Source organism: Leptopilina heterotoma, unplaced genomic scaffold, assembly GCF_015476425.1.
Source record: "Leptopilina heterotoma isolate Lh14 unplaced genomic scaffold, ASM1547642v1 Lhet_220, whole genome shotgun sequence".
NCBI classification, from domain to species: domain Eukaryota; kingdom Metazoa; phylum Arthropoda; class Insecta; order Hymenoptera; family Figitidae; genus Leptopilina; species Leptopilina heterotoma.
The window spans coordinates 951,746-1,442,225 of record NW_025110938.1 but is presented as its reverse complement, the minus strand read 5'-3'; the positions used below and the strand labels follow the sequence as shown (position 1 = coordinate 1,442,225).

The 490,480-nt window shown below is 24.8% G+C and overlaps 40 protein-coding genes and 1 long non-coding RNA gene across 66 annotated transcripts; 23 read left to right on the top strand and 18 right to left on the bottom strand.

The window, feature by feature from the left end:
• Positions 1-35,381: 35,381 nt before the first annotated feature.
• Positions 35,382-44,903, top strand: LOC122502099 (spindle pole body component 110-like). Its single transcript, XM_043611993.1, has 14 exons — positions 35,382-35,504; positions 35,763-35,876; positions 35,954-36,089; positions 37,902-38,056; positions 38,261-38,422; positions 38,499-38,760; positions 38,843-38,941; positions 39,025-39,497; positions 40,459-40,784; positions 40,985-41,206; positions 42,059-42,302; positions 42,440-42,500; positions 44,389-44,468; positions 44,703-44,903. The coding sequence occupies exons 1-14, from the start codon at positions 35,382-35,384 to the stop codon at positions 44,901-44,903; spliced, it is 2,658 nt and encodes an 885-aa protein (XP_043467928.1).
• Positions 44,904-45,242: 339 nt separating this feature from the next.
• Positions 45,243-52,532, top strand: LOC122502146. The gene is made up of 2 exons (XM_043612060.1): positions 45,243-45,464; positions 50,824-52,532. The coding sequence occupies exon 2, from the start codon at positions 50,893-50,895 to the stop codon at positions 52,378-52,380; it is 1,488 nt and encodes a 495-aa protein (XP_043467995.1). The 5' UTR covers positions 45,243-45,464; positions 50,824-50,892; the 3' UTR covers positions 52,381-52,532.
• A 1,612-nt stretch (positions 52,533-54,144) lies between these two features.
• Positions 54,145-58,600, top strand: LOC122502144. The gene is made up of 2 exons (XM_043612059.1): positions 54,145-54,294; positions 57,515-58,600. Exon 2 carries the CDS (start codon positions 57,560-57,562, stop codon positions 58,511-58,513), a length of 954 nt encoding a protein of 317 aa, XP_043467994.1. The 5' UTR covers positions 54,145-54,294; positions 57,515-57,559; the 3' UTR covers positions 58,514-58,600.
• Positions 58,601-60,326: 1,726 nt separating this feature from the next.
• On the bottom strand, positions 60,327-63,255 carry LOC122502142 (zinc finger protein 830). Its single transcript, XM_043612057.1, has 3 exons — positions 63,008-63,255; positions 60,823-61,288; positions 60,327-60,718 (listed from the first exon to the last, which is right to left on the bottom strand). Exons 1-3 carry the CDS (start codon positions 63,109-63,111, stop codon positions 60,407-60,409), a joined length of 882 nt encoding a protein of 293 aa, XP_043467992.1. The 5' UTR covers positions 63,112-63,255; the 3' UTR covers positions 60,327-60,406.
• A 145-nt stretch (positions 63,256-63,400) lies between these two features.
• On the top strand, positions 63,401-65,603 carry LOC122502141 (guanosine-3',5'-bis(diphosphate) 3'-pyrophosphohydrolase MESH1). 4 transcript variants are annotated; one of them, XM_043612053.1, is made up of 5 exons: positions 63,401-63,449; positions 63,887-64,137; positions 64,538-64,783; positions 64,876-65,207; positions 65,287-65,603. In XM_043612053.1, coding segments are annotated over exons 1-5 (933 nt in total). In that variant the 5' UTR covers positions 63,401-63,447; the 3' UTR covers positions 65,389-65,603. The 4 variants fall into 4 exon arrangements, with proteins under 4 accessions (XP_043467988.1, XP_043467990.1, XP_043467991.1 ...); XM_043612055.1 differs by having other exon boundaries at positions 63,445-63,580; XM_043612056.1 differs by lacking the exon at positions 63,401-63,449 and adding an exon at positions 63,609-63,627.
• Positions 65,421-71,515, bottom strand: LOC122502140 (probable phosphoserine aminotransferase). The gene is made up of 9 exons (XM_043612052.1): positions 71,387-71,515; positions 70,919-71,002; positions 68,180-68,310; positions 67,979-68,091; positions 67,746-67,907; positions 67,553-67,647; positions 67,328-67,497; positions 66,772-67,029; positions 65,421-65,766 (listed from the first exon to the last, which is right to left on the bottom strand). Exons 2-9 carry the CDS (start codon positions 70,979-70,981, stop codon positions 65,664-65,666), a joined length of 1,095 nt encoding a protein of 364 aa, XP_043467987.1. The 5' UTR covers positions 70,982-71,002; positions 71,387-71,515; the 3' UTR covers positions 65,421-65,663.
• A 3,197-nt stretch (positions 71,516-74,712) lies between these two features.
• LOC122502139 (pyruvate kinase-like) lies at positions 74,713-92,264 on the top strand. Of its 2 annotated transcripts, XM_043612049.1 has the most exons (8): positions 74,713-74,921; positions 78,189-78,224; positions 84,647-84,991; positions 85,089-85,275; positions 87,672-88,193; positions 88,523-88,861; positions 91,461-91,617; positions 91,987-92,264. In XM_043612049.1, exons 2-8 carry the CDS (start codon positions 78,198-78,200, stop codon positions 91,997-91,999), a joined length of 1,590 nt encoding a protein of 529 aa, XP_043467984.1. In that variant the 5' UTR covers positions 74,713-74,921; positions 78,189-78,197; the 3' UTR covers positions 92,000-92,264. The 2 variants fall into 2 exon arrangements, with proteins under 2 accessions (XP_043467984.1, XP_043467985.1); XM_043612050.1 differs by lacking the exon at positions 78,189-78,224.
• Positions 92,265-112,150: 19,886 nt separating this feature from the next.
• On the top strand, positions 112,151-133,604 carry LOC122502143 (short neuropeptide F). Its single transcript, XM_043612058.1, has 4 exons — positions 112,151-112,307; positions 127,536-127,643; positions 131,509-131,684; positions 133,224-133,604. Exons 2-4 carry the CDS (start codon positions 127,541-127,543, stop codon positions 133,269-133,271), a joined length of 327 nt encoding a protein of 108 aa, XP_043467993.1. The 5' UTR covers positions 112,151-112,307; positions 127,536-127,540; the 3' UTR covers positions 133,272-133,604.
• A 1,617-nt stretch (positions 133,605-135,221) lies between these two features.
• LOC122502134 lies at positions 135,222-160,852 on the bottom strand. 2 transcript variants are annotated; one of them, XM_043612044.1, is made up of 14 exons: positions 160,717-160,852; positions 148,701-148,787; positions 148,001-148,265; positions 147,762-147,906; positions 147,415-147,614; positions 146,045-146,151; positions 144,207-144,428; positions 143,187-143,384; positions 140,861-141,163; positions 140,623-140,721; positions 138,846-139,222; positions 138,232-138,343; positions 136,075-136,236; positions 135,222-135,540 (listed from the first exon to the last, which is right to left on the bottom strand). In XM_043612044.1, the coding sequence occupies exons 2-14, from the start codon at positions 148,773-148,775 to the stop codon at positions 135,343-135,345; spliced, it is 2,463 nt and encodes an 820-aa protein (XP_043467979.1). In that variant the 5' UTR covers positions 148,776-148,787; positions 160,717-160,852; the 3' UTR covers positions 135,222-135,342. The 2 variants fall into 2 exon arrangements, with proteins under 2 accessions (XP_043467979.1, XP_043467980.1); XM_043612045.1 differs by having other exon boundaries at positions 140,921-141,163.
• On the bottom strand, positions 149,119-151,764 carry LOC122502136 (frataxin homolog, mitochondrial). The gene is made up of 3 exons (XM_043612047.1): positions 151,421-151,764; positions 149,664-149,784; positions 149,119-149,595 (listed from the first exon to the last, which is right to left on the bottom strand). Exons 1-3 carry the CDS (start codon positions 151,657-151,659, stop codon positions 149,353-149,355), a joined length of 603 nt encoding a protein of 200 aa, XP_043467982.1. The 5' UTR covers positions 151,660-151,764; the 3' UTR covers positions 149,119-149,352.
• Positions 153,301-157,492, top strand: LOC122502135 (beta-1,3-glucan-binding protein-like). The gene is made up of 7 exons (XM_043612046.1): positions 153,301-153,597; positions 154,658-154,806; positions 155,944-156,077; positions 156,200-156,363; positions 156,465-156,820; positions 156,891-156,992; positions 157,075-157,492. Exons 1-7 carry the CDS (start codon positions 153,432-153,434, stop codon positions 157,183-157,185), a joined length of 1,182 nt encoding a protein of 393 aa, XP_043467981.1. The 5' UTR covers positions 153,301-153,431; the 3' UTR covers positions 157,186-157,492.
• Positions 160,821-162,199, top strand: LOC122502138. Its single transcript, XM_043612048.1, has 2 exons — positions 160,821-161,067; positions 161,666-162,199. The coding sequence occupies exons 1-2, from the start codon at positions 160,974-160,976 to the stop codon at positions 162,130-162,132; spliced, it is 561 nt and encodes a 186-aa protein (XP_043467983.1). The 5' UTR covers positions 160,821-160,973; the 3' UTR covers positions 162,133-162,199.
• Positions 162,200-164,354: 2,155 nt separating this feature from the next.
• On the bottom strand, positions 164,355-166,175 carry LOC122502082 (60S ribosomal protein L21). Its single transcript, XM_043611966.1, has 2 exons — positions 166,035-166,175; positions 164,355-164,880 (listed from the first exon to the last, which is right to left on the bottom strand). Exon 2 carries the CDS (start codon positions 164,867-164,869, stop codon positions 164,390-164,392), a length of 480 nt encoding a protein of 159 aa, XP_043467901.1. The 5' UTR covers positions 164,870-164,880; positions 166,035-166,175; the 3' UTR covers positions 164,355-164,389.
• A 421-nt stretch (positions 166,176-166,596) lies between these two features.
• LOC122502113 (28S ribosomal protein S10, mitochondrial) lies at positions 166,597-168,103 on the top strand. Its single transcript, XM_043612014.1, has 5 exons — positions 166,597-166,782; positions 166,885-166,992; positions 167,207-167,334; positions 167,693-167,894; positions 167,995-168,103. Exons 1-5 carry the CDS (start codon positions 166,768-166,770, stop codon positions 168,061-168,063), a joined length of 522 nt encoding a protein of 173 aa, XP_043467949.1. The 5' UTR covers positions 166,597-166,767; the 3' UTR covers positions 168,064-168,103.
• Positions 168,104-168,190: 87 nt separating this feature from the next.
• LOC122502112 lies at positions 168,191-182,980 on the bottom strand. Its single transcript, XM_043612013.1, has 9 exons — positions 182,816-182,980; positions 180,240-181,605; positions 179,814-180,003; positions 177,182-177,327; positions 174,774-175,081; positions 174,459-174,690; positions 173,898-174,090; positions 171,084-173,813; positions 168,191-168,821 (listed from the first exon to the last, which is right to left on the bottom strand). The coding sequence occupies exons 2-8, from the start codon at positions 181,458-181,460 to the stop codon at positions 171,091-171,093; spliced, it is 5,013 nt and encodes a 1,670-aa protein (XP_043467948.1). The 5' UTR covers positions 181,461-181,605; positions 182,816-182,980; the 3' UTR covers positions 168,191-168,821; positions 171,084-171,090.
• A 449-nt stretch (positions 182,981-183,429) lies between these two features.
• Positions 183,430-185,808, bottom strand: LOC122502110 (eukaryotic translation initiation factor 4E type 2). The gene is made up of 5 exons (XM_043612012.1): positions 185,302-185,808; positions 184,755-184,830; positions 184,417-184,659; positions 184,188-184,340; positions 183,430-184,102 (listed from the first exon to the last, which is right to left on the bottom strand). Exons 1-5 carry the CDS (start codon positions 185,343-185,345, stop codon positions 183,950-183,952), a joined length of 669 nt encoding a protein of 222 aa, XP_043467947.1. The 5' UTR covers positions 185,346-185,808; the 3' UTR covers positions 183,430-183,949.
• A 439-nt stretch (positions 185,809-186,247) lies between these two features.
• LOC122502109 (protein dpy-30 homolog) lies at positions 186,248-187,574 on the top strand. The gene is made up of 3 exons (XM_043612011.1): positions 186,248-186,384; positions 186,463-186,536; positions 186,965-187,574. Exons 1-3 carry the CDS (start codon positions 186,369-186,371, stop codon positions 187,205-187,207), a joined length of 333 nt encoding a protein of 110 aa, XP_043467946.1. The 5' UTR covers positions 186,248-186,368; the 3' UTR covers positions 187,208-187,574.
• A 1,015-nt stretch (positions 187,575-188,589) lies between these two features.
• LOC122502108 (60S ribosomal protein L15) lies at positions 188,590-190,978 on the bottom strand. Its single transcript, XM_043612010.1, has 5 exons — positions 190,827-190,978; positions 190,219-190,399; positions 189,856-189,992; positions 189,360-189,470; positions 188,590-188,805 (listed from the first exon to the last, which is right to left on the bottom strand). Exons 2-5 carry the CDS (start codon positions 190,388-190,390, stop codon positions 188,611-188,613), a joined length of 615 nt encoding a protein of 204 aa, XP_043467945.1. The 5' UTR covers positions 190,391-190,399; positions 190,827-190,978; the 3' UTR covers positions 188,590-188,610.
• A 92-nt stretch (positions 190,979-191,070) lies between these two features.
• LOC122502107 lies at positions 191,071-200,239 on the top strand. Its single transcript, XM_043612009.1, has 20 exons — positions 191,071-191,364; positions 191,948-192,723; positions 192,822-192,935; positions 194,544-194,693; positions 194,813-195,000; positions 195,190-195,262; positions 195,343-195,522; positions 195,609-195,828; positions 195,898-195,991; positions 196,082-196,266; positions 197,388-197,586; positions 197,711-197,944; positions 198,053-198,172; positions 198,344-198,486; positions 198,598-198,784; positions 198,935-199,022; positions 199,097-199,222; positions 199,377-199,532; positions 199,638-199,742; positions 199,847-200,239. The coding sequence occupies exons 2-20, from the start codon at positions 191,971-191,973 to the stop codon at positions 200,108-200,110; spliced, it is 3,579 nt and encodes a 1,192-aa protein (XP_043467944.1). The 5' UTR covers positions 191,071-191,364; positions 191,948-191,970; the 3' UTR covers positions 200,111-200,239.
• Positions 200,240-203,311: 3,072 nt separating this feature from the next.
• LOC122502105 (plasmanylethanolamine desaturase) lies at positions 203,312-215,337 on the bottom strand. 2 transcript variants are annotated; one of them, XM_043612007.1, is made up of 5 exons: positions 215,069-215,337; positions 206,989-207,923; positions 205,423-205,634; positions 204,098-204,316; positions 203,312-203,851 (listed from the first exon to the last, which is right to left on the bottom strand). In XM_043612007.1, exons 2-5 carry the CDS (start codon positions 207,227-207,229, stop codon positions 203,591-203,593), a joined length of 933 nt encoding a protein of 310 aa, XP_043467942.1. In that variant the 5' UTR covers positions 207,230-207,923; positions 215,069-215,337; the 3' UTR covers positions 203,312-203,590. The 2 variants fall into 2 exon arrangements, with proteins under 2 accessions (XP_043467942.1, XP_043467941.1); XM_043612006.1 differs by lacking the exon at positions 215,069-215,337 and adding an exon at positions 212,046-212,791.
• A 448-nt stretch (positions 215,338-215,785) lies between these two features.
• LOC122502106 (UPF0547 protein C16orf87-like) lies at positions 215,786-218,860 on the top strand. Its single transcript, XM_043612008.1, has 3 exons — positions 215,786-216,183; positions 216,436-216,624; positions 218,477-218,860. The coding sequence occupies exons 1-3, from the start codon at positions 216,127-216,129 to the stop codon at positions 218,705-218,707; spliced, it is 477 nt and encodes a 158-aa protein (XP_043467943.1). The 5' UTR covers positions 215,786-216,126; the 3' UTR covers positions 218,708-218,860.
• Positions 218,861-219,338: 478 nt separating this feature from the next.
• LOC122502103 (histone H3.3-like type 1) lies at positions 219,339-220,424 on the top strand. Its single transcript, XM_043612005.1, has 4 exons — positions 219,339-219,540; positions 219,615-219,681; positions 219,753-219,910; positions 220,151-220,424. Exons 1-4 carry the CDS (start codon positions 219,515-219,517, stop codon positions 220,320-220,322), a joined length of 423 nt encoding a protein of 140 aa, XP_043467940.1. The 5' UTR covers positions 219,339-219,514; the 3' UTR covers positions 220,323-220,424.
• A 3,621-nt stretch (positions 220,425-224,045) lies between these two features.
• Positions 224,046-296,819, bottom strand: LOC122502102 (NAD(+) hydrolase sarm1). Of its 7 annotated transcripts, none has more exons than XR_006301606.1 (12): positions 292,691-293,211; positions 292,162-292,422; positions 248,467-248,607; positions 247,213-247,442; positions 246,788-247,031; positions 245,096-245,263; positions 238,496-238,597; positions 234,887-236,887; positions 234,588-234,754; positions 224,647-224,904; positions 224,513-224,551; positions 224,081-224,182 (listed from the first exon to the last, which is right to left on the bottom strand). XR_006301606.1 is itself a non-coding variant. In XM_043612004.1 (11 exons), exons 1-10 carry the CDS (start codon positions 292,925-292,927, stop codon positions 224,679-224,681), a joined length of 3,777 nt encoding a protein of 1,258 aa, XP_043467939.1. In that variant the 5' UTR covers positions 292,928-293,211; the 3' UTR covers positions 224,046-224,182; positions 224,647-224,678. The 7 variants fall into 7 exon arrangements, 1 of the variants encoding a protein (XP_043467939.1); XR_006301608.1 differs by lacking the exons at positions 292,162-292,422; positions 292,691-293,211 and adding exons at positions 255,820-256,015; positions 257,113-257,250; XM_043612004.1 differs by lacking the exon at positions 224,513-224,551 and having other exon boundaries at positions 224,046-224,182.
• A 2,466-nt stretch (positions 296,820-299,285) lies between these two features.
• LOC122502089 lies at positions 299,286-301,137 on the bottom strand. Its single transcript, XM_043611979.1, has 2 exons — positions 299,608-301,137; positions 299,286-299,509 (listed from the first exon to the last, which is right to left on the bottom strand). The coding sequence occupies exon 1, from the start codon at positions 301,035-301,037 to the stop codon at positions 299,643-299,645; it is 1,395 nt and encodes a 464-aa protein (XP_043467914.1). The 5' UTR covers positions 301,038-301,137; the 3' UTR covers positions 299,286-299,509; positions 299,608-299,642.
• A 1,009-nt stretch (positions 301,138-302,146) lies between these two features.
• On the top strand, positions 302,147-308,502 carry LOC122502114 (synergin gamma-like). 2 transcript variants are annotated; one of them, XM_043612015.1, is made up of 6 exons: positions 302,147-303,570; positions 303,666-304,050; positions 306,025-306,188; positions 306,459-306,600; positions 306,793-306,935; positions 307,749-308,502. In XM_043612015.1, exons 1-6 carry the CDS (start codon positions 302,407-302,409, stop codon positions 307,971-307,973), a joined length of 2,223 nt encoding a protein of 740 aa, XP_043467950.1. In that variant the 5' UTR covers positions 302,147-302,406; the 3' UTR covers positions 307,974-308,502. The 2 variants fall into 2 exon arrangements, with proteins under 2 accessions (XP_043467950.1, XP_043467951.1); XM_043612016.1 differs by having other exon boundaries at positions 302,148-303,570; positions 303,666-304,035.
• Positions 308,503-308,888: 386 nt separating this feature from the next.
• On the top strand, positions 308,889-312,891 carry LOC122502133 (geminin). Its single transcript, XM_043612043.1, has 5 exons — positions 308,889-309,157; positions 310,045-310,172; positions 311,670-311,815; positions 311,901-312,073; positions 312,227-312,891. Exons 1-5 carry the CDS (start codon positions 309,104-309,106, stop codon positions 312,284-312,286), a joined length of 561 nt encoding a protein of 186 aa, XP_043467978.1. The 5' UTR covers positions 308,889-309,103; the 3' UTR covers positions 312,287-312,891.
• Positions 312,870-332,995, bottom strand: LOC122502132 (smoothelin-like protein 1). Of its 4 annotated transcripts, none has more exons than XM_043612040.1 (8): positions 332,897-332,995; positions 324,504-324,541; positions 324,300-324,413; positions 323,541-323,669; positions 315,896-315,971; positions 315,437-315,560; positions 315,094-315,245; positions 312,870-313,183 (listed from the first exon to the last, which is right to left on the bottom strand). In XM_043612040.1, exons 2-8 carry the CDS (start codon positions 324,517-324,519, stop codon positions 313,060-313,062), a joined length of 735 nt encoding a protein of 244 aa, XP_043467975.1. In that variant the 5' UTR covers positions 324,520-324,541; positions 332,897-332,995; the 3' UTR covers positions 312,870-313,059. The 4 variants fall into 4 exon arrangements, with proteins under 4 accessions (XP_043467975.1, XP_043467974.1, XP_043467976.1 ...); XM_043612039.1 differs by lacking the exon at positions 332,897-332,995 and adding an exon at positions 331,905-332,026; XM_043612041.1 differs by lacking the exon at positions 332,897-332,995 and adding an exon at positions 331,604-331,694.
• Positions 315,437-361,575, top strand: LOC122502131 (dual oxidase maturation factor 1). Of its 3 annotated transcripts, none has more exons than XM_043612037.1 (9): positions 315,437-315,572; positions 325,092-325,235; positions 346,091-346,263; positions 349,351-349,408; positions 349,523-349,657; positions 350,169-350,385; positions 353,394-353,605; positions 357,063-357,258; positions 361,318-361,575. In XM_043612037.1, the coding sequence occupies exons 3-9, from the start codon at positions 346,099-346,101 to the stop codon at positions 361,487-361,489; spliced, it is 1,155 nt and encodes a 384-aa protein (XP_043467972.1). In that variant the 5' UTR covers positions 315,437-315,572; positions 325,092-325,235; positions 346,091-346,098; the 3' UTR covers positions 361,490-361,575. The 3 variants fall into 3 exon arrangements, with proteins under 3 accessions (XP_043467972.1, XP_043467971.1, XP_043467970.1); XM_043612036.1 differs by lacking the exons at positions 315,437-315,572; positions 325,092-325,235 and adding exons at positions 336,018-336,266; positions 339,335-340,088; XM_043612035.1 differs by lacking the exons at positions 315,437-315,572; positions 325,092-325,235 and adding an exon at positions 336,018-336,266.
• LOC122502129 lies at positions 316,997-323,534 on the bottom strand. The gene is made up of 2 exons (XM_043612034.1): positions 319,655-323,534; positions 316,997-317,078 (listed from the first exon to the last, which is right to left on the bottom strand). The coding sequence occupies exon 1, from the start codon at positions 322,855-322,857 to the stop codon at positions 319,954-319,956; it is 2,904 nt and encodes a 967-aa protein (XP_043467969.1). The 5' UTR covers positions 322,858-323,534; the 3' UTR covers positions 316,997-317,078; positions 319,655-319,953.
• Positions 361,576-362,743: 1,168 nt separating the features above from the next.
• Positions 362,744-420,978, bottom strand: LOC122502121 (dual oxidase). Of its 4 annotated transcripts, XM_043612024.1 has the most exons (24): positions 420,839-420,978; positions 420,449-420,720; positions 413,019-413,151; positions 411,978-412,190; positions 403,249-404,136; positions 390,548-390,628; positions 389,679-389,840; positions 388,826-389,013; positions 385,471-385,675; positions 384,575-384,741; positions 383,291-383,527; positions 379,285-379,730; positions 378,143-378,344; positions 376,501-376,830; positions 373,729-373,953; positions 372,489-372,707; positions 371,136-371,339; positions 370,710-371,022; positions 370,049-370,423; positions 368,010-368,227; positions 365,652-366,113; positions 365,400-365,555; positions 364,778-364,906; positions 362,744-362,960 (listed from the first exon to the last, which is right to left on the bottom strand). In XM_043612024.1, exons 5-24 carry the CDS (start codon positions 403,325-403,327, stop codon positions 362,832-362,834), a joined length of 4,527 nt encoding a protein of 1,508 aa, XP_043467959.1. In that variant the 5' UTR covers positions 403,328-404,136; positions 411,978-412,190; positions 413,019-413,151; positions 420,449-420,720; positions 420,839-420,978; the 3' UTR covers positions 362,744-362,831. The 4 variants fall into 4 exon arrangements, with proteins under 4 accessions (XP_043467959.1, XP_043467960.1, XP_043467961.1 ...); XM_043612025.1 differs by lacking the exon at positions 420,839-420,978 and having other exon boundaries at positions 411,978-412,185; positions 420,449-420,787; XM_043612026.1 differs by lacking the exons at positions 403,249-404,136; positions 411,978-412,190; positions 413,019-413,151; positions 420,449-420,720; positions 420,839-420,978 and having other exon boundaries at positions 389,679-389,836; positions 390,548-390,620.
• On the top strand, positions 420,960-432,119 carry LOC122502123 (peroxisomal acyl-coenzyme A oxidase 3-like). Of its 3 annotated transcripts, none has more exons than XM_043612030.1 (12): positions 420,960-421,031; positions 428,053-428,197; positions 428,309-428,434; positions 428,638-428,793; positions 428,872-429,019; positions 429,283-429,573; positions 429,856-430,019; positions 430,178-430,421; positions 430,594-430,827; positions 431,251-431,405; positions 431,483-431,776; positions 431,937-432,119. In XM_043612030.1, coding segments are annotated over exons 1-12 (2,052 nt in total). In that variant the 5' UTR covers positions 420,960-421,029; the 3' UTR covers positions 432,030-432,119. The 3 variants fall into 3 exon arrangements, with proteins under 3 accessions (XP_043467965.1, XP_043467963.1, XP_043467964.1); XM_043612028.1 differs by lacking the exon at positions 420,960-421,031 and adding an exon at positions 421,068-421,388 and having other exon boundaries at positions 431,937-432,118; XM_043612029.1 differs by lacking the exon at positions 420,960-421,031 and adding an exon at positions 421,068-421,476 and having other exon boundaries at positions 431,937-432,118.
• Positions 421,764-427,128, bottom strand: LOC122502127. Its single transcript, XM_043612033.1, has 7 exons — positions 426,876-427,128; positions 424,771-425,079; positions 424,592-424,694; positions 424,169-424,452; positions 423,628-424,026; positions 422,349-422,739; positions 421,764-422,126 (listed from the first exon to the last, which is right to left on the bottom strand). The coding sequence occupies exons 1-7, from the start codon at positions 426,920-426,922 to the stop codon at positions 421,854-421,856; spliced, it is 1,806 nt and encodes a 601-aa protein (XP_043467968.1). The 5' UTR covers positions 426,923-427,128; the 3' UTR covers positions 421,764-421,853.
• On the bottom strand, positions 431,921-435,699 carry LOC122502128. The gene is made up of 3 exons (XR_006301616.1): positions 435,563-435,699; positions 434,646-434,866; positions 431,921-432,055 (listed from the first exon to the last, which is right to left on the bottom strand). It is a non-coding gene; the product is annotated as an uncharacterized LOC122502128 (long non-coding RNA).
• LOC122502124 (peroxisomal acyl-coenzyme A oxidase 3-like) lies at positions 432,417-436,332 on the top strand. The gene is made up of 11 exons (XM_043612031.1): positions 432,417-432,650; positions 432,796-432,915; positions 433,035-433,190; positions 433,320-433,467; positions 433,532-433,822; positions 434,331-434,494; positions 434,630-434,873; positions 435,163-435,396; positions 435,510-435,664; positions 435,761-436,054; positions 436,175-436,332. The coding sequence occupies exons 1-11, from the start codon at positions 432,534-432,536 to the stop codon at positions 436,265-436,267; spliced, it is 2,016 nt and encodes a 671-aa protein (XP_043467966.1). The 5' UTR covers positions 432,417-432,533; the 3' UTR covers positions 436,268-436,332.
• A 171-nt stretch (positions 436,333-436,503) lies between these two features.
• Positions 436,504-441,798, top strand: LOC122502126 (peroxisomal acyl-coenzyme A oxidase 3-like). The gene is made up of 12 exons (XM_043612032.1): positions 436,504-436,726; positions 436,917-437,053; positions 438,354-438,473; positions 438,648-438,803; positions 438,900-439,047; positions 439,289-439,579; positions 439,707-439,870; positions 440,170-440,398; positions 440,560-440,793; positions 440,893-441,047; positions 441,136-441,429; positions 441,566-441,798. The coding sequence occupies exons 2-12, from the start codon at positions 436,934-436,936 to the stop codon at positions 441,653-441,655; spliced, it is 2,001 nt and encodes a 666-aa protein (XP_043467967.1). The 5' UTR covers positions 436,504-436,726; positions 436,917-436,933; the 3' UTR covers positions 441,656-441,798.
• A 1,513-nt stretch (positions 441,799-443,311) lies between these two features.
• On the top strand, positions 443,312-447,432 carry LOC122502115 (peroxisomal acyl-coenzyme A oxidase 3-like). Of its 2 annotated transcripts, none has more exons than XM_043612018.1 (12): positions 443,312-443,536; positions 443,961-444,158; positions 444,247-444,366; positions 444,448-444,603; positions 444,712-444,859; positions 445,052-445,342; positions 445,490-445,653; positions 445,850-446,069; positions 446,243-446,476; positions 446,601-446,755; positions 446,844-447,137; positions 447,272-447,432. In XM_043612018.1, the coding sequence occupies exons 2-12, from the start codon at positions 444,042-444,044 to the stop codon at positions 447,359-447,361; spliced, it is 1,989 nt and encodes a 662-aa protein (XP_043467953.1). In that variant the 5' UTR covers positions 443,312-443,536; positions 443,961-444,041; the 3' UTR covers positions 447,362-447,432. The 2 variants fall into 2 exon arrangements, with proteins under 2 accessions (XP_043467953.1, XP_043467952.1); XM_043612017.1 differs by having other exon boundaries at positions 443,313-443,536; positions 444,038-444,158.
• A 66-nt stretch (positions 447,433-447,498) lies between these two features.
• LOC122502116 (beta-1,3-glucosyltransferase) lies at positions 447,499-450,968 on the bottom strand. Its single transcript, XM_043612019.1, has 10 exons — positions 450,726-450,968; positions 450,265-450,417; positions 450,046-450,155; positions 449,691-449,870; positions 449,439-449,569; positions 449,046-449,217; positions 448,824-448,959; positions 448,505-448,652; positions 448,108-448,381; positions 447,499-448,036 (listed from the first exon to the last, which is right to left on the bottom strand). The coding sequence occupies exons 2-10, from the start codon at positions 450,335-450,337 to the stop codon at positions 447,878-447,880; spliced, it is 1,383 nt and encodes a 460-aa protein (XP_043467954.1). The 5' UTR covers positions 450,338-450,417; positions 450,726-450,968; the 3' UTR covers positions 447,499-447,877.
• Positions 450,969-451,595: 627 nt separating this feature from the next.
• LOC122502091 (MOB kinase activator-like 1) lies at positions 451,596-458,776 on the top strand. 2 transcript variants are annotated; one of them, XM_043611982.1, is made up of 5 exons: positions 451,596-451,851; positions 454,304-454,470; positions 454,555-454,782; positions 454,863-455,026; positions 457,111-458,776. In XM_043611982.1, exons 1-5 carry the CDS (start codon positions 451,838-451,840, stop codon positions 457,189-457,191), a joined length of 654 nt encoding a protein of 217 aa, XP_043467917.1. In that variant the 5' UTR covers positions 451,596-451,837; the 3' UTR covers positions 457,192-458,776. The 2 variants fall into 2 exon arrangements, with proteins under 2 accessions (XP_043467917.1, XP_043467916.1); XM_043611981.1 differs by lacking the exon at positions 451,596-451,851 and adding an exon at positions 452,374-452,560.
• A 1,661-nt stretch (positions 458,777-460,437) lies between these two features.
• LOC122502090 (cyclin-T1-2-like) lies at positions 460,438-464,108 on the top strand. The gene is made up of 6 exons (XM_043611980.1): positions 460,438-460,673; positions 460,982-461,189; positions 461,254-461,377; positions 462,569-462,614; positions 462,706-462,796; positions 462,877-464,108. The coding sequence occupies exons 1-6, from the start codon at positions 460,537-460,539 to the stop codon at positions 463,840-463,842; spliced, it is 1,572 nt and encodes a 523-aa protein (XP_043467915.1). The 5' UTR covers positions 460,438-460,536; the 3' UTR covers positions 463,843-464,108.
• Positions 464,109-464,993: 885 nt separating this feature from the next.
• LOC122502120 lies at positions 464,994-467,591 on the top strand. The gene is made up of 3 exons (XM_043612023.1): positions 464,994-465,177; positions 465,525-465,915; positions 466,073-467,591. The coding sequence occupies exons 2-3, from the start codon at positions 465,571-465,573 to the stop codon at positions 467,093-467,095; spliced, it is 1,368 nt and encodes a 455-aa protein (XP_043467958.1). The 5' UTR covers positions 464,994-465,177; positions 465,525-465,570; the 3' UTR covers positions 467,096-467,591.
• A 148-nt stretch (positions 467,592-467,739) lies between these two features.
• LOC122502098 (dynein axonemal heavy chain 5) lies at positions 467,740-490,096 on the bottom strand. Its single transcript, XM_043611992.1, has 31 exons — positions 490,004-490,096; positions 489,203-489,442; positions 488,806-488,960; positions 488,454-488,677; positions 485,954-486,231; positions 485,406-485,579; positions 485,090-485,319; positions 484,526-484,725; positions 484,149-484,372; positions 483,766-483,941; positions 483,341-483,523; positions 482,728-483,126; positions 482,404-482,651; positions 481,876-482,130; positions 481,633-481,808; positions 480,991-481,480; positions 479,455-480,934; positions 479,149-479,356; positions 478,610-478,996; positions 478,369-478,541; positions 477,914-478,280; positions 477,488-477,821; positions 477,143-477,419; positions 476,597-477,038; positions 475,180-476,540; positions 471,544-475,121; positions 471,196-471,422; positions 470,722-471,033; positions 470,053-470,504; positions 468,240-468,534; positions 467,740-468,157 (listed from the first exon to the last, which is right to left on the bottom strand). Exons 1-31 carry the CDS (start codon positions 490,094-490,096, stop codon positions 467,771-467,773), a joined length of 14,025 nt encoding a protein of 4,674 aa, XP_043467927.1. The 3' UTR covers positions 467,740-467,770.
• Between the last annotated feature and the right edge of the window lie 384 nt (positions 490,097-490,480).

The following is a 490,480-nucleotide window of genomic DNA, read 5'->3' as shown; positions in this document are numbered from 1 at the left end:
TTACAGTGTGTAATTTTTTTTTTAAAAATCACTTGTATTAGACCCCAATTGACTGCAAATAAAGTGTTATTCTCCTAACCCTTTCGGACACTTTCGTTTATGGGGTTAAAATGACCAAGAATCGTTAAAAAACTTCAGCAAAATTACAAATTGTCTTAAAGTTGTAATTTTTTTATGTAATTTGCTTTTATTAGGACCCACTAGCCCAACATTAGTAATTTTTTGCATAGATTTTTACACAATAGTGTGTTAAAAAAATTTTTAAACCCTATTCAAGAATCTATTTAATTTAGAGAAACGTACATTGATTAAATAGTTCTTTCTTTTTTGTATTTAAATAATTGAATGCTTGTAGAATTTTTTATTTAAAACATGAATTTGAGTTAAAATTTTTGATAATAATTGAATAATAAGAGCATATAGCTTGATTTTTAGAAATAAGGTATTTTGAAATGTTTAATTAAATTTTTTTAAAAAATTATTTCTAGTTTTTATTTTCTAAATATTTAATAATTGGAGAATAAACGAATAATTAAAATTTTGTCAAATTTTATTGTGAACAAATAGATTTGAAAATTCTCTATGAGCTTTTGCTAAAATTATTAAATATAATTGTTAATTGTTCATTTTTTTCGAAAAGATTTTATACAATATTTGAACATAATTAAGTTTTTCAAAGTCTTTACTTAAAATTGTATTAAAACAAGTTGTAAATCCAGATGTGCATTACATGAACATTTTGCTTCCTCTTTACGATCAGCAAAAAAAAATTTGCTTCCTCGTGAAGGAAGCATTAACGACAAATATATTTAATTTTTAAATCATTTTCAATACAATTTAACATTTATAAAATAAAGTGCATTCGTCTTAATAGAAAGAATAAAATTTTCTTATACAGTAATATGAATCTAAATAAACAAAAAAATTTTTAGTAAAAAGTGAATTTTTCCACTTAATTGTAATTAATTCTATAATTTTTGAATATAATATATACTTTACATACACTAATCGATTCGTCTTGATACAAAGAATAAGAGTTTTGATTTTTTTCGATAAATAATAACATTTTATTATATAGCAACATAATTTCGCGGAAAGAACTCACTTTTTGATAAAAATGCGAATATTTCAGATTTAATTGTGATTAACTCTATAAATTCTAATACAATTTATACTTTGTATAGACTAATTAATTCGTCTTGATGCAAAAGAAAAGATTTTATTATATATTAACTTTAAAAACCAACTAATAAAAATTTTTTTAGAAAAAAGTTAAATAAAAATTTTTTTTCCGAGGATTTTTCAAAGTCCATAAATCTATTTCGAGATAGTTTTATGATAATTATATCTGGCAAATTTTTGACAAATTCGTTAAAACCTCTTCGAGTTATTATGTTCACAAAAAACGGGATCCACACACACATACACAGTAAAAAGAAAGTCTTATTTTAAGGCAGAAAAGCAGCCTTAAATTAAGATACAACATTTTTAAGGCAGTCAATACTGGATTTACGCACGTATTTTGCATCCTTTAACATTATAGCAGACAGTGCTGAATGCGGACAATTTCAGGGTCTTATACATATAACATAGTCCTATATAGAAGAAAATTTGTTTAAAGGATTTTTAAAAATTTTGTAAATTAAACGACTACGAAGCTTCCTCCACGAGGAAGCAAAATGACTAATTTTCAGAAAACATTAATTGGAAAATTAGTTATATTTGTCAAATTAAATCAATTAAAAAAATTTTTCGCTTATCAAAATTTTTCACAAATAGAAAAGAATATCTATTCTTTTCTATTAGTTAACAAATTAAAAACTTAGAAGAAAAGAAAAAATTTAAAAATAGAATTTGTAAATAAGAAAAAATAAAATCTTAACTAAATATTAAAAATTTTTAAAAAAGAAGTTTCACATTAATTATGTGGAGGATCGTATTGCTGAAAAATAAAAAAGTATGAGTTGTCCATACGCCGATCAAAACAAAGTATTGCGTAGAGTTCCGAATGTATGTAGTACAACAGCGGAGAGAAGTGAAATACACCGTTCGGTTGTACTCGCTACATTTCGGCCACACGATCGGATCCAAAGTCCCGCCTCACTCCTCAGAGAGCACGCCAAGGCATTAGAAACGAAAAACTCTTTTCGCTTGCCTTTCACTACGTTCGCTTATCCCCACTCTACTCAATCTTCTACGCGATTCGCATGTGTGCGCGCACACCACTCTAGAAACAGTAACGTGTTCGTGTAAACGAATCCCCAAATGAGCGCCTGGATCGTAGATACTCAAAATTCAACTTCTGAATTTAACTATTTTAAATACACATCCTTATAGGAAATTTCATTCCGCATCTTTTTCACTTATGCAATTTTTTTGTATCTATTAACGTTTTCGAAATATTTGGAAAAAACTGTTTTTTTGAAACTGTAAATTTAATGACATTTTTCACTTCAACTCGCGATATTTCAGACAATTTTAAAAATTTTTCAATGAAACAAAAAATAAAATGCGTCTTAAGGTATTCTACGAATGATGAAAAAGAAAACAGTTATTTTCTTTATAAACAAAATTGTTATTAATTTTTTTTCTTAATTAATGTAAAAATCATAAACTACAATTGTCACAGCTCTCGTTTAACGAGCGAATTTTGAGTAACAGAGAACTTTCAGTGAGAAAGTTGTTCATTATGATCCAAAAAAGTTTTCTGGAAAATCATAGGGTTAATAATTAATTAGTGTTGATATGGTGCATGTTTAAAGTTGCTAGGAGTTGCTATGAAACAACACTCCGGAGTATCTACCTATGACGATGACGAGTGGTGTACGTTCGGCTCCTAGCAACTTTAAACATTCACCATACCAACACTAATTAATTATTAACCCTATGATTTTCCAGAAAACTTTTTTGGATCATAATGAACAACTTTCTCACTGAAAGTTCTCTGTTACTCAAAATTCGCTCGTTAAACGAGAGCTGTGACAATTGTAGTTTATGATTTTTACATTAATTAAGAAAAAAAATTAATAACAATTTTGTTTATAAAGAAAATAACTGTTTTCTTTTTTCATCATTCGTAGAATACCTTAAGACGCATTTTATTTTTTGTTTCATTGAAAAATTTTTAAAATTGTCTGAAATATCGCGAGTTGAAGTGAAAAATGTCATTAAATTTACAGTTTCAAAAAAACAGTTTTTTCCAAATATTTCGAAAACGTTAATAGATACAAAAAAATTGCATAAGTGAAAAAGATGCGGAATGAAATTTCCTATAAGGATGTGTATTTAAAATAGTTAAATTCAGAAGTTGAATTTTGAGTATCTACGATCCAGGCGCTCATTTGGGGATTCGTTTACACGAACACGTTACTGTTTCTAGAGTGGTGTGCGCGCACACATGCGAATCGCGTAGAAGATTGAGTAGAGTGGGGATAAGCGAACGTAGTGAAAGGCAAGCGAAAAGAGTTTTTCGTTTCTAATGCCTTGGCGTGCTCTCTGAGGAGTGAGGCGGGACTTTGGATCCGATCGTGTGGCCGAAATGTAGCGAGTACAACCGAACGGTGTATTTCACTTCTCTCCGCTGTTGTACTACATACATTCGGAACTCTACGCAATACTTTGTTTTGATCGGCGTATGGACAACTCATACTTTTTTATTTTTCAGCAATACGATCCTCCACATAATTAATGTGAAACTTTCTTTTTTAAAAATTTTTAATATTTAGTTAAGATTTTATTTTTTCTTATTTACAAATTCTATTTTAAAATTTTTTCCTTCCCAGAAGAAAAATTAGTTTCTAATTTTTTAACAAATAAAAAGGAATATCTACAAAATTTTGATAAGCCAAAATATTTTTTAATTGATTCAATTTGTCAAATCTATAGCTAATTGTACAATTAATGTTTTCTGAAAATTAGTCATTTTTTTCACTGATAACCAATTATATTATTTTTAACTGCTTTTAAAACATAGAGAAATATAAGATATTAGATTGGGCAAGTTTAACAGTTTTCCGTAAACAAATTTTTTTCATTGTTTTTTCTATATAAAAAGATTATCTCTGCTAATTTTTGACAAATTAAAATTATACAGATTTATTGTTTTTCTAATAAAACAAATTGTTTAATGATTAAAATTAAGAACTAGAAAACAAATACGTTTTGCGTATTTTTTATTTTCCAATCACAATTTCAATCTCTCTCTCTCTCTCTCTCTCTCTCTCTCTCTCTCTCTCTCTCTCTCTCTCTCTCTCTCTCTCTCTCTCTCTCTCTCTCTCTCTCTCTCTCTCTCTCTCTCTCTCTCTCTCTCTCTCTCTCTCTCTCTCTCTCTCTCTCTCTCTCTCTCTCTCTCTCTCTCTCTCACTCTCTCTCTCTCTCTCTCTCTCTCTCTCTCTCTCTCTCTCTCTCTCTCTCTCTCTCTCTCTCTCTCAGCCGACGCTCGAAGACACGCGCTAATACCAGCCGGATAGCAGTAAATGCTTCTAATTTAAAATACGCATGTGACAGGGACAGTTAAAAGGGACCCACGGTCCGAAAAAATATTTCGAGGAAAACGACTTCGAAGTTTTCCAAGTTGGTTTTTTTTGTCAAACTGAATCAGTGAAATTTGACTGAGAATCAGTAACTCTATTCTCGCGATTTAAATTAGTGAAATTCCACTGATTCAAATCCCGAGAATAAAGTCACTGATTCTCAGTCAAATTTAACTGATTTTCAGTAGAATTTCACTGATTCAGATTTAGAGAGTATACAATTTTTTAAAATATTATTGAAAATAATCATTAAAAATTTTTTTAGAAATCAAAGTTTTCAAAATTATTAATATAATTCTTCAAAAAATTAATTACTTTTTAAAATTTTTACTGCTATGGGGTCGTCCATATACCACGTGGACACTTTGGGGGGAGGGGGGGGGGTTAAAAAAGTTTGAAAATGTCCAAGATCCCATGTATTTTTGTGTCCACAAGGGGGGAGGGGTAAAAAATCTTTGAAAAACTGTTCACGTGGTATATGGACAACCCCTATGCCATTTATTAATTTAAAAAAAAAATTATCAATCTTTGGTAAAACCTAAAAAATAAACGAAAGGTGCCAAAGGGATCTAATGAAACAAATTTATGCAATTTAGGCAAGAATATTTATTATAAAACATGAAGATAGCTCGATATCTTCATGTTTATAATAATTTATATTTCTACAAAATTTAAAAAAAATTTAATTATTTACAAAAATTTTAATAAAATCCTTCGTAAGAATTCAACTATTATTAAAAGTAATAAAATTTTTTTTACATCAATTCAATTATTTAAAAAAATATAATAAAATTCCTTTCATGAATTCAATCATTTTCATAAATAATAAAATTTTTCACAGGATTTCAATTATTTAAAAGAAATGTAATAAAATTCGTTGCAAGACTTCAATTATTTTCACAAATAATAAAATTTTTCACAGGTTTTAATTATTTTTTAATATAATTTTAAGTAAAGTCTTCGAAAAACGTAATTAATTTCAAAAATTTATTAAAATTTGTCGACAGAAATAAATGAACAATGAACAATTATTTTTAATAAATTTTGCAAAAGTTCCTAGAGAATTTTCAAACCCATATTAGTTCAAAATAAAATTTATCGAAATTCCCATTATTCGGAAATTCTCCAATTAAATATTTAAAAAATAAAAACTAGAAATAATTTTTAAAAAAAATTTAATTAAACATTTCAAAATACACTTATTTCTAAAAATCAAGCTATAATGCTTTTATTATTCAATTATTATCAAAAATTTTAACTCAAATTCATGTTTTAATAAAAAATTCTACAAGCATTCAATTATTTAAATACAAAAAAGAAAAAACTATTTAATCAACGTAAAATACGTTTCTCAAAATTAAATAGATTCTTGAATAGGGTTTAAAAATTTTTTTAACACACTATTGTATAAAAAATCTATGCAAAAAATTACTAATGTTGGGCTAGTGGGTCCTAATAAAAGCAAATTACATAAAAAAATTACAACTTTAAGACAATTTGTAATTTTGCTAAATTTTTTTAACGATTCTTGGTCATTTTAACCCATAAACGAAAGTGTCCGAAAGGGTTGGGAGAATAACACTATTTTTGCAGTCAATTGGGGTCTAATACAAGTGATTTTTTAAAAAAAATTACAACTGTAAGACCATCTGTAATTTTGATGAATTTCTTTTCGTTTTCTGGGTCATTTTATCCCATAAACGAAAGGATCCGAAAGGGTTAGAAGGGCGAAACTTTTCTTGTAGTCTAGTGGAATCTTGTACAAGTGATTTCTGAAAAAAATTGCAACTGTAAGACCATCTATAATATTGATGAATTTTTTTCGTTTTTTCACCATTTTACCCCATAAAAGAAAGGATCTGAAAGGATTGCAAGGGCGAAACTCTTTTTGTAGTTTAGTGGGGTCTAATATAAGTAATTTCTAAAAAAAAATTACAACTGTAAGACCATCTGTAATTTTGCTAAATTTCTTTTCGTTTTTTGTCCATTTTACCCCATAAACGAAGGGAAGCAAAGGGTTTAAGGGCATGCAAATTTTTTTACAGCTTACTGGCATCGAATGCAACTTGATTGTTCAATAAAATTTTTCCCCCGAGCCTTTTCCAATTTTTAAGAAATTTTTTATTAATTTTTTTTTTAATTTTTGGGTCAATTTACTCCATAAACGAAGGGAAGCGAAGGCTTTAAGGGCACGCAAATTTTTTCACAGCTTACTGGTATCAAATGCAACTTGATTGTTCAATAAAATTTTTCCCCCCAGCCTTTTCCAATTTTTAAAAAATTTTTTATTAATTTTTTTTTTAATTTTTGGGTCAATTTACTCCATAAACGAAGGGAAGCGAAGGGTTTAAGGGCACGCAAATTTTTTCACAGCTTACTGGTATCAAATGCAACTTGATTGTTCAATAAAATTTTTCCCCCAGCCTTTTCCAATTATTAAAAAATTTTTTATTAATTTTTTTTTTAATTCTTGGGTCAATTTACTCCATAAACGAAGGGAAGCGAAGGGTTTAAGGGCACGCAAATTTTTTTACATCTTCCTGGCATCGAATGCAACTAAGTTGTGCAATAAAATTTTTCCCCTGAGCCTTCTCCAATTTTTAAAAAATTTTTTATTAATTTTTTTTTAATTTTTAGGACAATTTTACTTTATAAACGAAGGGAAGCGAAGGCTTTAAGGGCACGCAAATTTTTTCACAGCTTACTGGTATCAAATGCAACTTGATTGTTCAATAAAATTTTTCCCCCCAGCCTTTTCCAATTTTTAAAAAATTTTTTATTAATTTTTTTTTTAATTTTTGGGTCAATTTACTCCATAAACAAAGGGAAGCGAAGGGTTTAAGGCCGCGCAAATTTTTTTACATCTTTCTGGCATCGAATGCAACTAAGTTGTGCAATAAAATTTTTCCCCTGAGCCTTTTCCAATTTTTAAAAAATTTTTTATTAATTTTTTTTTTAATTTTTGGGTCAATTTACTCCATAAACGAAGGGAAGCGAAGGGTTTAAGGGCACGCAAATTTTTTTACATCTTCCTGGCATCGAATGCAACTAAGTTGTGCAATAAAATTTTTCCCCCGAGCCTTTTCCAATTTTTAAAAAATTTTTTATTAATTTTTTTTTAATTTTTGGGTCAATTTACTCCATAAACGAAGGGAAGCGAAGGCTTTAAGGGCACGCAAATTTTTTCACAGCTTACTGGTATCAAATGCAACTTGATTGTTCAATAAAATTTTTCCCCCCAGCCTTTTCCAATTTTTAAAAAATTTTTTATTAATTTTTTTTTTAATTTTTGGGTCAATTTACTCCATAAACGAAGGGAAGCGAAGGGTTTAAGGGCACGCAAATTTTTTTACCTCTTCCTGGCATCGAATGCAACTAAGTTGTGCAATAAAATTTTTCCCCCGAGCCTTTTCCAATTTTTAAAAAATTTTTTATTAATTTTTTTTTTAATTTTTGGGTCAATTTACTCCATAAACGAAGGGAAGCGAAGGGTTTAAGGGCACGCAAATTTTTTTACCTCTTCCTGGCATCGAATGCAACTAAGTTGTGCAATAAAATTTTTCCCCCGAGCCTTTTCCAATTTTTAAAAAATTTTTTATTAATTTTTTTTTAATTTTTAGGACTATTTTACTCCATAAACGAAGGGAAGCGAAGGGAAGCGAAGGGTTTAAGGGCACGCAAATTTTTTCACAGCTTACTGGTATCAAATGCAACTTGATTGTTCAATAAAATTTTTCCCCCGAGCCTTTTCCAATTTTTAAAAAATTTTTTATTAATTTTTTTTTAATTTTTGGGTCAATTTACTCCATAAACGAAGGGAAGCGAAGGGTTTAAGGGCGCGCAAATTTTTTTACATCTTCCTGGCATCGAATGCAACTAAGTTGTGCAATAAAATTTTTCCCCCGAGCCTTTTCCAATTTTTAAAAAATTTTTTATTAATTTTTTTTTTAATTTTTGGGTCAATTTACTCCATAAACGAAGGGAAGCGAAGGCTTTAAGGGCACGCAAATTTTTTCACAGCTTACTGGTATCAAATGAAACTTGATTGTTCAATAAAATTTTTCCCCCAGCCTTTTCCAATTTTTAAAAAATTTTTTATTAATTTTTTTTTTAATTTTTGGGTCAATTTACTCCATAAACAAAGGGAAGCGAAGGGTTTAAGGGCGCGCAAATTTTTTTGCATCTTCCTGGCATCGAATGCAACTAAGTTGTGAAATAAAATTTTTCCCCCGAGCCTTTTTCTATTTTTAAGAAATTTTATTTAATTTTTGGGACCATTTTACCCCATAAACGAGGGGAGCCGAAGGGTGTAGGGGGGCGCAATTTTTTTTACAGCTTCCTGGCTGTGAATGCAATCGATTTGTGCAATAAAATTTTTCCCCCGAGCCTTTTTCTATTTTTAAGAAATTTTTTTTAATTTTTTGAACCATTTTACCCCATAAACGAGGGGAGCCGAAGGGTGTAGGGGGGCGCAATTTTTTTTACAGCTTCCTGGCTGTGAATGCAATCGATTTGTGCAATAAAATTTTTCCCCCGAGCCTTTTTCTATTTTTAAGAAATTTTTTTTAATTTTTTGAACCATTTTACCCCATAAACGAGGGGAGCCGAAGGGTGTAGGGGGGCGCAATTTTTTTTACAGCTTCCTGGCTGTGAATGCAATCGATTTGTGCAATAAAATTTTTCCCCCGAGCCTTTTTCTATTTTTAAGAAATTTTTTTTAATTTTTTGAACCATTTTACCCCATAAACGAGGGGAGCCGAAGGGTGTAGGGGGGCGCAATTTTTTTTACAGCTTCCTGGCTGTGAATGCAATCGATTTGTGCAATAAAATTTTTCTCCCGAGCCTTTTTCTATTTTTAAAAAATTTTTTTTAATTTTTTGGACCATTTTACCCCATAAACGAAGGGAACCGAAGAGGGTAGGGGGACAAAAATTTATTTTTAGGTGTAGGTTATCATTTGGGACAATCTCACGTTGAAAAAAATTTACTTTTTTTATTTTTAATTTTTCGTTTTCAAAAACGTTTCGAACTTCAGCCTCATATACATTCATGCTTCGCTGATTTCCGATACCCGAATGTTTTCCCTTTTTTTTGTAAATCACTATTTTTCGAATCTTTCTAATAAATCATGCGAAGAAATCATGTGAAATTCTTTGTGTGAACAAATTTTTCTGAAATCAAAACGCACCGAAACGTTGTAAAAATATACATCATTTCATATGATACAAATTAAGAAAACAATTTTTAGATATTTGTCTAAATTTTGTAACAAAGTTAAAATAATAATTGTATATAGTACATTATTGAGAAGAAAGTTATTAATTTAATTTCTTTTGTATATAAAAGTAAGAGAAAAGCAGTACCCACCCACCATTGAGCATTTTACGAATTTGAAAGAAAGAAAAGTGGATGGAGTGCAGGCCACACGGGTGGCATACCAAAGAGGTTCTCAAAGCGAGTTTTTCTATTTTCTCCTCTTCCTCTCTTTCTTTTATCTTTTCTTTTTTCCCCATAGCTTTAATGATTCAACAGTCTCGTTGGTAACCGTGGTCTTGATATCCACCCTATTCGTTTCGCTTTCCCTTTTCAGTAATGAAGGTGAAAACGAGACCAGATGAAAAGTACCTATTCACTTCCTGTTGCACAGTTCAAGTTATACCCCTTTTTTCTCTTTTTTTTCTTTTTTTTTTCTAAAAAGAACCTTGATACACTATAGCTATTATAATTTATTAAACGTCTCAAATTTTATGTTTTCATTTGGAAAATCTCAGTTTGCGTCCACTGTTTATTGATTTTTCGACTGGAAAAAAAAGATTTTTAATGTTACTTTCTTTTGTTCATTTCTACTTAAAATCCTGGTTTAGGGATTAATGTGAATTGAGGATAAAGTAATTCGCCAACCGCACCAAGGATCTAGCTTCAGTTGTTGCCAAAAAAAATAAAGCTCGGTTTTTTGGCTAAAACCCTAATCTGCAGAAATACCATTCGATTAATTAGATCCTTTGGATCTTAAATTCTTAATAGTTTAAGTAGATCGTTAAATCTATTTTAAAGTCACAAAATGATGATTTAAACGCGGCTCGAACTAGTGAAAGTATTTCAAAGTAATAATTAATAATAATAATAATAATAAATAATAACAAATAATAATAAATAATAATAATTATCACTATAATTATATATTATAAGAATACTGTACTTCTTCAAAATTATTTTCATCATTTCAATTAAATTATTATTTTCATGAATTTTTAACTAAATTTCTTCTTTCAATCAATTATTTTTAATGATTTTTGAACAAGTTCTCTGTCAATTTTCAAATCAATTTGTTTACAATATTGAATTCTTCTAAAGAATTTTATCAACAAATTTTTAAGTAACTGAATTCTTTCTCGATGAATTTTAATAAAAATTTAATAAAATTAAAATAATAAAATTTAATAAAATAAGAATAATTACATTTTATGAGAAATACGATTAAAATTGTATTAAAAAAAATAATTTAAATTTTGCGATGAATTTTATTATTTATGCAAAAAATTGTATTCTGCAATAATAATTACATTTTTCGAGGAATTCGATTATTATTGTATTAAAAATTTTTATGAAAATAATGGAATTATTGCGAGGAAATATATAAAAAATTTGTAAATAAATGAATTCCTGGGAACTTTTTTTTAATTTATAAAAAAAAATTAAACGATTGTGTAGAATTTTATTCAATTTTTTTTTTAAATAATTCAATTCTTTTGAAAAACTATGGAAATAGTAAATATTAAAAATCATTGAATTGAGGAAAATTTTTGAAAATAATTGAAATTTTGGAGGAGATTTTTATTATTTATGAAGATAATTAAATTTTTCACGAGAATTTTTTAAAATTTGTTGACATAATTGAATTTTTGGGAAGAATTTTGTTAGTTTTGAAAGTAATTAAATTTCTGCAAATATTTTTAACTTCTCCAAAATTCAATTATTTTACTGTTTTTATTTAATATTCTTCCATAAAAACATTATTCTTAATAATAATTGCATAGTTGCTGAGAATTTTATAAAAAATTGGTAAATAATAATTGAATTCCTGTGAATTTTTTATTATTTATGAAAATAATTAAATGTTTGCGTAGAATTTTATTAAAATTTGTTTTAAATACTTGAATTCTTTTGGTAAATTTTATTGAAATTATAGTAGATTATAGTAGAAAACATAGTAGAAAAGAAGAAAAATTTTGAAAATAATTGAAATTTTGCCAAGAATTGTATTAAAATTTTTTGAAAATAATTGAATTTCGCAGAAGAATTTTAATATTTCTAAAGATAATTGAAATTTTGACGAGAATTTGTTTAAATTTTTGAACGTAATTGAATTTCTGCGAAGAATTTAATTACTTTTGAAAATAATTGAATTTCCGCATTCATTTGCAATTTCTCTAAAATTCGCCAAATTATATCGTACAATTTAGGAACTTTTCGTTCTTTTCGCTAGCAAAAATCTAGTTCGAGACCAGTTTAAAAGGTAAAAACGACTAATAAAGGTAATTGTCGGTCAAGGACTATTATTATTATTATTATTAACGCCAATGATAAGATATGAGAATATAATTTAATATCACACGATCCGTGGAGTGAATAATCCATGATTTGGTGAAAATACATGAAATTTATTGCATAACCCACTCAACTTGTAAATGAAGACAGAGGAAATAAAGTTTTGGCACATGCACTGTGCACCGAAATGTGTATTTATCTCTGGGCGTCGAATCGATGATTTATGAACAAGAAAAACAAAGTGAAAAAGACAAACTGCGTAGCCATTCATAAAATTGATCAGTAGCGAGTAACGGTTGATTGTAAATTTTGTAAGCAATTTCGTAATTGCGTGGACAAAGCAATTAAGCCATTTAACCAGTTATGCACGGTAAAACGCTCCGTGGCAAATAGACCATCTGATGATATAACCGCGCAAACAGAGGATGATAATGCAGTTTGGATAATATACATGACACAGTAGCAGGTAGCACTATCCACCTGCACAGGTGTACGCACATATGTTCACACATGTCCTACTAAATCAGTGCGGGAAAGAGCACCAAACTGTCTATGCAAAACGTGCGATACGAACTGTTTTGAATCACGTAATTCGATTTTCCAGCTAAATTAGTCGACTACTGAAAATTAATCCTCTTTCGCTAGAGAATAATCAAGTCACAACATTTCATAGGATTTTCCTCTGTTCAACTACTGAAACATACAATTATCGCCAATGAGCAAAGTTCTTATCATTCGACAGCATGGCAAAATATTTATTTTTACAAATATCTTCTCGACATGCGTTTCAATCAATTTTTCAACTCTTCCAGTACTGTTCTAAATTTAACCATGCGATAGAGGCAAAAAACATTTCAATTTGAATCGCTATACGATATTTCTTATTTACTATATTAAATTGAATTTCAATTAAAAATTTAAATTCACGAACAAAAAAAAATGTGATACTTTTTTAACACACTGTTAAAATGTTCAATTTAAATGATTTTAAGCTCACGTCAATTATCGATTTAATCAAATTAAGTCGACAGCGAACCCTGCAGAGACATAAAAAATTTCGTTGCATGGAAAATTTCCATGAAATTTTGTCTATTTGAATTTCAGTTCAAATGAAAATATATATATCACGCTGATCAGGCAGTAGGAATCAATGATTAAAATGCAGCACCTGTGTGATAAAAATCCCGGTCATCGATTTTTGTTGACGATAACTATTTTATATAATTGGAAAACACAAAAAGTCTCTTTCTAAAATATATTACAGTACTCTATTCAACTGAAAACTGCCATATGTGAATGTAAAATAATGAGTGCATGATCCAATACGATAGTCAAAAAAAGAATTTTTAATACAAGTTTAATTTATAGACTTTTTTTGAATTTTTGGGATACGATATGCAAAATACAAAAAAATAATAAAAATATAAAAATATTCGTCAGGTTTGCCACAGGTCAGGGAAATTAGGAAATTTATTCTTAATGAATTAATAATAATATAGAAGAAATTTGGTTCAAAACACTATAACAAATTAAGTTTGGAGATTGAATGAGAAAATGATTAAAAGAAATTCAATTATTTTCAAAAGTAACAAAATTTTTCTCCGAAATTCAATTATTTTGAAAAATATTAATTTGAATTATTTTCAATAAAATTTTCTTTAAATTAATCAAAAAAAATTTTAAGAAATTCAATTATTTGTATAAATAATAATATCTTTGACGAAATTCAATTATTGATATACATAATAAAAAAATTTTTAGGGATTCAATTATTTTCATAAATAATGATATTCTTCTAAGGAATTCAATTATTTTCCAAAAGTAATAAAATTCATTGCAAAAATTCAATTATATTGAAAGATTTAAAAACAAATTCTCGTCAAAATTACAATTATTTTTATAAATAATAAATTTCTTGATATTTTCAAAAATTTTATAATAAAATTCTTGACAATATTTCAATTATTTTCAAAAATTTACTTTAATTCAAAGATTTTCAATATCTATAAGGTGTAGGGGAGACTGGGGCGAAAAGTTAAATTTTGCATAAATGATTTTTTTTGCAAAATATGCAAATATTTGTATATCAATATTGTAGGGCAACTTGTCCTCTACAACTTTCAATAAAAAAGTTCCTGATATTTTTGCAAAAAATACATGTTTTGTCCTTTTTTGAAAATGTTGTTTTTTTTAACTTTTCGCCCCATGCTGGGGCGAAAAGTTAAATTATATTTTTAGCCTACTAAAACTATTTTCTGATAGGTATTAAGTAGTAGATAAGTTAAAGTATACGTAAACAAGTAATTTAGTTAATAAAAGATCTTTGTTTTTTTGGCAAAAGCTTTAGAATAGTTGTAAAGTTAAAAAATTGAAATTTCAAAAAAAAAATTTTTTTTTGGTTTATTTCACGTTAACCGGCTTATTTTTTGACAGAGTACTTGCCCAATGTCAAATAAATAATGTTTAAACAAATAAACCCAAAAAAACGAAAAATAAAAAAAAAATTTTAACAACATGTAAAAATACATTTAACTTTTCGCCCCAGGGTGCGTTTTTGGCTTTAAAAACAAATATAAAAAATCTGACTAAAGATATTTAGCAAATACCTTCAGGTATCTCTTCAGGAGACCCAAAAAATGAAGTAAAAAAATCGCCGTGAGAATAAATGCAAAAAATATACTTAAAAGTTGATATTTTCTTTTACAAAAAAATTTTCAAAAGTAGGGTGAAAAAAAAAATTTGAATATGGACACCACAAAAATTAGCAGAATGTCACATAACTCCGGACATTTATTTAGGGTGATAACACCCTTCTATAATTAAAATTGCAATGCTCTAACTATTCCCGTTCGAAAGATAATGAATTTTAACGGTTTTGGCAGTTTAACTTTTCGCCCCAGTCTCCCCTATTTTAATCAAATTTTCCAAAATATTTCAATTATTTAAAAAAAATTTGGTAAAATTTCACAAGAATTCAATTATTTACAAATTTTATTTATTTATTTATTTACATACGGGTCACGCTATATAATTAAAATCTAAGTTACAATCCGCAACTAATTTGCGAAATTTTGTAAATATTTTCGCAATAATACAATTATTGTCATAAATAATTTACTTTTTTGCAAAGATTCAATTATTTTTTTAAATAATAAAATTCTTTTTATAGGAATTCAATTATTTTTAGAAATATTACAAATTATTTGCAGAATTTCAATCATTTTTAATACAATTTTAATCGAATTCCTCAAAAAAATTATTATTCTCAAAAGTTGTATTAAAATTCATCGAAAGAATTCAATTACTTAAAAATTTGTTTATAAAATTCTTGATGAGAATTCAATTACTCAATAAATTATTTATTTTTGCTTTTAAATAATCGAATTCTCGTATTGAATTTTATGAAAAAAATTTATATAAAAATGAATTTTAGTTAATAATCCAGATGATAATTGAATATTAAAAGCATATCAATTTTTAGTAATAATTGAAATTTAAGAAGGTTTTAAATTAAAATCTTTGAAAAATTGAATTTTTCATACTTTTAATTTACAATTCTTAAGAATTAATTTTTTTGAAAAAGTTTAATTCAATTCTTCTTAAAAATTATTTCAAGGATTTATTTTCTATAATATATATTTAATTGAAGAATTTTCGACTTATCGAAATTTCACGTAAAATTGAATTGTAAACAAGTGAATTTGAAAATTCTTAAAGAACTTTTTCGAAAATTATTAAAAATAATCGATTTAAAAAAAAAATTTAGTTAAAAACTTGAGAATATAATTATTGAATTGAAATGATGGAAATACCTACTTCTTACTACTTATTTTAGAAAAATACGAAAAATGGGATATGCAGTCTGACTTAAGTTTATTTTTACTACTTAATGTAGAAAAATACGAAAAATAGAATATACACGGAGAGACCCACATTCGTAAAAATTACTAAAAACGGTTGCAATGACCGGAAATAAGGGGACTTTTAGCATAATGTACTACAGAATTAGATAAATTTACAAAAGAAATAGATAAATTTGCTACATTGAAATAGCAAGTTTTAATATTTTGTGTAAGAGTTGTAAATGTAGCGAAAATTGATTATAGTTTTCTCTAATTTAATTAGACAAAATCTGACAAATGAAAACATTTTCCACTAAAATCTTCTATCCACTGTAGTAATTTTTGGTGAGCAAGTGTGGCTAGCGAGTGCAGTCATATGGCGCCTGTATTTCTATTGGTTGCTAACCTCGTCAATCTCCGTAAATGAGCCGATGCCTTCCGATCATTGACAGTGACTATGTTTCGCGTATGTAAAATAAATTTGGATATTATCTACAATAATTAAATATAAAGTGAAACGTAGGTCGTTCGGTATCTCAGAAATTGGCCATTATAAATTAATAAATTTTGCATTTATTCCTGTCCCAAGAACTATGTCTTATAATAAGTTGTTAAAAGTAAACTGCTTTCTCGTAAGTGCTGTAAATTTTCATCATTCAATATATAAGAAAACAAAGATGTATACTTTCAGTGAAATTCGTTGTCGTGCGTGCAGTTGTGTATTAGTGTAGTAATTAACCGCGTCTATACATATAAGTGAAATAAACATGTGTGTGTCTTCAAATATTTATCCAACAACAAATATATAAGTGTGTGAGTGTGTGTGTCTGTGTATGTAAAAATCCTTCCAGTTTACCTCCACTAGTCAAGAATTGACGGGAAACCGGCGACAAAAATCCGTATTTTTTCTTTTCACTCTTTCTTTCTGCATTTACAACGACTATAGTAATTTTACGTACACAATGTTTCTGAGTTTTACTACAGTTGTTTGGAACTATTGGACGAAATAGTAAGAAACTTTGCTAATTTGGTGAACATTTGTCGGGATTAGTGACTTAGTGTAGAAAATAGTAAAAAATACAAAAAGTCCCCTTATTTCCGGTGGTTGCAATGTGAATATAGTAAATTCTAGTGTGATTTTATACAAAAATTAGTAATCTCGGTCTCTCCGTGTAGCGTCTGACTAAAACTTGTTTTTTCTACTTATTTTGGAAAAATACGAAAAATAAAAAATGAAGTCTGACTACAATTCATTTTTACTACTTAATTTAGAAAAATTCGTTTATATATATATATATATATATAAATTATGTCTGACTAAAACTTGTTTTTTCTACTTATTTTTTTAAAAATACGAAAAATAGGAAATGCAGTCTGACTATAATTTATTTTTACTACTTAATTTAGAAAAATATTAATAATAGGGTATAACGTGTCTGACCAAAAGATGTCTTTACTACTTATTTTGGAAAAATACGGAAAATAGGAAATGAATTTTGTCTGTAATTTATTTTTACTACTTAATTTGAAAAAATTTGATGAATACAAAATTATGTCTGACTAAAACTTGGTTTTTCTACTTATTTTGGAATAATACGAAAAATAGGATATAACGTCTGACTATAGTTTATTTTTACTACTTAATTTAGAAAAATAGGATATGACTTTTTTAAAAAGCCATAGAAAGTAATTGATTTAAAGAAGAATGTTAGTTAAAAATTCTAGAAAATAATAATTGAATTGAAATGATGAAAATAATTTTGAAGGAGTTGCAGTAATAATATTCTTATAATTTAAAATAATGATTTTATCACTCGGTCATTTTTAATTATTATAAAACATGAAGAAATCGATTACTCGGAGTCGAAGACTCGGAGTAATCCATTTCTACATGTTTTACAATAATATTTTTATCAATTCTTGAATTTCAAAAGTTTTGAATTTAAATATTTTGAAAATCATAATTCCTATGGAAAAATAATAATTATTTAAATATTTATTCAAAAATAAAGTTATTGGCTCAATTTTATAGTTATTTTGATATGAAAATTTACAAAAATATTGTTCAAGTATTTTGATATTATATTATGTATATATTTGATTTTCCCATTTTTGTAAATTGTGAGGGGGACCAAAAGAAATTATAGCGAATCAAGAAAATTAAAAGTGATGCAGCATATACAATTAACTGAAAGGTCTCGTACTGTAGCTTCGGAGTAAGAAATGTAATATTATTGTTCTGAGAAAGTTGGCTTTTGCTAAAAGACCAGATTTCAATTTCACCTCAAGAGAGATTCAATTCCCTTCTTTCAATGGTTCTGTTTCAACTGGCCTTTCACTTTGTACGTCCTGTGTACACATTGGTATTGTCACCCTAAGTCTTCTTTTCCAAACGCTAACCTCTAAAAAAGAAGGGGGGGGGGACAACAACATAAAAGAAAACAGAAACAATAAAGTCCATTTATTTTAGATTCGAAAAAAGTAGTCCTAAATCCATTGTAAATTTTTGACAATAAAGTAAAGTCTCTCCTCGACGCTTGTTAAGAAACTTTTGGATGGAACTAATGAAATCATTAAATTCATTGGTAAATTCTTGTGCTGAAGGAGAGGAAATGGAGGATTGGATAAATGGATAACTTGGAAGAGGAGATTAGCCAGACGGAAATGAGATGAAGTAAAGGAGAATTTATCCAAGAAAGTATATAGGGTGGCTGGGCATAACGGAAGATTCTGAGTGACGAAGGGTTTTCGTGTCGAGGACAAGGGTTAGGAAGTTTGTCGAGAGAGAGAAAGGACCCGACGTGAACGTAGTTCAGTAAAGTTTCGATAAGTCGATCTTGAAATCGTTTACTTCCTAGTGAGAGTTCAACTATGTGAAGAACAGTGCAGAAACGACTGAAGGAATATAGTCTAGACATTGAGAGATCAAAAGGTATCGTCGACTTGGAACTAACACGGACCTCGCGCACTGTTCACGAAGAAGAGAAGCCTTTCTGACTTACAGTGAACCCAGCAAACCGATCCTTTTTCCGCTTCGATCGACTTTCAAACTCATATATATGTCATATGATCGCTTATTCGCTTCTAAACGCTTTGGAATTCAACTTTGATATTCCAGACGAAATCATATTGATTACATGATCCTTGGACATAAATTCATTCGCACAACAACAAAGCAATTCTCTTTGATAGTCAATTCATAATTTTCACTAGCAACAATTTCCCAAGAATTCAATTATTTACAAATTTTACGTAATAATTCAATTATTTTCATAAATAATAAATTTTTTTACAGAAATTCAATTATTTTCATAAAAAAAATTCTTTTTAGGAATTCATTTATTTTCATAAATAATAAAACTCATCTCAAAATCTCAATTATTTTTAATGAATCTTCAATCGAATTCCTTGAAGAATGTAACTATTAAAAAAAAAAATTTCTCTAAATTCGTCAAAAGCATTTAATTATTCAAAAATTTGTTAACAAAATTCTTTATAAGATTTCAATTTTAAGAAATATTGAATTATTCTATAATTAATTTACTTTTGTATTTTAATAATTAAATTCTCGTAAAATTTTCTAATAAAAATTGATTTGAAAATGAATTTTAGTTAAAATTTTAGATAATAATAGAATATGAAAATAATTTTTAAGAAGTTACAGAAACAATATTTTTTTAATATAAAATAATGATTTTAACACTCGATCCTCTTTAATTATTATAAAATATAAAGAAATCGATCACTCCGAGTCTTCGACTCGGAGTAATCGTTGTCTTTATATTTTATAAGAATATTTTTAAATTTAACTCCCTTTTTTTACAGTGTACGAAAAATAAGAAATGAAATCTGACTAAAATTTATTTTTCCTACTTAATTTAGAAAAATTTGAAAAATATAAAATTCTGTCTGACTAAAAATTGTTTTTTCTACTTAAGTTGGAAAAATACAAAGCATAGGAAATTCTGTCTGACTAAAACTTGTTTTTTCTACTTATTTTGAAAAAATACGAAAAATAGGAAATGTAGTCTGACTAAAATTTATTTTTAATACTTCATTTCGAAAATTCGATGAATATGAAATTCTGTCTGACTAAAACTGGTTTTTTCTACTTAATTTGAAAAAATACGATAAAAAAGATACAACGTCTGACCAAAACATATCTTTACTACTTATTTTGGAATAATACTAAAAATAGGAAGTGAAGTCTACTGACTAAAATTTATTTTTACAACTTATTTTGGAAAAATCGATGAGTGTTACGAAAATAAACACAATCCAGATTCAGGACGAAAAAAAATACTTTCGAAAAAAATATAACTAAAAATACAGTTTTCATTTTATGTTTTCTGCAAAAATAAAAAAGTTTTTTTTGAGTTTTCTCTTTCGTGTTATAATATTTATTTAAAAATTTTATATAATTAAATTAGTTTTAAAAATTAAAACTTTATTTTTTAATTTAAAAATCGGAAGTATTAGTTTTCTTGCAAAGAAATTTTAAGAGTGTTTTTCTTCGTAATACCCATCGAAATACGAAAAATAGAAAATGATGTCTGACTAAAATTTATTTTAACTACTTAATTTAGAAAAAAATTAATAATAGAATATAACGTCTGACCAAAGCATGTATTTACTACTTATTTTGGAAAAATACGAAAAATAGGATATGAAGTCTGACTAAAATTTATTTTTACTACTTAATTTAGAAAATTCGATGAATATGAAATTATGTCTGACTAAAACTTGTTTTTCTACTTAATTTGGAAAAATACAAAGAATAGGAAATTCGGTCTGACTAAAATTTATTTTTAATACTTAATTTAGAAAAATTCGTAAAATATAAAATTATGTCTGACTAAAACTTGTTTTTTCTACTTATTTTTAAAAAATACGAAAAATAGGAAATGAAGTCTAACTAAAATTTTTTTCACTACTTAATTTTCCTTTAATTTCTAAAATTCAAAAACTTACAGTTTCATTATCAATTAATTTTTCTAATTGACAAATATAATTTATAAACATTTTTTTCCCTTTATTTTTAAAAAACTTTGAATTTTATTAAAACAATTGAAATTAAAAAATAGAATTGATGCAAATTATGTCCTTATGAAAATTAAGAATTTTCTACAAAAATATTAAGAAAAGGAAATATTACCTAATATTTTTCCCAAAAGAAAAAAATTAGTTTGTAAACAATATTCTTATTGAGAAATAAAAATTATTGTTTTTTCTACTTATTTTGGAAAAACACGAAAAATAGGAAATAAAGTCTGACTATAATCTATTTTTACTACTTAATTTAGAAAAATATGAAATTATGTCCATAAAATGGATGCATAAAACGGGTATATTTCCTACTTCTTAATCATAATTTTTAAAAAATTAACAATTTTCTAGTATTTTTTATAAATAAAAAGGAGAATAATTTGTTAATCATAATTTTTTTTAAATTTTCTAATTTGTAATATTATTTTATTATAAATCTTAAAAAAATACTGGCATATTTGCGATATTTTGTCAAACAATATTTAAAAAAAAATAACAAAAGCATACACAGAAACTAACTTAAAACTGCGGAGAGCGGACAGAATGAATGAAATAATACGGAGATTAATATATAGTTAATTAATTAATTAATTAGGAATTCATTTTTTGAAAATAAATTTTGTCCAATAATTATTTTCTATAAATAATTTGTCAGAAACCGAACATGACACTTACAAGGATTAGAAAAAGTTTCTCAACGGAAATCATCGTTGTAATATTAAAAAATATCGGCAATGTAGTTTGTAATTTTTTTCTGGTATCTCGTGTAAACGTATTTTCTCTCCGACGGGTAATAAAAAATGGATAGTAAAACTTTTACACTTTAATTATTTCCCTGAGCGTCGGTTAATGGATTTAGCATGCATCTGCACAGTAGGCGAGAATTCTACACTTTTTTATGCGTTCAAGCTTTTATGTTTTTCGGCTTGAAAGAAGCTACGTTTTCAGCCTTTTTCTCTAATTATTACATTTTAGTGTTGCCACTATTATTTACGTTTGAATTCTTCCTACAAATTGCCGTTTTAGCGAAACGAGATTTATCTATCTATCATCTGCGACTTTTTTTTCCTAAATCAATCAATCGTCTTTCCAAACATAATTAATAAATCTTAGTGGTTTTAAATAAATTTAAAAAATATTCAATGTCTTATAGTAATAATCGTTTATTTTCTTCCGTTGCTGTAACTAATTATCACAAGTGATACAAGTGTTTCATTTACTACTCTTCCGATAATCAATTAAAAAACTTCAACAATATTCAATGTCATTGAAAAAATTAAATTAAATTAAATGAAGTTTTGTGTATGGAGAACAATTTCTAGTAAAAAGTGACTTCATTTTTACTCAAGATTCGGTGTATTTTACTATTTTTACGCTCTACCACTATCTGACTTTTCCAGCAGTACTTTGCGTTCTTTGAATGAAATAGAAGATGGTAGGAAATTGAAAGACTTTCTCGGAATGCTGAATAGATTTTACTCCAAGAAAAAGATTTTTTTAATTAAAAGGTAAATTAAAGAAAAAAAATAAACATTACTTGACGATATTTTTAATCACCGTAAAGGATTTAATTTAACATTATTACATTAATATTATTAAATTGAATAGCTTCCTTTTTTCTATTCCCACAAGGTTACAATTTTTTTTTTTCGTTTTCTTTCTATAAAAACAACCAAAATGCATCGACATCCTATTTCGTTTCCCATTAGGCAAACGTCTGAGGCACGCGATTTATTTGCTTTATTTTCATATGGAATGTTCTTTGGCGTAGCCTCAAAGAGAGCAAGGCTTCCAGACTTTCCCTCGTATGTGCGAGTATATAAGTCTGATACCTTGCACACGATTACCATCGACGTACGCCGAACTAATATCCAAATTTTTGCAATTCCTTTTATAGAATATTAAAAGATCTTCTCTTTTTAAAATGCCAATTCAATTTTTATATGTCAAACTTTTCAATTTAGTGTCACTTGACCAAAAATTGCAATTATTTCAACAAAAATAAAAATTCAATTATTTTCATTATTTCAATTCAATTATTTTTTTTTCCTCAACTTTTAATGAAAATTCTTCTTTGAATCAATTATTTTTAATAATTTTTGAAACAGTTCTTTTAGAATTTTCAATTTGTTGACAATTCAATTTTACGAAATTTCGATTATTCGAAAATTGTTCACAGAAAAAAGTGAGTGTTATTTTAACACTGAATTCGGTGTTAAAAGTGTCTGCATCAAACTTTAGCTCGGAAGTGTTATTTTAACACTGAAAATAAGGTAAATTTTCTATTATAGAAAATTTATCCTCACTAAAATTACCCTACCAAAATTTACCCGCATCAAAAACAACACTCGCTTTTCTCTGTGTTCAGTTAAATAATTAGAAAATAAAAACTTCAAATAAATTCAACAAAAATTCAATTAAACTTGTATAAAAAAAATTAATTCATTAAAAATAATAAAAAATTGTATCCAAATTTTTATTAAATAATTTATTTCTTTCGGAAAATTTGATTAAAACTATACATGTTGAAAATCATTCAGTTGAGGAAAATTTATGAACATATAATTGAAATTTTCTCAAGAATTTTCTTTCAAATTTTTGAAAATAATAATTGAATTTCGGAGAAGAATTTTATTACTTATAAAGATAATTGAAGTTTTGCCAGAATTTTGTCAAATTGTTGAAAATAATTGAATTTCTGCAGATATTTGTAACTTCTCTAAAATTCAATCTTTTTAGTGTTTTTAACTAAAATTCTTCTTTAAATCGATTATTTTTAATAATTTTCGAAAAAGTTCTTTGATAATTTTCGAATCCATTCGTGTACAAATTCAATTTTACGAAACTTAGATTATTCGGAAATTCTTCGATTAAATATGTATTAGAAAATAAAAATTTCAAATAAATTCAGAAAAAAATTGAATTAAACTTTTAAAAAAAAATTAATCCCACAAAATTATTAATTAAAAATATGAAAAATTCAAATTTTCAAAGATTTGAAATTGAAACCTTTTGAAAATTCCAAAATTTCTAAGAATTCATATGCTTTAAATATTCAATTATTATCTACAATTTTAACTAAAATTCATTTGTAAACTAATTATTTTTATTTGAAAATTTTAGGACAATTCAATTATTTAAATACAAAAACAATTAAAATATTGAATAATTAAATGTTTATTAAAATTGTGTCCCGTTATGTTTCTTAGCTAAATAAATAAAAATCGAATTCTCATAAAGAATTTTATCAACAAATTTTTAAATAATTAAACTCTTTCTACGAAGTTTAATAAAATTTTTGAGAATTAACATTTTTCGAGGAATTTAATTAAAATTGTAATAAAAATAATAGAATTTCTGCGTTATTTATGAAACTAATTGAATAATAATTCCTTTTTTAAAATTTGATTGAAATTGTAGATGTTGAAAATCATTAATTTGATGAAAATATTTGAAAATAATTGAATTTCAGAGAAAATTTTTATTTACTATAAAGATAATTGAAATTTTGACGAGAATTAAATTTTTTTAGTGTTTTTAACTAAAGTTCTTCTATAAATTAATTTTCAATAAATTTATTAATTATTTAAATATATATTAGAACATTTAACTAATTTCAGAGGAATTTGAATTTTTTAAATTTTTCAAAAATCGAAGTTATTGAAACTTTGTAATTATTATTAAAAAATCCTGGAGGGTCAAAATAAGTGAAACCGGCCACTTGAAAAATTGTTATCTCCAATTTTCAAGTTATCTATGATTTTTAGTAGATATATGAGTAGGGGAACATAGTCTAGGTCGGCCACCTTTTTGACTTTTGTTTATAACTTTTTTTTAAAAATGAATTTGGACAATTGAAGTATATGGTTGGAAAGTCCTGTTTAATAGGAACATTTTTTCTGTACAAAGTAAATTGACAGGTTTAAAAATGAAAAAGTTATAAAGATTTAAAAAAAAAAAAATTTGTAGTCCAGGTTGGCCATTACAGTCAAGGTCGGCCATGTTTAAAATTCAAAGGGCATTAATCGTTAAAAAATAAAATAACATGTTTGGAGTTACGGAAAATTGATTCTTTATTGTTTACAGTTTGTAACTTAATGAAATAACAAAATAATAACAATAAACAATATAAAAAAATAAATATAAATAAAAAAAAGTTTTGCACTAAAATATTAATAAAATTAAATAAAAATATTAATAAGATGATCAATTATATTATGAGTTATACAGAATTGCAGTTTTTGCAAATGAAGTAGCTCGTCCTCAACTTTGCGCATTTTAAACACATAGTGGCCGACCTTGACAGTAAGTAACATTACCGAATTGTTGTAACCATAAAGAAATACGTTTCGGGATTCAATTTTTTACTTTGTTTTCCTTTCAACCATGAGTCCCACAAATTTTCTGCATACTTGCCTTGACGATTCAATTTGTTTTTTATCTTTTATTAATGGTTTTTCACATTATGCACAAAACTTTTTTTCAGCTTTTTTTGTACCGACGTCACAGAAAACACAATTTTCGATTTTCCGAAAATGTAATTGAACAAAAAGTTAGGTTTCACTAAGACAAGCTTCGACAAAAATGCGCGTAGGTGGCGCTAGTGAACTTGACAAAAAAACGCGAGTGGCCTACCTAGACAGTAAGCCAACCTTGACTACATTCCCCTACACTTTTTCCCCCTAAAATATTTTTCAAAAAAAAATTTTATTTTTGAAGTAATTAGGTATTGAAGTTTTAGGTAATTTTATTTTCATTTTATTATTACTTTGAAACAAATAAAGATAATTAAGTAATTTTTTTTTAAATTAAAGCTTAAAGTCTATACTTTAAAGATGAAATAAAGCGATTGCTAAAAAATGAAAATTTATAATTGTTATTAACAATTCTTTTAAACAATTGCAAATTGAAGAATGTTCTCAATGTTTTTGAAAGATTAAATTACGATATATTGATGCGCAAAACTATAAGGATTCATTTAAAAAAAAGAAAAATGAGTAACTTCCAATATTATAGAAATTATGTAAATTTTGCTGACAAAATGCAAGCAAAAATTGACTCAAGTTCCTGGAAAAAGATAAAATTGCAAACGAATAAATAAGATCTTCTTTTGTTTTGTTAGAAACTTCACGCTTTCAAGCGGATTTTTAAGATTAAAAATCGATTTTGGCCTGCATTTTGGCAGAAAAATCTACACAATTTCTATAATATTGGAGGTTACTCATTTTTCTTTTTTTTAAACGAATCCTTATAGTTTTGCACATCAATATATCGTAATTTAATCTTTCAAAAACATTGAGAACATTCTTCAATTTACAATTGTTTAAAAGAATTGTTAATAACAATTATAAATTTTCATTTTTTAGCAATCGCTTTATTTCATCTTTAAAGTATAGACTTTAAGCTTTAATTTAAAAAAAAATTACTTAATTATCTTTATTTGTTTCAAAGTAATAATAAAATGAAAATAAAATTACCTAAAACTTCAATACCTAATTACTTCAAAAATAAAATTTTTTTTTGAAAAATATTTTAGGGGGAAAAAGTGTATTCATATATTTACTAAAAATCATAGATAACTTGAAAATTGGAGATAAAAATTTTTCAAGTGGCCGGTTTTACTTATTTTGACCCTGGAAATAATTGAATTTTGTCGAAAAATTTTGCTAATCATTTATAGAGATAATTAAAATATTGACGAGATTTTTTTGAAAATAATTGAATTTCTGCGAAGAATTTTATTATTTATAAAGATAATTGAAATTTTGACTAGAATTTTTTTGAAATTGATGAAAATAATTGAATTTCTGCAATTATTTGTAACTTCTCCAAAATTCAATTTATTTTTTGTGTTCTTAATCAACAATCTTCTATAAATCAATTTTTTAAATAATTTTCGAAAAAATTCTTTGAAAATTCACAAATCTATTTATTTTTTATTTACAATTCAATTTTACAAAAAAATTCGATTATTTGGAAATTCTTTGATTAAATATTATTAGAAAGTAAAAACTTCAAATAATTTTAAATAAAATTCAAATTAAACTCTTTCAAAAAATATTTTTAATTTAAATTTAAATTCTTCAGAATTGTTAGTTAGAAGTATTATAAAAATTCAAATTTTCAAAGATTTTACTTTGAAACCTTTTCAAAATTCAATTATTTCTGAAAATTCATAATATTTAATTATTAATTTATCATCTAAGGTTTGAACTAAAATTCATTTGTAAATCAATTTTTATTAAAAAATTTTATGAAAATTCAATTATTTAAATATAAAAATAAATAATTTATTAAATAATTGAATGTTTCTTAAAATTAAATTCTCGTAAAGAAGTTTTTCAACAAATTTTTAAGCAGCTGAATTCTTTCGCCGGAGTTTAATAAAATTTTTGAGAAAAATAAATTTTTTCGAGGAATTTGATTAAAATTTTATTATTATTCATGAAAATAATTAATTGTTTGCGCAGAATTTTATTAATTTTTTTTTTTAATAATTGCATTCTTTTCGAAAATTTTATTGAATTGTGAAAAAATTTTCTCTTAAATTGAAATTTTTCCATAAGAATTTTACTATAAATTTTTGAAAAAAATTGAATTCAGGAGAAAAATTTTTATTATTTCTAAAAATTGAAATTAAAAAATTTTTGCAATCCTTATTGAAATTTCTCAAAAATTCAATTTTTTTAGTATTTTTAACTAAAATTCATTTTTAAATCCATTATGCTTACTAATTATTTAAATGCATATATTAGAGACAAATGGAAATCATTAGAATTTTTTTCACTTCTCTTCATTAAAAGACTAACATTTTGTTGAATTGAATGTTTTGTCAAATTGAAATTATGCAGATTTTTGTTCTTTACTTCTAAGCAAAATTAGAAAATTGTTAAACAATTGTGATTAAGAAATAGAAAATTTATTTATTTTGCATTATTTTTGCTTATGAATCACAATTTTTTTAACAAAATTATTATTTTGTTTTAGAAGATGAAGAAAAATCTTATTATTTATAAAAATAAGTGAATTCCTGTGAAATTTGTATTATTTGTGAAAATAATTAAATGTTTACATACAATTTTATTAAAATTTTTTTAAATGATGATGATTTCCGTGACAAATTCTATACTCAAAGTAGAATAAAACGTTAGGAAAAAGGTGTTTTGATGATATATTGAAGCGTGAATTTTTGAATAATCCAAACTTTATTCAACGATGTGATGCAGGTGGTTTAGTGTGTGCTTGCGAATTTCTGTAAAGGAGGAAAGGGTTTTGCAAGAAGGAAAGAAAGAAAGCTTCTCGCAAGCATCGATAAAGCCGTTGAAGTAGCAGTGGCGGGATGTTTTTAAAACTTACTTTCTCGACGTGCCCACACCATTAAGAAGGGGATCCATCCCACCTCTCTTCTTGTAAGCGCCTAGCCTGTAGCTGTAGCTGTAGCTGTAGCACAAGTCTACGTGCACTACGTCTTTCCCAAACGCGTTGCTCTGACAGAATACACGTCACGCTCGAACAACTCTCTGCTTTTCCCAACGACGAACGACTTTCGCCCCAAAAACCTCGTCCCTTTCCCTTGATCTCTCTATTTTCCTCTTCCTTCAACAAAAAGCCAAAAAGGTAGAACGAGATCTTCCTTCGAGAGGAGTCGACGAAGATTTAAATATGAAGCTGCAGACGTCTTCTTATAAGTACTTTGCGTGTCGAAGTCTCTCTTCCATTTTTCACCATTTTCTATTGTCAATATCAATCCTCCATCAGTCGGGCTCAAATGTTTTGGTTTAGAAATAAAATTTCACCAGAAAAAGAAAGAAATCACCTTTTTACGCTTCAACTAATGCAAAATTTACATTTTTCCTAAAGTTATTATTATGATTTTCAAAAAATTCAAATTCAAACATTTTTAAATTCAATAAGTGATAAAAATATTATTGTAAAACATAAAGATGTCAATTTCTTCATGTTTTATAAAAATTAAAGATGACCGAGTGATACAATCATTATTCTATATATTATTATAAGAATATTATACTTCTTCAAAATTATTATCATTATTTCAATTCAATTATTATTTTCCAGAATTTTTAACTAACATTCTTCTTTAAATCAATTACTTTTTATAGCTTTTTAGAAAAGTCATATCCTATTTTTCGTATTTTTCTAAATTAAGTAGTAAAAATAAATCATAGTCAGACGTTTTATCCTATTTTTCGTATTATTCCAAAATAAGTAGAAAAAGCAAGTTTTAGTCAGACATATTTTTATATTCATCGAATTTTTCTAAATTAAGTACTAAAAATAAATTTTAATCAGACTCCATTTCCTATTTTCGCATTTTTACAAAATAAGTAGAAAAAAACAAGTTTTAGTCGGACATAATTCATATTCTTCGAATATTTTCAAATTAAGTAGTAAAAATAAATTATAGTTAAACTTCATTTCCTATTTTCCGTATTTTTCTAAAATAATAAGTAGTAAAGACATGTTTTGGTCAGACGTTTCTATTATTAATATTTTAATTAAGTAGTAAAAATAAATTTTAGTTAGACTTCGTTTCCAATTTTTCTAAAATAAGTAGTAAAGAAATGTTTTGGTCAGACGTTGTACCCTATTAGTAATATTTTTCTAAATTAAGTACCTAGTAAAAATAAATTTTAGTCAGACTTCATTTCCTATTTTTCGTACTTCTCCAAAATAAGTAGAAAAGATAAGTTTCAGTCAGACATAATTTCATATTTTTCAAATTTTTCTAAATCAAATTCTAAATTTTAATTTTTTTTTAAATTTTTCCAAAATAAGTAGAAAAAACAAGTTTTAGTCAGACGTTTTATCATATTATTAATTTTTTTCTAAATTAAGTAGTAAAAATAAATTTTAGTCAGATTTTATTTCCTATTTTTCGTATTTCTCCAAAATAAGTAGAAAAGACAAGTTTTGGTCAGACGTTTCTATTATTAATATTTTTATTAAGTAATAAAAATAAATTTTAGTCAGACTTTATTTTCTATTTTTCGTATTTTTCCAAAATAAGTAGAAAAACCAAGTTAAATATTCCTGAATATAATTGAATTTCTGAAAAGAATTTTGATATTTATTAAGATAGTTGAATTCTTTCAAAGAATTGCGTTAAAGTTTTTAAAATGGAAACTAATTCCAACAGAATTGAATAATTAAAATTTTAAAAAAATACTTTATTAAATAATTTCTAAGTACAATAATTTTATGATAGTTCTTCAAGAATTAAGTTATTTAAAAATAAATTATTTTTTTAGAATTCGTGGTAATTTCATAGTTTATGAGGCAAACAAAAAAGACATAAAAATTCAGAATTTTCTTACAAATTCTAAAAATTAAATTTTTTCCAGTACTTTTAATAAAAATCCCCGACTTTTCCCTGAATTCCCTAATTTCCCTGTGGAAAACCTGTGGCAACCCTGTATTAGCGCATGTTTTTAAAAAGCTACTTGTAAAAAAGTGCAGTCAGAAATAAAAAATAAAAAAATTTAAAGATTATCAGAATTAACAAAAGATAAGCTTTTATAAAGCTTTTCAGTAAAACCCCTACTTCTCAGAAATCTCATTTTCGACATAATATTTTTAATCAAGCTGAACGTAAAAGATTTCTCCTCTGAGGGCGAAGAAACCTCTCTCTCTCTCTCTCTCTCTCTCTCTCTCTCTCTCTCTCTCTCTCATCGAGTGAAATCTTGATTCTTGCGCCCGCTCTGCTGCTGTGGTTCTCGATAAACATCGTTGAATGAAAACTCGTTAAAACCAATCTATACCGATCGATTTAACAATTTGCATTTCCCACTCTAGAAATAAGGTAAGGTGATCTTCACCTATCGTGTTTGCCGAAGGAAAGGACTCTCGGCATTAATACTTTTAATCATTAAGCAAGCACAAAACATCAATCTAATTAAAAACTTGCACACTTTCATTTTGCAAGAGAGATTTTATAACTGAATAAGTGGAAATGAAAATTTTATAAATAAAATCTCTTCATTAAATATGAATATAGTGTATAGCCACACGTCAAAAACTTCCATGGAAGTACCCCCTGGAAATTTCATGGAATTTCCGTGGAGATTCTGTGCAAATTCTGCAAGTAAATTATATATTTTAATGTTATTTTAACATTTTTATTATGATTACAGTCTAATAATAAGCTTTCTTAAACTTTTTCTTTTAATATTCAATTATTATCTAAAATTTTAATTGAAATTCATTTTTAAATCAATTATTATTAGAAAATTCTACGAGAATTCAATTATTTAAATACAAATAAAATGCAAATAAATAATTTATTGAATAAATGAATGTTTTTCAAAATTGAATCTTCATAAAGAATTTTATCAACAAATTTTTAAATAATTGAATTCTTTCGACAAAGTTTAATAAAATTTTTGAAATTTTAACATTTTTTATCATTTTTCGAGAAATTTGATTAAAATTGTATTAATTGAAATTCTGCAATAAGTTTTATTACTTATGAAAATAATTGAATCCCTGTAAAAAATTGTACTATTTATAAAAATAATTAAATTATTGCTAAGAAATTTATAAAAAAAAAATTGTAAATAATTGAATATCCGTGAAATTTTTATTACTTGTGAAAATAATTAAATACTTGCGTAGAATTTAATTAAAATTTTTTTTAAATAATTGAATTCTTTTGGAAAATTTTATTGAGGGCATATGAGCATTAAAACTGTAATTACATATTAAAATTGTAAATATTAAAAATCATTTAATTGAATAAAACTTTTGGAAATAATTGAAATTTTGCCAAAGATTTTTATTAAAAGTTTTAAAAATAATTGAATTTCGGAGAATGCCAATCCTGGAAATGTTAAAATATTTTTAAAATAAGAAACTTGCAGAATTTCCATGGATAAAATAATTGTTTTGAATGAATCTGCGTGCGATTGTTTCTAGCATTTTATAAAATTGGACTCTTTTGGGAAATTGGAAGACCATCAGGAATTCTGACTCTGAGGGAGAATTCTCGGTTTACTTGGAGAAACAAAGTTAGAGGGAAGATAAGAGTAGGTGGGAGATGAAGTAAGTGAGATGGAGAATTAACGGGAAAATGGAGAAAGTGAGTACAACCGAGAGACGCAACGTAGAGGAGTAGAGGATAGAGGAAGGGCAGATAATTAGACAAGTAACACAGACACCCCTTTGCCTCTCTTCCTGAGTGCGACCCCATATCCTCCTTAATTAAATATAAGCACCAGCTTACCTCTGCTTCTCAACCGGCGCGGCACTATGGCAAAGATGTACACACCCTTCGCTGCTTGCATAAATTCTTGACACACACCTACGCTACCAAACTCAAGATTTCCATCTATTGCCACGCAATTACAGCCCTTCTAAAACGATACCACGGGTGTTTAATCCATAATGTAGGATTTTAGCCATCTTAAGGGGGTACAACCACAATGGGGGTGAAAAAAACTTCCAACTTTTTCTTTTTGCTCAAATAATTCAAACATTCAGAAGTAGACTTTTGTCTGACTAAATCTTATCTTTACTACTTTATTAAAATTTTTTTTTTTCTTTTACCGAAAACCCCAAGAATCCTTTTCTCTCCATCTCCTCGCGACAGAATCGATTAAAATTTAATTGCCGTTAAATATTCAAAACTAAAATTCTAAAACTAATGTAAACTAAAGTTTAAATTTAAATTAAATGAATTACACCAGGGTTGTCACAAAAACTTAATTTTCTTTCTCCTTGACTTTTGCCTGATTTCCAGACAAAATTTTGACTTTCTCCCTGACCCCTACATTGAGAAAACAATTTATTTGCATCAAACACAATTATCTTTTTTATACAGTCAACCAAAAAATTATTTTTGAATTAAACATAATAATTTTGATTCAACACATTATTATAAAATTCGATTCAATTAAAATTACTTTTAATTCAATTATAAAATATGTTTAATTCAAAACTTATTTCTTCGGTTTGCATATTTATTTTTGAATTAAAAAAAAAAAGTTTTTCTCAGTGTATAGAATATTTAGGGCCAATTTTACAAATACCGATTAAAAGTTAATCATTGATTAAATCCTCAATTAATCAATAATGGGCCGTTAAAATGGCTTTATTTGGAAAATTTTATTAAGGGCATGGTGAACATTAAAATTGTAATTACATATATGAAAATTGTAAATATTAAAAATCAGTGAATTGTAGAAAATTTTTTAAATTAATTGAAATTTTGCCAAGGATTTTATTCAAAGTTTTAAAAGTTTTTTGAATTTAATTTCGGAGAAGAATTTTATTAATTATACTTAAAAATAATTGAAATTTTTCACGAGAATTTTTGAAAATTTGGAAAATAATTGAATTTTTATTACTTTTGAAAATAATTTAATTCTTCTAATTGAATACTATTATTTATAAAAATAATTAAATTTTGCAATGAATTTTATTAAAAATTCCTGGAAATAATTGAATTTTGCTATTCATTTATATAGAGATAATTGAAATCTAAGTTCTTTAAATTTTCTATAATTAAATTCATTCAAAAGTTGAAATTTTCTAAAATTTCAAATTGAAACCTTCTAAAGTTGATCCATTTATGAAAATTGTCAACGCAACTCTTTTAAAATTCAATTATAGTTTTGAAATATTTTGTAACTGAAATGAAAATAATTCATAGTTATTTTCCCGAGACATATGTCGAATAATGAAAGCGCGAGAGTCGTCAGAGGGGAATGATTAAATCATTCGATGAGAGATGTTTAAACTACTCGATATTTGAGATATTGAAGATATCCATTCCTACACCATCAAGAATGCTAACATTACTCACCATTAAATAGTATCTGATCGTTCCAGATTTCAAACATGAGATAACACAAACAACTGTCGGAAGATGGATGTGGTAATCCGAGAACTCTAGAGGTATTTTGGAGGTAGCAGAAGATATCCCTCATATATATATATATATATATATTTATAAAGTAAAGTGAATATGCCACTCGAGGAATATTTTACGAACCCTTAATGCAGACAGTTGATATGTTCTATATAATGTACCTATTATTAAATTTATCTTTAATACTGTTCGTAATTTATCATCAAACATTAAATGTAATTCAAGCATTTTAAAAATTCATCAATTTTCTTCTTAAAATCCAATACTTTTTTAAAAGGGAGTTTTTAAATAACAATTTATAAGGATATTGCTAAAATAATTTTTAGTTCAAATTATTAATTAGCTTTCCACAGTTTTTCTGCGGATATCAAATTGAGACAAAAAAAAAAAAAAGAAACAGAACGTTGCAACACTTTTGATTCGTTTTTTGTCACAATTTGATATCCGCAGAAAAAACTCTGTTAAAATGGAATTTCCTGTTAAATTATATATTTAAATTCAAGTAAAAAGATAAAGTACCTAAAATTAAAAGGAATTTATTTTCAAACTCATATTAATAATACCTATTAATTATTTTATTTCATAATAAAAAAAGGCTTAAATACGATTATTAGTTTTATCGTATTATTTTCAACAACAAAAAATTTTAAACGAATTTAATTATTTATAAAAACTTTAATAAAATTTTAATAGTAAAACTATTAATTACAATTATTAACAAATTCGATTATTATTTAATAAATTAAAGAAATTTTTTGAAAAAATTTAATTATTATAAAAAACCTTTAATCGTATCTATTTTTTGGAAGAATTTAATTATTTTCTATATTTTAATAAGATTCTGAGAAGAAATTTTTTCTAAAAAAATAAAAAAAAATAAATTTTTTTCTAAAATTTTTAATAAATTTTAATAATTAATTGTTTAATTTCAATTATTAAGAAACACAATTTTAATTTTATTAAAATCTTTGATATTGAAAATCATTGAAATTATAGAAAAATTTTTGAAAATAATTGAAATTATAACAAGAATTTTTTTGCCATTTTTATGAAAATTGAAAATAATTGAACTTTGGAGAAGAATTTTGTTATTTATAAAGATAATTAGGATTTTTATGAGAATTTTTTTCAAATTTTGAACATAGTTGAATTTTATTTATTTTTTTAAATAATTCAATTTCTGCAATTCTTTTCCGTAATTTCTCCAAAATTGAATTTTTTTAGTGTTTTCAAGAAAAATTTAAATTAGAAAATTTTTAAATTCTATTATTTTTAAAATTGCTAATTTTATTTGAGAAAAAGGTAGTAAGAAGTTAGCCAGCGAATTGTTGCTGGTATAATAACTTGTAATTATTAGAATTAATTTTTTTATTACAAAACAAAAACGAATCGTAATAAATGTCAAATGTAATTTGATCAAAATAAAAAACAATAAAAAATTTTAGTGATTGCTTCAGTAGAATCTGATGACTGTAAAAAAAAATATGTAACAAACCATATTTTTGAATAAACTAAATTAAAATTAAAATGTCGACAAAAAGCAGCAAAATGCCAAGGCAAAAATCAGCTTCATCAACAACTGCAAATACAACAGCTAGCCTTCAAGTTTCATTACCTCAAATGTTGGATCTTGCTTTAGGAACACCTGAAGTATACCTAATTAATTACAATTCCAATTAATTAATTTTATTAATTATTTTTATCGAAAATTACAAAGAGTTTCTTTAACTACGTTGTAAACTATGTTTTTCTAACTACGACCAAGCAAAAACTTGTGGAAATATTCATAAATATAACCTTGAATTGACATAAATTAAAATATGAATAAATATCTTATTCTTTAATAAAAAATGAAATTAAAAATGAAATATAAATTTAAATTGACATTTAGGTGATTTTCACTACTAGGTAGGAGCTGTAAACTTTAATATTCTTCACAATTTTCTTCACGTTGTGTTGCATCAGATTAATTTAAGAACCACGAAAGTAGAGTACAGAGGTGAAGATGCAAAACGAATTAAGGCAAGTGGGCAAATAAAAAAAAAATAAATAAAAAAAATTATATAAAAATAATAAAGTAAATAAAAATAATTTAACAGACAATGGTTACCTCCCTAAAAGATGGACCCAGTCTACATTTACACGAATATAGTATTACTGACAATTCCGGTAAAGTAAAACAACGAATACATAGCGATCAGAATTTAACCGTAAATGTCGATATCTACACTGATGGTAAAGAAATAATACTTTTAAATTAAATTAAATTAAATTAATTTAGAATATAAAAAATTATAATAAAACTCTTTAAAACGATTTAATTATTTTCACAAATTTTTCGTACTTCAACAATTTTTAATATTTACTATTATAATAAAACTTTTTTAAAAAGAATTCAATAACTAAAAAAAAATGTTTATGTTCTTCGCAAACATTCAATTATTTTCATATAAATAAAAAAATTTTCACATGAATTCAATTATTCAAAACAGAATTTTCCTAATATTTTTCGAAAAAAAATCAATTACATATTCCAATAGATTTTTATAAAATTTTTCCCAAGAATTCAATTATTTTTATAAATATAATAAAATTTTTCTCGGAAATTCAATTATTTTTAAAAATTTTGAATAACAATCGTTGAAAGAATTCAATTATTTTTAATACGATTTTAAATGAATTGCGCGAAAAAAGCGCAAATATGTTAAAAAATTTCAATAAAATTCTTTGAAGGAATTCAATTATTTTTAAAAATTTTAATAAAATTCTTTATAATAATTAATTTGTTTTCAATAGAATTTTAATAAAACTTTTTGAAAGAACTCAATTATTTTCATAAATAATGTAGGTACAATTTTCAAAGAAATTCAATGTATTTAAAACACAACTTTCATAACATTTTTTGTAAAAAATTTTTTCTTTAAAAAGATAATTGAATTCCTATGAAATTTTTATTATTTATGAAAATAAAGAAATGTTTACCTACAATTTTATCGAAATTTTTTTTTTTAAATAATTTATTTCTTTTGGAAAATTTGATTAAAATTTATTGTAGATGTTAAAAATCACTGATTTGATAGAAATTTTTGAAAATAATTGAAATTTTGCCAAGAGTTGAATTAAATTTTTTGAAAATATCTAATTGAATTTCGAAGAAGAATTGTACATTATTATTTATAAAGAGAATTGAAATTTTGACAAGTATTTTGTAAAATTTTTTGAAAAAAAAATTTCTTTAAAAAGATTTTTTTTTATTTCTTCTCAAGAATGCAAATATTTTAAAAACTTAATTAAAGTTCGACGACAAAAATTCAATTATTTTCATAAATTTCAATTATTTTGAAGGATTTCACTTATTTTTAATATAATTTTAAATTAATTCCGCTAAAACGAAATTATTTTTAAAAAATTGATATAATTTTTTTCATAGAGTGTAATAATTATTTTTCCATTTTTAATTACATTTCTTGAATGAATTTAATTATTATCAAAAATTTGAATTCAATTTTTCCTAAAAATTCAATTATTTTAAAAAATGTTGATTTATAAGAATTCAAATTTAAGAAACATTCACAATTAAAGTTTTGAATAATTTTATTTATAGATTTCAACAAAAAAAAAAATGATTGAATTTTGAAAAAATTACTTTTGTAATTTTTAGAAATAATTTCAAAAATGCGTAACATTGAAATCATTGGAAATATGTTCATTTCCGTAGACAAAATAAATCTCGTATTTAAATATTTATTTCTCGAAAAAATTATTCCATTTTTGAATGTAATTACGAAATTATAAAAAATAGAGTCAAGTTTACTTTTTCGTAAGCTACTTTTTGCTACTATTTTAAAATTAATTATCGAGTCTAAAGCCTGAAACAATTATAATTTATGAAAATTATAATTATTAGCAGCTGATCCAAGTGGAAAAGTTTCAAGACGTTCTGTAAGTGCTAGAGAAACCAGATCCAAAGATGGTTAGTTTCAAAATTTTTCCATGAGAGTAAATAAACATTTATTGTTAATATTATTACGTAAAAATTATTTTTAGCAACAGATATTGAAGTAAATAGGAAAAAAGTAAAAGGTGTCAAGCAACAGATAACTGGAGGAGTGGAGGGAGAATTAGAGTCTGTAATTTTTGTAGAATCAGTGGTGGATGGTGGCACTCCAACTGCACTGAATTTTAACAAACTGGAAAATTCCGTAAATTCCATTCTTTATACATCATTGATATTTATCCTCTTCACCTTTGATTTCGTTTATTCAACATTTGTTGAACTTTGATTTTCGTTTTAAACTCTTTCTATTATTTATATTTATTTATTATTTATTTTATTATTAAATAAATTTAATGTACATAAATAAATGAATAAATAAATATAATTAACAAATATATTTTTCATTAAGGTACAAAAATTGCAGCAACAGTTTCAAGTTCTCGAAGAATTGGCAACAAATTCAGAAATAATAAATAAAGTCAAAGGAAACTCAGTGGATCCTCTCAAAGATATTTGGCAATTTATTAACATCAACAAGAGATTAGATGCCAGTGAACAGGGAATTAGTAAAGTTTGTATATCATTATAAATAAATAAAATATTTTTTACAAAAAACAATTTTTTCCATTTTTGAAAAATTGTTTCAGTTAACATCAATGCTGCAAGATATCATCAAAGGTGATAAAGTTGCATCAGAAAATGGAGCTGATCTAAAAACACAATTGACCGAAATCGATGATAGATTGTCAAGTCTAGAACGTCTACTGGAGGAAAAAAATTCAGAAAAAAAATCTACTGATAGGCAATCTTACTCCAAAGAATCGGAAAAATTAACAGATAAATCTGAGAAAACAGAATTAGATACTACTGTGGAAACTGTTGTTGAAAATTTAAACGAAAATAACCCATGTATTACCATAAAATTTAGTAATTAGTACCTAAATAGAAATAAAAAATTTTTATTTACACTTTCCATTAACTCTTCTTACAGATAATCAAATTCTGGCTAACGTCAATAATCTGAAAAATGATCTGAATCAGGTGCGAAACGACATTGCGGAATTACAATCTAAATTCACGGATTCAAAACGTAAAATGATTTTTGTTTTCTAAAACAATATCTTAAGATAAAATCAGGGCAGATGTAGAATAATAACTCGCATTTATATTTAGCAAATCCCAAAGCAGATGGAGAAACAGAACCCACAACTCAAAAAATCATTGGAAGTGAAAATAAAAATCAAAGTAATAGTTCAATTGTACGTGGAGAAGAAAACAATGATTCTAAATCGAGGGAAAAACATGAAGAAGAAACACTTGAGAAACAGAAACCGGAAGAGAGAGAAAAAAGTGAAAATTCAACATCCAAAATTGCTGATGAAGAAGGAGCTCCAAATCCCGAAAATTTGGACTTACGTCTGAAAAATGTAGAAAATGATTATGATACTGCTTTAAAGGAACTAAATAAAAGAATCGAAAACATTGAGAAGAGTACAGGAAATAATTTAATAAATGATGTCAATACTGATACAGAAACAAAAATTAATGAACTTGACACTAAAATTAAGAAACTCGAAGAAGAAATAAAAAAATTAATTCAGACAGACAAAGCTCAGGAAGATGGAGAAAATTCCATCAGTACAAACGTAAATAAATAGAATTGTATTTTTCGATTAAAATTAGGGGAATGTAGTCAAGGTTGGCCTACTGTCTAGGTAGGCCACTCGCGTTTTTTTGTCAAGTTCACTAGCGCCACCTACGCGCATTTTTGTCGAAGCTTGTCTTAGTGAAACCTAACTTTTTGTTCAATTACATTTTCGGAAAATCGAAAATTGTGTTTTCTGTGACGTCGGTACAAAAAAAGCTCAAAAAAAGTTTTGTGCATAATGTGAAAAACCATTAATAAAAGATAAAAAACAAATTGAATCGTCAAGGCAAGTATGCAGAAAATTTGTGGGACTCATGGTTGAAAGGAAAACAAAGTAAAAAATCGAATCCCGAAACGTATTTCTTTATGGTTACAACAATTCGGTAATGTTACTTACTGTCAAGGTCGGCCACTATGTGTTTAAAATGCGCAAAGTTGAGGACGAGCTACTTCATTTGCAAAAACTGCAATTCTGTATAACTCATAATATAATTGATCATCTTATTAATATTTTTATTTAATTTTATTAATATTTTAGTGCAAAACTTTTTTTTATTTATATTTATTTTTTTATATTGTTTATTGTTATTATTTTGTTATTTCATTAAGTTACAAACTGTAAACAATAAAGAATCAATTTTCCGTAACTCCAAACATGTTATTTTATTTTTTAACGATTAATGCCCTTTGAATTTTAAACATGGCCGACCTTGACTGTAATGGCCAACCTGGACTACAAATTTTTTTTTTTTTAAATCTTTATAACTTTTTCATTTTTAAACCTGTCAATTTACTTTGTACAGAAAAAATGTTCCTATTAAACAGGACTTTCCAACCATATACTTCAATTGTCCAAATTCATTTTTAAAAAAAAGTTATAAACAAAAGTCAAAAAGGTGGCCGACCTAGACTATGTTCCCCTACATATTAACAATTTTCTAACATTTATAATATTTCAGGCATTACAAGAGCAAATCGAAGTTCTAAAAACTATAAAAGTTGATAAGGAACATTTCCAGGATGCTTTAGCAAATAAAACCGTAACACGTGATGACCTCACACGTGGACTCGAAGAAGCTCTTGACAAACTGAATCAACAGGAATCAATATGGCAACGGGCATTAGATGAAATACAAAAGGAGATCGAGTGCAAACTTGATAAAGAAGAAATTTCCCCTTTCAAAGAATCAGTTGATGATAAATTTCAACGACTACAGGAAAAAATGAAAACACTTCTCGAAATGAAAGAACCAAATGAAGCAGCAGCAACTAGAAAGATGCTTAGGTTTCTATTATAACTACTCTCGTCATCACTGATTTACATTAATGATCAAATCTCTAATTATTTAAAGAAGAAATATTTTTCCAATCGTATCTCATAATTGGAAAGATTCGGAAAGATTCGAAACACTTCTTAAAATATTTAGAGATTTCATTTCAGTTTTCACTTTTTTCTATATATTATATATTTTATAATTATTTCAGAGATGTGCAATGCTTATCATGTGACAAGGATGTTGTAATGAGAATGCATGACAATAATCCAATGTACGCTAATGCATTCTCATCAATTAAAAAAATGCAACTTAGAGCAACACAACCGAAAAAATTGTCACCGCAAAGAAAAGATATGCTTTATTTAGAAGCTGCACTAAAAGAAGAAAGAAATTCAAAATTTAAGAATTCTTCTTTACCGAGAAATGCAAAGTAAGAACAATAGGGTTGCCACAGGTCAGGGAATTCAGGGAAAAGTCAGGGAAAGTACAATTGATCAGGGAAAAGTCAAGGATTTTTAATTTAAAAGTACTGGAAAAAATTAAATGTTTCAATTTATAAAAAAAATTCTCAATTTTTGTGTCTTTTTTGTTTGACTCATAAACTATGAAATCACAACGAATTCTAAAAAAAAACTTTCACTTTTTTCTCTTTATGACAACAATTTATTTTAAAAAACTAAATTCTATTGAAGAACTGCCATAAAGTTATTACTTATAAATCATTTAATTCTTCCTCAAAATTCAATAATTATATTCAGGCATTTTAATAAAATTCATTGCAAAATTCAATTATTCTCAAAATTAATAAAATTCAATTATTTTCAAAAATTTTTTATAAAATTCATGGCAAAAATTCAATTATTTTCAAAAATTTTTCTTAATTCAATGATTTTATTAAAATTTGTCAAAAGAATTCAATCATTTAAAAATTTGTTGATAAAATTCTTTAGGAGAATTAAATTTTAAGAAACATTCAATTATTCAATAAATTATTTATTTTGATATTTAAAAAATTAAATTCTCATTGAATTTTCAATTACTTTCAAAATTTCTTCACAATAATTCAATTATTTTCATAAATAATAAAATTCATCGCAGAATTTCAATTATTTTTAATTCAATTTTAATTGAATTCCTCGAAAATTGCAATTACTTTTGAAGAATTTTAATTTCCAAAAAGTGGATGAAATCAGAATTTTTGATTCAAACTTTTGTATTTTATTTTGATCCAATTTGGTATCAATTTGATACTTTTAAGAAAACTGTGAATACGTTTTTTTAGTTTTAGTAATCGATATTGCGGAGGAAGTCACACAATTATATCGCCACAGCAGAAAATAATGAGAAATGGCAATTTTCTAAATCAATGGGGCTCTCAAGTTTTTGAACATCCAGCTGGTGTCATTAAGGGATCTGATGGAAAAACATATTACAGTCGACCAATGATTAATGGAAATAATAATAAAACTGAGCAGAAAATTTGCGAGCCATGTGATAATAAATGCTACTCTAAACAACCATCAAAAGTAATTTAACATTTTTATTTTTTTAATTTAAATTTAATTTAATTAAATTTAATTTTAAAAAATCAACATTTTATTTATAAGATTTCTGTCTTATTATTATTACCATTATTATTAATTATTATTATTATTTTAAATAGGAAAATATCATTTCTCAGCCTAATCAACAAAATATTTCGAAAAATGGAAGCTACGTATCTGGTACAAAATTATTTTTATTATGTCCCTAAGTTTATTAGATCGACGCTAAGCGCCAAAAAGTTTCCACCTTCCACAGACTTAGAAAAATTAAACAATTTTTTTAATGATTTCAAATAAATTATAAACATAATTTTAGATAAATAATAAAAACTTTCAGAACTATTTGAAAAAAATAAAATTTAATACAAAAATGAAACACTAAAAAACCAGTTTTCGACGCTTAGCGACGATACAAAATTAACATTTCTTCAAAATTTTATCAAAATTATTAAAATTATCTACTTGAGAATATCAGGGTTGCCACAGATCAGGAAAGTCAGGGAAAGTAGAATTGGTCAGAAAAATCAGGGAAAAGTCAGGGATTTTTATTAAAAATACTGGAAAAAATTAAATTTTTAGAATTTATAAGAAAATTCTGAATTTTTGTGTCTTTTTTTCATAAAGTTTAATTGAATTTTTATTGAAATTATTCGGAGTTTTTATTTTTTATTAATATTTCATAGAAGAATTTCTAAATAATTGAAATTTCACGTAAAATTGAATTGTAAACAAATAGATTTGGAAATTCTCAAAGAACTTTTTCAAAAATTATTAAAAATAATGGATTTCATAGAAGAATTTTAGTTAAAAACACGAAAAAAATGTAATTTTGGAAAAGTAACAAATTATTGCAAAAATTCAATAATTTTCAAGAGTAATAATATTCTTTGGAAAAATTAAATATTGTTCAAAAACATTTAATAAAATTGGATGCAAGGATTCATTTATTTTCATAATTATAATAACGCATTCTTCGGAAGAATTTAATTATTTTTATGGTAAACAGTAAAACTTTTTTCAAAAATTATTTATTCACGAAATAAATCAATTATTTTCTAGAAATTTAATAAATCCTTGAAAACAATTCAATTATATTTTAAAATAGTCAAATCTTTGCAAAAATCCAATTATTTTCAATAAAATTTCAGGGAAGAATTCAATTTTTTTCTTAATTCGTTATAAAATTTTTCAATAGAATTCAATTATTTGTAATACAATTTTAATCAAATTCCTCGAAAAATGTAATTATTCTGAAAAATTTGATTAAGATTCGTTGAAAGAATTCAATTATTTAAAAATTTGTTGATAAAAAATTCCTTTATGGGAATTGAATTTTAAGAAACATTCAATTATTCAATAAATTTTTTTATTTTATTTAAGTAGTAAACGGGACTGTGCCCTTTCGTACAAAGTACTCTTAATACTTAATTATTTGTATTTAAATAATTGAATTTTTAAAAATAATTGAATTTTGAAAATGTTTCAAATTAAAAGTCTTTAAAAATCTGAATTTTTCATACTTTTTACTAAAAATTCTGTAGAATTAATTTTTTTCAAAAAGTTTAATTGAATTTTTATTGAAATTATTTGGAGTTTTTATTTTCTATTGTATATTTAATTTAAAAAATGTCGAATGACTGTAATTCCAAAATTGGATTGTAAACAACTTAATTTAATTTAAATTCTTTAATTTAATTTAATTTAAAGAAGAATATTAGTTAAAAATTGTAGAAAATAATAATTGAATTGAAACGATAAAAATAATTTTGAAGAAAAATCGTGAAAACATGTTATATAGATAGATAGATATTTATTTAAAAATGAAGTTATTGATGTTTTCGAATAATTTTACAATTAACGAAATTCGTAAATAAATGTAATGTAGAACATTTTTTTTTTTTGAGTATCTAATAATTTTTAAAGTGAATCAGACTATTTTTTAGGTTCAGAGAAAAGGTAAAAAAATTTTCTGGAAATCAGGGAAAAGTTAGGGAAAAACAAAGTTAAATTTTTGTAGCAACCCTGAATATATTAAAGTTAGTTTAAAAAATAGTAAATAAATTTTCAGAATTTGAAGAAAAACCGGAAGATAAAGCATTTGTGGACTCACATGAAAATTTTTATGAACATTCAAACTATGAAGACGAGGTAAAAAGGAATCATAATCTTTTACATAAAAAAAATATATGTATTACTTTTATGACCTTCATTTATTTAAATGAATAATTTTCGAAAACCTTATTGGGTTTTATATTACCTATATTTTATATTATTATTATATTTTAATATTAATTTTAATATTAAAATTAGAAAAGAAATTAAAGATATTCCAGAATAAATAGAAAATTAATTTTACAAAACATATTTTATTTTCATATATAGATGACGTTAATTAAAGATCCACCACCTCCACCATCTTCTCCATTACAAGAAAAATTATCAGAAAACGAGCAGCAAGAAGATATAAACGAGGAACAATTGCGAAATTCAAGAACAAATAACGAAGAATCAAAATCCATGGAAAAAATTACTTTTCAGGAGGATAACTACTTTGATGAAGATGAAGATGAAAATGAAAATTAACATGTAGCACAACTTTGTCAATTTTTATTAAATTATTCAAAAAAAAAATTATTGTTTTAACTTGGAAATGTTAACAAATTCAATTAATTAACTAATTTTAATTACGATATCGATCATTATATTATTAATGAATTATTTATTTTAGTGAGAAAATGCGACAAGGCGAAATTTTATAATATCAAGAAATAAAATTTTGAAAACTGAAACATATATAATATATTTGACTATTTATGAATATTCTCTTTACACAGTTAGAAATAAAATTTACTGCGTAAAAAATAATTTTATTGTAAGCAATATGTACATTCCCACCTGTATTACTCCCCACTTCATATGTGTCTTGAAATTTTAAACTTGTCACTCGAATTCTTCACTTCAACTGTACAGGTTCTTTTTTTAAACAAAAAAATAATCACATACAGAAGTTTAAAAATTCTATAAAGAGTTTTAAGTTTTATTAAATCAGAAAATAATATTTTGATCAGTCGCTTACCTCAAGTGCTTTGCAGCAGTGTCCAGAACTCTTCAAACATCCTAGGGTCTGAAAGAAGAAAAAAAAAGGTAAGATTTATTTGAATATCAAATAAAAAAATTTGTATTAATTTTTAATTATTATAATTAGCTGGTAAATAAACTTCGCACGTTACTAAGTTATACTTTTACTTTTTAGTTAGTTTCTTAATAAATCAATTTTTTTCTCTGAGTAAACTTATAATTTTATTATAAACCATATTTTTATCATAAGCCACATTTGAACAAGAAAACTAACCAATTAATTAATTTATTTATTTATTATTATTAATTTATTAATTATTTTTCGAGTGTGAAATATATGTTTATTAACCTAATAATTATTTATAATAATTGTAACCTAATAATAATAATCTTGTCGGGGTGACAAGTTCATAAAAATGAATAACTGAAAAGATAAATTAGAAATATAAGGAAGAAAATTTGAGTTGAATTCAAAAAAAATTTCAATTCAATTATAATTTTCAAAAAAATTTTTAACTAAAATTCATTTATTTACATTTATTTGCGAATTTCTTTAATTGCAAATTTATTCGAAAACATTAACTACTTCTTTTTTACATTAATATTAAATTACTAGGGGAGAGTTGTCAGGGTTGGGCAGTGTTTAGGGTTGAGCCACCGCGTTTATTTCGTTTTATCGCACTAGCGCCATCTATCTTTTTACGAAAATTCTTGCTACTAATGTCAGCCATCTTCTCATATGAGTCGCAGTTAAATATACGAACCTATACTTGACTATCGTACCTATACCACTTTGTGATATAGGCTCAGCAAAAACTTTTTTGTGGTGTCAAAAAAAGAGAACTAAATGTAGAAGAAATGTGCCAAAAGCAAAAGAAGTTTACAGAAATTGTTCATTAAGATGATATGTGAAAATCTGTAAAATATTTTGGTGTTTGTGTCACGCGTTTGTGTTCTGTGCCCCTAGGACGCAAAACGACGCGTGAGTCAGAGTTGGGCCATGAGGGAAATTTTGCAATTACAAAGCGTACTTGCAACAGAAATTCATTTTTTCACTTAAATAGGTGTTAAAAACTCCATTTTCACTGGAAAGAGAGAAAAAAATTTTTTTTGATAACCTTTTTTCATTTTTTCAATTTCTCAATTTTGGATTTCGTTCATGAGGAATAAATTATCTAAAGTTATATGAAAATGCATAATATGGGATTTTATTTTAATTTAATGGTTCCTTTCCTCATTCCCAAGTGTCATTCTATCATTTGAAGGTCATTTTTAATCATTTACCTAAATATTTCATTGATTTTCTACAGTGTCCCAACTCTGGCAACATTTTTTTTTTTTAAATTGCTTATAACTCTGAAACTTTTGGTCCGATTTTTTTACAATGTTAAGGAAAAACATTGCATTTGAGTTGATCTTTCCAAAAATATTCGCAAAATCGCGAAATTCGTTCTACAGGGGAAGTTATGAAGAAAAGTCAAAACTATGCCCAACTCTAACAACTCTCCCCTATTTCTTGAAATAAAATATTTTCAAGATTTTTTGAAAATGTTCTTTGAGAATTTTCAAATTTTTATTTTACAATTCAATTTTACGAAATTTCGATTATTCGGAAATTCTTCAATTAAATATATTTTAGAAAATAAGACCATTAAATACCTAGTTTCAAAAGAAAATTGGAATTAAAATTTTTCAAATAAATAAATTCTATACAGATTTGTTCGTTAAAGGTACGAAAAATTCCAATTTTCAAGGATTTTAATTTGAAACCTTCTCAAAATTTAATTATTTCTTAAAATTCACGCTATAATGCTTTTAATATTCAGTCATCTAAAATTTTAAATTGAAGTTCATTTTTAAATTAATTTTTATTAGAAATTGAATGTTTCTTAAAATTGAATTCTCATTATAAAATCATAAATTTTTTAAATAATTGAATTGAATATTTTACGCGAATTCAATTATTTAATTAAACAAAAAATAAATAATTTATTGAATAATTTAATGTTTCTTAAAATTTACTTCTCATCGAGCTTCTCATAAAGAATTTTTATCAACAAATTTTTAAATAATTAAATTTTTTCGAGGAATTTTAATTAAATTTTTGAGAATAATTACATTTTTCGAGGAATTCGATTAAAATTTTATTAAAAATAATTGAAAACCTGCGATGAGTTTTCTGAAAAAAATAAACAGATATATTATTTTAGCCAATTTGTGTATTAAAAAATTTGATAAGAATGTAAAATTTCTTTTTTTTTGATAAAATTTTATTTATTTTATTATCAACGAATGTATAAAATGCTTTTTCACAAAGTTTCTATCAAGAACATAAAATATTTTTAAAGTTACTTCACACTTTTTTTTCTATAACTTTTTATATTTTTATTTAATTGCAAATTTTTATTTTTTCTCTATAATCTATTCAATATGCGTGGGTATTATTTGTTGGTTAAAAGTTTAAAAAAATAATATTGAAATATTACTTGAAAAATATTTACTAACATTTGAAATATTTTGCAAAATTTTATGTTTCATATTTTCAATGCATTTAAATATATTTAAAATTTTAGAATATTGACAAATTTTTACATATTTTATAATTTCAAGAAAGTAGTTCGCACTTTTTAAATTTATTAAAATAAAAAATAAATAACCCTAATAGCAATGCATATTTAATAAATAAAAAGAAAATGTTACTTAATTCACCACTAGGTAGTTTTTATTTCATTTTTATAAATAAAGAATTTATTTATTAAAAAGTATAAAATTGTTATTAATTTTTGTTAAATTCGTGAAATGTTTTTTGTCGTTATTACTATCATAATATTCTAAAAGATAATTTCACAGAATAATACTATCTTCCTTTGTAGATAAAAAAAAACTTAATATTTTTAAAACTAAAAATAATTTCTTTTTAATCTTGTTGATTTAACTGCAACTTTTCCATTAGTTCACTGTACATATTATTCAAGGTCTTTTTAATAAGAAATTTTATAAAATTCACAGAAATGAAGATTACTTCTTTTTCGAAGTAAAAAAAAATATATAAATTAAAAAAAAATTTTACGGACTTTAGTTCGTGAAATTTTTTGTCCATACCAATCAGTAACTTCTGGCAATCTCTAATTAATTACTGATTAGTATATGATAAATATTTTATTGACAAAAATTTCCAAAAAGTGTACGCAAAAAAAATACTGGAAAATTTTATAAAAAGCGTTAAAAAGGGCAAAGAAATAAGAGCAACTTTTTTTGTTAAATTACATTTTATTATTTGTGAAAAAATTAACCAAAATTCAATCATTTCCAAAGCATTTCAAGTAATAAACGTATTAAAAAATTTGATAACTTAAAATGTAACATTTTCTTTTATAATATTATTATAAAATTTTATATTTCAATAAAAACAAATATTCGAAATGCTTTTTTCACGAAATTGTTATCAAAACCAAAAAGATATTTGTACTAACTCACGATTTTTTTCAATAACTTTTTTATATTTTTATTTAATTGGAAATTTTTATTTTTTCTCTATTTTTTCAATAGGCCAGATTAGAAGTTTAAAAAAAACTGATAAATTTAAAAAAAATACATTTAAAAAATTTGAATTTATAATTTTCAGTATTTACTTTATAAATATTTTACAAAATTTTTTTTTCTTTTCAATACATTGAAAAATATATTCTAAATAATTTTTAAATATACAAAATAATCTTGAATTTTCTCCCAAAATTAATTTGATTTAATTTATTTACAAAATATTCTATTACTGTTAAAGTTCGAATCAAGTTAATCACAGTATTTCTTAACTTTTATAATTTAGCATTACAAAGTTTTTATTTTATTTTTGTTAATAAAAAATTTTTTTAATAAAAAATATAAAATTATTATTAATTTTTGTTAAATTCGTGAAATGTTTTTAGTCGTTTATATCATCATTTCAAAAGATATCCTTTGAAGATAAAAAAAAATTTAATATTTGAAAAAAAAAAATTTTTTAAACTTATAAATTATTTCTTTTTAATATTGTCGATTTATCTGCAACTTTTTCTACTGGTTCACTGTACATAATATTCAAGGTCTTTTTGAATAAAAAAATTGTATAAAATTACAAAATTTATTTTAAGCGGTTTATATTGCCAGCAAAGTTTCATTGGCAAATAAAAAAGAATAAAGTGTTAAAGATTATTTCTGTTTTTCAAACGCAGTTAAAAAATAATTTGCACCTACTTTTTTTTTATTAAAATTATACAATTGTTAGTTAAACTATAAAAGGGAAACAATAAATAAAATAAGACTAATAAAAAAGAATAATGTATATTAAAAAAAAATTCTATTATATTTTACAATTAAATTACTTTTATAAATTTTTATGGTAAATTTGTTTATAAATTTTATATATTTAATTAAATACCGTACATTTTTTTTTTAAAAACAATTTAGCAATATTAACTTTGCTTCATTCTTGAAAGTTTTCATAAGATTTTCAATTATAAAAATATTTGAAAAAAATTTATGAAAATTAATTTCATTTTATTTGTTTTAAAAAATGTAATTAAAACAATTTTGGAAATAATTTATACAATTTTTTAAATTGCGAACTAGAATTATTTGAAAATATTAAAAATTTGATTTTTACGCGGTTTTGAATTTTTTTTTTAAATTCCAGGCCCAAAAATAAAATTGTTTTAATAAATTTTTAGCTACTTACGACAAAAAAAAATATAAAATCCTACAAGTAAATTATTAATGAAATAAGTTATTAATTTTTAATTTTATAAATAATTATACAATTTAATTAACAGTTTTGTTTAATTTTCTAAAACCAAATTTAATTTTAATTAATTCTTTTCGTTGCAATGAAGATGTTAATATAAATCCTGAAAGTTAATCCCCTTTGTGTAATTTCATTCAAAAAATTACAAACATAATCTACAATGACATTTATATTTGAAAGTAGACGAAAAGAGAAAAATTAAAAATTTTACTTTTGTTTAGAATTTTTCACAATTAAACGAGTATTTTAAACATTTTAATATATCTCGATTTCTATAATGTAACCAAAAATTATTTTTGAATGAAACACAATAATAATTTTGATTCAATACATAATATAAGTCCTGCGATGATTTTTATTATTTATGAAAATAATTGCATAGTTGCTAAGAATTTTATTAAAATTTTCAAAAATAATTGAATTCTTGCAAACGATTTTATTAGAATTTTTTAAAAAAATAATTGAATTTCCAAGAAGAAATTTATCTTGTGATAAATAATGTTATATATCGTCGCGAAAAAACGCCACGTAAATTACAACACTTATTCATGTTGTAAATTACATGTCATACTTTTTCGTAAGGGTAATAACGGTACAAATAAAATAAAAGTTATCTAACTTTCAGTTATTCTTTGTATTTTTCAGGAGTTAGCTCCCAAAAGTTGATTTTTAAATTGTTATTTTGGATAAAGATTATCACTTATCAAAAAAAAAATGATTTCAATAACAATCATCTGTATACTAATTTCACTGGCCAGTGGTAAAAATATCGATAGAATGTCATTAATGGATTTAACAAATTCTCTCTTGCAAATGGAGGAAACTATGAGAAAGCTAGACATATCTGAAGATTCGGCAATTTTCTTGGGCAACACTAAAGCTGGAAGAAGTACATTAATTAATTACATAATTGGCAATACATTGAAAGCTGAAAAAAAATCAAGATTTGATCCAGTAGTAATAGTAAAAGCAGACGAAAAATCCAAAGGACCGATTATTGGCGATGGACCAACCTCAGTCACTACAACCCCAACAAAATGGTATTCGAGAAATCTTCCCAATTTGGCCCTTTGGGATACTCCTGGATTTGAGGACAATAGAGGTTCAATACAGGACATCACTAATGCTTTCTCTATATTTACATTGGTGAAAAGTGTTAAATCATTAAAAATTATTCTAGTTATCGACATTAAGGACATTACGGAAGATAATACACAACAGTTTTTATCACTTTTAACTTCTATTGAAAATCTTTTTGGAAATAATTTTACCCATTTTTTTCCAAGTACAACAGTAATTTTTACTAAAGTGGCCAGAAATATTGGCGGTAATCCAATTGATTATGAATACGTCAACTATCACTTAGAAAGTCATTTTTTATCAGACACTAATTTAAGATGGTCCGAAATTGCAAAAAATTTCACACACTATCTAATAAAAAATACTAAACGTGTTGCCCTCTTCAGGAAAATGATGAAAACAGGTTACGTTACCAAGGATGAGGTTGATGTTGGAATTTTTGAGGCTATTAATAGTTCTACTAAAACAGAAGCGAACCTACTCCAGACGGTACGTCCGAGTATTTCACCTTCTTCAATGATTAGCCTGTACCAAAGTCAAGAAGAATTAGTGTTAGAGGAGGGAATTACAGAGATAGCTTCCATTCTGTCATTAAAGGCAAATAAAACGGAAGAAACTTTAAATTATTTGGAGAATAGAAGAGAATTAGAAAAAATTACAAAAGAATTACAACCAATCGAAATGGCTCTTGAAGAAACTTTGACGATTAAGAATGATTTGAGGAAAAAAATGAATTCTTTAATCAACAGTTATGACAATATTAAGGCAGGAATAGACCATACCAAATTGTTGAAAAATGCTCAACTTATAAAGTCTACTGAAGATAAATTATATGTAAACATAAGTAAACATTTAGAGTTTAGCATTGATGCTATTGCATTTTCCATGAAACTAAAAATGAGAACATTGAATTCCATTGCTACAATGAAATTAGACGGAAAAAATGACACTTCAAATGCAACAATCATTGTAACTCCAGAAGAAAGAAACATATGTTTAGAAATATTAACAGAATTCACGAAGGTGATAGATGAAGATAATGACAGTTTTCTGTATAAAATTAAAACATTTTTCTTTTCATTTTACTACGGCATTAAATTGACTATAAACTGTGGGAATTAAAAATCGTAAGATAAATGACATAACTCGGATATTGAACATCATTAATGATGATCCAAATGTATTTTCACAATTCGAAATATTTTTAAATTATACTATTTGTTATCATGTTCGAATTTGTGTAAATTAATAATAAAAAAAATTTATAAAAAGTACATTTTTTATTTATAAAAAATACCACAAAAATTTTTAATTGAAAATTTTTCATTAAGAAGTAGGAAATATACTCATTTTATGCATAATTTTTATTTCTCAATAACAATTCACAATTTTTCATAAGAAAATAATTTGCATCAATTCTATTTCTTAATTTCCATTGTTTTAATAAAATTCAAAGTTTTTAAAAAAATTAAGGAAAAAAATGTTTATGAATTTCTATTTGTCAATTAGAATATTTAAATGAAACTGGAAATTTTTGATTTTTTCGAAAAGAAAGGAAAAAATTTTATTAAAAAAAATGTTCTGTTAAAATTTACGAATATCTTTAATTGTAAAATTATTCGAAAACAATAATTTCTTTTTTAAATATTGTAAATATTTCATTATTATTTTATTTTTCCTCAGGAATTCAAATTCTTCAAAACATTCAAATTCAAACATAAAGAAATCTTTATGTTTTACAACATATATAATATTTATTTTAAGGAATCAAATTATAATTTTACTAAAATTTATTGTATTAAAGAATTTTATAACAATTTGTGAATATAATTCAAAACTTTTTGAAGAATTTTATTAAATTTTTTTAAAATAATTGAATTCCTGAGAAGAATTTAAATAATAATTGATGAAAATAATTGAATTAATAAGAAACATTTCGCTGTCTATATTTATTAAGATAATTTAATTCTTGACGAGAATTTTAAAAAAATTTTGAAAATAATTTATTACTTTTCAAAAGAATTGAATTCTTATGATTAATTTTTATATTCATCAAAATAATTGAATTTTGTGAAAGAAAGAAGATTTTTGTTGTTTATCAAGATAATTTTGAAAAAGAAATTTTTTAAAAAATTCCTTAAAATAATTAATTTTCTTCGACGAATTAAAAGTTATTTATGAAAATATTTATGAATTTTTGCAACGAATTTTATTATTTTATTGAATATAATTAAATGTTTCTTAAAATTATTGAATTCTTTCATCAAGTTTAAATAAAATTTTTTAAAATAATTGCATTTTTCAAGGTAATCGATTAAAATTGTATTAAAAATAATTGAAATTCTGCAATGAGTTTTATTATTTCTGAAAATATAATTGAATTATTGAAAAGAAACTTATAAAAAATTTTGTAAATATTTGAATTCCTGGAAAATTTTTATTATTTATGAAAATAATTAAATGTTTGCGTACAACTTTATTAAAATTGTTTTTAAATAATTGAATTCTTTTGGATAATTTTATTAAAATAGTAGATATTGAAAATCATTTAAATGGGGAAAATTTTTGAAAATAATTGAATTTTGAAAAAGAATTTTTTTTATTTATAAAGATAATTGGGATTTTAACGAGAATTAAAAAAATATATTTTAAACATAATTGCATTTCTGCGAAGACATTTATGAAAATTTATGAAAATAATTGAATTCCTGTGTAGAATTTTTTTTAAAAATAATATTCAAAAGAATGTAGTAAATCTGAAGAATTTTTCTATTTATGGAAATAATTGAATTCTTGAGAATTATTTTTTTTTATTTTTATCGATTTACCTGTAACTTCTCTATTGGTTAACTGTACATAATCTTTACGACTTTTGTTTAATATGTAAAATTTTATAAAATAACATCGTATTTTATTTTCTAAAACTCATTTTGTTGTTTTCGAGCATTCCACTTGTATTAAGGGAAATACAATAGAATAAAGTGTTAATGATTACAACAGTTACTTAAAAAAGTATATATAACTGACAACATTAACGTAAGTACCTATTTTCTTTATTAAAAAATAAATAATTATTTATTGAAATACAATTAAAATAAAATATTTCCCTTCCTCATAAGAAGCTTTATATATAGTGATGTAATTTTAATTAAATATTTCAAAATGAATTGAATTTTATTAAAAGAGTTGCGTTTACAATTTTCATAAGTATAAATCAACTTCAACAGGTTTTCATTTCAAATTTTTAAAAATTTTTAATAAAATTCTAGACAAAATTTCAATTATTTTCAAAAATTTTCCGCAATTCAATGATTCTTAATATCTACTATTTTAATAAAATTTTCCAAAAGAATTTAATAATTTAAAAAAAAATATTAACAACATTCTACGCAAATATTTACATACTTATTTTCATAAAAAACAAAAAAACACAAATTTCACAGGAATTCAATTATTTACAAATTTTTTATAAATTTCTTCTGAATAATTCAATTATTTTCACAAGTAAAATTTTTTACATACATTCAATTATTTTCATAAAGATAATAAAACTTATCGTAGAATTTCAATTATTTTTAATAAATTATGATTGGTAAAATTCACAGCAAGAATTGAATTATTTTGCTTCCTCGTGAGGAAGCTTTGTAGTCGTTTAATTTACAAAATGTTTAAAAATCCTTTTAACAAATTTTCCTCTATATAGGACTATGTTATATAAGACCCTGAACAATTGTCCGGATGTGTGTATGTGTGTGTGTGGATCCCGATTTTTGTGAACACGATAACTCGAAGAGGTTTTAACGAATTTGGCTAAAATTTACCAGGTATATTTATCATAAAAATATCTCGAAATGGATTGATAAACTTTAAAAAATTCTCAGAAAAAATTTTTTTTTTGACTTTTTTCTAAAAAAATTTTTTTTTCAAAAATTTTTTTTTAAGTTGGTTATTGAAGTTAATATATTATAATAAAATCTTATTCTTTGCATCAAGACGAATCGATTGGTACATAAAAAGTATAAATTGTATGAGAATTTACAGAGTTAATCACAATTAATGCTGAAAAATTCGCGTTTTTATCAAAAAATTAGTTCTTTCCGCAAAATTATGTTGCCATATAAGAAAATCTTACTATTTACTTCTAAAATCTTATTCTTTACACCAAGACGGATCGATTGGTATATATAAAGTATATATTGTATTTAAATTTATAGAATTAAAACCAATTATAGACAAAAAATTTGCACTTTTAATAAAAATTCATTTTTCTTAAAAATCATGTTGCTGTACAATAAAATGTTATTATTTATTGAAAAATAAATCAAAAATCTTATTCTTTGCATCAAGACGAATCTATTGATGTATGTAAAGTATATATTCTATTGAAAATTATAGAAATAATTACAATCAAATTTGAAAAATTCACTTTTTTACTAAAAATTTTTTGTTTATTTAGATTCATATTACTGTATAAGAAAGTTTTTTTATTCTAAAAAATTTTTAATTAAATTTTTAAGAATAATTACATTTTCTAAGAAATTCCTGTTAAATTTGTATTAAAAATATTTAAAATCCTCTGATGAATTTTATTTTTTATGAAAATAATTGAATTCTTGCTAACGATTTTATTAGAATTTTTAAAAATAATTGAATTTCCAAAAAGGAATGTATTACTTATGAAAATAATTGAATTCCTGTGATAAATAATGTTATTTATGAAAATAATTGAATTTTGGAAAGAATTTAATTAAAATGCCTCAAAATAATTGAAGTTTCGGAAATAATTTTATTATTTATCGACAAAATTGAATTCCTGTCAAAAATTCTAATATTTTTGTAAATAATTGAATTCTTCCAAAAAATTTCAGAAAAAGCATTTTTTTAAGTAATCGATTTCTTCGAGGAATTGAAAATAAATTTTTAAGAATAATTGAATTCCTGAAAATTATTTTATTATTTATGAAAATAATTTAATTATTGTGGAAAATTTTATTAAAATGTTTAAAAAGAATTGAATTTCTGTGAAAAATTTTGTTATTTTTGAAAATAATTGAATTCTTGTCGAGGGCTTAATTTGTGAAAATAATTTAGTTTTTCGACTAATTAATTTAAAATATTTTAAAATATTTGAAATTCTTCAATGAGTGTTAAGTATTAATTATGAAAAATAATTGAATTCTTGCTTAGAATTTTATGAAAATTTTTTTTTAAATAATTGAATTTTCATGAAAACATTTATTATTAGTGAAAGTAATTGAATTACAGTGAAGAATTGTATGAAAATTTTGTTAAATAAAAAAAAACATTTCTTTAAATAATTGATTTTTACACGAGGAAATTTGGAATTAAATTTTTATGAATAATTACATTTTTTGAGTAATTCCTGTAAAATTGTAAAATTGTAAAATTGTATTAAAAATTTTAAAATAATTGAAATCGTGCGATGAATTTTATTATTTATAAAAATAATTGAATAGTTGCTATAAGAATGTTTTTAAAAATTTACAAAAATAATTCAATTCCTGGAAAGAATTTCAATATTTTTTGAAAATCATTGAATTCTTACAAACGATTTTATTAGAATTTTTAAAAATAATTGAATTTTTGTGAAAAATTTTGTTAGTTTTGAAAATAATTGAATTTTTTAGAAGAATTTTATAAACAATGTTTTAAATAATTAATTTTTCCGAAATACAATAAATATTATGAAAATTTTATTTTAAATAATTGAATTCTTGTGGAAAATTTTATTTGTGAAAATAATTGAATTTTTCAATTAATTAATTTAAAATAGTTTAAAAAATAATTGAAATTCTTCGATGAGTTTTATTATTTATGAAAATAATTAAATTCTTATTTAGAATTTTATCAAAATTTTTTTAAATACATAATTGAATTTCGATGAAAAATGTTATTATTAGTGAAAGGAATTGAATTATTGTGAAGAATTGTGAAGAATTGTATAAAAATTTTGTCAAATAATTGATTTTTTCGTAATTTTTGTTGAAAATGCTATTCTTAATTAATTGAATTCCTGTGGAAATTTTATTATTTATGAAAATAATTGAATTTTTGATGAATTTTATCAATTTGTTTTCTAAATAATTGAATTGTTTTGCGAAATAATTGAACCGTTTTAAAGAATTTGATTATAATTTTTAAAAATAGTTTTTTGATGTCTAGTATTGTAGTTTTCAAAATTAAAGTTTTATTAAAGTTTTATTTAAAGTTTTCAATGCTTCTTTTGGCTCTTCAGGTATAAATTAAAGTCACATTCGACAAAGATTATCATTGATCAATCATGATTAGACTAACAATCATCTGTCTTGTAATCGCACTGTCCAATGGCGCACATGTGAAATTGAATAACACGGATTTAGAGGAATTAAGAATATCTGTCTCAGAGTCAAAGGAATATTTGAAAAATCTATCTGTGAATGAAGACTCGGCAGTTTTCTTCGGCAATGATAAAGCCGGAAAAAGTACACTAATTAATTATTTAATCGGCACTCAATTGAAGGGTGTAAAAGAACTCTATAATCGTACAAGAATAGTAAAAGCTAACAGTAACTCCAGCGGACCGGAAATTAATGCTAAGTCTACATTAAACATTAGAAAACCAACAAAGTGGATTTCAAAAAAATTACCCAATTTGACTCTCTGGGAGACTACTCCATGTATCATTAAAGATCTAGATAAAGTAAAATTCATCACTAATGAGATTTATATCCATCAATTAGTAAAATCTGTTAAATCTCTAAAAATTATTTTAGTTGTCGACTTCACAGATATTAAAGATTCTGATGACATTAATCTGTTTACAACACTTATAGATTATGTTGCAAATATTTTTGGAAATAGATTTGAAGAATATTTTCCCGCTGTATCTGTAATTTTCACAAAAGTACCTGAATATGTTCAAGAAACTCGAGTTAATTACGAAACTATAAAAGTTACTTTAGAAAGCTATTTAGAACTCAATAAAGCGCAAAATTCAGAAGTTTCGATAAATTTTATACGGTATTTATTAGATAATGAAGATCGAATTGCACTCTTCAAGAGATTAAATGATGAAGGTAATGTTACTTCCAAAATCAATGTTAATATTTTTCCGACAATTAATAACAGTAGAAGCATAAAGGAAAATTGTCTCCAGGAAATACGTTTGAGTAATGCAGCTTCAAACGTAGCGCTATTTGATTCTTCGACAATAAAAGAAATTCTGTTGGAGGAAGACAAAAAAAACAAGAGTTAAAAAGTTGAAAAATACGATTTTCAAAATATTCCATATGTACTACTTGCTTTTTTTATCGAATTCGAGTGATTGCAAAATAATAAAATATTTGTGAAATGAATTGTTTTCTTCAATTTTTTCTTCAAATGTATTAGTGTAATAAAAATATTTTTAATACCAGAAAAATATTACTGTTTCTTTTCCTCCATGTTCATAAGCAGACTTCGCAATCGATAATTAATTTTTAAAAAGTAGCAAAAAGTAGCATTCAAACAAAAAAAAAAAAGAAGTAGTAAAAAAAGTAGCTATCGAAAAATTAAACTTGACGACCAAAAAAACTCGTTTTAGAAACTTTACAAAACTGACAAAAATTCCATTCTATATTTTATTTTTCCGACTTTTTCCTAATTTTCGTAAAAAATATTTACTTTTTTCTTATCCTCCTAGTAAATTGAATTTCTACAACGAATTTTATTATTCATGATACAATTTAAATATTTAGAAAAATAATTCAATTCTTGCGAAGAAGTTTATAAAAATTAAATACATAATTGATTTCACCTTTCGTCTAATTTTATGCAAATTCTAATTTAAATAATTGAATTCCTGAGAAATTTTTATTATTCATAAAAAGAATTTAATTCTTAGATTTTTACAAAAAAATTTTTAAATAATTTAATTCTGTTTGGAAATTTTATGAAAATAATAGATATTGAAAATCATATTGAATTGCTAAAAGTTTTTACAAATATATAAATTTTACAAAAATTCAATTAAAATCTTGCAAAAAATTATATCAGAATTTTTAAAAATAATTGAATTTCCAAGAAGAAATTTAATACTTTTAAATATAATTGAATTCTTTTGTGATGAATATTGATATTTATGAAAATAATTGAATTTTGCAAACAATTTTATTAAAATGCCTTAAAATAATTGAATTTTTGGGAAGAATTTTGTTATTTATCAACATAATGAATTCTTTCGAAGAATTATTCCTGTGAAAAATTCTAATATTTTTGTAAATAATTGAATTCTCCCAAAGAATTTTAAAAAAATATTTTTTTTTGAATAATTGATTTTTTCGAGGAATTGAAATTAAATTTTTAAGAATAATTATATTTGTGACTGTCCGCGACAAAAGGGACCTTAGCTCCATGTAAATACATGGGAGCTAAGGTCCCTTTTGTCGCGGACAGTCACATTTTTCGAGCAATATCTGTTAAATTGTATTAAAAATAATTGAAATCCTGCGTAAAATTTGATTATTTTTGAAAATAATTGAATAGTTGCAAAGAATTTTATTAAAATTTTCAAAAATAATTAAATTTCCAAAAAAAAAATTTATTACTTTTTAAAAATAATTAAATTCTTGTGATAAATATTGTTGTTTATGAAAATAATTGAATTCTTGCGAACGATTTTATTATAATTTTTTTAAATAATTGAATTTCCAAGAAGAAATTTATATTACTTTTAAAAATAATTGAATTTTTCTGATACATATTATTATTTATGAAAATAATTGAATTTCATCAATTTTTTTTTTGTTAATAATTGAATTCTTTTGCGAAATTTTATGAAAATACTAGATATTGAAAATAATTGAATTTCGAATATTTTTTGAAAACAATTGAATCGTTTTAAAGAATTTGATTATAATTTATAAGAATAGTTTTTTTATTTCTAGTATTAGCTAATTTAAAGTAAATTCTCAAAAAAAAAAAACAGAAATAGTAGCTTTTTGTAGCTGAAATCTTAAAAAAGTACTCAAATAGTAGAATAACGTAAAAAAGTAGTAAATAATAAGTTTTAGTAGAAATCAAAACGCATATTTAGAGAACAATGAAAAATTAAATTTATTATTGATTTTTATACATTTTAAAAAAACGTAAAACTAATTTTAATTAAAAACTATTTGTAAGATTTTTTAGCTCGCCAATCAAGAAATTCGTCGACTTCATCGTCATCGCTTGATGATGATTCCTTTTCTAAATATTCCATTTTTCTATCTACAGCTTGCATTTTTTCTTTAAGCCTTACAAGATCCATTACTTTCGATAATCGTTGTAATTGTTCTTCAATAACGTCTTCTTGTCTTTTTGCCGTCGCCTCTTCTTGATCATCTGCTATTATCTGATTTGCCTGCGCCTCTTCCTCCTTAATTTCTTTTTTAAACTTTTCCCATTCTTCTTCTATTGGATCCTTATACTCTACATTTCGTACCTGAAAGCAATATTTGTTTAATAATAATAATAATAAAATATTTATAAATTAAAATTAATCAATAAAAAATATATACTATAAAAGATAGAAAGTATTCTAATTACTCGAGCGTCTAAAATCGGATCGTCAAAAAATCCTTCAGGAAGCACCGATGAATTGTCTTTCACTTTCGTCTGATTATCATTCTCACTTTCTTCATCGTTGGTTATAATTTCCGATGATTCAACGTTAGTCGTTGCTTTCGATGCTTTTGATTTACTCTTTGTTGAATCATTTTTTCCTGATGGAGGTTTATTGTCAAAAAAATCAGCAGGTAATTGTGATTTTGTTTGTGAAGAAGGACTCGAATTCTTCAGAATGCCTTTAACTTTCTTGACAGGCTGTGATTCATGTAATGTAGAAGAGGATCTTTTCTGTCCGGAAACTGTCGACTTTGCTTTTTCAAGTTGTTGTTTCGCATTTTCTATATTTTCTTTGTGTTTCTTTGAATTGATATGAATTGGCCAAGCTGCTTCGTTGTTGACAGTAATCTTACAAATAATGCAAGTTAATTGCCCTAATGAATTATACGTAATCACATCGTTAAGGAATAATTTTGTATAAATAAATACAATTAACTATTTTGTCAAAAAAAAGGACTAAAAACGATTATTTTCAAAAAATTTTCTAATTTCAATAATTTTCAATATCTACGATTTTAATAAAATTTCCCAAAACGAATTCAATTAATTACAAAAAAATTTTAATAAAATTGTATGTAAACATTTAATTATTTTCATAAATAATAAAAATTTCCACAGGAATTCAATTATTTTCATAAAAAATAAATTTTTTTTAAGGAATTCAATTATTATTTTAAAAAAAAATAATTTAAAATTCTAGAGTCTTCGACTTGGAGCAATCGATATCTTCATGTTTTATAACAAATACTTTTATAACTTGTTCAATTTAAAAAAGGTTCGAATTTGAAATTTTTGAATGTCTTAATTCCTGTGGAAAATCCTATTCCAAAAATAAGATTAAATATAACTTCATCTTTAAATAAATATTTAATCAATTTTATTTTTCCATAGGAATTAAGATTTTCAAAAATTTCAAATTCATCTAGTTTTGAAATTCGATAACTTATAATTTATAATACTAACAAATAATTATTAAATAGTAATTATTATTATTTATTATTAATAATAATAATAATAATAAATAATTATTGTTACTGTAACTTCTTAAAAATTATTTTCATCATTTCAATTCAATTATTATTTTCTAGAATTTGTAACAAAAATTCTTCTTTAAATCAAATTTTCAAAGATTTTAATTTGAAAAATTTTTTAAATTCAATTATTATCTAAAATTTTAACTAAAATTCATTTTTAAATCAGTTTTTATTCGAAAATTCAACAAGATTTCAATTATTTAAATATAAAAATTATTTTGACTAATTTTAATAACATTTTTAAGAATAATGACATTTTTCGAGAAATTTATTTGATTAAAATTGTACTATAAATAGTTAAAATTCTGCGATGAGTTTTATAATTTATGAAAATAATTGGATTATTGCGAAAAATTTTATTGAAATGGTTAAAAAGAATTGAACCTGTGAAAAATTTTATTATTTTTGAAAATAATTGAATTTCTGCGAAGAATTTTATTACTTTTAAAAATAATTAAATTTCTGCAATCATTTGTAACTTCTCCAAAATTCTATTTTTTGGTTTGTGTTTTAACTAAAATTCTTCTATAAATCCATTATTTTTAATAAATAATTAAACATATATTTAAAAATTTAACTTAATTAAATTTAGAAGAAGAATTTGAATTATTAAAATTTTATAAAATCTCAAATGAAAACGTTTTGAAGTTAATAAATTTATAAAAAATTGTAAACCCAACTCTTTTGAAATTCAATTTTGAAATATTTAAGGAAATTATTTATTAAATAATTTGTAATTAATAATTTTATGACTTGTGGCAACTTTGTTATTATAACATAGAATTAAAATATTCTTAAATAATATTTTTTTCTACATATCAAAAATATGAAACAGTGAAAACTTAATATTTTTTTGTCCTTATCATTAGTAATAGAACTAGAAATATTCAGAAAAAAATTTCTATCGAAAATACATAAAAAAGCAAGCTATTAAAATTTATCATAAATCGTTACTGATTTTTATGTAAAAAAAAAAGATTGTTTATTTTCATGAAAATATCCAAAGCGCAATATAATGCTAATAATAACTAATAACATGCAATCTTAATATTTAATTATAATTAAAAGGATATTTTGCCAGTGGTGATTCTATTTTCTTTTGTACACCTAATTTTTGTTTTGTATTGTTCATTATCTTACGCAATTCCTGTTGCGTCAAAGCTTTTTTTGTCGACATTATGGAAAATTCTTTTATTCACACAAATTCAAGTAAAAATTATTATAAATTTCAAATTCTTTTAATCTAAATAACTCCAAATGTTGTCAGATCTGTCAATTTAGTAGTTTTTCGAGGTTACGTTGTGTTTTGTATAAGAAAGTTAGGTTATCGCTGTCCTTGTTTAGCTCGGAAACACTCGGAAATATAAATGGTAATATTACCAGAAGAATGAGAATATGATGAAAACGGGAATATAACCAAGAAATATATTCTCACGATATACAACTGTCATAACCTGTTAACTTATACGACTTATACTTAAAAAGTGTTCATCTCGTTCATCTTGTGAATAAAATGTCTTAAAGAAAGAGATACTTGTTTATAAACTTTATAAATAAGACTCATAATTAATTTTCAAACATTTAAAATTAGATAAAAGAATAAATTAGCTTTTGTTTGCTATATTTTTCTAAAGAAAACAAAAAACGTACATAACCTCCATAAAATATGTTCTTTAATAATATTTAAATATTAGTTAGTTAATACTTAATTTGCTAATGTTAATTATTTCATTGCTAGTCAATTTTTATTTCAACAATTTATTTTTTCTAAACAAATGAATTGCGAAAGTTTAAGTTATTAGAATATTCTAAAATTCTCGTTATATTCTTGAGAATATTTTATAAATTCCCAAGAATTTTATAACTAAATCCACGAACGAAATCTAAACAAGGAGTAAGGGCAAAAAATGATTATTATTTGAATCAGATAATAATGGATAATTGTTTTTTAGGGTGAGAAAAATGGTAAAGAAATGCGAAGTTATATCCTGTCAATCGACACAAGGACCTTTTTTTAAATTTCCCCATCCCTACAAGGACGCAGAACGATGTACAGAGTGGATTAGAGCAAGTGGTAACTCAGCTCTTTTGAAAATAGAGGAAAAAATTTGCAATAAAGTAATTTGCATATTACATTTTGATATAAGTGTGAGGTTTTGTAAAAAATTGTTGAGATCAGCAATACCTACAAAGGAATTACCAGGTAATTATTGAAATAAAAGTGTAAAAAAGAAAATATTATTTTTAAGTAGTTTGCAATGAAAACTTTGTTTATTTTTGTTTACAAAAATTAAATTCTAATGTTCTAAACACTGTGACGCACTCCTGAGAGAGGTACAGAACCTAAGAAGCAAATAAATTAAAGATTAACGTTTTTGTTAGATTTGTCTTGATTTTTCTCTTATTCAAAAAATTGTAAACATAACCTCAAATTTTTTGCTTCTCAAGTATACCTTTCGATGTTAACACCGAGTTAATCGTGATTGAATAAATTAAAACTTTGTTTGAACTGTCCTTAACTCGGTGGTAACATTGGGTGAATAACTTTCTTGGGAGAAAGTAATAAATACAGTAAACAAATAATTTATATAACAAATTAACAGCTATGGAAAGTGAAATGAAAACGTCTCTTGAAATTGATGACAAAAAGTCAATTGTCGATAAAATTGTTTCAAATACAAAAAATGAATCCAGTGCAGAACCTTCTGCTTGTAAATCCTGTTCAAATGAACTAACAAAAGAGGAACTGATATCAATGATTGTAAGATGCACTAATTTTGCAGCTCTTAAACACAGTAAACAAAGAAGAAAAAATATCGAACAAACTCCATACATTAATCATCCTATTGGTAATTATTAATTATTAATAATAATAAAGTACATGTTCCGGTAATCTGTTCGCAGATTAATTAAGTTTAATTATAAAATTAATTTTTCACAGGAGTGGCGAATATTTTAATCGAGGAGGGTAATTGTTACGATGCAGTTGTGATTCTCGCGGCATTATTACATGACACAGTCGAAGACACAGACACAACTTTTGATGAAATAGAACAAGAATTTGGCAAAGATGTTCGCAATGTTGTGGCTGAAGTAACAGATGATAAAACTTTATCCAAACTAGAGCGAAAATCAATGCAAATTAAAAAAGCACCAAACTCCACTAATCGAGCAAAATTAGTGAAATTAGCCGATAAATTGTACAATTTACGTGATTTGAGAAAAGAAACTCCAATTGGTTGGACATCAGAAAGAGTCAATGACTATTTCAAGGCACTTTTATTTAAATTTTACATTTATTGGACAAAAATATTTTCAAAAAAATTAATATTTATTATTTCTATACTTCCAGTGGGCGAAAGCTGTAATAAATGGATGTCGTGGAACAAATAAGAATTTAGAAACCTTATTGGACGCAATTTTTTCTCAGCATTCAAATAATATTTCTAAATAATATATTTAGAAAAATGATAAGTTCTTTTTAAATATTATTTAAAACAAGTGATATATTCGTTGATTATAAAGATCCGTACAAAATAAAATAAACATATTTTCATATATCTAAATTTTTGATTTTCGTAAAAAAAAATGTATGTACAATAATCCTTATAATGGGAAAGAAACCCATTTCAAATTAAATACTTTAAATAACAAAGTATTCTCTTCAGAGTCTGTTTTTTTTATTTTCAAATTGCACTTGTAACACTTGATTTTTACTTGAAAGAAAATTTACTGCTTCGATTCTTGAAACCATTTCATGTACGAAGCCAAAATTTCGACTTCCTCAATTGTTACCGCATTGTAAAGGGAAGCACGAATTCCGCCAACTGATCTATAAACCATTTTAAAAAGAAAATTATAATCAAGTCAAAAGAAAAAGAATTAATCAGAAGAAGACTCAGGGCTCGAACTAGGTCCGTAAATTTTGCTTCAAGTCCGTAAAAGTCAGTTTTTTTGAAAAAAAGGTCCGTAACGAAATGACGAGAAAATTTCGTAAATTGTACGATATAAATTGGAGAATTTTGGAGAAATTCAATTATTTTCAAAATGAATAAAATTCATCGCAAAAATTAAATATTGTTCAAAAATATTTAATAAAATTCGATGCAAGAATTCAATTATTTTTATAAATAATAACATTCTTAGGAAGAATTCAATTATTTTTATGGTAAATAGTAAAACTTTTTGCAAAAATTCAATTATTTTCAACAAAATTTTAAAAAAAATTGACGAAATAATTCAATTATTTTCTAAAATTTTAATAAATCCTTGAAAACAATTCAATTATTTTTTTAAATAGTCAAATCTTTGGAAAAATTCAATTATTTTCAATAGAATTTCACGGAAGAATTCAATTTTTTTCTTAATTCATTATAAAAATTTTTCAAAAGAATTCAATTATTTTTAGTACCTACAATTTTAATTGAATTCCTCGAAAAATGTAATTATTCTGAAAAATTTTATTAACATTCGTGGAAAGAATTCAATTACTTAAAAATTCAATTATTCAATAAATTATTGATTTTTGTATTTAAATAATTTAATATTAAAAATAATTGAATTGATAATGATTTTATCACTCGGTCATCTTTAATTTATTATAATTTATAAATCATGAAGAAATCGAAGACTCGGAGTTATTGATATCTTCATGTTTTATAGAATTATGAAAAATTTAATTTATAGCTTTAAGTAAAATGTTTTCTTAATTGATTCAGATTTGTTATATATTTTTGTCAGTAAATGGTCCGTAATTTTTCATTCTTGGTCCGTAAAGTCTGTATTTTTAAATATTTTGACTAGTTCAAGCCCTGGAAGAATTAAAAGACAAACGAACCTGTGTCCTTTCAGTTGCAACATGCCACGTTCACTGGCACCAGTCAAAAATTCCTTTTCTAATTCGTCATTATTTTTTATTCTAAATGGCACATTCATTCTACTGCGACAGTCCTTTTTAATCGGACAAACATAAAAACCTTGAGAATTATCAATAATATCATAAATTCTCTTGCTTTTTTCTACAGCCTTTTTCTCCATTCCCTTCACTCCTCCATTTCTTTGAATCCATTTGAAAACTTTGCCGACAAAGTAAATTCTGTAATTTATTTAATTTATTTTTAATTCAACATTATTTTAATTTTATTTCAATGATAATTATATTACCTATTATTAAAAGGCTCTAAAAGATGTAAATCAAAATTTGTAGCATCAAGAAACAAATTCTATTCTAATTAAATTAAAATTCTAATTAAATTGTAATTAAAAATTTAATTAATTAAATAAAAATTCTATTCTTATTGATAATAACTATTCCAGTTATTATCAAAGTCAGTATTAATTAAAATTTTATTTTATTTATGATTTGTAATAATTCTCTCTCTCTCTCAACCTACTGGAATGTTGGAGGTGTATTATAAATGGAATTATTCTCGGCCATCACTGCAAAATCGAGTATCGATGGACAAACTGACATTGCATGGCCTATAATATCCTCTCGTATAATTACTAACGTCACACCTGCTGGACCAATGTTTTTTTGCGCTCCAGCATAAATCACTGCAAACTGAAATAAAATACAAAAACTTATTTTATAACAAAAATGTTTCTCTTAAATTTACCTTTGAAACATCTATTGGTTTTGTCAAAATATTTGACGACATATCGGCAACGAGAGGAACTCCTTTAGTGTCAGGAATGAAGTTGAACTCAATACCTAGAAAGATTTCGTTTTATTTTTGATTATTAATTAAATTAAAATAATTTAATTTTTGTTAACTAAAATTAAATCTGTGGTAGGAAAAAGGAACTAACCGTGAATTGTCTCATTGTCGCAATAATAAACATAGGATGCATTTGGATCCAGATTCCAGCTCGAGGAATCCGGAATTTCCACATAAGAGCTAGTCTTTGGAAGAACCAAATTCACTTTTCCATATTTCGCTGCTTCCTTTGCAGCTTTTGATGACCATGAACCTGTTTGAATGGAAAATAAAATAAAATTTTTGAAGAAGTGAAAAATAATAGTAAACCAATTTTTTTTTTACCAGTTACGAAATAATCTGCAGTTCCAGTTTTCATCATATTCAGAGGAATTGCTGCAAATATTCCTGTGCCTCCTCCTTGCATGAATAAAATTTTGTAATTCGATGGAATGTCACTAAAAGTTGCATTTGAAAGGTTTAATTTCTTGTTTTTTAATTATTATAAAATTATTAAATATTAAATATTAAATACATAAATCTTACAGTATTTCTCGTAATGTTGCCTGTGCATCATTTATGATTTTATTAAAATCACTTGATCGATGACTGAGTTCCACAATACTGATATTTGTATCTCCAAATGAATGAAATCCTTTCTGAACTTCCTCAATCACCTTCAAATAAAAAGGATGAATAATTATTTTAAAGAATCATTTTTTTAATTAAATATATCAAATTAAATATATTTTCTTTTCAAAATATTTATTTTGAACAAGAAAATAATTTTTGAACATTTAGAAAAAGAAAAAAAAAATATTTTCGTATATTTGTTCTTTTTCAAAATGTTCAAATTTTCTTCTAAGTGAAAAAAATACCATTTTAATTCAGGGTTGCCACAAATATTCAATTTTGTTTTACCCTGACTTTTTCCTGACTGATTTCGACTTTTTCCCTGACCCTAAAGAATATTCTGATTCACTCTAAAAATTATTAGATACTAAAACATATTTTTTTTACATTTATTTAATCATTAATATTCTTCAACAGAAATGAAGATTTTCGAAAATTTTAAATTCACACCTTTTCAAACCTTTCTCAAAAGAATTCAATTATTTAAAAAAAAATGTAATAAAATTCGTTGCAAGAATTCAATTATTTTAATAAATAATAAATCAATTATTCGAAAATTCAATTTAAAACCAATTTTTATTAGAAAATTCTACGAGAATTCAATTATTTAAATTCATAAATAAATAATTAATTGAAAAATTACATTTTTGTTAAATTTTAATTCTCATAAAGAATTTTATCAACAAATTTCTTATTAATTGAATTCGTCTGACGAATTTTAATAACATTTTTAGTAATACATATATTTTTCGAGATATTTGATTAAAATTGAACTAAAAATAATTGAAATCCTGCAATGAGTTTTATTATTTATAAAAATAATTAAATTACTGAGAACAGTTTTATTATTTATAAAAATAATTGAATTATTGCGAAAAAATGTACAAAAAAAATTTATAAATAATTAAAATCCTGGGAAATTTTTATTATTTATAAAAAAAAATTTGTTTGCGTAAAATTTTATTAAAATTTTCTTTAAATAATTGAATTTCAGCGAAGGTTTTTTCTATTTAAAGATAATTGAAATTATGACAAGAATTTTTTTTTTAATTTTTGAAAATAATTTAATTTCTAAAATGAATTTTTTTAACTCATGAAAATATTTTTATTCTTGTGATTAATATTGTTATTTATGGAAATTATTGAATTTTGCAAAGAATTCTATTAAAATTCTTGAAAACAATTGAATAATTGTTCAACAGAATTGAAATTATAATTTGTATTAAAAAATAATTGAAATTCCGCGATGAGTTTTATTATTTATGAAAATAATTGAATCCATGTACAAAAATTTACTTGTGAAAATAATTAAATTATTGAGCAGAAATTTATAAAAACAATTGTAAATTTAATTGAATTACTGTGAAATTTTAATTATTTATATAAATAATAAAAAGGTTTGCTTAGAATTTTATTAAGATTTTTTTTTTAAATAATTGAATTCTTTTGGAAAATTTTATTAAAATAGTAAATATTTAAAATCATTGAATTGAGGAAAATTTTTGAAAATAATTGAATTTTGGAGAAGAATTTTGTTATTTATAAAGATTCTTTAATTTTTGACAGGAATTTTTTACTATTCTTAAACATAATTGAATTTCTGTGATGAATTTTTTTAATTTTGAAAATAATTGAATTTCCGCAATTATATTTGTAACTTCTTCAAAATTCAATTTTCTTTAGTGTTTTTAACTAAAATTCTTTTATAAATCCATATTTTTTAATAATTAATTAAATATGTATTAAAAAATGTAACTAATTTGAATTATTAAAACTTAAAAAAAATTTTATTTCTTTAAAATTTCTAATTAAATTCATTCAAAATTGAGAGTTTTCTTATGAATTTTAAAAATTCAATTTTTTCCAGTACTTTTACCGAAAATCCCTGACTTTTCCCTGATTTCCCTAAACCTATTCTACTTTCCCTAATTTTTTCCTGAATTCCCTGACTTCCCTGACTTGTGGCAACCCTGTAATTTAAATGATTTAAATATACATTCAAGTTAAGAATATTTTGAATGACTCATTACAAATTTAAGACAATTATTTAGCAATTTTATTATCAACATTGATAATTATGTAAATTTTTCAAACAACAGATATATTTTTCTCTGCTTGATACATTTCTAAAAAATGTAAAATTTAAGCAAGAGAGAAAAATCTGGAAAAGAAATCATTTTAGATTTTGGGGACATGATAAGAATTGAATTTAGAAATATATTCAACACGTGAACATATTTTGTGAAAGATTGGAATTTTTTATCAAAATCACGTGAAATATTTGCTCTTATCAATTAAAGGAATAATAATATTTTATATTTTATAAAAATTATGAAAATTACAATTACAAATAGAAATTTATATTTATTTCTTTAATAATTGACTAATTGAATCTGACACTGACAATTAGGATTTCCAAAAATCACTTATTGTTGATAAATTATTTTTATAATTATAAACAACAAATTTTTATAATATTTAATGAAAACTATTAGCAATAATAATTTTTTTTACAATGAAAAAAAATTCTGATTGTTTTAACTGGAATATCGTGTTAAATATTCCCTATAATAGACAATAACCAGAACTCCTTTTTCTCAGTATATAATGTTACAAATTGAATTACTTAATTGGAATTAATTTTTTAAATACCTCTTCAGGAAGTTTTGCTGGTCCAGCACCAAAATTAATGACTTTGGTAGATTTTGAAGACATGTTGATGACTTTTCGAAGAGACTAAGAAAAATGTAAAAATATTTTAAATTTCTACTTATAGTTATACTTATAGTTAAATATGTCGGAGAGTAACAGACAAGCGAAAGATAAGAAAAATGCCGAAGTAGAACAAAATAATATATACCTACCATTTGAATCACGAACAATAAAATAAATAAAATGAATAAAATTTATAAAGTAAATTTGTAATTAATAATTTCTTATTCTAGAATGGAAAAGTATTTAACAATCAGATAGAGAATTCATTTCCTGTCAGTAATTTTTAAATTAATTAATATTCGATTCTAATTGTAAAGAAAAATGCCCATAAATCAGAATTTGAAACAAGATTTTTATTTTTCAGAAGCTTGAATTTATTTGTAGAAAATTTGTTCTATCACTTACTTCTGTTCACGTTGCAGGAAAAATGAAACTGAAACTGACAGCAGAATCTAACAAACAGGCAAACTGGTTCTAAATTCTTGTCAGCGGCAGTCCCCCACCAGTACCGGTGAATTAACCATACTGACCTAAGAACAGTCATTTCTTTCACATGTACACATGTAGAGTCAACCGAGTTTATAAAACGATTATAATATGAAATGTATAATAATCCATTGATTATTACTTACATATCAATTTTTTATTGTCTTTTCTTTTTTACATCTAATTTTATTCTTCTTTTTATTTCTCGTAATGTGCCTATTTTTATACACCCAGAGAAAAATTTTATTTAAACCAAATATATTTTATTTGAGTTAAATATATAAACGTATATTTGTCTCAGAGTCAATTAAGTTATTTATTTGTTTTAAATAAAAATTTTATTTTTAAATAAACATCTTATTTTTAAATAAAAATTTTATTTTTATTTAAAAATATTATTTGACATATATAAAACATAAATTTGAGCCAAATAAAATTTTATTCAAAACCAAATAAAAATTATTTGAAACAAATAAAAAGTCTAGTTGGCTCTGAGTCAAAAATGTATCTTTTCTCTGGGTCTATTAACAGTTTTTATTAAAAAAAAACTGTTATTATTCTTTCAAGTATTTTTCTATATTTCATTCAGAAAAAAATTTAATTGAAACAACCAAATTTTTGTTGACTCGACCAAATTAATTCATTTCTTTGAAATTTTCGTCTGGTTTAACTAAAATTTTGATTCAGATGACCAAATTTTTTTGGTCAAACGCAAAATTTATTGTTAACTAAACCAAATCTTATTAATTGAATCCAAACTTCATTTGGAATAACGTAAAAATAAAGTTTATAAAATAAATTATTTGAATCATTTTTTTGAGGGTTCGTGATTTCGAATTTGATGTTTAAAATATTTCAAATGATTTCAATGTAACAAATTCAAATTGTATTAAAAATAATTGAAATCCTTCAAAATAATTGAAATTTATGAAAATAATTGAATTTTTGTCATCGAACTTTAATAAAGTTTTTAAAATCATTGCATTCTTGAGAAGAATTTGAAAAAAAATCTTTTTAAAGAAATGATTTTTTTTTTTAAATTTTATGAAAATTGTCTTTTAAATAATTGAATTTCTTTGAAAATTGTGTATTATTTATGAAAATAATTGATTTTTTTCAAAAAATTTTATTAAAATTCTATTGAAAACAATTCAATTATTATAAAGAATTTCATTAAAATTTTTTTAAATAATTGAATTTTTCAAGGAATTTTATTCTAATTTTTAAGAATAATTGCTTTTTTGGCGGAATTAATTTAAAAATGTATTAAAAATAATTGCAATCCTGCGATGAGTTTCAATATTGTTAAAAATATTTGAATTCCTGAGAAGAATTTTATTATTTAAAAAAATAATTTAATTCTTTCAAAGAATTTTATTAAAATTCTATTGAAGACAATTCAATTATTATAAAGAATTTCACTAAAATTTTTTTAAATAATTCAATTTTTTCAAAGAATTTTAATAAAATTTTTAAGAATTATTCCACATTTTTCGCGCAATTCATTTAAATTCATTTAATTACATTAAAAATAATTGAAATCCTGCGGTGAGTTTTAATATTTATAAAAATAATTGAATTCTTACAACGATTATTCGAAATTTTAAAAACTAATTGAATTTTCTTGAAAAATTTTATTATATTTATAAAAATAATTGAATTCTTGGGAAGAATTTTCTAAAAATTTATTTACATAATTTATTTTTTGCGAAAAATACCAGGGAAATTCTGTTTTAAATAATTGAATTCCTGTGAAATTTTTTTTTATTTATGAAAATAATTGAATGTTTGCGAAGAACATAAACATTTTTTTTAAATTATTGAATTCTTTTGGAAATTTTTTTTATTATAATAGTAAATATTAAAAATCGTTGAATTACGGAAAAATTTGTGAAACTAATTGAATCTAAAGAATTTTATTAAATTTTTTTTGAATTTTTTCCAACGACTTTATTAAAATTTTTAAAAACAATTTTTTTATTTCAACTGTTAACAATGTTAAAGTAGTGTAAATTCTCAAACATGGAAAAAAGTTGCTTTTAGTGTAACATATAAAAAACAGTATCCAAATAGTAGAAAATCGTAAAAAAAATAGTAAATAGTAGGTTTTAGTAGAATTAGTATAGGTTTTTAGTAGAATTTCTTTTAGTAGGCTTCACTTTTGACTGATTTTTTTTCTCCAAGTAAATTTTATTTCACTGTTATTTTCAAAAATGTGGATTAAATACAAAATCGAGTTAAACTTTTTTTTATCAATTTCATCCAATTTAGTATTTGATATAATTTCTAAAAAACCGTGTTGTAAAAATAAAATTTGTTTGTTTTTAATTAGCAGTTAGCGCACTGTATATTTTTTCGCATTTATTGTTTATCCCCTGCAAAGTTTTATCTGAGAAAAACATCAAAAACGTTTGCTGACCTTTTAACATTAGATACATTGAGAAAATTTTTTGTCAATTCATTCTCTTTCAATGTATTTAGCTTGGATTATTTTATATTTAACTCTCGAAACGAAATATTTTACAGGAAAAAAAATCTGTTCACAAAATTTAATCTAAATGAAAATTTCTTTACTAAGAGTTGTGTTAAAATCTGACACAATAATAAAATCTGATAAACTCTGGAAATTAAAACTCAGAAAAGAGTTTATCAAGTAAATTCATTGCGCAGTGAGGTAGCTCAGTGGCTTAATTGCTAGACTCCCAGCAGTAAGGTCTGAGGTTCGATTCCTTGTGCTTGTGATTTTTTTCAACGGAACTTATCGAAATAAAAATTTAACTAGGAACTTCTAATTTATAAATAAATACAAACAATAAATGAAATAAAAATTAGTGAAAATATAATAAATAAATTAAAATTTGGTAAAATAAAAATAATCAAATTTGAGTACTAATCAATACTAATTTGAGTATTAATCGTAAATCGATTTATTAAAATTGAAGAAAATGCGTTTTATTTTGAACATGAATGCCAACAAAATTGTATAGCTGTTCGAAAAGTAGCCTATAAACAGGGGCTTCTTAAAAGCGCCTGTAGAATGTTTTCACCCGGAAAGTTGTTACTTTGACGTATAAATATTGACAATACGACTTTATATCCTATAACAACACCCTCTATAAACTTTTAAATAAACTATTTTTTGCAACATTTTCTCTCTCTAAAAAATTCAATTTCGCTTGTAAAAATTCGAGACATTTTCGCACATTTATTATCGATCGTGAATAGAGGGCGCAGCGGGCAAACAGTTGGAAAAGAAATTTCTCTATACTGGCAGAAACGTTGATTCAACACACAGGAAATGAGGAAGTAATGACGACGGTGTAGTCATTATAGTAGTGGTGACCTTTTGTGTCCTCAAACGTCAGTCCATCACAAGCTATTGGCCAGTAAAGAGCAACTTTAAAAAGTTTTACATTTTCCTTCAAATTCCCACTGACAACTTAACTATAATAAGGTATTTGCAAAGCACTTTTCTTCCTAAAATTTTCATTTTCTCCTCTATTCTCCTAGTATGCAGTTTATAAATTTTTTCAGCATATAAGTTACAATCATTTGGGGCCTCAAATATTTTTTAAGCCCTGAAATTTATATTCTTAAAATGTAGAAAAAAATTGACAGTTAAATCTATAAATTAAAATATGACATATATGAGTTTGACACATGCTTATATTATGCCGTATATACGAAAGCATTTTATGATTGTATAATCGTTGCGCATGCGAGACCTTGAATTTTCTGTCTCTGTATAGCTGTTGCCGTTAAAATTATTCAAGGTCATGAAGCCAGTAAATTCAAGTCTGAAAAATTTTCATTTCTTCAATTTTTGGGAAATAGTTTTCCCTGTATGTGAAATGATAGTGAAAATGTGAAAAAACAAATTTCTACGCGTTACAAAATCCGATTCTATTAGAAATTTTTTTTGTTTTAAAAAAACTTCTTTTTTAATTGTAAGAAGATTAAAATTTGTGGCGAATTGTATAAAAACAGTGAAATTTGCGTTAATTTAAGTTTTGTGAATTTTATCATTTGTTTTAGTCTGAAAAACTCAGATGTGGGTGAAGGTTTTTTTTTTATTCACTCTAACAAGGCAAAAATAATTTTCTATCTTATTTGAACACGTGATAATTTTTTCTTCATTTTTTAAGAGTTCAAATTGTATCAGTTATTTTACTCGCACTCATGTGATTGCCATGCTTATGATATATGATACTTAAATACAGGGTTGCCACAAGTCAGGGAATTCAGGGATTTTTAGTAAAAGTACTGGAAAAAATTAAATTTTAAAAATTCATAAGAAAATGATCAATTTTGAATGAATTTAATTAGAAATTTTAAAGAAATAAAATTTTTTTTAAAATATTAATAATTCAAATTAGTTACATTTTTTAATACATATTTAATTAATTATTAAAAATTATGGATTTATAAAGGAATTTTAGTTAAAAATACTAAAAAAAATTGAATTTTGAAGAAGTTACAAATATAATTGCAGAAATTCAATTATTTTCAAAATTAAAAAAATTCTTCACAAAAATTGAATTATGTTTAAGAATAGTAAAAAATTCCTGTCAAAAATTAAAGAATCTTTTATAAATAACAAAATTCTTCTCCAAAATTCAATTATTTTCAAAAATTTTCCTCAATTCAATGATTTTAAGTATTTATTATTTTAATAAAATTTTCCAAAAAAATTCTATTATTTAAAAAAAAATCTTAATAAAATTCTAAGCAAACCTTTTTATTATTTACATAAATAATTAAAATTTCACAGTAATTCAATTATATTTACAATTTTTTTTATAAATTTCTTCTCAATAATTCAATTATTTTCACATCGTAGAATTTCAATTATTTTTTAATACAATTTTAATTTCATTTCTGTTAAAATTAGTTGTATTTTTTAATATTGTATGTATTCAATATTATTTCCTTAATTTTAACCCAATTCTTAGAAAGAAATCAAGTATCTTTATAAATAACAAAATTCTTCGACGAAATTCAATTGTTTTCAAGAATTTTAATAAAATTCTTTGCAAAATTCAATTATTTTCATAAATAACAATATTAATCACAAGAATAAAATTATTTTCAAGAGATAGAAAATTCTTTGTAGAAATTCAATTATTTTCAAAAATTAAAAAAAAAATTCTCGTCACAATTTCAATTATCTTTATAAATAGCAAAAATCTTCGCTGAAACACAATTATTTAAAAAAAAATTTTAATAAAATTCTACGCAACAAATTTTTTTTTATAAATAATAAAAATTTCCCAGGATTTCAATTATTTACAAATTTTTTCACAATAATTCAATTATTTTTATAAATAATAATACTGTTCTCAGTAATTTATAATAGAACTCATTACAGAATTTTAATAATTTTTTATACAATTTTAATCGAATTCCTTGAAAAATGTAATTATTCTTAAAAATTTTATTAAAATTCGTCAAACGAATTCAATTATTTAAAAATTTGTTGATAAAATTCTTTATAAGAATTGAATTTTAAGAAACATTCAATTATTATTCAATAAATTATTTATTTTTTAATTTAAACAATTGAATTCTCGTAGAATTTTCTAAGAAAAATTGACTTAAAATTGAATTTCAATTAAAATTTTAGATAATTGAATATTAAATGCATTATAGCATGAATTTTTAGAAATAATTGAAATTTGAAAGTTCAATATTTTTTTCACAAGTAATAAAATTCTTCGCCGAATTCTTTTTGCAATTCTTTTTATAAATAATAAAATTCTTCTTCAAAATTCAATTGTTTTCAAGAATTTAAATAAAATTCTTTACAAAATTCAATTATTTTCATAAATAACAATATTAATCACGAAAATAAAATTTTTTTCAAGAGTCAAAAATTTCTTTTGCAGAAATACAATTATTTTCAAAAATTAAAAAAAAAATCTCGTCATATTATTTTATAAATAGCAAAAATCTTCGCTGAAATTCAAGTATTGAAAGAAAATTGTAATAAATTTCTACGCAAACAATTTTTTTTTTAAATAGTAAAAATTTCCCTGAATTTTAATTATTTACAAATTTTTTATAAAATTTTTCGCAATAATTCAATTATTTTTATAAATAATAAAACTGTTCTCAGTAATTTAATTAATTTTCATAAATTCTTTTGAGAAATTTTACTACTTGTAAAAATAATTGAATTCTAATGAAGAATTTTAGTAGGATTTTTTAAAACAATTAAATTTTTTTTTGAAAAATTTTATGATAATTTGAATTAGTAAAAATTCGTCCACTAATTTAATTAAAAGCGAAAATCCTTTTTGTAATTTTTTTACTCAAACTAGAAAAAAAAATACAAAATGTAAAGCTTTATTGAGATAATTAATGGACGATTTTTCATTAATATTGAAAAGAGATTAGACATAAAATTTTTCATTCAAAAATATATTCCTTCAGTACCGATTATTATAGGTCTTTGAACTTTTCAAATATAGGAAGTGAACCAACTTTATTTTTAGGTGTAAAAATAAATAGGAATTTAAAAAAAAATGGCTCGCGTTGCACTAGTCTCAACTTGCACTGATCACATCTAATGCACTTGTTCCCCAAAGTGTCTAATGTTGTTAGAATTTCGATTTTAATTTCGCGATACAATAACAATAAATTATGTGGACATGTAATTTTTTCTCCATTCTTATTAAAAAGTAACAGGTCACTAATTCCTGTTTCCCCTTTATTTACACAGCCTGCCAAAATGGTGTGGATAACCAACGACGATCAGGTATAAAAAAAAATAAAAAAAAAAATTCTGTATAAACTTTATTTCTTATTCTTCCTAATGTAAAGTTTGAAGCTTTTTCTGTTTTCTTCTTTTATGTTTCGATAAATTTTTTGTTGAATGTTTTATATTTAATTCCTCCAAATGTTTCTTGTATTGTGTTCATCCGATAACAATATTTTTTTCCCACGTTTTCTTTACCTTGTAGTGTTGACAAAGGCTTTAAAAATTCTTTTTAATTTCCAAATGACTCATTCCTAATTTCTTAATAATTAGGAAAATTTTCTCCAAGTATTCACATTTCTTTTTCTTTAAAAAAACATTTTATTTTAAATTTAACTATTTGTTTATTATTATACAAGGTTTTTTATTTAAAATAATATTATTAATACCATCGTATTTTTACAAAATTGCAAATTTATTTTTTACTTACAAAAATACAAACAAGAATGATTAATATTAAATAATAAATAGAAAAAGTTTACATATTATTTATTATCTGTTTTTCTTTATCTAAACTATTAATAAGAGTAAACGTTTTATAAATATTTTTTCGCACAATTTCTCAAGTTCTTATTGTTCGAATTTATAAAATTTATAAAAATGTCAATTATTATATGGATAATATTGGCTGGAATTATAGGCTTATTGATAATGATATATTTTGCATATAAATTTTACAAACGAGTAACAATTTTCTTTCCCAAATTAAATAAGGATTTAACAAATCACATTACGTTGATATTTGACAAAGCAAAGGAACTAATTAAAAATTCAATAGAAGAATGTAATAATGTAATCGATGGAATCAAAGGAACATTTAACATTGGAACTGATACTTTCAATAAAAAAAGCAAAGAAATAGAAAATTCCTTTGTTAATGTAACAGAAGATATTAACGAAAAAGCAACGAAGGTAAAAGATGACTGTGAACAAAAATTGAAAAGCACACAAGACGATGTGGAAAAGAAAGTTAAGGAAATAACAACATTCTTTGATCAGCAAATAGAGAATATAAAGAAACTTGTCCCCGGTGCATAATATACAATTCTTTCAAATAATTCTCACAAAAAACCAATTCAATAATTCTCACAAAAATCTTGTTGAAAGTTAATTAATTAAAATTTTTTTTTTAAGTAAAAAAATCAGGGTGGCCACTTTTTTCATAGAAAAAAATTCACGGTCATTTCCCGGTCTATTCCCTGTCATAAATTATTTTTCCCGGTCATAAAAAATAACTCTAAAAATAAATTATTCCATGAAAGATTGAAAGAATTTCCTGATTTTTAGACAAAACTTTGACTTTTTCCCAAACCCTAAAAATATTTTAGTTTACTTTAAAAATAATTGAAACTCCAAAATATGTTTATAATACATTTTTTTGAATATCTTTAATACTAAAAATAATTTTGAATTTAAATAGATTTTTTGAAACAAATATTTAATTATTATCCATTATTTTTCCATATATGTAGGTATACAAATTTAAAAAAAAAAATTCAAATTTCAAATCCTTTAAATTTGAATAATTTTTAAGAATAATTGCTATTGTAACTTATTAAAAATTATTTTCAAAATTTCAATTCAATTATTTTCTAGAAATTTTAATTAAAATATTTCTAAAATCCACTTGTTTACAAGACAATTTCATGAAATTTTGAATAATTTGAAAATTTTTCAATTAAATATTACATATTTAAAAACATAACTAATTTGAAAAAATGTGAATAAAAATATTTCAAAAAACTAACTTATTCAGAATTTTTAATTAAAATCTTTTAAAATTCAACTTTTCTAAAACTTCAATTTGAAACTTTTTAAATTTCAATCTATACCTAATAATATTAATTTAACATTCTAAAATATAGAAAAATTTGCTTATCAATAATTGTAAAAAAAAACTAATTGATATTAATACAAAATACGGTTTTTTAAAAATTTATTTTCTAAGAAAAGAAAATTTTATTTATTTTTATTTACTTTATTTATTATTTAAAAATTAATTTTTATAAATTTCGTATTTGTTTTGTTATAATATTATTGCAAAAAAATTTTTAAATTGATTTATTTTTCACTATTTTAAGGGATGTGAAATTTTTTCTCTTTAAAATTTTTTTGACAAATTTAATTAAAATTATATTTTGTTTAATTATTGTTAGAAGCAGAAAGAATTTAAAATTAAATTTAATATGTTCTTTTTCTAAGTCTGTTACGTTGGACAACAAAATTCATAATTTTCTTATAAATTCTAGAAATTCAATATTTTTATAGTACTTTTGATAAAATTCCCTGACAAAATAATTAGATTTTATAGAAAAATTATTCAATCTTTTTTTAATGAAATATAATTAATAAGTCCTAAAATAAATATTTCTATTTTTTCTCACAAAATAATGTGTTTTAAAAAAAAAAATTCCAAAATCCCGGTCAAGATCAAAATTCACTGTCATTTCCCGGTTTTCCCGGTTTCCCGATCCAGCGGCCACCCTGAAAATAATTATAATAAGAAAATAAAATAAATACAGAAATAGTGATAATTTCTGCTTGTTGATAAATTTTGATATACATAAAAAGATAACTAAAAATGAATATATTTATATGGATATTATTAGGTGTCATTTGCTTGATAGCAGTGTACATAATATTAAAAATACAAGTATGGTTTGAAAAATTGATTGAGTTCGTGAAAAAATTCTTCATTGATAAAGTTTTAGTGGAACTAAATAAAATGGGCAATATATTTAAAAATTTCACTCAACCAATTGAGAATATAAAAGAAAATCTAGAAGCAATAGCAAACAACGTCAGTGATCAAGCTAAAAGTGTTGAAACAGCCATGAACAATGTAGGAAATTTAGTCTCCGATCAGAGTCAACAAATGAAAAGACAAGTTCTAGAACAATTTGACTTTGTGTCAAACAATGTTGAAGATAAAATAGAAACAGTAAAAGAGTCCGTCATGCAGCCAATTAATGATCTGTCAAACACAATTAATAAACAAGTAAAAAAAATAGAAGAAGTTGTAGGAAAGGCTACAAAAGCTGTAACTGGAGCTGTAGATGATGTTTCTAATACTGCTCAAGACGTTCGAACAGGTACTGAAAATGTGGGTAAAGATATTGAAACTACAACTAAAACCGTTGCAAACACAATAGCAAATTGGAATCCCTTTGGTTAATAACAACAAATATTTATTCTAAAATTATGAAATATATTAACTTACAAAGAATTATGCACCATTCTGCGAATTTTGAATAAAATTCAATCTTCTTGATAAAATTATTTGAAATATATAAAATATATAAACACTATACTGTATAAATTTCATCAGAGCTGAAATATTCAATTTTTTTTGTACAAACATTACAGGCCTCGGATTTTTTATAGATAATAATTGAAACTGATCATTTTTGTTATTAATATATTAAAGTAGGTAGAATATTTTCAAAAATTTTAATAAAGAAATTTTTCAAACTTTTTTTTAAATATTTCGAAATAATTTTTGAAAGACAATATTTTTACAATTACATAGGGGCCATACTTAAATTACGTAACGCTTTTTTCTTCAATTTTAGACCCCTCCCCCATATAACAAACTGTTACATATATGTATTAGCGCCATTTTTATGCTGAGTATAACAAATATCTTGACCCCCCCACCCCCTAAAGTGTTGCGTAATTTAAGTATGCCCCATACCTAAAATTTTAAAAAATGTCTAAAAAATTGAAATTTGGTAAAATCTTTGAAAAACAATTAAAATTGAATTTTTAAAAAATCAAATTTTTGAAGAATTTTAATTAAAATTATAAATGTTGTAATGTAATTTTTTAAAATTAATTAAATTTCTAAAAATAATTTTTGTATAACTTATTTAAAAAATAGTAATTAATGTTTTGAAAAATTTTGAACATGATTTTTTTCTCCAAAATAATAAAAATAATTCTAAAATATTATTATTTTTTTTACGTATTTAAAATTTTCGGAAATATGTAATCGAAAATATTGAAAATAATTGCGAATTTTTTAAAAATTAGAATGAAAACATTCTGAGAATTAGTTTATTTGAAAAATATTTTAATATTATTTCTATAATCTAATTTTCATTAATATTCATCATTTATTAAATTTACAAATTGAAGATTTTTCATTCAAATTTTTTGTATAAAAAAAAAAAAATTTTCTGTAAATTAAATTTACACTGTGGAAAAGTACAAAAAAATGAAATCTCATTGGATTATAAATTGATAATGATAAGAATCTAGAAAATTTTTATAAAAATCATGTAAAATAAATACTGTTATCATTTTGCATTTTATGAGAGAAAAATATGAAAAAAGAATTTTTCCATTTTTTTATTGCGTATAAACATTCATTTTGGTCCTAATTATTATAATTTTAACAAAATATTTGTTTTTAACCCCTTCACAGTCGAGTAAAAATAAAGTTTTTGTGCCATAAGTGTTCAAAAAAAATTTTTTTTTTTAAATCATGATATTGTCATATTACATATATGTTTTTGAGGTCACTGATTCAAAATTCGTGGTCAAAAAGTCAAAATTCAAAATGGCGGCTTCAAAATATTGACCAAAAAAATTGAAAAGTTAACGAAATCGTTAACTTAAAAATTTTTTTTGTCGCCTTTTTAAAGCTACCATTTTAAATTTTGAATTTTTGACCACAGATTTGGAATCAGCGACCTCGAAAACCCCCGAGTAGGCATTTTAAAGCATTTTTAGAGAGATTCGTTAACTTAAAAATTTTTTTGGGCGCCATTTTGAAGCTGCCATTTTGAATTTTGAATTTTTGACAACGGATTTGGATTCAGCGACCCCGAAAACCTCCGAGTAAGGATTTTTAGCCAGATTCGTTAACTTTTAAATGTCTTTTTTTCGATGGCTCTATAGAGCCCACTGACAGTGAAGGGGTTAATAAATTTGTTATTTCTTTTAACATATTTTTAAAATATTTAAAAAAATTTTTTTTTAAATGTATTTTTTTTAAATTAAGAAAAATCAAAATAAAAAAATCGTTTTGGATTAAAAACTATATATTCTTTTTCTAAAAATAATCTTTCTCGCTCTTTATTGTTGCATAAGCTACAATATGACCCTTATATTTCTTGTTGGATCGATCAGTAGCTAGCCAACTTTTATTCATATTTGTGTCAATTGCAAAAAGAAAGAATGAGATAATTATTTAGATTTTTGTAAAAATTTTCCTGTTATCTCGTAATTAAGAATCTAAGTTTTATAATTTTACACATACATTGTTTTAAATTTCTGTAAGATTTTTTGATCTTTAGTATGACGCATTTGAACTAGAGATTACTATTTCGATTTGTCATCAAAAAGAAATTTTTTTATAGGAAACATTTATATATCCCATTTACTTAAATAAATATAAGTCTAAAATCATATATGAATTTTTGTTTCTTCTTTAAGAAAAATAAAATATTTATTTAAACAAATAAATTTTACTTCAAGAAAATAAAAAATAAGAAATTTTATTTCTTTTATTTAAGGAAAAAATTTTAAAATGACTGAATTAAAAGAATGTTCTGTGTATAATTGTCATTTTCTGCGATTGTAAAGGTTACGTTGCATAATCTTTTATCAAAAATTAACATAATGAAATATTAAATAATTATATTATCAATCGATTGATGCTGACTCTGACCTAGACTCAATTGTTTATGTTGTTATTTAGATAACAAGGTCGCTTTGATAGTATAGTAACACCAGACGCGTTTCGTCGTATAAATAAAACCGAATGTAAATGACATTGTCTTCGTGAGTCGTTGACAAAGATTATAATTTTATTTTTATTAAAAAAAAATTAAACCTATTCTCTACCATTTGCATGACTCCTATTTATATCTTTTCGTATAGGGTAGAAAAAAAATATTTGGAAACATTCTATTTTTTGGTTTTATATCTAAATTCCTAAAATAAGTTTTTGTGCTAGATATTTTTTATTTTATATTATATTTTCCACTTAAAGAGGTGAATAGCGTAATTAAATATAATACTGAAGTTAATGGTGACTTTTTATAGCAGTACAACAATGCTTAAGATATTTATGTGTTTGCATGCGCAGAGTAATCAAATGCGTCAACTGCGCACTAGCCAATTTGCAAAGTCCCGCCTTCCAATGAACCCACTTTCTTTACACTTTCTTTACATCCTGATTTTTGAGATAAACTTTCCCTGATGTAGTCCTATTCTTAAAAACTAAAAAAGAAAGTCCGAAACACAGGGTTACATAAGAGATCAATTATCCAACCAGCTATTACATTAAATTAATTTTAATGAAATTAACAAAGTCACGTTTAACTTCAGCTTCATGAGATGGTATTATTAAATGCAGTAAAACGAATAAATTGATAAAAAATAATTGACATTTGTTTGTTGTTTGTTAATCGCAGATGACTGGAAAGCCAGTAGCAACGGGCTTGGTGGCGCAGAGTCACCTGGACCACATGTGCGCTCTTGATATAAGTACACAAACATCATTTGTGCGTTTGTCCGGCATTATTTGTACAATTGGTCCGGCCTCGAGGTCTGTGGAAAAATTGGAGCAAATGATCGAGACAGGCATGAATATTGCCCGAATGAATTTCTCCCATGGATCGCACGAGTATCATGCTGAAACAATTGCCAACGTGAGAGCTGCACAAAAGAATCTTTCAGCGAAAAATGGACTTAATATTCCAGTGGCCATTGCTCTCGATACGAAAGGTCCGGAAATTCGTACCGGTCTCCTCGAAGGTGTTAGTATTCTTTTTCAAAATAAATAATAAAAAGGCATTTTATTATAAATTCTTGACCATATTGATATTTTGTTATATATAAATATAAATTTTTCAGGGTGGAAGTGCAGAAGTTGAACTGGTGAAGGGACAAGACTTTAAACTTTCCACCGATAAGGCATACCTTGAGAAAGGAAGTAACAAAGTAGTTTATGTCGATTATGATAATATCTCGAAGGTGTTAAAACCAGGAAATCGCGTCTTTGTTGATGACGGACTAATTTCCTTGATTGTTAAAGAAGTCGGTATGTACAGCTTTTTGAGAAAAGTAATCTTTTAGGATACTATAATATTTACATAATCTACAATTTATTCTCTAGTATCCCACACGACATCGAAACTTTTCTAAAAGTTAAAATTAGCTTGACTGCAATCTTCGGAATCTTTACGAAGCTTATTAAATTTGAAATAATTGTTTAAATTTCTACTGTTTTTCAATGTTCGACAGTTGCATGAAAGTTTAAAATTTCTTAAATTTCTTCGGTCAACATTTACGTCAAACATTGAATAGCAGCGGACATTTACAGGCTTCGCACTCATCTACTGAAACCTACTATTTACTTTTTTTTTACTTTATGTTACTATTTGGGTACTTTTTATAGATTTCAGCCATTAAAAACTAATATTTCTGTTTTTTTTTTTGAGAATGTCCACTACTTTAAATTCGCCAATACTAGAAATCAATAACCTATTCTCAAAAACTATAATCAAATTCTTTAAAACGATGCAATTATTTTCAAAAAATATTCGAAATTCAATTATTTTCAATATCTAGTATTTTCATTAAATTTGGCAAAATAATTCAATTTAAAAAAAAATGATAAAATTCATCCAAAATTCAATTGTTTTCATAAATAATAAAATTTCCACAGAAATTCAATTAATTTAGAATAGCATTTTCAAAAAAATTTCGAAAAAATCAATTATTTAACGAAATTTTTATATAATTTTTCACAATAATTCAATTACTTTCACTAATAATAACATTTTTCATGCAAATTCAATTATTCAAAAAAATGTTTGATAAAATCCTAAGCAAGAATTCAATTATTTTCATAAATAATAAAACTCATCGAAGAATTTTAGTTATTTTTAATACTATTTTAAATTAACGAAAAATTCAATTATTTTCACAAATAGGAAAGTTTTCCAGAAGAATTCAATTATTTAAAACAATGTTTATAAAATTCTTATGAAGAATACAATTATTTTCAAAAGTTACAACAATTTTCCCAGAAATTTAATTCTTTTTTAACATTTTAATAACATTTTTCGCAAAAATTCAATTATTTTCATAAATAATAAAATTCTGTTCAAGAATTCAATTATTTTTGAAAATTTTAATAAAATTGTTAGCAAGTATTCAATTACTTTCATAAATAATAAAATTCATCGCAGGATTTCAATTATTTTTAATACAATTTTACAGGAATTGCACGAAAAATTGCTCTTAAAAATTTAATTTCAATTCCTCAAAAAATCAATTATTTAAAAGAATATTTTAATAAAATTGTTCAAAAGAAATCAATTATTTTAAATACAATTCTAATTAAATTTTTTTGAAATAATTCAACAATTTTAAATTCAATTCTAAGTAAAGTTTTTTAAAATAATTCAATTATTTCTTTAGATTTTAATAAAATTCTTCCCAAGAAATCAGTTATTGTAAATTCAATTATTTCATAAATCCTATAAAATTTTTCTCAATAATTCAATTATTTTCATAAATAACAATATTCATCAAAAGAATTCAATTATTTTTAAAAGTAATAAATTTTTTCTTGTAAATTCAATTATTTAAAGAAATTCTAATATATAATAATAATATTATATTATATAGAAGAAGAAGAATTGAATTATTTTCATAAATAATAAAATGCTTTTTAGGAATTTAATTATTTTCAAAGAAATTTAATAAAATACCATACAAACATTCAATTATTGTTAAAAATTTTAATAGAATTTTTTGTAAAATTTAATTATTTTTAAAAACTTTTTGCAATTCAATGATTTTGAATATCTACTATTTTCATAAAATTTCCAATCAGAATTCAATTATTTAAAAAAATTCTCAGGAATTTAATTATTTAAATTAGAATTTGCATAAAATTAGTCGAAAGAAATGATTTATTTATAAAATTTTTATAAAGTTCTCTACAAGAATGAAATTATTTTTATAAATATTCAAATTCTTTCATGAATAATAAAATTCGTTGCAGGAATTCAATTTATTTGCAAGATTAAAAAGAAGTAAATATTTTTGATGAAAATTAGGGAAAGGCAGGAAAATAAAATATAGAATGGAATTTTTATCAGACGAAGAAAAATATAATGGTAAAAAAGTAGTAAAAGTTACTTTATATTTTTCTCCGTGCAGTTTTGTGAAGTTTCTAGAACGTGTTTTTTTTTTGTCATAAAGTTTAATTTTTCGATAGCTACTTTTTTTAGTTTGAAAGCTACATTTTGTTACCTTTTTTAAAATTAATTATCGAGTGCAAAATCTGGATTTAAAGAAGAACTTCAAGTTTCATGAGCTTCGCTACTAAAGATTCGGAAGGTTGCAGTCAAGTTAATTTCAACTTTCGGGAATTTTTCGGTGGAGTATTAAGAATGACTTATAAAAAAAATCTTTATATTCCAGCTGGTAATGATATTATAACATCTGTCGAGAACGGTGGAACACTTGGTTCCCGAAAGGGTGTCAATCTGCCAGGCGTGCCTGTAGATTTGCCCGCGGTTTCCGAGAAGGACAAATCAGATTTAACATTCGGCGTTGAGCAAGAGGTGGACATGATTTTCGCCTCATTCATTCGTAATGCTGCTGCTCTTGGTGAGATTCGTGGAATTCTCGGCGACAAGGGAAAGAATATTAAGATCATATCGAAAATTGAAAATCAACAGGGAATGACAAATCTCGATGAGATCATTGACGCATCTGACGGCATTATGGTGGCTCGCGGTGATCTTGGAATTGAAATTCCCCCAGAGAAGGTCTTCCTCGCTCAGAAGTGTATGATCAGCAGGTGTAACAAAGTTGGAAAGCCAGTAATCTGTGCTACTCAAATGCTTGAGTCCATGGTCAAGAAGCCAAGAGCAACTAGAGCCGAGACATCTGATGTTGCCAATGCCATTCTCGATGGAGCCGACTGTGTTATGCTGTCAGGTATTTACTGTATTTTGTATTTTCAAGAAAAGATCTTTAGAATCATATCTCGAACTTTATCCAATGAATACCAAAAACCAGTTCCATAACTGGTACAGATTTGTTTCATATCCATAAGTGTTCCGTCCATAAGTTTAGGATGACAGATATGGAACAAATCTGTAACAGTTGCGGAACAGTTTTTTGGTGTTCGCTGGGTAAAGTTTCTTTCATTTATCTCGAACTTTAAAGTTCTAACTAGCACTGACTGAAAAACTATTGTCAGTACTGACAACAATTTTATTTCTGTAATGTTGATAATTAATTTTTATTATGTTGATAATTTTTAGGAGAAACAGCGAAGGGAGAATATCCATTGGAATGCGTTCGAACAATGGCAAATATCTGCAAGGAGGCTGAGGCTGCAATTTGGCACAATCAGCTTTGCAGTGATCTGACGAGCAAAGTTCTTCCTCCAATCGATGCAACGCACTCGGCAGCAATTGCGTCCGTTGAAGCAGCTCACAAATGTCTAGCAAGTGCCATTATTGTCATCACAACCTCCGGAAGATCTGCACATCTTATTTCCAAGTATCGACCACGTTGTCCGATTATTGCTGTGACTAGGTACCCACAAGTTGCAAGACAGGCACATCTTTATCGGGGAATTTTGCCTCTTCATTACGCAGGTATGACAATTTTCAATTCTTCAGCAAAATTCAAGGCTCGAACAATAAGAGTGAAAGTATTTAAAAATACGGACTTTACGGAACAAAAAAAGAAAAATTACGGACAAAAATATAACTAGACCGAGTCAAATAAGACATTTTACTTAAAACTATAAATTAAATTTTTCATAATTCTATAAAACATGAAGATATCGATTACTCCGAGTCTTCGACTCGGAGTGATCGATTTCTTCATGTTTTATAATGATTAAAGATGAACCAGTGATAAAATCATTATCAATTCAATTATTATTTTCAAGAATTTTTAACCAAAATCCTTCTTGAAATCGATTATCTATAATAATTTTAATAATTTTCGAAAAAGTTCTTTGACAATATTTTCAAATCCATTTGTTTACAATATTCAATTTTACGAAATTTCAATTATTCGTAAATTCTTCAAAATATTAGAAAATAAAAACTTCAAATAATATAAAAAAATTCAATTAAACATTTTCAAAATTATTAATTTCAAAATTCAATTATTACTACAAATTCACGATATACTGCTTTTAATATTCAATTATTATAAAAAAATTTAAATTAAATTCATTTTTATAAAATGAAAATCAATTTTTATTAGAAAATTCTACTAGAATTCAATTATTTAAATACAAATAAAATGCAAATAAATAATTTATTGAATAATTGAATGTTAAAGAATTTTATCAACAAATTTTTAAATAATTGAATTCTTTCGACGAATTTTAATAAAATTTTTAAGATTAATTTCATTTTTCGAGAAATTGATAGAAAACTTAAAAATAATTAAAATTCTGCTAAGAATTTTATTAAAATTTTTCAAAATAATTGAATTTCGGAGAAAAATTTTATTATTTATAAAGATAATTGAAATTTTGACAAGAATTTTTATAAATTTTTCAAAATAATTGAATTTCTGCGAAGAATTATATTACATACTTTTAAAAATAATTGAATTCTTGAGACGAATTTTATTAAAATTTCTTTTTAAATAATTGAATACTTTTGTGAAATTTTATTAAAATAGTAGACATTGAAAATAATTGAATTTTGACAAAACTTATTAAAATTATTATTATTTTGAAAGAAATTGAATTATTACAAAGAAATTTATTAAAATTTTTGAAAATAATTTAATTCTTTGAAAAAATTCAATTCTTTTCACAAATTCACGATATACTGCTTTTAATATTCAATTGGTATCTAAAATTTTAACTGAAATTCATTTTTATTAGAAAATTCTACTACAATTTAATTATTTAAAACCAGGAAAAAATAATTTATTGAACAAATTAAATGTTTCTTAAACTTCTTCTTAAAATTTAAACATTTTAATAAAATTTTTCGCAGTAATTTAATTATTTTTGTTAATAATAAAATTCTTCTCAGAAATTCAATTATTTTTGAAAATTATAATAAAATTCTTAGCAACTATTCAATTATTTTCATAAACAATAAAATGCATCGCAGGATTTCAATTATTTTCAATACATTTTTAAGGAATTGCTCAAAAAAATGTAATTATTCTTAAAAATTTAATTTCAAAATTCAATTATTTCTAAAAATTCACGATCTAATGCTTTTGATATTCAATTACAAAATAAAATTTTAACTAAAATCCATTTGTATATCAATTTTTATTAGAAAATTCTACTAGTATTTATTTATTTAAATACAAAAAAAACAATTTATTAAATAAGTCCATATTTATTAAAATTGAATTCTCATAAAGAATTAAAAAATTTTTTTAAATAATAATTGAATTCTTTTGACGAATTTTAATATAATTTTTAAGAATAATTACATTTTTCGAGGAATTTGATTAAAATTGTAAATTAAAATAATGAAAATTCTTCGATATAAAATAATTAAATCCGTGTAAAAATTTTATTATTTATGAAAATATTTGTATGATTGCGAAGAAATTTATAAAAAAATTTTGTAAATAATTCAATTCCTGGGAAATTTTTAATATTTTATGAATATAATTAAAAGTTTGCGTAGAATTTTATTAAATTTGTTTTTTTTTAACAATAGAATTGTTTTGAACAAATTTATTAAAATAGTAAATTTTGAAAATCATTGAGTAAGGGAGAATTTTGAAAAATAATTGAAATTTTGCCAAGAATCTTTGAAAATAATTGAATTTCAGAGAAGAATTCAATTATTTCTAAAGATAATTGAAATTTTGACGAGAATTTTATTAAAATTTTTGAAAATAATTGAATTTTAGAGAAGAATTCAATTATTTCTAAGAATAATTGAAATTTTGACGAGAATTTAAAAAATTTTTTGAACATAATTGAATTTCTGCGAAGAATTTTATTAACTTTTGAAAATAATTGAATTTCTGCAATTATTTCTAACTTTTTCAAAATTTCTAAAATTATGTCGTACAATTTAGGAACTTTTCGTCTTTTCTCAATCAAATTATGGACTTTACGGATCTTTTTTAAGAAAAAAACGGACTTTTATGGATTTTGAGAGCAAATTTACAAATCTAGTTCGAGCCCTGAAAATTTTTAAAATTCACCACAAAATTAATGCATAAATTAAAAATTGAATTAATTTCTTGCAGATACTCCTCTGTCTGACTGGCTAAAAGACGTTGATGCTCGCGTACAATTTGGTCTTGAGTTCGGAAAGAGTCGAGGCTTTGTACAAACTGGAAATTCCGTTGTAGTCGTCACTGGATGGAAACAGGGCTCCGGTTTCACGAATACTCTCCGCATTGTGTACGTAGATCCAATTTTAAACGAAGACTGTGGAATTTATACTTTCCCCACTGATACGGATTCAACTGACAGTCTTTTTTGAACCATCTATTTTTTCTAATTTTTTTCATTGTCCAATAAAAATTAACTAAAAGAATTTAAAAATTTGAGTGCTATTAAAGAATAATATGGGTCAATAATTAACAATTGGGTCTTTTTTCGAAAAAATTCGAGGAGAGGAAGAGTTTTTATCCTAACGAGTGGAAATTGTCCGATCGAGAATTCTAGAAACTAATTTCGAAAAAGTCAAGTAAAGTTATATAAATGTTGAACTTCTGGATTCTCATTATGCATCTATTTTTATTCTTTTCTTACTATTTTTCTTTTCAGGTCTGTTGACTGAATTTGCACCATCGATCCGGGTGTAGAAGACGAAAAGGTTGCGGGTAGTTGAGAAGAAACAAAATCAGCAGCCGTATTAAATGTTTTTAAAGAGTGTATGTGCATATAATTGTAACGTAATAGCTATAATCTTATTCAATTATTCAATTCGTTGATCGCTACTTTTGCTGTTTCGTCTATCTTAGATGCAGTATTATAAATTATTAGATTTCAAATTGTAACAACTGCACACAAAGAAACTGAGAATTAAAAAATTGTTACCATTATCTTCATCAGATTTAATGTTACTCGACAAAAATTGATAATAAATTAATTCAAAATTTGCAAAACTCTAAAAAAATATTACTACTTATTTATTTAAAATAGCAATATCATTAAGAAGATGACTTTAGGACCCAGAAGTCGAGGGATGAACCTCGAAGTTGTAGTTACTGACCAAGAAGAAGCGGAAAGACTGGAGAAAAATAAAGAAAAGTTTTAATGCCTAAGTAAAAACAAACAGAGTAAAAACTCCAAAACAGATTTTTCCCCTTTCCTCGTAAAATAAAGAAAAATATTATCTAATGCATCATGGAAAATGACAAGAGACTGCTTTTTATGAGAGCTTCTGAGGTGCACCTCAAAACCAACAGAGAGAAGATTATCAATTTTACATAAATTTTTTTACATATTTTCATGTTAAAACATTTTTATCACCAAAGTAATTATTCAGACCTTGTAAATAGAAAACTTTACATAAAAGAATATTAAAATTTAATTACATAAAATTTTAGTTATTAGACAACCAAAAATTTATAGTACAAGTAAAATCTAAAAAAAAAAACAAAAAATAAATAAAATACAAAAAGTAAAATACAAAGAAAAAATAAAATAAAAAAAGTAAAATACAAAATTATATTAATACAAAAGACGCAAAACCTGAAAATTTTATGATATTTCTTCAAGAATTAAATTATTTAAAAAGAAATTTATCAATAAAAAAATACGAGAAGCCAAAAATAAAATTCAAAAGTTCAAAGGTCATGTCTTCCCATTGGGAGCTTCAATTGATCAGCGAGGAGTAGAAATTCGAACCAGACTTACTATACACGGATATGAGAACAAATCAATGGTACCTACGTTTTCAGTACATTTTTTCTCATTTGTATTTCCTTTAATTCCGACCACGGAAATTGATTTTTTAATTTTTTATTACTATTATTTTGTTTGGAAAAAAATCTAAAACTTACATTAAATTAAATTTACCTGTTTCATTACTGATTTGTGCACCTTTATACTCACTCATTACTATCTTCACACTACACAATAGAGTTCTTTTATAAAGCTTATTAACATTATTATTATTTTACAAATAAAAAATCACGAATGTTTTCCGAATTTTTAAATTTTCTTATTAAAAATAAAATTTGAGTAATTTTACTATTTTCATTGAACAAATTAAAAAACCTTCATGAAATTCAACAACTTATAAGAATATTATTACAAAACATACAAAAACGTTCTCTCCGAGTCTTCGACTCGGAGTGATTGATTATTTCAACTTTTCATTTTTCATGAATTTTCAAATTCATTTGTTTACCATTCAATTTTACAGAAATTTCGAATATTCAAAAATTCTTCAATTATAAATATATTTTAGAAAATAATTGAATTTTTTCGACGAATTTTAATAAAATTTTTAAGAATAATTTCGAGAAATTCGATTCAAATTGTAATAAAAATAATTGAATTATTGCGAAAAATTTTATTAGAATTTTAAAAAAAATTGAATTTCCAAAAAGAAATTTATTTCTTTTAAAAATAATTGAATTCTTGCGATAAATATTGTTATTCATGAAAATAATTGAATTTTACAAAAAATTTTATTAAAATGCCTCAAAATAATTGAATTTTCGGGAATAATTTTGTTATTTATCTTTAATAATTATTGAATTCTTTCGAAGAATTATTTATGTAAATAATTGAATTCTCGGGAAGAATTTTATTAAAATCTAAAAGAATAATTGAATTATTTCAAAAAAATTTTTAATTAAAATTGTATTTAAAATAATTGATTTCTTTCGAACAATTTTATTAAAATATTTGAAAATAATTGAATTTCTGTAAAAAAATTATAATATTTTTGTAAATTATTGAATTCTTTCAAAAAATTTTTAAAAAAAACATTTTTTTAAACAACTGATTTCTTTAGGGAATTGAAATTAAATTTTTAAGAATAATTACATTTTTTGAGCATTTCCTGTAAAATAGTATTAAAAATAAATGAAATCCTATTTACAATTTAATTTTACGTAAAATTTCGATTATTCGGAAATTCTTCAATAAAATATATATTAGAAAATAAAAACTTGAAATAATTTTAAAAAAATTCAATTAAACTTTTTCAAAAAATTAATTCCACAGAATTGTTAATTAAAAATATGAAAAATTTTGATTTTTAAAGATTTTAATTTGAAACCTTTTCAAAATTCAATTATTTCTAAAAATTCACGCTTTAATTGCTTTTAATATTCAATTATTATCTAAACTTTTAAATTTAAATCAATTTTTATTAGAAATACGGGAATTCAATTATTTAAATACACAAGTGAATAATTTATTGAATAATTAAAAGTTTCTCAAAATTGAATTCTCATAAAGAATTTTACCAAAATAAATTTTCTAAATAATTAAATTCCTTCGGAGAATTTTAATAAAATTTTTAAGAATAATTACATTTTTCGAGGAATTCAACTAAAATTGTATTCAAAATAATTGAAATTCTGCGATGAGTTTTATTTATGACAATAATTCAGTTGCTAAGAAGAATTATGTTATTTATGAAAATAATTGAATTCTTTTGGAAAAATTTGTTAAAATAGTAGATATTAAAAATTTTTGAAAATAATTGAGTTTTGGAGAAGAATGTAATTAAAATTTTTTTAAATAATTGAATTTCGGAAAAGAATTTTATTATTTATGAAAATTATTGAATTTCGGAAAAGATTTTTATTATTTATGAAAATAATTGACATTTTGGGGAGCGAATGTTTTAGAAATTTTTGAACATAATTGAATATCTGCGAAAAATGTCTAATTAAATTCATTTAAAATTGAAATTTTATAAAATTTCAAATTGAAACCTTTTGAAGTTGATTTATTTATGAAAATTGTAAACGCAACTCTTTTAAAATTGAATTAATTTTGAAATATTTAAGTAAAATTATTCATTAAAATTTATTTATTTGATGATAGTTGTTCAAGAATTAAGTTATTTAAAAAGAAATTATTGTCAGAAATAGAAAAAATTGAAGGTTTTTTATTAGTATTCGTGGTAATTTCATATTTTATGAGGTAAACAAAAATGACACAAAAATTCAGAATTTTCTTATGAATTGTAAAAATTTAATTTCTTACAGTACTTTTAAAAAAATTCCTCGACTTTTCCCTGATTCCCCTAATCAATTCTACTTTTCCTAACTTTTCCCTGAATTCCCTAATCTGAGGCAACACTGCTTTAATTTATATTTGAAAAACATTTTATTTTATTATATTTCTTCCGCACTAAACGAAAAAAATGGGAAAAATATATGACGCAAAAGTCCACAATTAAAAGAAATGACCGATTATTGATTGAATTTACGTACACGAGTGTGTAATCAAATCCAAACACTCTAACTGTTAATCTTATCTATTAAAAAAAGCTTGTTAGCTTTAATACATATATGCGTAAGCGAACTACTGGGTATGTCCAATCGATAAATTGCTTTCAATTCAATAGTCACTTTCTGACCATTTCTATGATTTCCCTTTTTTCAAATTTAATATTACTGACAAGTTAAATATTCAATTTTTAAAATTATACTCGCTTGAAAACTTCTTTAAATCGCCAGAGGCTGCTTAAACTTTTTTTCTCGTCGATTAAATATATTTTGACAAAATTATAATAAAAAAAGGTTTCATAATTACTAAAGCTAAAAAAACGAAAATAATAACAATAAAGCGAAAATTGTGGTAAATAATTTAGAGTTTTTTTTTTGTATTTTAATTGCAAAATAAGGTTTGAAACTGACTTTGAAATAAATAAATTGATAGAGTTTCACGTACGTCAGCGATCATTGAAAATTGAGTATGAGTTAGGTAGTAAATGCATTTCTCGAGGTTGCTGACACCATTCTCCTCCCACGGGATATCATAAACGTAAAAGAAACATTGAATTTGATTCAGAATATTTTATATATCGTATATATGCAGAGATGTCGAGAATGCGAGACGCAGGAAACGACCTATAGCTTTTTGAAACAAAGATCGTGTTTGAGCAATTTCAATGAATTTCTCACGTCTACATTGTTTTCTGCTTTCTTATATAACATTTTTTAATGTCGAATGTATTCCTTCTGTGCGGATATTCCTTTGTGGGTGATGTAGAGTTGTCTTTAATGTTTTAAGAACCCTAGAGACTAGAAAAGTATTTCCTTCCTTCAGCTTTCGAATGTTTGACTGTGATGCTCGAATATACCTACGCTTGCAATAGTCTCCACGAAATCCATCTAATTACAGACTTTGCACTCGATAATTAATTTTAAAAAAGTAGTAAAAAATTAGCCAACGAAAAATTCAAACCACCAAAAAAATTCGATTTAGAAACTTCACAAAACTGACAAAAATTACATTCTATATTTTATTTTTCAGACTTTTTCCTAATTTTCGTAAAAAATATTTACTTTTTTCTTATCCTGATGCTAATAAATTGAATTCCTGCAACGAATTTTATTATTCATGCGAAACAATTTAAATATTTACAAAAATAATTTAATTCTTGCGAAGAATTTTAGAAAAGTTCGACTAATTTTATGCATAATTCTAATTTAAATAATTCAATTCCCGAGAAATTTTTATTATTCATAAAAAGAATTGAAATGAATTGAATTTTTACAAAATTTTTTTTAAATAATTGAATTCAGTTTGGAAGTTTTATAAAAATAGTAGATATTGAAAATCATTGAATTGCGAAAAGTTTTTTAAAATAATTAAATTTTACAAAAAATTCTATTAAAATTTTTGACAATAATTGAATGTATGTGTGACATTTTATTAAATTTTTTTGAAAATAATTGAATTCCTAACAAGCATTTTATTATTTATGAAAATAATTCAATTCTTGCGAACGATTTTATTACAAATTTTAAAATAATTGAATTGCCAAGAAGAAATTTATTACTTTTTAAAAATAATTTAATTTTTGTGATGAATATTGTTATTTATGAAAATAATTGAATTTTGCAAAGAATTTTATTAAAATACCTCAAAATAATTGAATTTTCGGGAATAATTTTGTTATTTAAATAATTGAATTCTTTCGAATAATTATTTATGTAAATAATTTAATTCTTTCGAATAATTATTTATGTAAATAATTTAATTCTTGGATTATATTAAAATTTTTAAAAATAATGAAATTCCTGAAAAATTTTTATTGTTTCTGAAAAGAATTGAATTTTTACAAAGATTTTTACAAAAAAATTTTTTAATATTTGAATTCTATTTGGAAATTTTATGAAAATTTTAGATATTGAAAATCTTTGAATTGCGAAATGTTTTTTAAAATAATTGAATTTTACAAAGAATTCAATTAAAATTTTTGACAATAATTGTGAAAAATTCTAATATTTTTGTAAATAATTGAATTCTTCGATAGAATTTAAAAAAAACATTTTTTTTAAATAATTGATTTTTTTCAAGGAATTGAAGTTAAATTTTTAAGATTAATTACATTTCTTGAGAAATTTGTGTAAAATTGTATTAAAAATAATTGAAATCCTGCGATAAATTTTATTAAAATTTTCGAAAATAATTGAATTTCTATGAAGAATTTTATTATTTATGAAAATAATTGAATTTCTGAGAAGAATTTTATTATTTATGAAAATAATTAAAATATTACGAAAAATTTTATTAAAATATTTAAAAAGAATTGAATTTCTGTGAAAAATTTTGTTATTTTTGAAAATAATTGAATTCTTCATAATTGAATTTGGCTCGGTGAAAATAGCGACCCGCCGGACGCCAGCCATCAGAAGAATACATATAGGCGCCGACACACATAGTAGCGCGGTGGCCCTATACGTTTCAATAAACGCAAAAACAACGTACGCAAGCTATTACAGTTTATAGAAAAAATTGCAATAGTCACATTTTAAGGAACAATAATCCCCCTTTAATTTGCGACCAAGAAATAAACATTTGGTCTAAAATTGTACGAGTTATGAATTTTTTTTGAACTTTTTTTCCAAATTTTCGTTTTTCTGATACGGGCGGGTGGGGACGCTGGCTATCAAAAATTGTTTTAAAAAATTCCTATTGGTCCAATGAAAAGAAGCATTAATCCCTCTTCAATTTGCGACCAAGAAATAAACATTTGGTCTAAAATTGTTAGAGTTATGAATTTTTTTTGAACTTTTTTTCCAAATTTTCGTTTTTCTGATACGGGCGGGTGGGAACGTTGTCTATCATAAATTTATTTAAAAAATTTTCAATTGTCACATTTTAAGGGGCAATAATCACCCTTTACTCAAAAAAACGAAAATTGGAAAAAAAATCGAAAAAAATTCATAACTCGAACAATTTTAGACCAAATGTTTATTTCTTGGTCGCAAATTAAAGAGGGATTAATGCTTCTTTTCACTGGACCAATAGGAATTTTTTAAAACAATTTTTGATAGCCAGCGTCCCCACCCGCCCGTATCAGAAAAACGAAAATTTGGAAAAAAAGTTCAAAAAAAATTCATAACTCGAACAATTTTAGACCAAATGTTTATTTCTTGGTTACAAATTAAAGGGGGATTATTGCTCTTTAATAAAATGTGACTATTGCAATTTTTTCTATAAACTGTAATAGCTTGCCTACGTTGTTTTTGCGTTGATTGAACCGTATTGGGCCACCGCGCTACTATGTGTGTCGGCGCCTATGGATTCTTCTGATGGCTGGCGGCCGGCGGGTCGCTAGTTTCACCGAGCCATTGAATTTTATAAAACATTGCTTTAAATAATTAATTTTTTCGAATTTAATAAATATTATGTAAATTTTTTTTTAAATACTGAATTCTTGTGGAAAATTATATTTGTGAAAGTAATTGAATTTTTCGATTAAGTAATTTAAAATAATTGAAATTCTTCGATGAGTTTTATTATTTATGAAAATAATTGAATTTTGGATAAATTTTATCAATTATTTTTAAATAATTGAATTGTTTTGCGAAATGTTATAAAATAATAAATAAAATTTCGAATATTTTTTGAAAATAATTGAATCGTTTTAAAGAATTTGATTATAATTTTTGAGAACAGTTTTTTGATTTCTAATTTTCTAGTATTAGCTAATTTAAAGTAAATTCTCAAAAAAAACTGAAATATAGTAGCTTTTAGTGGCTGAAATCTAAAAAAATACCCAAATAGTAGCATTAGTAACGTAAAAAAAGTAGTAAATAGTACAATACTAGGTTTTAGTAGATGAGTGCGAAAGCCTGGATTTAAAGAAAATTGTTTAGTCAATTACATATATTCATAAATCTTGATTTTTTTATGCTTGTTTTAAAATAAAACACACATTAGATGTATTTTGAAATTTCTTTTTCGATTTTATAGTTGAACAAACGAGTTTTTAATTTCTATGGTGTGAATGCTATCTGTAATGGAAAATAGCAACGATATCGCAGAAATAGTTTATAAATGTATCTGCCTATAAAGGTTCTGATTGGAGACGAATATGTAAAGTTTATAGAAGCGATAAAATGCTTTTTGACGAGACCATTTCAATAAGCACATCAGTATTCTACGCTACACACGATTGTGAACTTTACCTTCGAACCTAAAGAGCGTCAGGTGCAAGTTTTGATATTATACTTTATTCAACTTTAAGTATAACATCAATAACTTATAAGCAAACATATCATTTGTAATTATAATTTATCATCAAATATTTTAAATCAAAATATACTTGTAATTAATGAATTTATATATATATATTGCTATGACTGGTATTAAAAAAATAACAAATAAAAGACGAAAGCTGAGTTAATAACCAAATTTGACTAATTGTCGTTAGTTAATTTGTCGATTATCTGAAATTTCAATTACTTTTGATAAAATATCAAAATTCAGTATAATCAATAATATTGAGTTTGTACTAAAATTTCACTTTCAAGAAATATTGTTTACGCTCTCTCATTCCTATGGATATAATCAAATATAGAAGTTGATAAAATAAAATAAAAATATTGTAACGTAAAGTTTATCCGCAAAACTTCTTAATATACTTGGGACATGAAATTATATCTAACTTTAAGTAGAGGAGGAGTAGGTGTGGTCAGACGAGATCTTCTACTCTCCTTTATGCAATGTATATGATCCGAAAAGAACCTATATTTTTTATACTCTGACAACCTAAAAATTCCTTTTTTTCTTTTTCAATAAAACAAACTTTTCCCCTTGAGTTAACCCGTTGACTGTCGCTGACACATATATGCGCAAAACAAAACTGGCCAAAAGTGTTTCATGACGCATATATGCGCAACTTAAAAAAAGTGATTAAAAACTTCTTAAATATTCCTGAAACCGGTATTTATCGAAATTTGATTTCACCAAAAATTATCATACTGATGTCATATTAACCAGTTTCAAACAAATTCAATAAATTTTAAAAAATTTTCCGCCATATTGAACCAGATATTTTGAATTTTGAAAAACTGATTTCAGATTCGTAATCAGGTGAAAAAGGACATTTTTCCAGGTTTTTAAAATACATTTAGATATATTTTACCAAATAAAATAATTAATTTTAAATTATTTTCATTATTTCGATTATTCATTTCTAGAATTTTCAACTAAAATTCTTCTTTAAGTCAATTTTTTAAAAATAATTTTTGAAAAAGTTCTTAGAGAATTTTTCAATCCTATCTTTTACAATTTAATTTTTCGACGTTTCGATTATTCTGACATTCTTCAATGAAATATATTAGAAATTAAAAACTTCAATTAATTAAGAAAAATTGCATTAAACTTTTTGAAAAAAATTAATTCTACAAAATTCTTAATTAAAAGTATGAAAAGTTCAAATTTTCAAAGATTTTAATTTGAAACCTTTTGAAACATTAATTATTATTTAAATACAAAAATTAATACCTTATTGAATAAATAATTGAATGTTTCTTAAAATTGAATTTTCATATAAAGAATTAAATAAACAAATTTTTAAATAATTGAATTCTTTAGACGAATTTTAATAAAATTTTCAAGAATATTTTCAGAATCACTGAAATTCTTTTTTAAATCAATTTTTATTAGAAAATTCTACTAGGTAGAATTCAATTATTTAAATACAAAAATAAGGAATTTATTAAATAATTGAATGATTCTGAAAATTTAATTCTCAAAAAGAATTATATCAACAAATTTTTAAATAATTGATTTCTTTTAACGGTTTTTAATAAAATTACACTTTTTGAAGAATTCTATTAAAATTGTATTAAAAATAATTGAAATTCAGCATTGAGTTTTATTATAGTTACAAAAATAATTCAATTCCTGTAAAAATTGTTATTATTTATGAAAATAATTGAATTATTGCGAAGAAATTTATAAAAAAAATTGGTAAATAATTGAATTTCCTATTTCAGGAAAATAATTAAAGATTTTCGTAGAATTTTATTAAATTTTTTTTTTTTTTTTTTGACTAATAGAATTGTTTTGGACAAATTTATTAAAATAGTAAATTTTGAAAATCATTGATTGAGGAAATTTTTTGAAAATAATTCAAATTTTGCCAAGAATTTTATGAAAATTTCTGAAAATAATTAAATTTCAGAGATTTCAGCAAATCTTTTAAAATTGAATTAATTTTGAAATATTTAAGTTAAATTAGATTTCAATAATAAATACAATAAACAATTTTATTAGGATTTCGATTAAAATTCCGACTTTTTCGGGTTTTTTCAAGATTTATAAAATTCCCTGACATTTCCAGATTTTCCAAGGTTGCGTGGCATAACCCTGTATTTTTCTCCTTCTGGGTTATTAACATACATTGTTTAAAAACAAATTATACACTGTAATTCAGTATTTATTAGGGAAAAAAGAAATCACGTGTAGTATGAGGTTGAAAAACTTTTACGTAAAACAAGGCACAAAAAACATGTGAACAGGTAAATCTATTCAATATTTAAAATCACGTGGATTGGTTTTAAATGAAGTGAGCGGAAGTAACTTGAGGCGTGAATAAACACGTGTCATATTCGGCACGAGGAAAAATATAAACAATACCGTAAAATATTTCTTTATATCGTTAACAAAAGGCTATTAAGAAAAAAAGAATAAAAAAATTATCGATCATTCGGAATAACTGCGGGAATATTTAGTTTAATTTAAAGAGACTTTATGTAATTAATATTTACATGTGAATGAAAAAAAACGTTTTTGACCGACTTTACATTTATGAAAATTTCCATGTGTTTTATATTAAGAGTAATTTAGCTGATGAATTAAAGTGTAAAGGTAAATTTCATATTCCGGTTGGCAATTAATGGTGCCCATTACTCTCGAGAATATGTTTATTTTGACATTAGCAACGTAAGCACTTTCCCAAGTGGACATATCTTACCAACGTGTAATTTTATACTTTCCAGCAAATATGATCGAAAGCCCGCCAACGTTGACACTTCAACTTCCCTTATTCATTTTTTAAGTGAAAAGGACAAGAGAGAAGAACTTTTCATTCAATGAATTTTAACAAATTGAAAATTTGTTAAAACTATTAAAAAATATGTATTTCATTTTCAAATGTTCTATTTCGTTATTACAAAAATATCAGAAATTTTCAAAATGTAAATGGTTACATTTTGAAAATATGGATATTTTGAAAAATGAAAATTGTGAAAATTGCTCGTTTAGAAAAACCCCTTGAGAGGTATATTCAAGTTTCCACATACGCTCATCGTGAAAGATAATAATTTAATGGAGAACAACGTCACGGGGTCGACTTAATTGTCTCCATTAATTTTAATGCACACTTAACTTGACGCGCGAGAATTCATTAATTTTTCATGCAATTGTTCCCATGAAATCTCTTGAATCAAAGTCCTACAATGTCATTAAACATTTCAAATCCATCATTGCTTTCGTAATTAATAATAAAGAAAAAAATAAATAAAACATGATTAATAAATTAGCTATCAACGCATTTATTCACTCAACCTAAATTTCATTTATGATAACGAAGTTTAATATCTAATCCTTCTCAAAAAAAAAACTGTAAATTCTTCTATTAACCCTCTGCCTACACTCTGACTTATCAGCGAAAGTAGAATTTTGGTCAGGGAAATTCAATTATTTTCAAAAATAATAAAATTCTTCGCTGAAATTCAATTATGTTCAAAAATTTCAATTATTTTTATAAATAATAAAATTTTTTTCCGAAATTCAATTATTTTCAAAAATAAATTATAATTTTAATAAAATTTTTAGCAAAATTGCAATTATTTTCAAAAATTCTCCTCAATTCAATGATTTTCAATATCTATTTTAATAATATTTTCCAAAAGATTTCAATTATTTAAACACAATTTTGATAAAATTCTACGAAAACATTTAATTATTTTCATTAATAATAAAAATTTCACAAGAATTCAATTATTTACAAAGTTTTTATAAATTTCTTCGCAACAATTCCACTATTTTCAAAAATAATAAAAAATTTTACAGAAATTTAATTATTTTCATAAAAAAAAAATTCTTTTTAAGAATTCAATTATTTTTAAGACAATTTTAATCGAATTCCTCGAAAAATTCAATTATTCTTAAAATCTTTATTAAACTGCGTTAAAAGAATTCAATTATTTAAAAAATTGTTGATAACGTTTTTTATGAGAATTCAATTTTGAGAATCATTCAATTATTCAATAAATTCTTTATTTTTGTATTTAAAATTTAAATAATTGAATTCGCAAAGAATTTTCTAATAAAAATTGATTTAAAAATGATTTTCAGTTAAAATTTTAGACAATAATAATTGAATATTAAAAACAAATTCAAATTCTTCTGAAATTAGTTAAATTTTTCAATAAAATATATTTAAATAATTATTAAAAAAAAATTATTTATAGAAGAATTTTAGTCAAAAACAGTAAAAAATTGAATTTTGGACAAATTACAATTGATTGCAGAAATTCAATTATGTTCAACATTTTTTTAAAAATTATTGCCAAAATTTCAATTATTTTTTTAAATAATAAAATTCATTTTTAAAATTCAATTATTCTCAAAAATTTTAATAAAATTCTCCTCCAAAATTCAATTATTTTCAAGAATTTTAATAAATTTCTGGTTAAAATTTCAATTATTTTCAAAAATTTTCAATATCTTCTATTTTAACATATTTTTTCAAAAGAATTCAATTATTTTCAAAAATAACAATATTCATCACAAGAATTCAATTATTTTTCAAAGTAATAAATTTCTTCTTGGAAATTCAATTATTTTATAAAATTCTAATAAAATTATTCACAAGAATTCAATTATTTTTATGAATAATAAAACTCACTGTAGAATTTCAATTATTTTTATTACAATTTTAATCGAATTTCTCAAAATTATTCTTAAAAATTTTCTTAAAATTCGTCGAAAAAATTCAATTATTTAATAAATTATTTATTTTTGTATTTAAATAATTAAATTCCCGTATAGAATTAATTTTTTTGAAAAATTTTAATTCCAATTTTTTTTCAAATTTTTTGATGGTCTCATTTTCTAAAATATATTTAATTGAAAAATTTCCGAATAATAGAAATTTCGTAAAATTGAATTGTAAAATGAATTTGAAAATTCTCAAAGAACATTTTTCAAAAATTCTCAAAAATAATTGATTTAAAGAAATAATAATAATTAAATATTTATTTAAAAAAAAAGAAGTTATTCATGTTTTTGAATAATTTTGCACTTAAATAAATTCGCAAATAAATGTAAATAAAAAAATTTTACTTAAGAATTGTAGAAAATAATAATTGAATTGAAATGATGAAAATAATTTTGAAGAAGTTACAGTAACAATATTCCAATAATATAAAATAATAATTTTATCATTCGGTCATGTTTTCTATAATAATATTCTTATAAGTTGTTAATAATTTCAAAAAAGGTTTGAATTTGAATATTTAAAAAAATTTTAATTTCTATGTGAAAATAATAATTAAATATTTATTTAAAAAAGAAGTTATTAATAAATAATAATTGAAGCTATCACTCGGCAAATTTATAATAATAAAGTTGAAATTATCGATCACTCCGAGTCAGGTTTTATTAAATGTTATTAATGTTATTAATGTTTTCAAATATTATTACAATTAAAGGAATTCGGAAATAAATGTAATAGAACATTTTTTTTGAATATTTTAAATATGTTTTTGAGTAATTTAAATATTTTTTGAGTATTTTTAATATTTTTTTGAGTATTTAAAATATTTTTCTGAGTATTTTTAATATTTTTTGAAATACACTGAAAAAAAAAACTAGTAGATTTGACTACTTTTTAACTACTCTACGTAATTCAATAGGTCCTCAACTGAATTCAAATAGTTGTACTAACTGTCATAAAAGCAGTTAAGACAACTAAGAATGTAGTTGGTTGAATGTGATTTAGTAGTTTATTTGACTAACTTTAAAGTAATTATAACAACTAAGATTTTGGTAGTAGATTTTACTACTTAAAGTAATTCGATAGGCTTTAACGACATTTTTGTTGTAGAATTAACTATTATTTTGTTTTTAAATCTACTACTTTAAGTAGTAGGTTTTACTACCTAAAGTAATTCGATAGGCTTTAACGACATTTTTGTTGTAGAATTAACTATTATTTTGTTTTTAAATCTACTACTTTAAGTAGTAGGTTTTACTACCTAAAGTAATTCGATAGGCTTTAACGACATTTCTGTTGTAGAATTAACTATTAAAAGTAGTTAATGATCTGTTTTATAAAGTAAAAATTAACATCTTTTTGTTTTTGTCAGCAACTACTTAAAAGTAGTAGAATTATTTATTATTATTTATTAATTATTATTATTACTGAAATTCATTTTTCATCTCCTCTAGCATTCCTATTGGTCACATATACTTTATAATTTTCAACACTTATGTACATAATGGAGAAAAATCCTCAAACGCCGGGGATTGAACGCACGACCCTAACATTCGCAAACCGATAACCTAACCACCTAACCACGCTCGCACGCTACGATGGTCTGCATGAAACCTGATGACATTCTTGACATAGATCAACCGACAACTGTAGTTCATTTTACAATGTAATGTAGTAGTATTTACTACTTTTACTAGTTCTTTTTATCTTCTTTAAATTCTTATTTCTGAACTTTGCTTTATTTAAAAATGCTGTTCAATCCTTTCTAATTACTTTAAGTAGTACAATCTACTACTCAATGTAGTAAAACTTAAGTTCAAAAAGTTAAAATTATCTATTATTTTCTCACCAAAACTACTGCATTGTGTAGTAGATTTTGCTACTTAGAGTGGTTCGATAGGCTTCAACAATATTATTCATTTATTTTTATTACTCTAATGTTGAAGTCAAATCAACTACTATAACTACATAAAAGTTGTAAAGTCTATTACACGAAAAAGGTTTGACTAATAAAAAAATTAGTTCCCTCTACTACTTCACGATAGTCAGTTGTGCAAGTCACGTGTTGTTTCAAATTCAACCGTATAAATTCTTTAATTCAACAATTTGGTGTTAACTATATTAAAGTAGTAAAATTTACTAGTTAAGAAAGTGTTACGTTACTTACAAAAGTAGTCCCTTTTACTACTTTCTATTTATTACTATAAAATTGTTAAATTTACTACTTATGAAATGTTGAGTAAACTATTATCTTAGTTGTTCTTACTTCAGCACTGTAGTCAATTCTACAACTTACCTGTTGTTAAAATTTAACTACATATATTAGTAGAATCAACTACTATTTATCAACTACATAAAAATAGTTAAATTAACTACGCAAACCGGGTTAGACTAACTAAAAAAGTAGTTGTTTTTACTACTTTTCACTTAACTACCCAAAGGTAGTTGAATTTGTCAGCCTAATTTTTTTCAGTGTACTTTTAAACTGAATCAGATTTTTCTTTAGTGTCAGGGTAAAATTCAAAATTTTTTCTGTAAATCACGAAAAAATCTAGAGATGATTGCAGATAATCGTTAATACAATCAAAATCCTAGAAAAGATTTTTAACTTAAAAGCCCACCGCAGTGACTCAGGTAAAAAAAATAATAAAACTCCTTAAAAGTAATATTTCTTTATAATTATTTGATTTATATGCACTATGTTTAATTTATGCCTAAAGAAAAAAAAGGGGATTCATTAAGAAAATGTTACTCGACTTTTTCGAGTAAGTTTTTTTTTCCCTTGAATTCATAAAATCGAAACTTTAATGCAACGGAATTTAAATTATAATAAAGTAAAACTGGATCGCAGAGATCACTTGCACATTTATGCCTAGAACAGTATCTTGCATGATAAAATAGCTGCTTTTTCCATTGAACGTTAAAGTCGTGCTTAGAATATTATTATATTATTGCATTTAACATGATTCTTGTTTCCTTTATGAAAAAGTGTTATACACTCTTATCCGAGAACCATCACTTAAAGGTCGACTTTTAATTAAAAGACAACACTCCCGATTAATGTGACTGTAAGAGCCCTTCGGGAAATCGTCTATTCGTATTTCGATTTTCCTTTACGTATTCGACTTCTTTGGGAAATATTTGAAAAGTTTTTCTTTTATTTGACTTCTACTTGTGATATATTATTTTACTCGAAAAATATTACTATTATCGAGAAAAAATCATGTATTAATATCGAAAATTAGTTAAATATATTCAAAAATATTTTTAAATAAATAAATAATTTTATTATTTATTAATTAATTTATTTGATAATTTCTATAATTTTCTTTCTTTAACAAACGTCTTTATAAAAAAAATAAATGGAAAATTTCTTAGTTTTCAAAAGATAATTTATTATTATATAATTTATTAAATTGATCAAGTTTTAAGTATGATTTGTTTATTTATTTTTGTCACAGAACTTTTTTTCTGTACACACACACAACTAAAGAGAAACTCTTAAAAAGAGTCTTTAATAAATAACATCCCTTTTCATTCTTTAATGACCGTCATTTTTCGCTTCTTTACTAAAATATTATGTGTTTTTTCCCCCTAATTCATATGCTCATAAATAATCGTTTATTTTCTGAATAAATAAAAATAGAATGAACGAAGTTAAAATAGACTAATATAAAAAATTATTGGTTATCAACTTAATAAATTTGGTATTAAAGAAAAAAAATTATTTACAATAAATATAATATTTATATATGAATGACGATCACACTATATTTTTATATATCTCTCAAAAATTTTTACACGTGCTTTTTATAAGGGATCAATACATATAGCACAGAAAATATAAAGCTTTTTCTTACGTCAACGCATAAAGATTATGTCAATCTATATACTACTCCTTTAATCGTGAATGAGTCCTTAAAAAATGGTTATAAATTTTATATCCTTTTAATGTAACGCGAATCACTTTTTTATTAAGTATTCTAGAATTCGAAATGTAACGAAATAAATAATTCGATATTGGTTAACCAATCTACTGTAAATATATTAAGTTTTCGACTTTTATTATTAAACAAAGAAATAGCCACGAGGTTTATAAATAAACAAACGTTTATAACGATTATCAAATTTTTACCCCAAACGCATTTTATTTTTATCCATCACCCCTCTATACTTCTATCAATTATTACCCTCTACCCGCAATTAAATTATAATATCAATTCATTTCTATTATAGAAGAATTTTGGAATGTCCAAAAATTGAATTAAAAGTGAAAAAAAATTAAATTTTAATAAATTTGAATATAGACTAATCTCAGGGTAAATGGGAGTTTAAAAAAAGTTAAATTTACTAAAGTTTTAACACTGCCTGCTTGAGGAACGGAGTTTAAAACTCCTTGTCCCTTAGAGTCAGAAAGGTGTTTGATAAGAGTTGCTTAAATTGAGTTTAGTTTAAGTTATTTTTCTTCCTTATTTTTACATGATATACAAAAAGTCGTTTTAAATTTTTCGACGAAACTTTTTTGTATATTCTGGAAAATAAATTACTACAGTATAATAAACTGTAAAATTGGGTTAGGAGAATTTAAAAAACATTAAGTGAGAAAATTTCTTTTTATCAAATAACACATTCGAAAAGAAATTCTCTTTTCAATTAAAAAAATTTTGGGATTAATTTTTTCCAATGAAAAATTTAAATCAAAATCAAATCTATTTGAAATACTTATAAAAATTGTCATTTTTTGTAAGTTAGAAAAATTTTTAATTATACTTGAAGAAAATTTTTTTACTTTTCGCAAACTTCGGATAAATTTGTTTTTTAAAACTTAAAAATCTTTCTGTATTATTTCTCAGAGTCTTTAAACGTAAAAATATTTTCAACTTGTATAAAAGATAACAAATATAAAATAAATTTTACTTCTTAACAAAAATCCACATAGTTTGTAATTTTTAACAAATTGTATTATTTCCAGAATATCAATTTTATTAAATTCAAAGTATATTTTACTAATTTTTAATAAAATTGACTAAAATTAAAAATTTACCTCTGGAAATAACGATTTTTAATATCAAAATATTTACGCTATTTTCAATGTTAAATTTTTTTCAGACTTCGCACTCGATAATTAATTTTAAAAAAGGAGCAAAAAGTAACTTTCAAACTAAAAAAAAGTAGCTATCGAAAAATTAAACTTCTTTCTTATTTTGCAAATAAATTGAATTCCTGCAACGAAGTTTATTATTCATGAAATAATTTAAATACTTATAAAAATAATTTAATTCTTGAGAAAAATTTTTAAATAATTGAATTTCTGAGAAATTTTTATTATTTATGAAAAGAATTGAATTCTTACAAAGATTTTTACAAAAAATTTTTAAAATAATTGAATTCTGTTTGGAAATTATATGAAAATAGTAGATATTGAAAATCATTAAATTGCAAAAAGTATTTAAAAATAATTAAATTTTACAAATAATTCTATTAAAATTTTTGAGAATAATTGAATGTCTGTGTGGTATTTTATTAAATGTTTTTGAAAATAATTGAATTCCAAGAAAAGCATTTTATTATTTATGAAAATAATTGAATTCTTGCGAACAATTTTATTAGAATTTTTAAAATAATTGGATTTACAAGAAGAAATTTATTACTTTTAAAAATAACTTCACGCGGCTATTCTTGTGATGAATATTGTTGTTTATGAAAATAATTGAATTTTGCAAAGAATTTTATTAAAATGCTTCAAAATAATTGAATTTTCGGGAATAATTTTGTTTTTTATCTTTAATAATTGAATTCTTTCAAAAAACTATTCATGTAAATAATTGAATTCTTGGGAATAATTTTATTAAAATCGAAATTAATAATTGAATTATTTCAAAAAAAAAAATTAATTCCAATTGTATTTAAAATAATTAATTTTTTTCGAACAATTTTATTAAAATTTTCAAAAATAATTCAATTCCTGAGAAGAATTTTATTATTTATGAAAATAATTGAATAATTGCGAAAAATTTTATTAAAATATTTTTAAAAAATTGAATTTCTGTGAAAAATTTTGTTATTTTTCAAAAATAATTGTATTTTTCATAAGAATTTTATAAACATTGTTTTAAATAATTAATTTTTTCGAAATATAATAAATATTATGGAAATTTTATTTTAAATAATCGAATTCTTCTGGAAAACTTTATTTGTGAAAATAATTGAATTTTTCGTTAATTTTAAATAGTATTGAAAATAATTGAAATTCTTCGATAAATTTTATTATTTATGAAGATAATTGAATTCTTGCTTAAAATTTTATCAAAAATTTTTTTTAAGAAATTGAATTTCCATGAAAAATATTATTAGTGAAAATAATTGAATTATTGTTAAGAATTGTATAAAAACTTTGTTAAATAATTGATTTTTTCCAAATTTTTTTGAAAATCCCATTCTAAATTAATTGAATTCCTGTGGAAATTTTATTATTTATGAAGATAATTGAATTTTGGATGAATTTTATTAATTATTTTTAAATAATTGAATTGTTTTGCGAAATTTTATGAAAATACAATTTCGAATATTTTTTGAATATAATTGAATCGTTGTAGTAGCATAACGTAAAAAAGTAGTAAATAGTAGATTTTAGTAGATGAGTGCAAAGCCTGTTTTTTTATATAAAAATGATTTAAATTTTCGAATGGGAAAAATGAATTAAAACATGTATTAATTTAATTTTTTTTTGGTCTTATTTAAGCTGCAACGCTTTTTAATACCTTTTAGTTTACTGGGAGTGCTAATTAGAAAATTAAAAGCTAAAAGTAAACGGAAGTTTTTGGTAAAAAGAAGAAGGAACTAAGAACTTTAGGTGGCCGATTGAAGCTTACTTTTTGAGAACACCAGTAAAAATATTATTCATGTCAAGCTTTTAAAAAAAAATATTTTGCGATAATTTTTAATTAACAATTATTGTAAAATATTTGTTTTTAAACGTTTCAATTAAAATCGTTTAAAAAAAATAAATTAACTGCTTTTTCGAAAAATTGAAAAAGAACTAAAGAAATCCTTTTTAATTAAAAAAGGGAATGAAATATGTTTAGAACAACTTTATCAAAAAACATTTTTTTATACAAAATTTTCATCTCGTTTTTTTAAAAAATTTTAAATAAAATTATAAGAAATAATTAAAAATGACTTGTCTTCTTTTGTACATTTTTTAATTGAATAAATTTAAAAGAACCGCGTTTTATTAAGAAAAGTTCTTCCACCTTTTTTTTGAATGTTTATTGACAATTGCGGATGTGGGTATACCATGTAATTGAAAAAAAAGGTTTTTGTTTGTCCATATCATGAAAACGTGTTAATCGAAATAGAAAAAAATAGGAAAAAAAAGAAGAAATATATACGCTTGCGCTGAATATTGCGCGTGCTTCAAAAGACAGCCACCTGTGCAACCACCCTCTACAAACTCAAACCCCCGTTAAATCCTCACCTCACGTCTCCCTTCATATATATATGAAGCGACGTTAGCCGATGCCGCACTTTGCATCATTACCACGCTAGTAACTTGAACGCTTCTTCCGGTGCAATATTCCAGCAATATCGTCTAATTAATTCAACATTTTCTACCCAAAAAAAAAGATTCACCGACTTTTATCACCTGGTGAGTTCATTTCTCCCATATTTTTAAAAAAGTATATAATTAAATTTAATTCCAATAATTAAAAAAGTTTCTTCGCAATTTTCAAATCACAAAATTTTATATTTTTACATTTTAGGAACTATTTTTAAAATATTATTTCGTTAAAAACTTTTATCACCCAATAAGTTTATTTCTCCAATATTTAAAAAAAAAAATTTTAAAAACTATTAAATTTTATTTCAATAATTAAAAAAGTTTTTTTGCAATTTTCAAATCACAAAATTTTATATTTTAAATTATAGAAACTATTTTTAAAAAAATTATTTCGTTAAAAATTTTATCACCTTCTCCAAAATTTTTAGAAAGTAATCATAAACTTTTATTTTAACAATTTTTAAATCACAAAATTTTATGTTTGAAAATTTTAGAAACTATTTTTAAAATTGTTTCGTTACTAAAAAATGTAGAAAAGAGAATTATTGATTTAAATACGAATTTTCGTTTTCACGAAATATTTAACAAAGTTTTTCTACAGTTTAGAAACACGCGTCAAATAAACCGAACAAAAATTAAAACTCAAAAATTAAAATTACATCATTAATTTGATTTATTTCAAAAATCTAATTCCATTGTTGGAATAAAAGTGACATTCTTTTACTCTTTAATTTTGTGTGTGTGTGTGTGCAACAAAATAGAAAACAAATAAACCATTGCAATTATTAATATTATTTATTATTACAATTATTAATTATTAATTTAGAAAAAAGTTAATAATACAAAAATTCTTTTCTAAAAAGAAGTGATAACACGTGGAAAAATTCTAAGAAGCACAAAAAGAAGTTGATCAGCACAAACTTTTCTCCGCTTCTTTTACTTTGAATCCTTACGCGGAAAACAAATTGTTTGAAAAATTGTTTTAATTTAAAAAATTGCCCATTTCATTTCTTTTAAAAAAATATTTTTTTTTCCTCCAAGGCAATATTTTCTTTATTAAAATTTCAAAATATTTTATTTTAATTTTACTTTATAGTAAAATAGAAAATTTTTAAAATATACAAAAATTATTTTAACACAAAATTATATAATATTATTTTAATTTACGTGTGGGAGAATAATGAAATATAAAGTGAGGAATATTTCCATATATTACATATTTGTGTTTATTAAAGCATGTTTAGAGTAAAATGAGAGTAATTTTGATTATAATGAAAAATAAAATTTATTCTCTGTTATAAAATGTTATCAAACTGTAAACTATAATTACATTTTTTTTTTTGAAATCATATAATTGAACATTATTACACTCAATCGACCTTTATCTTTTATTCTAAAAAAAATTTTTCATTATTAAGGGCATTTGAACCTTGATGACGTCACACATGCTTTGCACAAAGTGTAACGTCATCAAGGTTTAAATGCCCTTAAATAAAATTTTTTTTTGTTATTATTAAATAAATATTTCAATTTTTCAATTAGTGACACTCTCAGTATTTCAATTGCAATACTCGGTAGAAGGGCCATTTTTTGAAATTATAAACTTTGACATATTTATTAAATTTCGCAAAATATTTTCATCTTTATTTATAAAAAAAAATTTAATTTCTGAACTTTTGTTACTTTTCGGATGAAATAAATATTATGAAAGTTCCATTTATTGTGATTTATTTTGTTCTTTGCCGCATCTAAAATTCGACACACAAAGCAAAATTGGGGTACTATTCTTCTACTGTATCAGCAAAAAATGAGTTTTGATGCGTGATATTGGAAACAAAAAAAAAAATTCTTTTTTATTGCAACTAATCATTTTTCTATATATATTTTATCCCGCACATTTCAAGACGTATTATGAGAAAAATGAAAAAAGATTCCTGAATTATTCATATGCGGATTGGGAACAAAATTTGATAAATTCCATAGTCATTTTTTTCCATATCATTACCTAAATATAAGAGCCTAAAGTTCTGAACGTTCAAATGAACGAAATTTATTTATTTCTTCAACAAATTAAATTTTTATTGCAATTATTTTGCGTCTCTAACCAAAAAATTAATTACTGAGTTTCTAAACGTAAAATTTCAGTTTGTAAATTTTTTTGTGATTAGTAATGCATAAAAATATCTTCAATAAAAAATATTTCGTTCATTTGAACGTTCAAAACTTGAGGATCATTAAATATATTCTTTTGTGAATAAATACCAATATATAAATAAATAATTAAATAATAATTTAAATTATCATGAACAATTTTTACAAGCTGGCAAATTTTTTTAAATCTTAGAACCACTTAGACGAAGTATAATTATTCGTGAATTATTTTTTGTATTATTTACGTAATAAATAAAATAAATTATTGATAATTGAAATAAATTGATAAATAATAAAAGCTACTGTGAATTATATTCGCTATTTATAAATTAATAATTGTATTATCTTATTTTTTTATAGTATTACAAATAATTATATTAATTACGTGATATTTGTAATACAATTTTTCTTTTTTACTTTTTAAAATATTTTTTTTTTTCTATAGATTATATAAAGATCATCATTTAGTAATATTTGTTAAATAATTAATGAAATACGATTTTACATAACGGAATTTATAGAAATGCATGTAACAACTTTTTGAAAAGTTTGACGTGCATATTGGAATATTTTTCGAATTATATTCAAAGTTTGTAATCGTAATGACATTGCGAGAACTACTAAGTCGGGGATTAATTGACGTAACGTAATTGAGCTTGTAGCCAGAAGGTGATTTACGTAAACTTCTCCCAAAAGGGCATATTCCCAAACAGCTTCGAGCTTTCCTATTTCACCTTTACTTCCCTTTACTCTCTGATTATTGAAATAATAAATTTTCAAAATCTCAACACTTAACGTACCGTCAAAAAATTATACAATTTTTCCCAAAAATATAATAAAAATTCCATTCTTTTTTTTTATCTTTTCTTTTATAAAAACAATTTTATTTGTGCGATTTAATAAAATTTTATTTGTTTAATATCATTAAATGCAAACAAAATGTTAATAACGATTCATAAAAAACATGCTTGCAAAATATTTCAGTAATTTAATTACTGAATTCTGTATTTTATATCACAAAACAATTAATTCTTCTTCACATTTCTATGTACATATAAATATACAAGTGGAAAATTAAATAACAATGAGCAATTAAAAATCATGAATTTCTCAAAAAGTTTAAGTGCACTTTTGAAAAATTAAATGAAACTTTTAATCGAATAATAAATAATATCCTCTCATGTAATGAAAATGAAAAAAATTTAAATAATTGTTTAACTACAATACAAGATTATTTCAATGTAGCATTTATAAAAAAAGATTACGATTAATATATTTTTTTAAAAAGTACTTTTAAAGTTGAACAAAAATTTTATTATATACATAGAAGATATTTTGTTCAACGATTTAGAAAATGATGTTTTTAGATAAAAACACTCGTTTCAAATTTCAAGTTCGCCTACAGCGAACAAAAGAAGCAACTACAGTTTTTATATCCATACATTTTCATGTCACTTTTTAAATAGAATAGAGTAAACATGTTCTGCGAAAAATATAATATTATATTAAAACTTACAGACAAAAATTTTAATCCGATTTTCTCTCGAAAGTTCTTTATAGTAAAGTTAATAACATTTTTGTAGAATTAATTTTCTTTTTCCAAAAAGTATTAGATTGATTAAATATGGATTACATGCGGTTTATTTTTTTATGTAAATGCAGAAAATTCAATTTATTAATACTTTAATACTATAGTATTAAATATTTATAATTTATTTTAGTATTTATAAAATACTACACTAGAAGAATTTTTTATTGTAGTTAATTTAATTAATTAAATTAAAAACTCGAAAAATTTTAATTACGAGTATTGCTTTTGAGGAAATAAAAGCGAATTTATGATATATACTATGTACCTGAAAGTGTAGAGTACATCCACCATGTAACAATTTATATTCTACAATTTCTACTGTTGAATAACGATGAGCACTGTATGCGGATGATCATACAAAAGTTTAAAGTATCAAACATTACATTTCGTGCTTTGAATCGAAATAAATATTTCCTTATCGAATGAAATTTTATAACCATTTTGCATATAATTCAAATTAGATATTTTCAACAAGGAAAGAATTCAGGTGCATCGGTGATAGTATTTTTGGTACAAATATTCAACTATTGATCAAGAGCAACATTGTTAAAGTATCAAAAAGCTACGAATTGACACCAAAAATATGGATCAAATCAAAAATTGATAGAAAGGTGTTATTATCGATAGGTAGAAAAGAAGAAGAGAACTTTTCTAAAAAAAAGTTTGGTCATCCAATTAATTACCGACCAAACCAGTCTATACTTTCCTGTTAACAAACCGAACTCACTAGATACACAAAAAGAATTACTTTCGGATTAATATTTACACGAAAGAAGTGACAATCTATAAGATTAATTTTTCCTAGTCACAGAATCAAAGTTTCCGGAAATGTTTTGTTAGACAATTCAATATCTAATTTGATAAAAGTAGATAAAGGGGAGATAAGAAGCTTTTTCGTGTCTATTTCTGGAAACAAGTTTCTATGCTTTTAAACACTTTCATTAGTAATATTTAAATTTGCTTAATTGTATTTTTAAATTTTATCAATGTGCATTAAATTCTTAAAAGGAAAACAAAACTATCTTTCTAAATCTCTAAATTAGTCAAATTTTTCTAAATCATTACTATAGAAGTAATTTATTTAAACTTTCATATTTTTTAAAATACAATTTCTCAACCACCAGACATTAAAATCTTTCCCTTCCGAGACATTACCCTCATTAATAATAAAATCTACTATACAGCGCGTGATGAGAATTTTGTATATTCGTTTACTGAAATAAAGTGACTAATTGACACTATCCCGGAAAAAAAAATTCCACAAAGGATCTACATATTCTTTCAAGACAAGTGATCGAAAATCAATTCTAAAGGGAATTCTCCCTTGAATATAAAACCAGTTCAATAGAAAATAATTTCGTTTCAGAATAAAGTGATTTTATCCTGTTTTATTAAATATCAAATCGAAAAATTAACTATAAAATAGTAGATAAAATAATAAAAATTAGTAAACATAACCTTGCAGTAAAGATAAAAATTAAAAATTGTAAAAATAAAAGGAAACTCGGAACAACATAAGTAATTTTTGTCAGATTAATAATAATAATAAGTAATTTTTGTCAAAGTTAATTTCAAACATAGCTTTACATAATAGACGATTGCATTTTGACGGAAAGTGGTTAAAGTTCTATTGCGGTTAGAATCCAATACACGAGAATTGATTTATTAATATTTGAAACATGGTTATTCAATTATGGAATTGATTCACGCTTTCTGATTGATAGTTTCACGTTTACTATCACGTTGGTATATTGCACAGAACAATTGAGCAAATAAGCGATCATCACTTCTATTAATTAAAAACCCTTTCCATTCAATTGAGAGCCTCTATTGCCGTGATCTATTCATTTGTTATTAAAATATAATGATAACGTTCCAAAAATACACTATATTATTTACTTTAAAATAATTTTACTTTTACTTCTTTTTCTAAAAAAAAATAAATATTAACTGTACAAAAAATTACGTAATTTTTGTCTCAATGGAGGGTGGTCAATTAATAAAAATGATCAATAGAGACTATTTACTCTCTCTCTCTCTCTGCGGTAAGGCAGGCTTCTAACACGTGCAAGTTAATCTCAATACAACAACTTAACCTGTGTGGTAAACTTAATTCCATCCCCATACAATTCTACTCTTACGACTGGAAACTATTAACTACTAACTATAAAATCAGGAAGTAATGGGGCTTCACTTTAGAGTTTAATTTTGACATTTCTGGCTTCTTTAACAAATATTTGCTTTTAATTAATTTAATGTATTAAAACAATATGTTTTATAATATTCTGGCAAAGAAAATCTCCATTTAAGGTGGTTCGGGCAAGTTTTCAGTTCCTTCGATAAGTTAGCGTCGAAGAACGTTTTTTAGCATAGTTAGACGAATCGAACCATTTTTGATTTATGAAAATGATTCAGAAAGAGCATTTTTGATGAGCTTTGAACAATAATAATGAAACCAATTTACACTTTAATATTATACAGCCCAGCTTCCAGTTCCTTTAATAAGCGTTGATTCTGAACGTCGAAAAACGTTTTTTAACGTAGCTAGACGAATCAAACCATTGTTGATTCAGGAAGAGCATTTTTTATAAGCTTTGAACAATAATAATGAAACCAATTTACACTTTAATATTATTCAAGGTAGCCCAGCGACAAACTCGTGTCGAATTTTGGAAAACTGAAACAATAATAAAACTAATTTTTACACATTATTACTTAGTCACGGAGTGATCAATCAAACCCAGCAGGAAAAATAGGAAACGTTTACACTCGACAAACACTAGATTGAAAATGATTACTCGTTACTACTTTCACGAAAGTGTAGACATCCTTTTTAAGGCGGCAATTACGCCTCTAGTAAATGAGTAAACATTCACAAAATGTGGCATGCGACGGTCGATAACCAAAATCAACACTCAAAATAAACATCTTCGTTAGATCGGTTCTATTTAACGTTGGTAAAGTTCACAACGTTTATAATAAAAGATTCATTAAAAAAAAGAATTTTCTGTTCAAATTTCAGGCTAAAATATTTTTTATAACAATATCTTCATCTACAATTCAAAAAAATAAAAATTTGTCAACAAAAAAATGTTGCTTTCTGGATAAAAAATATTTTTTTCTTACAATCGGTGAATCATAAACATTGTGAATTTCACCGACTTCACGTTCTATTTAACGAATTTTCATGTAAAATTTTACCTACGAAAAATAAATATACTTTAAATCAAAAATTTATTATTTACGTTTAAAAATAAAAAAAAAATATATCAAAAACACATGTTATGGAGAATAACACAATTGTTTTTTAATATTTATCGCTTTTATATTTATAGCCATCAGCTAATATAAATATAAGTATTCAACGACGTGACGATATTTCAATTATTTTTTCTCTCACTCTCTACGTTTAAAATTCAAAATTTATTTTTCAATAATATTTTTATAACAAAAAAAAATATTAAATACAACTGAGTCATATTTTCCAATTTCACGTTTGTTTCGTATAAAAATATTTTCTACATTTTACTGTAATACATGAAAACTGTTTTCAAGTACACTTTTCTAAAAAAAAAAATGACACAAAAATATAGACTTTGATGGTCAATAACTGTTTCTATAAAAATCCTCTTTGACGATCATGATTTTTTTCTACATCATACCTGAGACTTTAACCCTTTCACGCACCATTGACTTTTTTTATCAGTATAAACTTCTTCTTTCTAATTGCATCAAATTCGAGGAAAAAAATTTAATTTCAATTTATGTTCTTAATATTTCCTAATTTTAAGAAATTCTCCTCCAAGTTTTGCTATTTCCTTTGCATTCCACTAATTCAAATTTAGTAAAAATTTCTGCTACTACTTTTCGTTTAGTATAGTTATTCTATAAAAATTATTTAGTAAAGTTACTATTTCGTTTAGTACAATTTTACTAATTTATATTAGTGGACAAGTTTTTACTAATTAAAATTTAGACAAGTTTTATTTATTAATTAAAAAGCGAGAAAAAATCGTTAGTTTTCAGTTTGTCAATTTTTACTTTTAGATGGTTTAAATATATCATGTATATACGAAATCTCTGGGGGTGTTACGCCTGAAAACACATATTACGTCCTGTCACAAGGCGGAAAACTCCAAGATAAAACCCTGTCGAGATTCTAAGGGTCAATTTGATATTTATAAATTCTCATCGTCTTGAGATTTTACGTTATTATTATCATCATCGTCATTATTATTTTAAAAATTTATCGCCACCGATTTTTTTTCGATTTTTTCACGTTGTGTAAAAGCCACCGTACTGAATAATCATCAATAACAAAAATAACTATATTTCAATTTTATTTCTTGCATTCAGAAAAAAGATTATTGCTAAACTTTTTATTTTGTTTAAAATAAATTTTTGTTTGTGTTAAAAAAAATTTTTATTTAAAATAAATAATTCAGTAGACTCATATAGTTTTTCTAAGAATATCAAATTGTGACAAAAAACGAATCAAAAGTGTTGCGAATAATTTATAAATAAATATAAATAAATTATATTATTTTTGTTTAAATAAAATTGCTCTCTGTGTGTATTAGAAGATAAAAAATATTTTTAAAAAACTATTATAAAGTCGTTTATACAAAGACAATGATTAATTCCATCAGACATCGTCACGCAGTATCTAGTGCACTTGGACAAAATTATATTTTACTTTCCATATGCATTATGCCGTGTGTTTTATTTGACTTTTAATTACTTTAACTTTTTACGCTAATTGTAAGAAAAATTATTTCGATTATTTCCTCATTTCACAGAATAAAACCAAATATTTATATACAACAGCAACAATATTTTTATTTTAGATTCTAATTTTCAATATTTTCTCAAAGTTTGGATGCAGTGTAACAAAAACTGCCACGATTAATAAATAAAGAAAATATTTTCATAAATATATTGACTTTTTTTTGTAATTTTTTCACTGACAGCATATATATTTTTGTTGGGAATATAAATGACAACCTTTCGTATCTCTTGGAGAAGGTTTACTCAGTAAATGGGATGAATATATTCAAACACGAGATAATTAAAAGAATAAACGAACAGTTAATCTACAAATAACAAATTTTGCCGAAACTTAAGGGATCAAATGTGACATAAGGGTTCGTTTATTTTTCTTGGAAGGTAGAGTTGAATTTAGAAGGAAAACAGTATTTTACAATATAAATGTAACGAGTTTTTCTTTACATGTGATCCTTATATTCATGGGAAAAAGAAGATCTTTTATCAAAAGAAAAAAAGATTCTTAGAAAAAAAATTTTTAGGTTATGTTTATAATTTTTAAACTTTTTAAAGTAATAAAATACATTTTAATTTTGAATACTGCACTACTGTTTATTTCGAAAATGAGAATTTAAGTATTGACGTCTACTTAAAATATGGTTAATTAATTAATAATCGAAAAATAATTCCAAAACTAACCAAACAAATACTTCCCTTCATTTGTTACAAAATATTCAATAATAAAAAATTATATTATTAATTTTATTTTAGAACTGTTTTTTAATAATGTTGGTAATAGTATTTAGAGGCTATTAATAATATTAATAATTATACTATTACCATTATTAATATTAATACTTATACTATTACCAATCAAAAAATTATGTTGATTTTACATGAATAAAAATTAACCGAACTAATATCACTGAACATAACCTCAAATTTTTCATCCCTTTCCTCGTGGTGCCTCTTCTCATGGAGCGACACATATTTGTCTAAAATCCCACATTCTGGTTGCAAAAATGGCGATATTTTTACATTGAACTTATAAATTACTCACCTCTGAATTATCCCGTAGAATTGACAACTCGGAACTCGGAACCTTGCGCCAGGTATCCAGATGATAAAATGGACGAAATTAAATTTACAATGAATTCACCACTTTTTCTGCATTGTCTGCAACACTCAGGAAACTCCAGGTTTATAATCACTGTAAACGCGCGGTAAACAAAGAAAAGTCGAAAGTAGGGTTAACTCACACTTGGAAAAAAAAATTCACCACTTTTTCTGCATTGTCTGCAACACTCACGAAACTCCAGGTTTATAATCACTGTAAACGCGGTAAACAAAGAAAAGTCGAAACTAGGGTTAACTCACACTTGAAAAAATTATAAACGAAATATTATTGACGAAAATTAACCGACGGGATCATCCAACGACCGAAAATTACGGATTCTTTCTATACTTGACAACAATTCAGTTCTACCGGCAAACCGGCGACAAAACGTGTCCCGCAGACCCGCGTTAAAAACAATTTCAACCACTGACGAAAAATTCACGGCTTAAACATAAATTACGCCCACTAAACTTTTGCTTTTGAATATATATTTTCCGATTTTGAAACACTGCACAAACCAAAATAAACTGAGTTATTAGAATAACAAGACTCAATTTTTGAAGAAAAACGCGCAATTAGAAGACCTGCTCAAACACGATTTTTCGGACCCGCAAGTAAATTATGCGCATGCGCACTGCGGTCGCCCCTGTAGCATCGCAACCGTGAGTCCCAATGTATTCTCCCATGTCGAGAAATTGCCTACTACTAGGTACCCTTCTAATTTTCTTTATTTTCGGATTAATGACTAATCATTTCTTTTACATAAATAATAAATCAAGTCAAAAATATTTTAAATACCTACAAAAAAATGAATCATTTTTATCAAGTTTAATCAACAATTTATTATTTCTTATGTACGTGATGCGTACAAAAGTTAATTAACTATTTGATGCACCTGCTTTACTTTTTTAATTACAATTATTACTAATAACTCTTTTTTTCATTTCTCAGTGGATTATTTAAAATAGGTCACGAATCTGAGGCCACTTAGAAAATTATTTCTATGTTAGAATTTTCTAAATTCTCTAAACCAAAAAATTTTTTTATACAAGAAAATAAAATTCTGACCGTCGAGTCTAATTTGAATAAATTACAATTAAATTAATTAAACACAAAAATAATAAATATTATTTAAATTCTTCTATAAATAAATTTATTATTTTTTTTATTTATTTAAATTTATTATTTTTGTTTATTTTTTATTATTTTATTATTCATTATTATAAATAAATTTATTATTTAAATAATTAAAAAATAAATTGAAAATACCAAAGTTAAAAAATAAATTTTAAAACTTGTATAGAAAGGAAAATTTAAATTAAATGAATTATTGAGATGAAAATTAATAATAAATAGTAAATGTGTCTATATATTAAAAAAAATTTTCCAATGCTAATTTAGTGCAGAAATTTCTTTGACTGTTAAATTTTAATTAGATTATATTTTATCTAATCCGGTACTCATGCTTCAATTAAGCTAATTATTTTGCGAACAATTCAAGCGCGCAAAAAAAAAGCAAAGGTATTATTAAAATTATGAAAATATATTCTTAAAAATTGCCAGAAGTATAATTAAAATAGACAATTTAAAATTTTTTAAAATTTTTATTACTTTTTTTGAAATTATAATTGAAATAGTTAGTAGTAAATTTAAAATTAATTTTTGTTAAATTAATTTAGTTTACGTTTAATTTAAAAAATTTAACAATGAAGTTATTAATAACACTTTATTATTTTTGTATAAAAATCATTACTCGGTAATCTTTCCTTTGATGTTCGTTTCCTTTTATCTTTTTATTCTCTTTATCTTTCTTTTGCCTTAAAATTTTTTCTAATTTTATATAATAATAAAAAAAGTTAACAAAGTTTCTTGCTTCTGAAATATCATAAATTTTTATATCGATGATGCACACATCTGCTGTTAAGCATTGTACATCATAAAAGCAATATTTTAGATTGAATTTAAATTTCATTTTTAAATTGATGTTTTCTTCGGGAATCGAAAATTTTACTATATGTAGATCTTGTTTCTTAAATTTTTTAAATCATCAAATTGTTGCAGAGAATTTCATCAAAAAATTTAATAATAATAGAATTTCTTCGAAGAATTTTAATATTTAGAAAAAAAATTGAATTCTAACGAAGAATTTTTTTAAAATTTTGGAAAATTCTAATTATATTCTTTTTGAAGAATCTATTCGAATTGTTTTTTTTTTTAAATATAATGGATTTTCTTTAATAATTTTAATGAAAAATTTTGAAAATATAATTGAATTTTATGAACAATTTGTTTCAAGTTTTTTTAAATAATCCTGATGTTTAAAAATTGAAATTAAACATTTAATTTTTGCGAACTTTATTAAAATTTTAGAAAGTAATTGAATTCTTTTGAAAAATTTTATAATGAATAAAGGAAAAAATTGATTTTTTTGAAAATAATTAAATTTTTTCAAAGAATTTTACTATTTAAAAAAATAATTGAATTGTTTTGAAGGATTTACAAAAATTTTAGAAAATAATCGAATTTTCGTGAAATTGTTTTGAATATAATTAAATTTTTGATAAGAATTTTCTATTTATAAATATAATTGAATTATTCGCAAAGGATTTATTAAAATTTTAGAAAATATTTGAATTTTTTCTCCAAAAATGTTATTAAAAATTTGTTAAAATTGAATTTTTTCATGAAATGTTATTAAAATTTGAGAAAATAATTGAATTCTTTCTCTAAAAATATTATTAAAATTTTTAAAAAAATGAATTTTTTTATGAGATGTTATTAAAATAATTGCGTAAAAGTTTGTGAAATTTTATTAAAATTTTGTTTAAAAATAATTAAATTTTTGCAAAAAATGTTACTATTTATAAAAATAATTGAATTCTTAGGAAGAATGTCATTATTTATGAAAATAATTGAATTATTTTGAAGAATTTTATTAAAATTTTTAAAAATTTATAAACAAAAATACTTTAACTTTAAATTTTGTTAAAAACTAGTTTTGCTGAAATTTTCGAAATACAATGAAATTTGATATAAAAGAATAATTAAATTTATTAAGATTTGTACAAAAGATATAAAAATTTATAAGTTGAGCTGGATAGCAATAATGGATGAAGCGGGGAAAAACCACGTTTAGTGCTTCCATACTCATCAGAAGAGAATATCGTTTTTTTCATAAGACTTGATACCTTAAAGGATGTCATTATCTTCTCTTTATATATTCTTTAGAAAAATATTCCCTTTTCTCGAAAGTAAAAAAAGAAACGTATTAACTGTGAGATACTCCAAGCCACAAAACTCACAGGTTCAAAATTCAATTTTCATAATTTTCTTTTAAATTTCATCCTAGAATTTGTATAATTAAAAAAAGTAACTTAATTATGTTAAATGAATAGAAAAAGATCATTTTTTTTTAAATTAAAATATTGCATAAAATGTTTTACGTAAAACAAAGTTTATATGTTCATTTTAAACTTTATTATGAAAATAGAAAGAATAATTTATTTTTAATAAGAAATAATATTATAATAATACATTTTATGAATTCTTGAAATTATATTCAGTTTATAATTGAAATTTTATGTTGCACATGAACTATATCTATATGAGAGATTAAGGCCATGGCATTTATTGTAGAATTTCATGAAGGAGAAAATTTTGCTGAAAAAGAAAATTGGTCAATTAGAAAGTATAGTTTTGCACTTTACTTTCAAGTAGTAACTTGAATCCTAAAACTTTAAAATATAAAATTAAATCGTTTTCTAAAGTTCACCTGCTGCGATATAAAAAAATTTAATATGCAGAAAAGCTTTCAAACAATAACAATTTTAAGATATGTGCGAAAAATCTATTTTTTAAATTCACCTTTATAACAGAATCTTGAAAATAATAGATTGTAAATTAATAAATTATTATAATTTGATTATAAATTTTTTTTAATAATTAAATTAAATTTTTAATAATTTTCCGAAAGTTCTTCGAGAATTCAATTATTTAAATACAACAATTCAATTTTTTATAATTAATTGAAACTGTACATTTTTCTTTTTAAAGATATTAAGGTAGAATATTTTTAAAAATTTTAATAAAGAAATTCTTAAAATTAATTTTTTTTAAATATTTATAAATAATTTTTGAAAGACAATATTTTTAAAATCACATACAATTAAAAAATGTCCAAAAAATTGAAATTTGATAAAATCTTTTGAAAAATAATTGATATTTGGTAAAATACTTGAAAAATAATTGAAATTTGATAAAATCTTCTAAAAATTAATTGAAATTTGATAAAATTCTTGAAAAGTAATTGAAATTTGGTAAAATATGTTTGAAAAATAATTGAAATTTTGGTAAAATCTTTTTAAAACAATTGAATTTTGGTAAAATTTTTGAAAAAATAATTGAAATTTGGTAAAATCTTGAAATTTGATAAAATGTTTTTAAAAAAATTGAAGTTTAGTAAAATCTTTGAAAAACAATTGAAATTTGATAAAATCTTTTTAAAATAATTGAAATTTTGGTAAAATCTTTGAAAAACAATTGAAATTTGATAAAATCTTTCTAAAATAATTTAAATTTTGGTAAAATCTTTGAAAAATAATTGAAATTTGATAAAATCTTTTTAAAACAATTGAATTTTGGTAAAATTTTTGAAAAAATAATTTAAATTTGGTAAAATCTTGAAATTTGATAAAATCTTTTTTAAAATAATTAGAATTTTGTAATATTGTAATGTAATTTTTTCGAAAAATAATTTAATTTCTAAAAAGAATTTTCGTATTTAAAAAAAAAGTAAATAAATGTTTTGAAAAATTATGAACATAATTTTTTTTTTCAAAATAATAAAAATAATTCTAAAATGTTATTGTTTCTGTTTTATATATTTAAAATTTTCGGAAATATGTAATCGAAAAAGTTATAAAAACAATTGCGAATTTTTTAAAAATTAGAATGAAAAAATTCTGAGAATTACTCTATTCGAAAAATATTTTAATATTATTTTTATAATCTAGGTAATTTTCATTTAATATTCATTATTTATTAAATTTAAAATTGAAGATTTTTCATTAAAATTTTTGAGAATTAAATTATTTCCAAAATTTTTCAATTAAAATTCTTTAAAAAGTTAATTTTCAATAATTGTAATAAAATACTTGAAGGGAATTACTTATTTTCAATTAAATTTTAAGAAGTTTAAATTATTCAAAATATTTTTAATTGTATTTTTCAAAAATTTCATTAGAAAAATTATTTATAAATAAATTTTCAAACATTTGACGTTAAAAACGTAGAACAAAATAATTCGGAGAATTAGTTTTTTCAAAACTATTTTAATATTATTTTTAGAACCTAATTTTCATTAATTTTTTATTTTTAATGAATTTACACTTGAAGATTATTCACTAAAATTTTTGAAAATTCAATTGTTACAGAAAATTTTCAATTAAAATTCTATAAAAGTTAATTTTTAAAAATTATAATAAAATACTTGAAAAAATGATTTATTTTCAATTAAATTTTAAAAAATTTTAATTATTCAAAATCTTTTTAATTTTTATATTTCAAAAATTAAATTAAAAAATTATTTAATTGATAATAAGTCAAATAATCAGTTATTTGAATCAAAATAATTTTTTTCTCAGTATATTAATTAACAAAGTTGATTAATTTCAAAATCGTATATTTTTTTCAGAAATAATGAACACAATGACTTTCAATAATCGATTTATGGGGATCTTAACTTGCTTCATAGCTGTTATTTGCATTGCTGCAGCAACTGAAACATATCCGGATTATGCAGGTGAGTTTTTGTTTCAAATTTTCAATATTGAATATAAAACAAAATTTGTTAAAATATTTTTAATTTAAAAACATCTTTTTATAAGTAACTTATTATAAGAGTAAACGTTTTATATTAAATATTTCTTCACACAAATTATTCTCAAGATTCTTTGGTGCAAAAAATGTCATTAATTTTCTGGATATTGTTTATAATTATAATCATATTGCTTTTAAGGCTTTTGTTTCCGAAATATTACTTAAAAATAAAAGATTCCTTTCTCAAATTCATAAAGCCTATAAAAGATCGTATTATGAACATGCTTAATAAAATAAAAGTCATTAGTGACATAATAGAAAAAAGTAATCATTGCATTGATCGTTCCAATTCAATAGCCAGTCATTCGACGTCTGGTATGGGACCCGCAACCTAATTAATCAGTAAGTTTGCTGAAAACTTGCAGTGCAAACTTGCAAGCAGAAAAAGTTTCTTCAAAATCTGTTCCAACTTTTCTAGCAAAAATGGTTGGAATAAAAATTAAAAATCTTTTTTTTTCAGGAGTAATAGCAAAAAATATTGATTCCATATTCTGTATTGAAAAAACACACGATTTATTCTTTGAAAAATAGAAATAAATTTTCAAGAAAATATTCAGAAAAAATTCCTAAAAAGCACTAATTAATTACTACATTCATAAAGAGTAGAATATAAAAATAAGAAGTAACTAGTATTTTCGTATTTTATTCTCGAAACATACTTTTATACTTTAGTCATCAATTTACTCCTAGACTATATAAGAAGAATCCTTTTTATCCACCTACGCAGTATGTTATTTGTGTTCCCAGACTTTAAATAAGCAAAAACATAGGTTTTCTAACTCTGGTCTACATTTATAAATTCAGAGCTTTTTTCCATTTGCTGAATGTAAAAGTAGTAAATTACACTTGGGTAGTAAACAAGAAGAGTAATCAATTTTTTTCCTTTCACTTTTTGCGCCATTGCAAGATTCCTCTTTATTTACTTTAGAATTTCGCCAAATTAAAAATCAATACTAAAAATCATAAAGTTATTTAAAAAAAAATAGAAATTTATGCATTACTATTTAAATTAACTGAATATTTAAATTTAACTCGAATTTATATATACTCTGTAACTATATTTACTTAATTTTTTAGTTTCGTTGATTTTTATTAACTTTTTATATCAACAATATTTTTCTCATTAAATCTTTCCTGAAAAAGTAATTTAGATTTTTGTAAAAGTTCTTTTATTTTTATTGTATATGCTGATTTCTTGGTTTCTGTACCTCATTAACATAAATTTTTTCCAATTTTCCCTTTCTTACTTCTTCACGTCTACCCCAGGACCTATTTTTTATGTATATAATATCAAATCTTTTTCCTTTTATATTGAATTTTGTTCTCTTCTTATTTCTTTTCTTTTTCTTGTACGAAAGACGATAATCCATGAGAGTTTGTTTTCCAATAAATTGTAATTTTGCGAGAAAAAAGGACTTTTAATTTATAAAACATTTAATTAAAAAAGTTTTATTGCAAAATTTCTTCGACTTCTCTCTAATAACAGTAGAGAAAGGTATACTTTCAAGTATAGACAATAAGGTCTGGAAATTAATCAAATTTCGATCGAGACTCATTCTCTAAATTTTGAATTAGTAAAAAAGTAATTTGAATCAGTGACACTGACTTTTTGCTTTTGACATAGTGATAAATTAGTAGAATTACTAATAAATTATAGTAGAAATTAATAGTAATTTCTAAATTTATTAGTAAAATTTATTAATAATTCAAATTTAGATTCCAGGCCTCGGATCGAATTTAAGAAAAAAAGTCGCTTTAGTCAATTAAAAATACAAAAAAAAATCGAAAAAGTCGTTTATTTAATTCATATGCAGTCACAAGAATTTTCTTTTACTAAAAAAGATAATAAAAGAAAAACTATAATCGTTTTTCTTTTTTAATTTTTCCATCATCTTCCAAAAATCGAAAAAAATTTCTTTATAAATATTATAATGGAATGAAAAACTATTTCAAATAATTTTATTTTTTATTCTCCTGATTTTCCCCTTTCACTGATTTCAAAAATTCAATTATTATATTCAAAACTTGAATAATTTTGTCAAATATAAATATTTAAATAATTATTATTTGTTTTTCCATGGGATAAAAAATTAGAAGAAATTAAAATTAAAATCTTCTGAAATTTAATAATTTCCTAAAATTACAATTATTATAATCCTTCCAAAATTAAACTATTTTTTACAATTTTTAATTTTTAACTAAACTTAATTTCCAAAACAAATTATTTTTTATTTTTCTTCCAATTATTTAAATATGAAAATTCAATTTTCCATAATTACTGTAACTGTTTATGGTTCTTTTTTTTATAAAAGTTATTAAGATTAATTACTGAAAATATTTAACAAAAAATGTTGAAAGTAACTGATTTTTAAAAAATTGTAATAAAGAAATTCTTAAAAATAATTTTTTAAATATTATATTTTAAAATAAATTTTGAAAGTTAATAGGTTTTTCATTTATACAATCGAAAAATTTCCAAATAATAATTGAAATTTGGTAAAATATTTTTAAAATAATTGAATTTTGGAAAAATATAATAAGAATTTATCAAATTTTTATGAAGAATTTTAATTTTTAAAACGAACATGATTTCTACAAAATTTTAATAAGTTTAAGAAGGTAAATTTAAAAAAAATTAATCTTAAAAAATTATAATGAAACAATTATAAGACTCAGTTTTCTTAAAAATATTGCAATGTAATTTTTAGAAAATAAATTGAATTTCTTTAAAGAATTTTTGTACAATTTAAAAAAAAACTAATTTTTTATTGAATTTAAATAAATAAAATTTAATGTTATTATTTTTTATACGCATTTGAATTTTCGGAAATATGTAATTGAAATTATTGAAAATAATTGAATTTTCAAAAATTACAAGGAAAAAATTCTATAAATAATAGATCACTTTTTTCAAAAAAAAATTTAATATAATTTTTAGAAGCTAATTTTTCATTAATTTTCATATTTATAAAGATTGAAGATTGAAAACACTTCAAGATTTTTCAATGAAAATTTTAGAATTCAATTATTTTCAAAATTTGCAAATTAAAACTCCTTAAAAGTTGATTTTCAAAAATTGTAATAAAATACTTGAAAAAATCAATTATTTTCAGTTGAATTTTAGAAAATTTCAATTATTCAAAATCTTTTTAATTGTTTTTCAAAAATTTAATTATAAAAATTATTAAAAAATAAATTTTCAAAGATTTGTCTATGAAATCTTTCAATGAAATTTTTGAGAATTCAATTATTTTCAAAATTTGCAATTAAAACTCCTCAAAAGTTGATTTTCAAAAATTGTAATTTTTTTTATTGTATATTTCAAAAATTTAATTTGAAAAATCATTCAAAAATGAATTTTTGAAAGATTTGTCTATAGTTATACTTTTTACATTATAAAAATAGAAATAAAAAATTGTGGCAAAACTTGGAAGAAAAGTCGAATTTTTTTGAAAATAGTTGGAAAAAAATCGAAAAGTCTGAAATTAGTGGCTGACTTTTTGCTTTTGAATTAGTAAATTTTACTAATAAGTAGAAATTACTATATTTATTAGTAAAATTTAATTCAAAAGCAAAAAGTCACTAATTCAGTATAATAATTTTTACTAATTGAATTTCAGAGAGCAAAAATTAATAAAATTCGAAGACGACTTTTAATTTATCGCAACCTTTTTTTTTCTTAATTTAAGTAATTATACTGTGTCTTTATTAAAAAAAAAATTTCCTTAATATTGTCCCTCGTGCTAAAATATTCCGCGCTTCTTAATTTGACTTTAATTTGATTTCAGACGAAATGGCCGATAGAATACCAGAAAATATTCTTCCTGAATTATACAGACGTCTAATGGAACGTAAAGTATGGGACAATGAATATGGGATACCAATGGAACATTTAATGATTCGAAAATCCCAACGGTCGCCCTCTTTGCGCCTTCGATTTGGACGTGCCCTTCCCCCTATTCCAGTGAGTTTATTTATTTCATTTATTTTCACCATCGACGATGATTTTAATTTTAATTTATTTAATTAGTACCTAGAATTTGTATATATAAAATACTCTGCTCTAAAAATAGTTTCAACACCCACAGTGCTTTCACACTTTGGTGATTATTGATATTCTAACACGTATCATATGTTCTTCTTAAATTTTTACCGATTATTAAATTTAATAATTACGTTGTTAACAAAACAGTATTGTGCCCATCGCATAATTGCAATTTGCGAAGCAATTTCAAATAGACGCCCCCGGACATTAACTTTGATTTTTATTACCTTTATAATAGGACTCAACTCAAGTTTATAATTAATTTCTAAATAAATTTATTCTTTTTAATTTAAAATGACAACCGATTTTAAATTAAACAGAATAATTATTCCTTTTTTTTTAAAAAATGATAACCGATTTTAAATAAAAAAAATAAACTTATTTAACCGATTTAAAATTAAAAAAAAATAGAATTTAGAAATTAATTATCCACTTTTTAATTAGAATCAGTGAGTTATTCGTTTAAATAAGAGAAAAATTTAAAATTAATATAAAATGATACAAATTAAAATTTTTCAAAAACAATATCCTAATAAAAACCCCACTTATCATGAAACTAGAGAGAAAAAAATAAAAAAATGAACTGAGAAACGAAAAAAATAGCTAAACAATAAAGTACCTAATATAAAAATCTAATAAACTTTTTCTTTCTTCAATTTCACATTTGAATATATATTCTGTATATAAAAAATTTTAAGCATGTCGCACGAAAGTTTGAGATTATAATCAAGAAAAATTAAAAAAATCGAAAATATTATTTTTTGACTGCTTCCGTAATTAAAATTACGATGCCTATAAGAAAACAAATATTATATCTAAATATTATAAAAAAAATTATTATTCACCGAAAATAAACATTGACAAATCACGAAATTACAACCCCAAGAAAAACGACTGGGGAACACGAAGTGATTACCATCTCAAATAGTCTCCTAATTTCTCAATTATTACACAAATGTGAACTCGCATGAATAAAATATCATTTCCTCTTTCTTTTCCTTTAGGAAAAAGGGAATCAAAATAAAATCCCGTTTTTTAATTAAAGAAAAAATATTGTGAAAGGGGGTAAAAAAAATATTCGCTCCTATTGTTTTCTTGGATTAAAATAAAAATCTAAACTTTCGTAAATATTAAAATTTTGTTTTAATTAATTAATTATCATCACAGGGGAACAATACATATTTTTGCCTTTATTGAAAAAAAAAAATCTTTCACAAGAAAAAGTTTTAAAGATATTTTTTCTCTAAAATTTACTTTCGTAAATAGTAAAATTTTCTTTTTTTACATTTAATTAATTATCATGACAGGAAAACAATACATATTTTGCCTTTATTCAAATTATTGGAGAAATTTTATAACAACGATAATTAAAAAAATCTTTCACAGAAAAGTTTTAAATAAACTTTTAAAGATATTTTTTCTCTAATCAATTGTATATTTTTAAAATTTTTGTTACAGACGGGAGCACTTCCAAGATCAAATCCAGAGTCAGTTCAAGATAACTAATTAAATGCCATTTTTAATTAGTTTTCATACTCAGCAAAAAATCTTTCGTTGCATACTTTGTAAGCATCATTTCACTTTTTAATTCCTTTACCTATGTCTTTTGCTCAATACTTTTTATTTATTTTCTGGAAGGGTATTTTTGTCCTTTCTCAAAAAAAAGAAAAGCAAACAATTTCGCTTTTTTGAAAAAATATTTCTCTCCATTTGAAAAAATTCAATTTCACTCTAAATGAAATAAAGTTTTCAGCAAAAAATTTATGCGAATAAAAAAATTATTCACTTTCGCAAATTTTTAACTACTAAATTTACTCACAATTTTAAGATAATTAGTAAATTATTTTAATAAAGAATTTAATTTAGAATATAAATAATATTCTAACTAAATATTATTGTTAATATGTGATTATGTGTTATAATTTATTATAAATCTATTTATTTTAGTAAAAAATGATAATAATATTAAATTATTAATATTATAATTAATAATATTATTATTATTATTATTATTATAATAGTGAAAAACCAGAAATAATAATAATAATAATATTACTAATATTCGGATGATAAACCGAGAAAGAGAACTGTAAATTATACCTGGATTATTAAACAATAAAAGTCGTCGATCTCATTCTAATAAATAAAATATTAGAATAATATTTATTAATACTAATTAATATTTATTGAAAATGAAATTAAAAATGAAATTAAAAATCTTATGTAACCGGAAATTTTTTTTTTGTGCTCAATTGTTTTAATCTTTGTTTCACCAATGAAACAAGAAGTAAAATGTAATTCATTTGTGAGAAATTATGTACCTAATTATTTATGATTTTAGTAAGACAATCAATAGACTTGAAATATTCAGAATAGAAATGTTTTTCACATAATTTTTATACTAAATAATATCATTATTTTACAAAATTTATTTTTCTTATCAAAAAATAAAATTTCTCTCTTTATTATAAATATACTATATATATATAAATGAAAAAAATTAAATTAAAAATTTTTATGTAAAAGAATTATTCATTTAAATTCCTTGCGTATGTGCTTTTTTTCAAGAAGAGGATTAACTAAATATAAAATCTGCTACATAATTTTCCAGAGAGCTTTTTGTACAAAGTCAATATTTTAATAAAAATTAAAAATAATTTATTTTTAGAGTTGTGGAAAATCATTTTCGAATATTAAAGAAAAGAATGCGATAAAATATAAATCTTAAATTATACTCTGATAAATAATAAATAATTCCACATTCTTGTAATAAATATATAATAATCTGTAAGTTAGTAAGAAAAAAAGAGGCAATTGGCCTAAATATAAAAAAAATATATGTTATGACAAGTAGAATTTTTCTTTTCTTTGCAAAGAAATCAAAATTATGCGCCTACTACAGACCTTTAAAAATTTTTAAAAATCGAATTAATTATTTTTATATTTTGCAACTATAAATTAAAAATCAAGACCCATTCAATATTTAATGTGTGCCAAATATTGTGATCGTCATAAAAAAATTTAAAAACTTCATCACTTTTTCTTGCACTTTTAAACTTTTTAAAAAGAAATTGACAGCCAATATTCAGAAATTGAAAGATCCCCAAAATCTGAATATTAGCAACGAACTCTAGGACTTAATATAAAAAAAATAACGTGTCAATAAAATGAGAGGAAGACAATTTACTATATTTAATTAGAAGATATATTTTTCAAAGTAAAAAAAATTATACTTGTTAATATTTCATTTTTAGATTGTAAATTAAAAATGTTACGAATTAAAAATTTGATTAAAATTTTTTCTTTTATTAAATAAAGACTGAAATAAATATTCTTGAATATTAAGTTTGTATTTTCATCTTCTAATTCGATATTTGAATTGTCCTGACGATTCTCATTAGTGATTTTCATGTATATTTAATTTTAATGTATATTTTATGCACTGAGAGCAAAAAATTGATCTGAATAATGTATATTTTCTTTTGTTTTCAATATATAAACGATAAATCCAAGAATATGCTATATGAAAAAAAAAAGTATTTTAATTATTTGCGGACGAAGTCATCACCTTTTTGATTTATCTGAATCTCGCAGATCTTCCGGTGGTGCAAAGTTGCTTCAGAAAATTAGCAACTTCCTGCTCATCGGATGTGAGTCGATCGATATTTCTCAAATCCGGTCTGACAAGCAACTGTCCGCGAATTCGTTCTGGTGAAATCGACAGGGGAATGGAAAACATCCTTTCCCAATTTTTATCATCGTAACCGATTAAAAGCTAAAAAAAACAATTTATTTTTTATTATCAATTTTATCTATACTGATGATTTTTCTTTTTCTGTTCCGCAAAGCTTTCCGTTTTCAAAATTGCGCTTCACTCATCGCAAAAGACAATCATTTATGAAGAAGAATTTTATTTTAGATACGTGGAAATAAAATAAAAATAAAAAATATATGTGCAATGGAAAACATAATTTTTTAAAAATTGGAAAAAACCTCTGAGAAGTTTAGAAAAAAATTGAGTCATCATTTTTTTTCTGATCTTATAATTAGGTTCAAATTTAATTTTTCCACGAGAAAAGGGTGCAAAAAATCTAAAACTAAAGAAATTTTTTAACTTTTACTATTTACAAAGTAAAACCAAACTCAATGTACCTTTCTGTCAAATTTTACTATTTCCCTGCCAATTTACTGACATTACAATAATTAATGTTATTATAACAGAAGACTGTAAAAATTGAGGTAATTAATAATATTTAATAGACTGGAAATTAATTAAATATATAAAAATTATTTTTAATTTACAAATCACCTGATCGAATGGTTTATCGCCAATATGAAACATAATGTAAGAGAGAGTTTTCATTTTAACTGGAACATCGGCTGGAATATTAACTTCCGAGTTATCAACATTCTGGCTTTTTAAAGCTTCCAGAACAAAATCCGAAGCTCGAATTAAATATTCGTGTGCAATCTAATGAAGAAAAATAGTTTTTAATTTAAAATTGATCAAAAAGAAAAAAAACTTTCAATGTTTGATCATTCATTTCTTAAAAATTCTATTCACAATATCAGGGCTCGAACTAGTTCCATAAATTCTGTAAAAGTCAGTAAATTTGCTTCAAGTCCGTAAAAGTCAGTTTTTTTTTTTTAAAGGTCCGTAAAGTGCGTAAATTGATTGAAAAAAGACGAAAAGTACATAAATTGTCCGATATAATTTGGAGAACTTTAAAGAAATTACAAATGATTGCAGAAATTCAATTATTTTCAAAAAGTGTTCTCAATTCTATGATTTTTAATACCTATCTACTATTTTAATAAAATTTTCCAAAAAAATTTAATAAAATTCTACGCAAAAATTTAATTATTTTCATAAAATAATAAAAATTTCACAGTAATTCAATTATTTACAAATTTTTTATAATTTTCTTCGCAATCATTCAATTATTTTTAAAAAATAATAAAATTTACTGTGGAATTAATTTTTTTTGAAAAAGTTCAATTTAATTTTTTTTTTTTAAATTATTTCAAGTTTTTATTTTTTAATAGGTATATATTTATAATTAAAGAATTTACGAATAATATTGAAATTTTCTAAAATTGAATTATAAACAAATGAATTTGAAAATTCTCAAAAGAACTTTTTCAAAAATTATTAAAAATAATGGATTTTATAGAAGAATTTTAGTTAAAAACACGAAAAAATATTTAATTTTGCAAAAGTTACAAATTATTGCAGAAATTCAATTATTTTCAAGAGTAATAATAATATATTTTTCGCAAAAATTAAATATTGTTCAAAAATAATAAAACTTAGGAATTCACATATTTTCACAAATAATAAAACAAATTGCAGAATTTCAATTATTTTTAATACAATTTTAATCGACTTCCTCGAAAAATGTAATTATTCTTAAAATTTTTATTAAAATTCGTCGAAATAATTCAATTATTTAAAAATTTGTTGATAAAATTCTTTATGAGAATTGAATTTTAAGAAATATTCAATTATTCAATAAATTATTTTTTCCTGTTTTAAATAATTGAATTGTAGTAGAATTTTCTAATAAAAATGAATTTCAGTTAAAATTTTAGATAATTCAATTATTTTCAATGTCTATACTATTTCAATAAAATTTCACAAAAGAATTCAATTATTTAAAAAGAAATTTTAGTGAAATTCGTCACAAGAATTCAATTATTTTCAAAAGTAATATAATTCTTTGCAGAAATTCAATTATATTCAAAAATTTATAAAAATTATTGTCAAAATTTCAATTATCTTTATAAATAATAACATTTTTCTCTGAAATTCAATTATTTTCTAAAATTTTAATAAAATTCTTGGCAGAATTTCAATTATTTTTAATACAATTTTCATTAAATTTCTCGAAAAATGAAATTATTCTTTAAAATTTTATTAAAATTGGTCGAAATAATTCAATTATTTAAAAATTTGTTGATTAAATTCTATATGAAAATTCAATTTTAAGAAACATTCAATAATTTAATAAAATATTTATTTTTGTATTTAAATAATTGAATTCTAGTAGAATTTTCTAAAAAAAATTGATTTTTAAATGAATTTCAGTTAAAATTGTAGATAGGAATTGAATATTAAAAGCAATATAGCGTGAATTTTAAGAAATAATTGAAAAAATTTAATTTATTTGTTTTCTTTCACTGATTCGAGCCCTGCAATATTCTTTTGATAAACCATATTGTGTTCAAGTGTTAAAAAATTTGCCATCCTGAGAATAAAAGTAAGTAAGTATGATTGCTATTTTCAGAATAATAAAATTATAATCAAATATCAAAGTAAAAGAAATTTAAGACTTTAAAAACTTTCTTTTTAGAAATTAGTAGAAATCGTGGAAATATATAAGTTTTTTCTTTGAAAGTAGTTGAATAATTTTGAGAAAATAAAAAAATTTTCTTCTTCCAATATGATGTTAAATAAATAACGAACCTTCAGGGAATGACGTCCTTCGCTTTTAAATAATAATTCATCGGTAAGGACTTCTATATAAGGACACATATCCTCAATATCAACGTTGTTCATTTGTTTTCTTGAATCAATACTGTAAAAATTATCAATTATCAGCTTTTGGATATTTTTCTGTCAGAAAATACCAATAAGGATTAGAAAAAATTTGTTAAATTTCTAATATAGTATCTTCGTTAATATTCTGCTGTCTAAATTTGAATTAGTAAAAATGTTTACTAATTAGAATTACTGACTGACTTTTTGCTTTTGAATTAGTAAATTTAACTATAAAATTAGTAGAAATAACTATTTATTAGTAGAAATAATTATTTATTAGTAGAAATAACTATTTATTAGCAAACTTTACTAATTCAAAAGCAAAAAGGCAGTCAGTAATTCTAATTAGTAAACATTTTTACCAATTCAAATTCAGAGAGTGAAGAATCAATTTTATTCTCATATTTAATTTCTATTGGCGATTTATTTCAAAATAAAAAAAGCATTATCTAAAGTAAAACACTAACGTAACTTACAAAAAAAAAAAAATAAAAATCGAAACAAATTATACAAAAGAAATAGAAAAATAAAAAAAAAACCTTCTTTTGACAATCTTGAGAAAGTCATCAATTTGAACAGTGTGTTTATTGTCCTCGTCAATGCTGCAAAGAGCCTCGGCTAAGGCAAGAGATGAGGCAGATTTATCGTTTGGATCAAAGGATCCGGGTTCCTTTTTAAGATTCATTGGATTTTGTGGTAGTTCCGATTTTATTGATGCTGATACTTGAAGTAAGGCTGTGTATAGTGCGGCGCACATAATTTGCAATAATACTGATCCACCGATTGGTCGACAATGAGCCGGGATTTTTTCATTCATTGCAATGGCCGTTCGTAATATTCCAATGGGCGCCGAAATGTGCAATTCCATCAAGCACGCCAATGCTAACGACATTGCCTGATAAATGCTCGCCCCTGTCTGCGTAAATATAATCATAAAAATGAATCTAAATAAATATCATCGCACAATTTTTGCGCCAATAAACTGGACCACATAGCATCAAAAATCGATTATGGTCATAAATAATGATTTCATTCGTTCGAAAAGAACATGATATGCAAAATATATTTTACTATCAGTTGGACAATTTCTGGATATTTTTCATTTAAAAGAAAATAAAGTATTTTCTTTTAAATGATTTATTTTGAGAAATATTTTATTCTTAAGGTTGGATAAAAGTATTTTAAAAATCTGCAGGACAAATATATGGAAATATATACAATAATCATCGAATTATTGCAAAGAATTTTATAAAAAAAATTTGATAATAATAGAATTCCTTCAAAGAATTTTATTAAAATTTTTAAAAAACCTAATTAAATTCTTTTGAAAAATTTCTTTGAATTTTTTTTTAAACTAATGGAGTTTCTTTAATAATTTTAATTGAAAATTTCGAAAGCAATTGAATTTTATGAAGAAGAATTTTATTAAAATTGTATTGAAAATAATTGAATTCTTGCAAAGAATTTTACTATTTATAAAAATAATTGAATTGTTCCGGAGAATTTATTAAAATTTTAGAAAATAAATGAATTTAATGAAAATATTTAAAAATATTTAAATTCATCCTAGGAATTCAATTAAAATTGTTTTAAAAATAAGTGAATTCCTGCAAAGAACATACATATTGCGAAGAAATTTTTAAAAATAAAATTATAATTACGGTACTAACTTCCCTTGATTATTTTCGAAAAATTTAAATAAAATTCTTTAAAAGAATTCAATTATTTTTAATATAATGTAAAGAATTTTCATTTATTTCAAAAAGTTCCAATTATTTGTTTATAAATATTCAATTATCTTGAAACAATAGAATTGAAAAATTCCAAAAATCTTATTTTTCAGAATTTAAAAAAAAACTTTGCGAAAATTTAATTTTATTAAAAAATTTTAAGTGTGTATCTTTTTTTAAATGAACTAATAAAAATTTTAATTATTAATCTTTGCACTAAGAAACATGAATACATTAGAATGTGACTCTTTATAAAATTCAATTGTTTATCAATTATTAAATTAAAATACTTTGAAAATTCGATTTGTTAAAAAGTTTTTAATGACATTCTTTAACAAATTTAATTATTTTCAGATGAATTTCACAAAATTTCTACTAATTCGATAATTTTTTTTGACTGATTTTTGACTATCAAATTAATTATTTTTAAGTAATTCAAATTTAGAGAACAGTATAAATGCCTATAAAAATTGAAATAAAAAGCGATTTTTTAAACTCAAATTAAAATAAAACTTTTTTTAATTTGATGAAAAAATTCCCAGTTTGGCATAAAATAAAATTATACAAATTTAAAACAGAAACTTACTTTAACAGCGTCAAGAAGAGTTTCTACGATGGGTTTCATCATCGAGTTCAGAGGAGACAAAAGAGCATTCAACCAAGGTGGTCGCGATTGATTCCACACCTAAAAAAATTTAAATTCCATTATTTAAATTTCTATTTTTAAAACTATAAATTTAATAAAAAATTCTCCAAGATATATTAAAGATAAAAAAACAAATTTTTTATAAATACCAAACAAAAATTATTTTACAAAATTGTACTTGTTGCCTGTCAAGATAATTGGACCATGATGGATCAAGTTTCAAAGCAGGAACAATTACATTCAATGGATCATTGGCCGTATTGATTAAAATATAAACGAGACTAAATAGAGCAGAAGTGGATGTTATATTTAATATTAAACGACACGAATTTCCAGCACATAAAAAACCTCCACAAGTGTTTTCCAATTTTTTCTCCTCCTTTGATTTCATCAGTTGTATGTCTTCACATTTGCCAATAGATTGCCTCACCAATGATCGAAGTAGAAGTTTCGATACCACATAGTCTTTCATCAAAAAAACCTGCATCGAAAAATTAGCATTAAAATTTTATTTCTTTTCGTCTGTTTTTTTTTCAAATTTTTATTTTCACTCTTGTGATGAATTGGTTAAGTTTAAATGAAATTCTTTTCAAGAATTTCATTTCATTTCTTTTTGATGTAAGTATCTCCTTATCTCTTTTGTACACCTATACTTCACTCGAATTGCTGGAGAATAGGTTGCATTCTTCTTGCAGAGAAAGAAAATAAATGTTTTTGATTCACATTTATTTTCTTTTGAAATTGTTCTTGTAAAATAATATGGAAAACTTTTCTTCAACCAGTAGAGTTCAATTTCCTGGTATTCAGATATTCGCAAGCTTGGGTTACATAAGGATTTTACATTCTAATTTTGTCACCTTTTATTTCAAATTTACCGGATATTTAATTGTATTAATTATTTATTTTCTTAATTATAGACTTCGCACTCGATAATTAATTTCAAAAAAGTAGCTTTCAAACTAATAAAAAGGAATAAAAAAATAACTATCGAAGAATTAAACTTGACGACTTAAAAAAAACTCGTTTAAGAAACTTTACAAAACTGACAAAAATTCCATTTTATTCATGAAAGAATTTAAATACTTATAAAAAAAATTTAATTCTTGCGAAGAATTTTATAAAAATTTGTAAATAATTCATTTCTTTCGACTAATTTTATGCAATTTCTAATTTAAATAATTGAATTCCTGAGACATTTTTATTATTCATGCAAAAAGAATTGAATTCATAAGAAGATTTTTCCAAAAATTTTTTTAAATAATTGAATTCTATTTGGAAATTTTTTGAAAATAGTAGATATTGAAAATCGTTGAATAGCGAACAGTTTTTAAAAATAATTAAATTTTGCAAAGAATTCTATTAAAATTTTTTAGAGTAATTGGAATGTCTGTGTGGCATTTTATTAAATTTTTATTTACTTATTGAACTCCTAAAAAGCACTTTATTATTTATGAAAATAATTGATTTCTTTCGAACAATTTAATTAAAATATTTAAAAATAATTGAAATCCTGCGATGAATTTTATTATTTATGAAAATAAATGAATTCTTGTGATGAATATTGTTATTTATGAAAATATTTGAATTTTGGAAATAATTTTATTAAAATGCCTCAAAATAATTGAATTTTCGGGAATAATTTTGTTATTTATCTTAAATAATTGAATTCTTTCGAAGAATTATTTATGTAAATAATTGAATTCTTGGGAAGAATTTAATTAAAATGGAAAAGAATAATTGAATTTTTATTAAAACTCTTGAAAATAATTGAATTTAAATAATATTTTTAAAAATAATAATTGTATTCTTTCGATAAATTTTATTAAAATTGTATTGAAAATAATTGAATTCCTCAGAAGAATTTTATTATTTATAAAAATAATTTAATTCTTGCAAAGAATTTTAATATATATAAAAATAATTGAATTGTTCCTACGAATTTATTAAAATTTTAGGAAATAAATGAATTTTATGTAAATATTTGAAAATAATTGAATTTTTTCGAGGAATTCTATTAAAATTGATTTGAAAATAATTGAATTTCTTCGAAGAATTTTATTATTTATGAAAATAATTGAATTCTTGCGGAGGATTTTACAATATTCATAAAAATAATTGAGTTTTTTGAAAGAATTTTATTAAAAATAAAATTTTTGAAAATAACGAATTTTTTAAAAGAATTTCATCAAAATTGTCGAAAATAATTAAATTTATATTAAAATTCTTGAAAATAATCGAATTTAATTAATATTTCTAAAAATAATTGTATTCTTTCGAAAAATTTTATTAAAATTGCATTGAAAATAATAATTAAAGTAGTGGAAATTCTCAACAAAAAAAAAAAAAAACAGAAATAGTAGCTTTTTTGACTGAAATGTAAAAAAAGTACTTAAATAATATAAAAAGTAGTAAATAGTATGTTTTAGTAGATGAGTGCGAAACCGGTAATTGAATGTTTAAGCGGCAAACACAAAAGTTTTCCCAAAAAAAATACTTTTTCTTACTTTTACTAATTGTGACCAATTCGGCTGTGGCTGGGATTTTAAGACATTTATTTCCAAAATGACATCTTGAAATTTGGAAATTTTTTTTCTATTGCCTTCTTCAAACCCCAGTAAATCTGGTGCTGACATAATGAGCCACGGTGCTGGTCCACAACGAGGTTGTGAAATTGTCAGATCCTCGAGGCCATTTCGAAAAACCTGAAAACAAGAGATTAATAATTTTGTTAATTATTAATTAACAAAAAAATTTAAAAATTAATTAATAAAATTTATTATTATTTTGTTAATTAATTTAGTGCAAAAAGCTATAAATCATATAATTTTCAACGTATTTTTTAGAATATTATAATTAACCTCATTAATTTAACAAATGTAATTAGTTTTTTGATTCGCGCCTTTTGTATATATATGTGAATAATATATTCAAATAATTGCAGTCAAATCGACAAATATTTGACCAAAACACACAATTTATGCACACTTTATTAAGTAGATAATTAAAATATATTCATTTAACAAGGGAATATTCTAATGAAGTGAAAATAATTTCATTTAATGTGATAATAAATAATTAATTATTTGAAAAAGTCCATATTATCATTTCAGTCTCGAGGCATTTATTGGGAGGAAAGTAAAAATAGAAATTCAATTGAGATTTAAACTTATCAAATTTCTTTTTTTTTAAATATACAAAAGTTGATCCGTTAATTATTTATAAATCGTATAAAATGTTAAAGGATTACGTTTGTTATTTGTTGCGCAATTCTCTCTTAATTGACAAATTATTTCACATGTGGGGCAATTATTGTTGAAAATGTATCAATTAAATGTATATAATTTTTCAATTGGATTTTACCTCGATGCGAAAATTGAGGTGTTTCATTAAAAACTCTTTATAGTCGCGTAGCTTGAAGGTGGAATAATTTTTTTTTAAATAGAATAAAATCAAATAATACGATAAATTGTGAATTAATTAAAAAAACTTTAAATAAATAAATATCAATATTGAAATAAATTTACCTGATATAGTATTTTGAGTGGAGTGCCTCTTAACAAGAGACAAACTAAAAGTTCATAGCATTTCGAATGAATATCCCTCATTAGTACGGGCATTTTTATTTTTTGTAATCCAATCATTTCCTTTCCATCTTGACAAGAGCTTAACGTCAAATAAGCAGTGCAACAAAGAACATTGAAAGCATCAGCCCAAAATTGTTCTGATCTTGACAAACTGGCACGACCCTAAAATTCGCATTTATAAATATTTTAAAATATCTCAAGAATTTTACCATTTTGATGATTGAATGAGTTACATATTCAATAAAAAAAAATGAATTTCTAGGAATTGAGAATTGAAGCCAATATTTTTTTTTTAAACTGAATGAATAGTTCGTGAAGTAGTATGTTCAGAAACTGCACTTAAAAGGATATTTTAAGAGAAAAACGATAAAGATTTCTAAGAATTCGCAAGAATGCTTCTTCTATTCATCTCCTTCTAAATTTAAATATTGAATTATCCTGGGAAATTCAAAACGTGAACATTTTTCATTTATACACACAAAATATGTTCTAAAATTGCTTCTATTTTTGAATTAAATTTCAACTTTCTTTAATTAAAAAAACATAAAAGAAAATTTATATAAAGTATAAATACTAATAAATTATTAATTACTAGCAAATGATACACGCGCGGAACGCGGTTTACCATTTATTATTATTTTGTAAATTAAAAAATTTTATATTTTTAAAAATAAACATCAATTTTTGAATGATTACAGATTTTAAAATTTAAAGAATTCACTTATTAAGTGCATAATATTAAATATTGTTGTTTATTATATTATTCAAAAATTTTAATAAAATTTTTTGCAAGAATTTCATTATTCTCATAATAATAATATTTTTTAGAGCAATTTAATTATTTTCAATACAATTTTAATGAGATTTTTCAAAAGAATACAATTATTTTTAAAAATATTAATTAAATACGATTATTTTCAAGAATTTTAATATAAATTCAATTATTTTCGACAATTTTAATAAAATTCTTTTAAAAAATACACTATTTTCAAAAATTTTATTTTTAACAAAATTCCTTCAAAAAATTTAATTATTTTCAAAAATTCAGATAAAATTCTTCGAAACAATTTAATTATTTTTTTATGAATTTATGAATTTACATAAAATTCATTTATTTTCCAATATTAAAATAAATTCTTCGGAACAATTCAATTATTTTTATAAATAATAAAATTCATCGCAAGAATCAAATTATTTTTATAAATAATAAAAATCTTTGCAGAAATTCAATTATTTTTAAAAATTTTAATTGAATTCTTCGGAAGAATACAATTATTTTTAAAAATATTATTTAAATTCAATTATTTTCAAGAGTTTTAATAAAAATTCAATTATTTTTAACAATTCTAATAAAATTTTTCGAAAGAATTCAATTATTTTTATAAATAATAAAATTCTACGAAGGAATTCAATTATTTTCAATACAATTTTATTAAAATTTCTCGAAAGAATTTTAAATGAAATTCTTTGTAAATTTCAATTATTTTCAAAAATTTTCAATTAAAATTACTTTTTTTGATAAATACTTTGCAAAAATTCAATGATTTTCAGTAAATTAATTTTAAAATTGAAAACATTTAAAAAGAAAAATTATTTCAAAAGTTAGAAAATAAAAGCAAACAGCAACTAACTTTAAACTGGTATTCCGGTAACAGATTACCGGAATACAACGATTATTAATTATAGAAAATAGATTGATAATTAATAAATTATTATCAATTACCAAACTCATCAATATTTTATAATTAATTGTAATAATATGAATTAATAGAACGTACGTGGACAAAACGAGATGTGAGAATTGTTAGTGATTCGTTTAACATTCCGGAAAAGATTCTTTGTGCCATTTTTGGCGACACAGTGTTCCATAAATCTGCTTTCGTTCCTGAATGAAAAACAACTTTTTTATTAAAGTTAAAGAATTCTTTAATTAATTTATAATTATATTGTAATTATGCATAATTCGTTTTCAATGATTCCTTATATAAGTTCCTCAAACTTATAAAATGGTAACAAATTTAAAGAAAAGGAACGAATAGTAATCAGTATAAACAGGGTGTCTAGCGAATCGTCAATTTAAAATTCCCGGGTTTTTCCCGGTTTTTTCCCGGGTTCTTGAATAATTTTCCCGGATATTCACAAAGGATTTAAAAACATATTTAAATGTTTATCAATAACATTATTTACGTAATTAAATATTGTTTTTATTAAATTACAATGATTAAAGTTATACAATAATTTCTAAAAACTTGACATAGAATATCAAAATTTCACTTATAAAAATTTCTCAACTTTATAATATAATTGTCAATTCAGGGGAATTTAAGAAAAACTTTTTTTGAAAAAAAAATTCCGCTCGGTACATACATTATACCCTTTGAAATACTTGTAAAATTTAATTAATTTCTCAAACCATGAATTGCACATTATAATGTTTACATAGAATTAAACTAGAATATTTAAGCTTTATTTGTACATAAGTTTCAAGAAAATCGGATGCGACGTGTTTTGAGATATTCAAAAAGGTTATCTTTCAAACTTAATTTTTTTCATAAATTCTATTATTTAAAAAAAAAAATTTCTACCATTATAAAGTTGAGAAATTTTTGTTTTAAAACCACTAATAGTAAATAAAGTTTGGCTTCAATAAATATGAGAAATAATGATTTAAAAATTGCCTTACAATGTCAATTGTTTATAAAGAGGATCATTTTGAAATGGAATGCCCCATATTTAGTTTTAAAAAGTAAAATCTTTGCCTTTCCTATATCACAGAAGATTCTTAATTTCTTCTTATAAAATTTGTTACGTATTGTATACCTATAAATTGTTATATAAAAATAATAATAGTACAAATCCTTTAACTTTTATAATATAACGTATACTAAAGTTAGTTTTAAATAAAATTTAAGTTATTATTTTTACTACTGCTTCATACTATCAATTTACCCTTGACGATTTTGAAAAAAATTATAATTTTTTATATACATAATTCAAAAAATACCCTAGAAATAGAAAATTCCCGGGTTTTTCCCGGTTTTTTGAGGTCGAACCAAATTCCCGGGTTTTTCCCGGTTTTTCCCGATTTCCCGGTTCGCTAGACACCCTGAATAAAGTAAAAACAGAAATAAATTTTAAAAATGTAAACCTTGCATGTAAAGCCACCACATTTGAATGACATAGGAAGAGCGTTCCTTTTCAAAGAATGATTTTTCACATTCCCAATTTAGAGAATCCGCTTCGTTCAAAACGTACAAAGATATCAGACGACAATGCAAATCGAGTAATCTTTCAGCCACGGCTTCTGCCATTTCTTGAAAGGATTTGTAACACTTGTATAATTTTTCACTGTTGAAAAAGAAAATCCGCAAATTATCCACTAAATCCTCCTTGACAAATTATTTCATGAATGGATTTTCTCGTTTTTTTTCAAATAAAAAATACATTTACAAATTATTTCTTCAAAACGTATTTTTAAAAAAACAATATCAAGACCTAGAATCACCGGAGACTTTTCCTTTTGCACGTTGACTGTAACACCAGAGGCAATTTCGAACCAAGGCAGCTGCTCCTAGAGTTGCTGTCAAAACCGTCAAATCGGCATGATCCAACGATTCCTGTATGAGGGTATGCAAATGCTCTGAAAAAATATTAAAATTCAAAGAAAATTCTTTTGGTATTAATAAAAATATAATTTTATTAAATACTGAAATAATTGAGTAATAATTGAAAACCTATTAATTGTTCCGAAGTATCGATGACCAACAATATTAATTCCGGTGGTTGCATAGTTTTGATAACGACTTCTTCATCATCAGCAGTTGGATCGTTTTCTTCACTTTTGGAGCTCAAACCCGACGGACCCTTGAAAGCAACTTTAAATTCAGCCTCCCACCAGGTGACAATTTTTATAGCGGCGAAAGAAGCATGTCTCGGGAAATCCAATTTTCCTCCACTAACTCGCACGCAAACAGGTTCACGAAGAACTGTTTGCATTTCCTGAGACAAATAATAATAATTCAATTATTTTTAATAAAATTTTAATCAAAATGTCACGAAAGAATTCAATTTTTTTCTAAAATTTTAATAAATCCTTCTAAACAATTTAATTATTTTCATAAATAATAAAATGATTTTTTTTTATAAGATTCTTTTCAAGAATTCAATGATTTTCGATAAATTAATTTTAAAATTAAAAGAAGGAAATTTTTTTTAAAAAGTTAGGAAACAAAAAAGCAATCAACAACTAAATTCAAACTGCGAACAGATTATCGGAATACAACAAATGTTTTAGTATAAGTTTCTCTTCAAAATATAGTTTTATAGAATTGTTTCCATACTCTGTTTATAAACTATAATTTGATTAAACTGTAAATTAATTAAATTGATGTTAATTTCAATCCCTTCTATAATGAAGCACAAAACTTACAATACCTGATAATATTTCATGTCCCTTTGAAGTAATATTCTCACTCGATCCACCAAATTTCCATCTTCCATAATCTCCATGATTGATGTTTACTACAAAGATGATGAAAAGAGTAAATGATAATTACAGTAACAGAATATGAAAATATGATGTAATTAATTAAAAATTGTAGATTTTTTTAATTTCAAATTGTATAATTTGAGGAAAATATAGAAATAAAGGTGTATAATTGGAATTATATAAAAGTCCATCGCGATTTAATTAGAATACGCCGAGATATTCAAAAGTGAAACACAGTAATAATTTATATTATTCGATATTTCAACAGATTATTCTCAGTTAATTTGTGAAATCAATACCTTTCTATTTTTTATGCGCGCAAATTGAAGTTTATACCACGCGACAAATAATCTCATAGACGAATATTTTTAATATTTTACATTTTTATTATCTTAAAATATATTATACATTCATTTCGTACAAATAAATTTCTATCAATTTCTATTTAGAAGAAATATTCTATTTGCTGGAAAAACAATTGCTTCTTCTCAAGATGGAAATATTGTTAGTCGACGTCTTTGATTTTGTCCTTTGTTTTTCCTAATTAAGTCGCTGATTTAGGAATTCTTGGGAATTGTTGGGAATTATTCGTGAATTTTACTTCCCACTGTATGAACATTTATTAAATGATATGGATTGCTTAACGATAGAGGGAATTTCGGAATTTAAAAGTTCATGCAGCGAATTGCCGTCATGTTTGTAGATCCATTTATTATTGATGAAATCGTAGCGTTTTGGTCCGGACGTCGGTGATGAGAGCCATATTTGTTTATTTGGCGTTTGTCTATTTAAAACGTATGTACCATAGGAACCACCAAATTTTACTGTTAGAACTCCATCCTAAAATAGTGAAAAATAATTTCAAATGAATTATTTTAGTTAATTCACTTTTATAATTGAAATTTTACCCCATATGAAACATCCGCATCTTCCAAATGTTCCGCTTGATCCACAATTTCGTCAAAAAATTCTGTTAACGATTCGAGGGTTTCATTGGAAACTTTGTCATATTCAGTGGCGCTGATTTCTCTACATAAAAGAAAAGTAATCAACAATAAAAATTAAGGTATATTTTTTTATAATTTATAATTAATTATTATTATTATTATTATAATTTTTTTTGAAAAGAAATGAATTGCCAAAAAGCATTTTATTATTTATGAAAATAATTGAATTTTTGCGAACGATTTTATTAGAATTTTTTAAAATAATTGAATTTCCAAAAAAAAATTATTACTTTTAAAAATAATTGAATTCATGTGATGAATATTGTTAATTATGAAAAATAATTGAATTTTGCAAAGAATTTTATTAAAAGAACTATTTATGTAAATAATTGAATTCTTGGGAAGAATTTTATTAAAATTAAAAAGAATAATTGAATTATTTAAAAAAAAAATTTAATTAAAATTGTATTAAAAATAATTGATTTCTTTCGAACAATCTTATTAAAATACTTGAAAATAATTGAATTCCAGTGAAAAATTCTAATATTTTTGTAAATAATTGAATTTTTCCAAAGAATTTTAATAAAACATTTTTTTAAATAATTTATTTTTTTAAGAATAATTACATTTTTCGAGGAATTTGATTAAAATTGTATTAACAATAATTAAAATTCTGCGATCAATTTTCTTATTTATGAAAATAATTGAATTCTTGTGGAGAACTTTATTTGTGAAAATAATTGAAATATTTCGAAGAATTTATTAAAATTTTAGAAAATAATTGAATTGTTTTGAAGAATTTTTTTGAAATATTTGAAATAATTAAATTCTTTCGAGAAATTCAATTAAAGTTGTTTGGAAAATAATTGGATTTCTGTAAAGAATTTTATTAAAATTAAGTATATTGAAAATAATTGAATTCAATATCAGAAGAATTTTATTATTTTTTTTGAAAATAATTGAATTCTTTAAATTTTTTTGACGAATAAATTTGAAAATTGCATCGAAAGTATGTAATTTAATTTTCATATAGAGTTTTTAAAAATATTTTGAGAATAATTGAATTATTTTTAGAGAATTTTAAATTCTTGTTGAAATTGAATTTTATGGAAAGTTTTGAATATAATTAAATTCTTTTGTGTAATTTTATTTAAAATTTTATTATTTATGAAAATTCTAAAAAAAACAGAAATATAGTAGCTTTTAGTGACTAAAATCTAAAAAAAGTACCCAAATAGTAGCATAACGTAAAAAAATAGTAAATACTAGGTTTAAGTAGATGAGTGCGAAGCCTGTAAAATAATTAAACTTAAATAAGTCGAAACCAATAATTTAATTAAAGCAGATCATGAAAATAGAAAAAAAATTTCATATCTTAAGTTAAAAAGGGTGTTAATTTATAAAAAAATAAATAGCGGTAAATTTTGACTTCTATAAATAAAGAAATGTGCAGAAATTTCTCGAATTTTTGTGCAATGAAACAAAAACTCTGCGTCAAAATTTTCTCATAAAGAAATATAATTCTACAGATGTAAATTATCACTTACTGTAAAATTCGATTTTTTATACACATTTCTTTTAAATAATATAACAATTTTCTCTTGTAAAACACGAAAAGTAACATTGTCTTCACTTTTATGAAAAGATCTTTAAAAATACAAATCAACAATAATTTGTCAAAAAACTAAAAATTTAATAAATAATAAAATAACACTTACTGTTGAGAATTCTTATTTTCAATATCAGTCGAATATTTTCTGTGCACAGTGAAATAAATCACTGCTTTATTGTTATCTAAATATTTAAAATATTTATTGGAGCACAGTGTGGCATAACCTCTAAAATAGAATGAATGCAATAAACGAGTATTATTCTTCAATTTTCGTCCAACAAATCTCGCTGTCAAATCGACAAATAGTTTATTGAAGTTAAAAATTTTTACTGCTGTACCTAGCATTACAATTTTTCTATAATATTTGCAAATTTATTGATCAAACAATGATTATGCGTTAAGAATTGTCGTAGCAGACGTCAAACATTTATTTCTGCACAACTTTTACAGCGCAACATGTGGTCAATGACCAATCAGCTGACTCCAATTTTTACCAGCAATAATTTTTAAAAATTCAAAATACATATTTTTTCTAAAGAAAAAAAGAGATGGAAATGATTCATCCTGTTTTTTAAAAATTAAAAAGTTATTAAAAACTTTATCGGTCTAAGCTAAAAATTTGTAAATCATCAGAATTTTTTCACTTATTTTTATTAAAAGACTAAAATTTTGTTAAATATTTATGTTTTGTAAAATTAAAATTATTTTTGTTCTTTACTTCTAAACAAAATTAGAAAATTGTTAAACAACTGTGATTAAGAAATAGAAAATTTATTTATTTTGCATTATTTTTATTTATGAATCACAATTTTTTTAACAATATTATTATTTTGTTTTATAGAAAAAGAAGAAAAATATTTGCACAATTTCTATTTTTAATCTTATTTTTGGAATAGGATTTTCCGCACAGGAATATAATTGAAAAATTTTCTATTAATTGAAATTTAGTAAAATTTTTGGAAAATAATTGAATTTTTCCATAAAAATATTGGAATATAATAGAAAAAATTTCCATAATTTGAAATTTAAGTTAATTTATTGAAAATAATTGAATTTTTTAAAGAATATTTTGAAACATAATTGAAAAATTGTCTATTATTTGAAATTTAGAAAAATTTTTGGAAAATAATTGAATTTTTTCCAAGAATTTCAAATTAATTATTATTTTCTAGAATTTTAAATTATTTTTTATGAAAATAATAATTTAATTCCTTAAAAAAATTTTATTATTTATGAAAATAATTGAATTTCTGTGAAATTTTTATTATTCATAAAAATAATTAAATGTTTGCATACAATTTTATTAAAATTTTTTTAAAATAATTGAATTCTTTTTGGGAAATTTTATTAAAATAGTAGATATTGAAAATCATTGAAATTAGAAAAATGCATTTTATTTTTGAAAATAATTGAAATTAGGACAAGAATTTTTTTTAACTTTTATGAGAATAATTGAACTTTGGAGAAGAATTTTGTTGTTTATAAAGATAATTGGGATTTTTACCAGAATTTTTTCAAATTTTTAATACAGTTGGATTTTATAAGAAGAATTTTATTTTTTTTTTTTTTTGAAAATAATTGAATTTTTGCAAATTTTTGTAATTTCTCTAAAATTGGATTTTTTTAGTGTTTTCAACAAAAATTTAAATTAGAAAATTTTTAAATTCTAGAATTATTTTTAAAATTGCTAATTTTATTCTGAAAAGGCAGCAAGAAGTTAGAATTGTTGCTAGTTAATAATTAAAAATTAATAATAAATACGGTTAATAATTAATTTCATAAAAATACCCAAACATTTGTAATAATTTGTATACAAAATTTCCCAATTACGAATTGAAGGAAATAATAATCAATTATATTACAAGAATCATAAAATTATTTACAATGTAAGAAAAATAAAATAAATGGAAAAAATTTAATTTTATCATTAAATCATGATTACGCTCCTGTCATAATATTCAGACGAGGGAATTATCGTTCTAAGATGATCAGTATTGCTCTTCAATCGTTGAGAAGAGGATATGAATGAATATATTTTCTAGATTTTTTTTTCTTATACTTTTTTTTCCACGTTCATATACGCTATATATTGATAAACGGTGCGATTGAATTGCGAAATGTTGTGTACGCGAAATCACGTTGCAAACACGTTACTCACAATAATTACATTAATTATTCAATTATCTCACGCTAATAGTGAAAATATTTCAGTTGAAAAGGAAAATATTGGGAGAGAAAAAATTGAAAGTTTCCAACGACAAGGACTTCGTAATTCCACATCTGGTAATAATTAATTAAATAAATAAATAAATTGCATTAATCGAATATTATATAGAAATCTTTGGCGAAAAAAATAGAAGCTTGAAAATTGAATGCAAATTCTTAGATTCGATTTTCAAATTTTAGCAAATTTGATATTAAATCATTGGGAAAATTAAATATGTTTCGAAATTAATTGGTAATTGTTTAAATAAAGTTTTGCAATGTGAAAAGAGGGGAATTCTTCTTTTTACGTCACAAAGATGTAATAATTTTTATCAACAAACTAAGTAACTTGTTTCCTCGATCATCATTATACCTAGTCAATTTTCTTTCATTTCTTATTAAAAATTTACTTGAATTCATTATATTGGAACAATTAAATTTTTTAAATTCTAATTTTGGATTCTTAAATGATTTATAATAATTTTTACAACTGTACAAATTTTTTACGTTTCTATTTTTTTCTTGAATCTTCTTTCAATTATTCAAAATAATGAATATAATTTAAGAAATTTTTTTATTTTACAGGGTAGTAACAAGTTTCAATTTATCAATTTCCCTGACAATTTACTGATATTGAAATTATTTTCCCTGATAAAATTCTTTTTACAGGAAAATATGAGATTTTTGTAGAAAATAAGTAAAATTTATGAATTTTAATAATTTCTAAAATTTTAAATTATAACCCTTCCATAAATTTTCATTTTTAAATTTACATTTATAAAGATTTTTCATTAAAATTTTTGATAATTCAATTATTTTTCATATTTACAATTAAAATTCTTCCAAAAGTTGATTTTCAAAAATAGTAACAAAATACTTAGAAAAAAAAAATTATTTTCAATTAAATTTTACAAAATTTCAATTATTCAACAAAATTTTTTTCCTTTCATTTCTCTGATTTTACTGACAAGAATTTTGTTTTACTGATTATTATTTTATTGACATGTGGCCACCCTGATTTTATTAGAATTAAAAAAAATAATGTTTAAATAATTATAAATTTTTACAAATAACAAATAATATTAGTAATAAATATGAATTTATAATTATAAATAATTATTATTTTCATTGAATCAAGAAAAAAGGAAATCGGAATGTATTGAAAGTATAACGACAGTAAATAATGAAAGAGTGCTTTGTAAAAATGAACTCATTTTTGAGGAGAGATTTCATGGGGACTTAAATGACTCTATTTGGACTCGTGAAATAAGAATACCTTTGGAACCGGTAAGATTTGTTATTTATTAATATTTCCTGTTCGAAAAAAATATTTCCTTCTATTCATAATATATTATTAATAAAATTTTTAGAAAATAATTGCATTTTTTCAAAGAAAATTTGTAATAGAATTGCACAATTTTCTATTAATTGAAGTTTAGTAAAATTTTTGGAAAATAATTGAATTTTTTCAAAAAGAATATTTGGAATGTAATTGAAAAAATTTCCATTATTTGAAATATAAAAAGATTTTTTGAAAATAATTGAATTTTGATAAAGAAATATTTGTAATATAATTATTGAAAAAATTTCTATAATTTGAAATTTATTTAATTTCATTTCATTTTCAATTTAGTAACATTTTTGGACAAAAATTGAATTTTTTCAAAGAAAATATGGAATATAATTGAAAAAATTGAAAAAATTTGAAATTTAAGATAATTTATTGAAAATAATTGGATTTTATAAAGAATATTTTGGAATATAAGTAATTGAAAAATTGTCCATTACTTGAAATTTAAGAAGATTTTTTGAAAATAATTGAATTTTGATAAAGAAATATTTGTAATTTAATTGAAAATTTTTTTTTATTGATTGAAATTTGGTAACATTTTTGCAATATAATTGAAAAATTGTCCATTATTTAAAATTTAATAAAATTTTTTGAAAATAATTGAATTTTTTTAAAGACTATTTGTAATATAATTGAAAAATTTTCTATTAATTGAAATTTATTTCATTTCATTTTCAATTTAGTAACATTTTCGGAAAATAATTGAAAAAATTTCAAAAATTTGAAATTTAAGATAATTTATTGAAAATAATTGAATTTTTTCAAAGAATATTTGGAATATAATTGAAAAAATTTGATATTTAAGATAATTTATTGAAAATAATTGATTAATTGAAATTTAGTAAAATTTTTGGAAAATAATTGAATTTTTTCCAAAAATATTTGTAATATAATTGAAAAAATTTCCATTATTTGAAATTTAAGAAGATTTTTTGAAAATAATTGAATTTTTTTAAAGAATATTTTGGAATATAATTGAAGAATTGTCCATTATATGAAATTTAATAATAAAACATGTTAATAATTACTTTTAAATTTTGAAAAAATAATAAACAATTTTTAAAAATTGCTAGGATTATGAATTTTGCGTTTATCGCAACGATGGAAATGTAAGAACTAACGATGGTATGTTGGAAATTACTCCAAAAATTTTGGAAGACTCTTATGGAAATAATACTGTTTATATTGGAAAAATGATTCTAGCTGAGTGAGTATTTACTTACATTTAATTTTAATTATTTTAAAATGAAATAAATTATCAATAATTATTATCAATAATTAATTATGTCAATAATCAATATTTTTAAAAGAAGAAAAAATAATTTTCAGTTGCACGAGTAACGTTGTTGAAGAATGTCAACGTGAAGCGACAGGATATCATATTTTGCAGCCAGTAATTTCTGGTCGTCTATCAACAAAGCAGTCTTTTAATTTTCGATATGGAAAAGTTGAAATAAACGCAAAATTCCCACAGGGCGATTGGCTCTTTCCTGGTAAAAATGAAATTATATTTATTCGTTCCAAAATATAATAATAATAATAATAATAATATAATAATAAGATTTTAATCTTATAAAATTAAATAAAATTCCAGAAATGTTTCTACTCCCACGTTACGAAAGCAATGACGATAAATATGCATTCGCCAAAGTAATTTTGGGCCTGGCTCGTGGCAACGATATTTTGTACGATGACGAGAAAGAATATGGAGGTAAATTTTTAGAATTTGGATTCAGATTTGGTGATTCCGATCATTTCCAATATAAAAATATCACTAAATTCAGACACAGTGGTGCGTGGACAAAAGATTTTCACAAGTACACGACCGTTTGGTCGGACGTTGGAATGACATTTTTAATTGACGGCACAAAAGTTGGTTTCATTAATATTCAAGAGGAATTTGAGGATCCAACTTCGAAATTAAGGCGATTCTCACCTTTCGAGCAGGAGGTAAATAAATATTTTTTATTTTTAAATTTACAAAATTCAATTGTCTCCAAATAAAATTTGTTATCAACAGTTTTATCTTACTCTTGGAGTTGGAGTCGGTGGACTACAAGTTTTTTTCGATGATTTAGTTAGCGATCAATATTCGAAACCGTGGAGAAATTTGGGAGCAAAGGTAACAATTAACATCTTTACCTAAAGATTTAAAGAAATAAATCCTGTCATTTGCGATCTAATTCTAATTTTTCTTTTCACAGGCAATGTTAAATTTCTGGAAAGCTAAAAATCGATGGCTACCAAGTTGGAAACGGCAAAGTGGATCAGAATCAAAATTAAAAATAAAATCCGTCCGAATTTGGTCCGTTTAGAAAAAAAAATTTTTCTGATAAAATAATTTGAATTGTCACCGAAAAAAATTGTTTGATCAACATTTCTTTTCTAATCAATAAGTTGCGTTTATTCAGAAATAAAAAAAAATTCTCAAAAATATCGAAAGAATCGTTAATGAGGAACTTCAACTCACGAAAGGGGCAAGGTAATAAAAGAATAATTCTGTATTTAACAAGAATGTGGTTGGTAATATTTTCTGAAAGCTGGATATGAGGCAAACGACCAACCGAGGCCGGAGGTTGTTTCCTTCGATAATAAAGAAGCCTTCCAACTCATGATAAAAAATTTTTATTTTGTGCATTTTTTTTCTTTCCCAAATATATAAACACAATTTTACATAATACCCAATAGAAGTGGAAGGAAATTTCATTTTTGAAATTGATTTATTGCAATATTGCAAAAGAATTCGAAAAGAAAAATATTACGATTTTTTGTCTATCTAAAATATGTTAGTATATTTGCAAGATTTTTTTCTTTCTTTAAAATTGCAATTTTTTTTTTGCTACTATTTAGTGCTGAACAAAGCTGACAAGAGTCGTTTCTTTTTTGGTTTGTCAACTCACGTCCAAGGGTAACTCGTCAAATTCACTTTTATAATTAATAAATCAATGAAATTCGTACAAAAACAAGTAATCGAAAAATTAGCATTTTCCCAGTTTTAAAAATCGATTAATTAGGATTATTTTTTAAATTCTATTACCCACTTTTCAAAAATTAAGGAACTATAAAAATATATGTTGAGTATAAATTAATTTATCTATTGTTTTCTTTATAAACGTAAAATAATAGATAAAATCGAAAAATAAAATTCTAAAAAATAAAAAATTAATTTGAAATAAAATTTGCTTCTACTTAAAATTCAATTTTCTTTTGTAAATATATTTTCTTATTTTCTCCTTCAGAAAACTTGAAATCTCTAGAAGCGAAACCATAAGAGGAGGAAAATTCATTTTCCTTTTATGAAAAAAAAATTGTTTATATTTAATAAAATAACTAAGGGAAGAATTATTTTTAAATATCGTAACGAAATGAAAAGGATTCCTATTTCAGGCCTCGGATCGACTTCAAGACACAAAAAAAATCGCTTTAGTCGATTAAAAATAAAAAAAAGTCGTTTATTTAATTCAGTGTTGCAACAAAAATTTTATCTTGTAATTATTTTAATTATTTTCCATGTTTTTTTAAACTTATTAAGGTATAATATTTTTTAAAAAAATTATAAAGAAACTCTTAAAATTAATTCTTTAAAAATATTTTTAAATAATTTTTTGAAGATAAAATGTCTTTCAATTATATATACACTTAAAAAATTTCCAAACAATTGAATTTCGATAAAATCTTTGCAAATAATTGAAATTCGATAAAATCTTTTTAAAACAATTGAATTTTGGTAAAATCTTTTAAAAATAATTGAAATTTGATAAAATCTTTTTAAAATAATTGAAATTTCATAAAATATTTTCAAAATAATTGAATTTTGGTAAAATCTTTTAAAAAATAATTGAATTTTGGTAAAATCTTTGAAAAATAATTGAAATGTGATAAAATCTTCTTAAAACAATATTAAATTTTGGTAAAATCTTTGAAAAGTAATTTAAATTTGATAAAATATTTTTTAAACAATTGAATTTTGATAAAATTTTTTTTAAATAATTGAAATTTGATAAAATCTTTTCAAAATAATTGAATTTTTGAAAAATATTTAAAAAATGAGAATGTAATAATCAAATTTTTGAAGAATTTTAATTATAAATATAAGCATAATTTCTCCGAAATCTTAATAAGAATCTAAAGAAGTAAATTTAAAAAAAATGTAATTTACTTTGTTCGAAGATAAAACAATTATATGAATTATTTTTTTAAAAATATTCTACAATTTATTTTTTTGAAAATAATTGAATTTCTTAAAAAATTTTTTGTATAATTTAAAAAAAGTAATTTTTTAAAGAATTTTAATTAAAAATTTCACAATGATTGTTTTCACTAAAATGTTAAAAATAATTCTGAACAATTTTTATGTTTGTATTATTTTTTGTGCCTTACACAAACTTTGCAATTGAATTTCTTCAAAAGTTGATTTTTAAAAATTGTAATAATAATACTTGAAAAAAATCAATTATTTTCAATTAAATTTTACAAAATTTCAATTATTCAAAATCTTGTATATTTTAATTGTATATTTCGAAAATTTAATTAGAAAAATTATTCATCAATAATTTTTCAAAAGATTTGTCTATTATTTTTCACATTAGAAAAATCGAAATAATTTGCAATTTATACTAAAAAAAATGTGGTATTATTTTGTAGCAATATTCGGAAGAAAAGTCGAAAAAGTCGCAATTTTTGAAAATAAGTGGAAAAAAGTCAAATAGTCGAAAAAAGTCATATCCGAGGCCTGCTATTTAAATGAAAAGAAGTAATTTCTTATGAATGGGAAATTTTCAAATTTAAAGTGTATTAAATTTGTGAATGAGATGACAAAGATGTATAGATTTGAAATTTGAACGAAAGTGACGTATCGCCAATATCCATCGACTTTTAGCAGGTGTTTCTTCATTTTGCAAGGTCAATATCAGGTAGAAGGAATTTCTTTTATTTTACTATAGTTTTATTCGAGGTGAACCGGTTTTTCAGGAAGCCCGTATTTGTTGTTATATGAGCTATTGTTTTTATATTTTATTCTGATGCACATAAACATATCACCATGGAAGCATGGTTACAGATCAATCAAAATTAAAATCAGAAAATTGAACTAATTTCCCTTTTCAAAAATTACGATCAATTCATTCGGTGCTTTTCTATTTCACATTATTTTAAATAATGCAAATTAAATTAAACAACTTAATAAATTAAATTAATTTACTTAATTATTTTGATTATTTAATTTAAATGGAAATTTTTTTGAAAATCGAAGAAAATTGCCATTTTGTAAATTTATATAAAATAATCAAATTTCTTTTTTTTATTTTAAATACAAAAAAGATATTAAATGTTTTAAATAAAAAAAAAGAAATTTGATTCTTTTATATTTACAAAATGGCAATTTTCGTCGAATTTCAAAAAAATTTCCATTTAAATTAAATAATCAAAATAATTAAGTAAATTAATTTAATTTAATTATTTGAATTGTGTATTCGCAATTTCAAAGTGTAGCAAAAGTAAGTTTTCAAAATAAGAAGAAGAATTAAAGAATAAAAAACAATTCTAAAATCTGGCTCATAAATCAAAGAATAATTACGTTAACATGTAATAATGATGTCGTTTTAAAATGATTAAATGTAAATTTTTTCACACATTTTAAAAATAAAAGTGTGTAATAACTTTTGTTATCTGATTGTTATTTGCATATCTTGAATTCCATTTGTGATTCGAGAATCATCTATAGAAATATTTCTTAGACATTTAAATTTTATATTGGAAAAAATCAAAGATGAAGAAGAAGAAGAAGAAGAAAATGAAGAAGAAGGTGATGATAATGATGATGATGATGAAAAAGAAAAAAAATGAACCTTTAAAGAATTGCAACTTGAATCTTGGGAGAAGAGTAGCCAGGGGCTATACACCGTTCCTTTCTTCCTCGATCAATTATCAATTTTACACTGTCTGCAGTCGTCCCATTGCTCTCTCACCGTTCTCCAGTTTCCACAATTATTTCAACAAGGTTCGCGAACAGATCTCTTCAAAACCGAGGCGCTCTCATTTTTTTTTTTTTAATTCTGCAAAAAGAAAAAAATTTGTTTGAAAAAAATTTTTTTTATTCTTAACTATGACGAGTATACGAAAATTGTTGTTAGTTACTATTATTATAGTTTTGTGTGATTTTACAATTTCAAAACGTCAATTTCGTTCGAAACGTTCTGGTGAGTTTTTATAATTTTTTCAATTAGTTAAAATTTTTCCTTTTAATTAATTGAGGGAAAAAATTAATTTTTTTAAATATTTGACTTCAAAAAAATTATAGTTCTTTCTTTTAATCAAACAAATTAAGTTATAAAAAATTAGACTTTCAGAAAATTAAATTCTTTAATTAATTTGAAAACTAATTATAAATAAATTAGGAAAAAATTAATTTTCATGAATCAAATGAAAAAATACCTATACAATTAAAAAAATACATTACAAAAGAATTTAATTTTTCTAGTTATTGGATCTAAAATAATAATTTTTGTCACCTTTATAAATAAATTAATATTTACAACAAGTGTATAATATAAATAGGAAGTAAAACAAGAATTATAAATTAAAACAGTAAATTCGAGAACTATAATAAATTAAATAAACAAAAATAAATAAAAATACTTTCAAAAATTAATAATTAAAAAATATTAATAAATAAATAATTTTAAATACTTTCAATTAAAGTTTTCAAAATACTTTTAGGGAGATGTTTAATAAATTAAATAAACAAAAATAAATAAAAATATCGCAGTTGAATTAATCTTTTGAAAATAATTTTAGGGAGAGACTATGTTCTGCACAGTTGTACGGCAACCGCAAACGTTAATTTAGTGCGAAAAAATAGAAATCATGCATTAACAGGAGACGATATTTTACGAAATTCATCGGCAATGGAATTTCCATTTTCTCTGCCAAAGCGTAATTCCAAATATCATAGTCCTATTAAAGCTGAAAGTGCAATAAATCACACGAGAAATGATGAGAGAGGAAAAATTAAATCACCTACCGATAAAAGACTCTACGGCCGAAGAATTGAAGATCATCAACATCATCATCATCAAAATGTCCTCTCCCAATTGAATCAACATAAAGACACTCCATTAAAAACGATTCGTATCAGGTCCTTTCAAAAGAATCATCAACCAATTTTTTCCCTTAAAGATCCGCTGCCTGAATTGGAACGTCATATTCCAGGGAGAAAAATTAAAACACCAGCATCGTTCGTTGTTGTTCGATCGTTGCACTGAAACTTGTATAAAAAAAGCAACAAAATATTTACAAAAAGAACATTAATAAAGTTTATTTCCTTAACAATTTACTGATTTTTCCTTTTAAATCATTTTTTCCTTTATTTCCTGAAAAGTACGAATACTTTTCATATTTTAGGCCTTGGATCGACTTTAACGAATCGAGTCGATTAAAAATAGAAAAAAAGTCGTTTATTTAATTCAATGTTGTCAGAAAAAATTTTATTTTGATTTCCCTGATTTTTAAATTCAGCTAATCAAAACTCGAATAATTTTGCTAAATAAATCCTACTTCTTATTTCTTTTTTCATGGGAAATAAAATTTTAAAAATTTCAACTTCTGAAATTTATTCATTTCTAAAGGTTACAATTATAAACTTTACAAAATTCAATTATTTTCTACAAATTTTGAACTAAACTTCATTTCTAAATCAATAATCTAGATTAATTTTGAATAATTTTCCGAAAGATCTCCGAGAATTCAATTATTTCAATACAAAAATTCAATTTTTTATAATAATTGAAACTGTCCATTTTTTTTAAAGATATTAGGACAGAATATTTTTAAAAATTTTAATAAAGAAATTCTTAAAACTAATTTTTTTTTAAATATTTCTAAATAATTTTTGTAAGATAATATTTTTACAATTAGATACAATTAAAAAATGTTGAAATTACGATGAAAAATAATTAGATTAGAATTTGATAAAAATTTTTAAAAAATAATTGAAAATTGGTAAAAACTTTTAAAAAATAATTGAAATTTGGTAAAATCTTTGAAAAATAATTGATTGAAATTTGGAAAAATCTTTGAAAAATAATTGAAATTTGATAAAATCTTTTTAAAAATAAATGAAATTTGGTAAAATCTTTTTAAAAATAAATGAAATTTGATAAAATCTTTGAAAAATAATTAAAATGTGATACATTTTTTTAAAAATAATTAAAATGTGATAAATTTTTTTTAAAATAATTGAAATTTGGTAAAATCTTTGAAAAATAATTAAAATGTGATAAATTTTTTTAAAAATAATTGAAATTTGGTAAAATCTCGGAAAAATAATTGAAATTTGGTAAAATATTTTGAAAAATATTTGAAATTTGTAAAATCTTGAAAAATAATTGAAATTTGATAAAATATTTACAAAATAATTGAGTTTTTAAAAAAATCAAATAGTTGAAGAATTTTAATTAAAAAATGATTTCTCCGAAATTTTAATAAGTCTAAAAAAGTAAATTTTAAAAAATTTTAATTTACTTTGTTCGACGACAATTGAATCTGAAAAAATTATGATGAAACAATTAGAAGAATTAGTTTTTTTTATAAATATTGTAATGTAATTTTTCGAAAATAATTTCTAAAAAGAATTTTTGTATAATTTAAAAAAAATCTAATTAATTTTTTGAAGATTTTTATTAAAAATTCTGAACATGATTTTTTTCCTCAAAATATTAAAAATAATTCTAAAATGTTGGGTATTTTTTTTTTAAAGTTATTTTTTTTTTCAAAAATTGTAATAAAAAACGTGAAAAAAATGATTTACTTTGAATTAAATTTTACAAAATCTTTTTAATTATGTATATTTCAAAAATTTAATTAGAAACATTATTCAAAAATAACTTTTCAAAGATTTGTCTATAGTTATGCTTTTCACACTACAAAAATCGAAATAAGTTGCATTTTATACTAAAAATGTGGTATTTTGTTGCAAATTTTGGAAGAAAAGTCGAAAAAGTCGCAGTATTCGAAAATATAGTCGAAATAGTCATAATATCAGAGGCCTGTATTTTTTACAGTGAGAAATCAAATATTGTTTTTAGTTTTTAAAAAATTAAAGTTTAAATAAAAATCATTTCTTCGAACTTTCGATAATTCTCAATTACGATGAGAATACAAAAAAAATTGTAAACTAATTATATAACTTTTTAAATTCTTATGGTTTATTATTAAATTTGAAAAACTAAGTTAAAATATAGTTTAATAAAAAAAACTTGAGATTTTTGTAGTTGTAAAAATAAGAAAGAAAATTTTGTTAGGTCCCTGAAGTTAGTGTCGAAAAAGTCGCTCAGCGTCGAAAAATGAAAAGAAAACTATTTAGAAAAAATAGTTTTAGATTAAAAACGTTTATTTTTAACGAGGTGAATTTAAATTGAAATTGCAAAAAGTAGTTTTCGATACTGAGCGTCGACGCCAACTTCAGAGACATATTTTTTTCGTTAGATTTTAATTAGAAAGAATTTATTCTGTAATTTTGGTTTAGGCAACAAATTCGTAAGGAATTGGTGCAAGTAAGATTGGTGCCTGCTTGCCGGAGACAATGTGCGCGCCACTTGGTTGTACCGGTTGACGTTTCAATTGAACGGTAATTTTCTTCTCCTTCGCCTGCTTCCTGAGGAGTTCATTTTCCTTTACTCTCTTCAAGAAATCCTCCCGACATTTCGAATGATTCACGTGCTCGACACGAACGGTAATTCTCTTTGGAATAATTCTTCCTCTCACTCGTTTGTTGACAACAACTCCAAGCGCATGTGGTGTGACATTAAAAACACGACCAGTTTTTCCATAATAAACTTTGTATGGCAATCCCTTTTGAATTGCTGAATTTTGTTTAATATCAACCATATCGCCAATTTTGTAAACTTTCATGTATGTTGAAAGTGGAATTGTGCCATGTTTTTTGAATTTACGGGAGAACAAGTCTCTCGTTCCTCGACGATAACCCTTTGAGTTTGTCATTTTTTACGCTTCTGTAAAGAGAAAAGTTTTTTTATTAATTTTACTGACAATATTTTCTATTCTAAATGTCAAAAAAAAAAAAAATTCTTGTCCTAATTTCAATTATTTTTAAAAATTTTTCTCATTTCAACTATTTTCAATAGTCTACTATTTTTTCCCAAAACGAATTCAATTATTGAAACAAAATTTTAATAAAATTGTATGCAAACATTTAATTTTTTTCATAAAATAATAAAAATTTCACAGGAATTCAATTATTTTCATAAATAATAAATTTTTTTTAAAAAATTCAATTATTTGAATAAAAAATAATTTAAAACTCTAGAAAATAATAATTGGATTAAAATGATGAAAATAATTTTGACAGTAGTCGGCCACCTCTAAATTGAACCCCTTGATGCAAGAACCAGACGCAGCCCATTTAATTTCAATAAGCTATGTCTGGTTCTTGCATCAAGGGGTTCAATTTTGAATAACTACAAATCCATATGATAAAAAAAATTCTTTTTTGCTAAATGTTTGTAGTATTATTGTTAATGACCCTATACATTTGTAATCGAGAAAAATATTATTTTTAAAGATTTTTGAGCCGGTGGCCGACTAATGTCTGGTTTACCCTATACAATTTATCTAAAGTTAACAAAAAACAAAAGTATAAACAAAAGACAATTTTAGAGTGTAAGGAACAGAAAAACTGAATGACTGAAAGAATGAAAGAGAACATTCAAATTATTATAGTTAATTATAGTTAATTTTTAAATCCCTACCACTATTTAAACTATTTTTTGTCAAAAATAAATTGACATATGATTGACGATGCCACTTCACAAGAATCAAATTTCCCTTCTTCTAACTTTTCCCGACATCGATTTTTATAGTTGTAAATAAAGCTTTGTTATTAATCAAGAAAGTATTATATATGCATTCTACATATTCAATAATAAAATAACTATCAAATATATTAAATATGACAAATAAACATAATTTTTAGGTTATGTTCGAACGCATGCAGACACGTGGCTTTAATTTGATCATTGCGGATAACTTTTGCACAATTAAAAGTAATTATTTAATTCATCATAAAATCTAATTAACGATTAACACTCGTTTTAATTAAGAATTGTGATTTTTAAAGTAGAAATAATAAAGAAAACTTTTTACTCACCTCGACTGTCGTCTATCGAAAACGCGAACCAAAAAAAGAAAGAAACTATTTTACAGTAGTGCCAATATTAAGAAGTCAAAAGTAAAATTCTCTAGAGTCGAGTATAGTATTTTTCTTTAAAAACTTGCTTACGTTTATTACCCTGCTTTCCATTGTCATGGTAACGTACGAGAGTAAAAGAGACAGAGAATTAAAATAAAAATTTGCGAAATCTCTCTCTTGTATAATAAAGCATTGAAAATTAAAAACTTCTGAAGTCCGAAGTTTCGAAAGTTCAAAACGTCGAAAGCCCAAGGTCCAACTTCTCGAAAGTCCAAAAAATTCCAAAAGCCGAAATCCAAAACATCAAAAATAAAGCTCTGTTCACAGTATTGGGTATTTTTCTGGAGACTTCTTTACGCGCGAAATTTATAATCAAATTAAAAGTGCTGTAAAAATCGAATAGAGAAAATAATTTATTTATTACTATTCGATGGGTAAATAATAGTTATAATTTAATTTCTTTTAAATACAGAAGATTATTAATATTTTTTATTGTTTTGAACATTAATTCAAGCGCCTTCTCGCCGTCGAGATGTCGTCTGCTACTTGTGTCGGAATTTTCACAATGTATTTATGATTATTAAATTTTGCCTTGAATTTGAAGATTTAACAATATTTTCAACTAATTTAAAGTGCAAGGATAAAAATAAAAACATTGTATGTTTATTGTGTCAAATAATAATCCTTGAAAATGTTTCTTCCAAAGGTAATGTAAAAAAATTGAATTTTAAGGTTAGGAACCTCTTTTTTGCATGTCTATTATTTTGTAAACAATTTTAATTTTAACAATAATAAATACTTTTTTCAGGTAACAATTGGCTTAAATAATGTTATTTTCGGTTCAATTCGTGAAGTAGGTTTGAGTAGAATAGTGACAAGTAGATTTATGTCTTCGAATGCACTTTACACAGAGCAGGTAAGCAAATTTTTTTGAAATTAGCTTTTAATTCGTTATTCGTTTAATAAATATTTACAAAAAATTACACCACTTGACAAATAAGGTCGATATTCTTCATTTTTATTAAGAATTAAATTAAGTAATATGTGATTAATTTTTCTATTAATATTATAATTACATATTTAGTAATATCTAATATAATAAAAGAAAATTTTCTTTTTTGATTTTAAAGGCCGTTCCAGATAAATTGTACAAAAAAATTGAATTAGAACTTCGAGGACACGATAAAGCTGTTTTAAAAAGTTATGGAGAATTTGCGAACATGACCGCAAATCATTTGGGAGTTTCTATAACAAGAAAGTAATTAAGAAAAAAATAGAAATTTTATTAAGAGAAATTTGAAACGAAATTTAATTTAACTTCATAATTTATATTAATAATCGTTGTATTCCGGAAATCTATTCACAGTTTGAAGTTAATTGCTGCTTACTTTTTTGTTTCCTATTTTAATTCTTGCGAAGAATTTTCCTATTTATGAAAATAATTAATTTCTTTCGGAGGATTTTACAATTCATAAAAATAATTGAATTGTTTTAAAGGATTTTAACTGAATTATTGAAAATATAACATTTTTCAGTTTACAAAATAAGAAATGGAATACCGCGTATCATTTTATAATAATACGTTTATAATTTAACGAATTTAATTTATTCTTCAGTGAACAACTTTACAAAGCAGTACACGACAGATACACGGTATTAAAATCGAAACACGTTCATAAAAAGCATCGAGTTCAATATGAATTCAGAACGTATTTTAGATTAATTGACTTTGAAAAGCTCACAGGATCAACGGCCGATACTCTCCTTGAATATATACAGAGGAATTTACCAGAAGGAATTGCAATGAAAGTGACAAAGGTTCTGATATCAATTTGTTTCATTCTATAATTTAAATTAATTTAAATTTTAACTATAATATTAAAAAGAAATATTTTTTTATACATTTCTTCTTTTACAGACTGAAATCAGAGTATTGCCGGAAATAATTAGTAAACCACCGATTCAAGAAGTTCCCAAGGAGACGTAAAATTTTATAAAAGAGCCAAATAAATGTTTTTAATGTTAAATGCTATTATTTATTATTTATGCCATTTTCAATTTCGACATTTTTTTTTTATTTTTCGAGAAAGAAGGGAAATAACAAACACAAAAAGTTTATTTTCATTTATGTTTATTTGAAGATAGAACAGATAACGGAAATTACATATTAATGTACATAACATAATAATAAAGAATAGGAAAAAAATTATGAACTCAAACTGCATTCACGACTACATATTTTTGATTTTACTATATGAAAAATAAACTATTCGAACAAAATAGAACTCTGACTGCTTATCAATAAGTATTTTATGCATTTAAATTGAATCACAAAAAAATTTAGTTCTTTAAAAAAATTTTTTTCTATAATCATGACAATAAAGATTTTTTCCGAACTTTTTTTTTTTAGAAAAAATTTGTTTTCCTTTTTGATTTTTTTTAAAAAAGAAAAAAGTAAAATTAATTACATTAGAAAATTGTCAATGTAATCACAAAAGAAAGCTATCCTTTCATGGAAAGTGCTATTATTAATATAAATATTTTATGTAAATAAAGTTTTTGTGTACACAATTTTTGAATCTAACGTTAATCTTTTACCATTTCTCATTTCACAAGCATTGTTACCTTAAATATTTTGTATCTTTTGCATTGTTCTTTTTTTCTTTGCAACGTAGGATTCGCTTATTATTTTTATTTTCTAAATTAAGATGACTGTAAAAAAGACACGACAGCAAAATTTTTAATCTGCAAAAAGAAAACAATTATTTTCAAATTAGTGAGAAATTCAAATGAATAATTTCATTGAAAATAATATGAATAAAATGGAGAAAGTATAGAATTAGTTCTAGAAAATTTGGAAACATTCAAATTCAAACCTTTTTTGAAAATATCAACAACTTGTAAGAATATTATTACAAAACATGAAGAAATCAGAGTAATCGATTTCTTCATGTTTTATAATAATTAAATTAAAAATTACAAAGTGATAAAATCATTTTATATTTTAAGAATATTTCTACTACAACTTCTTCAAAATTATTTTCATTATTTCAATTCAATTATTATTTTCTGAAAGTTTCAACTAAAAATCTTCTTTAAATCAATTATTTTTAATAATTTTCGAAAAAGTTCGTTCTCAATTTTCAAATCCATTTGAAAATATTGAAATCCATTATTTATTCAATTTTACGAAATTTCAATATTATACGTAAATTCTCCAATTAAATATATTTTAGAAAATAAGACTATCAAATAATTTCAACAAAAAAAATAAGAATTAAAATTTTTCGAAAAAAAATAATTCTACAGAATTGTTAGAACGAACAAATCGAATTTTCATAGATTTTAATTTGAACCCTTTTCAAAATTCAATAATTTCTAAAAATTCACGCTATAATGCTTTTAATATTCAATTATTGTCTGTAATTTTAATTGAAATTAATTTTTAAGACAATTTTTATTAGATAATTCTACGAGAATTCAATTATTTAAATACAAAAATAAATAATGTATTGAATAATTGAATGTTTCTTAAAATTAAATTCTTTCGACGAATTTTAATAAAATTTTTAAGAATAATAATTACATTTCTCGAGAAATTATATTAAAATTTGTATTAAAAATAATTGAAATTCTTTGAAGAGTTTTTAATATTTTTGAAAATAATTGAATTTCTGCAATCATTTGTAACTTCTCCAAAATTCAATTTTTTTAGTGTTTTTAACAAAAATTAATTATGTAATTACATGTTTGATGAGAATTTAAAAATTTTTTTTTTTAAATAATTAAATTCATTTGCAAAAATTTATTAAAACAGTAGATATTTAAAATCATTGAATGAAGAAAAATTTTTGAAAAAAATTGAATGTCGGAGAAGAATTTTCTTATTTTTAAAAATAATTGAAATTTGGACGACAAATTTGAAAACTTTTTGAACATAATTGAATTTCAGCGAAGTATTTTCTTACTTTTGAAAATAATTGAATTTTTTTACTAATTTTGATAAATTATTACATTTTTGGATGAATTCGATTAAAATTTCACTAAAAGTAATTGAAATTCTGAAATGAATTTTATTATTTATAAAGATAATTAAAATTTTGACAAGAATTTTATTAAAATTTTTGAAAAAAATTGAATTTCGGAGAAAAGTTTTTTATTTTTGGAAGAGAATTTTTTAAAGTTTTTGAAAATAATTGAAATTTTTACAAAGATTTTTATAAAAAATTTTTGAAAATAATTGAATTTTGGATAAAAATTGTATTATTTATTAAGGTAATTGAAATTTTGACAAAAATTTTATTAAAATTTTGGAAAAGAATTGAATTTTGGGGAATTTTTTATTATTTATAACTAATTTAAATTTTGACCAGAATTTTTGAAAAGTTTTGAAAATATTTGAAATTTAAACAAGTTTTTTTTCGATTTTGGAACGTAATTGACTTTCTGCAAATTATTTGTAACTTTTTCAAAATTCAATTTTTTTTAGTGTTTTTAACTAAAATTCTTTTATAAATCAATTATTTTAATATAATATTAAAAAATTTAACTAATTTTAGAAGAATTTGAATTATCAAAATTTTTCAAAAATCTAATTTCTTTAAAATTTCTAATTCAATTTATTCAAAATTGAAATTTTCTAAAATTTTTTACGAGTCAGACAAAAAAGATACCAAAACTTAGATTTTTCTAATATGAATTCTAAATTTCTTAATTGTTCAAAGTTCTGTAGTTTTTTTTTATTTTAAGTTTAGAATAAGAGTTTGTTGCGAATATGTATAGAACTTTTAATACTGATAACAGAGCTATGCTCAAAAGTCATAAAAAATTTAATTTTTGCAAAAAAATGTTTTTTAAATTTTCAAAGTTTTGTAGTTTTCAGGATTTTACGGAACTAATAATTTTTTTATGAGAGAACCCTAGAACTCTTGATTTGCTATCAAAATACAGTGACGTGTGGCAACCCTGGTGTGTTAAAACTTAAAAAAGTAACAAATTTATGTATACCGATTCTTCAGGGTCTGTCCGGGTACATATTTGGATATCCAGGCCTCGGAGGATATCCCATATTCGGTCCATGATGATAAGGATTCATAACTGATTGATCGGGTCTAGGCCAAGAGCCACCTTGCATTCCTTGCATATTCTGCATTCCTTGCATATTCTGCTGCATTCCTTGCATATTCTGCTGCATTCCCTGCATACTCTGCATTCCTTGCATATTCTGCTGCATTCCCTGCATATTCCCCATTCCTTGCATATTCCCCATTCCTTGCATACTCCCCATTCCCTGCATATTTCCCATTCCTTGCATATTCTGCATCCCCTGCATTCTCTTCATAATATCACTCAACGGCGTCCATTGCATTCTCGATTCCTGAGGTCCGGACTGTTGAGACCATTGCGATTTATTGGTCATCGAATGCGATTCCATTGGATGTGGCACTGGCTGTGGGACGTTAACACTGTGACTCATCATTTGTGGTCCCATTCCTTGATTTTGCATCCAATTTTGACTCTGCCTTCGCTCCATGTCCCAATTTGGTGGATTGAATTTAGAGAGAATTTCTTTACAGCCTTCCTCGGGACCTTCGTCGCCCCAGGGATCCCTCGCGTCCTCTGGTAAATCATGCCATTCGTCTTTGTCATTTTTCCCCTTCCAACGGGTGCTCTCCATCCAGGAGGGTTTCGATTCTTTGGGGCGTTGTTTCCAATTGTCAGACGCTGGTGGACTCCAGGACCGCTTCTCGGTTGGGGAGAAGTTTGGACCCTTTGTTTCCTTCGGATACCAGTTGTCGGTTGTTGACGAACTCGGTTTCTTCCAGTTCTCCGGTGGACTCATTTTGTAACGTTCAATTTCCTTTTCGCGAGAATGCGTTGGCGAGTTCCATGGGATGCGTTTTCTCTCGTCTTCGTAACGCTCCTCGGGACGGATCCAAGTATTGCCTTCGATTGCACCGCGACTGGGGATATCCCAATCGTAACGTGGTGGCGAAGCCCTGGGAGGCGATTTCATTCGTCTGGGGGGTGAATGACGAGGGGGGGAGAGATGATGATGCACTGGGGACATTTCGCGTCGGGGTGGAGAGATTCCTCGTTGGGGTGGTGACATGCATCGAGGGGATCCGCGAGAGTAGGGCGAGACTCGTCGGGGTGGTGGCGAGTGCCGCACTCGGCGTACTTCGCGTCTCACTGGCGACATGCTTCGTTGCATCGGGGAGTAGGGTCGCTTTGGCGATGGTGAACGATGATGAGGATCGTAGTACCGCGAGTGTCTGCTCGGCGACATTCTCGGCGGTGATCGTTTGCCAGGCGATAGTTTCATCGGTGAGCGTCGTCCCGGGTGTTTTCCCGGCGAATGACGGTAGATATCGCGCCTCCTTGGCGAAACGGATCTTGATGGCGACATCGATATTCTCGACGGTGAAGCCGATCGAAACTCGTCATTCAATGTCTGCCTCTTCTGCGCGGCCAATTCGGCTTTCATTTTACTCATTTTCTCCAGTAAATGCTGTCGATATTGACCGCGATACTTCTTTTTGTTAAATTTACTAGCTCCCGATGCGCTTGTCGATGCATACTCAGCCGGAAGGACATTATCAGGTTCCAATGGTTGGACATTGTTGTACTTTTTCGCCACCACTGGATCAAATTTAATTTTCTTCTCCCGACTCTCAAAGGTCGAGTCCTCGGAAATATCGTTGTTTGGCGCAGGGGCGATACGATCCCAAACGGAGACTTGATTATGAATTTTTGTCGTTTGCTCAAGAACCATGTCGAGCATGTTCTCGAGTTGTTTCGCCGTGTCCTCGTCCAACGGCACAGAGGGTGTGTTAATTTTCTCCTTCGCTTTGCTAATGAGGCGAACGCCTTCCTTAACTTTTTGTGCGAATACTTCACCGCGTGAAGTTTCGGCTCGACTGGCCGAGAGTCTTTCTCGAAGATCCTGTGGTTCGCGGGATTTTTTCTCACTTAGAGGATTCACTCGCAAATTCTCCTCCTTTTGCTTCTTCAGTGCTGCTTTCTCCCATTTCTCCTTCGTTTCCTCCCAGGGTTGTTTTTTCTTCGTGGGCGTTTCTTCCCAGGGTTTACGTTTCGATAACGAATCACCCGACTCTGAAGATTTATCGTCCCAGGGTTTTTTAGTCGGTGGATCATCGAATGCTCGTCGTACTGTCGTCAATTTTGCTCTATTCGCCGCTTCCTCCCAGGGTTTTTTCTTTTGTGTTTCTTTCACGTGGAATGTTATCGGTTTTTTTGTCTGTTTTGACGGGATTTCTTTAATAATCTCCGGCGAATGACTTCGCTTCGGATTAATTTTATTCTTCACATCGAATATCATATCTTGTGAGTTATTTTTGGCAAAATTTCTCCTCAATGTTACTGCTTGTTTAACAGGTTCGAATTTCTGAGGATAAACTTTTTCTGTATTATCCTTGGCTGCTTTATTCAATGCTTTTCCAGCATTTGCTGGATGAGTTTTTGGTCTTAGATCAAGTGAGGGGATAATTTTTTCCATAACTCTACGCTCCATGAGAATGACTGTTTCAAAATGTGGACCAGCTGGCAATGTATCGACGACGCACGCTCTAATTGGAATAAAAGGATTTCCAATCGGACCTTGCGCTGGTCTGGTGAGTTCTAAAATTGAACGAACTGATTGCTTTGTCAGAGTTGTCACTAGCACTAAACGTCGTAAACATGAAATTCTTCGAATACTCGTCATAATCTCGACTCCTGAAAATTAAATAATTGTTTTTTTTTCTTCTTTTCGTGACAATAGTTAAAAGGAAAATTAAAATTCAAAATTTGCAAAATTACCTCGTCCTATGGAAGAATTATTGTTGACAATAGCGGATGCTTTAGAGTTCGATAGAACGTTTGCAATCGTGGCCATTACCTCTTTTGGTTGTCCAATCACAAAGGTCGCGTTCTTGATGTTATTTAATTGACAAATTAATTCCGCTTCCTCGATTTCAGCCTGTTCGTCTAATCCAATAATTTTTTGGCATTTCTGCAAAAAAAAAAATGTTATTCAATTTTCAATCCCTTAAAATTTAATTAATGTTTATAAAGATAATTGAAATTTCGACGAGATTTAAATTTTTGAACGTAATTGAATTTCTGCGAAGAATTTCATTACTTTTGAAAATAATCGAATTTCTGCAATAATTAGTAATTTCTCTAAAATTCTCCAAATTTTATCGTACAATTTACGAACTTTTCGTCCTTTTTCAATCAAATTACGGACTTTACGGTCCTTTTTTCAAAAAAACTGATTTTTACTGACTTTCAAGCAAATTTACGGATCTTTATGGAATTTACGGACTTAGTTCAAACCCTGTAAAATTGAAATACAATAGTAAATTATCATTTAATTACACTGCTCATCATAAGGCCCATTAATCCAATTCCGCAACCGATTTCAACGACTGTTGTTTTTGGTGTTGGTGAGAGATGATCAGAAATCGCATTGCCGAGATTTTCAGCTCCGGCTGCGTTGGACCAGAAATTTGTCTTCGGTCCAAGTTGCAGTTTCACTCCATTAACAACTTCCTCGAGAGCCTCAACTCCCATCACAAATGTTGTATTTGAATGATTTTCATTATCAGCTCTAAATAAAGAAAAAAAGATTTTTTAATTTTTCAATTTAATTTTTTCCGTAAAAGAGTCAAAAATAAAAAAAAAATTAATTACCTCATAATACTTTTACAATAAAGTGACTTGACATTGCAATCCTTTCCAGCTCCAGTTTCAAAGAGGGCTTTCAATCGATTCATCATTTCAGCGTTGAGATTTTTTGCAGTCACAAAGAACATGAGTTCATTTTTACGATTACAACGAACCAAAAGCCAAAGCCAATCTAATTTTAATTTTGGAGCTGGTTTATCATCGACGGCAGCAATTTCAGCAATATTTTTCACACTCTTCGGCACTTCTTCTCTATAAAATGTCACACCTTCATCACATTCATTTGTTGTTGTTGAGAGAAAATTTTCAAATACCTAAAAAATATTAATAAACATTTAAGACAATAATACACTTTTGATAAAAAAAAATATTGTCAATATTAATTTAACTGATAATTCTTTAAATTATTTACAAAAATTATTTTTTATAAATTATTTTGTTTTAGAAAATTGAAAAATAAAAACTTTAACATGGTCATTTAACTTTATAAAACTTTCAAACTTTAATTGGCAAAAATGAATAATTGAGTTGTAAGAAATACAATTCGCCTGGTGAATCACAAAAATTTCGATTTAATTTATATAAAAAAAAAGAGAGAGGCACAATTAAATTGATCACTAGGTTTTTAATAGATTTAATATTCACTCGTCAAATCGCTCGTATGGAATGTCTTCCAAGTTGAAAAAGAGCTCTGGCAATTGTATCTGCTCCAAAGTTCTGAATTTATGAACTTCTCACGAAATAATTTATATAATTTGCTGTGGACTAATTATTGGCCTGCCATTGGCATCTTTTTATTAAAAAGATTAACAAGGGACAGATGGAATTGCAGCAAAATTGATTTTTCTTCTTTCTTCTTTCTTTGGATTTTTTTTTATTTTCTCGTTTCCTTTTATATTTCAGCGTGGAAAAAAATTACTTCCATGGTGTTTTGTTCACGAATTCTTCTTGTTTTAAAAATATTAATTTTCAATATGAAAATTATCTCTTGTACCTTTTAGTGCAAAGAATACAAAAGTTCGATTTTTTCTGCTTCAGTTCTTCTCTTGTGTGCAAGTTTTTGAAATTTTTTTAATATTTGGAGTAAGTTGATTGGTAGTGGAATTATTTTTAACTTCTTCATCGCTGCTCCTTTCTTTTAAATCAACTCTTGATGATCCTTGTTTTTGCTTCCTCAATCTTCATTTTGATTTTTGTAAAATAATCCTTAGTTCATTTTTTAAAATAATATATTAATATTTATTAATATTTTAACAATTGTTAAATTGTTATATTGTTAAATTCTTAATTTGTTCCATTTATGTAATTTTCATGTTAAATTCTTAGTTGCCCAATTCTTTCTTGTATTATTTATTTTTTCCATCGATGTATTCAATAATTTATTGTACTCGATTCACGTAATTTTTTTTTAGAGTTTGTTGAATTCTCTAAGATGTGAAAATATTTCCAAAAGTAAAATTGATCTTCTTGATTTAGAAATATTTTCTAAAGTTAAGAATAATTTTTCTATTTGATTTTCAGTGATTGATTATCAATCGAGAGAATTTTTTCTCTCTCTTTAAACAAGTTTTAAAAATATGATTCATTTTCTTCTTCTCCTGTATTTTTTGATGACGAATTTTCTTCTATCTTCATTTTCACAAATTTTGACGCAATTTTTTTTCCAAATTGAAAGAACATTTTTCTCATTTGGTTACGAATAAAATTCTTGCACACAAATAATTTTACTTTTTAGATAATCAGTGCTTTTATTTGTCCAAATTTAATGGAGAAAATAATATTAAATTTCTTCGCTTTTAAAGAAATTTGAAATTTCTTCTTCCTTTGCTTTAAGAGGGAAATTCAAAAATCGATTTTTTGTAGAAATATTTTTTGATGATCTCACATTTTTCTCTTGAATTCTTCTGTTATTTTTCGTCGAATCTTCTTCACTGCAAACGAATCTTCTCTATTTTAAATTAAAAGATGTATTTTGTTTTGAATCTATTTTAAATTGAGTAGAATTTCTTCAGTAGAGAAAATAAAATCGAATAAAAAATCCATTCTTCGATTATAAATTTCGTTTTGAGTTTCTCCGGAAAAAATTGTTGATTGTAAATGAAATTCCTTGCAATAATTCTTCTCTTCTGCCTCACTTTTTATTTATTTGTAAAAATATTTTGTAAATTGCAATAATCGATGAATAATTAAGACTGGAAATTGGCTTTTAAAGATTTTCATTTCTGAAGACTAACACCTTTTGCAGGTTGTGAGTCTGTTTTCGTAAATAATCTCAGGAAAAATTTGTCTTCTTCTTTTCCACCCATCCCTCGTCATTCCAATGGCTACAGAAATTGTGCCACAATTCTTTCTACCATGAACCTTTTATTTTTGTTCATTTTTTATTTTGTATCAAAAACAATTTGTATGTGTACCTTGACAGCACGCATTACAAAAGGTGGATATTCGTTGGGATTATTGAAATCTGTTTCCTGGGCACCTGACAAGTCCAAAGTCCAGATTATTCGTCCTCGCCGCATATTCTCGTCCTCTGTTGGCAGCTGTTCTCGTATTTTGTTGCCTAAAATCCCAAAAAAGAGAATTTGCCATTTTGAGCTTTTTTTTTATTTAAATTTTGTGTGTGTGTAAATATTTTTTCTGTTTTTTTTATATTAGAAAAACTCTGACACGACGTGCAGCACAAAACCACAATACGTCGCAATGAGAATATTTTTTTTCAAAAATTTATTTCACAAAAAAGGAAATAAATTGTTTCTACCTAGAACATACTAATAAAACGTCGTTAATCGTTATATATTTCGTTTTTTTTTCTCTTGAAGAAGGGCAGCAATTTTCTCGTAAATTAAAAGAAAAAAGAATCGAATCCGTATTTTTCAAAAATGAAAATTCAAAAGATTGAAATACTGTGCTTCAAAATATTGCAAATGTCGAGTAAAAACGATACGGGAAGAAATACGAAAGGAAAGACAAAGAAAAGAAAAATAGAAGTATATAGATTTCATATTTTTTTTTATTTCTATATTTAAAAACAAAAAAAAATTTCTCTTTAAAACCATTAACCAAGTATTGACGATTCGATGATTTGTTTTCACTGTAGAAATTGCAGTAATTCGAGAATTCAAAAATAATTGCTATTTAAACAATTATTATTTTGATGAAATTATTAAACGAAATTTGCTTTCTTTTTTTTCCAAAGAATAATAGATATTACATGCGCAAACCATCATCAATTTCGTGCACATAGAAAAAAATGTCCTAAAAGTAAAATATACTTTTTGCCCAAAATTTCAAGCACTTTTTCACATCGCAACCTTCAATCATTATTCACGCATTTAATTGTTTTTTTTAACGAATCGAAAAAGCGCAACTGCCGAAATGTCATGCAAACAAACCTACTCGTCGAACACCTTATACAACTTTTTATTTTCCGAATAATTATTAATTATTAATTATTAATAATAAATAATAATCTAACCCTTATACACAATCAGAGGAATTCTTCTTTTTTGCAAGTCCAGTATTTCAATCAAATTATTTTTCTTATTATTTTCAATATTATTTTTAATATTCTCAATAATGTGCGATTTAAAAGGCGAAAATATTCAAAACGAAAAAAGTCTATTTTGAACTTTATATATGAAAATCACTGTAATATTTTACAAATTTTATTTTATAATAATAAAATATCGTTTGTTTTGTTAAAAACCAGAGGATCTGAAAAATCTGAACTTACCTCTATTAATTTCTTAGCATCAAAATGTTCGTAAATAAATGAAAATACACTGAAACATCAATTATTGAGGGTAATTAAGAATTTTAAGTTTAATAATGACAAAAGGAATATTTTATTTTGTATTCCCCTATATCTTCACTGATTTATAAATTCAGTTAATCGAAAATTGAATAATTTTGCTAAGTAAATATTTAAATACTTCTTAATTCTTTTTTCCCGGGAAATAAAATTTAAAAAATTACAACTTCTGAAATTTAATAATTTTTAAAAGTTACAACTATAATTCTTCCAAAATTCAATTATTTTCTACAATTTTTAACTAAACTTCATCTCTCAATCAATTATCGATACTAATTTTTTAAATAATTTTCCGAAGTTTCTTCGCGAATTCAATTATTTAAATACAAAAAAAAATAATCAAATTTTTGAAGAACTTTAATTTATTATAAATAATTTCTTCGAAATTTTAATATGTAAAGTCTAAGTAAATTAAAAAAAACAATTCTAAGAATTAGTTTTTTATAAATATTGTAATGTAATATTTTCAAAAGTAATTGAATTTATAAAAAAAAGTTTTGTATAATTTAAAAAACAACTAATTAATTTGTTGAAGAATTTTAATTAAAAATTTCAAATATGATTATCTTCTCCAAAATGTTAAAAATAATTCTAAAAACTTCTAATGTTTTTATTTTTTGTATGTATTTGAATTTTTGGAAATATGTAATAGAAAATAATTTAATTTTAAACATTAGAATGAAAAAATTCTGAGAATTACTTTTTTTCAAAAATATTTTAATATAATTTTTAGAAACTTATTTTCATTAATTTTCATTATTTTGAAAATACAGAAATACAGAAAGAACCATTTTTTAAAAACTAATTCTTTCATTTAGTGAATTCGACAAAATTTATAATTCTTTACATAAAAGATTCTTTTTACTCAATAATTGGCGTTTCAGTAAAATAATTTTATGTAAACAAACCACTTTTCCTGTATAAAAATATATATATTTGAAAATGTAAATATAATTAGTTGGGAAAATTAAAATTTTTTTTAATTATTTAAACAAAGTACAGAAATTTAAAATTCGATTGAACCCAAAGTTTCAACGAAAAATAGAAAAATTAAAAGAATTATGAAATATTTGTTACAAATTTTTCAAACTACGATTAATATGATTTAGTAATGATAATATCAATAAATTAATGTAAAGGAAATAAAGTAAATTCGAAAAAACTTTGTAATTTAAATGAAAATTTTCGAAATAGAATTGAAAATTTTTTTTCCTTAGTATTTGTAAATTACTCACATGTAAATTTCCATCTATTTGTGTGCGGGTGTTTCAATGAACAACGTCTCGGTGGTTTCAGTCTACAAACTGGTGTTCCAATATTGGTTTGAACAGCATTCAACCATTTTTTGTACGAGGGATAAGAATATTCCAAAACTCGTGCCAATTTTGCCAGACGTTCTCTAACGAGCTCATGCTTTTCTTGAAGCTAAAAGAAAAATTAATTATTAATTAAAAATAAATCTATTACTAATTAAAAATAAATTCATTAAAAATAAATTTATTAAAAAAAAATTATTTTTATTGACTATCTAGAAAAAATTCAGATTTTGCAAAAGTTTATATTTTAAATTACTATTTTTATATTTGTTTGTTAGGTATTTGTTTCCACTGTTAATATGAATGATTTCTCTCTCGTTAAAAAGGAGAAAAAAAATTACTAACCTTAGGTTCATACCAATCATTTTTACTCTTCATTAGATGTGACTCGTCCTTTTGATCACAAATTTTCTTAGTAATTTTCGTATCTTCGTTAACGTTAAACGACGATGAATTACAAATAATATCCTCGATATCATCCAAATTATTCATAATATCCTCATCAGTAAAATCGATATTTTTTTTCGCCTTTGGAGGATCAGTTTTCTTCTTTTTCACAACTTCAGAATTTTCTTCCTTTGTTACTTTTTCCGAGTTTGATTTAATTTCCGGTAAATCACTCGATTTTTTGGTGTTTGCTGCTTTTTTCACAGCTTGTTGTTTATTATTCGTTTGGGGAGTAGTTTCTTGGATTTTACGTTTTTTGGAAACATTTTCTGTTATTGATTTTTCGGCAGTTGTTTCATTTGTTTCTAAAGTTGATTTTCTTTTATTCTCCAATTGCTTATTTTCGACTGCTTTGGGTGTTGTTATTTTTGTATTTCCAACATTGGGTTTATTTACCGACTGTTTTTCTGTTAATTTTGGTTTTGGTTTTGGAGTTACGGATTTCACAGGTTCTGCTGAGGTAGTTTTATTTTCAATTTCTTTTGATTTTTCAATTGTTTCAGTTGTTGTGTCTTCTGAATTGGATTTAGTTTCCAATTTCTTTTCATTTTCATTTATTGCCGGAGAAGTTTTTGCAGTTTCGACTTTTTTTTCTGCAGGGGATTTCTCTTGAGTTTTATTAATTTTTTTAACGGTTGCTTGTGCTTTGTTTTCTTCTTTTTCTGGGATATTTTTCTTTTCCTGATTGTCGGTTACAATTTTCGTGACTTTTTCTTCTTTAATATCCAAATTTGTTTTTTCGTTCGATTTCGAAGTAATTAACGATTTTTCTTTATCCTCGGCTTCTTTCGATTTATCAGGTTGTTCGTCGATTTCCATTTTTTCACTTTCTTCGTTTTTTGATTTCGAAACTTGATCAGTTTCTTGAATTTTTGATTCACAAGTTTCGATATTATTTGTAATTTTTGAATCTTGATCTTTAATTACATTTTCATTTGTTTTCTCATCATTTTGTGATTTTTCAATATTATCCTTGGATTTATTTTTATTTTCTTTATTATTGCCGTCATCATCTATTTTTTCATCTTTTGGTTCAGTTTTTGAATCATCGGACTTTTTTTCAACGGAATCGGAATTTTCCTTTGCTAAGGACGTGTCTAGTTCTTTATCGATTTCCATAATTTCTTTTTCTTAAAAGAAATTCACTCGTTTTTCTTTAAATTTATTTGTAGTTTGGCAATTTTTTCTTCTTTAAAAATTGTTTTTGTTTTTTCACATTTACATTTACCGACAATTTTTAAATTGCAATTACTTTTAGAATCATCTGTGTAACAAAAGAAAAAAATTATTAAATCAAAGATATTTTTCTATTTCTTTTACTATTGGTTAGAATTTTCTAAAAATATAATTTAAACTAAAATTATCGTTAATTGACGTAATGTTTTGAATTTTTTTAAATATATATACTTAACATCCCGTAACTTATACTTGCACCTGTGCGCACATTGTTAAAGCCTATTTAAATGATAACATTATTTGTTTATTTTAATGTAAACAGATGTGATTTTATTAAACATTGATTTAAATATGTTAATTTATTTATTTAAACGAGTTGGAAATATTTTTATAATAAAATTTAAATATGTAATTTAATTATTATAAAAACAGAATTACTAAAATTTCTAGGTCATTTATTTCATCATAGATATGATTATCATTTTATTCAAAATATTATCAGTGACAAAGTTCACTGGAAAGTATCTATTTCATAAAAAAGGTACTTAATCAATAATCAATAAAATAGCATGTCAGTTGATGTATTGTTAATCTAGTCATATATTTTAATAGAATTTTTCTGATCGATAAAACAAAGGGAATGGTACAAACTTATTTATCAAAATAACTACAAATATAAAATAGTTTCTGTAAAGGAAGATGAATTTATTACATTTTCAATAATTTCTTCTCAATTTCAAAATTATTTTTTATATTAATTTTATCTTGATAAAAGCATAAAGCACGTTTCCTAACCTAAAAATTATCACCTGCATCTTTTGGTAAACATTTAACATTGCTATATATTTATAATTGTAGAAAGATATTTTCACTAAGTAAAAGAATTAAAAAAATGTTCGATAATTTTTAAATAAGAATTTGAAAAGAAAAACAATAATAAAAACATATAAACAAGAGAACTGTGAAACAATAAATGATTACATCAATTGATGAGAATTTTTTTCAGCAACCTTAGCAAATAATCGCGGCTTCTCGTTCTCATATTTAAAGCATTTTAAATAAAGTATGAATAATGTGCATAAATCTACTAATGGCAATTTAATTAAAAAAAAAAAAAAACAGAAAATATATTTTCTCCTGCGATAACAAAAAAAGTTATAAACAAGGTAATATGTAAATTATACCTAAATAAAAGTGAAACCAACAGTCATTGACATAATGATGCAAAATTATTATAGACGTCACATTTTTTTGATAAAAAAAGACAATTATCAAAGTCCATATGGATTTTTACATACCACTGACTACAAAATAAACGATTCACAATTTTTTGTTCTCCTTTCTTTATGAATTTAATTTTTACATTGAACAAAACACTCTTTGTCACTCTTCGTTTCATTCACATTAGTGAAATGAAAGAAGTGAAAGCGAAGAGCGTACATCAATGAAGAATGAACGTATGAAAATGATGCCATCTTTTTCCAAGAAAAGAGGGGGGAAATGTTACCCGGCGAAAATTAGCCAATCGTGTCAAGTTTTCTTTTCAACCAATAGTTCTATTGGTTTTAAATATATGGAAAACCTGGAAAACGAAGGACGCTTCTTTCGCAATATTCAATTCTTATTGGTTGTTCACAAGTATATTTCCTCTTATCTCATTGGACGTTACTTTTCAATTTTCCCCGCGAAAATTCAAACCTAAATTTTTACTTTTCATTTCTTTCCACAAATAAAACTTTTTTAAAATTTGATAATTATATTATAATTAAATAAAGTAATAAATAATAATTAAAGGAAAAAGTTAAAATAAAATTAAGGAAAAAGTTAACAATAAATAATAATAATAAATAATGATAAAAATTAACTCAATGGCGATCTAAAAATAATTTAAGTACATGATTTTTATTTTTTATTTTTCAAATCCTCACATACTACAAATTATTAAACTTATATTGTACAAATTTAACAATCAATAAAAATTATATTTTCTCATTCCTGTTTTATCAATGGTCACTTGATTTTTTTTTTTAAATATTTTTCTTCTTTTTCTTTAATAACGATTCGAATTCAATAATCAATATACCAAAGAGAAAATGTACACTAATAAAATAATGTAAAAATATTGTATTTTTCTCAAAGTTAATTAAATTTTCTGTTTTTATATATGAAAAAAATAAATAAAACTTGAATTCTTAATTCTCAATAAATCTTTGTTTTGATAAAATAAAAAACAAAGTTTCTATGAAGAAGAAAAAAAAAATTATTTCAAAGAATTCTCAGTCAAATCTCACAAATTTACCAAAAAAAAAAGAACCAAAAATAAAATCCCCTTTCTTTGGGATAATGAAGTGTTAATTATTTTCTCTCAATTTTTTTTTTTTATGGAACACTTCAATGGATGTTAATTTGAATTTTGGCAAGTGTAATAAAAATTAAACGCGAATGTTCTTTAAGCTGTCATTGTGCGTTTTATATTCCATTGATGCACTGCCTGGCAAATGCAAAACACGCCTCAATGTATCTCTGATACGGGCTGTCGTCGCAACATCAGATGCTGTTTTATTCCATACACATATTATATCTTCCTGTGAAAGAAAAAATTTAAATTGTTAAATTTTTTAAATTTATATTTAACTTTATTAAAATAATAATTGAAATTTTCGTATTTACCTGATACCTAATAGATACAACGGCACCGCAAATTTCTTCGCCCACCATGAATTGTTCCCCCAACATCGCTAAAACTAAATTTTCCCAACATCGTGAAACCAAACCTTTGCGTAATCTAACTATCCATTTACCTCCTCTTTGATTTGCCTCGTCCTGTAAAATAAAAATTTACTTTTTCTGGTTGCGTGGCAATCCTGATAGTTGTTTGTAAAACAGAAATTATGCAAACCTCCCACATTGGTTTGATTCCTTCCTTAAATAAATGAAAGTCTGTGTGTATTGATAATTCTGAAGGTCTGACTAAATGACTGTAAAGGCCCCAAAATTGTTCAACACTTCCAAACCTTCCGACTAATTTTAAATTTTGGTCGTAACTTTGTACATTTGTTTGTTTACCAGGATTTCTCCGACTGTACCATAAGGCATATGAATATTGTAATTTATGATCATTCGGATTTATTTCTATTGGTGGCTGCAATTTAAGAAAAAACAAAATATTATAAACCGAAAAAATTCATCATTTTTTTTATTTTATTAATTTTTTTCTTGTTATATTTTTTTACTCACTAAACTGTCTTTATCGGACTTTTGACTATCTTTCAACTGAGATTCATCGTCTCCACTGTCGTCACTGGTCTTTAGTCTGCAAAAAATAAATTACTTATGTTCAAAACATCAAACAAGTCGGAAAAACAAAGAATTTGACAGAAATTCTTGTTTAAAAATACTTTTCTCAAAACTAGAAAAATACAAAAAAATATACTTTCTTATCTATTTAACAATTTAATTTAAAGTCTATAATAAAACAATGGTTGAAAAAAACGTGTCAGCACTCATTAAGTGCAAAACATAACCTAACCTAAAATAAAATTATAGATAAACAAATACAAACAAATATTAATCAAATTCTATCAACTTTTAGTTTAAATATAAAAAAAATCCCTTCTTAATTAGAAACAAAACAATTGTTATTATATATATTAAATTACTGTAATTGGCCAAAAAATAGCAAACGTAAATATTGACTAAGCTTTCTCCAATAAAATGAATATAATGAAACGTGAACGAAAAAAATAAAAAGGAATAAGATAGAAAAGATAATAAATATACTTACGCATCGAATTTGTTCGACATGTTATTACAAACAATAGAACACATCTGTTAACGAAAATCACGAAAATAGTGGCAATAGATCTTTTGTAGTTCTTTTTTTCCCTCAGAATATATAAAAATATACAAATAATTCTCACAATTCAAGTTTCTAATAACTATTTATCACAAATATTCTCCAAATTAAACTAATAATACTGAATAATACAGTTTATGCAGTTCATGCAGTTTATTATTCAGATTATTTAGGAACACATGGGAACACTGTTGAAAAATGAAAATAAATTGTTGACTGTGGTTATTACAATTTTTTTTTTAAATCTAAAATGGAGAACGTATGGATATAATCTAAGGGACTTTTTTCTATTTTCCTTTTACAATTCGTTTTCATATAGAATTGTAAAATAATGATCACAAACAGCTTTTTTGATTATTAATAAGCAGTCATATATTTATATTTTTGTTAAAAATTTAATTATTTGTGGATAAAAGCATCGCGCAAAAATGTCGTTACTGTGAATGAACACTTTTCTCGCCTACGGCATTTATACGTAAAATACATTATTATACGATTATCACTACCTTTAGTTGCGATTTTTACCGAAACATAACCTGTACTTAAGCAAGCGGTGCATGTGAACTAAACTTAATATTCCCGCGGGTATTTTGAAAGTTTGATTAAAAAAAAAGTTTTATTTTTTTAAGTTTATTTAAAAAAGCTTTTAATTTGTAAAAATACTACTTAGTAGAAGATGGAAAAGAACATAAATAAATAGATATTAATCATTAAACTCTGAATTTATCTACAATTACAATATATCAGAAGTGCAACATAAGAAACATAAATTTAAATATTAATATTTAATAGTTATAACTTTATTTCAATCTTTCAATATAAATATAAAATTTTCTATTTAAGAAGATTTAATTTTAAAACTTTTATCTCTTATGGTGAAAAGTACTTTTACCCTCTTTTTTTTAAACTTATTTGATTATTTTGATAAATTGGTAACAATGACGCAAATTGACAATCTGCTGATTTGACGATTGTTCACTTTGATTGTTTATATCATGGCGTCCGTCAGTGGTGAGAAATTATTGAAATTATTGTTTTAAGCGATTCGCAAAAATGATAATTGGTTATTTTAATTATTTTCATTTACAGAAAGTGCAACGGAAGAAAGAACAGAGCCAGTTGTGGCCCAAACAATTGTGAGTCCCGTCACCGAATCAATTCAAGTGAGTAACATAACCTAGAAAATAAACAAAAAATTCTATAAACTGAAAAAAAGAAAAAAAGATTAATTTATTATTTGATATTTTATTTATTAAAAATATCTTCATATTTATTTAGTGTTAATAAAATGTTTTTCTCTTTTAAATCGAAGTTAAAAAATTGTTTTACATTAACAAAATTGTAAAAGTCGAAATGTTTTTATTTATGTTTGTTTACAAGGAAAGAAAACATTATATTGAAGTAAATAACATTCTTGCAATTTCTACACGTTTTTACTTTAACTATAATGAAAGCTAAGAACCCAACGAAATTTTTTCTTTATTAAAAGAAATTATTTCGATTAATTAAAAAGTAACTTTAATTTAAAAAGTAACTACTTTAAGTTTAATTTTTAAGAAATTATTCTTAAAAAAATTGAATTTGCTTCTAGAAAGCAATAGCGATTGAGAAAGAACCAGATTCATCGACAGCGCCAACAAAGAAATCTCGTGTCGAAGTCCAATCTCTTCCAACTCGTCAATATTTGGATCAAACTGTCGTGCCAATATTATTACAAGCACTTTCAACTCTAGCAAAAGAACGACCACCAGATCCGATCAATTATTTAGCCGGTTATCTTCTCAAAAATAAAAGCCAATATGACAATGGTGGATCTCTACCTACTAATCATTGAGACTGCGATAGGCAAATTAATTGAAACAATTTATTAACAATTTATCCATAAGCAATGAAAAGAAGAAGAAAAAAAGAATGTCTTAATATTACAATTTAAAAGAATCTTTATCGTAGTCATTTTACAATCTAATAACTATAAGAATTTGCTTCCAGTACAATTTTAATAAGGATCGATGTTATTTATTTTTCTTTTTTTTTATCTAAGATTCAACTTGACAAGGTTTATAATATTTTTAAAAACCAATTTAAAAATAAAATTTGGTGTTAGCTTAATTGTGATATATTAAGTATGTAAAATGAGAACTTAAAAGACTATAAGTGAATTTACTTTATATCGATCAATAATAAACGATTTACCACTTTTATTGTTTTTTGTTTCCTGAATTTTTAAATCAATTTTTATATAAAACTAGCTCACTCACTTTTTTAAATAAAATAAGCAATTTTAAAACGGTTTCAATTTGAAATTTTATAAAATTTCAATATTGAATCAATTTAATTAGAAATTTTAATGGAACTTAGAATTTTGAAAAATTTTAATAATTCAAAATCTTCTAAAATTAGTTAAATTTGTCAAATTCAATTATTTTTATAAATTAGTAAAATTCTTTGCTGATATTCAATTATTATTAATACAATTTTAATCGAATTACTTGAAAAATGTAACTATTCTAAAATTTTGTATTAAAATTTGTCAAAAGAATCCAATTATTTAAAAATTTGTAATAAAATTCTTGATAAAAATTACATTTTAAGAAAAATTCAATTATTCAATAAATAATTTACTTTTGTATTGAAATAATTAAATTCTGGTCAAAATTTTAATTAATTATTATTATAATTAATTAAACGATCGTTATCTTTATGTTTTATAACAATCCTTTTAAAGTTGATTAATTTCAAAAAGGTTTGAATTTAAATGTTTTGAAGAATTTTAATTCCTACTGAAAATTAACCTAATTAAATATTTAAAATAGTTGAAAAAGAAATTGTTTCCGAATAATTTTACAATTAAAGATATTCGTAAATAAAGTTAACATAATAAAATAATATTGTTAAAACTCATTTTTGTAAGTTTAAGCAGAACGAACTTATTTTCATTTAATCAAATTCTAAATTATAAAAATTCTCCTTTAGTTATAAATATAAATATTTACTTTAATTCATATTGTCATATTTGTATAAATTCTATTTCGTTTTCACTACTAAAAACAAAGGCAAGATTATATTAATTTAATTATAAATAACTTTTTTTCTTTTTAATTCGTATTTTGTCACTCAGCAAAGAAAGGTAATGGAAAGTGAAAAAAAATATCGAGGGAATTTTCTGTTTACTTTCGTGAAGGTTTCCTTTATGTTCCAATAAAAATGTAACAGATGTTGAAATAAAAAAAAATTTTATTAACGTTTTCTGCGCAGAGACAATGAGTTTCTGCGTAGCCAAGCAGCACGACGCGAACCACCAATGGTTTGCGAAAATCTGTGACCTTTGCCAAGGCCACGTGAACTCTTTCCAGACGATGTTTTTCCACGCAATTCACGATGTTTATGTACGGCATTACATACCCAATTGATTTTGGGATCATTACGAATTGCCTGAAAATGAAAAATAAAATTTTTATTTACCCAAAAGTACTTGAAAACCGAAAAAAATTATTTTCTTCTTTAATATTTGGAAATAAACTTTTTATTTCTACTATTCAGTCTGCATTTGATATCCACACTTAAAAATTGAGAGTGGTGCATGCACTTCATCATTTAAAATTTTCATAAATTCTTTTTATTTACGGAGAGAAAATTATATTAAATTTTATTTCACAATTTGGTCAAAAAATGCGACAAAGCGAAATTTTGATAGAAAAAGTACTAAACTTTAAAAAAACTTATATGAAAAGTATAATTATGTCAAATATAAGAATTTTAGTTCAAATTTTAATATAACTTTACTAAACTTTATATTATTTCTTTGACTGTTTAGTATTTTCTATGTCAAAATTTCGGTTTGTTGCACTTTCTCCCCAAATTGTAAAATACTTTTACATTTAATAATATATTTTCTCTCCGTGTTCGAAAGAAAATTGATAATGAAAAAAGGGCATTATTTACTAACAGCAAAAATAAATATTTGAAGGAGGATTTAAAAAAATTACCTTGTGTGCTGGATCGACAAGAATTACTTCGTAATATTTATACGAGGAATCTTGGGCCACCCAATAACTGCTTAGGACTCTGAGACCTCCACATCGACGACCGACACGTTCCTGTAAGAAAAGAAATTTCTCTTAATTTCGCAAAAACTACTTTTATAAACTAATTCATATAGAAAATGATTTTTTCAGACATCCAAGGAAGTTAATTAATCACTTTGCACTCATTTAGGCAAATATTGATATCATCATTTAGAATCTAAAGCTTAAAAGAAATTTCTACTTATTTCAAGATCCTTTTTTTATTTCAAACTTCACTATTATTTAAGTTTAAATTAATGTTTTTTCTATAAATTGTATAAATTTTTCCTTCATTTACGAATTTTTTAAAACTTTTATTTCTAATTTGAAATTTGAAATTCCTAGTTTTTTTTAGTAAAAAATAAATTCTTGAAATAAATCGAAATACAATTTTAATGATAGGAAGAAAAAAACTCACCTCTGCCACGGATTGTAATTTTCTGGTCGGCTTCAATTGATTAACTCCATGGCTCTTGGGTTTACCGTATGTGGCACCTTTTGGCACTGGCCTCTTTCTTCCTCCACGACGAACGCGGATTCTGAAGATTACAAAACCTGGAAAAAACCCCCCGAAAATTAATTCCACTTTCAAAGAAAATTCTGACAATTAACAATTCCTTTTTTTTTAATTCAGTTCGCATTTTATATCAACATATAAATATTGAGAGTGGTGCATGCAAATCATCACTTTGTTAATAACAAAAATAATTTGTGAAAACAAAAATGTTTTTTTTTAGATAAATATCAATTATTGGAAAATATTTTTCAGTCAGAAACATACCTTGTTTAGCCTTATATCCAAGACGTCTAGCTTTGTCCGGCCTCGATGGTCTGGGAGCTCGGTGAAGTTTTGTCAATTGGCGATATTGCCAACACCGAATACGGAGTAAGAAGCGAAGCACATCGCTTTGCTTCTTGCGATACAACTCTTGCATATATTTATAAGCTCCCATTTTTGTGACCTGAAAAGTAGAAATTTTATCATCTTTTCCAAATTATAAGCCCATTTTGTTTAACAAGTTCCATATGATATTCAAGATTTTTCAACACTTCTATTATTGATATCAACAATTCAAAAACCACGTTTTTTAGAGAGGGATTTGTTTTCAATTGCAAACAAGATACAAAAGAACAATTGAAAATTATTCAATAAGATTTAATAATTAACGGGAAAGAATAGAAAAATTGACATACGAAAGACGCGATCTTATAGGTTATGTTCGGCAAAAATTAACGTGCGAAAAAAAGAAAAAATACCTTAAAATCTTATAAACTTTATCAGTTGCATGATAAAGAAATAAAATGTTTATTATATTCTTCATGATTAAGATGTTATTTTTTAAAGATGTCAGTGATAATAAAGGATATTTTTAACTAAACAAAACTCACCGTGTGTCACGACGTTCGGAAAAGAGACGAAAAGAAAGACAACTTCCGATCACAGTTGTACCAACAAAAAATAAACTGAAATATACTGTCAGTTCTGCCAATCGTTTTCTCTGCGTATTGTACGCATGTCACTGTAAACCTTGTAAACAAGTGTAAAAAAAGACGGTATTTCACGTACAAATCGTAATTTTTCAATATGCGAATAATTTAACATACCCAACCCTGCCATTATCAGCGCTTTAAAATTTGGTGGCCAAACGGAAAACTAACGACTTTCTAACCTAACCTAACCTAAAAACACTATAAAAATATAAATAATAAATAAATAAATAAATGTGTATGTATATAAAATGAACAAACACGAAAGACAAGAAGCATACAGTTAATTATTATTAGAAGCGTAAATAAAGTTTGTTTATTAACTTTACTTAACACTACATTCTGAGTTATTTATAAAAACAAGATTTACAGTTTTTTTTTCTTGTATATTTTAATTAAAAAGTGAATATATAAAAGAAATTGGAATACAATAAGAATAAGGTAAGAATAGAATTTTTCATACAAATTTACAAAATAATAATTTAGTGAAAAATATTAGTAACTGTAAAATTAATAAAGTAACCGGCTTTGTCGAAAAAACTCGCGTTTTAAGAAAAAATCTGACAAACAATCGGAACAAAAGTTAGTCCAATGTCATAATTACGTATTTTAAAAGAGAAGGACACATTAAATTTTAAATTCCTTGTGGTAGAAGCGTAAGGAATTTAATTTTCTACATTTTGAACGATTTGAGGTTATAATTATAATTTTTTGTCAAAATAATAAATAAATTATTTAAGTAACATAACCTACAATGTAATAAATATGTTATTCTTATTGATAGAAAATTATAATTTTTATTCAAATCATTCAAATACAACTTTCAATCGTTTTAAATGTTCAAAATTAAAATCTTCACCCTGAAAACCCTGAAAACGAATTTAAAATTTAATTTTTCTTTCTCTTTCAAATTAAGAAATTATGACATTGGACATAACTTTATTAATATTAATTTAAAAATACAATTAATGAAAAATTTTCATTTTTAGCGAGTTTTTTCGTCTAATAAATTTAATTTTGTAGGTAATCAACAGAAGTAGGAAAAATGGAAGAAACAGAGGAGTACGTTGTCGAATATTACGAAACTATGGAAAGTGAATCGAATACCAATCAAAATGATAGTACGACAACAAATATTAGAGTTCCGCCTCCAGAAAATTCGAAACATGAGAAGCAATCACAAATTTATTCTTGCTTTGTAAAACAGGAGCCGGCGTCAATAGAAGAAACTGCAAATTTACGATCTAATTATGAAAATGATGAGGAGAATAATATTTCAAGTTGTTCTATTCAAGAGAATACAATTTCAGATTCAATAAATTCGAGTTCAATTCTAAATGATACTGAAACAATTGTACCCGATTTGGAAAATTCAGAACCAAAAAAACGTGGTAGACCAAAGAAAAAGCCATTATCAATATTGACACCCATGGAAATATCAAATATTCACGATGAAAAAACAAAAGGCGAGGTTGTGGAAAATAATAGTGAACAATTGTACGCGGGACTTCTTGGTAGAACGAGAAGAACGACACGTCAGATTCGAGAGTGGAACGAAGGGAGTGATTTGGAGGATGATGATGATGATTATTCAGAAAGAAAGGGAAGACCGTATGGGAGTGTGAAGAATAGAGGAAGAGGAAGAGGTAGAGTGAGAAATAGAGGAACACGACCGACAAGAGGAAGACGTAGTCGTGAAGATGAAAATGCCGAAGTTACTGTAACTTTCGAGGAAGGTGTTCTTGATCAATCGACAGAAGAGGAAATTGTTCCTGTATCTGCAGAACCCGCTAAAAATGTTAGTTTCTTATTTTCCTATTTAGAACTATTTACAACTATTCAAAAATCCAACAATTAATTGAAATAATACAATTTTTTTTAAATGTTTGATATTAGATGCGAAATATCAAATGCGGTAAATGTCAAGAAGAGCTCGTGAAAAGAGATTGGAATCGACATAATTTGATGAAGCACAATGATACCGGATGGATTGACGGTAACAAACCAGTGGTAAGATTTTAAATTTTATATTAAAAAATAGCAAATTTTTTTACGCGGTATTCCATTTATTATTATTTTGTAAATTAAAAAATTTTTTATTTTCAAGTATAAGCATAAATTTTTGAATGATTACAGATTTAAAATTTAAAGAATTCACTTATTAAGTACATAATATTAAATATTCTTGTTTATTATTATTCAAAAATTTTAATAAATTTTGTTGCAAGAATTTCATTATTCTCATAGATAATAAAATTCTTCACAAGCATTCAATCATTTTCAATAGAATTTTAATAAAATTTCTCGAAAGAATACAATTATTTTTCAAAATATTATTTAAATAGGATTATTTTCAAGAATTTTAATAAAAATTCAATTATTTTCGACAATTTTGATGAAACTCTTCTAAATGAATCATTAATTTCAAAATTTTTAATAAAATTTCTTCAGAAAATCCAATTATTTTCAAGAATTCAGATAAAATTTGTTCGAAATAATTCAATTATTTTTATGAAATTGTAAAATCCTCCGCAAGAATTCAATTATTTTCGTAAATAAGAAAATTTTTCGCAAGAATTAAAATATTTTTATAAATAATAAAATTCTTCAAACGAATTCAATTATTTTTATAAACAATAAAATGTTTCGGATCATTTTTAACAATTCTGATGAAAAATTCTTCGTAACAATTCAATTATTTTGATAAATTTGTAAAATTCTTGGCAAGAATTCAATTATTTTTGTAAATAATCAAATTCTTCTGAGAAAATAACTTATTTTCAATACAATTTTAATTAAATTTTCTAGGAAAAAATTCAATTATATTCAAGTTTTTTTAAATAAAATTTCTCTAACAGGTTCAATTATTTTTAAAAATTGTAAGAACATTTTTCTAAAGAATTCAATTGTTCTCAAAAGTTTTTAATAAAATTCTTTGTACATTTCAAGTATTTTCAAAATTTTCAATTGAAAATATTTAAAAAAAATACATTATTTTTACGAAATGTAGTGAAATTCTTTTAAAAAATGTAATTATTTACAAAAAATCTAATAAAATTGTTTAAAAGAATTAAATTTTCTTTGAATAATTTTAATAGAATTTAAAAGGAAACTCGTTAATTACAATTAATAAAAAACATGATTATTTTAAAAACTTAAAAGAAATTCTTCTTAAAATTCAATTATTTTCAAAATTTTCATTAAAAATTAATAAAAAAAAATTTATTTTCAAGAATATTGAAATAAATTCTTCAAAACAATTTAATTATTTTAAAGAATTTTAATAAAAATCTTGCCATGAATTAAATTATTTTCAATAAAATTTTAATTACATTTTCTCGAAAGAATTCAATTATTTGAAAAAAATGTTGATAAAATTCTTGAAATTAAATTATATTAAAATTTTGTTACAAATACTGTACAAGAATTTAATGATTTTCAGTACATTAATTTTTAAATTTTAAACATTTAAAAAGAAAAATTATTTAAAAAGTTAGGAAACAAAAAAGCAAATAGCAGTTAAAAACTGCGAACAGGTTACCAGAATACAACGATTATTAATATAGATATTATTCAAGTTTTTTTATTTAATTTCTGCAAATTTCTTTTTTTCTCAAGGATGATTCTGACGAAAAATTGCTAAAGAAATTATTATCACTGGCAATAAAGAAACGAAAGGGGCAACTGACATGTGAACAATGTGGAATTCAAAAGCGAAGTGCAGTTGGATTTTTGTCACACATTCGATTTTGTGGTAAATCAGATTCTGTAAGTTTTTTAAAAATACTTAGTAATCTTTTTACATTATTGCAAAGAGTTGATATTGATAAATATTATTATTAATTAGTAATTACAAATTAATAATAATGTAAATATGTTTTTTGTAGGAAAGATTACAGTTGATGATTCAATGTCCCAGATGTAATTCAAAAATAAAACCAACTTCGATGTATACTCATGAAAAAAATTGCCAAAAAGAAAAATTAAATTTGAGTTACGATTATCAAAACGAACTGGAGGAAAATTTGGAATGTACCACAAGTCAAGGAAGGTCTAAACGAAAAGCCGCACAAAAGTAAGAAACATTTTAGTTATTCAAAATTTTAATTTACCCATTTTTTGAGTTTAATTATGAGCTTTTTTCATCTTTTCCAATTATTAAGTTTAAGATCATGATAATAAAATTATATTAAAATCTTTATTGATGAAAAATAATTGCAAGGTGGTGAAAATAAAAAACGAGAAAACTAATTTTTTTTTACAGAGCGGTGACAAAAATTTCTGAATTTACAAGCGAGATTATTCCGCACAGCGAAAAAATTACACCTACTACAATCGTAAGATTTTTTACATTTCTCTCTAAATTAATATAATATTATTACAAAAAATAACTAATAAAATTTAATTCTATTTTTAGTATAATTTCATTAAGAGGCCTCTATTAAAGAGAAAAATTGGACGCACCTTGAGAAATGCTTTTCAGAAAGAATTGGAAGAAACGGGAATAGCAAGATGTCGACAACAATGTAATTATTATGGAGTAACTTTGGAAATAATATGCGATCATTACACAAAATGTAACTTCCAACCGCAAGAAGTATGTTTTCTATTAATCAAGTAAACGAAAATGAATTTTCTTCAAGCCATAAAATAAAAAATATTTTTTTATTATTTCCCAAACAGAATTATGTTTGTAAAGTATGCAATATGCACTCGAAAATTCAGAAGGAAATAAAGGATCACATAATAGATAAACATTCAGTGTTTGATAATATTGACTTGGATCCGGATCATGACTTAAAAAATGAGGACACTACAGAGTCGAGTGAAGATGAAAATGAAAATGCCAAGGTAAAATCTTCTAATCTTCGATTTCTTCCCGACAAGCCCGAAGAAAAATTACGTGAGTTTTTATTTATTTTTAATTTGAAATCAGTTATTATACTATTATTTTACAATTTTTAATTTACAGGTGCTTTTCGAGCTGTCTTTTTAGATAGGGAATTAGTGCAAAATCCGAAAAGTAATGTTCCCTATACTGCCGCTTATCGATGGACTCTTGAATTGTAAGTAAGAGAAGAAAAAATTATGCCGACAATTTTTATTTTTTTATTTATTTCTTGTCTTAATCAAAAAGACTATTTTCTTTTTTTCAGTGAAATGAATAATTATCAATTGAATTTATTTGAAGATTTACTGCCAAATGAATTCAAACTTTTGAGTAATGAAGAAGCAGATGATTTTTTACCAGAGTTGAAACGTTCGATGGCAGTTAAAAGTGTAATTGACACAGGGAATGAGTGGAATTATTGGCAGAGATTCGAGGGAAAAGTTGAAGACGGTCAGTTTCATTATTATTAAAAAACTATTTTAATACAAAAAATATCAAATTAACATATTAAGATAAATATTTTATTTGTATATTTCTAGTTTTCTAAAAATCAATTATTTTTCATTCATTCAATTCTTCGCAAGAATTAAATTACTTTCACTATCTAATAATAACATTTTTAATGGAAATTTAATTTTTTAAAAAATTTTTTGATAAAATTCTAAACAAGAATTCTATTATTTTCATAAATAATAAAACTCATAGAAGAATTTCAATTATTTTTAATACTATTTTAAATTAATTAATAGAAAAATTCCATTATTTTCACAAATAAAAATTTCCACAAGAATTCAATTATTTAAAATAATATTTTCATATTATTCATTAAAGTTAAAAAAAATAAAATTATTTAAAATAATGTTTATAAAATTCTTATGAAAAATTCAATTATTTTCATAAATAACAAAATTCTTCTCAAGAATTCAATTATTTTTGAAAATTTTTATAATTTTTTGCTTTTATACAGTTTTCTCGGTTGCACTTGAACGTGGGCAGTTTTCCTGTATACAGTTGAATTTTGGGCAATTGATACCGCCCCAAAAATAATTGAATTATTTTTAATACAATTTTTAATTACATTCCATAAAATGAATTTAATTATTCTCAAGAATTTTAATATTCTTCGAAGAAATTCAATTATTTTAATAATTTTTTGATCAAATTCTTCATAAGAATTCAATTATTTTCATAAATACCAAATTTCTTCAAAAAAATTCAATTATTATTTTCAAAAAATTAATAAAAATTCTTGGTAAGAATTCAATTATCTTTATAAATAACGAAATTATTTGCAAGAATTCAAATATTTTCATAACTAATATAATGCTTTTTAGGAATTTAATTATTTTCAAAAAAAAAAATTAATAAAATCAATTATTTAAATTAGAATTTGCATAAAATTAGTTAAAAGAATTCAGTTATTTAAAATTTTTTATAAAATTCTTCGCAAGAATTAAATTATTTTTATAAATATTTAAATTCTTTGATGAAAATATGAATTTTTCTACTTTCTTAAAATTAATTATCGAGTGCAAAGTCTGTTATTAAAAAAAGGAAATATTTTTTTTTAGATGTCCCAATGTTTTTTGTCGGCGGTCCAGTTTGGGCAATGGCCTGGTTGCCAATACCCTTTAAATTCTACTCTCAACAATCAAATCAGTATTTAGCAATCAGCACGCATCCAAAGATGGAAAGTGAATATTTAATGGGCCAAGCGTACGGGGGGAAAAATGTTATACAAATTTGGAATTTGGGAAATTTGCAACAAAAGTAAGTTGTATTTATTATAATTGAAGATTATTTTCAATTTTATTCTTTTCTTTCATTTTTCACTGAATTTTTTTTATAATTAATCAAGTAATTAATGTTGGTTTTTTATTTTAAAAAATTGTAGCAATAATGAATTCTCGAATCCGGAATTGTGCTACGCAATAGCTCACAATGGTGGGACAATTTGGTGCATGGAATGTTGCCCCTCTGGATGTTATCAAAATCCTGATTCTGAGGACGCTCTTGAAAAAATGAAAAGATTGGGGCTATTGGCCGCTGCTTGTTCCGATGGATTTGTATATATTTATTCGCTACCATTCCCCGAACAATTAGAAGGAATGAAGAGTAAAAAAATTGAGTAAGTTATCTAAGTTTCTTTGAAGCTAAGAATACATTTGCTTTTGTTTATTAATTAATTTTTATTAACTAACAAAATTATAGAAATGATTTTTGAATTTGATTTTAGATTACCAATTTATAAAGTGAATCCTGTACAATTATTAGTTGTAAATATTTCATTAAATGAAGAAGAAAAGCCAACGTGGCAATGCACTAAATTGAGTTGGACGAAGGAGAAGGGACACAAGTAAGATTTCTATTTTACTATACTAAACAATTTTAATAAACGAACTTTTTATTTTAAAAGTGTCATAATGATTATATTTAATCATCAAGGAATTTAATTTAGAGAATTTTTAATTTAATTAAAAAAGTTAATTAGTAAAAAAAATTTTTAACAAATCTTTTAATTTCCAAGCGTATTAGCTGCTGGATTTTCGAATGGTTACATTGCCCTCTGGAATCTTACGACACAATCTCCATTTTTAAAAAAGAAACAAGGAAATATAACAATTCTCAATTCGTTTCGCCATTTCTACGCTCATCATCACGCTGTCTCAAGTAAGATTTTATAAATTTTTTTCGAAAAGAAAAATTAAAAATTAGAAAAATGGAGAAAATTTAAGAATATTTTCTTTAAACTGAATTAAAAATGAATATTTCTTATTGTAGTGATATCGATGATTCCCTATGGAGGAAAGAGATTTTTAGCATCTGCTGGAATCGATAGATATTATAAAGTTTGGGATTTAGAACAAATAAATTGTTTGGATTGTATGACAACAAAAGGATTCACAGTCGATGGTTCCTGGCTAAACAATTGGCCGTGCTCTATCCTTGGCTATGACGATGCTTTGAGGTAAAAATTCTCCATTTTATTTTTCTAAACTATTACTTTTTCGTTAAGTAACAACAAACTATTTTTTATAATTAACACTTCATTATTTTTATAATTTTGAAGAAAGACAATTATTTAAAATTATTAATTAAGTACAAAAAATTTTTTCAGTTTAAGTCACACGAATTCGCAACTTATTCCACTGAGGGAGCATTCATATAAATATTTTCCAGTTCTTGCCACCAATTCTCCAACATACGTAAGAATTTTGTTTTTTATAAAAGAAAAAACTTGTCTATTTCTTTATTTTCATTGTATTTGTTATTTAATTAGGGAATTGGTGTCAGTGATCTTGCGAATGCAATCGCTCAAGGAAGTTTAGCGGGCGAAATTGTCGCAATATTTCCCAATCAAATTTTATACAAGGATATTGAAAATTATCTAAACAAAAAACGATGGGTGAGAAAAAATTTTTAAATCTATTTTTATATAAAATTGAATAAAATTATTATTTAGTCACATAATTAAAATACTAAGAGAAAAATTTTACTTTAATAAAAAAATAATTAAATATATTAATTAAAATTGAAATTATAAAATTATGTATTTACAGTTGTGTTCATATGTTGAAGTAACGGATTTTCAATCCACTGAAAATCCAGTAGTGGAGGATCAAAATAAAAAAGACAAGAAAGAATATCATTATAAACCATCAAGTTACAATGAGTGTTCTGAGCGTTTTGGAATTTCCTTCTCTGATAATTTTAAAGTGAGTTCTTTTTTACATTTTCTCTTCTCGAATTATTGACTTTAGGAGAAAATGTACTATATTCAATTAATGTTACATTTAAAAATTAAATTTATTTTTTTACAGTCTTTCAGAACATGTAAAGCGAGAAAATTGACGTACAAAGTTATGCCTTCAGATCAAATGGAAAACGTTGCAATTGAACAATATCCATTTGCCTCGATTAATCGCGTAAGTTTATTTTCGTAAATAAATAAATTCTCTAATAAATTTATAATTTCTATCTATAAAATGATTTTCTTATAAATTTTATTTTAAATACATTTTTAATCCAGATTTCATGGAGTCCAAATGCGTGGAGTTATCTTTGGTTAGCGGCTGGTTATCAAAATGGATTTGTTCGAATTTTGAATTTTAATAGTGTGACAAAAACTGATCCTATTGAAAAAATATTGCCACGTTTTGTTGAGAAACTTTTGCAATCTGAAAGAATAAATAGGGATAATAATAATTCGAGAGATGTTGACGAAAATTGTCAGGAGCAAGAGGAAACAAATAATTGTCAAGAAGAGAACGAGAATGATAATTGCCAAGAATGAATCAAAAATAAATAATAATTGTCAGTGACAAAATCGAGAGAATTTTCTTTAGCTATTTTTATCAAATAAATTTATATTGTACGATTAATAATTTTTTCGATTAAAAATCATTTTTAATTTTACTACATAAATACACGTGCGGAAATTCTTTTTAAACACCAACAAATAATTACTGTTAAAAATTTAATTACTTCTACTAATTTAATTTCTTTTTTTTAATTAAAGAACGAAAACATTTTCTTTTCAAGTAATAAAATTTATTCTTAATTTAAAATTTTTAAACAGCGTATATTTTTTTACAGAGTTTATTTTCGTGCTAACAGACTGTGAAATACGTAATGCAACTATTCTATACATTAATAAAATTAAATTAACTCAATTTTTTTTATAATATAACATTTCTAGATCATTTTTTTAATAATACAAAGAGTCGAATTAAACGAATGATTATTTCACAACGTCGAATTTTAACTACTTTTGTATTTTCTTCAAAAATTGTTTCTTTGAAACTTAAATTTAAAGTCGCATTTTTTAATTTTTAATAATTCGAAACAATTTCTTTATACATATTGTTTTTTTTTATTGAAAAATATAAACTTTTCTTAGTTTATATAAATACCTGAACTTTTCTTTTCTTTTCTTTTTCGTAAGAACAATAGTGTGAATTGAATAAAAATCTAGATAAATAAATAAAAATTTTGCATTACATTTATAAGGCAATAAGGTTGAGCCATTATTAAATTTTATACAAATATAAATCATGCATTTCGGAAATATAATTTGTATTATTTGAATCGTTCATCAAAGGCATTCGAAGCTTGTATTAAATAATTTACATTTTTTTTATTCTTATAAATAAATATTTCAATGACTCGAACTTAGAAGTGAAATTCTGTTAATCACATTTTTCCCAATATTTTTTCACATTAATAAACAATAACATTTGTTTTTAAATAAATATATTAAAATTAGTTAATTTTTTGTTTGGCCGAGTTTAATGTTATCAAGAATAGAATCTTTTTTACCAACATTTTTAAATCAACGAAACAATTATAGAAATTATAACAAAATTTAATAATACAGAATTTCAGATCAGAGTCACTTTAATATTAATTAAAATTAATAAATATTTATCATTATTTTAATAATTACTTGAAAGTATTTTCCCTGCCGATAAGCTAAGAAGCAAAATAGAGGCAATTTACATTTTTTTTCAGTTTAAAAAAGATTTTTTCTTCTATTTCAATTTTTGTGACATTCTTTTGTAATAACAATAACAATAGTAGCAACAACAATAAGAATAATATTATTAAAGTCACAATATAAAGTAATGTTCATCAAATAAAGAAAAATTTCAACTTTTGTTTTTTTTAAATTTTCTTTCAAACTATAAAATTAATTTATTTTGATTTTTGAAACGACTTTAAATAATATTAGTCTCTCTTTGGTCCCTGAACCTGCAAAGTTGTACGTGATTATTAGCACCTACTGTTTAGATTAAATCGCATTTTTTTTGTAATTTTCTGCCACAAGTTATTGCATTAAATCTTAATTTATCAAATTCGTTGAACAATTTCACAAAAATTTGCTCTACATAGAAGTAAAAATAATCTCTTGACAGTGAATAATATTTTGTATCAAAAGAAACATGTTTTTCTTTATTATATCAAAATTTTTGGAAAAAAAATTGCCATCTCAAAAATTTTATTACATTTTGCAAGATTCAATTAATTATTTAATTCAATTAAATATTTCGGATACGAAAAATTTATATAACTATTATTTAGAGAATATAAATTTAGAAAATATTATATTCTTTCAAATTATGTTAAAAATAACTGACTAGATATAAGAAAAATACTCACAACAAACACATAAACTAAAATTAGAAGTTAAAAAAATATTTTTTTTTGATAAACACCTTTTTTTGTATATAAATTTAATAATTTTATTCCGAGCCATTTTTTGCAATCTAATTTATCTGTAAATATAGATAGGAAATTAAGTATTTAGTTAATATAGACAAGAAAAAAAATAAAATCTTTTCTTGAAAAAATACTTTTGAAAAAGAGTAAAACTTTTAGATTGCAAAAAATGTCTTTACAATATTTATAAATATTGACATAAAATATCAATTTTTAGGTACATACATATCGTTAAACTCGAGGCAGTTGTGTATATACATATAAATTTGTTTCCTTCAAATCAGAAAAATAAAATTCACTCGCTTTACAATTTGTTCGTTTAGAAAAATATTTTCTAATCTTCATTTTCAACAAGAAATGTGTAATTTTAATTTTTAAAAAATCACAATTTTCTCCTCTAATTTTATAAATGTTAAATTTAGTTCAGGGAATTTTATTTTCTTTCTTGAGGCAAAATAGTTTTTCTTTTAATTATTATTATTATTATCATTGAATAATTAATAATAGCAGTCTGCTAAAAAAAATTTGTTTGGTAAATTTGTAAATATTTCTAAAAGCTTCAATATGATTGTGTACGTAAGTGTTCGTGTGCTTTACATTTTATATTATGAGTAAATAAACAAAAATCAATAAAAGATGGGAAATGTCTTTTTTTTATTTCTTAAAAAAAAATCGTAGTTGAGTGTTTGTGCATATAATTTGTAAATTTGATTGACAGCCTATTTTGCGTATAGAAAAAACTTTTCTATAAATGTGCTCACAGATAAATCTTAAATTAAATACCTTTAATAATCATTTATTTTTATAATTTAAATTAATTCTAAATAGTCGATCTTTAATATATTTTTTTAATCTTTTGTTTCTTAAAGGCCAAGTAGATCACAGGATTAAAAAGCTGTTGTATTGACAATTTCTCCTTTCAATTCTCTTTTCATTTAATGTACATTTTATTATATATTTTCTTTTATTTTTTTTTGCGTAAAAATGGACCTGTAAAAAAGGGAAATCGCTCCACAAATTCTCGAGTCTTATGCTTTTTATATCGTTTATATAATTCTGCGAGGGTAAATATTTATAAACTTGTAAAATTCAAAAGCTCACAACATTCATTCCCTTTCATTCACGCGCAATTATTTGCAAAAAAAAATTCTATCACTTATTTTCTCATTGAGAAAAAAACTGACTTTTAAAAAAAAAAGAATTTTTGCATCTTTAGTTAAAATTATGAACAAAAATTTTAGAAATATTTGTTAACTTTCCATAGACATTCATTTTTTTGTAAATTAAATTATTTTTATAAATTTAATTATTTCCATGGACGTATAATACGATTAAAAAAATAAAGATCTAATCGATAGGACTTTCTTTTTTGAAAAATATTTGAGAAATTAGTTAATTTTCATAGTCAGTTTGTCTTTTTCATTGCGGTGCTTTAAATATATATACATAATAATGTATTCCTTTTCTAAACATGTAAAAGTTGAGATAAAAAATATGACTAAGTTTATATATATTATTCTTTCTTATTTTATCTATTTTTTGTTTGTTTTTAATCTCAAGAGCGTTTTTGCGCCCATTTCATATCGTCAGCTCTTGGCTTACAACCTGTTGTTTTTTCAATTATTATTTCAAGTGTACACCAAAATTGGAGTTTTTCTAGAGGCCAATTTAACCATCCTGTTGTGATACAAAAATATGTCTCGTGTGGTGCGACATGATGAACACGATGATGTCTTCTTGGTAAAATTATTCGATGTTCCTGGAGCCACACGACCCAGCTCGGAAGTCCAAAATACGTATGTGACCATTTGTGTATCTAGTCAAATTTATTTCATTCTTTTTTTTCTTAAAAGACCATTTTTTTAAAAATCGATTCACGAAAAGAATCCGAATCGCTTAATTTATGAAACTCTCTTTTCAATTTTAAATTAAATATTTCAAATTATGTTAATTATTAGAATTTCTTAATAAATAGATAAAATTTTAATTAATTTAGTTTTCATATTAACATCTTTTTAGATTAATATTTAATTTTTTTCGTAATAATTGATAAAATTTTTACCTGATTCGTCATTGCAACAAAAATTGCAAGTTGAAACCAATAACACGTCCAGACAAATCGCATTTGAATTTCCGATTCTGAGAGGGTGAGAAAGTCCCATGTTAATTTGCAGAGAAATGGTATCGTGACCATAAAATTGTCACCATTTGTTTCTATAAAATCGTGTCTGGTTATACTTGTTGGATCAATATGATGTTCCCGAAAAGGTCTTATAAAATTCTGCAAACAATGAATAAAACAAAATTCGTATAAATTATTATTATTTCTTTATAGTCAATAAATATTGATTTCAGGTAAGTTTAGTTTATCGTATAAAATTCGCTAATACATACTAGAAATAAAAAAAAACTATTCTCAATAATTATAATCAAATTCTTTAAAACGATACAATTTTCAAAAAATATTCGAAATTCAATTATTTTCAATATCCAGTATTTTCATAAAATTTCGCAAAAGAATTCAATTGTATTTTAAATAAAAAAATTGATAAAATTAATCCAAAATTCAATTATTTTTACAAATAAAGTTTTCCACAAGAATTCAATTATTTAATATTTATTATATTTCAAAAAAATTAATTATTTAAAACAGTGTTTACAAAATTCTTATAAAGAATTCAATTTTTTTCGAAAAATAACAAAATTTTTCACAGAAATTCAATTCTTTTTAAACATTTTAATAAAATTTTTCGCAATAATTCAATTATTTTCATAAATAATAAAATTTTTCTCAGGAATTCAATAATTTTGAAAAAAATTTAATAAAATTCTTTGCAACTATTACAATTATTTTCATAAATAATAAAATTCATCGCAGGGTTTCAATTATTTTTAATACAATTTTACAGAAATTGATCAAAAAATGTAATTATTTTCAAAAATCTAATTTTAATTCCTCGAAAAAATCAATTATTTATAAAAAATGATGTTTTTTTTTAATTTTTTGGAAGAATTCAATTATTTACAAAAGTATTAAAAATTTTCACAGGAATTCAATTATTTTCAAATATTTTAATGAAATTGTTCGAAAGAAATAAATTCTTTTTAATACAATTTTAATTAAATTTTTTTGAAATAATTCAATTATTCTTTTATATTTTAATAAAATTCTTACCAAGAATTCAATTATTTATATAAATAATTTTTCGAAAGAATTCAATTATTAAAGATAAATAACAAAATTATTCTCGAAAATTTAATTATTTTGAGGCATTTTAATAAAATTCTTTGCATAATTCAATTATTTTCATGAATAACAATACTCATGACAAGAATTGAATTTTTTCTAAACCAATTTTTATAAGAAAAAAAATATTTCTCACATACTTTTCCTAAAATTGGTAATTCCACAGATCCCCAGGTGTCAGCTGCCCAGTGAACGAAACCAGAGGCAAAATCGGCGGTAACAACTCCACATAATGCTGCAATCGCAATTGAACTCAAATTTTCCAATCTTATTCGAACGAGAATAAAAAATGAATTGACAGCCATTAATGTTATACAAACTCCAAGACAGACGCATTCTTGTGTTCTTTTACCTAAAATTCGAAATTAAAATTAAAATTACTTAATTAACAAATTACATTTTTTCTACTTTTAAATTATACCAACAAAACTTTATGTTTTAAACTTGATTCTGAAATTTAAAAAAGAAAAAGGAATTCCAATTGTAAAGATGTGAAAGAAACCTCTTTAAAATAGAACAAAATCTTTTTCCTCCATTTTTACGATGGAAATTTCCATAATATATATATATATATATATTTTTTTATTTTAGAGTGTGAGTTCACAGAAAGCTTTATAAAACTATACATGATTATTATTTTGCACGCAAACTTATAATACTTGGTCTCTTGAGTAATTTAACAAAGTAGACAAAGAAAAAGTTCATGTTTATCTAATAACTTATTGACTCGAATATACCAGACACATAATAATAAGTTTTCACAAATATCGATTAATCAATAAATTAACTTATAGGGGACCAGAAATAATTTATTTTCATTATTTGGTCGTACGAAAAATTCAGAAACTTTCATCACAAATAAATAACGAAAATATACTAACAAAAAGAAAAAATTCGTGATAATAAAGAAGAAAACAAAATTAAAATTACTTTAGAAATATTTTTTTTTACATTTATTGATGAGTCTATCATTAATTTGCTTGACCTCGAACAAAATTCTTTACAGAAAAAGAACTGAACGTAGTTAAGTTTACTTAACCCACTAACGCCCACATTTTTATGTTGCACATAATTTTTCACAAATTCTCGTTTTTTTTAGCTAAAAAATAAATTGCAAAAATAAATTTAAAAAATAAATTACAAAATAATCCTTTATATAAATTAATAATTCTCTATTATATTAATATCGATTTGTGAAAGAAAGGAAAAAAGGATAAAAAAGTTTCTTCTTTTCTTGAATAAATAAGAAAAAAATAAATTATAAACAGGAAAAAATTTTGTGAGTTCAAAACGTAGTTAGCAAATGCGGTAAATGATGAGTTGTTGTTGTACGATTCGTTAATAATTAATTAGACCAATGAAGAAGAGTGTAGCACTAAAATAAAAGATCTCTTTGAAGATAGGGGTTAACTATCTCTGATTGTAATCAATGATCTTTGCATTTTCTCTCTCAAGTTGAGAAAATACAATTTTTATCTACATTTAATATCAAAGAAAAGTCAAAGAAAACGAAGGAAAATTTTTGAAATAGAAAAATTTAAATTAATAATAATAGTCAAGGATCGAAATGTTGCTTTTTTTCCTTTTTGAAAATAGAATTTTGTTATTTCTTTAAAACGGAATTTCGTATCAATAAAAAGATCCTAATTTTTTTCTAACTCTAAATTAATTTTTTTCAGTTGATTTTTAATAAAAGGTTATTTTACCTGTACTGTATAAATTTGCCAGCTCCTGAGCTCCTCTATGACTAGGTCCCCATCTCGGCGTTTTCATATCATCCTCGTCCTCAACTAAACTGGGAACAACCGAATTAGCATTCGGATCATCTTCAAGCATTGAATTTTCATAAATTTGCCTCTCAGTTTTCACTGGTGCGAGAAAAGTTGTTGCCATAGAACACGCGGCAGACGCCGCTTGTCCCAAATGAGGAACAGCAGAAGCTTCCATTATAAAATCTCTAAATCGCAATTTACTTTTCTTTAAAAAAATTATTTTATAAAAATTATTTTATAGAAATAATTTTATAAAAATTTTTTTTTATTAGAAATTATTTTATAATAATTGTTTCATAAAAATAATTTTTTACAAAACCGATAAATTAAGGCAAAAGAAAAATTATCCAAAGCGAACTCGATTCATTAATGGATAATTTTGAGCTTCAATTTGTGATGACGAATTTATTCTTTCAGTCAGTGTGAGCAATAAATTATTTTACGACATTGAATCCAAGTGTCGATTGCATTTAAAATTATCGCCATACGAATTGTCGAAGAATACACGCACAATTGCGCGTGTACTTTATTTTTCTAGCAAAAATTTTACTAGATGTCAAATCTAATTTTCCTCTTGAGAATACTACTTGATGTTGAATTATTCCAAAAATGTAGGGGTCTCGTCTTTTGCCGAATATTTTGACCCTTCATAAGTGATTTCTTTCGGCGAAGAGAAGATTTCATTCTGCGTAATGTTTACGCACAATATTGATGACAATAATTTTTATTCTTTTTTTTTTTATTTTAGCAAAAAAGGACGGAGATTTCAAGGCATCGTGGAAATTTTTTCAAAATTTAAATAACTCCTTTAAGGTTGAATTTTTTCAGCATTGTTTGAAATATACCCTCGGTGGTTCCATTCGGAATTACTGCAAAAGAAAAGAATATTGATTAGCAATTTTATTAAAAATTAGAAAACATTGCATATATTTATATTTTTTAATTTATCTGGGCTCGAACCAGTGAAAGTATTTAAAAATATTCAATTCAATTTTTTTCTAAAATTTTAATAAATCTTTCGAAAAAATCCAATTATTTATATAAATGTAAAATTCTTTGCAGGAATTCAATTATTTTCAAAACAAATTTAATCGAATTCCTCGGATGAATTCAAATATTTTTAAATATTTTCAAAAATTTCAATTATTTCCTAAAATTTTAATAAATTCTTCGAAACAATTCAACTATTTTTATAAATACTAAAATTCTTTGAAGGAATTAAATTATTTTTAATAAAATTTAAATAAAATTACACGAAAGAATTTAATTATTTTCAAAAGTTTCCATAAAATTCAATTTCAACAAGAATTTAAAATTCTCTAAAAATAATTCAATTATTCTCAAATTATTTTTAAAAATTCTATATAAAAATTAAATTACTTTCAATGCAATTTTTAAATATATTCGTCAAAAAAATTGAAACAATTTAATTATTTAAAAAAAATAATAAAATTCTTGTGATGAATTTAATTATTTTGAATAAATATACTTTAATTAAATTACTCAAAAGAATTTAATTATTTTTAAATATTTCTATAAAATTCTTCATAACAATTTAATTAATCAATTAATTTATTTTTTTAAAAATTAATTGAATTTTTTCTTAATTATTCTTACGATGAATTTTACTACTTATAAAAATAATTGAATTATTTCGAAAAATGTTATTAAAAACTTCTTTTATAAACTTAATTCTTTCATGAAATGTTATTAAAATTGTATTAGAAATTATTAAATTTTTGGGTAGAATTTTATTAAAATTTTTGAAAATAATTGAATTTCGGAGAAGAATTTAATTATTTCTAAAGATAATTGTAATTTTGATAAGAATTTTTAAAAATAATTGAATTTAGTTCGAGCCCTGATTTATATATACATTATACTAATTTTCCAATCTTTACTGCCTTATAATTACATAGTTTCCTTCTTTGCTTACTTTTAACTATCTTTTTTATTTAAACAATTGTTTCCGTACAAATTAAAAAATTATTTAAAAAAAACATTATCGACGTCTTAAATATTAGAAATCAAATTGTCCTTTTTCAAGGGGACAAATTCAATCGAGGACAAATAGTACCTCATAAATTATTATTTCCTTTTTTACGTGAAAGAAACAATTTGACGATAAATTGTCAGTCTCATTAATTTTCATCATTTATAACGAAAATAAATTCCATTCTTCACAAATAATTGACATTATTTTGTTTGAAATAGTCAATTAAATAAGAGAAATAAAATATTTATTTTCGAAACGTAATTAAAGTTTATTCTCGTATATTAGGAAAGTAAATAATTTTTTTTGATAAAGCTAAATTAGAAAAATGTGAAAAAAATGTTAAGAAACTGTGACAAAAATTATTGTAAATTCTGTTAAAAAAAAATTTCTCTCAATTCTTTTTGCTAATCGAACAATTATTTCGATTATTTATTTTTATTACCATATTTTATTGATTTTCTTTTTCTTTTATTGATCATTACGAATTTAATGTTTATTTACACGAGATTCTATTCCACGAAAAAAAATGAAATTATCGAAAAATTGTGAAGAGTAAAAGAAAAATAATAAATCTATGTATTAATAATTATTGTGAGAACGTCATGGTCTGTATAAGAAGTGACGAATTAAAATCGATGACTGCATTTGAGGCGTAGTCGCTAACTGACGCGATAAGTATAAACTGAAACTTGCTTTATGATTCCATTATTACGATCGTTATAAGAGAACACCTGTTCATCACTAAAGGACAATTGAATTTTCTTCATACACTCTATTTTACATTTCCTTTCTCCAATTTATTTTAAAAAAAAGTATTTTCATGAAAAATGCATTAATAAATAAAACTACAATTGCGAAATCAATAATAAATTATTTACATAAATTTCTTCATGAAAAATTAATTTGAAAACAAGCTTTTCTTTCTATTGTTATCACTTCTTGTTATTATTCGATACTTTGTTTACTATTCTACAAAAAAAATACTAATTATCAAAAATATTCCTATTTCAGATAATTAGTCAATTTTTTCCAATTTATTAAATTTTAATAGATAAAAAATAGTAAATAAATAATGAAGAATGATAATAATAAAAATAATTTAAAAAAAAAATAATAATAATAATAATAATAATAATAATAATAAATATTCAACAAAATTTTAAATTGCCAATAATTTTTTACATAATAGAGAAATAGACAAAAAAAACTAAATTAAAAAAAGATGGCAATTAAATTAATATTTAATTAAACGTTGCTGGTAATAATTTCATAAATGATTGATGAATATATTTTCCCTCTCTCTAATTTTATTAAATGTAAATGTTATTAAGGGAAAACATAACATTAGGAAGTTTCATAAAAGGGCCTAGATAAATGTACCGTTTGTCGTCTACATATGCCAAGGTCGATTTAACATTTCACTTATATTGATAATCCCAACTGATAAGGTTTTCCAGGTTATATTACAATTTCAGACTTGAAATTTAATAGATTTATGATATTGCATATTTTGCAATGTTTCGAAGGAGGAAAATTTGCATTTTTTCCCTTTTTTTAGAAACGAAATTTTATATTTGCAAATTCTTTTTCTATTTATACTTTTTATAATTAGAAGAGTTTAATTTTAATTTAAAAAATCATTTGTCAAATAAAAAAAATTATTTTTAATTTAAAAATTTATTATTTATCGAATTAAAAAAATTAATTTCGATTTATTAATTTACTAATTTGAATTTTTAATTTTAATGAAATGGAAAATACTTCCTCTATAAGGAAGTGATAGAAAAAAATTAGAAAAGTTTAATTTTAATTTAAAGAATTGTTATTTATCAAATCAAAAAATTTAATTTTGATTAGGTAAAAATATTATTATTTATCAAATTAAATAAATTAATTTTAATTTTTAATTTTAATGAAATGGAAAATAGAAAAAAAGCAGAAGAGTTTAATTCTGATTTAAAGAATTATTATTTACCAAATGAAAAAAAATTTAATTTTTATTTAAAAAATCATTTATCAAATTGAAAAAATTAATTTTGATTTATTAGTTAATTTGAATTTTCAATTTTAATGAAATGGAAAATCGAAAAAAAATGTAATCACAATAATAAAAATTACTTACATTAACATTGCATTATTAAGTCAATTTTAGACAAGAAAATTTTATTTTTTCAGTAAATAAAAAGGTTTGAAGTTGCAAAAATTTGAGAAACAAAAGAAAAAATAAAACTTTTTCTCAAAATTCCGTTTTTTGATTAAAGAAAAAAAAACAGTTGCTGACAGACAAACGGTTGCAATCCTCATGTTGTAATCGGTCAGTAGTAAAACACAATTTCAGTCAGACAAACTGATCACTATTTTTCATATTTAAAAAACCTTTTTTTTGTCTGTAAATTCTCAAAAATGTTTTTTTCAAATCATTTTTTAATAATTTTTCTAATTTTCTCGACAAAATTTTTAATTACCACACAATTTTCAGTAAAAAAATATCCTTTTTCTTATCTACGTTTAATGTTTGATAAGAACTCGAAAGTTATCCCCCAAGTTCTTTATTTTCATTGAATCATCTTGTCAATATTGAATAAAAATTTAATTTCAGCAATAACGTTAAAAATTCGGTAATACCGGAACTATTTGGAAAATTTAAAAATTTCGATGTAAAATTTTTTCCGAAGGTTGGCAATATTTTAGCAATGCTCCAAAAAAAATTTAACTAAATGTTTGACAAGAATTATAAAAATGAGGGGAAATTGTTAATTGTTGAGGGGAATTTAAGAAAATTTCCTTAAATTCTGCTCAGAATTTAAAAACTCGGCAAAAATTCTTCTTAAAAGATTAAAAATGAGTAAAAAAAATTTATGTATAGAAATTTTCGTAACTACACAAGGAAAAGAATTCGAGAAGTATTGCTCAAAATGACACAATAAATAAATAAAAAATATGAAGGTTAATGAGTACATCGACAAATAGAAAAAAATTTTTTTTTAATACCAACCAGAGAAAAGTATCAAATCCGTATAATATGAGGATCACTTTCGAATAATAAGTAGTCGTGTTTTGATTTCACACAAGTGTGCAGTGAGGTGAGACCAGAAGTCGATGAAGCAAAAGACAAGAATATCTGATTGAGGCTGACGCGTGTTACGAGACGACTGACTCAAGAAACACGGATCCACATACAATTACTGTCGAGTATATTATACATTATAGAACTGTAGCACTTCTCATGCGACTTTAGTTACAGTTGCACGTTTTTTTTCTCCCCCTTCAATTTCACTCTTCAAATTTTTACAAATTAAATTATATCAATAACAAGTAGAACAAAATAATCAACAAAACTTGACAAATCTTCAAAAATAACTCCCACGAAATCCAATTTGGCATAATTCCCCCTCCTCCATTAAAGAATTACATTTTTTTCTTTTTCAGAAAAAAAAAGAAAAAAAAGTATTTTAAATAAATTGTATTAATCGGAAAATTTGATTTTTTGAGTAATAAAAGTTTATGTCAGAATAAATTGACAATGAGGGAAAAAAGAGGAGGGAGAAAGTGAGTCAGTGAATGAAGGAGGGTGGGAAAATCCGAGGGAGAGAGAGTATGAGAGAAAAAAGAATTGTTGAAAATAAGTGTGAGTTGTTGGACTCGGAAGAATATATCCAGAAAGTGTGGGTGTTTGGATGACGAGAAAATAGTCTCTCTCTCACGTTCGCGAACGTGAAGCGAAGTTGAACAAGCTACTGAGGAGTAAGGAGAAAGAGTATCGTGGTCACATCGTGAATCGTGACCGTGGAACTAGTAAAAGAGGCGCTAGCCTCGCCTATTGCCTTCTATTTCCAAGTCGCGTTGATACACCCAGTTGCGTCTATAGCCGCACAAATATATACAAATCAGACGAAATCATCAAAAGAAGAAAAATCACAATCCAATTATTTTCACCCACGCGCGCCTATTTTTTTTAAATATAAAAAATAGCTATCAATATTTTTCTATCAAATTTAATTTAATACTAAAAATTCTTGCTGCCACAATTTCGAATTTTTTCAAAAGAAATATAGTTCTCAAAAAATATAGTATTGTATATAGTATTATACAATTACACATATACAATTCAAAAATGTCCAAAAAATTGAAATTTCGCAAAATCTTTTAAAAAGTAATTTAAATTCAGTAAAAAATAATAATATTGCAATTTTGTAATATAATTTTTCGAAAATAATTAAAGAATTTTTGTGTAATTTTAAAAAAAATTGTTTGAAGAATTTTAATTCAAAATTTTAAATATGATTTTTTCAAAAAATGTTAAAAATAATTCTAAAAATTAGAAAAAAATAATTCAGAGAATTACTTTTTTTCAAAACTATTTTAATATTATTTTTAGAATCTAATTTTCATTAATTTTCATTTTTATTGAATTTACACTTAAAGATTATTCATTAAAATTTTTGAGAATTCAATTATTTCCAAAATTTTCAATTAAAATTCTTTAAAAGTTAATTTTTCAAAAAATCATAATAACCGAGGCCTGAAAAAATCGTAAAAGTTCTCAATTTTCTTAATTTTCCTTACAAAAAAAATTTTTTTCCTTTCATTTCCCTTTAATAATTTGGTTTCGAAGAGTAAACATTTGTCAATTTCAGTTTAACGATCTTTTCAATTAAATCGTTTTCTTTCTTTTTTTAATTCTGACTAAAAATCTTCAAATTCAAAAAGAACTTTCTAGAAAAAAGATTTTCAAACTAGAACTAGACGTAGTTAAAATCTGAAAAAAAACGAAATGAAAAATTAGAACGAAGAATATTTTTCTAAGAAAATTTTAAACCAAGTAGAAAAAATTGTTGATACAGAAAATTAAAATTAAATTAATTATATAGTGAATCTTTAATGAGGAAAAGAGATTCAAGTATCTGATAAGATTAAAATGTTTCTTAATTTATTGCGATAAAACAACTTCTCAAATATTCTCCAAGAAAGAAGAAATAAAAATGCAATGTCAATGAATGCAAAAAATTGTCCATTGTATTTAAAAAGCAAAACTTAATGTTCAATTGTTTAATGTGAAGACAATCAAATTGTTTCTAAAAACATTTATTTTCGAATTCAATCGATAATTTCAAAGCGAATAATGAATAAATTAAGAAATTTTAAATTCTAATAATAATAAAAAAGACTTGAAATAAAAAAAAATAAAAAAATTACCATTATTATTATTCAGTTTAATTTAATTATCAGATTAACTAAAGATTAAATAAAATATAAACAAATAAATAAGTTTTCTCTACTGATATCGAAAAAAATATTAAAATTGTATATTTAAAAAAAAAAAATTAACAATTATGAAAATTATTAGATTTTTATTTTATGAAATTTATGATGACGATCTTTATTGATAAAAAAAGGAAGAAATTAAATATAAATTATAAACCATGTAAAATTACCCCAAACAAGTGGTCATAATGTTCTAAATTGAGGACATCCTGTGAGAGTAAATTATATTTCTTAAAATTTATTAACACATTAACCGTCAATAGACGATGATTATTTTCATTCTTCTTCTTCAAAATATTTTTACTATATACCATAGAAGTAAATACAATAATGTGTGTATATGAATCAAACTAGAATTTTCTGGATCCTTTGATCTAAATTTATATCTTGTTTCATTTTGTAATTCAATTAATTTCTATAATATAGGAATTTAAAGAATTTAAAATATATTTTTAAATACACTTTTAGAATTTTGATCGTATATTCACATCAAATATAAATATTTTCATATTTAATTCAAATTCTAATAAAACATATAAAATATGTAAATTAAAAACGAATTCAATTATATTTTTATTGAAATCATTTTGAAACTGAAAAAATTAAATACAACATACAACTTTCAACAACTTCTATAATTGATTTTTATGCCATAATAAAAAGAGTAAAAATATAGAGAAAATAAATAAAATTGAAAAATTTTATACTTAAGGTTGTAAAAATTAGTTTTATAAAAAGTAAAAAAAAACTTACGTGATAATTTTTGAGATCTTTGAGCAAATAAGAGTAAACGGAGTAAACATTATTTTGAGGTTATGTTTCTATTTATGTTTTCTTTCTTGCGTTTCTTGCAAAACTAAAATTGCTTTTACGGCGGTTTTAACGTATACACAATCTTTACAGAACAATTTTCTTCTTCTTCATTGTTTCCATCTTTATAAAAAAGCACAAATGTTGATAAAAATACAATCATTTTGACAATTTCGTTATTACTTTCCGGCATTAGACAGATCTTTCCGGAAGTTCACGGAAGTTCGTCTTCGTCAGCCATGTTTGTTTACATTTCGTTTGTGCACAGAACTTCCGGCTTTTTACTTTCTTGTAAAAAAAATTTTTAAATGACAGTTAATAGAATTCAGAGATAAATTAAATAGTAATTAAATCAATCAAATTTTCAATTATCAAAATATTACATATAAATAGATTTTTAATATTTTTTAAACTAAATTTTAACTATAAAAATGAATGCTATTTTTACTAACTTGGTACTAATGCATTATTTAAATTTTGCAATTTTAAAAGCAGTTTCTACTCTAAATTAATTTTTCTCCCATTAATAACTCTAAATTAAAGTTCAAATTTTCTTAAAATAGATAAAAAAATAAATAATACTTATGTTTATTGTTGCTTAAAATATATTTCAAACTTTAATTTGATTAATACGTTTAGCAGACGACATATTCCTTTGTTCACTTTGTTGTGTTTGTTGTTCAGACAAGACAAAGAAAAATATATATTTTTAGAACTGTATTATAAACATTAAGAAAAAATACCTTCTCTTTTATAAAGTGATAATAAAAATTTGCTCAAATAATTGTTAATAAAAGTCTTATTCTGAAATTTGAATAATTAATTTTTTCTAAATGACATTTCGTCTCCGTTTGTTTTAGAGGTTATGTTTTCTGTTGTGATTGCCGACAAAACAGACGCTAATTTTTATATAAATTTTTCATATAAAAAATATTCTTTCATCAATTTAAATAAAATTCCATTAGAATTTTAAGTTACAAACTTATACGACAGAATAATTCATGAAAATGGCGAAAACAAAAACAATTAGTAAAGGCTGTCCCAAATGTGAACAACAAGTAAGTAATCTGACGTTTCATAACTTATATAAAACAATTTTTATCCTCTATAAAAATCGTATGTACAAATAAAAATTAATTATTCTCTAATTTCCTTAAAATAATATCTAAACAAAAATTTACATTCACGTTGTAATTTATTATAATATGCAATTAATGTTTAAAATTGTTAATTTAATTAATTCATTCGACTTTATATGTTAAAGTATCAAATGGTATAAGAATATAAATAAGTGAATTAATTTTTTAAAGGTTCCAGTTGCATGCAAAGCATGTCCATGTGGGCACTCATTTTTCAATGCTCGTCGTAATTCTGTGAAAGGTCCACCAAGTCCAGATAGTGGAACAATGAAAACAAGAAGAACTAATCGAATAAAACGTGAAAAACCAAATTATTATGATGCTTTGGAATATGATAAGCAGACAAGAAAGAGTGCAAAGGTAATTTTTTAATCAATTTTTTTAAGAATGTAGCTTAGAAAAGTAATTCTTCCAAACATAAAAATTAATAACTAATTAGTCATTAGTATTATTAATAAAGCAAATTCTTTAAAAAGATTCAATTATTTTCAAAAGATATTCGAAATTCAATTATTTTCAAAAAAATATTCAAAATTCAATTATTTTAAATATCTAGTACTTTTATAAAATTTCGCAAAAGAATTCAATTATTTAAAAAAAAAATTGATAAAATTCATTCAAAATTCAATTATTTTCATAAATAATAAAATTCATTTCAGAAATTCAATTATTTTCATAATTAATAAAATTCTTTGCAACTATTCAATTATTGTCATTAAAATAATAAAATTCATCGCAGAATTTTAATTAATCAATTATTTAGAAAAATGTTTTTTTTTAAATTCTTTTGAAAAATTCAATTATTTACAAAAATATTAGAATTTTTCACAGGAATTCAATTATTTACATAAATAATTTTTCCAAAGAATTTAATTATGTCCATTAATAACAAAATTATTCCTGAAAATTTAATTATTTTCAATATTTTAAATTTTAAATATTTAAAATTACAAAAATTCAATTTTTTTAAAACTTTTTAATAAAATTTTTTACAATAATTCAATTATTTTCACAAATAATAAAATTCTTCTCAGGAATTCAATTCTTTTTGAAACTATGTATTAATAAAATTCTATGAAACTATTTAATTATTTTCATAAATAATCAAATTTATCGCAGGATTTCAATTTTTTTAAATATAATTTTACAGGAATTGCTTAAAGAATGTAATTATTCTCAAAAATTTAAATTAATTTCCTCGAAAAAATCAATTATTAAAAAAATGTTTTTTTTAAATTCTCTGGAAGAATTCAATTATATAGAAAAATATTAGAATTTTTCACAGGAATTCAATTACAATTATTTACATAAATAATTCTTCGAAAGAATTTAATTATTAAAGATAAATAAGAAAATGATTCCCGAAAATTCAATTATTTTGAGGCATTTTAATAAAATTCTTTGCAAAATTCAATTATTTTCATAAATAATAAAATGCTTTTTAGGAATTCTATTATTTTCAAAAAAATTTAATAAAATGCCAGACAGACGTTCAACTATTTTCAAAAATTTTAATAGAATTTTTTGCAAAATTTAATTATTTTAAAAAACTTTTCGCAATTCAGTAGTTTTCAATATTTACTATTTTTATAAAATTTCCAAACAGAATTCAATTATTTAAAAATTTATTGCAAAAATCTTCGTAAGAATTCAATTATTTTCATGAATAATACAAATTTCTCAAGAATTGAATTATTTAAATTAGAATTTGCATAAAATTAGTCGAAAGAAATGAATTATTTTAAAAATTTTATAAAATTCTTCGTAAGAATTTAATTATTTTTATAAATATTTAAATTCTTTCATGAATAATAAAATTCGTTGCAGGAATTCAAGTTATTAGCAGGATAAGAAAGAAGTAAATATTTTTGATGAAAATTAGGAAAAAGTCAGGAAAATAAAATAGAGAATGAAATTTTTGTCAGTTTTGTGAAGTGTCTAAAACGAGTTTTTTTGGTCGTCAAGTTTAATTTTTTGATAGCTACTTTTGTACTACTTTTTTTAGTTTCAAAGCTACTTTTTGCTACTTTTTTAAAATTAATTTTCGAGTGCGAAGTCTGTTATTAATATTATTAATAAATTGTTAATAATAGTTGTTATTATATTATTATTATTATTATTATTATTATTATTTTTATTATTAGTAATAATAATAGTTAGAGAAAATGTATTTCGTTTTAAAAAATGTTCTAATTGAGTTGAATTTCTCCAGCTCAGAAGAGCAGTTGAATCAAATACGGACATTGACTGTAGACAATTGAATAAAAAACGGAAGCGAAAGGGCAAGGGAAAGGGAAAAGGCTGCGGAAGTAGTGGAGCAGGTGAAGATGATGACGAAATGGAAGGCGTTAGTGGATTATCATTAGAGAAACAACTCACTTGTTCTCTTATTTTACAAGAACTTAACAATAAAATGCAAATTGTTGCGTGGAAACCAACGTAACTAAAATCATCATTGACTTTTGAAGAAAATGAAAAGAAAAAAAAAACATTTTTTGTGCCATTAAAATGTCAACTACATTTTTATCAAACAGTGCGTAAAAAATTTACTTTCCTTTTGTAAATATTTTTAATAATATTAATTTAAAAAAACTAACTACCAGCCAAATATTTATAGTGCAATCTAATTTACTAATTATTCCATTTATAATATCATTGTTCCTTATAGTCCAAGCGACATTAAATTGTTTCTCGTCTTAACGAAATAGAGAAAAAATTTCTCTCCAAATATTTCTAATTCTTTCTAATAATATTTCGATTTTCAATCATACAAAATTAATATTATAAAAATTTATAATTAGACTTTCAAAAAGTTAATTTTGATAAAAATTGAGATTTGAATATTTGTTTTCTAAATTAAATTTTTTATTTATATTTGTAAATAAGTATTTGTAAAACTTGTTTAAAAATATTTTGCTAAAAATTAATTAATATTACAAAATGTATACTTTGAGGAATTATAATAAAAAATTATACATTTAATCGCTTTTATTTAAAACTGAATAATTAAAAATTTTCATGAAAAACGGAGTTAAAAAAATTGATTGTTAAAAAATATTTGTTGTATACAACTTCAGATGAAACAAATGGGAATAAGTGTCAAGAAAAAAAGAATGAAATTGTCTTAAATAACATTTATATTAATTCGTACTCCGTATACTTAATTTTTTCTTAAAAGTATTTCACTGTGATAATAATTACTCGTAAATTTAAAAATGAAAATGAAAATTATGTAGTCTTAATTTCAATTATGGTAAGACACAAGGCCCAACCAAGGTTCGTAGTTTGAATATTGTTTTATTTATTTACAAAATTGTTTCTTAGATACAAATATTGTTTTTATATTTTAGATCCAGTGATAATCGATGCGGTAATTTTAGTTCGTTATCAAGAACAACGGATGATAGTTCTGATGAAGTAAATTAATTTCTATTTTCTTTCGTTTCAATTTAAATTATTGTTTAAAGGGAATTTTTCTAAAATCACAGGAGTTGCAACAGGTGAGAATAAAACCTCGAAGAAATCGAGTTGAAAGGGAAATTAGAGCTTTGAGAAGAAGTGCAAAGTTGATAATTCCAAGGGCTCCATTTATTCGTATTGTGCGGGATATCGTTGAAGACATTTTTCCTCGACTTGATATTCGAAGGTTTAAAAAAAGGGAAATTAAAAATTCTAATAAATAAAACAGAAAAAATTAATTTATAAATTATGAAATATATTATAATTTTTTGAATATAATTAATAATATTTATTAATTTTTATAGAATTAAAATTTTCTAAATTATAAATTTAAATTAAAAATCTATTTTTATGCATTTGGGGAAAATTGGACGAATTTGAAAGTAAAATATTTAAAATTAATTTTGATCAATTAAAATACTCTTAGATTTCAAGTGCGAGCAATTGAAGCTCTTCAAGAAGCTGTTGAGATGTATATTGTTCAATATTACGAAGAAGCCTTCCTTTTAACGTACCATGCTAATCGTTCAACGTTAATGCAAAGAGATATGGTTATGTTAAGACGTCTTCGAGGACACAACGACGTTATTAATAGATAATTTCCGTTTGTCACATTAACTATTTATAATTTATAAAAACCAGAAATAATAATTAATTTAGGAACTAAATTTCTCCAAAAAAAAAATCTAAACTTCAGTATTTTCGATTATATAAATAAATATATCACTCTACCAATAATTAATAATTAACTATAAAATAATCTTCGTATTTTTCATTCTTTCATTCTGTCTGTCCACACTTTGAAGTTAGTTTCTGTTTATGCTTTTGTTTCTTTTTTTTCTTTAAAAAATATTGTTTGACAAATCAAAAATAAGTATTTTTTCATGATTTAGAATAAAATAATATTTGAAATTAGAAAATTTAAAAAAAATTATATTGTTTAAATATTAAATAATTAATTGTTAAAAAATTATGATTAAGAAATAGAAAATATACTTATTTTCTTTTCTTTTAAAAAAGAAACATTACATTCTCTCGTTTCTTAATATTTTTCTAGAAAATTCTCAATTTTCATAAGGAAATAATTTGCAACATTTCTATTTCTTATTTACAATTATTGCTTTACTAAAATTCAATTTTTTTTAAAATAAAGGAAAGAAATAATTATAAATTCTGTTTGTCAATAACAAATTTTAATCAAAAATGAAAGTTTTTAAATTTTTAGAAAATAATGGAAAAAATTTTACTCAAAAAAAAGCTCTGTTACATTTATTTATGAATTTCTTTAATTGCAAAATTATTTGAAAACATCAATAACTTCTTTTTTAAATAAATATTTAATTATTATTATTTTTCCACAGGAATTAAGATATTCAACAATTTTAAATTCAAACCTTTTTGAAATTAAACAACTTTATTAAAATAATTATTTTATTTTATAATAATATTGTTACTGTAAATTCTTCAAAATTATTTTCATTTCAATTCAATTATTATTATTTTCAAGAATTTTTAATTATATTTTTTTATGGAAATAATTGAATTCCTTAAAAAAAAATTTCATTTATTGTAGTAATTGAATTATTGCGAAGGAATTTATAAACATTTTTTGTAAATAATTGAATTCCTGTGAAATTTTTATTATTTATGAAAATAAATAAATATTTGCGTAAAATTGTATAACAATTTTTTTTCAAAAATAATTGAATTCTTTTTTGAAAATTTTATTTAAATATAGTAGATACTTAAAATCATTGAAATGCGAAAAATTTTTTGAAAATATTTGAAATTTTGACAAGAATTTTATTAAAATTTTTTAAAATAATTGAATTTTGGAGAAGAATTTTATTACTTTTGAAAATAATTGAAATTTTGACGAAAATTTTGTTTAAATTTTGAACATAATTGAATTTCTGCAATTATTTGTAATTTCTCCAAAATTTGAATGTTTTTAAAAATAATTGAATTTGGGAGAAGAATTTTATTACTTTTGAAAATAATTGAAATTATGACTAGGATTTTTTTTTAATTTTGAATATAATTGAATTTTATTTCTTTTGAAAATAATTGAATTTCGGAGAAGAATTTTATTACTTTTGAAAATAATTGAAATTTTGACGAGAATTTTTTTAAAATGTTGAACGTAATTGAATTTTATTTCTTTTGAAAATAATTGAATTTTCGCAATTATTTGTAATTTTTCCAAAATTTGAATGTTTTTAAAAATAATTGAATTTCGGAGAAGAATTTTATTAATTAATTTGAAAATAATTGAAATTTTGACGTGAATTTTTTATTAAATTTTATTTCTTTTGAAAATAATTGAGTTTCTGCAAATATTTGTAATTTCTCCAAAATTGAATGTTTTTAGTGTTTTCAAAGAAAATATGAATTAAAAATTTTTAAATTCTATTATTTTTAATATTGCTAATTTTATTTTAAAAAGCAAGTAAGAAATTAGCCGCGCGCTTTAGCGTTCGAATTGTTGCTAGTGCTAAGAATAATTTTTAAAATATTCACGGGGCTAAAAGACAAACGCAAATCATTTAAAAATAACTATGTCAATACATTTTTTTTCTAAATAAAATCATTTATTTCAGTAAATTATTTAATCATTTCATTATAATTTTTCTTCTTCTAAAATTATTACTGCAACTTTGGTAAAATATACACAATTAGGATTTTTAAAAAGAATCTTAAAAATGACTGAAGCATTGATTGGTTTTTGTTTTTAAAAGTATTATTGGATAAATAGTTATTATTTGACATAAACTTTGACGATAACAAAATAAAATATAGTTATTAAATAATAATAAAATACATGTTACGAACGTGACTAATTGACGGGTTAGTTATAATTGGAAAACTGTCGCAAGTTTTCAATTAAATGATAAAAATACTTAAGGCACAAATTATGCCGAATAACACAATCGATAACAAAATTAAAAATTTAATTTCTAACTATAGTGAATCTATAATACAAATGGAGTCATAAAAAACAAAATATCTAAAAAAAAGTTAAATAATTAATCGAAATTTATTCCAATTTTTTTTCGATAAATTATATCGATCGGAAAAAAATTTAATTTTTCGCTTATAATTTTAAGACACTGTATTACATCAGGCACAATGATCATAGAAAATGAAAATAATTTCTTTTATTTTAATTTATAATTTCGATTTAAATTCGTCGTATTTTTAAAACAAAAATACTCGTTTCGATTGTGAACGTTGTCTAATTGTATAATTAAAGAGAGAGAAAAAATTAAATAACGAGTTCTTTATCACGATTGAATTTTCAAGGTTTTACGGTTCCTTGAAAATTATTGGTATATATATATATAAATTTTTTTTTCAGTCATTTTTCTTAATAAAAGACCGCACCTTATTTACGCACTTGTCCATAAAATTTCTCTTTCGTTTTGGATCTGATCCAGTTGACAGAGATAATAGAGAACCTTGGCTCTTAATCACAGGTTTGTACTCGGGCGTATAATTATTTTCATCGGAATCTAATCCCGCGCCACAGCTTTTGGCTTTTGATAAAGTTGATTTTTCATTTCCCAACATTGACAATTTTTCCACTTCTTCTTTTTCTTCTTTTACTCTTTCGGGAATATTGATTTTTTTCGATTCCTCATCAATTAATTGATTTTCTAATTTTTCTATGTTTCCAATTTCTAATTCTTTTGGAAGTATTTTCGTCTCTTCGGAAATCAATTTTGATTGTTCTGCTTTTTTTCCTTCGACTTGAAGATTTTTCGATTCTTCAATTTCTGTTAATTTGGAAATTTTGTTGACTTCATGAAACATTTTCGTTTGTTCCACTTTTTCCGACTCCAAGGGAATTTTTGTCAAGCATTCTGTAAATTGATCAAGATTTTCGATGTTGAGAAATTCGTTTTTAATTTCACCTTCGTCATCAATTTTCGTCGAATTGGATAAATTATTGTCGTCTTCAATTGTCGATATTGTGTGATCATTATTGACTGGAAATTTTTTCGTGACACTGGAATTTCTTCTATTTCTGGGAAAGGGAAAAGGATTTTCATTCGAATCGATTAAATTACTCGATTGGTTGTTTGCCTTTTCTAAAAATTCATTTAGACTTTGAGAACGATTTTTAATGTGAGATTGACTTTTGACTATGGAATTTTCGAGAATTGTTGAATTGTCATTTTTGAGATCTGCAATAATGCCATCTTCGTCGATTAAACCGTCTAAACTTCTTGATCTTGGTCTTGGAAGTGGAAGAGGATTTGTCATCACAGTTAAAACAGCTTTCTTCTCTATTGGATCTAAAATTTCGAGGGAACGAGAGCGAGCCGACGGAGACGAGGGATGACGTGGTGGACGACGAGGCATTGGATTTCCTCCCGGATGTGTATGAACGAATTTCACTCGAGCGGACGGAGGAAGACTCAATAATCGACCGGACGGACTGGACGACTTTCGAAGCCTGAAATCAAACATTTTTCGGTAACTAATTTTTACTTTTCTTCTTAAATAAATATTTTACTCAATCAATAATAAATATAACATTAATATTATTTCTAAATCAAGTTTACAGAGAAATCAATATTTTCTACATGGAATCGAAATACACTTCTTTTTCTTTTTACATAGTACGAAATTTAATATCATGCAGATAGAATTAAATTTTTTGCATAAATGAGTATTTTTCAGGAATTGTTGAAATTAAAATACAATTAACAAACGTGCTATACAAAAAAGAAATAAAACAGAGAAAACAACACCAAAGTATCGATTTCAATTTCTTTGAACTAACCTAATTCTCATTTGCAAATTGCATTTTTCTTAATCCCGGCTGCGGAAAAGAAATAATGTTAATAAAAAATTATTTCTAAATTCTAAAAAAAAAAATTATATCGTTTTCATTAAATTATTAAATTTTGCACGTACCTAACTGGTATAGCTGTGGGCGGGCCATCTAGTCAATCTTTCCCACAGATCGAATCTTTGCCGCTGATTGAATCCTTCCCGCTAACCGAATCTTTGTCACTTCCTTTACTTTCATTGCTGTGCATTCTTTGATAACTCGGTGGTTGTCTCATATTTGTACTGCCTGGTGTTCCGGGTGTTGGCAAATCCTTGGAACCAATGCTTCTGGGAAGACCTCCTGAACAATCTGATCGTACTGGAATTTCACCTCGCATAAATCTGAAATTTTAATTATTATTATTACTAGCCAAACTATCCGCGCGCAAGCGCGCGGGAATGTTGTATGGGGCTGCTTATTTTAAACAATTTAAAAAATTTTAAAGAAATAATTATTATAACCTAACAAAGAGATTTAACTAACTAAAATTCAAATAATTTCACTCAATGGTCTCAATTTAAATAGAATTTACATTACTAGACTTAAACTATGGCTAGAACAATTACAATTAGTATCTGAGTCATCTTTTGCATTGCTTATTTTATAAAGCCATTTTAAATAAAATACTTTTTAAAGAAATAATAATTATTACACACTGAAAAAAGTTTTACTTGAAATAGCGATAAGTTTCTCTAGAATAACGAAAGTATTAATTGAAGCACTGAAAAATTTCGCTACTAAAGTGAAATCTGTAGTTCATCCAGCTAAATATTTTTTGCCGTGCATAACGAAAAAAGAATTAAATTAACATCAGATTTTCTACATTCAAAAAAAACGAATTCAAATAGAAATTAATCATTTTACAACTTAACCAAATTCACCCCAGAAATCACTGAATTCGATAAATTTATAGAAGAAAGTCAGACAAAAGCAGAATTCCTACAGAATCTGGAAATCATGGAAATGGTATGGAATTTTTAAAAGGCTTCTGGAAATCAGGGAAATCATGGAAAAAGCCTGGAATTTTTAAAAGTTTCTACTTTTTTCAGTTTTCCATTTTTTCTCTTGAATAAAAATTCAAATAATAATAAAGCTAAATGGCATAAAAGAGAAGAAAAAATGTTGAATTTTAAGAAATTCGGATTTTTGAATTTTTTCGAATTTTTGATAATTTTAGATTTTTTACCAAAGAGTCGAGACTATTGAATAAGTAAAGTATTTTCCAAAAGCACAAAAATAATGAAGCTAAATCCCATAAAAGAGAAGAAAAAATGTTGAATTTTAAGAAATTCGGATTTTTGAATTTTTGATAATTTTCGATAATTTTTGATTTTTTACCAAAGAGTCGAGACAATTTAATAAGTAAATTATTTTCCAAAAGCACAAAAATAATGAAGCTAAATCCCATAAAAGAGAAGAAAAAATGTTGAATTTTAAGAAATTCGGATTTTTGAATTTTTGATAATTTTCGATAATTTTTGATTTTTTACCAAAGAGTCGAGACAATTTAATAAGTAAATTATTTTCCAAAAGCACAAAAATAATAAAGCTAAATCCCATAAAGGAGAAGAAAAAATGTTGAATTTTAAGAAAATCGGATTTTTGAATTTTTTCGAATTTTTGATAATTTTAGATTTTTTACCAAAGAGTCGAGACAATTTAATAAGTAAAGTATTTTCCAAAAGCACAAAAATAATGAAGCTTAATCCCATAAAAGAGAAGAAAAAATGTTGAATTTTAAGAAAATCGGATTTTTGAATTTTTTCGAATTTTTGATAATTTTAGATTTTTTACCAAAGAGTCGAGACTATTGAATAAGTAAAGTATTTTCCAAAAGCACAAAAATAATGAAGCTAAATCCCATAAAAGAGAGGAAAAAATGTTGAATTTTAAGAAAATCGGATTTTTGAATTTTTTCGAATTTTTGATAATTTTAGATTTTTTACCAAAGAGTCGAGACAATTTAATAAGTAAAGTATTTTCCAAAAGCACAAAAATAATAAAGCTAAATCCCATAAAGGAGAAGAAAAAATGTTGAATTTTAAGAAAATCGGATTTTTGAATTTTTTCGAATTTTTGATAATTTTAGATTTTTTACCAAAGAGTCGAGACAATTTAATAAGTAAAGTATTTTCCAAAAGCACAAAAATAATATAGCTAAATCCCATAAAAGAGAGGAAAAAATGTTGAATTTTAAGAAAACCGGATTTTTGAATTTTTTCGAATTTTTGATAATTTTAGATTTTTTACCAAAGAGTCGAGACTATTGAATAAGTAAAGTATTTTCCAAAAGCACAAAAATAATGAAGCTAAATCCTATAAAAGAGAGGAAAAAATGTTGAATTTTAAGAAATTCGGATTTTTGAATTTTTTCGAATTTTTGATAATTTTAGATTTTTTACCAAAGAGTCGAGACAATTTAATAAGTAAAGTATTTTCCAAAAGCACAAAAATAATGAAGCTTAATCCCATAAAAGAGAAGAAAAAATGTTGAATTTTAAGAAAATCGGATTTTTGAATTTTTTCGAATTTTTGATAATTTTAGATTTTTTACCAAAGAGTCGAGACTATTGAATAAGTAAAGTATTTTCCAAAAGCACAAAAATAATGAAGCTAAATCCCATAAAAGAGAGGAAAAAATGTTGAATTTTAAGAAATTCGGATTTTTGAATTTTTTCGAATTTTTGATAATTTTAGATTTTTTACCAAAGAGTCGAGACAATTTAATAAGTAAAGTATTTTCCAAAAGCACAAAAATAATAAAGCTAAATCCCATAAAAGAGAGAAAAAAATGTTGAATTTTAAGAAAATCGGATTTTTGAATTTTTTCGAATTTTTGATAATTTTAGATTTTTTACCAAAGAGTCGAGACAATTTAATAAGTAAAGTATTTTCCAAAAGCACAAAAATAATAAAGCTAAATCCCATAAAAAAGAGGAAAAAATGTTGAATTTTAAGAAATTCGGATTTTTGAATTTTTGATAATTTTCGATAATTTTTGATTTTTTACCAAAGAGTCGAGACAATTTAATAAGTAAAGTATTTTCCAAAAGCACAAAAATAATGAAGCTTAATCCCATAAAAGAGAAGAAAAAATGTTGAATTTTAAGAAAATCGGATTTTTGAATTTTTTCGAATTTTTGATAATTTTAGATTTTTTACCAAAGAGTCGAGACTATTGAATAAGTAAAGTACTTTCCAAAAGCACAAAAATAATGAAGCTAAATCCCATAAAAGAGAGGAAAAAATGTTGAATTTTAAGAAATTCGGATTTTTGAATTTTTTCGAATTTTTGATAATTTTAGATTTTTTACCAAAGAGTCGAGACAATTTAATAAGTAAAGTATTTTCCAAAAGCACAAAAATAATAAAGCTAAATCCCATAAAAGAGAGGAAAAAATGTTGAATTTTAAGAAAACCGGATTTTTGAATTTTTTCGAATTTTGATAATTTTAGATTTTTTACCAAAGAGTCGAGACTATTGAATAAGTAAAGTATTTTCCAAAAGCACAAAAATAATGAAGCTAAATCCCATAAAAGAGAGGAAAAAATGTTGAATTTTAAGAAAACCGGATTTTTGAATTTTTTCGAATTTTTGATAATTTTAGATTTTTTACCAAAGAGTCGAGACAATTTAATAAGTAAAGTATTTTCCAAAAGCACAAAAATAATGAAGCTTAAATCCCATAAAAGAGAAGAAAAAATGTTGAATTTTAAGAAAATCGGATTTTTGAATTTTTTCGAATTTTTGATAATTTTAGATTTTTTACCAAAGAGTCGAGACAATTTAATAAGTAAAGTATTTTCCAAAAGCACAAAAATAATAAAGCTAAATCCCATAAAAGAGAGGAAAAAATGTTGAATTTTAAGAAAACCGGATTTTTGAATTTTTTCGAATTTTTGATAATTTTAGATTTTTTACCAAAGAGTCGAGACTATTGAATAAGTAAAGTATTTTCCAAAAGCACAAAAATAATGAAGCTAAATCCTATAAAAGAGAGGAAAAAATGTTGAATTTTAAGAAATTCGGATTTTTGAATTTTTTCGAATTTTTGATAATTTTAGTTTTTTTACCAAAGAGTCGAGACAATTTAATAAGTAAAGTATTTTCCAAAAGCACAAAAATAATGAAGCTTAATCCCATAAAAGAGAAGAAAAAATGTTGAATTTTAAGAAAATCGGATTTTTGAATTTTTTCGAATTTTTGATAATTTTAGATTTTTTACCAAAGAGTCGAGACTATTGAATAAGTAAAGTATTTTCCAAAAGCACAAAAATAATGAAGCTAAATCCCATAAAAGAGAGGAAAAAATGTTGAATTTTAAGAAATTCGGATTTTTGAATTTTTTCGAATTTTTGATAATTTTAGATTTTTTACCAAAGAGTCGAGACAATTTAATAAGTAAAGTATTTTCCAAAAGCACAAAAATAATGAAGCTTAATCCCATAAAAGAGAAGAAAAAATGTTGAATTTTAAGAAAACCGGATTTTTGAATTTTTTCGAATTTTTGATAATTTTAGATTTTTTACCAAAGAGTCGAGACTATTGAATAAGTAAAGTATTTTCCAAAAGCACAAAAATAATGAAGCTAAATCCCATAAAAGAGAGGAAAAAATGTTGAATTTTAAGAAATTCGGATTTTTGAATTTTTTCGAATTTTTGATAATTTTAGATTTTTTACCAAAGAGTCGAGACAATTTAATAAGTAAAGTATTTTCCAAAAGCACAAAAATAATAAAGCTAAATCCCATAAAAGAGAAGAAAAAATGTTGAATTTTAAGAAAATCGGATTTTTGAATTTTTTCGAATTTTTGATAATTTTAGATTTTTTACCAAAGAGTCGAGACAATTTAATAAGTAAAGTATTTTCCAAAAGCACAAAAATAATAAAGCTAAATCCCATAAAAGAGAGGAAAAAATGTTGAATTTTAAGAAACCGGATTTTTGAATTTTTTCGAATTTTTGATAATTTTAGATTTTTTACCAAAGAGTCGAGACTATTGAATAAGTAAAGTATTTTCCAAAAGCACAAAAATAATGAAGCTAAATCCTATAAAAGAGAGGAAAAAATGTTGAATTTTAAGAAATTCGGATTTTTGAATTTTTTCGAATTTTTGATAATTTTAGTTTTTTTACCAAAGAGTCGAGACAATTTAATAAGTAAAGTATTTTCCAAAAGCACAAAAATAATAAAGCTAAATCCCATAAAAGAGAGGAAAAAATGTTGAATTTTAAGAAAACCGGATTTTTGAATTTTTTCGAATTTTTGATAATTTTAGATTTTTTACCAAAGAGTCGAGACTATTGAATAAGTAAAGTATTTTCCAAAAGCACAAAAATAATGAAGCTAAATCCCATAAAAGAGAGGAAAAAATGTTGAATTTTAAGAAAACCGGATTTTTGAATTTTTTCGAATTTTTGATAATTTTAGATTTTTTACCAAAGAGTCGAGACAATTTAATAAGTAAAGTATTTTCCAAAAGCACAAAAATAATAAAGCTAAATCCCATAAAAGAGAGGAAAAAATGTTGAATTTTAAGAAAACCGGATTTTTGAATTTTTTCGAATTTTTGATAATTTTAGATTTTTTACCAAAGAGTCGAGACAATTTAATAAGTAAAGTATTTTCCAAAAGCACAAAAATAATGAAGCTTAATCCCATAAAAGAGAAGAAAAAATGTTGAATTTTAAGAAAACCGGATTTTTGAATTTTTTCGAATTTTTGATAATTTTAGATTTTTTACCAAAGAGTCGAGACTATTGAATAAGTAAAGTATTTTCCAAAAGCACAAAAATAATGAAGCTAAATCCCATAAAAGAGAGGAAAAAATGTTGAATTTTAAGAAATTCGGATTTTTGAATTTTTTCGAATTTTTGATAATTTTAGATTTTTTACCAAAGAGTCGAGACAATTTAATAAGTAAAGTATTTTCCAAAAGCACAAAAATAATAAAGCTAAATCCCATAAAAGAGAAGAAAAAATGTTGAATTTTAAGAAAACCGGATTTTTGAATTTTTTCGAATTTTTGATAATTTTAGATTTTTTACCAAAGAGTCGAGACAATTTAATAAGTAAAGTATTTTCCAAAAGCACAAAAATAATAAAGCTAAATCCCATAAAAGAGAGGAAAAAATGTTGAATTTTAAGAAAACCGGATTTTTGAATTTTTTCGAATTTTTGATAATTTTAGATTTTTTACCAAAGAGTCGAGACTATTGAATAAGTAAAGTATTTTCCAAAAGCACAAAAATAATGAAGCTAAATCCTATAAAAGAGAGGAAAAAATGTTGAATTTTAAGAAATTCGGATTTTTGAATTTTTTCGAATTTTTGATAATTTTAGTTTTTTTACCAAAGAGTCGAGACAATTTAATAAGTAAAGTATTTTCCAAAAGCACAAAAATAATAAAGCTAAATCCCATAAAAGAGAGGAAAAAATGTTGAATTTTAAGAAAACCGGATTTTTGAATTTTTTCGAATTTTTGATAATTTTAGATTTTTTACCAAAGAGTCGAGACTATTGAATAAGTAAAGTATTTTCCAAAAGCACAAAAATAATGAAGCTAAATCCCATAAAAGAGAGGAAAAAATGTTGAATTTTAAGAAAACCGGATTTTTGAATTTTTTCGAATTTTTGATAATTTTAGATTTTTTACCAAAGAGTCGAGACAATTTAATAAGTAAAGTATTTTCCAAAAGCACAAAAATAATAAAGCTAAATCCCATAAAAGAGAGGAAAAAATGTTGAATTTTAAGAAAACCGGATTTTTGAATTTTTTCGAATTTTTGATAATTTTAGATTTTTTACCAAAGAGTCGAGACTATTGAATAAGTAAAGTATTTTCCAAAAGCACAAAAATAATGAAGCTAAATCCCATAAAAGAGAGGAAAAAATGTTGAATTTTAAGAAAACCGGATTTTTGAATTTTTTCGAATTTTTGATAATTTTAGATTTTTTACCAAAGAGTCGAGACAATTTAATAAGTAAAGTATTTTCCAAAAGCACAAAAATAATGAAGCTTAAATCCCATAAAAGAGAAGAAAAAATGTTGAATTTTAAGAAAATCGGATTTTTGAATTTTTTCGAATTTTTGATAATTTTAGATTTTTTACCAAAGAGTCGAGACTATTGAATAAGTAAAGTATTTTCCAAAAGCACAAAAATAATGAAGCGAAATCCCATAAAAGAGAGGAAAAAATGTTGAATTTTAAGAAAATCGGATTTTTGAATTTTTTCGAATTTTTGATAATTTTAGATTTTTTACCAAAGAGTCGAGACAATTTAATAAGTAAAGTATTTTCCAAAAGCACAAAAATAATAAAGCTAAATCCCATAAAAGAGAGGAAAAAATGTTGAATTTTAAGAAAACCGGATTTTTGAATTTTTTCGAATTTTTGATAATTTTAGATTTTTTACCAAAGAGTCGAGACTATTGAATAAGTAAAGTATTTTCCAAAAGCACAAAAATAATAAAGCTAAATCCCATAAAAGAGAAGAAAAAATGTTGAATTTTAAGAAAACCGGATTTTTGAATTTTTTCGAATTTTTGATAATTTTAGATTTTTTACCAAAGAGTCGAGACTATTGAATAAGTAAAGTATTTTCCAAAAGCACAAAAATAATGAAGCTAAATCCTATAAAAGAGAGGAAAAAATGTTGAATTTTAAGAAATTCGGATTTTTGAATTTTTGATAATTTTCGATAATTTTTGATTTTTTACCAAAGAGTCGAGACAATTTAATAAGTAAAGTATTTTCCAAAAGCACAAAAATAATAAAGCTAAATCCCATAAAAGAGAAGAAAAAATGTTGAATTTTAAGAAAATCGGATTTTTGAATTTTTTCGAATTTTTGATAATTTTAGATTTTTTACCAAAGAGTCGAGACAATTTAATAAGTAAAGTATTTTCCAAAAGCACAAAAATAATAAAGCTAAATCCCATAAAAGAGAGGAAAAAATGTTGAATTTTAAGAAAACCGGATTTTTGAATTTTTTCGAATTTTCGATAATTTTTGATTTTTTACCAAAGAGTCGAGACTATTGAATAAGTAAAGTATTTTCCAAAAGCACAAAAATAATGAAGCTAAATCCCATAAAAGAGAGGAAAAAATGTTGAATTTTAAGAAATTCGGATTTTTGAATTTTTGATAATTTTCGATAATTTTCGATTTTTTACCAAAGAGTCGAGACAATTTAATAAGTAAAGTATTTTCCACATTAAAAAGTTTGACATTAAAAAATATAAAAAATGCCAATACTTAACCCACAAAATTTAATTTTCAAAACAAACAAATGAATGCAGATAATTTCCTAACGGAAAGGAAACTTACGATTATTATAATGTATTCACTAGCAAACGATAAAATTTCTCGAAAGAATACAATTATTTTTAAAAATATTAATTAAATTCGATTATTTTCAAGAATTTTAATATAAATTCAATTATTTTCAACAATTTTGGTGAAATTCTTTTAAAAAAATTATTATTTTCAAAATTTTTAATAAAATTCCTTCAAAAAATTCAATTATTTTCAAAAATTCATATAAAATTCTTCGAAACAATTCAATTATTTTTATGAATTGTAAAATCCTTCACAAGAATTTAATTTGTTTCATAAATAATAAAATTCTTCGTAACAATTCAATTATTTTTATTAATTGTAAAATTCTTGTCAAGAATTCAATTATTTTTGGAAATAATAACATTCTTCTGAGGAATACAAATTATTTTCGATTCAATTTTAATAAAATTTCTTAGAAAAAAATCCAATTATATTCAAGATAATTTTAATAAAATTTCTATAACAGGTACAATTATTTTTAAAAATTGCAATAAAATTTTTCTAAACAATTCTATTATTCTCAAAAGTTTGAAAAAAAATTCTTTGTAAATTTCAATTATTATCAAAATTTTCAAATAAAATTACTTTAAAAAATTACATCATTTTTACGTAATTTAATGTCATTCTACAAAAAAAATTGAATTATTTACAATTAATAATAAACACGATTATTTTAAAAACTTAAAAGAAATTCTTCTTAAAATTCAATTATTTTTAAAATTTTCACTAAAAATTATTAAAAGAAACTTCATTATTTTTAAGAATATTAAAATAAATTCTTAAAAACAATTCAATTATTTTAAAGAATTATAATAAAAATCTTTTCAAGAATTAAATTCTTTTCAATACAAATTTAATTACATTTTCTCGAAAAATTTAATTATTTGAAAAAATGTTGATAAAATACTTTAAATAAATTCAATTATATTCTAATTTTTTTATAAATACTTTACAAGAATTCAATGATTTTCAGCGCATCGCCAATTTAATTATTTCTGAAAATAATTGAATTCTTGAATAGAATTTTATTATACATAAAACTTTTTTAAATAATTGAATCTCTGCGAAAAAATTTATTATTTCTGCAAATAATTGAATAATAGCAAAATTTAAAAAAATAAGTGATGTTTTAAAAATTTTATTAAAATTTATTAAAATTGTATTTAAAATAATTGAATTCATGGGAAAAAACCTATTTATTGATGTAATTAAATTCTTACGAAAATTTTTTTTATTCGTGAAAATAATTATTGAATTCTTACTAAAAATTGGATTAAAATTGTTTTGAAAATAATTGAATTCCTGCTAAGAATTTTACTATTTATAAAAATAATTAAATTTTTTACGAAGATTTGTATTATTTATAAATTTACTTTTTGCGAAGAATTTTATTATATTGAAAATAATTGAATTTTTCATAAAATTGAATTACTTTCAAAATTATTTTTATAAAAACTCCACAATTTTTAAGAATATTGAAATAAATTCTTAAAAGCAATTTAATTATTTTAAAGAATTTTTAATAAAAACTTGTCAAGCATTAAATTATTTTCAATAGAATTATAATTACATTTTCTCGAAAGAATTCAATTATATTGAAAATAGTGTTGATAAAATTCTTGAAATGAATTCAATTAGTTTTTTTTGGCTTTTTTTTAGAAGTGATTATTGAATTCGTACCTCTCTAATTTGTCTACGCACGCATCCTGATAATCGTGAATCCAACGAACACCGTTAAAATGGCAAACTGCTCTCATGTCTTCGGGCAATTCCTCTGGTTCTGGCCACGCGAAATTATCTATTATCGGAATGATGTTGCATTGTGATTGCAGAGCGGCCACAATTTCCTAGCGAAGAAAATAAAAATTAAAAATAAAATCCACATATTTTACAAGGTGATAGGAATATATTAATTTAAAGAATTTTTTAGGCCAATTTCCATTTTACGACAATAGGAGTATAGTTAAAAAAATTCTTACCCTGTGAACCCAGTCCTTGCACTCGGTATCCTGAATACACCGTTCAAGAGCCTTTGGCGTTAGAACGAGGAGAAAATGTTTCGCCTGTCGAATACTTTGAAGTAGATTATTATCGAATTTCCCAGCCTCGAGTCTCTCGACATCAATGAAGACGGAAAATCCCCTCAGTTGCAGATGAACTTTAAGAAGACTTGCCAATTGCGATCCATTCGATCTTCGATAACTGACAAAGACATCCAACGATTTATCCGGCGATTCACTCTCATAAGAATTAAATTGATTGTGCTGCATATTCTTGATCGAGTCCAATATCCGTAACCTATGAATACTATTCGAAATCCCACACTCAGTGATAAGTTGATCCTCATTGAGGTTCTTTATCGAATCCTTGTCAACGCCCGCGTTCAGCATACTGTACGTGTAGATTGAAAACTCCTGTCCAATCGACTGGAGGAAACTGCTGAGATTCCCCGTGTCCCGACTACTGTAGTCGGCCATTTTTTTCAAATTTTGCAATTCACGCGTGAATCGTCGCCGCCTGATGCCGTTCGTCAAACCAATGTCTTCCTTTAAATTGTCCTCTGTCAATTGCAGCAAAAGATCGCCGTCAACTCGACTGTCGACGAAATTCGACGCCAATTCTTCGAAACCAATTTGCTTCACCCACTCCATCACATCCTTCGTCGACCACAATGGAACTTGTTGACTTAATTTATGTGGAACTTCCTCGCCAATTAGCCGGAGAGCTTGTGCCGCGTATTTCGAGGCGATCGCATTCGGCGAGCTGGCGACTTTCTTCAGCGGTTCAATTGCGCCGATCGCGCGGAATATTTCCGTTTTCGCCTGCTGCTTCTTGATGCCAGCCTCCATGCAAAAATGAAAAGCCGCTAGATTCCTCGCCTCCTCGCGTTTCGAGCTGAGAACAGGCACGAGTCGTTGAAGCCAATTTTTACTCTGACCGTGAGCGTGGGCGAGATTCGATTTTGCGAATTCGTACGGATTGTGCGAAGTGACGAACGGCTCGACGAGATCAAGTGTGCCGGAGGACAAAACCGCTGCTTCGATTTCATTGTTCGCCACTAGGACCGCAATGGCAAGACACGCGTAATATTTAATATTGTCGTCATTGTGAAACGCTAGGGGAAACAACCACATTGGGACTTTTCTTTTTATCATCGCCTCTTGATTTTCCGCACCGCCATAAAGTGACAAATTCGCCAAGGCGCCGGCACAATGTCTCAGTGTTTCCACGTCATTCTTTCGACATTCGAAGAGCACAGCGTCGAGACCGCCGAGCCTCACCACATCACTGCACGTTCCCTCGCTGTGCTTAAAAAGATGCTCCAAAATTCCAGTTCCAACTCGCGAATGATCCACCGAATTCGCATTCTTCGTGCAAACACACGCAACATTCACCACCTTCTCCAGACCATTTTGCACCACGTGAGCACGATTCTCGGTCGTGAGACACTGCTCGAGCAATTGAGCGGAAGAAAATTGTAGATCCTCGTCACTAGCAATGCAGTTCGTCATCAGAATATCCAAACCACCCTTGTTGCGAAGTGCATTACACAGAGAGTAGCCCAACTCGTGACCGTGAGTCGGCACCGCCCAGGCCTTGCGGATTATTTCATTGACACGATTCAGTAGCAGCGGCGCCTTACCACTGGCACTCACTTCGTCGGTTTTCAATCGTTGGACAAATGTCTCGAGGAATCCGGAATATTTCTTTATTGCCAAATCGACATCCTGGGGATTGGAATTGGTGCAAAGTAGATCGAGATCGTCGAGTGGTAATGATAAAAGTTCGTCGTCATTATATCGCATGCCGTTCATTAATTGATTCACTGCACTCGCCGCACTGATCATTGACGATTTGGATGTGACGTTTTTCGAATTGTACGATATACTCGATTGCGATGTGGCGGCGACAACTTTTTCGTGATTAAATACTCCAGAGGATGTTACTGTCTGACGTTGTTGCTGAGCAGCCATTGCTTTCTGTAAAAAGGAAATCATTTTCAATTAATTTTCCACTCGAAAAATCACTAGAATCAGTGAAAATAAAAATTCAGGATTGCCACGCTTTTGCTCATTTCATAATTCTTTGACTTTTCCAGGTTAAATAAATAAATTTAAATAAATAAAAAAACGGAATTATTTTGCAATTATTCAATTATTTGCAAAAATAATAAACTTTTTTGCAGTGATTCAATTTTTTATAAAGTTTTAATTAAAAAATGTAATTAAAATTGTATTGAAAATAGTTTCATTCTTGGAAAGATTTTTATTAAAATTCTTTAAAATAATTGAAATATTTTGAAGAATTTATTTCAATATTCTTGAAAATGATGAATTTCGTAAAAGTAATGTAATTTTTTAAAGTAATTTTAATTGAAAATTTTGAAAATAATTGAAATTTATAAAGAATTTATTAAAATTATCTTGAATATAATTAAATTTTTTCCTAGAAAATTTAATTAAAATTGGATTGAAAATAATTTAATTTCTGAGAAGATTTATATTATTTACAAAAATAATTGAATTATTATTAAGAATTTTACAATTAACAAAAATAATATTAATTTGTTACGAAGAATTTTTATCAGAATTGTAGAAAATTAAAATTTTTGAAAATAATTGAATTTCGGAAAAAATTTTAATATTTATAAAGATAATTTGAATTATGACGAGAATTTTTGTAAATTTTTGAATATTTTTTGAATTTCTGCGATGAATTATATTACTTATGAAAATAATTGAATTCTTGAGACGAATTTTATTAAAATTTCTTTTTAAATAATTCAATTCTTTTGTGAAATTTTATTGAAATAGTAGACAATGAAAATAATTGAATTTTGACAAATTTTTGAAATTCTATTATTCTATTAAAAATAATTAAAAATCTGAAATGATTTTTATTATTCATGAAAATAATTGAATTACAAAAAAGTATTTTATTATTTCTGAAAATTGAATAATAATTTGTGAAAATAATCAAATTTTTGCGTAGAATTGTATTGAAATTTTTTTTTAATAATTGAATTCTTTTGGGAAATTTTATTAAAGTAACAAATATTAAAAATCATTGAATTGAGGAAAATTTTTGAAAATAACTGAATTTTTGCAAAGAATTTTATTAAAATTATTGAAAATAATCGAATTTCTGCAATCATTTATGTAACTACTTCAAGATTTTTATTTCTTTTAGTGGTTTTAACTAAAATTCTTTCTGTAAATTAATTATTTTTAATAATCAATTAAATATATATATTACAAAATTTAACTTTTCAGAAGAATTTGAATTATTAAAATTTTTTGCAAAAATCTAAGTTCTTTTTAATTAAATTTATTCAAAATTGAAATTTTCTAAAATTGTAAATTGAAACCTTTTGAAATCGAACTACTTATGAAAATTTTAAACGCATCTCTTTTAAAATTGAAATTTTTAATAGTAAAATTAGATTTCAAGAATAAACACAATAATTTTAGAAAATAATAATTTTATCTTCGATAAAAATTTCCTTCCTTTTTCAAGGTTTATAAAATTCCCTGACATTTCCAGGTTTTTCAGGTTGTATGGCAAAATTGCAAAAGCAGAAATTCTACCTTTTCCGAACTGAAAGAATCGCTCTGCAATTTCATCGTGGATGCTGCCATATTGTTGCTCTCCTGATGCGAAAGATCGCCGGCTTTCAAACTCCTCTGCTCCTGTAATAAAGAATAAAATTCTTTCATTAAATCCAATCTAAACACTAGACACTTAAAATATATATCAACTATTAACATATAGAATCTGTTGATACATAATTTGGACAATTAATTTCGCCAATTTTGACAATACATTGAATTCGTAAAAAAAAGGAAAACTATATTCAAAGTCACACACATAGTTCAATGTTCTAAAAATTCCGTTTCTGGACCTCGACATTTTAGATCCGAGATAAAAGCGCACAAAAGAAATACGTGGAAAAATCTTGTTCGAAGACTCATCTGTTTAATCACTGTAGACACTTGGTGTGCTATTGGCAATTAAAGGGGAATTAGTGGCATATATTGAAGGTCTAATTATGGCTTGCGTGTAAACGACACTAATTGACGTTGAGACAATTCACAATGAACTGAAAATCCACTCTGTGTGCGTGTTGTTCACTTCTTGTTTGTCTGCAGAGATTGTTTAGCAAAAAATGAACAATTAAAAACTTCGTGGAAGATATATATTCACCAGCCCTTTTTTCTTTTATTTCTCATTCTCAGAATTTTGTCTCGCGAATTATATGAATAAAAAACGTACATTGTTGTGAAAAGTCGACAATTGAAGTGGTGGATGCAAAGAAATTTGAACGTGAAATTTCATCACCGATATTGATAGTTTGAGAGGAGTGAAAATAATCTGTGTGAATGCTTTTACAAATATTACGCGTTTCCCTATAGTCCGACAAAGAATTCTGACGTATTTTTCTAATTTTAATTTCGATGCTGTCGCCTCTTCCATTTTCCCAATCATTTGATTTCGAGAATTATCTATTGTTTTTTCCCCTCATTTCATGTTTATTAATATTGCAGAGACCCCGGCACTCTTTTATCAACTTCTGCGATTGTAAAAGTAGTAAAAAATATTTGTAATTCTGTTTGTTTATGTATTTCAATGTATTTTAATATTTCTTTGCATCCACCATTTCAATTGTCGACTTTTTCTCTCTACATTACCGACAATCGTGTAACAATTACCGACTGCCGATAATGATTCGACAATTACCTCCAGAATCACTCACTATGAAGGGAGGACGCTTCGATCGCTAGTCGCGCTGATCTTCTTGTCATGGCAAAGTGTCGGATGTGTCGGATAATTTAATTAATTTACATTCTAAATTTTTAATTGTAGTGTTTAATCCGTGAATTTTTATTTTACGTCCAGTTAATTAAAGTTAAATGCAAAAATAATGAAAATTGCTTCGGGGAATAGTTCATATCCAAAATGGTTTCATTGGGTGAGTACATCTTTGTTCGTCATTTGTTCCTCACAGGTAATGATTATTGTATTTCAAATAATTACTATAAATAAGATTCGAATTTGCGACTTTTCGACTGTAAATCAGTTATAATTTGGTTTTATGTAAATATTGTTTGATGTTTACACTATTGAGAGAACTTTAGTTCGCAATATTTACCAGAAATCAGAGGGAAGTTTGTGTTGTGATTCTTGGAAGTGAAAAGAAAATCATGAGACAAACGAGAAATTAACTAAGTAATTTTCAGCAAAAATATTATTAGCTATAACATAAATTTAATTCGAATAAATTTGAAAAACACGCTTAATAATTTATTTACCAACTAAACATAATTTTGCAGATCAATACAAAACTCTGAATAATTAAATCTGTTTGTTCTTTGTAAGAAGAATCGAACATACAGTCAAAACAAAAGTTAGTTCAATGTCATTATTTCGTACTTTCAAAGCAAAAAATATTAAATTTGTTTTACTTAATTTTCTCCAATTTAAGTAAACAAAAGTTGCATTTGAATAAAAATTACCGTTCTTTGTCGCAATAAGAAATATTTCTTAAATTTTAGGTTATGTTATCTAGATTTTTTCTTATTGACAGAAAATTGTAATTTTTATTCAAATGCAACTTTTTTTTAAAACGTTTAAAACATTAAAAACTAAATTCTTCACTTCCACTGAATGTAATTTAGAATGTAATTTTTCTTTTTCCTATAAAAAATACAAAATTATGTCTTTTGTTCCGATTCGTTGTCGGATTTTTCAGAACATCACAGTAAAAAGAAAATCTTATTTTAAGGCACGAAAGCTGCCTTAAATTAAGATGCAACATTTTCAAGACAGTCAATGTTGAATTTACGCACGTTTTTCGTATCCTTTAACATTATAGCAGACAGTGTTGAATTTAAGGCAGCTCTTAAATTAAGATTTACTTTTTACTGTGATAAAGAAATGATTTTATTTTTAGAGCAAACGTTAAATTAATCGTAAACAAATCGAAATCACCGAATAACGTTTATTAAAAAACCTAACCCCAATAAAAAAAAACTTTACTAATTCAAAATATTTTAATCAAAATTTGTTAATTTAGGGGAATATTTTTTCGAAAATACATAAATAATATTGTATTTTATCTTGACAGGTTGTATTGCTAAAATTTTTGTCATTGAATATCAGTCAAAAAACACTAATATTTTTTTCCATCAATTGCCAAGTTTTGAAAAGTATTTCTTAGAATATGTGCCAAAGGATAAGTAAACACTACAAACTTTCCAATGAGCAATATTTATTTAAATCATCTAGCAATTTAAATAAAGTGGTTTTAAAAATTTCAATTTTAGATTTTTAAGAAATTGTCATCCTTTTGTTCTTATTTTGACTAGTTTTCCCGATTTTTAAAACTTATTAATAATATTAAATTTATTAACAAATAGAAATAAAAATTAAAAAAAAAAAATATTAACAATATTAATTATTATTTGTCTTAAAAATATTCAGATTTAAAAAAATGTATTTTAGTTCCTCTATTGATTGTTTCAAATTATTCTGAATATTCACGAATTTTACTATTCTTTGGATTTTATTTCTGAAATTTTCATTCTCTATTGTGCGTATAGTAATCGTTGCAATACACAATTACAAATATTACTTACAGTATTTTTTTCTCGAAATATTCCCTCATGAACAGGCCACGGGGCACTCATAATATTATAATTACCTCTAAAACTAATTATTGATTTTAGGAAAAATTTCTTTTTTTCATATTTTTCAAATTGCTGAAAATTTATCTTGAGTGAAAATTATAACACTGAGTGAAAATCATATAAATAGTACTTAATTTAAAAGAAATCGATCGAATTATTTTATACTTGACTAATTTGAATAAATTATTAATTGCAATTAAATTTTTGTGTAAAATTAATGGAATGTTTTGTAAAATTGAAATTGCGATTTAAAAGTCGCGTGGTCAGTTAATTTTGAAAGCACGACTTGAACTAATCTCAGTTCAACTTCCGTCCACTTTGTTAAGCCCCACTAGTTGAGAAGACGTTTAATTTTGTCATGTTTGCTATAGAGTGCAATATTCCATTTGCAACTCTGACATAATATAAAACATATTCAAATAATTCTTTTTTTTCAATTCTTTCTTTTTTTTCTTTTTTTCCTTTCTGCACTAATTTTTAAAATGAGGCCTAAAAATATATGCTGAGCATAAAGAACAATCAATTTAAAATCAATTTAATTGGCTTATTTCGGATTACTTCAAACGATGTTATCTGCGTCATCCATCTACTTTCATAAAAGGGTAACATTAACTTCAAAAAATAATAACATTTAATTTTATCGCCTTTAATTTCAACTAAGCTTTTTGTAATAAATTAAGAATAATTTAAAGAATACGAAAAAATAAAAAAAACCGCGAATTTCGATTCTTAATGGAATAAAATAAACATCGATAGGCTGTGAGTGCGAGAGTAAAGCAATTTGCGCACTTATAACAAGTACTCGTGACCTTGACACCCTTCAAGTGCTGATCATTATCAGTGAAGAAAAATAACACATAATGCGCAGTTTTAGCATATAATAAATCGACGATTACATAATTTTTTTAAATGCTTCTGATGAAGATGTAAGACGTCCATTTAGCATTTTAAGAAAAAAACATATTAGAAATTTTGCTTTTGAAGGAAAGTAAAAGCAATAGTGCAAGAGAAATGCATAGAGACGAAGGCGAGCCACAATGAAAGCTTGTTTGTGACATAGAATATCATGGAAAATTATGATAATACCATGGGTACAACTGGTACTAAAGCCTTGGTGATTTTGTCCTCAACTTGTCTACGATTCGAAAACTTGTCAACGGATGAAGGAAAATTTCGATTTCTCAGAATTGGCAACACACCCCTTATGATTCTCGAGAGTTGAGGGCCCATGGCACACTACAAAATGAGCTGCTCTCTTGGAAAACAGAACTAGCCCCTATATAGTGTTTGCTTATCGACCCAGGTCACTGGGTGGTTGCCATATCACACACTATACACATCTTTATGTCTATAGTGACTCATTTTTGTTAATATACATGATTTTGAGACAACTCTTCTTGTCTTCTTTCAATTATATTGATTCTTGTCTTTAATTTTTTGCTTGACTGCATTTTTTCCATGAGGGACTTTTGGGAGTCGTTCACAAATTACGTCACGTTATTTTGGACTGCTTTTTAATCTATCTCACATTTTTTACTAAAAAATAAATTTTTTACGCATTTCGTCATACACAGAATTTTTCATACAGAGGAAGCTATTAATATCCCTTAGCTATTAATAGGATAGCTTCAAAATTTGCTACTAAAAAACAAGGCGATTTAGAATTAATAAAAAGACTTGTACACTCTTGTACAATGTTTATTTAAAATATATGCGCATTTCTATTCAAAAATAGATTTGCGGTTTTGAATTAAACACGACTTTCGACTATTGAAGTGATGTATCGTAACAAAGTATAAAGAAATACCCCATCTTATGAAATGACAAATCGTAATTAACATTTTAAAGCGCATGCTTTGAAATTCGTAAGAAGGTTTCGCTTCTTTGATGAATAATTAATAATTATTGGTGAATAATTCGATCTTTGTTAATAATTATGTTACTGAATTATATACTTGACACTCATATAAAGTTAAAATCATTCAGAAAAATGATTTTGTATTAATAAGTTGTAGTGTCCACAAAGAATATAAATGAAAATTATCACAGTTTTATTACTTTAAATACTCGACTCTTCAAGGGTAATGCAAAAACCTTCTTTGTTTACTTATTTTTAAAGCTTAACGTCCTTTCTGCCCTAGTAAGATATTTTACATATATTAGCGCGATTTTTTCAATTATTCGTAAGAATTTGCTGACCCCCTCTCCCCTAAAAATCTTACGTAATTTATGTAATTATATATGTAATTATTTTTTTGAAGCATTAAATTATCAGCGAGTAGCCATATGCATAAAGTTTAAGGGTCATTCTCTCAAAAACGACAGTGTTTTTGTTCAAAAATAGTAAAATAAGTTTAAATTATCAAAAATTTCTGACAAACCGTACAAAGATAGTTTAACAATTTTTAGTCAAATCACAAAAGAAAGATTCAAATACATTGAAAAATAACTGAAATATTGAATGGAATCTGATGTTAACATTCCACTCGGTTATTTTTTTTAATATTTCTTTGATTGAAAATTAAGACTAGCAGAATTTTTATTAATTAAGTTTTAAAACAATACTGAGAACGCGTGATTTGCCTTTTTCAGAAAATCACCCTTAAAGATTTTTTTAAAATTTTTATTAAAATGAAATAAATAGAGGCTTTTTTTAAAAATTACCTCTGAATTTCAAGAATTCTATTAATTTCCCCTCTGATTAAAATTAAAAACAACACGAATAGCCGAAAATCACGCAATGTTTGACGAAAATTGAATAAAAGCAAAGAAAAATAAAATAATTGAGACATTAATATCATAATGATATTAAGTAGTAGGCAATATATATAATTTAATTATCTAAAAGTTGATTATTACTTTCGGAAATAGATAATTATACTAATTAGAAAATAACACGAATAATTACAATATTAAAAATATTACACAAATTATAAAAATACAAATATTACACTAATGGGGCCATCCATAAACTACGTTACCAATTTAGGGGGAGGAGGGGTCCAAAAATCTGCAAAATTGCATTTAACGCAGTGGTAACGAGGGGGAGAGGGAGTCTAATTAGTCTGAGTAATTGGTTACGTAGTTTATGGACGGCCCCTAATTATAAAATCACAAATAATTACACTAATTATAAAATTATAAAAATTATCTACTTTTTCACATTTTAGAGAATCAAATCTACATAATTAGACTGACGCTATAAGAATTTTAAGTCCCAAGGCAATTGTCAAGTGCGTTTACTGATTTTAAATAAAAATCGTGGGTTGAAGGTCTCCCCATTCACAAAATCGTCAAATCATTGTCAATGTCATACATATCATTATAAATTCTAGTAGAAGCTAACATTTCACAAAAAATTGATAATTTACGAAAGATGTAGAAAAAAATGGTAAAAAATCAAATATTCATAAAATTAAGTTTTTATAACTTTTTATAACTTTTAATCAACGCGGTGGAATTTTGATTAAATTTTCTATTTTTGAAAAAATTATTACTTACTCTAGCAGCAGCGACGCTTTTTTCAGCTGAAACCCCATCAATTTCGACACGTGCCCTCGCTGCGCTTGCTGCACTTTGTTCTTTATATGATACATCGCCAGCTTGAACTGCTCTCATTTCAGCTGTGTTTGCAATTGCTTTTTCCGCACTAAAACCATCCGTGACGACCTGAAAATAACAAGAAACGTTATCAACACTTCCACTTTACCAATCAAATAAAAGATTTCTATCTTTTCTTATTTGTACACTTGTATCTACATATATATCTTAAATTCTTTAAGCTTATTTATAACCGATATGTATTATGTCAAGTTAATACCTCAGATTTTAATATTTGCTTAATGAGCTATGCTTTTGTTCTTTTAGAGAAAAGTATCTAAAATTTCTAATTTCGCTGAATCCCTGAAGTTAGTGTCGACGTTGAGCGTCAAAAAGAATATTAAATTAGTGCTATTTATTTCATCTCTAAAAATCTCCTAATAATAGTTTTCGAAGCTAATTTTCTATTATTATTGTTATTATTATTTGAAGTCAAATTTTCTGTCAGAATTTGAATTTATAAATGGACTGAATAAATTAAAATTTTTATGTAATAATGGAAGTAAAAGCGCCTGTAAGCTGTGATTCTTGCGACAATATTCGAATCGTGAATCTTCACTTCTTTGTGTTAGAAGTTCAAGTCCTTGACCTAGAGGAAATAACTTCCCATTCAAAGGCTACGCCTCTCAGTCAGAAATCTCTGTGTAATACTCTACAAACTAAAATTAATTAACTCGCTTTTCAACTACAATTTCATTAGAAAAAAAATTTTGAGAATTTGAAAATAAAATATGCATTTTAAATTGAATGCAATTTTTCATCCGCATTTAAAAATTAATTAATAGAAATGTTTCATAAATTTGAATTCTAATTGAAAGAAAGTTTTCATTAGAAGTAGAAAGAAAAAAGAAATCGAAAGTAGAAAGAAATCATGCAATGATAGTAGACAATTGGAACTATGGTTACAATGGATTAATTTTGACTTTAGACTTACTTTTTTGAAAGATGATACCCTCATATTTTAATTGACTAGCTAGCGAATGTCAAAAGAAAGTTTCTATACCTTACTCGATAAATTTTAAAATTTATGAATGGAGGTGCAACTTGGCTGTTTGCCACTAAAAGTCGACAACTAAACAGTTCATCATAGAAAAAAGTTTGTCCATCGACATTAGTTTTTTGTCAATTTAGGCAAACTGATTTGTTTAGAGAACTTATCTTTCAAGATTAGGTAACGCATATCAGTTAGAATAATCGTAAACGAGGAATTTTAACGGATTATTAACTATTTGAAAATAACGACGGATTTACCATCGTTATACCATAAATCCGTCGTTAAATTTTCGAAATGTTCGCCTTAAACGATTCCTTTTGTTGTCTTAGAAAATAGAGTAGATAATCAGAATAGATAAATTAGTTTGAAAAATAAGATCCTCATTTGTCAAATTCTTTAACAGAAAATTAAAAAATTTAAGACAATAAAGATTAGAGAAGCTACATTTCCTAATGCACCCAAGACTCTTGTTAGAATTCGACCATGGTAGTAGTGAACATGTGCCACGAAAGTGTCAGTTGATTACGATCAATGATCATCTGTGAATTATTCGAAACCACGTCTTTCGAGTAGGAAGATTCAAACTTAAAATAATGTACCTTTGTTTTCGAAGCACTGGTCATTTTTTTCTGCTCAAATTTCATAGTCTCTTGGCCAGATGGCAAACTGGGCATACTAGTGATATTTAACGGCGGACTTATACTGTGAAGATTGTTTAGAGAGGTTAGTTGTGACGGTGATCCTGTAATGGAAACAGTTCCAGTAACAGGTGGTGGAGTGTCAGGATCTGGAAAAGTTACCAAAGGCTCTGTGAGGTCTCCTTCCTCGGTCCCACTTCCGTCCCTGGAAACAAGAGATCAAATGTAACAAAAATGGTTTTTATAATGACCTGTCAATTAGGATAAGTAATTCTCAATATAACTACTTAATATTTTTAATATTAAGTATATGTTCATTAAGTCTATGTTCATTCTAGAATTATTCAATTGTCTAATCTTAATATTAATTGGAATGTTAGACTTACCGATCGACAAGATTTTCCATGCTATTCCGTAGCCTGTGAGAGAAATTTGTCGAGATATTTCTCATTTCGGCCATGCCCTGTTGAATTTCCTGAAGATTTTTTTTCACGCAACTTGTTTTCATTTCACTTGATGACGAGGTGAGAATCCTCTGCGAGGATTTGGCCACCCTACTCGTACTACTCGTGGTGGTAGTGCTCGAACTGCTGCTCTGGCTCTGATTTGTCAGCATCTGTTGGACCAAATATATTTTCAGTCTCACTCTCTATTTAAAATTCTCTAAAAGATGAGTCAGAATAATATAAGTCAGATAGTCTCAACTAGCTCATAAGTGACGTAGCACTCTTTACAAACTCTCCGTCTTTCACGGAATATCATAAAATACAAGAAATTTTTGATCAACTGCCAGTGTTTTAATATTCAATTCACGCGACAAAATCGTAATCAAATTATTTACTTTCATTACTCTAGAAAATATATCATAACTAAAAATTCTTTACCCTTTGGGCCATCCAGAATTTTATCTATTTTTTAAATTACTGCATTAAATATTCAAAAAAATAAAAATGTTTACATCATACTAAATGAATCTATTAAGACAAAAAGGAATATAGAAACAATTTCTCATTTATATTTAGGGTTTAGAATTGATTGAGAAAATTGGTGGGCGTCAAAGAAAAGACAAAATAAATAAAATAAATAAAATAAAAACTATCAGACACGTGCTATGCTAGGCATTCAATGATTACGAATAATATAAAAATAATAGCGACTACACCTCATTTGTTAATTACAACTGAAAAAAGGAACGAGAATCCCAATTATAATGATTAATGATACTCGCTGCTAATAGGACAATAAATCTTTCCCTATAAAGACAGTTTAATGATTTTTAGAAAAATATATAGATCTAAATTTAAAACAACTTGATTCTTGAATAGTTGAATTTGTGCGAAGAAGGGATGAAAAACTATAGGCAATCAACATATTTATTCAAAACCGGTTATATAGTGTTAAAAGTGAATTTTTAAACAATTTATTTAAAGCAAGAATAACTATTGGATATAAATAAATATTTATAAATTGAACTCTGGATAGAAACACAGTTTTTCTGCAGATATCAAATTGAGACAAAAAATGAATCAAAAGTGTTGCTGAAAGATGAACAAAACTTTAAAATTCAGTTTGTAAAAGATCTTGAATTCTTAATATTTCGCAAAATTCATTTAACAATTAAAATATGAAAAGAAAATTACCTGTGAAGATGATGTGACCTGTGGGTGGTGTGTGTGTGTTACATGTGTCCTTCCACCTATCAAGTTATTTTTTTTTTGAAAATTTTCCATGACTGCGTGCATGTCTCCATTTTCGCCCCCCTCCGCCGGGAAATCCGACATCTGTTAACAGATAAATAGAAATAATGTTTATTTGCCAAAAAAAAATATATTAAAAATAATCTATTTTATCATAATTCAATATAAATGATAATGAAAAAGAAATTGTCCTTAAAAAATTTTAATTTCTTTTGTCAAGAAAATTTTCGTTAATTTCCTACTAACATTACCAGAGTGGCAAAACAAAAGGTTCTTCATTCTGTAATCTCGATTTTTAATGATTTTTCCATTATTTTTTACAATCTGAAGTTTTTTTTTTAATTAGGAATAGTGTCCTTTATCAAATTTTAAAAATAGAGGATCCAAAATGGCGGCCAAAGAAATCGAAATCGAAATCTCAAATTAAACTTAATTCGGTTTGTAAAGAATAGTATAATGAAATTAATTGCGATTAAATATTTAATTAACTGACAATAGGTACTTAATTAATTAAGTAATTAAATTATTAATTAGTCAAGTATTTAATTAATAAAATTAAAAGAATAAATCGAAATTTAAAAAACCCTCGAAATAATTTGAACTTAATGAAGGTATCACCGACAGGTACATGATTATATCCCACTTGAAGGGTGATTTACATGTTCTGATTTAAAAATTTTGGGTTAGGTTTTAATTGAGGAAGTCTTCAATTACGTTTCTTTGACTCGGGCGTGTGCACTATGTACAATAGCACATTTACAATTGCAATACACAAGTAAAGTTTCACAATTATGTACAGAAAAGACGCCTGTTTAATAAAACAGGTGCGCCCACGCGCAGTATAGAAGCTATAAAATTTTGTACCCGGATCCTGTCGAAAGAGAAGTCTATTAGTGAATTAAAAAGAAATCTTAGGTAACTCATTTAATTCAATTAATCAGAAAAGTTTTAGTTTTCGAAGCGATAATAATTTATTGCCAATAGATGTCATGTTATATCGAATGAGAAAAACAAAGTTGGAAAATCAAATGATTCACACTTGTATTTTCAATGTTTTTAAAATATTCCTAGCTTTATCTATCGATATCCTAAATTCAATGCAAATTTTAAAATGTTACGAGGAAAAAAAATGTTACTTTGTCAAAGATTGCAATTTTTGACTGACTGATGTTTGATTAAGCTGAGTCCCTGAAGTTCGCGTTGATGATCAGTGTCGAAAACTATTATTTCGGGTTTGAAAGTGTCACTAATTTTCATTATTTTATTCGCTTTGGGAGTTAAAAAAATGTTTCGGGTACTTTTCGAAGCTAAAACTTTTGAAACAATTGTTGAATTCCTATCGCTGAGGTAAAGTTCGCGCAGATAATTTTTTTCGCGAAATCGAAAAAATCGAAATTGATTCAAAGTTTTTAGGTTAAAAGAAGGTCCTGAACGTTACTTAACTCGTGCGAATAAAGAAGAAATTACGTTTTCATCTCAAAAGCCCCGAATAATTGTCTTCGACGTTAACTTCAGGGACATAACCTTTCCAGCAATTTAAACGTTGAAGAAACTGTACAAATATTTAGTTTAGCTTTTTATATTATTTATTACATAATATATAAATAATGAGAGAATACAGTATACAGATATAAAGCAGTTTAGTAAATAAACCTCACAGTGAAATTTTGAAGCAGTTAAAAAATATTTTTAAGCATTAGTACTACATTAAATAGTAAACAGTGTTTAGCACCGAACTCAATTTTAAGTTTTCATAGCTGCAAACCATGCAGTGAAAGCTTTCTGCAAGCTTACAGGTTAAGCATAAAGATTCAAAAATAAAATGCTAGAATTTTGATCCAAACATAGTGCATAAAAGTATATTTTTAGGTTTAGTACAACTTTCCATGAGAAAAGCATGATATATGACAATTCCTGACATGTGATTGCAAAAGAATATTATTTCTTTTATTAGCTTTCCAGGTAAATTAAAGGTGAACACGTATCACACACGCATGTAATACAACATTGGCACTCACTTTGACGCGCATTTAGGCCACCAATTATGAATTTTCCTTTCGGAGAAAAATACTCGCTGCCAACTGGTTTGAATTCCAATCAGCAGCAGGTGATCGTCAATACGTTGGCAGTGCTGATTTGCCAACGAGACAACTTTGAACTTGACGCAATTTAATTTACCGAATGATGGACAAGGTCGATGATCGTAATGCGTGTCTCGATTCACTTGATTGATAATCAAACGCATAAGTCCACTAAATTGCAAAAGAAAACCAAATAATCTTTAGTGCGAATTCCCAGTATCCAACCAGCGGCAAACACACCAGTTCGTTTCATAATCTAATAATAATTCACGGCACTTGTTTTAGACACATTCCTTGAGAGAATTTTGTTGATATTCATATATCATAAGAAACTACACTTGTTAGGATAGATTCAAAGTTCGAAACTTTATTTTCGGGATTTCTTTCAGAAGGGCGGGAAATATTTTTTTTGGAAAATTATTTTGGGTCACGGTACCGGCCGCATGTATGTGTGTGTGAGTAAGGTCAGACAATGTTTTAAGAACTGGTAGTATATGATAGCAAAACGATCGGAGGACATTGAGGACACAAAGAACTGGCAGCTGTCGAGTGGATTACAACCGGATAAAACTAAACGTCTTTACAACGAAAAGTATCGCGCAAGACAGTTTGCGTTGGACTGAAGAGAATTGAACACTGTGGTTTCAACTCAAGACGGTGCTGCTTATTTCCCGCATGCTTATGCTTCTCTCGCGCCACACACGCGCTTGAAATGTCCCGGCGCGACTTTAGCGCTCCTCGTCACGCACTGGAGATTCGCTTAAATGAAGTTAAAGAAGCCGGTTTTATATATACGCCATCGAGGAATGCTGCGTGATCTGTCATACGTTCACCTTACAGTATAAACATAATACTAAACATTCCCGGGTTTTCCCTTCTCATCAATTCTTTTTATTGTTTTTTTTCTCCAAGAGACGTGAAAACACTTGTAGAATATTGAAATGAAAGCTGTGAAGGAGTTTTTATACTTGAGAAATTCTTCAGTTTGGAAAAGTTATATTTTGTAAGTTTCTTTTGAAAAGGAACGAAGGAAGGTTTCTTCTGCAGTTTAGAAAAGACATTTTGCAAGCCGCTTATAAGTTTTTTGGGGCTACATCTACAGTTCGCACAAATATTAATATTTTTTAAGTTTCAAAATCAAAGTTGCTAAAAGTTCATAAAACCTTGTATTCTGATGCAATGTACATTTTTTTAACAATAAGTTTTAATGAAAAGTCTAACAATACTCATGAAAACCACTCTTTTTTTTGAGGTCGAAAAAGTGCAAATGCAGCATAAAGTGGTTAATTTCTGCACACTTTTCATTACTTTTCTGCATACTTTTCTTGATGCATAGTTTTGATGAAAAGGTGGTACACAAAGCACCGTGTGCACCACGTGTATAGAAAACATCTTTCCGCTCTTGATGCACTACCATTATACTGTTTTAATGAATAAATGTAATGTTATGTTGATTATAGTGTACATCATGCTGCAGTGAAAATTATGCGCAGCAAAGCAATGAAAAGTATGTAAAAAATTACACTTTTCACTTATAGTATGCAGCAAATAAAGAAAAGTCGTTCATTGAAAGTTCGGGACTTCAAGTACATTGTTAAGTAGATTTTTAAAGCAGTTCAGAAAAGAAATTTGCAGACAGAGATAACAGTGATGTTTTTGTGAATTTCATCATATTTTGCGGAAAATATCTATTGTCTTTAAATTATAAAACTTGCGATTAACAAGTCATTGATTACCTTTCATTGGTATGGCTTGTATTCTGATAAAAATAGCAGATAACAATTATACAAACTATCAATGAAGATAAATCTAATTTAGTATTAGAGAGTATAAAGATTTACAAAAATCACATAACATAATAGTAGAGAATATTTTTCAGAAAGCAAATAAATCAAAAAAACATGAGTGCCAAATGTTTTGCATTTTTTAAATTTATTAATAATAATAGGAATTTCCTTATTTAGCCAGATGGTGTCCTGTGCGTGTATGTAACCTAGAAATGAGCTTATGCTGCATACATACGAGTACTACACGTCAACATAGGTATATCTATGTGAGATTACACAAGTCGCCTTTGTTTGAACAAATAAACCGAAGAGTACTCTTATCCTCACGTTTTGTTACGAATGATTTGCAAATAATGACTAATATTTCTTTGACTTTTGTCTTCTTTACAAATGAAATTTATTACCAAAACGACGCCATGAATATCACTTTTAAAAATTCTCTATAGCCCAACATTTGCAACTACAAATCGGTGTTAGTATAAGAAAATAGTCGGAAAAATAGTTCGGTTAGAACCTTCTTCGAAAAGTAATAAAACTATCTTTAGGAATTTTTTCATTTTAGGTCATTTTTTTTAAATCTATCCAGGTGGAAAGTGAAATTCTTTTGAGAGAAGTATATAAAGCACTTGTGTATGGCAGAAAACCACGTGCATGGCACACAGTAACACCCGGAGATGTCTCCTGTAACATCTCTTTGTGTCAGATTACATTTCGACGCCTACTATGTTATCTAGCACATATAATAGCAGAAGTATTTGTTACTGATTTTAAAATTCTCGAACAAAAAGCTTTGTTAATAATTTTATTTCTAATACAAAGTAGACAATTTCTTATTGTTAGGCATATGTATTTTCATAGTCAGTGCTCTTGAGTTATGTTTAAATACTTTTGTCGCCAATCTGCAAGGTTTTTGTTTCTAGATGATATTAGAAAAGAAAATCCAACAAGATAATGCTGACTATAGGTTTCACCCCAATCACTAAAAATGAAGAAGCTCTTGCAATTTTCCAATTAATATTTTCTCATACATATGATATTGAAATTGAATTTTAAAATTGAATTCAATTGAATAACAAAAATAAATAAAAAAATCAATACATAAACTTATCCAAAATGTTAATTTTTAATTTTGCATAAGGGGCCTTTTCCTGCGCCCCTTCTGCCTTTTTTGGACTCTTATAATATTCGAAGTGTCTTCGTGTACATTTCTTCACAACATCTCAAGTAAGCATGTCTAGACATGTCTAGAGATGTCTAGAGTTATAGACTGGCTCAATTGATAACACTCTTTTTACAATTGTATTACTTCTGTAAATGGTGGTTTCTTAGTAGGTATGAGGACATAGACTTAAAGGTGAGTACACTGAGAAAAGTTCTGGTTCGAATAACAAGAAAACCTGTTTTTCACTATAGAGTTTCGTGTTAAATATAGATTACTAGATTTTTTCCGATCAGGTTAACCAGAATTCTAGTTAATTTAACCATAATTCTGGTTATTTCAACTAGAATATCATGTTAAATATAGGAACCCTAACCAGAATTTTTTTTCAGTGTACAGAATATCTTTTTGGGCAACTATATGTTCGTTCAAAAGACGTAAAGGCGTCTGTACTTTACAGATTTAGAAAATAAAGACAGAAGTCTTCATTAAATCAAAATTAATTTTCTAAAAATATTCATTACGTACTGTATTATTATAACAAATGTTATAATAAGAATGTTATAAGAAAAATAACAAAACTGTTACGAAGGAAGGAATAAGAAACTTTTTTTGGATCATTATAACCCCTGTCCTTGTGGTAGGTCATATGTTTTATAATTATTGACAATTTATTTTTTGTCCAGAAACTCTTTATTGCTTTGTCTCAAGGTCCTTTGCTTTAACGCTTCTAAATGTCAAGAAATGATCATTATTTGATTAATTATCATCAAGGCTATGAGAGAACACTATTCTGAGGGATTGCAATAAAAAAACTGATGGCAATCAGAATATTCGTTTTTTGCCCACATAGGTCATTGGCCCATGAAGATTGCAGTGTTCCGTTCTTCACATGCCTGGATTATCAGTAAACTGTTTTATGCATGGCATCACTGGCGCGCCTTATATCTCTTTAATTTTCTCTTATATTTATCTCGCTCCTCTTGACATACCACTGGTTTACACATTGGATTTAAAGTCTGATTTTGTAGTCTTCTAAACCTGTACTCTTAAATTTTGTGTGATTCTAACGAATTGCCATTGTCATTTAACTCATTAATTTCTATTTCTTCAAAGAGTTTCCTTGGTATATTTTCATGAAAGTGAATTCTGTTTATTTGGGAATACCAGGAAGATCAAGAAAAGAGGACACTTAGGCGATGCTAATTTTAACAGGTCGGTCATTAGATTTATTTTCATTGTTAAAACTAATTTCATTATTTAACCAGTGCAGTCGATTCTTATTTTGCGCAAAATAAATTGAAATTATTTATCATGATGAGACAGTTGGGAATCTTTGCTCATTTATCTATTCGCCCTCGACAAATATAATAATTGATAAATATTTAATCACATTCAACTTTGTTCATTTAAATCAATTAATTAAATTTATTATTATCAGATTTTAATTCTCAGATCTGAGTATAAATTTAAACAAAAAATGAGCTTTTGTTTTTTATGAACATGATCGGGCAAAACTTATGTAAGATGTGTCACACTAAAAATGTCCACATTAAGTTCGATCGTTAAAATCTGACTTTCGCGCGTGTAAGTTATACTGGAAAAGCAAATAAAAAGTTATTTTAAGTTGAGCCATTGGAGTAATTGTAATGTTTTAAGAGCCTGTAAATTAAGATAAGATCTTTATGTTTCTTGAGGTAAATGAGATTTCCTGGACCGAGTCCAGTTTTAGTGTGTCATTGAAATTTGTTTTCCCACCTTATTTTATTTTTTATAGTTGTTCGATAAGACATTTGTAATTATGAAAAATTAAAATGATACACACAAAGGAAAATAATATATTTTTCCTGTTTCTTAGCTAAAAAAAATATTACTCCTACGCAAAAAAAGAATCAGTCATTTATATCCGTTGCTTTGTACAATTTTATTATTCTTAAATCTTAATTGAATTCAAATTTTAAATACGCATTCGCATCCCATTCACTTTTGCTCTCGATTACTTTACACTTAACTTGAAGGATTCTTGGAGAGTGTTTACATTCTCTAAACATGAATATAATTATTATTAAAGTTGATAAATGAACCTAACGACTTCCCCATAACTGATGAACTTTTTTTTTATTTTAAACTAGACAGTTGACACTTTTTTTGGTACCTTTCTTAAGAACGCGTCACAATTAATTTTATTAAATATCTATATTTATAATTAGGTTTGTACTAATTTTTCAACTATTATAAGGAAACAGGATTTTGATAAAAATTAACTTACAGAATTTAGAGCGGTTCCTCTTCCCTTGTACAAAGTACTAGTGAATTTTGGATTTTCATGCTTATGCAGCATGTTTAGTCCTCTATCAACACTCATTCATAAACACTTAAAAATTGTTATTGTTTTTGCAACATAATTAACACCACTAAATACTTGAAAATTGTAACATGTGTTCTGATAAAATTATTCCTAGAATCTAAAAAACAATTTCTCTTTTAGTTTATTTATTTTGAGTATATTTTGAAATCTTAAGATCATTGTTTTATTATTTTAAAATAGATTTCAAAGAAATTAAACTAAATAAGAATGTAAACAGTAGAAATGTAACTTTTTGGAATATGTTGAAAAAAAGGTTGTACTTAATAATTATATATTTAGTTTTAAATATGACATAAAGGATTTTCAGAACTCTGTGTGCGATTTTCTCGGATGACAAAGGTGGAGATTAACACTTTTTTATGAATAAAAAATATGTTGCTTTGGTAATCAGTTGATTTCATTATTTACAAAATGAATAAGTCGCTTAAACATTGGAGAACTTTGTACAGCTGAATTTATAAATGAAATACAATTTCCTCGAATTCATGTATTATCTTTGCGGTTATCAATTTGTTTTTTCAAAATCGATATACATTAATATGCGCTCAAGAACAATGATTTTTGCTTTTATTCACAATGTCTGATTCCAAATTTTTTAAAGAGCACAAAAGGGTGTCACTCAAAATTAATTAGAATAGATTTTTACAATTTTTATCTCGATTGATTTTTAAAAAATCTTTAGCCTTTTTGCTTTTTGAAAACTTGTTGAATTTGGGTTTAAAATTTCGAACACGTTTCAAAAGCAAAAAAGTCCATTTTGGATTCTCTTTAAAATCTGACAGTAGGGCAAAGTTAAGTCGGCAAAGTTTTGAATAAATTCGCACTTTGAATATAACATTAGTTTTACGTTTTGCAATTAACTTTTGACTTGCTCATTAAGTTGAAAATATTCAAAGAGGAAGTGGAAGTGCTCCTTTGAAACGGATGTCACGTATGAATTGCAGATACTTGCTTCTTCTCGAGAATGCACGTGCAATAAATTTTATAATTGCGACTTGCGAGATAACACCGTTTGCAATATAATGAAACATACCAAAGAGTATTTTCACTCTAACAATTGAAATTAATTTTTAAAAAAATACTTTGATATGAAAGATTTCCTTTTTTTCCAATTGTTTACTAGTACAAAGAAAAAAATTTTTATAAGAATATCAGAATCACATGTGCAGAACAAGAAGTTAAAACATAATTAACCTTGAAATTTTAAAATCACTTTCACACATATATAATATAATGGAGGAAAAGTTTTAATTTTTGTTTAAAAATAATAAAAGAGAACACATAGGGCACAATGAACAGTTATCCGCGCGGTGAGGGTTTGTATAATAATCCGACATAAATGACGGTCGACACATGTACTGTCGGAGGAGAAAAACCGGCGTTACAAACGTTTTATGATATTCGAAGCGGAGGTGGTCGAATCAGCTGGATTTCAGTGGAGGTGGCACACGATAGTGAAGAGAGCCGATATGAGGAAGGTGCGTGTGAGAGAAGGTGCGGATGCAACGTAAAACTTGTACACATTCCACATATCAATGACATGATTCATCGCTATTATACATATTGACAAAAATTCTCCTCCAACTTTGAATATCATTACCGCATTACGTACGCTACACAAGTTTTACTATTATTATGCTTCTATTTTCGAAGTAAACGGAAAAATTCCAATGCTTTTATTTGTTAGGACCTATATTGAGGAAGAGAGTGGCCATTTGGATAGAAGAATTTTTATGCAGATTTACTAAAGAGCATAAAAGAGCATAAAAAACAGCTAAAGTAGTCTAAAACTAGGTCTAGAACTAAAGTAGGTCTTTAGCTTTAGTTTCGCAGTTCAGTTCGAGCAGGTACTCAAGAAATGAGTTCAGAAGATTTTTGCGAAAAAGTTCTAAGTAAAACTTCTACTTTATAGGAAAAGAATTTTCTTGATCCTTTTTAGCATTGTAATGATGATCTTAATCTTCTTTTAGCATACCATGATTTCTTGATTTTAAAAATTTGCTAAATTGAATGTATTACCAAAAATGGAGAATTGTATCATCTGGGCGAAATATGTCGGAAACGATTCCACGAAAACGAAATCAGAACGGATGTCGTCCTTCGAGAGAATTCCCCATATGATGTCACGAATTGCTCTTACTCACAAGTGAGTATCCGTCTCCGACTCATTGGATTGGTGAAACTTGTCAATGACTGGTTCATTCAGTATAATGACGTAATACACTAACGTATACTACACACGCGATTTACAATTAATCGGCTAAAATGTGTAAAATGACACTCATAATTCTAATTTGAAATACTCGATTCTACATTAAATACTCAATGTTTATGAACTTACCTATAAAATGAAAAAAAAATCCCTGAACTTGACTGAAAAAGAGCAGGAGGTTCGTCGATTACGATTTGTCTGGAGCGTGTAATGAGAATGACTCACAACTTCGTGGAAGTTCATACCGTTTTATTATCGTAGCAGAAATTTATTTTCATTTTTAGTGACTCGTGTGTAAAGCGGCTTAACAAGAAATTTCCTCGTTACACAATTAACGGTAGTTTTTTTTATTTGTTGCATTCGCATCTTCTTTACTCTCTGTCTCCCAAGTAGCAGAAAATTTAAAAAGTTTTCAAAATCATTCCTAGTGGGTTTGTTTGTTAAAAATTTTTACAAATCTTTGACATGCTGTAATAGTTGTAGACTCATTACACAATTGACGCGGATGATTCATTCCTACTGATATCAATGTCGTGTAGACTTATAGCACTAGGAAACTGTCATCTAATCAGTAAAATTATCATTCAATTCAGATTTTATTTTTTCTCTGAAATTACTCATAACTGTGAATAATTCAACAGGTCAACAGAATTTAAAAAGTACTGACTATCGAAAAGTAGTTAAGTATTTAGGTCAATTGAACTACAACAGAATATTGAAAATTGTAACATGTTCTGATTATCATTAAGAAGTGAAATCCGTATTTTTACATTATCTAACACTTTTTTCAACGATTGCAGTTGAATGCAAAACAGTTAACGGTGAGGTCCCTGTGCATACATATGAATTTTGTAAAAAAAATACGAGTAAATCTCAAATTGCAGGTGATCGTACGTGCAATTTTTGATGAGTCACTTGAATGGCGCACCAAAGAGTTTGCGATGGGCGTGAGAAAAAAAAGCTCAAGAAGAAGGAATGATTCACCTTCTTAACTCCGCCTTCCTCATTTCTCATTATAGTATCTCTTTTGCAAATTAGTTGAATTTACATGAACAAGAGGAATCGAGTCGCGTGAGTATATTGCTATATAAAAAATAGATATGTTACCTCACACCATATAGGGTTTTCGGATATACATTTTTTTAAAATCAGTATTAAATTTTTATCGCTTTCTTCGAAACTCTCATTAATCGACATCGAGATAAGAGAAAACATTTTTTTAGAAAAATTATATTATCGAGATTGATATGGAGGTAGTTTAAAAAATCGATTCCTGATTATTGGCATTATCATACATTAGAAATGGATGAATGAATATTTGAATGAACTATATAAAAGAGGTGATTCACGCAGGCAGGAAATGCAAGGTCGTCTCGACTTTCTATATGATATCACATGTTACGCTTGTCTTCCAATAAACACGTTATCATACAAAGAACAATTAGATATTCAATGACCTTGAATGCTGTTTTTGCAAGATTAAGTGATTAAAAGCATAAGCAGAAGTTCCGAATTTGCGCTGATTTTTTAAATATTTAAAAATTTAATAACTAAATAGCGAGTAAATAATAGTAAATAGCGAGTAAGAGTTATATAAGCAGATTAAGAATTAGTTTTCTTGTCTAGAAAATGAATTTTCAGAATTCATATTTGAACAAGCAACAAGTAGATATATGTATATTTCAGGATTTATATATCAATCTTGATATACATGCTCTTGGATATATTTAGAATAAAGTATTTCATGTAACGCGTATCTGGAGAAAATAACTAAAATTACAATCTATAGACATAAATATTGAGAAAAGAATGTGTCAAGCGAAAAGTAAGTACACGCATAAAATGTGCCACATCTTCATGCAATAAGTGTCTCAACAGGATTCGATCAGACAAAAATAATGTCAGACGATAAGGGACAAATTTGTTACAAGCTGTATTTTATCCTTCAATATAATGAGGATAAAAAGAGGAATTATTTCTTCTGATTCTGTATCTAATCTTTACTTGTTAATTTGGAATACTATTTATGAGCATATAGATATAATAAGGGATGTATTACTAAGTATTACGAACGTAAAAACCTACGTTTTTATCGCAAAAAGCTCTTCATTGATAACATGGTTGATTAAACATCGTCCATTATATAAGTCTTCAACGAACAAATTCTGACTCACATTAACTTTCACTTTTTATTTTTATAAAGCATAATTTTTAGCCAAATACAATTTTTTTGGTTGTTCTTCTTTAATTAATAATTAATGATTTTCTTGGTAATATAATTTTTTAAGCAATAATTTTTTCGATTTAAGTAAAAGAATTTTCTGGGTGGGATTGTAAGTGGCAATGATCGTTTTGTGTTTTAGATACAGATGCACTTACTATTTATCGCATATACGAGTGTTAATAATACAGAATCAGCATTCAGATTAGTCAAGATACTGACCAAAACAATTTGGCATAAGTGGCACTGAGGTTGATGACTTGTGCAATTCTGTCATAGTTGCGACACAAAAACGACCTTATACAAAGTGAATCATTATTAATTTCATATGATGAATTATGCAAAGAGAAGAAATAAACATAAAATTAAATTTAAATACAAAGCGAAATAAACGTTCGAACATTAAAAGAGGAAAATTAAAGATCTAAATCTGTTATCCTTATGTGAAGTGTCATTTTATGCATATAATATTATTATGTATTTCTGATGTCTATAAATATCTGTAACCTTCTTACATTCTTATATAATAATTCAATCGTTTAATATTGTGATTTCCCTTCGTTCTTTTTGTACCCCTTTAAGCATATGCAACCTATACAAACCAGAAAATCCAATTTATTTTTGTATTTAACCCTCTTTTTTTTACCACTTTACCCCAAATTTCTTTATTTAAGTTCCACCAAATGTTGTGTACTGTTTTTTTTTATAAGTTTATGAAAATGCGGTGAAAAAAATAAAAATGTTCTGCAAGGCACAAGGTTATTTGAGTATTAAAAGAAACATTTTCAAAAACAAGTAATAATGATGGTACCAGGTACGCATATATAAAAATTAAATAATTAATAATTGTTTCATTGTGTTGCAGTACTTGCCCTGATGCATTCTCGCTCTGTAATTCAAATGCTAATTCGAACCTCATCACCCGCACACTCACCTGAAACACAAATAGTGGAATATTCATTAAATTCCTGAGTGTGGTATGGAACAAGGATTTTTTAACAGGAGAAACCGACTTCACCATCTCGACAACTGTAAGTGATTTATTATAATAAATATTTTAGTGTAGCACTGTAAAAAAGTCAAATTATAGAACAAGAAGGTTTCGTTTTTAAGCATTAAAGTAAAACAAAACATATGAAGGTTTTACAAATGAAGGTAGTATCCAAAACAACAACATTGACAACATTCCATCCATATTTTTTCTACAGATATCAAATTGAGACAAAAATCAAATCAATAGTGTTGCCTCGCAACACTTTTGATTTGATTTTTGTCTCAATTTGATATCTGCAGAAAAAATGTATCAATATTAAGAGCAGAGGAAATAAATTATTGTCATGTAAAACATATCAATAATTTATTAAATTGCTGATACTTTTTTCCTATACACTCGTGCATTGGTTAATTATAATGTAATGTTTAAGAAAAAAATGAATAAAATAAGGAAAAGTTCAGCAGCAAGACACGTGGGTGTCGCTAATCGCTAAAGGCGCCTTGAGGTCGCCTCTCATTTTGCTGTTTTGCGGTCCAATAAAATCCACAAGACAGTAAAAAAATGAAAAAAAAAGAATTTCGAAAAAAATTCACCCGAAACAAGATTTACACTTTGCATAAACAGGTACAAGTTTGCTTGCTCTCGATTATTTTTTTAGCAAAAGGCCCAAGTCAACCTTTTTAAAGTAATGCGAAGAAATATTGGTATTTAATATATTATAGAAAAATCTAAAAAGCATTTTTATTCATTCGTTCAGGTATTTTTTTTAGTTTAAGAAAGAACGAAAAGTAAACCATATCTTGATAGATTAATAATTTTTCTGGGAATTTTTATCTTTTTCGAGACGATCAATTAAAAATCACCGACTAAGAGATTCTCACGAGTCAATTTATCAATTCAAAGCAATTTGTCAGCAAATGACAAAGTTACATGTCTGAATGCGGGAAAATCTTAGAACTGTTCTTTAAAAGACGCGACGACGTTACGAATATAATTTGGCCTCGATTCAAAAATTGCGAGCAAAATGACTTGACTTTGTAACCATTGCGAACGTTTTTGTATTTTTTAATAATTATTAAAAAATAGATATTAGAATTTTTTTTTAAAAATAGAAGTGCAAAAATAAGGAGCGAAATTGGTCTTTAGTTCCGCGTTCCTCGGTTAAAAAAAAATTCTTTTACAACATAATTTCCAAAAGCCGAAAGATTTGTTTATCACCCTTATGTGTGGTCCTTTCCCACCAAAAGATCGTAAAAAAAATGTCGCAAAAAAGGTAAACTTTATATATACAGTTACTTAAAATTTTGTGATCATAAAATTATATCTAAAGATAGCATATGAAATTTTCACACCTATGAAATTTTTATATACCCTAAACTCGTTAGTGCGGACTTTCTATTCTTTTCAACTTTTATTTATTTTTTAAAAGCAACATTGAATTAGTTTGAATTAATTAGAAAGTAAAACCTGCTAAGGATAAAAAAGAAATATTTTGTTTTTACATTCTTATTTTTTCATAAGAAAGTCTTGTGCAACTGCGGAATTTAATTATTATTTTTCTTTCGAACTTTATGTACATATAATACATTTTATCTGTACGTGGAGAATTAAAAATTAATTAGCGATTCGGTATAATATTAATAAGAAATTCAGTCTTATCGTTTTTTTATATTAAAAAGTAATCGCTTATGCGGTTTTCTGATGTGTAAACACTGCAATTATTCGAATTGAATACTAAAGTCTTAAAGTTTATTAATTACATTATTGCATGGAACATTTCCAATGTTAAAACCAAGAGGCATTCTTTTTCAAGATTTGCGAGTCTTTTGATGTCATAAATTATACAAAGTTTTATAATTCAGATTTTGTTAGAAGTCGAACTTTTCATAGGTTTTTTCATTATCTGACCAAAGACCAAATTTTCCTCGCAAACTTTTGAATTGAATATAATTATTCTTGTAGTTATGTTGATTCTTCATATTCTTAAGGTTAGATAGGTTACGATATAGGTTCGGCAAGAACAATAAGATGTACCTACAATTAAAGTCATTTACTTTTCATCGAGACAAACTTTGAAGAAATAAAAATATGTGAAAAACATGAAAAAGATGGGAATGTGAGATAATTGAAAAATGAAGTCAAGAAGTGCATCTCTTGAATTCAAAGACCGCGAAGATATGCCGTAATGTCGTGACGCGTGACTAATTGCTATTGCATCCATGCCATGGCTAATCGCCATTTATTTTTATTATTTTGATGCCTTCACCTTGAATTGCGATATAAAAAGCACAGTAGTTGCGCACTGTCGAAAATTTTTCGTGTTGCTCGAGACATAAAATTTTTTTTAAATACTCAAAAGTATTTATATTTTAATGTACTGTACTATTCAAATAGTATAGTCAAACACTACTTAAAATTTAAACTTAAAAAAAAAAATTTTAAATTAAAAATTTCTTTTAGTTAAAATTTCTTCTTCAATAGACAAATGATATACATCACGCGTCGCAAAAGTAATACATTTCTTCTTCAATGGACAAGTGATATACATGAAATGAGGTCGCGCGCGAAACGAAACATTTATTTATTATTTACTTCTAAGTGGTTTTCATAAAAAATTTAAAAAAAAGTAGTATAGATATCACGGTTCAAACTAGGTCCGTAAATTTGCTTCAAGTCCGTAAAAAGTCCGTCATTTTAAAAAAAGATTCATAAAGTCCGTAATTTGATTAAAAAAGGACGAAAAGTTCGTAAATTCTCCTACAATATATAATATATGAAGAATTTTATATGAAGTTACAAATAATTCCAGAAATTCAATTATTTTCAAAAGTATACATAAAATTCTTCGCAGAAATTCAATTATGTTTAAAAATAAAAATATTTTAAAATTGTACTCGTCAAACTTTCAATTATAATTTTTAGAAAAATTACAAATGATTCCATCAATTATTTTCAAAAGTATAATAAAAATCTTCGCAGAAATTCAATTTATATGTTTAAAAATTTTTTTAAATACTCTTCAAACTTTCAATTATCTAATATTAATTAACCTGAAATTAATATACGTAAAAAATTAATAAATATAATAAAATTCTTCTCTAAAATTCAATTATTTTCCAAAATTTTAATAAAATTTTTGTCAAAATTTCAATTACATTCAAAAATTTTCTTCAATTCAATGATTTTCAATATGTTACTATTTTAATAAAATTTTCCAAAAGAATTTGATTATTTAGAAAAAATTTTTAAAACAATTCTACGCAAACATTTAATTATTTTCATAAATAATAATCAAATTTCACAGGAATTTAATTATTTACAAATTTTTTTATAAATTTCTTCTCAATAATTAAATAATTTTCATAAACAATAAAAAATTTCAATTATTTTCGTAAATAAAAAAAAGTTCTTTTTAGGAATTCAATTATTTTCACAAATAATAAAACTCATCGCAGAATTTCAATTTTTTTTAATACAATTTTAATCGAATTTCTCGAAAAATGTATTCATTTTCAAAAGATTTATAAAAAATCCTTTGAAAGAATTTAATTATTTAAAAATTTGTTGATAAAAATCTTTAAATAAGAATTCAATTTTTAGAAAGATTCAATTGTTCAATAAATTATAGTTATTTTTGTATTTAAATAATTAAATTTCTACCTAAAAGTATTATGAAAACTTTTGAAAATATTTGATTTTGTGCGAAAATTTTGATATTTATGAAAATAATTGAATTCTTGCGAAGAATTTTATAAAAATTTTCCAAAATAATTGAATTTCTGCAATGATTTTTATTATTTAACAAAAATATTAAAACTCTTCTCAAAAATTTTACTAAAATTTCTTAAAATATTTGAAGATTGGCAAAGAATTTTGTTATTTTTAATTTACGACAAGAATTTTATTTAAATTTTGAAAAATAATTGAATTTTGTTGTGGATTTTTGACAGGAATTTAATTATTTTTGAAAATTTAAACAAAATTCGTCCAAAGAATTTAATTAGTTGAAAATTTGTTAATAAAATTCTTTTTAAGAATTGAATTTTGCATTTAAATAATTGAATTCTAGAATTTTTTTTAATAAAAATTGATGTAAAAATGAATTTTAGTTCAAATATAGCGTGAGTTTTTGTAAATAATTGAATTTTTGAATTAATTTTTTTGAAAAAGTAAAATTGAATTGTTTTTATATTATTTGAAGTTTTTATTTTCTAATATATATTTAATTGAAGAATTTACTAATTGAAATTTCATAAAATTGAAAATTTTAAACAAATAGATTTGAAAATGGTTAAACAACGTTTTCGAAAATTATAATATTTCATTTGATTTAAAGAAGAATTTTAGTTAAAAAATTCTAGAAAATATTAATTGAATTCAAACGATGAAAATAATTTTAAAGAAATTAGTTATATTCTTATAATATAAAAAATAATGATTTCATCACTCGGTCATCTTTAATTATTACAAAACATGTTCATGTTTTATAGTTATGAAAAAATTTAATTTATAGTTTTAAGTAAAATGTTTTCTTATTTTACTCTTACTGGTTATATTTTTGTCAGTAATATTTGCAATTTTTATTTTTCAAAGTTTAAAAAAATTTTTTTTTAATTTTATTTTTTATTTTTAATTTTTGGTCCGTAAAATCCGTATTTTTAAATACTTCCACTGGTTCGAGCCCTTAGATATTAATCGAAATAGAAAAATATGAAAGTAGGGAAAATACGCGGTAACAATAGAAACGATAATAGTAAAATAAATACTTTTTAGTATTTCCGCAATTCAAAAAGGTACACACTACAAGAAAGTATCTTAAAAGTAACTTTGAAGTGACTTTTAAAATAATTCTTTTTGTAGTGTAATCTTAGAAGAAAAATCATCCAAAGATCATTGTATAGTCCTATCAGAAAAATGTCGTCATCCAAAGAGGAGTGAAAAAAAATTTAATTTTCGGATGAAATAAAACTTGAATATTGGTAAATTGGTATATTTAGATTGTGCATACATTTTGAAAATTATATATAAAATTATGATGAACAAGTCGATGACATACATTTTGAACATTTATTTTCTTCCAATTTTTGTAGGCACGTAGTTACCATTGAGTAAATTACATATAGGACACCCATTGCTACCAGGAGTAATATCGTACTTTTAATAAAAAACATTTTACTACCCTTTTTTCTTCTCCTGGGTCTTTCTTCTTCTTCTTCTTCTTCATAATCATCATTTTCATCATCGCTCATTTTTATATATCTTGTTATATTACAAGAATTTGTAAATATTTATATATTCAACTAAGAATATGTTTTCTCTTATATTAATATAATTTTTCTATTTGAACAGAAAAACCTTTAGTTATTCTATGGATATCAAAACTTTTCAAAACGTGACTTGCATAGCAAAAATGTTATGATAAATTTTTAGTCTCAATTTGATATCCTTAGAAAAAATCTATTGCAATAATATATAATAAAATCTGCAGTGCAGTCCTTGTTGAAACATTAAAAAAAAAATTAAAAGACCGCATTGCTTAACATTTGTGTAAAATTCTGTAAATTCAAAACTAAGGATTTATTTGAGTTTTTCAAATAATAAAATATTGAGAATTTAACAATTTTTTATAATTCCACACTCAATGAATTGCATAATATGGTTTAATAATAAATTTGTTTCGAAGATTAGGTTTCATATGTAATCACACATATTTGAATAATTTACATAATTTAAATGCTATTTTTTTATCGGAACATTATCATTTTATGCCTTTCAATGTGAACGGGCATATCTAACATCAGTGAATATTATTGATGAGTAGAAAAATTGTTTTCGAGGAAATGATACCATAATCTAAGAGTGCAAGTAGATCAGGGCAATGTCACATTATTATAGAAGAAAATCATCTTTTGTTATTACCGCATGCTACTACTCTATTAGCAGATTATTAATGTTTCATATTTAAATATATTTATAGAATTGTTTCTCTTAATTAAATATATAATCAATGAAAGCTATTTATTCTGAAATTATAAGAATATATAGGAACTTAGAACTAATTTTAGAAAATTATTAAATTTAACCATACAGTTTTCTTGAATGTATCAATACTATTCTTATAACCCTTTTGTGCCCAGGGAAAACCTCCGAGTTACAAATAAGTTTCAACAAAATCCGATTAATTTTCAAAATTAGATAAATAAAAACAATTTTTCATTTCGAAAGTGTTTAAAAGGATTAAATTTCATGAACAAAGTCCCAAGGGAAGAAGTAATTTAACTTTTATTCAAAACAATAGAATAATGTTCAATTAAAATTATTCAAGGAACAAGGATACTCGTCTGGCTCAAGTATAGATATGATCCTTTTTGACATGCTTTATGATCTACGTGGGAGGTTTTTTCTCCACCCCTTTTCTCCTTCAAGTTTTGTTTAGTCTCCACAGAACCATTTTCGGTTTTTTTTTGTTTCTTGAGTGCAACAGAAAAGTCAAGAAAAAAATATTCATTGAAACAATTGAGCCACTTGCACTAAATTGCAGAGAGTTGGAAGACTCTTTTATATCTCTTTTTCTCTTTGTGAATTTAACTTAATTTTTGCATTGTTTACACGGGTTAAATAGTCAGTTGAACTGTACAACGTGTACAATGCGTCAAAAATAACAGTTGCGAATCAAATTGAATCGAAAAAACTGAAAATTTTACGGAAATCTGATTATAGATTTAGAGCTGATGGAATTAAAAGTTTTTTTTTGATTTTATGAAAGAATAAGAAGAAGGACAATATAAAGTATAAATGGAGAGAAATTAATACGAATGAACGGCGTCAATAACGAACCGGATATTTTTAATTAGTTTTTGCACCCTAGAGACAATTGAGAGACAAGACTATAGATGTTGGTAATTACCACACGCGCACGAGAAATGAATGTTTCAATGAACCAACTAAATAAATGAATGGAACTTACACTATAACTGTACTACTTGACTTGTCATCGGCACGTGCTGTTCCTTTTTAAGACACGTACACATTCTTTCTCGATTGGCAACATTAAAGTGCATAATTGAATTTTTTTACTTCACCATACAAATTCAAGGGAGGGGGGAAATGCATTGTAAGGTTAATATCATTTTCGTAATTATTGAAACCTCAGTTTAATGCAACACTTTTTTTATAAACAGTGTTGCATTTAATAGCAAAATTTTTCGCCCAAAAATGCAATTATTTTCAAAAATTTAAATAAAAAATTCTTATCAAAATTTCAATTATTTTCACAAAACTTTTTCTCAATTCAATAATTTTCTATATAGTTACTATTTTCGATCAAATTTATCAAAAGATTTAATTATTGAACATTTTTTATTACAATTTTACGAAAACATTAAATTATTTTCATAAATAATAAAATTTCATTTAGGAATTCAATAATTTTCATTGCAGAATCAGAAATATTTTTAATACAATTTTAAATAAATTCCTCGTAAAAAGCAATTACTAAAAATTTTATTAAAACTTGACGAAAGAATTCAATTTTAAGAAAAGTAGAACTAACGAAAAGTTTCAATTATTCAAAAAAATAAAATTCGTTGCAATAATTCAAATATTTTCATAAATAACTTTTAATTCGTCGCAGAAAATCAATTATTTTCAAAAATTTTTAAGTAATTTTTCAAAAGAATTCAATTATCTTGATAAACAACAAAGTTCCTCACATAAAATCAATTATATTAAGGAAATTTTTTATAAAATTCTTTTACAAAATTCAATGTGATTTGAAATATCTGCTATTTTAATAAAATTTTCAAAAAAATTCAATTATTAAAAAAAAATTGATAAAATTCATCCAAAATTCAATTATTTTCTTAAATAATAAAATTTTCACAAGAATTCAATTAATTTATAATAGCGTTTTCAACAAAATTTTGAAAAAATCAATTATTTAACAAAATTTTTATACAATTCTTTACAATAATTCAATTAATTTCACTAATAATAACATTTTCCGTGTAAATTCAATTTAAAAAAAAAATTTTTTATAAAATTTTAAGTAAGAATTCAATTATTTTCATACATAATAAAACTCATAAAAGAATTTCAATTATTTTTAGTACTATTTTAAATTAATTAATAGAAAAATTCAATTATTTTCACAAATAAAATTTTCCGGAAGAATTGTATTATTTAAAATAAAGTTTTCATAATATTTATTATATTTTGAAAAAATTAATTATTAAAAAAAATGTTTTTATAAAATTTTTATGAAGAATTCAATTATTTTCAAAAATAACAAAATTTTTCACTGAAATTCAATTCTTTTTAAACATTTTAATAAAGTTTTTCGCAATAATTATTCAATTATTTTCATAAAAATAATAAAACTCATTGCAAAATTTTAATTATTTTTTAATACAATTTTAATCGAATTCCTCGAAAAATGTAATTATTCTTAAAAATTTTATTGAAATTCATCAAAGAAATTCAATTATTTAAAAATTTATTTTATTTAAAATTTAGAATTTTTAAAAATTAAAAATTTATTTTTCCTCTTTCAAATTTATTAAATAACATTCTTTATGAGTATTCAATTTTAATAAGAAACATGCAATTATTCAACAAATTGTTCTTTTTTGTATTTGAATAATTGAATTCTAGTGGAATTTACTAATAAATAAAAATTGATGTAAAAATGGATTTCAGTTAAAATTGTAGATAATAATTTAATGTTAAAAGCATTGTATTGTGAATTTGTAAAAATAATTGAATTTTTTCTAAGAATTAAATTATTTTCAAAACTTTTAATGAAATTTTTTGTAACAATTCAATTTCTTTCAAAATAATTTTAATAAATTTTGTCAAAATTCAATTATTTTCAATATTATTAAAATATTTAATATATATATTATATATTTATTATATATAAATATTTATTTTAATTATTTTTTTAAGTTTTTTTTTTTTAAACTATTTCAATAAAATTTCACAAATCAATTATTTAAAAAGAAATTTTAATAAAATTCGTCTCAAGAATTCAATTATTTTTAATACAATTTTCATTAAATTTCTCGAATAATGAATTTATTCTTAAAAATTTTATTAAAAATTGTCGAGAGAATTCAATTATTTAAAAATTTGTTGATTAAATTCTTTATAAAAATTCAATTTTAAGAAACATTTGATTATTAATTAAGAAAGTATTTATTTTTGTATTTAAATATTTAAATTCTCGTAGAATTTTCTAACAAAAATTTATTTTCATTTCATAAAAATGCATTTTAGTTAAAATTTTAGATTATAATTGAATATTAAAAGTAATATATCGTGAATTTTTAGAAATAATTAAATTTTGAAATTAATATTTTTAAAAATGATTAATTGAATTTTTTTTATATTATTTGAAGTTTTTATTTTCTAATATTTAATTAATTGAAGAATTTCACTGGTTATCGAGCTCTGATTCCGTTAATTATTCTTTTCTCATTCCTATTTTAAAATATTCCCAGACAGTGTCTATATAGGAAAAAAATATAGCTGATAATTCTTTAATAATATGTGAATTATCTGCGAGCAAAAAATAGTATTCGACGTCAAAAGTATTTTAAATTTTATTTATAACTCATTTATACTTCAGTTAGTGAGTCGCATAATAAATAATAATTTATTACTTGAAAATCGATTTTAACATAAATTGTAAAAATTTTCATCTTGAAATCTATCGCAAGAGTTTTAATACAATTTGTTGCATATATGTGATTATGCAAGTAGTTTTATTACCGATTTTATACTCAAATAGCATGCTGCTTTTGAAATTACAATTTCCATATAAAGAAACTTGTTATAAATCAAGACAAGAAGAAGAAGAAGCTGAACCTTGACGATAAATAAGGAAATAATTTAGTGCCTTTATTTTTTGATGTAATACCTATATCGCAGTTTATAATATGCAAAAATAAACGTATCATAATTTTTACAATTTAAGATGATGCTCTTTGCAACATGCAGTTTTTGGATTGCTCTCTGTTTTGTGAATTCGTAAATCTTTTTTTTCGATTTTAGATTGGTTTTGATTTTTTTAAACTTTGAGATCCTAACTAAGATTTTATTTAATTAATCATTAATTTCTTACGGGGATTTGATACAACTTTTTTTATGCTTAGGGACTTTTGGGAAATCTGCTTATAGATTCCTCAATTCAAAGTTATTTGGGGTTCTTATAGAATTTAAAACAAAAAGTAAAACTATTTAGATTTTAACCTTCACGTTTTTATTGTAAGCAAAATTTTTCAACTTTCTTATAAATATCATTTGTTTAATATAATAATGGAATAGAATTTTTCTAGTGAAATTAAAATGAAAAATGTGCCATACAACATGTGTTATTGTTTCTCGGCCATGACCAACATTTTCCATAACAATGAATCTTCATTTCTTAAGACATTTTCTGTTAAAGTATACAATAGGTATAAAATTACTTGAAAATTCCAATCGCATCTTATTTATTTAAAAAAGTTATGTTGATAAACTGCTAGATTTACATAGACGACAAAACTAAAATCAATCTTATTTATTTATTTTTTTTTTGATTATTTATTTCTTTATATGGCACAAGATACGTTTTTTACTTTTACGGAATAATAAAAGAAAAAAATTATTGTTAGGCAAAAACATTGTTCACTTTGTTAACTTTGTTGCTTTTTCCCACGCAAAAATCTGCTTGGAATGATAAAAATAAAAAAAGTATATTAAAATATTTACAAAATTCTCATTTTTCGTATATGCAGCGGAAGTGTTTTCACATAAAAAAATATGTCATGAGGAAATAACTTATATTATACGTGTGAGAGAAAGTGCATTGTTAATGTTTTTCAACACCTACACGTGAAATTAAGAATATTGCAACTAAACATGCAACGTACAAAAAAAAATTTTCTTTCCCATATTGCAACAGCAATAAAAACTGCAAAACGATTCTCGAAATATGAATCTTTCTTTCCCATCTAGTTCTCTTCCTCGTTTTCTTTTAATTGTATTTAAAAAAAATTGTTTTCTATCGGAATTAGAAATTTTGTTAATTAAAACATTTATAAGTGAAAAACTCGGTGAATAGAAATTTGTAAATAATTTATAATTTTTTCTTAATTAGACATATTATTTTAAGAAAAGAGATTTTATTTAAAAAGCAGATAGAATGTAAATGAAGTGTGCTATTTCGAGTGAAACTAATACTCAATAAGTAAACGGAAGCAGGAAATTGAAGTATTTAAATAGAACGTACGAGGTAATCAAACAGAAGTGTATTTTCTTCTAGAATATTCTTAACAATAATTTTTATTTTATTTAGAAATAATGATAGAATAAACACAGTTTATAACAAAAAACGCATTAAAATTGTTAATTTGCAATGCAACAGCAATGCAAAAATTTGGATACGTTTTTTGTCTTAATTTGATATCCTTTAGAAAAACTTAAGTCTGTTTGTGAAAAAATTCTTAAATTATATTCAGCATAAAAGAAGAGTTACAACTTAAGTAAATCTTTTATATTTAAAAAAAAAAAATTAAGTATTTAACATTCATTTTTAATTTTTTAAAAAGTTTCAAGAAATTATTAATATTTAAGACAGTCTATAATTAAAATAGGGAAAAAAGTTCGTATGTGCTTTTTAAAAATAAAAGGCAAGTTGATCTATGAAAGCTATCATATAGTAATGAGATGTTTTAGAAATACATTTCAATTCAGTATATTTTGAATTCAATCTGATTTACTTCAAAAGCTTCTATAGTTGTATCTTAAACTGTAAATACAATCCACTTCTAACATTTTGTACTGTCGTTTGTTATCGTCTGTCACCTTAATGTAAATTCAGGATCTCGGTACCTAATATATTTAGAAATTTTCCCAAACAAAAGCTCATGGAATTTAATCAGACTTTGCACTCGATAATTAGTTTCAAAAAAGTAGCAAAAAGTAGCTTTGAAACTAAAAAAAGTAGTACAAATGTAGCTATCAAAAAATTAAACTTGACGACCAAAAAAACTCGTTTTAGACACTTCACAAAACTGACAAAAATTTCATTCTCTATATTTTATTTTCCTGACTTTTTCCTAATTTTCATCAAAAATATTTACTTCTTTCTTATCCTGCTAATAACTTGAATTCCTGCAACGAATTTTATTATTCATGAAAGACTTTAAATATTTATAAAAATTTAATTCTTGCGAAGAATTTTATAAAAAATTTTAAATAATTCATTTCTTTCGACAAATTTTATGGAAATTCTAATTTAAATAATTGAATTCCTGAAAAATTTTTATTATTCATGAAAAGAATTGAATTCTTACGAAGATTTTTACGAAAAATTTTTTAAATAATTGAATTCAGTTTGGAAGTTTTATAAAAATAGTAGACTATTAAAAATCATTGAACTGCGAAAAGTTTTTTAAAATAATTAAATTTTACAAAGAATTCTATTAAAATTTTTGACAATAATTGAATGTCTGTGTGGCATTTTATAAAATTTTTTTTGAAAATAATTAAATTCCTAAAAGCCATTTTATTATTTATGAAAATAATTGAATTTTGCAAACAATTTTATTAAAATGCCGCAAAATAATTGAATTTTCGGTAATAATTTTGTTATTTATATTTAATAATTGAATTCTTTCGAAGAACTATTCACATAAATAATTGAATTCTTGTGAAGAATTTTATTAAAATCTAAAAGAATAATTGAATTATTTCGAAAAAAGTAATTCCTGTAAAAAGTTTGAATATTTTTATAATTGAATAAATTAAATTATTAATTTTTTCGAAATAAAAAATAAATATTATGAAAATTTTATTTTAAATAATTGAATAAATTAAATTATTAATTTTTTCGAAATAAAAAATAAATATTATGAAAATTTTATTTTAAATAATTGAATTCTTGTGAAAAACTTTATTTGTGAAAATAATTGAATTTTTCTATTTATTAATTTAAAATAGTATTGAAAATAATTGAAATTCTTCGACGAGTTTTATTATTTATGAAATTATAATTGAATTCTTGCTTAGAATTTTATCAAAAAAAATTTTTTTTTAAATAATTGAATTTCCATGAAAAATGTTATTATTAGTGAAAGTAATTGAATTATTGTGAAGAATTGTATAAAAATTTTGTTAAATAATTGATTTTTCACAATTTTGTTGAAAATGCAATTCTAAATTAATTGAATTTCTGTGGAAATTTCATTATTTATGAAAATAATTGAATTTTTGAATGAATTTTATCAATTTCAATAATTAAATTGTTTTGCGAAATTTTATGAAAATACTAGATGTTGAAAATAGAATTTCGAATATTTTTTGAAAATAATTGAATACTCGATTGAATAGTTTTAAAGAATTTGATTATCATTTTTTCGAATAGTTTTTTGATTTCTAGTATATTAGCGAATTTATAGTGAATTCTCAAAAAAACAGAAATAGTAGCTTTTAGTGGCTGAAATCTAAAAAAGTACCCAAATAGTCGCATAACGTAAAAAAAGTAGTAATTAGTAGGTTTTAGTAGATGAGTGCAAAGCTTTTCTTTGCTGTAATAGCATCTTTGGATATTATACGTGTAACGGTTTTTTTTTAAAATCAGTAGTTTGTAAACTGTTTACTTATTTTTATTACTTAGGTTGTTCTTGTTATCTTAGAGCAGCTATTTCCCCTGGAATGTAAATTAAAATCCAACAATAGTTTTCAAGGATTGCTAATAAGGATTAAAGTTTCAAAAATTGAAACTTAAGAGTCCTGAAAGATTTAAGTGCAATGCTAAGATATGAAAACAAAAAGAAAAAGTCATAAGTCAGGAAATGATTGGATGATAAGGTCATAAAGGTCAATCTAAAATAACTGATCCTCCGTTCATTTGTTCAATTTGATAATAGTATGGCTCGTGCCGCATTGAGAACAGTTCGTACTAAATTGCTCAGGGTCAGTCAGGATGACATTAATATCAATAAAACCAAGAGTGCTCCATAATAGCACTCCGACTTAAAGGAAAACAATAGTAAAAGGGAAGTAATTTTCAATGCAGTTATTTTCACCTTAAAACAAGACCAATTGCTTCAGAATGTTTCAACACTTTACACCTAAAGTTTGAAAATTATATTCACAGTTTTCTTGAAAGTATCAAATTGATACTAAAATGTATAAAATTGATGCCAAAAATTAAGATCAATTTGATCCACATTTTTGGTATCAATTCGTTGCAGTTTGTAACTATTATGTTAACAGTGTCCAATCAAATGATAGTGTTCACACTTTCTGAGATTGAAACAATTGTGAACATTATCATTTGATTGGATTGACTAAAAACTTTAAACCAATCTGCACTTTGAGGGATTTAAACAATATCGATTCAATCTTTTCGGTGTAAAGTTGGAGTCCAATTTTTAACAGTGTAATGATTTTAATTTTATTGAGAAATTAATTGGTCTTTACCTTCGTATGAAGACCCGAAAAAAAAGATCTCCTTGGTGTGGTGGGATACATGTTGATCTTGCTCACCACCATGGTCATTGCAGGATCACAAAATATACGCACTTTCACTCTTCTGCTCCCTTTTCTTTTCGGTAAAAAAAATACTTTTTCGAATTTTTTTATTTTCTGCTTCAAAATTCACATTTAAAAAACTTTCTTTATCTTATACGTAATTATCCATGTTATCTGAGAAACTTAATTGCTTACTACAAGAAATACGTTGTTTCTAGGGAGAAATACGATTTTTTTTTTTTTGAAGAAACACTTGAGAAAATAGCGCACTATTGCATTTTTATTTAACCAGTTTAAAAAAAAACTCACTATCATCATAATATATCTTGTAAAGAAAGTGGTATTCCTTTTTTCATGTTAGAGACGCACTGTTTGTTAAGGGGCGATAAAAAAAAATCACGCTTAAAATACATGAATTTTTGTTTTTTTCATTTCAATATATGAGTGTGTTTATTTTTGGCCAATGGAAGATTTGATATTTAAATAATATATTTGGTCATATGGCGCGAGGTGCAAACACGAACGCAAACTAAACTCGTGGAAGCAAGTTGCAAACTTTATATATGTGTCTACTCCCACCATTTGAAGGTTCGCCAATCAGTAAGAAAAAGAAGATGGAGCAGGTTAAAATACAGACTCGCGTGTCAAATGTCTAACTATTTTAAAGAGACCACAAGAGGCTGGAAAAGTAAACGAGAATTAATCATTGAATGGTTTTACTTTCTTCTTCTCTTTCTTCTTCTTCTTCTACTTCTTTGGCTTCGAATTAGTTTATAGAGGTTATTTAGATTAGACGTTAGGGTAGGACATGGAGGCTGTTATATTATTTACACTGAGAAAATTGTTTGGTATGACAAAAATTTTCTTTTCCCAACTAAATTTTTTTGGTTTAATACAACAAAACTGTTTAGTTTGTTATAATTTTGTTTTTCCATCACCAAAATCTTGGTTTTGTTCAGTTGCAAATAAATTTTTTGGTAGTGCCAACGAAATGTTTTATAGAAAAAAAAGTTACACAAAGAAATAATAGATAATAATAAGCTAGATAAAGTTATTATGTGACAATAAAAAATGTTTGATATGAAATAGAAAAAACTTAAAGAGGCAAAAGGGAAAGATAGAAAAGTGGAAGTAAAATGCGTCTCTTTTATATTGCAAACTAAAATTTCAAAAATATATTTCATGCAAATCTTTCTTTCTCTACCCAATGATAATAGCATAATGTCCACTTAAAATTTTACATCTTTCTCTATTAAAAAAAGTGATTTCAAAATAAAAATTCTAATTTTGTTGATATTCTTTTAATAGAAAATTCTAATACTATTAAAGTTTTACAAGAATTAAAATTTTCAAAGATTTCAATTTAAAAATCTTTCAAAATTTATAATTACACTGGAACGCCGGTTTAGCCGATTTTTTAGGTTGTGATTTACGATTTTCTTTGTTCTGACTCGTTAAAAGTATATTGTTCAATTTAACGGACGACTCCCCCCCGACAGTCCGCTAAACCGGTGTTCAAGTGTATTTCTAAAAATTTACACTGTAATGCTTGTAATTTTCAATTCCTATCTAAAATTTTAACAAAAATTCAATTTTCAATCAATTCTTATTAGAAAATTTTACGAGAATTCAATTATTTAAATAAAAAATAAATAATATTTTTTATTAAAATTTAATTTTTATAAAGAATTTTATCAAAAGTTTTTTAAATAATTAAATTTATTTCGATAAATTTTAATAAGATTTTTAAGAATAAATGAATTTTTCCAAGAATTCATTTAAAATTGTATTAAAAATAACTGAAATTACATAAAATTAAATTTAGTTAATTAAATAATTGAATTTCTGTGAAAATGTTATTATTTATGAAAATAATTGAATTCTTGCAACGAATTTTATAAAAAAATTTTAATTAATTGAATTCCTGACAAGAATTTTATGATTTATAAAAATAATTGAATTCTTGCGCTGAATTTTATTAGAATTTTTAAACATAATTAAATTCCTGGGAAGAATTTTATTATTTATAAAAATAATTGAATTCTTGCGAACAATTTTATTAGAATATTTAAAAATAATTGAATTTTTGCGAAGAATTTTATTAAAATTTTAAAAATAATTGAATTCCTGGGAAGAATTTTATTATTTAAAAAAATAATTGAATTCCTGCGAAGAATTTTATAAAATTCTTTTTAAATAATTGATTTTTCGTAAAACTTTATGAAAATTTTGTTTTAAAATTTTAAATAATTGAATTCTTGTGAAAAATTTATTATTTATGAAAATAATTGAATTTTTACAAAGAATTTTATAAAGAATGTATGTTTAAATACAAAATTGAATTCTTTTTCAAAAATTTTTTTTATTAAAAAAGTAGATATATTAAAAATTTCGAGAAATTTTTACAATAATTGAATTCCTTCGAAAAATTTTAATAAAATTTTTTAGAATAATTGCATTTTTCGAGGATTCATTTCAATAATTGAAATTCGACAATGAGTTTAATATTATTTATATGAAAAATAATTGAATTCTTGCAACAAATTTGATTAAAATTTTTAAAAATAATTGATCTCCTGAGAAGAAGAATTTTATAATTTTTAAAAATAATTGAATTCTTGGGAAGATTTTTATAAAAATTCTTTTAAATAATTGAACTTCTGAAAAGAATTTTATAATTTATAAAAATAATTGAACTGCTGAGAAGAATTTTATAAACATCTTTTGAAATAATTAATGTTATTCAAAAATTTGTTTGAAAATTGTGTTTTAAATAATTGAATTCTTGTGATAATTTTATAATTTATGAAAATAATTGAATATTTACAAAGTATTTTTAAAAAAAAATTTTTTAATACATACATAGTTGAATTTTTTTGTTGTTAAAATATTAGATATTGAATATCGAAAATTTTTTGAATTGTTTTTAAGAATTTTAAAAAAAATTTTGAGAATTATTTTTTTATTTCAACTTCTTAGCGAATTTAAAGTAGTGTAAATTTTGAAACGTAGAAAAAAGTAGCTTTTAATTTCATAATTTCTTTATTTTTTTTTTATTTTAGTGTCGAAAATAAAAAAAAGTATCCAAATTCCAAATAGTACCAAATACCAAAAATAGTACCAAAATAGTACCTAGAAAAATTAGTAAATAGTAGGTTTTAGTAGAAGAGTACGAATTTATTAGAATACCTACATACACTTCGATTAAAAATAAATACTTGATAAAAATAATTTCTTCACTACCAGACCAGTACGTTAGGTAGTCTCATAAAAATGATACTTTTTGGTGCTAAATTTATTATTTAAGTATATTTGCCACTACAGACCAATTATAATTATTTACTGTTCCCTGAAGTGTATATTTTTCCTAAATTTTTTTTTCAAAAATTGCCTTCAGATTATAGATTACTGGTGAGAATCAGCATGGGAAATTCACTGTTTACTCAATAGTTGCAAATTGTTTTATCTACCTGTAATTTATTTTTTTTATCAAAGCGTTTATTTACGTAACACGCATGTAATAATCATTAGCGTCTTCTAAATTACATAATTGTGCGTGTCAAATTGTATTCTTTAGATTTGTAGACTAATGTGCATATAATAATCATTAGTCCCGACAGTTTTAACGTCACTGTTTCTTGCAATAATACCATAAACTTATACTTAAAATCGCACTTTATTATCACTAGGTAGTAATTTTGTATTTTTCTAAAAATAACATTTTATGTACTATCTATTCATCCCTGAAGACATATTTAAAAAAAATAATTTACTTATTGTTCGATACTCAACTATAAATTATATTAAAATACATCTTCTACATACATATGTGTTTATGAGGTTTTTTTTTTTTTTTTTTTTTTTTTTTTTTTTGAAACAAAAATGGAAAAATTATGTACTTAGCATTTAGAACAAGGTTATAGAATTATAAATAATTGAGTATGTATTATTTTATAGTATTCTTTCCATAAATAATATGGATAATATGTTGCCTCAGTGAAAAAACAATAAATTTCGAAAATAATAAACCGTGAAAACAACAGGATTATAGAAAAATACATTTAAAAAATACATTTTTTTAAAAGTATATTAGAAAATTGACAATGAAAAAAAAATAATGAATAATACATAAACTTTTCTGCAATATGGCACTACAAAAAAATTGATATTCAAAAACATCTTGGAATTAGTGATTTTTATGAGAATCCTTGCTACCCATATAAAATTAGAATTAACATGCGTTATTAAAAACAAAAGATTCACTACTTAAATCAATTGCGTCGTAAAAATGGTATGTATAAAGGATTAATAAATACATTTATCGTTAATCAGTATTCGAGTTATGCTTATATTGCACAATTCAGTCGGAAAAATAAGAAAATTCTTGGAAATCTCTAACGAAAATAGAATTTTATTCGCTTACGGCACTTTACAGTATAGTGGCGGATTCTGATTTTAATTATAAGCGAGTGCGTAAAATGATGCATCCTTGACAATCAATGAAGGATTTACTATTAAACAGCGTTTCTTCGTGTTGCGAATTATATTTTTCATTCATTAAGAAATATTGATTAGAACCGAAGATTGTAGCAAAGCACTAACAGTTGGTTTCATTTTTCGTAATTTTTATTTTTTAATAAAAAATTCTATAATTAAAGTAAAATGAGAAATTTTCAACTGTGCAAAAATGGGTAATTTGGGAATAATAATTAAGGGGGTCTTATGTCCAAAGGGGACTTTAGGGTAAAAAATATTAGTTTTTGAATAGTAATAAAGTCTTTTTTTGAGACTTCATGGTTTATAATATTTTTGAAATATAACAGGCTTCGTACTCTACTAAAACCTACTATTTACACTACTTTTTTTACATTATGCTACTATTTGGGTACTTTTTTAGATTTCAGCCACTAAAAGCTACTATTTCTGTTTTTTTGAGAATTCACTTTAAATTCGCTAATACTAGTATTTTCATAAAATTTCGCAAAAAGAATTCGATTATTGAAAAAAAATTAATAAAATTTATCCAAAATTTATCCAAAATTCAATTATTTTCATAAATAATAAAATTAACACAGGAATTCAATTAATTTAGGATAGCATTTTCAAAAAAATTTCAGAAAAAATCAATTATTTAAAAAATGTTTTTTTTAAATTCTTTGGAAGAATTCAATTATTTATAAAAATATTAGAATTTTTCAAAGGAATTTAATTATTTTAAAATATTTTAATAAAATTGTTTTAGAAAATAAATTTTTTTTAAAAAAATTCAATTATTCTTTTAGATTATAATAAAATTCTTCCCAAGAATTCAATTATTTACATAAATAATTCTTCGAAAGAATTCAATTATTAAAGATAAATAACAAAATTATTCCCGAAAATTCAATTATTTTGAGGCATTTTAATAAAATTCTTTGCAAAATTAAATTATTTTCTAAAATAACAATATTCATCACAACAATTCAATTATTTTTAAAAGTAATAAATTTCTTCTTGGAAAATCAATTATCTTAAAAAATTCTAATTAAATCTTTCGCAAGAATTTAATTATTTTCATAAATAATATATAAAATGCTTTTTAGAAATTCAATTATTTTCAAAAAAATTTAATAAAATATTGCACACAGACATTCAATTATTGTCAAAAATTTTAGTAGAATTCTTTGTAAAATTTAATTATTTTTAAAAACTTTTCGCAATTGAATGATTTTTAATATCTATACTATATTCATAAAATTTCCAAACAGAATTCAATTCTTTTCATTATTAATAAAAATTTCTCAGGAATTCAATTATTGAAATTAGATTTTGCATGAAATTAGTCGAAAGAAATGAATTCTTAAAAAAATTTTATAAAACTCTTCGCAAGAATTAAATTATTTTTATAAATAATTAAATTCTTTCATGAGTAGGTAATAAAATTCTTTGCAGGAATTCAATTTATTAGCAGGATAAGAAAGAGATTACCGGTCAAATTGAATGATATTTTTGATGAAAATTAGGAAAAAGTCAGGAAAATAAAAAATATGGAATGGAATTTTTGTCTGTTTTGTATGAAGTGTCTAAATCGAGTTTTTTTTTGGTCGCAAAGTTTAATTTCTCGAAAGATACTTTTTTATTATTTTTTTTTAGTTTGAAAGCTACTTTTTGCTACTTTTTTAAAATTAATTATCGAATGCAAAGGCTGATATAATAACAGAGGCTGTTAAGCATTTTTTTTGAAGACTCATGTACAGTAATTGGCACATATGAAAAGTTCCCTAACAATAACGATAATTATATAATCTGCATGAAATTTTGTGACATTGCTGGAGCTATAAAAACAAATTTCTCAAACGAGACCAACTAGGTTTAATTTGCATCGTAGTCATTAAAATGAAAAGCTAATGTTCCTTTTTCTAAGAAATTATTTACACGACTATAAATTTCCCGCCTAATGAACAAAGAACGCCCCACTAACGCTATTTATTAACATAATCCATGAATTGATTAATATCTCTGAAGTGACATTATCATCTGTAAAAATTCCAAATAATAGTTTTCGACGCTGAGCATCGAAGCTCAACGTTGAAAACTATTATTTGGAATTATTATTATTATTTTGTCACCCATTTCACTTTTTTTTATTCAATGTGGAATGTAAAAAGAATCAGGGCACTTTTTTTTAACCTGAAACATTGTTTTGGTTTTGGATTGTTTTTGTTTGGGATTTAAATGGATTGTTTACTTTTTGTCGATTTCGGGAAAAATTGTTTTTGATTCTAACTTCAGGCACGTATAATTGACCATGAATTTTAAATAATATTTCGGATATTGTATGTTGCATTCCCCACAGTATCTAAACCTATAGCAACATTAACAACATTGCTGCAAGTTTCAAAAAGTTTGAGGCAATGTTGTCAATGTTGCTGTAGGTTTAGATGCTGTCAGGAATATTAAATAATAAATAATTATTATTAAGAATTTAAGAAATAAAATATAAAACTAATTTTAATACTTACAAACAACTTTATCGATAACTGCAAATGGAACTTACCTGAAACAAAAAAAGAAAAGATTTTAACACTTTACCGTCAATATATTATTAATTCCATTTATAAACTGATACTTTGAATCCTTTGAATGGCTCTTTGTGTTATTTGTGCTTAAAGTTTACTATTCCATTTATCCGATATTCTTTTGTGAGAGGTTTGGTAACCCTGGCCTTAACGACAAATTCCAAGGAGATTGAACTTGGTCTGTTTCACCTTTTCAAATATTACAAGTTCCATAATAATGTGAAATCGAAAACCCACACGATTCTTGTTTTGAGTGACTGCTCATTAAAATGTCGAATCAGCATAGTAGGAACAAAAATTACAATTCGTTGAAACAAAGATTTTTGGACCAAATTTTTAGTCTGAATGTAATAATTTCAAGTTATATGGACTAAAATTTTATCAATAATGTTACCAAATTAATTGCAGAAAGCTAATTAATAATACACATGTCAATCAATTTCACACTGAAAGTACCAGTGATAGATCGCGTTGATAACTTTTAATTGCCATTTAGTGTCAGAAACTTGATTTATCTATTAGGTAATATTTACTAAGTCTTCAGATTAATGGAGTATAATTACATAAAATACATGAACTGTGGATTTCATTAATTACCATTAATTGTGTATTTACACAAATAGAAATTTATTACGTACAAAATTGGAATTACTTTCAAAATAGGTTTCTTTGAGATTTTCTTTTTATAAATTATGTTCGGTTTCAATATCGCAGTCTTCAGATTAAACTTACTCTGGTTATTAAGATAGTTGAGAAAAAATTGCCAGCGAATAATAATCCAATCGACAAGTAACAGGCTTTAATAACATTATTATGACGAATGTAAATGTTGCAAGTATGCATCTTTTTTTTTACTTTTTATAAGCACTCGCAACTCTCGCGAGTGTGGCTGCTGTGACAAATGCGAAAGTGACGGTCGGCCGACTAGAATAATTGGTAATATCGGCATGGAGCATCGATAAAAGGGCCGACACTGTGTCAGGGACAAACAACGCATTGTTTCTTGAACTTATCTACACACTCTTTACTTATCCTCTGTATGACTATTCCGGTGCTGTTCTATTCTTCCCAACTATTCTTAAAATCTAAATTAATCACTCTGTTTTAATTTTTATAAGTCATTTTTTTTTTAATTTTATTTTAAAAGCGGATTTTTATAGTTGTACCATGGTAGCAATTTGGTAAAGCATTGAAGTAAATCACTCGAAGTGGAGATAAAAATATAAAGTATTGGAATCATTAAAATTTTAATAGGGGCCCAAAAATAATTAAGCTATTTGCCTTAAAATAAAAGAAAAATGTTTTGAATTTTAATAATTTTCGATGTTTGGTACAAGTGGTGGGAGTAGTTTTTTTTTACCAAAGGTTGGAGCCTAAGGAGCCATAATTAATAAGTAGGGTGTTTTTGAAGAGCCCAAAAATAATAAAGCCATTTGCCTTAAAATAAAAGAAAAATGTTGAAATTTAAGAATTTTTAATTTTAGGAACAAGTGGTCAGAGTAGTTTGCTCAAGATGGTAAAAATATCTTCACAAGACTCACACTTTCGTTATAGTTTATAATTTTTGTTCTGTTCTGCTCACATGGCACGGTGAGCGCAAGGACACGGCAAGGAGCTCATATATGATAAAGCATTGTTGCAACAACAATGACCGATGACCACTCCTTGCGGTTTACCGTTGTCCCAGCCACCTACTATAAACAACTGCTGACAAGGTCATAAATTATATTTCACAATTATGCAAAAAAAAGACGCGAGGACATGTGAAGAAGAGAAACGCGGGAAAAATGATCTAGCTTCAACTGAAAAAAGAGAACTTGCTTTTTAAATATTTATTTCTTCTCTAATATGTTCTCTAACTTATCAAATTACAACGATTTGATACCAAACATGTGCAACAAATCAAAAATTGATCCAAAATTTGTTGGCATCAATTTGATAATATAAATTGCAACGATTTGATACAAAAAATGTGCAGCAAATGAAAAATTGATCCAAACTTTTGGCATCAATTTGATACATTCAAAAAAGTTGTGCTATTAACCTTTTATGGGCCTGGGGTGGCCACCATTTATTTTGACGAATCTTTTTATTGAATTGACTTCTTATTTATAATTTTTTTTAAAATAAAAAACTACTAAAATCTGTGTAAATTTACCGGCCCTCTAAAGGTTTATATGAAACAAGAATAAAACTAAAATTGAATGAGAGTGGAAAATTAAAATATTCAAACTCTGATTATTTTGAACCTAAGGTCTAGAAATAGATAATGTCGTATAAGAAGAATTGAAAAATTTCTCCGTATTCTATGTATATAATTGTAATATTTAAAGTTTCTCAGCCTATAATTGATCTAGCCCAGCTTGTTGGTGGCAATTTCAGTAAGTTTACTTTACGTTCAGGCGGATTGAGGCCAGTTACTAATTCCGGGTTCGTGGAATTCGCTCTAAATGCTAGACAAACATATATATACTTGAGTAATTTTCACAATTAAAATCTCCTGACATAAAATGTTGCGAAAAAAAGAATCAGAAACCTCTCCGCCATTGAATCGAGTACGTGTGAAAATAGTTAGGCTTAACTGCTTCGTTTCTTGAAAAAGAAGTTTTAAATAACACTCAGAGCAAAAGCCAAAGTTGAGTGATAAAAATATTAAGAGCAACTTTCATTAAAGTTTTATTTTATGTTATTTATGTTAAAAAATTCTTTTTGGTTAAAAGTTTAGATAATAAATGATTCAAGAATAACGTAAATCGATTGATAATATTTATGCCCAATGGGAAGTAAACGATTGGTTCAATAATGGGCCATGCTTGGCGAACTCCGTTCCATTATTGGAACATTAATGGCAACCATCATTGGACCACCAATGGTTTAAACTTGGGATGATCACGCTACTGCCAATGATCGGTAGCCAAGCATCGGGCCAATATTAGTTGCCAAGGAATTGCCAAGGAAACAAAATCGATTTTCAAAAGCTTGATTTTTTATTGGCAGCCAACAAAAAACCAAGGTTTTGAAAATTTATTTTTTTAATTATTAATTAAAATTTATTTTTAAAAAATATATTTTTCAAAAATTTATTTTAAAAAAATATATTTTTTAAAAATATATATTTTTTTAAATTAATAGAACATATTAATTTAATTTGTCACCTCTGGTAAAACAAAGGTGGAAGACTGATAAATTCCCTCACTTTATATCTTACAGTGGAGGGATAACTGTGAAATGTGAATGTCTTTGCGGGAGAGGAGCAGGTACTTATAGAGCCAGTGTAACAGGTCACAAGCGAGAAGAAATCACTAGCATGCACTCTGGCGGCGCTTGTCGGAACTGTTTTCTGGCGCGCATGCATATCCTGACGTTATCGACACAGCGCTTGGCAACCAACGTTGCGCCAATTCCGACAAGCGCCGCCAGAGTGCATGCTAGTGATTTCTTCTCGCTTGTGACCTGTTTCACTGGCTCTATATAAGTACCTGCTCCTCTCTCGCAAAGACATTCACAGTTATCCCTCCACTGTGAGAAACGGTGAGGGAATTTTTATCAGTCTTTCACCTTTGTTTTACCAGAGGTGAAAAATTAAATTAATATGTTCTATTAATTTAAAAAAATATATATTTTTAAAAAATATATTTTTTTAAAATAAATTTTTGAAAAATATATTTTTTAAAAATAAATTTTAATTAATAATTAAAAAAAATAAATTTTCAAAACCTTGGTTTTTTGTTAGCTGCCAATAAAAAATCAAGCTTTTGAAAATCGATTTTGTTTCCTTGGCAATTCCTTGGCAACTAATATTGGCCCGATGCTTGGCTACCGATCATTGGCAGTAGCGTGATCATCCCAAGTTTAAACCATTGGTGGTCCAATGATGGTTGCCAATTGTTTTGCTAAGAAAAAACCATTGGGTACCAAGCATGGCCCATTATTGAACCAATCGTTAACATTGGCAACTTCCCGTTGGGTGGTAGTTAGTTGATAGTTAGTGACACTTAATGTCCACGCGGCGCTACTTGTCACATATAATCAAGAGAGGTGGAAGACTCAGGTCGAGTGGGGGAACTAAATATTTCCTACTCAATTTCTTTCTCTAATTTCCCATCTTGTAAATATAATAAACCAATTTCTAAAATATCAATAATGGACCAATATGGTAAAAATTTGTTTTCAAATTTTTTTCTCCAAGGGTTTAATAGGTGAGCAATTTCAAATTCGCTATTAAATTGAAATGTTTTTAATACGAGACATTATCAATAGTTTGAAAAGTAGGTGCGCATTCTGACTCGACATTTTAATGACAATTGATGTTTCCGATCATTAAGTTTCAGAGACCAACGATCCTAATATTAGAAATAACGATCTTTCTTACTGTCATCAAATGGAATATTTTATGACTTCCCTTTTGAAGAATAAACGCTGCTATCAATTTACAGAAAAACGTCAAAATGTGTGCAGACTTTGCATTTGATAATTAAATTTAACAAAGTACCAAAAAGTAGCTTTCAAAATAAAAAAAAATAGTAAAAAGGTAGCTATCAAAAAATTAAACTTGACGACCAAAAAAATTAGTTTTAGAAACTTTACAAAACTGACGAAAATTCCATTCTATATTTTATTTTCTTAATTTTCATCAAAAATATTTACTTCTTTCTTATCCTGCTAATAAATTGAATTCCTGCAACGAATTTTATTATTCATGCGAAAGAATTTAAATATTTATAAAAATAATTTAATTCTTGCAAAGAATTTTATAAAAATTAAATAATTAATTTCATCTTTCGACTAAATTTATGCAAATTCTACTTTAAATAATTGAATTCCAGAGAAATTTTTATTGTTCATGAAAAGAATTGAATTCTTACAAAAAGTTTTACAAAAAATTTTTTAAATAATTGAAATTCTGTTTGGAAATTTTATGGATATAGTAAATATTGAAAATCATTGAATTGCGAAAAGTTTATAAAAATAATTAAATTTTACAAAGAGTTCTATTAAAATTGTTCGCAATAATTGAAAGTCTCTGTGGTATTTTATTAAATTTTTTCAAAAATAATTGAATTCTTGCGAAAGATTTTATTAGAATTTTTTAAATAATTGAATTTCCCAGAAGAAATTTATTACTTTTCAAAATAATTGAATTCTTGTGATGAAAATTGTTATTTATGAAAATAATTTAATTTTGCAAAGAATTTTATTAAAATGCCTCAAAATAATTGAATTTTCGGGAATAATTTTGTTATTTATCTTTAATAATTGAATTCTTTCGAAGAATTATTTATGTAAATAATTGAATTCTAGGGAAGAGTTTTATTAAAATCTAAAAGAATAATTGAATTATTTCAAAAAAAAAAATTAATTAAAATGGTATTTAAAATAATTGATGTCTTTAGAACAATTTTATTAAAATATTGGAAAATAATTGAATTCTTGTGAAAAATTCTAATATTTTTGTAAATAATTGAATTCTTGCTAAGAATTTAAAAAAAACATTTTTTAAATATTTTATTTTTTCGAGGAATTGAAATTAAATGTTTAAGAATAATTATATTTTTGTAAAATTGTATTGAAAATAATTAAAAATTTAATGAAAATTGTATTTCAAATAATTGCATTTTTTAAAGAATTCATTTAAAATTGTATTAAAAATAATTGAAATCAAATTAAATTAAGTTAATTAAATAATTAAATCTCTGTGAAAATGTTATTATTTATGAAAATAATTGAATTCTTGCAACGAATTTTATTAGAAATTTTGAAAATAATTGAATTTCTGCAATCATTTCTAACTTCTTAATAATTCTCCAAATTATTTCGTAGAATTTACGAATTTTTCGTCCTTTTTCGAACAAATTACGGACTTTACGGACATTTTTTAAAAAAAAAACTGACTTTTACGGACTTCAAGCAAATTTACGGACCTTTACGGTATTTACGGATCTAGTCATTTAGCAGAACCAGTGTTTTTTTTTTAAATAAACTTTGAGCACTAAATTCGGCATTATTTAAAAAAATTAGTACTATTTGAGCACTAATTAATAGCATAATAAAAAATAATTTTTATGAAGGTGGTTCAGTCAGCTTCATAAACTTGCAAACGCTTTAATAACTTTAAACATTTTTCATTTTTTTAAAAATAAAAATAGATTATAGTCATGTTTGAATAAGTTTTACCTACTTTACTAAAAGTTGTAATTAAAGTTGTTAAATCAATAGATATTTTTACTTGAGAAACAATCTTTGTTTCTTTTGAGAGAAAAGAAAGAAAACTGAAACACTATTTTGCAAAGGTGGACTAAACACGAAATTAATCACACTTGAAAATTTTATTTTGAAAAAACCTGTTGACGGGTAATATTGTTTATTTTTTATACATATAAATTGTAGCAGACAATCACTTTGTCCAACTAGTGTCAATGTCCATTTCGTCTCAAGGCCTTTACCGCTTGAATTTCTATTATAACCGTTTATCAAAATTTATAAATAGAAATTTAACCTGTTTTGAATAATAAAATGAGAGTGTAATAGGAATTCTCTGATGTAAAGTTTCTAACATAAAAATGTTAATAAAAAATTTATTAATTTGATATTCTTACCGATTTTTACAGATGTTTTGTTTTCGAGTTACAATATGACTATATCGTTGAATTCAGTAAATTATACTGAAAATAAAAATTTTTTTTTTTATTTTTTTTTAAAGAAATAAGATTAATGCCGCACATTAAGCACCATCTTTTCTATAAATTGTTTATTTGAAAATATGCGCAGAGAGATAACAGGAGAATTCAATGTGGGCCATTGTTAATGCATTTTCCATTGTCTATACATCGTTTAATTAGATTCAGGTTCTCTATCGAAGATCAACGGAAAAAAAATAAAACTAACTTGAATAATAAGATAAACATGCATTAATCAAGTGGGACTGTGGTATTTCAACAATTTCAATTGTTGTTTTCGATTTTTTATTTCTTTAATAAAAAAAAAATATTTATACTTATATACCGGAAAGTCGTGTTAGTTTGAAGATTTATTACTTTTACAAGCAATTGACAATTTCCTGTCCAGTTTCAACAAGAAACTGTTGTATGGACATTAGGAATTATAAAGAAATAATGAAAATTAAAATTCACGTGTAGGTTTCATTGATTGCTAATGTCTTATATAATACCCTTCATAGGCTTTGTTATAATGACACTGAATACCTACATTTTCAGAAACTACACTTCTTTCTCTCACAATTTTTCTAAAGATGTCAAATTAGTTACAATTTTAAAAATTTTAACAGAATTAAATTATTTTCAATATTTAAAAAAAAAAAAATTGTCGTCAACATTTCAATTATCTTTATAAATTGCAAAATTCTACGCCGAAATTCAATTATCAGGAATTTTTATAAAATTCATTGCAAAATTTAATTATTTTCAAAAAATCTAAAAAAAATGGTTAATATTTCAATTATTATCTTTATAAATAAATAGCAAAATTTAATTATTTTCAGGAATTTTTATAAAATTTATTGCAAAATTCAATTATTTTCAAGTAAATAACAATATTCATCACAAGAATTCAATTATTTTAAAAATTAACAAAATTCTTCACAGAAATTCAATTATTTTCAAAAAATATAGAAAAAAAATGGTCAATATTTCAATTATCTTTATAAATGAATAACAAGATTCAATTATTTTCAGGAATTTTATTTAAAATGAATTGTAAAATTCAATTATTTTTAAATAAATAACAATATTCATCACAAGAATTCAATTATTTTCAAAAGTAATAAAATTCAATTATTTTCAAATATTTTTCTTAATTCAATAATTTGTATATTTATTATTTTAATAAAATTTCCCAAAAGAATTCAATTATTTAAAAACAAGTTTGACAAAGTTCTACACGATTATTCAATTATTTTTTTAAATAATTAAAATTTTACAGGAACTCAATTATTAAAAATAGAATTTGTATAAATTTTTTCGAAAAAAAATTAATTGTTTGAAATTTATTTTATAAAATTCTCTGCAATAATTCAATTATTTTCATAAATGATAAAACTCATAATTGAATTTCAATTATTTTTAATACAATTTTAATCGAAATCCTCGAAAAATGTTATTAAAATTTGTCGAAAGAATTTAATTATTTCAAAATTTGTTGATAAAATTCTTTGTGAGAATTCAATTCTAAGAAACATTCAATTATTCAAATAATTATCTATGTTTGTTTTTGATAATTGAATTCTCGTAGAATTTTCTAATTAAAAATTGATTTAAAAATTAATTTCAGTTAAAGGTTTAAATAACAATTGAATTTTGAATAAGTTACTAATCTAATTGTAATTTTTAGAAATAATTGAATTTTGTAAAGGTTATAAATTGAAATCTTTGAAAATTTGAACTTTTTATACTTTTAATTATAGCTAAAAATTCTATGAAACTAATATTTATCAAAAAGCTTAATCGAAATTTTTTAAAATTATTTAAAGTTTTTATTTTCTATTATGTATATTTAATTGAAGAATTTTCGAATAATCGAAATTTCACGTAATTTTTATTTTATAATCAAAATTGTAATGACAAATAGAAATCATCAGAATTTTTTCCACTTCTTTTCATTAAGACTAAAATTTTATTAAATATTATGTTTTGACAAATTGAAATTATTTTTGTTTTTTAACTTCTAAAGAAAATTAGAAAATTGTTAAACAACTATGATTAAGAAATAGAAAATTTATTTATTTTGCATTATTTTTGTTTATGAATAACAATTTTTTTAACAAAATTATTATCTTGTTTTAGAAAATGAAGAGAAATATTTGCACAATTTCTGTTTTTAATCTTATTTTTAAAACAGGATTTTCCACAGGAATGAAGACATTCAAAACATTCAAATACAAACTTTTTTTAAATTAAACAACTTATAAAAGTATATTATTTATAAAACATGAAGATATCGACTGCTCCGAGTCGAAGACTCGGAGTGATCGATTTCTTCATGTTTATAATAATTAAAAATTTTCAAGCAATAAAATCATTATTTTATATTATAATAATATTGTTACTGTAACTATAATTTTCATCATTTTAATTCAATTATTATTTTATAGAATTTTAAATTATTTTTCATGAAAGTAACAAAAGGGAAAAAGTGAAAATTTTGTCTGGAAATCAGGAAAAAACAAAATTAAATTTTGTGTGGCAACTCTGTATTATAGCTGTAATTAAAAAAATGTTTTTACCTCTTCAAACGTTTCTTCTTGTGGTCCTTTGTTGTAAACTCTATTGTGGTACCTAGTCACGTGCCTATGCAATCCTGATGTATTCGATTTAGTCATTTTTATAACCCGATAATCTTTGCAAAATTTGCACACAGCATATTTTTCACCATTAATTTCATCACGTTTAATATCAAACATACTCATTAATTCTGATTTCGAAATCGGTTCTCGTTCTTGTTCTTTTCTTAAATCATCAACTTGAATGAAAATAGGCGAAGTATCCTGCAGATTTAAGATTTACTTTAAGTATATATTTTTAAGCGTTAATAAATTATTAAATTTTAATATGTATAAATAGGGGGATCCCTATAACCAAACCATTAGTACCAACTTGAAAAATTAAAAATCTAAAATTGCCGTGAAATTAACAAAAATTGTTTTTTATATTGAAAAATAGTAAAAAAAATAGCAATTAGCAAATGAATTAAGCAAAAGAGATGTGATTTGAAGATAAATTAGATCTAAATTTAAAAAAAAAATTAAACTGAACCTCTCCGTGACACTCGTTAAGAATCCCTTCATAAATCTTAGAATGATGAGATTTTAGATGTCTGTGAAGACCCGAAGTATTTGAATTTGTCATTTTAATAGCTCGTTGATCGGAACACATGCGGCAAACTGCAAACTTTTCACCATTCATCCAATCTTTGGAAATATCAAACATTTCCGTTATTGACGCCTTCATTAGAAGTTTGAATTTTTTCCTCTTTGGTTCGTCTGGATCCATTTTTTTTCAACGAAATTTGAACTATTAAGGAAATTCAGAAGAAAACTTTTCGATAGTAATATTGTATAAATATATTCGCGAAGTAAAGAAGTAAATTGGGAAGAAAGTATTTTTGGATGACCTTTTAATATTGTGTAACAGTTATTCAGTTTATCATCATCATCATCATCAGCATCATCACAACATGAGTTTCACATTCGAGAAAAGACGCGAGATTTTCGAGACAAACACAAAACGTGTAGCAGACGTCATTTCACTCTAGCCGACCACAAAATAGAGGATATGAAGATGTCTCGTTAAATCTCGTAGTCTCGAATGACTGAATTGCGCCGCACAACGGATTATTCGCAAACCCTCTGTAACTGTTGCCTGCTGTTGCCTACCGTAGTCATGAAAAGTCTATTCAGGAGTTTAACAGAATAAGAAGAATTCTGCTCTCCCGCTTATGCTACCACCAAGGAAGGTTTGCATTTTAGTTCTCAAATGAAGGTAAATGTAAAATTATCTTAATGATCTCTACCATCCTCTGTTTAGAAAAAACATGCTCGTTCAAAAAAAGGTTCTTAAAACGTTTTTAGAATTTTCTTGTCTGTCAAATAATTTTCTAGAACATTATTTGAACATCCATCAACATCCATGTTTTTAAAATGTTTTGGAACATTATTTGGCGAATATGAAAATGTATCAGGCATTGCCACAGGTCAGGTTTTAAGTAACTGTATAGTCACTTTCAAGATACTTAATTTTTGCAGTGCAGTTTCTTTGATTTTGCATATTAAATTAAAAATTAGGATATTAAATTTTTCATATATGTAGGTAGAATTTTATAAAGTAACGCATGAAAACAACCAAGTGTGTAAAATTTATTGTGCAATGTCGCGTAAGAAAATTAATTCTCGTGCACATGTGACTTTAAAATAGAATCCGTTTTCTCCACTTATGATAAAGTCTATTTCAAGATTATTAACTGCTTGAAATAGATTTTTGAATCATATATTTCTTAGAAGGAAGGTAGGTGGTGACATTAAATGTTAGTGGTAATTATTTAGTCACAGATGAAAGTACCCTTGCAGTTGTCAAATAGGTTCAAAATTCCGTGTGTTTAACCCAAAACTATTAAGATTGTTTTTTTACTAATTTTCAATTTCCGAAATCCGGTGTAAGATATTATATGTATTTTACGAATGGGCACTGCCCGTAAAAATGTTTATGAATAAATTTTAATTCCTTAATGAGGCGGATAGTGTTTTGAATAGTTGAAGCTTTTCCCCTGTCAGAGGGGAAGGAAACTAATTTAGTTTCCTAATCCTACTAAAGTAATTTAGGATAAAGAGTAAAAAGGTAAATATTGAACAATTCGATTATAAGACAATGAAGATAGAAAGGTGAATATAATAGTTATTTTCGTAACAAGGGCGCAAAATAGGTGATTGCGACGATGGCGAAATGAAGGGACCGAGGGGACACAATTTCGCGCCCGAGGCGAAGCCGAGGGAGCGAAAGTGTCCTCGAGGTCCCGAAATTTCGCCAAAGTCGTAATCACCTTTGCGCCCATGATGCGAACATAATTTTTTGTCCTAACTGCATGGAAAGTATGGCATTGAGGGCACGCACGATTAAACACTCATATTAGTTAAAAATTAAGCTCTATATAAACATTATATCGAATGAAGTCTTATAATGATAGAAGTTTTAAAATAGAAATAAAAAAATAATGTATTCTGGAAACATAGTATTTATTTAGAACGTAGTAATTAATAATTAAACAAAACTGAAACAAGAACTTTTAAAATTGACAATTTTGATAAACGAAATGGGAACAAAACCAAATGTCTCATAAGTTTTTTTAGAGAAAATAAAAAAAACTTGCAAATTTTTAAAGGTAAAATAAAACAAGTTCAAAATATTTGCAGTTCTATAGTCAACTTAAAAAGAAAGTCGAAAATGTCGCATTTTAATGAAGAAAATCGAATAATTAACAAGCGGGCGCAAAATACTTTTCCGCCCGCTCGGTGGTAGGGGAAGCGGGCGGAAAATACTTTACCGCCCGCTGACGTCATACAAGCGGGCGCAAAATACTTTTCCGCCCGCTTCCCCCACTCCCGGGCGTAATGTGTTACTTTGCGCCCGCCTTAAGTGCCCGAAATGACATACTTTCCGTGCAGGTAGGACAAAAAAATATTTAAATATCTTCAGGACCAATTTAGATACTTTTTGGATAACTGGAGTAACATTTGCAGGCAATAACAATAGTAATAAAGCAAAAGATAATAGTTGATATCTTCACATGAGAGAAAGGCTAACCGGTATCAGTTGATCGTTGAATGAAATTAAAATCGGTGTATTTTACATTCGAGTATACGTTGCTGGCATATTTATGTATTGGCACGTGGGCGACCGGACGCGATTTAAACAAATGCGGCCAACCGGTCGCAAATCGTTCATATATCAAGTAATCAGTTATTGCGAAATACGATGATTACTGCTTTACAAAACTGCAGATTATTAACTATGCAATCAAGTCTTGAGCTCGTCAAATCTTCCCGAGTAGCACTCATCTTTCAAACTTCAACAGCATTTATTAAGAATATCTGTAGACTATCCCATAGGGACTTCTATGGATATTTTGAAGACTAAGGATATCTTTTCCTGTTAGAAAAATACCAAAGAATTTCTTATAAGAAAAATTAAAAGAAAACTTATGTCTTATAATCCAGATTGCAGACGCTTAAGGAGATATCAAAGTCGATGCGAATTTTTATACATAACTTTAACATAAACTATTATAGTTTGTAGAATACGGTCAAAAAACAAAAATAACAAAATAAACTATTAGCTTGATTCCCTTAACTATAAACATAAATTACACACGGAAAAATTTAAGGTGCAGATGCATACCTATAAAAAAATTTGTCCAATAATTAACTTCACTTCATATAAAAAACAATAGGAAATAATAAGAGTAAAGTGAGTTGAATAGTAAAATTTTTAGATATAGGGATAACAGATGCACCATAAGGTGACTGATCCCAAAATTTTCCCGTATAGTATTCAAAAATATATAAATGTATTTATATAGGATCTTTCGTATATGATCATATAAATTAATCATGATTAATGTTTATAAATACTCAATTCGATATTGTAATACAATTATATTTTAGTTTGCATCAAAGTGATTGCTTTGCACTTAAGGTGTCTCAGTTCCGAAAAGGGTAAAAAAATAGAGTAAAGTGAAAATTTATCTGCGAGTAAAGCCCTCGTCGACAGAAAGTTAATAATAGCCGACGGAGAACATCGAACTCGTTACCAAAGACAAGAAGTTCTTCGAAAGCCCTTTTCACTGCTTTCATGTACATCATCAAGACTAATCTTCTTCTTCTTCTTGATGGAATTGTTTTTGAATTCTCAGAAACTTGGAATAAATCCCAATTGTCTCGAATTCGAGAATATTCTATTCTCTAATTTTCCGTACAATTAGAAATATTAAATATTAAATATTAAGTCATCCCTAACATCCAATAGTGTAAAACTGATTAATTTTGGACAATGGTTAAAAAATGGTACTATTGAGATGAAGTTGTGTTTTCGTTTATTTTTCCCATTTACGTTAAAAATAGATTTTTGTTTAAAAATATTGAAATCAATTTGCTTTCATCGCTCACCAATCTATTCCTGTAATCCATTTGGACCCCAGCGTTTGGAGTAGACAGGCTATGTCGAAATTGCCGAACACCACGATGTGGCGTCGATGTTCGAATTGTCGTGTTGGTTGTCATCTTGTTTCCTCTAAATTTTCACCATATTTTTTATATTCATTGATGTAAACTTCTTTTGAAAATGTTTTTTTTTAAATTTTGTTTCTTAGAAGAAAAAATCATACAGACTATATTCTCTTTCGTCATTGAATAGTTTTTCTCCAAAATTCTGTTCTTTATCTTCAACTAAGCACATGAACTAAGTTTCAAAATCAAAAAAAGAGAAATGTTTTCGTGAAATTAATTTCTTTTTTTCTTATAAACATATTGTCGCATAAAAAGTTTTGAGTTCTGACAAGCACCAGTTTTATGAAAACTTTGTAAACACACAAACACTTTTTGTTAATTAAGTACTTAGTTTTCAATTTCTAATAGTGATTATTCAATTTTTTTGACACTTTAAAGTCCTACTTTATGATTTTAATTTCTTTGAGGAGAATAAAATTATTTTATCCGAGTAAGCTCGTGGTTTCAGTCGAGAATTTTGGAAACTAATAATTGTTGAGCTTTGAGAGCTCATGTTGCGAAAAATAAACGCGGAAAATAGTACCAGAAACCAACACCAAGGTGAGAGTATTAAGGCGAACGAGAATCTACTCTGACGGAGGCGCACACTGTACAGAGTGCACTAAAGTTATCACGTCTCGACTAGCTGAACAATAGTGGGAGAATAAATATAATTGGAAAAGGCAAAAATTTAATTTAGTCCTTGCTAGGAATTTAGGAAATTTTTCTCCTTGCAAGTATAGAATTTTAAAGGTATAAAAGAATCAAATTTCATGAAGATGATGTCAAATTGTATGTGAATCACTGCAAAAATTAAGTATCTTAAAAGTGATAACAAAGTTACTTAAAACAATTATAACATCTTAATGTTTCTGGCCTAAACATCTTAATATAAGATCTTATAAGATGTTTTAGGTAACTTTGTGGTCACTTTTAAGATACTTAATTTTTTAGCTTAAGAAACAGTTCAGATTAAGTTTTAGGCCAGAAGGGTCAGAAACACCTTAATAGTAGATGTTATAAGATGTTTTAAGTAACCTTGCAGTGACTTTTAAGATACTTAATTTTTGTCATTTAAAGATTGAGTATATACTTGCTTTTTAAAAATTTGTGGCTTCCAAATTTTTACCAGCAAGTACTCAATCTTATTAAGGTACATTTTTAAATATTAGTGTATATTGAAGTAGTATATTGAACAAGTATTGAAAATTATTTTTATTTATTATTCGTTAAAGACGTGTCATATCAATCGTAAATATTAATTTTTTTCGAAAAAAATTGCTTCTGCGACAATCAAGAAATTCATACCTGTCATTTCTGTAACCTTGTTACTTCTACGTACCGCCCACTTATAAAAGCGCCATTAAAATGTGCCTCATGTGCCTATTTATTACTTCATTTTCATATTGACTGATGCATTAAGTGACTAACATTGAAATATACTAAAAAAGCGTTTTATAGCGATTGTTATGTTACAAAGCAAGTAATCAAGTATATTTTCTTTTGATGCAGCTAATCATTAGACATCTATGCATCTTTACTCTAAAAGTTCATTCTGAGTTACTTCAGTTACAATTAAACTTATTCTTATCACACAAATATTAAGACCAGCAATTTTCTCATCCAATTCAAAGAAAAAAGCCATTTACTCATGATAAGTTTTCCTCTTCAACAAATTGAAACAAGCACTGCAAAAATAAATCTTAAAATACATTGTTAGTACATTGTACTTTTCAAACTTTTAAAACATCTTATTTTTAAATCTTAATTCTTTGAAACCAAAGCATTTGAAGATACTTTTCATAATTTTTGGGAAACAACTTAAAAGCGACTACCAAAGTATCTTAAAATAAGTTATGCCTTTTTTACCGCAGTTAACATTCCAAATCAACATAATTTCATATTGAAATACATTTAAACTTTAAAAATAAAAATGGTTTTTTAAATATTTTAAGACACTTACCCTTTTCTCTTCTTGAAGGCAGCAGTGAGAATTGCCCATAATTCCCTTTTTAAAAAGCGTGTCAATAACTGAGACAAAAGATTAGTGTAATCTATAAGATGAAGATGCACTACATGTCAGCTAAAAGGAAAATAAAAAATTCGTTTTTGTAAGATTCTTCAAAAAAAAAATCAAAGAAACTGATATTTTCTGTTTAATATTTTCTTGTAGGAAATTCTATTTAAAACGAGAATTTGTCATTTTTGACGCGGTTTTTTTTAAGAAAAAAGTATTTTTAAAAATAGGTCAAATTTCTCGGGGAAATTCAATATATTAACGTGTTATTAAAAATTTAACAGCTATCAATTTGTATGTTTATGTTATTATTTTTTTAAGCGTTCGCAAAAAATAAAAACAACTATCTTCTCTGAAAATCACCGTAAAACTAAAATTTAGTCGTTACTTTATTTCCAATGGATTCTTCTGCACACGAGACTCATAAACCACATATTGAACTTATAAAGAATACGCACTTTTTGCAAGCGTCGATAAAATGCTAACATCGTCAAAATAAAATCCGTATGTTACTTTAATTAATAAAGTAAATCATATCGTGGTGAAAGAAATTAGAGGTGTAAAATAATTAGAGGTCTTTTTAAATATTCACACTTTTATTTTTCAATTTATAAACATTAGACATTGTCTCTACATTGCTTGAAATAATTTTTCACTCACACTGACAAAAATAATTCCTTGATTTTAATTCATCTCAATTTTTTCTAATTGAAAATTAGACTTCGTCTTTACATTGATGGAAATAATTTTTTACTCGCACTGACAAAATATTTTCTGGTTATTTTAACTCATCTTCATTACCTGCGCAAAAGGATGATTTTCATAGAATATACAAAGGACTAAAATAAAAATAATTGTTAATTAAAAATTAGTTAAAATTTCAAAATTGCTAATCATACCTCAAGAATATGTTGCGACATATTAGTGTCTTAATTTATATATATCGGTCCAAATTATTTGTGAATATTTTTATTATAAAATTACCAATGTCATCAAAGGAATTTGTGTTTGAATTTTTCTTTTTTTCGGGAAATGCACTTAATCTTGTATTAAGAATGTTAATCGTTCTATTTAGTTCTAATTCAAAAGAAAATATAATAACATCAAGACTGTTTTCTAACGTTTTACTTATTTCTATATTCAATAATTTTTCTATAAACATTATTAGTTCCAGTTTTTCCAACAAACTCTGCTTTTCAATTATATTTCTGATATCATCACCAATTGATACGAGAATATTTGTCTTTTTGTATATATGACCTTTATAATCCGAGCATTGAAGGATCCTTCTTTGAATTATAATCAAATACTCTAAGGATTTTTTAGTTTCAGTTCTTTCAGCAGAAGTAGTTATAGTCTGTAAGTTAGTTGATATTTTCTGTAGTTTTTTTTGCAAAATACTGTTTATATCATCAAATGTTGTCTGTGGAAACAACTCGTTTTGAGCGTCGTGCAGCCGAAGGTTTGAATGATCTGAAATAGGTGGATGTACATCTTGGAGAGAGCTTTTTTGAATACTTTTCGAGTTTTCAATAACCGGGAAAATATTAACATCGATATCGGTATTTATCAAAATACCTTCACGAGATGGTTCCTTAAAGAGGGCAATACGATTGTTGTTATTTACTAGGTAGTGTATAAATTCTTTTAAAAACTCCGACCATTGTATTTCATCTTGCAATAAGTTGTTTAAATAATAGTTTATGTATTCATAAGAAACCATGGTGGGTACTTTTGTAAAAATTACTGATATACTTGAAAAATATTGCTTGAATTCATTTCCAAAAAGTTTTTCCAAAGAAGTTAAAAGTGACCGGAATTGTTGTGTATCATCTTCTACAATGTTGTTAATGTCAAGTACTAAAATAATTTTTAGAGACTTAACATTTTTCACCAGTTGACATAAAGAAAAGGCATTAATGATATCTTTCACTTCTTCTACATCATCGTCAAATTCAGGAACATCCCAGAGTATCAAATTGGTCAATTCTTTCGAAGTCCATTTTTTCGGATTTGCAATTTTTAAGAATGATTCATTATTAATTTCCGGTCCTGCAGATTGGAGATCTGCTTTTGTAATTGTCATTTTGTTAAATGGTGGAACTTTTACAACCTTCAATTTGTTGCCGATTATGTAATTAATTAATTCACTACTTCCGGCGCCTGAGTTACTAATGAAAATAGCCGAATCTTCATACCCAACGTGATTTTTTACATATTTCTCCGATTCTAAGAGAGAGTTCTTTAATTTCACTAAATCCATTCCCTTGGACACAGTTTCGAAGCCATTGACTAACGAAAAAAAACAGATGATTGCTAATCCGATCATGATATTAATCGCAATAATAATTTTCTTTGAAAAGCGAGATGCTCTGTAAGAGTTTATTGAATTACTAAAAATTAGAAAACTTTAGTTTTCTAATGCTATTAAATGCAAATACGACTTTTAAAAGTTTAATATTTTAAAAAACCTTGATTATTATGCGCTGAAGTTTTATATGTAGACAACCAATCAAAAATGTACGGGTATTATGGAAAAAAACAATAATATTTTTACAACATTATTGAAACACTGATAAGAAAGTAGCAATATTTACCAAATATATTTTTTTGTTTCAATTGAATTAAATAAAGAAGAAATATTTTTTGTAGTTTAAAAAACATAAAATAAAAAACTTCTGCTAGTTAAAGGTTAAATTTATTTGTATTTATTTCAAGAAAACTTAAAAAAAAAATTTATGAACTATCCACCAGCAAAATTGTCGCTCCGATTCTGACATTTTCAAACATCTCTAAATTATTTAAATTAATAAACTAAATTTGTTTTCATTTAATCAGGAAGTATTTCATCTATGTCGACATTAAAAATTTTGAGTGCTGCAGGACATTTTTCTTTTACTTCTTCTTTAAATTTTTGTACAACCATTTTAAATATTGTATACAATAAAATTATTACTGCTATGATAATAAAGAAGAGTATAATAAGTTTTCTTATTTTCTTATTTGATTCTCTTCTACTCATTTCGCTTGCTTTTTTGTAAAATTAAGAATATTTATAAAAATACTAAACTTTTTTAAAGTGTTCTCTTATATTTATTCTCCTTTAATATTTCAATTATTTTCAAAAATAAAATGCATTTTTCTAATTTCAGTGATTTTCAATATCTACTACTTTAATAAAATTTCCCAAAAAGAATTCAATTATTTAAAAAAAAATTTCAATAAAATTGTATGCAAACATTTAATCATTTTCATAAATAATAAAAATTTCAGAGAATGTGAATATTTTCAAATTTTATTATACCTACTCCATCTTTAGAACTTCTTGAAGTAAGTTATTATGGTCAGTTCACACTGTTACATTACAAACCTTTCTTCCCATCCCTGTTAGAAAACAGCAAGTTTCCAATCTTATCAGTTATCACTTTTTTCATGGCGTGAAAAAAATTTTTTCTTTTCTCACTTGACGTCTTGACCTCTGTCATTCGTTTGATATTTAAATAAAAAATCCGATCTATCCGCGAGTGTTAAGTGAATTTAAAGTAACAATGTACAAAAACAATGTTAAATACAACATTAAAAGATGATTTTTCATTATGATGAAACAAGAATTGCAGTTAAATCATTATTTATTTCGTCTGACATAACCTTAACGGTCCCTAAATCGGAGAAGGGCGTTAAACGTATTATATATAAAAATGCACAAAGTACAAAATCAAAGTGAAAAAAAAATGTCCCAACTACCAGGATGGTTGTGGCCAAATTCAAATATATTACCTCCAATTTACAAAAAAATTTGGGAATCCGTTCGCGAAGATAAATCACGACCTGGTGTTATTCTAAGTGAAGTTCTCGTTGATACAAATAAAATTTTTCCACTTCTCCTCACAAGTCAATTGTCAACTGAAGTTCTCGGCTATATTTGGGGTATTGCAAATAAAAAATATGCTGGTCAGTTAACAGAACAAGAATTATATACAGTTTTAGCATTAGTTGCACTTGCCCAAGCATCATATCCATTTAATAGCATTGACGTTTTACATCATATTCGAGTGCCACCAATTCCCAATCTCAATATTTCCCTCTTTGATTCTAATAATCAATCAAAACAAGAATCAAAAGTCCTTCCCACTTCTGAATCTAGTGTACAAAATTCTTCAAATTCAACAAATTCTAACACTAATGTTAATTCCAGTTCTATGTCCCATTCGAATTCATTTTCTCTCTCCCGATCTGCGAATCGAACAAATTCCGCAATAACATCAACAACGGATAATTTATTTCATGATTCACGCATAGAGGCAAAAAATTCTTCATCAAGTAATAATTGTGGTTTTGGTGTTAATTTTTCCGAGTCATTGCAAACGACACGTAAATATCATTCGAGCGATTCAAGCGATGATTTCTCAGAGTTTCAAAGTGCACCATTGCCGACAATTCCACAAATTCCCATGTGGGACTCGCGACAAGGTTCTGCAATTGGTAGTCGATTGGCAAATCATAATTTAGGTGTGAAAAAATCAATGGAAAAATTGAAAAAAAATCCAACGACAAAAATGCAAAAATTTGTTAAAGAATTGGATTCGTGTCAATCGACAAATCACGAGAGAAATTTTCTCGCTAGCAATGATTTACAATTAATTGATTCAGGAAATACGACATTCTATCGTGATGCAAATTTTGATGGTTTAACGGATTTATTTCCAAAGTGCAGTCTCAAGAGTCAATCGAAAACGGTGATACTTAAAGATACTATTATTCGTAATGAGCCTACAAAAAGTGTCGAGATTAGTTCAAATAATATTTCTGAGCAGGAGAAGATTTCATCAAATTATGTGGAAAAAACTCCAAATACAAATAAGGTATTAAAATTACTTCTAATTAATAAAGAATTTATTAATTTATATTAAATAAATTAATAAAGAAATGAAATACTTATAATTCTTTTAATTTTTAGTTCCTTCCTGCGGAGAGTGCGAAAGATCTGATGAATTTACAACAAACGGAGGATAAATACAGTGCACTACGTGTTTTAGATGAAGTGCCTGTTGGAATTTTTAATAAAACTGACGCCGAGTCTGTTGATACATTTGCTGCCGATGATTTTGGTGATTTTGTTTGTGCCGAGCAACCGACAAGTGTCCCATCATCGATCGTTGAACCTTTTTCCACCGAGACAAATGTTGATTTATTCTCTGAATTTGATTTCAAAGGTGACGATTTTCTTATTTCTGGAAATAAAACAGAAACTTCATTGGTTCAAGAAATTTCTGATGCATTTGATGCATTGGGATTTGAGGAATTCCGGGAACAACCACCAATTGAAGGTAAATTCGATGTTGGTAAGAAAAAAGGTTCTCTCTTAATTCTAATTTAGTTTTCAGAGTTGCCAAAGGTCAGGAAAATAAGGGACAAGTCAGGGATTTTTATTAAAAGAACTGGAAAAAATTAAATGTTTAGAATTCATAGGAAAATTCTTAAGTTTTGTGTCTTTTTGTCTGCCTCATAAACTATGAAATTACCACGAATTCTAAAAAAAACCTTCAATTTTTTCTATTTCTGCCAATAATTTATTTTAATTAACTTTATTTTAAATAACTAAAAATTATTGAAGAACTGACAAAAAGTTATTACTTATAAATAATATAATGAAGTTTTTTTTTGAAAAATTTTAATTTAAATTCTGTTGAAATTAGATTCAATTTTAATGCAATTCTTTGAAAGAATTCAACTATCTTAATAATTATCAAAATTCTTTCTAGAAATTCAATTATTTTCAAAAATTAAAAAAAAAAATCTCGTCAACATTTCAATTATCTTTATAAATAGTAAAATTCGTCGGCGAAATTCAATTATATTTATTTGAATTTTTATAAAATTCATTGAAAAATTTAATTATTTTAATAAATAACAATATTCATCATAAAAATGCAATTATTTTAAAAATTAATAAAATTTCTTCGCAGAAATTCAATTACTATTTTCAAAAAATCTAAAAGAAATTGTCAACATTATTTCAATTATCTTTATAAATAATTAACAAAATTCTTCGACAAAATTCAATTATTTTCAGGAATTTTAATAAAATTCATTGCAAAATTAAATTATTTTCATAAATAATAGTATTCATCACAAAAATGAAATTATTTTTAAATTAAATTGTTTTTAAAAGTAATAAAATTTAATTATATTCAGAAATTTTAACAAAATTTTTGTTAAAATTTCAATTATTTAAAAACAATTTTGACAAAATACCAAGAAAAATGTAATTATTCTTAAAAATTTTATTAAAACTCGTCGAAAGAATTCAATTATTTATAATAATTTCTTGATAAAATTATGTATAAGAATTCAATTTTAAGAAACATTCAATTATTCAATAAATTACCTATCTTTGTATTTAAATAATTGAATTATCGTAGAATTTTTTAATAAAAATTTATTTAAAAATTAATTTCAGTTAAAGTTTTAGATAATAATTGAGTTTTGAAGAAGTTAATAATAATTTCCATTTTTTGAAATAATTGAATTTTGTAAAGGTTTCAAATTAAAATCATTAAAATCTTTGAAAATTTTTGAAACTAATTTTCTTCAAAAAGTTTTATTGAATTTTTTTTGAGATTACTTCAAATTTTTATTTTCTAATGTATATTTAATTGAAGAGTTTCCTCGGAATAATCGTAATTTCACGTAAAAATTGAATTGAAAACAAATGAATTTGAAAATTTTCAAGAAGAACTTTTTCAAAAATTATTAAAAATAATTGATTTAAAGAAGAATTTTGTTTAAAAATTGTAGAAAATAATAATTGAATTGAAATCATGAAAATAATTTTGAAGGAGTTACAGTAATAATATTCTTATAAAATAACTCGGAGTGATCCATTTCTTTATATTTTACAATAATATTTTTATCAGTTATCGAATTTGAAATTTTTGAAAATCATAATTTTTATGGAAAAATAATAATGTTTAAATATTTATTTAAAAATGAAGTTACTGATTTTTTCGAATAAATTTCCAATTAAAGAAATTCGTAAATAAATGTAATAGAACTTTTTTTTTGGAGTATCTAATATTTTTAGAGTGAATCAGAATATTCTTTTTTATTGTCAGAGAAAAAGTCAAAATTTTGTCTGGAAATCAGGGAAAAACAAAATTAAATGTTTGTGGCAACTCTGGTTTGAGATTTTTGAATATTTGCAAATTAAAGACTTAAGGTAGTTGTAATTAGTAAAAAAGTGGTTGTAATTAAAATTCGAATATATTAATAAACATTTTTACTAATTTTAATTGTAATATTTTTTTCTTTATCAGAGAAAGCAGTTCCTAAAGAAGATTGTCTCTCAGTCAATAGTATAGAATTAGGAAATAATGCAACAGGAGTTCTCACTCGTTCCGGATCCGTTCCAAGTCTCGATCTTAAATCTTTCTTTACTCCAAATCACGATGACGAGAGCGCAATAGAAAATATGCAACAGGTTCGATGAAATAAATTAAAATTGAATTTTTAAAAAATGTAATTTATTGTTTGTTAATAATTTTTATATTAATAGTTACTTACTATTTTTTACTATAATTATTTTTAGTCACTGTATTATTTTTTGTTTTACCAATATTATAATTTGATAATAATTAATATTATAATTTGATTATAATTAATATTATAATTTAATTATAATTAATATTATAATTTAATAATAATTTAGTATTTACGTAATTTTTATTGACAAATTTTGATCCTTTGGCAGATGATTTATTGGGAGTGGAAGCATTACATGGAAAGTTGTGTTCTTCTATTACAAGTTGCAGCAAATATATTCTCAAATATCTCGTCAGAAGCAGTTTTACGAGAAGTTCTTGCTTCCGCACAAGGATACAATTTTCTGTGCAGTAAGTAATAAATTGCTTACTTTTTAATTAACAAATTTTAATGTATAAAAATTTTAATATAAAAAATGTTTAATTTTCATTATTGTACATTTTTTGTCCTTTATTTTTTGTTTAAAAATTCCAATGACATTTATCAATTTTATAATTATAGCTTTGATAATATTATTATTATTAATTTATAAATGTTTGTAGATTTAGCGGAAGTTGCTGCAGTTTGTCGACGAGTTAATTTCTCGCACAAAGAAATGGACATTAATATTATGGGTTTTGATGATTTGCTGATGGATATCGATCGAATTTGGGCCGAAATGGAGCCATTCTACACAAACATACCGGTAATTAATTTATTTCCTAATTAAAAAAAATAACAGTAAATTTATTTTTATTTGAAAAGTTTTTATTTTCATTTAAATAATTACATTATTTTTATTAATTTTTTATTTCGGAAAATTTGACGAAAAAAGTTGTCAAATCTTAAAAAATTTAATTCAAAGAAAGGTTTTTTATTATTTTAAAGCATATTTTTGGTTTTAAAACAATTTTTTTTGCTTTAAGAAAATTAATTGATTAAAAATTAATTTTTTTATATTAAAGCATATTTTTCGTTTTAAAACATTTTTTTGTTTTAAAATATTTGCTGGTTGATGTTTCTTTTCTCTAAAAATTTGAGTTTTTTTTTGAGGAAACAAATAAAAGTGATTTTTAAGTAAAGTGTAATACGAAAGTTGCTTTTGTAAGAAAATATTTTGAAGAAGAAGATGAAGAAGAAAAAGAAGATATTGCGAAAAGTGTAATTTAAATTCGGAGAGAAAATCGATTGAAGATAAAGAAGTTTTATTTTTGAAAAAGAAATAGAAAAGAAATTTGTATCCCTTTTCGAGGAAGCTAAGTACCCACTATTTTATCAAAATTAAAAATTTTATTTTCTAACTAGATAAATTTTTTTCTTTTCTGTTTTAATTACATCTTTTTTTTTCTTACATTTTGAAAAAAAGAGAAAAGAAAATGTCAAATATTTCGTAAAATTTGTCGAAGAGAAATAATAATTAATTTTTGTTCTTAATTATACCCAAATTTCTTAATTATATCAAAAACAAAGATTTGAAGAAATAAAAATTGTATAAATTAATAATTATCTTGTATTTCAGATTGTGACAGAATTACCAGTGTGGCCATTACATCAAAATGATAATGTAACGTGCGCACTTTGCTTAACAGTCATAACGAGTGGCAAAGTGTCTCATAATGAGAGCAATTATCACGTGACGTGCGCAAATTTATGGTTGAATTGCGTAAACAGCAATCTTCCTGTTCTACGAAATCCCACAATTCAATCTCACTTTGCAATTACAAATAGCATAAATCAGATATAAAACAAACAAAAAATTATATATTACATTTCAGTCATTCTATTTATATTAATAATAATTAATTAATTATTATTGTTAAGTTTCTTGTTTAAAAGTCATTTTTTAATTTCTTTTTAGATTTGAAAATCCCCGATGGAGAGAAAAATAACCTCAGAAATGAAACTGTGATCCTACAACATGAAATTATTTATTTAAAACGAAATTTCTTTTTTCCCCTGTTAATAATCGATTTAATTTTCTTAATTTAATCTCAATATTAAAAAAGAATAATTAAGAATCTCATTTTTTCTCTATTGAATTTTTTTCACTTAGAGGTAGTTTTAGGGTAGAAAAATGTCTTCTAAATGTTATTGATTAGGAAGAAATTCTTGAAATATTGTTAATTGTTTTAAATTGAAAATTTTTAGCTATAAACATTTGAAATGTTACTATATGTATTGTCCGTCCGTTTTCGAATATTTTGAGTATCTCACTTTATTTGTAGAATATATTCAAAGTGATTTATTTGAAATAAAAATATTTTAAATCCAAATGTTGCGAAATTTAATCCAAACAATTTTTTCTACCCTAATTTAAAAAATTATTTAAAAAATTGAGTAATTTCTATGCTAGTTTTTTAAAATTTAGTTTTAAAAATTCAAATATTTCCCGCCTTTTTCGCGCATGTGCAATGCTAACGTTCTTAGTTTGCTTTTTCCCCACTATGGCGCTTCACTTCCGGAATCAACTTTCGGAAAATAAAACCCCAAAGAAAGATAAATCCTTTTATCTTTATAACAGTATTTTATTGTTAATTATTAAATTAACAGTTTTAATTTATTATTATAATATACTTACTTAAAATCTGTTTGTAAATCGAAAATTTGACACTTTTAGTTTTCAATTTTCTCCGCTGTGTCGCTTCAACTTCCGGAAATGACTTTATCTGGAAAACCGCCAACGGAAATTTATTCATTGCGTCATTTGTGTAAACAAAATCTTTCCTCCCAAAAGTGAATTATAAAGTACAATTGAATACAAATCAAATAAATAAATTAGTTATTCCTAACTAAAACAACGTGAGATTGTGTTGAGAAAGTGCTAAGGAAGAATCTTTATCTTATTCGTGTAGTTTTTGTCCAAGGTCAAGAGTCATGAAACCCGGAGGTGCCACGAAAGTTGCTCCCATCAAAATCGACACTACAAACGTAAGTAAATTCAATGTCAAATAAAAGAATTCAAATTGATTTTCAATAATATTTAGTAAGCGGTGATTGTATTTTTTCATTTTATTGTATTGTTTCTATAAACTTCTGTCACAAAACTCTAAAATTCTTGACATTGACAAGTTTTTTTTTTGAGGTTATGTTTACCATAACGACTTTCCCGCGATTTGAAATAATACGACCGTTAATATTGTCAGCTGTATTTTATTTTCTGTGATATAATAATAGATAAAAACAACCAAGTAATTATAAATATTTCTATATTATTCAAGGAAATTTGGAGGTTAGTTTTTTATGCACGATAAGAATCGAATAATTTTTTTCGGTAACCGCGGGTAATTTATGTTTTATTTTCCTCATTGTTCTCTTTGCATGACTTCAAAACATTTTATTATGTAATTTTAACACCTAATGAAATAGTTACTGACGATTTGTTTATATTTGACAAAAGAAAATTGTCATTAAATTCGAATTTACTTCAGAAACTATTACTGAAGGTATCATTATATTTTTGGCGTTATCTTTAATCGTATTCATTTTTAAATACTGAAAGCAATAATAATTATTATTCTTAATATTAATTTTACTTATTTTTAATTTGAACTACTATTTATGCTTTTTTTCGCCTCTTTTTGCATTGTTATATATTTGAAAATGAAATTTCGGATTTTTCGACTCCGAAAATTTTTATCTTTTTGAAGATCTGAAGATTTTGTCTGGAAAATGTATTTTTATGGACCAGACGATGAATTCTATTTTATGTTTGAAAAAAAAACAGTTTGAATCATTTTCTTGAAGAATAGTTTTAACAGAAGATGAAGAAGAAAATAGAAGTATATTTAAAATGCATAAAAATTCCTAATCTTCAGGACAAAGTGAGAAAATCTCTGCACACTTTGCAGCCAGCAGCCACAGACAAAGAAAATTTAGTCGGTGGTGGAAGAACACTTAGATCCAGTGTTTTACTGAAGGAAACAATTAAAGAAGTAATTAAGGAGTAAGTAAAGAGAAATTATCATTTTTAATCATTCAGGTTCTATCTCATCCATATTAGCAATTTATTATTTATTTTTTAAATTAATTTATAAGTCAGTTCAATTAATTGAATATAAATTTTCATTTATTTTGATTTCACACAATTTATATTTTTATTATTTTAAATATTTTAAGTGTCCTCCAAGGATAATTTTATTAAATTTGAATTTTTTCTTTTTAAATGTTTTCAATCTTAAAATTAATAATTCTTGCAAAGTATTTATTAAAAATTTTAAAAATAATTGAATTCATTTCAATAATTTTATCAACATTTTCTTCAATAATTGAATTCTTTCGAGAAAATGTAGTTAAAATTGTATTAAAAATTCTTTAAAATAATTGAATTGTTTTGACAAATTTATTTCAATTTTCTTGAAAATAATGGAGTTTTTTAAAAATATTATTTACTGAAAATTTTGAAAGTAATTGAATTTTATGAAGATTTTCTTTTAAGTTTTTGAAATAATCGTGTTTATTATTAATTGTAATTATTAATTTTCCTATTTAATTATATTAAAATTATTAATAGAAAATTAAATTCTTTCAAACAGTTTTATGAGAGTTTTTGTAAATAATTACAATTTTTAGAATTTCATTAAATTTCGTAAAAACAATGTAATTTTCGAACATAGTTTTAATTTAAAATTTTGAAAATAATTGAAATATACAAAAAAATTTATTTAAAACTTTTAAGAACAGTTGTAAAAAATAAAAATTTTATTACAATTGAAACTGTTTGAGAAATTTTATTAAAATTGTATTGAAAATAATTGAATTTTTCAGAAGAATTTTATTATTTACAAAAGTAATTGAATTCTTGCCAAGATTTTTTACATTTTATAAACATAATTAAATTATTTTGAAGAATTTTATCTGAATTTTTGGAAATAATTGAATTTTGTGAAGGAATTTTTTTGAAACTTTTGAAAACAATCATTTCTTTAAATAAAAAGAATTTCATCGAAATTGGCGAAAATAATTGAATTTATATTAAAATTCTTGAAAATAATCGAATTAAATTAATATTTTTAAAAGTAATTGTATTCTTTCGAGAAATTTTTTTAAAATGGTATTGAAAATAATTTAATTGCTCTAAAAAATATTATTATTTATGAGAATAATGAAATTCTTGCAAAATTTTTATTAAAAATTTTGCATAATAATAAGCAAGAATATTTAATATTATTTATTTAATAAGTGAATTCTTTAAATTATGAATCTGTAATCATTCAAAAATTGATTAATTAAATTTTTTCGAATTTAAATGATTCTTGAAAATATAACATTTTTTAATTTACAAAATAATAATAAATGTAATACTGCCTTTCCGCGCGTATCATTTGCTAGTTTATAAAATTAAAAAATTTATTTGTTGTTTAGTCCGTCTATATAAAAAAAAATATAGCAAAAGTTTTCTTATTTTTTCTAATTTTCGAAACTAATTCAAATAACTTTCCAGTGAGATGTCTACTAAGGGGAGAATTGAAGTGAAAAACGATAGCGGAAAAACTGACAAACGAAAGAAAATCACACTGAAAGATAAAGGAATACAAACAGCTCGAGATAGAAAAATAAAAATTGAAGCCAAAGATTTAATGTCCGAAGGTATATAGAAAGAATATTTCGAAAAATAATTTTTGTACTTTTAAATTACAAATTTAACTTGAATATTAATTATAACTTCTTTCAGCTGGACCTAGTGAAAATTATTGGGAGGTTATAGCAGAACGAAGACGAGTAGCTTTAGAAGATGCTTTAGAAGAGAATAGGGATTTAACGGAACGTTTACAGAAAATGGAGGAAGAATATCGCCTCTGCCAGGAAATGTTGCACGAGACGCGTGCACTTGTAGAAGTTTTGCAGGTATTTTTCTTTTCATTTCTTTTTTTTCTTCACTTTATAACTAAAGAAATTAATTAATTAAAAATTGTAATTAAATTAATTTAATTCAAGGAAGTTAGAATAATTAAATTGATCTTGAATCAAATAATGAATTGTTCTTTTTCATCTTTTCAGGAGGTAATTGGCGATGATCGAAACGACATAAATAATTCGCTAGACGACAGTGTGCTGTGACTTGATAAATCATAAGATATTTTTTTTAAAATTGAGTATTCTATTTTGTTTAATATTATTAATTAATCATCGATAAGGCTGAAGACTAATGTTGGTCCACTTATAAAGAAATTAACATGAATAAGAGTAACAGTATTTTAAGATTTCACAAATCAACAATTGACACGCATTTTTTTTGTTTGCAAGTTTCTTTTGTTTTCGTTTTTTGTCGATTTTCCAAGTGCGGAAAAATATTTTTCCTCTCTAAAGACAGTCATCATTTGATACCAGTTTTATGTTTAACATTTTCTTTTGTTTTAATATAAGAAAAAAATAGATATGTGACTAGCTAATGTTTAAATGTAAAAATCTTAAAATACAAACTCGTAGTTAGAAATGCGCAATTCAGTGTGTGTATGTGTGTAAATGTGCATTATTTAGATAAAATAATCATTCTTTTTCTATTTAATATTACGAAGACACGCTTAATAAATAAATAATTGTATTCGTAATATTGAATACTTATTTTTAATATAAATTTTTTTCTATTTCTAACTTGAAATGTAAAGAAAAGTGTAAATGAATGGCAATAAAAGACTTATCGTCATTGTAAATATATAAACATATATATATATATATTATATCTTGCAGTACATATAATTTCACGCTAGAAATATAAAATATAAGCTCCAATCGTATCTTCTTTATACTGCGCTGAAGTCCAATAATAGTAATAATAATAATACATAATAACAAAAACGAGTGCAATAATAAAAACAACGTGCGCCGATCGCCTAATCCTCGTCCTTGAAGCGACGATAAATCGATTGGACGTAAGTAAAAACGCATTTCCAATCTGGACGACGCATCATAACCATGTCCTCGACATCTAAAAGTGGCGCGATCCCTGCGATTTCACTGTCAAAAAAAGAAGAAAACGAAATATTAAATTTCCTAACAAAATTAGGTTCAACAACTTTTTTTCTTTCAACAACGAAAGAAAAAAATCATTAACATACTCTTTTCAATCTTTTCCCGATATTTTTCTATATTTTGTTAACAATTTTTATTCGATTAAATAAAAACTGGCAACAATTCGCGCGCGGCTGACTTCTCAGTCGACTTTTTAAATAAAATTAGCAATTTTTAAAATTTTATTTTTTCTCAATAATTCAATTATTTTTAGAAATAATAAAACTCATCGCAGAATTTCAATTATTTTCAATACAATTTTAATCAAATTCCTCGACAAATGTAGGTAACTATTTTAAAATTTTTTATTAAAATTCGTCAAAAGAATTCAATTATTTAAAAATTTGTTAATAAAATTCTTTATAAGAATTAAAATTTAAGAAACATTCAATTATTCAATAAATAATTTACTTTTGTATTTAAATAATTAAATTCTGGTCAAAATTTCAATTATCTTTATAAATAATAAAATTCTTTCTAGGAATTTAATTATTTTTTTAAATAATAAAAATCATTTTAAGAATTCAATTATTTTTATAAATTCCTTTTAGTGAAATTTTAATCGAATTCCGCAAAAAATGTAATAATCCTAAAAATTTTATTGAAATCCGTAAAAAAATTCAATTATTTAAAAATTTGTTGATAAAAATCAATTATTTTTAAAAATAATAAAATTCTTCGTAGAAATTCAATTATTTTCAAAAATTTTAATAAACTTTTTGTCAAAATTTCAATTATTTTCTAAAATTTTCCTTAATTCAATGATTTTTAATATTTACTATTTTATATACTTTTGCAAAAGAATTTAATTACTTAAAGAAAATTTTAATCAAATTCTTGTCAAAATTTCAATTATTTTCAAAAATTTTCCTAATTTCAATGATTTTCAATATCTACTACCTATTTAAAATAAAATTACGTAAAAGAATTCAATTATTTATAAACAATTCTAATAAAATTGTACTCAAACATTTAATTATTTTCATAAATAATAAAAATTTCACAGAAATTCAATTATTTAAAATTTTTTTATAACTTTCTTCTCAGTAATTTGATTATTTTCATAAATAATAAAACTCATAGCAGAATTTTAATTATTTTTAATACAATTTTAATCGAATTCCTCGAAAATTGTAATTATTATTTAAAATTTTATTAAAATTCGTCAAAAGAATTAAATTATATTCAAAATTTGTTAATTATTGTCAAAAATTTTAATAAAATTCTTGTCAAAATTTCAATTATTTTTATAAATTATTATTGAAATTCTTCTCAGGAATTCAATTATTTTTAAAAATGTTAATAAAATTCTTCAAAAAGTTTTTAATTATTTTCAAAATTTTTTATAAAATTCAACTATTTTCTAATAAAAATTGATTTAAAAATTAATTGTAGATAAAGTTTTAGATAATAATTAAATTTTGGAGAAGTTATATATACTAATAATAGCAATTTTTAGAAATAATTGAATTTTGAAAAGGTTTCAAATGAAAATCTTTGGAAATTTTAATTTTTCGTTGTTTTAAATAATAATTGATTTAAAAAAGAAATTTAGTTAAAAATTCTAGAAAATAATAATTGAATTTAAATGATGGAAATACTTTCGAAGAAGTTAAGAGTCACAATATTCTTATGTAAAATAATAATTTTATCTCTGGGTTATTATCGTTAATTATTATAAAGACATGAAGAAATCGATCACATGAAGATTATGAAGAAGTCAACTTCGACTCGGAGTGATTGACTTCTTCATGTTTTATAACAAATATTTTTAAAGTTGATTACTGTCGGTAGATTTTGAATAAAAAATAATAAATAAATGAAAATAAAAATAATGAATAAAAAATTCAACGTACTCAGCTTTTTCGAAAGCCAACTGAAAATTTTTTCTTCGGTCTTCAGGACGAAGGCTATGGTAATCGAAAGCTTCCGGCCTAAAATGATGAAGTAGGGCACAGAATGCTAATCCATTGCTCCAGCTTGTCGAGAAATTATCTAGCTGAACGTTCTGGATTCAAAAAAAAAGAATCAGCAATTTTTATTATTTTTACTAATATGAATATGTTTTATTTTTGTTTCAGGAATATTTCTAAAAATGGATATGACATGGCATTGTTCCACGGAATGATGAAGTTTAGAATGGAATACAATGAAAATTAAAATTATCTGGAAATACGCATCGTGATGCAGTTATATTACCTCGTATTCTTTGGTTTTGGCACGGCACCATGCCAATAATCGTTCCTTTATCTGAACTGCATTGTTCTGCACAACAGGGTCCGTAAACTTGAAATGAAATTCCTTTCCCGGCGATTTTGGAGTACTGTAAAAAAAGGTACATTTTTATTTATAATATAATAATTATTATAAATATTTTTTAAAAAGAGAATATTTAAAAATTGTCCGGACGATTTTAGTGGGTCAATTAGTACATAATTTATTTATTTTATTTATTGAAACGTAGAAAACAATTTTCATTGAAATTTATCAGTTCTTATTAAATTTTTGAGATCTTCACAAAGAATTTTTAAAATATTCTCGACAATTCCTGTATTTTTCTGGAATTATTCTATAACTTATTCTTTTGTTCTCTAAAATAGTTACAGAATTGGAATATATTACAATCGTTTCTTTTTTTTTGCCAATAAAAAGCTTTACCTTGGCGAAAGAGGTGCACTATTCTGTCGGTCTAGTTGACGAAATTTCGCAAAAGGTGACATGGGCTTCTTTGGTGCTGGAAATAATTGAACATTTTATTTTATTAAATTCAAACCCATTTCTCATTCATTCAATAAGAAAATTAATTTAGTTATGTGAAAAAAAACTCTGGGTCCGCATGCACCAATTAGACACGCTCGATTAATTTCTTATCGTAAAACTAAAATAATGGTAGTTTTATTAAGCACAGAAATTTCATGTGCAAGGAATTGATAAAACTAGTTAAGAAAAAAAAACAAAATCTAATCTATCAAAATTATCATTACTATTATTATTATTATTTATTTTTTTATTATCCTAAACTAAGAAAGAAAAAAACAAAGCAATTTCTATTAATGTCTGATCTGTTGCGTGTGGTGCGTGTTTCGAAGATGGGTTTACTAAATTTAAAAATTAAAAACTAAAAGAAACTATATGAATTTGTTTAAAATTAGAAGGTTAATTCAATTTTCTTTTTCGGTTGGGGAATCATTTTAATTCAATCATCTCGCGAGATATGTAAAAGTAAATTTCGAAGCTGTATAATTGAAGGACAAGATTGGTGAATTGCGTCCTTGGGAAATTGCAGACAATTTTCATAAAATGGGAACTGCATTTCTGTGAATAAATATTACATGTTGACCTGATTCGCGCTATTTTTGACAATGACGAGATAAATTATATGTGAAACATTTCAAAAGATGTGAAAATCTAATTTTATTCAATTTTACTAAAAAATTTCACTTCGAAAAAAGATGCTTTGATTATTAAAGAAAAGAGAAGAAGTAAAGAAAAATGCTTCTATTTTTAATTTTTATACTAGATAGATTATTTAATTACTGTTGTGTCTGAATTTTAGTTTTCATTTTTATCGGATTATTATCTTTGTTAGTCAATAGATTTAGTTCTAGATTAAATATAATTTCTAAATTTCTATCTATATAAAATTTAATCTAAATATTATAATTAGTATACTCGAAGTAAAGACTATTACAAAAATTCAGTTAATATTGAAAATTAATAGATTACAAATTTGTTTTTGGTTTAAAATTAGGTACATACTGTAGTACTAGTATTTCGAATTTTAATTCTGAATTCGCAGTCGCTTCCATCAAAAACCTTGTGCTTGAGACAATCTGACATCCTGTGTGTATATATAAATTTTTATTCTCTTTCTAAATTCTACAATACATTGTTAATTTAAAACGCATTTTATTTTTATTTTTATTTTTTTGTTAAATTTTATTTTTGTCATTTAAGAAACCGGCGTTAAGTATAAAAGCCCCTTTTTCTCAAATAAAGAGGAGGAATGCAAATAAGCTTTCTAAAAATAGGAAAAAGTACTCTGGGGAAAAACTATAAAAATAAAGTAAAATAAGAAACGATAGAAATTGTCAGAGGAGGATGGGGGAAATTGACAAAAAGAAAGTGAGTGGAACAATAAAACAAATTTAATTGACAGGTAATATGAGGCGAAAATAATAAATATCTAAATCAAACGGTGAAATGAATGTAAAAGAATGCAAGAATGATAACGAAAGCGGTTCGTTGGGAAAGGGAGAATAAAAGGAAAAATTAATACAAATTTTAGAAAAATTCTTCTCTTCACTGCATAATTGCGATAACAATTAGTAATTTTCAGTAAAAATTAATGTACGACTATTTTCCAAATTAGCAGTTGGAATTTTTTTACGAAGGAATTTTCATTGAACAAAAATTTTTATTTCAGTAAATTCTAATTTTATATACAATTCATCTCTAAGTAAATTATTTTTCTAAGGGGATTTTTTCTGGTCAAGGATTTCAAAAAAATCGATTTTTCTTTTTTTGCTTTAAAATGTTCTGTATAAAATAACTGTTCCAAAATATTTTTAAAGAAACAGAACGGATTTTCAAAAAGCAAAAACTTTTCAAAAGTAATAACAAAATTCTTCACAAAAATTCAATTATATTTAAAAATTTAAAGAAATTCTCGTTCAAATTTTGATTCTCTTCAATAATAGTAAAATTCTTCTCTGAAATTCAATTATTCTCTAAAAATTTAATAAAATTCCTGACAAAATTTCAATTATTTACAAATTTCTTCCCAATAATTCAATTATTTTGATAAATAATAAAACTGTTCTCAGGAATTCAATTATTTTTTATAAATAACAATATTCATCACAATAATTCAATTATTTTCAAAAATTTTTTTCAAATTCTTGTCAAAATTTCAATTATTTTAATAAATAGCAAAATTCTTCTCCAAAATTCAATTGTTTTCCAAATTTTTAATAAAATTCATGGCAAAATTTCAATTATTTTCAAAGTTTTTCTTCTAATTTAATGATTTTTAATTGTATCTGCTATGTTAATAAAATTTCCCAAAAGAATTCAATTATTTAAAAAAAATTTTGATAGCATTCTTACACGAACATTCCATTATTTTTTAAAATAATAAAAATTTCACAGGAATTCAATTATTTAAAATACAATTTTCATAAATTTTTAAGAAAAAAATCAATTTTTTAAAAAAATTTTATAAAATTCTTGGCAATTATTCAATTATCTTCATAAATATTAAAATTATTTTCAGGGATTAAATAATAAAACTCATCGCAAAATTTCAATATTAATCAAATTTCTCGATAAATGATAAAAAATGTTAAAATCTTATAACTTCTTTTTTTTTTAATCCTTGAATTCTTTTGAGAAATTTTACTACTTGTAAAAATAATTGAATTCTTGCGAAGAATTTTATTAAAATTGCATTCAAAATAATTTAAATCCTGTGAAGAATTTTATTATTTAGGTAAATAATTGAATTCTTGCAATGAATTTTTATTATCATTTTTTTTTAAATAATAGAATTCATTTGAGAAATTTTATTAAAATAGTAGATTTTGAAAATATTTGAATTTCAACGATGAATTTCATTACTTTTTTCAAACTAATTGAATTTTTTTGAGAAGTTTTACTACTTGTAAAAATAATTGAATTCTTGCGAAGGATTTTATTAGAATTTTTGTATATTATTAAATTTTTTTTGAAAAATTTTATGGTAATTTAAATTATTATAAAACATGAAGAAATTGATCATTCCGAGTCGAAGACTCGGAGTGATCAATATCTTCATGTTTTACAATAAAATTTCCATAAGTTGTTAATTTCAAAAGGTTTGAATTTTGAATGTTTTGAAGAATTTTAATTCCTAAGGAAAAATAATGGCTAAATATTTATTTTTTTTATTAATTTATTTATTAATATTTATTTTTTCGAATAATTTTATAATCAAAGAAATTTTTGTAAATGTAATAGAACATCTTTTTGAGTATCTAATAATTTTTAGAGTGAATCAGAATATTCTTTAGCTTCAGGGAAAAAGTCAAAATTTTGTCTAGAAATCAGGAAAAAACAAAATTAAATATTTGTGGCAACCTCGAAATGTGTATAAAAGACGCGCTTTTCTAACATTAGACCCAAAAGATGAAGTCTTCTTTCAATTTTGGAAAATAGTCATAAATTTCGAATATTTCTAAAGGATTAAGTTCCATGGGAGGTGGTTCTAAAAAAATGCCATTAGTATTTATCGTATTCTTCAAAGCCCCCTGTTATTTTCTAAATCCAATGTTACGAGGGATATTGAAGATTTAAAAATTAGTTGCACTTGCAGTTTCTAATAGAAAAGAAAAAAAAAGAATTATTCCCAAGAAAATGAGATTGGAAAAAAAAACTCACTGCTTTATTTGGGTCTGCCTTGATTTTTACTAACGTCCATCATTACTCCATGGCTTCGGAAACACACATCAGACACGACATAAAAAATAGGCTTTCGGCTATCACAGCATCTAAAACTCAGCGCGGACTCAATTCGTTGCTCGCTGCAGTTTTTGTTGTTATTTTCTTTTTTTTGTTTATTTCGTTAATTTTAATTAAAGTTCTTGCAAAGACGCTCTAACTTACTTTTTTTGGTTTTATCAAATAAAAATATACGATTTTTTTGATGAGCGCGATAATAATTGACGAATCGTAAATTTTTAGTAACGATTGTCAGTGCGGGTTGTTTCTTTAAAAAGACTGTCGAACGCCTTCTCAACATCGGTGCTCTCATCAAAACCTTTGTCATCATAAAGATGTGGCATTGTATGACTTCTCATAAGGCTATTTGAATTTTTCTTCATTGACATTGTTCTTTTGTTTTTTGTTTCTTTTTTTGCTTCACCGCAAGCAGAACCTTGGAAATATCTCTGGATTCGTTCTTCCATTTTTTTGATATTGTCTGATGAGGATGAGGCTTCGAATTGTTTGGATAGTCGCAATGATGAGGGGGACTTTGGTTTTGGAGGTTTTAGTAGAGCTGTGGAGGTGGTTGGGGGTACTTGAAGGGTGTTTCTTGCCATTGCCAATTGGTGCCAGGACTCTGATTTTGTTAGGACTATGTTTCTTGATGGTTTATTGGCACAGGACATGAGGTATTCGTCACTGGAGTCGACAGGACTCACGCTACTGACAATGGGAGATCGATCGATTTTGAACTTTGGTTGTATCACTTTTGAGGGGTTTACGACATTAATCCTAGGTGGGTGTAACTCGGTTCTGGGTACATTCAGTGGTCTGAAGTGTCTTTTTACCGGTGGGTGGTTAATTTCCTCAAACATACTTATTTTTTCCTGTGTTCTTCTGCTATCCGAATCGGAACCATGACGCAACGTTGCTTTGTTGCCGAAAATAAAGGAAGGGCTCATAGGAGATTTGGAGTCTCGTCGTTCCTGCTCGTAAGGTATTCTGGGAGGTTCCTGTCGAGGTTGAATTTCTTGCGAAATAGTAGGACTCTTGGCATTTTCCTGTATCCTTCGACTCAAATTCTGTTGAAGTTGGTTGTGTCTTTGGATTTCGTCTAAAGTTGCTTCGTTGTCTACTAATTTTTCCGGATAGGGCGGAACTTTTGGTTTTTGAGGTTCTACGTATGGCATTGAGGCGACAGTTGCAATTGCAGAAGCGTACCTTGTGACAACTCCATCGGAACTGATGTCCTGATTTTCGATGTGCTCCGAATTTGGGAATTCGCCTTCGGTGGGTTTGTTATCCTCCTCGTAGTGTCGTATTTTGTCGAAGGAGTTGCTTCGTACTGGGATCGGAGGCACAAAGACAGGATTATCATCTTGATCGTAATAGGAACTTTTTGATCTCGTTTGGTCCGATTTGTAGTTTCGGAGAAGGACATTATTGTAGTTTGTCCGCTCCGGCACTGGGGGTCCGGTTTGTTCGATAGGCCAGGAAGTGTCTAATAATCCAATGTATTGTCTTGTATCCATGGGTAAATTAGAAGAATTCGATAAGCTCGTTGTGTCTATTGACAATTTTGACGAGTCACTTGCAACTTTAGGCAGGTTCGTGAATATTCTCAAAGGTTCCACCGTTTTAGAATCTGCAATTCTTGTTTTGACTATATCCGTTTTTACAGGATCTACCATCGGTAAGTCGGGTAGCATCTTTGATTTAGGTTCTTTTTGCATTCTATTTTCCACTCTAAAATTCTCGAATTTAGTTTCTGGACTCGTAGTAGGGGTTTCGGAAGAATTCCTCCTGTCCGAATAGTAGACCTGACTTTCTGGATAATGGAAATTTTTCTTGTAATTATCATAAAGTTCAGAGGTCTGTACCGAAGCATGATTCGATTTTCTTCTGACTTCGGGATTAACGAATCTATTTTTGTCCTGATAGCTTTCGATCCCAGTTTGAACACCCACTGAACTGCGGTCGGGTTCGTTGTAAAATTTATTAAAAGCACGTCGTCTGTTGTCGTCCGTCTTTTCGAAACGTTTCGGATTTCTTGTTTTCTGCTCCGATGATCGATGGTCGTAACGGTGACCAATATTCGCTATCGATGGATTAATATTCACCGGATAAATCTCGTACTGTTTGGGATAGTGTTTCTGTGGTTCGTAACCCTCCTCCTGTTGCATTTTTAGTAGTTTTTGTTTCGATTTTTGAAACGGTCCATTCTCGTGTGAAACAAAGGGTGATTTAGCGATGTTTTTTACATCATCCCCGGTGAACTTTGATCTGGTTTTTTCTAAATGATTAGTGCCTTTGGGTGCAAATTGTTTGCAGAAAGTTTGATAATTGATGTGACCATTGTCAGTGATATCGTCATCGTGGAAAACATTTCTTGTTAATTTAGTTCTCGGCGGTGGTGGTGGACTTTTGGGAGATTGTTCCTGATCGAAAATTTTTACTTTTGCTTGTAAATTGCTTCCACTGGGAATGTAACCAGGTTTTAGAAAAGCAGGTGGGTCCATTTTGGGGAGTTTTTCGATTTTTTGGAAAGGCGACGTTGGGGCGTGGGTAAATCCGTTGGATTTCTTCGTCGGTCCGTAGAATAGTTTCAGAGAGCCGACAATTTCGTTTTCGATTGATTTCTTTTTACTGTCGGTCTTTTCGTCTTGTTGGTCTTGTTTGTCGAAAGCGGTTTTTATGTTTGAGAAACGGTTGTTCCAGTTTTTGTCGGCTGTTGAATTTTTACGGTAGCTGAAATTTTTGAAAGGAACGGACGTTGCGGGTGGAGCGGTGTCGTTGTTCTTGTTAATGAGGGCGAGGAACTTGCGATCGTTTTCGGTTTTTGGTTGAAAGGAGGGAATCACACTGGCACCGTTTGTAAGTACTTTGTCACTGATGTCAATTGGTCTTCGCAGGGAAATACAACCGTTTGTTTCTGTATGGACTTTGAGATAATTGGGTATGTCTATGGTGTTCGCTCTCTTTAATCGGGACTTTTTCGCGAGGAATTTGTTGTATTTCGGAGCACTGGGTTGTTGATAAAACGGATTGCTAAGTTGATCACTGTAAATGTCCTCGTGTTCCAGGAGTCTATCGAAATTATCCTTTGGCTCCCGGATTTTATTTTGCAGACTCTGTTGTTGATTGATGGCGTCTTTCATGTACTTCTCGTGCACCTGATCGAACTGCTTCTCTATCGAGTTGTCCTCTTCCGTCACTTTGTTCGAAACTTCCCCTTTGCCGAATTCTCCTTCTTCCTTTTGTTTTTCCGCAGTTTCCGCTTTCGCCGGAGTGTTTCTCGGATTACATTTAAAGTCCAATTCAGAATGGGGGTTCCGCTCCTCCAGCCACTTTCTAGCGCGGGCGAGTTCCTCACTAGAGACGCCGATCGTATGCCGTTCGGAGCGATTCCTCCTCGGCGTGGGGGGTTTTTCTTCTGGATTTTGAGGCTTGATGGCGTCCTCGGGTATTTTGAGTTTTGCGAGAAGATTCGAAATGAGACGTAAGAGGTGAAGTTTGTTGGTGGGGTCGAGAGTGGAATTGTATTTGGTGAGTACGCCAATGTCGACGCGCTTCAAGGTGTCCTGGAGACGAGCCAGGGCAGTTTGAATGTCCGACAGGAGGAGATCCTCGAGAAACTTGAGATCCAATTTCGGTTTGTTTGATGCCTCGGTTGTTTGATCGGCGAAAGTATTGAGGCCCGAGGCCCAATTGCGAAGATCCTCTTCGGAGTCGACACCCGAGTCCTCGAGGGGCAATTGATCCTCACTGTTTCGACTGGAGCACGAGAGCTCCAAAGCTGATCGTAGACGCTCAACAAGAACTGGCAGTAAATTGCACTCACCGGAACGGTTTTGTTGTTGATCGGTTGTCATCCCCGTTGTTGTGTCCGTTGGGGGCTTCGCAAAGTTTGTATCGTCGTCGTTGCCAACATTCTTTTCCGGTTCGTCGCTCTTTGACGTCGTTGTGCACTCTGAAAAGACCACGGGAAAGAATTTCTTTACTAGTCCGCGGACGTTGCTGGATTGCATTCTCTAACGAATAGAAATTAAATCCCCGGGGGTCGCCCAAGTTAAATTTCTCCTTCCCGAAAGTAAAGTTCAGGGTTTTTTTATTCTTTCCTTGCTCTCGTAAGTAGGTATTTTTATTTTTAGTCAGAAATTAACAAAGAAATGGAGTTTTAAATTTTTTTTTAATTTTATACTCAAAAATAAACTTTTTGGATGCATAAAGGATTATTATTAAAAATAGGGGACTTGAGATGGTGATATTTTATCTCGAGAGTTTTGTTACGCGAGTCGGTAACCCGGTTTTATTTAAAACCGGGGATTCTCTTGAGATTTATTTTAAGTCACTCGTCTTATGTGACGTTCTACCAAAGCCGACGAGACCTGACGGCGCAACTATATATTGTTCTTTATTTTTGGAATTTGCGTTCAATTTGCTTAAAAATTGTTAAAATTTGAATTTAACAATTTCTTTTTCAAATTTATTTTTTTTTTAATAAATAATAGTTTCAAATTAACTGGAAATTAAATTAATTTTAGGAATTTTCGATAAAAAAAGTCTTCCATCTAATAGTTTAGAGTAAATAATATTAAACCTGATTTTGGTGTTTCGTATCCATCGTATGAAGATTCTTTTTTGTCGTCGGCAATGCTTCTTGGTCTTGAACCTTCAGAGTCACTGTTTTCTTTGCTTTCTGTGGACTGAACGTCTGAAAATAAGAAGTCGTTATTTTTAGACAAAATTTTCACAAGAAATTCTTTTTTTTAATAAAAAGTAGTTGAAGGCTAAAAATCATTACCTTGTGACTCCGACATTTTCTTGGATATGCGGGGACACCTGTAAAATTATAAATTTTACAAATTAAATATTATTCTTGGAAAAATTTGTTGAATTTGTCGAAAAGTTCGTAAAATAGCAAAAAACTATAAATTTGTTTAAAATAGAAATTTAACCCGAAGTAAACAAATCGAAAATATGTTGCAATGTAAATTGCGACTCGCGTCTAATTAATTAGAGCATTTAAGCCAATTTCGATAAAATGGAATTAATTAACAAAAATTTGAATTTCCTAAAAAAAAATCAAGGAATTCAAGGAATATTTTATTTATTTCTGAATGGAAAAATTTCAAGAATTACAGAGTATTTTTATCTTTTCATTCAAAAACGTGAGATATTTTGAAAACTGCGCTCGTCAGATAATTTAATAATTTTTTGGCAAGTCAATATTTTACATGTGACGAAAACTACGACTTTTAGTTGTATTGAAATTTTTTTAATTAACAGAATTTGTACATCAAGTGTAGTAAATAAATAGTATGTAAATTTAGTTCTAAGAGATAAAGAAGGGATAATATATTAAAAAATTTGTCACGTCTTTTTTTTATAGGAATGAGTCACGGTCAAAAAGCAAAGTTGACTTTGATGGGCTTTGTGTCAGTGAAAGATTTTGGCAGACCTTCCGCGTTCTATTTAGTCTTATGCAGAAGACCAGGCGAATTTGGATGAGTAACGAGACCAGAACGTAAACCAGGTGTGTGGTAATTACTATTAAAATTCTTTGTTCCATTTTATTTTTTTAACTCTCGTTCTTTATTTGAAAGCACTTTTTTTACTTTCTTTGCAAAGTGATCGATATTTAAAAAGAACAAAAATTTTTTAAATTGATTGATAAATTTTAAAGAATTTTCATATTAGTTGAAAAATTACAATCTTAAAAATACAATTCAAATAACGACATTGAATAATAATTCGTCGAAAATTCAAATTGGACAAATTGAATTACAAATTTGAGTTTGACAACTTTTTAGAGGTCATATGCCTTTTACATTTGAGCCTTGGTCAATGAACTCTTTTCGTCGGAAGAATGAAAGAATAAAGAAATAAACTTAAACCCACGTAACGCCTCTCTAGTTTAAAAGAAAAAAAAAGAAAACCAAATAAAAAAATAGAGCAAAAAAAAAATGATTAGCCATCGAAATTTCCCTTCTCTCTTAATAGATAGTACGTCATTCGACTCTCAACTATTTTTATCCTTGAAGCTTTTGGTTCCGGATTCATTTGAAATTTATTAAGTTTTCTAATTTTACATAAGGGGATTTTTGGAAACAATAAATTATTTTTTTCCACTTACGCGTTAAAAAAATTATCCTTTCCAGTTATTTTTATTGTAGTCCTACTTGAATTTTACAGAAAAACAAAGCTCTGCAATTTTTTATTAAATGCAAAGAATATAAATTTTTAGAAAATTAATGTTTCAGTTTTTAAAAACTTTTTTTAATATTTAAAATGCGAATGACAAAGAAGAAGACGAAGTCTAGAAAGTAAAAGAGAAAAATGAATTGAAAAATGAGAATTGAAGAGTATTGAATAGAATGATTTAAATGAAAGTGAATGAGATGAGAGGAGAATTCATATGCACACACCCTAGGGGGGAGATTTAATTGTGAGAATGTCATGTAGGTGGATGAGAGAGAAATTGGAAAGCAGGTCACAAGCCAAGACGAAACTGCACTTTGGACGAAGAGGAAGCAAGTATTGTGGTCAGTGCATTCGAAATTGAGTTGTACATATACTATTTATATTATAGTAGCCACTGCAACTATTTTCGTCCAATCCCTATAGATAATTTTCCAAACGCACTTTACGTTTATGCATTCAAAAAATTCCACGTGCCCAAATCCACTAAATCCACTAAACTTATCACTGTCTTCTATTTCATAATCAAAATTTAACAAAATTCACTCATTAAGTACAAAATTAATTATTATTGTTTATATTTTCGAAAAATTTTAATACAATTCTTCCCAAGAATTTAATTATTTTTATATTAATAATAACATTCTTCGGAATAATTCAATTATTTTTATAAATAGTCAAATTTCACAAAAGAATTCAAATATTTTCTAAAATTTTAATAAATCCTTCGAAACAATTCAATTATTTTTATTAACAGTAAAATTTCACAAAAGAATTCAAATATTTTCTAAAATTTTATAATAAATCCTTCTAAACAATTCAACTATTTTTATAAATAGTAAAATTTTGATAAAAAAAATTAAATTTTTTGCAAAAATTCAATTATTTTAAACAAAATTTCACAAAAGAATTCAAATATTTTCTAAAATTTTAATAAATCCTTCGAAAAAATTCAATTATTTTCATAAATAGTAAAATTCTTCGCAATAATTTAATTCTTTTTATAAATAGTAAAATTCTTTGCAGAAATTCAATTATTTTCCAAACAATTTTAATTGAATTCTTCGGGATAATTCAAATATTTTTAAATATTTCCATAAAATTCAATTATTTCCTAAAATTTTAATAAATCCTTCGAAACAATTCAATTATTTTTATAAAAAGTAAAACTTTTTGAAAGAATTTAATTATCTTCAAAACAATTTTAATTGAATTCCTCGGGAGAATTCATTTTTAAAAAAATTTTTAATACATTTCAAATAAATTCAATTATTTTCTAAAATCTTAATAAATCCTCCGAAACAATTCAATTATTTTTATAAATAGTAAAATTCTTTGCAGAAATTCAATTATTTTCCAAACAATTTTAATAGAATTCCTCGAAAGAATTGAATTATTTTCAAATATTTACATAAAATTCAATTATTTTCTAAAATTTTAATAAATTCTTCGGAACAATTCAATTATTTTTATAAATAGTAAAATCCTTACAAAAATAATTCAATAAAATTTCAGGGAAGAATCAATTTTTTTCTTAATTTCTTATAAAATTTGTCAAAAGAATTCAATTTTCTAAAATTTTAATAAATCCTTCGAAACAATTCAACTATTTTTAACAATTTTAACAATTCAACTAAACTTCTTTTCAGAAGTTAAATTATTTTGAATGTAATTTAAATAAAATTACACGAAAAAATTTAATTATTTTCAAAAATTTCCATAAAATTCAATTTCAACAGAACTGTAAAATTCTCTAAAAATAATTCAATTATTCCCAAAATATCATTAAAAAATTCTATATGAAAATTAAATTACTTTCAATGCAATTTTCAAATGTATTCGTCAAAAAATTGAAAGAATTAAATTATTTTTATAAATATAATAAAATTCTTTTCAGGAATCCAATTATTTTCAATACAATTTTAATAAAATTCTTCTTCATAAAATTCAATTGCTTTCAAAATTTTTAATTTAAATTATTTTTAAAAAAATTCAAAGAAATTCTTAATTTTTGATAAGAGTTGTGCGCCATTTTTATTTTTTTTTATTTTGTAAATATGAGCTGGAAATTGAATAACGTTTATATACTAATTCTTTGCAAGGAGGAGCAAATTTATTTTCATCTATAAATGAAAAAAATAAAAATAATGACACCTCACAAGTTCCGAAATGTATTTTTGGCTTCGTCAAAGTGACACATCCATTTTCAAGGCGTAAAAAGCAAGGAGCAAAATGATAACTTTCAGCTCAAGTTCATCCCATTTCTTTCTTTCTTCGTCTTCTTCTTCTTCTTTGTCATTTTTTCCCGCTATTATTATCTTCCGAGTAACATTAAAATAATTCCCATTTTTAAAAAAAAAGAAAATTTACATTGTCTTTTTTTATATTCGTGAAGTTCACAACATTCACAATAAAAGATTCGTTAGAAACAAAATTTCTTCTGTTCGAATTTTTGGCTATAACATTTTTCTAACAATATTCCTTCATCTACAATACAAAAAATAAAAATTTGTCAACAAAAAAAAAATTGTTTTCTGTAGAAAACAATTTTTGTAGAAAATATTTTTTTCCTACAATCGTTGAATCATAAACGTTGTGAACTTCACTGACGTCCTTTTTTTATAGCTACTGTTCAAATTTTAACAGAAAACAATTCTTTTATTATTAATTAATGAAAATGTTAAAATTCTAACAGAAAACACTTTTTTATTATTAATTAATAAAGATTAGAAATCAAATTAAGAAAATTAGTTATTAAAAGTGTGTAAAAATTAAAAATCAGGATAATAATTTAAATATTGGATAAGATTTAATTAGTAATGAAAGTGAACGCCGAGAGTAAAAGTGTTCATATATATATAAGATATATATACATATAAGATATATAAATGGGAGCCAAAAAGGTCGAGAGAGGGTCGAGAGTGTGAAAAATTGAATTTAATTTTAGGAATATTTATGGCTATGGTATAAATTAGAAGGAAAATAATATTAAAAAAAAATTGCATTTTTATATGAATTCTGCAGCTGTCGTCGACCTTGAAAATGGGGTTGTAGATTCTTCAAGGTTTATTTATATATATATATCTATATACGCTATATATTATTCTCGATTAGAAAGCACATCAAAGCAGTTCAACGTACCGTGAAATTTTTTTTTCTTTATTCTTTCAACCATTTATTTCTATATAATTCAGGAAAAATAATTTCTATCTAATTAAAAATAATTGACATCAATTTTTCAAAACATTGTTTATTGACAATTTTCATTATTGTGATTAGTTTTTTAAAATTATTTCATTTTTGGATAAAGTTTTTTAAATAAAGATTTTTTTCGGTTTGATTCTTTAAAAAAAAAAAAAACCAGCAATTATTAATTGTTTATTAATTATGATCGAACTTATCTCTTAAAAAAAATTTACATTCGGAAAGGAATTTTCATTTATCTTTAAATTATTAATTAGTACCTAATAATTATTATTTTCAATCTATTTGAAGTATTGTTAAAATCCTGGTAAAAATAATTTTTAAATTATTCTTATTATTATTTTATTATTATTATTACACAGAAAAAAAAAATTTATTTGATTCAAATAACCAATTAATTGACTATTATTAACTAAATATTTACTTGAATCAAATAATATTTATTGGAGTCAATTAAATGGTTCAGTTCATATTTGCTTCAAATACTGAAATTATTGGTTCAAATACCATTTAATTGACTCCAATAAATATTATTTGATTCAATTAAATATTTAATTGATATAATAGTCAATTAATCGGTTATTTGAATCAAATAAATTTTTTTTCAGTGTATTATTATTACTATTATTATTGTTATTAAATATTATTGCTAATATTATTATTTTTAATATTATTATTAATATTTTTATTATTATTATGAAATATTAATATTTTTATGTTTATAATTAAAATTATGCCGTGGTTATCATTTTTCTTCAATTATACAAGTAACATTTATAATTTCTATAGATATTTACTTAATTTCATTAAATGAATGAAAGACATCAACGCCTGAAAAAAGTTGACAAGCTTTGAACTTTCTTTCCTTCTATTTTATATATATTATAAAATATTTTGTTTTCTAACAAGTTGATTGTCAGTACAGGAAGTAATTTTCCTTCGATCTATTGTGAATTTTATTTTAAATTTATTTATTTATTTAAAAAATAATTGCAATTTGTCTATATAAATGAAAAGAATAAGATTTTATTTTTGTTTTATGTTTTTAAATCAATTTTATTTTGTTCGAGAAAAATTTTGAAATGTATAATAATTCTCCTTGAAAATTATATGTGTATTTTGGTAAAACATAAAATTAGTTTTGATGAGTAAATCTGTTTATCACAATTCCGTCAAATGTAAAAATGTAGCGCGCGTTTATAAAGAAAGACACACGCGGATGTTTTACTATATAGAAAAACCAGGAGGAAGGATTATTTCAAGCAAAGTAAATATTTATTCACTTTTCATCACGTCTTAATAAAAACCAATTTTGGCCCATGCTCCGTTTAAAGATTTACGTGTAAATTTCATTATCGTCTTTTTTTGTAATTTTGCTGCAGAATTCGTGGGGCATTTCTAATACAATTAAAAAATCCCCCCCCCCCCATGTAAAAAACAATTAAAAGAATTTTTTTATCATGAAAAACCAAAAAGAAGTTTAATTTTTCATTAAACAGTAAAAAAAAATAGTTTTCTTCTTTTTACACAATGCAATAGATTTAAAATTTAAATTAACTTCTAAAAAAAATTGGAAATAAAACAAAGTTTTGTTGCAATTGTTTAAACAAAATATTTGTAAAGTTTGCTTATGTTAAAAAACATCACCTTTCAAATCTATTGTTAAAAAATATTTTTAAAAAATATTTAAAAATTTTTCTAAGAAAATTGTTTTAATTGTTTAAACAATTATTTAAACAAATTGCGTGTAGCTCGACTATAGAAAAAACTAACAGTGTCATTCGATCCTCAAAAAATACTTTATTGATGACTTTTTGAAAATTTTAAATAAAACCGATTAATTTCTTGAGGATAAGAATTTGTTTATAGAAAACAATTATTTAAACAATTAAAATAACAGTTTTTTATATCAGTAATTAGTAATTAGTAATTAGTAATTTTCCACTTTGAGTCGAATAGCACTGTCAGTGTTTTGATAAAGGAAACATTTAGACAATTATTTGTTTAAAATTTTTCAACTAATTTATTTAAACAATTTTTACAATCAATTTTTTAATAATTTTTATACTAGTCTTGCTAATACTGCTATTTGTTCTTTGGTTACTTTAATTCTATTATTCTGTTACCAATATCAATTAATTCATAATATTTTTATTTATTTATTATCAAAATGTTCAAACAATAACTTTTATATTCCAACAAAGAGAATTTTCCAGGGAATGAAATCTTGTTTTTATAAAAGAAAAAAAAATAAAACTTTGTTAAAGAAGAAAGTAACATTTTTTTTTACTAAAAAACCAAACAACAGTGTTTTTTAAATACAACAGTATTTTTTAAATACAACAGTATTTTTTAAATACAACAATATTTTTTAATGACAACAGTATTTTTTACAAAAAAAAATAGAAGAAATTGTGTAAAATAAACTAGAAAATGTTACCACCTAATCATCGATGGTTGCCGAGTATTTTTAAACATAGGCGGAAACAACCCACAAACCTTTTATGGTACGACGAATTTTCACTTCTGAATTTTCAAAAAATTCTTCACTCACTTATAGCACTAACTTTTTTTTTTAAATTTTCAACCCGGAAATAAAAAAACCAATTGAAAAATCTTTTTATTAAAAGATTTTTTTGTAAATATAAACTTCACTCTATTTAGTTTTTTAAAATTTTACTAAATTTAAAGGGGTGAAGAGTGAAGAGGGAGGGAATTTGAAAGATAATTTTTTTTTTCTTTCTTTCTTTTCGGAAGTGAAGAAAAGAAAAATGCAAATTCATGCAAAATTTTGTTTTACCTTGAAGGGATGGTAGGCAGTGGTAGTTTAGGTGGCCAATGTGCTTAGGCGACTGCGCAACAAGATTTTCTCGGTTAGAATAATTCTCGTGATGGTGCGCCGCTTGTGCTGCTATAGTGAAGTATGGCATCACTTGTACCAAAATTAGAATTCTCAAAATAGCAAAAGTTATTGCTGTTACCTCAAGCCCCTCCCCCACTCCCCATTATATACACCTTAATTTCCCGTAAACGTGCCAGTAGCACTTCAAAAGATACCGCGCTAAACCCCCCATATATGGTATCACTCCGAAAAAGATTTATTTTTCTCTATTAATGAAAATTTTCCACTTATAATTCATCTTCAGTTTTCGAATAATTGGTTCTTGGTGGTAATATTTTGAAAAATGTACATTTTTGGCAGAAATGTGGTACTTTACATCGTTGGGCTGAAGAAATATTCTCGAATGCGCGGTGGTCGTGGTCGTTAAGCGCTTGCATGTTCCACCCGCGTGTCGAGGGTTCGATTCCCTAGGGTGGGAATTTTTAACTTCAATTTAACGATTTAAAAGCGTTGCAAAAGTGTGTTTATAATCCGATAATAATTCTAACGAATAGCAATTTTTACTAAAAACTATTTTAGGTGAAAAATACTTTGTCTAAAAAACTATTTATATCTTAATAAATAAATAAATAATAAAACAAAGGAATTTAGAATAACAAAAATAATAGCAGAACGGTGGATAATGGTATAAAAATAGAAAATTATTGTTTAGACAAATTTTAGACAATTGTTAACTAATTAAAAGAAATTAAACCAAAAAAATTGTTCTAATTAGTCAAAAGTGACTAAAATAGATTTAGAGAGTAAAATAAGAGAAAAACTGAAAACAAAAACAATAAAAGGGAATTATCGGATCGTTTGAAAGATTTGAACTAGTAATTATTTCTGAATCGTTTAAAAATAATAAATAATAATTATTTAATATAAATAATTGAATATAATTGTCTCACGGTTAAAACTTGGAAGATGTTGCAACTTGACTGCTTGAAACTATAATAATAAAACTCTTAAGGAATAGGTTTTATAATCTAACTTCCTGCTTTCTTAACTATGGACAAGTGTTACATTTCGTCTTCTGTGTGCACTTAATCGTGAATTCTACAGATGGAAAATGGATCTTTAAGCCCACATGCTTACACACCAGTCCGCGTAAATGACTGGAAATGTCATTAATTTTTTTTCTTTACTATCAATAATAATACACAGTCTAAAAACCATTTACTTTCTCAACAATAATAGTGCGACTGTAATTTTTACTTATTCTTTTTTTTTTTTTTTTTTGTTAAACGTTGTATACCATAATATTTTATTTATAATCCTATGTCCATTTCATAATTTAAATTTCTATATGAGTTCTGATTAGTGTTTTATGAGTTCGAATAAGATTCTTCAAATTATCTTAATAACAGTTTTACTTATGTTCCAAAAAAGATGCAGAAATTCAATTATTTTCAAAAGTAATAAAATTCTTCGCAAAAATTCAATTATGTTCAAAAATTAAGAAAAATTCTAATCAAAATTTCAATTATTTTCAAAAATTTTCCTCCATTCTACTATTTTAATAAAATTCTTCAAAAAAAATCAATTATTTTCAATAATTAAAAAAAATTCATTGCGAAATTCAACTATTTTAAAAATAACAATATTCATCACAAGAATTCAATTATTTTCAAAATTAATAAAATTCATCGTAGAAATTCAATTATCTTCAAAAAATCTAAAAAAAATTGTCAACATTTCAATTATATTTATAAATGAATAGGAAAATTCTTTGACAAAATTCAATTATTTTTGAAAATTTTAATAAAATTTATGTTAAAATTTCAATAATTTCCAAAAAATTTTCATAATTTAATGATTTTCAATATTCTACTATTTTAATAAAATTCCCCAAAACAATTCAATTATTAAACAAAAATTTTGATAAAATTCTACACCAAAATTCAATTATTTTCAAAAAAAAAAAAAATATAAATTTTACAGAAATTCAATTATTTACAACAGAATTTTCATTAATTTTTTCGAAAAATCAAATGTTTTCAAATTTGGCATTAAAATCTTTGTAGTAATTCAATTATTTTCATAAATAATAAAACTCATTGCAGAATTTCAATGATTAATAATACAATTTTAATCGAATACCTCGAAAAATGTAATTATTCTTGAAAATTTCATTAAAATTCATCGAAATAATTCAATTATATAAAAATTTGTTAATAAAGTACTTTATAAGAATTCAATTTTAAGAAAAATTCAATTATTCAATAAATTTTTTTTTGTATTTAAAATTATTGAATTCTCGTAGAATTTTATAATAAAAATTAATTTAAAAATTAATTTCAGTTAAAATTTTAGATAATAAAATTCATTTTTTTGAAAAAGTTTAATTGAATTTTTTTAAAAATTATTTCAAGTTTCTATTTTCTAAATATTTAATTGGAAGAATTTTTGAATACATAATCAAAATTTCGTAAAATTAAATTGTAAACAAATCGATTTGAAAATTCACAAAGAACTTTTGCAATAATTATTAAAAATAATTGATAATTAATAATTGAATTATTTCAAAGAATATTAATACAATTTTTCAAAATCATTACATTTTTCGAATAATTTACTTAAAATTGCATTAAAAATAATTGAAATCCTGTAAAGAATTGTATCATTTAGGAGAATAATTGAATTCTTGCAATGAATTTTTATTACATTTTCTTAAAATAATTGAAATCCTGTGAAGAATTTTATTATTTATATAAAAATAATTGAATTCTTGCAACGAATTTTATTACTTTTTTAAAAAAAAATAATTGAATTCATGTGAAAATTTTTATTACTTGTAAAAATAAATTGAATTATTGCGAAAAATTTTATTAAAATTGCATTAAAAATAATTGAATTCTTGCAATAAATTTTTATTACATTTTTTAAAATAATTGAAATCCTGTGAAGAATTTTATTATTTATATAAAAATAATTGAATTCTTGCAACGAATTTTATTAAAATTTTTTTAGAAAATTGAATTCTTTTGACAAATTTTATTAAAATAGTAGATTTTGAAAATAATTTAATTTCAACGATGAATTTCATTATTTATGAAATGTAATTGAATTCTTTCAAAAATGTTTTGAAAATTACATTTTTCGAGGAATTCATTTAAAAATTGCATTATAAATAATTGAAATACTATGAAAAATTTTGTTATTTATGAAAATAATTGAATTCTTCCAACGAATTTTATTACATTCTTTAAATAAGTGAATTCATGTGAAAAATTTTATTACTTGTAAAAATAATTGAATTCTTGCGAAGAATTTAATTAAAATTTTTGTTGGAATTTGAATATTTTGAAGAATTTTAATTTCTACGGAAAAATAAGTATTTTTTTTTAATTTTTAATAAGTATTTTAAAGTTTTTAAGTATCTAATAATTTTTAGAGTGAATTAAAATATTCTTTAGGGTCAGGAAAAAAGTCAAAATCAGTCAGGAAAAAGTTTGAAAAGTCAGGGAGAAAAAATTAATTTTTTGTGGTAACCCTGTAACAAAATGTAAATGCCTCGGTGAATGTTAAAGATCCATTAAATGAAAGAAAAAGTAATTTTAATAGAAAATCATTTTAATGAAAATATAAAATAAAAATAATAGCATTGAACTCGTTTCGATCACCTTTATTATTTAATTTTCAAACAAGGAAACAAAATCAAAGTAGCTAGAAGAAAAAAAAGGTCAAACCTCATTATAAGTGAATTGACAATCCTTAAAAATAAGGTCATCGACTCAATGGAGCATAAACTAATTTTCTCCGTTAATTAAAAATTGATCAATTCGTTTGTATAAATATTGTAATAAGAAAATATTGTATGAATTGAATTGTCTCTAGTTGCAGTTGCTGAGCCTCATGATCCTTGGAATAATCGTCGTTCATTAACGTGATTTAAAACTCTTCTTTAGAATATATGTGTTGTGTTTTTGCCCCCCACTTTTCTTTCACTTGTTAAAGGCCCATTGCCCCCCACTCTCTGTGCGGGAGCACTCTACCTTCCAACAGAGGCCACTTTCAACTGGAAACCTGTTAACCTACTTGAGCTCAGTCTTTGAGCTACTTTTGCCTGATCCTGGTAGCTCTCATATTCGTGTTTTCTCGGTGATTACAGGTGCACGTGCGTGATTTACGTGCATTTCCAAAAAATAATAAAAAAAAAAAAAAAAAAATTACGAAAAAGTTCAATCTCAAATGATTTTTACTCCAGATCGTGATAAAAAGACTCCCGGAACGAGATGATAAATTTTCGGAAATTTCTTATATTGCCAGTGGATTTAAGTAATGTCAATTTATTTTTCTTTTCTCTCGTCTTTAATATTATTACTGTGATAACATTTTTTGTAAAAATATAATATTTAGAAATTTGGATTATTTGCGGAAAAAAAGTCTGTTACAAAAAATGAGAATTCGTTATGAAAAAAAATGAATCGAAATCTTAGATTAATTCATTTATTATTACAAATTTACAATTTAAGGAATATTTTACATTGGAACCCCGATTTAGTGGAATTCTGGGGGAGTTAAGTCCATGAATCTTGGTAGAAAATTTGAAGGTCAATCAAGAGGGGTGTAAAAGAGTTTTCTCTTTTATAATACTATAAAACAATTAATTTATTATTTATGAATAAATAATATATTATGATAATTGAATAATAATTGTAATTAAATTTGTAATAATATAATTATTATAATACTACTATAATAACTATTCAGGCAAAAAAAAATTATTGTATTTCTTATTTGGTATAATTTACCCAAAGCATAATTATTTTTTGACACAATTATTATTAGGAATAATCACATTTTACAAATTTATTTACTCTCTAAATTTGTATTAGTAAAAATGTTTACTAATTAGAATCCAGTAACTGATTTTTTTGCTTTTAAATCAGTAAATTTGACTAATAAATAGTAATTTCTACTAAATTATTAGTAAATTTTACTAATTCAAATTAGTAAATTAATAATCAGTAAATTTTAATTTATTAAATTAAAATCTGCTAAATTGCATCACTGTTATAACTTGAAAATATCAAATTGCAACGAATTGATAACAAAAATGTGGATCAAATCATAATCATAAATTATTGTCCTAAATTTGTCAATTTGTTCAAAAAATTTTTTAAATTCTCTTCAAAATTTCAATTATTTTTAGAAATAATTAAATTCTTCCTTCAAAACTCAATTATTTTCAAACATTTTAATACAATTTTTGGCAAAATTTCAATTATTTTTTTGAATTCCATGATTTTTAATATCTACTGTTTTAATCAAATTTTCCAAATGAATTCAATTATTTAAAAAAAAATTTAATGAAATTCTAAGCAAAATGTTTAATTATTTTTATAAAATAATAAAAATTTCACAGGAATTCAATTATTTACAATTTTTTTTTATAAATTTCTTTGCAATCATTCAATTATTTTCATAAATAATACAATTTTTACAGGGATTTCAAATATTGTTAAAAAATAAAATTCTTCTTAGGAATTCAATTATTTTCGCACAAATAATAAAACTCATCGCAGAATTTTAATTATTTTTTAGTACAATTTTAATCGAATTCATACAAAAATTGAATTTTAAAGAAATGAATTTGAAAATTCTCAAAAAACTTTTGCAAAAATTATTAAAAATGCATTTTTGGAAAAATTTTAGTTGAACACAAGAAAAAAAAATCTAATTTTAGAAAAGTTGCAAAATTATTGCATAAATTCTATGATTTTCAATTATATTCTTCGTAAAAATTAAATATTGTTCAAAAATAATAAAATTCTTCTGAAGGATTCAATTATTTTTGTACAAATATTAAAACTCATCGCAGAAATTCAATTATTTTTAAAAATTGTAGTAAAATTTTTCTAAACAATTTAATTGTTCTCAAAAGTTTTTAATAAAAGTCATTGTAAGTTTCAATTATTTTCAAAATTTTCAAATAAAGTACCTATTTAAAAAAATTACATTATTTTTACTTTCAAAATTTTCAGTAAAAATTATTTTAAAAAAAACTCCAATATTTTCAAGAAATTGAAGGGATTTAATTATTTTCGCACGAATAATAAAACTCATCGCAGAATTTCAATTATTTTTTTTTAAATTTTATTAAAATTCGTCGAGAGAATTCAATTATTTAAAAATTTGTTGATAAAATTCTTTATCGGAATTGAATTTCAAGAAACATTGAATTATTCAATAAATTATTTATTTCTGTATTTAAATAATTGAATATTCTAGTAGAATTTTCTAATAAAAATTGATTTAAAATTTAATTTCAGTTAAAATTTTAGATTATAATTGAATATTAAAAACATTAGAGCGTGAATTTTTAAAAATAATTGAATTTTGAAATAAATTTTGTTGTAAAAGTATAATTGCGGATTTTTTTTCGAAATTTTTCGAAGTTTTTATTTTCTAATATTTATTTAGTTGAAGAATTTACGAATAATTGAAATTTCGCAAAATTGAATATTCTAAACAAATAGATTTGAAAATTCTCAAAGAACTTTTTCGAAAATTATTAAAAATAATCTATTTAAAGAAGAACTTTAGTTATAAATTCTTGAAAATAATAATTGAGTTTTAGAGTCCTGATTATGTCAAACAAGAACAAGTGAGAGTTATGCTCAACGGGGAATAACTTCAAAAATTTCAAAAAATGGTGACAAGAATTATAAAAAATAAAAATTCTTCCAAATTATGTTTAACAACCATATTTAAGAAGAGGTTCTAAATTAGACCTGATTTCGGTATTAAAATTAAAACAAATTACGATTTAGTACCAAAATTGGTACTAAATTCGTACCTTTGTTTTTACAGTGTTATGCTAAAAGATCAGTAAAGTTCAAGAACTATTGGCCAAAATTATTAGGTAAAATTATTACTATTCAAAAAGCCACTTGTTCTTAACTTAAAAGTGTCAAATTGCAACGAATTTTTACCAAAAATATGGATCAGATAAAGAATTGATTCAATTTTTTGGTATCAATTTGATATCACTTCAGTACCAATTTAATAGAAAATTGATCCAAATTTTGGTATCAATTTGATATTACTTCAGTACCAATTTAATAGAAAATTGATTCAAATTTTTGGTATCAATTTGTTATCACTTCAGTGTCAATTTAATAAAAAATTGATCCAAATTTTTGTTATCAATTTGACGTGACTTCAGTACCAATTTAATACTTTCGTGAAAACTATAATGTTGTAGGAGGAATAATCCAAAGGAGAATTATGCTAAATAGAATAATAAATAATTCCTTTTCCTTATTACATAATAATATATGAAATGGGTGGGTTCTCTAGTTTCGAGGAATGTTTATAATAATTTCTATTGATAAAAGCAGGAATTTTTACTTGACCGATGACACGTACACGGATGCGGTCCCCGTGCGAGTGACCTTTCCTTCGACTTTTACCTGCCGTTCGAGAAGCAAAAAGGGGGGAAGTCCCAAAGTGTATACAACACTTATAAGTGAAGATCGAATATATATGTATATATATTTATATCAGATATTGGTGTTCGTGCAATCCACAATTCATGTTTCACAGACGATTTCAGTTCGTCGAGGATGTAGCACGAATAAATTTATTTAATCTCCTACATATACATACTCTCTATTAGTCCTGGTGCGCGAACCATGATTTTTCATTATTGTCAATCATTATTATGCCAGTCGAGGAAAGTGGTGTTAGTGCGAGACGTGTTTCGTTGAGACAAAAAGAATTTTAAAAAATACATCTTCCCCCAACTGTCCCAAACTGTCCTCAACTGTTGTCAAGTGTATTTTCCCAGTGCATTAATTTTAGTACCGCAGAAAAAAGATTCCATAAAACAGAATCATAAAATTAGTTTTAAAATAAATTATAAAATCGTATTTAAATTAAAATAAATAATGTTAAATTTAAATTAAATTATAAAACACGAAAAATATTTTATTTATTAATACAAACAAAGTGAAACTATAGTGAAGTGATTCCGAACCTTCTTCGAATCCTATTTGTAAATTGTGTAGTTCCTATTTTGAAACTATAAACGATGTTTGAACTTCAAAGTGCGTAATTGGTTTCTTCTGAATAACAGGGAGATAAAAAAAAATTGTAAGAACCTCATTGTTTTTTTCAGTTTTCTTTTTTTTTTGTGTTTTTTGAAAGGCCAGTTCACATTCTCTCCTAGAAATCAAGGGCATTTTTGTCAAGGACTCAATTTTACGAGTCAAAGGAAAGAAAAAAAAAATTAATGAGGAGGTGATTCTGGGAATGGTGTTGTTCATGCATTTTTATTAGGAAGGCAAGGTTGCAGTTTTTAATGATTAATTAAGTCATAATCACTCCGAAAGATTCCCTAATGATCTATGCACAGGAGAATTAGTCAACATTTGTTCTTTTTTTTTTTAATTGCAACTATAGTATCTTTTTTTTTGTTGATGTAATAAAAGTTTCTTTTTAGTATAGCTCATCATTATTTTATAACAGGAAAAAAATAATATAAAATAATTGTTACACTGTTTTACAATCAAAACGTATTTAGGTCTTTTATTACGAAATAATTGGAAAAACAAAGAAAATGATTATAACAATGACAATAATAATATTAATAGTAATAAATAAAAGATGTTTTAGTTTTTTTTTTTAACTAATATTAGTTATAATAATTTAATTATAATAACAATACTATAAATAACAATATCAATAATAATAACAATGCTATAAATAATAATAATACTATAAATAATAATAGTAATAAATAAAAAAAAAAATTTTTTATTGAACTAATATTAGTTATAATAACATTTGTTATATTTCATTAACAATGATTATAGAAATAATAGCAACGTTTGTATTTAAATATTGTTAAAAAGCAGGCACAGAATTTTTGCATATTTAATAATATTGGATAGATGTTATTAGATAAAAGAGATTATATCATAATATGCGCATATTATTATCATTACAATATCGTAATTTATTATTACAGTGAAACCTAGGTTATTAGGAATGCTCGGGGACGCGGTGAAGGTTAAGACCACATACAACACAGGGTCTTTAAAAAAGTTCTTAATGAATGCTCAAACAGGAATTTTTTTTCATGATTTACGTTGTTTCTTTAAATTATTATATTTTATTGATTTAAATCTTCACTTTTTTTAAAAATTGTTTACTCAGAAAAATTTTTTTATTCCTACGAAATCAGGGTTATTATTATTTTTATTATATTATTCATTTGTCATATATTTTTCTTTCAATATGTTTATGGATTATTATTTTTTAATGATAATAGAGTTAATAATAATAATAATTCAAAAATAAATTGAAAACTATGAAATAATATTCAAATAATAATAATTAATCACTAATTAAAATTCTAGAGAGTAGTAGAAATTACTATTTGCCAATTTAAATTAGTGACTGACGTTTTGCTCTCGAATTAGTAAATTTTACTAATTAGTTATTTATTATTAAATTTTACTAATTAAAAAGCAAAAAGTCACTTACTAATTAAAATTAATAAACATTTTTAGTTTTTACTAATTAAAATTTTGAAACTATGTGCTAATATTAACAAAAAAAAGGAATTTTTCGTGTTCAAAAGAATTTAGAAAATCGAACAAATTTATAGCAGTGTTGAATATTTACCATTAGTATAAAGAAGATTTCGAAATTTTTATAAAGACATCTTCCGGTTCTGGTCCATTGCCCAGAGGCCACATGCGTTAGAGATGATGAAAGATTTTTTCTATGCTTATAAAATTTCATCACTCTAGGATGTAACAGACATTAATTTTTCTACTAATTAATGCTTTTCTTTTTGATTCTTTTGTAGATTTTTTGTATTTGAAAAAAAAAGTGTTTAACATTAATTACATAATATAAAATTAATTGTCTCTTTTTGTTTTTCTTTTCTGTATTCTCTCTTTAGGAGACTACAACTTTTGCTCGCAACTTTAAAATTTCTGAATACCCTCGGCAATTTATTGTTATTATAATTTGTTGATTATAACTCTTTTTAATTAAATTTATCTCATTTTGCTTCAAATTATTGCACACCGAAGCGATTTATTTGATTCGAATAACCGATTGCTTGTCTGTCAAATAAATGTTGGGTATGGATGAAATAATTTTTATTTATATCAAGTAAATTGTATTTGAAACAATATTTTTACTCTCTAAATTTGAATTAGTAAAAATGTTTATTAATTTGAATCAGTGACTGACTTTTTGCTTTGGAATTAGTAAATTTTATTAATAAATTGGTATAGAAATTACTATTTATTAGTAAAACTATTTGCTATTTACTTGATAATAGTCAAGTAATCGTTAAAACTTGAACTAAACAAATTTTTCTTTGGGTACATAAATCAAAATCCTTTTTTTTTAAATCTATTCGATGGTTTTCGATTCGATCGTGATTAGTGGTGGACTTTAGGTCGAAAAAGTTTAGCAGAAATCGTATTCAGTGTTTCTCTGGAAACCAAATAAGAGTTGACAAAGAGAAAGATCTGAATGTAGTGTCAGCCTTGAATGGTATTTTAGAAATTGATTCTGAATTTGCTCCCTTTCGTCTATTTTTTTCCGAATAGAAACCATTTTAGATAGTAATTGTAGGTGTTCGTATCACCACTCAGAAATAGTAGTAAGAGGAATTGAAAAATTTGTCCCGTCTGTAAAAAGTATTAAAGTAAGTAAAAAGTAAGTTAAAACAAGTTAAAATACTTTTTTGGTTTTACTAGGTATAGTATTAGGATGGTGAATTTATCTACGGAACTAATGCCCGTCTGTGGGTTTCGCCACTTAGGCGACTGTTTATCCTTCGTTGCCTTCCTTCCTGTTCTATTTCTTTTTGTTTGTTGTGGTTTCTTTTGCTTCCTCAAGGGCTTCGTATCCTCCACTGGACGTTGTAGTTTTTTTTTTTTTTTTGTTTTGCTGCTCCTTACAGACGAAGTAGTTGTATTCTGATCTGCTATATTGGCGATTTGGCGACCGTCTTGTATAGCAAACGTCTGACAGGTTTTGCCATAACCATAGTTGTAGTTTTGATGACATCTAGGGATCATTACTCTCCTCCTGATAAGGCATTACAAAACGAATATTTATTATACGTCCCGATTTCTTCATGTTAGTCTATTCTTGGTTGGTGGTTATCACCTTTCTGCTTCTGACTTCTTTATAAAACATGATCTTTTCTGTACGACTCATCCTTAATCGTTATTTTTACTTTCTGCTGGTCCTTTCAAATCTTCAGCAGCTTTCAAACTTCTTCTAATAGTTTTGTTTCTTTTATGTTTATCTTCTTTTTGATTCTTTATCATTCTCCTCTTTTTGTTTCTTTTATCTTTATCCTTTTTTTGATTCTTTATCATTGTCCTCTTTTTGATTCTTTAACTTTATCCTCTTTTTGATTCTTTATCATTGTCCTGTGTTTGTTTCTTTGTCTTTATCCTCTTTTTGTTTCTATATTTTTATTCTCTTTCTGTTTCTTTATATTAATTCTCTTTTTGTTTCTTTGTCTTTATCCCCTTTTGTTTATTTTTCCACAATTGATTTGGTGATTCTTCTGAACTTAAAAAAACTGTATCATCTTGTGAACCACTTCTTCTATCCTGTCTAATGACAAAAACTGATTTTTGGTACAATTTTTGACAAAAACTGATTTTTGATAAAGTTTTTGACAAAAACTGATTCTTCTTATAACATATTAATTTTGCTAAGTACTTTCGCTTCATTACAAAAAAGTCCTTCAAGTAATTCTATTCTTCAGCATTGATTAATGTTCGCTATAATTATTCTATTCTCTTTTAATGAAGCTGAAACTGGCATCCACTTAATTTTAATTATTAAATTTTAAAATTAAATATTTGTTAACTGGCACCCATTTAATTTTAATTTTCATAATTAAATTTTAAAGTTATATATTTTTTAAGAAGCTGCCTAAAGCTCAAGTCTTTCAATTTTGCAAAGCACAAAATGTGTTTGTAAAAAATAATTCCTAATTTTAAATCGATGGTTTTGATAATTTTTTTTGAAGAAAAAGAAAAAACAAAATTGAGTGTTTTAAGTTGTTTGAATAAAAAGAAAAAAAGAAAATTGAGCAGGGTTGCCACAGGCCAGGGAATTCAGGGAAAAGTTAGGGAAAGTAGAATTAGTCAGAGAAAAGTCAGGAATTTTTATTAAAGTATTGGAAAAAAAATTGAATTTTTGAGAAGTTACAAATGATTGTAGAAATTCAATTATTTTCAAAAGTAATACAATTTTACGCAGAAATTCAAATATGTTCAACATTTTTTTAAATTTTAGTCAAAATTTCAAATATCTTTAAAAATAATAAAATTCTTCTGCAAAATTAATAATTGTTTTCAAGAATTTAAATAAAATTCTTGTCCAAAATTTCAATTATTTACAAATTTTTTACAAATTTCTTCGCAATAATTCAATTATTTTCATAAATAATAAAATTTTTTACAGAAATTCAATTATCTTCATAAATTTTTCATTTTCAATTTTTCATTCATTCCATTTAAAAAAAATTATTATGTAGAATTTCAGTGATTTTTAATACAATTTTAATCGAACTCCTCGAAAAATGTAATTATACTTCAAAATTTCATTAAAATTCGTCGAAATAATTTAATTATTTAAAAAGTTTTTGGTAAAATTCTTTTTGCGAATTCAATTTTAAGAATCATTCTATTATTCAATAAATTATTTATTTTTGGATTTAAATAATTGAATTCTCGTAGAATTTTCTAATAAAAATTGATTTAAAAATGAATTTTAGTTAAAATTTTAGAAATAGCTAATTTTTTTGAAAAAGTTTAATTGAATTTTCTTTGAAATTATTTCAATTTTTATATTTTCTAAATATTTAATTGAGGAATTTCCGAATAATTGAAATTTCGTAAAATTAAATTGTAAGCAAATGGATTTGAAAATTCTCAAGGAACTTTTGCAAAAATTATTGAAAATAATTGATACCTAACGGATAATTAAATTGATTTTAAAGAATTTTAATACAATTTTTGAAAATAATTACATTTTTCGAGGAATTCATTTAAAATTGTATTAAAAATTATTGAAATCTTATGAAAAATTTTTTTTTATGAAAATAATTGAATTCTTACAACGAATTTTATTACATTTTTGAAAATAATTGAATTTTTGGGAAAAATTTTATTATTTTTAAAAATAATTGATTTCTTGCGAAGAATTTTATTAAAATTGCATTAAAAATAATTGAAATACCGTGAAGAATTTTATTATTTATGGAAATAATTAAATTCTTACGAAGAATTTTATTACATTTTTTTTAAATCATCGAATTCTTTTGAGAAATTTTATTAAAATAGTAGATTTTGAAAATATTTGTATTTCAGTGATGGATTTCGTTATTTTTGAAAAAATTTTATTATTTATGAAAATAATTGAATTTTTACAACGTATTTTATTACATTTTTTAAAATAATTGAATTCAATTGAAAAATTTTATTACTTGTAAAAATAATTGAATTCTTGCGAAGAATTTTATTTAAATTTTTGTAAATATTGTATTTTTTGTTTAAAAAATTTTATTGAAATTGAAATTATTATAAAACATGAAGAAATCGATTACTCCGAGTCTTCGACTCGGAGTGATCCATTTTTTCATGTTTTACAATAATATTTTTATCAGTTATTGAATTTCAAAAGGTTTGAATTTGAATCTTTTTAAGAATTTTAATTCGTACGAAAAAATAATAATGATTAAATATTTATTTAAAAAAGAAGTTTTTGATGTTTTCGAATAATTTTACAATTAAAAAATTGGTAAATAAATGTAATAGAAAATTTGTTAAGTGTATCTATTAATTTGTAAAGTGAATCAGAATACTCTTTAGAGTCAGGGAAAAAGTCAAAATCAGTCAGGAAAAAGTTTGGAAATCAGGGAAAAGGAAAATTAATTCTTTTGTGGCAACCCTTCTGATTTTTTTTATAGGTTTTGGGAAGAAAAAGAAAAAGAAATTGAGTGTTAAAAGTAAACGACGTAATTGCTTTGACAAATAGTGGCTAATTATATGTATACAAGAAAAGATTAAGATGATTGATATGAAAATTGTTTTTTTTCGCAGATTGAAAAATGAAGGGATGGTTCGGAGCGTTTCGTAATGATGGAGGCCCAACATTGTACAGTTATACTAATCGGACTCCCGTCACTGGCGATGTGCGACTCATCACTATCTTCGTGATATTCTGCACGATATTCACTGCGTTCCTCATTATTTTCCCTGGTATTCGCAAGGAGGTGAGTCACGAACTTCCATTAGCTATATACGACCTTCTGATTATCCACGCTCTCTTGTCTCTTGACACTTGAAGATTTATTCTTCTATGAATCCTTGTTAAAATCTTTTTTTTAATATTTTTTATTTCTTTATTAATTATTAATTATTAATAATTTATTTTATAACATGATTTTCTTTTTTTTTATTGGTATTTATACATTTTTGTTATTTATTTTTATATATTATTTTTATTTATTATTTATTAAATATTCCTCTATTCAATATTTTATTGCCTTCTTTATACTTTTTTATTTTTATAAAATCTTTAATAATTCATAAATTATATTATCCTTTTGTTCTTTTTTTCTTTCCTTTTTCTTTCTTTCTTATTTTTTCTTTTTCTATTTTTTCATTATATTTACAAACATAAATATTAAAAACTTATTCCTCTTTTATTGAGATTCAACTTTTCGACCTCGCGTCATAATTTTAAATTGAATTATTTTATTATAGTATTAATATATTTTCTTTAAATTTCTTTATTTAAATAAATAGTGTTATTTAAACATTTAATATTTAATTCTAAATAAATATAAAAATAAATATTGACATAGTATTTTATTTTACTGAATTAATAATTTATCGGTTTTTTTTTCTTTTGTTAAAAAGTGTTTCTTTTTTTATTGTAATACCGCGAGAGAGATAAGATTCATTGTATTTTATATTATGTATATGCTCGCTATATGATTCACTGAAACGAAATCCATTTTATTTCTCTTTGTTTTCTTTCCATGTAATATCAATTATTTGACAAGGATTATTCAATCGTTATTACGCGAGAATAATTATATATTATCCGTCTACAATTCACTCAATTATTTAAAGAAAAGAAGAAGCAATAAGAAGTTTTATAATAATGTTTAAAAATAGATAATCCAAATCAAAAGAATTATTTCATAAACATTTGTTTAATTTCTTTAAATAATTTTTTTTTTATTTAAATTAGTTCGGAAAAAATTTTGTTTACTTTTCATTAGTTTATAAAATTCTTTTTTACTTTTTTCATAAATTTATATTTTCATCTTTTTTAAATATCGAATGTAAATAAAAGAAAATTTAAAAATATACAGGAATTTTTTTATTTTATCGTAAATTAAAGAAAAACATATTGATTTGAATAGAAAATGTTTTTTGATATTTATTTATTGAAAATTATTCAATTCTTGCGAAGAATTTTATGGAAAAATTTGAAAACAATCGAATTTAATAATTGTAATTAAATATTTGATTATTGAATTTTATTAAAATTTTTAGAAAATAATTACATTTTTCGAATTTTATTACAATTTTTATAAATAATTGAAAATTCAAGGAATTTTATTAAAATATTGAAATTAATTGAAATTTTTCAAAGAAATTCTTTAATTTTTCGAATATTATCGATTTTGTTAATAATTGTAATGAATAATTTTATTCTTAAATTTTATTAATATTATCGATAATTTTATCGATTAAAATTTTCATAAAATAATTAAATTCTCAGATTTCTTTTCAATTCTTATAAATAATTGAAATTCATTCAAGGAATTTAATTAAAATATTGAAATTATTTGTAATTTTTTAAAGAAATTCTTTAATTTTTCGAATATTATCGATTTTTTTATTAATTATAATGAATAATTTTATTCTTAAATTATGGATATAAAATTAAATTCTATTAAACAATTTCTGTAAGTTTATTGAAAATAAAAGTATTTTTAAATAATTTCCATTGAAAATTATGAAAATAATTTAATTTTACGAAGAATTTATTTTAAAACTTTTAAAAATAATCGTGTACAATTAATAATTGTAATTAATAATTTGATTATTGAATTTTACAAACTTTTTTTTGGAAAATAAGTGAATTTTCTCCATATAAATACAATTTTTCGAAAATAATTGAATTCTTCGGAGAAATTTTTTAGAAATTTTACTGGAAATAATTTGACAGTTTTTCACAATTTTTTATACAAAGAAATTTATCTGTTATAAAAATAATTGTATTCTTTTAAAAAATGTTATCAAAAGCTTTTGAGAATTGAATTTTTCAGAAAAATTATTTCACAAATTTAAAAAAATAATTGAATCCTTTCGAGAAATCTTTTTCAAGTTTTATTGAAAATAATTGAATTCCTGAGAAGAATTTTATTATTTACAAAAATGTAACTCAATTTATTGCGAAGAATTTTACTAATATATAAAAATAATTGAATTGTTTTTGAAGAATTTTATGAAAATATTAGGAAATAATTGAATCCTTTCGTGAAAGTTTATTAAAATTATTTTTATTGAATTTCTGCGAAGAATTTGACTATTTATAAAAATAATTTAATTGTTTTGAAGAATTTTATGAAAATATTAGGAAATAATTGGATTTTTTCAAAAAATTATTTTAAATAATTGAATCCTTTCGTGAAATTTTATTAAAATTGTTTTGATTGAATTCCTGCGAAGAATTTGACTATTTATAAAAATAATTGAATTGCTTTAAAGAATTTTATCAAAATATTAGGAATTAATTAAATTTTTTTAAAGAAATTTTTAAAATAATTGAATACTTTCGTGAAATTTTATTAAAATTGTTTGAATTGAATTTATGCGAAGAATTTTACTATATATATAAAAATAATTGAATTGTTTCGAAGAATTTCATTAGAATGGTATTGAAACATAGTTGAAGTCAATAAATGGATTTTGAATCTGAAATTATCCAAAAATTTGTTTTTGAAAATAAAAAATTTTGTAATTTGCATAATAATAATAATTGCAACAGTTAAATTCAATAAGTGGATTTTTTAAATTTTGAATCTGAAATTATCAAAAAATTTGTATTTGAAAATAAAAAAATTTGTAATTGGCTAGTATTAATTAAAGAATTAAAGAAATTAATTAATTAAAGAAAAAAAATATTAATTTGAATAAAAAATGCTTGTTGATAAGAAGGAAAAATACAAAAATGAAAACAAAGAGAAAATAAAAAAGAATAATTTTAAAGAAGATGAAGATATTTTTGTTGCTGTATTTAAACATGAGATGATGAGATTATTGTTAATGATACTTTACAGAAATTGTCAACATTTCTGACAGTCACGTTGAGCCTCTTTGTGGGGACCTCGATTCAAGGTTCGTAGAAATAGAAATTATGTCTATGCGCGGTTTTGTATTTATACGGGATGATGTATATATAGGTATATAAAAGTAAATGACCATGATTGCGTAAATGATTTAACATTACAGTTGCACAATATGGCTCGTCGTGGCATACGACCTCCGCCACTATTATCGGCTCCTTCAGCGCCTTCACGAAACAAAGGATGACCGCAGAAATCGGCGGGTACATCGGTCTGATGCACATCAACATCACTTACAGGCGTAAGGAATATTCACACTCTACTAATGACGATTCACGATTCACATTACAACACCCACAATTACACTATTAATATTCTCCTTTACTGATTGACCTCAGTCAATCCTTTTTATCGAATTTATTATCGATAATTTTCTTTTTTATTTTTATTACCATCTTTAGTGTCCATTATATTTTTATTATTCGATATTTCGTTATTATTTTTCGCTTTTTTTTTCTTTGTGGGAATTTCACATTAGAGCAAAATATTTCATTGAGGTTTCCTAGCTGGTACTTTTTGAGTAAAAAATTTTTAATTCATCTGTTACATTGTTACGTTTCTTGCAAAAATGTTACCAAACAATTCTCACTGCAACATTAGGATTTATTTATATTTTATGAAACTATTAAATGATTCCTTTTTCGGACAATAGTTACAAACGTAATTGCTGGCTAACTTTATTACTATTATTATTATAATATTTTCCTGTTTTGAATTTAAATTGTAGAATAAAATTTTCTTTTCTGCTATAGATACACCGTTAAACATGGATGTTGCTGATGTTGAGTACAATGAGAGATTTTTATGGAGAACTCCCTACGAGATGAGAAATATGTTCAAAGAAGCACTTGCTCGTGGTGCTCCGTTTCCTATCGTTTCACTCGTTGAATATTTCAGTTTTCACCAAGAGGGATTTTCTTGGGGCACAAAATACAGAGAAGCTGGATATTACGCTACAATAATGCTCTGGTAAGACATTAAAAGAAGTCAGCTTCTTATAAAAATTAAAACTGTTCTTTAAAATAATTTTCTTAGAAAACGCCTCAAGAACGCCTTTAGAGAATCTAAAGCAGGGAAATCAGGGAAAAAGTCAGGGATTTTTATTCAAAGTAATGGAAAAAAATTAAATGTTTAGAATTTCTGAGAAAATTCTGAATTTTTTATTACTTATAAATCATTTAATAAAGTACTTTTTTGAAAATTTATAATTTCAATTCTGTTGAAAATAGTTTCAATTTTTAAAATTTTAACGTATAATTCTTTGAAAGATTGAATCTTAATAAATAATAAAAATTCTTTCTAGAAATTCAATTATTTTCAAAAATTAAAAAAAATTCTCGTCAACATTTCAATTACATATATATTTATAAATAGCAAAATTCTTCACCAAAATTCAATTCTATTCAGGAATTTTTATAAAATTCATTGAAAAATTCAATTATTTTCAAAATTAATAAAATTCATCAAAGAAATTCAATTATTTTCAAAAAATGTAAAAAAAATCTCGTCAACATTTCAATTATCTTTATGAATGAATAGCAAACTTCTTCGCCAAAATTCAATTATTTCCAGAAACTTTTAATAAAATTCATTGCAAAATTCAATTATTTTCATAAATAATAGTCTTCATTACAAGAATTCAATTATTTTCAAAAGTAATAAAATTCAATTCTTTTCAAAAATTTTAATACAATTCACGTCAAAATTTCAATTATTTTCAAAAATTTTTCTTAATTCAATGATTTTTAATATTCTATTATTTTAATAAAATTTCCCAAAGCAAATCAATTATTAAACAAAAATTTTGATAAAATTCTACATGAACATTCAATTATTTTCAAAAAAAATTAAAAATTTCACTAGAATTCAATTATTTATAATAATTTGTTGATAAAATTGTGTATAACAATTCAATTTTAAGAAACATTCAATTATTCAATAAATTATCTATGTTTGTATTTAAATAATTGAATTCTCGTAGAATTTTATAATAAAAATTGATTTAAAAATTAATTTCAGTTAAAATTTTAGATAATTAATTTTTTTGAAAAAGTTTAATTGAATTTTATTAAAAATTATTTCAAGTTTTTATTTTTTAAATGTTTAAATGAAGAATTTCCGAATAATTGAAATTTCGTAAAATTAAATTGTAAACAAATGAATTTGTAAATTTTCAAGGAACTTTTGCAAAAATTATTAAAAATAATTGATAATTAATAATTGAATTATTTCAAAGAATTTTAATAAAATTTTTGAAAATAATTACATTTTTTGAAGAATTTACTTAAAATTGCATTAAAAATAATTGAAATCCTGCGAAGAATTTTATTATATTTTTTTTAAATAATTGAATTCTTTTGAGAAATTTGATTAAAATAGTAGATTTTGAAAATTTTTGAATTTCACGATGAATTTCATTATTTATGAAATGTAATTGAATTCTTGAAAAAAAATTTTGAAAATAATTACATTTTTTGAGGAATTTGTTTAAAATTGTATTAAAAATAATTGAAATCCTATGAAATATTTTATTATTAATGAAAATAATTGAATTCTTACAACGAATTTTATTACATTTTTTAAAATAATTGAATTCATGTGAAAAATGTTATTACTTGAAAAAATAATTGAATTTGAATTCTTGAATTAGAATTTTTTTTATGGTCCGGAAAAAAGTTAAAATTTTGTCTGGAAATCAGGGAAAAGAAAATTAAATTTTTGTAGCAACCCTGTAAAAATTCTTGAGGCGTTCTCTAAAAGTAAAAAATTTTTTTTATTATATTTTTTTTCAAAATATTTATACGATCACAAAACCATTTATGTTCACCAATAACATACGAAGGAAATTTGAGTACCACCTGAAATGGAAAGTCATACCTCATAAAATTCACATTGTTTATGACTCTCTGTCACATTATTAACAAAATTATTCTAGTGAAACTTTTTGAGTGAAACTCCGAGATAACTGCAACACACGTGTGCAATAAAAAAAATAATTCTTCATAAGTTATTGTAATTAAAAAAAAAAATTCTTAATTATCCATTGTGCTCTGCAATTATTGACAATTTTCGATAAAGTGCAATTGTGAAATAATCTCCTCACTTGAAACGAGAGAGAAGTTTTTTTTTCATTAAAACATTGGCTTAGACTTTCTCAGAAAATAATTGTGCGTGTTCAATATTATTTACAAGTTCCTCTTGCCTATGTACACTTTACGAATAATATTCTGGCAGGATGAATAATTTCCTTTACGCTTCGTTTAAAATTAATGATTTAAAATTCTGAATTACGTATATGTTCTTATAATTATACAGAAGCAACTTGATTGTTATCTTATCATATTCATACAACAGGATTTACAATAACATGAAAAAAATAGAGAAGGTTTATACGTGAGTGTAATTTATTGTAAATCACTCAACAATGTGATCGGAAAATTGATTATTATCATATCATGAGTGTAATAATAACAGGTGTCCCGATCGTGCATTACATTCTAATATAAACTTCAATCAATATTTTTTTCTTTTTGCTAAATCAAGCGCATAATGTTTATAAATCTTGATCGACGTACATAATCAGTTACAAATGCTATCCCTTATTAGTTAAAAGCCTTTGAAGTTCAATTTATTATTTTTTTTCTTGCAAAGCGTAAACACCTGCATAATAGAAAATCAAATTCGAATTTATCTTTGGAAATTTCAAAATTATTTTACTTTTCTAATTATTTAAATTATTTAAATGAATTAAATTATTTATTATTATTTAAATTAATTAAATTATTAAAATTATTTTAATTATTTTAATTATTTAAATGCTTTACTAACCGAATTACAACTGTGTTTTATTAAATTAATTATGTGAATTAATAATTATGAAAGAGAAACACTTTTAGAATAAAATGAAAGTAATAAATAAATTGGAAAATTACTCATTGTGTAATACTAATTATTCTATTATTTATTTATCTCTCAAGGACGAGTTTTGCATCGTGGATACTGATGAACCTTTTATTGATCGTGGTGCCCCGTTACGGAGCATACAGCATGATTTTCACTGGTGGCTGTTTGCTCTTTACAAATCTCATCTACTGGAAATTGTTGCCATCGGAACCATTGGTAGCGCACGTCGATGGATCCATTCTCATATTTAATTTCGGTTGGAATTATTGGCTCGTTCTAATCGCTGGTGAGTTTTACAATCTTTTTTTCATATTTCTTTAAATCAATAGCAAAAAAAAATTATTATTCTCAATATCGCAATTAATTCCAATTATTATAATTAATTCTAAATATCATAATTAATTTTAATTATTATAATTAATATTAATTAATTATAATAATTAAAATATGTGATTAATAATTATCAATCAATTCAAATCAGGTAAAAATATTAAATAAAAATTTCATTTAACATTCCATTTAATTTATTAGTGACCAAGTCGAAAAATATATTAATTAATGTTGTGAAGTTTTATTAATTTTATTAATTGAGAAAAAAGTGCAAAATTGAGTTTTTTTGGTAACATGAGGAAAAATACAAATTCACATTGAATAAAATTATTCAAGGACGAATTTAATGGTGCACATATCCTGGGGCAATTGAAAAGTGGAGGGGGAGACCCCTTTCTCTTAATCTTTTGATAGCGAGGCAATGTAAAATATGTAATCTATATTTATACGTAAATTATTGCTCCACACGTTTGAGGTATTCGATACATTGCGGTTTTAGACAATTATAATTTTGTTATTAATTTTTTCAAAAAAATAAGCAGCAGAAATAAAAGAGAATAATTAAATTAAACCGATAAATAAAGGAAATATTTTTTTAATTTCTAAATTAAGAAATGCATTTTATCATTCTGTGTGTTTTAATGCACAAAATATAATTTTCATTTAAATTGCAAATAAAAAGAAGGGTAATAATTATTAGATAATTAATAATAAATTAAATTATTATTACAATTTTTATTAAACTCATATAGTTTTATTATACTCATAATTTTAACTTTTTTCTAAAATAATATCTAATTTTAAAAATATAATTTACGAATGAAATTAAATACTCGGAATAAAAATCTATCTTTTTAATTGTTTTTAATTTATCTATTTGTAAATTTTTAGAATCTAAAAACTAATTTATTGAAAATCATTGATTTTTTGCGAATAGCCGGGAATAGCCGGGAATTTAATTTGATCGGAAAATAATAATAATTAGTTACCATTAGCTATTTCGGAAGGAAAATATTACTATTTGAATAGTCTCCACCCTTTGGTAAAAAATCTAAAATTATTAAAAATTATCAAAATCAAAAAACCGAATTTCTTAAAATTCAACATTTTTTCTTCTGCTTTATGGCATTTCGCTTCATTATTTTTAGGCTCTTCAAAAACACTTTACTTATTTAATAGTCTACACCCTTTGGTAAAAAATCAAAAAATATTAAAAATTATCAAAAATTCAAAAAACCGAATTTCTTAAAATTCAACATTTTTTCTTCTGCTTTATGGCATTTTGCTTCATTATTTTTGGGCTCTTCAAAAACACTTTACTTATTTAATAGTCTCCACCTTTTGGTGAAAAATTAAATTTTTTGAAGAATTTCTTAAAAATAATTTAATTTCTTTTAAATAATTTTAATTGACAAATTTTGAAAATAATTGTACAAAGAATTTTATCCAAACTTTTAAGAATAATTAAATTTTTTAGAAAAAATAAAAAAAAATTTTAATTATTGAATTTCTGAGGAACATTTTATTATTTCTAATAATAATTTAATTGTCTCGAAGAATTTTATCAAAATATTATAGGAAATAATTGAATTTTTTCGAAAAATTCGAATAAAATTTTTTTTAAATAATTGTATTCTCGCAAAGAATTTTATTATATTAATGAAAATAATTAAATTATTTTGAAGTATTTATTTAATTTTATTGAAAATAATGGATTTTTTTAAACAAATTGTTATTGAAAATTTTAAAAGTAATTGAATTTTATGAAGAATTTCGTTTAAGTTTTAAAATAATCGTGTTTATTAATAATTGTAGTTAATAATTTTATTATTTTTATTATTAAAGTTTATTAAAATTATTGATAAAAAATTTAATTCTGTTAAACAATTTTATTAAATTTTTCGTAAATAATAACATTTTTTCGAAGAATTTCTTGAAAATAATGTAGTTTTTTTTTAATTGAAAATTTTTAAAATAATCAAATTTACAAAAAATGTTAGGTATAAAAATCTTTGAGAATAATTGAATTTTGTAGAAAAATTTTATACTTTTTAAAAATAATTAAACACGTTCACGAAATTTTATTAAAATTGTATATATTGAAAATAATTGAATTCCTGAGAAGAATTTTATGAAAATATTTTAGGAAATAATTGAATTTTTTCGAAAAATGTGATTAAAATTGTTTTTAAATAATTGAATAAAATTCTTAATAAATTTAATGAAATTATTATTAAAAGTATAATTTTATTATAATTTTATTTTATTCATATTTTTAACCTTTTTTTAAAATAATAATTCTAAAAATATAATGACCTAATGAGATTAAAAATACTGAGAATAAAAATCTATTTCGATGCGGGCTTTGCATAAGTGGAGCAAATGCATATTTTTCAAAAGTATTATATACATACAAAGAAATATTTCATGCATACATGTAGATTTTCACTGTTAACTAGATGGAAACACGTGACATTATCTATGTAATTGTGTCTGGACTCTAATTTCAGTTTCATTTCACTCCTTCACCTCTAAGAGAAAAATTTTTTTTTAAGTTAAAGCCATGTTCATTACAACATTTGAATTATAAAATTAAAAAATTTACATGCGCATGTTTAGTTTCATATACGTATTTGCAAGGCGTATTGCTTGAGAAAAAAATGAGAATTATGTAAATAATTCGATAATTAAATTTGATAATAATAGTACACAGTTTATTGTATATTTGAATAAAAATATCCATATTCAGTTTTTGTATCGCTGACGGAAATATTATTGTTCACAGAGATCAGAGAAATTTGATAAAGTTCAATTTAAACATGAAACTTATTCTTCAGACTAATGTAGATTGTAGATAAATTTCTATTGTTTGAAATTCAATCAACATTTTTTTTTTTAATTTTCCTCCCCAAAAAAAATTTATAATTGAATTATATTTAATAATAGCATTGAATTATATTTAATAATAAACATAGGCTTATTAATACAGAATAATTAATCAATTTTGATTTTGAAGAAAAATCTCAAATGAAGATTTCCCTTTTGAGTTAAAGTGTCAGTGTGTACAGAAGCTGAGAAGTCGTATTTAATATGGGAAAGACTTTCACAATTTCACCGTTCATCCATGTCTCTTGTTACTCAGAATCAAGTTTCACATTCTCTTTCAATAATACTATTTCTTCTGAGGCATCAATCTTGACGTAATAATTTTTTTTCTCTCAAACCGAATTATTTAACAATCCTTCAAAAAGCTTTTCTCCTAATCACTCTGTTGTTTCATTGTACACGATAAATTTTAAATGGGAAAATAAAACCTGCAATTGGCATTTAATTTCGTCAAATCTCTTGTAATTATGGTCAATTTAACTGAAATTTAAAAAAAATTGTCTTATTTTTATTTCTTTGTTTTTCAGGTGTGACGTGCTTTTTCTCTGGAATTATAATAAGTGCGATTGAATTTATATTTCCACATCAATTTTCAACGATATTGGAAGTAGATTATGATACTCCGCATGATAGACACGTTATCATAGAAGAGAGTTTTGATACTAGGAATATTAGGAGAAAATTGTCGAGAAGGGAAGACTCGTTTGGTGATCGATTTCTTAGGTAAGAATTTTCTTTTTTAAAAAAGTTATTGCTTCTTTTGGTTTTGAGACATTAAATTTAACATTTAACATTGCTTTTTAAGCTTTTAACATTTTCGCTTAAACCCTCATGAAAGCATGTGAAACAAATTTTTTTTCATTGCTTCTCTTTTAACCAAACGAAGTTTTGTCGTTGAAATTTTGAATTTTTCTTCGTATTTTAAAATCTAAAAATTTTATTCATTTTTAAAGAACAATATATTCAAAATCGAAAATTGGATACAAGTACATATCCTCGGTTTGAAACAAAAAACGGGTATTAAGATATCAGGGAACAATGCAACATATCATTTTGCGGTTAGTGGTCCAGTCGCGGTTTTGAAACACTTTTTTAAACCACAAAAAGCCAATATTTTAATTCTGAGTGACACAGTGTAAGAAAAGAATGCTTTTTTCATATCATCTTGCTCGTTATGCACTTTTGCTTTTTTTGCACGGCACAAACTTTTGATTTTCTTCTTTCTTTGAGAAAGAAGAATATAATAAAGTATGCTTGCTATTGAACTTCACATTTCTGGTAAGTTTTTTTATTGGTTCAATATTATCAATTCAATTTTAATTTTATTTATTCGATTGCTATTCTTGCTTGACGCTTTACAACTTTACAAGGATTTAAATTATTTATATATTTTTTAATAAATTTAACTTAATAAAGACTAAAAGTATGATTAAATTATTTCAGGGTTGCCATAAAAAATTAATTTTGTTTTTCCCTGACTTCCAGATAAAATTCTGATTTTTTCCCTGACCCTGGAGAATATTTTGATTCACTCCAAAAATTATTAAATACTCAAAAAAATGTTCTATTACATCTATTCACGAATTTCTTTAATTGTAAAATTATTCAAAAACAAATAAGTAAAATTCATTTTTTAATCAATTTTTTAAAAAAACTTTCGAGAATTCAATTATTTGAATACATAAATAAATGATTTATTCAATAATTGAATATTTCTTCAAATTGAATTTTTATGAAGGATTTTATCAAAATTTTTAAAAATAATTATTGACTTCTTTCGGCGAATTAAAAAAAAACTTCAAGAATAAATGCAATTTTCTATCATTTTATTTAAAATTGTATTAAAAATAATTGAAATTCTGGGATAAGTTTTGTTATTTATTGAAAATAATTTAATTCTTGCAAGGAATTTTATTAAAAATTTTCTTAAAGAATTCAATTTCAGTGAAGAATTTTATTTGTTTTTGAAAAGAATTGAATTCTTGAGAATAATTTTATTAAAATTTCTTAAATAATTTAATTCCTGTAAAAAATTTTGTTCTTGAAAAGAATTAAATTTTTGGGAAGAATTTTATTAAAATTTTTTAAATAATTAAATTGCTTCGAAGAATTTTATTTTTTACGAAAATAATTGAATTCTTTCGAAGATTTTTACAAACTTATAAAGCATTTTATCAAAATTTTTGAAAATAATTGAATTCTCGAGATAAATTTTATTATTTATGAAAATAAATGATTTCTTGAGAAGAATTTTATTCAAATTTTTTTAAATAATGGAATTCCCATAAAAAAATGTATTATTTGTGAAAATAATTGAATTCTTAATTGTATTGAAAATAATTGAATTGTATAGGAAGATTTTATTAACTAAATCTTGTAAAGAATTTTGACAAAATTTTTTTAAATAATAGAATTTTTAAAAGAATTTTATTAAAATTTTTCGAAATAATTGAATTTCTCAGAACTATTTTTTTCAATTCTCTGAATATATTTGAATTGTTTCGAGAAACTTCATTAAAAAATGAAAAATAATTGAATTGGTGCGAAGAAATTTATAAAAAATTGTCAAGTAATTGAATTCCTGTGAAATTTTTATTACAATTTTGTTTAAATAACTGAATTCTTTTGGAAAATTTTATTAAAATAGTAGATATATTAGAAATAATTGAAATGAGGAAATTTTTTGAAAGTAATTAAAATTTTGCCAAGAAGTTTATTAAATTTTTTGAAAATAATAGAATTTCGGAGAAGAATTTTATTATTTACAAAAATAATTAACATTTTTACGAGAATTTAAAAAAATTTTTGAACATAATTAAATTTATGCAATTCTTTTAAAATCCAATTAATTTTGAAATTTTTAAGTAATAGTTATTTTCGTAACAAGGGCGGAAAATAGGTGATTGCGACGATGGCGAAATGAAGGGACCGAGGGGACACAATTTCGCGCCCGAGGCGAAGCCGAGGGAGCGAAAGTGTCCCCGAGGTCCCGAAATTTCGCCCAAGTCGTAATCACCTTTGCGCCCATGATGCGAACATAATTTTTTGTCCTAACTGCATGGAAAGTATGGCATTGAGGGCACGCACGATTAAACGCTCATATTAGTTAAAAATTAAGCTCTATATAAACATAATATCGAATGAAGTCTATAATGATAGAAGTTTTAAATTATAAATAAAAAACAATGTATTTTGGAAACATAGTATTTATTTAGGACGTAGTAATTAATAATTAAACAAAACTGAAACAAGAACTATTAAAATTGAAAATTTTGATAAATGAAATGGGAACAAAACCAAATGTCTCATTATTTTTTTAGACAAAATAAAAAAAAATTGCAAATTTTTATAGACAAAATAAAACAAGTTGAAAATGTTTGCAGTTCTATAGTCAACATAAAAAGAAAGTCGAAAATGTCGCATTTTAATGAAGAAAATCGAATAATTAATAAGCGGGCGCAATAGTTATTTTCGTAACAAGGGCGCAAAATAGGTGATTGCGACGATGGCGAAATGAAGGGACCGAGGGGACACAATTTCGCGCCCAAGGCGAAGCCGAGGGAGCGAAAGTGTCCCCGAGGTCCCGAAATTTCGCCAAAGTCGTAATCACCTTTGCGCCCATGATGCGAACATAATTTTTTGTCCTAACTGCATGGAAAGTATGGCATTGAGGGCACGCACGATTAAACGCTCATATTAGTTAAAAATTAAGCTCTATATAAACATTATATCGAATGAAGTCTATAATGATAGAAGTTTTAAAATAGAAATAAAAAAATAATGTATTATGGAAACATAGTATTTATTTAGAATGTAGTAATTAATAATTAAACAAAACTGAAACAAGAACTTTTAAAATTGACAATTTTGATAAACGAAATGGAAACAAAACCAAATGTCTCATAATTTTTTTTAGAGAAAATAAAAAAAAATTGCAAATTTTTAAAGGTAAAATAAAACAAGTTGAAAATATTTGCAGTTCTATAGTCAACTTAAAAAGAAAGTCGAAAATGTCGCATTTTAATGAAGAAAATCGAATAATTAACAAGCGGGCGCAAAATACTTTTCCGCTCGCTCAGAGGTAGGGGAAGCGGGCGGAAAATACTTTACCGCCCGCTGACGTCATACAAGCGGGCGCAAAATACTTTTCCGCCCGCTTCCCCCACTCCCGGGCGTAATGTGTTACTTTGCGCCCGCCTTAAGTGCCCGAAATGACATACTTTCCGTGCAGGTAGGACAAAAAATACTTTTCCGCCCGCTCGGAGGTAGAGGAAGCGGGCGGAAAATACTTTACCGCCCTCTGACGTCATACAAGCGGGCGCAAAATACTTTTCCGCCCGCTTCCCCCACTCCCGGGCGTAATGTGTTACTTTGCGCCCGCCTTAAGTGCCCGAAATGACATACTTTCCGTGCAGGTAGGACAAAAAATATTTATTAAATAATTTTTAAGCAATAATTTTATGATAGTCCTTCAAGAATTAAGTTATTTAACAAGAAATTATTGTCAGAAATAGAAAAAATTGAAGGGTTTGTATTAGAATTGGTGGTAGTTTCATATTTTATGAGTCAAACAAAAAAATCAACAAAATTCAGAGTTTTCTTATGAATTCTAAAAATTTAATTTTTTCCAGTACTTTTAATAAAAATCCCTGACTTTTCCCTAATTTTCCTGACCGATTCTAATTTCCCTGACTGTTCTCTGAATCCCCTGACCTGTGGCAACCCTGAATTTAATAAATTATTTCTTCAAATTTTAATAGATAAATGCTTATTTTCTTGCAGTCAATTATCGACAAAGTTGAATCATGATAAACGAGAAGATACCGAAGGCGTTATAAATCGTGGCTACGTGTCACACGAATCATCTGATATTACTGAAGAACCAGCAAAAAATAATAATTGGTCTTATTCAATACCCTCTGCTCAAAGGCGACTTGTCAGAACAAGTTATTAAAAACAACAAAGTATTTCTTTATTTATCCAACTAAATTGTACAAAAAATAATACATCAATAATTTGTAAATATAAAAATAAACACTTGCCATAGTATTCTTATATAAACTGGATATTTTTTCCTATTTCTATTTCTAGATTCTAAGAAATATTTCTCTTGTTCTCCTGATAATTTTCGTTTCAAAAACGTTTATATTTTAAAGGATAAACTCCAACAGAAATCCCAAGTAGAAAATTTGTCATGGAGAATAAAAATTATGCGCTGATGTAATAATTTAAAAAATCCGACTAATCTTATCATGTTCTCATGATACCTGATTTGAAAAATATATCAATTTCAGTGCTGTTAAACTAACTATTAATAATTTCTCGCAAAATTTAAAGAATACAAGCGTAATTATTAATTATTAGCGTAATTATTTTTTTAATGCTTAATTATTTTATTTGAAAGAAACTATTTTTCGCCATCGTCTGTAATATCGCTGGACTATCAAAATTTATTCACGCGACTTCCGTTTCAGATTTTCTTAACCTACTCATATTCTCCTATTACTCTTCCTTTCAAAAATTTACCAAGGATGAATTTGAAAGACTTGAATATTACTTTATCATCTTTAAAAATACTAAAATCACCTTCGGTTATTTTGTCACATCTAATATTTTTTAGAAATGATACTTAAAAGGAGAGTATGAAAGAGGTATATGTTCAAAAGTTAGATTTTTCCGCGCTAAAAAAAATAATTTAAAAAAAAAAATAAATAAATAAAAATAAAATAATAAAATAATTTTTTATTAATTTGATGAAAATAAATTATAAAATCAATTATGATGTGATAATGCTTTGATTTATTGCTGATGATCTTAATAAGTTATAAAAGCGCTGCATTTATTTATCAATTCACATTCTTCTCGAGTTAAAGAAGAAAAACTTAATTTTTCATTGTCGTTTTACAAAAATTATATAGATATATATTCATTATTTATAATATTACTTAAAATATGAAATTTAAATTGCTTTTTTCTTTTCTTTAAAAATCATAAATAAGAGATGTTCAATCACACTCATTCTCACGTATATTTACAATTTTCAACAAGACTTTAAAAACAAATTTAATACTAGTAGTGATGACAATAATAATAATAATAATAATAATAATAATAATAATAATAATAATAATAATAATAATAATAATAATAATAATAATAATAATAATAATAATAATATAATAATAATAATAATAATAATAATTATAATTATAATTATAATAATAGTAATAGTAATAGTAATAATAAAATACACTTTAAAAATAAACTAATATTTTTTTTTAATGTCCATGTGGATCTCAGCCAAAGTTCTCGAAGTGATGAATAAAATAAGGTAATTTTCGTCCTTTATTTACTTCATCACAGGCTGACATCACACTTTTTGTTAATGGTCGGGGTCCACAGCTAAAGACTCCAATTTTACTAACCTGTCATTAAAAAGAAAAAAAAAATCTATTACTGTTAAAATAAACGAAAAGAAATATTTGAGTATATTTACGAAATCATGAATTTTCATGAATTTAATTAATTAAATTATTTAAATACAAAGTAAGAAAAATGAGGTTGAATTCTAGACTGTTTAGTATAAATATCAAATTTTAAAATATTTAAGAATAATAAATATAAATTATAATACCTATAAGAAATAAATTTGATATTTCAAATTAAGAAAAGCAGTTAATAAAATTAAAAGCTAAGGTAAAAAATGAGAAAACAAATTAAACGGTAAATTAGGAGACAAATTAATAAAATAATTAAAAAATTAAGAAAAAAAATTTGGACTTTGGTTCCTTTTTTTAGAAAAATGAATTTATAAACATGTGTTTCCTTCGGATAAAATATCTTCTTCAAATTAAAAATTAAAATGACCCAATTACCATAATATAAAATTCTGAAAGTTATTAAGAATAAATTTGTCCAGAAATTCCGGAATAAAGATTAGGAAATTCTTTCTAATTCAAAAATTTTCATTTACAACTAAATCATCTCATTTACTCTCAAATGTATTAAAATTTAAAATTTTGACGAGTATTTTTAAATATTTTTCACAAAAATCTATTTAATTTTAATCTAATTAAATCTTAACTAAAATTTAATTTTATTAATTTCAGGCTTCGCACTGATCTACTAAAAACTACTATTTACTCCTTTTTTTACGATTAGCTACTATTTGGATACATTTTTTTAAATTTGTGACACTACAACCTACTTTTTCCTATTTTTGAGAATTTTCACAAGTTTGAATTCGCTAATAGTTGAAATAAAAAAATTATTTTTGCAAATTTTAATAAAATTCTTCTTAGAAACAATTAGGAAAATTTTTTATAAAATTCTTTGACACAATTCAATTATTTCAAAAATTTGTCGAAAATCTTTTGCGAGAATTCAGTTATTTTCACAAATAATGAAATTCAAATATTTTCAATATCTATTATTTTATTTATTTATTTTGAATTTTGATATATACAAATTTATATATTTCAATAAAATTTCTCAAAAGAATTCAATTATTTATCAAAAATTTAATAAAATTCAAATAATATGAATAATTAAATTTCCACACTAATTTAACTTTGCGAAATAAATTAAAGGAATTTTTTTGAAAGAAATCAATTATTTAAATATTTTAATAAAATTTTTTAAAATGAAATTTTAATAAAATTTTTATAAAATTCAATTATTTTTGTAAATAATAAAATTCTTCTGAGAAATTAAATTATTTTCAATACAATTTTAATAAAATTCCTCTAACAGGTTCAATTATTTTTAAAAATTGCAATAAAATTTTTCTAAACAATTCAATTCTTCTCAAAAGTTTTTAATAAAATTCTTTGTAAATTTCAATTATTTTCTACATTTCCAATTAAAATTATTTAGAAAAATTACATTATTTTTACGAAATTTAATGAAATTTAAAAAAAAATGTAATTATTTACAAAAACAATTTTCAAGAAATTTTTTCAAAAGAAATCAATTATTATTTAAATATAAGAAACATTTTTGACTGAACTAGTAGCTACTTTTTGATATTTTTTTTCAGTCTGAAAGACACTTTTTGCTAATTTTTTAAAACAAATTATCGAGTTCGAAGCCTTTAATTTAAATTAAATTGATTAGAATAATTTACTTTGGAATAAACAAAAAAGAAAGAGAGTTCTTTAAGAGAGAGAAAAAAAAGAAAGTGGTGAAAAGTAAATAATACTAATTAGTCCCTTGAAAGGGGGTAAAAAAAATCTGTACTCACGTAACTATGTTTCTTTTGCACAAATTTCAAGAAGGACGTCATGTCAGGCCGACCAAAGTGATTAATCGCTCTGAGTCCAGTGAATATGCTCTTCTTAGACAGCCTCTGGAAATGATTCTCGCAAATGTACTGCAAGCAGAAAATAGACAATTAGAGAATTAGAGATTGGATTTATAAGCTGGCCGAGCAACTTCCACAACAGTTGCGCCGGCTGCGGTCAAAATAATTCACCTGTTTAAACAGGACAATTTATTACGCTATGAGTTAAGAGCGACATTTGCTCGGACTTGTCAGGATTCTTTGAGAGATAAGTTTCCTTAAAAAGTGAAAAACAACGCAACTCGTTTTCAGCAAAAAAAAAGAGAAGAAATGAGTAAAAAAAATATTCTCTTTAGTTTTAAACAAAAAATTCATCTCCTTCTACCCTTTGAGTTCATGACTCAGAAATAAAATTTAAAATCTAAACAGGAAATCTTTATCTGAAAGAAACTTAACATTCCTGAAATCTTAATTTTTTTCTGATTTTAATCAAAGAATTTATTATAGGGAAAAAAAATTGCAATGATAAACTGGTAAGAAGAACTAAAGAACTGTTAAACAAAGAAAAAAAATTTATCCTTACCAACATAGTAGTTCTTAAATCGAACTTATGAAAGAATTGAGTAATAAATATGTGAACTTCAAGAACGTCCGTCACGTCTTTACGTTCCACGTCTCTCAGAACGTCTATGAACCACTCAAAGTGCTTGTGTGATGGACAAATCCACAAAAAGTAGACCTAAAATAAAAGAATTATTAACATAAATTAATTTTTTCTGTAAAAAAAATTTAGCCTCTTTAATTAAAAAAATGAGAAAAAGTAGAGGAAAAGTACCTTTTTGCAAGCGACGCCCGAATATCGATTAGTGGAAGTTCCAAAGACAAGATCATTGAGCATCGATGCATAGGGAGTGACCCCAATTCCGCCACCGACCATCACGGCAACTTCGAATTTGTACCAATCCTGATTTCCTCCACCAAATGGGCCCTCAATGCGAATTTTCGGTCGTTCCGCCTCTGGATTATAATTGCAGGGATCAAAATAATTGCGCAGCTTCCACGTCCACGGTCCTTGGGCCTTAATATGACACGAGAGGAAATTCTCATGTGGCGCTGAGGTCAAGGTAATTGAATGAAATTCATTCGATTTAATTGACGTGCACGCCAATCTCACCCATTGTCCTGACAAATATTTCAAGTTCGGTGGTCGGTAGAATTTTATTTTTAACACGTCCGATGGTAAAAGATCCGTCTCAATTATGTCCAATGCCATACATTTTGTTCTCAAACTCACCACCTGAAAATAGAGCAAAATAAAAATGAATAATTTTTTATTTCTTTTTAGTCACTTTCCAATTGCAAATAATTTTTTCTCTTTATTCGGGGCTCGAACTAGGTACTGGATTTACATCCAGTAAAAGTTCGTAACTTTTCTTGAAGTTCGTAAAAGTCCGTTTTTTTGAAAAAAAGATCCATAAAGTTCGTAATTTGATTAAAAAGGACGAAAAGTTCGTAAATTGTAAGTAAAATAATAATAATATAATAATAATATATTTTTTTTATTCGAAATTTTTTAGAAAAATTACAAATTGCAGAAATTCAATTATTTACAAAAGTAATAAAATTCTTCGCAGAAATTCAATTATGTTCAAAAAATTTTTTAAATTCTCATCAATATTTCGATTATTTTTATAGAAATAATTAAATTCTTCTCCAAAATTCAATTATTTTCCAAAATTTTCGTCAATTCAATGATTTTCAATATCTGTTTTCATAAAATTTTCCAAAAGAATTCAATTATTTAAAAAAAAATTTAATAAAATTCTACACAAACTTTTAATTATGTATTTTCAAAAAATAATAAAAATTTCACAGAACTTTCATTATATAAAATTTTTAAATAATAAAATTCTTTTTAGAATTCAATTATTTTCATAAATAATAAAACTCATTGTCCAATTTTTATTATTTTTAATACAATTATTTTAATCGAATATCTCGAAAAAATTCTTAAAAATTTTATTAAAATTTGTCATAAGAATTCAGTTACTATTTAAAAATTTATAGATAAAATTCTTTATGAGAATATTCAATTTTAAGAAACATGCAATTCAATAAATTGTTATTTTTGTATTCAAATAATTGAATTCTAGCAGAATTTTTTCATAAACATTGATTTAAAAATGGATTCCAGTAAAAATTTTAGATTACAATTGAATTTCAAAAGCATTAGAGCGTAAATTTTTAGAAATAATTGAATTTTGAAAAGGTTTCAGATTAAAATCTTTAAAAATTTGAATTTTCCATATTTTTAACTAACAATTCTGTGTACTTAATTTTTTTTGAGAAACTTTAATTGCGGATTTTTTTTTAAATTATTTAAAGTTTTTATTTTCTAATATAATATTTAATTGAAGAATTTGCGAATAATTGAAATTTTGTAAAATTGGATTGTAAACAAATGAATTTGAAAATTGTCAAAGAACTTTTTCGAAAATTATTAAAAATAATGGAAATGGATTTATAGAAAATGTTTAGTTAAAAACACGAAAAAAAATTCAATTTTGTTAAAAGTTACAAATAATTGGAAAAATTCAATTATTTTCAAGAGTAATAATATTCTTCGCAAAAATTAAATATTGTTCAAAAATAATAAAATTCTTCTTCGGAGTTCAATTATTTTCGAAAAATAATAAAACTCATCGCAGAATTTTTTTTTTTATTAAAATTCGTCGAAGAAATTCAATTGTTTAAAAATTTGTTGATAAAACTTTTTATGGGAATTGAATTTTAAGAAACATTCAGTTATTCAATAAATTATTTATTTTTGTATTTAAAAATTTGAATTTTAGAAGAATTTTCTAATATATATTCATTTAAAAATGAATTTCACTTGAAATTTTAGATAATAATTGAATAAAGCAATATAGCGTGAATTTGTAAGAAATAATTGAATTTTGAAATTAATTTTTTTGAAAAAGTTTAATTGATTTTTTTTAATATTATTTGAAGTTTTTATTTTCTAATATTTATTTAATTGATGTTTTACAGTTATGAAAAAAATTTATAATTTTAAGTAGAATGTTGTCAGTAATTGGTCCGCAAAGTCTGTATTTTTAAATACTTTCACTAGTTCGAGCCCTGCTTTATTATAATATAATAAAAAAAAGTAAAAAGAGAAAAACTCATTTACCTTGTCGAGAACATAAATAATCGCTGGTCCAATGAAGAAAATCCAAAATCTCGGCTCGCCTGTCAATCTCGCGAGTCCGTGAATTATGCACAAGGCGTAAAGTACAATGTAAAGACTATGAGTCATCCAGAAAAATTTGTAAGCCTTCTGCCGAATTTTCGGATGTGCAAATACAAAAATAATTATCATGATGACAAATAATAAAATTCCCGTAAGACCTGCAAGCAAAGAAAAAAAAAATAAATTAGAAATTGTAATTCTAAATTATTTCCAGTATTTTTTTTTCCTCTCTTTTTCTGTAAATTATTTATTGTACTTGAATATAATTTTATGTCAATTGAAAGGTAATTTAACATTCTTGCGCTTTTTTATTATTAATTGATTTAGCGCGATTATTGTGATTTACTGGATAAAATTATCGTTACGCAATTTTTCTTGCTCTCGTCAATTCAATTATCAAGAATGCGACAAATCACCGAGGAATGCAATTTATTTCTTTTAAATTAACTTCCAAGTACTTTATTATCCAGTCTTTGGCTAAATTTGTTCAAAAATTTTCTCTTCTTTTCTGTTTATCTAAAAAAATTGACACTTTTTTAAAAATATTTTTCTTTTAAAATTCCTTTCCTCGAATTCAATTTAATAAAATCTATCTTCTATATTAATAATCGTTTCGTTTTCTAACTTTTTTAATATTTCTTCTTTTCAAATATTTTCAATTTTAAAATTAATGTATTGAATCATTGAATTCTTGCAAAGAATTTTATCAACAAAATTTGAAAATAATTTAATTCCTTCGAAGAATTTTCTCAAAAAATTTGAGAACAACTGAATTTCATCGAAGGATTTTAGTAACATTTTTGAAAATCCTAATTCAATTCTTTTAATGAATTTTTTTGAATTTTTTTACAATTTTCTAAAAATAATTTAATTTATTCAAGGAATTTTATTATTTTATTTTGAAAAATTTTACTATCTATAAAAATAATTGATTTGTTTTGAAGAATTTATTTAAATTTTAGAATTTAATTGAATTTTTGCAAAGATTTAACTAATTTAAAAAAATAATTGAATTCTTTGAAGGATTTATTAAAATTTTAGAAAATAATTGAATTTTTGCAAAGATTTTAATATTTAAAAGAAATAATTGAAGGATTTATTAAAATTTTAAAAAATAATTGAATTTGTGGAAAGATTTTATTATTTAAAATAATAATTGAATTGTTTCAAGGAATTTATTAAAGTTTTAGAAAAAAATTGAATTCTTTAGTGAATTTTTATAGAATTTTAATTGAATTTCTGCAAAGACTTTACTATATTTTTAAAAAATAATTGAATTGTTTTGAAGGATTTATTAATATTTTAGAAAATAATTCAATACTTTTGTGAAATTTTATCAAAATTTTGTTGAAAATAATTGAATTTTTGCAAAAAATTTTACTATTTATAAAAATAATTGATTTATTTCGAAGGATTTATTATAATTTTAGAAAATAATTGAATTTTTGCAAAAAAATTTATTATTTATAAGAATAATTAAATTCTTCCGAAGAATTTTTTTATTAATGAAAATTGAAAATAATTAAATTCTTGCGAAGAAATTAAAAGTTTTGAAAATATAAACAATAATAATTAATTATGTACTTAATAAATGAATTTGGAAATAAAAAATTTTGTCATTTTCCTAATAATAATAAATTGAACACAACGTTCAAAGTAATTGAAAATTAAAATTAATTTTAATTTAAAGTTAAATTCAAATGAAAATTGAATTAAATAAATTTTAATTTAAATTCAAAGCAATTGAAAATTGAAATGAATTTGAATTTAAAATTCAAAGTAATTGAAAATTGAATTGAATCTTAATTTAAATTAAAAGTAATTGAAATTGAATTTGAATTTAAATTCAAAGTATTTGAAAATTGGATTGAATTTCAATCTTAAATTCAAAATTATTGAAAATTGAATTGAATTTAAATTTAAATTTAAATTAATTGAAACTAAAATAAATTTCGTATTTTTTATGTGACAATTATCACCTGTTACTGTTTGAAAGAGCCAGTACGTGATTGTAGGCCGCGCGTCGCTGGCGAAATTAATTTCACTCGTTAGACATTGCAAATTGGCTATCGGCTGCGTTGAGACGTGATAAAAATTCACGATATGTCCAACGGTGTGTAGAACTGAGAAAAAAAGTGCCGTGCACGCGGCAATTTTATGAAATTGAATATGCGAATCCAATGGAATATATTGTTGTATCGAGAATTCCTTTAGTTTCGTTATAAGATTCCTCGACACAGTCAACAGGAGAAGACTATAACAAAAAGATAATGCGGCCGCCGATCCTCTCGTTATTGCGATTCCAACTCCCATTATGTGCCTCAGGTCCATGTGCTCGGTCATGAATGAATAATCTAAAAAAATTCAACGGAATCTCATTAATATTTCATGCACTCTAAATTTAACTCAAATTAAAATTTATAAATAATAATAATAATAATAATAATAATAATAATAATAATAATAAAATATTAAAAATTGTAAACTGCATACTGAACAATTTTTATTATTTTATTCATATTTGATAAAAACTATTTTTATTATTTTATTAAATTTGATAAAAACTACTTTTGTTTAAACAATTATTAAAGAATAATATTTTTTGTTCACTTTTAATTAATTTCACGTTTTTTTACGTACGTATAAATCTTTCGACGAAAAGTGCAATCGTCACGACGTAAAATATAAAGAGATAGAAAATATTTTGTCGATTTTCCTCGAGAAATGTCGAAATTCCATCCCAATGTTTACGGAGCCACGATTTTGTTGCCTCGAGTGGAAAATGATCCATTTGAAAACTCGTCATTCGCGCAACATTTGTCGACGTATCGAGAAAATTTTGCTTTGCCCCTTTACAATCCAGTCCGATTGCAACAAAATCGCCTTTGTATTCTTTCATTATTAATTTAAAGTCGTTGTAGGTCAAGTAGTCCTTTCTCTCCAAACCTGCATCCTGTTGCAAAAAAAAATCGTTATGTAGTAAATAAGCATTTAGATAATAATATAAATATTTCAGTTTTTATTATTTTTTATTATTAATAATGGTATAGAAAATATGGAATTTACTTGGAACATTCCATTGATTAATTTAGTGACGTTGTCGTCGGATAAACTTGTGGTGCATGCGATTTCCACCAAAGACCTCAGCATTTCAGAGAATTCCTCCTTATCGACGACTCCGTTACTGTCTTTGTCGCACATGTCGAAAATAATTCGCAACTTGTCATCAGTTTTACCTCTCGAGAAAAGCAAAACCGTGTCTAAGAATTCCTGCGCAATTTGCCAAAGAGAAGATACATTATTTCTTTTTTTATTCAAGACAATTTTGTAAAAGAATAAATTATTCGCTATAATATTGACATTAATCGCTAATTTAAAACTAAAAATAATTTACAAAATTTGTATTTCATTTAACACTAGCAAATATCACGCGCGGAACGTAATATTCAATTTCTTTTTATTATGCAATTTATAAAAAATTTTTTTATTTTGACATATTGATTTTTTAATAAATTTTTGCAAAAATTAAATTGTTTTTAACAAAATTTCAAAAAAATTGACTAAAGAATTCAATTATTTTCTAAAATTTCAATAAATCCTTTGAAACGATTCGATTATTTTTTTTAAATATTAAAATCTTTGCAAAAATTCAATTATTTTCTAAAATTTTATTAAATCTTTAAAAACAATTCAATTATTTTTTTTAAATCGTAAAATCTTTGTAAAAATTCAATTACTTTCTAAAATTTTAATAAATCCTTCAAAAAAATTCAATTATTTTTTTAAAATATTAAAATCTTTGCAGAAATTCAATTAATTTCAATAAAAGTAAATAAAAATTCACCAAAGAATTCAATTTTTTTCTAAAATTTTAATAAATTCTTTAAGACAATTCAATTATTTTTTTTAAATAGTAAAATCTTTGCAAATTTCAATTATTTTCTAAAATTTTAATATATCCTTCAAAACAATTCAATTATTTTTTTAAAATAGTAAAATCTTTGCTGAAATTCAATTAATTTCAACTTCAATAATAAAATATTTAATTATAAAGTTATTAACAGACACGAATATTTGACAAAATTCTTTGCAAGAATTCAATGATTTTTAATACATTAATTTTAAAATTTTAAATATTTGAAAAGAAAAATTATTAAACTGCGAACAGTTTAACGGAATACAACGATTATTAATATGTATTTAATTTAATTTAAGTTAATTTAATTTAAGTTCATTCAATTTAAGTTAATTTAAGTTAATTTAATTTAATTTAATTTAATTTAATTTAAATTTAATGCCCAAACATTTAACGTTTTTGAATAAGAATGAAATACAATCGATTGAATATTAGAAATCGAGACGAGGAAGTTTTGTTACCAACTTTCTTTTCTTTGGTTTTATAAAAGTGATTTTTTTTACCTGAAAAGAAATTCGACCATCTTTGTCTTTGTCGACGATGCTGAACATTTTTTTGACAAAAATAGCATCGGGTTTCATGCCAAGAGCGCTTGCAAATTCACTTTTTGAAAGAGAAGTTCTCATGACTGTGACGATTTCTCCGCTGTCGTTGTCCTCAGATCTTCGACGTCTTTCTCCAGGTCGAAGACCAAACGTGAGAGCGTACGCCTCGCGGAAAAACTGTGGAGAAAATACAGTTTTCAAAAAAAAATTCCACTATTAAAATTATTTTTCTTTTTTTAATTTAAAATTCTACCATTAAAATTATTTTTCTTTTTTAATTTAATATTCTACTATTAAAATTATTTTTCTGTTTTAATTTATAATTCTACTATATTAATATTATTTTTCTTTTTTTTATTTAAAATTCGACTATTAAAATTATTTTTCTTTTTTAATTTAAAATTCTACTATCAAAATTATTTTCTTTTTTCTTTTTCTCATTTATATACAGATACAGAAAAAAAATATTCGCCGTATTATTTGAAACTGAGAATATTTTAAAAGTATTTCAAATTGACGAAATTTGTCTGAGGTTGAAAAAAATGTGCGTGAAATATTTGACTGAAAGAGCTAAATTGAACGATAAGCGACGTTATCTTTGAGAATATTCCGGCGATGTAAAGTTAATGTTGAACTTAAAAGGACGAAGAAGCGCAGCTATTGCCGACAGATTGAGTAATAGTTGTTTCATTAACTATGAGCACGACAGGTGAGTAGGCAAGCTCTCGATAATAGGCTCCCGCTTACGAAACGATCGCGACTAGAATTAATTCTTTTGTAGGACGATCACTGACCAGCAGTCGTTGATCAATGCAAAAAAATAAGAAAAGAAAAAATTATTTATGAAAAAACCAACAAATCAACCAGTAAACTATCATTTGTAGCCAATTGCCAATCATAATAAATTAATAGTCCCTAATCAACACGCTCTTTAATGATCACCTTCGTATCAATCGAATAATAGAAATTTTTCAGTTAAATAATCACTTGATTAATTATTAATCAATAATTATTGATTAATAATTAATCAAGTGATTATTAAACTGAAAAATTTCTATTATTCCTTAGACAAACAATAGAAAAACAAAAAATCAAATTTTGAAAACAACATAACGGACTCATTGATCTATTGACACGAGTCCAAAAATCAGAAACGAAAAAAGTCAGAGCGAGAGAAAGAAAGGTTTACACTTTGTACCTGTTCGAGCTTCTTTTCACGACGCTCCCTCGTTTCCGCTTTGGCTAGCATAATATCTCGATTGGTCTGTGTCAACGTGAAGTGCTTCTTGTACGAAGATAGGAATGTCTCCAATTTCGCAATGAACTTTCTACGCGAGCTCAGGGAATCCAGTTCAAGGACGAGGTCGTAATCACGAGGTATTCGCAACAGAATCAGCGCCTTGCGATGACCGCTTTCGCTTTCCTGAAATAATTAATGATCTTTTTAGTGATGAGCCACTTTCCCGCGTAAAACAACAACTATTATACATTACAGACTGGTTAATAGAAAAATACAAAACTGTCTTTACTGCGATTTTCACATTCTCGCAATACCTGTTAGGAAAATTTTTATTTTACCCTCAACAAGTCTTTTTTCTCCCCTCCTTCAATTTTTTTTTCTCTCCCTTTCTTCCATAAAGTTGCCAATTAAAGAGAAAATTTTTAATTATCAAAGGAAATTTAATTATCGAACTAAAGACAAATTAAGAAATGGAAAAATTCAAAAACAAGCAAAAACAAATTCGAATATCAGGATTGCCACGTTTTTGCTCATTTCAAATTCCCTGACTTTTCCAGATTAAAAAACGGAATTTTTTCAGGTTTTTAAAACTAAAACTAAAATTCTTCTTTAAATTAATTATTTTAAATAATTTTTGAAAAATTTCTTGGAAAATTTTCAAATTCTTTTGTTTATTATCTAAAATTTCATAAATTTGAACTGAAATTCATATTTAAATCAATTTTTATTAGAAAATTCTACGAGAATTTATAGGGTAAGTGCGGGTATAGTCGGACAGTACTAGTAGTCGGACACTTTCGAGTTTTTTGGCAAATAAATAATAATGCATTGTGATAATTACTTTAAAAAGTATACTAGACGAATGTGTAAAGTTGATATTTTATTAAAATAGTGTTATTTTTGAAAATAATTAAACAAGAAATATTTTATTTAATGTTTTAAAAATCATGGTGTCCGACTATAGATACAACCATTTTCGAGTAGCGCGATGAGTGGCACAAAGTTTTGTTGATAATTAATCATAAATATTAAAACCTATAGGGTTTAAATATTATATTAATAACTTCTAATATGCTTTAATTCCATTTTCCAGCAGATAGCAATTAAAAAATTATCTTTTTCACTTTATAAATTCAAAATATCTGACAGATGTCCGACTATAGAAACAAGGGGAAAAAGTGTCCGACTACTAAAGCATTCGTAATTTTTTATTAAAATGTTTATATTTTATTAAATACTCAAGTATTTGTAACAAATTTATATGATTTTTAATCCTGAAGAACTCCTTTAATTAATAATGTGCTTATAAACACAGTAGATATTTGCTATTTCAAGAAAAGAAGCATAATATAAGATCGTATCCTTAAGTGTCCGACTACTAGTGCATTTACCCTATAAATTCAAAATTCATTTAAATACAAAAATAAATAATTTATTGAATAATTTATTGAATAATATCTTGAATAATTTGAGTAATTAGATTAAAATTGTATTATAAATAATTGAATCTCTGTAAAAAATTTGATTGAATTGAGAAAAGTTTTTGAAAATAATTGAAATTTTACAAAAGAATTTTATTAATATTTTTCGAGAATTCAATTATTTAAATACAAAAATAAATAATTCATTAAATAAATTTAATATTTCTTAAAATTAAATTTCTATGAACAATTTTATCAAAATTTTTAAAAATAATTGAATTCATTCGGCGAATTAAAAAAAAATTTTAAGAATAAATGCAATTTTCTATCATTTTATTTAAAATTTTATAAAAAATAATTTAAATTCGGCGATAAGTTTTGTTATTTATGAAAATAATTTAATTCTTGCAACGAATTTTATTAAAAATTTCCTTAAAGAATTGAATTCCTGTGAAGAATTTTATTTGTGAAAATAATTGAATTTCGGAGAAAAATATTATTATTTATATGAAAATTATTAATTTCTTGTGAAGAATTTTATTCAAATTTTTTTAAATAATTAAATTTCTCAGAATTTTTTAAAACATTTTTGAAAATAATTAAAGTTTATCGAGAAATTTCATTAAAACATTGAAAATAATTGAAATCTGTCGAAGATTTAATTAAATTTTTTTTAAATAATTCAATTCCTGTGAAAAATTTTATTTTTGAAAAGAATTGAATTCTTGAGACGAATTATAATTTCTTTATTTTAAAATAATTGAATTCTTTTGTGAAATTTTATTGAAATAGCAGATATTAAAAATAATTGAATTTTGATAAATTATTGAAATTAATTTAATTCTACGAAGAATTTTATTAAAATTATTTTGAAAAAAAATTGAATTGTTAAAAAGAAATTCATTAAAATTTTTAAAAATAATAAATAAATTATAGGAAGGCTTTTTAAAATAATTAAATTTTTTTGGATGAATTTTAGTAAAATTTTTAAGAATTACATTTTTTGAGAAATGCCATTAAAATTGTATCAAAAATAATAGAAATTTAACCCTGAATATTTATAAGAAGATCAAAATTATTTAATTAGGCTGAGAGTTAAATAAATAAATAAAAATTTTCAAAGTTAAAAAGAAAAAAAAAGGAAATAATGTAAAACTGTGAAGAAGAGAAAAAAATAAGGAAACGAAATTCGGTTAAAATGGAGAAAAAAAGAATTAAAATATCAGGAGAGAAAAAAATTAAGAAAAAAAAAATTCCTGAATCAGGAAATGAAGAAGAAAGAATTTTTTTGATTTACACACAGACACACCTGAGATTCCTCAATGTTGATTGTGTTGACATTGGTAAAGTCCAAGGTCCTGAGATTCTCTCCTTTTCTGTCAACTATATGTAGCGCAGCTTCCGGTCCAAATTTCACTTTCACTAAACGACTGTGATTCGCGTGAATCCATTCTCGTACAATCATTTTCGCCACGTAAAGACGTCCTCCATCCTTATGCTTGCGCATCACTTCTTGAAGAATTTTCAATTTTCGCCGCCGCTTATTTTGCAATTTGACTAGACCATAGGCTACCGCAATTACCACTATTGGTACCAATGTCAATACAATACAGGAATTGATGTAAACTATTTCGCTTCCCTGTGAACAATTTTTTATTTCCAATTAAAACTCTCATTTTTCATATTCATAACTTATAAATATTTATAATATCATTTTTCATTAATTTGAAAATTCAAATAATTTTAATTCAATTTTCATATATATTTAATTATTAATTTATAAATAAGAAAATAATTGAATCGCCGTTGACAAAAAGGACATACGCGTAAAACTAGACTAGACTTTCAAAAATTTTAATAAACTCTTCACAAGAATTCAATTATTTTCATAAATAATAACATTCTTCGGAAGAATTCAGTTATTTTTATAAATAGTACATTTCTTTTTGCGAAAATTCAATTATTTTCAACAAAATTTCAATAAAATTTCACGAAAGAATTGAATTTTTTTTTAAATTCTTTTAAAATTTTTCAAAAGAATTGAATTTTTTAATTATTATTAAAAAAAATAAAAATTTTTGCGAAACAAGAACTAATTTCAAATTACCGGAATACAACGATTATTAATATAGATTATACATTTTTAATGAAAAACAATATCACCCAAGGGCTAACGGCGGTTCAATTAAAAAATATACGAGAAAATAATTTAACCTAATTACATTATAATTAATTCTTCAGATTTGTTCGAAATTTAAATATTTTCTAAAAATATCCAATAAAATGTTGAAAATTTATAATATTTTCCAATCGATAACAAGTTTTCAGCTTAAGTAATATATTTAAAAAAAAAATTACGAAATTTCGATTTAAATGGAAAATAAGGCTAATAAAGCGTAAAATTACATTCAAATAGAATTCGATATTTTTGAAAATAAAAAAGAAAATTTATTCTTCGATTTACGTCGAAATTTGTAATTAGAAAATTCTATTCATAAAAATAATACTCTACTTGAAATATCAAACTATTAAAATCTTTTACCGTTTTCTTAATTTGGCAAAGTTTTTTATTTTTCAATATAGAGTTAATTATTATTTCTCTTTTTATCTTAGAAAAAATATTTTCCTCTCGACTATTAAACTCGAATTGGTTACTGTTAGACGAGTATTATTAAAATTACCCTACAATATATTCGATAATAATTAAAATTCCATATTTATAGAGCTCTCGTGAAATGGAGAGTTAAGTTTTAGAGTTTCTAATAAAAATTTTCTTCCGCTTTCACAACTGCTCGCAAGTGAAATGATTTTCCTGCGCGAGTTGCATAAGTTTATAAATAGTGAAGAGAATCCAACATAAGAATTGAAAAACAGAAGATGCAATTTTTTGTTTGTTTATATAAGGTGAGAAAAAGTAGAGAAAGAAATTGGAAATAAAAAATCGTTTTTACCTCAAAGTAGTCGTAACGTTTAAATGGCACACAGGCATCGAGCATCGAGGCCTTCAATTGAAAGGGCTGTGGACATGGATCCCTTTGAGTCCAAATGAATACGTTTCGTTGTATTGCATCCGGAATAATGCTCGTCGTGTTCGTAATCACGTCCCACAAACTCACGCGGCGAATGTCCTCAATTTCACTTTTAGTGAAAATTCTAAACAAAAATTATGTCAATCGTTTAAAATATTATCGTCATCACACTTTAAATATAGTAATACTCGACTTTCTATTATTTGCATATCTCAAAATTATGAGACTACTTTATATATAATACATTTTTTTTTTCATTTTACATTCCCAGTACATTTCTAATTTATTTATTTTATATAACTTTTTACCGCTATTTTATAATTTTTAATTTCAGTAATTTTTCTCACCTAATCGTTTCGTTTCGATCAAGTAATTTGATTGGCAAAAGTTTTTTTTTAAGTTCTTTAAAAAAATTTGTTTTTTAAAGAACATTTTTTAAAATTTTTTTAAAAACTTTTTTTAAACTCTTTTTTAAACTTTTTTAAAAATATTTTTGTTGCTATAAACAAAAACTAATTAGAAAATAATTCAGTAAAGTTAAATAACGTCAAATTAATAAAAAAAAAGAAAAATATTATGTCTTAAAAAATACTGTGAAATAATTATACAATTTTATACAAAAACAAATGACAAATGACAATAAATATTCATAGTTTTTAATAGTTGTGAGAAATGTCCTCAGAAAAATGTTTCGTGAGAAGGTCAAGACATTTTTTTCTTTTTCATTGTGTTAGAGAAATTAAATACCTAAGACCTTTGGAAATTGTGCAAAAAAGAAGTGCTAAAATCTATAACAATTAAGTCGGGAAAATCCCTGAAAAGACTATTTTTATAATTATTGTTTTAATGACAATTTTTTACAATCTAAATCAAGATTGAGAATCAAAATTTTGATTTGAATTTTCCCAGAATTTTCCACGAAACAATTGTCAATTATTTTTTTCACGAAACAATATTGATTTTTTTTCAAAATTTTTCTAAATCAAAATTTAGATTGTAAAAAACAAAAGTTGCATTAATTTTTTCATTAACCGAATTTCGAATTATGTAAATAAAAAAATTACCCATTGTCCTCATTTTCGAACCAAAAACGATCGGCGTCACGCAATCGTAAAAATTGATCCTTAATAACGGCGGCAAATAATTCTCCTGGTCCATTTCTTGACTCAAGCATTCCTCCCACATAAATATCAATATTATTTAAATTATTCGCGTGATTCTCCATCAATATTCTCAATAATCCGGGATTTTTATTGAAAAGCTCGGGATTTATTTCGTTCCAAGTTTTTCTCGATGGCAATTTATAGAATGTTCTTGCAGTATTATAATCCGGAAGTCCATTATCGCGACCTCTCATTATATTCAATGCACCCAAGTCTCTTCTTGAAAATTCCATTGGACCAAAGAGATTATTTCGAATATCGTTACTGAGAATATTGTCCTCCTTTTCGGCCAATTGCGAAGACATTCCCATTATAAGTTCTTCTATTGTATTATTTACATAAAATTCCTGCAAAAAAAAAAGAAAAAACGAAAATTATCAAAAAATTATTGATTAAATAAAAAAGGGTAATTATTTAATTAATTAAATTCCTCGAAAGAATTTAATTATTTTCAAAAGTTTTAATAAAAACTGCTTTTTGCTTTCTAACTTTTTTAAATAATTTTTCTTTCTATGTTTTGAAATTTAAAATTAATGTATTGAAAATCATTTAATTCTTGCGAAGAATTTTATCAAAAAATTTGAAAACAAAAATTTCATTACAATTTTTAAAAATAAGTGAATCCTTTCAAGAAATTTTATTAAAATTGTATTGAAAATAATTGAATTCATGAGAAGAATTTTATTTAAATTTTAAAATTGAAATATTTTGGAAATATGATTTCAGATTTACTGAAACAATTTTTTTCTAATTATGGTAAATAAAAGCGAGAATGAAATAATAAATCTCAACATTTATAATTATAATCGAATATTTTCTTTTGAAATTCACATTTCTGACTTTACTGGTTAACTATGTGATGAGAAAGAAAAATGCGCATATGACTTGCATTTATCTCTCAATAGAAAGGAATAATGCAGAGAAAGAACTATCCTTATGAACAAACACTAGTTTACGCTAATTAACCATTTTTTTTCTCTCTCTCCACTATTACACAATTTTTACAACAACAAAAAAATATTACAATTAATAAACACTGAAAATACCGAAATTAACGTTGAGCAATTTTCTGCAAACTTTTAATTACATTTTTTAAAAATAAATTTACAACTTTTAAATTGCTCTTCAATTTTATTTTGATTTTTTTTCATTAAAATAAAAAATTTTTATAAAAAATGTTTCAATTTTATAAATTTATTTATATAATAAATAAAATATTAAACCTATTTTTTCATCCAATAATAATTTTTTCCGAGCGCTTAATTTCATAACTGGAAAAAATAAATTTTTTATTGTTGAACAAAATAATAATTTGCATTTCAAATCGAATAAACATTGCCACATTTAATACAGACGACGATTTATGATGCTTTAAAATTTTCACGCCTAGAACAATTTCCATAATAGTGTATAAAATACTATTTTAAAATAAAAAAAAAAATAAAATAGTAAATCACATCAAAGTGATTAAACTGCAATTATTGACAATACAATGAATTACTGGAATTTACAAAAACAAAAGAAGAAAGAAAAATTGAATTTCAATCGAAAATTCAATTATTCGATTTCTGTATTTGAATTACAAAAACAAGACGATTGACAGGTGTATAGTTACATGATAAAGAAGAAGATAATTAATAATGGGAATAAAATTCCTCTTTGTAATTTATACACTGATTATTGTGAGAAGGGAGAGAAAAAATGTCGACGACAAAATGTAATTAAGAAAATTGATGAACGGAATTTACTTCAAGAAAAAAAAATCAATTGAAAAATAATAGTCTCATTCATGAATATAATTTAGATGAGAAGTTGTGGAAAAAAAATAAATAACAGTAAAAAGCAAGAAAGAAAATTTATTCGTAAGGAAAAAGAATTTTTCGAGAATTCTAGTGAATAAAATTAATAAAATTGAGTAATTCTAGTGAAAAGTAGAATTTTTTCCCCTATTGCCTATTATGATAATTTTATTATTCATGAGGCATTGTTACAATTTTCAAGTGCACCAAAGTGCAGTGCATTACTCATCTAGATTATAAGTTAACACACCTGTCTTTGACCCATTTACCCAAAGAATTTTTAAGTGCATTCTTCTAGTAAAATTTCATCTAATTTTTTTCTTTTTGAAATTTTATCGAATTTTAAAAAGAAATGTATCATGGAACGATCAAATCAAAAAAATGACAAAACGTTAAATTATCGTTGTTGAAATCAAGATAATAAATAATAAAAATTGCAGAAGCAATAATACGATAATAAAATGAATATGTAATTTTCTATATTCTTAAACTGGTTTTTCACATCATGAAAGTGCGTGAACCTAACTCCCACGTTTTTTTTTTTATTTAAGAGAATCCGTGTAACAGAAGAATTTTTATTATCTCAACGAAAGCAACACTTATTTATTCATTTTCCCTCTCGCTTTTGTCTCAAGACAATTAAAATTCACGTCTCACATTAACACATTGTACAATTAACAACCATATTCCATAGGAATAATTTTCAACGAATTAGCAAAAATTCGAATCGAAAACGAATAAAAATTTCTGAAACAAAAAAAAAATGGAAAAAAATGACCAAATGTAAAAAAATCGATTCTTCAAATATAAAATTTACTTCAATGAAATTTGATAAAACTTTCAGTTCTTTCAATGTTTAAAATTAATTTCAATTCAATTCAATTCAATTTCAATTTAATTTAATTCTCTTCAAAAAAAATAAAATTTCAATTTTTCAAGAACTTAATGTTTTAGAATTTCTCTACATTAAATTATTTAACACTTCAATAATTATTGTTAAACAATTATTAAGAAACTTGCTGTTTTTCATTTTAATTGAAATTTCAAATAATTTCAATTTAAAACCTTTTGAAATTTAATTAATTTTAAAAATTACAACTGCAATTTTTCCAAAAGTCAATTATTTTTTAGAATTTTGGAATAAAATTACTCACAAAATTTAATAATTTTTAAAGAAAAATAAAATATGAAATTTTATTAATTTTTAAACTTACAACTGCAATTCTTCAAATATTTTCTAACATTTTAACTGAAATTCATTTTTAAATAAATTCTTGTTAGAATTTAACGATAATTGAATTATTCAAATTTTAAATACAAAATTTTTTGTATTAGATACATTTTTCAGAATTTCTAAATAAAATTTTTCATTTTTTTCAATTTTTTCAATTTTTTCAATTTTACAATTTTTCAAACTTCATTAATTTTTATTTAATTGTTTCTAAAAATTAGAACAGCAATTTTTGAAATTCTTCAAATATTTTCTAAAATTTTAAATGAAATTCTTTTTCAAATCCATTCTTTTCACAAAGTTGTAAGCAAATTGAATTATTTAAATACAAAATAAAGTGATAAAATAATTGAATATTTCTAAAAATTGCAACTGTAACTCTACTTATGAATTTTTTTTCAATTTGAAAAAGAAAATTCATGGACTATTTAAGATTTTGAATAATTTGATATTTTTTTGGATAAAATTTCCTTACTTTACAATCCTGTGAAAATTCTGTTATTGTCGAAATTCTAAGAGAAATAATTTCCTTAAAATACTAATCACTTTATTTAAAAATTAATTGTCAAACTTTTGACAATTCGACAAAATATCTCGATTATTATTATTATATAATAGCAAAATTAAATACTTTCGAGTTAAGTATAATTAGCACTTATAAGTTGTAAATTCTAATAATTAATAATACTATCATATATAAATGATGTTTTGAATTATAAAAACTATTAATTAGAGAAATCGTACAAAATAAACTTAGAAAATTTAAAAATGATGAAAAAAATTCGCCCACTAGAGAAATAATACTCATGTACCTTAAAGCAATGAAATAAGGAGCAAACAAACAGAAAAGAGGAAATAATTGTAAAATATTACTCACAGTTGAATCCCACCAAGTACCACACAGTCTCACAGCAGGTCGTCCAGTTTGAGTCACTTTGTAATTGCACTTTGCATCCCGACGATAAATTCCAGGTGGAATTAAGGTGTGACCAAATCTAAAAGCAGCACTCTGAAATATATGACTTATCCCTGGATGCAAATCTGGTTTATATCCCATGTACGGTGGTAATTTTTCCCCCAAAAGAATTGGCAGATACTCGTACATGATTATATTCTGAAATATTAAAAAAAAAGACATTTACTAAAAAATAATACAATATAAGTGAAATTGATGTCAACTACTGATTCAGTCTTCGACACTAACACACCAATCATTATTTTATTCTATACCGCAAATCATACTTTATGACCTCCATTTTCTATAAGTACAAAACTCCTTCTTTTTTCTCACTTTTTTTCTTCACCTTCTCTTTTCCTCATCCTTTAAAAATATACACATATGCCATAAACAAATATTGTCAATAAGACAATGAGAGAGTGAAAAAAAATTGAAGAAAAAAATGCAAAGAGGATCTTCTGAGATAGGCCAAGGCGTTATTGTAAACTTGAAACTAATTGAAACAGATCTATAAAGTTTTATTTCTCTCGCGTCATTAGTCACGTAACTGTCAAGAGAGGTACTGGCTCTGCTTTTATTTCAAGTCATAATTTCTTACAAATTACTGGTTTTTTTTTTTCATTTTGTTTTTATTCATTTTTCTTGAATAGGATCTTAAAAAGCTTTTGTCGATATTATTTTTTAATGAAATGCGGAAGTTAAATTTGAAAGAGTACTATAAATACTTTCAATTATGCGGTTATTTTTATTAAAGTCTCAATTATTTTTCCATTTATTGTTCCTTTGTCACTCCGCCTTTATTTTACAGCTGACAAATAATTTAATTTCCTTTCAAATTGATTATTTTAAAAATTAAAAAATTAAATCTTTTATTTTACAACTAACAAATAAATTAATTTCTTTTCCAAATTGATTAATTGAACTTAATTGATTATTTTAAAAATTAAAAAAAAAATCAATTCAATTAATTTCTTTTTAAATTGCATAATTAATTAATTAATTGATTAGTTTGAAAAATTGAAAATTTTTTGAATAACTAAAAAAAAATGCTTTGTCAGAAAGGAACAATCTCTTTTTCTTTATACAGTCATTCTGAAGAAATAAATTTTTTCTTCTACTGACTTTTTGCCGAAAATAATAAAAAATAATTAATTGCAAAAATATTTTTTCCTTTTGTTGAAAAAAAATAAAAATCGTAATAACCTGAAGAGTTCCAACGACAATTCTACGTGTCTTTTGAAAAATTTCTTCATCTGATAAGTTTGGCTGTTGATTCTGAATTCTTGCCGCAATAACATTGTGCCAACGGTAGAAAATAATTCCAAAAGCGAGCAACGGAGGATGTTGATTTGATCTTGGATCACCAAGTACTGGAAAAATTGCCACAAAAAAAGCAAAAAAAAAAATAAAGTCGATTGTTAGTTAAATTCAAAAATAAAAGAATAATAATAACAATTATTACTATTATTATAATCAGAATTTAAAAAATACACTTCAGTACAAAATTAATTATTATTGTTTATATTATCAAAAATTATAATATAATTCAATTATTTTTAAAGGTAGTCAAATTTGTTGCAAAAAATTAATTATTTATAACAAAATTTTAATAAAATTTCAAAAAAGAAATCAATTATTTTCTAAAATTTTATTAAATCCTTCGAAACAATTCAATTATTTTTAAAAATAGTAAAACTCTTTGCAAGAATTCAATTATTTGCAAAACAATTTTAATTGAATTTCTCGGGAGAATTCAATTTTTTTTTTTAAATTTAATACATTTCGAATGAATTCAGTTATTTTCTAAAATCTTAATAAATCCTTCGAAACAATTATATTATATATATGAATTTTATATTATATTTATGAATAATAAAATTCATCGCAAGAATTCAATTATTTTCATAAATAAAAAAATTCTTTGAAGCAATTAAATTATTGTCTTCAAATTTTTCGATAAGATTCTTTCCAAGAATTTAATGATTTTCAATACATTAATTTTTAATAATTTAGTGATATTTCATATTTAACATTGAAAATCAAAAAAAAAAAAAAAATGTCTTGAATTTTTTTTCAATAAAATAAAAAAGAAGACTCACGATACAATCGTTCGGGACTTTCAATGCGAACAACATTTGGCGATGGGTGATTGAAAAGCGGTGCTCTCATCGTATTTCGAACGGGAAATTGTCTTCTTTTTTCCATAAGAAGACTTCCGTTACTGAAGGACCTCATTGTATTGGCCCAGGCTTCACTGCTCGAATATATGAAACTGCCATCAATCCAACTCGTCACTTTGTTTATCTGAAACCTCACAATCTCACAGATATTTTCACACACTTTTCCCATTAATAAAAATTCCATTTTTATTCAACTAACACGGAATATTTATTATTCATTACAAATCCCAGAAATATGATTTTTTCCTTCCTTTTAAAAATATCAAAAAAATCTCTTTTTAAATAAATTTGGAAACTTTTCGAAAATCTTTTCAAATATTTGAAAATCGAAAAATATATTTCCTTTTAGTTGAAATATTCATGGAATATTGGGAATATTTAAAAAAATAATTTTTTTAAATCCTCTTTGTATAAAAGACTAATTTTAATATTTTCAATATAATTTTCTTTCCTATTATTAATTATTTATTTTTCTTAATTATATTTATTAAATTATATAAATATATAATAACCTTGTCTGTCTCTTTGTTTTCTCCTATTTGTCGATTCATTTAACTATATAAGATTTTTATGGATTCTGTTTACTCCACATTTTCAAGGATCCCGGGCTTTTTTTCCAGAAATAAGGAAAAAGAATATAGAACAAAAACAAGTTTTTACCGCCTTTTCAAATATTTCATCTTTAAGAAGTGAGTTTATATTGTATAATAAAAGTTGGAAATTTTTATTTCATTTAAAAAGAGGAAAAAAAAGTAGAAAATTATTATTTTCTACAAAAAATTATTTTAAATAACAGTTTTCATTATTTCGTTCATTCTAAAGGAACGAATTTCTCGAATTACAATGCAAAATCTTTGACATGATGAGCAAAAAAAAAATTTATCAAAGAGATGAATCGAATGAATTGTTGTCAGGATTAAAATAAGGCGTTTCATCGGTTTCATTTCTTATTCCTTTCAACAGTCGAGAGATTTACGAGTTAAAAAAAAAAGTATTGCTATCTAATCGACAAGCGAAGCATTCATTATATTTATTCTTCGAGGAAGACAGACACTGGCATTATTTATTTATTAACAATTTCCGAATAAGTAATTCGTTTTTAAAATTCAAAGGATATTTTTTCTTTTTATGCAAATTAAACTCTAAAATTGAAAAATTATATAAAATTTAATTTCTGGAATTATTTCCGTTTTTGGAAGTTTTCAGGGTTGCCACAGGTCAGGAAAGTAATCATTTCTTTTTAAATAACTTAATTCTTGAAGAACAATCATAAAATTATTACTTATAAATTATTTAATGAATAATTTTACTTAAAAAATTCAAAATTAATTGGATTTCAAAAGAGTTGCATAAATTCAATTATGTTCAAAAATTTAAAAAAATTTTCGTCAAAATTTTAATTATCTTAAATAATAAAATTTTTCTCTGAAATTCTATTATTTTCAAAAAAATTTGTAAAGTTCTTGGCAAAATTTCAATTATTTTCAAAAATTTTCCTCATTTGAATTATTTCTATTATCTATTATTTTAATAAAATTTTCCAAAAGAATTCAATTATTTAAACAAAATTGTAATAACAATTTCACAGGAATTCAATTACTTACAAATTTTTTATAAATTTCTTCTCGCCAATTCAATTATTTTTAATTTTTTATAGAAGTTTCGTGGAAAAATTCAAATATATTTAGAGATTTGAAAAAAATTGTTCTGAGAAATTCAATTATTTCGAAGAATTTAAATAAAATTCTTTTAAAAATTCAATTATTTAAAAAAATTTGACCAAATTCTTTACAAGATTTAGTTAATAAAATTGCAATTTTAATAAAATTTTCCTGTACAATTCAATTATTATCAATACAATTCTTCTTAAGAATTCAATTATTTTCACAAATAATACATTTTTTATGGGAGTTCAATTATTTAAAAAAATTTCAATAAAATTCTTTGCAAGAAGTCAATTATTTTCATAAATAATAAAATTTTTCTCAAGAATTCAATTATTTTTAAAATTTTGATAAAATGCTTTATAAATTTTAAAAATTATAATAAAATTAATCCTAGAATATAAATATTATCGTAAAATATAACATTCTTCCTAGGAATACAATTATTGTCAAAAATGTTTGTAAAAATCTTCGAAACAATTCAATTATTTTCGTAAAAAGTAATATTCTTCGAAGCAATTCAATTATTTAAGAAATTTTAATAAAATTCTCCCCAAGAATTCAATTCTTTTCAAAAATAAAATTTTTCACAAAAATTCAATTATGTATTTAAAAAAATTTTTTTTTAATTCATTGTCAGATTTCAATTATTTTTAATTTTTTAATGCAGTTTCTCGATAGAATTTAATTATTTTCAAAATGTTTAAAAAAAATTCTGAGAAATTCAATTATTTAAAAAAATTTGAATAAAATTCCTCTCAAGAAATTAATTATTTTCATAAATAATAATATTTTGCTCCGGAATTCAATTATTTTCACAAATAAAATTCTACACAGGAATTCAATTCTTTAAAAAAAATTTTGAATAAAATTCGTTGCAAAGAATTAAATTATTTTCATAAATAACAAAACTTATTGCAGAATTCCAATTATTTTTTATACAATTTTAATAATTTATTGTCAAATTTTTTTTAAATTTGCCGAAAGAATTCAATTTTTTTTAAATTTTCATAAAATTCTTCATAAAAATTCAATTTTAAAAAATATTCAGTTATTGAAGAAATTATTTATTTTTGTATTTGAATAATTGAATTCTCGAAAAATTTTTTTAAAAAATTGATAAAAAAAATGAATTTCACTTAAAATTTTAAATTATAATTGAATATTAAAAGTATTATAGCGTGAATTTTTAGAAATAATTGAATTTTGAAAAGGGTTTAAATTAAAATCTTTGAAAATTTTAATTTCTGGTTCAATATTTGTGGAGTGAATCAGAATATTCTTCAGAGTCAGGGAAAAAGTCAAAATTTTGTCTGAAAATCAGGGAAAAGTCAGAAAAAAACAAAATTAAATTTTTGTGGCAACCCTGAAATTTTTTCTTCTTCTGGAATTATATTTTGGAACCATTATTTCTATATAGAAAGTTTTGATTACTTTACAGGGGAAGAAATATTTATTATTTCTGTTTTTCGAATTTTTTTCATCTTCTGGAATTATATTTTGAAACCATTATTTCTAAATAGAAAAATTTGGTTCCTTAACAGAGAAAAAAAATATTTTTTTTAATGAAAAAAAAATTCCACGATTAAAAAAATGAATTAATTGTTTACCTGTTCACGGGGATTATTGGGGCTGTGACCAGTGCGACGATCATAATCAGCGCGGAGAAAAGGAATGTATTTGTTGCCTTGGCAATCTTTGTCGAAAACTGGATCGCACTTTTCGACATCGATCCGATGGAATTCTATTGGACAGCCGCTTTCGCTGGCCATGATTATCTCTGATGTGACCAGTTGCCCTAAAAAATCCCATTTAACTCGAACCGTTAACCAAGAGAAAAAAAAGCGTGTGCGCGGTTCACTTTAATACAGACAAAAAAAAAGAGGAAAAAAAATTCAGAAAGAGAGAAAGAGAAAAAGAACAAGTGTAAAATACTAAGTAAGCCACAAGGGTACCAGAGCAATTGCGCACTTCAAGGTCATTCGACAGTTTTTTTTTTATCTCTTTTCATTTTTTTTTCGTCAATTTTTATTGTACGCAGTAAATCCACATCAATTAGTGCATTTCTTCTTGTATATAAGGCACCTGCTCTACCTGAATTTATTTCTTCAGTTAAGCTGCAATTTATACTCGACTCTACGTATTTTATTGACTTGACAATATCGAATTGATTTGTTTCTATTTTATCTCAATCATTTTATAAATGATTTTTTCATTTTGATTGATGTCGTATTTTTTTTTTTGTCTAAATTGCTTTTTGAAAAGCAATTTTTTGCCTTTTTGAAAAGAAAGAACTAAATTTTGTCTTTGCGAAAAATGCATTAAAAAAATAAAAAAAAAATGCGACGATTTTATTTTGGATACAAATTCTCAAAAATTAGAGATTAATTTGGAAAAAATGTCTTTATAGAAAGTTATTCAGCTAAAAAACAACAATAATGGGAAAAAGTCGAGAATATTTACCGAAAAAAGCAAAGAGCGCCGTTCTGTTTTTAACAGACGGAAGTCCATCGTCGCCCTGCATAAAGAGATCGCTGAGTTTCCGAGGCGAAGGCCGATCTTGGCCTGCCATCATGTAAACTCCATCTGTATATGAAGCCGGCACTTTTCGTATCAGCCTGCTATCTACATAGGGAAGCGTAATTAATTTCAATTTTTTTTTTTCGCATTATTAATGAATAAATATACATAATCAATTAGCTAATAAATTAATACAAGTACTGGAGTCGCAATCAGATTTGTAACTTCGGTTATTTTATTCCATTAATTTTCAATTTAAAAGCACAGAAGTCACATTGTATTTGATATATTGTCTCATAAATAAGGAATTGTAAAAATTTATCAACTATAAAAATATTTACCGTTTTTATTCTCCGATTTACAATACGATGAATCATTTTTTTTTCTACTACTAAAATTACTGTTCATTTTTGTTTTTGTTTTTTATTTACGTAAATTTTTGTTTTTTAATTATTTAATAATTTTTTTTAAATTTATTTTTATCTACATTCATTTTTGCTTCCTTCATTTTTACGTTAATTTTTGTTCCTTTAATTTATTTTTCTATTACTTTTCGTTTCTTTAATTTATTTTTACGTTAATTTTTGTTCCCTTAATTTATTTTTCTATTAATTTTTCTTTCGTTAATTTATTTTTACGTTAATTTTTCTCCCTTTAATTTATTTTCATATTAATTTTTGCTTTCTTATTCTTATAGCAACGTTATAGCAATAATAGAGCCAAATTTGATATTTTTTCGACTAAAAGAAATTAAAAATTGTAAAATAAAAAATATTTGTTATTCGTTTGTTAAAGAAATAAATTATACTTGCCAGACGAACCCCAATCGGGATGTGCCAAATTATTATACCACCCGTCGTACCTCTGCTTGTCTGTGAAGGTGTGCAGGGCTCCTGAAATTAAAAAAAAATCCAAATCAATAAATATTTGATGAAAAAAGAACAAAAATTTCAAATTTACTTTACATATTTCGCGAATAAACGTGAAATACCATTTTTTCTTTCTATTACATTCGTATAATTTACAATTAAAGTGGGGAAAAAAATGTCTATTTATGTAAATTGGAGTGCACGAGAGAAAGATTCTTGACAAGATATACAGGAATCAGAACTGAATTGAAAAACACGATAAATTAACTGTAAGAATTTTTCAACTGAATGAGATCATTTATCCTCTCTTTGGATTCTAATTAAATGCGAATGAGATGTTTATATAGAAATAAATTGAAGACTTCATCGAATCTATTGATTCAATTAAGAAAACGTTTCGTCAACATATAAGTAAATGTAATTATATATATATAGTTTTAAATAATTGGAAAATTAACAATAATTATTTTTGTCACATTAATGAATTTTTCGTTTCTTTTCTGTATATTTTTCATTCAATTTAAAAATTCAGTTCAATTTTCAATTTTCTTTAGAAATAATTAAATTCTTCTCCAAAATTTAATTATTTTCAAAAATTTTTAATAAAATTCTTGGCAAAATTTCAATTATTTACAAAAATTTTTCTGAATTCAATGATTTTTAATATTTAATGTTTTAATGAAATTTTTCAAAAGAATTCAATTATTTACAAAGAATTTTGATAAAATTCTACGCAAACCTTTAATTATTTTCATAAATTTCTTCGCAATCATTCAATTATTTTCGTAAATAAAAAAATCCTTTTTAAGATTTTATTAAAATTGTATTAAAAATAATTGAATTTCTGTAAAGAATTTTTTTAAAAGAATTTTATTACAATTCTTTAAAATAATTAAATTTCTACGAAAAATTTCATAAATTATAATAATAATTGAAATTTTCAAATAAAAAAAAAAATGAATTTTCCAAATTTTATTAAAATTGTATTGAAAATAATTGAATTCCCACGAAGTATTTTATTTCAAAGTTTTTGAAAACAATAAATAATAATAATTAATTAGTAAATTAGTTAATAATTGAGTTTTTAAAAATTTTGGAATCTGAAATTATTATTAAAAAACTGAAATTAATATTTGCAAATAAAAATTTTTTTATCTCGTATTTTTATAAATAATTTTTTGTAGTTAATTCAGATTCGAAAGAGTTATAATTATCTAATTGTAACATATATAATAGGTATAATATTATTATATATTTGTTCACATTTCCACACATAATGTTTATTTTGTAAGCGAATCATTAAGATTTCAGAAACAATTTTAATTGAAAAAAAAAATTCAGTAGCAACTGGAAGAGTTCAAATAATATGATTATTGCCAAAGAAAACATCAGTAATTACGTTTCATAACAATACCACTTTAAATTTGTTATTAGAAAATTAAAAAAAACCCTTTTCTCAAATTAACCCCATCTCGTTTTGTTACATAAAGTTTATGCCTTTTTTAGGTAAAAAAAAGAAGAATATGTCTAAATAGTAATAAATTCATAAAATTATTATTGAATTGAGTAACATTACATGAAAAGAGCAACCAAGGATTCCTCACCTTAGTCACGTATTAATTTACTCTCAAGTAGAGAGGCATTGCGAGATATGGCTTTGAATATATTTTTATTTCTTTTTCTTTCTTTTTTTTCTTTTTTTTTATTTCCTGCCTTTGAAGATGCGCTCGCGCTCTATTACCAGCTACTGCAATATAATATGATGACACAAGGGAGGATTTCTGTTGCTGTTACTCAACTTTTTTACAATATTTTTCTATTAGGAGAATGCGGGTTTTTTTATTCTCCTATTATATTCATTTCTCGTGTGGTTTTTTTGTTGCAAAATCTTCGTCTCGTGTCAATGTACGCGACTCTTTATAATACAGGTACACGTGCGTTTTATTGTTTTTGTATTTCCCACAGAAGCAATATAATATAATATATACATGCGAAATGCGTGCCTCAAAGTCTGATTAGATGAGAAAAAAATGTTGGTACTAAATTCTTTTTTTCTGTTTAATTTAAAAAAAATCTTTTTTTTATTGTCTTTTTAAAATTATTATTAGAAAATAAATCTTTTATGATTTTTTAGAATTTTGCTTCCTCAAAGAAGTAAATTCTTATTTTTATCATATAATAATTGTTTTTTCTTTAGAAACTATTAAAAAATAATAATTTTAACATCGGTGACAAATTATACTGACAAAAATATAACCCCGAGTCAAATAAGAGAACATTTTACTCAAAACTATAAATTAAATTTTTCATAACTGTAAAATATGAAGAAATCGATTACTCTGAGTCTTTGACTCGGAGTGTTCGATTTATTCATATTTTATAATTTAAATTTCCATATTTTAATAAAATTCTTACCAAGATTGCAATTATTTTCATAATTAATGACATTTCTCGAAAGAAATCAATTATTTTGGAAAATTTTAATTAAATTCCTCGAAAAAATTCAATTATTTTTTAAAATTCTAATAACATTCTTGGCAGAATTTCAATTATTATCATAATATATAAAATTTTTAGCAGAAATTTAATTATTAAAAAGAATTTTAATAAAATTCTTTACAGAAATTCATGCAATTACTTTCAATAAAATATTTTAATAAAATTTCTTAAAAGAATTCAATTATTTTAAAATATTTTAATAAAATTCTTAGGATTTCAATTATTATAATTTATAAAATTTTTCTCAGGAATGTAATTATTTTAAAGAATTTTAATAAAATTCTTCGCAGAAATTTAATTATTTTGAAAAGTTTCAATAAAAATTCTTTATAAACAAAAATGCAATTAAATAAGTTGAAAAAATGTAATTCTTTTCCTAAATAATAAAATTCTTCACTAAAATTCAATTATTTTGAAAAATTTTGATAAATTTTGATAAATTTCTTTATAAGAATTCATTTATTTTTAATACAATTTTATTACAATTTAAATTTAATTTAACTTTAATTGCAATAAAATTTCTCAAAAGAATTCAGTTATTTAAAAAAATGTTAATTATAACATTCTTCGCAAGAAATTCAATAATTTTGAAAAAATTTTGATAAAACTCTTAATAAGAATTTAAATATTAAATAATTTGAATTAAATTTTTCGCAAGAAATTTAATTACTTTGAAAAATTTGGATAAATTTCTTTATAAGAATTCAATTATTTACAGATTCATAATTATATGAAAGAAATAAATAAGAAATAATATAAAATAAATGTTTTTAATTATATTTAGTAGATACGATAAAAACGAATTGAAACTAAAGAAAAAATAGAAACATTTTTCTATATTGAAAAATAATTCAAACATTATATATATTTTTAAAACGAAGTTAAAATTCGTTGCTTTTCTTGTTATTATATTATTACCATTAAAATTAAAAAATTGAAATTGTTTCTGTAAATAAAAAAAAAATTTGTGAAACAAGACTTGTAAAAATGCAATAACGTTCTTGTGCGCCAGTTTTATTATACAATTTAAAAAGGAAAAAGTTTTGCACTATAATCTTATAATTGAATCTGACAAGTGAGCAGTTATCAAGTAAATAAATAACAATCTCTCACACCAATCAATTTTTCTATTTTGAAACCATATTTCAAAATAGTCTCGTCTATAATAAATAAAAAATAAAAAATAAAAAATAAATAAAAATGATATCATTTTATGTGAACAATTTTTCTGCATGCAAAACAAGAACGACATTTAAAATGTTTACATTGCAAACGAGATGAAATAACAGTTTAGAGATATAATTGCAATTTGAAAATGAATGAAATGTATGAAATGAATTTAAATATATGATACAGATGCCTCGAGAATTATTGAATTTAATATAAATATATTTATCCGCATAGGTACTGACATTGTGAAATTAATAATAAATCTTTCACCTCTTATTACAATCTAACTTATGTAAATTATATTTCAATTTTTTTTCATTTCAAAAGCTGTAATATACTTAATTTGTTCGAGATTCCACGAGATAAAGTTCATTATTACAGATATATTTATAATATCTAGATAAAAATTTGCATTTTAATAAATATTTATTTTTGAAAAAGAAAAATGTTTGTTGAAGAAAGAGAAAATGAAAAAAAGTAGATGTCTTATCGTATCGTATATAGAAATAATAATTTTAGGCAAGAGATACTTTCTCGCAATGTGTGTGATGTAAATTAGAGACTACCACACGCGTTCAACCTTCAACTTTTGTTAATGAGTAGATGGATGATAATCTTTAGGTGCAATGTAAGATAGACGCATAATTACAAACATGGCTACGTTACTAGTAATTACTGCTGACATTAAGTCGAAACAACACTTTGTTGAGAGTGAGAATATTTTATAATTGTCGCGTTACATCGTTAAGTCGTTATAATACAGAAGAGGTGCAACGCTCCTAATTTCACTATTAAACTCGCGTACAAGTTACGTTACATTCATTTCATATTACAATTATTTCTCTTGTCTTTCATTATTCCCACGTTATTTCTAAATAAATAGAAATTACACTCTTATTAAAATATACAATCAATTTGCAATGTTTCAAAAATATATTTTATTATTATTATTATTATTATTATTGTTATTATTATCATCATTATTATTTACTAAATTGTTATGCAAATTACGAATTTTTTTATTTCCAGCTACCAATTTCAATTTTCGAATTATTTCATTAGATTCAAAATTTTAAAAAATCCAATTATTAAATAGATGATTATAATTATTATTTTCAGAAATTTTTTCCAATTTTTTGTAAGAATTCAATAATTAATTTTATGAATAATAAAATTCTTCGTAAGAATTCAAATTATTTTCATAAATAATAGAATTTATCGCAGGATTTCAATTATTTCCATAAATAATAAAATTTCTCGTATAAGAATTCAATTAATTAAAAAAAATTTTTACACAATTCTTCACAGAAATACAATTATTTTCATGAATAAAAAAATTCTTCGTAAGAATTCAATTATTTCCACAAATAACAAAATTCTTCGCATGATTTCAATTATTTCCATTAATAATTAAATTTTTTTTTACAGGGATTCAATTATTTTTGTAAAAAATTATATTCTCTTTAGGAATTCAATTTTACTTTCAGAAATAATAAAACTCTTTGCAAAATTTCAATCAATATTTTTATACAATTTTAATCAAATTCCTTGAAAAATATAATTATTCTAAAAAATTTTATTAAAATTCTTCGCAGGATTTTTCAATTATTTCCATAAATAATAACATTCTTCGCAAAAATTCAATTATTTTCAAAAAAAATTTCACTAAAGAATTCAATTTTTTTCTTAATTCGTTGTAAAAAATTTCAAAAGAATTCAACTATTTTCTGAAATTTTAATAAATCCTTCGAAACAATTCAATTATTTTCTATAAATAGTAAAACACTATGCAAGAATTCAATTATTTTCAAAACAATTTTAATTAAAATTCTTGGGAGAATTCAATTTTAAAAAAAATTTGTAATACATTTCGAATAAATTCAATTAGTTTCAAAAATCTTAATAAATCCTTCGAAACAATTCAATTATTTTTATAAATATAGTAAAATTTTTCGCAAGAATTTAATTATTTTCATAAATAGTAAAATTTTTTGCAAAAATAAAATTATTTGTAACAAAACTTTAACAAAATTTCACGAAAGAATTCAATTATTTTATAAAATTTTAATAAATCTTTCGAAATAATTCAATTATTTTTTTAAATAGTAAAATCTTTAAAAAAATTCAATTATTTTTAATTTTCACAATTTTAATAAAATTTCATGAAAAAATTCAATTTTTTAAAAATTGTAATAAAATTCTTCGTAAGAATTCAATTATTTCCAAAAATAGTCAAAATTCTTCGCAGTATTTTCAATAATTTCCATAAATAATAAAATTCTTCGCAGGAATTTAATTATTTTTAAAAATTGTAATAAAATTCTTTGTAAGAATTCAATTATTTTCATAAATAGTAAAATTTTTTGCAAAATTAAATTATTTTCAACAAAACTTTAATAAAATTTCACGAAATAATTCAATTATTTTCTAAAATTTTAATAAATCCTTGGAAGCAATTCAATTATTTTTTTAAATAGTACAATCTTTGCAAAAATTCAATTATTTTTAATAAAAATTCACGAAAGAATTGAATTTTTTTTCTTAAATCGTTATAAAATTTTTCAAAAGAATTTAATTATTTTCTCAAATTTTAATTAATTCTTCGCAGAAATTCAATTATTTAAAAATTGTAATAAAATTCTTCGTAACAATTCAATTATTTGCAAAAATAATACAATTCTACGCAGGAATTCAATTATTTTTCATATAATTTTACTGGAAAAAAAAATTAATAGTAGTCATAAGAAAATTCTAAATTTTGGTGCCTAGAAAACTTTGAAAATATTAAAAATAATTAATTTTCCTTAAATATCGTTTTGTTTTCCTTATAAACATTAAAATTACAAAAAAACTTAGATTTTTTTATTTCTGACAATATTTGGACTTTACAGAATATGTAATTGTATATATTTAAAATAATCTAATTCTTGAAGGACGATTGTAAAATTTTTGCTTATAAATAATTTAATGAATAATTTTACATAAAAGTTTCAAAATTGATTCAATTTTATAGGAGTTGCATTTACAATTTTCAAAAAATTGAATTTCAAAAGATTTTAATTTGAAATTTTAAAAAATTTTAATTTTAAATGAATTTAATTAGAATATATATAACATTATTTAATTATTCGAAATAATTAATTCAGGAAAGAATTTTCTGAATATTATTAAAAATAATTTATTTAGAGAAGAATTTTCTGTAAATTATTAAAACGAATTGATTTAGAGATGATTTTTAGTTAAAGATTCTAAAAAATAATTGAATTTTTTAAAAATTATTTCATTTCTTCATTTTTTAATAAAAATTTTCCTAATAATCGAAATTTTGTAAAATTGTATTTTAAGCAAGTGTATTTAAAAATTAATTCACGTGAACTTTCTTTCATCTTTGAATAATTCGATTCTGAATGAACTTTGTCAAAAATTATCAAAAAGAATTGATAATAATTTTAGAATAATTTTAATTTATTAACTTATTAACCCAAATTATGGAAAATAAAATCCTTTCCAAATTTTTCTCACAATATTTTGAATTTTAAAATTAATGAAATTCTACTTCTCTATTTCTAATCTTTCGAAATAGCAATAATAATAATAATTGTTATATTACATTGTATTTGCTTTTATACTTTCATTTAAAATTTTGAAAGTTTTAATTTACAGAAAAATTTCAAGAAATAACTTCTCCGATATATATATAAAAAGAAACGATTGCAAATCATGTGAAATTCTTTTCGGATATAAACCGTTACACGTGTATCGACTCCAAATAAGAAAAGTCAGTCAAAAAGAAGTCAATATTCATTTGACAGAAATACGTGCGCAACATTTTTGTTCAATAAATAAAGAAATTTTGCAAATTTCTGCATTTACAGTGGTGAGAAAATTTCTTAAAAAAAAAATAAATATTAACAAGTAACAAGTATTTTCTATTCGTGATTTTTTTTAATGATATCAAATTCATACAAAAACGTATCAAAAATGTAATGCAACTTTTTGTCTCAATTTCGATATAATTACAGAAAAAAAATTGTGTTTTCATAAAAAATTATAATTCTTTGTTATAAAGAAAATAATAATTTCCTTTTATTCTTTTTTCATCGATAAATGAAGAGAACCTCCGATATGATGATTAAGAAGTAAAGAATCTACGACATCTCTCAGACTCTCATACACGGGAAATCCAAACTAATACGAACGAAGGCAGTGGAAAAAATGACCACCTCTAGAATTATAGTTTTTGTTAGAAGAAGCTTGTTTGCAAAAATTAAAAAAAAAATTTTTCTTTTAAAAGAACATTTTTTTTTTTATTTAGAAGAATTAGAGAAAGTCTAAATCATTAATAAAACGTAAAAAATTAAATTTCTCGTTTCTAGTTTGATTCTAAGATTAAAAAAAAATAATAAAAATAAAAAAAAAAAAATAATAATAATAATATAATAAAAAAATATTAATAATAATAAATTCTAATAATCATAATAATAATAATGATAATAATGACCATGATAGTAATGATAATGATGATAATGATAATAATGATCATGATATTAATGATAATGATGATAATAATAAAAATAACAATAAAAGCAATAAATATTATTCGCGTTACGAAATTTTAAACAATATTTCACATGAAAACAATCAAATGCACAAAAAATGACAATATTACGTATATAATTGCAAAAAAATTTCCATACAATTGAAATTTAAAAAAAAAAAATTTTTTAAAAAGCCAAACGTTAATGGCCAAATAGTTTGGAGTTCATAAAAGTCAAGTACCTTGAATGAAGGTCAGAAAAAAATATCCGAAATACCGGTTCAAGCGTGGGTTGGTCAGTATCAATATATACGTAAGTTGCCAAATCTTAATTATAAAGGTCACTGGTTTTTAAACTAATTAAAAATACAGAAATTTTTTAGCCAGTTGCCAAATAACGAAAAGCAATAAAACACACATACACTAATACAAACATTCGAATACAGACTTGAAAAATTAGAACGTTGTTATGCAATATAAGATATTAACTATTTTCATAAATTACATACGTGTGAATTTTTATAGAAAACAACATTTTTTTCTTTTAAAAATTTTTTTTTTTAATTAGAAGAAGAATTAGAGAAAATCTAAATCATAAAAAGTAAAAAATTAAATTTCTCTTTTTTACATTTATAAATTTTAAATTTAAATAGTAAACTATTTAAAAAATAAAAAGTACTTTAACAGTCTGAAAATTCCCTTTTCTGTAACATTCAACTTTTTGTTAGTAACAATATAATCATGATAATAATAAATTAATACTAAAACAAGACGTTTTTTATTTAAATTCAAATTCAAATTCAAATTCAGATAATAAAAATAAAATTAATTTATGTAATTAATATTAAACTGTATTAATAAAAGAATCAAAAATTTTGAAACAGTTGTTATTAAAGAAAAAATAGCCACAATATTTATATATAATAAAAATTATCACATATGTATAAAAAAATAAATTAGCATAACTTTTAATTTCTCTTAAATTTATGATATACTTTATTTTTTATACCTCATACAAACATTTATGATTTATTATATACACAATAAATGGGTTATTAAATATCCAAATCAAACCACTTTCATATAAGTAATAAAAAATCGATTAAAAAAGTGATCTAGAATAAAAGAGATTCCAGAATAAAATTATAATCCAATTAAATACTTATAAAAAAAGTGGTATAGAAACAAAAAATTAGAATGAAAATTTTTTTAAATGAAACTGACCTTTCGTTTAAAATAGTTAAATGGAATCATTATAATGTGGATGAGACTATAAATTTTTCATTTCTCTATTTAAAAACTAACTTTCAATTTCTAGACTAATTTAGTAATTATAGTTTTTAACATTTCAAATTTTCTAAATGATAGCTGTAGGTATAATTATTGGGTTATTTAATTTATTATTTAGCTTTTTGTATTTAATAATTACTTAATTACCACTATCATACTTATTAATATTATTATTATCATTACTATTATTATTATAATCATTATCATTATCATTCTTACTAGTAAATTTTACGCGCGAATCGTGATATATACATTTCGAATAAATTCAATTATTATCTAAACTCTTAATAAATCCTTCGAAACAATTCAATTAAATTTAAAAATAGTAAAATTTTTCGCAAGAATTCAATTATTTTCATAAATAGTAAAATTTTTTGCAAAAATAAAATTATTTTTAACAAAACTTTCATAAAATTTCACGTAAGAATTCAATTATTTTATAAAATTTTAATAAATCTTTCGAAATAATTTAATTACTTTTTTAAATAGTAAAATCTTTGCAAAAATTCAATTATTTTTAATTTCTACAATTTTAATAAAATTTAATGAAAAAATTCAATTTTTTAAAAATTGTAATAAAATTCTTCGAAAGAATTTAATTATTTTCATAAATAATAAAATTCTTCGTAGTATTTTCAATTATTTACAAAAATAGTAAAATTTTTCTTAAGAATTCAATTAATTAAAAAAGTTTTTTACACAATTCTTCGCAGGAATTCAATTATTTTTCAAAATTGTAATAAAATTCTTCGTTAGAATTCAATTATTTGCAGCAATAATAAAATTTTGCGCAGGAATTCATTTATTTTTAATAATTTTGATAAAATCATTAGTAAAAATTGAATTATTAATTGAATTCAATTAATAAAAAGAATTTTTTACACTTCTTCTCAGGAATTCTATTAATTTCACGAATAAAAAAATTTGTGTTAAAAATTCTATTAATTTCATAAATAATAAAATTCTTCGTATGATTTCAATTATTTCCAAAAATAATAAAATTTCTCGTAAGAATTCAATTAATTGAACAAATTTTTTATACAATTCTTCGCAGAAATTCAATTATTTTTAAAAGTTGTAATAAAATTCTTCGTAAGAATTCAATTATTTGCATAAATAATAAAATTCTTCTCAGGAATTCAATTTTATTTAATACAATTTTAATAAATTTTAGTAATCAAATATTTAATTATAATTATTATCAGAAACGATTATTTAAAAAAGTTGAAAAAAATTCTTTGTTTAATTCAATTATTTTTAATTTAATTTTCAATTAAAATTATTTAGAAAACTACATTATTTTCAAAGAAATTTAAAGAAATTCTTCGAAAGAATTTAATTATTTAGAACAGATTACCAGAATACAACAATTATTAATATAGATTATTATTATTTTTTTTCATGTTATTATTATTATTAATGCCTGTTAAACTTTTTTAATTATATATATTATATAATTATATTTTACTCGATTCCTGGATAAAAAAAAAATTGAACCAAAAAAGTTACTAACCAAGTTATTTTGAAATTACTAGTTTCTATTTAAAGTAGTTTACGTCATAATTTTCGAGAAAAAATATCAAATTTCACTTATAATTTTTGTGTGACAGTTTGTGTAAATTTTATTTATGTAATTATCAATGTAAATTGATAATTGACGAAATGATGTCTGATGAGAAATTTTATAAATTATTAATTAGGTTTTTCTTTATTTGTTATAAAAATTATCACGATCGGACGTATTTATTTATTTATTTATATGCGATATAAATAATGTAATAAACAAATTGAAGTATTATATTGAATTCGAAAGAAAACTCCCTTTCGGGTGTTCAATTGAATTGAATGTGCGGTACCACGGTAATAAATCTTTCCTCTCTATTCTCAAGTTTCACCATGCAGGATTAAACCTATTGATCAATAATAATTCTTTAACGGTACAAGAGTTTTACTTCGCTTTCAATTTCGTATCGTGTGGCACCTGAATTTTAATTTCGAGCTGTAAATTCTTCAAATCGTCTTCGATTGAATTTTGGAAAATTCAACAAAATAAATTTTCAAATTTAGATTTTATTTCACAATCATTGATCATTTTGAACGAAAGGCAATAATTCTAGTCTATAATTATCACCGAAAGTACATACACACTATTTTATCATTGCCCAACTATTTTTTTTTGCCATAAACATCAACACTTAATGGAACATGTTATCCTTCAATTTATAAACTTTTAAGCGCATCATTTTCTCTTCGGGAATTATTTCAAATATTTGAAAGCGTAAAATGATATAATTCACGTATAATGTTTATTGCATTGCATTTTCTACCGGGAGTAGATAAATTCTCGGTTGTCTTCTCTAGAGGAGAAGAAGAAGAAGAAGTCTATACAAAAACACTTGTGTATAAAATTTCAGTCGGAAGAATTATTTTAAATATTCGAAAGCAGAAAATTTAATGTTACTACTATTTTCCTCATCTAATACTATAACCGTTTTTTTTTTTGAACAATTATTATCATCATCATAATTTTTTTTCGAATATGTAAAACTGTTATTTGAGGGAAAAATAATTTCTGTACTGAAATAACGGATTTCGCTATAATTCGAAGCATATTTTTAACAAACATTTATGAAAATTTTACCTAATGGTTTTGGGTTGACTTGATTATTTTTTTACCTCAACGAACTGGTATCTAATAATCGTTTTGGGATTCGATCAAGTAGGTATCATTTCAACAGAATACGAAATGATCAGGTACCAATTTTGCTGTTTCATTTTGTCCAAGTCTCTCGAAACTTTAAGTTCTATTAATATCAACTGTATTATTATCACTATCAGTTTTAGTACCGTAATCATTTTTAGTACCATAATCATTTTTGGTACCAAAATCATTTTTAGTATCATTATCATCATCATTAGTATCAGTATCATCATCATTAGTAGCAGTATCACCATTTTCATCAAGAGCGTTATCATGATCTTTGTAAAGCACACCATCATCATCTTTAGCAACAACATTAACATCATTAACATCCTTATCCGGTACTTCATCATCCTTAGCGAGAACACCACATCATCATATCCGCAAATAATATCCAACACATCTAAAATTTTCTTCTAAATTTTTAGCAATAAAAAAAGTACTCACCAACACCGACGGCGAAGGATATCCACAGAGCACACAACACACGAAACAGAAAGGTGAAACGAGACGTCCGGTGTACCATTGTCACAATTTCGCACCCGCAGGTTCCCGAACATTGCACATTAGCTTCTCTTCGCCGGGATTTCGATCTTCTTCATCATCATCTTTAACATCATCATCATCTAGTCATCATGTACCAAAACCCATAGCTTTTGTTTCCTATTTATTTTCCCCAGAAAAAAAAAAATGAACGATTATAGTTGAAACACAACTGGCCGATTATATACGGAAAAAGTCTCCGCACAAGAGGAGAGATTAATCACGTGTGCGCGGGTCAACTTCAGGAAAAAGAATTCACACGTCCGCTTCTCAGGTATGTCTCGTGTCTGGCGAGCAAGATCCCCCACCTGAAAAGAGAGGCATTACTATCTCAGAGAGTTGAGCTCCACAAAGTTGTTGGGCCAAGTGCGGCGCGGTGCGAAGTGAAGCTGAGCAACCGCGGCGGTGAAAGTCGCCGGCCTATTTGTTTCATTCCTTGCAAACGTGCAGCAGCGCCGCAATCGTTTGCCGTCGCCGTCACCACCGCCACCGCTTCATAATCGCCCCGGACGACGACGTCACCATACAAACAAGCAGGCCTAGATTCTGTGTCTGCGGCACAGATATATTGCTCAAGAGGACCATTGTCCTTTCAGTTAGGACTCAAGGTCGATCTAAACCATCAACTGACACCTCCAACCTAGCAGGCACTTTGATATCGTGGGCAATTGATCAAGTAAACGAGAATACTGTGCAGTTGTACAATCCATTTACAGATGCATTCGATATCAATGGGGATTTCTCCAACACTTGTGGTGTATATCAAGTTCCGAATATATTTCCTTCGAGAACCTATTTCAACAAACAGAAACCAAATCAATTATTAAAAACCAACAAATATTTTTATTCTAATCTACATAAATTTTTAGATTTCAATATTGTTCAAGTATACCTAAAATTACCAATAAAAATGGAACAAAAAATACAACAAATTACAGATTATTGCAGATCTTACTCAAAATGAACCACTGTATATTAAATAATTTTTTTTCCCATCAGTATATCAATCAAAGAGTTACAATTGACGGTAGCTATGCATTCGATGGTAGTGTGAGATAACCTATGTCAGTTATTACAGTCGATGATATCTTGCAACAATGGAAGAAGTTACAGTCGTGGAGGTCAAGATTGACAGCAATAATCATACGATGATGGCAATGGTCATAGGAATTGCGAAAAGAATGTCAAAATTCGACAAAAATTTATATACGTAAAAAAATGAGTTTAGTCAGATTTTTCAAGCGAATCCAACTCACGTACAGCTAAAATGAATAATCCTAAATCATCAATTCTAAGGATTCTATATTTTAAATTGAAGATAAATTTTTTCTTAAATCACTTTTTCCTGCAGATGACAAATTGAGAAATTTCTAGAAACTAAAGGCAATTTTTCGTGAATAATAATTTTTCTGTAAATAATTAATTTTGAGTGTAAATACACTGTACCCAACATTGCTTCAATCAAGGTAGTTACAAAAATTTAATTTTGTTTTTCCCTGATTTCCAGACTTTTTCCCGAATGATTTTGACTTTTTCCCTGACACCAAAAAAATATTCTGATTCACTCTAAAAATTATTAGATACTCAAAAGAATGTTCTATTATATTCATTTACGAATTTCTTTCATTGTAAAATTATTCGAAAACACCAATAACTTCTTTTTTAAATAAATATTTAATTATTATTATTTTTCCAGAGGAATTAAGATTTTCAACAAATTTCAAATTCAAACCTTTTGAAATTCAACAATTCAACAATTATGATAAAATCATAAAATTTATATCATAAGAATATTGTTACTGTAACTTCTTGAAAATTATTTTCATCATTTCCAGGCAACTATTATTTTCATCAATTATTTTTAACTAAAATTCTTCTCTAAATCAATTATTTTTAATAATTTTTGAAAAACTGTTTTAAGAATTCTCAAATCTATTTGTTAACAATTCAATTTTACGAAATTTCATTGATTATTCGGAAGTTCTTTAATTGCATTTTGGAGAATAAAAACTTCAAATAATTTTTTTGAAAAATTCAATTAAACTTATTCAAAAAAAATTAATTCTACAAAATTGTTAGTTACAAGTATGAAAAATTCAGATTTTCAAAGAATTTAATTTGAAACCTTTTTAAAATTAAATTATTTCTCAAAATCCCTGCTATAATGCTTTTAATATTCAATTATCTAAAATTTTAACTGAAATTCATTTTTAAATCCATTTTTATTAGAAAATACTACGAGAATTCTATTATTTTTAAAAAAATTAATAATTTATTGAATAATTGATTGTTTCTAAAAATTGAATTCAGATAAAGAATTTTATAAACAAATTTTTAAATAATTGAATTCTTTTGACGAATTTTAATAAAATTTTTAAGAATAATTATATTTTTCGAGAAATTTGATTAACATTGTACTAAAAATAATTGAATTTCTAATAAAAATTTTATTATTTACGAAAATAATTGAATCCCTGCAAAAATTTTATTATTTATGAAAATAATAATTGAATTTCTGCAAATTTTTTATTAATTATGAAAATAATTAAATGTTTGCTTAGAATTTTTTTAAAATTTTTTTTTAAATAATTAAATTATTTACGAAAATTTTATTAAAATATTTGATATTAAAAAATATTAAATTGAGGGAAATGTTTGAAAATAATTGAAATTTTGACAAGAATTTTATTAAAATACATTATAATAATCGTAAGTTCCTTTCCGTTAGCAAATTATCTGCATCCATTTGTTTGTTTTGAAAATTAAATTTTGTGGGTTAAGTATTGGCATTTTTTATTTTTTAATGTCAAACTTTTTAATGTGGAAAATACTTTACTTATTAAATTGTCTCGACTCTTTGGTAAAAAGTCTAAAATTATCAAAAATTCGAAAAAATTCAAAAATTCAATTTTCTTAAAATTCAACATTTTTTCTTCTCTTTTATGGGATTAAGCTTCATTATTTTTGTGCTTTTAGAAAATACTTTACTTATTAAATTGTCTCGAATTTTTGGTAAAAAATCTAAAATTATCAAAAATTATCAAAAATTCAAAAATCCGAATTTCTTAAAATTCAACATTTTTTCTTCTCTTTTATAGGATTAAGCTTCATTATTTTTGTGCTTTTGGAAAATACTTTACTTATTTAAAAGTCTCGACTCTTTGGTAAAAAATCTAAAATTATCAAAAATTCGAAAAAATTCAAAAATTCAATTTTCTTAAAATTCAACATTTTTTCTTCTCTTTTATGGGATTAAGCTTCATTATTTTTGTGCTTTTAGAAAATACTTTACTTATTAAATTGTCTTGAATCTTTGGTAAAAAATCTAAAATTATCGAAAATTATCAAAAATTCAAAAATCCGAATTTCTTAAAATTCAACATTTTTTCTTCTCTTTTATGGGATTTAGCTTTTTTATTTTTGTGCTTTTGGAAAATACTCTACTTATTAAATCGTCTCGAATCATTGGTAAAAAATCTAAAATTATCAAAAATTCGAAAAAATTCAAAAATTCAATTTTCTTAAAATTCAACATTTTTTCTTCTCTTTTATGGGATTAAGCTTCATTATTTTTGTGCTTTTGGAAAATACTTTACTTATTAAATTGTCTTGAATCTTTGGTAAAAAATCTAAAATTATCGAAAATTATCAAAAATTCAAAAATCCGAATTTCTTAAAATTCAACATTTTTTCTTCTCTTTTATGGGATTTAGCTTTATTATTTTTGTGCTTTTGGAAAATACTCTACTTATTAAATCGTCTCGAATTTTTGGTAAAAAATCTAAAATTATCAAAAATTCGAAAAAATTCAATTTTCTTAAAATTCAACATTTTTTCTTCTCTTTTATGGGATTAAGCTTCATTATTTTTGTGCTTTTGGAAAATACTTTACTTATTTAATAGTCTCGACTCTTTGGTAAAAAATCTAAAATTATCAAAAATTCGAAAAAATTCAAAAATTCAATTTTCTTAAAATTCAACATTTTTTCTTCTCTTTTATGGGATTAAGCTTCATTATTTTTGTGCTTTTGGAAAATACTTTACTTATTAAATTGTCTCGACTCTTTGGTAAAAAATCTAAAATTATCAAAAATTCGAAAAATTCAAAAATTCAATTTTCTTAAAATTCAACATTTTTTCTTCTCTTTTATGGGATTAAGCTTCATTATTTTTGTGCTTTTAGAAAATACTTTACTTATTAAATTGTCTCGAATTTTTGGTAAAAAATCTAAAATTATCAAAAATTTGAAAAAATTCAAAAATCCAAATTTCTTAAAATTCAACATTTTTTCCTCTCTTTTATGGGATTTAGCTTCATTGTTTAAAATAAGCAGCCCCATACAACATTCCCGCGCGCTTGCGCGCGGATAGTTTGGCTAGTTTTTAGAAATAATTGGATTTTGAATAAGAATTTTTTATTTGTAAAGATAATTGAAATTTTGAAGAGATTTTTTAAACATTTTTGAAAAGAATTTTTGCAATAAAAAAAATTCAATTTCTTCAACTTTTTCAAAAAAATTATTTCTACAGAACTTTTAGTTAAAAGTATGAAAAATAAAAATTTTCAAAGAATTTAATTTGAAACATTTTTAAAATTCAATTATTTCTCAAACTTCCTGCTATAATGCTTTTAATATTCAATTATCTAAAATTTTAACTGAAATTCATTTTTAAATCCATTTTTATTAAAAAATACTACGAGAATTCAATTATTTAAATAAAAAAATAAATAATTTATTGAATAATTTAATGTTTCTCAAAATTGAATTGTTTTGACGAATTTTAATAAAAATTTTTAACAATAATAACATTTCTCGAAGTATTCGATTAAAATTGTACTAAAAATAATTGAAATTCTGTGATGAGTTTTATTATTTATGGAAATAATTAAATATTTGCGTTGAATTTTATTAAAATTTTTGATAGTAATTGAATTTCAGAGAAGAACTTTATTATTTATAAAGATAATTGAAATTTTGACTTGAATTTTAAAGAATTTTTCTAAATTTTTGAATATAATTAACTTTTTGCGAAGAATTTTATTATTTTTGAAAATAATTGAATTAAGTTATTTAAAAAGAAATTATTGTCAGAAATAGAAAAAATTGAATGTTTTATATTGGAATTCAGAATTTTCTTATGAATTCTAAAAATTTAATTTTTTTCAGTACTTTTAATAAAAATCCCTGAATTTCCTGATCTGTGGCAATCCTGTTTAATTTAGCAAAATTGCTTCAATATTGTAATAATGCTGCAATTTTTATATACATAAACTTAGCAGCAGTTGGTGGTCAAATAGTGGTTCAGCTAATTTAAGGTCAGACGATTGTCTGGGGCCTGGACTCAGGGGTTATGGTCAATATAGGACGAACCGTTTCAGAGTACTTTACGCACTCAATGATAATAGAACCGTTAAAAATCTCCAAAACTTCAAATACAACGTTTAATTGAAAATAGGAGGTTAAAGTTTTGAACGTTCAAATGAACGAAATTTATTTATTTCTTCTTCAAATTAAATTTTTATTACTATAATTTTGCGTCACTATTAAGCAAATTAATTATAATGTTTCTAAATGTAAAATTTGAGTTTTTAATTTGAATTGTAATCAATAATCTATGAAAATATTTTTAACAAAAAATATTTCGTTCATTTGAACGTTCAAAACTTTTTGTTCATTTGAAAATTCGAAGTTTAAAAAATTTAAAGATACAAAATCATTTTAAGTAGATTTGAAACTTTGGGTTTTTCTCTCCATCACTAATTATCGACCTGCAATATTAGAATTTTGAATAAAAAAAAATTACCCTGAGTGTAAAACTTTCAAGAAATTAAATTACAATTACTAATTAGGTTCGTAAAATACAGAAAATGCATATTATCAAGTTTTAATCAAATGACTCGAATATACCTGTTAACTACAATAGTTCTTAATTAGACGCTAATCTATTATCTACTAGTAGTGATATTGCAGATATCAATAGAATTATCCCATGTCTAAAGAATATTCTTGTACTTATGAGATTTCAACCATGACGAAAAAAACCTATCTTGTAATTTATCTTATATATTGAAACTTTCCAAATCTGCTTAAAACATAATGGATGTAAAATTAGATGTCTTGCAAGTACCGCTGTTAGGTACTCAAAACCTATATGTACTGATAAATTTACTGCATTTGCTGCATCTATAAACAAAAAATTAAAATTTCTAATAAATAGACAATTTTTACACCATATTTTCTATTGTGTTAAATTTAGTTTGCTTCAGGTTACTATAAGTCTCAAATGTCAGGTAAAGGTCGGGCACTTCACACACTTGTTAGGGGGTACCATAATTTGATTTCTCTGCGGCTAACAGAGATATTCTGAGTAAAATAAAGTTCATTCCTGAATGGGGATAAAAATTTAATAATCATAATTGACACGCTACCTTCTGCAAATGTACAAGAGAACATTCAGATAAATTAAATTCAAACGAAAACATTACTAATAATGTTCATTAATTAATCATTATACTATATTACATAAATTTAAAAATAGAATTTAAAAATAAAATATAAAAACAAAAAAAAAATAACAGGGTTGCCACAAAAAATTAATTTTTTTTCCAGATTTCCAGAAAAAAATTTGACTTTTTCCCTGACTCTACAGAATATTCTGATTCAATCAAAAAATGATTAGATAATAAATAAAAATAAAACTACTTTAAAAATACTTATTAAAAATTATAAAAAAGTACTCAAAAAAATTCTATTACATTTATTTACGAATATTTTTAATTGTAAAATTATTCGAAAACATTAATAACTTCGAAAAATTAATTTAAAACTATGACAAAGTGAATGTCAATTGTTTCGTTGAAACATTCAGGGAAAATTCAAAATAAATAATTTCATTTTTAAATAAATATTTAATCATTATTATTTTTCCGTAGGAATTAAAATTCTTCAAAACATTCAAATTCAAACCTTCATGAAATTCAACAACTTATAAGAATATTATTGTCAAACATGAAAATATCAATCACTCCGAGTTGAAAACTCGAAGACTGATATTTTCATGTTTTATAATAATTTAAACTTCCATAAAATATTTTTTAAAAAAATTAAATTATTTACAATAAAATTCTTCGCAAGAATTCAATTATTTTTACAAGTAATAAAATTTTTCACATGAATTCAATTATTTAAAAAAATGTAATAAAATTCGTTATAAAAATTCAATGTAATCAGATAAATAATAAAATTTTTCATAGAATTTCAATTATTTTTAAAACAATTTTAAATGAATTCCTCTCGAAAAATGTAATTATTTTCAAAATTTTTTTGCAAAAATTCAATTACATTTCATAAATAATGAAATTCGTGGCTGAAATTCAAATATTTTCAAAATCTACTATTTTAATAATTTTACTCAAAAGAATTCAATTATTTTTAAAAAATGTAATGAAATTCCTTGCCAGAATTCAATTTTTTTCAAAAATAATAAAATTCTTCACAGGATTTCAATTATTTAGAAAAAATGTAATGAAAATTTATTGCAAGAATTCAATTATTCTCCTAAATAATAAAATTCTATACAGGATTTCAATTATTTTTAATGCAATTTTAAGTAAATTCTTCGAGAAATGTAATTAGTTTCAAAAATTATATTAAAATTCGTTATAATTATTCAATTATCAATTATTTCTAATAATTTTTGCAAAAGTTCCTTGAGAATTTTTCATTCCGTTTGTTTACAATTTAATTTTACGATATTTCGATTATTTGGAAATTCTTCAATTAAATATTTATTATTCATAAAAATAATTTAATCTATGTAAAAAACTTTATTATTTATGAAAATAATTGAATGATTGCGAAGAAATTGATAAAATAATTGTAAATAATTGAATTCATGTGAAATTTTTATTATTTATGAAAATAGTTGAATTATTGCGAAGAAATTAATAAAAAAAGTGATAAATAATTGAATTCCTGTGAAATTTTTATAATTTATGAAAATAATTGAATTATTGCAAAGCAATTTATAAAAAATTTGTAAATAATTAAATTCTTTTGGAAAATTTTATTAAAACAGCAGAGATTAAAAATCATTGAATTAAGGAAAATTTTTAAAAAATAATTGAAATTTTACTATAAGTTTTATTATTTATAAAGATAATTGAATTAAATTAATGGAAGTTTTTGAAAATAATTGAAATTTTGCGAAGCATGTTATTAAAATTTTTGAAAACAATTGAATTTTGGAGAAGAATTTTATTATTTTTAAAGATAATTGAAATTTTGACTAGAATTTTTTTTTAAATTTTCAACATAATTGAATTTCTGCAATCATTTGTAACTTTTCCAAAATTCAATTTTTTCCAGTACTTTAATAAAAATCCCTGACTTTTCCCTGATTTCCCTGACTTGTTGCAACCCTGAATAAAATATAAAAACAAAATATCTAAATAAAATACAAAAAAAGAATATAATTAATACAATATAAAAACAAAATATGTAAATAAAATATAAAAACAGAATAGAATAATATAATATAAAAACAAAATAGAAAAATAAAATATAAAAAAATATAATAAATAGTAACCGTTTGATTAGTATATAAAAAGTGTGAGATAAAATTTTACGTACCAATAAAAAAAAATATGGAGGCGGATCTGCACTTCCAGGTTTATCGACTCATACACGAGAGAATGACTCAGTCGGAATTTTTGTTCCAGGAACCGTTTTGGATTGCACTCATCTTGACATTGAACAAGGTGTTTGGGCATCGTGAATGTCCAAAATGTAAATGCTTTTCATTCTGAAATACGCTCTTCTATCTCTTCAATCTTGACTTCTTCTCTAGACACAAAAAAATTCCCATTAAAAAAAGCACATAGGTCGAGGGAGTTTTTTTTTGCGTATTTGGTATTTTTGATCTTCCAGTTAGATATTTCTAATTAACCTTTTTTTAGATACTTTTTTCTCATATAAAAATTACGATCTCTAATTTAATTGAAAATCCTAATTGAAAATCGAAATTGAAATTACACTCTGAAATTGATATAAATTTTTTTACTTTTTAAAAAATAGTGTTAACATCAAATTAACTAATTGTAAGTAACTAATTGAATTAATTAAATTTTTTTAAACATAATTAATTTATGAAATTGATTTGTTTTTTCGAATTAGTATCATAATTAATTTATGCGTCTAATTAAAAGAGAATTTAAAAATAACTGTTCCTAGTTCTTACAAAATGAGTCGCCTGGTTTTTTTTTCTAAATTGATTGAATACATTTTTATATATTGATTGATACATACTAAAAGGTGTTTATTTTTTTAAACGTATTCTTTGATTTTAATGAATGAATTTTAAACAATGAGTAACCTTTTTCTTTTTTAAGATCCACTTTTAACTGAGAAATAATTTTTTACTCAATGCACACACTTCAAATCCTACGCACACGACTTTTCCTTGTGGTATTATTAATTATGAAGTGTTTGTGCGGCAATCTTACTACTATTCCTCATCATTTGCTTTAATTATATAAATTTTCATAATATCAATTTTTGCTACTAATCTTTCAGAGATTCTATTTCTAATAAACGAAAATATTAATTTTTGCTACTAATCTTTCAGAGATAGAAAATTTTTTCCTATCTTCGAATTAAGTGTGCTATACGTACAGAAAATAATAATTCTTCTTCCCAAATGGCTTCTTTGGTACAAAATTTCAGGAGAAGACAAAATAATAATTGAAATGGTATTGAGCCCTAAACATCGAAGAAAAAATTCCAGGACTGGAAAATAGTTGTTTTCCTGAAACAAAAAAAAATAGTAATTATACATAAAAAAAACTAAAAATTAATTTTAATCTAAATTAATTATATTTAGATATTAAAATAGTACTTGAAACAAGTATATCCATATTGAACATAATTTTTTTTTCTTCTCTAGAAAAGAACTCGCCTGACCTAGTTGAGGATTCTGCATGTATTTTTTTTATTTCAACATTAGAAATTCAAGGTCCAATTATTTATTCTACGACAATAATACACCAAAAGTTTTTTTTTTATAAAATAAATATTTTTTACATAATATAGAGATCAATCGAGAAATTAATTTCCTGTTAATTTGACATGACACGTGCGTTTAGACTTTATTGACGCAAAGAATTTCATTTCACATTTATTTATCACCGCGCCTACATTAATTTGACCTTAATGCTAAAATGTTTCAACAGCAATTATAAATATTTTTAAAACTTCAATTTTGTGACAATTATTTTTTCTCTGAATATAAAATTCCCCACATAAATAAAAATACTAAAATGTACATAATTACAAAACTATTGTTATCAATAGTAAAAGGAAATTATTTTCCAATGAAAAAATAAAATTATAAATTGTTATAAAAACGATTATGTAAAAAATTTTTAATTTTCAGAATCTCATACAACCGGAAATGCAAAGAGGATGTATAAAAAAATGAATATTAACTTTTTTTTTTGAATAACAGGATTATAAAATTGTCATTACTCTTTGTTTATAATAAACGATTTAAAATTGATTGGTTTCTTGGAAATAGATATCGAATTGTTCGAAACACAAAGTATTTTTTTTCTCGAATAAATCTTTTACAAATGTATTGACATTTATTGCATCATTACTCAAGGTGTGCGAAAAACTTTTGCAAATAAGCTAATGGATGTTTTAAGTTTCTTGAACCCGGAAATATATACAAGCGAAACGGAGAAACACATTGTCAATGCGCAGAAAAAAGAATATTCTTTATAGAAGTTTGTATATTTAAATTTTCATAATAAAAATTGAGAAAATCGAATAAATTTTTGCAAAATTAGACAAGAAACTTTCAAATATATATTTCTCTTGAACTTCGGATCTGTTTTTATTTTTTTTTTTTTTGCTTTTAAATTAATATTTAAAAGCAAGAAAATAAAAACAGGTGGGATTAAAGAATTTAAAAATAGTTTAGATAAATAAACACTTGAAATCAAAAATAAGAAAAAAGAAACAGTAGTGTCAGTTTTTGAAAAATATGATTGATAACATGTTCGTTATAAAATAGTTAATTTTTTGTTTTGAATTCTAAAAGAAGGCGTGTAGCTACAGAAGTTTCGGGACTGAGAGAATCAAAAGTCCTTCTCGATGAAGGTCAATATATATTCGCAAGGTCAAATCAATGTCAATGCGAGAGAAGGGCAAAAAGTTTTTATAAGAAAATAAGGTCTCATTGATTGTCAATGATACGGTCGATCAAGAGAAAAACGAAACAATTTTTGCGGCTTGCGAAAAAGAAAAAGTCATAAACTTATATACAACGTAATACAAATATTTTATATTCTGTATATTAATAACACGTCACGTAATTATTGTCTGGCACTGATTCGCCAACAATCTTTTCGTACCAATCATTTTAATTGTGTCATTCAAGGCTAATAGAAAATCGAAACTGAAATATAAAAAGAAATACAAAAATTAAAAATATTTAATCAATGAAAATTTCACTGAGGTAAAAATTTTAGTTTCAAGAAGAAAAAAAATCTCTGAACTATTTGATATTGATTAATTTAGCGCTCCATCGATTTCAATTTTATTTTTACTTTTAATTTTATATTAGGTATATATTTGTTATTAGAACTATTCAACTAGAAAAAGATTCGAATTTTTTAGTCTTGATCTTAAATTCACATTTAGTATTTTAATTTTTTTCTTAATAATAGTAAAATTTATGCAAAAATAAAATTATTTTCAAGTAAATTTTAATAAAATTTCACAAAAGAATTCAAATATTTTCTAAAATTTTAATTAATCGTTCCAAACAATATACAATTATTTTTATACATAGTAAAACTCTTTGCAGGAATTCAATTATTTTCAAAACAATGTTAATTAAATTCCTCGGGAGAATTCAATTTTCAAAGAAATCTTCAATACAATTCGAATAAATTCAATTATTTACTAAAATCTTAAAAAATCCTTCGAAAAAATTCAATTATTTTTATAAATAGTAGGTAAAATTAATCGCAAGAATTCAATTATTTTTATAAATAGTAAAATTCTTTGCAGAAATTCCATTATTTTCCAAACAATTTTAATTGAATTCCTCGGAAGAATTCAAATATTTTTAAATATTTCCATAAAATTCAATTATTTCCTAAAATTTTAATAAATTCTTCGAAATATTTCAATTATTTTTATAAATAGTAAAATTCTTCGCAATAATCAATTATTTTTATAAATTTTAAAATTCTTGGCAAGAATTTAATTATTTTTGTAAATAATAAAATTCTTCTGAGAAATTCAATTATTTTCAATACAATTTTAATAAAATTTATAGGAAAAAATTCAATTACATTCATAATAATTTTAATAAAATTTCTCTAACAGATTCAATGATTTTTAAAAATTGTGATAAAATTTTTCTAAACGATTCAATTGTTCTCAAAAGTTTTTAATTAAATTCTTTGTAAATTTCAATTATTTTCAAAATTTACAGTAAAAATTATTAAAAAAAAGTTCATTATTTTAAAGAATTTTAATAAAAATCTTGCCAAGAATTAAATTATTTTCAATATAATTTTAATTACATTTTCTCGAAAGAATTTAATTTTCTGAAAAAATGTTGATAAAATTCTTGAATTCAATTCAATTATTTTAGAAAGTTTTAATAAAATTCTATTCTAGAATTCAATGATTTTCAGTGCATGAAAAATCTAATTATTTCTGAAAATAAATGAACTCTTGAATAGAATTTTATTAAAACTTTCTAAAATAATTGAATCCCTGCCAAAAAAATTTATTATTTCTGCAAATAATTGATTTTTTGTAAAATTTAAAAAAATAATTGAATTTATGAGAAGAATCTTATGAAAATTGTATTTAAAATAATTGAATTCCTATGAATATAATTGAAATTTTCGAAGAAATCATTTAAAAATGGAATTGAAAATAAATGAAATTCTGATAAGAATTTTATTATTTATATAAAAATAATTGAATTTTTTTACGAAGATTTTTATTATTTATAAATTGACTTTTTGCAAAGAATTTTATTACAATTATTGAAAATAATTGAATTTTTCATAAAATTTAATTACTTTTAAAATTTTCAGTAAAAATTATTAAAAAAAACTTTCAAATAAAATGTTCAAGAAAATTAAAATAAATCCTTCGAAACAATTCAATTATTTCAAAGAATTTTAATAAAAATCTTGCCAAGAATTAAATTATTTTCAATACAATTTTCATTATTTTTTTTATGAAAGAATTAAATTATTTTCAATAGGTACAATTTTAATTATATTTTTTATGAAAAAATTAAATTATGGAAAAAAATATTGACAAAATTCTTGAAATGAATTCAATTATTTAAAAATTTTTTTATAAATACTTTACAAGAATTCAATGATTTTCAGTTCATTAATTTTAAAAGTTTAAACATTTAAAAAGAAAAATTATTTTAATAATTTAATAAAATGTTGAGATATTTTTCTTTTAATATTATATTTCTTTTCCCACAGTATCTAAATAAAAAAAAGATTGAGCCTAATGCATCAAAACAAAAAAAAATTCTCTCTTGTAAAAAATGCACAACCGCTATTAGCAAATCCTAATGACTTTTTTTCTTCTATTTTTAGAACCTTTTAATTAATTGAAAGAGATTTCGAAGAAAAAATTCACGGTTATAGAAAGAAGAGTTTTTTATCTAGAAAAAGAAGAAGAGTTTTTGTATGTGTATACGAAACAAAAATAACGCTTTTTGAGGAGAGAATTTCATAATTAGAAACTTACAAGTCTTGAGACAGAGAAATATTCTGTTAATTAGATAAAATTATCTTGATTTCAAAAGTGTGGAAAATTATTCATTATTGGGGGAAAAATGAATAATGAAAGTATATGTTAATTTACAGGAACATTTTAGTTTACTATTAACACGTTACTTCTTACACAAATAAAATACTTTTTTTGTGTGTTAAAAAAACAAAATTATATCAAATATTAACATTCTGGAAATTCTAATATCGATTTTATATTTTCAAAATCAAAAATCAAAATCAAAGAATCAAAATTTTCTTATCCAAACATGTTGGTCGAATTGAAGTTTTAATGACATTGAAACGTCTAAAATTTATAGTTTTGTCCACTAAAATAATTTCAATTCGAAAGTGAATAATAATAATTATTTTATTATTATTATTATTATTATTATTGAGAGACAAGGATGTGGAAATTGAAGTTCGCATCGCATGAATCATTTTCAAGGTCGTAAAAAAAGGAGATTGATTTATTCTTATAGTATGTATCTATAGTGAATGACAATAAGAATAGTAAATTCCATTATTTCAATACCGGATCTATAAAGTTTTTTTGAAATTAAGAATTTCCTGGAACGCCCAGAAAAATTGACCACACGGGAATTGATAAATATAGATTAAGACCGCGAGTCAAGTTCTCAGCGAAGAAATTCCTCCAGTTTATATATGAAATATCCATGTCGAACCTGCCCGTCTAATTTGTCGATACCAAAACAGGAACTAAATCCTAATCAATATAAACGATCAATCGTGACTCACATTTAAAGATATATAATAAAAAAGAAAAACACTATGAAAAAATTGACTACTCTATTGAATCATTGCCGCTGTTAAAAAGCATTAATGTAAGAATAAATTTTTCTAATTTTTCCAAACAATATAATTAAACAATTATTTTCCTAATGTGTGTAAATTTATTACAAAAAAATTGTAGCAAATATTTTTTTCCATAATATTCCATTTTTCATAATTATAATCATAAATTATTAATTTTCGAATAAAACAAAGAAGTAATTAGTATTACAATGTCAATATATAATGTAGAAAAAAATTAAAAACAGATTGTCACTAAAAAAATTAATTTTTTTTTCCTGACTGATTTTGACTTTTTCCCTGACCCTAAAGAACATTTTGATTCACTCTAAAAATTATTAGATACTACAAAAATGTTCTATTACATTTATTTACCAATTTTTTTTATCGAAAACATCAATAATTTCTTTTTTAAATAAATAATTAATTATTATTTTTCTTTAGGAATTAAAATTCTTCAAAACATTCAAATTCAAACCTTTATGAAATTCAACAAATTAAAAGAATATTTTTATGTTTTTTAATAATTTAAATTTCCATAAACATTTTTTAAAAAAATTGAATTATTTACAAAAATTTTAATAAAATTCTTAGCAAGAATTCAATTATTTTTATAAGTAATAAAATTTTTCACACATGAATTAAATTATTTTAAAAAATGTAATAAAATTCGTTGCAAGAATTCAATTATTTTCATAAATAATAAAATTTTTCAGAGGATTTCAATTATTTTTAATACAATTTTAAATGAATTCCTCTCGAAAAATGTAATTATTTTCAAACTTTTTTTTCAAGAATTCAATTACATTTCATAAATAATGAAATTCATCGCTGAAATTCAAAGATTTTTAAAATCTACTATTTTGATAAAATTTCTCAAATGAATTCAATTATTTTCATAAATAATAAAATTTTTCAAACGTTTTCAATTATTTAAAAAAATATAATAAAAATTCATTGCAAGAATTTAATTAGATTCTCCTAAATAATAAAATTCTTCACAGGATTTCAATTATTTTTAATGCAATTTTAAGTAAATTCTTCGAAAATAGTAATTATTTTCAAAAATTAAAAAAATGGTAGAAAATTGAATTCATGTGAAATTTTTATTATTTATGAAAATAATTGAATTATTGTGAAGAAATTCATAAAAAAAACTGTAAATAATTGAATTCCTGTGAAATTTTTATTATTAATGAAAATAATTGAATTATTGTTTAGAAATTCATAAAAAAAATGTAAATAATTGAATTCCTGTGAAATTTTTATTATTTATGAAAATAATTGAATTATTGTTAAGAAATTCATAAAAAGTTTGTAAATAATTGAATTCCTGTGAAATTTTTATTATTTATGAAAATAATTGAATTATTGTTAAGAAATTCATAAAAAATTTGTAAATAATTGAATTATTGCATAGAAATTAATAAAAAAAATTGTAAATAATTGAATTAATGTAAAATTTTTATTATTAATGAAAATAATTGAATTATTGCGAAGAAATTTATAAAAAATTTGTAAATAATTGAATTCTTTTGGATAATTTTTGAAAATAATTGAAATTTTACCAAGAATTGTATTAAAATTTTTGAAAACAAATTAAACCCAGTAAAAAGAAACTGCAATGTAATAAATAATTAATAACAATTAAATTTTAATTTATTTATTTATATTTTAATTTTTAAATGGAAAATTTTGATTCCTACGAATATTTTCTCTCCAAAAAAAAGATCTCATGAATTAAACAAATTACTAATATAAATATAAATGAAGAGAAAATACGCAAGAGGTGAAATTTACAACTAGAAATTTAAATAGCGAATGTATTAAAAATGTTGTTTATTTTATTACCCAAATAATAATATATTTGTATCTAAAGTATCAATATACAAAACTATTTGAATTAAATTTGGGAAAACATATTTTAATGTTATTATATGTAAATGAAAAATGTAAGTATTTAAAATTAATATCACATTTATAATCAAAAAGGTTAATTAGAAAAAATGTAGAATTGCATCTTGTTCAAATGAGACAAAGTTTAGAAAACGGAAAATGTAAATAATTTTCTAGACAAGATGTTAGACTTATCAGAAAGTGATGTTAAATTAACGTAACAAATTTAGAAATTGAAATTTTTACAACTAAACTAATAGAAAGGGAAACTGACATATTTATATTGGAAATTAAATAATTCTTGTTTGAATCAATTAAAATGTAATGTAAGTAAATTAAATTCATATTAAGCGATAGACTAATTTTTTTTTTAATTTAGATTTCTAATTTTGTATTCTATTATATTATTTAATTAATAAATTGTAGTAACTAAATTTTAAAATATAATTTAATTGTAATTAATTAAGATATTAAGAATTATTATATTAATAATTAAAAACGAAAAAATTGCGACTTAATCTAATAATTCTTGAATAAGGAACGAAAAAATTCCAAATATTGTGTACTCACCACATATTTCAGAGGATAATTGTCATTTTCTTATTTTAACTCGTTTGTTTGCCATTTATTGTCAATTATCGAATTCTTGTCCTTATTCAGTCCTTATTCTTATTCCTTATTCGTCCTTCTTTTTTTGGACGCACGTTTGAAATTTCTACGTCTGGTTCGGTATAAATCCTTCCATTTCCCGCATTTTTTCAGTCGACAAAGTCATTTTCGTTCCCGTTTCACGACTCGACCAGAGGATGTCAGCACAAATCAGTTGAATTACCATCAAGGTTCTGTAATTAAGATATTAATTAATTTCTTGTCACAAATAAACAATTTGTACAATTTTTCTTGTTTTTCCCCAAAAACTAAAAAACACTTAACCCAAGCATAACTTTATTATTTACTTACATTCCCGCTAATTATTTTCAATTATTTCCCTCCTTTTCGTTTAAATTCAAGGAAATATATCAAACAACCAATGAAAATTGTTTTTACGTTTTTTAATTTTTTTTAAATATCCACCGCCATTTTTAAAGTGCTTGTCATTGCCACATCACTTGATAAGTTCCATATATAAATTCCCACATTATCTCAAAAGAATGTAAGAAAGTGTATATTGTATAATTATTTTTTGTCAGAGAGAAAAATATAATGAAACTTTTTGTAAATAGAAAAAAAGTCGTTTATTTTTTTTAAAAATTGGTTTAATTTTTAAAAAGTATCAGTGTTATTGTGAATTTGTAATTTTTGCGAAACAAGAACAAAAATCAACGTCATAGCGATATCAACAGGTCATTTAAATTACTCATAGAGTTATAAATGCACAAACACAAATTGAGATAACTGTGTATGTTTTAATACATAAGAGAGTAGTCACACTCGTTAGTCTTATTTATTCTCCTAGGCGAGACTGTTGTTAAAAATTTCTCTCAATTTAAAAATAAATTTTTTGCAAAAGGTGAGTGAAAATTTTCAAATTATCAGATTTATGGCTGAAAAAAGTGTTTTACAAATATAAACACTTGACACTTGATAGTTACTTTAAGGTACGTGGTTTTTTCTAAAAATAATCCACTTTTTAAATAATTTCATAATCAAACTTTAAAAAATTCACTTATTAATTACAAAATTAATTATTACTCTTCAAATTTTCAAAAATAAATAAAATTTCACGAAAGAATTCAATTATTTTCTAAAATTTTAATAAATCCTTATGAACAATTCAATTATTGTTTTAAATAATAAAATCTTTACAAAAAATCAATTATTTTTAATAAATTCTTCGAAACAATTCAAATATTTCTATAAATAGTCAAATTTTTTTGTGATCGTCTTATTTTTAATTATTAAATATCGAAGAACGGTAATGATTACTTTATTAATATTAAAATATCATTGGTAATTAAAGAAACAAAAAATAAAATTAAAATTTATCTTTGTAAAATAAATCCAAATGATACTTATCGAATAAAGGATTCCTCGTGACAATGTATTTCCAGTGCAAAATTTCTGCGAATAATGCGAGAAAACCCAAAGAATATCCAACAGCCAATACGACTAAAGCACCTTGTAATTTCCGTAAATTTGCCGTAGCTTTCTCGGCTTCATTTTCTTGCCTCATCTCAACAATTTTCGACCATTCCATTGCGTCCTTTAACCATTTTTGTACCAGTCCAACTTCAATAGCTCGTTTTAACTGAAAAAAAAGATAAATTTTAATTTTTGAAAATAAAGGAAAAATACAAAAGGAAAGCTTACACTTTCTATGATTTCAATTCTTCTAGTTTAGAAAACTTTAAAAAAAACTAGTAAATAGATATTAATAGAGTAAAGAAATATTTTTTTTTCAATTAAACCTTGAATAAATAAATCAGATAAAAAGAATTAATTAAAAAATATCATTAATTAAAAAGAGAACCAGTTCATCAACGCAAGGTTTCAAAGGTGAATTCTTATCTAATCCAATTGACACTGGCATATTAACAACACATTCCTCCATGACATGTAAATTTCGTTCGGCGGCAAAATTTCCACTATTTTCCCTTGCAGCATTTCTTTTTAGGTCATATTCAAGAATTTGTCGTTTCACTCGAACTTGTTGCAATACAAATATATTCTCATAATAGCTGAATCTTCCTTTTGCCACACGATCAATAACTTTATTCTCATCAGTAATCTCTTCAAAGCGACTTCCAATTTTTTGCAGATTTTCATCGCCAGACGAGAGAAAATAATCTTTCTTCTCTTCACCCCAACTGCCAACTCCTATTGGACTATTCGATAATTCTTCTATCGTATCTATCGTCACTCTGGAAATTATACAATTATTATTACATAGTATTTAATAATCGTATTTTTCTTCATAAAAATTGGAAAGAAAAATTTGTAAATATGTGTAAAATTTCAAATTCGAAATATTCATCGTTTGAATGCTTTTTTAATCAAGGAAATTGTATTCAAATTTTTTGCAAACATTAAACATTTTTTACATTTAATTTTAACGAACAAAAGAAATTTTATTTATTCAAAAAAAAAAAAATGATTCTACTTTTAATGTTTCTTGCTTTTAAAAAATTTTTATTAACTATTCAAAGAAATATTGAGTATACTTTTAATTTTCCTTTTCTTTTAATTATTTAATAAATAATAAAATTTTCAAAATTAATTGAATTTCAAAAGAGTTGCGTTTACAATCTTCATAAATAGATGAACTTCAAAGGTTTCAATTTGAAATTTTAGAAAATATAAGTTTTTAATGAATTAAAATATAGAAATTTTTAACAACAACTGATTACAGAAATTCAATTATTTTCAAAAATGATGAACTTCTTCGCATAAATTCAATTATGTTAAAAATTTTTTTCAAATTCTCGTCAAAATTTCAATTATTGTTATAAATAATAAAATTCTTCTCTAAAATTCAATTATTTTCAAAAAATTTAATAAAATTCTTGTCAAAATTTCATGTTTTATAATAAATATTCTCATAAGTTATTAAATTTTAGACTCTTAATTCCTATATAAAAATTTTAATAAAATTAAATTTAATATTTATATCTTGTCGAATCAAATTTTCGAAAAATAATTCAAAAAACAAACTTGAGAGGAAGAAGTTGAATTTTCTTTTTGATTGGTTAGAAAAAATTATACATTTAAAATGAAAGAAAAATTGATATAAAACAAAATAGTTGAAATACCTGAGAGTGGGATTCGCAAGGGCGGCAGTTAAACTTGCGCGATAAGAACAAGTAATCAAAATAGTATAAATCCACCACCATCCAATTAAAATTCTTACTGCAAATACTCTCGGCAGCATTGGCAATGAAACTTGCAACAACATACTATAAGTATACAACATACTATTTGTAAGTTCACTGAACAAATAAAGTCCTTCCGTTTCGTCCTTGAATTTCTCTCTTAATTCGTTTCTCTTCTTACTCTTCGAATCAACAGTTCTAATTAATTTCTTTGTCTCCTCAATATCGTTATTTCCAATTTTCCAAAAAATCATTGATCTCTCGTAGAAGATGGAGACGAGAAAAATTACAATTCCTCCAATTATCAGCGTTAGTAACACCAGAATCCATGAATATAAACTTGAAAAAATATTTCATTCATTGTCCCACAATTGTAATTTTATTGTAATTTTCTTGTAATTTTATTGTAATTTTTTTGTAATTTTTTTATAATTTATTTTTATTTATTACTATTTATTGTAATTGTAATCTTTCCACTTACTCGAAGGGCTGAATTAGTAATTTCCATGAGTTTTCAGTGAGCGATTCGGGCGTCAAGAACGTTAGGCATTCGATATTATAAGGCCAGGCTAAATCCACGATATTTAAATGACGTGACGTGTAATGTAAATCGCCGAGATAAAATGCAGCTTTTCTATCGACAGCTTCACCTAATAATCCAGTTGTCTCGTTTTCTCCAATTCTACCCCATTTCTCAACGCTTATATTATTCGGCTCGTAAAATATTGCTCGAAAATTTATCGATTCAGCAATTATTCTCATGAGCTAAAGGATAAAGGAAACTTTTAAGTTTATAAACTAATAAAGTAAAAAACGAAATTTACTTTTACTTATTAAAAAAATTAATAAAGAAATCCTTAAAAAATACATATTAAATATTGACAAGTAGGAATAAAATACAAACCTCAAATTCCAATCCCAAGGCATGTGATGTTTTCTTGAAAGGAGTTTTAAAATATTTTACGGCAATTTCTGTCACTGCTGGTATATGTTGAAAAACAGCTACTCTGTAAAAAAAATTAGTTTCTTATTTCTTTTAATTATTTTAAATTTAAGACTATAAAAAATCAACTTTTTACTAACCTTAAACGTTTGCCTCTTAAATTTTGTGTTTTTTGTGGAAAATGATCAATGTTGTAGCGAAATCGACGACGATACCAAGAGTCAATGTATTTTGTCACAACAAGTCCTTTAACGGTGGCAGGATAATAAATTGTATTTAAATCGTACCATTCACGTGTTACTTGCTCACCGGAACGTCTTTTGAAGACATTATAACGCTTTATAAAAATCACATTTATAATCCGATTCCAAAGATATTGCATATTTGGTGTCAACAATCGATAATCGTTCATCATTATAAACATTGCTCTAGTGTCAATGAGACGATTTCTAAAAAACAAATGTTAATTACAGGCTTCACACTCATTTTTTACGCTATGCTACTATTTAAGTACTTTTTTTAGATTTTAGCAAACTAAAAGCTACTATTTATGTTTTTTTTCTTTAAGAATTTCCACTACTTTAAATTCGCTAATACTAGAAATCAAAAGATTATTCTCAAAAATTATAAACAAATTCTTTAAAAAGATTCAATTATTTTCAAAAAATATTCGAAATTCTATTTTCAATATCTAGTATTTTCATACAATTTCGCAAAACAATTCAATTATTTAAAAACAAAATTGATAAAAATAATCCAAAATTCAATCATTTTCATAAATAATAAAATTTCCACAGGAATGCAATTAATTTAGAATATCATTTTCAAAAAAATTAATTATTTAACAAAATGCTTACACAATTCTTCACAATAATTCAATTACTTTCACTAATAATAAAAATTTTCAAGAAAATTCAATTTTTTAAAAAAATTTTCGATAAAATTCGAAGAAAGAATTCAATTAATTTTATAAATAATAAAACTCATCGAAGAATTTCAATTATTTTTAATACTATTTTAAACTAATTAATAGAAAAATTTAATTATTTTCACAAATAAAGTTTTCCACATGGAATTCAATTATTTAAAATAAAATTTTCATAATATTTATTACATTTCGAAAAAATTAATTATTTAAAAAATGTTCAGAAAATTCTTACGACGAATTCAATTATTTTCGAAAATAACAAAATTTTCACAGAAATTCAATTCTTTTTAAACATTTTAATAAAATTTTTCCCAATAATTCAATTATTTACATAAATAATTCTTCGAAAGAATTCAATTATTAAAGATAAATAACAAAATTATTCCCAAAAATTAAATTATTTTGAGACAGTTTAATAAAATTCTTTGCAAATTTCAATTATTTTTATAAATAATAAAATTCATCGCAGGATTTTAATTCTTTTTAATATAAATTTACAGGAATTGCTCAAAAAATGTAATTAATCTTAAAAATTTAATTTTAATTCCTCGAAGAAATTAATTATTTAAAAAAATTATTTTTTATAATTCTTTGGAAGAATTCAATTATTTACAAAAATATTATAATTTTTCACAGGAATTGAATTATTTTCTAATATTTTAATAAAATTGATAAAAAAAAAATTCAATTATTTTGAATACAATTTTAATTAAATTTTTTGAAATAATTCAATTATTCTTTTAGATTTTAACAAAATTCTTTCCAAAAATTCAATTATTTACATAAATAATTCTTCGAAAGAATTTAATTAATAAAGATAATAACAAAATTATTCCTTAAAATTCAATTATTTTAAGGCATTTTAATAAAATTCTTTGCAAAATTCAATTTTTTTTATAAATAACAATATTTATCACAAGAATTCAATTATTCTTAAAAGTAATAAATTTTTTCTTGAAAATTCAATTATTTAAAAAAATTCTAATAAAATCGTCCGCCAGAATTCAATTATTTTCATAAATAATTAAATGCTTTTTAGGAATTCACTTATTTTCAAAAAAATTTAATAAAATGGCACACAGACATTCAATTATTCTCAAAAATTTTAATAGAATTCGTTGTAAAATTTAATTATTTTTAAAATCTTTTCGCAATTCAATGATTTCCAATATCTGCGATTTTCATAAAATTTCTAAACAGAATTCAAATATGGAAAAAATTTGTTGTAAAAATCTTCCTAAGAATTCAATTCTTTTCATGAATAATAAAAATTTCTCAGGAAAGAAAAAAAGAAGGAAAAAATTTGTAAATACTCACTCCTCGGCAAATTGAAGTAATTTCGAAAGTTGCATTCCATTTGCCATTAAAATAAGATACAAATTACAGGCATTTTTGTGACTGCTCTTCAAAATCGATAGAATTCGATTCCGTGGAGGAAATAATTTTTGACTGTCCCGTATTCTTAACTAAAATTTATTCAATAAATTAAATTATCATTGTAAAATTATATTCAATTCGGAAAAAAACTTAATTCAACTTGGAATGCGTATTTAATCATAACTATAAGAAGGTAAAAAAATATCTCATTTTAATTTCATCAAAAAATTTTGAAATCATTTTAGAATCACTCACCTGATAAATGGGAATTTTTTGCGAAATTTTCAATTCGAAACTTTTAATTGCTTCACGATAGTAAAAATCGCCAATATAAACAATACATTGAATTGGTTTCTTAATTTCTTCAATCATCCTTTCAATTAATTCCTGTAGTTGTTGATTTGCCTTTCTTGAACAAATTTGTTCAAATTTGAAACCACTGTAAATTAAAAAGTCAAATTAATTTTTATTGTTAAACAAGTATATTATTTACTAAATAAAATTAATTAAAATATAATTAATAAACTGAGATAATCAGAATTTGTAATTATTATTCTAGTCTCAATACAAGTTTTTGCACTAATTAGTATTATTAAAATATTAATATTATGAATATTAATTATATTCAAAATACAAACAAAAAATATTATTTTATAACCTCTGATCGCTGATACTTGCATACATAATTAAAAGTAAAACGATTATCATTTTGTAAGCAATATTCTGGGAAAATAGATCGTTACTTTATTCGTGTTTAAAAAAACTACTTTTTCCCTGGTGAAAAAAGTTTCCAATTTAATCGAGTTTAATAATTCAAGAACAATCTGTCCAACAGATTTTTTCAGTGTGTTTGTAAAAAAACTCTTCGATTATCTCGAAAATTGATTTGCATTTTTAAAAAGAAAATTATCTGAATAGAACGAAAGAGAATTGGATTTTAATTATTTATATAATGAAACATTCACATTCATTCGAATTTTTAGTTAACACAGGTTTTTTTTGGTCAAAAATGTTATTAATTATTAAACTAACAATATTGTTTTCTTTACAATTGTTTCTAATTTCTAAATTTCTTTTCAATTGTTTTCTAATTTTTAAATAATAATTTTTTTTTCAGGTCTTCCACAAAACACGTGAAAAAAGCAATGGATCTACTACGAGATTTGCCGAAAGGACCACTTGAAATTTATCGCAAACGAGCCACATTTAATTGGAAATCGTTGAAAGTTAATTTATTAGGAAAAGATTTAGTAACATATCAGGTAAAATATTATTAATTAATTTAATTTTTTTAAATTATCGATATTTTATTTATATTTGGAAAAATATTCCATTTTTTTTTATTTCTGGAAATAATTTTTTTTTTTCAACAGCAAAAATTGTGGAGATTTATGGAAACAAATCCCGAATTTCGAAGGCCTGTGAAAGCTTTAAGTTTGGACGAAGCTCGAAGAAGATGTTACAGACAACTTAATTCTTTAGTTGAAAATGATATTTTGGTAATTGTACTTTTTTCTTTCTTTTCTTTTCTCTATTTATTCTTTTAAAATCATTTTCTCTTTTTATTTCTTAGAAAGAACATTTGTTAAAGAAATTCTTGAAATTGCAATTTTGCCTTGAAAATATATTGTAGATAGAAAATATAATTAAATTAAAAAAAAATGATAAATAAAAAATGATGATTTTTAAAAAATGCTTCTAGCCAATTGATCATCCAGGCTGGTTTAATTATCTTTTTTATTACGATGCTTCATTGCCAATTGTTGCGGGAATAACACAAGGAATGGTCCCTTCAGTAATATTATCACTTGGCTCAGAACGTCATTGGGATATTTTAGAAAATTTGCAACAGGGTAAAGTGAGTAACAAAAAAAGCCTCTTATTAAAACAAAAATTATTTTTCATTAACCTAGTCTCTTCTCTTTTTCGTTTTTAGTTTATGTGTTGCTTTGCTCTAACCGAAATTGCTCACGGCACTAATGTCAGAGGAATGCAAACAATCGCCAAATACGATGTAAAAACGCAAAATTTTATTTTTAACTCCCCGAATTTTGAGTCCTCGAAATGTTGGGCTGGAGCTTTAGGTAAAAAAAGAAGAAGTATTTAATTAATAAAATAATATAAAATTGTGTTCATTCATTTTTTTTTGTATTATTTTTATATAATAATATATATATATATATAATATATATATATATATATATATATATATATATATATATATATATATATATATATATATAATTAATTATATTTCATATAATAATACAAAAAAAAAATTAACAATTTAAAAGAATTATTTTTCAATTTAAAAATTTTAATTTTTCCAATTTGTTTTTTTTTGTAGGCAAAGCGTCAACTCACGCGATAGTTTATGCACAATTAATAACGCCCGATAACGAAAATCATGGACTTCATCCGTTCATTATTCAAATTCGTGATCCAAAGACGTATTCACCGATGCCAGGTGTCATTGTTGGCGATATGGGGGAAAAATTGGCATTAAATGGCGTTGACAATGGATTTATATTATTTAAAAATTACTCAGTGCCACGAGTTTCTCTACTCAATAAAAATGCCGATGTTAACGAAAATGGTCAATATGTGGCGCGAATTAAAGATCAAAGCAAACTATTCGGTGAGAAATCAAAATATGTACAGGCTTTTTTTACACTTTCTGAAAATTCTTTCCAAAGTATTTTTTTTTTTTTTATATTTCCACTCATAATTTAAAACAAAAATAGTAGAACTTACTCGGAAAATAGTAAAAATTGACAGAAATACCAAAGAGTTTAAATTTTATTTTGTCAATACAAAAAGTTACTTTAAATATTTTTTCCATTTGTATAAATTTTGAAAATTAAATTAATTGCTTTGAATAAATTTATGAAAATTTAATTTTTTTATTTTATTCTTTCAGGAGCGTCATTGGGAGCTCTGTCAACCGGAAGAGTGACAATTACGATGATTTGTTCAATGTACTTGACACTTGCAACTGTGATTGCAATTCGCTATGTTGCCGTTAGAAAACAATTTGGTCCCAATTCAAAAGAAGAGTGGCCCGTGATTGAATATCAAGTTCAGGTAGCATTAAAAATTAGTAATTAGTTAATTAGTAATTAAATTGGAAAAATCAAAATTTCCAATTCAACAAATTTGCGTTCTCGTTCTTAAATTAAAGGAACTAAAATTTGTTCAATTTTTTTGAAAATACTAATTAAAAATTAAAAACTTCTTTCCAGCAAGGACGACTATTTCCTCATTTGGCCGCAACCTACGCTTTGTCGACTTTTGCTCATGTATTTTCAAAAATTTCAAGAGATTTTCACATAGAGATGCTTACCTCAGATGATAAAAATATGATAAGCGAGAAGGGAATGGAAATTCACGCTTTATCATCAGCAACGAAACCGCTTTGTGCTTGGACTGCTCGAGATGCAATTCAAGATTGTCGGGAAGCTTGCGCTGGTCATGGTTATCTGAAAGGTGAATTAATTTTATTAAAAACAAGAAATCTTTCAAATCTGAATAAGTAATGTAATTATATTAAATTTACAATCCTTCCTCTATGAGGAGGCAAAAAGAAATTTTTTAAAATAAATAGTAACAATCTAAATTTACTAAATTAAATTAACTAAATTTTAATTTATTCAAATAGTGTCTCGATTGGGTGACATTCGGTCAGAGAACGATGCGAATTGCACCTACGAGGGCGAAAATAACGTTTTAATTCAACAAACAAGTAATTGGTTACTGAGTCAATGGGGAAATGTTCTACAAGGGAAACGTGTTCAATCGCCACTTGGTTCCGCCGATTTTCTCGATGGAGCTCAAGAAATTCTTTCGATGAAATTTCAATGCACCTCAATCGACCAGACTATGCAGCTTGACAGTAAATTCTCTCTTTTTATCTTTATCAGGCTTTGTACTCGATAATTAATTTTAAAAAAGTAGCAAAAATTAGCTTCAAGAGTAAAAGAGAAAAAGAGTAAAAGAGTAGCTTAAGTAGTAAAAATGTATCAATCGAAAAATTATTCTTGACGACTCAATTTTTTATATTATTTCTTAATTACATTCAAAAATAGAATAATTTTTTAAAATAAATATTTAAATACCGATTTATTTTGTCTACAGGAATTAAAATATTTGACAAATTTAAATAGTAAAAAGAAGTAGTAAATAGTAGGTTTTAGTAGATGAGTGCGAGGCCTGCTTTATATTTCAAAGAAAAAAAGCTCTATTCATGATGAAAACACTTTTTTTCGAAAAAAAATTCGAAGAAGCAAAAACTAAACAAAAAGTCGATTTTTTACAGATCTTCTCCTTGCTTTCAAATGGTTGACCTGTTACTATCTGAAGAAGACTTACGAAAAAGTACAAATACTCAAAAACAACGGTAATGGAAATTTTGAAGCGAGAAACGATTCCCAGACTTATTTCGCACGAACCTTGAGTCTAATTTACGCAGAGGTATATTTTTAATTTTAGATTCTTTTAAATTAAACCCAATTTTATTATTAAACGAAAATATTCAACATTTTTCGCAGCATGCAATTGTCCAGAATTTCTGTCATCAAATTAAAAATGGAGAATTTAAAAGTGATGAGAAATTGGTTTTGACAAAATTGTGTTCACTTTACGCCGCTTGGTCACTCGAGAGAAGATTGAGTGATTTATTTGCCGGTGGATATGCAACGTCTGAATCGAAAATTGATATTTTACTTCGCGAGGGAATAATAGCTGTTAGCAAGGATCTAGTCAAGGATGCTGTGTCTTTGGTTGACACTTTAGCTCCACCGGATTTTATTTTAAATTCCCCACTCGGAATGTCAGATGGCGAGGTAAATAATTCATTATTATTTATTTAATTATTTAATTTTTAACGAGCTTGAATAATTTGCGAAAAAAGTTTAAATCATTTCATTAGTATTTGCTATAAATTCTTACCGATATTTTCATTTATCTGCTTCCAATAATTAGTGTCGATTCGTTTTTGTTTAGATTTACAAACATTTGGAGAAAGCCTTCATGGAAAATCCGGAAAATCTCGAACGTCCCTCATGGTGGCGGGAAATAAGTCGATCAAAATTATAAAAATACCAGCTAATATTTTTATAAACCTGTGAACAAAATAATGAAATTGTAAAATATATTTTTTCCACATTTTTTTATATATATTTTTAACGAAATGTACTTATAGAAATTTTTTTGTAAATAAAAATGTATTTTTTGAGAAATTTACATATTTTACTTTTTAAATTTATTATTATTATCATTTCTTCTTATTATTATTTTTAAAAGAACAAATTATTTATTATCATTCTTTTTTCATTACTTTATTTTATAAATTATTTTTCTGAATTATTTTTAGAGTTTATTTAAATAAAACATATTTTAATTCGATTAGAGAGCAAAAATGTTGACCTCGTTGAATTAACGAATTTCATTACCAAAGCAAATTTTTCTATTGGGCAGAGTGATTACGAAAACTAATTCTCATTTAAAGATCGAAGACGTTAAGTTAAAGAAAAAATAAAAGGAAGTTTTTCAAATATTTTACAATAACGTTAATTATTATTAAGAATAAAAATAATAAAAATGGAAGTTTTGCCCGATTTACCAATTGGGCCTTTGGACGATTATCGAAAACATGCAAGTTTCAATTGGAAATCATTAAAAGTTCATCTCGAAGGAGAAGAAAATGTGAGACTTCAGGTAAGAAGTGTAATTAAATTTTAAAAAATTGATTCGGATTAATTAATTAACTAACTAAATAAATAATTAATTAATTAATCAATTAATCCATATGAGCTAATTTCATTTAAAATTTCCGAATTTCGGCAATTGAATTAAAATTTAGGCAAAATTATGGAACGTGATTAATTCTCATCGTGAATTTCGAAAATCAAAAAAGGGCCTTTCATTGGACGAAACTCGACGAAAATGCGTCAACCAACTGAATATTTTAATTAAAAATCTGGTAAAGTATCTAAAATAAATATTTTTAAAAAATTAGTAAAGAACAAGTTGAACAAATTGTACAAATTTAAAATAGAAAAGTGAATTTAGGCAAAAAGATAGATTTGTATTTTTCAACAGCCAAGTGATGTTCTTTACTGGCCGGTTCAATGTTTTCAATACGACGCATCAATAGCAACTTTATTCAGTCTCAGAGAAATAGTTGTCCCTTCGGCTTTAATGAGTTTGGGAACAGTACGTCATGCGGAAATATTTGAAAAACTCAAGACAAGAGAGGTAAAAACTTCGTTTTCCAAAAAGCAAAGAAATATGTACCAAAGAGATATTTAATTTTTAAAAATTATGTCAGCGAAAGAAAAATAAATTTTAATAACAATAAAAAAAATAATCGTAATAAAATTTCAGTACATAGGCGCTTTTTCTTTAACGGAAATTGCTCACGGTACAAATATCAAAGGAATGGAAACTACTGCCACTTACGATCCAAAAACGGAAAATTTTATTCTTCACACACCGAATTTTAAGGCAGCAAAATGCTGGGCTGGAATGATGGGTAAATAAAAAAAAAGAAAAAATGTCTAATTTTTTTTTAACTAAAAGTTTGGTTTCTTTTAAAGGAATGACAGCAACTCATGCAATTATTTACGCTCAATTGATTACACCTGACAATATTAATCACGGTCTACATCCATTTATCGTTCCGATTCGAAATCCAAAAACACTTTTGCCCTATAAGAGACTGATTGTTGGGGATTTGGGAGAAAAAATTGGTCTCAATGGAGTTGACAATGGATTTATCATTTTCAATCAATACCACATTCCAAGAATGAATTTATTGAATCGACACGCAGACGTAACAACCGATGGCAAATATATTGCACGTATAAAAAATGAAAGCAAACGTCTAGGTGAGAATTTCTTTTCTCTAAAATTAATTTTTTTCTTTATTATTTCTCTTTTATATTTATTTATACTTTTTTATTCATTCAAGGTTGCCACAAGTCAGGGAATTCAGGGAAAAGTCAGGAAAATTAGATCGATTTCTTTATGTTTTATAATAATATTCTCATAATTGATTGTATTTCAGAAGGTTTGAATTTGAAAATCTTAATTCCTATGGAAAAATAATAATGATTAAATATTTATTTAAAAAAGAAGTTATTGATGTTTTTGAATAATTTTCCAAATAAAGAAATTCGTAAATAAATGTAATAGAAAATTTTTTTGAGTATCTAATAATTTTTGGAGTGAATCAAAATATTCTTCAGGTTCAGGGAAAAAGTCAAAATTTTGTCTAGAAATCAGGGAAAAACAAAATTAATTTTTTGTGACAACCCTGTCATTATTCTATTACTAAATACTAAAATTCTAGTACTAAATTGCAATTGAAAGTTTTGAAGAAATTCATTATTTTAGGAGCATCTTTAGGATCGTTGTCAAGCGGAAGAATTGGAATTTCATTAATTTCCGCAATGTATCTAACAGTTTCTGTAATTATAGCAATTCGATATTGTTCAGTACGAAAGCAATTTGGATCTTCTTCAATAAATGAATGGCCAGTGATTGAATATCAAGTTCAGGTGAATTTTCTTTTTCAAATAGGAAATAAAAATCTCTCCGGAAAAAAATTGTATCTTTGAGAGATTATAAAATTCTTTTTTTCTCAAAATTGATTTAAATTGAAAGGAATTTTTTTTTCGTATTCTTTTTTAAAGCAAGGACGTCTCTTACCTCATTTAGCCTCTGTTTACGCTTTCACGATATTCTCCTCTTGGTTATTGAAAATAAGCGAAGATTTTACATCGCAAATAATTGGAGATTGCGATCGTGATGCACTGAATTCTTTGGGAATGGAAATTCATGCTCTATCATCAGCTGCGAAGCCTCTTTGCACCTGGACATCACGTGATGGAATTCAAGATTGTCGAGAAGCATGCGGTGGACATGGATATCTGAAAGGTTCAATAATTCCAAAATTCATTAATTAAAAAAAATATAAAAAAAACTATAAAAAAAACTTTAAAAAACAAATTGATAAAATAACTAATCTTCACTAAAATCTTAATTTTGAATCTTTTTCTCTTCTAACAAAATAATTATTTAACTTTTAATTAATAACTAAATTGATATTAAATTTGTATGAGTATGAATTTAATATTAAATTTTTTGTCGTTGTTGTTTTTTTAGACAATTAATAAAAATTAGTTTCTCGTTTGGAAAAAGTTCATTATTTGGAAAAGTTTTTCAGCTTCAAGATTAGGCGAAATGAAGGCAGAAATCGACGCTACTTGCACTTATGAAGGGGAAAATAACGTTTTGATTCAACAGACAAGCAATTGGTTGTTGAATCAATGGGAAAATGTTTTGAAGGGCAATGAAATTGTTTCGCCATTAAATACAGTGAAATTTCTAGAAAAAGCAGATCAAATTCTATCCTTAAAATTCAATTGCAATAATGTTGAGGAGACAATGAAAATTGAAAGTAAGTAATTAATTTCCCTATTTAATAAAATCATTCCGCCACTTCATAATAAATTCATAAGTAAACCAAGTGAAAATTTTTATAAAATCAATTTTCTTAATTTTAATATTTAGATTTGCTGATAATTTACAAATGGCTAATTTGTAATTACTTGAAAAAAACTTACGAACGAGTTGAGAATCTCCAACGAGAGGGTGGTTGTAATTTTACAACGAGAAATGATTCTCAAATGTTTTTCGCAAAATTTCTATCCATAATTTACGCAGAGGTAAAGAATTAAAGGATTAAATTTTTAAATCATTTTCATTGAAATATTTTTCAATTAATATGAAAATAATGGTATTTACTAAATAAATTACTGCAGCACGTCGTAATTCAAAGATTCGTTGAAAAAATAAATGATCCAATTTTTAATGAATCGGAAAAAGTAATTTTATCAAAATTGTGCTCATTATACGCCGCTTGGTCATTGGAGAAAAAATTGGGCGACATTTATGCAGGAGGATTCGCAAATCCCGATTCTCAGTTGGAAATATTTCTTCGTGAGGGTATAATAATGATGAATAAGACATTGGTTCAAGAAGCTGTGTCCTTGGTTGATGTTCTTGCGCCTCCTGATTTTATTCTCAATTCACCGCTTGGAATGTCTGACGGCGAGGTATTTTTTTAACTACAAAAAAGAAGATCCTATTATTTAATTTATATTCTTTTGTTTATTTACATTTTTGTTTAATTTTAATTTTAATTTTTAAGAAATTTTAATTGTTTATTTTTGCAGATTTACAAACATCTGGAAGAACTTTTATTGCAGAATCCCTCAAATTTGAAACGAGTCGCTTGGTGGAAGGAAATTAAAAAATCAAAACTATAAAAAAAATTGATTATAATTATATATTCGATTTAAGAATTTTATTTTTTGTTTGACAATAAAGATTAGAAAAGCAAAGTATTGAAAAATGTAATTATTATTTTCGTAATTGGTGAATATTTTCATTCAGGAAGGTTGTTTTTATTATTATTAGAAAGAATAATAATATGAAACGTTCATTAATTTGAAATTAATTTTACTCTCATTCTATAGGACTCTCTCCCACTTAACTAAAATTATTATCGCGTCACCAACTCGTTTCAGAGTGAGAGAGGAAAGTTACAATCGTTCTATATTTATCTTTCTCTGCGACAGAAAGATAAATACAATGTAAAATATTTTAGCAAGTCATTAAAAAATTTATCTTTTTGCCAAAGATTAATTTCTAATAAGCAATATTTTGAGATTTCGTTCTGTTGGGCAAAGAACTTGGATTTTTAGAGAGAAATTATATTTTAAGAGGTTAGTTTCATTATTTACTATTTAGTGATTTATTTATATTTATAAATATTTTAATTTTAATACTCTAAAATAAATAAATTTAGAAAAGTAAAATTGGAATTCTTAATATTTAAATAATTAGGTGCTTTATGTTCATTAATTTATAAAATAAATTTATAAAAAAACTTCTTTAAGAAGGTTTGAATTTCAGGTATAAAAGAATTTTAAATGGAAACGATACGAGATTTACCGAAAAATGGACCATTAGAGGAATATAGAAAGAGAGCGAGTTTTAATTGGAAGTCGTTTAAGATTCACTTAGAAGGTGAAAAGTTCGTGAGATCACAAGTAATTTTCATACTTTTCCAAATTAAAAATAAAAAAATACAATAACTATTTTTAGAGAAATTTCAAAGAAATTCTTCAGGGTTGCCACAAAAATGTATTTTTGTCTTTTCCTGACTTTTCCCTGATTTTCAGACAACATTTTGACTTTTCCATTTTGAAATTCAACAACTTATTTTCAAAATTCAATTATTTCTAAAAATTCACGCTATAATGCTTTTAATATTCAATTATTATTAAAAATTTTAAGTGAAATTAATTTTTTAATCAATTTTAATTATAAAATGTTTCGATACTTCAATTACCTATTTAAATACAAAAATAAATAATTATTATCAATCAAAAATAAATAATTTTATAATAATTGAATATTTCTTAAAATTAAATTTTTAAGAAGATTTTTATCAAAATTTTTAAAAATAATTGAATTCTTTCGGCAAATTTAAAAAAAAAATTGAAAAATAAATGCAATTTTCTATCATTTTATTTAAAATTAAATAAAAATTAATTTAAATTCTGCGATAAGTTTTGTTATTTATGAAAAATAATTGAATTCTTGCAATGAATTTTATTAAAAATATATTTAATGAATTGAATTCCTGTGAAGAATTTTATTTGTGAAAATAATTGAATTCCGGAGAAAAATATTATTATTTATGAAAATAGTTATAATTTCTTGTGAAGAATTTTATTCAAATTTTTTTAATTAATTGAATTTCTCAGAATTTTTTTAAAGCTTTTTGAAAATAATTCAATTCCATCGTGAATTCTTTCGAAGATTTTTACAAACATTTTTGACAATAATTGTATTTCTACGAAGAATTTTATATTTTACGAAAATAATTCTATTCTATGATCAATTTTATTATAATTTTTCAAAATTATAAAGCATTTTATCAAAATTTTTGAAAATAATTGAATTTTCAAGAAAAATTTTATTATTTTTGAAAATAATTTATTTCTTGCGAAGAATATTATTCAAATTTTATTAAATAATTGAATTCCCATAAAAAATGTATTATTTGTGAAAATAATTGAATTCTTAAGAAGAATTATATTGAAAATAATTGAATTGTAAAGGAAAATTTTATTAAAATTTGCAATTTTATTAACTAAATTTTGTAAAGAATTTTGTCAAAATTTTTTTAAATAATAGAATTTTTAAAAATAATTGAATTTCTGTAATAAGTTGTTCTTAAAATTTCTATTTAAATTCATTAAAAATTGATATTTAATCAACCGTGTTCATGTTTTTAAACTGATCATTAGAAAGTGTTTAAAATTAATTTAATTAATTAAATAGGAAGAATTATGGAAGTTTCTTGAAAAAAATCCAGAATTCCAACATCCCAGAAGATCGTTAAATTTGGACGAAACACGTAGAAGATGTTATCGACAAGTCAACGAAATCTCTAAAATCGATGTGAGAATCATTGAAATTTTTAATTTCAATATTAATATTTTATCTCATAAAGGAAAAAAAAATTTGTTATAGTATTAAAGTTAAAGCAGAAGCTTTTTTGTTATATTTCTTTTGTAATTATAATTATCTAATTACGATATATAAATAAATATAAGGAGAAAAATCTTGTACTAGGATGGCAAATCAAGCAAATGGCATTTTTTGCTAAGTCTTTACGATACTTCATTGCCACTGTTAAAAGGTCTCAGTCGTGGAACAGTTTCAAATGCAATTATCGATTTAGGAACCGAAAATCATCAAAAATTGGTTGAAAAATTTAAAAGTGGCGCAGTAAGTTTTTTTGCAACTTTGTTTCCTTGCTTTTCTTGTAAATAATGAAAATAATCATACCTTTAATTATACGGAGTGCAAAATTCAATATTTCAGTTTCGAGGCTGTTTATGTTTCACGGAAATCTCTCATGGGACGAATCTTAAAGGTTTGCAAACCACAGCAACGTATGATGTTGAAACGGAAAATTTTATTATCAACACGCCAAATTTTCAAGCCGCCAAATGTTGGTCCGGAGTATTGGGTAAATCTGTAAAGAATTATTAAAATTTCATTACAGTTAATTAATTAGTAATCTGAATTAATATTTCAGACAAAGAGTTTATTAATTACTTTCCTCAAAATTGTTTAAATTAGCTAATGAAAATAATTATTTTAATAAAAGAAAAACTAAATAATAAATGCAGATAAAAATAAAATAATAAATAAAAATAAAAAATTAATTCAAAAACTATTTTTTCCTTGAATATTAATTTTTTCCACAGGAAAAACAGCGACGCATGCACTTCTTTACGCGCAATTAATAACTCCCGATGGAAGAAATCACGGTCTCCATCCATTTATTATTCCGATTCGAAATCCAGAAACAATTTTACCTCTGCCGGGAATAATTATCGGTGATATGGGCGAAAAAATTGGTCTCAATGGTTTGGACAATGGTTTCATGTCATTTAAAAATTATTCTGTACCTCGTGAGTGTTTACTCAATAAAATTACCGATGTAACGAGGGACGGAAAATATGTTACAGTCCTAAAAGATTCTAGTCAACGTTTCGGTGAGAGAATTTTTCAAACTCTTTACAAACACTTTTAAAAAAAAAATCTTTTAAAAATTAAAAAAATTATTTCATTATTTATTAAGTAATTTGTCAAATAATGAAGAAATGTTTCGATTTTTGTCAGGAGCAAGCATAAGTCCTCTTTCTACTGGCAGAATGAGAATTATTTTCATTAACACAATGTACATGAGACTTGCTTTGATAATTGCAATTCGATATTGTGCCTCAAGAAGGCAATTTGGACCAAAAGAAAAAGAGGAAATACCAGTGATTGAGTATCAAGTTCAGGTGAGATCGAAATTGAAATTAATTTCAAAGATAAAAAGGTTGACGATAAATAAGAAAAAGAAAATAAGGACAAAACGATAAATAAGAAAAAGAAAATAAGGACAAAATAATAAATAAAAAGTAAATAAAGATAAAACATTAAATAAAAAGTAAATAAAGGGAAAACAATAAATAAAAAGTAAATAAAAACCAAACAGTAAATAAAAAGTGAATAAATACAAAAATTATATATAATAAAGAAAGTAAATAAAAATTAATCAAAAAAATAAATGAATAATTATATTTCTAATTACTTACAGCAAGGGAGACTTTTCCCTCATTTAGCCGCTTTGTATGCACTGACAGTCTTCAGTTATGAAGTTCTCGAAATTGTTGATTCGAAAAAATCCAAAGATTTAAAAACTATTATCGCAGAAGGAACGGAATTGCACGCACTTTCGTCAGCGGGGAAACCTCTTTCTGGGTGGTTAGCTCGCGACGCTATTCAGGATTGCAGGGAAGCTTGTGGTGGTCACGGATACCTAAAAGGTTTGACAAAATCATTATTAGATATATAAAATATTTTTATAATTAATATAAAATAATTTTGTAACTAATATAAAATATTTTTATAATTAATACGAAATAAAACAAAAATAATTTTATAATTATAAACAGAGAAAAAAATTTTGATCTAATTTCCCAAACAGCATCGCGATTAGGAGAAATGAGAGCAGCAAACGACGCCAGTTGTACTTACGAGGGAGAAAACACAGTTTTAATTCAGCAGGCGAGTAATTGGCTTTTGAATCAATGGGACAGTTTTAAACGTGGAAAAGGAATTTCCACTCCACTTGGAACAGCGGGATTTATAAAAACTTCTGTTTACATTCTTTCGCAAAAATTCCACGCCACTAGCATCGAGGAAACACTAAAGCTCGACAGTAATTCAAATAGAACATCTAAAACAAAAAAAATTAAAATTTCCAATTTAAATTAACAAAATCAACAAAACAAAAATTAATACTAAAAATAATTTCCAGATCTTCTCATCATGCACAAATGGCTGATATGCTACTATCTCAACAAAACTTACGAGCAAACGCAATTTTTAAGGAAACAAGGAATGAATTCTTTTGAAATCCGTAACAATTCACAAATGTTCCTTGCTCGTACCTTGTCATTGGTTTATGCCGAGGTAAGAGATTTTTCAAAGAAAATAATTGACAAAACAAATTAATTAAACAAATTAACAATTGATAAAATATATTCTTACATTTTTTCAGCATGCGGTGGTGAAAATTTTCATGGATCGAATCAATGATCCTGTTTTCCCCGAATCGGAACGTTGTGTTTTGAGAAAATTGTGCGCCATATTCTCCGCATGGTGCCTCGAAAAAAGAATGTCCGACTTTTATGCCGGTGGATTTGCAAATGCAAATTCGAAACTCGACGTTTTACTTCGTGAGGGAATTGTTTCACTCAACAAGGATTTACTGAGTGAAGTTGTGGCTTTAATTGACGTTCTTGCGCCTCCAGATTTCGTTGTCAATTCTCCCCTTGGAATGTCGGATGGCGAGGTAAATTTCTGCAAAAAATGGTTAAAAATGTTTAAAAAAAAAATTGTAAATCAGTTTGCGAATTATTTAGTTTAATTATTTATTTACAAATTTCCCCGCTGTTATTTTCTCTAAATATTTCGACTTTTTTCAACAGATTTACAAACATTTGGAAGAGACCTTTTTCAAGGATCCGAAAAACTTCGAACGTCCATCTTGGTGGATGGAATTAAAATCAAACTTATAATTCGATATGAAAGAAACATTTGGTAAAAGAAAATAAAAATTAAATTTACCGGAGTTAAGGAGAAATATTTTTGTAATTTTCATATTTTTGTAAAGTAAATTTTAAAATTTTTAATCTAATAAATTCTTGTGTTGTTCTACAAATTTTTGAATTTTATTCAAAATCAGTTCGAATAGAGAACTATCACAAATTTCGTAAATTTGTTAATAAAATTTACTTATTTTTTCAAATAGTTTGAAAATAATTTTTACAAATTATTATTTAACTCCTCTTAATTGCTTTACTTCTGATTTTTTAAATTTTATCAAATTTATTTACATCTCTAAGTAAAGAAACGTAAATTTGCTCGCTTGCGTAATTTAATTTCAAAAGATTAAGTAAACGAATAAATAAAATATATATTAAAATTTTAGAAAATACTTAAATTCTAAATAAAAATAAATATAATCTAAATTCTAATAAAAATTTTATAACGAATTAAGAAAAAAATTGAATTCTTTCGTAGAATGTTTTTGAAAATAATTGAATTTTTGCAAAGAATTTTACTATTTATAAATATAATTGAATTGTTTAGAAGGATTTATTAAAATTTTAGAAAATAATTGAATTTTCTCGAAAAATATTTGAAAAATAAAAAAAAATTGAATTCTTTCATGAAATTTTATAAAATTGTATTAAAAATAATTGAATTTTTGTTAAGATATTTACTATTTATTAATATAATTGAATTTCTTCGAAGAATTTATTAAAATTTTAGAAAATAATTGAATTTTTGCAAAGATTTTATCACGAATTAAGAAAAAAATTGAATTTTTTTTAAAATAATTGAATTTTTGCAAAGAACTTTACTTTTTATAAATATAAATTGAATTTTTTCGAAGGATTTATTAAAATTTTATGAAATAATTGAATTTTTCCAAAAAATATTTTAAAAATTAAAAAAAACTGAATTCTTTCATGAAATTTTATAAAATTGTATTAAAAATAATGGAATTTTTGCTAAGAATTTTACTATTTATAAATATAATTGAATTTTTTCGAAGGACTTATTAAAATTTTACGAAATAATTGAATTTTTCCAAATAATATTTTATTAATTTAAAATAAATAATAAATAAATAATTGAATTTTTGAAAAGATTTTATAACGAATTAAGAAAAAAATTGAATATAATTTTGAATATAATTGAATTTTAGCAAAGAATTTTACTTTTTGTAATTATAACAAATTGAATTGTTTTGAAGAATATATTAAAATTTCAGAAAAGAATCGAATTTTTTCGTAAAATATTATTAAAATATTTTTTTAAATTCATTTTATTCATGAAATGATATTAAAATTGTCATTAAAAATAATTTAATTTTTGCAAATATGTTACTATTTAAAAAAATAATTAAATAGTTTCAAAAAAATTTGCTAATTAAATAAATAAAGTATAATAATTATTGAAATATACAAAAACTAAATGCAGATTAATTAGCTAAATATTATTCTATATAAAAGCGCAATCATAATAAAATTACATGCTGCTGAGGTTGGAGAACTTGTTTACTAAATTTATATCCCTCCCACTCTTCGCCCACTTTCTCCATGCATCAGACATTGAACAGCTTATCTTTTGCAAAGCTCAAAATTATCTCGCATTTATAAATGTATCATTTTTTTAAATGTTAAAAATATCTCGGAAAATTTACACTTGTCATTCTAGAATATAGTCTACTTTTTTGTTATGTGATTTAAAATTCAAAAATTGAAGCTTTTAAACATTCCAAATATAAGTACTGATTTAAAAAATAAATAATAAATATATGTGTTTTTTAATATTTTAAAATAAATCTGTTACTTCTTTTGAAACAAAACAATAGAATTTTATCAAAACAGGTAAAAATAAAGTTTTAATGGTCTGAATTATTTAAAAAGTAAAGTTCGCGAATAAAATTTGTTCTATTTTTAGAATGATTAACCTCTCGAACTAAAGTAGTTTGTTTTTAAAACAATAATAATGGTTTTTATAGTATTCTCCTTTTTCAAAATATAACAAAAAATATAACAAATTTCAAAAATTATAACAAAGTTTATAAAAATTTTCCAGTTATTTATTTTTATTAACTTATTATATTTAATTTTTTTACTTATTTTTATTATTTATTTATATTATTTACTTTTATTATTTACTTTATTAATCTTTGACTCTTTGATATCTTTTTTTAATATCTTTTATAATCTATTTTTAATGCTTTCTGCTTTAATAATTTTTTTTCTAATTAAAAATGATTCGTTTCTAATTTAATTATTTGTAATTTAGCCTTAACAACAAAAAACTTTAGTGAGAAATTTTGTTGTCATATCGGAACAATAGCTTTTAAAAATTTAAATTTAAAGGAAAATGGAATTGATTCATAACTTACCGAATGGACCACTGGATGAATATCGAAAACGAGCGAGTTTCAATTGGAAATCCTTAAAATTGCATTTAGAAGGCGAAGATTTCGTTCAATCGCAAGTAAAGTCCTTTTACAATTTTTTAAAGTCACTTAATTTTCAACATCCACTGTTCTCTTCAAGCCAACAAAATAATTCACCATTTTCAGGAAAATTTATGGAACTTTATAAAAAATCGTCAAGAATTTCAGTATCCAAAAGAATCATTAAATCTCGACGATACCAGAAAAAGAGCATATCGTCAAGTGATGGCCCTCTCGAAAATCAAGGTATGAGTTCTTGTCCTTTTTTCCACATAGTTAAACTCTTCAGAGAAAATAAATTACGAATTTTTCTCTTTTTTTCTTCAGGACGATAAATTTGGAACTTGGGCCCAATGGCTCAGATTTTATGACGCTTCCATAGGACCAATTAGAAGATTATCACAGGAAGTTGTGCCAGAAGCAATTCGAGACCTAGGAACAGAACGTCATCGGAAATTAATTTCAAAATTCATAGATGGCACCGTAAGAAAACATTTTTCTCATTTAAAAAGAATTAATTCTTCCAAAAAAATTTAATTTTAAAAAGAAATAAAATAATAATTCTCCTGTATTTTTTTCCATAAAATTAAGTTTCTAGGTTGTTTATGTTTCACGGAAATAGCGCACGGTTCGAATCTTAAGGGATTAAAAACTTCAGCAACTTATAATGTGGCGACGGAAAGTTTTATTTTACACACTCCAAATTTTGAGGATGCAAAATGTTGGTCCGGACTTTTGGGTAGTGATTTTTTCCCTTTAAAGATTTTGTAATTTATTTCACAAAAAACTAAAAAATTGTTGTTATAGTTTTTATTAAATTGAAATTGAAATTATTTTTTCTAAAATTTAATCTATATTAAATTAATATTTTAAGTAGAAAATTAATTTTGAAATATTTTTTCCATACCGTTTGAATTTTGATTTTTTCCAGGAAAAACAGCGACGCATGCACTTCTCTACGCTCAATTAATTACTCCTGATGGAATAAAACACGGTCTTCATCCATTTATTGTTCCGATTCGAGATGCAGAAACACGTTTACCGCTGGCGGGATTAATTATCGGCGATATGGGCGAAAAAATTGGTCTCAATGGTTTGGACAATGGTTTCATGTTGTTTAAAAATTATTCCCTTCCTCGTGAATATCTTCTCAATAAAATTGCCGACGTATCAAAAGATGGAATCTATAGTACAAGTGTAAAAAAACAGGATAAAAGATTTGGTAAAATTTTTTATGAATTATTTCTTACTTCTTTAATATTATTATTTTACTGCTATTTTAACTAAATTTTGATATTTGAAAATTTTTGTTTCAAATTAATAAGATTTGATTTTAAATTTTTTACAAACTTTCTTTTATCATTTTTAGCGAAATTTTTGTCACCTCTTTCAACTGGACGAGTGGGAATTACTCTTCACGCGACAATGTTCTCAAGACTTGCTTTAACAATTGCCACTCGATATTGTGCTGTCAGGAGACAATTTGGTCCGAACGAAAAAGAAGAAGTGCCTGTAATTGAGTATCAAGTTCAGGTATTAATAAAAATAGTTTATTTCAAATATTTCAGTTATACTTTAATTTAATTGGAAATAGTTTTAATTAATATTAAGATATGGTTTTTTTTTTTGAAAAATTGATAATTTAAAAAAGAAAGTCAGGAGTAATGTGTATTTAGTAAATAAATATTTCAATAATAAAAATAAGTTGGTTTTAACGAATTACTTACAGCAAGGTCGTCTATTTCCTCATATTGCCACTCTTTATGCCTGGACAATTTTTGGCTATTATATTTTGAGAATGTCCGATGTGCAAACAAAGAAATCGTCACCGGCTGAAAATGCAGAAATGCACGCATTGATTTCAGCGACAAAACCTCTTTCCACTTGGAGTGCTCAAGCAGCGATTCAAGATTGCAGAGAGGCCTGTGGAGGACACGGTTATTTAAAAGGTTATTATTACTTTTCAATTATTAATTAACGAAACATCAAATTATTAATATTATTTGTATTATTATTATTATTATTATTATCATTAAAAAAAGAAAATACTTTTTGAAGTATTTGAATAAATAGTGAAAGAAGTTTTAACATATTTATATTTGAAATAAAAAATTTAAATTAGCATCTCGACTGGGAGAAATGAGAGACTCAAACGATCCTTCGGCTACTTACGAGGGAGAAAACACAGTTTTAATCCAGCAGGCGAGTAATTGGCTTTTGAATCAATGGGACAATTTTAAACGTGGAAAAGGAATTTCCACTCCACTTGGAACAGCGGGATTTATAAAAACTTCTGTTTACATTCTTTCACAAAAATTCCACGCCACTAGCATCGAGGAAACACTAAAACTCGACAGTAATTCAAATAGAACATCTAAAACAAAAAAAATTAAAATTTCCAATTTAAATTAACAAAATCATTTATACTTTAATAATTTATAATTATTTATACAAAAATTAATACTAAAAATAATTTCTAGATCTTCTCATCATGCACAAATGGCTGGTATGTTACCATCTCAAAAAAACTTACGAGCAAATGCAATTTTTAAGAAAACAAGGAATGAATTCTTTTGAAATTCGCAACAATTCACAAATGTTCTTTGCTCGCACTTTGTCTTTGGTTTATGCCGAGGTAAGAGATTTTTCAAAGAAAATAATTGACAAAACATATTAATTAAACAAATTAACAATTGATAAAATATATTCTTACATTTTTTCAGCATGCGGTGGTGAAAATTTTCATGGATCGAATCAATGATCCTGTTTTCCCCGAATCGGAACGTTGTGTTTTGAGAAAATTGTGCGCCTTATTCTCTGCATGGTGCCTCGAAAAAAGAATGTCCGACTTTTATGCCGGTGGATTTGCAAATGCAAATTCCAAACTCGACGTTTTACTTCGTGAGGGAATTGTTTCACTCAACAAGGATTTACTGAGTGAAGTTGTGGCTTTAATTGACGTTCTTGCGCCTCCAGATTTCGTTGTCAATTCTCCCCTTGGAATGTCGGATGGCGAGGTAAATTTCTGCAAAAAATGTTTAAAAATGTTTAAAGAAAATTGTGAATCAGTTTGCAAATTATTTAGTTTAATTATTTATTTACAAATTTTCCCGCTGTTATTTTCTCTAAATATTTCGACTTTTTTCAACAGATTTACAAACATTTGGAAGAGACCTTTTTCAAGGATCCGAAAAACTTCGAACGTCCATCGTGGTGGATGGAATTAAAATCAAACTTATAATTGAATTTCAAATGAAAGAAAACTTTATAAAAAGAATAAAAGTTAAATATAAAGTAAAATATTAAAGTTAAAGTTAATATTAACTGTTAAAGTAAAATATTTGTAATTTTCTAATTTTTGTAAATTAAATTTAAAAATTGTTAATAATAAAGATTTTTATTCTTCTATAAATTGCTGGATTTTTTTTCAGTACCCCTGTTGTTTTATCTTCATAACACTTTTTTCCCAAAAATTATTTCTTATTTCGAAACATTAAAATATACAATTTGAATTTAAGTTTTCACTTCATTTTTTACAAGAAAATGAAAATCCGTTTCCTTTAAAGTGATTCATAATTTCGTTTTTGTTATGAAAAAAGGACGCATTTTTCTATAAAAAGTCATTGTTCATTCATTTCATTTAGAACATTGTAAACATTTTAACTGTTATTATTGGCACACTTTTAAAAATAAGTTTTTTTCACAAACTTCATTGTCTCTTTTCTCTTTAAAGTTGTCAAATTGACTATTAAAAAAATTACAACTCAGTATGAGTTATTGATGAATGAAAGAAATGTTCATCATCTTCGGCAAACCATTGTTTATACATTTCTTCTGGATTAATATTCCAAAAACTATGAAACGACACTGGTTCACTGGAAGATATGTATCCTGCCGCATAATCAATCGCTCTTGCCTAAAAAAATAATAAATTTATGCCAGGAAATAACTTCCGTACAAAATACAAACAAAATACTAAATACAAACCTGATGAAAAGCAGGGGAGTGAGTTAAAGTGATGTCAATATTTTGAAGACATTGACCAAAGAGAAACATATCGTCAGCTATTTCTCGATGTGGACATTCACAATGTGTCGAATTAATCATTAATTTAATTACTGGTTTCGATAAAACGAGACCAGCGCCTGAAGTCAAATAATCATAACCGTCATCGTCGTTCAAACGAAAACCATAACGCTGTCCTAGTGCTACAGGATCTTTTGCATTGTAGCAAGTTAATAATTTTTGTATTCGAGCCAAACTGTGATTAAAAAATTTATTAGATTAACAATTATTTTTATTAATTTCTTTATTCATAAAGTAGAAAATTAGTAGTAAATTAGAAAACTTACCAGAAAAATTCTTATAATGAAAAAAAGTTTACCTGAGAATAGTATCATCGTCAGTAATTAGCAGCCAATCAATATTTTTTTCACTCATTACTTTGTAAGCGTGTTGTAAAATTCGATAAGTTTTTGCACAGTGTCCAGAAGTAGTTCTTGGAACCACGTGAGAATTCTTTAAACTATTGTCTGGTTTAATTTATATAGAAACATAATTATTTACAAAAACTAAAATTATTTTTTATAATACTATAATGATAGTTAAAAAAACTATTACTAATAGTAATAGTAACAGATTTTAAATCTAGATTCTATGGAATAAATTAAACTTATAGTTCATTGAAAAAAAAGAATAAATACCTTCTTCGTCCGTGTAAAATCCAATATGTTTTGCATATTTACTCCAGGTTTTTAAAATAATAGGTATTCGATCATTTCGAAATTGTTTACACGTTTTCACAGCAACGTAAATTTTTTCACTTGAAATTGGTTTATCCTGAATAAAAGAAACAAAAACAATGAATGCTTTCAAAATTATTTTGGTATAAAATGTTAATTTACAATAATGATAAAATACGTTACACAGGGATAAAATTGTCGTGGAAAAGTCGCGCATTTTCTATTAGAAACAACGCAAAATTTACTCGAGTGAGTTAAAGTTGGTCCTTTAATTATATCGTCGATATAATGAGCCAATTCATGAGAAGGATCTATAGAAAATTCCATTTGTCTGCTTTCCTGATTTGTGACAATACTAAAATTTAAATTTTACATTTTTTAATTTAATTTAAATTTACATTTTTTCTTTATACTGAAATAAGAAATCGTAGTAAAACTCTTCTTTAAAATGGTAATTTAATTTTTCATTTTCAAAGATTGTTTAAAAATTTTTAATAGGTTTCAATTTAAAATAAATAATAAATTTCACGAAAGTGAATAAAATATTAATAAAAATTTGTGATAATATTTAAATACCTGTTTAAAAAATCTTTAGTCATCGCAAAACCAGAAGCTTCATTAGGATATTTAAAAGGTGCTCTGATCTTTGCAAAATGATGAATTATAGTTAAATCATGATCAGTTAGTCCATAAGAAACCCACATATTCTGAAAAGAAATTTACGCAATTTATTATTTTTATCAATTTTTTCATTCATTGAAACAATATTATCAATTTTTTTTAAATGAAATATTGTGTGCATTAAAAAATAAATTTCTAAACACATACTTTTGATTTATATTCAGAGAGAACTTTAATGAGTTCTTGTAAATTAAATACAGTATTTTCTAAACAGAATAGAAACCATTTTTTATTAAGATAATTATATGACAAATGCGGCAATAAAGGTAAAAATGTCCATGATCCTTTAATTTGTAATTCATGTGTGAGAATCACAATTGGATAGTCCTGAAAAAATATTTAAACAATTTTCTCCTGTTAAATATCATTTTTGAACTTTTGTTTATATTGTTAGAAAATTGTTATAAATGAGTTATAGTAACAAATTAACAAAAATAGTCAAATAATAATATTAAAATAATTAAAATAAGTGAGATAAAGAAATCATGAAAGAAAAAAATACCTTTTCCATAGAATCAGCTTGTGTATAAATATTTTTTTGCAATAATTCAGCATGTGCTTTATGATAAGGATTTGATTGACTCATAATTACTATCACTAAATCTGACGGTTCTAGAAATTAATTATTTATTATTGAAACATTTAATTACATTATTATTATTTAACAATTAATATTTAACACCTCAATTTAAAAGAATAAATTTTCAAATAATAAACATACCCAAAGAATTGTTGACATCCTGGGAAATAATTTGTCCGACTTGTAGACAAATTATCAAGACGAAAAGATTCATTTTCTTATAAAAAAACTGCAAACTCCTTTTTAGTTTTTTTTTAAACTTACATAGAATCCTACTAATAGAAAACTGTTGTTCTAAAAATAAAGTTTTTCAATTTATAATGAATCACAATTACAATTAATTGCGACAAAGAATATATTTCACAGAAATTTTATTTTAATTCGGTTTATCCTATAATTACCAAAAGCCCGCGGACTTTTTAACCTCAAAAATATCAAAGTTCATATAACTTCGAGCACTTGGAAAAATTCATTAAATAAAGTATTTAGATCGCTAATATTAACTCTCCAACTATTAATGTCAATATTTAGAGAGTCGTTTACAAACGTAAAAGTAAATTAGAGCATAAAACTTGTAAAAAATACCAAAAATAAAGACATACCTCAAAACACCGGTTGTTGACATCGAAAAAGTACTCATCCAATCTCGAATAACAAAACACTGTTAAAAACTTAAATTACTTAAAATAAATACTTTAAATTAAAGTTCTACGACACATTAAACATTCCTCAATAATTGTAAACATTACACAAAGAAATTAATATAATAAATCTTTGAAAATCTTTGTTATTTATCGGCAAACAAACAAACGTTAATGTGGAAAGCAATGCTGCTAACTTCATTATGTATACAAATAAAACTGCGCATGCCTGACTAGACTATTTTTATTGGTCCAAAAAACGTGCGCGATTAATTTAAATACTCAAAACCGAAAGTTCAACTTTCCGAATGTTCAAATCAATCAAACCCCGAAAGTTTAAATCCGAGTGTTCAAAACCTTGAAAGTTCAACTCCCCGAATAATAAAAATCTCGATAAAGTTTAAATTCCTGAATGTTCAAAACGAGAAAATTGCAATAAAGCTGTGTTCACAATAGGTAATTTTCTCCAGGTTTTCTTTGCGCGCGAAATTTAAAACCTATTTTTAAACGTGCTATTTTTAAAATTCTATTTTTTCCCGCCTAATTTCTAGTTGGTATCATTGAATATTTTGATTTTCTTCTATTGGTACACATGCGTTGATAACTTTTCTCAAATTCTTACTTGTTTTTCTCTTAATTTATAACCTATTGTTAAACAAATTAAATAAATAACTGTGCTCGTTTAAAAAAATATCTCTAAATATCAATCACTCGATATTGAATGAAAGTAAATTTAAATAAAACTGTAGAAATTAATTTTTAATATTGATAAAATTCAAAAGTGACGGAAGGACGTGAATGTTGACAAAGAATTGAATTCCCGGTGGAAGTGCATTGTCTACAGTGCAAAAGGTTCCTTGGTGTTTCTCTATATAGGTAAAAGGAAAGTGTATAGATAAAAATTCCGTGATCGTGGAATCTCCAATTGTTGACCCGTCGTCGTTCATCGTTTTGTGATAGTTTTGGATAATAAATAATTTCAGTGAAATTTGTTGAATCTTAAACGTTTGTTAAAGTTTTATGCAGCTAATTTTTCAATCAACGCTCGTTGACAGATCAAGCGCGGGCGCACGATGAGCTTCCTATTGTAAGTTTTCCATTTATTATAACCAACTTTCTTTTACCTCACGCAAGAAATACAAGGACAAAAGTCTGAATCATTTTTTTGAGAAAAATTTTCCTTTTGTTTATTATTGTTATTGTTGTAAACAAATGAAAGGGAGTTAGAATGTTGAGTTATTTGCGAAGAAAAAGAGAATGAATGTATGGCAAAAATTGACCGGTCATTGTACGATTGACAGAACGACGACAGTAAAATAATTTCCTCTCCCTTCCTTTCGCAGACGAGTGGTCTGTAAAATTTAAGTTTCTTGACCTGAACAGGACTGAATCATTTTGTGTTTCGTCGCCTTGAAATAGTGAACGCGATTTTATATTGTCTTGATTCTTTTTTTTACTTTTATTTCCGCCTTTTGGTCGCGTAATATATTAATGACTCAAACGTTTAATATATATTATACGAATCATCTTGCTTCGAGAAGTAATTGCTCTACTCCACTCTTGTTTCTATAAATAGATTCAGAAGTAACGATATATGTATACAAATATACATGCAGTTTTAATTTTTTTCATCTCCTTTTGTGATATTTTATTCTGATTTATTATATACGTGAATACGAATGACTTGGAGCAAACAGAAAACTTGTTATTCTAATCAGCTGTTTGCAGACGTGCTATAAAGGCACTATTCCAAAATCGATATAAATGCTTCTTGTTCGACTTCTATGTCCTCACAGGTTGTGTGCTTTTTTTCTTTTTTTATTCATTTCTATTCTATCTCTTCTTCATTAATGTTATTTCACTATTTTTTATTGAAATAGAATTAATCTCTTAGATAATACAGTACTCTTTGTTTTCATTTTTTGTTTCAAAACAGTAAAATGAGAACTTGCTTTTATTTTTCAAAAGGGTATTCTTTATGATGTTCTCTTCCAAACCAAAAAATCATTTTTTAACACTTTTGTATAAAATCTTCAAAATTTAACACTATTAACATCATTTTTACAAAATTTACAAATATCTGACGAAATTTGCCGCATTATCAGATAGAAAGCCTATTATTATTTCTTGGACTAAAAATTCAATTTTTAATTTAAATTAATAATTATTTCACACCATCTTTTTTGTTTCAAAAGAATTTTGAGTTTTTTCAAAAGAATTTTACATTGCATTCAAAGTAAAGTATATTTTGAAATTTCATCACGTTTTGTTTCTCATATCTGACAAGTGTTTCATCTTAAAATATAATAATACTTGTTGAAATTTTATCAAAATGATTGTTTCTTCAGAAAAAAATGTATTGTAAAAATAATTATTTCTCTTTTTATGGAAATTATTTTTTTAAATTATTATTTTTGTTAAAAAAATTGACTTGTTTAAATTATTTTTTTTTATTATCGATGGTATTTTTTTTGCAAGAGACAATTTAGTTTTTTTTTATTTTCTGTATGTAGAGCACATCATTATTATAATTTTATTTAATTCGAGGTCGACGTGATTTTCAGAGGTCTTAAATTAACTATATATATATTACACTCAGCTCTCTCCTACGCTCATTACTCACCTACTTATCGTTTTAATATTATTTTTCTACAATGCGGGTTGTTCGTAGAAAAATATTGATACTGTAGTTTACTATTTTTGTTTATTTTCTCTGAATTTATGTATTTTTTATTGTAAAGTTAGGCACAAAATTTTAAACTCAAATTTTGTATTCTTTGTTTTAAAAATTCTTCGCAGAAATTCAATTATGTTCAAAAATTTAAAAACAAATTCTCGCCAAAATTTCAATTATCTTTATAAATAATCAAATTCTTCTTCGAAATTCAATTATTTTTCTAAAAATTTTAATAAAATTCGTGGCAAAATTCCACAGGAATTTCAATTATTTACAAAATTTTAAATAAATTTCTTGGTAATAATTCAATTATTTTCATAAGTAATAAAATTTCCACGCAGGAATTCAATTATTTTTAAAAGTAATAAAATTCTTCGCAGAAATTCAATTATTTTAGAAAAATTTTAATAACATTCGTGGGGAAATTTTAATTATTTTTGATACAATTTTAATCGAATTCCTCGAAAATATTTAAATATTTGTGGCAACCCTGAATAATAATAAATTATTTCTTGTGTCACTATTTTTCTTCTGGTAGTTTTTTCAAGTTTTATATTTTAATTTTTCATCGTTAATTCAATTCAAAGTTATGAATTGTCATTATTTTCTTTTATGCTCATATAATTTAACTGTATTTCCTGTTGGCTTTTGTATTTCATTACTGGGGTACATTTTTATTTAGAACAATGAAGAGAAAGTTTGCCTGTTAAAAAAATATTCCAAATATATCACTCTATAAATATAACGTTTTTAAATATTCAAATTTTTTTGAATTTATTAGCAATGAAAATTATTAGAAATATTGCAAATTTTTTCCAATGAAAGATTAACTAACGAGGAATAAAAATTATTATTTTTCTAGTGGAAGCCGTTCTTCAAAGACCTTTAAGCCGAAGAAAAATATTCCCGAGGGAACACATCAGTATGATTTAATGAAACATGCGGCCGCAACGCTTGGATCGGGAAATTTGCGACTTGCAGTTATGCTTCCTGAAGGAGAAGATTTAAATGAATGGGTCGCCGTTAATAGTAAGAACAGAAATTTATTAAGAATTGAAAATTTCTTTCAAAAGAATATTTAAGAAAATAACAATTCTTTTTTCATTTTTGCAGCTGTCGATTTTTTCAATCAAATCAATATGTTGTATGGCACAATCACAGAATTTTGCACAGAAGAAAGTTGCTCGATTATGTCGGCGGGACCAAAATATGAATACCATTGGGCCGATGGTCACACAGTGAAGAAACCAATAAAATGTTCAGCACCCAAATATATTGATTATTTAATGACATGGGTGCAAGATCAATTAGATGACGAGACACTTTTCCCTTCGAAAATTGGTAATTTTTCTTAAAAACAATATTTTTCGTGCTAAATTATAAATAGATGAAAAATAATTAACGAATACAAATTTTTCCAGGCGTACCTTTTCCGAAAAATTTCCTCTCAATCGCTAAAACAATATTGAAGAGATTGTTCCGAGTTTATGCGCACATTTATCATCAACATTTTAGTGAAGTTGTTCAACTCGGCGAAGAAGCGCATTTAAATACGTCTTTCAAACATTTCATATTTTTCGTTCAGGTGAGTTTTTTATTTCCATATTTTTCTACTGCAGGCCTCGCACTCATTTACTATTTAATTTTTTTTCGTTTTGCTACTATTTGGACACTGTTTTTTTATTTGTTACACTAAAAGCTACTTTTTTCCATGTTTGAGAATTTAAACTAAGCTTTAAATTTGTTAACAGTTGAAAAAACAAAATTATTTTTAAAAAATTTAATAAAGTTATTTAAGACAGAATTTTTCTAATGTTTTTCGAAAAAATCAATTATTTTAAGAAATTTTTATAAAATTCTTCTCATGAATACAATTATTTTTTAAAATTTTAATAATAATCGTTGCAAGAATTCAATTATCTTCACAAATAATAAAATTCGTCGCAAGAATTTAATTATTTTCAAAAGTATAATAAAATTCTTCGCATAAATTTAATTATGGTCAAAGATTAGAAAAATTTCTCGTCGAATTTTCAATTAACTTAATAAATGATAAAATTCTTCTCCTGAAAATTCAATTATTTTCAAAAACTTTTTTTTCTTCATAAACATTCAATTATTTTCATAAATAAAAAAATTTTCACAGGACTTCAATTATTTAAAATACAATTATTCTAATATTTTTCGAAAAAAATCAATTATTTAAATAGATTTTTATAAAATTCTTTGCAAGAATTCAATTATTTTTATAAATATTAAAACTCATCGCAAGATTTCAATTATTTTGAATACAATTTTAATCAAATTCCTCGAAAAGTGTATCTAATTATTCTTAAAAATTTTAATGAAATTCTTTGAAAAAATTCAATTATATTTTAAAAATTTTAATAAAATTTTTCGAAAGAATTCAATTATTTAAAAAATTTTTTAATGGAATTCTTTATAATAATTGAATTGTTTTCAATATAATTTTAATAAAATTTTTCGAAAGAATTCAATTATTTTCTAAATTTTCAATAAATCTTTCGAAACAATTCAATTACATTTATAAATATGTAGTAAAATTCTTTACAAAAATTCAATTATTTTCAATAAAATTTCACGAAAGAATTCAATTTTTTTCTAAATTTATTATAAAATGTTTCAAAAGAACTCAATTATTGTCTCAAATTTTAATAAAATCTTTGCAAAAATTCAATTGTTTTTAATATAATTTTAATAAAATATCAAGAAAAAATTCAATTGAAAAAAATTTTAAATAACATTTCTCGAAAAAATTCAATTATTTTCTAAAATTTTAATAAATCCTTCGAAACAATTCAATTATTTTTTTAAATATTAGAATCTTTGCAGACATTCAATTATTTTCTCAAATTTTAATAAATTCTTTGCTAAAATTCAATTATTTTTAATACAATTTTAATAACTTTTCATGAAAGAATTCAATTTTAAATAATATTTTTCGAAAAAATACAATTATTTTCTAAAATTTGAATAAAATGTTTGGAAAAATTCAATTATTTACAAAAATTTGATATAATTTGTTTCTTAGAGTGTAATAATTATTTTCAATTCATTTTCAATTACATTTCTTGAATGAATTTAATTATTATCAAAAATTTTCATGCAATTCTTCGTAAAAATTCAATTATTTTATAAAATGTTTATAAAGTTCTTTATAAGAATTCAAATTTAAGAAATATTCAATTATGATTATGATTATGATTATGATTAAAGTTTTGAATAATTTTATTTATATTCAACAAAAGAATGATTGAATTTTGAAAGATGCTTTTTTAATTTTTAGAAATAGTTAAATTTCGAAAATGTGTTACATTGAAGTCATTTGAAATATTTTAATTCCTGTAGACAAAATAAATATGTATTTAAATATTTATTTTCAAAAATTATTCTATTTTCGAATGTAACTAATTATAAAAAAGTTGAGTCGACAAGTTTAATTTTTCGATAGATACTTTTTTACTACCTTTTTTCTGTCTTTATGCTACTTTTTGCTACTTTTTTTAAAATTATTTATTGAGTACGAAGCCTGCTACTGAAATATTTTTTACCTTTTTTGTAATTTCAAATAGAAAAAATGTACAATAATAGAAAATTTGCAATTTTACTCTATTGAATTAATTTCCAATTGGAAAATTTAAAAATCAGGAATTCAATTTGATTGAACGAAGAGAATTGGCACCTCTCCAAGAATTGATAGAAAAACTTACTGCAAAGGAAGGTCGATGAACGCAACCTTTGCTCCGCCGAAATACTGTGAAACTTCTCCAAAGAATCTCAACTGTGCTGTTTCCGTTAATGATCACCGTAATAATTACGCATATATTATTTAATTAATCAATTTCAATTTTCAACAAACAAAAAAAAAGCAAATTTACATATTTTTTTTTTGTTTCACAAAGAACAAAGCATTTTTTTATCCAGATTTTTTTTGTGTTTTATAAAACATTTTATCGAATTGGTAATGGTTTTAAAAGTTTTTTTTAAATCCTAGCAGCGTAGTTACTGAGATTATTATCTGAATTTATAAAATTTTCAGTCGCTGGAAAAATAAGAACTATAAAATTTTATATTTTCAATAACCTCGAGCCTTAAAGTTATGAAAAATGCTATGAACCTCTGCCGTTTGTACTTGATTATATAATGTAACGATTTACACTCTATATTTTAATAATACAGCTAAATAGAGTCGGCTTTTTTTATAAGCATTCGATTTTTGATGAATAGTAATTTCTTTGTTATATAGAATTTGTTGCATTATCGGCACGTCGTAGCTACAAATTGAAATAAGATATCGAGACGCACACACGATTATTCTTCAAAAGAAACACTTATTCAATATTTTATTGAATAGAGCTTCTGAATCCTAGTAGTAAAGAAAATTCTTTTCTTATTATTTTGAGGAATGTTCGCATGTGATCCGAGGGAAAAAAATCGTGAGATATCGATAGTTTTATGAACTGAAAAATGAAGAAAAAGAAGTTCATTTTTAGAAATTTACTATCGCACCGCGCTTGGTATGTAAAGGGTATTAGGTTAGAAATCTATTAACGATATTTAATAATTGTATTGTTATTATGTAGCGTCGACGTATCGAAAGCCCCTAGGATAACGATTATACACTTTTTTTCCCTCCTAGACGTTTAAAGCGCGTTGATAAAATTTGATGTCGACGTATTCGAAAAAAATTTTTCTTCAAATAGTTGGTCTTCGAACAGCATTCAATTGTATATTAAGGGCACTTTCACCTGCCCTCCATATACCTTAAATGCTTATAATTATTAAGCAAAGAAGTAAAAAAAATTTACAATTATTGTCATCGCATAAATAAGTTTTGCTTACTTTTTTTTCCATCGTGGAAAATAAGAGTCGTTGAAAACGAATTACACGTATATATTTTCCGAATTCATCCGAATTGGCTAAATGGCCAAGGGAAAAATATTGATATTTTATATACAGTATGTACTGATAAAATAGATATCGAAGAGAGTGAGCTAATTTACAAGAAAATATATTTAAGCTTTATTTTTGTTTTTAAACAATTTTTTTTAATTATTTAAAATTTTTTTTCTGTTTTTCACTCTTTTGTTTCAATCACGATTTTAAATCAGTGAACAATGTATAATGGGTCCATTTGTGTGTTAATAATGTAGCTGTGAAAAAAATGTAATTTTAACATTATTAAGGCGACGTTTATAATGCGACACAATTTTTTTTTTACATCCGAACTTGACGTTTGAATTTTTAAAAATTTACTGTTTTCGTTTTTGAAAACAATAATTAGGATTTTTTTTTATTTACTCTTTTATTTTTGTGGTAAAATATTTACAAATATTTTTTTTATATTTTTTCTATTTTTGTGTCGCACGTCAAATTTACAAATTCACACACGAGACAAGAAATTCAGAATTAAAAAATGAGATTTTTTTTATTTCAAATTTTTAAGGATAATTTTATTTTATTGCGTTTTTAATATCGTGAAAGTAATCAAATTTGAAAGCTGTGAAAAAGTGAATTTCAAATTTGAAAGCGCATGAAATTGATTTTTTTCTAAAAAAAAAGAAAATAATTACCTGTACGAACAGAATAGATCTTTAGTCTTTATTAATACGTCTATAATTTAAGAATGTTCTCGCCGAACGATAGTAAATCGTAACGAAAAGTTTGTGATTTTTATGAATGTAGGATTATGAAACTAAAAAAAGAAATCGTTAGAAAAGTATACGAATAATTGTTACATTTTTGTACTTAAAGAATTGATTTAATTGTACTAATTCTTTAGCAAAAAAAAAAAAGAAAAAAACGATCGTTCTTGTAGGCAAATTATTTTCATTATTTAAATAACGCACACTTTTTTAATTTAAATAATTTGAACAAGTTCGCTACAGGTATATAAATAATTTAGCGCTGGCTTAAAATTGATTAATATTTAAAAAAATCCAAACAAGAAAAAATTTCAATTCATTGCTTTCATAAATTTTCAAATGTTGTTCACTAGCTTTTGTTGAAAAACTGCTGTAATTTTTTTTTTTATTTATATTTTTTATGGAGTGTGGAAAAAAGCACCGAATTAAGCGATTTCGACAAATTTAATCCTTTAATCGTCGGTGATAAATTTGTGCAATGTAAATAGTATTTTTTCCAATAAATGAAAGATCGATGTAGTAAATTTGATGTAAATTTATTTATCCATTTTAAATAGCAATAGAATTAGAAATTTAACTCTATACTAATTATTGTCTATTTAAGAAAAAAATGTTTTAGCGAAAAATTGGTCTACACGTTTTGTTGGCAAATCGTTTAGATTTGAAATGAAATCGAATTGGCAAGGGATATAGACGAAAAAGACGTCTTGGTTTTAAAGAATATGGTGAATGATAAAATTGTTGATAACATTCTGAACAAATTGGTTGTAAATCACAATGTTTGCAATAATTTTCTTCAATATTAAAAATTGCTTTTGAATTAATGCCAATTTCGCTATCTTTCGAATAATTTGGCAAATTTGTAGATTTTTGATGAAGACAAATCCATTGGAAGAATTGAAAAAATTGTTTCATTCGTGATTTTTTTATTCTGAATGAATATTCTTGATCATCGTAATAACATTCGCAAAAATTTTCACATTTGTCAAATTTTTCTTCAATAAATTCATGACACTTTTCATCTGCTTCGTCGAATTTTTGACAAATTTTGCAAAACATGTTTTTTCTCATAAAATATTTATTTAAAGGGAAATTATTGTAATGGATAAATTTTTGAAAGACGTTTTAAAGACATTTCGTTCACATTTTGTTCACATTTTGTTCGTTTACGATTTTTAATTTTAATTTTTAAATTTGTTTCATATTCTACGAGCTTTATTTTTTGAAAACAAAAAGCAATCGTGATTTATTGTCATCGTTCCCACCAATTTTATTTACAAAAATGGAAAATTTGAAATCGTCACTGCGCAAGTTTATAGAATTTTGTACTAGACAATTATTACTATTCAAAATTTATGTTTGTTTCGTCGAAGTTGAATTTGGAAGAAGTATAATTTAAAGTGCGTGTGTGTACTTTTATTTTTCAACAATGGAAAAATTTTATTTTACAACAGAACAACTTGAAAATACTCCAAGCACAAAAGATGGTATTTTTATTGATGATGAAATAAAATATCGAGTAAGAATTGCAACATTTTTACAAGCTTTGGGAGAAAAATTGAAAACGTATCCTTTTCAAAAATTATAATCAATACTTTAAGATTGTGATTGATTGTATCTATTATTTGATTTCGTAAACAAATGTTCCGTTTGTGTATATGTGTACAAATTATGAATGAGAAATATACGAAATGAAAGATTTACAGAAATTTAATTAAATGATTTTTAATATTAATTTCGATATTAAAAATATAATTGTAATTTAATTGAATTTCTTTATTTTATTTCTTTATTCAATGTAATTTTTTTATTTAATTAAATTTCTTCTTTATTTTAAAGAAAATTATAATTTTCCTTGATTTTGATGAAAATAGTCCACAATTGTGTATTAACACTGCTATTGTATTTGTGAAAAGATTTTTTATGTATCATTCAATGAAGAAGTGTGATAAACACAAAATTTCGCTTGCCGCTTTATTTTTAGCGTGTAAAAGTGAAAATTCGTCAGTAAAATTGGAACAAATGATTCAATATTACTTAAAATTTGTATCTCCGTATAAAAAACATGGTGTTAATTCAGAAGTAAGTGTAACTTTAGAATTTTAATTCCGAATTTATAGAATTTTAATGTTTCGTATTCTTTCAGGAATTCAAAGAGGAACTCGAGTGTTTGAAATTCAATGAATTCTTAATTCTGATGACTTTGGGATTTGAAGTTATAATTGAACATCCTCATCTTCATATTGTTAAAAACGCTTCTCTTTTTCGAGGTATTTATTTAATATATAAAAATTACAAATTAAATATTTATATTTTTGGAAAAAAATAAATTATATTTCATTATAATCTATATTAATAATTGTTGTACATATTTCGGAATGTTTTGAAAGAATTTTATTTAAAATTTTTAAAATAATTGGATTCAATCGAAAACTTTTATTAAAACGTTTAAAATAATTAATTTTCTTCAAAATTTTATCAAAACTGTTGAAAATAATTGAATTTTATTTAATATTTTGAAAAATAATTGAATTCCTTTAAAGAATAATTGAAATTGAAAAATAATTGAATTTTTTCAAAAAATTTTACTAAAAATTGGAAAAAATTGAATTAAATCCTTCCGTGAAATTTTATTAAAATTGTATTAAAATTAATTGTATTTAATAAAAATTTTGGAATATAGTTAAATTCTTTAAAGAAATTTTATTCAAAATTCTGAGAAATTATTTTTTAAAATTCTATAAAAAGAAATTTAATTTTTCAAGAATTTCATTTAAAAAATTGACATACCTAATAAATTGAATTTTAAATATATTTAAAATAAATTTTACAGACAATTTTAGAAATAATTGAATTTCTGAGATTAACTCTAATTTTAGAATTTTCTTAAATTATTTTTTAAATGAATTTTGGAATTATAATTGAAATTTCTGAAGTTTTAAATAAGATATTTAAATATTTTTCAAGAAATTTATTAATTACTTTGAAAATAAAGGGATTTTTTAAGGAATTTTACAGAAAAGAAGATTTTAAATAACCAGAAGGAAACGAGAAGGAAAAAATTAAAATAATTGAAAATAATTGAATGTTTGCAAAGACTTTACTATTTAAAAAAATAATTGAATTGTTTCAATGGTTTTATTCAAATTTTAGAAAATAATTGAATTCTTTCGTGAAATTTTATTAAAATTGTATTGAAAATAATTCCATTCCTGCGAAGAATTTTACTATTTATAAAAACAATTGAATTCTTCCGAAGAATGTTGTTATTTATGAAAATAATTGAATTCTTGCGAAGAATTCAATTAGAATTAAAGAAAATATATATAAATAAATATAAATTAAAATTTGAAAATAAAAAATTTTGTAATTTGCATAATAATAAATTGAATATCACGTTCCGCGCGTAACATTTGCTAGTTATTTAAATAAATAAAAAAATTTTTTTGTTCCTAATTCAGTGAGTAAAGATGTCATAAAATTGGCTTACTTCACGGCTTCCAAAAGGTAATTTTCAAAAAGAAATTTTAAATTTTAATTCTCTTGTAAATTTTCTAATTTTCAGAAAAGTTTTTTTAATATAATTGTATTTTTTCAGTTTACATCTGACGTCATTGTGTTTACAATTCACACCAAAAATCGTAGCCTGCTTCTCAATTCATTTAGCTGCCTTGAAATTCCAAGTAAAGGTAAATTTTCTTCACTTTATTTACAAGTAAAAATAATATTTCTCCAATTTTTCGCAATTTAAAAAAAAATTCTCTTACAGATTCCAGATGTGGAAAAAAATCAACCATGGTTTTCACTTATCGAGAAGAATATGACTCATAAACTTTTGGACGATTTAACGGAAAGTTATTCTGAATTATTTGAAAATCATGAACCGTGGTCGAGTGTGGCTAAAAAAATGACAGAGATTCAAGCTCCAAAATTAAATCTCAATTTGAGTATTGGAATTACGAGGAAACAATTATCATCAGATCTTCTTGATGAATCATCAATTTTGAATGAATCCAAAAATCAAAATTTGCATTCGTCACTTAACGCCAGTCAGAAGAATTTATCAAAAAATAACGAAACTGGAATGTCATCAACACTCAATAATCTCCAATTAAAATTCAACAATCACGTGACATATTTTTCAACACCAAATCGAGAAATTTTACAAACACTATTGCGTCACAATGAAAAAGAAATTCATCTTCAATCACCAATCTTTAGTACAATAAATTATCTCGAGAGTCGGAATAATTTACTTCTTTCCAGTTTTGATGAAAATCTCCATTTCTCTTCATCTCAGAATAATCATTCAACACCGAAAATTACATCGATTCCTTTCAATTATAATCATCAATTAACACCGGTCATGAAAAAAGATAAAATGGACGAAATTTGTCCCAAGGAGAATTATCAACCGAGACGTAATTTCTTAAAAAATTTAGAAACATCAAATATTGATCACTTGATTAATAGCAATCATGAAGGGGCAAATTATTTTTCCGATCATCAATCTAAGGGAATTAATTATAATTCTGAAATTCGTGAAATTTGGCAACCGTTTCTTCCCCAAATTAATCATGATTTTAAAAAAAATGAGAGATGTCAGAAAATGTCAATAAAACGACAATCTTACGATTTAAATGATTCCATTATGAATAAACGTCGTTGTTTATCTAATGTTGATACATTCCAAAGTACCACACCACAATATAAATTTAATTTTTTTCAACCGTAAAGATTCTGGAAAGAAAAAGTTAATATGTACTTCTTCCAAATAATAGACTGTGATATTTTTAAAATTATATATACGTATTAAAAATCAGAGTTCTTTAAAACGACAAACAATCATTTTTCTATTCTTTGTCGATATATTATTATTATAAAAAGACATTTGTTTTCATTAAAGCGGATTTGTAAAGGGTGAAAAAAAATTATGTATAATTAAGCAATTTTGTAATTTAAATGTTTTTATTGAAATGTAACTTCTAGTACCAAATTTAATATTTTCTTTTATTTTTATTGAATTTTTTTTTACTGTTAGGTATTTATTCATTTAAAAAAAAATTGTGCTAGATATTTTGTTTCGTAACATTTTTAATAATTTTTCTTTTTAAAAATTTTCAATTTTAAAATTAATGTATTAAAAATCATCGAATTGTTGCAAAGAATTTTATTAAAAAATTTGATAATAGAATTTCTTCGAAGAATTTTATTATTCAGGAAAATAATTAAATTCTCGTGCAGAATTTTATTAAAATTTTTGAAAAAGATTCTGTTTAAAAAAATAATTGAATTGTTTCGAAAGATTTATTAAAATTTTAGAAAATAATTGAATTCTTTCGTGAAATGTTATTAAACATTTTTTTTAAATTGAATTTCGTCTTGAAATTTTATTAAAACTGTATTAAAAATAATTGAATTTTTGCAAAGAATTCATTAAAATTTTTGAAAATAATTCAATTCTTTTGAAAAATTTTCTAACGAATTTATTAAAAATTGAATTCTTTCGTGAAATTTTATTGAAAATAATTGAATTTTTTCAAATATTTGTATTAAAAAAAATAATTGAATTATTTTGAAGGATTTATTAAAATTTTTGAAAATAATTTGAATTCTTGCGAAGAATTATATTAAAATTATTGAAAATATAAACAATAATAATTAATTATGTACTTAATATGTGAATTTTTAAAATTTTGATTATGAAATTATTCAAAAATTTATTTTTGAAAATAAAAAATTTTGTGATTTATGATAATAATAATTATTTAGAAAGCGCGCCTTAATGTTTTGGAAAGCACTGATTGGCTGATTATTCCCTCGGAAAAAAAAGAATTTTTAATTTTTGAGAGCGTCATCTATATTTTTTCAACGGACAAACTTGGAACTAAGGCCCAAGCTTTGCTATTTTTTATACATGTATAAAAACGATAAAAACATATACACCGAAAGGACCAAAAATATCTTTAAATTTATAAATTACACAGAAAAGTGTATAAATAAAACTACTTTTATTATTTATAACGAAGCATAAATATGAACTAATAAAATTTGAAATTTTTTCAGACAGGTATGTTGATCACTTTGTTTATTTCTATAATATTTGCATAATAAGTGTTATGTTGTCGGAAAGAATACTCTTAACTTTTCATAGTTAATATAATAATTTTAACTAAATATGAAACAATTGAGTATTTGCTTTAAGTTACGTAATGATATAAACTTGAGAAATTGTAACAAAAACCCTGTAAATATCGGTTTTATCAACTAATAAATATTTCTAACCTCAAAATTACTTTGGAAAATATGGGTAAAGGGGGTAAAGCAATAAGGCAAAGTGTATTAAATTCATGTAAATGAAACGATTCCCCAACATTTTTTATTAAAGTTAATAATTTCTTTGTTTTCGTATTTTAGCTTCTTCATTTTGGGTATAAGAAAAATTGCATGATAATCTTTCACAATGACTACGACAAAAACTCCGGTTTCGATTCTAAACGAAATGATGGTAAAAAAGAGAATAATTCCTGCATTTGATTTACTCGGCACTGAGAGTATAAATTTGACGACACGATTTACATACCAAGTTTCTTGTGATGGACTAATTGCAACAGGAAGTGCAAGAACTAAAAAAGAAGCTAAACAAGAATCGGCGAAGGAAATGTTGGAGAAAATTGCAACACGAGATGCTCAATTAAAGGAAAAAGCATTAAAGAGGCCACTCGTTACAGAACAATCAAGAGAAAATGTAGTTGAACCAAAAAAATCACGAGTCGCTCCAGGGCAAAATTTTATTGGCCCCCTAATCGTAGGTTCATTATTATAATTCATTTATTAATAATAATAATTAGATTAATAACTAATTAATAACTAAAAATTTGAGAATAATTGGATTCCTTTGAAAATTTTATTATTTATGAAAATAATTGAATTTTTTTCTAAAATAAATGCTCTTTTACTTTTAGCAACTCTGTTCGAAAAAATTTATGGAACTTCCACAATATAAAATTGATGAAACGGGTCCTGCTCACATGAAGACATTCTCTGTCACCTGCTCTGTTTCAACATTAACTGCTTATGGTTATGGAAAAACGAAAAAACAAGCTAGAAATGAAGCTGCATTCAAGATGTGGGAAATGATCCAAGAACAAATATCCGCTGATCCGCAGAATAATGACATAAAAAAAGAATTACAATCCTCATTAATTAAAAATTCAAAAGAATTGCCTCCAGACAATGAAATCGTTCAGATAAATTCAACGAATGGACAATTTGCAAATAAGCTAAAAACTCAAGACGAAAACACAATTCCAGATTCTTCTACAGTGAAAATTGATAAAATTCTTGAAGCAAAAAACGAAACAACTTCCACGCATGATGCTCCATTAAGCCATGAAAATGCTTCTTCATCGGATGAGAAGACTACGAATGAAAAAACTGTGTCTGATGGTGCTGTAAAGGTCCACAATCCACTTGCAACAAAAATTAAATCTTCGATTAAGGAAAATGAAACAGACTCTCCAACATCTAATGAAACAGAAGTTACTACCGAAAATGTTAAGGTTCACAATCCCCTCTCAACAAAATTACAAAACCCTCAAAATTCTCCACTATTGAAATTTATGCAAATGAAGGCGGATTCAAATAAATTACTCATAACTGATGGACATTTTAAAAAATGTTTCGAAGATGAAATTCGTCAACCCATATTACAGCAAGTGGTGAATTTAATGAAAGAAATAAATTCTGCGCAAGAAATAACCGAGAAATTTTTTTCCGAAGTGAGAACAAATTTTATCGAATTATTAAAACCATTGAAATTAATATACAAAAGTAAAAAATTAGAGACAAAATCAAGTAAATTTATTATGTTCGTCGAAATTTCTACAAATCCAGACATCAATGAAATTGGAATTGCCGACACTCTACATCAAGCGGAAATAATGGGTATAAAACAAATTTTACAATTATTAATCAAGATGCTGTAAAATAAATTTCGAAACTCCTTTCAACTAGACTGAACAGATTTTCCAACAGCTAATTTAAAATTGAGAATTGATTCCACAATTAATTTTTTAAGAGAGGTATGGACTCATTTTCAGTTATAACTCATTATTTTACCGTAATAAATTGTTCTCTTGTTTTTCAACTCAAAATATTTTCAGTGGCATGAAATTGATTTTTTTGTTTAAATAATATATTTTGAAAATATTTTTATTTGAGTTTAGTTTGACAAGAGAATTTCATGATTATTAAATTACTTATTATAATATTTCTTTTACTTTTGTTAATGTAAAAAATAATTTAACGAGATAGCAAATTAATTTTGCATAATTGTTGCATGATAAAAACACTCAAAGTGTTCTTTCTCTTATGGAGAACGATCTCGTCAAGTTAATAAATAATTTTCTTGTTAAAAAGATATATAATGTAATAAATAAGTGTAAGAAAATATAATATAAATAAAAATTGTTAAAAATTTCATTCTAATAATTTTTATTAAATTAAAAGATAGTTTTTTTTAAATATTTAATTCTTTTATTTTTTAGTTTTTTTTTAGTTTTAATAGTTCTTTTAAATTTTTTTAGTTTAAATACAGTTTTTTTAATTTTCTATAAATTTCAATGTTCGAGCCCTGCACTTATTTTAAAACAATTGATTTTCTATTTGATATCACATAGCAAGGCAACTCCTCGTAAAGTCCAATGTCGTGGATTATAATCTGTTTCGAAATCAATTGATCCCACGTATTTTTGATCAGTTCTTTGGGGTTTTCTATAAATTGGACATTCGTATAATTTTGGATCTTTACCTGCAGTTGTATTAATGGCGTAAATATAAATTACTGGCATTTGCTCGTAGAGAACTTTTGACTTGCTTTCAACGAGTTTTCCACTTTTTCGATCCAATGATGCCCCCTCGAGGAATAGACCGTGAACGTAAACACCCTCTTGTGGTTGATCCTTGATATCTTCCTTATTGTAACGAGTTATTAAATTTTGCAGAACGACTGAATCCAAAGCCCATCCTTTATGTGCTCTGGTAACTTCCTGATACAAGAAAGTGAAACAACAAAAAGTGAAGCGATTCCCAAAGGAGGAGCAAAAAATATAATATTGGAATTTATTTCACCTGACGCATTGCGGTTAAAAATCCCTGAGGATTGAAAAATCCAGTCATCCAAAATGCAGTTGGTCTTCCATTATTACACCATTGACGGAATTGATAATCTCTTTCCAATAATTCCGTGTACCAGAAACCTAGAGTCGCTGATTCCCATGATATTTTCGACCATTTATCGGGAATTCTTGCATCGTACATCGCGTCCAAGGATGTACGTAAATTTTGGCTCATTACTATTGTGCCATCGATTGCCAACTTTAGATTTGTCAAGGTAGTGTGCACCTCCTTAATCACTCTCATAATTCTAAATCATAATTTACAATTTTATTTTATTTATGTTTTCGTTTTTTCACAATATTAGGGTTGGCTCAGTTCAGCAAATCAGGGAATTTAGGGAAATGTCGGAGAAAGTAAAATTAGTAAGGGAAATCGGAATTTTATTAAAATTATCAGGCTTCGCACTCATCTACTAAAATCTACTATTTACTATGTACTTTTCTTACGTTATACTACTATTTGGATTTTTTTTAGATTGCAGCCACTAAAAGCTACTATTTCTGTTTTTTTTGTTGAGAATTTCCACTACTTTAAATTCGCTAATACCTATAAATCAAAAAAACTATTCTCAAAAATTATAATCAAATTCTTTAAAACGATTCAATTATTTTCAAAAAATATTCGAAATTCAATTATTTTCAATATTTAATTTTTTTTATGAAAATTCGCAAAACAATTCAATTATTTAAAAAAAAAATTGATAAAATTCATCAAAAATTCAATTATTTTCAAAAATAACGAAATTTTTCACAAAAATTCAATTCTTTTGAAACATTTTAATAAATTATTTCAATTATTTTTGAAAATTTTAATAAGATTCTTAGCAACTATTCAATTACTTTCATAAATAATAAAATTCATCGCAGGATTTCAATTATTTTCTAAAATTTTAATAAATCCTTCTAAACAATTCAATTATTTTTCTAAATAGTAAAATCTTTGCAAAAATTTAATTATTTTCAATAAATTTTCGGGAAAGAATTTAATTTTTTTCTTAATTCGTTATAAAATTTTTGAAAGCAATGCAATTATTTTCTAAAATTTAATAAATCCTTCGAAACAATGCAATTATGTATTTCTATAAATAGTAAAATTCTTAGCGAGAATTCAATTTTTTTTATAAAAATATTTCTATAAAATTCTTCAAAACAATTCAATTATTTTCAAAAATTTTAATAGAATTCTTTGTAAAATTTAATTATTTTTAAAAACTTTTCGCAATTCAATGATATTTAATATTCACTGTTTTTATAAAATTTCCAAACAGAATTCAATTATTTAACAAATTTTTTGTTAAACTTTTTGTAAGATATTAATTTTTTTCATGAATAATAAAAATTTCTCTGGAATTTAATTATTTAAATTAGAATTTGCATAAAATTAGACGAAAGATGAAATCAATTATTGAAGTTTTATAAAATTCTTCTCTAGAATTAAATTATTTTTTTAAATATTTAAATTCTTTCGCATGAATAATAAAATTCGTAGCAGGAATTAAATTTATTAGCAGGATAAGAAAGAAGTAAATATTTTTGATGAAAATTAGTAAAAAGTCAGGAAATTAAAATATAGAATGGAATTTTTCTGTTCTGTGAGGTTTCTAAAACGAGTTTTTTTGTTCAAGTTTAATTTTTCGATAGCTACTTTTTTACTACTTTTTTTAGTTTGAAAGCTACTTTTTGCCACTTTTTTTAAAATTAATTATCGAGTGCGAAGTCTGAAATATTCCATTTCTAGAATTTCTCTGTATAAAAAAGATCCAAACCTGTCGACTTCTTGTCTCAAAAAAATGTTCATCGGTAACAATGGTCCCATTCTTTGTAGCGATTCCTTGACTTCAAAGGAATTATACTGTTTCGGTAATTTATTGAGCATATCATCGGCCAATCTGTAGACGACACTTTCCCTCGTTTCACCACCTTGGGAGCCACCTTCTTTTGGTTGAACGCTCAGAATTGTATCCAAAATACCCTTCGCTGTGTTTATTTGATAAGTGATGTCAGCATTCGGATGAAGTCCAAAAACTTCTGGTGTGTCATTCGCCGGCAGATTGTTTATATAGTCGAGGTATCCGTGAAGATTTCGCGTTTGTGGTACCCTGTAACCTCTGTAAAATTCAAATCCCTGACGAAGAAGTACATCGCAGAACCAGACATGAGTGAAGGTGGTGAGTAGACGTTTGTCGAAATCGTCAGTAACTCTTCCACCGTATTGCACCTTTGGGACAAGAATTTTGTGTCATCTTTTATTTTCATACCTTGATCTGAATTTTATTATACTGTTTAATAATTTTAATTTAGTTTCTGAATTTGATTCCCTGATTTCCCTGACCGAATCGGTTCAGAAAAATTCCAATCCAATCCAATTGGAAAAAAATTCAGAAACTAAATTAAAAATTAATTAATTAGAATTAAAATTATTTAAAAGAAATTACTTCTCCAAGCATGTAACAAACGGTTGGCCAAGAGACTCCTTTCTTCGGATCCATGTCATCTAAATGATTCTGAATGAATTGGACGGATGCTGCAAAATCTGCTTGATTGAATTCGTAAGGAATGTTCCAGCCTAGTGGACCAAATTTTCTTCGTTCTTGAACGACTGTGTGAAGAAATGCAACAGCGTACAGAAGAGGAGGCCATTGAGGTTGAGTACTGTAGTCCAAGGTGTCTTGATTAACTCCTTGATAAGTTCGCTTCAAACTGGCTCTTATACCCTGAGGTGGTTCATTCGTGAACTTTATAGCCATCTGAAAGGAAAGACGAAAAAATACACCAGAGGAACCAAATAGAAAATTACACTGTAAATAAAAGGTTCTAAATTAGAGCTAATTTTCGGTATTAAAATAGAACCAAATGATCATTTAGTACCAAAATTGGTTCTTAATTAGTAAAATTGTTTAAAAGTTCACCTGTAACAATCCAATTGGAAATTGTGCATGCACTTCTGTTGTCATCCATAGTCGGAAGGAATCGTGAATATTGTCAGTCTCAACTAAAACGTCCATTGCTTCCGTACAGAATGGGATTGATAGGTGAATATTTTGCAAAAGCACCCAACCACCATCGTTCATTGCGTCACTTATCATTCTTCTTGCATGATACTCTTGACCCTGACCCATTGAAACTGATCGTAGTTCTGAAAAAGGTGATATTTTAAATCAGGGTTGTCACAGGTCAGGGATTTTTGTGAAAAGTCAGGGAAATTAGAATTGGTCAGGGAATTAGTGTTCATAATCATTTGAAGAAGCTATACTCACGAACTGCTTTCTGCTTCGCCAGGATCGTAATTTGAGGACTTGGATCAGAACCAATTGATAAAATACAAATAAGAGGAGTTCGTGGTTCAGACTCGAGCCAAGTTGCCTCCAAGTCCAAAATTTTCGCCTCGCCATACTCCTTGCCCAAAGATTCAATAACATATTTCTTCGCCTGCGACAATGTTCTATCCGGACTCCACGAGCGGATCATCAAAAGTTTTCGAAATACATCCAAACTCTTCTGATAACCACAAGGAAGATCCTCCTCCTCCGGTCTCTCCCTCTCGTACCATTGTCTCCATTCTTTTTCACTGAATTCAATTTTCGTCAGCACTTCCGAAAACACTTCCAATTTGCTAATTTCCACCAGATTCAACCAAGTGATATCTAAAATCCAACGAAAGGGTTTTGGAGCCACTGCATTAAGATCGAGTGATGCTCCGCCTTTAATAAACGCCATGAATTCAGCGTGAGAAATTATTCCCCGATGACAATCAATTTTCATCGCAAGCATCAGAGTGAATAATGATTTGTGCCGTTCGTAAAGACTTCTCAATGTGAATGCCCACACCTCGTGGGTAAGATGACAGAGAATGTTGTCAATTCGTTCTAGTGTTATGGAACTTTTCGTTGATTTTGTTATCGAATTGTCGAAAATTGTCAAGAATTGTTTCAATGAATTCTGATACATGTCATTAACGTTTGACATTTCGACGATGAGGAAATAGAGGATTGAACCACGTGCGGCGACGGCTCGGAATTCTTCTCTGGCGATTGTGATTTTTTTCTCAGTAAGAGCTGAGACTTGTAATTTTTCATTGACTGATTCGGCTGTGGATTTCGTTTCTTGGAGGACGTTTATAAGAGCCTCGTCATCTACCAGTGAACCTTCGGATGATGTTAGTCTGTGTAGTAAAGTGCTCTCAAGTTCCTTCATCGATCTCTGATTGGTCATTACCGATTCGAATAGTGCTACCCTCTCAGCTTCGAGTTCGGATTTTTCCATTAGAATCACACGACCAAGGAGCTGATCCTCCAAACCTTGCATTGTGACAGTGAAATCTATTATTGAAGTTTTGGCCGAAATTTCCGGACTGTAGGCGGGATTGGGAAGTTTTGTTGTTATGTAAAGCATGAAACCGGGCATGACGTCGCACTCCTTGTCGCCGACGATGACTTTTTCGATAGAGCCGGATTTTATGAAGTTCTTTTCGAGAACGTTGTCGATGACAGGATCGAGCTCCTCGGCAACGTCTTCGATTAGAAGGGGTCTTCCTAGGGATAAACTGTCTTCGAGATGAGTTCGGAAGTATTTATGATTAAGGGACGTGATTTGCAGTTCATTGGCTGATTCCTTGTTTTTAACCCACATTTTCCCTTGATTTTGAGGATCCATCAGCAGAGGATAGGAGGAGGACTTCGTTACGATCAGAGCATTCTGTACCGAGAGTTCGTCATTTGGTAAACCTTGTAGGGTCCATTCGGAGACTGTGGATGAATCGACTAGCATGTTGATTATGTTTAGATTTTGGGTGAAGGGAATTGTTCTAGTTGTCAGGATGTTCATCCAAGATGATACTAGGGTCGCTCTGTATTGCTGATTATACGGGCCACAGTAGGAGAGAAAACCGGTCGCTAAGAGAACGTCGCCTACTAGTCGCCCCAATTGGACTTTGAATTCCTTACTTTGCTCCGTCCATCTTATCTTCTCGCCACCTAAACCGTTGATTAGAGCTGTTGCAGCTGTCATTTTTCGGAGACAAACGTTCGCCGCTTCGGTTAGTCGCTGCTTTTCGGAAACTGCAGCATGGTATTGTTCCTTAACAGCCTGAAGGGCCATTTCCCTTTCCAACAGTTCGCGTTCAGCGTCTGCAAGATCGTCCATAGCTATCTTGAGTCTAGCTTCCTGGAGTGTTAGATTCGCCTTCAGGGGAAGAACCTCCTTGTTCACGGAATGAAAAAAAGACATTGCTTTCGTCCAAGACAGTAGACCTGCCACATCGCCACATACTCGCCTGGCTGTTTCCATATTATAATCCTCCATTTTGAAATAAGGTTGTAATAACTCTACCATTTCGTTATTAATGATATCCTTTGGATAGTTTTGCAATTGAAGGAGAAAAGTCGCACTGGCCATCATTTTTAACGACTCTGCCCAGGAAGGTTTGGGACACTGAGCTGTAGCATCCGGAACGACGGAACCAATCTTCCTTTGAAAGAGAATAAGCACACAGTCCATAATTCGCATTATCAAATGTGGTGGTCTGCCTAATTTCCGTACAGTCGCTATATGAGCCGGTTTAATTGTATTTAAGGCAGATTCAGCTTCCTCCAAAGCCGGTTTAGCTGCTTCTAATTTCTCCTCCGCTCGGGCTTTCTCATTTGCAATACACTCGACAAGCAGTTCAGCCTTCTCCTTAACCTTCTGCACCTGATTCTTAAAAGTCTCGGCCTGCATCGCCCGTTCGGTGACCTCCAACAATACAGATTCAGCCTTTTCGGATGCTTGCACAAGTTCCTGTTCCATAACAGCCAAGTCCCTTTTTAATATTTCCACTGATATCGAAGCTTCCTCTAACTTTGCTAATCCAGTGTCCATTCTCTTTGCACCCTCACCCAGTTCATGTTGCTTCATATGATAGATGTTCTTATACCCACCAATGAAATTCAGGTACGATTTCGGTGTCACATGAGTCGCTCTTCGGAACCGTTGAAAATATTCCGCAGAAGTTTTCGCCACAACATCCTGTATAGTCCCTAAAGCATTCACCAACTGTCCTTTAACTTCCACAGTACACGCTATTTCGAAATCATGAAGAAAATGTTGCGCCACTAGCGTCAAAGCATCACGTGGCCATGGCTGGAACCAATCTATCGTACACCCGGAAATTAGAGCCGGAAATCTCTGCGCTCTATTTCGGAACTTCTCGCCCACTGGTGAGAAGCAGAAAACAACGTGTAAATTCTGACACGTTCTTTGCAGAAAATGCTCCATTACAATTTCGTTGTTCAACGTTCGTTTTGGATTCTCCCTCTTCAGCGATGGAGTGAGCTCGGAAATAATTTCCGCCTGCTCGTCCCGAGTGAACAAATTACTAATGACACCGGAACTTAAAATATTATTCAGATACTCCAAAAAACCTTCTTCCTTAATATCCAAATCAGTGAAAATGAAAGTTGTACCCTTTCCTTGACCGCCGCAAGTTCTGTAGAGAAATTTTAGGTCTTCCAAAAAGTTCGCAACGTTATAGGATCTAGTCAAGGTGATTTGGAAAGTTTTATAACCGGCGATGAATGAGGAAAGTTTTGTTAGACTCTGCTTTCCAGAACCACCAACTCCGACTAACATCACATTACCCCTTGGGTGTCTAATAACTCTGGAAATTTTCACCAAATGAAGCATTGCGTCCGGAAAGAAGACCAAATCCATTCCGGAACCTCTTTGCATCTCGTTAAATTGCGAGAGAAACATTTCTAATCTGTCTCTTAGTACTTGATGATCATAAACTGGTTCGTAAACTTTCGGTAACTCCATATCAGTGTCTTCTCCTTCCTCTCCCGTTGGTTCTGGTGCGTCCCTGAAAAAACATAATTTCTAAAATCGTTCAAATTTAAAATCATATAATAAATAAATACCTCATAAAATCTACAAAAGCTGGATCTAGATTTATCATGTTAGTATAAGAATCACCGAGGCTATCCTTGACAACTTGGATCAATTCCTTATCGAACCAATTTTTATCAGCTTTTAATGTAAATCGGTCACTAAACACACGGGTACATTCGTGCTTCCACAATAGCATCAATATACTCTCCTTCTCAATGACTGTCGATAAAGTTCCAACCATTCCTTGCCAGATTCTCGATAAATCCCTCAAACTAAAAACATAATGGAACTTTGCCGGAGTTGGCAACAAAGCGTCCCTTGTCTTCTGCCACAGTACCCTTGTCAATGGAACCAATTTCTTTACCAAATTTCTCACTTCAAGAGAAAATCCCCGTTTGGAATTATAATGTCCTTCGCCTAAAACACTAAAAATTCGATCCACCGACGAATCATTCGGCAAAGTGCAATTAAAAATACAAAACTGCCTCTTCAATCTCGAAGGTATGTCATTCCGTCCCCCACCTGGTTGACCCATAGCGCCCAAAAATGTAACATCAACAATACTGGTGAAATCACCAGGTTTCTCCAGTGAGTAAAAACCTTTCATATCCATCGTTTGTCGAACAATTTCATTAGTAATTTGATCACCCCATTCGTTAATTTGTGGAAGATTGATATCGTCGATGAAAACCAACATTTTCTTTCCACCAGGAGGACCGAAAGTGTTTCCCATTCGTTTCTCGACGTAACTTTCAATTGTCTTTTGGAATTGATAGGGAGTTGTTGCCGAGCTGAAATTAAAGGATCGACTCAGAGTTGTTTCTGGATTTGCTCGCTTCATATAGGCTTTCAGCATGACAGTCTTGGCTGAACCTTGTTCTCCAGTCAGTAGTACTGCTCTGTCCTGTCGACCTATCAGATCGATTAAATACTGAATTCTCACATTATCGGGAATTGGCACTAGAATACTGTTGTAATCCGGTGTTGCATAATCCGGATAAACGTAGTTTGTCACTAAACTGTTCCAAACATCCCATTTACCCTTCTCGTTGACGAAAAAATGAAATAGCGTCGCCTTTGGATGTTTTTCCGACTTTGGTAGATCTAGGGATTCAAAATTGTTACGGAGATATTGGTCGAATTTCAGTCTGTCATCAGTTTCGAGTAGAGTGCCTATTCCCCAGATTAAAGCGAAAACGTAAAATCGTCTCAGGTGTTCAGGTGTCATTGGCTGGGGATGTAACTTTTCCCCCTCGTCTTCGTCATTCTCGTTTTCGACTTCTACTTCCTTTGGTACTAATCCTTCCAGAAGGCACAACATTTGTCTCACCATGTTGCACTCTAGAACTTGGATCGAGAGAATAACGTTCTGGGTTGTCCAGGTGTATATCTAGAAATTAGGAAGAGATTAGAAGAAAAGTAAACAAAAGCAAAAAGTGCGAGTACCTGAACGAAGGATTCCTCGAATGATTTTTCGAAAACTTCCTGCTCTAGGGGTGTTCGTCCCTTCAGCCAAGCAGTAACAACTGGATTCCAATCTAAACCCGAAGAGCTCATGTACACCATTCCATTTCTCGAGACAGTCGCAGGACTAGCATTGTCGATATTATGTGGTTCGAATATAATTTTACACGTCGGTGCCATTGATAATCGGTCTCCATTAGCTAGAGTCAAGGTTTTGTTATCATCCAATACCGAGTTCAGGTTCTCAATCCAAATACTATCGACGGGTCCGTCTAAAACCAACCAAACATGTTCTCCAGGTTTTAATTTCAACGTCTTTCGCCATAATGCCGAGAAAATTCCGTCTGTCCAGTCGTTCGTCGCTACGTCCAATCGTCCGAACATCTGAGCAGCTGTTATACTTTTTGGATTCATTCGCATTTCCCTGTAACATTATTTGTCTTTTTCTAACTCTCCGTAAAGTAAACAATAAATCGGACTATTAATGCAATTAACAAAACTGGTTATCATAAAAGAAATAAAAGTCACCTGTGAGCGTCTCCGCATTGGGTCAAAGCTTTCATCAGAACATGAATACAGGTCGTTTTACCAGCTCCGGTTGGACCTAGGGTCATAATTCCATGTCTTACTCGTTGTGTCTCATACAATTGGATCAACTTCAAAACCCAAGGTGGATGATAAATCAAACCAGCTTCCTGAATTTGTTGATCGATCGCAGACTCTAATTCCGGATAGGCCGTCTTCTCGAGAACTTGATTGGGAAATAAATCAGCTACCAATGATATAAAAAGTGGCTCATCCTCATCTAGAAAAGAAAAACAATTCTACTGTTTGCTTTTTGCATTCAAAGACGAATTATCATCGCACGATTACCTATCAGTTTCGAAAGATTCATATCTCGCAGTACACGCATCACTATCGTACTCTCTGAATCCTTCGAATTTGTTCTCTTAGCTGCTCCAAGAGTTCGCAAAACCGAGAGAATATTTCTCAATCCAAAATCATAATGAACTTGTTTCGTGAGTTGTTCCTCGCATAATTTATAAAGAGTGTAAAATTTCCTCGCAAGTGTGATGTTCTCCAGAAAACCGCAACTCGCAAGTTTCACTCTAATAATAATCTGCCTGTCCGGCACCATCATCGCCACTGTTCGAAATTGTATTTTCAAATTTTCCGGCAACTCCTTTCGACCAGCGTAACCTGGATTCTAAAAAAAAAATGAAAGTACGATCCAAGATATAGATTTCGAAACATAAAAGTGGGGAAGAAATTAATTCAAACGATGATAAGTAAATCTACCATGGTGATGAATATTCCTAATTCGGGATTCATGTCAATTTGATCTCCATCTGTGAATATAAATTGCTTCTTTTTTTCTTTCTTAGCGGCTAAAACGACGGCTACTTGTTGTGCGGCCACCGAAAGAACCGGAAGTTCAATTCTGTTGAATTCGTCGAAACATCCCCAGGATCCACTTTGAGCGAGTCCTTTGTAAATACGACCGAGACCTCTGTAGTCCATTTGATCGGAGCAATTGAAAACCACGACGTATTTGGCTAAAGTTTTCCCCATGTCCTTTACTGTTTCGGTTTTTCCCGTTCCGGCTGGTCCGCAAGGAGAGCCTCCCATTGACATCGATAAAGCTTGAGCCAGTGTTATGTAACATCTATTTGTCAGAGAAATTCCTTTGTAAAACTAGAAACAATTCCAAAAGGGTATTCGAAGAATTGCAGAATTTTCGAAATTATAAAAACCTGTCTGTTAGTGGAGTTATCACCAATCTTTCCGTACATCCTAGATATTCGTTCATGTAAGTAAACTGAACGTCTGTTATGTGAATGGCAGTCTTGTCCAGGTCTTCTTTGAAGTAAAATCGACATTGCTTCAACCACTCGAAATCGTTCACTGAACGAACGTTCAAACGGCACTGAAATATATAGAAGAATATAAAACTTTGAAAAATAGTACGTAATTATCAAACTAGATCATACGGACCAGAATGTCGAAGATGTCACGCTGATGAACATGAATTGTAATCAAAGTTTCGAATTTCGTTCTATCAATTTTTGTCAGATCTCTAGTGGTCTGATCAATTAGAGTATTCAGCAATTCTAAAAATCGGTTATTCGTTTCGCCCATAATTTTTTTGTCCGCTTTCGCCTGCATTAGAGCGAGTTCCGCGTCCCTTGTCCAAATCATCTGTATTCCTAGAATGCCAACTTGAGCTGGCATCTTGTCGAGAAATAGAAGTAAATTAAAATTTTGATCATTTATCATAACGTAGGCTTGACGAATTATCGAATGCAAAGATTGTTGGGAAGTTTGCAGAAGTTGCATCAGCCATGTTTCCACTGATCCTTCAGCTCTCACTGCTCTCTCCAGCTGCAAAATTGTATTTTGGTTTTAGCATCAAAGAGTAATTACTAAGAGAAGATTAAAGACTAAAGTCGAAAGACTAAAACTAAAGACGAAGGACTAAAAACTAAAGAATAATAGACTAATGGACTAAATGAGTAATAGTCTTCAATTTTTACAATAATAGTTTCCCCCTCGGATGAGATGATAGCCATCATCTTGTTGTACTCGATATCGTGGAATTTGACAAATCGGGTGTTATCAAAAATTGACAGTAAATGATTCTGAATTGTATGGGAATCGGAAGCTTGGCCTAAAATTTCCAGCAAGGCGGGATCACTGACGAAAAAGAATCTTGGGAACATCATTCTCTTCTTTTCCAAGTACCTGAAAGAAAAAGCATCATTAAGTATACAGAAGAAAGAGGAATAAAACTTTTACCCAGTGGGTAATTTACCGACAGTAGGTAATAGTAGAACACTTACCCACTGAGGGATTTCTGACACAATTCCAATTGCTCCTGCAAATGTGGGAGCAGTTGTTTAAGTAAATCATCCCCGACGCAGCAAGGAACAACTCCAGGTGTTTCATGAGCCCTTTGCATAATCTTCTGCCAACTTTTGTCAATTTTACTAAACCTCTTTGCTTCCTTAGGCAACTGTTTAGCAATGTCACCGCCGACAAAGACCGCCTCAAGATAAACCCACATATTTTGCACCAACAACCACCTCTCCAAAATTTCGTTAGTATTCGACAAATCCCCTAACCATTGTTGTATCTGTTTCCTGAACGGTGCATTGTAACGATTCGACATCAGAGAACCCAGAATCATGAGACTATCCTCGAGTTGTCCAATTGTTTCCGCTGTCGTATCACCTCTCAGCAGCAGTTCGCCTCTATTATTAAAAGTCATGAAGGTCAGTTCATGCGATGACCATTCATTAACAACTTGTCTGAGTTTAGCTTCAATGTCCTTCTCCTTCATCGCCGAAATACAAATATCCTCAATGTCCTCCTTATGCTTCAGTAAAGGCGCCTCAAGAATATTCTTCAAACAAAAACCCTCGCTCTCCAAATCAAACGTAAAACTAGTGACCTCAACAATTCTCTGCCAATGCCTCGGTTTCATCGCCTTATTCGCCATCAACTCCAACAAAGGACACATATCATTAAAATCATCAATTGTCTTCTTCAATGCAAAAAACGCCGGCCATTCCTTCAAACCCTTCGGCAATTTCCGACATCGATTTTGAAATTCCATCAATTCGTTATTTATCTCTTCAATATTGACCTCACCCCAAGGAATATCGTAGTAACTACTAACCCTATCAATAACATCATTGTACAATTTGTACAATTTCTGCAGAAGATTCAATTCCTTTCTGATCTGTGACAATTCGGGATAATCCGTTGTTGGCAGTCCAAATAATTCCTCTCCACTCTGATAGGTTTGTAATTTCCTCCACATTCCATCGAAACGATTTTGAAATAATATCTGTCTGTCTGATGCCTCACGGGGCGTGAGACCTGCTTGCATGGGACCTGAGTGTCTGTACTCTTCGCAATACGTCTCATTGTCGTAACGAAACTTTTCCAAATTGTTCCGCAATTCCTCCTCGAATTGTGGCTGAAGAGTGAGAAGAAGGACGTGACTGTCTAGAGCACGAGCTTGTAGTTGTTGCCAAGTGTAACGGAGATTGTCCACTTGTTCGAGGCATTCACGATCGACTGGCACGTCGTATCTGGTGACGATATTAAAAGCCTCCTCAATCGGATCGATCTTTAATTCCATGTCGACTTCCTGCTCTCGAATTTTTTTCAGAGTCTCCATTATCAGGCGAACGTCATCGAGGTCACGTATTTGTCGATCAAGTTTCCTTTCCATCTCGTTGATCACTGCGTAAACGTACTCCATTTCGCGACGGTACTTCTTCTTCATCGCTTGTCCAATCTTGTGGGTCGATCCTAAAAATGAGATTTTATCACTTGAAATTCTAGGATGAGGTACCATTTTATCATACCTTTAATATCCATATAAAGTCCGTATTTGAGTTTCTCCGTCGATATAGCAATGGACGATCCAAGAATCACCATATCCGGTTCAGTGGCTAATTTATCCTCCAATTCGCCGTGTTTCCTCAGCATACTTTCGAAATTCGTCAAAGAAGTTTGTAACAGCTCCCTAACACTCTTCTCATTCTTCCACAAGAATTTGTACGGTTTCCATCTGTCCATAAAATCATTGAGATCCTGTCGTAAATCCATTGTACACGAACTTAGTAGTCCTAGCATTTTGATAATTTCCTTATTCTCCATAACAAGAGTGTAGAAATTCCTCAGCTGAATTGGAAATTCGGGTCTCTCTTCGGAAAATATTTTGAACAATCTTCGTCGTCTTGTTTTTGGATCTTCTGGGTTTTCTAAACTCTTCTTCTCGGCGTCGATCTGCGCCTTTGACACAATGTCGCCTAGATTCTTCTTTGGCGCCCATGGCAAACTCTTCCAGTGATGCTGTTGATAAACCGTGAAAAATAATTATTACCGATTCAAAACTCGCTGTAAAAATTGCTAATCTGTAGATTAGCAATTTATACAGCGAATTTTGAATCATTAATTTAATTATCATTAATTTTCTTTATTTAAAAGCGGGAGAGAGAACTTACCTTTTCGTTTCCTTTACTTCCTCCAGCGTTCCATTGGGATACACCTTTTGACACTCCGGATATCGTTCTTCCAACGGCTGATAGAGCTTCTTGTACCTCGTCTAAACTTGGACGAACAATTACCGACGGTATCATTAAAGTGGCGTGAAGTAAAAATACCGGTTGTGCTGGTTTCTCTGTACCGAAAAGAAAAAAAATCGAAACAAGTTTTCTATGTTTCTTTAGTGTTAATAAATTGAGTACCTGAATCCATTTCGAGGAGAAATCGTTTTCTAATTGCGTCCAAAGAACTTCGGGTTACTTTAATCAGTACATCGACGACTTTTCGAGAATAGTAACGTCGCATTTCGGAAACGGCATTTCGGACCATTTCCTGCATTCCTTTCGATAAACCGCCACCAGGTGTTGATAGTAATTGATGTGGATTGTCGAAACACGCCCAAACCACTGACCAATCCTGCTGCTGTTGCGATGATGTTTCGGTTCCTTTTTCCTGACCTAATGGATGCATTTCGATTAAAATTCTGTTAACGGGTACCTTCTCCTACAGCATCTAAACTTGCAGCAATATTGACAACATTGTCTTAACATTGTGAAATTTGGAGCAATATTGAGTTGATGTAAGTTTAAATGTTTTATGTTCTGAAAACGTTTTTAGAACATTGGATGTTCTTGAAACGTTATGTAGAGGACATGAAACGTTCTAAAAACGTTTTAGGAACAAGGAACGTTTCTAGAACAAAGAAGCTTTCGTGCCAAGAGGGTACCAACCATCAGCATTCAGGTAATCGAACTGATCAGAATCAGTTACACTTTTGAAAGCCGTAGCCGCATTTTTCACCAATTCCAAAACTTCTTCAACAGCTTCCTCAACCATCATGCTCTTTCGATTCAAATCTTGAGCAGCTGCTCTGCACGTTTCCTCTATTTTTTCGAAAAAGTTTTCCACATTCCATGGCTCGTCCTCAGGAAGAGTGTGAAGAGTAATTTTCTGCATACTTGCCAAAACCTGTAAGATTCTAAAACCTACTTTTTAAACTACTTTTCAAACTACTTTTCAAAATTGGCTAAATTTAGTCAAACTTTGGCTCGAACCTGTTGGTGTAGACGTCATGAACTCGGGTAATGAGGATACCGAACGTCTTTATCTGATCTAGAGTGTTCTGATAAAAATCCTTCCATCCAGTATTCGTCCAAGTGAGGGAGACAAGACCCGGTGTCAGGAGGGATGACACCCTGACAAGATGGGGCAACAGAAGTGGTCTGACTTCTAATTTAACTCTTCTTGACGTTGCGACAAATTCGTCCATCAACAATTGAAGGGAATCATTTATGAGTGTAAAGTGCTCCTTCTTGGACAGTATTGTCAGGGCAACTATTGGTAGATTCAGTTTCATTTTCACTAGACAATCCGATTCTCTAAGAAGCAGTAGAATTCGACTGTCTAGATTCACTTTCACTTTCTCAGTTTCCTGATCTAGTGCCAGTAGTGGTCTGTAAAAAATTTTTTTAATATGAGATTTTTTGCTGTCATTCTGGAATCTAAACTTGCAGTGCAGCATTGAAAAGATTATGTTGGCAATAATATTTGTGAAACTTGAAGCAATATACTTTATGGTCAGGGAAGAATAGTAAAAATTTTGTCTGGAAATCAGGGAAAAACAAAATTAATTTTTTGTAGCAACCCTGTTATATTGATGATACGAACTTTTTTAATGCTTCTTCAATCACCCAGGCATTTTGATGAGTCCAAACTTCTCCAATGTCTGTTTGGTATTGAGAAACAACGGAAATAGCGTGATTGTATCTTTTTATAAGATCAACTGTCACGGGCAGTGTTTTTAAGATGGGATGACAAGACACTGAATTTGCGAGATCATCTAAATGGACCCTGAAGAAAGTTAAGTTCTATTTATCTCTGATTATTATTATTATTATTATTATTATTATTATTCACAATTTTCTTGAAAGTATCAAATTGATACTAAAGATCAAATTGATGCCAAAAATTTGGAAAAATTTTTGATTTGATCCAAATTTTTGGTATCGCAGTTCGTTGCAATTTGATACTTTTAAGTTAACAATGTTGTTCTTAATTCAAATTTTATATTCTTTATATTCTCTATCACCAACTTTAGAGAATGTGCCCAAATTAATCTTCCAGCAATTGGTGGCAAATGCCTCGGCAATGGTGGATCGTCCCTTTGTTTTTTGAACAATTTCAAAATTCGTTCGATTTCCTTGTCACAATACCGAACGACGAGGACGTATTTTTCGTCTAATTTTGTCAAGGGGATTTTTGCGCTTACCTGAAATGATAAATTTTTTATTTTTTATTTCTTCAGATTTGTTTGTTTGAAATGACTTTGTACTATTCTACAAAAAGTTACTATTTAATAATTTTTTTTAGTTTGTTACTTTTTTTTGGTTACAAGATTTTTGGATTTAAGATACAATATTGACAATGTTAATATTGTAAGATTCGATCAAGATTGAAATAATCAATTTTCAATTACACTTTCAAAACGAGTTAGAAAACGAATACTTTGTGGTGTTTCCCAAACGTCGGCATAATTTTTCTCAATTATTTCGCCGATATCTTTTTTCAAAATATCCGTCTTCTTCATCAGTTCATCATAGTCTTTGTCGAATTCCAAATTTCTTGGATCAAGATAGTCGTAGGACTTGCTGGTTGCTATTTTCTTTGTCTCGTCGAACGTTTTCATTGCTTCATCCAAAGCTGAAAATTTTATTCTCTTATTTGGAATTTTTAAAATAGATGTAGAATTTTCAATGACAAATTTAAATGACAATGCGTGTGGTAATTAGAATTTTAAATCTTAAATGATTACTGTAGATGATCGTGGAATTTTAATTAAATTTTGTTTAATACCTTCTCCTAGTAATAGGCCCTCCATTCGCCTCTTGAACAAACCTTGATAGACTTCAATAAGGTCGAACATGGTAAGAATTTTTTTGATTCTCGCACAAAATGAATCGAATCTTCCAAAAACTTGCGTCTCGGAGAAAATGAATTCCTTCTCTGTAATTGCTGGCGAGCATCTCACGAGACGATACGTTTCTCTGTAGGCTCTATGAAATCAAGTGAAATGAAAATTTGGATTTAAAAATATTCACTGTGTCAAGTCAACGAATTTTGATGCCAAACATTCGGATCAAATAAAAAATTGATCCAAATTTTTTGATACCAAAAATTTGGATCCAAAATACCAAATTTTTGAATTTACCAAAAATTTGATACCAAAGATTTGGATCAATTTTTGATTTGATCCAAATGTTTGGTATCAGTTCGATACACTTTAGCATAAATTTGATACTTTCAAGAAAATGAAGTTAAAATTATGCATAATGATCTTTTTACAGTTTTTAGTTTTTACTTTTGGTTTGATTAATTGATTTGATTTAGATTCAGATTTTGATTTGAAATTTTAAATACTTATTTAATCGTAAGCAATGCTTCAATCTCTGCCTCGCGATACTTCTGTCCTGGCTCCAAACATTTTCCCGCCCCCGTTGGGTAATGTAATCCCTACAAGCTGCAATCATTTGATTTGTAATTTTCACCATTAGCGAACTGGTTCTCTCCGAAGTGTTGTAATATCTCGAGACACTGTAAATCAGTCTCACGGTTTGTAAAAGTGACACCAAGGAGTCTCGCATTCTCACCTAAAATTAAAAAAAGTTTTCTAAGGAATCCAATTTGGATAAATTTATTTGTTAATTTGCAAAAAAAAAAAAAAATGATGATTCACCGGATCGTCAAGGTAGAGACAGTGACAGCATTTTTCTAAAGCTTGGATGAATTTCGCATTGTCCTTCGCTTCATTGAAGCAGTACGTGACCTCATCTTCTGTGTCCACCCAATTTTTGATCAATTTCGATCTCATTACTTGAAGGCACAGGAGTGACATTTTTATCTCATGATCCTAAACAATAGGAAATACAAATAGGAATACAGATTTTTCTACAGATATCAAATTGAGAATAAAAAAAAAACGAATCAAAAATGTTGCTTCACAACACTTTTGATTCGTTTTTTGATTCTTAATTTGATATCTGAAGAAAAATTGTGAATACGAATTGAGTTCAAATTGTTTTTCTTGTTTAATTGTTTGAATTTCTTTTCTGGTAAAAGTTCACAAATTGCTTCCTCATAGAGGAAGTATTTTTTATGCTATTCACAAATTTTTTTTGTTATTCACAAATTTTTTTGTTATGCACAAATATTTTGTGTTATTCACAAATTTTGTTTTTTTATTAAATCGGATTTTAGGAAATTAATTCTTTTTTTGGAAAGTACCTGTAATTTCTTGACAAGTTGACTGAATTGCGCACCTCTGCGTTTCCAGTATTCTAATTCCTGTTGGGGACCGGAGCAATCATTTTCCCTTCGGATTTGCTTACTCTCAAGAATGAAATCCTTTAAATTCTTCGTCCAAACACGCACTCGATTTTCGACTTTTTCCCCTAATTGAATATTTGAAACGAAATTCTTGGCTTCCTCGAAATTGTGAATGTCATCCATTAGTGATTCGCCGTCATCGAAAATGCTTCCATCTTGGGCGACTTCCTCGCACACTGCACGAAATTTACAAAGACTAATTCAGATTAATAGATTTTTCGTACCAAAAAAAAACACTTTTGTTTATAAATTTTTTTAATTCTATAATTATAATTCATGATTCGCACTCAATTACTAAAACCTACTATTTATTACTTTTTTTATGTTATGCTACTATTTGGGTACTTTTTTTAGATTTCAGCCACTAAAAGCTACTATTTCTGTCTTTTTGAGAATTTACTTTAAATTCCCTAATACTAGAAATCAAAAAACTTCTGAAAAATTATAGTCTCAAATTCTTTAAAACGATTCAATTATTTAAAAAAAATATTCGAAATTCTATTTTCAATATCTAGTATTTTCATAAAATTTCGCAAAAGAATTCAATTACTTAAAAAAAATTGATAAAGTTTCATCAAAAATTCAATTATTTCCAAAAAGAATAAAATTTCAACAGGAATTAAATTAATTTAGAATAGCATTTTAAAAAAAATTTCAAAAAAATCAATTATTTAACAAACTTTCTATTATAATTCTTCACAATAATTCAATTACTTTCACTAATAATAACATTTTTCATGGAAATTCAAGTTTAAAAAAAAAATTTTTTTGATAAAATTCTAAGCAAGAATTAAATTATTTTTATAAATAATATAACTCATCGAAGAAATTCAATTATTTTTAATAGTATTTTAAATTAATTAATCAAAAACTTCAATTATTTTCACTAGTTCTAATTTTCACAAATAAAGTTTTCCACAAGAATTCAATTATTTAAAATAAAATTTTCATAATATTTATTATATTTCGGAAAAAAAATTATTTAAAACAATGTTTACAAAATTTCTTATAAAGAATTCAATTATTTTCAAAAATCACAAAATTTTTCACTGAAATTCAATTCTTTTTAAACATTTTAAGAAAATTTTTCGCAATAATTCAATTATTATTTTCATAAATACTAAAATTTTTCTCAGGAATTCAAATATGTTTGAAAATTTAAATAAAATTTTTTGCAACTATTCAATTATTTTCATAAATAATAAAATTCATCGCAGGTTTTCAATTATTTTTAATACAATTTTACAGGAATTATTAAAAAAATGTAATTATTCTAAAAAATTTAATTTCAATTCTTTGAAACAATCAATTATTTAAAAAAATGTTTTTTTTTTAAATTCTTTGGAAGAATTCAATTATTTACAAAAAAAATATAAGGATTTTTTACTGGAATTCAATTATTTTCAAAAAACATAAGAATTTTTCACAGGAATTCAATTATTTTCAAATATTTTAATAAATTTAAATATTTTTGAAAATTTTAATAAAATTCTTAGCAACTATTCAATTATTTTCATAAATAATGAAATTCTTCCCAAGTATTCAATTATTTACATAAATAATTATTCGAAAGAATTCGATTATTAAAGATAAATAACAAAATTATTTCCGAAAGTTCAATTATTTTGAGACATTTTAGTAAAATTGTTTGCAAAATTCAATTAATTTCATAAATAACAATATTCAGCACAGGAATTCAATTATTTTCAAAAGTAATAAATTTCTTCTTGGAAATTCAATTATTTAAAAAAATTCTAATAAAGTCATTTGCAAAAATTCAATTATTTTTCATATGTAAGAAAATAGTTTTTACGATTTCAATTATTTTCAAAAAAAATTTAATAAAATACCACACAGACATTCAATTATTCTAAAAAATTTTAATAGAATTCTTTGTAAAATTTAATTATTTTTAAAAGCTTTTCCTAGTTCAATGATTTTTATTATCTACTATATTTTCATAAAATTTCCAAACAGAATTCAATTATTTAAATTTGAATTTGTATAAAATTAGTCGAAAGAAATTAATTATTTAAAAATTTTTATAAAATTCTTCGCAAAAATTAAATTATTTTTATAAATATTTAAAATCCTTTCGCATGAATAATAAAATTCGTTGCAGGAATTCGATTTATTAGTAGGATAAGAAAGAATTAAATATTTTTGATGAAAATTAGGAAAAATGAGGAAAATAAAATATAGAATGGAATTTTTGTCAGTTTTGTAAAGTTTCTAAAACGAGTTTTTTTGGTCGTCAAGTTTAATTTTTCGATAGCTACTTTTTTACTACATTTTTTTAGTTTGAAAGCAACTTTTTTAAAATTAATTTTCGAGTACTAAAGTTATAATTTTTTTTTATAGTTTTAATTTTCAAATAGTATTTCCTTTATAGTTATACCTTTGAGAGCGCTGCAAAATGATCGTAGACCAGGAAGTAGAAGACTTTTAATCATGGAACAGTCGTCGTCATCCTCAATTCCAGGATGTGCGAGCGCATCCATAAAAACAAATTCAACAATTCTTTGAATCGATGGTATCACTCCTACTTTCCTGGTGTCAATCACACCCGTATAGAGATCCTTTTGAAAACCCTCTTCCGGCAATTGTTTCGTGACACTAATTCTGCAAAAATTCAATAATGTAAATTAAATATTCAGTTGTATATGTAAATTTTTAAAAATTCCAATCAATGATGGAAAATTGTTTTCATTATATATATATTTTTTTTGCATAAAAGTAAAATGTGGTACCGAAACATATAGACACAAATTCCCGAACAGGGAACCTGCCAACCATCAGTGAGAAATAATTTCTTCTTTGGAGGATCCTTTGGTTCCTTTATTTCCTTAACTTTTGGCGCTGTCGCATTTCCTTGTGGTCTGGAGGTGCTCGTCTTTGGTGCAACCTTTTGAAATTTATTAGTTAATTACTATTAGTAATATTATCAATAATAACTTATTTATTATTAATAATAATAATTTATTTATTTATTATTTTAGAAAATTTATATAGAAATTATTATAAATAATGCTTGTTTTTAAAAAATGTTTTTAATTACAAATAGTGAAAAAGAATTATTTCTAATTATTAAAAATTAAATTATTAAAATAATAATAGTAATGAAATTATTTTAGTGATTGAAAATACCGTCTCGGTTATTTTGGGAACTTCCGGTTCGTCAACTTCTTGATAGTACCACATGAGAGTTGACTTCATGTGCGGTAGGAATAATTGATTAATTTCGTCAAGCATATCGCCTTCGAAAACATTATCCATTACTTCGTGGCGGGGAAGTCCCGTAGCGTCCATCAATAATTGAAAAGCAAATTCGAGACGTGGATCCATTTCTCCCCGACGTGCTTTCCTCTCGCATTCTTCACGTCTTTTCTAAAATTCAAAAATTAATTCTCTCTCTATTTAAATAAAATATTGCGAACAAACAACTTTTTATACAAAAATCATCATTTTTCTTCAGATGCTATATAAATGTGTGAAGTAGATAATAAAGATAAAAAAATGTCTCCAACAGTTTTTGCCTAAACTTTTTTCTCCATCATCCCCAATTCTTTATTACGTTATTCTATTAATTTATTTTTATTTAATTAATTTAAGTAATTAATTACTTTTAATTTTAATTAATTGGTGCTTAATTTCTATTGTAATCAATGATTCATTTTAATATTTTTATGAATAAATTTATTTAATCATAAATAATTAATTAATCATAAATAATTTTATTTAATTTATTTAATTTATTTTTTTATTTTTATTTATTTATTTAAAAAAAAATTTTTTTTTCATTACATTTATGCGATTAATTTTAATTATAAATTATAAATTAAATAATTCTTTAATGATAAAAATTTTAATATTCTAACTAATTATTAATTAATTTCAACTGTAATTAATGAAAAAATAAAAAAAATGTATTGTCTGATAATTTTGAACCTGAAGTATATCATCTCCAGTAGCTTCTTCCTCACTAGATTCTTCTGTATTTTCCGATCCCTGTGGGACCATTTGTGGTCCTTGAACGAACATTTTGACAATTTTGGAGATAATTAAAAATTTAATGGGGAAAAAATATTTTTTTTTTTTAGAAAAAAGTTTTTTTGTTCTTCACATATTAGAAGATTTTGAAAAATTTGTGAACTTATAAAAGCGAGTAAATTCTAATACTATCGAGAATGTTTTGGAATGGAAAGTGACGATGCATGGTGAGAAGTGAGGGTGCGAGGTAGGAAGGTGTGAGTATCGTGTTTGGTACCTGGTACCACCCCCTCTCACCCCTCATTCGTATTATTCTATCCATTCTCCATATTCAATCTTAAAATTTCAATCGACCTGTGACAGTTCGTTTTCTGACTTCTAAGGTGTTGAGGAATTTTTCCCGCAAAATTTTAGAATATCAAAATACAATAATAC

Coding starts and splice junctions, on each gene's coding strand:
- LOC122502099 (XM_043611993.1), top strand. CDS start 35,382: ATGTCGACAAAAAGCAGCAAAATGCCAAGGCAAAAATCAGCTTCATCA. Junction 38,423..38,498: donor GTGAACAGGGAATTAGTAAA/GTTTGTATATCA, acceptor AAATTGTTTCAG/TTAACATCAATGCTGCAAGA. Junction 42,303..42,439: donor ACTCTAAACAACCATCAAAA/GTAATTTAACAT, acceptor TATTTTAAATAG/GAAAATATCATTTCTCAGCC.
- LOC122502146 (XM_043612060.1), top strand. CDS start 50,893: ATGATTTCAATAACAATCATCTGTATACTAATTTCACTGGCCAGTGGT.
- LOC122502144 (XM_043612059.1), top strand. CDS start 57,560: ATGATTAGACTAACAATCATCTGTCTTGTAATCGCACTGTCCAATGGC.
- LOC122502142 (XM_043612057.1), bottom strand. CDS start 63,111: ATGTCGACAAAAAAAGCTTTGACGCAACAGGAATTGCGTAAGATAATG. Junction 61,289..63,007: donor ATAGAATCACCACTGGCAAA/ATATCCTTTTAA, acceptor CGATGTGATTAC/GTATAATTCATTAGGGCAAT. Junction 60,719..60,822: donor ATCCGATTTTAGACGCTCGA/GTAATTAGAATA, acceptor TATTGCTTTCAG/GTACGAAATGTAGAGTATAA.
- LOC122502141 (XM_043612053.1), top strand. Junction 64,784..64,875: donor ATACATTAATCATCCTATTG/GTAATTATTAAT, acceptor AATTTTTCACAG/GAGTGGCGAATATTTTAATC. Junction 65,208..65,286: donor GAGTCAATGACTATTTCAAG/GCACTTTTATTT, acceptor CTATACTTCCAG/TGGGCGAAAGCTGTAATAAA.
- LOC122502140 (XM_043612052.1), bottom strand. CDS start 70,981: ATGTCTTCAAAATCTACCAAAGTCATTAATTTTGGTGCTGGACCAGCA. Junction 68,311..70,918: donor CAGCAAAACTTCCTGAAGAG/GTATTTAAAAAA, acceptor TTTTATTTGAAG/GTGATTGAGGAAGTTCAGAA. Junction 65,767..66,771: donor TTGCAACTGAAAGGACACAG/GTTCGTTTGTCT, acceptor AATGGTTTATAG/ATCAGTTGGCGGAATTCGTG.
- LOC122502139 (XM_043612049.1), top strand. CDS start 78,198: ATGGTGTGGATAACCAACGACGATCAG. Junction 84,992..85,088: donor GTACCGGTCTCCTCGAAGGT/GTTAGTATTCTT, acceptor TAAATTTTTCAG/GGTGGAAGTGCAGAAGTTGA. Junction 88,862..91,460: donor TTTGCCTCTTCATTACGCAG/GTATGACAATTT, acceptor AATTTCTTGCAG/ATACTCCTCTGTCTGACTGG.
- LOC122502143 (XM_043612058.1), top strand. CDS start 127,541: ATGAACACAATGACTTTCAATAATCGATTTATGGGGATCTTAACTTGC. Junction 127,644..131,508: donor AACATATCCGGATTATGCAG/GTGAGTTTTTGT, acceptor ATTTGATTTCAG/ACGAAATGGCCGATAGAATA. Junction 131,685..133,223: donor GTGCCCTTCCCCCTATTCCA/GTGAGTTTATTT, acceptor TTTTTGTTACAG/ACGGGAGCACTTCCAAGATC.
- LOC122502134 (XM_043612044.1), bottom strand. CDS start 148,775: ATGGAGATTATGGAAGATGGAAATTTGGTGGATCGAGTGAGAATATTA. Junction 141,164..143,186: donor ATTGGTCACAATTAGTAAAA/GTAAGAAAAAGT, acceptor TTTTCGATGCAG/GTTTTTTTGATGAAAGACTA. Junction 139,223..140,622: donor CTCTTCTTGACGCTGTTAAA/GTAAGTTTCTGT, acceptor ATATTTACGCAG/ACAGGGGCGAGCATTTATCA.
- LOC122502136 (XM_043612047.1), bottom strand. CDS start 151,659: ATGCTAGGTACAGCAGTAAAAATTTTTAACTTCAATAAACTATTTGTC. Junction 149,785..151,420: donor GAAAATAAGAATTCTCAACA/GTAAGTGTTATT, acceptor TCTTTTATGTAG/AGAAATCAGCGCCACTGAAT. Junction 149,596..149,663: donor ATGCGGATGTTTCATATGGG/GTAAAATTTCAA, acceptor TCACTATTTTAG/GATGGAGTTCTAACAGTAAA.
- LOC122502135 (XM_043612046.1), top strand. CDS start 153,432: ATGTTGTGTACGCGAAATCACGTTGCAAACACGTTACTCACAATAATT. Junction 156,364..156,464: donor GGGCGATTGGCTCTTTCCTG/GTAAAAATGAAA, acceptor ATAAAATTCCAG/AAATGTTTCTACTCCCACGT. Junction 156,821..156,890: donor TCTCACCTTTCGAGCAGGAG/GTAAATAAATAT, acceptor TGTTATCAACAG/TTTTATCTTACTCTTGGAGT.
- LOC122502138 (XM_043612048.1), top strand. CDS start 160,974: ATGACGAGTATACGAAAATTGTTGTTAGTTACTATTATTATAGTTTTG. Junction 161,068..161,665: donor ATTTCGTTCGAAACGTTCTG/GTGAGTTTTTAT, acceptor AAATAATTTTAG/GGAGAGACTATGTTCTGCAC.
- LOC122502082 (XM_043611966.1), bottom strand. CDS start 164,869: ATGACAAACTCAAAGGGTTATCGTCGAGGAACGAGAGACTTGTTCTCC.
- LOC122502113 (XM_043612014.1), top strand. Junction 166,993..167,206: donor ATGCACTTTACACAGAGCAG/GTAAGCAAATTT, acceptor TTGATTTTAAAG/GCCGTTCCAGATAAATTGTA. Junction 167,335..167,692: donor GGAGTTTCTATAACAAGAAA/GTAATTAAGAAA, acceptor TTTATTCTTCAG/TGAACAACTTTACAAAGCAG.
- LOC122502112 (XM_043612013.1), bottom strand. CDS start 181,460: ATGGAAATCGATAAAGAACTAGACACGTCCTTAGCAAAGGAAAATTCC. Junction 177,328..179,813: donor AAATAGATGGAAATTTACAT/GTGAGTAATTTA, acceptor TTGGGATTTTAG/GCAACAAAATACGAGAACAG. Junction 175,082..177,181: donor TTGTAATGCGTGCTGTCAAG/GTACACATACAA, acceptor AATATTTTTTAG/GTATTTGAAAATTTTCTCTC.
- LOC122502110 (XM_043612012.1), bottom strand. CDS start 185,345: ATGTGTTCTATTGTTTGTAATAACATGTCGAACAAATTCGATGC. Junction 184,341..184,416: donor GAATCAAACCAATGTGGGAG/GTTTGCATAATT, acceptor TTTATTTTACAG/GACGAGGCAAATCAAAGAGG. Junction 184,103..184,187: donor TTGTATCTATTAGGTATCAG/GTAAATACGAAA, acceptor TTTCTTTCACAG/GAAGATATAATATGTGTATG.
- LOC122502109 (XM_043612011.1), top strand. Junction 186,537..186,964: donor CCGTCACCGAATCAATTCAA/GTGAGTAACATA, acceptor ATTTGCTTCTAG/AAAGCAATAGCGATTGAGAA.
- LOC122502108 (XM_043612010.1), bottom strand. CDS start 190,390: ATGGGAGCTTATAAATATATGCAAGAGTTGTATCGCAAGAAGCAAAGC. Junction 189,993..190,218: donor TGGATATAAGGCTAAACAAG/GTATGTTTCTGA, acceptor GGTTTTTTCCAG/GTTTTGTAATCTTCAGAATC. Junction 188,806..189,359: donor TTGTCGATCCAGCACACAAG/GTAATTTTTTTA, acceptor TTTCATTTTCAG/GCAATTCGTAATGATCCCAA.
- LOC122502107 (XM_043612009.1), top strand. CDS start 191,971: ATGGAAGAAACAGAGGAGTACGTTGTCGAATATTACGAAACTATGGAA. Junction 195,001..195,189: donor AAACGAAAAGCCGCACAAAA/GTAAGAAACATT, acceptor TTTTTTTTACAG/AGCGGTGACAAAAATTTCTG. Junction 199,743..199,846: donor CATTTGCCTCGATTAATCGC/GTAAGTTTATTT, acceptor TTTTTAATCCAG/ATTTCATGGAGTCCAAATGC.
- LOC122502105 (XM_043612007.1), bottom strand. CDS start 207,229: ATGGAAGCTTCTGCTGTTCCTCATTTGGGACAAGCGGCGTCTGCCGCG. Junction 205,635..206,988: donor GGCAAATTTATACAGTACAG/GTAAAATAACCT, acceptor TTCGAATTTTAG/GTAAAAGAACACAAGAATGC. Junction 203,852..204,097: donor TTGTTGCAATGACGAATCAG/GTAAAAATTTTA, acceptor AAATTTGACTAG/ATACACAAATGGTCACATAC.
- LOC122502106 (XM_043612008.1), top strand. CDS start 216,127: ATGAAAATGGCGAAAACAAAAACAATTAGTAAAGGCTGTCCCAAATGT. Junction 216,184..216,435: donor GTCCCAAATGTGAACAACAA/GTAAGTAATCTG, acceptor AATTTTTTAAAG/GTTCCAGTTGCATGCAAAGC. Junction 216,625..218,476: donor AGACAAGAAAGAGTGCAAAG/GTAATTTTTTAA, acceptor GAATTTCTCCAG/CTCAGAAGAGCAGTTGAATC.
- LOC122502103 (XM_043612005.1), top strand. CDS start 219,515: ATGGTAAGACACAAGGCCCAACCAAG. Junction 219,682..219,752: donor CGGATGATAGTTCTGATGAA/GTAAATTAATTT, acceptor CTAAAATCACAG/GAGTTGCAACAGGTGAGAAT. Junction 219,911..220,150: donor CCTCGACTTGATATTCGAAG/GTTTAAAAAAAG, acceptor AAATACTCTTAG/ATTTCAAGTGCGAGCAATTG.
- LOC122502102 (XM_043612004.1), bottom strand. CDS start 292,927: ATGGATCCAGACGAACCAAAGAGGAAAAAATTCAAACTTCTAATGAAG. Junction 248,608..292,161: donor AAGAAGAAACGTTTGAAGAG/GTAAAAACATTT, acceptor ATCTGTTAACAG/ATGTCGGATTTCCCGGCGGA. Junction 236,888..238,495: donor ATTCTTTCAGTTCGGAAAAG/GTAGAATTTCTG, acceptor TCCTTTTTACAG/AAAGCAATGGCTGCTCAGCA.
- LOC122502089 (XM_043611979.1), bottom strand. CDS start 301,037: ATGATCGGATTAGCAATCATCTGTTTTTTTTCGTTAGTCAATGGCTTC.
- LOC122502114 (XM_043612015.1), top strand. CDS start 302,407: ATGCACAAAGTACAAAATCAAAGTGAAAAAAAAATGTCCCAACTACCA. Junction 303,571..303,665: donor AAACTCCAAATACAAATAAG/GTATTAAAATTA, acceptor TTTAATTTTTAG/TTCCTTCCTGCGGAGAGTGC. Junction 306,601..306,792: donor AGGATACAATTTTCTGTGCA/GTAAGTAATAAA, acceptor AAATGTTTGTAG/ATTTAGCGGAAGTTGCTGCA.
- LOC122502133 (XM_043612043.1), top strand. CDS start 309,104: ATGAAACCCGGAGGTGCCACGAAAGTTGCTCCCATCAAAATCGACACT. Junction 309,158..310,044: donor TCAAAATCGACACTACAAAC/GTAAGTAAATTC, acceptor CCTAATCTTCAG/GACAAAGTGAGAAAATCTCT. Junction 311,816..311,900: donor CAAAGATTTAATGTCCGAAG/GTATATAGAAAG, acceptor AACTTCTTTCAG/CTGGACCTAGTGAAAATTAT.
- LOC122502129 (XM_043612034.1), bottom strand. CDS start 322,857: ATGAAAGACGCCATCAATCAACAACAGAGTCTGCAAAATAAAATCCGG.
- LOC122502132 (XM_043612040.1), bottom strand. Junction 323,670..324,299: donor ATACGAAACACCAAAATCAG/GTTTAATATTAT, acceptor TGGTCTTTTCAG/AGTGCACAACGACGTCAAAG. Junction 313,184..315,093: donor TTGGCTTTCGAAAAAGCTGA/GTACGTTGAATT, acceptor TTTTTTTGACAG/TGAAATCGCAGGGATCGCGC.
- LOC122502131 (XM_043612037.1), top strand. CDS start 346,099: ATGAAGGGATGGTTCGGAGCGTTTCGTAATGATGGAGGCCCAACATTG. Junction 353,606..357,062: donor TTGGCTCGTTCTAATCGCTG/GTGAGTTTTACA, acceptor TTTGTTTTTCAG/GTGTGACGTGCTTTTTCTCT. Junction 357,259..361,317: donor TTTGGTGATCGATTTCTTAG/GTAAGAATTTTC, acceptor ATTTTCTTGCAG/TCAATTATCGACAAAGTTGA.
- LOC122502121 (XM_043612024.1), bottom strand. CDS start 403,327: ATGGTACACCGGACGTCTCGTTTCACCTTTCTGTTTCGTGTGTTGTGT. Junction 383,528..384,574: donor TTGTCGTTGGAACTCTTCAG/GTTATTACGATT, acceptor TTAATATTTCAG/AATATAATCATGTACGAGTA. Junction 379,731..383,290: donor GTACTTGGTGGGATTCAACT/GTGAGTAATATT, acceptor TTTTTTTTGCAG/GAATTTTATGTAAATAATAC.
- LOC122502123 (XM_043612030.1), top strand. Junction 428,198..428,308: donor AAGATTTAGTAACATATCAG/GTAAAATATTAT, acceptor TTTTTTCAACAG/CAAAAATTGTGGAGATTTAT. Junction 428,435..428,637: donor TAGTTGAAAATGATATTTTG/GTAATTGTACTT, acceptor AAATGCTTCTAG/CCAATTGATCATCCAGGCTG.
- LOC122502127 (XM_043612033.1), bottom strand. CDS start 426,922: ATGGCAAATGGAATGCAACTTTCGAAATTACTTCAATTTGCCGAGGA. Junction 425,080..426,875: donor TTACTTCAATTTGCCGAGGA/GTGAGTATTTAC, acceptor TTTGTTTTTTAG/AAATCGTCTCATTGACACTA. Junction 424,027..424,168: donor TTACTAATTCAGCCCTTCGA/GTAAGTGGAAAG, acceptor TATTTTTTCAAG/TTTATATTCATGGATTCTGG.
- LOC122502124 (XM_043612031.1), top strand. CDS start 432,534: ATGGAAGTTTTGCCCGATTTACCAATTGGGCCTTTGGACGATTATCGA. Junction 433,468..433,531: donor ATGCTGGGCTGGAATGATGG/GTAAATAAAAAA, acceptor TTTCTTTTAAAG/GAATGACAGCAACTCATGCA. Junction 436,055..436,174: donor TTGGAATGTCTGACGGCGAG/GTATTTTTTTAA, acceptor TTATTTTTGCAG/ATTTACAAACATCTGGAAGA.
- LOC122502126 (XM_043612032.1), top strand. CDS start 436,934: ATGGAAACGATACGAGATTTACCGAAAAATGGACCATTAGAGGAATAT. Junction 437,054..438,353: donor AAAAGTTCGTGAGATCACAA/GTAATTTTCATA, acceptor TTAATTAAATAG/GAAGAATTATGGAAGTTTCT. Junction 439,048..439,288: donor ATGTTGGTCCGGAGTATTGG/GTAAATCTGTAA, acceptor TTTTTTCCACAG/GAAAAACAGCGACGCATGCA.
- LOC122502115 (XM_043612018.1), top strand. CDS start 444,042: ATGGAATTGATTCATAACTTACCGAATGGACCACTGGATGAATATCGA. Junction 445,343..445,489: donor AAAACAGGATAAAAGATTTG/GTAAAATTTTTT, acceptor TATCATTTTTAG/CGAAATTTTTGTCACCTCTT. Junction 446,756..446,843: donor TGTCTTTGGTTTATGCCGAG/GTAAGAGATTTT, acceptor ACATTTTTTCAG/CATGCGGTGGTGAAAATTTT.
- LOC122502116 (XM_043612019.1), bottom strand. CDS start 450,337: ATGAATCTTTTCGTCTTGATAATTTGTCTACAAGTCGGACAAATTATT. Junction 449,570..449,690: donor TCTCTGAATATAAATCAAAA/GTATGTGTTTAG, acceptor ATTTCTTTTCAG/AATATGTGGGTTTCTTATGG. Junction 449,218..449,438: donor ACTAAAGATTTTTTAAACAG/GTATTTAAATAT, acceptor TTTAAATTTTAG/TATTGTCACAAATCAGGAAA.
- LOC122502091 (XM_043611981.1), top strand. CDS start 452,529: ATGCTTCTTGTTCGACTTCTATGTCCTCACAG. Junction 452,561..454,303: donor CGACTTCTATGTCCTCACAG/GTTGTGTGCTTT, acceptor TTATTTTTCTAG/TGGAAGCCGTTCTTCAAAGA. Junction 454,471..454,554: donor TGAATGGGTCGCCGTTAATA/GTAAGAACAGAA, acceptor TCATTTTTGCAG/CTGTCGATTTTTTCAATCAA.
- LOC122502090 (XM_043611980.1), top strand. CDS start 460,537: ATGGAAAAATTTTATTTTACAACAGAACAACTTGAAAATACTCCAAGC. Junction 461,190..461,253: donor AACATGGTGTTAATTCAGAA/GTAAGTGTAACT, acceptor GTATTCTTTCAG/GAATTCAAAGAGGAACTCGA. Junction 462,797..462,876: donor CCTTGAAATTCCAAGTAAAG/GTAAATTTTCTT, acceptor ATTCTCTTACAG/ATTCCAGATGTGGAAAAAAA.
- LOC122502120 (XM_043612023.1), top strand. CDS start 465,571: ATGACTACGACAAAAACTCCGGTTTCGATTCTAAACGAAATGATGGTA. Junction 465,916..466,072: donor ATTTTATTGGCCCCCTAATC/GTAGGTTCATTA, acceptor TTTTACTTTTAG/CAACTCTGTTCGAAAAAATT.
- LOC122502098 (XM_043611992.1), bottom strand. CDS start 490,096: ATGTTCGTTCAAGGACCACAAATGGTCCCACAGGGATCGGAAAATACA. Junction 483,524..483,765: donor ATTTGGGCACATTCTCTAAA/GTTGGTGATAGA, acceptor AACTTTCTTCAG/GGTCCATTTAGATGATCTCG. Junction 481,481..481,632: donor GAAGTAAAGGAAACGAAAAG/GTAAGTTCTCTC, acceptor GTTTATCAACAG/CATCACTGGAAGAGTTTGCC.